This window comes from Syngnathus floridae, chromosome 9 (assembly GCF_059516105.1).
Source record: "Syngnathus floridae isolate MCC-2025c chromosome 9, RoL_Sflo_1.0, whole genome shotgun sequence".
Lineage (NCBI taxonomy): Eukaryota > Metazoa > Chordata > Actinopteri > Syngnathiformes > Syngnathidae > Syngnathus > Syngnathus floridae.
In genome coordinates, this window is record NC_142421.1 from 2,040,067 (window position 1) to 2,495,000 (window position 454,934).

The 454,934-nt window shown below is 42.2% G+C and overlaps 26 protein-coding genes and 4 long non-coding RNA genes across 75 annotated transcripts; 17 read left to right on the forward strand and 13 right to left on the reverse strand.

Moving 5' to 3' along the window:
• The first annotated feature begins 4,067 nt into the window (after nucleotides 1-4,067).
• On the forward strand, nucleotides 4,068-49,223 carry cdh11 (cadherin 11, type 2, OB-cadherin (osteoblast)). The gene is made up of 16 exons (XM_088385952.1): nucleotides 4,068-4,375; nucleotides 27,360-27,416; nucleotides 35,309-35,584; nucleotides 35,811-35,950; nucleotides 36,524-36,818; nucleotides 37,625-37,744; nucleotides 39,498-39,665; nucleotides 40,678-40,865; nucleotides 44,144-44,257; nucleotides 44,323-44,462; nucleotides 44,526-44,662; nucleotides 45,492-45,613; nucleotides 45,768-45,885; nucleotides 46,348-46,599; nucleotides 46,759-46,910; nucleotides 46,982-49,223. Exons 3-16 carry the CDS (start codon nucleotides 35,458-35,460, stop codon nucleotides 47,342-47,344), a joined length of 2,436 nt encoding a protein of 811 aa, XP_088242078.1. The 5' UTR covers nucleotides 4,068-4,375; nucleotides 27,360-27,416; nucleotides 35,309-35,457; the 3' UTR covers nucleotides 47,345-49,223.
• Nucleotides 49,224-68,149: 18,926 nt separating this feature from the next.
• On the forward strand, nucleotides 68,150-75,131 carry LOC148392838 (acetylcholine receptor subunit alpha-like). The gene is made up of 10 exons (XM_088385957.1): nucleotides 68,150-68,268; nucleotides 71,155-71,297; nucleotides 71,500-71,544; nucleotides 72,806-72,915; nucleotides 73,021-73,216; nucleotides 73,323-73,560; nucleotides 73,670-73,893; nucleotides 73,989-74,103; nucleotides 74,185-74,309; nucleotides 74,393-75,131. The coding sequence occupies exons 1-10, from the start codon at nucleotides 68,214-68,216 to the stop codon at nucleotides 74,519-74,521; spliced, it is 1,380 nt and encodes a 459-aa protein (XP_088242083.1). The 5' UTR covers nucleotides 68,150-68,213; the 3' UTR covers nucleotides 74,522-75,131.
• lnpk (lunapark, ER junction formation factor) lies at nucleotides 72,034-117,097 on the reverse strand. Of its 6 annotated transcripts, XR_015860631.1 has the most exons (20): nucleotides 116,970-117,097; nucleotides 116,136-116,225; nucleotides 87,698-87,778; nucleotides 79,608-79,652; nucleotides 79,491-79,532; nucleotides 79,329-79,379; nucleotides 79,118-79,254; nucleotides 78,988-79,046; nucleotides 78,869-78,909; nucleotides 78,705-78,788; nucleotides 78,576-78,627; nucleotides 78,382-78,492; nucleotides 78,177-78,287; nucleotides 77,995-78,100; nucleotides 77,818-77,888; nucleotides 77,469-77,639; nucleotides 77,118-77,198; nucleotides 76,036-76,230; nucleotides 75,202-75,270; nucleotides 72,034-72,110 (listed from the first exon to the last, which is right to left on the reverse strand). XR_015860631.1 is itself a non-coding variant. In XM_088385959.1 (17 exons), exons 2-16 carry the CDS (start codon nucleotides 79,632-79,634, stop codon nucleotides 76,061-76,063), a joined length of 1,314 nt encoding a protein of 437 aa, XP_088242085.1. In that variant the 5' UTR covers nucleotides 79,635-79,652; nucleotides 80,287-80,394; the 3' UTR covers nucleotides 75,126-75,270; nucleotides 76,036-76,060. The 6 variants fall into 6 exon arrangements, 2 of the variants coding, with proteins under 2 accessions (XP_088242085.1, XP_088242084.1); XR_015860632.1 differs by lacking the exons at nucleotides 87,698-87,778; nucleotides 116,136-116,225; nucleotides 116,970-117,097 and adding an exon at nucleotides 80,505-80,637; XR_015860630.1 differs by lacking the exons at nucleotides 87,698-87,778; nucleotides 116,136-116,225; nucleotides 116,970-117,097 and adding an exon at nucleotides 80,287-80,394.
• On the forward strand, nucleotides 82,173-89,006 carry LOC148392840 (homeobox protein Hox-A11b-like). Its single transcript, XM_088385971.1, has 4 exons — nucleotides 82,173-82,305; nucleotides 85,647-86,893; nucleotides 87,476-87,614; nucleotides 88,788-89,006. Exons 2-4 carry the CDS (start codon nucleotides 86,416-86,418, stop codon nucleotides 88,885-88,887), a joined length of 717 nt encoding a protein of 238 aa, XP_088242097.1. The 5' UTR covers nucleotides 82,173-82,305; nucleotides 85,647-86,415; the 3' UTR covers nucleotides 88,888-89,006.
• LOC148392841 (homeobox protein Hox-D9b-like) lies at nucleotides 92,406-95,658 on the forward strand. The gene is made up of 2 exons (XM_088385967.1): nucleotides 92,406-93,233; nucleotides 95,407-95,658. Exons 1-2 carry the CDS (start codon nucleotides 92,531-92,533, stop codon nucleotides 95,649-95,651), a joined length of 948 nt encoding a protein of 315 aa, XP_088242093.1. The 5' UTR covers nucleotides 92,406-92,530; the 3' UTR covers nucleotides 95,652-95,658.
• Nucleotides 112,844-115,389, forward strand: LOC148392842 (homeobox protein Hox-D4b-like). The gene is made up of 2 exons (XM_088385970.1): nucleotides 112,844-113,392; nucleotides 114,352-115,389. Exons 1-2 carry the CDS (start codon nucleotides 112,924-112,926, stop codon nucleotides 114,624-114,626), a joined length of 744 nt encoding a protein of 247 aa, XP_088242096.1. The 5' UTR covers nucleotides 112,844-112,923; the 3' UTR covers nucleotides 114,627-115,389.
• On the forward strand, nucleotides 116,442-119,276 carry mtx2 (metaxin 2). The gene is made up of 10 exons (XM_088385968.1): nucleotides 116,442-116,616; nucleotides 117,220-117,267; nucleotides 117,408-117,454; nucleotides 117,538-117,610; nucleotides 117,695-117,771; nucleotides 117,955-118,047; nucleotides 118,144-118,182; nucleotides 118,257-118,382; nucleotides 118,459-118,535; nucleotides 118,771-119,276. The coding sequence occupies exons 1-10, from the start codon at nucleotides 116,577-116,579 to the stop codon at nucleotides 118,928-118,930; spliced, it is 780 nt and encodes a 259-aa protein (XP_088242094.1). The 5' UTR covers nucleotides 116,442-116,576; the 3' UTR covers nucleotides 118,931-119,276.
• Nucleotides 119,277-135,517: 16,241 nt separating this feature from the next.
• On the forward strand, nucleotides 135,518-156,713 carry cdh5 (cadherin 5). The gene is made up of 15 exons (XM_088385202.1): nucleotides 135,518-135,916; nucleotides 141,144-141,383; nucleotides 141,498-141,777; nucleotides 141,877-141,999; nucleotides 142,116-142,283; nucleotides 142,628-142,806; nucleotides 143,707-143,820; nucleotides 144,085-144,227; nucleotides 144,368-144,501; nucleotides 145,546-145,655; nucleotides 146,107-146,209; nucleotides 149,471-149,601; nucleotides 149,662-149,776; nucleotides 151,418-151,550; nucleotides 152,324-156,713. The coding sequence occupies exons 2-15, from the start codon at nucleotides 141,147-141,149 to the stop codon at nucleotides 152,721-152,723; spliced, it is 2,370 nt and encodes a 789-aa protein (XP_088241328.1). The 5' UTR covers nucleotides 135,518-135,916; nucleotides 141,144-141,146; the 3' UTR covers nucleotides 152,724-156,713.
• Nucleotides 156,714-160,670: 3,957 nt separating this feature from the next.
• synpo2la (synaptopodin 2-like a) lies at nucleotides 160,671-168,595 on the forward strand. The gene is made up of 4 exons (XM_088385948.1): nucleotides 160,671-161,030; nucleotides 163,502-163,653; nucleotides 163,784-164,478; nucleotides 164,946-168,595. Exons 1-4 carry the CDS (start codon nucleotides 160,929-160,931, stop codon nucleotides 167,492-167,494), a joined length of 3,498 nt encoding a protein of 1,165 aa, XP_088242074.1. The 5' UTR covers nucleotides 160,671-160,928; the 3' UTR covers nucleotides 167,495-168,595.
• A 1,445-nt stretch (nucleotides 168,596-170,040) lies between these two features.
• On the forward strand, nucleotides 170,041-173,493 carry myoz1a (myozenin 1a). Its single transcript, XM_088385966.1, has 6 exons — nucleotides 170,041-170,296; nucleotides 171,538-171,624; nucleotides 171,694-171,881; nucleotides 171,950-172,235; nucleotides 172,320-172,479; nucleotides 172,909-173,493. The coding sequence occupies exons 2-6, from the start codon at nucleotides 171,540-171,542 to the stop codon at nucleotides 173,141-173,143; spliced, it is 954 nt and encodes a 317-aa protein (XP_088242092.1). The 5' UTR covers nucleotides 170,041-170,296; nucleotides 171,538-171,539; the 3' UTR covers nucleotides 173,144-173,493.
• On the reverse strand, nucleotides 170,062-174,289 carry LOC148392847 (uncharacterized). Its single transcript, XR_015860634.1, has 3 exons — nucleotides 174,196-174,289; nucleotides 173,822-173,872; nucleotides 170,062-170,263 (listed from the first exon to the last, which is right to left on the reverse strand). It is a non-coding gene; the product is annotated as an uncharacterized LOC148392847 (long non-coding RNA).
• hhat (hedgehog acyltransferase) lies at nucleotides 173,844-202,929 on the forward strand. 4 transcript variants are annotated; one of them, XR_015860628.1, is made up of 14 exons: nucleotides 173,914-174,047; nucleotides 174,757-174,897; nucleotides 174,973-175,037; nucleotides 175,177-175,290; nucleotides 175,547-175,741; nucleotides 175,855-176,070; nucleotides 176,162-176,339; nucleotides 176,566-176,716; nucleotides 177,882-177,917; nucleotides 180,414-180,615; nucleotides 181,048-181,192; nucleotides 184,661-184,863; nucleotides 202,552-202,633; nucleotides 202,743-202,929. XR_015860628.1 is itself a non-coding variant. In XM_088385956.1 (12 exons), the coding sequence occupies exons 2-12, from the start codon at nucleotides 174,786-174,788 to the stop codon at nucleotides 184,744-184,746; spliced, it is 1,500 nt and encodes a 499-aa protein (XP_088242082.1). In that variant the 5' UTR covers nucleotides 173,844-173,923; nucleotides 174,757-174,785; the 3' UTR covers nucleotides 184,747-186,628. The 4 variants fall into 4 exon arrangements, 2 of the variants coding, with proteins under 2 accessions (XP_088242082.1, XP_088242081.1); XR_015860629.1 differs by lacking the exons at nucleotides 202,552-202,633; nucleotides 202,743-202,929 and adding exons at nucleotides 196,509-196,601; nucleotides 197,187-197,406; XM_088385956.1 differs by lacking the exons at nucleotides 202,552-202,633; nucleotides 202,743-202,929 and having other exon boundaries at nucleotides 173,844-173,923; nucleotides 184,661-186,628.
• Nucleotides 187,472-209,746, reverse strand: kcnh1a (potassium voltage-gated channel, subfamily H (eag-related), member 1a). Of its 2 annotated transcripts, XM_088385949.1 has the most exons (13): nucleotides 209,520-209,746; nucleotides 207,271-207,297; nucleotides 205,781-205,904; nucleotides 203,046-203,152; nucleotides 202,757-202,885; nucleotides 201,781-201,899; nucleotides 201,264-201,656; nucleotides 197,178-197,335; nucleotides 196,009-196,280; nucleotides 193,128-193,327; nucleotides 192,436-192,688; nucleotides 190,854-191,050; nucleotides 187,472-189,957 (listed from the first exon to the last, which is right to left on the reverse strand). In XM_088385949.1, the coding sequence occupies exons 1-13, from the start codon at nucleotides 209,590-209,592 to the stop codon at nucleotides 189,091-189,093; spliced, it is 2,919 nt and encodes a 972-aa protein (XP_088242075.1). In that variant the 5' UTR covers nucleotides 209,593-209,746; the 3' UTR covers nucleotides 187,472-189,090. The 2 variants fall into 2 exon arrangements, with proteins under 2 accessions (XP_088242075.1, XP_088242076.1); XM_088385950.1 differs by lacking the exon at nucleotides 207,271-207,297.
• Nucleotides 209,747-210,725: 979 nt separating this feature from the next.
• Nucleotides 210,726-211,876, reverse strand: mrpl57 (mitochondrial ribosomal protein L57). Its single transcript, XM_088385978.1, has 2 exons — nucleotides 211,717-211,876; nucleotides 210,726-211,220 (listed from the first exon to the last, which is right to left on the reverse strand). Exon 2 carries the CDS (start codon nucleotides 211,201-211,203, stop codon nucleotides 210,892-210,894), a length of 312 nt encoding a protein of 103 aa, XP_088242104.1. The 5' UTR covers nucleotides 211,204-211,220; nucleotides 211,717-211,876; the 3' UTR covers nucleotides 210,726-210,891.
• Nucleotides 211,877-212,191: 315 nt separating this feature from the next.
• On the forward strand, nucleotides 212,192-215,382 carry LOC148392851 (cytochrome P450 3A30-like). The gene is made up of 13 exons (XM_088385954.1): nucleotides 212,192-212,377; nucleotides 212,485-212,578; nucleotides 212,655-212,707; nucleotides 212,794-212,893; nucleotides 213,212-213,325; nucleotides 213,387-213,472; nucleotides 213,636-213,778; nucleotides 213,857-213,981; nucleotides 214,091-214,175; nucleotides 214,272-214,432; nucleotides 214,507-214,733; nucleotides 214,819-214,981; nucleotides 215,046-215,382. Exons 1-13 carry the CDS (start codon nucleotides 212,274-212,276, stop codon nucleotides 215,115-215,117), a joined length of 1,527 nt encoding a protein of 508 aa, XP_088242080.1. The 5' UTR covers nucleotides 212,192-212,273; the 3' UTR covers nucleotides 215,118-215,382.
• A 202-nt stretch (nucleotides 215,383-215,584) lies between these two features.
• Nucleotides 215,585-220,681, reverse strand: desi2 (desumoylating isopeptidase 2). Its single transcript, XM_088385974.1, has 6 exons — nucleotides 220,550-220,681; nucleotides 220,103-220,403; nucleotides 217,995-218,067; nucleotides 217,830-217,923; nucleotides 217,412-217,553; nucleotides 215,585-216,574 (listed from the first exon to the last, which is right to left on the reverse strand). The coding sequence occupies exons 2-6, from the start codon at nucleotides 220,139-220,141 to the stop codon at nucleotides 216,332-216,334; spliced, it is 591 nt and encodes a 196-aa protein (XP_088242100.1). The 5' UTR covers nucleotides 220,142-220,403; nucleotides 220,550-220,681; the 3' UTR covers nucleotides 215,585-216,331.
• Nucleotides 220,682-220,901: 220 nt separating this feature from the next.
• Nucleotides 220,902-223,426, reverse strand: mtrf1l (mitochondrial translational release factor 1-like). The gene is made up of 8 exons (XM_088385962.1): nucleotides 222,654-223,426; nucleotides 222,521-222,594; nucleotides 222,165-222,269; nucleotides 221,941-222,019; nucleotides 221,702-221,865; nucleotides 221,464-221,581; nucleotides 221,262-221,398; nucleotides 220,902-221,186 (listed from the first exon to the last, which is right to left on the reverse strand). Exons 1-8 carry the CDS (start codon nucleotides 223,063-223,065, stop codon nucleotides 220,974-220,976), a joined length of 1,302 nt encoding a protein of 433 aa, XP_088242088.1. The 5' UTR covers nucleotides 223,066-223,426; the 3' UTR covers nucleotides 220,902-220,973.
• A 616-nt stretch (nucleotides 223,427-224,042) lies between these two features.
• On the forward strand, nucleotides 224,043-227,620 carry fbxo5 (F-box protein 5). The gene is made up of 6 exons (XM_088385960.1): nucleotides 224,043-224,281; nucleotides 225,006-225,606; nucleotides 225,905-226,075; nucleotides 226,165-226,255; nucleotides 226,397-226,603; nucleotides 227,032-227,620. The coding sequence occupies exons 2-6, from the start codon at nucleotides 225,035-225,037 to the stop codon at nucleotides 227,293-227,295; spliced, it is 1,305 nt and encodes a 434-aa protein (XP_088242086.1). The 5' UTR covers nucleotides 224,043-224,281; nucleotides 225,006-225,034; the 3' UTR covers nucleotides 227,296-227,620.
• Nucleotides 227,621-229,187: 1,567 nt separating this feature from the next.
• On the forward strand, nucleotides 229,188-233,588 carry LOC148392855 (uncharacterized). 3 transcript variants are annotated; one of them, XR_015860284.1, is made up of 4 exons: nucleotides 229,188-229,375; nucleotides 229,589-229,656; nucleotides 231,933-232,062; nucleotides 233,538-233,588. It is a non-coding gene; the product is annotated as an uncharacterized LOC148392855 (long non-coding RNA). The 3 variants fall into 3 exon arrangements; XR_015860285.1 differs by having other exon boundaries at nucleotides 233,487-233,587; XR_015860286.1 differs by having other exon boundaries at nucleotides 233,543-233,587.
• On the reverse strand, nucleotides 229,635-233,074 carry vip (vasoactive intestinal peptide). The gene is made up of 6 exons (XM_088384866.1): nucleotides 232,937-233,074; nucleotides 231,918-232,022; nucleotides 231,629-231,733; nucleotides 231,059-231,184; nucleotides 230,819-230,930; nucleotides 229,635-230,738 (listed from the first exon to the last, which is right to left on the reverse strand). Coding segments are annotated over exons 1-6 (459 nt in total). The 5' UTR covers nucleotides 232,939-233,074; the 3' UTR covers nucleotides 229,635-230,729.
• A 4,141-nt stretch (nucleotides 233,589-237,729) lies between the features above and the next one.
• Nucleotides 237,730-255,532, forward strand: anapc1 (anaphase promoting complex subunit 1). Its single transcript, XM_088384149.1, has 53 exons — nucleotides 237,730-237,915; nucleotides 238,390-238,629; nucleotides 238,758-238,922; nucleotides 239,002-239,044; nucleotides 239,202-239,299; nucleotides 239,396-239,478; nucleotides 239,560-239,633; nucleotides 239,713-239,858; nucleotides 239,958-240,115; nucleotides 240,453-240,584; nucleotides 240,656-240,859; nucleotides 240,934-241,033; nucleotides 241,128-241,217; nucleotides 241,321-241,386; nucleotides 241,455-241,592; nucleotides 241,772-241,915; nucleotides 242,117-242,177; nucleotides 244,651-244,706; nucleotides 244,813-244,944; nucleotides 245,035-245,109; nucleotides 245,329-245,451; nucleotides 245,539-245,699; nucleotides 247,021-247,112; nucleotides 247,192-247,340; nucleotides 247,766-247,844; nucleotides 248,265-248,295; nucleotides 248,582-248,658; nucleotides 248,739-248,917; nucleotides 248,998-249,084; nucleotides 249,155-249,294; nucleotides 249,382-249,500; nucleotides 249,623-249,753; nucleotides 249,831-249,971; nucleotides 250,055-250,207; nucleotides 250,295-250,376; nucleotides 250,448-250,539; nucleotides 250,715-250,849; nucleotides 250,937-251,019; nucleotides 251,099-251,177; nucleotides 251,262-251,336; nucleotides 251,419-251,474; nucleotides 251,546-251,693; nucleotides 251,762-251,958; nucleotides 252,996-253,082; nucleotides 253,182-253,299; nucleotides 253,682-253,759; nucleotides 253,835-253,902; nucleotides 253,983-254,121; nucleotides 254,187-254,273; nucleotides 254,390-254,485; nucleotides 254,550-254,739; nucleotides 254,964-255,095; nucleotides 255,179-255,532. Exons 2-53 carry the CDS (start codon nucleotides 238,414-238,416, stop codon nucleotides 255,319-255,321), a joined length of 5,928 nt encoding a protein of 1,975 aa, XP_088240275.1. The 5' UTR covers nucleotides 237,730-237,915; nucleotides 238,390-238,413; the 3' UTR covers nucleotides 255,322-255,532.
• A 2,174-nt stretch (nucleotides 255,533-257,706) lies between these two features.
• On the reverse strand, nucleotides 257,707-258,583 carry LOC148392858 (uncharacterized). The gene is made up of 2 exons (XR_015860150.1): nucleotides 258,451-258,583; nucleotides 257,707-258,387 (listed from the first exon to the last, which is right to left on the reverse strand). It is a non-coding gene; the product is annotated as an uncharacterized LOC148392858 (long non-coding RNA).
• Nucleotides 257,722-304,257, forward strand: arhgef33 (Rho guanine nucleotide exchange factor 33). Of its 8 annotated transcripts, none has more exons than XM_088384151.1 (22): nucleotides 282,651-286,901; nucleotides 287,236-287,400; nucleotides 287,484-287,594; nucleotides 296,054-296,207; nucleotides 296,464-296,554; nucleotides 297,214-297,322; nucleotides 298,269-298,315; nucleotides 298,819-298,983; nucleotides 299,245-299,357; nucleotides 299,428-299,564; nucleotides 299,627-299,719; nucleotides 300,111-300,237; nucleotides 300,416-300,548; nucleotides 300,669-300,776; nucleotides 302,059-302,151; nucleotides 302,232-302,380; nucleotides 302,466-302,540; nucleotides 302,748-302,929; nucleotides 303,014-303,438; nucleotides 303,508-303,666; nucleotides 303,734-303,855; nucleotides 303,929-304,255. In XM_088384151.1, the coding sequence occupies exons 6-22, from the start codon at nucleotides 297,262-297,264 to the stop codon at nucleotides 304,008-304,010; spliced, it is 2,271 nt and encodes a 756-aa protein (XP_088240277.1). In that variant the 5' UTR covers nucleotides 282,651-286,901; nucleotides 287,236-287,400; nucleotides 287,484-287,594; nucleotides 296,054-296,207; nucleotides 296,464-296,554; nucleotides 297,214-297,261; the 3' UTR covers nucleotides 304,011-304,255. The 8 variants fall into 8 exon arrangements, 6 of the variants coding, with proteins under 6 accessions (XP_088240281.1, XP_088240277.1, XP_088240276.1 ...); XM_088384150.1 differs by having other exon boundaries at nucleotides 296,054-296,166; XM_088384152.1 differs by lacking the exon at nucleotides 296,054-296,207 and having other exon boundaries at nucleotides 282,651-286,695; nucleotides 286,802-286,901.
• On the reverse strand, nucleotides 282,896-294,579 carry bcl2l11 (BCL2 like 11). Of its 2 annotated transcripts, none has more exons than XM_088384156.1 (5): nucleotides 294,440-294,579; nucleotides 292,714-293,135; nucleotides 290,347-290,465; nucleotides 285,396-285,552; nucleotides 282,896-285,315 (listed from the first exon to the last, which is right to left on the reverse strand). In XM_088384156.1, exons 1-5 carry the CDS (start codon nucleotides 294,445-294,447, stop codon nucleotides 285,290-285,292), a joined length of 732 nt encoding a protein of 243 aa, XP_088240282.1. In that variant the 5' UTR covers nucleotides 294,448-294,579; the 3' UTR covers nucleotides 282,896-285,289. The 2 variants fall into 2 exon arrangements, with proteins under 2 accessions (XP_088240282.1, XP_088240283.1); XM_088384157.1 differs by having other exon boundaries at nucleotides 292,714-293,132; nucleotides 294,440-294,571.
• An 833-nt stretch (nucleotides 304,258-305,090) lies between the features above and the next one.
• Nucleotides 305,091-322,781, forward strand: LOC148392861 (uncharacterized). 8 transcript variants are annotated; one of them, XR_015860446.1, is made up of 9 exons: nucleotides 305,091-305,929; nucleotides 306,043-306,100; nucleotides 306,181-306,610; nucleotides 306,903-307,014; nucleotides 307,115-308,376; nucleotides 308,442-309,486; nucleotides 309,560-309,635; nucleotides 309,706-310,583; nucleotides 310,839-311,190. XR_015860446.1 is itself a non-coding variant. In XM_088385239.1 (7 exons), the coding sequence occupies exons 1-4, from the start codon at nucleotides 305,879-305,881 to the stop codon at nucleotides 308,347-308,349; spliced, it is 366 nt and encodes a 121-aa protein (XP_088241365.1). In that variant the 5' UTR covers nucleotides 305,093-305,878; the 3' UTR covers nucleotides 308,350-308,376; nucleotides 308,442-309,635; nucleotides 309,706-310,583; nucleotides 310,839-311,190. The 8 variants fall into 8 exon arrangements, 1 of the variants encoding a protein (XP_088241365.1); XR_015860447.1 differs by having other exon boundaries at nucleotides 305,096-305,929; nucleotides 308,442-309,635; nucleotides 309,706-309,810; nucleotides 310,514-310,583; XR_015860445.1 differs by having other exon boundaries at nucleotides 308,442-309,635.
• Nucleotides 322,782-325,297: 2,516 nt separating this feature from the next.
• LOC148392862 (uncharacterized) lies at nucleotides 325,298-332,447 on the reverse strand. Of its 5 annotated transcripts, none has more exons than XR_015860573.1 (8): nucleotides 332,175-332,447; nucleotides 332,006-332,048; nucleotides 331,447-331,925; nucleotides 331,064-331,175; nucleotides 329,624-330,963; nucleotides 328,007-329,558; nucleotides 327,294-327,358; nucleotides 325,298-327,023 (listed from the first exon to the last, which is right to left on the reverse strand). It is a non-coding gene; the product is annotated as an uncharacterized LOC148392862 (long non-coding RNA). The 5 variants fall into 5 exon arrangements; XR_015860574.1 differs by having other exon boundaries at nucleotides 325,570-327,023; nucleotides 327,294-328,257; nucleotides 328,338-329,558; nucleotides 332,175-332,432; XR_015860575.1 differs by having other exon boundaries at nucleotides 325,570-327,023; nucleotides 327,294-328,111; nucleotides 328,182-329,558; nucleotides 332,175-332,432.
• A 2,451-nt stretch (nucleotides 332,448-334,898) lies between these two features.
• On the reverse strand, nucleotides 334,899-355,283 carry LOC148392863 (mitogen-activated protein kinase kinase kinase kinase 3-like). Of its 9 annotated transcripts, XM_088384505.1 has the most exons (36): nucleotides 355,001-355,283; nucleotides 349,972-350,029; nucleotides 349,803-349,893; nucleotides 349,404-349,468; nucleotides 349,261-349,316; nucleotides 349,130-349,177; nucleotides 349,020-349,062; nucleotides 348,822-348,894; nucleotides 348,556-348,687; nucleotides 348,413-348,475; nucleotides 348,254-348,335; nucleotides 347,698-347,814; nucleotides 347,122-347,196; nucleotides 346,438-346,516; nucleotides 346,295-346,353; nucleotides 345,073-345,135; nucleotides 343,547-343,599; nucleotides 343,309-343,347; nucleotides 342,548-342,625; nucleotides 341,430-341,481; nucleotides 340,972-341,341; nucleotides 340,104-340,213; nucleotides 339,975-340,016; nucleotides 339,810-339,894; nucleotides 339,600-339,679; nucleotides 339,446-339,506; nucleotides 339,245-339,362; nucleotides 339,094-339,152; nucleotides 338,861-338,964; nucleotides 338,602-338,779; nucleotides 338,452-338,520; nucleotides 338,289-338,381; nucleotides 338,119-338,189; nucleotides 337,983-338,038; nucleotides 337,859-337,906; nucleotides 334,899-337,415 (listed from the first exon to the last, which is right to left on the reverse strand). In XM_088384505.1, the coding sequence occupies exons 1-36, from the start codon at nucleotides 355,097-355,099 to the stop codon at nucleotides 337,328-337,330; spliced, it is 3,057 nt and encodes a 1,018-aa protein (XP_088240631.1). In that variant the 5' UTR covers nucleotides 355,100-355,283; the 3' UTR covers nucleotides 334,899-337,327. The 9 variants fall into 9 exon arrangements, with proteins under 9 accessions (XP_088240631.1, XP_088240623.1, XP_088240629.1 ...); XM_088384497.1 differs by lacking the exon at nucleotides 347,122-347,196 and having other exon boundaries at nucleotides 355,001-355,282; XM_088384503.1 differs by lacking the exon at nucleotides 347,122-347,196 and having other exon boundaries at nucleotides 341,152-341,341; nucleotides 355,001-355,280.
• Nucleotides 355,284-355,461: 178 nt separating this feature from the next.
• thumpd2 (THUMP domain containing 2) lies at nucleotides 355,462-363,114 on the reverse strand. 5 transcript variants are annotated; one of them, XM_088384511.1, is made up of 12 exons: nucleotides 358,608-358,832; nucleotides 358,296-358,434; nucleotides 357,979-358,227; nucleotides 357,737-357,843; nucleotides 357,517-357,594; nucleotides 357,375-357,427; nucleotides 357,206-357,293; nucleotides 357,048-357,119; nucleotides 356,838-356,952; nucleotides 356,646-356,779; nucleotides 356,480-356,585; nucleotides 355,462-356,383 (listed from the first exon to the last, which is right to left on the reverse strand). In XM_088384511.1, exons 1-12 carry the CDS (start codon nucleotides 358,716-358,718, stop codon nucleotides 356,331-356,333), a joined length of 1,305 nt encoding a protein of 434 aa, XP_088240637.1. In that variant the 5' UTR covers nucleotides 358,719-358,832; the 3' UTR covers nucleotides 355,462-356,330. The 5 variants fall into 5 exon arrangements, with proteins under 5 accessions (XP_088240637.1, XP_088240635.1, XP_088240638.1 ...); XM_088384509.1 differs by having other exon boundaries at nucleotides 356,646-356,766; nucleotides 358,608-358,831; XM_088384512.1 differs by lacking the exon at nucleotides 358,608-358,832 and adding an exon at nucleotides 362,899-363,114 and having other exon boundaries at nucleotides 355,462-356,585; nucleotides 356,646-356,766.
• On the forward strand, nucleotides 362,045-365,007 carry LOC148392865 (uncharacterized). Of its 3 annotated transcripts, none has more exons than XM_088384514.1 (6): nucleotides 362,045-362,454; nucleotides 362,863-363,048; nucleotides 363,126-363,292; nucleotides 363,524-363,673; nucleotides 363,832-363,965; nucleotides 364,186-365,007. In XM_088384514.1, the coding sequence occupies exons 1-6, from the start codon at nucleotides 362,275-362,277 to the stop codon at nucleotides 364,422-364,424; spliced, it is 1,056 nt and encodes a 351-aa protein (XP_088240640.1). In that variant the 5' UTR covers nucleotides 362,045-362,274; the 3' UTR covers nucleotides 364,425-365,007. The 3 variants fall into 3 exon arrangements, with proteins under 3 accessions (XP_088240640.1, XP_088240639.1, XP_088240641.1); XM_088384513.1 differs by having other exon boundaries at nucleotides 362,047-362,454; nucleotides 363,123-363,292; XM_088384515.1 differs by having other exon boundaries at nucleotides 362,047-362,439; nucleotides 363,123-363,292.
• A 3,020-nt stretch (nucleotides 365,008-368,027) lies between these two features.
• slc8a1b (solute carrier family 8 member 1b) lies at nucleotides 368,028-425,581 on the reverse strand. Of its 2 annotated transcripts, none has more exons than XM_088385654.1 (11): nucleotides 425,130-425,581; nucleotides 419,282-420,160; nucleotides 417,880-418,044; nucleotides 415,903-416,693; nucleotides 383,209-383,315; nucleotides 379,936-380,093; nucleotides 378,611-378,710; nucleotides 376,046-376,231; nucleotides 375,879-375,968; nucleotides 373,107-373,210; nucleotides 368,028-373,037 (listed from the first exon to the last, which is right to left on the reverse strand). In XM_088385654.1, the coding sequence occupies exons 2-11, from the start codon at nucleotides 420,122-420,124 to the stop codon at nucleotides 372,765-372,767; spliced, it is 2,817 nt and encodes a 938-aa protein (XP_088241780.1). In that variant the 5' UTR covers nucleotides 420,125-420,160; nucleotides 425,130-425,581; the 3' UTR covers nucleotides 368,028-372,764. The 2 variants fall into 2 exon arrangements, with proteins under 2 accessions (XP_088241780.1, XP_088241779.1); XM_088385653.1 differs by lacking the exon at nucleotides 383,209-383,315 and adding an exon at nucleotides 382,913-383,025 and having other exon boundaries at nucleotides 425,130-425,579.
• Between the last annotated feature and the right edge of the window lie 29,353 nt (nucleotides 425,582-454,934).

Below are 454,934 nucleotides of genomic sequence, written 5' to 3' on the forward strand. Positions count from 1 at the left end.
TAAAGAGTGAGCTTCGTAGCGAGGGAGTTAGTTGTGAACAAATGAGTGAGATGTGCGTTAATGATTAAATGAGGTCGGAGTGAAAAAGTACATTTTGTTCCAGTTTTTACCCTTTTAAACTCATTTTCCAGAAATCGATGCTTGTTCATATGAAGTATTTCGTAAGTTGTTTTTAAAAGGTTCAACAAATAGGCAAGGCTTATTCCACAATGCAAGCTTTTATTTCCAGCTCGAGGCAATAATCTTCCCTGCCTGCTTGGCAAACACTCAAGCATCGTCAATGTCACACATCCTCCTGAAGGTCAAAATAAAAGTACACAGACCGAACAATAAAACGGTTTCAACACACTTTCTTGGGTCGCATATTAAAGTGTGGAAACTGCTATGATATTGTTGTGTGTTGATTTTTGACAGGATTTATAGCCAAGAAACTCTCATCAACAGTCTTCAATAAAGATCAAATTGAGGTTAAATCTTCATTTAGCCACTTTATTGGTCATTTATAGTTGACACACAGATATTGAATGTAAAGTTGTAGTAAATGAAATGTATTTATTTGCATAGCTTTATCCTGTTAGAACGGATTAATTTGATTGACATGAACCCCTATGTAAAAGATTGTTTTGGATTTTGTTTGACTCATTTTAAATCGCGTTTTCTGGAACAGATTATGAAAACCAAGGTTCCACTGTTAGCAATTTTAGTAATCAAGTATTTGTAGTTACTTCCCACTCTTTATGAGCTGACATTTTTTGCAAAGAATTAAAAAGTGGCTCTCACATTCTTCTCCTGGAGACAGAGAGCCAATTAAGTAACAACAAGAAAATAAACACATTCAAATGCACTATAACACATCTTCCTTGGCAGAGGTATCCTATTGTAGTATTTGATTGAAGCCAGCCTGAATCTTCCCTTGAGTGTTTATTAAACGTGCAAGCTCGCACAAATCAACCGTGTCGCCTCTTTAAAAAAGTGTCACCTTCCTCTTTCTGTATGAGCAGAGCAGATGTCTATTTTCTCTCTCTCCCGGTGTGTTTGTCTCGGAGGCTCCTTTTTCCATTCTTCCATTCACACGCTGTTGCTCTTTGTGCAACGCTGATGCATGCAGACGAGCCGAAGCTCTGATTAAATGAGTCCAGAGTGGTGAAGAAGGGAAGGGGGGGGGGCATGTTTAGCGCATGCAGGGCGGCTGATTAAAGCGTGAGGCGAGAGGCCATTGCTATGCAGCGCCGCTCCTCTTCGCCAACTCGCACACAAGGCGGCTTCTATGCAAGGCTCGCTTTTCATTGGCCGTCTTTGCCCATTTGGACTCATTCACTCTCTCTCTCTCTCTCTTTTTGATTTAGCCGTGTTGTTTTCTTATTTATTTCCCAACTTTGCGTTGACCTTTTCCCTTCTCATTTGAGGCGAGGAGACGTCTTATGAGGCCCATTAGCACAGACAAACCCAATCAGAGAATGTTTAAATGGAGCCTGAGGGGAAATGCAAGTGTAATGTAAAGTGCATTTGGAATTTTTGGGGTGCTTTACTTTAAAATGGATTCAGTTTGTTTTTCTTCCCTCTCCAAATTATTTTTCAGATGTTTGCAGTTGATACGACATGGTTTGGGAAGGAACACGTTCGTCTATTTATAGTTCGCCCAAGGAGTATTTACAATGCTTTACTTATTCCCTATTTTATGTTAATTCATTTTTTTCCTTACAATTCTACGCAAAAGATGTTTGCTTGTTTTTGTGGCTGGTGTTTTTTTAGGGGGGCTGATTGGGTTTCTTTTTGTGTGATAGGTTGGATTGATGTTTTTTTAGCTGGAGGGCTGGGTTTTTTTTTGGCTATAGTTAGCTGTTATTTTTTTCACTGGAGCATTGTTTTTTTTTAATTGCTTGTCACAAACATTACCTTGGAGTCAGATAAATAAACTCATGCTATATATTAGTGTAGAGTCATAAAGGTGCAGCATTATTGCCTGACGAGTTGCGGCGACCATGTGGTGAGTTGCGGCGTTGTGTTGACGAGTTTGATGAACCAGACTGACGATTACACTTTTATCGTTGCATCCTGATGTTATGAAGGGCAAAGCCATAAACGTTATTACCTTCGTGAGGCTTTATTAAATAAAAGCTTTATGAAGGCTATGTGTGCGGGCTTGAGGTCAAAACCTGGCGAGATGATGGAATATGTCTCTTGTCATTAAAAACAACAACAAAAGTAAAAAAATAAATAAACTTCACATCACTCTAAGATGTTCCCGGGCAGCCCCAAAATCCCCCTGCTCAGTTCTCGTGCCGACAGCTAAGATTCAATTATGGCCAACTGTGCGATAATCCCAGCCTGCTGATTGGTCACTGCTGCCCTCTATTAAACCAACACAGCGGGGAGGAGAACGAGGAGTTACATAGAAAGAGTAAGACCGGGAGAAGGCGGACAAAGGGAGGAGTAAATTAAAACATATAGCCCGCTTGTGTGATCCCCTCAAAGCCCCTGCTATCCTTCAGGCTCAAGTGAAAACAAACAAGCTGGCCCTTAAAAGGCCGCTCCGTAATCCCCCATGTAATCACCGGGGCGGCCTCCAGCAACACACACACACACACACATACAGAAGCCAAAAAACACATACATGCACACGTGTGTTTTTTATTCGACGACATTAGCCAAATTTCAACATCAGAGAATGTTGGAGCGGAAGATTGTGCAAAGATTGTCTCCATCTGTGCTGTTTGCAAAAAGAAATGAATAAAGATGACAAACGGGAAGGATTTATGACGAGCACAAGCAAGAATGGAAACTGGAGAGATGTTCATTGACTACTTCTGGGTTTCATACAATTAGGAATTTTGATTTTGGGTCAGTTTTGTGTTAAATATTATAAAAGTCAACTCATATATAAAATGAGGCTTTAAAGAAATGAAAAATAAAGCTGTTCTCCCTGCTCTCAAACGCAGTGGGTGAGTCCTTTGAAAGCAAGCGGCGCTCAGCTATCAACGACTTTGAGTGGGGAATTTTGATGCTTCACTAGAAGGAAGAGTTCAGGAGGGAAACATCCCTCAAAACAAGCAGCTCAAATTAAAACAGTTTTTCTTTGCATCCTACTTGCTGGATTTCACGTCAACCACACACACTGATGCTGGGTGCTAATAATTTACAAGTCCCTTGGGGGCATGTTGACATGTTGCACTGACACAAACAAGTAACAAGCACCTTATGTGCACAGTTTGCAGGTTGTTTACACAATTTGTGTATTTGTGGTGATGTCGTATATTAGCTAATTGGAAACAAGGATATAAACGAGCACATATTGACCACACAAGGAATCAACAAGATGTGTGAAAAGATGCAGTTTAGAATTGGTTTGGATCTCACACTCTTGGAAAAAATTGCCACCGTTGGTTAAGAGTCCCCGTAATTATATTTGACAACATGCCCTTTATTTTAATTTAATTATGTCATTCAGCCTCCAAACTAATAATGTCTTGCTGAATGTCATTATGGCAATGTATCCTCCTCCATCTATTATTACAATCATGAAATAAATTACATTTTTTTTTAAAATGTTGGCACAGAGTCAACGACAGGATAAATAGAGCAAAATGTTTAAAAATAAAAATTCTGCATCGAGCTTTGATTTACGGAGAGGGACCGCTTAACGTGAAACTGTTCTATTTGTAGTCCGCCGAGAAATAATCCAAGAAAGCAATCAAAGTCTTCTCGAGTCCCCCTTTCTGACACTCTTCATTGCCTGGAGACATTTGAAATCGTCAGCCTATCGCCTTCCTCGGACAGCAGGGTCTCCGATGGGGTCCCGCCCACTCCTACTATTGGCTCTATGCACGGGACCAATGATAGAACAGCAACTGTTGCATCCCCAAAAATATAACAACCAAAAGTTGAATGCATATAAAGAAATACATTTGTATATAATAAGAAACTATAAACCGGAATACATTTGTATGGAGGGGATCCCTTACAGCGCACTGAGAGAATGCGAGCGCTACTGTGGTTACTGCGCTTCCCACCCCTCCTCTCTCTCTCTTGCTCGCTCTCTCTCTCTCTCTCTCTCTCCCTCACATCTCGTCCGAGACTCGCGAAGAGAGGACGGACGCACTCAGAGCGGCTCTACACATCGCAAGAGGAGGAGGAGGAGGAGGAGAGCGAGAAGGATGCTGAAGTCGCAGTGACATCTACCCCACTCGCGTTGAGAACATCAGAAAGACTCCCCTTGTCTACCTTATCAATCATTCCGTGGATAAAAACTAAATAAATAAGGGGGATTGCTCCGAACTGGACTGGACCACCAAGCTGCGGATGTTTTATTTCTTGGCTGTGAAGGATTTTTTTTTTTGGGGTCTCTCTTGCTTGGGACGCGCACGGACTCAGAGAGGTAAGAGAAGCGCGTGATTTGCCTTCCTCAGCACCGCACATGAGAAGCTCGAGATTGAAAAGCTCGCCCCCCCTCCCCGGTGCACCTTTGGATGCAGACGGTTGGGCAAAACGGGTGGATTTGCGCACGCACGTCCGATTTGACGCACACGTTTACGAATCGGGAGACACGCGGGGTGTGATTGTGCGTGCGTGGATGTCGTGATTTCTCATTTGTTGTAACATTTGCGGTACGGTGTGGCACTCAAGAGTGCGTTTGCGCGTGACTGCGACGCGCAACTTTTATTTTTCCTTGCCGGTGATTCCTCGAGCCGGTGCATAGACCTATCATTGCCGCTTGGCTCGTAACGGTTCGGTTCTACCTGGGAATTGTTGGAATGAAGCAGAAAAACGGAGAGAAAGAGCTCATTGGATGAGCAGTGCTTCCTTTCTTCCAAACAACCCTCTCCTTGTGGACTGCTCTTGTGGTTTGGTTTTGCAACTCAATAAAAAAAGTAAAGGCTGTGTGTAATTAGTGATCTTGTCCTACAGTGTGGTTATATTTTTTTTCTTTACTGTCGTGGCTTTATGATGTGAATAAAGTTTGCCTATTTATTGCTGCTCATCAGCAGCTCTTTTACTAATCAAAGTTCCAAAGCAGTCGCCATATATTGCATCACTCTTGCAGCCACTTAAAAGATTTGGCTTTTTTTTTTTTTGTTTGGTGTTTTTAGATTGATAATGAATTCTCCTGACAGGATAGTTAGTAGCTGGGAGGAAAATGCAGTGTGGAAGTAAGGGTGGTGACTTCTCCCGGGCTGTTTTATGTCTTTCTGCAGCAATGCAGGAGGATCTTGTTGCATATTGAATAAAACCTGCACAAGGATGAAGTTTCTGGAAAATGTTTCTTCAGTATGGACATTCCAAACAGTTAAGCTTTGAGGAACGCCAGGCTGGTTCCTGAATGCAGTACAATGACTAAGTGTCACTGTAATGGTTACCTATTGATTTTAAATGTAACAGTAATATATTCAGTATTCCGGTAATTAGACAGCCCCCTCAATGCTCTTAGAGGGCTTTGGCAAGGGACTCTTTGGAATCTTTCAAAGATTCTCCGACACGTTTGGAATGAGTTGAAAGAGCGCTGGTGAAGCTCTTGAGGTTCTCGCAGAAGGGGGTGGTGGGGGGGGTATTAATTTACGACGCTGTAATTGTGGTATTTATATTTCATTAAGCGCCAGCTGCTAAGGAGTAGAAAAAGAAGATGAATGAAAACGGAGGCGTCATTCCGCGAGTAGCAATAGAGGGAGCTGTCGGGCTTCGCTGCAGCGGTGGCGGCGAATGCCCTTCGCTCTTTTTTTGTCTTCCATCTCCCCCCCTTGTGACCCCCCACCCCACCCCTCGCTCTTCATCTTCCCCCAAGGGCCGCTCTTGGTAGATGGAGAGCTCGTTGCTCTCTCCCCTGGGACAACCGATTCAATCTCACACAAGTCTAGTCTGTCTGGATAAGTATGTCGGCCTGTGAGTGGCTTCTGTTACCTCCCAGACTGACTGGGGATGGGAGGGGGGGGAGGTAATACTGCTACCATTTTGTCCCTGTAATACTTTGTTTAACTCCACTTGTAGCTTTTTCCGACTCGGCGTTAACATGCGGCTTCTACGATTCTTTATGTACACGCTTGGAAGCACTTGTTGTACTTTCCGCAACAATAGAAAAGCAACAATGGCGCCAAAGTCAAAACCTTGACAGAACTGTATTGTTAGTAGATGTCGATTTTTCTTAACTTCGGTTTCCACTTGATTTTAGAATTTCGTGTACGCAGATAGTTGGCTTTATTATATCTCAACAAGTCGAGTGACTAGCAGGGTTTTTTCTTTCCGCCCTGCGTTGACGTTAATCTTTCATGCGACATCCCGTGTAGATGTGTAATAACATCCCGCGTTGATGCCGATGATGGGATTATAACCGTAATCTGCCGTCTCGGGCGGATTGAATGTCAAGCGTGTGTAATTAGTGTTTTCTGACCGCAAATCCTTTTAGTTGCCTCTCTTCGATTGAAGTTACCCAACAGTTACTTCATTGTCTGCTCAAACTGAAACATCCATTCAGGTGTTTGATATTCACAAAGAAGCTGGGCCAAATGATGCTATTGCTAACATCTTGCGTCCAGGCTGGTCCATCACCAATACAAATCCTCGTATTTTGGAAAACAATAGACCAGACATACGTCTTCTTCCCCTTAATGCAATCTAAGATAGCATTAAAGTGATTTTGACGAAAAGAAATGATTGCATACTTTACTTACAAGTTAGCCGAATGGTGGCTGATTCCCAAGATAGCAAGGACGTACTATTCTAACATCTTCAAGCAAATGTAACATCTCACTGTTACTTAAAGGTCAAATTGTTCCATCGTGTTGCTTTAAGAGCAGTTTAATGAGCCTGAACATGAGACCAAAGATTGGCTGGTCCACCACTTAAGTAGCTGATCTGGGGTCTACAAGATAATTTTCTGTATATATATATATAAATAAATACTGCATCTAATTGCTTAATTGCCTTATTTTGGAATGGCGGCCATATTGCTCAGGGCAAAATTTTGTTTGAATGCACCCCCTGTCTAGAAACCTCTGCTACTGCAACTATGCAGCATGGCATCATCTGACATCAATTAGCACAGATGAAGAAGAATTTCCCGCATCAAAGGCCACGACCGGTCCCTTCAAGTCGTCCGGCTGCTCCCGCCTCGGCACATGGTGAAAGCGGCAACAAGTTTGTTAGACAACTTGCCGCTCCACAGAAGTCAAACATCTGCCACGCATCACAAAGCTCGGGGCGGGTGTCATCAACATCTGCGAACTCTTCTTTTTCTCCGATTGGTGACCCGCTTCCTGCCTTTAGTCTGATGTGGTTCTGTTCTGAACTCTGCGACCCATTTCGCAAGAAAATGAAAGTGGAACCTTGATTTACAAGTTTAATATGTTCCGTGACCAAAGATGGTTGTTTCATTTGATGAAGTGCAGAAATTTGTGACGGAATGCAGTAGCCACAGTTTTCTGCTGTGTTTGAGCTAAAACAATATTTCTACTGTAGATAATGAAAACAGAAAATCAGTCTTTGGTCGTTTCGGCCCTCGAAATTTTACAGAGCTGCAGAAACTGTACTACGATGATTTAGCTCATACCTGCACATGCTTGCCAACATATTGTCCGATTGTTAACAATTCTTTGGAATGTACAAGAGTAATCCTGGGTGATGAGCCAAATACTGCTTCACTAACCCTAAAGACACAATCTAATCCCTTGTGGTCCATTCCCATTACGGCACGTTTGTTGTTCGAGACTCATTGCCCAGCGCGAACGGGATCGATGCTAATTTGGGATTAACGAGCGAGGTCATCCGTTCAGCTTTCGACGATCAGAGCGCGGCGTTGACGGCCTCATCGAACGGATTAGAATGAGAATTGATTACGCCCGATAGAGACCTATTGATGGCGGCACGACCGTGCGTGTATGTGTTTAATGCGAAACCAATAGTTTGCATGTTTTCATGCATGCGTGTAATCTGGAGTAATTGGTTTACTGTGTCAGGTGATTGGCGAGGTCTCATGATAGTCTCAATATGTGGAACTAAAATGTTTACATATATATATATATCGTCACATTTAACCTTCACTTGTCACTCCCCACTTGAAATTATGAGGTTTTGAAGGGGCAGTTCTGTCACATGCAATCACAGTACAGCTTTTGTTACCATGACGACCTAGGACAGAGGAGGACGTTGCAACGGCAAGTCACTGTTACTAACTTGATGAATTTTCCCAACCCGTCTTGAGACTATTAAAACAAGACATTAGCCACAAACAGTCTGCAAATGGACGGTGCATGTGCAAATCCACTACTGATTGATAGAATGGATGCCAATAAAGACTGGGTTGTATTTTCACCCTTGCAGGCAGCACTTCATCAGTAAGTCATCCAATTACACTTTGTCAATTAGTGTAGCGGATCCTGACAATCAGAGACTCCCTCCAGAGAAGCAAACTGTCGTTCCTCCTTGTCCAGACTGCAAATGAATGGTGCTTGCTCAAATCCAACACTGGCTAATTTAACAATGCCAAACATATTTAATGGGTGGCCAGCCACTCTAGAGACCCAACTCATAAAAAAAAAAATCACTTTTCCAAAATACCTCCCATATTTCTACCCGAACGGAACTTCGCATATGCATTTCAGGCACGGGGGGCTCCTTCTCTTCCCTTCTCATTGCGATGTGGGTCAGAGAAAATTCGGAGGCCAACTTGAATGCTAATTAATAATTCACAGCTGAAAGGATCCTCTCTCCTTTGCGACGGAGTTAAGCAAGACGACAGCGGGAAAAGACAGGAAAAGAAAGACTTTGCAGTGCGCCGGGTCAAGGAGAGATTTAATGAGACGTTTGTGTCTCATTATTACGGATAATAATTAACACAAACTGTGTGCGCGCGCGCGTCATTCACAGCTGTCTTACTCGGATTCTCTTTCAGATGTCTGCTAATTTATCACCGCAACGATATCATGATTAAGAAAAATAAAACATCACACTTTGGGATTCATTGCTAATCAATAATCAAATAGCTTCAGTATTGACGCATATACACACACACGCACGTTCACACATTAGCATAACTAATGTGGTTATGTTAATTACAGCTGCTCCGTGGTGCTGATGTAACACTTTTTCCAACATGTATGTGTCCGTGCTGGTTAAGTTCTTCAGGTGCAATGTGTGCGTGTATGTGTGAATGTGTGCGAGACCTTTCCGCAACCAATGTGTGTAGTCACGCTTTGACACCGTGAACCTGGCCAAGATGTTTTCCGATAACCTTCACCTATTCCACATTGATACGCAACGCTTGTTGTCCAAACATGTGATTTCAAGGCTGGACTATACCATTTTGTATTCTAGGCGGGGTGGTGCAGTGTCAAAATATAGCTCAAATCAAGATAACTAAATCAGTAACACAACTGTGGTGGGTGGCAAATGATTTAAAAAGATGCGACAGTACCTTTTTTATCAATTTTGGTCAAATCAAAAAGTGTTCTGAATAATATCCGCACAATCGAACAAATTGATGACGCATATTCTTTAAATAAGTTTGATTTGAACCCAGTTAAGCGCAAGAAAATGGACACTATAGATACTGACCATAGATACCGAAATCAATAGATACCAAAAGACTAAATTTCACGACAAAGACAAATATAATAGCACAATCCTGATTAAAAAGATGGCACCACTTGTAGGCCTGATTAAAAAAAAATAGACGATCGATTTTTATTTGTGTCCTGTAATTACGCGACGACAAAAATATATATATTATTCACTATTACCAACACACACACCCTAGTAGCTGAAAGCCATTATGACAAGTAGCGCAATCCCAGTGGATGGCTTCATTGCCTTCGACCTCCTGGCCCTAAAATTCTCGGTTTTCACTCAGAGAAGTAATAGCGCCGATGTCACAAAGAAAACATTCTGTCCTTTGATTGGCGCTCAAACCCCCTTGAGTGATTCCGCCGCTATTAAGTACAACAGAAAGGAACACAACTGATTTTGTTTTGATGACGGCGGACTTGAAGCGTATGAAGGCTCATCATCTCCCAGCATTGATACGATAAAAGATTTTGATGGGCGTGCTGACAAAACGAGAGCGTAGCGGACACACACAAAGGCCTGTTGTCTTTTCGACAAGACAGGGCAATACTGCATGCTTGACCTCTCCACCATAATAGGCTCCCTCAATGTTGTTGCTTTTTAGTCGCCTCGGTCCTCTGTTATCAATAAGTCCCACAATGCATCTTCCCTCACCATTCCCTTTTCCACTCCACTTCCCCCTCCGACACTTATAATGTCATCATATGATTGAATGGCACTGCTGATACTTTGCCGCGCAGTATTAATTTCACTTTTTTTTGGGGGGGGCGGCTTATTTTTTTTATTCTGCGCTTCCATAGGCTGGCATTTTTTTTTATATGTACTGTGTATATAAAACGTACGTCTTATTGGTTTTCTCTGACTGCACTGACCTTTGCGGTGAATGTTGTCTCCCCGTACAACCACCACGGACTTTTCATTAGGTACAGGGTGTGGGCAATTATGGGTATTTTTAGCATTCAATTACTCGCTTTTTTTTAATCCTTCGCTTTTCCAGTTAGGGATGTCGTTAATAGTGTCGGATTTATTGTATTAAGGGGTTCCCATGTGAAAAAGGCAAGGCATTTACTGCATCAATACTATTAACAGTTGTTGTAATTGCTTGCTACTGCCTGCTCAGAGATGCACCGTTCTCCCGGAGTCGTTTGTTTTGAAACATTCGCTCGCCTCGAGCCGCTTTCGTTTGGTGTTTGCGTCCTCGCCGTGTACAACACGTTGGCAAATGTGTTTATATTCGTTGTGACGTCGAATACACAAGTGTGTTCGGGTACGACAAGGTCGCTGGGTTTGAAAGGTGGACTTGAGGGGATGGGAGGCGGAGAAAAGAGCGAGTAGAGAGAATTTAGCCTGGAGGATTGAAACATAATAAAAGCGCTTGGTGGTAGGAGACCACAATTTGGATTTTTGGCATTGTTGTGACATCATTGCCGTTGCTTTTGCAGCTCCAGTGAAACGATTCAGTACCGTTTGAATGGAAAAGAGACAATCACTCGATCAAAAAGAACGGTTTTACGGGCATTACATTTCATTCATCATTCAGGCTGATTTTTTTTAATCATAATATTTAAGTGCAAACAGTATTTAATAATATGCTTTCGGAATAATCCTCATTTTTATGAACATGTGGATTTACTGGGCGAATCTTTTCACAATGTTGATCCTGATGGTGGCACTTGGAAAGCTAAGTATTTTTTTGGGTGCTGCTGGGTGTAAAAATGTCTTGAAATGTATAATGGAAAATGTGTGTGAGCAAAAAGTGTACTAGTTCGCATCTTGTTTGGCTTCCCGAAATCATCCAGACGGTTTATTCGCCGCGCTACCGATAATCCGGCGCCCCGCGTTTGCGTCTTCCTCGAGTGGCACGTCAACAGGTTTTAGATGAAAAGGCCGCCGTGAGAGACAAGTGTCTCGCTTTGACACCGGGGCGACGAAGAAATCTCATTTGCGAAGATTGTCGTATCGTGTTTATCCTTCAGACGTGCGGGAAGGGATCTGATCAAAGCCAACCGTTTGTTTGACGAGTGCCAACGAAGACGGGGAAGAGGTTGAGGTGGCGATGTTGACGGGAACTAAATTGTGTGGGTGAAAGCGGAGGATTCTATTCAGCGGAAATTGTTTGACGCAAGATATCTTCTGCCATGGAGGGTGATGTTGGTATTTGCTTGAAAGAACTGTTTATCTGAATTTGTATCGGGATTTGAACACAATTGAGCGGTTTCCGCCACCTCTTTTGTCAAGTTTAGCTTGTGTATGCGTAACCGTGCTGAAAATCAATCAAAACAACACCTCTCGCCCTTGGTGGGGGTTGTGAAAAACATTCACGGTCCACACACGAGCCTGCAAAGCAAAGCCCGGCCAAGATCTTTCTTTTGGGTTTGTACAACCCCCGAGATAGAAATGAGTCCTTTTTTTTTGGCCAGGATTCAAACTTTTCATCATCAATCAAAGACCCCCCCCCAAAATTCGAAACAAAAGGCGCACAAGGAAGCTCCGGGAGGTGGCGCCGAGACAAGCCGAAATTGGCTTTGAGGGCTTTTGGCAGAAAAGGAATGAGCTTTATTGAGACTCAAGATGGGGGACGAGATGCTAGCTCAGAGGAACAACAACAACAAGGGTTGCTCTGTTAACCTGGACTGGGATTGGGTGGGGGGGGGGGGGGGGGTTCGTATCCTCTCGTTTGTACACTAGGGGTCCTAAAATAGTGAAAGGACAAAATAGGGTTGGGGGCGGGCCTTGCCGGCGAGGGGCTCCTTTTAAGCGAGGCTAATTAGGGTCATCACACATGCAAGGCGACACTGCGAATCAATTGGAAACCTCAACGGTATTAGTGATCACCCGCCTCGCCCCTCGACACCGCATCACGGTGTTGATTCCCGACAATTCGTGATCAATTAGAAAAACGCAAACATGCTCACGTGTCGAGACCCCGGCGTGTACTCCAACGCCCAACATAATTACTGAGGATCAACTGTGAGGGGAAATTAAAGCTTGTTGGCTTCAATGGGCATGTGGGCTTGTGCACAAGTGAAATTGTGTTGAATTTGCCTTTCAAGCCAGGGTTGGGTGTCAAATAAGGGGTAGGGTTTCAAGCAAGGGGTTCAGGTTTCAAAAATGTGTTGTCTGGGTTAGGGTTCGAAATCAGTTTCATTTGGGTTGGGGTCAAAAAACGATTTCACGATAGGGCAAATTCCAGTTTCAAACTTCGGTTTTGAAAGGATTCGTGTTTGGGTCTGGAATTAGAGTTTCAAATTAAGTTTTTAAGGAAAGATTAGGGTGTTAAGAGGCGTCAGTGTTTTCATTGTTTTTCTATTTTAAAGACAAAAACAACAGTGGCCGCAATGCACGCAAGGATTAGCGAGCCTTAGATGTTTGCATGAAATATTGATGGCGTTTTATTAGCCACCCCAATATCTTTACTTGCTTGCTGCACCATGCAAATTCTGCTGTGCAATCAAGCCATTAAGCGTAATGAATAAAAAATGCTTCCAAGCTATTAAAGCGCTCAGGCCGGGGGAGGCGAGTAGATCACACAGTCGGATCTCCGAGGGTCCACCGGGGTCACCGTGTGCTAATGCCACCGTAAACGCGCTGTCACTGGATGGATGAATGGGACGCCGTGGATGTTAGGCTGACGTGTGGGGGTGGGCGTCTTTAAAGGCTTATCGGCCTTTTCTGAGACCTTCTGTTCTGGTCCTTGCCTTCTCAATAGAGCAAAGCTAATCAGGGGGGGCGGGGGGCTCCTCTTCGGGGGGCGGGGGGGCTCCTCTTTGCTCTGGGATGAGTTTCAGACCCGACAGGGAAGGTCTGACTCACTGTCTCACTCAAGGACACTTGACGTGGAGATAGTGGTGCCAAAGTCCTGAAATCCATTTCAATATAAAAGCGAGTCCCCAGACCTGAATCATTTTGACAACAAAACCTCAATGTGCCGCACATTTAAGGTGCTGCAATAGGTCATCGAAGCCGCTGGAGGTTTCCACGTTGAGATTTCCCTCAAAATGTGAACAACAGGCAAAGCGCTACCCGCAAACGGGTGGGGGGGGGCTGCTCATGTATCCGAGAGGCTCTCGCGTTATCTCCCTCGGAATTAATACTTTTTCCGCATGAACGAGTCTATCAGAAAGCGCCGTGTTATCCCAAAAGACAAAGTATAAGTGGAGGGGGAGAAAAAATGGTGTGTGTGCATTTTAAATGTATTTAACCTCAGTCGTCACCTCACTATCTCCATCTCTGGTGAGCCCCCCCGGCAGGCTTCCGGGGGTCATGGTGTCACTTGTGGGATAATGGGACAGCTGTATCCAGATGAGGCGCAGCACAACAAGCTCCCCGGGGAGGGGGCTGAGATTAAGCCAATTAGTGGCCGTCAATCACTGTGACTTATCGCAGGCGGCTGGATCAATACATGGATATTTGGGGGTGGTAATGAAGAGGAAAAGGGACAAAAGAGGAGCGCTGGGAATGCTGACCTGAGGTGTATGCTACCCAAGGCGGGACACGAGGGGGCTGAACCCCAGCGTGTATTAGACGCCTAAACGAGGTGTTGTTTGACGTTGAACACCCGAGACTCACGACGCTTTGTGTTAAAAGTAACTATCACCTCTACTGGCAAGCCACACGTCTGATTTGGTGAAGCAGCAACAAATGCGTGAGGAAAAAGAAGCATTTGTTAGTAGCGTTAGTATTAGCCTACAAGTGGCTATTTTTTTAGGATAGGTAGGCCTCAAAACAAACTGGCCGTTCAAGAAACTCCCAAAATTCCCAATGGCCACCATGCCCTTAAAATTGAAATGAATCAATAAAATGTCACTCAGGGGAAAAAGACAACGACAAATGACCACAAATCAAATGATCGGCGTGAAAATGCAATGGCGGAGTGAATGCAAAGTTGAGAGTTTGAACAGGACCGTTTTAGCATTCACAGACCAGACAGAAACAGAAGTGCCCCTCTTCATTTGTTTTGACAGTTGGAAACAGCTACCAAACTTTATCGTCTCTTTTTCCCAAATTCGCTAACAATAAAGTGGCAAAATTTGAATGCAAAGCAGATAGAAAACTGTAAAATGCCACTTGGGGAAGATAACGGCGAATTAAATTATCTGAATACTTTGCTGCATCGTTGTTTTGATCATAAACAATGTCATCTTGATTTGTTCTGACAGTAGCCAACTGCTTGAAAGCAAGTTCTCGACACTTGTAAGATTTAAGTGGCTATTTTCTTTAGATTAGGTTAAAAGTAAAATGTTGATTTCGGGGGCATAAAGAAACCTCTTAGGAGGAGAAGGGAAGAAGCAAGGTGAGGACACAATCCGGGGCGAGATGATGAATAATATTGAAATCATACAAATACTAATAAAGATTCCGCCTGCGTCCTCGAGAGGTATTAAAATGAAAAGGTGTGCAAATCACCTCCTCCCACCGTACTCGCTTTTCCATTCCCGTATTTGTTGCTTCACCGCTCGGAGAGTTTCAAATGAGTTTGTCACGACTTAAGGACGTTGGGGGGGTGGGAATTCCAGCAGAGGAATAAAAGCAGCACAGGGTGCAGAATGACAACGAGGCTTCGGAGCGGATCTTAAGATTTTTACCCGACAGTGAATGAAGGCGATGCTTCCACCGTATTAGCGGCGTCATTGAGCGCCATCCTCATAGGAGTGAATGGAGGCAAGAGGAAGGCCGTGTACGAACATTAGCACAAATTATATTGAAAGCAAAATGGGTATAAACGAAGAAGGATGAAGAGGAGAAAGGAATGGAAATGGAATAATTGAGTGTAAGAAGGAATTTTTTTTTTAAAAATGAGCTTGAATGACGGAGGAAATGGGACAGAAAAATGAGACGAGGGAGGAAAATGATGAGGGGAGGAACATCTGGTATGAGTCTCCAAAACTTCCATAGAATTTCAATATGTGTGTGTGGAAAGAGGAGGGAGGGGGTTGTTAGTCTAACGCAATGATGCACAAAGACACACTAACCGGGCCTGCCACACTCACTTATGTTCAGCTGGGCGCATTCAAGGGAAAAAGGAACCAAAGGTTTGGGGAAGTTGAGATGATACAGTAACCAAAAAATAAATTTAATTCCACAAGATAAATCAATGTTTAATTTTATGTAAGTTGCTGGAGTTGTATCAAACACTTTTCTTCATAAAGAAAACATACGATTGGATTTAATTCAAATTGAATATGAGGACTGCATTACCCAAATAATATACGTCATTCCAAAAGTTTTTTTATACTCAACTGTCACAAAAATCGGCACAACCAATCACCTTTCTTCCTCAATATAGTAAAAACATTCATGGATTTTTTTTCATATATTTTTAGCTCTGAGTAATACATTCTTTGAGAGGACATCTGGAACATCTAACAAGCCGTCTGCACTCCTTCCTCTTTGTGACGGAGGGTTCCGTTTGCTTCTTTGAGGGCTTAACAAGTGTATTTTCCGCCCATTTTAACTCTTATGCTGCCGCTGAATTATTCATTGGCTGGGGCACACAAACACACACATAATGGCGTCGTCGTAAAGCTATACATTTGTAAATGAGCCTAATCCACCTTCTGTGCATGAAAGTTTAGATGGGTCGAGTTTAAACAAGGAGCGTTCTGTCCGACGGGGATTTTCACGTTGTGTGTAGCTGTTGAGCGGCGCACCACAATGACCCTTGCGTTTTTAGAACCACAGAACTATGTGTCTTGTTTCTTCGTGACCTATTTCTACCAGAACAATAAAAGATGGAGGCCCAAAGGCACAAACCTAAACGGGCCAAATAGGACAACATATAGATAAGCAGGGTGACACATTTAAGAGTCGTCGTGGATTCAGGTCACACACACACATTTTAATGACAATACGGTATTAGTCAAAATGTCAAACTGGACTAACTAAAATAAAGAAACGTGACGATTTGTGTTATGTGGTGCTGGAAGATTTTGAAGGAGCTGCATGACAAGTTGCGAAATGTACTTGAATATTCTCAAGCATGGAACGGTGGTGTGTCCAAGGCTGAGTTTAAGTGCTTTGAAAAGAATTAAATTGCTTTTGAAATGCCAAACAGTGAAGCTTTTTATCAGGAAGAGACCTTGGACATGCTTAGATAAATGGCTGTGCAATGAGGCACGCATTGGTGAGGCTCGATAAGATAAGTAGGGTAGGTAAGTAAGGAGAGTCGGCTAGTAGTGGAGGTTGACGGGGTGGTGGTAGGGGAAGAAAGTAGGCAGTATTGTAGATGTGTGATGGATTTTAGTCACGAAAGATATATCTGTAGATCAGGTAGGTTTGTGTGTTTGTTGTTGTTAAGGTAGCTCATAGTTAGCTAGGTACAGAAAATCATGAAGGAGGAAAGACGAAGGATGTAGACAAGGAATGTAGGTAATAGTTCCCTAAACAATCCACCAAAGTCAAGTAACTGCCGAGGGAGTTATGGATGGTTGGTAGGGTAGCTAGACAAGGTAGGTTAGGATTAAGTTTATTTTAGAAGGCGTGATCAATGCACTATTGCAAGACTTCAATAAAGTGCAGGAGAACTTAAGGGGAATAATCATCATTTCTAGTTTTTTCTACAGTTATTGGAACAATACGAAATCATTTAAAGAGAAGCTGAAGAACAAAGAATCCAAATAGGAAAGAAAATTGGTGCGGGTGAGGGGGGAGCCGTGGAAGACTGATGAAGTGAATCCAAAGGGGGACTCGGAATGGAAACTAGTGGAGTGGAGCACTTTATTCTTCATTGTGCTATTGACCTGTGCGTGTGTGCATGTGTGTATGCATGCATGGGATGCAGGTTTAGCAGCTGTGAAAATTTCAGCTGAGACAAAGCGGGTCTGACAGCAGTCACACACACATGCACGAAGCCTCCTGCTGCCATTTGAGCAGATGTTTGCTTTGGCCTTGACTGGATCTCACTTTGATGAGTTTTCCATAAGAAGGGTCACCCCCACCCCTCAACCCAAGCCGGTGGCTAGAGCTCGCACAAGCGCTGTGGTTTTGGCAGACGTATCAAACTGATCCTGATTGGCCAGACGTGCAAACCTAAGCAAAGTCTGATTTTTGGATTTTTTTTTTTTTTTCCGCCCCAACTGACGCTCATATTTCACATCTCCTCTTTTTCACTTCTCTCCAAACCTTTTGAACCCATTTGTACAACAGCATTTGTTCACGTTACTGGGGTGAAATCAGAGGCAAGAAGTACCTCCGAGGTAACTGAAAAACATGAATAAACATCCTGGACAGGAGCAGGGTTCAAAGTGGGGTGGACATCTGCCTCCACTGTTTGGCTTCAAGGAGGGATGGTGTAAGGAATGCACCTAGGGATATTGGCTATTATTCATAGCAACTATGACTCATGGAACACTGTAAATAATATACATTTGAAAGCGACAAGGGAGTTTTACAATACATAGATAAGAAAGGAAGTCAGTCTGTAATCAGTCGGGTAGGTTAGATGTTAAGTTAGCTAAGCTAAGGTAATTTTCTGTTGCTACTGAGTTTGAATAGGATGGACAAGCTGCGAGTTACTGAAAAGAAAAAATCTTTAACCTCCTCTGCGTCTGTGATGGATGAGGTTGCAGTTTGCATCTTTCTCCTCTCACCGCCGTTCCGTCATGTTTGGTTTTCTCCGCGTTCTCTCTGGGGGCCTTGACGTTTATTCGCATATTGGTATTCACCTCGCAAGCTCGCTTGCCTGTTTTATTGAATGCAGAATTGCTAGTTGCAGGGAAGGAGCCTAGCGTTTACCGATAGCCTTGTGTGAGTTTTTTTTCTTCTACCTTGGCATCGATTCAAAGGGCATACCTGTCCTGAATGACCATTTCTGGACAAGACACATTGACATAGCTATCAGGAGGGAAATTATTGGATGGATGCATGACTCAACAAGTTATGGTTTATTCACCCATGATAGCTACTATTTTTTTTTTTTTTTTTTATCAGAACACAGCTAGTTACATCTTAAGACTCTTTTAAAGAGCCATATCTGGAATGTTGCCGCATCACTGTCGTAGCCAATACGAGTAGCGCCAACATTGCCTTTTACGTATGGAAATGTCCCCACAAAGTCACAACAACCCCCTCAATAAAACACAGTGGTGCCACATAGAAATAAATGCTCGGAATCGGTCCCAGTGTGACAAAACATGACATCACTTTCGTCTCCACCCGTACCACTAAAGTCCGGGTGGTCTTGTCCTGTCCGCCCTCATAAAAACTTTTTGCCGTCATGTTAAACAGGGGGGACGGATGCCGTAAACTAGCAGGTCGTCTGGGTCGGAGAGAAAGTATGGCAAGGGAGGCTCATTTACATCACACATGCAGTAAAAAGGACAATTGCGCTAACTACACTACTACATGTGTGTGTGTTACAGTGCAGGCTTTCACACACACTGACAATAAATGGCTAACAAAAGAGCAGAGTGTGATGTAAATGTGTGTCGTCGTTCTTTTCAGTCTCTTTCCTGTTGGTTGTCACGGTGACCAATAGCGTCTGACCTTTGACGAATGGCACTCAGGAGACGGCCGCTCGCTGCAGATGCGTGTTGTGACATTCGCTGATATACAACAGCGCAACTGATCAATACGACTATTACGTTTCTCTGTTATATGTCGGAAATGTGATGAAATGCTTTGGAGATATTCGAGGTCTTTAAAGCTCGCCATGTTGGGATACTTGAGAGGGTGAAGGAACAACAGTGTTAAAAAAAAAAAAGTATTGTTTAAGGCAGTATTTAAAATGCAGCAGTGCATGCCCACAAAGGGATTTGGGATATTTGCTGACGTGGAGACTTCAGCTTGGCTTTTGGAAGCTGCCGCTATATAAGCAGGAGCAGCTGGAGGCTTTTGAAATATCCACATGACAGTGGCTTCAATGGCAAACCACTTTGCTCAAAAAGCAGTTCAGTCAGAGGTAAATAAATACTTTGAGTATTAATTTCTCGGACATATTTTTGTGCATGGAGTACTTTTGCCAGCTCTTCTCCAAAGTACAGTACAGATACAGGATAGGCTGCTGAAACACTTCCTCGACCCTCGACCCTTTAACGCTAATGGCGATTAGCCAGACTTGTTGACGGTGCACCTTTTAAAAAGGGACGGGCGAGCGTTGAGATTGCTTTGACCCCGTGCTTTCGTTTCTAATCAGTCCACAACACTTTGAGGCCATCGATCGCAAAGGGCAGACCCTCGCCTCACCAAAGACCCGAAAAGGCTTTTGTTTGTCTTATTTATGACTAAGCTAGCACGTGGCCTGACTGTGATTTTTTTTCAACTAGTTAGCACCTGGTGTAAGAGATTTTTTTTTTTTTTAAATACAGTGGTACCTGGACGAGTCAAATTCCGCCCTTGCAAGTCTTATTTCGATCACTGTTGCCTAACCCTGCAGCCCCCCACCCCCATCGATTTCCCCCAGGGCTTTTCACTAGCCTCCTGCAAGAGCTCTTGGTATTCTGCCGCCACTTTCCTCTTATCTAAATCTCCATTCCGAGTCAGTCCGATAATGCAGGTCGCTTGCCAATGACAGGCCTAAAAGGCATCCAGGGAGCTAAAGAGAGCGGCTCGTGCGGTCGTGATGGATTGACGGCTGGCTGGACGCTTGGACGCATGGTTAAAAATCTTGCAGACGTAATAAGCGGCTTGATATGAAAGTGAGCATGCATCTGTTGTTTTGTTATTTTAAGAGCCGCGGGCTGTGATAGATCAGTGGCAAATACTCGCCAGATGCCCGACTGTTGGAAAATAGCCACATGTGCTCCCTCCTTTCCTTTTGCTAAAATGTTGTTCATTAGAATTTACGAGCACAAATTTGATCAGAAAATGATGACAACAAGCTCAGTGGAATGCCAGTAATCATTGTTTCTTTGATTTATTTTCACCCGCAATTTGTGTTGCAACTAACCCTTAAATTGTATGTGCATTCTATAGTAAAACATTTTTTTAAAAATTCAGATAGTGTTATTTCTGCTGTTAATTTCATTTAATGTAAAATTTTCAAGTATTAACTTTACACTTGACAGAATTTATTTAAGGTGTTGGTAGTCGAAAAATTCCTTTGATTGAAATCCTGGTCAGGTCTCCTAAATGTGCGACGTTCCTAACTTTCTGTCTGGTGGTGGCGCCGTGCAAAATGCTGACTGACCTGCCCGAGGTGGGCGGGAGTGGGAGGGTGCATGTTGTGTTCAAGGACACTCAGCCAAGAGAGATGTTGAGACTGACCCCTGAGTCATGGTCACCTGTAATATGTTTTCATCCCATCGGAGGGAGCTGATTCTTTGGGGATGAATTCCCACTTTGGCTAAAAGTCACACTTGAGTTGGGAAGCCTGCAAAGTCTGGCAATTGGCTCGTGGCTCAGGTCAGGTTGCAGGTTGCAATCATCGACCAGGATTCCCGGGGGGCAAAATTTGTAGCGTGTCTACCGAAGCATCGCGGCGATCAATACAGCTGAACTATCTGGCTTTGTCTCAGCATCATCGGATTCACACTTCATTATTAAAATCATTGAAGAGAGTCATTAGGATGGACACGCTCCTATTTAAGGATGGCCCGGCCCATTCTCAGCCTCAATCTTGCCTCCCATCTAGGTAGCAGGGGTGGCACAAATATCGATATGTCATTATCTCTCTTGGCACAGTATTCATTCGACAAATGGAAATGGAGCGGCCTGACCCGGCAACTCTACTTATGTCTGTCAAGTTGAAGTTTCTTTCTCGGCTTCAATTTTGTCTCTTGTCTAAGTTAGAATATTATGATATATCGTATCTCTCACGGTGCAGCATTGTCAAGAGCGGAGATGACCAATTATGATTATGTTTATAGCAAAGCATTCACACTGAATTTTATGTTTTAGACGTTGGTCGATGATGATTTGACGATATCATTTACGGCGTAGGAAAACAATTCCTTTTTACTTGACTGGCTGAAAGAAAAAAAAGCCATTAACGCCGTGTCGACATTCTCAAACAATGACTATGTCATTATAGCTAATTTCTCATTTCGCCGCCAACATAAAAACTATTATCTGAACACGGGGTTGTACTAGCTGGACAATGGAGGATTTAATGCAGACGGGATGGCAACAGTTGGAAGTTGAATTATTATTTTTTTTATCCGGATTGAGTTTCAAGTTTTGCCTTTTAGAAAGCAAATGATCATCATCATGAGCAAACAAAAGCAATATGCTAGCTGTTACACAGGACTTTCCGTGCTTCCCAGTCTTTACCGAACTCAAAGTTCAAACCAGAAAAATCAGACGGCTCCTCCTACTGCGCCGACAAAAATATGTCCTGCTCGACACCGTTGAGTCCTTTACTCGGCTGAGTGTTCCGAATTGATCTACACCCCGGGTGTCTCTGCGAGCCCACACGTTTTATTTTTAGTCGTCTCCCTTTCCACCCTCGCATCTCCCCGGTATGCTTTCACCCATCCATCCGTCCATGTCGCTGTGCAAGCGCTACCGCAAGCACACTCGAAATGTACCTTAAAAGCCCGATTGGGTTTCTTTGTCCGCGCCTAGGTAATACAATGTGCGGTCTGCGTGTGTGTGTAATGCGATGCAGGCTTTTAATTCAAGCAAGGGGATGGGAGTTAGCAGGTGGAGGTCACGACCCCTGCTGGAGGACACACTTGTAACCTGACAGCAAATTGATTCGGAGGTAAAAGTAGAAGAACACAGCAGGCGGGAAAGCTGCTGGACTGTGTGATTGCTGCATTGTGTGGGTGTGTGCGTGTGCGCGAGGAAGGAAGCATAACGGAAAGCGGGGAAGAGGAAATAAAAAAAAAAGGGCCCACCTGAGAAAATCATCAATAAAGTTAATTGTTCTGCTGTTTGTTGCGGTTTGCTCGTTTAAAACAAAAAAGACAAGTCAGCACATGAGCTCCGTCAGCCCATTTCCTCTTCTTCCTGCCCTGATATTGCATCGCTGCTTAGTTGGCAAGCACTGCGCCATCAAAAAAAAAAAAAAGCCTTTATTTACTAAACTGGAATAATAGCAGAGTTCGACTCTTAGTCATTTACGTGGAATTCCACCAAAAGTATTTGCACAAACCTACTTGGAAAGTAGTATAACTCCGAATTTTTCCACAAAAAAAATCCAGAACCCTGCAAACTGACCAGCTTTGTATTGGACGGCATTCGTGTACCTAATGTAGTGTCCCATACCTTCACCTCGACTTAAACAGTAGCATACTAGCCGAGATGTTTTTGCACCGAGGCGATGACAGTCATCTTGCGGGTGGGGATGAGGAGAATCAAGGAACTATTCCACCGCGGCTGCCTCTAACCGGATCGATGGGAGTTAGAACGAAGTGGTGGCCGTAATCAATTAGCTTTATCACGGCCAGAAGGGAATGGCCGCAAAAAAAAAAAAAAAACTCACCAACAATCTCAGCCTGTGTATAGTGCACTATAGAGTGAGTCGCCATTTTGTAGTGCTGTTGAAATGAGTATATGACCTCAAAGAATGTTTTAGTGAACAATTATTGGTCAGTTAAAAATGGCAATATAGTGGGCTAGTCAGTGAGTAAGCTTAGCCTCACATTTCCACTGAATGCTTCGATGCTAAGTAAAGATGCCAGATAAAACTCATGGTTGGCTCCCGTAAATGGTTTACGGTGCCATTTTGGGCCACCCACATTGTCATATCTGTCTCTATGTATTCATCTAAATGCACAAAAATACACACACAAATATCTAAATGCACACCACACACATCCACAAATAAATACACACACACACAATCCCTCAAGCATCAGCCATGGAATTGAAAAAGCTCTTCAGAGAAATAATGGAGCTCCGGCCACCCCGCAGCATTAATGTGATAGTTTGGGTGTGTGTGTGTTTGTCAGTGTGTGTGTGTGTTTGTCATCATTCTCAAGGTGGGAAATGGACCTGTGTGCTCCCAGATTGAAAATACTGGCTCAAAATTACGCAAGTCATGATTGGTTGCTTAAAATTATTTTTTCTTATACAGTTGTGCCTTTCGAAACAATTTCACTTCATTCCATGACCACTAACTGAAACTACTGGTGTGTCGATTTATCTTTTACAAGCAAACTAAATGGAAATGTAATAAATCAATTTCAGCCTCCCGCCCAGAAAAACAAGATTTGTTTTGTGTTTTCTAATACACAAAAAGCACTTTTTGTCAAATCTACAGTGTTGACAATTTAATAGACTGGGGAAAAAATGGCATACTTTTTTTGCTGCAATTCAGTTGGCCACCTGGGGGCAGTAGAATTCAGACATTGAGACGGAAGCGTAGAAGAGTTTCAGCAAATAATACTGGTCTAATTTTGCAAAGGATAAAGAATCTATGCCTGTTGTTACATTGTAATCGGGTATTGTTTGTGCTCCAATATCCAACATCGCTAGTTGTTAGCATGTCTATGGTGTTAGGTGTTGTATGTTAACATAATTTCAAACTAACTTTACGAAGGCAAAAGAAATGTTCTTGTGAATACAAAACATAATTCTCATTTGATATAGTCCACTACTGTATATATATGAAAAATCCCTACATAGCGATTATAGAGTAGGGAATGAGTGACCAATTCTGAATACAGGCAAAGTTTGCACAGTGGTCATAGCAGTGAGATGCTAAAGAGCTTAGCGGCCGGTGAAGTAAAGAGGATTGTCTTGGAGCTGCTTTATATGAAGATGTAATATTATGTGCATAGATGAGCACATGAATGAGGCCTGACGGGGGGGGAGAAAAAATTGAGATTATGCATGATTATCAGAATGTTGGATGGGTTCCCATGAATTGAATAGATACAAGAAATTAATGGATGGATAATTAGGAGGGTCATAGCGCCTCCTGGTTCTTTGGAAGGTCAAGGTCTTCATATAGTTGTGCATTTTGTAGAGTTTGAGCTGATCCAAGAAAGCTCCATGTTTTTATTGTCAAAATCAGACATTTAGGGTATTTTCGCAGTCAGACGGGAAAAAAAAAAGAAAACACTTTCAACCACACGCTGCTATTTTAAAACTGGCCGACTGCAAGACTTCACATTGAGAAGTAGTAGCAAAAAAAAAATAAAAATAGAGGTTCTGCTGTCTGGAGAGAGCGTAGGAGCGCGTCTGAGCATGAATAATAGTCACTAAACAGCACACTGAGTCAGGTTAGGATGAGAGGGAAAAAGTAGGTGGAAGAGGAGGAAGGAAGGAAGGAAGGAAGGATGGATGGATGGATGCACACTTAATAGTCACTAAACACCACGCCGAGTCAGGTGAGGTTGAGTGGAAGAGGAGGACGAGGAGGAGGAGGAAGGGAAAAGGAAGATGAAGGATGTTCACTAAGCAGGAGATACTAAAAATACACAAATATGAGGACGGACGATGATGTTTTTGTTTTCATACTTATTTAAGGTGGAATCTTAGTGATGCTTTTTAAGATCAGCGTTAAAGTTTATGTTAGCTTATGTGATAAATGTGATTCCCGAGGGGCAAAATAAAAAAATCATCTAGAAACGTCATGTTTTTCCAGTAATATTTTTCTAATATGCGCAGATGATGCAGACACAAACATCATACACACACACACACACACACACACACACATCATACACACTTTTTCACACGCGTTCCGACAGCTTGAAAGCTTCGCCATGAGCGTCGGAGCTGTCATTAGCTAAAAGGCCCGAGGCTGGAGTGAGACCAGAATAATTATTCTGATTATAGTCCCCCAACTGAGCTCTATCCAAACAAATTATGCTCCCGCGGATTAAAATCTGCCGTTTCTAAATGGAGACCCTGGGATTGATGACATCATCAGCCTATGCCTTGACCATGGACCATTTTTTTTTTTTTCCCTTTCCTGCATTTGCTTCCACAAACCATCTGTAAGACTTGGCCTCATAAATACTCGTATATACTCGTAAATACTTGATCCTTTGCTACGGACTGTTCAAGCTATAATGCCGTAAACGCCCACGTATAAAAAGAGATGTGTCAATTTATCGTAACACAAAGGTCCGATAAGCCAAATTTTTATATTTGCTAAAATATAGTTATTGTTGTTATCCACTGTTTTTCAGACAATATTTCTCAGCCTTGTTGCTTTTATCATCTGACTTGAGCTCTGGCCTTGTCTCACTCACCACTAGAGGAAGAAAATAGATTTGGTGGAACTAAATCAATACAAAACGTGTTCATGTTCTAAAGGCTGCGGCCGTGCATATGCCATCAAACTCCAGCGTGACGCGAGGTGGCACCCCATCAAGAAAAAAATAAAAATGAAAATCGATATGCTTTAATTCATGCATCACACACTATTATGGTATTGACACGCTTGTCTCGCCATGTCACGCAACACAGTGAGCGAGGGCGAAATCGATTGTGCCCACTTAATTATTCTGCTTTTCCAAAGCATGGCCACTCTGGAGTGATTTGTGCTTGTATCGTGTATAGTCGCTCCGTTCAAGGGAGCAACTGACTGAATGACATTTGGCTAGCACTTACGTAAATACAGAGTTACAAGTGCCCCAACTTACAAGTTTTTCGAGTTACAAGCTGCCACTTCTGAGGCGAAATATGTTTTATAATTCCAATTTCAGATAGTTTTAAAAATCAAAAAAGTTATTGATGATTGAAACAAGCAACCAAATGTAAAATAAAAACTGGGGCCTGACAAATCTGGATTTTTTAGGCGATTCCCGTATTTCAAAGGTTTAGAAAAATTCTGATGACCGATTAATCAATTAAGTATTTGTTTAAATTCACAATAGAGAAAAAAACTCTCAAGAGAGGGTTGTACTGATACTGTGCAACTGACAATAAAAAAGTTTGTCAGTTATTAAAGCAGGCTCTCACCCCTTTAGGGTTTTTTCACTGTTTGAGCAAATCACGCTCTCTCTCTCTCTCAGAGAAGCGCTCAGTTCCTTCGCCGAACTCCTGCGAGATTTGAGGTTAAGCCACTCGCTCGAGGGCGTCTCGCAAAGAGCTGACTGATGGGGGCGCCGTCACATATAATAACGATATTAGAAACGGCTTTTGTTAGACCTCCATCACTATAAGACGACACAGGCACTGTATTGTCGCAATAGACGAAACGAATATTGATGTCAGTTGTGTTAGCTTTTAATTTGAAGTTGTCGTGTCTTTTTAATTTTTGTGTACTATGTCATGTGAGTGAGTGAGTGAGTGAGTGAGTGAGTGAGTGAGTGAGTGAGTGAGTGAGTGAGTGAGTGAGTGAGTGAGTGAGTGAGTGAGTGAGTGAGTGAGTGAGTGAGTGAGTGAGTGAGTGAGTGAGTGAGTCATTTTATGTCATGAGCTAAAATTGTTTAAAATAGGAAATCAGAAATAAGCATATATCACAAAGATGATTCAAAAAATAAGTCGTACTCTGTACATGTCAGAGACGTAAAATTTAATATTCAAAACGTTTTTGGTTTCGGGTCAAAAGCTGCCGAGCGGCACCGAAAACGTCTCTGCAAATTTATTTGTGGGCGCACATGAATTAAATATACTTGTGTTGCATTTCAGCATCCGCAGTCATGCGCGAACCGGTGTTCGCTTGTTTTGACGCACGATACGCGCCAGTCAACAGCGACACCGACAACAATTTAAAAGACTCTAACCGGTTCTCCGCTGGTGCACCGTCAGCCTGCTGCTGCCGCCGCCGCTCCTGCTTAGCCTATTCAATTTTGTTGTTTTTCCCTTTGCAAATTACTAGCAGCAGAGCTTTGACAGCGAGTTGTTATTTTTAGACGTACGTGCGCAGGCTCCGGCTAATGTTTTTTATTTATGGTGACAAGTGAACAAGACGAAGACGTATTGTACTTTTTAAAGGCAAAAGGTTAAATCTCTTCTTCTTCTCTCCACAGGCTGATTGCGGCGCCGAGAGGACTTTCATTGGATGTGACGCCGGTAATGAGCTAAAGGTGGGTGCTGCCAGTTTTGACCCTTCCGTTCTGTGTGCGAGCGTGTGTTGATTCAAAAGGCCTGTGAATTGACGTTGACACGGCTCGCCTGCTTAGCATTCCGTTAAACGTGCTTCCTCCCTCACACGGAGGGCGAGTCAAAGCGACAGCTGAAAGGAGGCCATTTTCTTTTTTTATTTTCTTTTTTTCAAGGCGGAGCATGAAGTGCAAATTTGCTCGGTGTCAATCTAAAGGATTTCCCATAAGCAAAAACTCACCATATAGAGTATGAGCAAGATAGTTTGATATAGCCAAATGGAATTTGAGGTTTATCATCATCATTTGGCCCCCCACCCAAAAAAAATCTCAGGAAGCCATGCTGGAATATCCGCAAAAACTTTTTGGTTTTGGACCGCAATGACCTTTAAAGGTTGTTCTAATTTTACAGCAATCCAACAAAGTTTATAGAGCAAGCTAATCCTGGAAACATCCAAAATGATCCTAAAATGTTTTTTGTTTTTTTAAAACCAAAATGGCACCTTTTCCTAATACCCTTTTTCCTTCTCACTTTTTTGCACCATCCACCTTCTTTCCATGCTTCAGCGGAAAATTATTTGTTTGGCTGGCCTACAGCGACGTCTTCGAGAGAACTTGTAAAAACACATTTTATATGATCTCATGTTCAAAAAATAAGACATTTGCCTTCTGGTCAGGCCTTCTGAAACTCATGCATATCGCACCCACCACAACTGCTTGAAGCATCCACCCCCCTCCCTTCCCCCAATGGCCTAGAAGAGTTGAATAGATTAAAAAGGTAGATCTAATCGATCCTGAAAGCGCTTATCAGAGGCTGGCAGGCTGACGAGCCGATTTCAAAACCACGCGTTCTAATCCTTCAAGTTCAGGCTGGAAAACGGAAAAGACGAATGACGTTCACACCGTCTAAAACTTTGGCTCGTGAATCAAAATGTCAAAAAGATCCACCGTTTATTTCAATGTACAGTTGCGTGTGTGTGTCCCTAATGAAGTGGCCGCTGAGTATAGTCAAATATTAGCATGTAGCCTTGCAAGAGTCACACATTTATGTTTTTTTGGGTCAAATAGTGACAGTGACGGGTGTCTGGCAGGTGTGATAAGCGGCAGGTATTAGCCGGCGAGGGCGGAGATTCGCAGAAAAACGGCAGCAGGCCGAGTTTTAATGCCCTTTACTGGTATTGATTAGCCTGCGGGGCTGACTGATCGGCAGTGAGATACAGGAGAGCACACATCAATAAAAAGCCGTGGCCAGCTTTTTAAAGGTGCGCCGACACACAAAAGGGGAATAAATTACACTTTGCTCTGCTCGGCTGCAAAAGTTGTTTGCTGCCTAAAAACCCAGACAAGTTAAATAAACATTCTGACGTTTTAAACCCTTTACAAATGTGACTGAACTTTGCAAACTTTTCCTTTGGAGAGGTAAGGCTGCATTTGTGGAAACTTGAGATTTGAAACGTTCAGAATCAACACATTTTAATCCGCCTTTAGGAAGAAATGGTCCATTTTGTTCTTGGGTATATTTTGAATCAGAAATCATTCATTTGACAGCCTTTTCTATTTGATATGAAAGACGAAATTGGAAAAATATTATTTGAAATTATTTTATATTATTGCTTTTTTTTTTTGCTAGTTTGACTTCTCTCTTTTTTATCAAATCACACAAATTCCCCAGAAGCAACGTTCGGAATAATTGTGTGTGGGGGGGGGCACGTATGGAGGCGGGGAATATTCAAATATGTCAGATAGACGAACGCACACACAAACAACAAATGTAAGCCTCTGAGGATTAAGTCACTGAGGGGAAGAATGGAGGGCTTGGGGGGGGGAAAGAGGATTTCAACGTTGCGTTGCAGCTTCCTCTTTGATATCTCACTCATGTTTCATATTTAATATCTTTACTCCACAGTCCTTGGACACGCATGTTTGGCCGAGCTGGACAACAAAGCCTGTATTTTCTCTCTTTTCCTTCCTTCCTTCCTTTCCTTCCTTCCTTCCTACCACCTGCCTTTTAACGACGCTTAATGACATTTCTTTTTTTATGAGCTGTGCGCTAAACAAAAGTAATGCCCCCTTGTGGCGTGGAGGACCACTGAACACGGAAATGTCAAGAGTTTGATTCCCCTTTGCCAAGAATCACCACCTCTTTATACGCTGAGCCAGCGTTTCTTCCACTGTGTAACCACATGCACTTCGAGACACACACAAGGGGAGAGAGACAAGAAGAAATATTTGATTTTCCTCAGGTCTGGCCTCTTTTTAGTCATCATTTGGTTTCTCTCTGCGGCCGATTGTCCCCCAAAAGAATCCCAAGCATTTTATTTTTCCTTTAGGCTCAAATCGTTTCCAGACGTTTCCCTTTGGGCAAAACACACACATACACGTGGACACACACTGTCACACAAATAAACACACACGTTGACTCAATCTCACACACACTCTTACAGTCTCTCTCTCTTTCGGTCTGTCTCTCTCGCTCTCACGCGCCCAGATGTCCTAAAGGGACACAGGGAGCTACTTGATTTCTTTTCAACACGCTACAGAGTGCTGGTGTGGTTTGTCGGAACAGGTTGCTCTGCTTGCTTCTCGATTTTGGATTAAAGAAAGCAGAGGCAGACAGGGCAACCTCGCCCATGACCTCCTCAGAGTCGTCCGTTAGCAGCTGCAGAGCACTTTCGGGAATTTTAGAGGAACCCTAAAAACAGGCTTGAAATTCAAAATCAGCAGTCCCGCCCTCTAAATGTAATGGTTGTACTGTATTAGTGGAAGCCCCGGGTGTTTTTTTCTCCCCTCTCCAAAACTATTTCCAAAGCCTTGCCTTTTTAATGCTTGGGTCATATCCAGTAAGTTGGGTTTAGTGTGTTGATAGCATCATTGGCTCAATTACAAGCCTGCTTATTATGTAAATCAGGTTACTGGCTGCAAGTCAACCGGTATTAATTCTGAACTTTAAGTAGGACTGCCGGTCTTGCCTCTTGGATACTTTTTTTTTTTTTTTAACGTTGATCTTCCATCTCATTTAGACTGTTGCCATTGCTGAAGTAACTCTCCGACTACATTTGTTACTTAACACTTTTTGCTCGCTTGTAGCCGTATTTTTTTCCCCCATTTCTGGAATGAGCTTTTTGGACAATGTTTCTGGTTTTTTTTTTATAAATAAAACTTTTTTTAGTCTCTGATGATCAATCATACATATTTTCTTACTGAGCTTTGTTTGGCCCACGACCCCTAACCCTCATTTGAAAGTGTAATATTGACTCTTTTTCAAACCCTAGATTTAAAAACTATATTTAAACTCAAATTTAACATCATAACCTGAGTTTCAAACCCCAACAATGCCTTTAAATCTTACATTTAAACCCTAATGCTTCCTTGAAACAACCGCCCTACTTGAGAGCATCTCAAACCTTAATTTAGATCCATAATAATACACGAGAGGCTGGGGGGGGAAACAAAAGCAAATCAGCAGCCTATGATTATTAATATTCACTTTGCAGCATGTACGGTAAGGTAGTGCAACAGTCAATTATTGTGTCATTTCAACTGCGAGTCAGTAATTGCCATTGCAGACACTACTGAGCTGTGACAGAGAAGAAGAAAGAGCGAAGGAAAGCCAGATAAATGAAGAAATATGGAGCCGAAGTGAAGGCGTGAGGAGTATTCATTAAGATGCCAGTTAATTGAGGGTGCCCTCCGAGTTTCTATTTGAGTCAATAATGACCACGGCTGTGGCATTAGCGCAAACCAATACCCTCTTTCCCCATTTTAAATTGAACATTGGAGATTAGCGAATGGTAATTAAAAGGGCTAAACGGTGGGGAAAGTCGTTAAAGTGCGCCAAAAGCGTCGGTCGACGGGCTAATCGGCGACGGCTTTGTTTCGCCCCTCCGGCTTGGGTGCATCTCATTTGGACGGCCATTGAAAATTTCTGGAATTCCGAAAAGAGGACAAATCGGGTAGAGAGGAAGCTCGGGATACGCATTTGGATGTTTGTGAAGGGGTAATTGGAACAGAACATTCATTGTTTTAAATGATGTCCACATAATTGAGAACATGAGGCTGCTCGCGCAGTTGAGTCACAATCACGATGTTCTTGTACAAGAAAAACAGATAAACTTCCAAATGATTCTGATTAATCGTTCTGCGTTCCATTGAGCAGTGTTGCAAAACAAAAAAAATGCTTACAAGCAGAAGATATGGCCGTTCGGTTTGTGTTTTAGCATTAAGCTAGCTGGTTTTTGCCAGGCAAAGAAAGCTAATGGCATTGCTCGGACAAGATAAGATTTTATTCGTCAATACATTTTCGGATTATGTGGTACCGCCTTGAGATATGAGTGGAATCAGTTCCGTGACCACAATCGTAACACAAAGCATTCGTATCTCAAATTATTTTACATTTAAATGAATAGAAAGTTTTTGTGACAAATTCAACAGCCATTGTGCTGCTCCTTCTCGTGTGCCTGCCTTTCCACCTGGGGGCAGTATAACACCTGTTCATCGTGACATCGTAAGCTCATCACTACAGCACTAATCTAAGTCATTCTATGCCGGAGATAAAGAATTTATGATAATCGGTAACGGCAAAGGCATCAAAAAAGAACAGAAGAAGGTGCAACCGCACTGTCAACAGACAAGGACAAAATGGCAATCCAAAAACACGAGTAAATGACAATAGACCAGGCGAAAGATAAAAGATTGCGAGCGAGCGGCTCAATGACGCGGAACGTGCATCAAAGCGTGGGCGACTCCACAAACATGAATCAAACGGCCTAGCAAAGCGGATTGTTGTGCGACCACATGACATTTACATTCATCACGCTAATGTAGTACTACACTCGTCATGTGTGACTGTGCCTGCAAACGCTGGAGGCTTGTAGGCGCTAATTAGCACTTGAGTTGCACAAATGGCTCAGTGCTGATCAGATAAATACACACGCGCAAATGCTCACACACAATGTAACACACACATACAGTCATGGACACCTGTACTGTACATATGCTTACACACAAACACACTAACTTGGTGTTTCAGTGGCGCTAGTAGGTCATTAATACTAATTTACATGACTGCTGAGAACGCTTAGAAGCTTTTTTTGGATGGCAAGACGCGCACACACGGACACACACAACTGGTCACCCAATTGAAAAGCAATTAGGCGTTAAGTTTCGCACTAAATTGTGTACCAAATTTCAAGCTTTTACTCGACTTCCATGCAAATGAGTCACCCTGGGTGAACTCTTATGTGTGGGTGTGCGTGAGTAACAAATAAGCGTCTCTAAGAACACAGAAAATGAAAACATCAAGAGTACAGTCCTGGAGAACCCACACGTATAAAAACGAGAATCCATGAGATTGCGAGAAACAAAAAGAAAAATAGAAGTCACACTATAAAGGACAAATAATGAAAGGATGATGTCCCTCATGGATTCAAATGGTAAATGTGACAGGAAATAAATTTTGGGTGAAATCTTCTCAATACGCAAAGCGTGTCTAATTTTTCCTGCTCTCTGATTGGCCACACCCCTCTCCATCACTCCTATTTTTTTCACATCGTGTCCGATCAAGCGAAGTAAAAGTTCTGGAGGTACAAAATCGAAATAAATTCTACAGCTTTGTGCATCTGCAGCCTTATAGACAAACTCGAGAGATTTGCTTTGGAAAGAGACTTTTTTCCCTCTACAGTAACAGAAAATCTCATTATAACCCTCACATGACCTCGTTTTGTTTTTGTTTGTATTTCATCCGTGGGATAAACACAGGAGAAAATAGAGCTCACATCTGGTGAGGAGGTTTGAGTCCGAGTTCGCGTCTGGATCGGGAAATGGTAATGACAAAAATTTGCATTTCAGTGGTCTTTTTAAAAAAAATGCACTACTTTCAGGACTGGTGCTAAATATTCAATGTTAACAAGGGAAAATGATCATTATTAACCTCATTTAAACTGATTAATTACACGATGTGTATTTAAAACAACCACTCACTTAGAACAAATCTGCTTAGCTTAATGCTAACAAATAATGTAAAAAGCCTAATGAAAGTAGCTTGTATGTCCCTTTTATGCATTATACAATAGTTATTTAAACACAAATGGTGGATCAGCACATGTAGACAGTATAATCCTTGTGTATGCAGCCCACTTACCTGAAGAAAGCAAGTTGGCAAAAAAGCACTTTTATATCATTTAATCTTACAGGGAAGTATTTTAAAATACTTAAAATGCGTATTTATTAAACCGGCTTGCCGTGACATCGTAAATCTGGCACATGGGGGGCTGAGGCACACTTTGGGCAACCCCCCGCACTTGACCCTGAAATGTAATCGTGTCGCTTAAACAGTGGCGTGTGAATTTCCAGCTTTGTTCGGACACATGTGGTGTCAGTTAGTGAGGTCGCAACCCCCCCTCCAAACTCCCAAAACAGCGTGGAGTCTAATGTTAGCCAATGAATCACAAACGTCTCGGCCAACCCGTGACTCTCGCCACCCGAGGGACACACACGTATATAAATATATACAGACACACACACTTTGTCTATTGTTCTAATGCGACTCTTGAGTCATGTGTTCAGACACAGGAAGTAGGAGGGTGAAAGAGGGCTTACTCACCCGAGGGAGTCGTTATCTCATTTGCTGCACAGCCAGCTCTTTCTTGCACCTCTGGCCAAGTCTGAGGAGGAAATAAATACATCAAAATGGTAAATTAAACGAATGTGCCTTTGTGCGCACCCCCCCGCGCGGAATCTGAGCAGTGCCACAAAAGTTTGTTTTATAGCACCTCGTCAAATTTTGCCGTCATGTTCGGCCCACATGCCGTGCAAACTTATATTTGCAATTGAAAGTTGTTCACCTGTCTAGTAGATATGCTTCAAAAATGTTATGAACAGGACACAAAATGGCAGCTTCCAATTATAATGGCATTTTTTTTTTTGTGGGTCTTTTCATATGCACCAAATTTCACAATAGTAGGTAAAACCAACCTGTTCCAAAATGTGTGACAAAATGTTCCTGTCATGTTTTTGTCCTCAGAGAAAACAGATTAAATTCAACAGTGGTGCTATCAAGTTTCATATTTGGAGGGTCACACTGTTGCCCCTCTTCTTTATAAGATATCGTGTTTCTCTATCAGAGCGGCACATTGCTTCTAAATAACAGATGAGGGGCAGCCAAGCAAAATAAGAACATCGCTGCAATGTTTGGTCAATTTCAATGTTTGGACTGGTTGACGCTTAATTGACGCTGACACACTGGTGATCCTTTGACAGCCGACTGAGATTCTGCACAGTTTGCATCCATTAAAATAAGTTGGTGGGATTCTTGATGTTTTATTAACAGTTTGGGCTTTAAGAAATGACTCAGTTTGGCGTGGAAATTTGCTCGACAATAAAGGCTTATTTTCTTCTCTTTCGTTAGCCTTCATACAATTAATTGCCTTTTCTAGTCGGTGCACAATAAGCTTGAAATGTCATTAATAGAACATTCTTGCTTTCAAGGTTATCCCCCCCCCCCCCTCCCTAAAACATACCTCTCCAACAAGTCCCATCCATCAAGTGTCAGGCGTAATTAGCCAGTCCTGAGCCCAGGTAGGATTAATTGTTGGTGCTACCTGCTTGGCTGATCATGTGATCAAGCAGGGGGCCAATGAAATGACCCCAGAACGCCTTATAGAGAGGAAGTGTTTGGCTTGACCCCAATGGAAGGGAAAAGTTTCTTTGGCAATAAGTGATTCAACAACTGTTCAAATGAATTCAAGCTAATTCATTTCCTGATAGCCTTGATTGGCTAATTAAAGGCGAGTCACATAATAAGGCTGCCGAACATCAGACAGGAAATCTTTCTTTACACTGAGCATCATTGGAATTTCCAACATTTTGTTTGCTTCCAGGCTCGGAGGATCGGAGGAGAAAACGACGCCGACAACTGTCCCGCGTGAAATCAAACTCCCAACATTCCCTTCGCCAAACAGGAAGTCACCTCAGTGGGGGCTGAGCTCCACTGAGAGGAACAAGAGAGAGAGAGAGAGGGTCGGCTTCCATGACGATGATGATGCTGAGGGCGTTCCTGGTGTTAGCGGGACTCTGCGCCCTTTGTAGCCTAGCAACGGCGAGTCGGAGAGGGCACGACTCCTTCGGTCATCGCCCCCACAGACATAGACATGCAGGTGCGACATGTTGGCGTTAAAATAATACATTTGTTGCTGAAGCGGGAGGGGAGGGGGGTACTTTCCCATTGTTTTGTCATTAAAACACTACATTTGCCACCCACACACACATTTTCTCACTCTGATGTCCAACTGGGATTTCCATTGACGTGTTTTCTTGCAACCCACACATCTTGGCGCTGATCCCGATTGGAAAGAAAACATTTGTGGCAATGTGTGTGTGCAGGTCACACGTCGATGCACAGACACCGACCCAGGGTGGGCAAGGAAGGTCAGGTGCTGCACAGGTCCAAAAGAGGATGGGTCTGGAATCAGTTCTTTGTCATTGAGGAGTACACGGGACCAGATCCAGTTCTGGTGGGAAGGGTGAGTTGAGCCGCTGACAACAAACATGCCAATGAGGGCAAGTGGGGTGGCGGGCGAAATCTATTCTCGTCATTGATTTCAACTTTTATAACTGCGACAAATTCCGGCGATTTATATTGTGCTGATTTATATGGCAATGATTTTGTCTGATGGATATTTCTGCATTTTGCGATATATAATAAGTTTTGTAACTTGGATCACTGTTTAATGGATTTTTATGCACAACTGAGGTACTTACTGTCATGTCCGAATCTGCTGCTTCAGTGATTGGATCGTATAAGTTGCCTGAAAGAAAAGAAACAAACTGTGGTTAGAAAAAAAAAAAAAAAAATTGAAGTTTAGTGCATGGGGTGGTGATTGGTGGCATCGAGTCTCAACAACCGAATCAATCAAAACAAGTGAGATGACATGGAGGGAGCGTCATATTTCACGCTCCAGAGCTTGTAAAAGAACAAGAACTTAATAGAACTGAGAACATGTCACCGTTAAATATCTCCCTTCTTTCCAAAACACATACACAAAAGTCTGTCTTAGCATCTTCCACTCAGCACGTGATATGATTTTCTCCCGCAGCTCCACTCCGACGTGGACTCGGGCAACGGCAACATCAAGTACATCCTGTCGGGCGAGGGCGCGGGAACCATCTTTGTCATCGACGACAAGACGGGCAACATCCATGCCACCAAGACGCTGGACCGCGAGGAGCAGGCTCAGTACACGCTGACGGCGCAGGCGGTGGACCGAGATACCAACAAGCCTCTGGAGCCGCCCTCAGAGTTCATCGTCAAGGTGCAGGACATCAACGACAACCCGCCGGAGTTCCTGCACGGGCCCTACTACGCCAGGGTGCCCGAAATGTCCAACGTCGGTGAGTAAAACAAACACTTCCTCAAAGGTCAACGTCCAAAAGCTAGCAAGTGAGTGGCGCGCGTTAATGAAGTATTTGCCGGAGCTCATCATGCTCGTTCTTTCTCGGGAATGATCGATTGTCACGGTAACCCGAGCACAGGAAGCCAGGCTACACAACCGCGCCATTAGCCTGTACATTAAAAGGAATCAAGCGGCTGCGGCTCTCCAGACTAAGAGCTTCCGATATTGATAGACTCTCGGGTCCGGATTGGTTGTGGTCACGGGGACTCTTAACGCCGCTGAAATTGCGGCCGGCCGTTCCAGAGAAAGGACGTTTGAGCGATTTCGTTTCAAGATGGTCGGCCCGCTTGAAACTTGAACACTCGAGTCAGGCATGAGCAATGATTTTCAATGATGGTTCAAGAAGGGGTTTGAGCCAAGGTTAGCTAAATTAAAACCCTAAGCTAACCCTGAGGTTTCAAAAGTAGGGCTGTAACCAGGGTGAAGGGTTCCAAATATGATTTCAATTCAGGCTTTCAAAGTAAATTTAGGCCTTCACATGAGCCTCCAGGTTTCTCTTGCCACGTCCTATCTGCTTGGAATCCAAATTCTTTCATTCCTCAGTGAGGTTTGAATACCGCAGCGTAGCGTGCCGCTAAAACAGCAGCGTGCAGACTAACAAAGACAGCCGAGCGGTCCCGCTCGCTGCGCGTCGGTCGACGTGCTCACCATGCAAACGGTGCCAAGCGCTCCTCGTTTCCTGGCTGTGCAGAACCACTCCTTTTTTTTGGGTGAACGAAGTCAAACTGGGTTTTTGCTTGGCAGGTACGTCGGTGATGCAGGTCACGGCCACCGACGCCGACGACCCCACGTACGGAAACAGCGCCCGCTTGGTGTACAGCATCCTGCAGGGACAACCGTACTTCTCAGTGGAGCCTCAAACAGGTGAGAAGGTTGCAGAGTTTGAATTTTCAAATGACTCCAATTTTTTTGCAAACATAAAGAAAGAAAGATAACTGTTATATAATGACGCCAAAGTGGTGAGGAAAAAAAAATAGAGCACTCAGTTTGGTGGTTACTGAGTCCTGGCCCTGGCATTTGGACAGCACGAGGTGATAACAGGATGGATGTGCGGGGGTCACGCAGAGTGGAGATGACAGTGCTTCACACAGAGAAACATCAAGTTGGTGGGAGTCGGGGGGAGGGACGAGAGGCGGTTGCCGTGGCGGCGGGTTTTCGAAGGTGGATTTGCGCAGAGTAAATCTGAGCTAATCAGAGCGGTGTCGGCCATTTGACTGGCGCGCATCCAAAGCTCACATTTCTAATTGGTTTGGAGATTATCAGCTTTGCGTGCTGTCACACATGCACATGCACACACAGCTGGCCCGACGTGACCATAAAAACTTCAACACACATCAGCAGATTATCAGTGTTTGAAATATAGAAAAATAATCTCACACTTGATTTCTGGAGGTCACGTCAACCATTGCTATGAGATCATGCGGCTGTGGCCTGGTTCCCCGGGTAAGACGTGAAGAATCAAACATCCAATCACTTCCTCACCGCTGGAACGAGGCATCAAGTGGATTGGCACTCAGTAGAATAATCCTGCTTTTTTCCATTCGTCATCCTAGAACGAAGTAATGAATAAAACTGAATTAGTCGAGCTTCGTTTTTCACGGCGACTCGTCAAACGTTGGCACCATGCTTCGCCCACACATGGTGGTGAAAAGCTTGGCACTTTAGTGGGAACCATCTGTCTAGTACACCTGGTTTGAATGTGCTAACTATTGAACTGCCTTGGAAAAGTCTGTTCAGTTACAACAGGAGCCGAGTAACAGTTTTAACGCTTCGTTTATGGAGGCGCCATCGTCCAAATTTGTCAACTTGTCCTGGACGCATCCCATGGTCCAAAGTCAAAAACATTCCTCTTAAGTATTGCCCATCTGTCTAGTACATCGATTTCAAATTTGGTAGCAGGAAGGAGTCTGGTGAGGTATGACAGAAGCTGAAGTCTTATTTGTTGCCATGCTCCGCCCACACACCGTGAATAAAAATAATTAGGTTGGCAATTTAGCATCGTTCATCCGTGCAGTATACCTGGTTGAAATCGATAAATTCACCGAGAGGGTTCCTACCAAACTTTATTGCCAGGCTTCGCCCACATACCGATAAAAACTCAGTAGCTTGGCAATTTAACACGGTCCATCTGTCTGCCAAACCTGATTCAAATTTCTAAATTGATTCTGTTGGATGAGTCTGTTCTGGTTCAACAAATGATATTGAAGCTTGAGGCTGAGTCCAAATTTGTCACTATGTTCCACTCATATTCCGCAATGAAAACTTGGTCATTTACCTATTTGTCGACTTCATCTGGTTTATATTTGGTCGCAATCGGATGAATTCTACCGAGAAGCACTGGCGGACCTAGAGGGGCGTGCCACAGGGGCACTCCCCCCCTCCGCTTGGACCCCCCCGGTGCCAGGCCAGCTAATTGACTTTTGGATATTTTCAGATTTTTTTTCAGGATTCTTTTCACCTGTCCCTTATAGGGAACATGTGTATCTTTATTGACATTTCCTGGATAATTTGTAAAAAGTTTGTTTTGGGGGGACCCTTGAGATATTTTCCATTGCCTCCCGTGTCAACCGCTTGATTGTAAAAGTTGACCTCTCAAAGCGCATCTCCACACCTGCAGGCATCATTCGCACGGCGCTGCCCAACATGGACCGCGAGGCCCGGCAGGATTATGATGTGGTGATCCAAGCCAAGGACATGGGCGGCCACATGGGCGGCCTGTCCGGGACCACCGAAGTCAAAATCACACTCACCGACGTCAACGACAACCCACCCAAGTTTCCGCAGAGTGAGTGCATGTCACTTTTTTACTTTGGATTTATCATGAATACACATGTCACCAAATTCGCTTCTGTGCGCGATAAAGTGCGACATGAAAAGCAGCCGTAAAAACCGCCACGCAGTTACAGTGTACACTTATCACCAGTCGGAGCATCTGGAAAGTACGAGCGGGAGCACCTGTGAAAAGAATATTCCAGATGGCGCCAATGAGGACGCTGATTACATATTTAGCACTTTGAGAGAGGCAGTGGAGCTAAAAAATGAAAATACCCTCTCCCCCCCGACAATCATAAAGGATTTTTCTGCCTCTTTCTTTTGTTAAATAAAAATATCACCCACTTTCCGGTTTCTCTTCCCGTCACCGTCATTATTTCTCTTTTAGAACAAGCATTGAGACTTGACTTTTATACAATTCAGCTAGACGGGCGATAACAAAAGCCCAAGTAAAAAGCTCTGAAAAAGAAGAATTTCTTTTGCTCTTGATCCGTCGGATCGTTGTTGGCACGTATCAATTACTCGACAAACTCCTTTTGTGAGCTGCCACCGCAGCTCGTCGAGCTTGTCGCCCTGGAAAATGAAACGAAACGCACCGCCATCCAGCCGTACAAAATACATCCTGACCTGAAAAGATGATTTCCGTGCTCGGGAAATAGTCAAGTTAGCACCTTATCCCGCTAGTAATGCCACACTATGAGAGTGTTGATCTTCCGTATGAATAAAACCCAAATGAATGTTTTGCTGGTGGAGGTAAACATGAGAGAAATAGGACGAAGGAGGGAGGAGGGAGGTAAGAACACATGCCGAGATTTGGAAGTGGAACGAGGGCAACCGAGAGGCAAGGGGAATACAAATGAGCGAGTATTGGCCCTGCAGGAAAGGGCGGAGCCCGAGACAAAGAGCATCCATCTCATCATCTACCCATCGATTCAACTATCTACCGGCCCCATCGATCCACCCATCGCATATCTTATTTAACAAACCACGATCCGATCGGACTCTGGTGTCACCCCTCCCTGCAGGCGTGTACTCCATGGCCGTGCCGGAGGACAAAGTCGAGGGTGAGGAGGTGGGCCGTGTCAAGGCCAAGGACCCCGACATGGGTGACAACGGGATGGTCAACTACCGACTGACGGACGGAGACGGTCTGGGGATGTTTGAGCTCAGCACCGACTCGGAGACCAGGGAGGCCATCATCAAGCTCAAAAAGGTAATTCTACTTCCATTAAAAAGAATGTTTTGGACAGAAGAAGTTTGGAGGTCAGAGTGTTCTCAACTCAGACTTGAGCCCGGTCACTGCACTTCCTGTCTACGTAGAACACAAAGCCATCCGTCCATCTGGACAGCCAGCTCACTGTTATTCAGTCTGTGGGAAAATCTCTGTCTATAACCCGACTCGATCGATACAAATCTTCTTTTGTCTTGATACAGCAGCTCAGCGCCACTCTGAGACTCCGGCGGCTTTAGTTTTTTTTCTTTTCCGTTGCTATCAGGAAATGAGAGCATAAATTTAAAAAAAAAAAAAATGAAATAAACCCATTTGAGTGGGTCGGGGTGATGTGGTTAACCTCGAGTTCAAGCGTCATCCAAAAAAGTGCGGTGGAGGCGGGCAGCTGTGCGAGCGAGCGAGCTCAATGCGACTCTTGACCACATCCAATGCCGAGAAGACACATGAGAGATGACTTGTTGGCCATTGAAAAAAAAGAAAAAAAAAGATGAAGGCACTGGACGTTCCCGTGTGGTTACCAGGGAGGAGCCCCACATGTCAGCCTTTTGTCCTGCTTGGCGCTCATATTTTCCATTTTAAAATAAGAAAAAGAAAAAAAAAATGCCACATCGAATCTATCAGTCAGAAGGAAGCTGGAAAAACCACTTGACCCATTTTACAGAAAGAAGACTAAGATAAAGATTGTAGAATATAATAAAGTGGCATCCAGAGTTTTATTCGAGAGGAAATTGTGGCTATTAAGCAGAATGCTTAAAATTGTGAAACTGCACAAATGGATTGAATTGAAGGACTGTGGAGTGCAAATGATGACATAACCGAAAATATTTTGACACCTACGATCCATTTAGCTTCGGTGTGTACTTAAGCATGTGCATGTGTGTTGGATGATAACAGGAAGCAATCACCCCAAAAATCCTTTATTCCAATTCACTACGACTCTTGTAATAACGGCATCAGAGCCCGAGGCTGATTTGAAGTGTGTGTGTGCGTGCGTGGTTATGCATGTGTGTGTGTGAGTTGCACGCATCATGAGACCCACTTGGACTCGATCTGATTACAGTGTCCTGATTCTGATGCGCCGCTTCGTGATTATTGAGTGCTGATGCCTCTCAGGGGAAATCATCACCTGTTGGCCACTAGAGGCAGCACAGACCCACACACACACACACACCTGAACACTTTGAAACCTGCGTCGGGAGAAGCCTTCACTAATCTCTATTCTCCCACTCACACATTCACGCACACCGGCATGAGCTTTAATCAACTATTCTCTTTCAACTGTGTCCTGACGAAAGCACTTTGTGGAATATTAAGAAGCGTGTGTGTGTGTGTGTGCATATGCCTATGTGTGTTTGTGGGTGTGTCACTGTGAATATTGTCATGAATGAAAGTGAGCGAGCGATCCGGAGTGTGACCAAAGCGATGGGAAAAAAATGAAAGAAGTGGGACACCTCTGTGACATTGGCTTCCCGCTGAGTTTGTCGCTGACACGTTCAAGTTCTGTCGGGTATTGTTTAAAGGTAGGGATCTGGGTCGGTGTTAAACCTCACCCAAAAACAGTTTGACACTCATCACATGGCAAGTTTTTTGGATTTGCTAGTGTGGCAGCTAGGGTCAACAATTTTTTGTATTATTTTACATCATTTTATACAAAGAGGCTTGAATGGCACTCCCTGTTGAAATTTACTGTCAAACTAAACGGAGAAATGGAAATTCGTATGTTTAAAACAACTAAATAACTTTTGGTCATCTAGCTTAACGCTAACAGATAATGAGAAACACCACGGGCAGGCTAACAAATATGTGACCGTGTTCTTACGCTTTAAGCAGCAGATATTGGATCACAAATGGTGGCGCAACACACGTAGATCGGTAATTGACAAAACTTGGAGGCATATATTTTTTTATCCCGTAGACTTACTGTATCGCCGTGGGTTCAGTTTTACATTTTCACATCCGACCACCGTGACTAAACGCTGAAACTCTTCCGCGTTGTTAACCTTTTACGAGTCAACAAGTTCACTTGAGTTTGACGCATCTGCGTCGGGGACGACGGGCAGCTCGTCGAGACGGAACAGATGTTTTGCGCCGCTCTGTATTGCCGCTAATTAAATCTGTGATCACTTAACTGCTGTCATCACGCCGCTCGTAAAAATACCCGGTTAATGCAGCGAGCCGCATTTGGCTACAGGTGCTCGACTGGCCGTGTCTGACGATTGGCTGAAAGGTGAGCCGCTCGAGATACATTGAAAGATCTTAGAAAGGGAAGCTAGGTGTCCAGTGTTTTTTGTTTTTTTGGGGGGCGGTGAGATGGAATGATTAGGCAATGAGTAAACAATTCCGAATGCAGCCGAGCATTTTAATCCACGTTAACACCAGCTAAATTGTGTGTGCGCGGCGCTCGTACATGCACAGCAGACTTACGGGCCTGCCTCCTCCCGTCGGGATTCCATTAAGCGACACTCCGGACTGCCGAGGAGGAGATCAAGCTCTCACCCGGGACGTCTGCCATGTTAAAGCTCCCGCAGCTGCTGGAAAAACAGTGTCGAGGGAGGAGAAAGCGTGTTATTATCCCGCTTTCTCGGGAGAAAGGTTGACGCGGCGAAGAGTGTTATTTACTGTCATTACGTAGACAACAGAGATGCGGATAAGCCGAAACTGGTACTCTTGGCACCGCACGAGAGCGTATTATGGTTTTCGTACGATGGCTGACTATGCAGAAGTTGAAACTTGCTTGCCCTGGAGGGGGTTTAAAGCAGTGGTGCTCAAACTGAGGTTGCAAAAGGACTCATAAGAACAGTTTCTTAGTATTGGTATAAAAAGAAGCGTTTCAATGTATGTAAAGCAATTACAAAGACATGTTTCCTGTCTTCTTTCAGACAATCCTCCCAAGCACAGTTCAGCGTTCAGTGTTATCGGCTATTGTGTGTCAGTGCCTTCCCACGAATACAAAGTAATTGAATTACGGCTCTGTTCAATATGGGACAATTGAATCTGTGGCCGATGACACTGGACTAGAACATTACTATACCACCTAATCAATTGTGTTCTCTCGATGGTTGGGGTGGTATTATATAACTATGGTACATATATTTTGGGGTTCCCCACGTTTGCTTGTCAGTCACTGCAAGACTGCAGCAGCTGCATTCGTGTAGCAACAGCTCCCCCTAGCATCAGATGAGGACAGCGCACCGGCCGGTCCAACGTGTGGAGTGCTGACACGAAACTGATGAGGGTTTTTTTGTGTGTGTCGTCCTCAGCGAGTGGATTTTGAGACCAAGAGGTCGTACACGCTGAAGGTAGAGGGATACAACGTGCACGTGGATCCCCAATACCTGGCCTGGGGGCCATATAAGGATGAGGCCACGATAAAGGTACGTTTTTGATAAGTGATTCAAGAATCACCTGATTAAAATTTGTGTTGCTATGACTTTTGCAGATTTCAGTGGAGGATGCAGACGAGCCACCCGTATTTGTGGCGCCCTCGTATACCTTTGAGGTGGAGGAAAACGCCCCCGCTGGTACTCAGGTGGGACGCGTCCACGCCAAGGACACGGACATTGCCAACAACCCAGTCAGGTATGACGACAGTTTGATCTGAGGCCGGTTTGGGACTACGAGTTCATGAACGCCTCTTCGCAGGTACATGATTCCGCGTTACACGGACGTGGAGCAGTTCTTCAGCGTCAACTCGGAGGATGGCATGATCACGACCACCAGACCGTTGGATCGAGAGACTCAGGCTTGGCACAACATCTCTGTGTCGGCCACTGAGATTGGTGAGTCATGCATGGTTGGGGTTATGGAGTTCCTCCGGTGCGCAGCACAAAAAAGAGAAATCCTATCAAACTCTCAAAATGGCACAGGGTGAAGTCATGCATCTAAACATCCATGTCGTGTAGCTATGACTTAAATAAAAATGGCCGATGCAGCGAGAAAAGACCAAAGACAGAAATCCAAATTGACCAGTCGGCCCCCCCCAGCCACAAGGGGCCCCACCCTGGCATTCCGCGGCCAGCAGCTCCGGCTCGCCAAGTGCCGTGCGGTTTCCCCGCGGCGCTGTCGACGCCAGACGGCCAGATGGAAACCGGCTCGTGGCCCGCAGAGTCAGGCTACGCTAACCACTAACGGGGGCCCTGGGAAGCTAAGTAGAAGCCTGCTAATGACGGGGTGCTGGAAAATTCAAATGAGAGGGTCCAGTCGCAACAGAAACTGAGCTGCAGTTTCCGTTCCTGAAAAAACAAATGTGCTAAAAAAACGGTCAATGAGAGGCTCGGTCCTATTTATGTCATAGATGGTGCTAAAGGAAGTCTACACTTTTTGAATGGACGTTTTTAAGAATGGAGGACGCGTGCAGGGAAGGTAAAAACAACAACAAAAGTAGCAAAAGAAAGAATAGAACGGAAGAAAATTGAGTGGAAGGAAGGAAACAAGGATGCATCCTTTATGAAGCTTTTTGATTACGCAAGCGCTCAGAATGTTTGTGTGAGACGCGTGGGAGGAAGCAGCAAGCACGATGGCGGGCACTCTTACAAGCCGTGCCGATGTGGGATACTCAAAATACACCCTCGGGGCTTGATTGACGGAATATCTTTTATGTGTACGCAGGTGGCCACCACCAGGACACCAAAGTGCGCGTGAACATCAAAGTGAAAGACAGGAACGACAACGCTCCAGAGTTTGCCACCAACAACGAAGTGCTCATGTGTGAAAGCGTTGCACCGGGAAAGGTAAGGATGGAAATCATCATGAAAACCACTTGAAGATACAAATTCTAATTTGAAAGGCTTCAAACCAGAACTGCACTAGAAACCCTTCAGTGAAACTCTCCTCCATTCACCATTCCGATTTGACACTCATTTGTCTTTGTGTCATCCATCGCAGGTCATCGAAACAGTCAGTGCGGTAGACAAAGACGAGATGGCTCATCGTCAACATTTCACCTTCCGCCTGGCGCCAGAGGTGGCCCACAACCACAACTTCTCCCTCAAAGACAACAGAGGTGAACCACCTTAGCATCACCGCTAACTTTCTGCTGCACACACACACGTCCACACAAGTATGGCTCCATATCCTGGGGGCCGCATTAATTAGATTGTGGTCTCGATCCATCTGTCCGTACGTCTTCGGGGGGGCGTCGTGATTGAATTAAGCTACGAGAGAATCTTCAAGTAACAGCCAGAGCGGACGAGTGGACACAGAGAAGGAATCTGTGGTGATAATGAAATAGAAGCAAAGACACGAGACAGACGTGTTGGCAGCTTCGCACGTAGCAACAGACGACGGCTCACATCTGAGCAAATGAAGCTTTGCCCTTTTGGATTCAATCTGCTCATCTCGTGTCATTTTCAAGTATTTGTTTCCTTGAAACCCAAATTCAAAACTCCACACATCTGCACGCATTTCCCGAATTGAGAAAAAGCACATCTGCTGACCATCCGGTATCTGTCCTCCGTCCGCACAGACAGCACGGCCAGCATCTACGTGCTGCGTAAGGGATTCAGCCGTCTGACGCAGGACGTCTACTTCCTGCCGGTGGAGATCAACGACAACGGCGTTCCGGCCATGAGCAGCACCAGCACGCTGACGGTGCGCGTGTGCTCCTGCGACAGCAAGGACACCATCTTGTCCTGCAACGTGGAGCCCTACGTGCTGCCCGCCGGCCTGAGCACAGGCGCGCTCATCGCCATCCTCGCCTGTATCGTCATCCTCCTGGGTAAGCTGGAAAACATTCCGGTGATTTACGTCTCGACCGAGAACCACCCGCCCACCAACCGCGATTAGATATCCTCGGATGACGATTGCATCGTAATTAAACGGGATGGAGGTTCGGTTACAATCTGCTGGAGCAACAGTTTGATTGTGTGCCCCGCAGTCATCGTGGTGTTGTTTGTGGCACTGCGGCGCCAAAAGAAAGAGCCTCTGATCGTCTTTGAGGAGGAAGACATCCGGGAGAACATCATCACCTACGACGACGAGGGCGGCGGTGAGGAGGACACGGAGGCCTTTGACATCGCCACGCTGCAGGTAACCCGAATTTGAATCCCGATGCCACCCTAAGCCTTGATTAGGAACCCTAACAACGAGTCTGGTTTCAGAATCCAGACGGCGCCAACGGCTTCCACCCAAGGAAGGACATGAAACCGGAGCTCCAGTTCCCCCTGCGACCCGGCGGCCACCCGGCAGCCAACAGCGTGGACGTGGACGACTTCATCAAGACGCGCGTCGCCGAGGCCGACGGCGATCCCACCGCGCCGCCCTACGACTCCATCCAGATCTACGGCTACGAGGGTCGCGGCTCCCTGGCCGGCTCGCTCAGCTCTCTGGAATCGGTGACCACCGAATCTGACCTGGATTATGACTATCTGCACAGCTGGGGTCCACGCTTCAAGAAGCTGGCCGATTTGTACGGCACCAAAGACTGCTCGGTTCACGACGGCGATGACGACGATGACTGTTAACGGTGGACCTCCTCCAGAATAACAACAAATTCCGATGATTCCATGAGGATTTTTGCGCCGACGCCTTCCCAACTTTCTCCCATTTCCTCCCGAGTAACAAACGCCGAGAGCTCCCGACTTTACTGCTTACGGACCGGAGCGGAATCGGGCGGGGAAAAAAAAATGTATCACTTCACCAGTGTGTGTTTGGAATTTACTTAGTGCAAAAAAAACAAAAAAAAAAACAGTTTAGCTGAAATTAGAGGTTGTGTACACTTTTGTGGACTGGATTCACAAACGTCCTCGAGGTTTTACCCCCTTGACGGGGTCCTCCAGATCGCCGTCCGAGCCGGACCGACGGTCCCGCCGTTTGTTGTTGCTGTGCGATACTGCTAAGGACTCTCTGGGTTGTTGATACTGTCTTGGCAGTACGGTGGCCTTAAAATAAATCAACAACAACTCCGGAGGCCAACACACACGAGACGAGACCAACGACGTAAGACGCTTCAGTAGCTGCGAAAACCAGGACTGAATCCCTGTGGTGAAAAACAAACAATAAAAAAAACAAGACGGACCGGATTGGACGTACAAAACGGTGGATGACGATTTGTTTTGATCCCTCGATTTGTGTCCTATCAATCATTTCCACTTAGGGTTGCAAAAGGGTGAAATATTTCCAGTGAATTTCCACCGGACGTTAAACTGGGGGAACTTTGAAAAATATTCCAAACTGGAAACTGTTCACAGGAATTAGATTTGAATTGAGGGTAATCCAATGCAAAGGTAATTCTTCAAGCATTAATATAAAGATTTGTTTTACCACAAGTAGACAACCTCGAATGATCTCCTTGCCCACCTGCAAGTATCTTAACTCATTCACTGCCATTGCCGTCAATATCAATTTTAACCGAGCTGGCACTGAATGAGTTAAGAGGCAACTTTTTCCATTTTGTAAATTCCTGGGTTAGTGTCATTTCTTTAAATAATTCCCATTCGTCCCCATGGAAAGTTTGCCACAATTTTGCAACCCTACTTCCACTGATGATGATGATGATGATCAATCATAAACGAGTAAAAAAAAACCTGTGAGATCTTCAATACCGCCTTAACGGACACTCGCCGTGCATTCTATCCATCCGTTGTTGTGTTTTGTTCATTTGATTATTTGAGTCAAAAAACGCAAGCTAGCTAGCTTCCGTGTTTGCAAGCGAATGTGCAAAACGAGTGGAGCGTTACACTCGTTGGAAACAAACAGGATGTGAGGTGTTTTCTGAAAGGCCGGGCGACATCTGTTGCATCAACATGTGTTGCAATCATTTCAGGAAACACATATACCCCGTCCCCCCCGAGAAGCCAGGACGTCATTTTTTTAAGTGGTTAAATTTCATTTTTTTTAATTATTATATTATTATTATAATTATTATCACATTGTTTTCTATCAGTATTATCATTATTATTGTTATTTGGATTGTTGTTACTTTTGGCGACACGTTTAACTCTTTGGCTGGTGTACCGCCGAAATGTTCAGCGTTGGCTTGTTTTGCTTCCTTTGCCTTTTTTTGTTTTCCGTCATTTGGCGTTTCATCGCGGTTCCTCCCCGCTCGAGGAATCCGGCGAAGCGACCCGTTTGTCGCTCAAGAGAAAAACGCCTGGTTTTTATTCTTCAGTCGAGTTTTATGGTACCGATTTGTACAATTTTAAAAGTTCTTATTTTTTAGTATACATACAGATATTCCAGTATTATGACAAAAAACATGTTAAGATAAAAAAAACAAATAAAATGATTCAGCATCACACTTATATTTTCTGAACATTGTACCGTTGCTTTACTATGTGCTTCAATCTACGAAGCGAAAAAAAACAAACTTTGAAATAAATGCTCTTTTTATAAAAATGATAACGACAAGTGTTTTCTTAGGATCTCGCCACTTTCAGATTGCACATTTAATGATGTGCAATGGACATGAATCGATGTTTTGTAGTCTGAACCAATTAAAACGCAGGATAAGATCACCTGAAGGAAGCATCTTCTATTATCGCTTTTATAATTACACTGCGTATCGGATGAAGGGTTGGAGCGATCCCGGGCCTACTGAAGCTTGATTACTTTTTAAATCATCAAGTGGCACTTGAGTAAACAGGGAAATATATGTGTATGTGGGGGGGTGCATTGAATGGATGTCCTTGGGTGGTCCGACATTGAGTTAATTAAACATCTCTGGTCTACGGCGTGTCGGCAAGTGTGCCAGCGAGAGTGCACTTGAGTGGTAGGCCTCTTATTTTTGTTTATCAAATTTATCCGGTGTCCTTGAACGCAACACCGGGTTAATGGAGAAATGTGCTAAGTGATGAGCCCATTGAGTTCATTAGTGCTAACTTCAAATCATAAACTCCATCCATCCATCCATCCATCCATCCATCCATCCATCCATCCATCCATCCATCGGATTTTTGTCTCTATTGTGTTCAATACCAATTTGCAATTGCTAAACAGTTAAACCGCCAAAGAAAAATCATACAAACTGTGCACAAGGTCACAAAGCAAGCGTCATCCATCGTAACAATGGAGTGTGTCCGTGTGTTTACGTGCAATTGTGCGCACAGAGGGGAGGACAGTGTCGGCCCGGGTGAGAGTGAAGGTTACGTAAAAGCAATCAGAGGCCTGTTTAATCTTTCAGAAAGAGACAGTGCTCATTTGCATAATCATCATCTCCCTTTCAGCAGCAGTGCAAGAGACTGACGCTCAAGCGTGTGTGAACGCACATGTGCGCAATCCTCCTCATGGTCGGAATTATCACGGGGCCACATTGAAATGCAAGGTTCAAGTCCTGGGTGAGAGAAAACTCCTCAAGTATGGAGATCACAGCGCCGCTAGCCGGGTCTCACTTTGCTTCCACGCAAGACAGCAAGCAGGCGGCGAGAGCCAAATCCGTGTCAAGACTTTGAAGAAGGAAAAGACGACAAGGGCGAAACGAATGTGTTTAAACAGGATGCAATTAAACGCTGGGCCTCCTCGGAGGTGGCCGCTGTCCCCCCGATGACTTTGCACTTTGACAAGCCCGAACGGAACAAGACGACTCGGATAAAAGAAACAGCGGCCGAGGCGAAATGCATTTGGGACAAACACTGCCGACCGCTTTAATGGCAAACTATTGAATTTGTTTCGTAGGCATGTTTACGTAGAACTGCCACAATATCCGTCGTTTTACCGACTGTAATCTTTTGCAATGTTTGCCGCACGTCTGAGGGGAATATGGTGATGATCTGGATTCCCCTCCTCCTTTCATTTAGCATCAACTGAACCCGTTGACACTTAATGCATTTTTAATGAACTGATCTTTCATTGCGAATCTACAGTTAATTTGCCCTATTATCAATCCTCTGCTGCGGCGCGGGTATGCGTGTTGCATTTCCGTACGTGTCTGTGTGTGTGTGGAAGTTGTGCAGATGGCTCGGTCACGCCGTTGTGGTCGCAGCCGCGCTATGGCTGGCAGCAAAGCACAAGTCATGATGCAAATGGTGTGTGAGAGCGTCTCCATAATTGATAAGACGCCGTCGTTCCACCACGCTCGTGTCGGCTTCAAGTTAAAGAAAAAGTGTCATGTGGCCACGCTTTGATCTGCCTTAGTGAAAGGTAGCGCAAAGACGCCACCGCCACTTAAGTGACGTGGATCTTGTTGGCAACTCAGAGGTTTCCTCAACTTTTGAGGACACACAAAACGATATATATTCATTGATAACTAAACAGTTTCCTCCATAGGAAATATGGAGCTGGAGTTATTTTCCTCACAGTGGGTGGCGACTCAAAGCAGTTTAGCGTTACGGTAAGTAAATCAACTGAATGCCAAATGACTGTTCTTGATGGATGGTTCCTTCTTGTTTAAGAAGACAAATGGAGAGCGCGTCTCCGGCTTTGGTTTTGATGTGACAGGTTCCAGCTAGGTGCTTAATTGAAGCCGGCGGCGGCGACGAAGATGAGTCAACACACTGCTAATTGATTTGTCAGAAGCGAGTGTGGAACCCACTCGGAATACAGCTGAAATGATCTTAAAACTAAGTTCGCTTCAAGGAAGATGTACATGTTTTTTTTAACTGTTTTAAATATCATGTGCATTTATTTATTTTAATTTTTTTTTTTTTTACCTCGAAACTGAAAATTATGACAGATTTGGAGTATTTTTAAACTGAATTAGAGATTCAAGTCAGGGGAAGATTTACACGGTTGTATTTGTGTATGTGAAGCAATTTTTAATTGTTTCCAGGCTATTTTGCTTTCACACTAAGTGCAAAATAAAATGTTTCAACAGTTAGCATACTTGTGTTTTTCGTCACCATTTGGTATTCTACTCACTAATCACGTTACAACAAATGCACGCACGCACAAATATTCCCCCCGCCCCCTCCCTTTTGAGCCCGTATCCTCGGCAACAGGCCTCCTCCTCTTTCTTTTCCTCCTCGGTGACACAGAAGTGATTTCAAACTTTTAAATGGTTTCTCTGCGACTTGTATATCCTCTAATTGTTATTCATAGTGCTGTCAGGGGAGGAAGAAGAGCCAAGTAGGAGGAGGAGGAAAGGTGGAAGAGAAGGTGGAAGGATGGTCACACAGGCTGATGGATGGACTTGTAGCCATTGACAATATTATAAGTGGCAGCACCGTGTACTACCAATCATGCATTTGATTCATAGGCACCTTTTCGGCCACTGAAGGACACCACACAAATCCATATCGTCATCATAAACACATAAAACGTATCAAACTGATCATTAAATGCTCGAGGTGTTTAAAAAGTAGTTGCTAAAGACTTTTTTAGTATTTTAGCTTAGCATATCAAAATCATGTGTTGGGTTTAAAACTAGTGAGGGAGGGGCGAATATGAAAATTAGAAAGAATCACAGATTTTATCTGCTTTGTTGGACATTAAGGAATCACAGGTCTGATCTGCTTTGTTGGACATTTTTACTGTAGCATGTAATCCAATGCTTGTCTTACATTCATCATAAGCGGACACCCGCAGCGGCTAATAAGGTAGGCGGTAGAGAGCAGGTAAGTCGGCCGGCCGGGGTGCCCGGTCAGCGGCGGACGCGATGGCGAAAGGCTAATTGCGTCTCAATTATTCATATCAGCGCTCGGCGCTGTGGAGAATTCTGTCACAGCGGCGCGATATGTCTTCATCTAATTAGCAGCAGGAACAGGAACATGAAGGGGAAGAGGCAAACAGCGGGAGAGGAAAACAAAAATTAAGGAATTAAATAAATAAGGCGTAGTGTAATAAAGCTAGGCAGGCGCAAGTTGGGAAGGCGTCACGAGCTTGTGTTCGTTCGGCCCTCCGGCTTCGGAAAGCGTCTTGTCGAGCATTTCCTGTGTCCTCAAAGCTTCCCGTGTTTGTGTGCACGCGCGACATTTCTATGTAGGCTACGTCTCGGGTGGCTCGCACAACTTCCTTATTTTTGCTGTGCGCTTCACAAAGAGCCACAGATGTGACATTAGATTTTTTTTTTTTTTTTAATTCCAAATTGAGGACACAATTGGGGGATAATTGTCACACCAAATACTACTTGGGGTATGCCGGTTTATTTTGATAGCCTACTTTAAAATGGTAATCATAGCTTAAAATCCAAATTTGAAACTCTAATCCAGGTTTGAAAGACTTGTCTCGAAACTCGACTTTGAAACTTGTTCAATATCCTAATGGGAAATTCAGAAGGGCATTTTGGTCCATGGACTCGTCAAGCTTAGATTGTTTGTGTTCATTTCTAATAATTTGTCCAGGTTCAATAGTTTCACATTTTCCCAGTGTAAATAACGCATCGAAAATGCTCACCAGTATTTTCAAAAACATAACTTTGGCCTGGCGAGTCACTTTTTATTTTCTAAGTTGACGATACGCGCCCGAGCGCGCACACACACACGCAAACACACAGAAAGAGAAAGAAATGCAATCAGAAAAGGTATTTGCTTTGTGTAATGGGGGCAAAGCAGAGTCAGACTGCATTCTCTCTCCTCCTCTACATTCTTCGATTTTCTTTAAACCATTTTATTGTTATTACTTTCTCCTTCGTGTCCAGACCGCTTCTCTCGTTTGTTCTTTGGCTTCTACGCGGTATCCGACAAACAATCTCACGCTAAGCAACGTTAGCCTGCGCAATCTCTTTTAAAGGAAACATGTATGATCAATCCCATTTTCGATAATAATTTTGAAGTTTCAATGATTTGCATGCGGTCGATAAGAAATCCAAATACGTCAGCCGTGTAATGAATTCTTTCTATGATTGCTCCAGATGCTTACAGATGTTACACCTTTTGAAACCCGAGTGCACGTCGGCCGCGTTTTGGTTGGCGCCGGAGATGAAAGTGCACGCAACACCTGCAGCTAGCGGGGTCACCGGGGAATACATGAAAGTAGGTCAGTCTTATTTATTTATTTATTGATTTATTTATTTATCTGGCGTTTGCTGTTTAAAAGCCAAAGCGAAACAGAGGGGGAAAAAAAAGATCCCGTGAAGCTTCTAACGGAAGGGAGAGAAAACAATTAGTGTCATTTAATTAACACCGCTACCTTAGTGTTTAAACCTCCAGGCCCTTGGGCCGCGGGAGACGGCGCTAATTAAAACGTATATCCTTCTTGGCGGCCTAATTAAAACATATAGTGGCCTTCAGTTGTCAGGAATAGCTAATTTTATCCTACATTGCTCTCTCCACTGTTGATTTGTGCTTAATGAGAACGTATTAGCTCCTGATGTCTTGGCGGGCTAATTAAAAAAAAAAAAGTTTAAAAAAAGTTTTCAAAAAAAGAAAAATGCACTGTAGATTTTTTCTTCAAGCCTATTCGGAATACAGCGGGAGCTATTGATGCCTTTTTTTAAAAAAATACGTTCTTCAATTGGTCACACCATCAATTAATAGATCATCAATATGAACTAGTGCTAAAAAGTAGCAAAATGACTTCCTCAGCCGTTGCCACGGCAACCCCAAATTGCCACTGCGTTTGCGTGGGTGCAAATGTAACCGCATAAACAATCCACGCTGCGTGTCACATACAATTGGATCAGGTGAAGCAGCATGTGGCTCATTGGCATTAGCATGCTTGTAATGTCATATATGACAAAACTATGGACACTAATCTCCCAGTGGCATCCTTAAAAAGATACAAGTGACACTCGTGGCTATTGTAAATGTGTTTGCGAGTGCAGCACAGTGCAGGCGATAGCAAGAAGAAGAAGAAACACCTTGAATTATTCAGTGAATTCCAACAGTCAACATCTCGGATGCTAATTCCGCAAGCAACCACCTCCCATTAATCATTTCTGTTTGTTTTTCCGGATGAGGAAATTCATATCCAGCGTATTCCCATTAAACGCCTAAGCATGTGTGATTATCTCCACTCCTGTCCCAATTGGCTAGAGGGCCTCTCCACTCTCTGCTCACCGCTCATCAGCTAATCACGCAACGTAAATCACCCGACGCTAGGCAGCCGTGCCCGAGACGGGCGGGGCGGGGGAACCTGAATGGCACTGAAGAGATTCATTTAAACGTGTGGAATGTTAAGGTTTTTCTTTGATTCTTTTTTTAAGGCGATAATTGGACACGACAGAGCAGATAAAAACAAATTGGAAAAAAAATGACGACAACTTCTCAGCCATTCATTAACCACAAATAGAAATGAAGCCTTATCGGAGTCTCATTTGGAGAACAGAATGTATGCCTCTGTCGGATAAATACCACACTTACCACAAAAATGTCACATTCTGTTTAAAAAATGGATCCGTTTTCCAATTAATGATCTCGGCCAGTCAGTGGACAGAGTTTACAGGCCGCACTGACTCAGCATGTTCCATTTACGCTCAATTTTTAATTCAATTACAAAGCTAATCAAAAAGGGCCCTAAAAAAAAAAAACTGGCATTAACGCGTTTTTCATCCGAGGCGACAACGTAGCCTTTTTGTGTAAAGGTCGAGCTGGCCGAGGGCGCTAATTAGCACGCGCGCTCTTCCCTAAAAACAGGCGGATGCTAACGAGGTTACCGAGAAGTCGGCAGGCAAACGTGAGCGACAGCGAGGTCTTTTTTGATACGTACGAGTTGAACGTGTTATGGCTGCAAGACATAACGTCGCTCAGAATAACTGCATGTTAATCATGTCATAAAAGCAGCACACGAGGCCATCCAGAACATGCGATCGTAGATTCATCACGCATGTTTCATTTCCCCAAGCTGGAAATCCAACATCCACATGATTGTCATTCATCGAGCCGTCGTCTTTTTAATATCTGACTCTTGTTTGCATATGTAATGCCATCTAAGCTCATTGTGTCGTTTCAGATTAATTTCGGGAGGGTCCGAGATGCTGCTTGAATTAAAAGTGAAGCAGATAAAGAGGCAGGGAAACAAAGCAAACACAACACAGAGCGGAGAGGAGGAGGAGGAGGAGGAGGAGGAGAGTATTATCACAAAAGTGTTTAAAGCGCTTGCAGGCGCCACCATACAAGAAGAAAAATTAAAGATGGCCAACATGGCAAGGCATCAAAAGCAGCTTGTTTTTTTAGTTTTTTTTGCACAAAGCTTGGACACACTCCGACTTTATTGCAAAAATCTGATACCGAGAGAGAATAATTGCCCAGTTTCCTTTTGTTTTTGTGTTCACGGTTGATTGAAAGCAAGTCAATAGCTGCTAACAGCACTTTAAACGAGTGAAAGCAGAGCTGAGCAAAATCAAGCAAGAATAAAATATTGCACTAATGTCATTTAGTATACATTCTATTTGATATAGTTATAAATTCATCAATTTAGAAATGCTTATCTTGAAATGTATTAATTTCCTACTTGTGTTTTTACTGATAATGACTATTCTGTAGAACTGCATTGACATGATTTTGTTAATTGAATGCCTTATTTCAATCATTGAACTTTCCAATGTAGTGTAATGGTTATTGTTTATAATAATAAAATAATTGAAATAAAAGTTGATTTGCCCTAGGTGAGGTTCAGAGCCTTAATCCGCTTTCACGGCATTTTCAGAGAAGACGCAAGAGAGATCCGAGTGTCATACATCAGGTTAAAAACAAGGTTAACGCTGAAGGAAAACATCCTTCTCCGTGCGCCATTACGCGCCCAAAGCGGCCTTGCTCAAGGAAACATGGCGGCCGATCAATTTGACACGTGTTGTGTGCGCGCGCCGCTGTGTTTACGTGCCGCCGTGTTATTGATTAACGACGCGACGGCGCTATTTTTAAACACGGCGAGCGGCGGAATGAGAAGCTGGGGATGTGAAGAAAAAAAAAAATGAATGCACGTCACCGTAAACATGGCGGCTCATGATTTAGTAATGACGGCAAATTGAATCGGAAGGACGCGGAGAAGATTACGCTTGGAGGGGAGGAGCGTGTGTGTGCGCGAGTTCAGCCGATTTGCGCTAATGCGTTTAGAACCATTAGCCGGAAAAATCATCCATCACCGACAACCTATGCAAAATTAACATCGGGGCGTGTGCGAGTGTGTTGTATGCTTTTATGGGTGTGTGTCCCCAGTTAAGCATGTCTTGAAACCCTACCTCTTCGTTTGAAACCCTAATTCAAATCCCTACTTTGACACCCTAAAATCTTAGTTTGAAACCATACTTGAACTTTAACCCTAACTGGCCGTTTTAATATGCCATCCTATCCGTCCATTAAACAAAATGAGGTTCTTTTCTCCAGACTTTGTGTCTTTTTCCACAGAGTTGTAAACAAAGCCTTACTCAACATCCTCATCACTTGTCACTTTTCTTTTGTGTTTGCTTGTTGTGTTGGTCTGCGGTGGCAACTGGTTGGGGAGGAAAAAAAATATTAGCTCCTAGCAGCCTTGTAACTTGCTAAGACAGCCATGAAAAGAGCAGCCACAAAAAAGAAGGTTTCGACTCCACTCAAATGCTAATGTGGTCTCACAGCACATATGTCTGAGTGCCTGTGTGTGTTTTTTGCTGGCCTGTGATTGTAATTAGGGTTGCAAGATGTCCCCCTTTTCTTGTCAGGGTTAAAATGATTTGTCCATTGGCAAATGTGCTCATTTGCTGGCGTTGGAAGGCGTCCATCTGTGGATAATTAGACGCCTCACATTCCCTTCACGAGGAAAATCCTTGTGTAATAGGACACAAGAAGAAACGCTAAAAGAGATTACTCACTTTGCCTGTGTGTGTAGATTTTGTGAGTTTAATCTACCTTCTCTTCATGGTTTAACCTCATCGATAGGGTCATAGTTGGGGCAAATGGATTATTTGTGAGGTTTCATGTTGAAAACCAAACAAATATATGACATCATTAAAAGATGTGAAAGTGTGAGTGCAGCAAAGGGTAAAAGCTGGATGAGCAAAAGAGAACAACATTAGTGAAGAAGTCTTTTTGTGACATTTTAATGATTTGAAATTCAAACCGGGGGAGGGCTTGAAATGTTCAATTAAGAACCTATCCCAGGCTTGAAACTCTTATTTCGAACCTTAATTTGACCAGCTAACCCAGAATTGAAAATGTCACGGCTTGAAATGCTACTTTAAAACCCTAAACGAGATTCAAAAGCCTAATTTGACACTAACCAAGGTTTACAACCGCAAATTGAAACCGTGACTTAAAACGATATTTTTCGAACGAAAAAACATCGCCCCCCTGTGGAGACATTTATCCAACTATTGACCTTGCGCATGTGCGCCATCCCACTGATAAGACTCATCTTTATTCGGATAAGCTCTCAAGCGCCACCAGGTGATTTCTCGCCACTCTAACCGGAATTGCGGCACCAGAAAAAACACGTCGCTGAAAAAGAGCCCTCATTACACCAACCTTGCGACAGAAAGAAAGAAAGAAAAAAGAAGAGAAAGAAAAAAGGGGGCCAAATGACTTCGTTTGACTTCCTGTGTGGAGCTAAGAGCTCTTGACTGGAGTGTGCGTACGTGCCTCGGCATGCTAATCTACTCACGATACATTTTGTTATCTGCAGCACAAACACGGCTCCATCCATTACTTTGGATTATTTTACATTTGCGTCATGTCTAATGGAGGCGCTTCATCATGGGCAAAGTTAGGAGAAAGACATTCCGCAAAGATGTCCTCCATTGTTAAAGGAGTCGAACGTGGTTTATTGAATAAACTTGAACCCTGATGTACTTTTACGGTTAAATTTGTTTCATTTGAGACGGAAATAAAAAATGGAAATTTGGTTTTTGCTGATAAATCCGTTCTAGAAAATCTGACAGAATCCAAAGCTACATTTCGCATAGGAAATAAGGTAAATCCAATTCATCTGTTCCAGACACCCACAAATATTATCCCCCAAAAATCTTCCTATACTTATATTATGGAATATGCTTGCTGACTATTGAACTTTTTAAAAACAACTTAAGAAACTGCATACACGCTAAAATATTTATTACAACTGATAGATATTTTTACCCCAGCACAAATGGTTTAAAACATATTCCAAAATGCTGTCCCTCTTTCTCTAAAACGTTAAGGGTTATGAACACATTTTGAGAAGCTCTCTACTTCATTAATTTAGTCGTGACAATCATTAAGTGGATATTCTTGGAACATACCAATTGTCTATGGAAAATGAAAAATGAAAGGTTAATGAAACGTGTCATTGTCGAGTAATATTAAAAAAAATGGCTGCCCTCTTAACCCTCATTTTAGCGTCCATGTAATTCAATCAATTAAACGCCTCCACACATCACACTCGAGGTAGTAAGATCGAAACTAGCAAACTTAGCCTCCACCGCTAAAATAAAAACCGCATTCCGTCTGTATTTTTGCTCATTACTGTATTGACTCAATTTGGCTCCTGAAAGATGAAGAAGGACAAACTAAAGTGTCACCACCCGCTGATTTCTTGGCTGCCACCACCCCCTCGACCTCTTCCGCCTCTCCAGATAATAAGGCTCCACACTGGGCTCATTACTTCCTCAAAGGAGGTCGGCGTGCAAACGCTCAGTTTGCCTTTGATTCCTGCTGGCGCAACAAGAGGAAGGAAAATAGGACGTTTGATTCTCCGTCTGCTGCCCGTCTCGTCAATATTATCGTTCGAACTGACAGCCAAAAACTTACAGAACGAGTCAAAGACAAAATACAGAAATATCAGACGACGGGCACAAAAATATCATTGGAGGGCACAGTAATTGTATTGAAGAAAACAATTGAATATATCATAACTTTACAAGAAGCCAAAGGACAGTTCTGAATCGCCACTTGTTTGCGACGACATAACTTTGCGCAATGGAAACAAACACAACAAGCCACAGTCCAAAAACATTGGGACGAGCGAGTTGAGCACTGAGTGGTGCGAAGGGCAAGAGAGTAATGAAATGTCTGCGACGGGAAAACAAGACGTATGAGGTCCGGCCCGATAAATGAACAAGATGTAGAAAGAGGACAAATTGAAGCAGAGCAGAATACTTTCCTATTGAGCAGATCGAAACAGTGGTGGGAAGTAAAATCCAAATTTGTGATTGCTGGACTTTTTTAATTTCAGATGACTTTCGAACAAGTTATTCAAATTTCAGGATGAAAGTGAGGCGATCGTTACGGCCGTCGTATGTCAAGAATGGTGAACGGCGAGTCACAGTATCCAAGAGATAAGCATTTCCATCACGTCTTTTAAAACTATACTGGTGGGACGTCGTTAGAGGGGCCGGGCCGTTCCATCCCGAGCTATTATTGCACATGGGCGAGATTGATGGCACGGGGAGAGCTTCCGTCTTTTTCGTGGCATCTCTGCCTGCCTGCCTGCCTGCCTGCCTGCCTGCCGCTTCCAAATTACAGCTGAGGTAAAGCAAAGGCAATGGGGTCAGCGTGTAATCTGCTCCCGCGTAATCACGCTCATGAATAATAGAATGACGGCAGCGGCATAATGCATAATCATAATGCAAACGCGCTGATAGCTACTTGGATGGTGATCAATTACAAGCAGCAGACACCAAAGACACAACAAACGTTATTTTCCAAAGGTAAGTCACACTTATGCAAGTGTTAACTTTTCTCAAAAAGTTACTGTGGCACAAAACGATTGAGTTCCTTGAATGACAGTGATGTTTATTTCGACTCAAAAACATCCCTAAAACCTGCCAGTCATGCTTTTGAAAGCTTATCCTTGTCAAAATGACCAGTGAAGGCCATCATCGGTGCATTACTCTATTTTTCGCTATTATGAAAAGCTAATCATCAAGTGTAACAATCAGCAAAGTGCTTGAGGAGAAACACATCAAGTGTGACTGTAGAGCCTGCGCATGATGGAGCCTGTGAGGAAAAGTTCTCAAGGACGGCCTGAGCGCCAACAAGCCTCCCTCCCTTCCTTCCTCCCACTCTCGATTGCTCTCAGAGAGAAAGAATTGCTCCAATAACCCGGAGCGCCATTAAGCAGAGGAAAAAAAACAAGTAAAACACAACTAAACATCTCCCCGGGGTGCCCTTTCTGCTCTTGATTTGTACAAAGCTGATGCATCAAAGCCGAATCATACGGACGGAGCAACAAGTCGGAGAAAAGCAAATCAGTCACTATGATGCAAACCAAAAAGTGTCCGCCATGACAGGAGAGTTAATTAAGAACTGATGCTACATCACCTAGCTCAGCGGTGTCAAACTCAGGCCCCGCGGGTCAAATTCGGCCCACGGTGAAATGAGATTTGGCCCGCAAAGAAAAATTGCGCGTCAACTTTGTGTCAATACTAAAGTTGCAAAAAAATAGAGATGTTGCTAGCATTTTTTTTATTACCATTCAAATTTTAAAAATTTGAAGTTTTGACTCATCTCATCAGTTTGTTGTGTAGGCTATACTTGCAGATAGTCAGCCATTTTGGGTTAAAAATGTTTATCCATGTTCCAAGATTTAAGAACATTTACTGGCCATGTTTGAGCGTGCCAAAGAAGGAATTTGACTCGGGTACATCTCAGCCTCTGTTCAACATTTAGGTGACAACACTCAGGACATGTCCAAAAATACTCTCAAACATCCCCTGATCTTAAACTTGGAACCATTTCCAAGCACAGGCGGAGCGAGACGGGCTGAGGGGCACTGCCCCCAAGGTGCCATTCACGAAAATCAATTCTAGGATTGGTTCCGCCATTTTGCTTTGAAGGAGATGGATTGAGGTCATCCAGGGGAGTCAAAGGTAAGCAAGCAACTGGAAGGTGAAAGGAACTTGGCAGGAGGAGCGGGTCTCTCCAGTTCAAAGTTGACGTGGAAATGAATACCATGAATATAAATCTCAAACAGTGATCAAGAAGTCAGACGTGCTTGTTAATTAGGGCGGAATGGAGGGCACGGCGCACCACAATGCCGGCGTCACCACCGATGGCGTCCACCTCCGCATCTCCAGACGTACGACGAGGAGAGCGAGGGGAGGCTGGTAATTCAGCAGGTGAGAGTGGGGGCTAATGGAATCCCCAGCAGGAAATGAAGCCTTTGGAAATCCAGCGACAGTATGAGTGACAGCTACATTAGAGCGGACGACGAGCAGAGCCGAGAGGCAAGAGGAGATGAAATGAGATGAGGGATGGACACGCAAGACAGATAGAAGAGAGAAGTAGACAGCAGGAGATAGATGCCTTCACCAACTTCTCAACTTTCAATCAAAATTCTATAGCCTTTCTGGTCACAATAGAAAGATATATGTCCTCATTCAAGAATCGGAAAACAAATAAATTGTCACGAAAATTAGCATTTTAAGATTTGATGCCAAACAACCTGTTGTGCTAGCACATGTTTGAAAGCCACCGGAAGGGAGAATTCCTTGTGATCCGTGACTGGGGGGAGAAAAAAAAAAAGTGATTCTCCGGTGTACACTATTACTGCGGTGACACGGTTGGCCTGCACCAGATGGAGGGAGCATGACAGTCGCTCGCGAGTCTGTTGTCGCCCTGATTGGGCTTTGATTGTTTGATCTCCACAACATGACAGCCAAAGCCAGGACATTGTAATTCCGCCTCTGAGAAAACACTGCTTTTGGAGAATAATGTGGTCGGATTAATCGTCATCCTCTAAAAGTGATGGATTTTATTTGTAGCTTTAACAGGATTGGCAAAGCCGGTGCAAAAAAAAAAAAATAATCCTGATGTTTATCACCTACTAGCAACTTAATCTTCATCAGACACATTGTATTCCATTCTAAACTGCATTTTTTTTTTAAATATATTTTAGGGGATATATTTTATAAAAAAAGATTTTGCCTGTTAATTTGGTATTGTTTTACTCTCCCTCGCCGATTTAAAATATAAACTAGCATTTTCTCATTCCGCTGCTTTCAGCCCAGTGACAAATTAGGAGAAGCGAGCCGACCAAATTGAACAAACTTGACCTGAATGCGCGAGAAAAAAAATCGGAATCCTCGTCACGTTCCGTTCGACACCACGAGATCAGTCTTGATTCAAGCGGGATGTTTTATCACGCTGCATTTGTTTGCCGAGCAGAAGCTTCATGTGTATTGTAATCGTGTGCAGAAGGTAGAGCGGGTTACCTGACACCGCAGATGTGTCACTAAACAGTTTGGGTGTCAGGGGAATCGAAAAAAAAAAATGGGTGGAAAAGAGTAAGCACAAATTGAAGAGAATCTAGTGATAGAAATGCCCCAAATTTGAGCATACCGTACCAGTAATTGGGACAGTTTGAGCATTTTTACAAGTTTACAAAAGCTAAACTAGAAAAAAATAATAATGGAGAGCAACAGTAGCCGATACACACGCAAAATGAATGGCATCTCTCACTTGTGGTTTTTACGGTCTGGAATGGATGATATACATTACCGCAGGAAATATTGATATATTATACTCAACACTAGTCACCTTCGTTAAAAGACAACCGCAACTGGAACAAAGTATTGGATACAAGATCAAACGCAAAACATACACCATGAAAAATATGCTACTAACAAAAGTAAATAATTAAATAATCAATAAACATGGTAGGACAGAGACAGACGTAGTATCTCGATACCGTCGTGCTTAAGGAACTAAGTTGAACTGAAGGAAGGAGATATTTAGGCCATAGCCTTGTCTAATAGAAAACGTGCTTTGGCGCCATCTTGTGGCATTTGTAGGCAATCACGAATCTTTTGGAGACCAGTCCACCTCTCATACCGCGCTCATAAGCATCATCATCTTTGGAAAGGCAGACTTCTTTCTCTGAGTCACAATGCGCATTTCCTTCTGATATGACTTTGATGTTTGTTGTTTTCAATTACAGCCGTTGCCATTTCTCTATCTTGGCCTCGTCTAGAAACTCAACTTCCTCTTTGTGAAGATTACACACGTCGTCTGTTTGCCGTCTCCGCTGAGCTTATTCCAAACGTAAACATCGTTTTATCAGAGCTCGCCGCCTCCTCCCCCGTCTTGCTCACGCTTTGGTAAATACGACTTTGAGGTTAGACGAGCCGCCGTTGTTCTTCCTCACCTCGGGGTTGTCAAATTTTCACTTTTATTTTACTGTGTGCTTGTTCACCTCTCATGTTGAAAAGATCGTTTTTAGAAGGTTTTTTTTCCCCCCCCTCTTGTTCTTTGGTCACACGCTGCTCGGCTGACAGCTCGGGTCAAGCGAAGCGACCCGGCTCGCATCTCTAATGCCGATCGGGGAGAATTACGGTGAAATTATGCTTGCCGCGGGAGGATGGTGGGGATGGGAGGGGCGGAGGTGGAACACGCACATCAAACTCCTCAAGGTCGTTTAAGGCGTACACCCACACTAAGTAGTTTGTTAGCCTTGTTTTCAGTTAGGCGGCACGCTCAAACTAATAGGTGTACCCCCATCTAGTGGTTAATAGTGGAATTACACCCGAGCAGAACGAGGGAGACCAAAGTCATATTTTGAATTGCGAGCGTGTTTACGGGATGGCTTTTAGGTCGAGGCGCCGCTGTATTTACTCCATGCGCCTTGGCTTTCATATAATGTAATATCGATCCAAGGCAGTTAGTGAAGCCGTGACATTTGGACAGAGCTCAGCGACACGATATGTTGAACGTGAGCGGGGGCTTGATGAGGTTATTGATCTAGCCGAGCCCGTCTTGTCTCTCACGCTGCCGAATCGTCATTTCTCAGCACCGCGCCGACCGAAATAGATCAACAAAGAGACATGCGAAGCCCCCCTGGGGAAAGACGGGACGAGGCGGCGAAGACGATCACAACGCATCCGTGTCACAAACCACTGCTTCCACAACTCGCTCGCTCGCTCGCTCGCTTTTTCCGGAGTATCTTCTTTAGTGCAGCTACTCCCCAGTCTGCCACCTTTTGTTTGCCTGTCATAACTGTCTGCTTTCATCACGTCGCATCACTGCCGCTTCCGAGTGTATGAAAGAAACAGTCAAGTCAAACATGTTTTAGAGAACACGGAGGCGCTGCTCCAGCCCAAATTGGCAACACCGTACCATGTTGCCGGAAGTGTTATGAATTCATTTTTCCACTATGAGAAGGTTAAAGGAGACGTTAATTTATGATCACTTGTCCTCATTTGGTTTGTATGTCACTGGCGCTGAAAATACGAACTCTGATTCTTCACAAAAAAAAAAAATCTAATTTGAATTATTTTCCTCTCTTAGGGAAAACTAAAGGATAATGAAGTTATTCAAAACAAGGTCAGCTTGGTACCTTGGTACTAAGGTGGGGGGGCATCTGGCAGCCTGTCTGGTGCATGTCACAGGGCTTTTAAAAAATTATATTCTTTACAAAACCAAATAATTGTATGAAAACCACTGATCAACTTTCAGAATGTATTGCCTATGAGATTTTTCCCCTCTACGTAAACAGGATAACCTTCAAAGAGCCACATGCTGCTTCACCACTCCAATATACTGTACGCAGTGTCTTCCTCAGTTTGAAGTTCATTTTAAGCCATCGGGGAGGTGCACCTTGTGGATGTAGGTAAATTAAAAGGCTTACCGGCGCAAGTAAATATAGAATCGTATAACCCAGAATCCTCATTAAATTATTCAAGGACGCTTATCATTAAGGGACGCGAGTAATCGTCTCCACACCTGGAGCGCCTCCAGGGGGACGTCTGTGTTGGGAATCGTCTCCGTCGGAGATTTTCCTTTTTGAGAGAGAGAGAAGCTCAAGCGTGAACTAAAAAAAAAAAAAAATGCTGCGCATAAGCTAGCTAAAAAAAATGACATTTCATCACGTGGGTGGAAAATGTGACAACTTTTCTTCTGCTTGTGACATTCATAAAAAAAGAAAATTCAATCTGTGGGAATGTTCCAGAATGAGAGACATGCTGATATTATCTTGTCTTTACAAATGACTTGTGAGGACAACACAAAGCTGCATTTAGGTCTTAAGACGACGACATGATGATTTATGTTGTTGCCGGGAAGGACGCAGCAACACGAAAACATTGCGAGGAGCTTTGAGGTTTTAGGGCGGTACATTGCTGTGCCCTTAAGTCTTGAAACCCAAACCTTTTTTTGAAAACATAACCTAGGAATCCACCAATAAAAAAACAAGGCTCACAATAAATAATGAAAGGAGCACCCTCTGGTAATTGTACTTGGAAACAGAATTGTATCATTCACTAATAATTTACTCCGCACATTTTCACCAAATGTGCAAAAATACTGTACTTAAAACCTCTCTTTCTTTTCCCCGCCAATTGCTCTTAGTGGAAGCCATTTTTCATCATCTTTTCATCTGCCTCAGTGCTCTCATTTGAGTCATAATTACAAGAATCTGCATTTTGTGTGTAATCTAATTTCATGTACACGGCAGGAGGTTTCTTCCTCCTGTCAACAACGGGGGAATTAAACCCTCGTGATGCACTAAAGCGCTTTTCAAAATCAAATGTTGTCCAGGTCAGAGGACATCATCTGTGTCTGATTATCTTCTTGCTTCCAATCAGCCAGCAGGCGCGTTCCATTAGGCGTGTTTGTCCCATAAAAGGCAGAACTTTACGACAAGTGTCACATCTCGAGAATTTCGTTTGGGTTCTCGGGGCTTTGAGTCATACAATTCCTGGAATTTGGCAAGCCTATTTTGACACTCAAGTCAAAGCTAAGCCATTCTGTCTTGAGCAAGGCAAGCAAAAATCAAGTCAAGTCCTCATTTTTGCTTTGTACACTCGGAAGCTTTGTTGCGTCACCCCCACCCCCCCCACCCCCCCTACACACACACACACCATAATGAAAGTTCCCCTGTCAGCAGAGGAAAGTTAAAATGAACTTCTAGCAGATATGCATCTGCCGTGTCAGAGGGGGCCGCCGCCGCCAAGGAACAAAATGGACTGATATTATCAGCAATATATTACAGATGTATTGAAGGACTAGGAGGAAATATTCTAAGTCACAATGGGGAGAATTAAAATATGCGTTGTGGTATAATCGGTGCGGATATTACAAGTTGGGTGACTCTTGGGGGACTCGAGAAAGGGGATGCGTGGTGTTTCTATTTTAGGAGAGTGCGATGAAAGAGATGTAAAAGGTGCGTTTGGTTACAAAATACACACTCAAGGGTGTTGCTAGTGGTGGGCAGTGATGGTGGTCTTACTATGGGGTGGCTTGATTTGGTTAAGTCCCAAGATTGGTTGTATGGTGTGCTTTTACAGTGCTGCACTGACACCTATCGGCAGTAGTTGGAATGTCGGGAGTTTGCGTTCAAGCTTGTTGGAAAATCAAATCAACCCTTCGAAATTCAGTTTGTTTTCAAAATGTACAGGTTTTAAACACTAAATAAATGACTTTTTTTAAAATATTTTCTACTTTATGCTGAAATTAGGCTTTTTAAAGAGGGTCACTGCATCTTCTATTAAAATGTAAAGTCTTGCAGGAAAAGCAACAATTGACATTTAAAGAAGTGAAGTTGAAAATGGCAAAAATCCACACACTTTGAATTCATATTTGCATTAGAACTAAAATAAATCCCATAAAGTAAGTGGGGTGAAGATAAATGGCTATCATGCATTTTCATCATTTCCACTCACGAGTTGAATTAAATATCAATCCATCTGTCATTTACCCAGTGAGATGAGCCAAATGTTATTTTTAAATGCAGCACATATGGTACGCAAGCAAAGCGGTGACTGGGTGGAACTATTCCGTTGTTCACTTTTCTAACAGTGTGCGCATGAGTGTGTCCACATGCCTTGCATTCTTGCAGTGAGAGCCTTCAGCTGTCCTCCTGTCTGCCTCCGTGTCTGTCTGTCATCCATCACATCATCTGTCTGTGTTGTGTTGCCCAGTCTGTTGTCCATTTGATGCATGCTGCTAAAACACACACAACAGAATGATGACATCACTTGCACTGTAAATAATCACATTGTTGAATTGAACATTCCACCTCTTGTTTGCAATCTTTCAAAATCTTGATTCAAAACCTTAATTGATCATTAAAATAACTCGGACTTGAAAAGCTCATTTGAAAGCCAAGTTTAAAACACCAGTGGAAATAGATAAATATTCTTAGAACCCCCAGATGCCAGGCCAGATAATCAATTTTGGAGTCTTTCCGGATATACCCGAGAATTTTTCCCCCACATTTTTACCTGTCCACATAGAGAACTTGAAATGAATCTTCATCAGCATTTTTTGAAGAATTTTTCAGTTTGTATAAATATTTTTTACTTTGTTTTGTGAGCTATCCTTACTTTGAAACCTTAACCTTGTCTGAAAAGCAGTACTTTGAAACCCTGAATTTCTCTTGAAAATCAACTTTCAAACCTTAACAGTGGTTTGAACCCCAAATTTGAAACTGAGAAGACACGCACACACTCTCCCAGCTGTCTCCAAGCATGCTGTGAGGTGTGCATGCTGTCCCGGCGGGTTTGTGGGGGGTGGACTTCGAAACCAGAGCTGCCTTCCTGTCTTCTCCTGCTGCTGCTGCTGCAGCTTCACTTTAGTCGCCTGGAGGCGAGCGTTTCACCTCCGCTCTTATCTTTGTTTTGTGTCTAACTCTGATATGAAGCTGTCAAACTTTGACACGCTGCTGTTCTGGATCCTCTGCGCAATGGCTGGTGAGTGCACGAATGAGCATGTGAAATGTCAGTCCCATCTCCGAGAGGGGCCTGGATCCATGACAGGCACTTTAAAGGAATCTCATTTGTCATTCAATATTATTTCATTTTTTTAAAGAGCGATAATAGCACTGCATAATGGCATACTATCAAAAGTAACATTCAGGAATGACGTCATTAAAAAGAAATTTAACAGTTTGCACATCAGTATTAACTCACTGCTGGCCCGGACAGTAGAAGTTTATATACAGATAAACAAATAAGATATCACAAGTATTCTGTTGCAGGGAAGTAAAGTAATATCTATTTTTTTTGCAGCAGCAGCAGCAGGTACATAATGACTCAATTTTGTTTACCTACATGTCCTGCTGGACCATTTGTGTTTAAAAATCAGATGGTAAATGCGCCACAGTGATGTTATTCATTAGCCCGTCAATGCAATTTCTCATAATATGTTAGCATTGTGCTAGTGGAATTAAAAACAAATGTGTAATCCTCTTTGTTTTATGTATGTTTTTATTCACAATCAGCTGAACTGTGGCTCGTATAAAAAATTCATCAAGGTACCACTCCTGCTACTAGTCTTCTAAAATTGGTCAGAACCCTCATTTAGATTTACTAGCATGTGTCTCAACAGAGTGGAAGCTGAACCTGTTGTTTTCCGCACAAGTGAGTTCCCCTCGTCATCGTCCTTGAGATTCCCTAAAAGCGACAGCTCCGCATTGTCAGCATTCTCGCCCATGTTCATATTTGAGGCATTTCGTCAGGGCAGGGCAGCAGGTGTCCTCCGCCGCACGCTGATTTACAAGGCGGGAAAAGGCGGACGTTTAGTCACTTTGGACAAGGACGCAGGCGGGACTCGGAAGCTGTAAAAATTCTCACCACTCAAAGTCTCCGTGGAAAATAATAGAGGACGTGCTGTGTTTGACGTCGCTCTCTAATTCTGTTCACAGATATTATTAAAATGTAAAAACGAAGTTAACTACTATTAATGGGAAAACATACCTATATTGTGGAATATTTTGTTTTCAGCAGATCCATTTTTCGATTGATTTAGGGGGTTAATTGGGGTCAAGCATAGGAGGTAGGAAAGGTGAAAAGGTGGGTTTAGCATTAGGCTACTCAGAGGAGGTTTTTAATCAATTCCCAATTTTTACTTCTATGGTTTGCATCTCAGTATTATGTACTCCACGGGTATTATTCAAGTGGCCCAAGCGTTCAAGGCAAGCGTAATTAATGACATCCACATTTTCCGATTCAGCGCGCAGGGCCGGCTGCGTGAAAAATGGACGCCGGGTGTTTCTTGCCACCAACGAGCGGATAAAGACGCCGTAAAAGTTGCTAAATCACCGGACGGCCTTTTTGTTTTATTATCGGCCGGTCGGCCGTGCGCTCCAAACAATATTTACTAGCTGGCCGTTACCAGGGCGTACATCAAATTGCAAGATTCTGCCCGCTTGATTGTTCTCAGGTGACGTTCCCCTTGCAGGCTCTCTTATGTGATCAATAATATTTATGGCCCAATAGTTCATCCTAAACACGTGGTTAACAATCTAAAAGTAATTAATAATCTATTCCGCTATTGTCAATTGCACCCATATTCTATGAGGCCTGTCTGTTGGAAACTATAAAGGTTGTTTTATGCTCCAATAAAATTGCACCGCTGTGTTGTATTATGAGCAACGAGATGGTGTTGACATACTGAGCACATTGCTGCAGCATCGACGCAAAAGATCTTCAGGAGAAAAACTGAACAAAAAGATTCTGTGATATAAACTTAAGCCAATCAGGAGGTTGCTTTTTTTCATCTCAGGTAAACCGAGAGGGGAGGGGTGAGCAGTTACCACACAAAATGGTTTTAGCATAATGCTATTGGCTAGCAACCCAATGGCTATTGTCCTGCACCCAGATAACAATTTCACAACATTTTAAACACCAGGAATAGAAGTGTCAGGAAAACCTCCATGTGCCATTTTACTTGGAATCTGTCCGGAAATGTAAGTGGAGGCCAATTGTTAATTGACAGCTGCAAGTGCAAGATGGGTCACGCCCCCTTTTCTATTTTGGGGGGCGGCCACATCAAAAGACAGAATAACAAGTATCTCCGTCTTTCTGGAAAACATTCAAGAGTAGACAACACAGCAAATGTGTGTGCACCAGCAGCTGATTCCACAAATAACACACACACATTTGTATACACACAAGTTTGCTACTAAACAGCATCATGACCCATTCTTTTGTGTTTTATGGGCAAGGATAGCCACTTACTAAAAAAAATCCCATGAAAAGTTTCCAAAATTGCCCATCTTGAATTACCTTTGGAGCACTTCTGCAAATATACTGAAATCACTGGCAATGAGCCACATGCTGCCTCATCATATGCAGCCTCTTAGTGCTTGCATTAAGTTCTCTTCTCCATCGCCGCGATAACAAAGGCCAGCCGCTTGTTGATCCCAACTGAGTCCATCAGTATGCGCCTGTTTCGGCACGTCTGTCATGATAATTCCCCACTCTTCCTGTATTCCCAGCCGCGGGGGTCTCGGATTGCGGATGGGAAGCTGAGCAAAAGGGGGGGGGGGGGGGGTATTTCGTGGTTTCGGCCTTTGACGGGACTAACATTACTAACATTAGTCAGGGACTTGAACATTAGTCACATCAGGCGCTATAATGTGAGCCCAAAATAACATCTGCGATGACAAGGTGGCATCCATGTTTGAACTCCTCAACTCACTTCAACATTCCGAGATGCCACCAGATGGCCAGCACACAAAATTTGCAATATTGCAGTTTTCATTTGTGTTTTTTATGAGAGAAAATAAATTTGGGTGAAGATATTCAGATTTTCTTTTTTTTGTCGGTCATATCACACTGAGGTTTGTGTCGCAGGTCGGGGGCTGTCCTCGGAGGACGAGACGCGTCTGGTGAATCATTTATTCAACGGCTACAACAAGGTGGTGCGCCCAGTCAACCATTTTAGCGAAGCGGTGGTGGTCACCGTGGGGCTGCAGCTCATCCAGCTCATCGAAGTGGTAAGTAAGCAAGTCACCCCCAAGCTTTAGAAATTGGGAATCAAACTTGTGCAATTATAAGATAAAGTTGTTTTAGATTATTGACTATCTTCCAACTCAATAACCTCAGGACGTGAATTTCATGACATTCTTTGGCTACAAAAGGTCAACGTCAAAATAATGAATACATTACAATGTGAGTATTTCCATTTCTGTCCTTCAGGATGAAGTCAACCAGATTGTGACCAGCAATGTTCGTCTTAGACAAGTAAGCAAGCCCATTCTTTGAAAAATAGTTCTGTTGATTCCAATTATTTTATAGTATTAATTGTTTCACAATATTTACAGAATTGTTTTCACACGACATCACTTTGCTAAATAAATATTTAACCTGTGTCTCTTTCGGTCATGGATGTTGCGCTTAGAGGCAGCAATTAAAATTGAAGAAAAAAAACATTTGATTCTCTATTTCATCCTTGTCATAGTTTCTTTATAGCAAATTACCAGCAAAGGAGAAAATGCAATTTTATTACTGTATCACTGTCCAGGCCATTGACAACTTTGCCATTGCTATAAAAGGAGCTCTTGTTTTGTTTTGTTTTTTTCCCCCAAGTTGGAAGCTAAAAAGATTATTTTGGCAACAAATTGCGATTAAAAATACGAGCCTTAATTTTCTTTCCAACAGTTAATGCCACAATAAAGGACAGACCAACGCTCACACATAGAAAAAAAAGATTTGTTTGACTTACTTTTAGAGGACTTCAGCCTGCGTGCCATTTTCTTTCCAAGTTTCCGCTTGCTTCGTTTAAGATGTGCATGTACACGATATATAATCTACAAAAAGGAGGACCAAGTCACAAAGATCTACTCACTACAAAAAAAAACACGTTTGCAAAATGTAAATATACATTATAAATCATAAACTGACGTTGCACAACAAACTAACTGCAGGTGTAGTTGGCAAAGTTTCCCCATCAAACTTTTTCTTCTAATCAGCTGCTGCAATGATCCAATCAAGCGGGCTCGTTCACGAACAGCCTGCGTGCACACTATGCTGCGTGCATTTACACAAATTGGCCAATAGGTGTCACAATATCTCATTTTAATCAGTAGTTCAAAGCAAATTATATTGGGTTTTTTTTTCATTAACAGATTGGTACCAACAAATTTCTACAAGTTAGTTGTGAAATTTAGGATGCTGATGAATCAGTATAGAACACTATATTGTCTTCAAACGTCACGCTATCGCCATCTCCTGGTCAGTACTGGAAATACTTACTCTTTCCAGACAACAAATGAGAAAATCAAGCTGTATTTCAATGTTGGTATTTATATATTAAAATCAGCACAATTGCTTTTTTTTTAATAATTTTAATAACTGCATTTAAACATCATATCCAATGACAAAAGAGATACGAACAATATTTGAACAGTCAATTTAAATGAAGAATTCCACCATATAACCATGAGTCCATTCATGAAGCTTTTGTGTCACTTTAAGATCAACATCTTTTCACTTTGACATGTAGCAATGGACAGACGTGAACTTGAATTGGAACCCTGACGATTACGGTGGCATCAGGAAGATCCGAATCCCTTCCTTGGACATTTGGAAGCCCGACTTGGTGCTTTACAACAAGTAAACACATTTTGAGAGTTGTATAAGATCAAATACTGAAAAATACAGCAAGGTGAAGCTGATGGGCAATGCTCTGCTGTTTGTCCTTTCTGTCATCTTTCCCAGTGCCGACGGCGATTTTGCCATTATTCACGAGACGAAAGTTTTACTGGAGCACACTGGCAAGATCACGTGGAACCCGCCCGCCATATTCAAGAGCTACTGCGAGATCATCGTCCTCCATTTCCCCTTTGACCTGCAGAACTGCAGCATGAAGCTCGGCACGTGGACGTACGACGGCTTGCTAGTGGTCATCAACCAGGTCAGTTTTCCAATTTCCAAACTGACAGTACTTTAGCATCATTCAGACTAAAACATGCAGCTTTTGCACCAAAAGCTGAATTAAGTGTATTTTGGCACACTTGTAGGAAAGCGATCGTCCTGACCTGAGCAACTTCATGGAGTCTGGAGAGTGGGTTCTAAAGGACTACCGAAGCTGGAAGCACTGGGTCACCTACACGTGCTGTCCTGACAAGCCCTACCTGGACATCACCTACCACTTCTTGATGCTGCGCCTGCCGCTCTACTACATCGTCAACGTCATCGTCCCCTGCATGCTCTTCTCATTCCTCACCGGCCTTGTCTTTTATCTGCCCACTGACTCGGGTGTGTGCAAATGTGACAATACTTAAGAACATGAAGGGTTTGATCAGCAGTTAGATTTAGTTTGTTTGGTGCAAGTCTGCATTGAAGTCGTGGGCATTTTTTTCTCCAGGGGAGAAGATGACGCTGTCCATCTCGGTCCTGCTGTCCCTCACTGTGTTCCTGTTGGTCATCGTGGAGCTCATCCCGTCTACGTCCAGCGCGGTGCCTCTCATCGGGAAGTACATGCTGTTCACCATGGTCTTCGTCATCGCCTCCATCATCATCACCGTCATTGTCATTAACACGCACCACCGCTCGCCCAGCACGCACACCATGCCTCCTTGGATTCGGAAGGTAGGGCGAGGTCATCTGATGTGAGCGCGTTTAGGGTGAAAAGTGCTGTCTGAAGACATCCTCATCATCTTCTGTGCTGCTTTTGCTCCTGCCAGGTTTTCATCGAAACAATCCCAAACATGATGTTCTTCTCCACTATGAAGCGTCCCAGCCAGGAGATTCGGCAGAAGCGATTGTTTCCCACTGACATGGACATCTCCGACATCTCAGGTTAGAATACACTTGAGTAACTGACTGAATGTTGACCATTCCAAGGGGAAGGTGATTTGACACGAAGATTGTGCGGTTCAGGTAACCCCACGCCCACCAACGTCGCCTACCAGTCGCCCATCATCAAGAACCCCGATGTCCGCAGCGCCATCGAAGGCGTCAAATACATCGCAGAGACCATGAAGTCGGACGAGGAGTCCAACAATGTAAGAACAAAAGACCTCCACTAGGCAGGCAAACAGGAAGTATGTATTTTGTATTTTTCACCAAATCTTTGCTATGGTTGCAGGCGTCCGAGGAGTGGAAGTTTGTGGCCATGGTTCTGGATCACATCCTGCTGTGCGTCTTCATGGCCGTATGCATCATCGGCACGCTTGCCGTATTTGCCGGTCGACTCATCGAGCTCAACACGCTGTGAACATCTACCTCCACGTCTCACATCAGAGCGGACATTTTGGATTGATTTGGGGGTTGTGAGAGGTTGAGTCAATGAGGAAGTGTTTTTTTTTTTTTTTTAATACGTTATTTGTCATGTTTTTTTATCAATCATGGTAAAGTCATTGCTGTGTGGGCCAACAAAAAAACAAATCACGGTCCACGAAATGGCCACCGGGATGGAGTTTGCACACCCCAGCACTAACGGCTAACGTCGCGTCTCGCGATCTACGCTGGTCATACTTGAAATGAATTTTGTTGGTTTTGTTATTTTGTTTTGTTTTTAATCCTGTCATATCAAATACATGAGTACTATACATGTTTGCAAATATTCACAAACAATATTATTTACTGTTTGCCATGTGATTGACAGATGCTAACCGGCTACCAATTTGTGTCATACTCTAACAATAAAAAAAGGAATAAATGGATTGTCAATAAGAAAATTGAGGCTGCGTTGTTGCTGAGCATTTTGCCAGCAACGTGATTGATTGTGCGGCCACAATTGATTTGATTTAACTCAGTTTGCCTATGAAGTTCATATTGAGCTCACATATTATTGTTGTTGTTTTTGATATATTTTTTAAATTGTACATGAGCAAGTTGGAAATAAACTTGTAATTACTGTGAAACAATGATTCAAACGATAGCATGCATACTCACATCGTAGCTGAGAAACTTTCATTTTAGCAGCCACAGCGTCTTGAAAATCGGAGAATGGAGCTTTTTAATCTAGCAGAGCAACAAACTTGAGGTCATTTAAATATGAATATTTTTCAAATTCATAACTACTAAGGTCATTCAGCAATAAGTGCATGCAGCTCTAAAATGACTTTAAAGCAGTGATTCCCAACCACTGTGCCACAGTACATCCGTGTGTACTGAAAATTAAAGATAAAAATCACAGGAAGAAATATTTTTGCAATCATCTATATTTACTTACAATGGTAATGAAAAGTTGCACGCGAGCGGGAGTGTAAACAAGGGAATACAAATCCGTTCTATACACAGCTACATGGAAGCCAGAGAGAGAGAGCCTAAAACTAACAGTACCTCATCATCTGCCATGGTCCATAAGGCCGAGCAAATACTAGGAAAGTCAGTGCAAATGCAGTCGAGAAGACATTTGGCAAACACTTCTAAAAATCGACAAGTGGCATTTAAAGTCACCTCTGATGAGTCTTCTTATTATCCTGCTCATTTTCTATTAAAATAAACAGCAGTGCCGACTATTTTAGGAAATAAAGGAATAAATCTTACATTTTGGCGTTGGAACTGCTAAATTAACGCATTGAATATAATCACAAAAATCAAATATTGCAAAACTCATGGGCCGGATTTCCGGTTACTAACATAGGCATGTTTCAGATTCCTGGTCTTAACATTCGCAACCATGTCGATTTGCCTTTAAATAGCAGCTCACACGCAAAGACTGAATAAATAAATACGGGCAGATAAATAATGTGCCGATTAGCTTTTGTTTGTGGTGGCGAATACCTTCAAACAGCTTTTTCCTGCGTAGCTACGACAGATGAGCGGGGACGTCTTGGTATTTCTCTTCCGTGTCCTCCTTTTCCTCTTCCTCTCCCTGAACCTGCTCTTCACACTCCTCTTTGTCACTCTCCTCGACACGGCTCTCGGCCTCCGCCATTTCAGCGGTATCTTGGCCTCCTTCGCCCGTCTCTCGTTCGTCTGAGGAGAAACGCCACGGAGGTCAGCGAGCAGACAGGCAGCGTGAGGTGATGATAGAGGAGCATGCCGAATTGGGAAAAAATTATTGCTCAAAGGATGAAAACTGAAAATGATTTGCTGTTAGACTGCTTGAAAGTGAAGTGTTGGATTTAAGGCAATTATACACATTAGGAATACAATATTTGTATAAATAGTCGGCCTCGGGTATTTAAATAAAAAAAAAAAGTTGATTTTATGGTGACGATTTGGGGCTGTGAATCACTTTATTAGAAGTGTGGCCACGATTTCAGGAAATACAGTATTTCAATCAAAGTGAATCATAAAATATCATTGATGTGTACTTATAGAGTTGACAACCTTTCAGAAAATTCCAATTGCAGGAGGAGGCATGAAATCTTTTTCCAACACAACTTTATGAACTAACTTTTGACTTAACGAGTCCAATAACTGGAGACTTTTTTTTCTGATGAGATCCAACACAAAAACTCCATCCAAGATTCTGAAAATATCATTTCCACACTTCCATCATGCCATTGAAATAAGATGGTGTGCCTAACCAAGTGGCTTGTAGCATAAACACCAAGAAAAAATCCCTTGATCAGAAAAGGTCCCCTCCTGAAAATGATCTGAATGGGTGTCAAACCATCAGGCGCAATTTGTGCACAAAATACACGAATTTGTCATGTGAACTGATCCAATTATGTAATTAAAATGTCTTTTATGACTCAACATAATTGAAGCACGCAGTGAGCCGTGTTATTATTGCCACCATCTGGTTGTTCCCTCACAGATCAAATTAACTGAAGTGATGGCAGATAAGAGGAACAGGAAGGAAGGGAGGGAGGGAGGAAAGGAGGAGGACCACGTGGGGAATGGGGAGGATGGACCTGGACTCTGTCGAGCTTGATTCTGAGGGTTCTGCTGGACGGGGAAACTATGGACCAAACTCCACGGCGCCGGCGCCTTGGCTAGAGGCAAGATCACAGCGTTAAAACGCAGTGCTTGGCAATGTGGGTCAGACGCTCTTGTTATTAAAGCACGCACGACGAGAAGCAAATGGAGGTTAGAAGTTGGAGGGAGGAGAAGACAATGAGGCTGAAGAGTGCGGCAACTTACTACGGATAAAACTTTTTTCGGCAACTACGTTGGTATTTCGTGTTGATGTTGTCACAGTAAGTAAAAACTGCTAAGGCATTTATGCTAATAGGTTAAGGATACACAACTGAGATTGTATTTACCTCCAGAAGGGGGCGCACTGTCCTCCGTGTCAGTGCCCGAGCGTGGTGTCCGTACGGGAGATGGCACTTCGGTGCGCAGCTTCCTCTCGTAGCTGAACTCCGGCAGCCTGGGAGCTTGCGGCCGCGTCTTTCGGGCGGGGTTCAGGAAGTAGCAATAGGCGCAGCGGAAAGCTGGCAAGACCCACGACAAAAACAGCTAACTCACAATAATCAACATCAGGTGAACTCAAACAAACTTAAGCCTTTTTGGACCAGAAAATGTGACTGATGTACAGTGTCAAAATTGCATGTTTTTTTTTTCATTTCCAATGAAAAGTTACACTTTATATGTTTCTTTTGCTGTTCATACCAATGTATTGAAACTCTTCTTTCAGGGCCATGCCATTGTGGGAGAAGCACTGCTGACAGATTAAGGCATATCTGAGGAAGCAGAGCGGAGGATTTGATTCAACGACTAAACAGCACCACCCTGCGGACAATTAGCAGATTGCTGGTGAATATCTATGTCGAGGATTTTTTTTAATACCTGTTCTGCGGTCCATCTCCTACCAGGTACTCAACCACTCGGTCCAAAGCGCCCCTCTCTCTGGGCAGAATGGGTCGCGACAGTGGAGGACCAGGAGGATGCATGCCTGGACATCAATATTTACATCATCCCACTCGGCACATAGTGCTCCATTCTTGGCTTTGACAGTCGTTTTAGCTTACCTACACCTGGTATCGGGGAGGTGGGAGTCCGGGCTACTCCCCCCTGGTAGACAGCAGCAGACAGGGCGACTCTCTCGGGCGGTCCGCCTGGAGCTGAGAGAGGGACATGTTCTGTAGAGAAAGCAAGACGAAGGAAGACACTACCACACGTGTCTAAGTGTCTTCGGACTCCCAGTAACTGAATAGCTGCTTGATGTTCACTCACCCAAAGGTGTGACCCCGGGGCCCGGCGTGGGTCGAACACCTGGCGGGGGAGTCATCACCATGGCGGCGGGTGTGCCCGGAGGTCTTGTCGCCACGCCACGTTGGCGAATGTCTGACAATAATATGAGTTGATGAAAATACTAACTATGGTATATGGTAAGCTTCATATTTGTGCAACAGACGTTAGGTAGGTACCTTGTCCAGGCCTGGGGGTCATCTGAGGTCGCACCGGAGTTGATTCCAGCTCCTAAATAGTAAAAATCAACGGACAAATAAGAACACATGCAAATGTAATGAAAAGGCAAAAAAAAAAGGATCACCCACAGCTTTCTTCTTGGCATCTGGATCAAAGCGTTCGAGAATGACTTTGGCATTTTTGTATGTCTCTGTTTCCATCACTTCTTCTAACTGCAAACACAAAGTTAAAATTTTAAACAGGGACACAATTAAGACAGATGAAGAAATTCTAACTGCTGATAGGAACTTACTATCTTTTTTTTGGTGACCTTTAATTCTTCCAGGATATCACCTGAAAAACAATAAGAGGCCAAAGTATCTCAGAAAAGACAAATAGAATGTAAAATGAACTTTTTATTTGTATACTTACTATTCCTCTCAGTGCGTTTAGAGAAAAGAAAAATCAGCAACTTCCGGATGAACCACACTCTGATGGAGAGACGGACGTTCATAACAAAGCACAAAACGGGCGACAGTTCAGGTCGGTTAAGTTTACTCACAGCACCGGGTATGCAAAGAAAGGCAGCGCCATTGCTAATCTGTAAAGCCACTGCTCAGGCAGGTAGAGGCAGTAGACCACCAAGCAGGTCAGCAGGTAGAAGACTGATGAGTAGAGGAGCAGGCGGCCCACCCACAACTGCACGCGCAAACACACCAATGAGCTCAAAGAAACAACGACTACGTCTAAACTTTAGTCTGCATATAGTGAACCTTTTGGAGTCGCTGGTTTTTGGCTCGAAACTCCTCCAGCTCCTGTATCTCCTACAAGGGGGCGGGGAATAAATTATTTTAAAAGATCTACATGGGTTATTAGATTGTTTGTTGTGACACGTTTCGGGTGTTCATGGAGAGGATGTGAGATGAAAAGCACACCTTGTCCAAGTTCTCCAACTGCTCCACTGTGGTGGGTTTGGTCTGCAAGGAATAATATCGAAACACATCTGTAAAATGATCTTTTCGGTATGTAGTTGCTATTTAGCTAAAACATACCTTCCATCGTGAGATCACCGCCCCCATGGCACGTCTTTTAGCTCACTGTGAAACAGAAGAAGTAGTGTTAAAGTGTGTAATCCTCTTTAAACGAGGCAATACGTACTGCTTGTGTATTTAACCACCACCAATTGCCTCCAGCGTCATTGTAGAAAGAGTTGAGCACAATGGGCTCGATTGTCAAAGGTTGAAGGATGGTAAATGTTGGAATCCTATACTATTACAAAACTATGCACGTGTACTCAACACCCTTTGTAATAATTACATTCAACTACATGCATCTTGATCAGTGATCAATGTAAAGAGATGAAAAGGCACTCAGAACTCAATGTATGCTAAAAGCCTGCAGGCTAGTTAAACAAGTACCCACCATTCTAACTCAGCATTGACGTAAATGCTCGCGAGTTAGCGGCTGGTTAAACGCCAGGATGATGTTTTATATTTATATGGAAACAACGGAGAAAACAAAAAGGCGCAAACTACGCTACAGGACACTTTTGATCAAAACTGTTTGCTCATTTAGCTGATTAGCTTCTCCATAACAATTGTGATGCATACGCAACAACGACGGGATTTAAAATACATTTTGTGAGTAATTAACGTAGTTCTATTCGGTGGTGTTTGGGGCTTTAACTATCATTTGATCAAAGACGGAGTTAAAATGTAAACAGACTTTTACCTTTTTGACAACAGAGCGAACTGACAGAAAGGAGGTTTGGTGGCGCGGGGTGATGACGACAGCGGAAGAGGCGTGAAAAGGACTACAAAATCATTTGCATTGTAGTTTTTCTTTCCAAACGCGTTTTCAACGCTCAGTAACCATCATTGTCAACATTATTTGCATATCTATTGAACAAAAGATTTTTTAATTGATCACGTATTTTATTTATTTATTACCTTGCGCATATGGGTGTTCAGAAGCAAACAATTCAAGTGGAGAAGTGTCGCACGTACTTAATTTATTTCTAACGATAACAATTCTCACCGCTAGCCGGTGCTATTTGACTGTTTCATTGGACCTACGAGCACAAGGGCCGGGCCACGTTGGGCATACGCTGCCTTCAAGATTCGTCATATTTTTAACCAACTGCACGTCATTTCGTTGACTGTATGTCCATACACGTATTTCACACACTAATGGAGGCGTCATAATACACGTTTCATTGTCTTTGGATGTTAAAATTCATAGCAGAACCACCTTCTCCCATAAAATCATAACGGCACGTCCTCCCAGTTATTTTTTGTGTTCAAGTGACACCAGCTTGCCAGTAAATCGTCCGCAAAAGACACTAATTGATGCTACGCGCACGCACGATGGCCCACACGTGCACTGTATGGCGTGCATATAGCATGGAATATGATTATGAATCAATGCGTGCATGCATCATGATGCGTGTGGCCTTGAGCTTTAAAAAAAGGCGGTGTGCGTACTTCCTGTGCACGATGAAGAGTTATGGACCCCATAAAATTGAAAATCCTCAAACACACGCATTTGTGTTGCATCATATTCAGCTAACATAACCCAAACTTTTTTTTTTTACCAAACACCCAACCTCAGCCCCACATACACATTAGCCCGGTTGACTGAGCTGTAATAAAGCAACAGACCTCAGCCAAGGCCGTTCGGTTATGATGCAAATCAGCATATATTTCCACCTAACTATTACGCATGTTAAAATATGCGCGCAGATCCTCATTATTTCAGCAAAGACATTAAGGTGCACGCCTGTGCAGCCCCCTTTTATAGCCCTTGTCGTCGCTGAATTAAGAGCAGCCCACCGTGAAGACATATTTTACACTAGGCAACATGCACGGCCACTTTCAACCTCATTTGCATGAACAAGGCTCATTTGCATGAACAACATGCAGAAATATGCTCGAATATGGTATTTACAGAGCAATCCGGACCTGAAAGCAACAACGCAATGTGATTTAACGTAAGCACTTTTCAATTGCATTGTTCTTACAAAAAAATCACATTGATTAATTTATTTCTTGTGTGTTATAATTTAACAATAGAAATATACCAAATCAAATAAATCACAAAAAACTTTCATACAATCAGATTTTTAAAATTTAATTTGTTTTAATATCTTATTATTCTAAAATAAACCTTTTTTTAAATGTACATATGTGCTTCCAAGTATCATTAGCCTTTTTCTCGACCCCACAAAAATAAAATACCATTACATATAATGTATTTTCACGTTGAAATGCATAATTAGGTTGTTTGTCTTTTTAAAAATGTAATTATTACAAAAAGATGTTGCCAGTTTCCATAACGCTCCTGTAAAATATTTAGTATTTTAGTCGGCGTCTAAAAATAATCACAGAATTCCACACAATTGCATGCATTGACTATAAGACAGAATTGGCGCGCGTGCGTGTGCGTGTGTGGGGGGGTCTATTGACAAGACGTTTTACAGTCCACCATTTGCTTGCATACATGCAGCCGTTGTAAAGTGTCTACTACACAGTTTGTGGCACTTTGGTTCAAAGTCACTTTAGTGCAGAGGACGACGGGCTGGGGGGGCGTCGTTTATTGGACTTGGCGGTCTGAGAGTGTCAAAATATAAAACAGAAGACGACAATAGCCGCGGGTCCGTGCGGGGGACAGATGCCCATACACACAAACACACAAAATACACACGCGCGCGTAAAAAGGCAGGTTGTTGTTGATAGGACTTCAACGTGCAAGGTGAGTGGAAAAAATAATTAAAACACTGTATGCATATATGAAAAAGTGTGTGTGCGTGCGTGTGTGTGTGTGCGTGTGTTTGCAGTTAAAAAAGATATAACAAAATCTCCGTTTCATTCAAATACTATAACAACTTGAGAAAATGTTCATTTTGCAGCGGTCTCTCAATATTTTCCAAAATGATGGCCTGTTCCGATGTTGCAACGATGAGAAAGAAATATCACATCATCAATAATAATGCTGTGATTATGATGACGACAAAGACAAATGTAAAAAGCAATTTTAATGTTCAAGTTAATCTCTGCGCGCTTCGTGGCGATAGAAAGACAATTAGACATCAACAATGAAACAATAAGATCTTATTTTAATTACCGTCTTTTGTACAACGGCATCATTTTGTTTTTTATTTTCTATTATAATTACCTTGGGTAAGGTTTGTTTATTCGTATCAATCAAATAAATTTGTACCATTTAAAACAAAAAAGCTGCGTAATACTGAATAATTAGGAAATATACTCCGCGATATACTAACAACTTGCGGTAGGCCTATAACGGGATATTTTTCATAGAAGACGGGTACATTATAAGAGATTATTGTGAAATCGTGCTGATATTTTTCGCTTCGTTTTGGTCGTCATTGTTTGACTGCATCAGGTTTTTTATTATTATTATTATTATTATTATTATTATTATTATTATTATTATTATTAATCATCTCTTATTGCTTTGTTTGCTTTTATTAGTTTTAATTAAACTGAATTTTAAGTCAGTTCTGCCCTGCCTTGCAACGTCTTCATACCAAGTCCTCCCAAAAGTTGATTTTTCTTATTTGCTGTGCGGGTCAACGAGGACGATGTGAGCGTTTTAACAGTTGGCGCCCAGATAAGCTTTTGCATCGATTTGGGCCCAGTTTCGCTGCGGGGAAGCTCGCAAGAATGCACGCAAACTATCGTCATTAAAATGATTTTTTTCTTATATAAGAAAAAAAAAAAGAGACTGAATTGTCTGCACTTGTACACGTGCGCTTTTCCCAGGCTTGGGACATTGCATTTAGCACACTTATAGCTTCCAATACGTAAAAATATAATATATATATATATATATATATATATATATAACTGTATAACTGCACCGCGTCAATCGTTGCTAATATTTTGGCTTCACCAAAGAATAGAAAGTCTGCAGTTACACTTTTACAATGTATGCGCAGCCCAAAGCAAACAGTTTAGCGAAGCCTTCATAAGCGCGTGTGCAAGTATACGCGCGTACGTGTGTGTACGCCAGAGGGTTGTTAAACTTTAACAACAGTGTTACATGCCCAGGTAATGGGCCGTTTTAGTACTGTTGCATGCGTAATGACATCCAAAACAGGTGAAGTTGTTAAAACTAGTTGACCCTGGCCATGATGTCACACACTTGTGACACAACGAGTCCCTCTCTCTGAACACAAATATGACGTCATTTGATTGATACGCCAGGCTTGACCTTGCGGAAGGAAGTCATAAATGTGGAAAATCAACAAAAATGTGAGTTTGTTTAACAAATGGTTATTATTGTGCCATAATTGATTTTTGTGAATGAAAAGTTAAATTTGAGAAGAGATTAAAATAATTGGAATTCTTGTAGGTCTAAAAACACATTTACCTCATAAGGAATAAGGGAAGATTAGTTTTTTTTATTACCATGCTATTAAATAACAATTTAACATTCAGAACACAAAATGAAAACAAAAAAAAATCTCTCAAACTTGTAAGAGAGTGGTCGCAAGTACGCTTCATGCGTCTCACAAGAGTAAAAAGAACCCAACCGCTGTTTAATAGTAAAGTGTAAAAACAATAAAACAGTCAGACTTAACTTGTAGTCCCTGTAAAGCGAAAATAAAAATGTCTTGTAAATTTGACACGTTGGAGAGAAAGGGTCTTGTTAACAACCCTGATCAATTAAAAGATTTCAAAAATTGGAGTTAAAAAAAAGCAATAAAATTGTTTTAAAAATCAAGCCATCATCTCCGCTACCAAATGCTACTACATGTAGCATCTTGAGCCGCCATTACAGTGTGAGGACGCCACAAAAAGCTGTTCCAAACATGGAGAAAGAGAGATTCTCCATCAGGGAGTCTTGCTTTCCAACCAGGATGCCGTGCAACCTGCAAAATCCTCCTCAGATTCATGCAACTAATACACGCTATAAATCATGGAGAAAAAACAAAGACGTACTTTTCCTGCTATGAAGTGACCAGGTCAACTAAGACCGGGATTTATTGCTGTATTTGCGGCTCAGCTGCTTTATTAAAGGACTTACCCTTTTATGTAAGGCAGCACCAGTGGTAGCAGTTTTAACGAGATACCACATGCCGCTAGGTGTCGTTAGCCTTATGCTAACTAGCCAGATGAGGAAAATGCTGGACTCGTGTGAATGTAATCACTTTTAACAGTTAAGATAACCTAGCTTTTACCTGCAGTTGACTCTTTGTTGTTGCGCTTTATGTATTTTTGTGTACAAAGGAGCACAATGAAAATAGTGCCCTTGGGCTTCATTGTGTTTTTATCCTCTGTGATACTTGATTGTATGTTGGGAAGTGCTAATGTGCTCTCTTAGGTGCTATTGCCAAATTAGTCAACCACCCCATGGGGTAACCAAAATACGAGGAATGCAATGATATAAATAATGGCCTGTATTGCTACAAGCAGTGGTGGATGCTAACAGTTGATCAAGATGCTAAGGGCTAGCTAACTATGACTATATTGCATTTTATGGGATTGGTTTTCAAAGTCTTTTTACTGTACAGTACAACTGGCTTTAGTTAAAAAAAAACAAAAAACAATGCACCGCTTTGGTTCAGTAGACACCGTTAGCTAATAGCGTAGCATTCTTCGACGACCTGCCAATGGCCTCAACTGACGCTATCACTCAGCAGCACCGGTTAACAGTTTAGCTAGTTAACAACCAGCCAGCACTAGATTCTCATTTGCTGACTCCCACGTTATTCAAAAGGCCAGATCTACTTTTTTAAAGGTACACATACATTCATTCTGTCTTTAATGCTCACAATATTATACTAACAGTAATTCACAGAAGATTGTAGATTCTCAGCTGAGCTTCTTAATAGATGCCTGAAAGTTCTAAATATTACCGTGGACCCCTTTTCTACTCGATGTGGGAGAAGTACCATCTGGTCCAAAATGTCAAAAAGGACCTCTCTTTCACAGGACGTACTTCTTTATTGTTTTTTCATAGCCACATTAATTGTGGTTATCTTATTTTGAGCTTAATTATCATTTGCAAAAGCAGATTTTTGAAATCATAACATCTTTTTCTATGTAATTTACGTATAAATCAAGACAGAGGCAAACACGCGCAGACGTTTGGCTGCAGCCAAGATAAGGAAATCTTCCCTTTCACCCATAAAAAGCATGAGCAGAAGCAGTGCCGGGACGTCTACTCTCAGATTTACAGGACTTGAGCGAGACGGCTGCCAACCCAGCTCCGATTGGATGCTTTATTTTAGAGCCCGAGCTCCTGTTAGACTCATTCATTGACATTCAAAAGTAGATCTGCTTTGGACATCAGCGATGCTGTCTATCAAAGATTTAGGAAGTGCTGCTCATTCCCACAACCCCAAGGACCCAAATAAAGTCCCAAAGTCGACCCGGATGTCAGCAGCCTCATTAATTCTAACTGGATGTAGTTATCAAGTAGACCATCATAAAGGTGTGATTTGAGCAAATAAAAAGCATTGGGGAATGTTTGTTTTCCTTTGTGGGATGATATCATTGGTCCAGATTCAGTGAGAGCCACTGTGATTTTTATGGGGCAACAGGATCCCTAGGAATGTTTTTCCTTCTTTTTGCACCATCCAGGAAAAATTCAAAATAAATTCAAATGCATGGAGACAGTCCACGCAGACCGGTCATGATCCTAAGAGGAAAAACACTCGGTGCCTTTGTTTAATTGTACCCTGCAGACCAAAAAATGTGGGCAGGCTCAAGGTCAAAGTCTTATTATGATATTTCCAAACGTCTCCCCAATCGCCTGCAGCTTACCATGTGCAGCTGCACTTTTATATCGTACACATTTATGTGACATGAACCTTTTTATCTGGAAATAAAAATGTATTTACCCAGCTATAATAATTCGCCGTCTGATTCGGCCTTGGTCGCCGCGGGTCTGTGGGACCACAACACGGCGGCGGCAGCGGCGGCTCGGGGGTACCGGGGCCTCTGCTTCCCGGAGCCACGCACGCATGAGCATCCTCCTGCGGAAAGGTGGGCCGTGTACCAGGCGGGCCGTCAACCCACAACACCGCCAAATTTTTACCACACCTTGCCGGAGACGTGCACAGCGGCGGCGGACCCGAGTCAAGCTTATTTTCTCTACGCGGGGACCCAGCAACAGAATTTCCTAACCCGGCAAGGAGGAACCGAGGGAAGCCGGTCGGCGGTGTTGGATTTCGGGGGAGGAGCGGCGGAGGCGGAGGGGTCACCCGGGAAGTCGAGCGGGGACGGAGGGGAAAGTAACCAGGTTGCGCCGGTCTGCGAGTCACCCGAAGCCGGGAGGAAGGACGAAGTGGACGCGCCTTATTGCGGAGGTTGGTTGAGGCGCGAGTGCGCGAGTGAGTGGCACGCACTTGTTCAAAAAATCTCTAAATACATTTTTGACCTTACAAATCTACTTTTGTTTTTAATCAAATTAGCCTAGAAAATAAATGACTTAACTCATAAGCGAGATATGTTTCACGTTATGCGCATATACAGCAGTTTTGTTGTATTCGAATACAAATTCCAACAAGCGATCAAATACTACTTTAAAATGTGTAATATAGAAAATATTTAAGATCAAAAGTGACTTTTTATTTAGGAATTGTGCGTTACTAACACAGCCCGAATATATGGCAAGGTCTGAATTATTTCTTTTTAAACTTAAACACTTTAATATCTGAAATTAATATTATATTAAGTAAAATTCAAATGATTGTACCAGTAAATTGCAGGACAATTTTGCATTTGAATTACAATTTAAAAAAAAAAAGCAAGGTGCCCTTATAACGCAAAAAAATCCTTCATTCTGCCCTTCCCTTTCATTGCAACGTTTCTTCTGCTATTAAATATGACTATATCAGATTTCTGAAATTTCCTTGCTGACATGTAACAAATATGTTCTTGTATGGCAGCTGCAGTAAGGAGGAGTAAGAAGCGTTGTCCTTACTCCAAGCAGCAGATCAGAGAGCTGGAGAAGGAATTCCTCTTCAATGTCTACGTCAATAAACAGCGACGTGCTCAGCTCTCCCGTCTCCTGCACCTCACTGACCGGTAGGCCTACTACGTATGTGGATCACCTTGCGCAATGCATAAAAATAACAACACGTGTATGTATGAGTGACGCATGCACTCACACGTGGAAAGCAGTCGAGCTTCATTTCTTGCAATGTCGAAGCTTCTTCGATGACACCTCAAGTTTCCACGCGGGCTCCTTCCTGCAGGGGGGAAAGAACATTTCACATTTATTTGGATATGCAGAGCCGTTACATAGCAACAGTGGCTTGAACTATTTGGCAAAGTCCGCCGCATTTTTTTCAATGGATTCACGGCTTCGACAGGCAAGAATGACTTTTGTTATGTCTTGGCTTAAGTTGAGCCTAAACTCAAAAGTAAAAAAAGAATCAAAGTAGTCCTTGTAAGAACATTCTTCTATTTGGAGTAATGATAATGTGATATTAAAGTTTTTTGTTTTGTATCAATCCCGTTTGGATCATTAAACATGCCCTGGGTCAATTTGATCCAGAAACATTGTATTGTTGTTTCTGAGAAAGGAAAAGGAGTGTTAGGTGTGTCAAAAGATCCGTTCGTTTTTCATTTCCAAGCAATTTTGGGCTCTGTTGAATGAGTATAAATATCTCTTAAATCATCCCCAAATGGCAAAAAAAATCTCATTGATAAAAATCATCATCCATCCCTCTTATCTGTTATGAAACTATTGTGTCAAAATCAGAATTTGGACAGCTTTCCAGCAGGTAAATTTGCTGTCAAATGTGTCCACCAGATGGCGTTACTTTAGCTCCATTCAAAGCATGCAGCATAATTCCACACCTTTTATTGTTTGTCACAATCGCAACCTGAGCACTTTAGGCATTTTGATGTCATTTTCAGTCGACAGCAAGTGGCAAGACGAAATTCATATTCAGACAAGATTCATATTCCGCAATTGTAATATTCTTCATAAAGGGTTAAAATGTTGGCACGTCAATACTTAACATACTAATGTTAATAGCATATTCCTATTTGCATTGAATATTCATGTTTACGATGATGCCAAGTGACATCATGGCTCTAAATCCGACCACTCGCTGTCATATGTTTGGCGAGCAAAGAAGCCAACACCCAATATCCACATTAAATCAGATGTCTTTTTGAAGCCTTCATATTTTTTTTTCTAAATTTATGATCTTTCTGTAAATCAACCAAGTGTGTCTTGCTGTTGTGCAGGCAGGTGAAGATCTGGTTCCAGAATAGAAGGATGAAGGAGAAGAAGCTGGGCAGAATGCAGTTCTATACCAACGGACCTCAACATCTCATGGGTGTGTGAATTGGAGATGATTAGATGTCAAATTTCTGGGGGGATGATTCATAATCTGAATATCTTCCATTGCAGCAGTTATTTTTCAAAGAATCACTGAATTCAATAAACAAATACATTTGTATGAATGAAGTTGTATTGTGTTGTATTTTAGATGATGGTTAGCTCAGTTAGCTCACTCCAAATATATTAGCATATACTTCCTTGATCTTTAAAAATTTTGGTAGAGCAGATGATGGATTAACACAAGAATTTGTTGAAATTTGATTTTTTTTTACATTTTAACGTTTCCTTTTACATGTCTGAGTAGCAGTAAAATGTTACTTGAAACAACACAAGCAAAAAAAATGTACCACAAAAAGTTAAATGCTTGTTTTTTTCCTTTTCTTGTGAAAGGAAAAAATATTTTATTAAGACCTACATTAAGTTGTGATTACTTGCAAGATGGGATGATACATCTCAGGGATAAAATATAAATGCAAAAATGTCCTTTCGCTCTTTTCGAACATTCTGAATAAAGACATGAAACAAACAGTACGGCAAATGCTGTGAGCGTGATGTCATTGACAAGCTTAATCGTGACTTTTAAGGTTTTGACATTGCAAATACTCACCACGTTCTGAATGCAGCTTGTTTGTAATACAACTCCGAGTGAGTGCTATTAAATCAACTTTGTTGCCAGGTTACGACACTTACATTTGTGTATCATCCATGTGTGAAGGGTACTCCAAGACACACTCATCCTTTCGCTTGTGTACGTGTGTTTGCGTCAGTGGGTGTGTGTGTGTGTGTCTCAGACGAGTCCAAGTCTGAAACTTGAACCGCACACATCAACACCTCCCAGCCCCGCAATTTCCTCCATCTCGGCCACTTTTATTGGGGGCAATAGACTCTCTTCACATTCACTCCACAGCCTGTCTGTCTATACATGTGTGTGTTGGTGTGTATTTGTGTTCATTTGTGTGTGCGGGACGTGAACGCACACCCACAGACGGACACAGACAGGCACATGAAAGAGTAGATTGTGTTTTAAATGAGCAGCAATAAAGTGCAGCAGCAGCCTGTTCAGCTGTGTGGGCCAACACTGATGCACTTCCACTTTATTGTGCATTAGTGCCTTGTTGCCATTTGATCAACCTTTAAAGTCCAACGGAAAAAAAAAAAACAAGTGGGCTTTGCCACCTCAAGTGTCTACAAAGACATTTTTTAAAAACATGTATTCAGTATCCTTGATTTAGCTTAAGGTCCAGGTACTAGTACTGTTCGCCCTTGTAGAATGACTAACTAGTAATATTATTTCTATATCTGGAATGCCACTTTGATTTGAAATTTCTCTAATGTGCTGAATTGTCTTACTCATAAGGTCATAGAATTTACTAGTACACAGAGCTGGAGCTGGATTTCAGAGATACGGAATACATTCTCAAAGGGCGCTTTGTGTGAGATAACGTTGCCATTTACATAGGCGATAGCGGCATATGCGATGAAAACACATCATAATAGCTTCTGATTGATTTCTCGGTGTCATTTTGATGACCAGAGTCAATGCAGACTGGGAATACAATTAACATCTCGCTAGAAATGCAATTATGCAAATTGGGTCGGTGCCATGTATGAGTTCTTTTATGGATAAAATGTGCACTGTGGTGATATGAGTGATATCATCATATGTGAGGTTTTATGGAAATCTGTCAACTATTGGAGTCAAATCTACAACTCCTAATATATAATATATTGATTTAAAGGTTTAAAACTAACATAGCATCGATGATAGTTTCAAAAGTTAGTCTATAGTGTTTTGCAATGTGTTAGCATTATGCTAGCTGTCATTCATAAGGCAAAGTTATTTGGATTTGTTTTCAAATTTTAAACTGTATGTAGGCTAAAAGCTTCAGTAACACAATTGCTAGCGTTTCATGTTTTCAATGTTATACAATGCATTTGTATTTAATTGATACGTTCACATAGCTTAGAGGGAGCCCACTTACACCTAAGAATAACACTTTGAGAATTTCCAAAACAACTCTTAACACTTCCTCTGTGGTGATGTTAGTGCAAGATTGAGGCTGGTAGGAGAGAGCGCCCCCAGAGGCAGGCACAATCCTCTGAAGGCTGCACCAGGCAAGGCGCAGCCACTAACTACGAGCGAAGAGCTAAATGACATTTTAGGAGCTGATTCATGCCTTTCTCTCTTTAATCCCAGACCTGCTGCCGGGGGTTTATTCTAGGCCGATAAAGCAGCGAAGACATTTTAGGAGGTGAAATATGGCTGCGCTCAAGTGTTGGCTGCATGCAAGCGGCTCACTGTTTTTATTTTTTTTTCTCCCCCCCCACAAGTCTGCAGATGGAAAACTTCATGTAGTAGCCTGATTGGTGAAATGTAGCAGTACTTAAATTCCAGGGGGATGGCTCACATTCAAATGTTTGTTTAGTGCCAATACATATTAAATTAAGCTTACTGAATGAGATTTCATAGAGGGAAACATGCATGGGACAAATGAAGGCCTCACTGTACAATTTCTATTCATCCAGCCAATAGGTGGCGCTAGCCTGTTGTAATGTATGTGCTATGAAGAGCAGAAATTTGAATGGCTATATTCATATACGATACTTATTTTTTAAGATCTCGAATAGCAATAGTTTATACTACAGAGTAAAATGTGGAATAATGGCATAGTTGCAAGCTATATCTGATTTCTTATTGTAATTATTATAGATTTATGAAAAAAAAAGAATCCTGAGTGCATAGCTATTTTATATACAACATGCAATTCAATTTATGCATGCTTTATATAATTGTGGAACATTAATATTTATTGCAATTAAAATAAATGACAATCTTGCATTTATTAGTTTGCATGCTTCTCTATATTTCATTTATGGACTGCATTTTAAAATATTACTATTATTTTAAAATATTACCCCCACCAAAAAATTTTTTTTACCAACAATATTTTTGTCACCAACGTGAAAAGATTTTTGGAGAAATAGACCCATTGATAAATACTGTTGTATACTATCAGTTATGAATGTTTTGTTTTTATTTTCATTTTTAGATTTTACTTTTACGAGATAACACTGGAGCTTTGCATAGAAAAGAGAAAGAAATAATGAGGGTTTTTTTTCTTTGGCTTGTACTGCACATTTACAAAGTGCATAAGGCAATTAAGTTTCATTTGCGGATCTTAACCATGTAAACGTGTACAAGTGGTCAACAGCGGTGCTCGTTCATTCATATTTCTGGTCATAAAAAGACAGTGGAAGCAGACGTAACGCGCACACGCGCGCGCACGCACGCACGCACACACACAGATCCTCGTTACCGTGCTTGTAAACGGCTCTGCTATTTCATTCAGCCTGTAAAAGTGATTTTTGTGTGTCTGCGTGTGTGCAATACGCACGTCCATCTGGCATTGCGCGGGCCTCCTATCACATTTGCGAGCACAAAAGAATGATTTGATTTATTTGCGCTGCTGGGTAAATACAGTGCGACCATGTGATCGGCGCCATAACCAATAGGCGGCTGAGGAGAAGGTAAGGGCAGGAAAAAAATTACTACCATTTTAGGGGAGGATGGAAGCCACTATACTGACCCATCTAAGGTTTTACAGTCGCCTTTAAGTGTCTTTTTTATTGAAATAATAAAATAAACATGTCGCTAACAAATTATTATTCCATGATGGGGCTGCAGACTGAGGAGCCGTACGGTGCACATTTCCTCCCGGCAGGCTTGCAGGCGTCGACGGCCGGCTGCGCAAAGCCATCCCGCGGCGCGGAGGAAGAGGAGGGGACGCCCGGCTCGCACATTCCGGATTTTGCCCACTTTCCCAACAAGCAAAGCGGCTTGAATGGCTTCTCCCCGTGGACGAACCCCCCTTCGGCGTCGTCGCCGTCCTCCCCGCCGCTGCAGGCTGCCCCGGGCGCGTCCATCACGGGACTTTTCCACCCGCACCACCTCCTCGGCCACCACCACCAGCAGCCTCCGCATCTCCAGCCGCAGCAGTCCCCTTACTACACCGAGCACCTCGCCCCGGCCTCGGAGGGCCGCTTCGTCCGCTGCTGGGAGGGCCCCGGCCCCACCGCGGAGGGCACATTCGCCGCCTGCCTGCCCCAGGCGCAGGGCTGCCCCTCGAACCCGAGCTCGAGGTACGAGGCGGTGAAACCCGACAGCTCGCCGACCCGGTCGCGCGGAAGTCCCGGGGACTCGACTTTTGCCAGCCCGGGAGAGGTGGTGCTCGAGCGCCTGGGGACTGCCGAGGAGCTCCGCCGGAAGCCGGAGCCCAAAAAGGAAGACGAGGACGACGACGACGACGAGGATGACAGGAGGAAAGGTCGACCTGTGCAGCCTGACCCAGGTAAACATGCACGTCCAGAACCATACGCTGACAGTTGTGTGCGTGTGCACGTGTGTCTATATGCAAGTGTGTGTGTGTGTGTGTGTGCAGGAATGCGGCCATATGTAAGGAAGTGTGTGAGAGACTTTTATTGGCCTATAAATGTCCTCCAAGCCTCAACGACAATGTATAAAACTTTATTGTCCATTAAAATAATTAGAGCGACTTTTGCTGTTATTTAGCACGTTTCGCACCATGTGCGCCGCCGCACCGGTGTGTTTACAAGGCCGTATGCACTTGACGGACACTACAATAGGGACACCTGCGCAACCCCAGCAGCATGCACAATCGTGCACCCACGAACAAGTTGGAATAATGAGTCAAACTATTAGGAGAGCTGTTCCATAAATTGCGGTTGCGTGATTTCACCACTGAAAGAGTGATAGGATATTAGAAACAGTCCCTGCACTGCAATTTTGAAATAAACATCACAAGTGAGCATTACTAGCTTTAAAAGGCATAATACCCAATGAAGTGTCCCGATATTACGTTTGAATATTTTGACTATAAAACGATATAATAGCTGCAGGAATATGTCATAGGAGGTGTGGTGAGAGCATCAAAGGACTGTTGGCTATTGGCTGACTGAAGAAATAAATAAATATATATATAACTTCCCCCACAAATACATGGTACATAAAAAAAATCAAATTATAATTGATAAATAAGTGCACTCAAGTATACGTCATATGAATAAAATAAGTTAATAAAACACAATAGGTCATCAGTGATAGTCTACAATTTTACTGAAAAGAAATGTATTTTTGTGTGGGTGCAAAATGAGGGTCAACGAGTCCTTGCAAGGAACAACCACATGAATAAAAACAAATCTTAATGAACGCAATAACGCTAGAACAGGAATTGTGTATAAAGTACTGCTATTGGTGTGGTTGTGTGAGGAAAAAGGTGGAAAGTGAAGCTGGGAGGTGAGAATTCACCATAGCACGACACTAAAAAGAGAGTGTGTTGGACTTACATTTTTAAAAAAAAAAAAAAAATATGGACATCGGTTGCACACATCAAAGTCAGATTTCATCAACTATGAATTCATTTTGTGCAATATTTATGTTGGCACAATATGATTTTAATGCATGCAACCAATCAGTGTGCGTGTGTGTGCGTGTGTGTGTGTGTGTGTGTGTGTGTCATGTCTGTCAGTAAGAATTTCCCATGTCATCGCTTAAGAAAATAAATAAATAAATAAATAAATACATACTAAATAATGAAAGTGATTTGATTGCGAATTTTCCAGATGATCCCAATACTGTATTAATAGATGGATGGAAATGACAACAAAGCAAAACTGAATGACGGCAATCTTGCTCTTACAGATTCGGTCATGACACAATGCTGTTCAAAAAGAGTGAAAAGTCAGGCAGGTCAGGGGGAATTTTTCCAGGTCATCGTAGTGCTAAATAATAAAAAATAAAGAAGCTTTAAAAATAGCTGCGAGCTGCTTAGTGGCAGAGTGTGAAACACGAGCCTCATTTATACTTGTTGCTCGGTGCGCCTGCAGGTCCAGCACCAGCCGTATTTTTTAACCCCAGCATCTCCGAGGAGAGAGCCCAATAAAACAGGCAGCTCGGGATATCTCCATTTTTTTTTCATTTCAAACAACCAAGGCCCCAGTGCTACCAAAATGGGATTTATAACCGCACTCCTTGCAAAACCTGATTAGATATTTTGGATTGGGGAAGCAGAGAGAGTTGTTCAGAATAGCAAAAGAAATAGATAAAAACATCATCATGGCCTGATCTGCAAGGAGCCCAATAGCCACGCAGTCATAAAATGTCTTCCCGGGATTGTTTTGGGGTAAACCTCATTTTAGGAGTGTCAATAAATAGGATAGAATGTGATAAGGTGGAATGTAAGTTTGTATACATCTCAAAATTCTTTGGGCGCTTCTCATCAAATCTCCCGGTGCAAGTTGGAATGATTTGTCATAATAATATAACACTGCAACTACATTGAATGTATATTTTTTTTAAATGGCCACCAGGGGGCAGACTAATATTTACATTCAGTACATATGTATGTATGGGAAGAGTGCTCAAATATGACTAATGTGCTCCAAAAATGGAATTTTAAGTTTAAAACTATACGCAAACTTTTTTTTTCCGCCACCCCACTACAGAGAACCCGTCTGCAAGCTGGATCCACGCCAAGTCCACCCGCAAGAAGCGCTGCCCCTACACCAAGCACCAGACCCTAGAGCTGGAGAAGGAGTTCCTCTACAACATGTACCTGACTCGGGACCGGCGCTTGGAGGTGGCCAGACTCTTGAACCTGACCGAGCGGCAGGTGAAAATCTGGTTCCAGAACCGACGCATGAAGATGAAGAAGCTGATGATCCGGGAAAGGAGGAGCATCAATGAATAGGATGGGATGGGGCGGAACGGGTGGGAGGGAGGGGCAAGTGTAACATAAGCTTGAGGACATCTAAAAAAAAAAAAAATGGACATTTTTGGGTGCTTCTCCTCAAACCTCGCTGAATGGACGTTATGGGACTTTTAAGTAACAATAAAATTATAAACTGAAAGACAAAGACGTCCACACTGTGACAGTTAAGTCCACATGAATGCAAAATATATTTTTTGCTTCTGTTCCCACTTGTCGGCATGGTCTTGTGAGAATTTAGTAGGATTTTCTACCCCAAAAAATGTTCTAAATTAGTGGCGAAGTGATTTTTGGGAGGGGAAACTTGAAAGTGTGTGTTAACGGATGTTATGAAAATGTACCCTAATCACTTTGAAATTGTGGTCAAATATTTCTGTCGGATGATTTTATGGTGTGGTTGCTCTGGACACACTTTTTGTACCGTTGCCAATTAGATTCTTGTAATAATGTGCCTGAAGTTCTCGAAAAATATGGCCAATGAAATTTCATGGTAAAAGTCAAGAAATAAGACAAAATGCTCCCAAATTATGTCAGAATGTTATTTAACGTTCTTTTTTTTTGCAGCACTTTGGCCATATTTGTGGAATCTAACAAAAATATTACAAACTAAAATGAAGACGACCACAACTTGACACACATGGAAATGCAAATTATATTTTTTGCCACCCCTTGTTGGCATATTGCAAGAATTTAGTCGGAGTTGGTACGAAAATAATAGCTGCAATTCAACATTTTTTGATAGCGATAACTTGAAAAATGAACAACTACACGCCCTAACCACTTTTAAAATACGATGAAAGAATGTGGTATGCTCCGAAACTGTGACGAAACTTCACATTTTTGAGTCCGATTTTGTGCAATTTGTAGTTGTGTCTTTTGGAAAGTGATGGAAATTTTATGCTTTAAGTACTAAAACTGTGGCAAAATACTATCAAATATAACAGACAATTTGATGGCAAGCTTTTGCCTCGATTCCCCTGTCAGCATGTTCTTGTGAAAATTTAGTAGGATTTTGTACAAAAAGGAATTTTGTTGAACAGCTATATGTTGCTGGAAGTAGTAGTCCATAATTTCTGTGGTTAACTGTGTATTATTTATGACTAAACTATCGCCACTACAGACTGAATTATGTTTGTAAAATAACGCATTGATTCGGAATCTGTAGAAATCCTATGTTACAAATGTTATGCCTCCCAAATAATGTCAAATATCATTGGAACGGCACTGAAAACTGTTTTGTTGATTGAATTTAGTCAATTTCATTTCGTCAAGTGGTTGCACAAAATTAAATCATCTGGTACCAGATACATCAAAATCCAATCCAATGGTTTTGGATCCAGATAGTTTTTGTATCATGTCCTACTGAATTTTCATTGTGACATGCAACCCCCCCCCCCCTTCCCTCCCGTTTTTTATGTATGTGAAGTATTGTAATTAGTAGAAACTTAATGTCAACTAATAGAGCACCATGTTGAAGATCACTTTTTGCACAGATTATTCATCTAGGGCTGAAGTTTTCTGACAACTTCCTACAAAAAAATCTCATTACGTGTCACCCCCTCCCCCCAAAATTTTTGTGGTCTTGTGTTTAGGTGAAAAACTTAAGTAACGTATTATGTAAAATATAAGGAAGTTCAATTTTGCATACACAGGCGTAGTCACGCTCTCGTAAGACATCCCGGACTTTTTGTGTGCAATTTTCGACTAAATTGCCCTCTGACACACCCCACGAGTGATCTCATGACTTGGCATGACCCGAAATGTACAGTAAAGATGATTTATGTCAACACATAAAACCTCACTGAAAGAGCAACCAAAACACACTCACACCTCACAAAAACAGAGACACATAATTGCATAAAATTAAAATGATTGTAGCAAATTCTTATCTTAAAGTGGATTCTGTAAATATTGAGTATCTTATGTTAAATTGGGTGACATTTGCATGGCTGGTTATTGTTTGGTTTAGAGACAAGAAGGCACTAATATATACATATTTGGTTTCATTTGTTACGAGAAATGTGCTTTTAAAACCATTGTTTTCATTCTCTGTGTTAAATGTGAAATCATTGCTACGGGACACAGTGGCATCACTTTTAATATGGCGCGTCGACATCATGGGTTGTATCCAATGTGAAATTGTTCTATACACCATTTTATAACAGTCAAGTGACATAATGTGACAGTTAGCATGTGACTCAAACGTGCGTAACGAGCGAGCAGTCTTTGTCACGCAAGCTAACCGCTGCTGTGTTGTTTTTGTAAACACAAAAGGTACGATTGTATAAAAAAGCCCAAAAAAAACCCCACCATTTTTTGACACAAATGCAAATAAGTAACCTCACTCCGTTTGTCTAGCGTTAGCATGTAGCATAGAGTTGGCGTTTCCCAGTATACTGCACATCAGCGAGTAGACTGTAAATCTATACGAAACATAATCGCCAGCTAATTGCAGGGCACAATTCGAAAAACAATTTACACCAATGGGAAATTTCGAGCCGTCACTGATGCAAAGGCAGGAACTGTGAGACAAATTTGCTAACCACGGGGCCTACCATGCTAGCCTAAGCTAAACGATATCAAGTGTTATTCTTTTGTTGGTGTGTTGACATTGTTACTCTTACTCATTATGAAATTCACAAAAAAACATCGTTTTCATACCACTGACCGCAGTCTTTACTTTGGGCCAAACCACAAGCAAACCAAACGGTTATTGACAAGTAAACTGTTTGTTTTGAAATGACTCCCTGTGGCTACATAGTTTCTAATAAGCCAAGGGTTCCCGCCCTTTGACAGCGATGAAGTTGTTGTGACTATTCAATCAAAAATGTTTTTGTTTTTTTTATATAAACTGCATGTAGAATTCAATAGGCATCATTGTATATTTTTTGTTAGTCACACATGCAGGCGTGCACAAACATTTGTGGTTGCTAGGTGTCAGCTCACACAACGCAAATGTGAATGTTGCTGCTTCTTTTTTTATACTTTTGGACACACTCAACAACTCAATACAGCCCACAGTGTGTGAGCGTTCCGTGGAATGTCCGCCACACAACTGGAGCCCAGATGTCATGTCTGCCCCTCCCCACACACTCTTTTGAACAATTATGAAATAAAATGCCCTCTACAACCTCAATCGTGCATATCATATGCATTATGAGTCTTTTTATTTTTAATGATTCAATATTAGCCTACAATATTCATGGGGGCGGGGGGGGTTGTTGGTATTTTTACGTCTATTTCTTCTGTGTGAAAAAGCTCTGTAAGCTACAATGATTTTTTTTTCTATGCTGGGGGAAGGGGGAAGAAACCACTGCAAAATGATCACTTTCTTTGATTTTCTTGACAATAGATTGTAATTGTAATTCATGCTATGTACATTTATTGGTAGAAATGACAAAAAAATGTCAAATCACAGCTCCAGCGTGTTTTTTTTTTTTTTTGGTCTCTTTCTTTTCTTCTGAGCTGTACCGTATATATAGTGGGTGTGTATTTGTGTAATGTGGCCTATATATGGTTGGTATATGTATGCACTTTGGTCCCTTTGCTTGTTTTGGCAAAATATGTGCAGCCTCCTAGCTCCTCACTGCGCGCCTCTCGTTTATGGCCGCCATATAAAGCGCATCCTCCTGCAGGGTCATAAAGCAACAGCATGCATTTGGAGAATAAACGTGACTTTCCCCCCCACTACTCTACCATCGTGCACACACGCACGCACACGCGCACGCATATATAGAAAAGACGTGGCTTTTCTTTCAAAAGAAGGACAGCGAGAGAGAGAACAAGAAAAAGCCATAAAGTAATTAAAGCCAGACAGTCTCGGTGACTATATGGTTTTATTGGACATCCTTTTCCTGCCTGGACTGCACCTCGAAATGTTAAAGTCATTGTCTGACGTGGTGGGGGGAGCTGACGGACTCGAACCTCGGTGCAAAAGCGCCAGACCACAAAACGAGCCAGGAAGCAAGCACAGCAACCGAAAAGAATGAGAATGAAATGAAATGAAAGTATTTCGTGTTTGTTTGCTCGTGCACAGCAGTGCGAGCTCGTCGGTGACTGGAAACGACAAAATACGAATTAGAATCGATACTTCAACCCAATTTCCCTCTTTTGGAATTGCATTGTTTTTGTTTCTTTGCTACATTTTTTAGTTGCACGTATGGGCGATCTATCTTTTTTTTTGTATTGGATCTTTTAATTATACATCGAATTTGTTTTGTTTTTTTGCAAGTGCAAGTTGCATGATCCTACGATTTCACATTTCGTTTTTTCTTTCCATTGATAAACCTGCTATTTTTCTTTGAAAAATATTTCTTTTAAATATTTATTTTCTTATTTCTATATTTTTTTTTATATCCCTATTACCTTCGATTTCACATTTGTAATTTCAGCATTTAAAGTCGCAACTGTCAACTGTCATTTTATTTTCACTTTATGTCCTATCATTTTTTTCATTATAGTGTATCTTTCATTTTTAATACATTTTTTTTCTCCATGCGAGTTTTTATGCGCACTTTTTTGTTTTTAAAGGTCTATTTAGTTTCATTTTCCCTTAACTCTTATTACAAGTTTATGTTTAAATATATATGGATTTTCCTCTTAAATTGAAATAATAATTTCATTAGTTTGACTAGTGCGTTTTTTTTGTATTTACTAATATAATAATTAAAATGACATCAATTGTCTTTTTTGTCGAGAATCTGTCGTGACTGTCATGTCGGGCTCTAATACTGAAAATCGATGTAGGTAAAACCTAAAATAAAAAATAACAAGTGCAAAAGCACTCCCTTCAACCTTGTAGTGCTAACAGAAGTGTGAATTACATTTTTAGATGGTCTCGTAAAAGGGTATAAGAAAAAACACACGAACACAGACAGAGAATACGAGTGTGCATTAATAGCAACGCGGCGCGGGGGCTGTTAAAGTGCCGTAGAAATTAAATAGAAAGTATGTAACGATGAAGTTATTGCTCGTATAATGAAAAGTTGCCCCTGGTTCTACTTTGCGCTATCATTCACGCAGTAAACGAGGACGACTACGCTCTAATAGATGACGGTTATTTCCAAACTAAATGAGGGGAGAAAATATGACTTTTTAAAATTTAATTCCGAAGCAAATCTCTTTTAGGTTCCAACATCAAGACAAAGAAAAGTAAGACGTAAAAATTGGGTTAAACAGTTTGTGGCTTCACGTGTGTTTTGTAGTTGGATACTTTTTTCGCTAGGTGGTGCTGTTGTCTTGCAAAAGTGATGGATGCTTGTTTGAGGGACTCATCTTGGAAGTGACAAATAACGGAAGAGATGTCATTTATTAGCTGTTTATCCCCCTGAAATGATTGCAGACTTCAGTGTAACTTTTATTTGACCGTTTTTGTTCACGTTTGTTTTTGTATAGTGATGGGCAATAATCAACATGTGATGTCAATCAAATATTATTCTGCCATTTAGATGCGCTGTATGTATTTACTAGCTCGATATTGGCTAGCCGATGAATGGATGGATGGTTAAAGATGTTGAACATGTCGATAAAAGTCTTCTTATTGGAATAAATTGGGTCACTCTTGGCTTTTTCCATTAACTGACATTGATTTGAAAAGAAATTCAACACTATTCTGCACTGAAAGGGCTTGATATCATAGAAGGCGCCATGAATGTGTAGAAAATAATAGGCCATATTGTCATATTGGAATGTTCATTTCATAACTGCAGTGCAAGTGGAACCTAAATTTAACGTGGCAGAAAATCTCTCAAGACTTAAGCTCCAACCTCTTCATTCTCCATTATTTCCATAAAACGGTCTTTTTCCACCCATGCCACAGCAGTGTCTACTATGCAAACTATACTGCTATTGCGCTATAATAATTTTGTACCAAGGGAAATATGTTGAAGGGGGAAACTTCATTTCGTTAGGGCGTAGCCTTCTCTAATAGGAAAAAGGTGCTTTGCTGCCATCTTGTGGCAATTACAAACCTGCGTGGGCGGCTGCATTCCCTTTTGTCAGTAAAACACTGATAAGCATTATTCATCTATTTATTGAAGTCAAACAAAAGAGTAATAGATTTTGAAAATATCGGAAGTTATACATTACAATCTGGTAGATCCACAAATTTTATTAGGCCAGCTCGGGTCAAAGTGACCCTTGTGTGCAACAGTATCCGCGTTCAAATACTGTGTTTAAAAGTCCCTTTACGACCTGAACTGCCCTATGTTGTGTTTATTGGCAATGGGTGTCTTTGGTGTTGGGGGGGGAAGGGGCTTGTTGATACCCTGCCGGCTTTAGTTTACAAGACGCGAGTCGTGTTTCTGACAGCCAGCGGGCCCACGAAAAAAAATAACAATCCAGATTGAAGAGCCAAAATCCAATCTTTCTGGGCACAACATTTAAATAACATGCAAGGAGGTCATTTGTTACCTTTGATTTCGTTTATATAATTGTGCTCAATGAATAATTTTGCATAAATGATAGGTTGAAGTAGGCTTAGGAAAAATATAAACGGTGAGACGAACCTTCTAAATGTCGATGTATCTTGTTAAAATTTCAATGTTTTAATAGAAATAACACTAAGGATTTTTTTCGTTTCTGAATATATTTAAATATTGTCTAAAATATATTTCCTTTCATTACATTAAATGGCGACGGAATATTCAACTAAGAATGACTATTTATTGATCGATAAAACAATTATATCTGAATAACGGGGTTTTTTCTTGAGGATTGCGCATGCAGTTGAAAGGGAGAAAAGCAATAAACACACGCACACACAAACACACACGCCATAATATGTCATAAAAAACAGTAACCATAGAAACGTGTTACAAAAACGTAGCTACAACGAAGGTGCAGTGGTGGAAAAAAACAGGTCTAAACGAAATAGTACGTTGCTGTCAGTTCTACCTAAATTATTTTTTGTCAAATGTCGCAGGCACATATACGTATCTGGATTTTCGTAGGGGGGGCAATAAGACAAATAATGATTAAAAAAAAAAAAGTAACGCCATAACATGCATGTACATTATTCTAGAATGATTAGAATGATTATTATCTACAATACATTTTTAAATATCTAGAATCTTTTTTTAAATGCCAACCACTGCACTGCGTATATTTCTACTTAATTGCAGTGGCCCTCTGCAGACTCACTGCACACTACCGCTGAATACTAATTGATACATACAAGGAAAAACTAGATGTGTGAAGAACGGGAAATAAACACAAAATAAACCCGAAAATACAAGTGAGGGGAATAAACAACTGCAGTATGAAATTGAAATGATCTTGGCACTTCATTCTTAATATTCTTAACTATGACATGATGCTGATTATTTCACGTTCGTAGTTGTGGCTAAGAGGACAAAAGGCTGTTTTCATTTTAAATGCGTGGCAAATACATTCTCGTAGCGTATTTTATTTTGATTTTTCATTATACCTGTCTATTTAAGTTCAGATTTGTTATCTGATTTGTTCTTCGAGGAAAACATTTTCCTGATCATCAGTTGAAAATCAGAATTGTTTCTTCCTTATTTCACGAACAAAGTAGGCCATTTTTTTTTTTCATCACGTTTGTGCGGTTGTCTCAAACACTCCAGTAAAACGAAGTAAAATCATGCTGACCAAAGATTTAAAGTAAAGGTACAAAAAAAATCCTACTGGCGTTGTGACATCATAGTGCTCGAAAAAAAGCACGCAAAAAAGACGTAAGAAAAGCTACAAATTTCCAGAAACAAAAGCACATTCGTATTGCTGCCCCACCTCCCAAACCGTCTGTCTTATTTGCGCATTGGAATTGCAGAAAAATCAAGCCGTACATAAACGAAATAAAACAAATATTCGTATCCATAACTACACATTTCCATGCAGTAATATATATATCAACGTATTTTAAATTCTTGAAACGAGGTCCAATGACCAACGACTGCAAAACGAACTAAAAAAAAAAAAAAAACTTGCAACAGCTACAACAAAAATGCAGTGTTATTGACGCATCGAAATTAAAGAAACTTGTGCTGGTCGACTCTAAAATCCACGTTAAGTGTATAATAATGCACATTATGAACCCCCACCCCACCCCAGCCCAGCCGCAACATGGAGTTTTCAAGATGGATTCTTCTGGCTTCCTGGCTAGTGCAGCTGCCACAAATCATAGCCCCCAAAATTCCCCTCACGCCTGAGTCTTGAGCTGCTGCTGTATTTTACGAGCGCGCGCCCGCCGCCATTGGCCCTCCGCATGCACGTGACCAATCACGTCTCACTCTTGCTTCCTTTCCTTCCCGTCGCGCGTATAGACGCGCAGCCGCCTCGACGCACGCACGCACGGTAAAAAACTCGTCTCTTGTCACACCCACACACCCCCGCACTTTCTTTAGGCTTTTTTCCAAGTGTATTTCTGCACTTCTCATTCGAATGTTAGCCTATAGTTTGATGCGTAATGACGTCATAGCCTATATGGTGCGACTTGCTGCAAACTGAAATCGTCTGTTCTTTTTTTTAAAAGATGCTGGCGTGTATGCGGATGATCACATCAGCAGGTAAGCTACTCTTTCAATATTTGCATGATGAATACTAACTGAAACTGTTATTATTGCTTCCTTGCGCAATTTCTGAGGGCTCAAACTGTTACTAAATCATTTCAGATGTCTCCGAAGTAATTTGGATGCGCATTTACTTCTTTAAATTTACTTTGAGTGCCGATTCGACGACCATAAATGCACAATTAAGTAAGAATTACAAAATATGGTGACGTCACGGTGAGTAGGCGGCAAGGGAAGTCGCAGCAAAGATTCGGTGCAGATTTAGTCTTGACATTTTCTGACAGATGTAGCAAAGTGGAAGTGGAAGTGAGATGACTTCACCTCGTGGTGACGTCATTGCCGCATGATGCAAAGCACTTGGGATTATCACAGGATGATAAAAATGCATGTTACTGAAAGGGTGCACGTTTGTTTCTCATCATTGAGAGATACAAAAGGGGGAAAACATTTTCAATCATAAAGTTAACTTCAATGAACTCAATATGAAACGACATCTTTTGGTCTCACTCATAGGTAGATGGAAATAACTAACGACCCCCACTACTCATTTCCTCTATGTGCGCTTTTTATGAGGGCCCTGTGACTGGGGCTCTCACACACCCACAGAGACACAAAGATGGCAGTATTTTATGTTTTTCTTTCTCCTTTTACAATTGTACACTTCCTAGAGCGGAGGAGGGGGCGGGGTCTGGAGGGGGTCAGGGAGAGAAGGATAGAGGAGAAACAAAGACAGTATTTCACTGGTGATGCTCACTGGAGCTCAGCTGGCACTGACAGTATTTACAACCTACTGCAATGCGGCAGAGGAGCCCATTGCCGTGTGTGTGCGTGAGCGAGAGTGTGTGTGCGTGTGTGTGAGAGAGCAACAAAAGGGACAAAGGGTGACAGTGACGCCACACAAACCTGGAAAATTTACACCAGGAGACAGACAGATGGACAGTTGTGTCGTGCTGCTGATTGTGGGTTTGCTCTTTGTATGTGCGTAGGATGACAAAAACGACGACTGAGAAGGTGAAGGAGAAGAGCAGCTGCAAATTTGTCACGTAAGAGCAACTTATGCGTCTCCTGTATCTGCACATGTGCAAAAAGACCACTAAAGAATGACTTGTGAATAAGAAGCAACATGAGTTTGACACCATTTCAACTCAAAAAAAGTAACTCTAAAGTAATTTATGAACCCCAAGACGGACTATCAAGCACAAAAGTGAAATTGCGTAAAAGAGATCCAATAGAGTTAGATGCCTTTGCAGACATTATGATCAATTTCGAAAATGGGCGTTACCTTCGCAGCTCTGCAGTGCACATCAATTTAATATTATAATGTTGACTAACATTTCTATTCAGAGTGTGGACAAAAAAAAACAACATCTAACGAGTTCACAAACTGAGGTATTAATAGATTTTATGCAAAACTGTACGTATCGTTTGCGGTTTTGGCCTACAGCCGCATTATACTAAGGAGGGCTGTTTCTAATATTTTGGTGCAATGTTACGCACTGCAGTTGTACACCAATGCAATTTACAGTCACGATAACTTGCATACAATATTGTTACATCGATGCTTTCATCTAAACTTTATTATGTTTACGAAGGCAGAATTTGGAATTGTATTGCTTATAAAATGCTGCAGGTTGCCTAATTTGCGGGGGCGTTGACTGTTTGATTATAAATGTTAACATTTCGATTCCAAGCAGTAAAATCTTTTTTTTTTCTTTATAGCAAGATTGTTCAATGTTGAACAATGAACAAAAGGGCTGTCATAGCACCGCAAAGCGGCAGGTAACGCCCATTTTTTCCTCAGCGCAGTCTGCTGTTGCTACTTTTGTCCACTAGGGAGCGGTAAAAGACAAAGAATAAAACTGCGCTCCGAGCACTGCAGACAGGGGGACATTTTTAATCTATTCAATGTCTTGAATTATTTTGAATGATACGCAACGTTACGTCATGTTTGCAGCATTCATGTCATATTATATGCGATAATGCAATTAGAGCACAAATAAATGACAGTAATGCTCATTCAAACATTTCATGTTTCTACTGAAGCTTAAGTGCAGATGACACAAGCCCCTGGCCAACTACTATATGAGCTTCACTATATCTTTATTATATCGCAAGACTAAGACTCTTTGGGGCGGGTATCTGTAACCTCCAGCTACCGTGAATGCACCTTTATCAGGGTGCGTTCGCATCAATGGGAAAATTAATAATTAATAGTACAGACGTATAAAGACGCTTGTTGTTTAAATAATTTAGAATGATAGCCGTGCATTCAGAATGATGTTTAATGGCTATAAATGATGCAAATATGTTTAATTTGGCGCAATTCAAAAAAGGAAGTCAAACACAAGGTCAGTTTGCGCGACGTCATTATCCGAGTTATTTGAACACACCTCCACCGGGGTGCGTTCAAATCCGTTGCAAACTTGAATATCTTTTAACGCCACAGACGTTGGAAATCACGAAGTAGGTTCCATTCCATGGGAAAATTGAGCTTTAACATTATATAGGTAATAAATTATGTAAGTGCGGTTATTAGCTACGTGACAAAAACCATCGCATCAAGTGTTCTATTAAGGATGTATAATAATTACAAATGATGCATTTGTCGTACATTCAAGACGATTGTTCTGTTATTGCATAGTGGTGGCGTTTTTGTTTTGTGTTTTTGCAGCGTTTGGCGGGACACACACACACATGCGCGCGCACGCACACACGCACGTGTGTTTTCACAGCGCCTACTTTATGGCTTTATTGCTCCCCATTTACGGAAATCAAAGCAGGAAACAAATGTTCCAGCATTCCAGGGGCATCCGGAAAAGTGCAAAAAGACTCGTTTAGGTTTGTTTGGACAGGGGTTAGTAGACGTCTGGAGGTGCGCATGCATAGTCACGAACGGAGCTCAATTGGCAACATATAGAAATAAAAATAGAAACCAATATACGAAAAAAAGCAAATAAAATCAACAAGATGTTGGACGTGTTCAGAAAACACTCGCAATGCGTATACTTAAAATATTTAAAGTAGTTATATTTCAAACCTGATATATTTTTTTTTAAATAAAGATACAAAAGTGGGAACCGTTACTTTTCAAAGTGTCCTCTCCCAGGACAATTTATGGATCCGCGTGGGAGACGTGGAAAAAAAAAAGCGGGTGGGGGTGTCGGGGGGGAGAACACGTGATAGCAATAAAGTGTGTTTTATTGCCGGTGGCGTGACAGGCCCCAAAATATAACTCAGACTGCAGCCGACAGGCCACCACATCGCATCAGCGGCCACACACACACTTCGAAAAAATTGTCCCCGCGGTTCGACGTGGACGAGAGGACGGCGGGATTTCGCTTCCACGCGAGACCCGGACGGCTGCGGGTTTTCATATTTGGCAGCGATGATGTTATGAGATATGGACGGGGAGGGGGCGAGAGGAGAAGGGGGTGCAATCGCTGGTCCGGGGACCCTGCGTTGACCCTGGTGGGATGAGCGAGGGGGTCCAGAGATCCACCTGTGCTCCACAAATGGGATTCAATTAAATCATTCGGGCGGCAAGGGGGACACGCATGGAGGGACACTCACTGTCACGGAGGACAAGCCCGGCTGCAGGTGACATTTACTCGGCCGGTAAGGAAACAACACTCACGGTTCACCTTTTAAAAAATGCTTTTCCTCGGTGATATCGTCTAAATGAAAGATGTAGATTGACAAGTATGCAATAATTGTGTTTATTAAAATAGAAACGTGTTTGTTTGGATGCAATTCTGCAAATACTCTTATAATACACAACTCTGCCTCGTCGGGGAAAATAAGAGACAAATTTTTTTTGGGGTTGTTGCGTTTTTCATTTCATTTTCTGAAACTAAATGCAGCAGCAAGAGTAGGGATCAGTATAGGATATTTTAGAAAAAAATATTCTATTTAAATATAAATCTCTAGATCGGAAAATATGACACATTTATTTTTGCACCGGTCTCCTATTTTGCCCGAGAGATAAATTACCTTCTATTCTATAGCCATTCAATTATGCACATTTAAATTGGAAAAACGCCCGGAACCAGTTAAATGTATTATTTATTCTGATATTACTTCATTATATTACCATTAGTCTATTCATTTAAAACTTTTAAGAATAAGTGTAAGAATAAAAATAACTGCCGCACTATTTCATGCATTTTACTACATAAAAACATTGGTATATACTGCGCCAGGTATTTTTTTATCTAAATTTTCAAAAATAATGCGATTACAGAAAAAACGTAGCACTGATTGATGTTTTTAAATGCACGCTATAGCGTGTTTGAACAAACACACCTATGACAAAACGACAATTACAAACAAACAAATGAATAAACGTAAACTACATATTGTTCTATGCAATTAATCCGAAAGACCCCGTAGAGCTCGTGCGGGTGGATGTTTTTGTGGAAGTGAGACACGACGAGAGTCATCAGCATTCTTTTTTTTTTTTTTTTTTCTTTTCACGTACTCGTGTTGGCTGACAGTAAATCAGGCAAGCTAAAGAATTCTAGAGCGTCGTATGAGCTCCCTGTGCGCAGTCATGATGGGAATTAGACGTCATAAAACTTGGACATTAAAGCAAACGTTTTTGGCTCGTTTATTGCAGGTTTATGTGCTAACATGCATGCTGCTGGGGCAAGGCATTAATCTGAGTCCATTTGCACCGCGCGATAAAAACTACTTTTAAAAAAAATCCATATTTTACATTCAAACGGAGCGTTCGAATTGGGCTGTTTTGCAGCAAATGAGCTTGAAATGCGAATTTGGCGTCACCCCGCGAGACGGTGCCGCTGCGCTGCAGGAGGGGTCGTGCAAGTTAATGTCTAAACCGGCTTAGAGGACCGCTCTCAGCCCGGCTTTGACCCGGCTGCAGGCCCGGGGGCGAAGGGGTTAGCCGGCGGTCAGCCTGTCTAAGATGAAAAAGTGAAACGACCCCCGAGAGAAAGAAAAGCCACCATCTGAATAGCTTTTTTTTTTTTTTTCGAAGAGTGGACTACACATGTGCACTGAGAACGGCGTAATGGCGCATTGGAAATAACAATAATGCGTAGGAATTGTGTGAGAATGCAAATACAGTTTACGCATTGGCTTAAAAAAATGCGCACGGTGTTACATGACGCAAAAGTGCTCTTTCAATGGTTGCACAAAGCAACACAATGAACAATCCCGCAACAATGGCCTATAGCGACTTTTGAACTCTGCGTGGTCCCCCCCTCCCCAATCCGTGCGGAGCCCCAACCGTCCTGTCCAGCGCGCATAGGACTAATGGTAGGTCCGGTGAAGCCTCGGTCAACGCTTGTGAGTGACCCTGCAGCGACCCGCTCGGCAGCTAGGCTACATTCTGACCGCACAAGAATGCTCGCTTTTGAGCTCCCGTTGTTGTTGTTGGTGTTGTTGTCTCCTATTAAAAAGGGAGGGGGGGAGGGGGGGGCAAGAGGGGGTGCAGCAAAGTTCACAGCTATTGAGTCAAAAGGTGTGTGGAGCTGATGACTACTAAGAAAAACTCATTTGGGGCTGAAGAATTGTTTAAAAAAAATAAATGAAAATGAAGGCGTAGATTAATAGTTCCGTGCTGAATGCATTCGTGCTGGCGAAAGCGTCATTATTCAAACACATCCATTAGGACTGTTTCGTCAATTTGCCTTTGTTTCGGCTGGCATTTCACTTTAAAAATGGACTTTTCGCACACAAATAAGCATATTTTAAAATAGCTAATATCTAGCGGTTAAATGAGCCAGCAAATTAATCGGACGGACCCTAAAAAAGTTGATAGTGAATTAGAAAATATACATGAATAAATAGATTAAAAAAAAAAAAAAGAGTCAAAGAGGTTTCAGTATCGGAACAATGTTACTGATTGAAATAACAGAACGTTTTCGAGCAAGCCAAAATGGGTCAATTTTCTTCTAATTGCAATGTAGGGATGATTGATTTTTCAGACCAAGACATTTGCTCAACTATCAAGTTACCGATACCGATATCAAGTACCGATACCACTACGTTTGATAAATAACCCCCCAAAAAGACAATAAGATATTTAAAGGGAAAAAAAATAGATCCTGATCATATAAAACGGCTGGCACAGGAGAGCAACCGATACAGGTATCGACTTTCGGCACAAGTACCGATACCTAGAAATAAGGTATCGGTGTACCGGTATCTGCCCATCCCCAATTCTCTGCAGTTGCAATGACTAATTAATACAAAATGTGGCAAAAAAAAATTTGCACTGCATCCATATAGGAAAAATAAACCAAACTGTTAACGCACTGAAATAGCGAGTAAGCCAAAAATTAATTTCTACTAATTACTTTTAATTCTTAGAAGATAGGCAGAATCAGTTTTGCACGCAATCCGATGAGAAAAGGTCCAATGACTCACATCTCTGTCAGCATCCTTAACCCCACATGCCTAAGGATTCATTGAGGATATTTCAATGACTTATTGGCATGTTAAAGCAACACACGCGACACATGCAACAAGCGTGTTCCCGAAACAAAGAGTGGTGTCGAGACGACTCCTTTACATCCGAGGACACTGGAGTGTGGAACAGCAGGAGCGTACATGCTTCGCCTATAAATACCCTGTAGAACCGAATGTGTGTGGACTCTGCTCGGTCACAGATTGGGTTCTAGGGGAGTCTATGGGCGGCGACTAACCATCTATCACGCGCAAGGGAAACCCGAAGAGCTTCACAAGTGCTTCTTTGTGTTTTCAATTTGGGTTGCTTCACTTTCTGATCAGCAAGAAAATCCAGTGACACGATGGACACTCAAGTCACTTCAGCAAAACATCATTTTCCTACTAGTTTTTTCTACAAGAATCAACCAAAGGAAAATAAATGATTCAGGTCCTGCTTGTATAAATCCGCAAAATTTGAGGGCAAGCTCTTGTATCTGCCATCTGATGGTCATTGGTGATATTACAACCTAAAATGACTCAGTGAAAATCAGGCCGGGCTGGGTTGCGGATAGCAAATATTTGCGTATAATTGACGGCCATTGAAGTCGGGGAGGGAAATGTTTTTTGAATTGAAAAAACAGAAGAATTCAATAAAAATCACTGATCAAACTTCAATATATGAAAAATAACAAGTATAGAAACAAAATCTGCGAAATGATTTAAGGGGTGATAACCCATGAGTATTCAAGGGTCCACTGGAGTAGAAGAAACATAATCCTTCGAACTTTGATTATTGGATACCTACTGTACTGTTGTTTATGTTTCTTGCTCACATTTGGGGAAAATGTTTGTTCAGAGTGGCACCCTCTGGTTGACTAATGACATTCCAGTGCAATGGATGCATGGAAGCATAAGGCTCCTTTTTGTATGTACTCTATACTGCAAGGAAAAAATGAGCCTTTCAGGGTCGCAGCAAAAAAAAGTACAATTTCACAGCATGATGGCAAATTGACCCAGAATTACCAATTGAATTAATTACTTAAATGCTGTAATATGGAGAAACATTTTTGATTGCATTGGTATTATCTATATAGACCATTACGTAACATACACCCGCAAATTCTACAAAAATTGCAAATTAGCAAAATTGTAAATGACACTTTCCACTCTGCTTAACAATATTGCCCTTTAAAATGCTGGATCTAATTAAAATGGTCTCTAATTAAACACATCAATTTAGATAAGAAAACTGAGCGACACTTTCACCCTAATAAAACGATCAAGCATGATTAAAGCGAGCTACTAAAGCAAATGTTTGCCTGTTTTGGGCTTATCGCTGACATCCATTAGGATCTGGAAGCCAGATCAAACACATTTGCTTTTAGGTTCACTTGCATTAGGTCAGATTAAATAAAGCCTCCACTTGAGCCAAACGCATGCCAAAACAATGCGGCAGTTTAGGGGGCGCCATATGCACAAATGAATGATTATTTGGGGGGTTTAGAATGGACTATCATTTATTTTTCGTCGTGTGAGGGCTCAATTTGGCCACTTTCGGGGGTTCTAAACCAGCGAGATCATTTTTAAACGCCTTCGCTCAGTCCTCCCCACCCCACCTCCTCAGCTGCATCATTTTTCCAATGTGGCTTTTATTCAGAGACGGCGATGATGACGGTGAGATGGTGAACGGGACACCTCGGGCTGACCCCTACCCGCAACAAAGCCAACTACTAGTCACTGTCTGGGGGCCTTTTTGTCCCATTCTTGTGTGCGTGCCCTCTGCGGAGCGGTCACGTTTTGTTTTGCGCCCTTTGATTGCGGCCACAAGGCCAAATATGGCCCCCTCGTCCCCTCAATATGGGCCCGATTAATTTTTCAGCTCAGGGGCCCATCTGTGGGGGTCGATCCCGTACGTCAGCTAAAAAGTCATAAATCTACTGTGCGTGTTCAATAGGAAGGGGTGAAAGGGGGGGTAGATGGATGAGCTTATAAAATAAATAATGACGCAGCAGTTGCAATCCACAACCATCTAATTTTTTAATTTAGCCCCGCCAGCAAATTTTCATTAAGCCAATTAGGCACAATTTTGCTGATTTTTTTTACTTTATTTAGAGGGAGAGCGGCAAAAAAGCGACGCCTCCCATTGGCTGAGCTAGCGGGTCACATGGTCCATACGGCCGTCCGTCTATTTGACAGCCGCGGGGTGGCTTGATGCCAGAGGGGGGAAAAGGGGGACACAGGGCGAAGGGGTAGAGGGAGAGAGAGAGGAAAAAGAAAAATTAGTATTCTCCTACCAGCCTCGCTATAAATCAATCATGGAGTCCTACGCGGTGAGCTGCAAATACGCCGAGCCGCACTTCCCGCCTTGCGAGGAAGATTACAGTCATTTCACTGACCAAGGGGGGTATTACAACAGCCCCCCGGACTGTGGCACGTATGGCGGTGGGCGCTACCAGCCTACGGCCGCAGCCCATCCGCCGGAGCCCGGCTACGCACCGCAGTCAACCGCCTATGAACATTCCTTGCAGGCGCAACCGCAGCAGCAGCAGCAGCACCCACGGGAGGATGCCGAGCGGCTGCCGCAGCAAGGTGCGCCTTTCCCCGGCTTCACCGAGCACGACGACGCCGAGGGGAAGGAGGGTGGCTTTCCGGAGATGTGGATGACGTGCGCGAGTAAGCCTGCTCAGGTGCAGAGGAGAATCGGTGCTGGAGGGGGCCACCAGGCCAAAGACAAGCCGCCAATCGTGGTCTACCCCTGGATGAAGAAGGTGCACATCGCCCACGGTGAGGAACACCATCATCCTATTCTCTCTGTCACACTTTTTTTTTTTTTTTAACACGTCGAATGTCATTTTGCTTTTTCATTTTATTTCTCCCTCTTGCCCCCAGCATCTCATCTACACTCTCACCCACACACACACACACACACACACCCTTGTTGTAGTGTTTTGTCCATTTGGGAGCACCATTTCTTGTGGTGAGTTATTTATGATCGCAGTGAGTGTCAGGCAGAATTACAGCCGCTATAAACTTTTATGGCTCTGCCGCAGCTTGTGCGCGCACGTGAGTGTGCGCGTGCGTGAGTGTGCGCACACGGCCAGTGAACAAAGAGATGCGCCTTAATAGTCCAGAATGGTTTCTTAACCAGTTTGCTGGTCAATTGCAAATCGACGCACATGCATAATAAAAGTGCGCAAAGAGACGCACGCAAGCACACGTCCAAAATACCATCAGGAATAACTAGCTGTGAAAAAAATTGACCATATAATATGGAAATATCTAATGATTAAAAATTAAATTAATAAACGTTAATATACTACATTATGTACATTAAGTATTTCAGGGAATCGGGTTTTTTTTTAGACGGAAAAAAATAGTTGTTAGTGAATGGGACCTATTCTTATACTTAAATACACGCACACACACACCTATATGTAAACTGATTCGATTCTACCATGACAAAAAACACTTCATCTTTAGATAATAAAAATGTTACATGTTCAATATCATAATATTAATATGGAAATACTCAACATCTATGTCGCATGTTTTTTTCCAATATCGTGCGGCTTAACGGATGCATTATGCATTTTTTATGCAATTTAGCCAAAATCCAATTCGTATCAATAAGAGCCACGAAATGCTGTTATTTTTAAGTGGCCTCTCGGAATATGCTATCAAATAATAAATATATGGAAGAAAAAAATACTAATGACGTCACACTGTCCTTTCGTGTCCCCCAGTGAACCCGAACCACCCTGGGCCGGAGCCCAAGCGTCTGCGCACGGCCTACACGCGTCAGCAGGTGCTGGAGCTGGAGAAGGAGTTCCACTTCAGCCGCTACCTGACGCGCCGCCGCCGCGTGGAAGTGGCGCACACGCTCTGCCTGTCCGAGCGCCAGGTCAAGGTGTGGTTCCAAAACCGGCGCATGCGCTGGAAGAAGGACAACAAGCTGCCAAACACCAAGGGGCGCAGCAAGGCCAAGAAAAGCGCGGACAAGACGGCCATCCCGGTGTGAGATTCAAAGGGGTTAGGGTCAGGGGGCTTTTGGACCCCCCCCCCCCCCCCCCCCCAAATGACCAAGTGACGATCCAGGCCTACATTCCTCAAGCATCCATGTATTAGCCTTATATATAGCCTATAGTCTTGTCATTTTTGTTCTGGATCTCCTGGAAGAATTTTGTTGTGGAGACAACAGGGTTATTTTTGTAATTATTAATATTATTATCGTTATTATTATTTCTACAGGGTAAAAAACAAAACAGCATAATACAGGGTTGTATAAGAGTGAGGCAGCGTATTAGCTATACTTATATGCACATGACCAAAATGGCAAACGCAAAGATGACACATAAGCAACAAATGAGCACGCACTGTTGATTTTTATGTGCCAAAAGCAATAGCGTGCAGCACACACACATACACGCACCAACACGTGCACGCACGGACACGCGCACACGCATACACAGCTGAGCTCCAAAAGGTGTTTGCATATTTGTCTCAGGGTTTCCTTACAGGGTTTTAAAGTCCATCCAACAAAGAATAATACGTTTTTTTTTTTCTTTATTCCAGTGTAATATGCTAATTGGCCTCCATAAGTACTTATCGTTTTTTTATTATGTGTATGTTTCATCGCATATTTTTATTCTTGGTAGCAGCACGTGTCGTTTTGTATGTGAGAAAGTACAGCAAAAGCATCCGTGTACGACTTTTATATGTGTGGAAAAAAACATTTTGATAAAAAAAAGAACTTGGTTAAGTAAATAAAAAGCTTTACATTACAGCAGATTAGTGTCTCCTGCTCTCTTGCACACGAGATTTTATAATAAAGTAAGAATATACAAAAGTCTCAATTGCGTATGCGAATGAAATATTATTTAGTCCGAAAACGTGGGAAATAAAGTGGATTTATAGCAATAAGTGACCAAAGGGAAAAAAAAGATAAATGGGGTAATTTGTCGTGGCAACGTTACAGAAGGTAATGTAGATAAATATGCAACAAAAGGAAAATAAAGATGTAAATATTAAAAGGGTTTTGCAAGCAAGTTTAAGACTGCGATTGATCTGAAAACGTTGAGTATTCACAAAATAAGGACTATTTTTAAAAACGTTACATATAATGTTGTACAATATGAATAGAAACATTTATTATATAGTTTTAAATCGACGAATTCATTGCATTTCACATGTTTACGTCAGAAAGTTCCAAATATAGCATGTCTGGAGCAGCACAAGTCGCTCCTGGTGATGGTTGGTGGGAAATGAGCTACTTTAATTGGAGGCTTCCGTTGGAGACAAATGGGCAGGAAAAGTCACGAGAGATTTATCAAAAAAGGATCGCGCGCCGCAAACTGGCTGAGAACATTTGCGACAAATGGATCCAAAGTGTGACTTTTGGGTAAACAAACTGGAAACTCTTACACGGATCCAATTGTCTTAATAATCGCAGTATTCGACATCACATACATAAAGTAATTTCAATATTAAGACGCTAAACGCGAGTAGAGACAAAAAAAATAGTACCTACTTGTTCTTTTATCCACCTTGAACTGTTACGTGCTTTCCATTCATCCAGTTGTGTTGGTACAAGGCCGCCCTCATGTGGTTCATTTGTGAACTGCATTTTAAAAGGAAAACAAATCAGCGCTAGCTAAGTGCAAGCGCACTAGTTTCTAATAAAAATATTTTAATAAGGTTTTCATATTTCTTATGAAAATGTATGTATCCGTAATTTGTACAATACAGCTCCCAAGTTATATTGGGCGAAAGAAGAAAGGAAAATATAGATACATTGAACATTTCCGGCCTTCAAGGGGAACCAATAATCGAGTTCAATGTTCCTCATCGGACTGAAGATTTCCACGGACCAGTCGGTGTCCTCAAGCTCCCATGAAGCTGAACTGACCTCAGATTTGTACTAAAGTTAAACGTTTTTGAGCGTATTTAAAGGCAGCAATTCAGAGCAAAGATGTCTCTTGCAGCAGATGCTTTCGTATCACAAATGGCGGGTAAAGTGTTGCAGCTTTTGCAGTTTGTGCATAGTGATGTTCGCTATGCTGCTAGCTCACTTGCAGCATTGGCAAAGCAAATAATAATAAAAAATAATCGTAATAAATGCTTCATTGTAGCGTTAGCAGTAGCTGCGAGGTTTAAGCTACAATGAAAGTCCTGGAATTCAAATTAAACATTTACTCCATTAGCAAGGTTTGGAGTTAAACAATTGAAGGGTTTGACGTAAATGATATTTAGGTGAATTTACCTGCAAAATTTGGTTTGCCGTAGAAGATTCTCAACTAAAACACAAGTCTATTTTATGCATGTATTATTAACTTGGACCACATCATATAGTTGCCTTACGTACGTTTGTCTTGTTGCTTTTTGGTTTTGAATCTCTGTTGTCAATCATCCGTTCATTCCTGTTGCTCTCTCGTGGACTCGAAACACGTCTAAGGGAGCCATATTGCGCGGGGCACTTATGACTTCCGACCTGAGTGAACTCTGACCTCGTCAAAATTAAACATTTTGAGTTTGGAGGAATCACTTTGATCGTGTCTATTAGTATTTGGTAGCCTGTCAAATATGAATTTCTTGTGCTTTTGTTTTTTTTACAGCTGCTGAGCCTTGGCCCGAGAGTGCAACCTTGTACCAGCCGCTTAAGGGTGTGTGTTTTTTTCCTGCTGTATCACATAACGTATAAACCTATCCACTGAGATCTTGCTCCATAACTATGTAGTATTTTCTCCTTTGGATTAATACATGAATAAAATAATAACAATTATATATGTTTTGACTTGTGCAGAGGATCAGATTCTGCTTTCGGACTGCGCCTCATCCCTCGCTGTGCAGGTACATTTCTGCATTCTGGATTAATCTCGCTAGATAAGGTGCCCAATGAAGTGTCATCTGAGCCTATTTTGTCTCCTGTGCAGGCCTACCTGCGGATGTGTGGTCTGCCCGTGCAGGTGGTCTGCAAAGCCAATGCAGAGTACATGTCACCCTCCGGTGAGTTCATGTACAAATGAAGTAAAATTTCCTCATCAATGTTTTACGCTTGAATGAATTGTGTTTTTACGATTCCTTCTTTAGGCAAGATTCCCTTCATCCATGTGGGAAACCAGGTGGTGTCGGAACTGGGCCCAATAGTGCAGTTCACCAAAGCCAAGGTAGATGGGAATGACGCAATCATTTTTGTCCTTTAATTATTTGTATAGGAAAAGTTAGAAGTCAGATTTTGACGTGAGTTCACAATGGTTAATATTAAGAGGACTCTAAAATCAGTACAGTATAGCCCTCAGTGTTAGCTGTGTCTTGTTTTATTTTTAAATCTAATTTGGCTTTCACTTAAGGGTCATTCTCTGAGCGATGGCTTGGATGACATTCAGAGGGCCGAAATGAAAGCATACATGGAGCTCGTCAACAACATGCTGCTGACGGCTGAGGTATAATTTTTTTCTGATTTAAATGCCATTGTGGTCATCTCCAAGTATGTGTGTGTGCCCCTCACTGGCTCAAATAAAGTTTTTTTTCTTCTTTAGTTATACATACAGTGGTGTGACGACGGCACAGCTGCTGAGGTGAGTCCTCTCTTCTCAATGAGCCTCTTCAAAGTCCCATCTAGCCCTCCCTGACACATCTATATGGGGTTTAGATCACTCGTCCCAGGTACAGCAGCCCCTACTCGTGGCCCCTCAGTACCATCCTGGCCTATCAGAAGCAGTGGGAGGTGCGCCGGAAGATGGACGCCATTGGCTGGGGAGGGAAAAATTTGGAGCAGGTAAGCAATTATTATTACAACAATTCACATGACATAACTACGCGGAGCAGCCACTCTTTTTTTTTGTGTGTTTCAGGTGTACGAGGACGTGAGTCAGTGCTGCCAGGCTCTCTCGCAGCGCCTCGGAACGCAACCCTTCTTCTTCAATAAACAGTATGTACTCTAGCCTGTGAGACACCATTTTGAATTGAGTGAACTAGTGGCAGATGCTATTCATAAAATCACTTATTTGGAAAGAAAACTTTAAGCATAGGGAATTGTGCGTATAGCACCACCCTGTGGCAGAAGAATGTAATTACTCAAACTTTCCCTATAACTTAGTTCTGTTCACACTTTCCAAATAAAACTATGATAATTATTATTAATAATAATAATGATATACCTTCAGGCCGACGGAGCTGGACGCGCTGGTGTTCGGTCACCTGTTTACCATCCTGACCACTCGGCTGACCAGCACCGAGCTAGCCGAGCGCGTGCGAAGCTACGGAAACCTGCTGTCTTTCTGCAGGCGCATCGAGCAGATTTGCTTTGAGGATAAGACCTCCTGAAGGGGACCGACCACCACCATCATCATCATCACACATCTGTTTGTACATAACAGGAGAAGCTGGTAAACTGACCATTCACACCATTTGACTGCTGCTGCTTCTGCTTCTTCCTGGATAGCCAGAAAAGAAACAACTGCTGGTCCCTAAAGGATTCCAAAAGACTTATTTATTATTATCATCATTGTTATTATGATTATATTATTATTACGAATAGCACTTAGTGTTATATTATTGTTAAAATTAAAATATGAATATAAAACATGAATATAATGATAAAGAGTAACAATGATTTTGTTTTTGTGAATGCAAGGTGCTTGTATAAAATAAAAGTGATTGCATTAAACAAGGACTTTGCAATTTCTTTTTCCAATTCATGTTAGATAACAAGATAATTTGTCTCCAGAAGAGGACTGTGACAATTATTGGTCAAAAAATAAAAAGAAAATTTGTCAGGAACTTAACCCCACCCCACATACTGCTGCACGAATTACAAGGTCACAATGGGAGAATATTCAGAATGTCTTGCACATGGACACATTTGACACTGTCGGAGATGTGTTACCTCGGTCTGCCCCCGGTCTGTGTTTCTGTCTCGCTGGCTTCCTCCCAGGTCAGCTCGTGACCTTTGAACTTCCCGCTGCCGAAGCAGTCTGAGCGATGGCCCCGTCGGGTTCAGAGGTCTTCGGCGCGGTAGCAGATGCACAGAGCAGGAAGAAAAATAAACACAGAGACAGAAAAGAAATGAACTTGTCATTGATGACTTTGAATTTTACAATTATAGGTTGCTTTCAAAACACATGCTCATCACGCTTGGGGCTAGCTTGGTCGTCCTCAAATAATGGAGTGGTCCTTCCTCCTCTTATTCAAAAAGATTCAAGGCTGTAATTACTGTCAAAGGTGCACCGATTGAGTAAAGGATGTGTTTTATTTAATAAACAATAAATACACATTTTTACGTTATTATGCTGTGTTATGTGTAGATTTTTAAGAGGAAAAAAATAATTCATTCCATTCTGTCAATAGTTTCCGGATGCACGGTATGTAAAGTAGTTGTAGTGACATCATTATTCCACACGAGGGCAGCAAAACCACACAATAGTCGTCTGGTGCCGCTCGACTACTGTACAATTAGCAGTAAAATGGATAACGACGTCAATTAATTCGAGAGCTTGACAAAGTAACTCACCCTGTACTGTACTTAAGTATAACTCTAAATGCTTGTTTGAATAACAGTTAAAAGCAAAAGTAATGATTCAACTCCTTTACTCAGGTCAAAGGAAATTATACAGACAGACAATGAAAAGTAGTTAGAGAACAAAGAACATGAAACAATGAAACTCTTAAAACCACCACCATTTACAGAGCAATAAAGAGTGTTATTTTTTTAATTTTTTATTTAATCTTGAGATCCAACTGTTCACAACACGATTATGAGAACTGCCACCCCACCAAATTAACATGATCGGCTTGGTTATTGTTACAGCACTGACACGTGAGGAGTTGCTGATTATCACTTTCCTGATGTGTGCAGCTTCATGACGCAACCCACGGCAAACACACACACACACACAGAAATTATAAATAATGCGTGGAGGTGTAATATTAAAGCAACACGAGTGTCTATTTTCACATTGCTGCTGTGTTTGATCCGAGTTGACGTGCAACACATGTAAACAAGTCTTTTGCCTTCCTAGGTTCCGTCTTCAGGGATATGCAAATGATTCCAAAAGAGAGAGGAACTCAGCGTAGATCTAAATACGTGGAAAAATGTCAGAAATGTGCGTGAGAATGAAGGCCGTGACATTAAGTGAGTCGACGAAAGGTCTTCGTGAGGACACGAGTGGCTTCACGCAAGACAAGGTGGCTGCAGGCTAATTAGCATCACGCGTCTTCATTAACGCACCAGACTCGATATTGACTCAACTGGAGAACGAGCAGCCAGCTCATCAACACCAAGAGTAAAGAGATGATCAACACATCAAATATCAGTTTAAATTCCTAAAGCAGCCCGTTTAGATAGCAATAAATTGGGTTTGAATTCATTGCACCTGCCATGTCGTGAGATAGATTTGCCAGTGATATGGAATTTCATCAATATCACCGTGTGTGTGTGTGTAGGGGTGTGTTCTTACTCACAATTTTTTTCAGTCTGGAGGGGAGATGTACTGCAGATTTGAGTGGAATAAAGAGATTAGCTGTGTGTGGATAATCCTTTCCCTCCATCTCACACACACTCACACGCATTCAGGTTTATCGCCATCAAATCAATCACATCCTTATAGTCACAGTTGAACGAAAACAAATCTTTACCGTGGCAAACGTCACGTTGAAGGCGCCTCATTGGGAAAAGTGTGCGGCAGGTTTAAACCTTTCAAGGTTATTCTGCCAATTTGTTCTGAGCAACTCATTTTGCGTTCGATTGCTGGTTTGGTGTGTGCGCGCGCGTGTGGGTTTGACATCCATTCAAAAAACCTCCGAGAAGAACCTTGAGTACCTCCAAAATGTCCCCCTGCAGAGAGGAATGACGCACTTATGCTGGCTAATAGCATAGCATTGATTTTGAACGCAACACTGGCAAAAAGATTATTGAATTGAATCATCATTTTTGGAGCTGTTACAATCCACTTGTAGAAGCTTGCTTGGGAGACGGTTAACAATAATGTCACGTCGGGTTTGATGGTTAGCTGTCATACTACATAAAAAATATCAAGAGAACCAACTGATCCATGGCTGGGCTTGAACCTGAGACTCCCGTCTGCTAAAAACCAAGCACTTAACGACATTGCCGCCGGATGTCAAACTCCCAAATATGTAAGAAACACAAATAATTGAAATGGAAAGAGACCCATTCGAACCAAGCATGAATTACGTCGTAATTGATCTCTTAATGGTTTCCTAATGTAAGTGGAGCTTTCTGATGACAGGCGCCATGTTAGCGTGGCCTTTTCAACCCTCCGCACTGCGACCAGTCGGCGGTCTTCCGCGTGTAAACCGAGCGGTCCCAATGAAAGGGAGCTTATGCGGTAAAGTGGATTAAGGCGCATTAGAGGTTTTTCACTCAGACATCACTACGAAAACACGGTCGAGCCGAGATGATCTCAGCGTAGACGTTCTGTACAAGAACTTTATTGATCTTGAGGGATATACAAGACCACATGGCACACGAGTGATCGCATCCACTGATCTTTATCAGGCCACAAAGTTCATTTGGTAACTTCAAGGTGGAGCCCACACATGAGTGAGAAGCCTTTTATTAGTTCGGAAATTATTGGCATTAAAAAAACTACTCGTCCAACCTGGCCGGGCTAACGTGTGCTAGCTAGCTTTGCTCGTTAGCCATCACGCGAATCTTTAAGAACATTACTGAACTAAGTTTGAGATTTGCTTGGCATGAGAAAGTTCAATCTTTTACTTTGTTTATAATTCTAATGCATAATTGTAAGGAAGTTTTGATATTTATTCTTTTCAGCCATCATTTAGCATTTTTGTTTGTCAGTTCAAATATTAGCATAAAAGCCTTAGCCAACTCAAACTAGCCCAATTATTTTTCATTGTGGAAAGTGATCAAACTAGGTAGTATTGTACATATATTGGCAGAGAACATTTTTTTTTTACTTTTGAAGACTGTCAATCATATATCTGACACGGCTGCAGTTCGATTTGTGATTGTATGTCGTCTTAATTTGCGTCTTTAATCTTCCTTAAGTCGCCACAGTCTGAGTACTTTTGCCACCTCAATTTCACACAACAACGGTAGAAGAAAGTGACGCAAAAACCCAGCTGGGTTGAGAAAGCCCAGTTTGTTTTCACACTGGCCTCTTGTGTTTTGAAAGCGGAGGGAAAGGTTTCAATCAAGCCCATCATGATGTGAAAATGTGAAAAAAAGCCCACGTTGAACATGTTAGCCATCCTTGTTTCGCTGTAATCTGAGGTGTGTTTCATTTCCTGGACCTGTCACTCTCTCGCGTATGACCTCACTCTCCACGAGTGTGTGTGTGTGTGTGTGGCCTCAAAGACCGCAATCACACACATAACATGGGCCGTGAAATTTAATGATCATGTGAAACGTAAAGAATGTGTGTGTGTGTAGACTAAACACTGTGGCTTTACTGATTAGCGTGAGGGTGGGCAAACGTGCAATGGCCACTTGGAGTTTTTAAATGGACAGCTGAGTGTAATTGGTAACTTTGAAGATATTGTAAATATTTAATTCACCTGTGTTCGTCTATGCAGTCCCACTTCAACAAAGCTAAAAGAAACGTGGGTAGAAGACTAATTTTTTTTTATTTTTATGCAAAAGACTGCTTTGCATTTTAACTTTTTGTTCGTTTCACCCATCAACATCACAAAGAATGTCCAGCTTGGACTTTCCATGCACACACAAACTATAATTCAACATTAATGAGCTGGACACACAAGGAAGAGGATGCTTCTATCCATTGTGTGTCTGTGGAATGTGCGTTTTTTTTTTCTAACACAGCTGGAACAACAGAGTGTGTCCATGTAATGCGTTTCTCATGTTTATATTTAAACAACCGAGTCAAAAAAGTGAAATGCAATGTGTTCCACGACTCTGGTTGACTTCTGATTTCGATGTTTCTCATTGGAAAGGATGAAAATAAAGATTTAAAAAGTTCCAGGGTCTTTTGAAAACTTTTTACACACATGGATGCATGCACACACATGAACGTGGGCAGCTAAATGATGCTAAGCACGGAGATCCTCTTAATGATGCTAATGTCATTTTTGCTACGCAAGATTAATGAGGGTTATTTATAGGCCATTAATCCATATCGAGTGGGACTGAAGAGTCGTGTGTTAATCGCACAACGCTGAACCCGAATGCAAAAATAAATGGATCGGTGTGCGTGTGACAAGAATCACAACTTCTCGTCGTCTTCATCTCATAATCAACGGAAAGCATGGGAAACTGGTGTTAAAAAATGTTAAGTCTAGCTGAGCAGTTTTTGGTTGTAATAACAATGTTCACCAGTAGACGGCAGACATCTCAAAGTCTAAACTACAAACGAGAAATATAGCGCCGATTAATTGACTCTGGACTCGGCTTTTAACACATTGGAGTTGACAACTCATCTCTGTGTTGTAATTCTCAAAATGAATTTCTCTTACTGTCACACTTTAAGCATCAACAGATTCTTAGAAAAATCAATGAATGGGCTTTCGTGATCGGGCAGCACTTTGTTGTAATCCTCCTGGACGTTAGTGCTGCCTCTTAACAATCAACTGTGCGTGTGTTGTTGTTGTTGTTGTGTAGCTTTCAGGGTTGTGAGGGCTGCAAACACACTACGCAGCATTCCAAAATCCAACGCCGGGAGTGGGAGAGAGATTTTCTATCTCGGAGGATCTGACCCGAGCTTCTAATAACAAGCTTAGGCCGCCCCCCCGCACCGCTCCCATCATTTCAAAACACACTCGCACACAAATTCACATGGTGCATCCTCCATTCATATTGTTGTGGAAACTTTTTTTTTTTAATTATATTTAATTATAATTGATTGATTTTACTATTGTTCGGGTTCGAGGAAAATACATTTATTGATTTTATTGAGGTGTGGCTTTAGGGTTTAAGAGAACATGATTATATTGATTGATTTTGCTGAAGTTAGTTTTAAAAAATGAGCAGACACTTTACAGCAAAGTTTGATGCTACTTTTGCGTTTGTGCATTGAATTCCTACATTTCAACACACACTAAATTAACCACTATGGGAGCCATCAACTTGTAACACAGATGTAATACCACACCTCATTTTTATGATTGAGACAATTACTTTTGTTCTGACTCTGACTCTGAATTTAACATCTGCACAGACGCACCCTCGAGTCGTTGTGGGGAGGAAGAATTTTCTGGAACATTTTCCAAACTTCTTGTAGGCCACTTGGGACCACCCACAAAGACTTGAAATCCTATTGTGAAACACTAACCTAGGTTTATAATTCTAATTTGAAACCCTAACCCAGGATCAAAACCCATATATGAAACACTATTCAAGTCTTGAAACCCACATTCAAAACCCTATTTTAAAACTACTGTATGGTCAATCCTTCTCCATAGGTTCATACAGTCGGTGTGCCTCAAGGCTCACTGCTCGACACCTTCTGTTTTCATTGATGTAGTAGAGTTCCAAACGTTTTGTACAGATTAAAATTCAACCTTTCACGTATTGTATTGAATTGAACCACCTTAATGTACTTAAGGTCATGTTTTTACTTTATTGATATTCATATCTATTTTCAAAATATCTTTTATTTGATAGCCTTGTGCATTGTCAAGGCTACACTCATGCAAAGCTTTTGCAAAGCATTAACATGACAACATAGAGGGGATTTGGTCAACGTGGAAGAAGAGAAAGAGGATTTGGGACTTGTTCAAATGTCAAAAAGAGGCTTGAAAGCACTTTGGAAAGAAAGATTTGGTCCTAATAAGAGAAGAGCATCCTTGACCCAAATCGACCCACATAAGCTACACACTCTTAACTTTCTTTCCCTTTCATTTTTGAAAATCTGAATTGAAACCCTACAAACCCTAATTTCAAACCTTAACGCAGACTTTAAACCTTAATTTTAAACGAGAACCCTTATTTGAATACTTAACCAGATCTTCAAATGCCGTAACGAAAATTTCCTTCCCCTCAAGGAAATCCGAGGGTATGAGTTCAAGTATGTGTGTGTGTATTATGTGTTGCTACTGTTTGAATGGCAGGAAGCATAGTGTGACTCAGGTCAATAGCACAGCTGCAAAATATTTTACCGCCAGCTAGGCCATTTTTTTGTTCCCATATCACAATGTGGCTTTCGTCTTTTTTTTTCTTTGTCCGTGAGGTCCGCAAAGGTCATTCCATGATTCATGAGAGCAGACATACCAGGTGACTCATTCCAATGGATTACAGGTGAGAAGCCATCCAATCCTGTCATGTCTTGTCATAGGCTAATTATTTCAAACAGGCTGCTGTTGAAAATATTGCGGACTGCAAACCAAATTTAAAGCCTTATCTAGGCTAGAACCCCAAATTGAAAAAACTTAACACACATATCTGGGCTTCAAGCCTTCATTTGAAATCCTAGACCCTAATTTCAAACACTAACTTGAAATTCTAACCCAAACCCTGATTTGAAATGCCAATTTAAAATCCTAACCCTGTTTTGGGGGTTTCCAATTTGAAGGCGGACTTAAAACCTCAGTCAATTCTGCACACGATTTAATTTATTTATTTATTTGCAATTTGGTTTATCCAAACAAAGCCAGCTGGCCTTCATATTTTTTTTTAATTTGAGCTTTAAAACGAGCACACAAACAAAATGCTGCCACTCCCAGCCTGGAGGACACTTGCAGGAAGTCAGAGCTTGTTTCCATGGAGACAGGAGGAAGCTCTGGCGGGACCTGATTTGGGATTGGCCAGATAAGACCAAGCGAAGTCTCCCAACAATGTTTGTTTGTACTCCACATTATCTTTGTCAGCACATTCACAGATAGAAAACCTTGTTCGTTCCGCTCAAAAACCTTGTTGGTAGAAAAGGGTGCTTGGGAGTAACCAAGTACTTTGTTATTCTACTTAAGTAAATTATTTGTACTTTGCACATTCCACTCCTTACTTTATCAAAATAGGAAGATGAGTGAGAATAGTTGTTAGCTCCAAAAATTTAGACAATCTTTTTTTTTAAGGTGCTTTGAAATTATTTCAAGATGGGAATAAATCCATATAAGGGAGTGATTGGAGTCTGGTCTTTGAGTTCATTGTTATTGTGTGACTCTTGAGGACGTTTGAGTAGGTCTGCGTCAGTTTCCTTTGGTACGCAACAATGAGGTGAGCTCACTTGCTTCAAGGAACACTTCCTTTTAAAAGTGGTCTTGAAGATGACAAAGACTTGATTGTTTTCTGAGTGACTCAATGCTTTTTTTCGTCTTGTTCTCTATCATTTTGTTTTATTTATTTATTTGTTTATTTATTTATTTTGGGCATAAGTAGCAAAACTATATATTGCAAAAAATGATTAAACCATGACTAAATATATAAAATCATAATTACACATTTGAAAGTATTCACAAATAAAATGATTACAGCTTTTTTTACATGTAAAAAAACTTTTTTTGGAAGAACTCTTGTTTGTATTCTTGCATATCTTCTACGTGCAGACAACGGTGGCATTTTCCCAGTATTCAAGGAAATAATGTTTCCAAATCCTCCCCCGTTTTGCTAACGTGCTAAACGGCGAGCGCTAAACAGCGAATGTTTGCACACGTCTGCATGTTTAGTAGCGAGAGCCGAGATTGGGTTTTCATGATGAAATTCTGCTGCAATTTGACGTCGGAGCGGAGCTGGAAGGAAGGTGGGGGTGATGGGGGGGTAGGTGTTAAAGCGGGAGGGATGGAAGGGAAAGCGATAAGGCAAAATGGCGGAAAACAAAACAAGATGGGGTGAGCGGAGCGAGAGAGGACATGAAAGCGATGAGTGTGTGAGTGTGTTTTCTCCACTGATTGTGTACGTGTGCGCAATTACACACTCCGGAGTGTGTACAGCTGCCGTTGCTGGCATCCTTGCACCGGCAAACCCTTCGAGGAGGCCGCTTGGATCACCTTCAGGCCATTAAAACAAGAGGAGGTTTGGGGAGTGGTGGGGGGGCGAATTTGGCAAGCGGTAAGGATAGGTTGCATCATCAATGAAGGGGGGCGGTGGGGGGGCATCCCTGCCCCCCAACTGATAAACATGAAAAGTGTTTAACCTTGTTGCTCCATGTGGAGCAGCTGCACGGTCGAGCCTCAAAGAAAAACCTCCAGTGAGCTGACCTTGACGTTTTGGGGAGGGGAGGGGGGGAGGTTGTTGGGGGGGTATCATTTATAAATGCATGTATGTCGGCAGGACTGGACGCATTTTTGATTCAGGTACTCGGGGACAGATCTAGCAGAGTGAATAAGTGGATTGAGTTGCTTTCAAATTAGAAGCTTCTGGATTTAGTGTTTTAAACAAAGTGTGAAACCAATCACATTTTTGCATATAAACAATATATAACTAGAGTGGAGACCAGAAATTAAGGACAAGGGTTTGTTCAACTGTGGTTAATGTAGAAAGAAGTTTGCTTGAAATAACGCAACGTTAATAAGTATTACAAATATTTATATGATGCACATGATTTGTATTTGCAGGCCACATAACATGAAGTGTTGGGCCGGATATGAGTTTGTGCTTTAGACCAACTAAAAGCAGGTCTAAGTTGCGGTGCAGGTGTGTAGTGAGTAGTGGATATTATTGTATTTCATTCATAAATATAACAACAGCGTGCATCAAGCCCTCTGAATCCTTTATTCGATTGAATTATCTGAATGTGTCATCAGGCTTCTCTTCAGATTTGTTTGTCCATTCATGTCCACACATGACGCAATGATGACGAGATGGTATGTAGCAGCTCCCGCCCTGCATTCTAACATGAAACCTTGACGTCTACGAGGACCACGGTGTGAAGTTGAAAAAAGAACGATCGACAAGTTCCTCGGAAGATGCCTCGGGAGCAGGAGGCAGTGACGAGAAAACAAAGTGTGCGGCGCATGTTTATTTGGCGCGCTCCGCCTCGGGCTCACTCTCCGTTTGCTGGGTGCCTTCATTTCAATTCAGTCATTTGAGAAGATAAAGGCACCATTTCGTTCTTTCTCGCTAAACGGGGAGCTTGTCTTTTCTCACCTTGTTTGCCGAGCTAGGCGACCAATCAGAGGGGAACGCTTTCACGCCGTCGGCATTTTAATACTCCTTTTTGCGACATCGTGAGCTGCTTTTTTATTGCCTCATTTTAGTCTTGGTTGGCTTGTGTCAAACTGAAACAACAACAGGGAGTTTCTTTCCAGTAAACCCCGTCTATAACACGGTTCATCGTTTGCAACCCTACGATTGTAGATTTTTAAACGACAATTTTTGAGTTGATATGTGTTGCTAATTTGTGTGTGCCAAAGGAGCGGCTATTTGAGGGTGTATAATTATCGTGACAGCCATGCTATTTTCCATTCTGTGATATTTCACATTATATGTTAGCATTAAGCTAGCATCCATCCATTTTCTATACTGTGATTGATCAAATGAGTTGGTCAATATATGATGATGAGTTATTTTTTGTCCATTTTACAGTAACTTCAATTGGGGATGCAAAATAAACACGTTAAAGCGAGCCTAACATTTGAAACACCATGTGTTCTTTTCATTTCCTGAACGTGATGCTACACAATAGACTTGACAGTGAGAGAGAACAGGCACTGCAAAAACAAAAACTTGAAAAAGTGTCAAAATGGGAAAACGGTCCGTCTCTGCCTACCCATCTCAAAATATTGGACCCAAAACAAAACACATTTTTTTAATCATCAGATTCAAACATGTTGATGGAATCGGTGGATTCCCAAACATAAACAATGCCAATCAGGACAAGCATGCTGCGTGAAGCAGTGGAAAAGCTGCCTCCAATCAGCAAGGCTGCCAAAAACAACCCGCTTGGACAAAACACACACATAGACACACACACACACACACACACACCGGGAGTTTTTGCATTCACTAAATCAAGTCTTAAAACAATCGTTTGTTTACCTAGGAGAGCCGCTGATTGCCGTCTGTGATCTTTGCTCTTGTTCAAACATACAAACTGTTAGGAAAAGATGTCAAAAGTGATACTTTAAGGGACGGGGGTGGCTGAAGACCCCCCGTGCAGGAATTTCCTTTCCCTCTTCAGTCACTGCAGCACCATAAATGGAGGCCAATTGACCCCAAGTGTGCCACTTTACGCTCTCATGGAATGTGTCCCAATACTTTTGTCCGTACATGGAAACTCATACTCGAAATCCTTCTATTAACTTCATTAGCTGCATGAAAGCAGCCGATCCGACTGTAAATGTCACAAAAGCGTTATGAGTGGAGTTGACAGACTAATAAATGATAAACAAGTGTTCGCCTGACCTAGTGTGTGCGCGCGTCTTTGTTTGCGTGTGTGTACGCGTGTGTGCGCTTTCGTCATGTCAGCCGCTTGCTGATGAAAACGAAGAGAGACACGAGTGTTTAAAGCGCAAATATTTTCAAAGCCCGCCTTGCTCGTCAAGGATGTTGACGGGGAGAAGAAGAGGTGCTGCATTATTTAGCGGCCGTCGCAGACAAACACGTTTTGTTCAACCCTTTTTGGACTCCATTATTCTTTTTTCTCAAGGGAAAATGTCACAAATGATATAGTTTGTCATTTTTGGATGAAAAAAAATCCATTTTTTTTCCCCTGTGCAACCATTTGTTAAAAAATAGAGGTGCAATGATTAATTAACAACAATTAATTGATAGTTTCTATCATCGAATTAGTAACAACTGTCAAAATAAAGTCGCTGTTTTTCAAGCTACTTTTGAAAGAAGTAAGGCAGAATATGAAATGAAGTCCGTGTTTTTCAAGATAAAAAGTTATGTCTTTTTTGTTTCGATTCAATAAAAAAAGAAATACAAGGTGAAGGATCTTCAAGGAAAGAAAGTCTCTATATTACAAGAATAATTCTCTTTTGTGAACATCTTCAACAAAACATCCCCCCTCTTCACCGCATTGCTCTTCGTCTCCCAGCAGCGACTTCAAACGGCATCGGTAACGCTGCGTTTATTGGCCTCCGTTTGGAGATAAACACACTTTCAAATGGAGCAGAACAGCACAGACTGGCAAATACACCAGGAAATGCAGCTTTTCCAAATAGATAAAACCGAATTAAAAACTACTAACCTACAAGTGATGAAAGAATTTTGAATATTATTTCCAACACTTTGTACTCTTCTGAGTGCGATTACATCAAAATAAGAGAGCCGACAAAATTTGTAGCCAAGTCTTATTTTATAGTTCTAAGAGACACAAAAAAAAGTCAGGCTTTTTCAGTTTAAAAAAAAAAAAAAAAGCCCATCATATTCACAAAATGTTCCTTTAAGATGAAAAGTCACATTATGAGAATAACAAGGGTGATGATATTCAAACAATTTTTCAAAATAAAATTCAATTCTGGAACAAAAACCAAATTTCTTGGCCAAATGATCTGAACGCAACCTCTCCCAAGACCTGATTGATTTTGTTTTTCCAAGATTTTTATGCTATTTGACCAACATTGCATCATCCAGCTCACGCCGAGCCAAGACAAGAAGACTTACTAGAACCAAACGTTATCTCAATAGTGGATGAACCAAAAAAGTATGTGCGCGCTTTCATTCACACCTCCCTGTACTCCCCTCCTCCCTGCACTCCCCAGTTTGACTCCCATCCCACCCCCACTCATCTTTTAACTCTAACGCCACTTATCCCCCCCATACTCAACAACTCCATCACCCCTGCAGCAATGTTTCACATTAGCGAGTGTGTCAGGTTTGAGAGTTGTACGTGCACACACAAGCTGGCGCGCACACAGACACGCACTCAGTCATGCAGGCTAACACTTTCTAATAGTTTGTGCCACATTTAAGTCAAAGAAGTACAGTAGACGAGAATTTATGAAAACACCCACGGACACACGCACGTCTAAAGGCAAACATTGTGGAAAGCAAGCCTGCTATTTTTAAAGGGCACACTTCACAAGATATCATCTCCTCATCATTGGTCCGCAGGGACTTTGGGCTATTTACACAATACACACACACACACACACACACAATACACATCCACACACACGCACGCACAGTCAGTATCAGGATACCAACACAATTAAATGCAACACTTGCAATGCAACTGTCTACTTTTCTGATAAAAAATATTATACTATTATTTATATCTATTATTTTCTGAGTCAAAAAGTCATATTTATCAATATAGTCAAAATAAAGCATTTTTTATAAGAATCAAGATGGAGGTTGTTTTTGAAAATAAAAATAATGCTAAATGATAATACAATAAAGTCATATTTTAAAAAAAATCACAAGTTTAAGATTTTTCTATTAAAATAATGACATTGGTGAGGAAAAGTTCAACATTTATATTTTTGATTTCCCATGAAAAAAGCATGAAGTCGATTTTTACATGAATGTGTCATTTAGGGAGAAGACTTCAAATCAAAATAATAGTTTTGGATTATTTTCTTCATCAAATTCTAATAAGTAGTCCAACATTTTGAGAAAGAAGTCATAATACTGGAAGAATAAAGCCAGCTTTTTCTCCACACATACACGCACCAAGCTTTGACCGCTGCGCCAACATTGATATTCCTCAACATGATAGACATGTTGTAACACTTGCTAAAACGTGTTAGCCGCGTAGACGCTAAAGGGCAACTTTTAATGTCGCCCTCCCCCTCGCCCTCTTCTTTTTTTGGTATTCCCTGTGTCTCGTCTGCCGGCCGGCCAGCCAGCACGTGATGATGCAAGCGACGGCCAAGCGGCGGCAAGAATCAGCGCTCGGTCGTGAGCTTAATCCTCCTTACCAGATCGCACTGGGAGCTACATGAATATTCAATGTGCCGCCGCTGGAAGGGTTTTGGTTAGCTGTGCTATTAATTCTTGATACAACACTGCGAGGTGGCGCTAGCCATGAAAAACTGGCCATGTGTAGCGAGCCATGTTAGGCCGTTGCCAATTGCCAACCACTTCCAAACATGCCCAAGGAGGGGAAGTGCACTGACCAATCATGATTAGTGTAGACCAGAGCACGCTATTGGATCATCTTGAACGGTGGATTAGCATGATGAGCACAGTTCTAAATTGGTTTCCTACCTCCACCAAGATCTTGTTCAGTATTCAGAAGGCCGGGCCTTATCCTCTCTTGCCCTGTTTCTTTTGGTGTCCCCCAGGGATCAATCCTGAGTCCTGTCCTTTTCTTGCAGTAACATGCTCCCCCTAGGCAACAGAAAAAATTACATTTCATTCCATTTCTTTGCAAATGACTCAACTGCACATCACACATACGTCCGGCAACTCCATGCAGCCTCTATTAAGACTTTTTGGGGAAAATTAAAATCTAAACTGAATTAAAAAAGTCACATTGGGTCAAGTTTGAGTTTTACAGCTGTTGGGCTAATCAGGGAATGTGGATGTTTCTCAGAGTAGAAACCACTGAGGGACTGTTGGTCCTGTTCTTCCATGCTTGTGGTAAAACATTGTGTTTTGATTAGAAGGAATGAAGCTATATCAGGTTTGGCTATGAAAAAGGCTCCTTCAGGCTGGAGAAAAAAAATAAGTGTCGCATTCGACATTCTCTTGGTTCGCCTCGTTCCTGTCGCGTCTGGCTGGCGGTGCTTGATGTCGGCCTCCCGGCGGTCCTTCTGCCGTCCCGCCGCCATCCGGGAGAACATCAACCACTTTCTTACATGTCAGCCAGCCAGGACGGCGTTTGGAGTTTTTTTTTTCCTTTTTTTTTTTAAGGAAAGTAGGCCATGAGCACGGCAAGCTGAAGCACGAACACACGGGAGGCAAAGTAGCGGGTAAACAAGAGATTTTCCATCATGTTTGCCATGTTGCGTTTGATCGACTCGGAGACGGACGTCATTCTTCGCAGAGACAACTGACACTCAACGCTCATCACTCTCTTGGTTCCCCTTCAGGAATTGTTCAAATGCGTCATTGTTAACTCTATTATTAAAACCTATCAACGATTGATGTCCAAATCAAGAGGTTTTGATGCTCAAAAGTGACGCATATCAACTCTTTCTAATGTCAGATTGTCACTTTTCCCCAGCTTGTCTGTCTAAAATGACACTTAAACACACAAATTCATGGCGGGAATTCGGAAATTCCCAAAGATTGATGGCAAGTAAACAGATGAGAAAAAGTGAACCACGCCAGCTCCGAATTTGAACGATCGGAATATAAACCATCAACTGATGCCGGATTTTCTATATTCAAATCCAGTGGAAGTAGAAATAGCCCGCTGCTTTTAAGTGTGCCAAAGGAAAGCAATCAAATTGGTCACGATAAACACGTATAATGTATTTAGAAACAAATCCCTGGATTCCTTTTACGGAGTTTTTAAAATCTGTGACGCACATTTGTCAGCCACCTCTGCGCATGGACATTAGGAATGAAGCGGTTGCAGAAAGCAGTCACGGCGCGACCTCTGGGGAAAAGGGCTGATGAAAAGTCTGTTGTTTTTGTACGATCAAACCACTTCTCTCCATTTTGCTGCAAGCTGAACAGCTATCTCACTCTGTCGTTTAAGCGTGTGTGAGTATGTGTGAAAGTTGATGCCTCGGGGGTTCGCTCCAGAGTTAATTGCCTGCTCGTTGCACCTCCCACAGCGTCAGTGATTTTCAACGAGCTTCTCCAAACCTCATCATGGTGACTTTGTGGGATGACAAGCAGATTACTTAATCAGTTTCTTAATCCCGCCCACCCGCGGGTTCTGATTGGGCAAGGGTCGTTAAATCCATCAAACTCCGGGAACTAACACATTGTGACACTTTTTTTTGGGTAAAAAGTCAATTAAAAGACAGAAGCAGAGCTTTGAAGTGACACGAGAAACTCTAAATAAAATGCTTTAAGCTAATGTAGCATACAGATCAAGGACGACAGCATTGACTAGAAAGACTGTTTGCTTTCTATTTACTTTTACCTCGTTATATAATGTGAGCAACTTCAGCTAATAATATTTAGAATTATTAATGGGCAGATGATTTTGAAGCTTCAACCAAACAAGAGTAGCAGTATTATAAATATTCAAAGTATAGTCTTAACATTTTGCAAGCATTGTTAGCATAGTCTGAAATTTGAGCTAGCAAGTTCATATCGTTTTAAGTAACATTGTTAGCGTGCTATTATTAACTATTACGGTCACTCAAAAGCAAACAATAAACAGGATTGAGCATTTGGGGGGTGTATTTTTTTTAAATAAAATAAAACAAAACTATCGGTGCACTGCAATTGGCTCAAAGATCAAAGCCAACGAACCAAAGATGGGTCAAAACCACATTTCACTCACTCAGAGGCTTTCTTTAAAAACATCTCCAGGGAAGAAAACATGTGTTGTATAATAATGAGAAGGTTTAAGGAAAATAACAACATTTAGGAATGCACTTATCCACTCAGGGAATTTCAAAGTCAATATTTGTTTTCCCCTCTTTTCACCCGATGACACGCAGGGCGACAATTTGAGGAAAAAAAACAACGTCTGGAGGGGAAAATGGCAAAGTGAGACAGCATGATATTTTATTCGAAAAATGCACACACACACAAACACACTAACAGACACACAAAATCATACACACAGACACACACACACGCCTAAACACAGCCCAAAAAACAGTGATATTATCATAAATATGTGTGCGAGTGTGAGAGTGTGTGTGTCTGGTAGGGCGTCGCTCTCATCTCATTTGGCGGCTTAGACAAGATCTTTGTCTGACACACACGCACACACACATGCACACACACACACGGCCGCCTCATGTGGTGAAATCTCTGTGGATTATCCCCAATAACCTGTTTAACTTAATCCTTATCGCAAACACATGAATAATAAATCCACTCCTTCTCTCCCCTCCCTTTTTCCACTCTCTCACCTTGCTCTCCATCATCCTCCTCTGCTCCCTTCCTTGCATCCCTCCCTCTCTCTCACTCTCTCTCTCCCTCGCTCCATCATTTCTACCAAGCGCACCCCCCCAAAAAAGCTCAGTGTAACTGCGTCTGCTGCTTGGTGGTGGTGGTCTTTCCCTCCTGGACAGGAAGACGAACAGTAGCAGGACTGGACACAATAACAGGAAGGGGAAGTGGGCAGTGACCTTTTTTTTTTGGGGGGGCGAAAGACGTTAAGAGTGAAGTACAATCTGAGGGGAGGAGAAGGAGGAAGAGGAGGAGGAGAACCTGTTGGTGCTCCCAAAATATTCTCCAGTTGCTATCTGGAAGTGTGTTTAGCACGGCGTCACCACTTCTTTGGGAGGATTTCGACTTTTGGAAGGAAGGTTGGGAAGGAATCAATACTACAGAGAACCTATACGGGATCAGGAAGGATTCGGAAGGACTCGCAAAAGATTCTGCGGTCTCGGACGCTTCAGCACTGAGAGGTAAGACTTTGATTCTGCTCATGGGACACTTCATTAGGTACACCTGCATAGTCTGTTGGCAAAATTCGGATGGATATTTTAAAAAAGAGAAGGTCGGGAGATTTCACCATAACTCGATTTACAGGACTCTTTATTAGGTACAGCCAGATTATCTAATAACAACCAGTGCAAAATTTTATATCTTGTGTTTCCATCAACAGCTAAAAACCTCAATTTTTTCAATTAAATATATTGTCACTTTTTTTTTTTTTTATGTGACGCACTATCATAACGTTCCATAACTTTTTTTTCCCACGAATGAAAACAAATTCAACCAACCAAATTAACCCTGGAAGGCTCCCGGGTGTAGCCACTGCTGTAGTTAATTGGGGTTTAAGATACCACTAGATGGCGCCACATCAAACATTTTCCAATTAGACATGGCTTTGGCCTGAGCACAAAACTAGATGAGACGAATGCTTCAGCGACTAACGAGTGGTAGGCTCCCCCTGAAAAAAATGTGAACGCCAAACCAGGATTATGCAGGGAGTGACGAATGACTGAATTTTCTTTTACTTATGTAAGAAGATTTTAGACGCTCAGTAGACTATTTGTTGCCATCAAACAAGAGAGGACATTTTAAAGCGTCTTTTAATTGCTGTACTTGATATTTTTCACCCCCGCTCCTCCCTCTATGGATTTGCAACCCGGAGGGAGATGGACGTGATTTGATTTGTTGTTCTGTTGCGTCGGAAGCCATCCATGCAACTAAAGCCACTGGTCTAATTCCTGGAGAGACAAAGATGGGGAAAAAAATCTGGGAAAATCCTTTGGGTGCCATCTGGGAGACTTGGTTGTCCCGCCGTTACACGGACGCAAGCTCGTGCACACACATGCGCAGACGCACACGCACGTACGTGATTAGACGCATTCGTTCAGATGGATGTCAGAGTGCTCGACAGGCTGTCCAGCTGTGACGAAGGCGGCTCGGCAAAAGTTGCTGGCTGATTGCTTCAGGAAAGATCAACTTTGATTTATTTGGACTGACAATTTCTAGGCACAATAAAGATAATAGTTATAACAATCATATCATGGTGGTCATGTTACAAAAACTCTTATAAAGCTTTGAAAGTCATTTTTTTTTAGTTTTCCATTTTGAGTCTTTCATGCTACTTTTATTTTACAGTAATTATTTCTTCTCATTTTAAAGGCTCTACTTCCTGTCTTCGTTTCCTCATTATCGTGATTAGCCGTTTCTGAATTTGCGTTATTTTCTGTTGTTATGCCCTCGCAAAACGTTATCAGCGGCAGCCTAATTTTGTCCCACTTGAAAGTCTGAATAAACCAAGAATGCACAAAATGTTGTTTTTATCAGCGAGCTTAAACCAAAGATGCATGCTTGGCTAAGAAAATAGTAGCCTACATAGCTGTTTTGATTTACAAAGAAACTTCTCGCGTTTATCTTTTGCTAGACCGCACTTGGCGAGTTCACGAGAGCGTACTCTGGATAGTTCACGTTGAGAAACGGCCATTTTGTCTCCACCTGTGCCCAAATCCTTTTGTATAAATAGTCTGCGGCGGCCACCGCTGTCCTTTGTAAGATAATCTCATATACTGCCATGTCTGAACCCAGCCCATGTTTGTAAACTTGACCTTTTTTCATGCGAGATGGAGCCCGTGCCTTTTTATTTTTTGGCTTCCTATACTATTTTTTTTCTGACCTTTTGTTGCTACCATTGTCCTTCTTTACCAGCTTTGCTGAGATTGTAAACTGTTACTTTCTTGTATTGTTTGTTTCCCTGCCTTTTGTTGTGATCTTTTGTTGGTGCTTTAGGAACACTCACTAAATCTTTTTTCCACTTTTAACACCTGTGAAGTGTGCATTTGGGTCTTTTTTTTTTTTGCACCTTCTCTTGCTAAAAACAAAAGCATTACGATGTGGCGCCTATGGAGTGTTAGCTCACGGAAAATGACATGTATAATAGGTGCGGAATTTGACAGGGATCAAGAAGCACTTACTCTAAATTGCTCCAAACTTCTACAAGTTGTCTATAATGACGTCCATTCGATTGCCAGAAGTCAGTCGAAAGATGGCTTGTCATTTTTCTCACTATTCTGCACACCAAAAATTCTCACTTCCATTCATGGGCCGCAATTGGTCTCTATTAAAAGCTGACCGTCAATTTTCGCCGTCATCAGGACATCAGCTATTAGTGTCAGACCAAATGAAGCTGACGTTGCTGAGGACAACCTCCATGCACTCGTCTGACTTCACAAAGCATATACTATGTGCTGTGTGTGTGTGTGCATGTGTGTGTGTGTGTGTGTGTGTGTGTGTGAGCTGGTGTGACTTGCGAACAGACAGATTGTTAGAATCTGCTATGTGATTAAACCTGTTTTAATCTCAACACACACACACACCCACATACAGAGTTGTAGGAGGATAAAAGTGGAGCTAGTAATATGTGAGAAGCAGCCATTACAACCCGAAACAATAATGACAGAAAGCATCACTTTTTTGATTTGTTTTGCTTTAGGAGCAGTGGCAACCAAAATAGCCCAAACTTATTTGAGGTTATAAATGTGAAGAAAAAAAACCATTCAGTTCCAATATATCAAATTGAATCGTACATTCAATCATCTAGTGGAAAAGCATATAAATGTTCTGCCTGTCAATTTATGTCGTCGGGGTAGAGTGGATGAGCAAAGATATATTAGTTTGGGTACACACATAATAATCTGATTTATTGAATCATTATCAAACCTCACACCTGATGATCACTGAAGGCCACGCCTTAATAGACGTCTCATCCCTCTGTGATGAAGTAAATAAACATTAATTGTGAATCGAAATATTTTCTACAGAGGAGAATGCGAGACGACAACATTTTGTTTGCTAGCGTAGCGCAAGGTAGGGCAGAGTCATCTGCCACTCAGTAGCAGCAAGGATCGAAAGAGCGTCGTTGTCGTGGTTATATGCACGCGCACGCCACAGCTGCTGCCTGCGGACAGTGCTCAGATGTAATTACAGATATTCTTGGAACTTGTTTATTCGTTTTGCACTTCTGTGGTAAATAAGGTGAGGGGGGACATTTTCGCTTGAAATTAATGAGACGATAATTACCGCACCGAACGTGTGAAAAAGAACGAAAAATAGCAGGTGCAACAGCACAGGTATAAACATCTTTCAGCACGTTATCATAAATAAAGACGTATACATTTATTCGTATATAGTGTGAGCAACAAATATGAAGTTCGTTACTGTATTGCGTTGAAACGGCACTATTAATAACTCAACTATATGGAATTAAAACAATTGCAGATTTTGTTTGTTGACGCTATCTTCCATTATGAATAAATCTTCATTTAGACAAAAATTGTGTTTCCCTGCCATCTCATGGCACGTTGGTAACCTGAGTTCAATTAAATAAAAACTTGAGTTGAAAGTAATCATATCAGTTCAAACTATAAATTCCATTGTAAATGTATTCAATTATGTCGTTTCCTAAAAAAAAAAAAATGTTTTATGAAATTCTGATGAGAGATTTCATTGCAAATGCTGCCAAATGTGTAAGTCAACCGAATAAAAGTAAATAACGAGCTTCCATGTGAACGAGAGGATGAGTGACGGAAGGATGACGAGCTCAAGACAGATGACATGTCGGCAGAAAAGTGGGAGAATGAAGGAGGATGAGTAGGAAGCACGCACACGTCCACAGATGGAAAAGCAGGAAGGGAAGGGAAGGGCGTGTTCTCCTGCGCTAATGACCGGCCTTCATTACGCATGTTTTCCCAGAAGGCTTTGTGTTTACACTTCCTGTGGCTGATTAAAGGGAATGGCTAACACTCCTGGAAAAACAAAATGGCCGTTTCTGGAAACCATATTGTAACTGGCCTCATATGCATTAAGAAATGAGAGACAAAGTATGAAAGAGTGACTCATTTACTGTAGACGTTAAATATGCACTTTAACTCGACTGGTTCTATTAGATGTCCTTGGAATATCTGCCGTGAAAGAAACCGTTGTAATTTCAAGCATTTGATCGTCTGAATAAACGAGACCTTGAATGCCGTATTTATATTTTCTCATTTAGAAAAGTCACATGATTAGAAGTCTGCAGGCGGCAATAAATGAGATGCATGCATTTTCAAGGTAAACTATTTGGCTCCAATTTCATTCAGCAAATAATTCAAGGGGAAAAAAAGTCATCACATTTCCACTTTAATTAATTTAGCCGTGAAAGGACAGAAAAGACTGGCACACAAAAAGGAGGACAAATGAAAAGTGTTGGTTGGCGTCTTTGTTTGAGCTGATTTACGGGTGGGGGGGGTCATGCACGACGGGTCGCTACAATACGAGATTAGGCCATTAAAGAGAGGCGGGCCGGTAATCCCGGCATCCTAATCCCGCTTTCTCCCTGCAGGCCGCTAATGGCTGACAGACAATAAGATACCATAATCTATACAGCGGCTCGAGATCGACAGAGACACGGACAACGCTGGGATAGGTTGGCACACAAAATGGGATATGGATGAGATAAAGACGGTTCATTCTATTCTCAGGGTTATCAAATCCATTGCAACTGGAGCGATCTGGTTGTCTTTAAGGATGTTTCACCTCTTATCCGAGATGGCTTTATCAGGTCACGCAATAATTCTTGGTTGGAGCGGCACCAGCCTGCTCTCCTCGCTTGTTTCTCTTTAGTTCCCCTCATGCAGAAAATGTTCCACTTTTAACTATGAGCTTCATTTATTATCAGTATCGAGGGTGTATCAAAATCAGGGCGTTCACATCGTGAAGTCAGTCATCAGGAATGTTCACTTTTGTGTATTTTATCACCGAGGTTGCTGCCAGATGACGTCAACCCCGCTGAACTTTTTCCCCCACATGGCGGACATGCTTCATCACGTCCTTTTAGCACTTCTTCCAGTTATCTTCCCAAGCGAGAACAAGAATCGTCGGAAAATGTCAAACCGTCGCTTGCTAAGTGTCCGATAAAGACGAGCGCGTCCTGAGTGCTCGGTTAAAAGTGGGCCGGCGTGTTTAATAAATCCCCCCGCGGTCTCCGGAGTGAAATGCTTGGTCCTAAATGTTCCACCGGGTCCTATTTCTGAGGAGCTTTAAGAGTCCTGGTTGTCCACGATAGGCCGTGGAGGACTTGCGGGTTGTGTGCGCACACTTGATAAGTGGTTTTAATGTCACACTCTTCTTCTTCCTGATCTTCATTTCTTCATCCCTACTGCGCAGATCATGGCTTTGCTCCGGGTCTGGACGGCGGGGCTTATTCTGGCCGTAGCGGCCCGGTCTGTCTCACCCGGCGTTTCCGAGGACTCGGCTGTGGGCACGGAGAGGCGGCAAGGACTTGCCGAGGAGATTGTGGGGAAGGAGACCTATCCTGTTCTATCACGGAAGAAGCGGGAGTGGATCTGGAACTTGTTCTATGTGGAAGAGGAGAAAACCGCACCCATGCCCTACAAGATCGGACAGGTAAACCAGAAATGACCCCAACCGCATATTCAAAATGATCATCCACTCGGACAGATTATGCAGAATTTTGTGGAGGAGTTTTACATAATTAGGCACTCTGTTTCCTTTGTCCAGCTCAAGTCCAGTCAGAAAGTGGAAGTGAAGCGGTTTAAAATTGAGGGCGAAGGCGCAGATGGCATCTTTACCGTGGACCACAAGGGTGATCTGTATGCCAGCAAGTCTCTGGACCGCGAGGAGAAGAGTGCGTACCACCTGACCGCCAGGATGTACGACGGCAACAACAAACTCATCGAGGACTCGGGAGACTTTGTGGTCCAGGTGACCGACGTCAACGACAACTCCCCCGTCTTTCCTCAAATTTACAACGGATCTATCTTGGAGAGGTCTACCATAGGTACATACAGTTATAGAACGATTTTTTTATTGTTTAATCAATAAATCAATAAAGAAGCATTTGTATTAAGTTGGACTGTCACACTTATTATTTTCACAGGAACCAAAGTGGTCGAGGTCAAGGCGACGGACGCCGACGACCCCAACTCCGCTAACGGCGAGCTCCGCTACTCTCTGACGCCCGACGGTGACCTGTCTGCCTTTGAAATTGACAGCATCACAGGTTTTTAGCTCATTGCACCTTTTTCTAAACCAAATTACAAACAAATCTTAACAGGTCTATCGTCAGCAAGAATTCTTCGCATTGTAGCGTGCCTTAACTAACTGACGTGCGTCCAGGTATGATCAGCTGCAAGGTGAGCACTCTGGATCGCGAGACCAAGAGTCAGTACATGGTGGTGGTCCAGGCTCAGGACCTGAGAGGAATGGCGACCGGCAGCACGGCTACGACCTCCGTCACCATCAGCGTCGGTGACATTAACGACAACATCGCCTCCTTCACCAGATGTAGGGATCACTGTGATTTGGTTGTTAAAATATTCTATTTCAGTAACGTACTGCATTTTAACACTTCTTTAGCTGGTTTAACGAGGATATACATCTTCATTCTTGGTGTATTCATTTTTTTTTTTTGGTCTTAATCCATTAGAGTACTTTCGAGAGCAAAGTGTTGCAAATGGGGGTAAAACAACAGATAACAGGCCTTCTGGGAATGAAATAATTGCTCGGTTTTCCCCATTTGTGTAAACACGACGGTTTGGCACAAAAGTGATTTTGGAGTACCCCGGCGACACGTTACTATGTTTAACCAGAGTTGAATAACGACTAATTGTGTTGTATTTGTTTCGTAGCGACGTACGAGGTGCAGGTTCCGGAGAACCACAAGCTGAACACAAAGATCGGCACTTTGGAAGTGAAGGATGGAGATCAGATCCAAAACAAAGAGCCCATTTTCTCTCTGCCGAACAACAACAAAATATTCTACGTGGAGCTCGGCCCTCGGAAGGACGGCAACCTCATGCTCAGACAGGTAATTATGACTTAATTATTTCTAATCATGGATCTAAGAAAGAGTATCGATAGTCCTGATTATCTGGAACACGTTTACTGGGGATAGAGTCGACGTATTTGTTTTTGGTCCCCCTGCAAAGAATAAGGCTCATCTAAGTTCCAAATACACAGGTTTGTGGTTTGATGTGACATTTAAGCGTTTTTATCCTCGGCTGACTCCAGGCACATAAATAGAACGTGGCACACGAGCATTACAGAACATCCGCGAGCAAGAAAGAACATAAGCATCCGAGGCAAAAGCCACATTTTTTAAATGCCCTCGCGCACATTCACACGGGCCGTTTGATAAATAACAATGTAGGCCATTGCTCGTCTGTTGAGTGGAGATATTTCACACTCGCAAGGTTTCAGATAAAGTATTTAAGAGACATCACAGAGCGCAAAATGTATTCCAACGGCATGGAAGGGAAGCGCAATCCTGCGGTTCCGCGGCCCGTTTAGTCGGCGATGGGCCGCACGCTCGTTAAAGGTGTTTACAGGCTGCTTTCGGAAATGATCGGGAGCGGGAATAATCCAGTTAGACGCACGCTTCGTCTACCTGTCCGTGGATAAAAAAAAAAACGTAAAGTGATCTGCTTCTAATACCCCAAGAAACTGGAACAGGAAGGGGAAAGGGGAGAATTGCGGTGCTCAGCACTGGATGTTTGTTCACATCAAAGTGGAAGCGGAACACAAGCACGGATTGAATGCATTTGGAAAGCACAAAATGCATTCCACCGATTTAAAATTTTTATATATTTTTTATATAAATTCTCAAAAATTCTAAATTCTCAAAACAATCAAGTATTTTTATCCAACAGTGTTAGCACTTTCTTATTTTAAGACTTTACTTTTGAACTGTCTATTGGGTGTTATTCAGGCTCTGGACTTCGAGACAAGAAACAGCTACTCATTCAGTGTGCAGGTGCGGGAAAACCTGCGAAACTTGCGCTTTCCCGCTGACAACGTGGCCACTGCTGTCACCACGGCACAGGTAAATATTGCTGACATTAATAACTTCATAAAGTACATTGCTTTCTTTTAACAAATACAATGAAAACAGCAGGGGCCCCAAAATTGAACCCTGCGGAACACCATACAACAGTGGGCCGCTCAGAACAACCAAGGCTAACTTAAAATCTGCCAAATGAAAAACACCACCAAATTAAAGGCCCTGGAGGGTTTTTTCAGAATATTAATGACTTTATCAACATATGATGATCATCAAAAAACTACATGCTTGCGTCCACATGTGCAGGTGATCGTTAAAGTCTTGGATGTGGACGAGCCGCCGGAATTTTCACAGCCGATGTACACCTTCAAAGTGCCTGAAGAAAGACTGGTCAACAACATCGGCATCGTCAGCGCCAGAGATCCGGACAAAGCTGGCAAGGGTATCCGGTAAGGATCTATTGTGGCACCGGCGGCAAATATGCGGCCATGGTTTTATGACCCGATTGACAATATGGAGGAAAATATGGTGAAAGGGAGGAACGAATGTTGTCAGGAAAATGAGTTGCTACTCTGTGACCGCCCTCAAGGTACTCGATCTTGGACAAGGATTGTCCAATCGCTATCAATCCAATCACAGGGCAGATGTCCACCCTGAGGACTCTGGACCGCGAGCTGGAGGCCACACACATGTTCCAAGTTAAAGCCCAAGAGGAGCCAAGCGGTGCGTCATACACACACATAAACACACCCTCTTTTGCACACATACACACTTTTATGAATTCAAAACAAAAGCTCCTCACAGGCAAATGGAAGCCATGTGTCGGATAACATGCACTCGGGGAGAGAGTTACAGAGGCCAAACTCGCAGTTTCTCTCGCATATGTTGGAAACGCCGCATGTAGTCAATCACCAAAGGAAAAAAAAAAAAAAAAAACGCATTAGACACCTTGCCAACGCACCTGGCCGAGCCTCAGTGCGAGCAGAAAATCACATTATGCCGTCTCTTTGTTCATCTGCATCCTCCCAAAGCAAAGTCTGTATTTTTAGACGGGCAGCCAACAGCATTCAAAGATCTATTTTCGTGGTTTGTCATCATGTTTAGGGCGCACAATGGTCCCCCGAGCCCCGCTCGACAAGGTCTCCGTTATAGTGAACCGCACGCAGCAAGGCACTAAAGATAGTCGCTACATTAAATGGAAGACATTAAAAGAGGCAACGAACAGTGAGGCTGCTTTAATGTGACAAATGAACAGCTTGCAAATAGAAACCCTTTTGTCCATTGGCCTTAATCATCTCAGCCAATGACAACAACATCTGCAGAGAGCTTTGGGAGGAATAAAAGTGAAATTAAAGCTGAACGCTGTAATGAACCGGGCTGAAAAAGTTGGGAGGTGCGCTGAATGATGATTCAAAAGCTATTTCTCAATCTGCATTTTTTTGTCTATTCTTATGTCCTTGTGATTATATTTGATATATTATGGTATTTGGAAGGTTATTGCTACAATTTGTGGGTCTATTCATGATTGAGAAATGAAAAAGGCTCCAGGTCTGAATTTGGCAAGGCCCCTCAAAATTACAATTTATTTTAAGGCAATAAAAGGAGACATCCTGAAAACCAGTCAGGAATAATCAATGTCTGACTGAAGGCCATGTGACAAATCCAGATAGGATTATTTCATACAGAGCACAGTTGATTTCTTTTCAGCCAGCAGCCAAGTCAAAAGCAACGCCTGGAGGCAGCTCAGTGATTGCTGGTTGATTTCAGGTTTGGAGTCTTTTGTCAAAGTCAACATTGTCGTGGAGGATGTCAATGACAACGAGCCCGAACTGGATGTGGACGAGATCTTTGTGTGTGAGAATGACAACGCAAACACAGTAAGTTTCAATCATTCTAAAAACGTGTACCACCATTAACTAAAGTTGAAAAGCTGAGCTTTATTTGAGGGTCATTGGAGGCATTTTAAATCATGCATTTTTTTTTTTAAATGAAGTTTTAGAGATTCTAAGTCAATGGATGTTTTAGGAGCATAATGATGAGCAGTGAGCAGGTTTTGGTTTTGCGTCATGATGCTGTTGAGGGAAATGCGAGGTTTCCCCGCGGACTTGTTGACAAAACAATCAATTTGTGTTACTTTTCTAACTTGTAGTTCCAGCTAATATTTTTTAAATATCTGTCTGTTTCTCAACGATTGTTTTTATTTAATTTAACATTTTTAATTGTGTTTTTGGTATTTTTATATTTTGTCGTAAAAATGTGAATATCTGATAAAGATTTTGTATTGTAGACTTTTTTTTTTTCACAATTTGCGTTTGTTTGTTTCCTCAGGTGATCGGAACTTTGAGGGCCACCGATAAGGACGACCAGCCGGCCTCGTTCACCTTCACTCTGGCTTCTCCCAGCTCCAACTTTTCCATCAGAGATTTTGGCAGTAAGTTGTCAGGTTTTTTTTTTTTTTGGTCTCTTTCTTAATGCTGACATGGAAGTCATTCAGATGGCTACATTTTGTTTCTGGCACCCACTCAGGGGCTTTGAAGCTTGTCTGTGTGCTCAGTAATGTCTGAAACTGGAGGCAGCAAATATTTTACAGATGTCCTCCTGTACAACAAATAAATGACACCGTCAGTTAAGAAAAGTGTTGGTACCAATTCAGCTTTTTAAGGTGACATTTTACTAGAATCTGTCTCCACTGAGTCCAATTAATACAAAATCAGGAACGTGTGTTCGTCACAACAGGAAGCACGAAAATATTTATTTTGTTGTTGCCATTTTGGGGAGGTGGCCCATTTCCAAGAGTTGTACCAGGACAAACTCATCCTAGGGAATTTGCACAACAGCTACCAAATGTGAACCAGGTATAGTAGACAGATGGGTGTCGTTAAATCACAGTTGTAACTCAACATTGAATATTTGACATGAAACGAGAGATTTTTACTGCAATGGGAAATGTCTGTCCAAAAATGACAGTTTCCAATTTGAGATATGATAGACAGATGGGTGATTCTAAATTGCGAGGCATGTTTTCATCACACGCGTTGAGTGTGGCAGAGATCAGGCTTTGCTGTTGACCATCAAAGTGTAACGAGAGAATGTGATTTGCGTAGAACTTATGTGTGAATGCGAAAGAGGTGAAGCTAAAGTGAAATGTTGTCGAATGAATTAAATTGACCTTGGGAGTAGTAGAAACGGTTTTCAAGAATTTCTGAATGAGGTGAATAGTTTGAATTTGAATAGAACTTGCTCTTTGAAATTCACACAATAATTTCAGAGCGGTAGCTGTCATGTCCAATATGAAATACAAAAATGCAAGCCTGAATGTTTCAAAAGTGAACCTCCCACCATTTGGTTCAGACATGGATGTTCAGCTATTAGTCAAAGTGCAACATTTGATTCCTGGTTGCATCAGATGTCTTTGGACGTCTTGAGCCAAACTGATCGTATGAATGAAGAAAAAAATGGAAGAAAAAAATGAAGTGAATAGTAAAGGTGTCATCAAACGAGACACTCAGGTGAAGCGTTGCCTTTTAATCCGAGTCAAACCTGGAATAACACGCGTCGTGCGAGAAAGATAAACAGGAAGGGGGGAGTGGCTTCATCCATTTCCTGTGCGCTGGTGCCCGAGGGAGGCCCGACATGCTGTAGCGATGACGGAGGGAAGACAGATGAGGATGATTTGGAGGAAAAAGATGAAAGGAAGCCGAGGGCGATGAGAATTAAGGGAGATGGTTCACTGGATCCAGGATGACGAATCGTAATGACAATGGCACTCAGCAGAGCCTCAAAAGTCAGAAACATGTCCATTTTGACAAATATCCTTTAACAAGGAGCTGAAATATGCTTCTTTTTTTTCTTACTATCTTTATTTTTCACTATTTTACTGTATTTTATTACCGTAGTGGAGTACCACTTTGTGCCACAACATGCCAGGCAGCACTGAGTGTAATTGACAAGAAGAAGAAGAGGTTCCCTTATCCCTCGAAATATTTGCTGTTCTCGCAGAGAAGGATTCTCTGTGTTGCTGCTTCATGTGCGTTGAAGTGGCTGATGTTTGAAGATTTATAAGAACCATAACTTTGATGCAAATTTCATTAGCCCCGTCTATGGCGTTTTCCATAAAATGATGGCATGAAATTAGCAGACTTTCATTTAGACAAATTTATATAGTTCGGTTGAACATTTTGGTGTTTAAAATCTACGTTTGACTCATTTGACATAATAAAGCTTTGGGAACACCGCAGTAGAAGGTGAAAGCTATAAAGTAAAGGAGAAGGAATGAGCGAAGGTCAGACAGAAAGTAAAATTGCTCGCCGACATTTGGTCATCAAACTTGCAGTGGTCGAAGCAGAGGAATAGGGAGGGAGTGAGAGAGAGAGCGAGAACCAGACAGATCATTTCAGAATCTGATTTTCACCATGTAAAGTTTTGGGCAGCTGAATATTTTGGAAACATTGACGGTTAAATCGGTCATGAAATGTGAAAGGGGAAGGAAAATGTCTTCCATTTGTCCTTATACTGCAAAAATGTAAAAATTCTGGAAGTGGCTAGATAAAGAGTGAGAGGGAACTAGACAAGGTCATGCAAAAGTAAAATTCCTCTCAGACATTTTAAAAAAAGAAGAGACGTCGCAAAGGATGGATGGCTGGCAGGCTTTAAAAAGACACGAGGGAGGTGGCAACATGAGCGATGAGTGCATTTCACAACATGTCATGTGTCGTCTCCTCGCACCACTTAACACTCGCTTTACACACACAAGAGCCTCAAAGTGATGGTCCTGTCAAATATTCATGCATACAAGGCCGCTTTCACCACCTCGCCCTGGTCCGAGTTGCCACCTAACCTCCAACCACTCTCGTCACATTCCCCCGTGGCTCTGAAGTGACAGCCACCGGCGTCAACATGGATTCCTCCACGTTAGACGGCCAAGTAAACACAAAAGTGCGTCGAGTTGGGATAACGAGAGTCAACAAAGAGAGTGACAAGAAAGACTGCGAAGGGATGCGGGGCCATCCGGGGAGACTTTCCCGCCAAACAAAGACGAGCGAGGCGGGAAGGTGCAGGACAGGAGATGTTTAGATCTTTTATTGACATGCCCTTTGAGACACGACTTGTTTTTCATTGGACAGTAACAAGATAAAATAGAAGCTGTCTGGTGGGATGTTGTGAAGTGTGTCGTGAGTAGCGAGGGACGACTCGGGTGAGGTGCACAACACTGCACTACTGCAACTTTCATGATTTTGTGGATTGTTTGCGCTCACATTAGTCACAGAATCGGTCTGTGCTCAAGTTCTTAGCCTTGGTTTCGTTAGCTTTGGCTATGCCGATTGCCGTCCGTTTGAACAAAATTTATAACCGCCTCAGGAAACCTGTGCAAATGTGGTTCGTGACTTAAGAGACTATTGCCCGGAGTTTGAACGTCAACAACATTGCTTTAAAGTTGAGTTCTGTGCTCCTTTGAGATGGCCAGGCTCCCGTTTTCCTGCCATTGTCAACTCTGGAATTCCTCAAGCCAATAGAGAGAAAAAAAATCGCAGGCCTGAGCAGGAAGCTCTGACCGCTTGACAAATAGGTTCATTGTTAGACGGACGTTTTACGTTGGTTTCTCGGCTTGGTTGTTTTTGCTTTTTTGTCTTTAAAAGGTTGCCCATTGACCAGGATGGGAAGTAACAAATACTTGTCGTCTATTTGTGTCCAGACAACAGTGCGTACGTCCTGGTCAAACAGGGACCGTTCAACCTGGACGACCCCACAGATTACAGCGTGAACGTGAGGATCAGCGACGGAGGGCAACCCATCAAGTCCAGCGTCACCAAACTGGCCATCAAGGTCGGTATTTGTGACTTAACCCGGCGATTCCTTCAATTGACACGATGTGGTGTTTCGTAGGCGTGCCGCTGCGACGCCAGACGCATCCCAACTCAGTGCAAGGCCGAGGCGCAGAAGATGGGAGTGAGCGTCCACGTCCTCATCGCTATTCTACTCTGCATACTCACCATCTTGGGTCAGTTCGAAATGGCCAATACTGAAATTAGCGTCGAGTTCAACCCCTTTGGAATTCATGTCGTGTTCTCGCCCTTGCGTTCTCGCGGATAAGATTTCCCGTGGAAGAATTGTACCGCCTCCCGGTGTTGTCGGTTTAATGAATAATGGAGAGACAGATGCGGAAAACAATGCCCGCGGTTTCCAACTCGTTGCTATTCTCTTTGATACCTTACCCTCGCCCCTCCCTTCTTGGCGTTCTCATTCAACACACTTGTCACTGCAGGGGGCGATACAAATATTTTGTTGTACTTGAGTACAGGTATCGACAGTTACTGTGTTTCCAGAACCGAACGGAAATCTGAACTTGACACGTTAATTAAAAAGACAATCCACCGTGGTTGTGTCGGATAGAGATCTTGGGGTAGAAAACTGGGAATGGAAAATGGTGGGAAAAAATGGTAAAGAATAGCAGAGTTAATGAGGAGTTTATCAGTACTTTAGGTGCCGTCTGCTTATCAAACAGCGGCAAACATTAAGTGGATGAACTATTAATACGCTCCGCTCGGTCTTTTTCGTCTGGAGCCCCACCGGGTCTCCTTCTCTTTATCAAATTCTCTCACCACAGGCCAGATTAACTATTTAACGCTGTTGTCGTTATCTGTCGTGCCCTGAAGCAATTTAGCGCCATCGCGTTAGCTCCCTACTCGCCACTAGTCGCATTTGACCCCCTTGACAAAAAAAAAAACTTAGAACATTTTCTCACTGGTTTGCACGTCTTTCTTCCCGTTTTTTTCCCTTCTTCTGAGTCGGCTATCTGTCAGGCTTAATAAAGTGCCGAGCATGTGTTGTAAAAGATTAATCTGTTGCTTTCCCAAGCATAGCGGAACGAGGCACGCTCGCCCAGCGCTAAAAGGCAAAGCGAATGTCGAACGTCCGGAGAGAGAATAAGAAAGAGACGAGTTCATATCAGGACCCCGAAGCGTGCGGCCTTAATCTAATGTCAGAAGCGTCCTTCACTTCTCCCCTTTTTGTCCTTCACTCCTTCTTCTTCCCTTGCTTGCTTTGTCATTCACTTCATCCATTCTTTCTTTTGATGAAAATGAAATGTCTTTTCTTGCCCATTTTTTTTATTCATCGATTCTGTTCTCCCTCTCTTGGTTTCTGCCCTTAGCACCGTGCCTCCTTCCATAACTTCTCATGTTATGTCCTTCACTTCCCGTCTCTTCCCTTCCATCTTCTTTCCCACCTCTTCCTCATTGATATTCCCTCCATCCGTCTCGCCGTCCTTGCCGAGTCGTCGCCTTTTCGAGCTTCTCGCGCTGGAGGCAAACTTTGCAGACACCTAAAACCATTCGGCAGCTCACTTTCCCCTCTGTTTTCTGAGCTCGCTCCCTCGTTAGCGCACCGCCTTATTTCCTCTTCCTTCTCGCTCGCTTCCTTCATGGCCCCATTCTCATTCCTGCCCTAATTTCCCCACATCTTCACAGAAAAGCCAAGCCTGACCGCTTTAATCTTGCCAGCTCAAGTTTTCACGCACTCGTTAATCGCGTCTGTCTGTCAAACATCTAAAAATTGCCGGAACAACTTTTCCTCATGTTCCAAGAATGAAACAAGCAGTTTCTCCCTCCCCCTAAAAAAAGGTCTGTCGTGTGTCTTGCAGTGATAGTCATCCTATTCGTGATGAAGAAGCGCTACCACAAAGACTCCCTAGCCGGTATGAAGAATAGCGGCGAGATCCACGAGCAGCTCGTCACCTACGACGAGGAAGGCGGAGGCGAGATGGACACCAACGGGTATGTCAACGTCAACAATTGCGTATTGTGAAATTAAATTCATGATCGCAAATCATTTTTGATGGTCTTAAAATGTGGACATGGATTACGGTAACCCACGTAAAAGAATGACTTGAGATCAGAATAAACGACCAAAAAACATGAACACTCTTGAAGACAGCTGCCAACTATGGTGCATTTAAAAAAAACAAAAGTATTACATTTCAGGATGAAATAATCACATTTAAGGTATTTTTACAGCTGTCAAACATGAAAACGGTAAATTTGCTTATTGCCACATTTTGCGAAATTAGATGCCGCTTTTTTTTGCGCGTATCAATATTTATTTAAGCGACTTAGTCACGCGAGAGACACTTTGTACTTGAAGAAAAGCCACATGGCGTATTAATCCTCCTCCGTTTGCAATATTTATCCCCTCTGCCGCGTCCTATCATTTAGTGACCTAGTTTAGCTGAAAGGAATCATAAAAGTTTTATGTAATCTGAATCTAATCTAATGAGAAGCTTATTAAAAGGCGCCCGCTTAATGCATTGCTCATGTTTAATGTTCAAATAGCATCACCGTCACGATCCATATTAACCGATTATGTTCAGTTTATTTCTGTTTTTCCTAGACTGTCACTGAGTGGCTTTTCAGTCACTTGTTTTTTTTGTTTTTTTTTGACCAGGCCATGTACATTTTTGGTACAATGGAAAGAAACAACACGGCCAATACGAAACCTTGTTATTTCCCGTTCGACTCCCAAAATACTAAAATCGTCTTTTCTCCTTCAGCTACGACGTTTCTATCCTGACATCAGCATTCCACGACGGCTCCCTCCTCCGCCACCCTGATTGCCTCCCCCACCCGTCTCTCTACGCTATGGTCCAGAAGACCCAGCCCCACCATCACCAGCACCAAATGCAACCCGCCTCCGCTTGCAAAGGCGACATGGCGGCCATGATCCAGGTGAAGAAACACGATGCGGACCACGACCGCGAAGGCTTCCCGTACGACACCCTGCACATCTACGGATACGAGGGCCCCGAATCCATAGCGGGGAGCCTCAGCTCGTTGGGAAGCTCCTCCAGCGGAGGCTCAGACTCGGACTACGACTTCCTAAGCGACTGGGGCCCCAGGTTCAGGACCCTGGCTGAGCTGTACGGCGTGGAAGAGTCGGATTACTACCACTAGTTGACCTTTTTACCATCACACCACATGTATTTCCAGGTGGCAAAATTTCAGATCAGTAAACCGACCATTACATGCAACTTGACCACAGAGGCAGACTCAGGCATAGTTAACATGACCTTGAGGAACTGACTAATTGACTTTGCTGTTGCTCTGATTTATTTTGCTGGTAAAATGGATGCGGTGAAGTGTTAACGTTAGCTAGCAGGCTAGCCATTATGTTTTGCTAAATTACTAAAAAAACAACCCAACCTGAGATTTTATACATTACTGTGAAAAAATGAGTCCCGTAAACCTGTTGATGGAAGTTTGGTTTCCAGTCTGTCCTTTTAGAGTCTTAGCTACTACGCCCTCAATTTATCCTCCTCACCCACTAGTTCCACTGGATTCATCTTCTGGCAACATCCAAAAACACAAGTTTTTGCTCTAGTTTTAGTTCACGTCAGAGGTTTTCTGCCACCCGGAAGTAGCATGGCGTCTACTGTTTACAAACATTAGGAACAGGTCTTCGGTCTACAGCAACAAGACACTTGAGCGGGAACTGACAACTTTGATAGCATCACTTTTGTTTTAGGACATAGAACTTGGAGAGACTTCAGAAGCTTCATTCTTCTCATCCAATCAGATTGAAGGATGTCCCATGAGTGGGAGTGGCCCAACAACACAAAAATTGCCAATGAAGATCCTCAGCTCACTTCAACATAGTTCATTGGGATCAAGATGCCAAAATGGTTGTCGCATACAATGAAGGATAGGTTCTCACCGTCCCCATAAAAAGTGAAAATAGGTGAATTTGCTCAACTTTGACATTCCAAGTAACTTCTACGTAACTATAAATGCAAAATTAAGAATTTGACCTGGTGTTGATGGAGCAATTCTGCCAAAATAGATGAGCAAAACAAAGATTTTAGGATTTATGTTTTAGCCTAAATAAAAGTCAAACCTATTTGGTTATTTTTTTTTTTGCTCTCGGTAAAATTTAGCTAGTTTTCTTCAAGTCATTCGGTCAATTTTGAAACTGCAAGCGGAGAGAAAAATTTATTGAAATCGAGTAAAGGGAAATAGTCCAGCACAATTACTGACACGGCTTTCCCGTGCTTTTTTTTGTTTGACACTAGCCATCATCGCGCTCATTGTTTGGCGAGGAAAGCTCAACTCTCAAAGGCCTCCTTGCCGCGCACAACTCAGGAAGCGCACAGCAGCTCGGAGGTGCTTCAACTACTTTAACCTCTCATCCCTTCTGGCTACTGGCAGCTGGTGGAAGTACATCCATGGAAAATAAATAGACAACAGCTGAACGGGGTGGGAACAAAAGGCCAGCGGATTAATGCCGAAAAGTGTGAATTGGGAAAGTTTGAGGTTATAGATTCAGATGAGTAAATCCAATTTGTCCAAGTGTAACTATAGTAAAAAGACACCAGGTCAAACGATTCACTCGTTCTAGCCAATCATAAACAAAAGAAAGTCATTTCTAGAAAAGTGACTTTATAGTAGGGCAGCATTTTTGGAAGATCCTATGTTTGCCAAAGCAAAACGAGGCGTTATAACCCTGAATTATAAAATCATCTTTGACCTATATGAAGCTTGAAGAAAGCCATTTCTGGAAAACAAATGAGTGGAGGAGTGAATTTTCTAAAGGAATAACAAGCACTATGATACCAAGCTGCCATGCAAATAGGAAACTTGAAGAAAGTCATTTCTGGAAAACGCACTTATAGTCCAGTGCGATTTATATGTTGTTTTGTTTTTTGCGGCATACTCTGGAGCTTATAGTCAGAAAAATATGACATGTGAAAAGTGGTTGTCTTGAAGCCTTGGTGCAGGTCTACGCTCAAATGTGAAGAATGTATTTTTGTTTATTGCTGTTCTTGCTTGGAAGGCCGCCGTCACAATAGCTGGAAGTCACTTTTGTGTTTCCCGTCGGCATTCACGTGTGAACTTGGTCTTCCCCTGCAACCTCCCTCTAATCAGAGCTAAGCTAAACAGCGCTAAGCTAAATTTCCTGTCCATCTGGGGGAGGGTTCGAGGGAGGCGTTATCTGCCCGGCGGTCCAACACATTGTCCTAACTTCCTGTTCAGTGGGCTTGATAAACTATCTTGGAGAGGAAAGCTGAGGGGTTGAAGGTTAAGGAACAAGGCAAGAACAAAGAGGCCATTTAAAAAGCTCTCAATCACAACCACACAATAATAAACTTCCAGCATCACCATATTTCTCATTTCATAGTTATACTTCTAGTTAGACACAATACACCACTTTTATGGAATTTTACACTTCTCTATCATTCACCATCAAGAAACTAAACTGACAAAGAGGAAAAATGAATACCCTATTTCTTCAACTAATGGCCATCTCTCTAATAAAAGGCCACAATAGCAATTACGACATAGATTTTGGCACCATCTTGTGGTGCTGATGAGCACTAACACGTTCAACCAAACAATATAATTAATATGAAAAGCTAAAAATAGGAAATGGAAATGAGCTTGGATGTTACAGCAAATCTAAACCTTCACACACCTCGAGCAGCAACACATACAACCACAGAGAACTACGTAAACATTGTCTAAAATGTTCAACCAAATCGTATAACGTTATCTAATGAATTAATGCTAACATATATCATGCCAAATGCCATAGACGGGAAATGGAAAATAGCATAGATGTTATGGCAATTCTAAATTTTGAAACAACTACGACTTGACATGGAGAAGCAACAAATACGACAAAAATGGAGTGTTAAACACATTACAGGCGAACTGGAGACAATTTGGCCACTGACTAGAGAATAAGGCATTCATTTTTTTCTTTTGTCCACATCTCCCATTAGGAAATTTATTTTTGAGGAGAAATAAGCTCAAGGTTGAGTTTGCCGGACAATCTAAAGCATGGAACTTTTTGTGCTCTCTCTCGCTGAGAAAATGATTTTTTTTTCCGCCAATTTTTGCACAGAATAAGTAATTCTAGACAGCCAAATTGGCCTGCCATTTTCTCTCGCTAGCACAGAACAAAATGTGCAAAGAAAAAAAGGGTCAACCTGAAAAAACAAACAAGTACTACATATAATGTTGTTTTTTCCCTTCACGTGTTATTGACCATTAAGTTGGTCTTTGCAGGTTGTCGAGGCAAAACTATGAACACTGAAATTATTTGTAAGCTTTTATTTTATCTATATATTTTTTTGCTTGAAGGTAAAAAAAAAATCAAGTGTCATTGTGATGGCTAAAAAAAATGAACATGTTTCGATTAATTAAGTCATTGTCTCAGGTTGGGACACAGAAATGGACTTGTGTGTGCGTGTGTTTGTGTTCTACTTTTTAAAAAATCACTTATTTTCGGTATTTATCGCGTTAGTGACACACTTTGACATGAAAAACATAGAAAAAAAAATGTGCCTCTCCTTGTGGTCTTCTTAATTGCTATTTTTAAAATACTGTATTTAGTCGTCAATGCAATCACAATTTTACAGTAGGGCTGTAAAAAGGGTTATTGGAAGTATAGAGACGGCGTAGGATGAGTGTAAACATGTTCTCGATAAATTGAGATTTAGTTTGAATTTGTACAAAAAAAGTGCTACAACAGACGCTTAGATTTTGCCCTTAATTAGGATTTTAATTTTTCAAAATGCCAATTACATACCTTAATTTTCCCATCCAAATTATTTACAATGAGAACATTATTGACATTTACAATATTTTGTTTTTGAATGTGTTGGTTCCCGTGCAATTTTGTACAACATCGCACTAAATGCTCATGATGATTAAGGTGATCATGTGACCTTCACAAATATTCGAAAAAATATATATCCTGTATATTCTTTGCTGTGTAAATAGAGAATCTGTGTGCCTTCATTATTTCAAGAAAATGATACTGGATTTTTGTTTTGTTTTTTTTCTATGATATTGTTTTTATGATGTGTGTAAAGTAAACAACTTTTTATTACCCGACATTTTTGTAAGTGTAGAATTAAAAAATAAAGTTTGGAAATGTTTTCAGCTGGTGAGTAATGTTTGAATAAATTTTAGATGGAAGAGAGATTGGATGCTTTCCCGTGGTCCCTTCAAAGTCTGGAACGTGTTTTGTACATGTATCGCGTTACATGGCGTGAAGATTGGCTGGCTTCCTGTCAGCGACAAATCACCACAGGGGTCATTTTTACCTTTGCCAAATTTACTGTTTTCTTTTTTACCCTGAAAATCCCCAGCGGGGATTTGAACTTTGTGAGCTTTGGTGAAACACGTTTGACTTTTTCAACAGCGTTTGGTTACTGCAAGATAAAGAGACTGGGTCGGTCTGTTTGTTTTAGTTTGTGTATCTGTCCGTGTGTTTGTCTCTATGTCTTTATCTCTTAATCTGTGTGAATGGAAACTTGATCATGTAATTATAACTCAGTGGAGAAGATCACAGATACAAATGTCCATTCTGTCCAGTCAGTTGTTTGTATGATCAAAAGCAAACATGTTACTGATTTTAATGTTTTCGTTGTTTCGTCCGATTTGTGGCATCCCAATGATATCACGCAGCACGGGCTGTGAGTGGATTACACGCTGTGGTCAAGTCAATATCTCGACTGCCTTGGATTCTCGGCCCTAATGGGATTAATCACAGCGTTATGGCGTCGGAGGATGATTGATCCCTTTCATAGTTTCATGGTCACAACGTCAGGTTTACCAAACGTGCCTATCCCCCTCTTTTTATTTCCTTCTTGCAGACATCTGTCACGTGTTCCCAGCAAGCTCCTTGGCTTGAATAAATGATGACAGGGATGATTTGGTGCCTGTGGAGTTCCCAAAAAAAAAGCATCCTTGTCCTTATTAGCTGCTTTGGAGCATGTAAATATGAAAGCACACTCAGGCTCAAGTTGATTGCAAAATAGACGGAGTGGAAATTCAGATATAGTTTATATCATTGAAGGACTGGTTGGTTAATTGACTTTTCTGATATTAATGACAGAGATGTGCTCTTTTATTTGAACAGTTATTTTGAATGCTGATAAGAAGTAGTTGCTGATGTTGAATTGAAGTTTGAAATACTAGGAAAACATGAGCAAGGTGTTTGCAGACGTCTTGGCAAAGCGATAAAGATTACGAAGCAAGCCCAGGGCATTAAAATCATTTCTAAGATACGGCTCTCTGTTTGTTGCAATAAAAATATGTAATACTATTTTATGCAAATAAGAGGAAAAAAAAGTAAATTGTTCTGTAATCACTGTCCTGATTAACACGCACACATAAAACGCTCTATTTGGGTCATGCACTGAAAGTCCCACCCTTTTATGTTTGGTGTCCTAGTTGGCCCAATACCGCAGATGTGTTTTGTCTGTGGCTAACCAGGTAAACAAAATGTCATCCGTGTGTTTATGTGCAGGATTACACATCGGCGCTGCCACTTGGACCTGCGCCCGCTGCCTTATTGCCGTGCAAGCGTAACGCTGCAGTCAACCATCACAAAAAAGGCCAAATAAACCCAACGTTGAACAAGTTAACACCCTGCGGTTTTGCTCTGTCTGAGGAATGTCATTAAATATCCATCTTTTGACTTCGCTCACACACAGGAGACAGTCAACAATGGCTGCCACGAGCTGTTTGGCTAACAGGATGTTAGCGTGCACAGGCTAACAGGACAAAACGCACTGAAAAGGAGGATATCCCCCTTTGTAGTCCTCTCATCCTCTTTGTTTGCCCCCTTTTGTTGGCGCCAAATAAACATGCCTTCACAAGGAAATAATGCCAAAAACATTTGCCTGTGCATGTGTACATGAGATTGTGTATATCGCGGCGTCTTGAACTACGGGGTTGTTTTGTTCAGTAGCCATGCTTGGAATGGTCAAACAATCGGATTTCAAAGTATCTTTCGCCATTGAAATGAAAGGAAATTACATTAATCTGTTCGAGCCTCGCCCCAAAAACAGTTTAAAGAAAAGTAGCACTCCATCCATACTTCATAAAAGCACACAGAGTTGATAACTAAATAGGATGCAAAGAATTAATTTGCACGTCAATAAAATGTTTAATTCTTTCCAACTAGCTCAGTGAGATGTAGTAATATTAGCTATTATATTATATTTCTGCGAGTATTAGTCTTTACTCTGAGTGCGCGTGAGAAGATATGAGCTGCATGAGAACTTTGAAAGACTTTGTCGCCACGCTGTGGCCGATTTGTACAGTCAATGCTGAATCCTGCAATACTTCCAGGTTATATTATTTATAAAATGCCCCCCCCCAAAAAAAGCATACTGGTTCAGCTTCATGTGTGAAGCTCAACAGAATAATTTAGAGATCTGATTTTGCCTGATTGTGTTTTAGGAAACGCTTTCATGTTATGCAGTTCCTGTGTAATGAGCCTTTGTGGCCACATGGAGACGCTGCTGTTCTTTTCAATGATAAGTAGCAGGAGTTTGATCAGAAGAATAATCGCATCCAAACCGTTGATCAAATAGAAAACGACTGGGATCAATTATAGCAAACTAAAGAGGACAAAAATATATTTATTTAACCATGTGGTGTACATGTGTTGCACATGATTAAATATAGTATACCGACTGATTTGAGTCTCATCAAATAATGATTTATTAATATTAAATATTATAACAGTATTACTACTGACCACAAGAGGGTGTTAATGACACAACAGATGTCGCTCCTGTGTATCTGCATCCTCTCCATTCTTGTGTAACTGCAGACCTGACACAAACCCGAGTACGTTTTAACCGTCTAAAGTAGACCATGCTTAAACTCGTTAGATCTGACACCATGGTGGGGAAAACGGGGTGGCATATCCTGCGAGTGTCTGATCCGGAGGGCCGATCTTAGCTGCTATCCTGAGATGCGGGGACAGCTGCAGCGAAGAGCTGCCAAAGAGAGCAGCTATCATTGGTCACCTCCAGTTTAGCGTTCATATTAGCCGCACTGCAGGGGAATCCAGCCCTATTCGATATAAATAAAAAACTCCAAAGGCCAATCGGTGCCCCAAAGGAAAACTCTACATTTGTGTATCGTACCATTCAAGATGGGCCCCATCTGCATTTCATTCAGTGGTTACATTGGAGACATATTTAAGTCAAGCTATGCTAGCTACTCATCCTCCATTTATCCCAAAAGCTCCACGATGACAACCTTGAATGTCTTCTATCCCAGAGGAGCTGACTGGATGCCACAACAGGCTCAAAACAATCAACTAAGTGACTCTTCTCGTATCGTAAACAGGAGATGTTAGAAGTAACAGTACAAGTGGACTTGGCATATTCAAGACAAGGGGTGGGGCACGTATATTTAAAGATATAATCACTGCAGAAAAATGCGGAAAGAGTAAGAACTACGTAGTACTGAGTTTTGGAGAGCATTAAACTGATTTTTGTGGGGGCGTGGCTAAAACAGCACGCAGTGACACACTTCTGCACCTGGCATGAACCCCGCTTCTACAATATAAGAGCGGCGTAGACATCAGTGGTAAAGTTATTCGGCACAACTACCAGTTAAATTCATGATTATTTAGAGGCGCAACCACGCTTTATAAGACATTTTTTTTATCATTCAAATTTAGCAGCATTGCTCCCAACAATTAGATACTTTTGCACTAAATTGTGTGGCTAACTACTCCATTAATTGCCCCACAATGTCCCAGTAAAGTTTCGTAAATCTGCAAAACTTTGCCCACTCTTGATTTAAGCCACATTTGATAGTAATCTACTTCATTTTTTTGTTCCGTTATTTTATTGCTATTTTGACATTTGGGAGCACTGAGCACTCTTTCCTCGGTCTGCAAGAGGAGCTGGTGGAGCAGTAGAAGTAGTGGGGAACTATTTTTAGAGGGGCTATCAGCAGCACAGCGGCATACTGCCGCTCTGAGCGACAGGACAAGTGTTGCGCTCGAGCCGTCCCTCACTCATTTGGGGAAAGGCATTCCTCGGTGTAAGCGGACCTACCTCCCATCATATCCTTAGCCAGGGCGGTCAGGGTGGGGTGGACCCCAATGTGCGTGTGTTCAGGTATGAACATCGTCCTCTGGGCTGGACTTAGAAAAACGTCAGAGCCTGCACAGCGTGGCAGGCAAAGCGTAGGTTGGAGTGTTTGAGGGGGGCCCTTACTGCGCACCATGGGGCCAAGGCATTGAGGGCCCCCACCCAGGCAAGAAAAAAAAATTAAAGACCAGGGGCTTTTCCAGGAAAAAGAAGAAAAATTTTAAAAAAAGGTAAAAAAGAAAGCATCAGAATGGTTGCAGAGGAAGTTTTGATTACTCTGTCCGGTGGAGCGCCGTGGGGCTTCCGTCTGCAGGGTGGTGTGGAACACCACAAACCTCTACAGGTGGCCAAGGTAAGATGGTGCACAATGTTGGTTTTTAAAAATTTATATTTAAATGTTATGACTAGAATTAAACAGGACTGTTTAAGCGACATAAAATCTTATCCCTAACTCATTTGGGATCTGAACTATGGCAATATGAGCTCCGTACCACCGCGACACTAATCGACCATTAAACTTCAAATTAAAAATGAGAACATTGGACACACCTTCCTTTAATACTATCAATGGAACTCCTGAAAAAGTCAGGGCAATATGACCTTGGTGGATGATATTTCCCAATGACTTTGTCCACACTTAATGGGTAAGGTTGTGATTTATAATTCAGGTCATCCTCTTAGCAACTGTTAATGTGTTTTCATTGTATGGGGTGAACATGCCATTGGCACTATAATCACTCCCCTCAAGTTCAAGCTGTCCGGTTATTTGAGATTTATACGGAGACATGCACCAAAGCGCAAAAGTCAGGATTAAGATGCCGCATAGTGTGATGATTCCCGGTCCAAGCGAACATTGCGGTCTTCTGCTTTCTCGAATTTGACATTTTTGGATGTTTATTAGTTTCAATTCTGTATTTATCTATATATCGCACTAAAATGAAATTAAAAGCGTTTGTTTTTGAAGCTACATCCGTCACATGAGCTGTAGGACATCTATTAAGGCTTTTATGCTCACAAATGATTCAAGTGCTTTTTAGTGTTGACTGAGCAGGTTTCTATTTTTGCTCAAGGAGCGCTGGGCCATGAGGTTAGCCGGGGTGTGTGTTTCAACTCTGTGATTACAAAAAAAAAAAAAAAAAACTCTGTGCACCTTTCTGTGCACTTTGGACTTGCCAATCTTGCTACAGAACTACTACTGATTTGTCGATCAATATCTGTGAGATTTTGAGGGGAAATTTCAGGATGAACCTTAAATGCACGGTAACCTTTCCAGGTGAACTTAGTTTGACCTCCCCTAAAGTTTGCACAACTGTTTAGTCACTCTGCACAACTTGCTGTTTACTAACAAGAAGCTAGTTAAATGGCAAAATTCCCAACAAGAATGACTTTTTGGTGGACTGTACACCCTAAAATAAACCTTTCAGACCCTGATGCTAACACCGGTCAACTACAACACTGCAACGGTGTTTCTGTTTACATCGCGGATGACCCCGGGTGGGCGTTAGAAACAGACAGAGCATCAGGGGACCAGGCAATTAAGAGAGGAAAAACAAAGTGGTAAAGATAATCCTTGGAAATCTATTGATCGATTAACGACTCAAACATTCCGCTTCTACAAGCTACGTTTTATCGAGTTGTAAGGTTTACACCGAGTGACAGGGACATCAAATCACCTACAAGGCAAAGGACAGCTGCTCCTGTTCCTAAATTGGTGTGCTCCCTCACCCCTGAGAGCAAGGAAGGCATGGTCCCGTCAGACGTCATTTACGCCAACAGGTGTAAGAGCTCTGACAGTTTGGCGTTTTGGGAGCGCTGTAGACACCGGTGCCTGTGCGCGTTTGTGTGTTTATTTATGAGTGAGCGTGTATTTCTGTATCAGTGGCCTGCTCCCGTGTATATGAGGTTGGGCATTTGTGGGCTTGCGAGGGTATCCAGAACGGTGACGCTTTTTGACCGCAAGGTGACTGAATGAATCATTGATATTCTGCACCGCAAGCAAGGCACTTTGAAGAAAAAAAAAGTTAGCTAAATGAGGATGTAGGATTGCCTTACGTGTCAACAAGAATAGCTGAGGATAAAACTAATTAAGCTGACTCAGGCGATTCTTTTTTTAAGTCTAATGGTACAGTCGGTTGAGTAGTTACTGTATACGGCAGCCAAAATGTATTTTGGATGCTGATTTATAAAAAGTCCCGACATCTTATGTCTAGCACATCAGGTTTTTGAGATATTTAAACGTTTTTGTTTTTAAGTTTCACCTATAAAATCCATATTACCAAGCATTGTAATTGAAATCAATGAAATCTAAACTTGAAATTTAAAGGTCGGTTTTTAATGAGGCTCGCTGACATGGATTGTACTGGACCCCGAGACACTTTTGGATAGGCACACTGCCACGATCTTGACCGAGCTCGGGCACAAATAGCAAAGCTTCAAATGTTAAGTGTGTATGAGTGTCGCACTTGAGCGGCAACATGTGGCCTATGTTCACAGCAAGGCAATGCTGTCAGGGAATAAGCCTACCGCAGACACAAGACACAAACATTGCCAACCCTAACCCTAACCAACCAACGTAATTTTAATCACTTAAAAGAATTTCATTAAAGTACTACTAAAAGCTTTCAATTACCTATTGATGCCACAAGATGGCAGCAAAGCAATAAATGAAGCTCATCAACTCACTTCGACAGTTCCTTGGAACCAAGATGCCACAAACGGCGGTTTACTGTAATTTGCACTCAATTTACTCTAGACCTTGAGCACAAGAGGCCCGACTCGGATTGTTATGAGTGACTGCGTTTCTTCCTATCTGTGCCGATGTAGGTGCGCAAACGTAGCAAGGCGTGCAGAGCCGGATTGAAAGAGACGGACGAGTTGGTGTCCATCAATGACCAGCCATGTGATGTGTTATCTCATGCCCAGGCTATGAGCGTGATCGATGCCTCCCCAATGATATTACACATCCGTGTTAAAAGGTGAGCACAAAAGGATTATGTTGGTAAAGAACCAAGCAGGTCCCAAGGAGGAAAAAGCAAATCAAATGTGACTTGAGTGATGTAAATGATGTGGTTCCAATAATTTAAGTCTAAACCTTCCTACTTGCAGAGTACCTGCTGGGTTTCAGTCTGTGGTGCTCATGACCCGCGCACCTTCCCCTCGTATCGACAAGGAGTACCGTGCTTCCCTGTTGACACTGTCACCCAGTGACCTCCACCACGCGCCTGTCCGTGAGGTCCACCGTAGCCGATCTTCCCTAACTAGCGGCCTCACTTCGCCGCCTGGTAGCGAGGCCTACTATGGTGAGACTGATAGCGACGCAGATGTGGCGGGCTACGAGAGGCAACGACGTCAGAAACGACGCAGCCCTAATTCCAACAAACCGACGGGACGAACCTCTCCTGAGGGCGGGGAGACTTCGGAGATGAGCGGCTATGACAGCGCCCCAGATGCACAAGTTTATCTGTCAGAAGGACACGGGGGAGGTGGAAACGGAGGGTTGCCCGGGGTGGCGCGAAGGGAAGTGATTTACCAACCCCCTGCTCCAGGAATGTGGTCTTCCTCCCAAACATCAACTGAGACATCTTCCATCATCTCGTCAGCAGACGACCAGGGGCCCCGCGATGGAGAGCAGGAGGAAGACTTCATCGAGATTGCGAATGTGCCGCTGGTATCCCCCGAGAGGGCAAAAGAGGCAATGATGCTGAGCTCTCGCAGCCAGCTAGTGCCCATGGTGGGCCCTGTGAATAACCCTGTTGACGAGGAACTTACAACCACCTACATGGAAAAGGCCAAGCAAGCCAGTAAGTAGAGCTGCCTAAAAACATTCTCACAGTTGACCTTGGTTGGAAGGTGGAAAAGTCAGACAAAACCGGCACAACAAAAAACAGGCTCGTGTTGTACCCTGTAAAGGGCACGTCTCAATTCTTCCAGTCACCTACACAGCAACTTTGCAACGTTCCACTGGCTTGCACATACATTAACTAAGTCACAGATTTCTCCTTCAATCCAGCTAATGTGAGAAGCTTAAGGCTTGACTGGAATTTTTTCCAGAAGTGCTACTGTGGCAGATGAGCTGATTGATGGCTGCTAAATCGGCCATTCAGGTCGGGTTTGGATGATGACCTCAGAAAGAATTCAGAGATACCTGACCTCTGCTGCTGCGTATACAGTATTAACAGAAACTCTTGCGCTCAGTTTATATTTAGACGGGATTTTTATGCAACCAAAAACAATTGTGATTAACAGCTGTGGATTTTACATTCTACAGAACTTAACCGAGGAGATACGCCGCAGGACAAGCATGTGAAGGAAGCCAGAAGCAAGTGTAGAACAATCGCATCCCTCCTGACGGACGCTCCTAACCCTCACTCCAAAGGGGTGCTGATGTTCAAGAAAAGGCGGCAGCGCTCCAAGAAGTATACCCTCACGAGCTTTGGCAGTGTGGATGAGGATCAGTCCCTGGACTCACAAGAAGAAGAAGATGGTGTGTTGCCTGGCAGTGAGTCAGAATTTGAGGAAGAGGGCTTTTCAGCAGCTCCTGATCCAACCTGGGATAGTGACTACTTGGATATGCTAGAGAAAAGGGCAACTGCGGGTGTAGAGGGCCGAGGGGATGGGGAGGAGGATGCTCCAAGTCCGGGCTTGAATGCCACTACGGGGAAGGGTGCCCAGTTGTTTGAACAGCAGAGGAAAAGAGCTGCTGAGCATGCCAAGAAGGTGGAGGCATCACAGTCTCAGGTGGCCCAGCAGGCTATAAACGAGCAAGCCCAGATGTTTTATCCAGACAGTCAAGGGAATGCAGCCTTACAACAAGATGTCTACCAAGCCCAAGCGACCTTTAACATGTCTAATGGAGATCTATCTCAGGCCACAGGTGGAACAGCTAGAATGGGTATGCAAGGTGGAGCCCGGCCAGCCATCGCCTCTGTGGACATGTTCATCGGCACGGCGCCACCAGTTGAGACATCCGTACCAGAAGCACCTGCCAGTAATGTTCTCAACAGAACTGCACGTCCTTTCACACCTGGCTTCATTACTTTGCGGGCCGCGACTGCTCCAGTAGCATTCAATCCATCTGCCACAAAGATACACCATCGACCTACCTCAGCAGCTGCCGTTCCACCGCAATTTTCCACTGTCCCAGAGCAGGCTATTAATTCTACATCAGTTATGTTACAGCTGTCACCTGGTCCTCAAGTCTCTTCTAAACCTTCTGTAACTCGCACAGCGGAGGCTTCTGTCATCCTAAGCCCTTCGGCCAGTTCCTCTTTTATAGAGACAGCACACACACCTCAACAGATGACTGCTGCTTATCCAGTTCAACATGTAAATGTGCCTCGAATGCTTCCAACTCCACCACAGCCCACCTTTTCAGCTCCACCACAACCAGTGGTTTCAGCTTTACCGCAGTTCAAAGTTTCAGCTCCTATTCCTCCCGTATCTCAAATTCCTGCTCCAATTCAACGAGTTCCACTGAGTCCACCAGTTTTGCCAGGCGCACCTTCATGCCCAACTCAAATTCCCATGACACCTGTAGCACCAGTGTCCATGGTCTCCCCCCCAGAAGCGATAGCGCCAACCCCTGTTGCTGGTTTAGGAGGTCGTTCCGGAATTTTACTTGAGGCGCGACGCCGTAGTGGAAAACCTAAACCTATGTTCCATGTACCAGAAGTCAAGAAGAATTCACCCAATCCTGAGCTGTTGTCCATGGTGCAGAATTTTGATGAGAGGGCTACACAACCTAAGCATATCCAACCATTCTCTGAAGATTTTTATGGCTATGCGCAGGAAGGAGGAAGTGAGATGGTCAGCAAAGGGAAGATGCCTCCTCCCCCAGTGGCACCAAAACCTCGGGTTCTGCAGGAGGCCCCGCAGATCATTCAAGCGGGAGGAAAGGGGGCTCAGCTCTTTGCCCGCAGACAGAACCGCATGGGTATGTATGTAGTGGATGCGGCTCCACAGACCCATTATCAACAGGAAGTGTCCTTTCATGGCTCTGCACAACCCCTCAACTCCTCCTCCAACCCCTCCATTCCCTCTCAGTGGAAATACTCCTCCAATGTGCGTGCCCCTCCACCCATTGGGTATAATCCACTCCTTGCCCCTTCTATCCCCAAAGGGCCTCAGAAGAACACAGCCAAGACAGCTAGTAAGAGTAAAGGTGGCTCCCAGCGTGAGGGCATCCAAGCTTTGGATTTCATGAGACGGCAGCCCTACCAGCTCAACTCTGCCATGTTCAGTGGAAGTGCTGCTAACCCTTCTCAGCACAATCAGAGACAAGGACATTATACTGCAATGGTGGGCAGCTCCTTGGTTTCACCGAAGCAGATACCCATAAAAACAGCTCGTACCTATGAGATCAAGAGATTCTCAACACCAACACCTATGTCTGCTCCCACTCTGGTTCCCAAAGTCCTTGCACCTCGCTCAGCCACCAGCCTCGGAGAGCGTATAAATCACTCTGATATGACCACTCCACCTCCTGGTCCGGCTTTTTCAACCCCAGATGCCAACTTGGCACAAGCTCCATTCAGAGAGTCAGCTTCATTCTCCTCCCAAATAGGTGGATTGCCCGGCCTTCCAAAATTATCTGCCATGCCGCCTCCGAACCCTGTGCCCGGTGTAGCAACACATTATAGCCCAGTGTCCTACGACACCGGCCTTCAGGCAGCCAAGCAGTTCCAGAGTGCTCCAGAGCTTAGTTTTCTGTCTTCATTGCCCCCGCTCAAGTCCACCCCAATTCAGGCACCCAAACCGCGTTTTGTTGCTACCAAGGGGGGTGTTCAGCCTCATGTGTGGCGACCCGGGGCAATATAAACAACTGGAAACTCGCCACTACCGCACGAAATCCAAGTGTGCCGTTCACTCACTCGTCCTTGTAATTGTCTTTGCTGCTAGTGCTGGTTTGCTTGTTTTCCCAAAGAATCAGGCAAACATCACATTAAAAGATTTTCGGTTGCTTGGTGTAAAGGGATGTCACCCCACATAAACAAGCAACTCTAAACATTATAATTTATTAAGCTCAAGCTTCTAGACAGAAACATGTTCATCACTTTAATGTTGCTGCTTACGTCTTTAGATTAGTTGCCATACTAACACACTGTATACTGCAAAGCAAACCTTCGGCTTAATTTCAAATGTATACAATATATTAAATGTAAATTAATATTTGTAAAACCACAATGGTTGATTACTCTTTTGGCACTCCAGCATTAATTCCCCCTCAATCCCAGTAAACAATGTGCACTTACTTCACATTACATTATATTATATTCGTCGTGTTAAGCTTCCTAATACAACAATGACACAGCTGCTAAGTGTGGTCTTGACAGATGTGTTACTCATATATTTTATTTTATTAAATAAATAACAGAGATGAACAAGTGTGTGTTTTATTGATTCTATATGAAGTTGTGCAAGGGAAAGATGATTTATGGTGAGTATTAATAAAAGCGTTTGATGATATGAGAGAGGCTGTGGAGAGGTGGAAATGATCGGTAGGATAATGATAGGACAGACGTGAATGTGGTCAGTGGTCAAAAATACACATGAATGATTTGATCATATTTTTGTTTGTACGTAAGATTCAAAGTTGTTTAAGTCGTGAACACCCACAGCATGAAGATGTTAACAGAGGATGACGAGAAAGGATCAGAATAGAGGTTGTCAAGATGACAAAAAGTCAATGCACTGACGTGTTTTTTTTTTTTACTGCAGAAAAAAAAGAGTTGAGGTTAGAGGTTCTAATTTGTTTTCTACTGTACGGATGATCTCAAGGGTGCAAAATCACATTTGTGGATATTATGGTGTAACGTATGACAATTACAAATGTGTCAGGATATTGACAATGTGTGAAGATGTTTATATTTACAATAAAATGAGACATTTTTAGATGAATAAAATGACATCTGAAACGCACCACTTGTCTGACGTGTCTGGTTTTATACTGCCCCCAATTGTTCATTATAGAGATAGCCCAATGATTTTTTTTTCAGGGTCAATACCAACACCAATTACAAAAAGGACTTTATTTGCAGATTTGCAACATGTTCAAGTTTTTTTTGTTGTTTTATCTTAAGCAAGACATCTTTATTTTCAAATTCTAACAAAAGATAAGGGAAAAAAAGGGTTTGTTCTTCTCTAATTTTCTTTTTTGGGGAAAAAAAGAATATCAGTGATTTTCAAATTTTTTTTCCCCCTTTTATAGGGGGATGCTGAGATAAATGTTTGGTTATTTTTTTGTTACTTTGTGGCACTGTAGTATGGGAGTGTGTAGTGTGGGGCACATACAGATGGATATTTTTGTTTTGCTAACACAGGATAAATATCACACAATTGACTTTATCTTAAATGTCCTACCTCTTGTCTCTTACATACCTTTAATACGTAGAAAATCTTTGCTTTCCCAATGTCAAGAGCACATATTCACTTGTGGCTCATCATCTCTGGTGCCACAGATGAGGAGTGTGCTTGTCTTTTTAGCATTTCTCCTTTCCAAGTCTAAAAAAATGATTGAGAAAGTCAAAATTAAATAAGAATAGGTAATGTGAGCAATGCAGAACAGGAATAAACATCTTGAAAGAGTTCTTCAACATACCCACAACTCACGAATATTTCCGTGCACCTAATTTGAGGTACTGAAGCAGAACCTCTCCACTGTGAACCAGGCATGTAAGAACGAAACATTTCTAGCATTTGTCTGAAAATAAGAATCTAATAATAGGCATGTTAACCACTAGAGGGCACTGCCACCATACAATATAAGTATCTCAGGCTTGAGCTTGCATGTCAAATAAAAAATTTTAAAAAAAATCATCCGGATGATCACTCGTATCTTAAAATATTTTATGTCCACTCGCATCTCAAGGAACCACAGTCTTTAATAAAATAAACAAATACATGTTCATGGAATTCACAAATTATTCATTTCTTAGATTTAATAATTGAGTTAATACATTTGAGTTATAATTTCAGCAAGCGGTAACACAGATGAATGCAGTGCTCGATAATATAAAAAAAATAATTTAAAGAACAGACAATAGTTTGCACACCGCTAATATATAGTCCTGTAAAGGTATAGTGAGACTGACTTTGTAAAAGCCGTGGAGTCACTTCAACAAACACCTGCTTAACCTCACACCTTCACTGTGAGCATATGTGCATTTACACTCGCCTTCACTTTCCTCTCACACTGCGTGCAGCCTAAACACTCTCTTGGGGTTATCTTGTAACTGATGTGGCTTCCCCGCGTTCCTGCTGCTAAATATAAGCTCTGCAACCATCTGGGAGAATCATTTTGTTCCCTTAATATCCCTCATCAGCACTTTAAGCTGGCTAAAGGACTGACCCCCCCAAAACCCACCCGCCCCTCCATGCCTTAGCAGCTCCTGCATCCCTATTCATACTCCTCAAAATCCACCTCCGCCACACCGCGGCCACCCACCCGTAGCCCCCCAGCCTGGAAAAAGACTACCTGCCATTTGAGTGTAGGGTGGGTGTCGTGCTGACCCCCGAACTGGGATTCAAGTAGTCGTACGCTTTTGGGGGATCTGTCAACTCCGGATTTTGGGTCTCTTACTTGTCTACCTGCCACAGGATTATAAAAAAAAAAAAATACAGGTGAGTTTTTGCTACAGCTTTGATTAAAATTTACAAAAGTACTAGAGATAAACAAATACAACATGTTTCAAATGATTCTTTCTGGAGAGGCCTTTCTAGAGGAGCACGGAAATTTTAACAGTGATTCATTTTCTGCCATGCTGCAAATGTTTGAATGAAAATCCTTTTAAAATGATTTTAAAATGATTTATTTGATGCCACTTGGACTATCTGCTTGCATCTTCAAATGACCAAAGGAATGGGCTCGGGTGCTGACCCTCCCACTCCTGGCGCTGCATGCATGTAATATGCCGTCACCAAACCCAGAAAAAGGGGGTGTTAAACCTGAGAGCCCGCTCCTAAACATCTTGAGGATTTCAAAACTGCGCCTGAGAATTTCTTTAACCAACGCTACACTGATTAAATTTGTATTCCATAAGAGATTGAAAATAAGGATTACATTGCAGGTGTGTTTTTGTGCATTGATGGATTGTATCAGATCCGTTGATGGTCAAATGACGCATTTACTCTTCTCTCTGTCTTGGCTAAGGATGGAAATATTAAAAATAGCCCTGTGGGTTGTGTTACAGTCACTCAATGTGATGTTTTTCCTTTTAACAAGAGAAGGGTGCTTAACATGTTTGTGAACTGCATGTGCTTATAATATGGCCGTCTCGCAAGAAAGAAAAAAAAAATACAATAAAAGACCATTTCAATTAGTAATATACAATTTCACACTCATGCAAAACCAGGTCTACAAGTGCAAAATAAATATTTGGATCATTACAGCCGTAGCTGTATACAGCAATACACAAAATTATTCCTTCAAGAACCTAAGCAGTGATTTTATTGCCTTAAACGTGTATTTTAAACAGCTATAAGCCACTGTAACATCAACATTAACACTTAAATATAGTGAATGAAAAATACAACTTAATTAAATGCAACTGTTTTGTACCTAAAATTTAAATACAACTATCAAATGTACTGTTAATCTATTCGGTCATTATAAGGAGTCCTTCAAAATTTTGCCCCGATGGGTCCCAAATTTAAACGATACTATTGATGGCCATGCTCAATAATAAACAAACTTAAGCTTTCATGATTGCATGCAGTAAGACACCTTAACACCATCAAACGCAAAACTCTACAATACGAGTCGGCGGGGTCGGAGCCAGAGGATGATCCGAACATTAAGCGATTCATTGGTTCCCCTTCTGACCTACCTAATAAATATTCTTCTCTATTCTCTCTCCCAACAGCCATGCCTGCAAGAACACCAACCCCAATAAGCAAGAGGAAAAAGCCTACAAAAGTCGTCATTGACATCGCAAATATCTCTCAAGATGGTAAGTGATCATCAACCAAACTTGACAAAGTCGAGTTGGTGATTTAATGCCATGAATGAACTCATCTAGACTACGAGCCGGTGATAAAGATATCCGAGTTTGATTTGGGAAGAAAGATTGGAACGCCAAAGGACATCATGCTGGAAGAGTTGGCACTGCTCAAGAACAAAGGCTCCAAGATGTTCAAGATGAGGCAGCAGCGGGTGGACAAGTTCATCTACGAGAACAATCCCGACATGTTCATTGGCGACTCCCAGGTAGCCTACAACAAAATAGTGCAACGCGGGCGGGCTTCATCAGCAAATAACGTTTGTCTTCCCTTTAGGACGAGTTGCCAAAGTATGACCCAACAACGGGCGCTCCGATAGGCAGCAATACGATACATCTGGGCGGGTATCTCCTCAGCAAGGATGCGAGTCGACTGCATTATGGAGGGATGGTGTTTGGGGGAGGGGTCCCCATTCCTCCACCAAAACCTGGAAGCAAGGGCGGAGAAGCTGGAGGAGCAAGGGGAGTCGGAGGAGGAGTCGGAGGAAGTGCGGCGGGACAAGGCGAAGGTCAGCATGGGAAAGATGGACATGGAGGATCGGGTGAGGGCTCCACACAGAAAGGTTGGTATGAAGGATTGTCGAAATCACAGAGTAAATGATCCTAACAGTGTCTCATTGTCCAGTCGATGACTTTCCTGTTGGTAGGTAGCGGAAAAGACGACCCATCTAAGATGCATGCGAAGACTTACATGTCACCATGGGAAAAGGCCATGAAGGGCGACGAAGGTTTGCTCGCCACCATGAAAGGATCCATGCCCGGTCCTATTCATCATATTGAACTGCGCAAGTATAAATGCTTCAACAGGTATTCTTCAAAGTATATTTAAAAAAAAAAAACACAAAAAAAAACCATTTGGCAGTTGTGATGTTTGACTAAAATGTCACCCCAATAATTTACTGGTATATTTAATATGCTGTAAAAAATTGTGCTTTGCTACTTTAAGGAGTACCTCAGGTTTCTATCCTTGGACCCCACCTGTTTTTATTTTTTTACATGACTGATCCTACGTGATTTTTTTTTTAACTAGCTTTTTTTCACAGCGCTTTCAAAAACTGTAGATATTTATACAAGAACCCATATGTGATGCAATTTTCACACAGCTGGCATCCAGCAATCAGACAGATGCTAAAATGGTAGAATTAGAGTAAGATGTTGACAGCTTTTACAGGCACATTAGCTTATGCTTTTCTGTAAAAAAAAAACAAATAAATAATAATCGTCTCACATTACCAGGACTGCCATGCCCTATGGTGGATTTGAAAAGGCCCTGCAGTTTATGAAATTCCAAATGCCTGACACCGAGAAGACCAAAGTGGTAGCTGAGCCCACGGTGGTGTACGGATCCGAGATCAACCTGCGACCTTGCTTCAATCGCACACCCATCGGCTGGGTGTGCAGCGGTGAGCCCAACAGCATCCACATGGAGCTGGATGGCGTGCCCTACGAAGGCGAGACCGAGGAGCTCTGAAGAAGCTGTTGTTGACACCTTCTGAGAGCGCGCGCACACTTACGCCTAACAATTACATGCTGGCATGCACCCTCACGCTAGATGAGCTTACACCTGTTGCTTGATATGATGCCCCACATGTGGTATTATCGATGCCCGCTAAGGCCAAACAACAAAATGTACATGGTTTCGAGAGAATAAACAATGGCGATGTGTTTGACAACATTTAAAGGGTCTGCATGCCAACGGTTGTTACAACTGTTGTAAAAACCGAGCACCTCTTTGTGTTTAAGTTCCTATGACCTCATCATCAGCTTGGCAAAGTGAAGTTGCAGTTGTTGATCTGAAATAAACCCATTTTTAAAAGTGCAGCCCTACTCTTCATTCTAGAACTCTTCAGGAGGTGAAAAGAGCTCACAAAGTACAAGTATTGTGTAAATATAGACCCCAAATGGCTTATAACCGCTCCACCAACCGTGTTGTTTTCTTTTTAGCAGCATCCCTAAAAGAATCAATATTTTTGGTTACACAACTCATGGTACACAAATGGCTGTTGTGTAAATTACATTTTAGCCATTGAGCACTGACTAAGAAATAAACATATAAGTTAAGTTATCGACCTTTAGTTGCTACATACTCAAGTTACTAGTGTATTATTTAGTCTATATCGCAAAAACAAAAATTAATACAAGTACTCACCGGACCGTACTTTCAAGCAATGAGTCATCCCAGCCTGAAGGAGGCGGCCATCTTGACGAAGAGCAAGCATGAAGCACAATAGAAGGAGAGAAGAAGGCGGAAGTAAGTCCGTGTTATTTGTACCACTTTTATGAGCTCTAACTTTGAATTTCAACCAAATATTCGCTCTCGGATAGCGTGGACCGACGTAAGAATAACAAAATGGACCGCAACTCGGCATTTTTAGGTAACACACCAACGTGACACTAATTTAGCCACCGCAGAGATGGTCCAGTTATGGAAGTTAACTATAATGGAACAGCTCGGGGAGAAAAACCTCATTCTTTCACAAACATGTCCAGTTTTACCAGCTTTTATTTTTAAAATGTACTCACCGCCGTGTATATTAGCAGTTTGTCCACTCGAGACCCAGCGAGTTAGCCGCCAAAGTGACTGCCGTAAAACGTTTGGCGTTACCTAGCAACCGACAACTTCGTTGCGACTTCAGTCAACGAGGTCACAATTAAAAACAATTAGCACGACTTAGTTAAGGTTTTGGTATTATTTTACCTAAATAGAACGATGTGAAGCCCTTATACTTGTTTAAATTAATTCACTTTGTCCAGTGGAGACGCAGCGAGTTAGCCGCAAAAATAACTGCCGTAAAACGTTTGAGGTTACCTAGCAACCGACAACTTCTTCACTTCAGTCAACGAGGTCACAATTAAAAACAATTAGCACGACTTATTAAGGTTTTGTTATTATTTTACCGAAATGAAACAACGTGAAGCCTTATACTCGTTCAAATTGATTTATCAATTGACTTAGAAAAGTATTTACAGTGGAATGAATCCTTGTTTGTGCCAAGGAAAATATATAAATATAAGAAACAGCTCTGAGTATGCAACTAAACTTGTGGTGTAAAATTGATTGTATTTTTATATTCATATTAACAGGCCCACTATAGCGCAGCCACTTGGACCAGATGACATCCATCCAGTCGGTGAGACTGCCACAGACGGAGCTCCTTGTCTACTGGCTCTTGTCCTTTGGCTCCCACTTGTACTCTTTTTATCAACTTCACAGGTTCTCAAAAGGTAGGAGGAAAATAAATTGCTTTCGCTTGTTAGAAAAGCTTGGGAAAGACAGTGTTTCTGCCTCTTGTGTTTCAGAGCATGAAGCAGGATTGGATAGAGAATTTCAACTGGAAAGAGGCCTCTTTAAGGGGTTCAAAAGGGTATGTTTTGGAAATTCTTGTACTTGCAATGTCTGCAGTCACTGGGATCAAAAGTGACAACATATTGCATAAAAATATAAAAGTCTGTACATCATACCTGGGTTTTGTGATGTTTTTTTATTTCTTGTGTTTTGGTCAGGATGTGTCAGACTTTGAGTGGACCTTTTGGACCGAGTGGGCTAAGAAGTCCTTGCTTTGGACTCTGGTCGGACATGCTGTCATATCTCGATTGTGCATCATCTTTTACCCACAGGTTGGAATCAAGCCACATCACACAAAAAAGTGATTAAAGAGTGAATTGTAGGTGGCTTTTTAATAGTTTAGTATATGCAAATAATATACAAAGTCCCACCCACCAAGTGTGAAATTAGATTATTAAATTAATCTTATGTGAGGATTTCTGAAAATCTGTATGTAAATGAACATGGGTTTTGAATTGTGAAAAAAATATCGTTATTATGTCATCTTGTGTAATTTTTTTTGGTCATTTTTCTATCTTGTGTCAACAGTTTCGTGTTGCAGTCCTCACAGTTTACGGCCTCTCTGCTGCCTGCAGTGTGTTGGGACTCAGAGGTGTGGCCATGTTACTTCTCCACGTGGCTTTGTCTTTTTCTGTGGCTCAGCTCAAAAGGCCCATTTTGTGTTGGACCTGCAACCTTCTGCTCCTCTGCACTCTTCATGTGCGACCACTTCAGGACATTCAGGTGGAGCGACCACCTAAATGCAAATGCACATAGAAAAAAAATCTCGAACAATCCAACACATTTTACTCAGCTGTAAGAGACAGAGAGGATATCTTTCCTAACGTTTCCCGCAGAGAGGCTGGTACGAGCACGAGGAGGAATACTACCTGCTGCTCTTCAGCGTGGCCGTGGGCACTCTTCGGCTCATCAGCTTTAGTTTGGAGCACTGCGGGCGCCCGTCGATCCATGGCGCCGCCCTCCCGCAGCTGTGCTGGCTGTTGTCCTACACGTTCTACCATCCCTTCTTCTACAATGGACCCATCATCACGTATAATGACTACCTAGAGCAGGTTAGGAAGTGAAATCCTGTAAAATGTGACGCTAAATAGCGTTTATCACTGTGTGTGTTGGTTTCATCAATGTCAATGTGTCACCTTGCAGATGCAGAAACCCGTAGAGGAGAGCGACCGGCACAAACCAGATGCTTGTTACTTGTTGCTTCGTTCGGCACGGATCCTGATGTGGTGGTGCATCGCCGAGTATATGATTCACACCATGTACATGCATGCCATCCAATCCAATGAGACCTATCTGGAGATTCTGCCACCCTGGGCTTTAGGTAAGTGCAAGTGTTCTCATTTGAGCACAGGCATGGCTCCAGGATTTTTTTTTTTCCTCTGTGCTAAAGGAGGGCTTAAAAATATACGTGGGCTGAGTAAATGAATTATGAATATAAAGGATTAAATGGAGCTACACAGATTTCTGGCAGATTTATAGAAAGGTATCGCTTGCTTCAAAAAAAGGATTTGATGCATTCTTATCAACCAATTACTATTGTTGGGCAGGTGGTCTGGCTCTGGCCCTGGTGCAGTTCTTCTTCGTCAAGTATTTGGTCCTCTTTGGACTTCCGTCCATGTTGGCCACGTTGGACCAGTTGGTTCCTCCTGGTCTACCTCGTTGTGTCAGCATCATGTACAGTTTCACCGGCATGTGGCGGTAAGTCGCGTCCACTCGGCGTCCCCCGCATTCACTATACTATATCCTCGAGGGGGGGGAAAAAAGGCTTGTATTTAATGTCAAGTGCTTTTTAAAGTGTGTCTGCTTTAGCAATCAGCCCCCGCGCTAAATTGTCTCACCCGCCATTACTCGCAATCACCACAACCGGTCACCTCCACACGACATATGCTCGTCTCAAGGACTCTTGTTTTTTTTTTCTTGTTTTTTTTAATGGAGCTTTAGGGTGAGAAGTTAATGCAGCAAAACACACATAGCACACACTCAACAATCAATTTCACTAGTGATCTCCAGTGAAAATATTACATTTGTCAGAGAAGTGGCTGTTTACGACAAGCTACATTTTTAAGCATTGCCGGCACATGACAATGCTGACTTTAGTCTGTTGGGGGCGCTGTTGCAAAAGTGTCACACAGCTTATATGCCATATAAGATCCTTCCTTGGCAGAAGAGAGGTTCCAATCAAATTTCCATGCAGCAGAGGCGGACAGTTGTTTATGTATCTCACCTAGAAGAAAGCATTCCTAAATACATCCAAAGTGAAATGCCCAAAAATAGTTCACCCAAAAAGAATGTTCATGGCGCCGCTAATGAAATTCGAGTTGATTAGTAATCTATTTGCAAAATTGTTTTGAAACATGAACAAAATGTGCTGAGTCAACACACCAAAGCAGTATAGTATAGCACTGGCCATCCATTTAAAATGCAAGACATTTTTAGACACGGTCGACCGTAACGCTGAGATGGACGGCTGCGCTTGTGCGAATCTCTCCAAAGACAAGTTGGTCCAATAGTGCTGACCTGTGACGCACGGCAATCCCGCGTGCGCTGAGCTGGCCACTGCCGACAACATTGATGGAATGCATAAAGCTGTCAGCCGACGTCATGGGACAAACAGGCAGCGTTTTATGGGTGCGAGAACCCCGGAAGACATGCTTGGTCTAATCTTCTTAATGACCAAAGAGAGTGGGAAGGAGAGCGCATCTGGCATGCAAACAGGATTCTTCTCAGCATGCCTGCGTTTATTTAGTAGACAGCATAATGAAGCCGGTGGAGCTCAGGTGTTCCCGGCTCGTGGTATTATCATGTAAATGTGTGAATCCAATTAACGTTCTCCATCTCTCGCTTTGTCTCTCCACTCTTATAGGCATTTTGACAAGGGCCTGTATCGATGGCTCCTCAGGTAAGATGCCCTTCATAAGATGCACACACATCTTGTCTCGTCTGGTTCTTTATTCTATTTATGAATCCATTCACTCGTTCACTCAACATCTCCTTTGAGCCACATATCTCTGTCTAGCTAGTCTTTCTATATTTCAGGAAGGGACATGTCCTTAATAAAATATAGACAACAGTTAACTGAATATCACCACATAAATACACAAATTATTATTTGATTTTAGTATTAGCCATAAATTGCCACCAGGTGGCAGTCTTGCATTCCAAACACGTTCCTAACCCTACCCAAAATGTCAAGTGAGTAGTTTTACTTTTTTTTTTCCGCCCCCCTTTTCCGTCTGCATTGTATTTATTGCCTACGTTAGCACATGTTCATTTTGGCAGCTTATTGAAGTCATCAATATGTAACTGTTTAAACAATCTTTCCCAAAAAAGGTGGTGGGGGGGGGGGGGTCCCATTCTGCAGCTGCCTAGCACGTTTGGTCATAAATAGACAAGGGTGCTGCATTTGCATGGAGGCTTTCTCATGATTATGAGCTTCCATGTTGTGGTTGTTGGCGAATAATAGCAAAAGCGTGTCTGTTGTTGTGGTTCCATCCGCCAAACCCTGGAGAAATGCCTCCTTTGTTGAATATGTGCATATGAAACAGCCGGCGCCGTTTCCCGGTTTTGCCTCGGACGGCTCGCATTTTTATTATTAGTTTGCCCGCCTCCTAATGAAGCAAATCCCACTGAATGTACCGCAGCCTGTCGGGAGTTTGCGATCTGCTTGGTGGAGGCACATTGCTTCGCGAAGGTGCAGATGCTTGTCTGAGAACATGCTCCCTTGTCTCCTATTTGTCTTCTGCTTAGTCGGGGTGCCTGTTTTGTTTTGATATGCATAATTATAGCGTTTCTCATCATTGCGTTAGGAATGGAGTCCATACCTGTTGTCTTCCAGCCAGATAAATGGTTTACCCCGTGGACGAACTGTCAGCCAATCACAGTCCAAATAGATGAAGAATTTAGATGAACACCTAAAGATATGGTCAATATACGTGCGGGTTTTTTGGAAAAGCCAAAGAAATGTAAGAAGTTTCTATAATGATTGATTTTAACGCAGTTGCACTATTCAGTACACTACCAAATATGGTCATTGCGGACAAGTAAAATGGAAATGTTCTTGTGGCCTTTACGCTTAATGGCAAGTTCTTGCAATTATCCCACCGCAGATGCAAAAACGATAAGCGGCACACAATGCGCCGCACGTCCGCTCTTTGTCAAAAGTGCTTTTAAAAAGGCTTTAATGCGAGATTGCGCTCAAACGGTCCGAGGAGGATGGTGTGGGTGTGAAACCATGACTCACTGATACCCGTCTCCCCTGGCTGCTAAGTGGCTCCTTCTTTGTCATTCCATTACCTGCCGCAGGTACGGCTATCAACCCAGCTGGAGGGTCCTCAATGGATGCTAAATTAGAGTTTGTGCAGCTGAAGTGCGTATGAGAAGGAGCGTTTGATCCCAAATTCATGGAAATGTGCGTCTTTGATGAGCAACTTGGGCATTTGAATTCTCATTTACTTCAAGTGAGGATGAAAATCCATATCACACCTGTCAATGTATAGTCAACTAAGCGGCGGCATGCTACTTAGTAAAAGTACAACGCTGCCGGTCGCCATCCATCCGCTTCCCACACCTGCCGTCACTCGCCGACGCGGCACTCTTTTCAAAGCTGCCGAAAACCTGGCTCGTCTTTCAGGAACTTTCGATTAACCACGGGGTAGCTGAAATAATGAGGCTGCCGCTCTGCAGAACCAGAGAGCACCTTTCACACTGAGATCCTGCTCTATATGTTAATCAAAATTTGAGATGACAATGACTATCGGTCAAACTAGTTCTGAGGCTGGCAAACTGATCTGCTCTCACGTAAGGTGTATCATTTCATCTTACTTCCTTGACACCGATTACTCCTACACAAGTAGCACGCAATGAGGGCGCTGTACAGCAAAACATTTTTGCGAGTCATCTTTGGTTTTTCACAGCAGTGGTTCTGAGAATATGTGGAGAGATGGATCACATATAAACAATGCCAACATACTCGTGACCACCAGGAGACCATCTCTCTGCCCAGAGCATTTAGTGATGGACGATGTTTGTGTGACTCACAGGGAAAACAACTAGTCCACCCGGTTGCGTCATTACTAACACCACGATTGTTATTCTGGGGATCGTCTATTTTTTTTATTTTTTTTTTGCTCCAGGTACCTTTATCTGATTAAAGATTTGCGAACATGACATGACGCATGGCGGGGGCGGACGTTTTTAACCCCACTTTATTTCGCATCGGCGCTAATCATTATCTACGTACTGAGAAATGCTAATTAAATTGTGTGTGTGTGTGTGTGTGTGTGTGTGTGTGTGTGTGTGTGTGTGTGTGTGTGTGTGTGTGTGTGTGTGTGTGTGTGTTTTTTTTCAACCGCTATAATTGCCGGTTTAAATCATTCCTTTCCCCCTCGTCTTGCAGATACATCTACGTGCCTCTGGGAGGTTCACATCACGGAGTGATGTACAAAATGTTATCCACGGCGCTGGCGTTCGGCTTCGTCTGCCTTTGGCACGGTGGCCATGACTACCTTCAGTGCTGGGCCCTGATGAATTGGCTGGGCGTTCTGGTGGAAACCAGCCTAAAGGCTCTCTTTGGCTCAGCTCTCCTTCACTCCTTTTTTGTAAGTTCCAAAGGGCTACACACACATACACACTGTGTATACACGTACAAATATGACAAGAGCACCAAGGCTATAAGTTTTTTCTACGACGTGATCTTTCATAGCAAAACAAGGGGAGGCAGGTGTTCATATCATTTGATTGAATAAAAAGCAAATGCTTGGAGTACACACATTGTTTGGAGACTGTCACATCTAATTGGCGTGTACAGTGGGAGTGAGTAAAAGTGTGTTTGTAATACATTAGCAGCTGCGGGGCACCATCTTCTCTCGGCTCTCGAGAGAAGCTTGGCCTCCTCAACGCGGTAATAAGGTCCGACTGGGCCGCCGCCGTGTCGCTCGACACAGTTTTGTTATTGCCGCTCGGCGGCGTCTCCATCACAGCGTTGTGCCGCTTCTCCCGGCACTTCACTTATTTGTGCGCTGATTTCCCAGGAGCGGCGGTCCTCTGCGGCAACGAGGAGGCGTTGCGCCGCGTTGCTTTCAGCCTTCTCCACGGCCATGCTCATCCTCTCTAATCTGTTCTTCCTCGGGGGGGTTCACGTCGGCAGGATCTTCTGGAAGCGCGTCTTCCTTCAAGGTAACGCCGGCCTTCCATGCCGATGCGCTCTCGCTTCACGAGTATACAAAAATGGTGGCGTTCCCCAGTGTTCGACATTCATGGTGACCCGACGGTCCGTGACCCCCTACCCAGCAAAAGAAAGCAGAAACCAGATAATAAGATGAGGCAAAAAAAAAAAATGCAACCGGCACATGCTTGACATAAATTAGGGTTAAATTCACGTCGCTAGCTTCAAACTACTTTGTTGCCAGATTATTATGTCCACTGAAGAAGTATTTCAGCCAGTTGGAAAGATGCCTGTCAGGATAACTTTGAGTTCCTGCAGATTTTCCGCCCGTCAGAGATGCCGCTGTTCCATTTGTTGCATTCGGCTACGTTTCTTTTTTTGTGCCTCTCAACTGGAGAGACATCTGATTGAAGCTCGGTTCATTTGCTCACCAAAGTCACAGCGTCATCAGTCTTCATCCAGCAGCGAGCTGGCCTCATCACCGCCCTTCTCCTTCAACTCATTACTGGCGTGTAGACCCAAAGCCACCTCTCGGTCTGTTCGGAATCTTCACGCTCCTTTTTGCGGGCCTCTAAGGGACCGTGCCGTGCCGTAAGGTCCCTGGCGGGGAGCTCCTAGTTGGTTGAGAAACGCTTTTATTGCTACGCGCAGTTGTTTTCAGCTGAGGGCCAATTAGAAGAAGAAAAAAAAAAACTTCTCCATTGTTTGTTTCATCACCATTAAGCACTTTTTAATAGTCCATAAAAATGCTTTCTGCTCATAACAATACACAGCTTTTTATGATCTAAATATACACATTATGGACGGATGTTTTTGGACACCATGCTTAATTTGGTGTGTGTACCTTAATTAAAAAAATATGATTTTACAAGTTTTTTAACACAGATAATTCTCTCCATAGATTATAACAACAATAATAATAATAATTTAAAAAGAAAAATACATTTATTCCAACGTGACCTTGTGGACTAGCTGGATTTTTCATTTTGTTGCAGGGACATTGTAGCATAACTAAAAATATAGAGAAGCCTTTGTAATTGCTCTGGGATAAAAGCGGGTGATTAAAAAGTAATAACGCACTCATTCAGTTCCATGTCTTGTTAAAAAAAAAAAACTTTACAGGTTATTAGATTACAAGTAGAAATGTTTTCAATATTTTTGAATGGGATCTTTTCAGACTTGAGGCAAGAAGAAATCCACATGAGAGTTGCATTCATTTCCCTGCTTATTATTACAGTTCTTCCTGTAAAGACAGAAGTGGATTCAATTCTAGGTATTGTTCTGAACAAGCGCTCTCCTTGGTAGTCGAACTCGTGGTCAATTTATGCACAAGAAGTACACACTTATTACACTGTGTGTTGTGAGTCTTCCCACCTGACTGGTCAGCAGCATTACGAGTGTGTGTGGGTGTGCGTGTGGGTGTGTGTAAGGCTGGCAAGTTGTATTCATCAAAAATGAGATTTTATTCCCAAAACATATTTAGCATGCTATTTTAAACAACTGTAACATTATCAACATTGTACTTAAATAAAAGTTGCACAGTTCCTAAATAATAAGTGCTAAAAAGTTAAAGACAACTGAACCGTATGGTGGCAGTGATTCCTTCACGTTCCACTAGAGGGAGCTAGTTTACCGCTAATGGTTTCGCACTAGGGAACAAGGTAAGCAGTAGTCACACACACGCAAAAAATGAAAATGTGAGAACCCGTTCCTCACTATTTTTAGTTTGAAGTAGTATCATTATTAATAGTAATATTATTTTGTCCTTGTACAGACAAAATGTTTCATTATGAAGGCCGTATTTCAGTCAGTAATGTTTCACAGCTGACCTTCTTTGAGCACACATAACTGTCATCCGGCTGTAAATAAGTGAAGAGGGACCTACAAAAAGAACCCCTGCGTGTTTAAAAATGCCATTTCTTCAGTGTGAATTATTCACGCCGAGGAACTAGAAACTCAAACTGCGACTCACACTCGGCCAAACGGTTCATTTGGGCGCTAATAATAGAATGCTACAAGAGACCATCCGCGTGCGTCGTTAGACACCATAGCGCTTCATCAACAGCGAATCAATGCTTTTAAATCAAGCCCGGCCGCGGTGGGAAGCACCTTTGACCCCGCTGCTCATGAGTAGTGTTCGCAGTCTGGCGAGCCTCATCCCATAATAGTCACTTTTAGTCGAAGCCTCTTGCTGTCATCATGTAAGAGGTTACAGTTGTGAAATTCATTTCTGTGAATAATATATACAAAGATCTTAACACATTTATTAGACGAGTACTTCTCAATGTTGCCTAGGGAAACTTTTTTTTTTTTCTTGCTTTGTCGCAACCCACTTTTATAGAACTTAATGTAAGTCACGGCAAGTGCAAGGCAGTCTGCTAGTAGGCGTGATTCTATTTTGGTTCAAATGACGCTTGTTGCCTTTTGTATGAGGAGTTGTTGCTTGGTCGCCATGGCAACAAATTGCGTAAACTACAGCCACATAGCCATAATATTCTTTTGTTCAGACAAGTTGCAAGGTCTTACCTTAGTCGCTTTTTCAGACAGTTTTGGCAGTAACTTCCGCCAACTTGTTTGAGCAAAAGAATACTTTGATTATCACAAATGAAGACATAACGAATACAATCCATCATTTGACACTGATCTCCATTCAGAAAAGTTCTTTAACAATCACAAGCGATAAATTATTCTGTATTACAATCAACATGGAGACTGCACTTCTTAAATTTATGTGCCGAGGTGCTGCTGTTCTGGTGAGCAACAGTATTCCAATGGGTGTTCGTGTATGAACAATAGCATCAGAGCTACCAACCTCGGTAGCACTACTAGCTGGGAAATTAACGTCATTTCTGTAGATTCTTTGAATATCGTTGGTCCTCTATTTCTCGACGCCGCTTTTAACGGTGCGCTTGGTCCTTCCGGTGAGTGGCCTGCGTGACAGAAGAGTTAATCAAGCGGCAGAAAGGGAAAAAGAAGCTGTGGCGCAATTAAGGAACCACTTGATTAAAGCCACAGAAGCAATCAGTAGGGGGAAATTGGATATTTATTGTTTCTGACCCGTTGTGTCGTGTCGGTGGGTGGAAACCTGCCAGCTCATGGACCACAATTTTTTCACAAGTCACTGTACACACGTTTGGCATATTTAGCGGTTGTCTTGAAGCTTATAAACGTGCGAAGACAAAACACTGGGGTGTCTCCGCACCACAGCGGGGCTCTCCTTTGAGGGTCGGTCACCAGATCTTTGCAAAGGTGTTAAGTGACAGCAAATGGAAATGAAAGTGTAAAAAGGTGTTGTGGCTGCAGGTGCATGTTCCTGCAGGGAAGCCAGCCAGCTCTGGAGGAGCTGCTAACAGCTGGCGTTACCTGTTCCTGCCGGCTATAAATAGAACACAAACACAACACGTAGGCTCATTAGCTACATTGATGTTCAAAAGCAAAAAAAGAATTGAAATTCTCCTTACGCTTCTCTCCCATTCCAGGCTGGTCCACGGTCGCGCCGCCCATGCTGGCCTTCCTCTATTGCTTCGCCCAGGTGGGACTGGAGTGGGCTTCTCACCCACCGTGAGTCACCTTGACTTTGCAACGCAGCACAAAAGAACAAAACTCACCCTGCGCCAGAACCACGCTCAGAACCTGGCACGCCGCCATGCAACCCGACTGAAACGGCGGCTGAAGTCGAGCGGTAAGCAGAGACAACACCCACCTATCTGCAGGTTAGGATTTTGGGCAGTAATATTATGGGATGGCTTACTTGTTTTTCACATAAAGTCACATGATTTGAAAATTACCATCATGTCGCCACTGTGAAATAAATTTATCTCCAAATTGTTTTCATCTTCATGCAAGCCATGAAGAAAAAAATAGAAATTAAAGCCTATAAAGTTTAGAGAAACAATTTCTGTCATGCAAATAGGAACGTAGTAATTGGTGTCAAGCATGTACGGTTAAATGATATCACGCCAAGATTAATCTAGACAATTAGCAGAAGTTATGAGTCATTTCTGTATATGCATGTTTTTGATCTGCTCACTAGCAAATTATCTATTAATGAATTTGAAACGATAAAGTGTTTGATGACCAAACTATCATTATAGGCATTGACGTCAATTGCCGCATTTTTTACTCAATGTGTATCCTCAACGAATAGCCGGGGTTCACTAAAAACCGAATGTGACTCAGTAAAAAGTGAAAAAAAGCTTCTGCTCCCTGGCGACGGCAGCATTGGCTTCACGAGTGTCGTTACTGGCCCTCCACATGTAATTTAGCTGATGCTAATATCCCGAGATGTATTACTGAAGAGTTTCAGCCGGGCAGCCGCCGGGCGCTTTTAATGGACGGCATTTATCCTCTGGAATGCTCACACTAATTGCTTTGGGAGGGTAGTTGAGTCAAGCAGAACATTTCTAGCCAAAATCACACTCAAAGTCAGCCATTTAGTTGTTGTCATGTTTGTCAGTGTCCAAATAATCTACCTCTAAGATTGGATGCTACGGACGTCGCACACAATCATCAATAGCCCACTGTATGGTTAGCTCAGAATAAAACTGCGTTTTCGAGCATGTCAGTTTTGGTCTCATCTCATTTTTGCAGTGGAAACTTTCTGTTTTGGAAAAAAATAGGCATCAAACTGTTTTTTATTTTTATTATTTGGGCATATTAACCGCTCAACACACCCGAAACACTCAGAACCTATGAAGCCGTCTAATGTAGGTGAGCATATTAAAATGTTTAAATGCCTGTTTTTGGAAGGGGCCATCTCCAATATCTGTACTTTAATTCGACAGAGTAACAAAATGAAAGTTAAATGCCTGGTTGAAAAAAACTCGGTTGTAATCCAAAGCGACGAGCGGTACTTTTAAGTTTCCATTAGTTGATGTGCGCCGTCGGGGATGATTGCGTCTGCGACACTGAGCCGGGGATCAGTGTCCAATCCTCTTAAAAGGAGCAGCAAAGTGTGAGCTTTATCTTCGGTAAGGAGATCGTCGGGGAAAATGAAAACCTGCTGAGTTACATTTTGGCGTCGCCCTGAGGGTCGGGCTGCGCTCACACAGACTGCAGTCATCGTGTACCCTGTCATTCATTTTGTGTCATTGCTCGTCATACTGTAAAAAATCACGACTTGTATTTTTTTAGGAGGACCTAACACTGTAATTTTATTGACAACAGCAAAACTTCAACTATGTCGTTTAATTGCTCAACTTAAAATTTGTACTCCTCCTGTTGGGCTGCAACTAAGAATCTTTTACTAATCAAATATGAATTACTTTGTTGATTAATTGATGTTTGAATTTCCATCACTGTATTCAAAAACAGAACATTATTATGAATCAATTAGTTGCTCATGAATCATTTAATCATCTCACTGCTGACAGAGTCAGTACTTTTGCCACCTCCACTAAAAACTGCAAATACAAAGTGAATAAATAAAAAGGTTGCCCGTAATCCAATTGGCAAGTTGTCTCCTTGTGTCATTCAGTGACATTCAGAGGTTATACGTAATGAAATTAGTCACATGTTAATCCCCAGTTTACACCCAGAAGCAATCAATTCATTTCAAATAGCCATGATTAAATTCAGTATGTCTTGGATTACTCTTACAAGCCTCGTCGAAGCTTTTATAAAAATTAATATTGGCGGGGAGCGAAGGACGTTCCTTTTTTTGCGTGCTTCCACATTATAAATGAAATTATTTATTTATCAATTTATTGAGGTTATTTTCTTCATGCGGCCACAAATGAGTTGCCGCCTCTGACAACAGACCAGCCTCTCTATTTTTAGTCAGCTAAATTTTTGATGGACCAAAGAGGAAGTAAAGTGTGTTTTTTCCTCTTTGCTGCATCCTTTCCTGATAAAAAACAAGTCATGTCAAAAACATAAATTATCCATATGAATATCATGAATAATTTAAGTACAACGCTTCCTCTTTGACACGGAAAAAGGACAAAGTGAGAGTGGACCGAGTTACCACAACAAATCGAGGATATAAAAAAAAATTGGGGTTTTGGGAATACAAACAGTGTTAAAATAAATGATTGGTTAATGTTAATTTTACAAACATAACTTTATATGTAGAATTACTGTTTGAGTCTAGGATTTACATTTGTGAGGAGAAATGTTCCTGGATGTTCAAAAAAGTGTTTTTCCACATTAATTCCCGTCTATTTCTATTTCATTAAACTTCAAAATAAATATAAAATATAAATAAGGACTTGAAAGAGAGCACATACGCTAGTTTATATGTAGACATAATTTTTATTTAGGTGGACAGTCTCTGAAGAAAATACCATTCGTTACAGGGACATTTTTATTTTTAATCATAAAATCCTCATACAAAATAATTTTCATTTTCATATACAGTGGTTGTGTATATTTGGGAGAATAAAAAAAAATACTTTGTGTGGAGATGATTTGCCGCATAGTCAAGTTCATTTCTTGGTTTGTTGTTTATTGTTGTTGTTTTTGTTGCTGTTGTCATCCTCAAATTGCAAATGATTGTTAACCTGATTTCTTCCTGTATAACATTACAATAGAACCCACCAAAAAGAGGTCAACTGCATTGCAAACATATTTGGTATTAACCTCAGGAATAATTCAACTTATCCCACAGGAAGTTTTTTTTTTTTTTTGAACAAAGCCTGCATGCAAACCAGTGGCACAAAATAGAAATATATTATGTTTCTCCCCAAAAATGCATCTCCCCCACCTCACACTCTATAAGAACATTTGTAACCTGCACTAAGATTCATAGTGGAAATAATATATAGTAATATATAAATCTGTCTGATTATGCATGTTGTTCATGCTATGTGAAATTAAGTTCTGTATGTGGTTCTCGTAGTGTTCCAGTGGGATCTTAACACCCACCCCACGATCAGAACCGCGTTCCATTTATCATTAAGCATCTTTCCCTCTGAAACTGTTAATCACAACAACTGCTGCTCACCGCCGTAATAAAATGTGTACATCAAGCGCGAAGGGCGAAAGTCTCGACAGTCCTCTAATCACGCAAACAACCTCGCTTAATCAAACCCGTCGAGGCACGTGGAGTACCGCTTCACGTTTGTAAACAATAGGTCCCAATAGGCCTCCCGGTACTTCCGGGCGGCAGAAAAATGATTGGTAACCACTGACATGACCGAACTGATTTCCTTTAAAAATTAGATATTAATCGAACGCAATCTGTGGTTAAGGAGGATAAATCCAGTTGATGTCATCAAGGTTGCTACAGCAAGTAGCGAATCCCGAACGAATTCTTAACTGGGAACGACCTCGATCATCGAGTTAGTGGAAGACATTATCTTATAGATATCCATAAAATGTTATCTTACTTTGAGTAATTTGGCAAAACCTAATGGCTAGCCTGCTAGTCAGTTAATCAGCCCGTCAAAATGTAAATTACGTCCAGCGTTCTGTCGCCCTTCCAATCCGTTAACCTCACTAAAGATCGTCTTTTCAATCGACACGATGCATATTCAAACCACACCGGTAGAAAGAAGGCTAAAGTTATCATTGGAGCCATTTACCCTGTTTTCACAATCACTCTTCCTTCGTCATGTTAACTTTGAGAAAACGTGAGGTTTATACTTGATGTGACATGCAAGGAATCGTACAAGCGTACAACGTTGGGTCATGCCGTTTTACTTCCAAGCTCTCAAACGTTTCGAGCGCCGTGCTCGGTATCTACATATAAAAAGCCGTTCAGGTTTACCCGTGCTAGGTTTCCGCCTTAGTATCTCGGCCGTGGCATTCGCGTTCCTGCGCTGGAGGCCTGCGTGTCTTTACAAGACTACGCCCAGATGCCTAATCTAAAAGGCAACCCCCCTATGCCAGTGCAGACTCAGCTATCCCCGTAGTAATGCGGCCATTACCGGATTGCAGCTAAATTGAGAGTAAAATGTCCCTCTAGCGCTCAAGAAAAGATGTCCTCCTTGTCAGCTTCAGGCGAGGCGGGTCTGGAAATGTCAAAAAGACCTTGCGGGGAGCCTGTGATGGGCGTCCTGGCTTTCAGGAGCTGCAGAGCTTCGGCGAGCTGAGCCTCCAGGCCCGACATTCGTACGTTGAGGTTCTTCAGGTCGTCCTTGAGCTCCAGCTTGAGTTCTTGAAGCGAGGCTTGGAGGGTCTGCTCAGGGATGGGGTAGAAGGAACGTCTGGTTTCGGGCGGCTGCACGGGACTGCGGTCCTGCGGCGTCAGGCGGAAGTCGCTGACTTTGTCGAGGCGCAGGTCGCTTTTGGTGATGCCGCTGTCGCACGAGTCCGTCTTCTTTAGGGACAGCTGCGACTCGTGGCCCGTGGTCCGCTCCGGTAATGTCTCCATGGATTCAGATTTGGACACCGTTTTCCAGTTGTCCGGCTTCGCTATGGACTCTTTAAAGCGTCCCCAGCCTTTGATTTTGCCCGGCTCGGCGGCCCGACCGCCCACCAAGGAGGCGGGAGGTGGCACCTGTAGCTTCACCTTGTCCGAAGGGCCGCAGCCGGGGGGCGCGTGCGACGCCTCGTGCGCGGACGACGAAGGCGTCGCCGGGCTTTCTGTTACCGTCACAATGCTGGTAGTGGTGATGATGGCGGTCTTGGGGACGTCCACGTAGACCGGCCCCTTCTCGATGTCGTTGTCTTCGCTGGGCTTGTCCGTGGCCGTGCGAGCCTCCCGCTGCTGCCGGAAGCGCTGGAAGAGTTTGCGCACCGGGTGGTCGGGCGGCAAGTTCAGCGGGGCCTCGTTTTTCCGCCTCTGCCGCTCCTCTTCTTCTCGTTTCACGTCGCTGATTTTTCGGAAGACCATCTAAAAAAGAATTTAGCCCGCTTTGATTTAGGGGTAATTACAGCATCAGAGGCATCTGCATTCATTTTGGCATCAGGTGTGATGTCTAAAATATATTCAGGCTGCGACAATGGGAGAAATTGCAATTAGTTTTGAGTTTTGCCGTCTATTATCATGCTAAAAAATAAGAGACTAGGCATGAGTCGATATTAGATTCCGACGATAGGATAACCGTGACGGGTAGAGGGGCGCTCCAGAGACCCAACTATTTCTACCCAGGCTATTAAAAAGTCAGTTTTTCCACACGACGTCCCCTTTAAGACATAGAGAACCGCGTTTTCCTTGAGGTCATTTGGCACAAGATCAACACGGGCAAAGTTCCAGCGTTTTGACAAAGCTGAAGGTTTCTGTGCGTGTGCCAACATGCTGAACATGAAGCCGAATGGGCCGAAAGCAGTGAACCACAACCATTTTTCTTGTCAAGTCTCACTCGACCAACAAGCGTATCGGGGGCTCAGGATGTCATCGGTGGCCAATACAACCTCGGTGAGCAGTTATTCAATCCACCTCAGGATTTCCCAGCAGGGCGCGGCGGCGGCGCAACAAAACCCATAGTCCCCCCCCCCCTGCCCCCTCCCGCTGTTGGCCAAGCGTTATTTCAGTGCCTCAGATGAGATTGCCTCTTCATAGGCCGGCAATTCAATCTCAGCCTCGCTCTCTCTTGGGCAGGGTGACCTTAATATGAATGAGGTAATGATTGGTCACAACTGCGCTTGTTCAATTCAGACTTGAAGGATGGGGAGGAGGCTTTAATATACGGAGCCAATTTACAGTCGCTGTCCTTCTGCACGCGGCGGAACTCGTTCGGTGTCGTGGACGCTGCGTGATGTTGGGTGCAGGAGGGTAACGTCACTCACCCTCTTGCGCAGGTTGTAAGTGAGCAGCAGATTGCGGGAGAAGTGATTAGAGAAGGCCGTGTAGAACTCGAGCACTTTCTGCAGGGCGTCGCGCTTGATGACATGGAGGTCGCAGTACGTCAGAGCGCGCACGTTGGCGCAAGCTTGAGCCAGCGTCACCTCCTTCCAGAAGACGTCCCCGAAGACGTCCCCCTTGCCTGCGAGGCAAACGAAGAAAGACGTTCAAGCTGGATATTTTGTCTCCCTAGAGACACGCTTATGGGATTTTGCCTCTCGCTACAAGAGCCACCGTCTAATTGCTTTACACCGCTCGTAGGATTATGCTCCTGGGCTTTCCTCTTATTTGCACTAGCATTCTTTAAAGGAGTGTTTGCCTCCGTCTCGCCAATTCCAACACACGCCTGGATCACTTCCACTGTCGTGCTCTGCTTCGTCCTGTCTTGTCCTTTGCTTCCTGTATCCTGTCTCGTCCTATTTCCAATTCGTCACCTGACGTCCTCTCTAGGTTTTTTTTTAAACCTTTGTTGATCCAGATAAGGCAATCGAGAACAGATTCCTCGATTCTGAACCGCTGTCTGTTTCCTCGTTCCTCACGAACCTAAACATTCACCGCTATTGTCATATATGGTCGCTTTTGTTGTGCTCTTCTTGCCTACCGACTGTCTCTTCTCAAAAATCATTCGGTCACGCTGCATTTCCAATAAATATCCATGACAATACAAATCTCAACAGAGATTCCGCTTGAGTAAGCAACCAAACAAGAGGTCTGTTCTCCCCCACCATAAAGTTGGCAGGTTGGATCAGCTCGGCATCTTTTTTTTTTCCCCCTACCCTAGGGATGAGATCTTGTCCACATCCTTGCGGGGCTTCGTTATCTTCTGTTCTGTGTGCGTTCTGCAGCACCATTAGGCTAATGAGATTTTGATCCACGGGTGTAACTTGTTTATCGCTGGAGGCTGGACCCGTGGGGTCCGCATTGACTTTTTCAAGAAAGCTTATTAGAAACATGCGACGGCAGGACGTTTTGAACGGATCCACCGAGCGTATCGGCTCAATCAATCATGTGGTGAAATAATCGATCAAGTTGTAAGCCGCTAACATATTACTGGGATTTAAAGGAGACAATTTTATTTCAAAACAGTTCCCTTGTGTCTTATTCGATTCAGGTATGTGGTTTGATTTGGACAGTTGGTGGCGATCCAAATAACACCTCCAGGATCGAGAACTAAAGAACAAAGTGTCTTCAAACTGCCAACAAACCATGTGTGCTGACTCTACCCGACTAAAGTGCAAGTTTATGACTCAGAAAACAACAAGCTGCTGGCCTTTCAAAATAGTCGGGAACATTTTTAAAAAAAGGTGCTGGTAGGGCAGAATAAGGAACGAAGTTTTGGAAATACGACTAAAGGGCTTCTGGTGTTCTTGCAAATCATCGATTGAATCGCTTTGAGATAAACATTATTAGGGACATTTGTGGTTTATCTGTTTTGACCTCTGGTTCTCTTAAAAGAGGTCCTCTGTGTTTATCCAAAGCGAATTTTCAATTTCCACTAATATGTCCAGTTGAAAAAGCCAAACTCACCCAGTATGGCCACGACCTCGTCATCCTGGATGACTTCCAATGACCCCGATACTACGAAGCAGAGACTGTCCACACTCTCGCCCGCGTGGTAGATGAGGTCACCGGGCGCGCAGTGAATGGTCTGGAATTCCATAGCCAGTGCCCGCAAACATCCATCGCTTGCCAGTCTGAAGGCCGGGTGCTCTTTGAACACCTTGCGGTTGAGATGGACGCAGATGTCTGCTCGCATGTCTTTTGGACAAATTTGCAGCACCTGAAAAGCAACAAAAAATCATCTGGATTATAACAGCTAGGCTACAATATCGATTTCTCAAAATGATATAATCCAATGCGTGACATTATCAAAACACACAAAACGAGATTATCTTTAACAACAACAACACTAAATTGCTCGGCAGGACTGTAAACACCTGCTGGCCGTATTGTTCCAATGGGCGTTCTGCCTTTCAAACTAATCTCTTTGAAGATGAATGTCACGGATGGATTAGGCGCCATATTTAGAGTCTCACGTCCTGGCATCCTCACGGGCGCCCATGAATAAATACGCCGTATGTTTTGTTTGGGTGGCATTAAACCACCCAATGTGCATTTCTTAGACGGAAGACAGAAAATACCCAAATCCAATATTTTAATGTTTGGGCTTAGCTCATGACGATAGCTCAACACATTCATCGAGAGTCGCCGGCACGTACCTTTTCGGTGTCGATGCCCCGCGACATGGACCAGGTAGACGCGATGTAGTCCATAACCCGTTCGCTCAATCCCTTGGGAACCTGGTAGAGCTTGAGGAAGTCCCTCACGCTGTTGAGCATCTCGTGGTAGCGGTTGGTGTTTGCGTACATTTGCTGGAAGATGGTGGTCACGTTACCGAAGATGGTAGCGTACAAGAGAGCTGTGGGAAAGTTGAAGAAAGTCATTCTTTTTTAGGGAATCATAAATTTAACCTAACATGGGGGTTAAACATTTTACCGCTCACACGGCAATTCGGGTGAGTTGGTGAGAAACGAAATGGAGACGTGGAGGGCAGCTGGGTTGTTGAAGCATCTCCAACAGCTGGCTGGCATCGTTTCATGCGTGTGTGCGGGGATCAAAGCGGCTGCTGTGCGTATACATGCGTGTGTGCGTGAAGGCCTAATTAGCCCTTCTCCGACGAGGGTCGGCGAGGAGGCACGCCAGCCGCACATTTCAATTATCCTCTGATGCTGATGACAGTAACCTGTGTTGTGTTTGTTGGCGCCGTGCAATCAAAAGTGCGATCAACACAATATCGCTAATTAAAAAGTACTCCAAAACCCCCCCGAGGATGACCTTCGACGCTCATTCGTGTTATCCGACATCGCGTCTCGTACTTTGGAAAGACAAAGGGAAGCGAAAAAGAGTCTTGTATAACCCTCTCGCGGGGCAAAATGAATTGCTTTAAAGTTTCAAACTTTTGACTGTCTTTTCATCTGTTTGTATTTTTTATTTCGCAAATTGTTCAGATGCAGCTGTTGTGAATTGTTTCTTGTATCGGAACAGTGATGTGATTATTCGTTGACTCTTTTATGGCTGCATCTAGCTGATTAGATTGTATCAATGAACAAAGATCATCAGAAATTGGAAAATATTTTTAAGATTGAAATGCTGAATTTAGGAGAATTTTGACTTTTTGCAATGCAAAACGGCAAATATGTCACCAATCCGAGCATCCAAACTTTACTGCGCCCCGATTTTAAACTCGCAAAACCAACTAGGTCATAAGCCAAGCGCCTTTTATACTTGGTTGAAGATGGAGCAGGTCATATAAAGCCAGCGGCATACCGACGAAACAAAGATAACAAGATGTTTACAAGGTTGGACTTGGAAGAAGATGCTAACAATGCGGATCTATGAAGTCATTTGAAGACAGTTAGTTGTCAGCCCCAAGCAAGAGTTGCCATGGCAACAAGACATATACATAGCACTCCCCTTCTACCTCGCTTCCTCGTCTTCCTTCCCCCCCCCGCCCGGATCCCCTCTTCGCGCTGTGATCTTCTGCTGGCAGCACCGGTATCCAGCGTAGATGTTAAAAATAGAACAGTATCAGGGCATCCATATTTTATAGCCAAGCACAAACGGACGACAAGTCTAATTGCAACGACATGCACATACTCACGGGGCTGGGGGCCCAATGATGCATTAACGGCATGATTTCTGTTGAAACTATTTCGGCGAGGATGGGAGGGGGAGGATAATCGGTCTCTTGTCGGCGGAGGTGCGATGGCTTGATGGGCTAACGCGGTCACGCGTAAATGGCATCACGACACTATGCGGCATGCTGGGGGAAAAAATTCGACACACTCCTGGCAGTTAAGACTTTTAACATAAGCCATCGTTTCAAGGAAAGCGGCAAGATGTTGGAGGTCTCAAACAGAGATGGAAAAGTTTCCAATATGAAAGCAAAGCACTAAACCAAACTTTTGATACCATTTACCACCTCATAAAAATTCTAACAGAGTGCAAAAGTAGATCGTAGGCCTAAGTGTTCATTGAAAAGGTAACAAAGTACATTAAAACCATATTTGAAGTAACATTAGGCCCAATTAACACATTAACACTGAGGAAAATTAAAAACGTAGCTAAATGATGAGTCAATGAAAATGTATTGTGCATAAATGGTAAAGAAAATTTGTATGTAAAAGATGAAAACCAAAGCATTGTTTTTTTAAATTAAAATGTTTCCTATTTTCCCTCAAATTCTCTGCATAATGAATTTCATGAATTTATCAATTATTTTAACATAAAAATGTAGAAATATGCCTGATTAGTTCAACTGTGTCCAAGACTTGAAATATTTCTAAATGACAAACTTATTTCATATTTACTTTAACGGGCACATCCTTTTGGCCAATTTTGTTTTTCCTCAGATAACATAAAATTGGCATGATATTAACTTTTCAACAATTTTGTCATGAAGCCTCAACTCAAGAATGTTGCTCCATACATTTTTTTTCGGATTCCAGACATTTCAGCACATTAATCATCTTAATGACAACTTTCAGGCATACGAGGAAGGCGTTCCATCTAAATTAAGATTGTTCGTCCTTGGTGGATGTATGCACTCTACTGAGAGCCATAATCATTTTAGTATTTCTTCGCATCCCATCAAAAGCATTTGTCTGGATTTATCCCCCTTCAGTGTAGCTGCGCTCAGCGTAAAACCGTCCATATTATCTCAAAACGCTTCTCTCCAGCCTGCACTCTGCCTTCTTGCTGGTATTATTTTTTACGAGACGTTTTTATGAGAGGCGAGCCATGCATCACGATCGGCACATCTTAATAATTCAGCAGCGGGGCCGACTGGAGCTAATGAGCCCGATGAAGGCAAGAATAACACAGACGCTAAAGGCCAACTGTCACATGTCGACAGACACCAGGCTGTATTCAAAGTATCGCTGCTTGTTTGCATTTGAAGGAAGACACCAAGTGCAAATACTTAAGTACAATTTTCAGGCTTGACACCCTCATTTGAACATTTGTCTTCAAACCCAAAACCTGGCTCGAACAAATCTCAGAATCCCTAAATAGGACCGCCAAGCAAAACGTTAGACTCACATCCGATCATCATCATGGCCACGGCGAAGATCTTCTCTCCATCCGTGGTGGGCGCAATGTTGCCGAAGCCGATGCTGGTCAGGCTGGTCATGGTAAAGTAGAGCGAGGTGATGTAGACCGAGTCCTTGTTGGGGCCGCCCTCCCACTTGCCCGAACCGCTGGCGTTGAAGCGGTAAGGCCTGCCCACCGCCTCGGCCAGAATGTACAACCAGCTGTCCATGCGGGCGATGTTGGTCTCCTCGTCGATCACTTCGTAGTCGCCGATGCTGTACCTGCCGTCGATTGCAAAAGTTGAGTTAATTAACTAACCTATTGACCACTTTTAATGAATTGATCTCGTTTAATTGACTAACTAGTTTAGCCTGGGTGTTAGTGGAAATGAAGTCTCGGTCACATGTGCATGCACATGTTTTAGAAGTTCAATCATTTGTAAATTCAGAAAGCTCGATGGCTAAAAAGTGATGATGCAGCACTTCTATCAAGTCTTATTTCATTTTTAGTTTCACACACTGACACACCCCGAGGATGTGCCATAAAAGAAAACAGGCGAAACTGAAGAGAGATTTCAAGTGACAACGTCGCTGTCATCCAAGGTAAAGGCAGTTAACCTTTTTATTTATTTATTTTTTCCTCATGAGCTTGCGGTGCGACCATAGCAACCACCGCACTGTGGGAATCCGCGCAGCAGCTATTTTTACCGGGGCTGGGATTCATGCGTTGTGACGTTTTATTAGGTACACTCGGCCCAAAGGAATTATTGCATGTCAACTAAAGAGCATTGCCAACTTCTTTAATCCAGCCCACTGAGCATTAAAATCATCAAAGTCCTTTTTTATTTATGCAATTTAATTTCTCTTAAAAGAGATTTATTTAATAGTTGACTGATGAAATTGCGGCAAAAAAATATATAATAAAAAAAAACATTTTCAAAATAAAGCAAGCCATGCTCAGTGCATTATTACCTCGAGTCAATATTAATTTCTGAAAATAAATGTGAAAAACTGAAATAGATCAAATTAGAACAAACGAATTTTCGGCAGGGTAAAAATGTATGTGTAAGATACTGAAACAAACGCAGCCTCTGATGAGTACATAATTAGCTGAATGGGTGGTCTTGTTGTGACAATTGGCTGAGGGGATGATTAAACGTACTGGATGTACATACGTACCAAATGCAGGCCAACCAGTGAGCGGCCAGACCAAACACGCACACCAGCAGAACCAGCACGGCGGCGCCGTACTCGATGTAGTGGTCCAGTTTGCGAGCCACTCGGCCCAGACGCAAGAGCCGCACCACCTTCAGGGAGCTGAACAAGCTGCTAATACCCTGCGGCCGGAGACAAATGGAAAAGAAAACATTTGTTAATCTTAAAAAGTTGTACCCTCAACACACAAATGACTAGAGAATCATGTTAAGATAAGCTAAGATAACCATCTACAGCAGTCAAATCGTTGTTCCCTATTTAAATGAGTGGGAATGCTATTAATCTGTTCCAGCCAGCTCGCCCAAATAATGTTTGTAATGTTTCTATAATATAAGGAAAATAGCACTTTATAAATATAAAAGCAATAAAACCAAATCAATACTTGTTTTGATTAATATCAATGTAACTTTTATGATAGGCAAGGAGAAAAAACGGACAAAAATTCTATGGAATATAGATATCACCAAGCCCTAGTAGGATATTAAAGTGTTTTTTTTTTTTCCCTTGGAGGTTCCACATTGTATTCCAAGCCTCTTCATCCTGCCACATAAATTACTATATCACATTCCTTTCAAACGACAGGCTCTGACACTTACAGCGTAATAGACGTCACATTGCGTTAATAGATAACTGCAAACATGAATGGCTATGCAAATGCTTAGATAGCCACACACACACACACACACACACACAGACACACACACACTGTCTGTGTGTATTATGAAAGTGATTCAATTAAAAAAACCATGCGGAAAATTTACAGCTCGGACCGCAATGTCGACTCAGCGATTTGTCCAAACACCCACCACCAGTGATTCAAACGGACACGCACAATCCCCGCACAGCATCAGAGACTCATTGCCCACACTTGACTATCCGAGTGTGTGTCTGTATGAGAGGGAGGCGTATCGATCGGGCTAATGCTTGGCGGTGTGCAGCCCGTACGACTGCTGCGCTGGCCCGTTACCTGATCCGAGCTATTTGGCTTCTGACGGACACATCGCCCTCTCAAAAAGAAAATCACTCAGAGGAGCAAAAATTCAATTATACCAGATGACAGAACTGATTTGGAAAACATTTCCCTCCCAAAGGAAATGATGGAAAATAATCGGATTTGATGAAATAGTGGCTAGCACGTCTGCCTGGGTTTGAATCGGTCTAGAATTTGCATTTCTCACTCATCTGGTTACCTCTTAAAACGTACATTGGCTTCATGGAAGACTTGAAATTGTCCTTGGGTGCTTGTCTACGTTCTCCTCTTGCAAGCACGATGAGTCGTGTCAACCGCACCATGTGATTCGTGATCATACTTAGCGTATTGCTACTTGCTATTAAAAGACAAATTGGCTTTGATAGCAAGTAGACGTATTCCCAAATGTTTGTTAGAAATGTTCGAATATTTGCTGTGTTGGTCATAAATGCGTCGCAGCGTGAAGCTGATGCAATGTTTGCTTTAAAGTTTCACTGTCCTGCTGCTGTGGGACACCACGCAGCCATTTGAGAATGAAAAAAAAGTCTTATTTGTTTTCAACGTCGTCAGCAGGGACCCATTGCGAGCTCTGGGCTGCCAGATCAGACATCTGTTTACTTCTTCACGCATTTTTAATTTTGTCCTTGGAACAAGGAACTCTCTTCAGGTGTAGCGTAGATTTTTTTTTTAACCATGTGACTTTTCACATCAAGTCCAATGCAGCTCATAAGTATGAATATTACGTATATATTGGAGCCTCCTGTCTTTTTAAGTTTTCACAGGAAAACTAAGCAGCGTAGTCCAGTCATTTGAATTCAGAACTGTTGCACAATCTGACAAGTGACATTGCAAGGTCTACGGTGTGTGTGCGTGTGTGTGTAAAACAAGAAAAAGACCAACTTGTTCATTATCATATTCTCATCAAAGAGAAGCCTACTTGAGTGACAGCTCGCCGGTTCCAATTCTTCCCACGTCACGTCCCGTGCATGCAAACAGGCCAAGAGCAAAGTAGGGGTGAGGGGATAGGGGGCATGCAAATAACAAAAAAAGGGAAGTGGGGGGTGAAAAAGAAGACAAAAGAAAAATGAATACACAACAAGTGATGAATAAAAACATGACAGAAAAAAAAAACATTACTAAAGCAACACAATGATGAGGCCAAGAATAACCAAATTGCCTGTTTGGAGGCCATCACAGTTATTCATGCGGATCATTAAGGCTCACGACTGGACGGCGGGTCACCGTCCAACTCAGGAGCAATTTAGGAGGAAATTGGCAGCGTGGCGTAGAATGACCCCTCAGGGATTGTGGAGAAGAAGCTGACCCTGCCTCGGAAACAGCATGTTCATCAATGTAATATTTCTGAATTTGCAATTGTGACTGACCGGTCAACAACATTTGGCATGGCAACAAAGATTGTTGTGACGATTAAAATGGATGGGTCACTTTATCCCTGTTGAATTATTACACTGCATGTTGGAGTAGCTTCATGAAAATAGATTTTGAATTTGTGATTTCTGTATGGTTTGTATAGTTGGAGCAATTTTAAGACAATTTTCATTTGGAATGATTGTCAAGACAACTGTAAAATTTTAATTTGATTTACCGGTATGTCCGATCTTTATTCATACTTGTGTCTCATTAATAAAATTGAGTTGAATGTGATTCTTCATGTAATATGTTTGTCATTTCTGTTTGCTGTAATATTTATTAGTTTTGATTCAAAATCTTTATTTTTTTCAAATATTTTGTTGTTGTTTTTTTAGTTTGCCAGGTTTATTTTTACAAGTTTCTACTTTTAAAAAAACTACTTTTATTCTTATTTTTATTATTGGTGTTATATGTGTGAATTATTTTCCTTTATTTCCAATAATACTGTAATATTTTGTACTTTTTATCGAGGGCCAAAAACATGTGAAATCATTATGATTACAATGAATTATAAGGAATTATTATATTAGTGGATTTCATAATAATTTAGTTGTTTTGCTTTCCATTTGATCCTGCATAGCAACTGCATTGTGTCCAGTTACGTGTCGACGACCCCCAAGTGACCGCTCATGTTCTCCTGATGCTTAAACACGTCAGCATCCGTGATGCTGAAGCTCGGAAACATGAGACCGACCACTCAAAATGCCGCACATGCATTCACGCACACACATGCAGCTCCCTTTAGGGTGTCTGATAACACCCCTGAGGGCCGGCGCACATACGTATAGCAATGCTAAATGCCTAGCACTGCATTTTACAACACACACACACGCTATCACAGGCAGAAAACACACAAGCACACACAACATGGAAACACACACAGTTGATGCATTGGTATAATGAAAAGTTCAGAACCCTATAGCGCAATTCAATCATGGTGTGTGTGTGTGTAGGCGTGTGTGTACTGTATATGTGTGATGTGTCAACTAGAAAAATGACGCACAAGAGCTGTATCAACAATTCTGCCGCCATTACAAAAAAATCACCACTAATGTGGACGACCCCTTTCTGCTCCAACAGGCATCGTCCAATTGGGTACAATTCTGTCACTTTGACTGAATAATTTATTTTCTTCTTCGACCCAGCTCGGAATAATCCTAAATCATGGTATAACTTTGTGTTTATGTCGCATTAAAGTTGTACCGGAAAATCAATTGCAGACGTCATGTAATTGTTAAAAGAGCTGAAGTTAGCAGTTGCCATTACCCACAATGCATTGTTTCCGTCAGCCGCCTTGAGGTTTTAATGGTTGGAGGCCACGGATGACACAGCACTGTGTGTGCGTGTGTGTGTGTGTGTGTGTCTGTTGAATAATGGAAAAGCTTCTTCTCCCCAATTATAATGTGCCAATTATCTGAAAATCCAAATGCGAAAGCGCCAGAAAAAAAGCAAAGTGGACATTCACAAACCAACAAAACAAAAAGAAGAAAAGGTGGAGAAATAATATGATGACTGCTTATTAAATGCATTCAATGTGATTGAGCAACTGTATTGATGCTGAATGAATGCGCTGCTAAAAAAAAAATCCAGGATCACTTTGGATCAACCATAGCTCAATCCAACCTAAACCTAAATTCGCACACGCTCACCTCGTCAACGTTCTCAAAGGCGTTGATGACGTCGTAGGGCAGACAGGAGAGCAGGTCTATAACGAACCAGGTCTTCAGGTAGTTCATGCGAATGAGTTTGGGATCCGAGATGACCTCGCCGGCCGGCCCCACGAAGGTGGTGTGGAAGTTGAGCACAATATCCACCAGGAAGATAACGTCCACGATGCTGTCCACCACCAACCACGTCACGTTGTTCTGCTTGGTCTTGAAAGACACATTGTAGGGCACCATAATGGCCGTGTAGAAAGTCAGGATGAGGATGACCCAGTCCCAAGTGGTCTTAAAGAGGCAGTAGTGTAGGATGATGTGCGGGGGGGTCTTGGGGGTCTCCTGCTTGTACTGGGGCAGGATGTCGGAACCCAGCTGGAGCACCTGTCCACAAATGCAAGTCGTGATGCTTGATACTGTCTGGGACATTTACAAGAAAAATATTTTACAAATCCGACTCCTTCCTCGGAGGAGGTAGTCACTTATAGACAGATGGATAAATAGGTACCTCAGCCAGGCGCGAGTGCTTATGTACGTTCTCTCCTTTGTGGACGGTGGGCTGGAGTTGCTGCAGGACGCCTCGGCTGCTGGTCAGAGCTCGAGTCAGTCTCGCAAACTTCCCCCAGCCTGCAGCACAGCAAATGAAGGCCTGAAGTCATATTGCATTCTATTCGCATCAACTGGCTTTTCTCATCTCCCTGCAGGATTCATCTCTTTACACTTTATTTCATCATTTGAAAGTGCGTCAGTATCTCCCGTACACTGGTAAACACACTTTGATGCAAAAAATAAAAGTCTGCCCGTATGATCTCGTTCAGTAGCTGGTAGCAGCAATAAAAACACCATAATGGTATTTTTTTGTGATTTGTTAAAACCTGTTTTTCTCAAAGTGGATATACGATCATCTCCATTTCAGATTTTCACCTATTACAGTAGTAAAATAAAAAGTGCTGTAGTATTGTAGTGATGACATGAGAAGATTAAGGGAAGTGACCAGTTTTTGTCATAATGTTTTGCTTTGCACCTTGACCACATGGGGGCAGTATAATATACACATATATGTCTGATCCGGCTCCTCTGTAAGCCATAATAGTATTAGTCATTCGTCACAGAGGATAAAGAAGATATGCCGGTGATTGTTGTCTACATATGACAGTTTGTGTTTAAATGTGTGATTGTTATGACCCCATTAGCGTCTTAGCATTAAGCTAATCAGATTTAAGTTATGTGATTGTTTGAAGTGCAATATGTAATTCTCTTTTTCTGTTTTGTGTGACAGAAATTTCAGGCATGAGCGGCAATTAACAGCTTGAAGCCTCTTGTTTGAGAAAAACATCACCATCATCCCAAACCGTTGTGAAGTAAGTTGAGATTGAGTTTACTTCCATCATACGGCGCTGAAGTCATAGCGAAATATCGGCCACCTTGTATGCTTTGAAATGTAACTTCAAGTTTAATCCAACTTCTCAGGTTGCGTCCACTACCTTTGGACGAGTCATCCTCGATGGGTTGCTTAAAGGCGGTGATGTCACTGAAGGTGCACAGGAACAGGACCACCTTCTCCTGCTCATTTCGAATGGGCGCGATCTTCACAAAGAACCATACGGGCGTCCCTAGAAGCACAAGAATCATCTCACAAGGTAAGTGACTTCACACTGACGACACAGGTGGAAACAATGTCTATGCAGCATCGACTAGTGAGGAAAGTGTTCAGAGTCCACTTTGAACATTCTGGAACACATTTGCATGATGAGGGGAACACCGTGTACTTACTGTTCTTCTTGTACATGAGGATTTCAAATGAGTTCATCTCGTAGTTCTCAAAAGTCAGACGCACTTTTTCCGTCGTGTCTTTGTCGGTGAGCTCGCCGTACATGAAGCTACAAAAAAATAAGATGAGAATTTGAATATTACATTTCATAGGGAAATAGTGAATGAGTAAATATTTTAATATGTTACTTTGTTTTAAATATTCCCTTGTTGAATATTTGATGTACTTTTTATATTAAGGCAGTCTAAAAAATGAGATGTATCATCACTTTATTTTTTCATTTTTTGTATGCTAATCGTTATTTTATGATCTAAAAAAATACCTGGAAAACCAAATTAAAACAATAATATTTGGCTGTCTCAAAATAACAAAACAAATTAAATTTTAGCATAACCCCACAAAAAGAATACCATTCTTTGTTTTTCAGATTATGAGACAAATAAATTTTTAAGCTTATTCTAAACCTAAAAATCTAAAATGGCCAATTGTTCTGATACAAAAGGGATATACTAACAAAATAAGCTGTTTTCCCTTTTCTGCAAACCATTCTTTATTCATTAAATGATGGAAAAACAATCACGATTTTTTCTTTCCTAAAGAATCCATCTGGATACATGCTTTTTGTAGAACTTAGTTTTTCCTCCTTAAATTGCTCCCCCAAAAAGCCCAAAATGACAAGCCATTCATCAACGTATACCCGCCGGTACCGAGCCTGATTGCTGCATGAAAAATTGAGCAGGAGCAGATGAGCATTTATGGTCTTCATCTGAGTAAAAAAGCAAAGATTATTGCCTGTTGTAATGAATACATTATCTGGAGGACGGGTCACCATGCATGCGCTTTTGCGCCGTCAGCCCTGATCTAAATATACCACGCGGCGGATTTGTTATGAAATGAAAACTAAAGCTAATTTTAATTAATGAGGCTACATTTTGACGCCGCGGGCCGACTTCTCAGACAAGCGCCAGATGTTTTCTTAAATGTCCTCTCTCTTTCTGAAACCGCTTTCTTCAAAAAAAAAAGTCAATTAAAAATTCCACAAGCCACTGACTTGTCGCGTGTCGGGAATTCCCGCCGGGTTTGTCCTGAGAGACTCCGGACACAAATCTTTGATCCGCAGCAAAGCAGGCTCAGATGTTGGAAATGAGTATGCATTTCATGTCGGAGTCATCTTGTCAAAACATCAAAAAGTAGCTGCACACACTGTGAATGTTTTATACTGCAGCCTCATCGTCAAACTGGTGGGGCTAGAATTTTATTTTGCTTGAGGGGGGCAAAGATATCTTAGGGGATCCATTTAAAAAAAAAAAAAAACTTACAAACTCCAAATATTCTTCAAAAAATGATGTCGAGTCATGTTTCCCAATGAGGGGCAGGTGGGGAAATAAAATTTTTGGAAGAAATTGCAAAAATACCCAAAAGTCAATTATCTGGCCAAGCATATTTTAGCGGGGAGGGCATTGCCCCCGTGGGCCCCCTCTTGCTCTGCCAGTGATCCGGCATCAAAAGCTTTGAACGTGTTGAAAAGTGGAAGACAGCTAAATCCCACAGTCCCCTCCAAAAGTATTGGAATGGCAAAGTCAATTCCTTCGTTTTTGTTGTAGGTATAGTCGACATTTGAATTTCAGCTCAAATATTGAACCAAAATTTGTTTATTTTTAACCTAGCATTTTTAGAGCGGCAGCATTTTTAGAGCGTATAACAGTGACTTTAAAAATCCACCCACTGATTGTGTAACTGTGTAAAAAAAAATCTGTGTAATACAGTCAGATGATTTTAGGTCTGGTTCCTCCTAACAAAAAAAAATACTAAAAATAAACCTAAAACGAATCCGAGCACACACACACACACTATTGAGTGTGTTCAGTGTTGGTCCTGGCAAGTGTTCTGAAGCTTATGCCGGAGCCCCCGAGGGTCCAAATCAGCAATGCTGGCAGTGACAAAACACAAGAAATCTCACACCATTTGCTAATCTGGCAGCGGAAAGCCATGGTGATGTGATCCTATTAATTTACCGCTTACTGGCATACTCGTTAAACGCTACAGTCAACACGCGGCGGGCGCGTCTACGCCGAGGCTTAAGAGATGTTGTCATTTACAATATTTCCATTGGATCACTCGAACGACGCACCCCCGTCCCGCCCCCCAAAAAGGAGGCGTAAACCGATCCTCAATGTTGTCAGAACGCATTTTTCATCCGCACGCTCCGCCTCATTGCCGCACTGATTTTTTTCCAAATGACAATCTTTAAATTGAGTGTTTCCTTTCTTCAGCTGCACGTACGAAATCCTTGATATCCATCTTAAGGTTCGCTCTTTGTCTTCACTAGTAAGACAATCGCCGCTCGATTTTTCCACCGTGCTGCGAACCAGCAGGATAACTTGGGCGAGAATTGACAATTTGGTGCTAACATTACTATTAATGAACCAATGTTATCTATCCAACATATAAAACATAACGAGTAAAACACGGATGTTCAATTTGTATAATGAATTGTCTTACGAGTGAGAACAAATCGTCTACAAGTACACGTATCCATGTCGGGGAAAAAAAAAACTTCTCATTCTGAATCGTTTAATTGAGGGAGACGTACGGCCTCCATTTTGCCGATCAACAACAGCGGAAAACCGCTCTCTAATTGGAGCCGCGCTTACATCTGCACCATCATGCTCGGATAAAATGAGTACCAACAGAATAGACGCCAAAAGACGAACGGCTGACCAACGCTGCGGCCTACCTGCAGGTGCTGCTCTTCTGCATGACCTCCGCCCTGTGGTAGCCCGACAGTTTGCAGAATCCGTCGTTGCTGTAGACGATGGGCCAGTCCACAATTTGCGCGTTGCCCAGTACAAAGTTGGTGTCTGGTGGCCCAGAGGGACAAAACCACAAAAAGCACAAGGAGGCTTGAGGGGTTAACGCCAGTATCTACTCAATACGTAGAGAAATTTCGGGGGGGTTGGAAATAGTTGCCTTTGAACGGAATCAAAAGCAAATATTGGGGGAAACTATTAAGGAAAATCATTCATTCATCTTCCTAATTGCTAATCCTGGCTGTGTTTTTTTTGCGCATAGTGTTCTAAAGCTTGTCTGTAGTTATCAATATTACCTAACCTTTGCTTTAAGAGTTCCCAACACACTTGATCAATATTCATTAGCGTCCATGACGCTTCATTAGACGCTAGGAGATAAGACGGACAAATTAGACTACACACAAATACCTCAGTTGAGTTCATAAAGGCTTGCCTGTGATTTTTTTTTTCAAGGCTTAATGGAGAAGAATCACCGGGGATAATTGTCATTTGTCAGCAAATATCAATAATTGCCGTCATTAATTTTTAAAGGTCATAAAAAAGGGCTATGGCTTTAAATGCATCCTATTTTGCATATTAAAAAGGTGAGCTGCACCTCGGAGCTACACTTACTCATAGTCGATATGCTAATAGCCTGAGACAATCAGTGCCGCTCTGCCACTTCTTTAACAGTCATTGTATGATCTTCGAATATTAACAAAAACATTTTGGGACAATCTTGTAAAATATCTCGTCTTGCTGCTTACTCTAAAAGCTTGTTTATTGATAATTCTTCTTTATTGAAAGGAGCTGGGAAAAAAAAAAGCTTAAACGCATAGATGTGCTAGTTTCATCTTTTTTTGAAATGATTTGTTTGTTTTGTTGAATTACCAACCAGTTCACTTGACATGATAAGCACATTAAGAACTAAACTTGCAAGGAAATTATTCTTTATTAAATTGTACTATTTATGATTGTGCTAATAACGTGTAAAAATAATAGACAAGTGATGCACCAAAAAGGAAAAAAAAATCCTTGTATGCACACAAATTACACATGGACAGGGAAGAAAATTTTAAATTTCATACCACATACTGTATACATCTAAAGTAATAAAGCCACTCACACACACAAAAACACACGTTTCTATGATCACGTCCAACGAAATACATGACAACACAATAAAATGCACAAGATGTTCCATGCCAATGTGTTATTTTACAATGATCAGATGGATGTTACTCTTGGAAAATCCAAATCTCTTACTCTTGTCTTAAAACGTATATTTGAAATTATGATTTACATCTCAATAGTTGGTGAATGCTTTGTAAATTAACAACATTTGGTATAGAACATTTAAATGATACACTGGGATGAGAAGGGGGATAAGGTAGATAGTGTCAAGAAAACAAGAAGAAGCTAGTTTAGATAATAGTACCTGTCTGTCTATGTGACAGTGTCCAAACTGAAATTTGTGAAAAGAAAAACAAGAGTTAACAGATTCATATGACAAACATCTGGTTGAATGTGTGACCAATAACAAAAAGGAAAAAGGATGTGATGAGACAACAAACAACTAAAAACTGAAAATGGTGGATTGACAACAGTGCTCAAATTCTGATCAATACTTTTTTTTTTTACTAAGTAAAATTATGGGACATGCACAAACTAAATTCAACCCAAACAAGGTTGCTAATGCCTTAGCATAACATCCAGCTGATGCTAACAAATGTGAGTGCCCATAAATAATAAACATTTTAGATAACTTACATATAATTATTCAAATTAATTCATTCAATTGTTTTCCCGAGATTGTGATGCTTTCTGTTTAGCATCTTGAATCTGATCGTTGATATTTCGACAAAAGGCTGCTATTCGGTTAGCATGGTAAATTAAACATTAGAAATTAGACCAACATTTAGACTGAAAAAATCAATATTGTTAAATGAAATGTTGATAAGTTAAATATAATAAGGTGATAGGAACTATACCAAACTGGTTAGCAAATAACCATTTGTTTTATTGTGTTAATAACTAGACGGACGTGTTTCAAGGCCCTATTTAAGCGTAACAAGGGACTTCTAGTTCACTCATGGTTCAAGATTGAAGAAAAAAAATGTAACTCATGAATATGAAATGTTAGAAGACAACAACAACAAAAATCAAATGAGTGAGAGACTTTGTAACATCCATCCATCCAAGCAGCTAGCGCTCTTTTCAGATTAGCACTCTTGGCTCCCGTTAGCTCCAGATTTAGCACCGGCTAATCCTCGGACCGCCCAAGGTCGTGTTGGCTTTTGTTTGAAAGGGATGGATTTTCACCCACTTTTTGTGAATTTTGGCAATCCCCCTATTTCACACCTCCACACCAACGTATAATCGGGACGAATAACGATTATGTTCACACCCTTTCCATCAGTTAGCAAAGGTCATATTATTGAACGTCATGTCTTCTTTACCAATTCACCAGTAGTATGGGACATGACGGAGTTTTTTTTCTCTCACGACCTGATCGCAAAAGTGTCACGGGGGCGACAATCCTAACCTGTTCAACCTTTTCAATATTTAAATACATACCGATAATTGGGCCTGAATTTTTTTCAACCTTTTTAACAATGTGGTATACGCGGGCGCGCCACAGCTTGACCCCGTTTTAACAACTACCACAGACGACTTCAGAGTCCCAACGATTAGCACTTTCTTCTGCACATATGGTTAAACAGTGTGCAGCACATATGTAATACTGCTCGTATAAGACACACAAGAGACTTGTGTCGCTCTTGTGTAATTATGCAAGAAATTAAAAACACATTGCTTTAATGGAAGTGAGTAAAGGAACCATCTTGCTCCCTGAGAGAATTCCAAGAACTTCTCATATAAAAGTTGCTCTAATTAAATTTTGCAAGGGATGATATTCTTTGTCTTTTGGGGAGTGGGGGGTAATATTTCTGGTCCATCAATTTCTCCCTGTCTTGTGGGAGGCTGTGTGTCATCTCAACTTAGAAGCCTACAGTTAATCTTTTGCTTATTACGCATGTTAAGAAAACTCAAACGCACTGTTATATTAATGCCCCTTTAGAAAATAAATAAATGAAATTGAGCTATTGTACCAAGTATACATTATGTAATGTACATCATATTGGAGGAATTCATCAATATGTTACCATCTTTGCTTTAATTGTACAAAATCAGTATTACGGTAGCATCGTTAGATTTAATACTGTATTAACTTATACCTGGGATGAACAAAAAAACATCTAAACTTGTTTAAATGTAAATTTCTTCAAATGGGTTCGTAGTCAATTGGAAAAATAAATAGATGGATTTTGACAATTTAGATGAATAAAGTATCTATTTATCTATCTGTCTGTTTATCCATCTGTCTGTCTGGATGTCTGTCTGTCTGGATTTCTTTCTCGAAGAAGTGATTTTGAAATTATCCATACTGACAGGGTGTGGTGGTTGTTTTTTTGGGTGGGGGTTGTTCCTGATTTGCAGCATCATTTAAACTGTAACTTTACTCATGGAAACACTATTAAAAAAAAAAAGAGTCCGTAATTAGTCATTGGCAGTGGATTAATTCAGACTCAATGGATCAATAACAGTCAGAAAACACACACACGCGCACACACATATTCACACTGGCAAGCACACACGGAGAGAGAGAGAGAAAGCTGCAGGGCTTACCGTTGGAGCGCCGGACAATATTCTCCAAAAAAGTATTCTGAGGGGCCACAAGTCCTCGGCGGCCCCCCGCCATCCTGCCGCTTCACTCGTCCTCTTCCGGGCGAGGCTCCGCGCGGTATTCCGGCGTCATGGTGCCGCGGCGTGGGTGAGAGGGTCCTGCTTGTGCGGCGGCGGCGGCGGCTGGCTCCTCAGCCCGCTGGTGCTGCGTCTCCTCCTCATCATCATCATGCAGGAGGAGGAGGGAGGCAGGGAGGGAGGATGGAGAACGCCTCAGATGCTGACTTGGATGCGGGGAGGGGAGGGGCCGCCCCCACTGTGGGGGGGCTTCCTCCGCCTCCTGGTCTTCATCCTCCCTCCCTCGTCTCGTGGACGAGGTGTCATAGTGACACCTGCAGGATAAAGGCTTGTGCGCAATTGCGGGTGAGCTTTGCAGATCAGTTTACTGAAAATGATTATTTATTCGGGGAAAAATCTTTCAAATGTTTTGGGTTAGAACGTGGTCACGTAATGAATTAAACTCGTATCTTAAGGCAGCACTGCGATCACACATTGCTTAAGTAGTTAGAGATACTACTATTAATACAAAGTCCTAATTTAACTCTTAAATTACAAACTACAACCTCTGAAATGTAAATCAATTTAATACCACATTTGCGGAGCATCGTTCCTTAAATAAGTACGATGTATGAAAACGAATTTGCTCAAAATGATTATCGTGATCATAACAAACTGAAAAGTAATTCTGCAATTAGGCATATTTTGGATTAACAAAGCTAACAATAAAAAGTTATTCTCTTCAGATGGTTTTTGTATGGCCCTCGGAAGACTACATTAAGGTGCGAAGAGTGGACTGTGGTGGTTGCCATGGAAACCAGCAGGGCTCAATGCACCAAAAAGGTGATAAACTCATTAAAAATGAAGACCAGATAGGTGAAGCTGCCCTTCCAGCTAGAGGGGGATGAACTTTGGCTTCGGAAATATGCTGGACAGGAAGCACAACAACGGTGTTATTAATAACGCAAGTGTCTGAAGATGTTCACACATTTGGCTCGAGTTGTTCTAGCCACTGTCTGGTGTTATAGTTTATACAATTATGTCCATTTAGAGATTGGTATGTTGTTAGGTTGTGTGAAAAAAAACTGTATGTTCGCTTTTCAACATTTAAATTAGCCTCACTGTTACATGAGAAAAAAATCACAAATCCAATTGCAGTATTTCAAATGAGATTTATATATAAATGACAAATAATACATGTGTGGCGTACATACACTTCTCGAACAAAGTTAGAAATATTGAGCTACTTCTATGCCTTGTGTTTTAAAGGCTCCAACATAACGACGACGTGTGGAAAAGTCTCTCCGTATCTGAAGCATTAAGATACCCAGTTCCTGGAAATGTCGAGGTGAGCGAGGTGATCGGTGACGGTCTTGTGCTTGGGGAAATTATTGAACCGGCTCTCCTTGATATTCTGCCACTTAAGAGCCCGTCGCTCTGCGGAGTGTCCAAACTCCTGCTCCGCCGTCATGTAGGGTCGACTGAGCCAATACTCGTTTTCGGCCTCGCGCTCCAGGTGCTTCAGCATGTTGCGCTTCATCTGCCACGTGACGAGCCGTGGACGCCGGTATTTGCCGATCCACTGCTTGCCTGGGATGCCCTTACGTAGCAAAGCCAGAGTGAGGAACATGGTGCACGCTTGCTTCTCTGTTGGCACATAGAAAGTAGAAATGTGATTTTAAGTTCAATGAACAGATCAGGCACTATATTTTATAGCCACATCTACTCAAGGTCACAGATATACTGTTAACGCGGGGATGACGACCTCTAATCAATACTCATAATCATAACAAACTGAAAGTGAACAACTATTTACAAAAGCTGCTGCAAAGCATGCTGGGGAAGAGCGTGCACAAAATGTGGCTGGCCCTTCTACATTATTCGTCCTTCATGCGTGACATTGAGTTCTTTACACTCTTTGTTCTCTTAGCTAAATATCTATGCATTTATTACACTAATGTACTCTACGTAAGGAACCAAAGTGCAATGAAAACAAAACAAAAATAAGTGATGAATGGAGTTGAGTGACAAAATAAGGCTGTTGCTACCATGAAATGCTAACGTGCTAACTGACTTGCGATTTTAGCTGTAGATTTGATGACAAGATTAGTTTTTATAACAACAAGCAATGTGTTCACCTTACCCTCGCTTTTTAGTAAACTAGATGAGATCAGCAGGATAAATTAAAAACCCGATCTTGGGACGGTGAGCGTGAAAGTGTTGCATATGAGCGCTTACTTCCGGGTTGCCTTACGGCGTGTGAGAATGCTCAAACTTCAGCGTGTGAGCGTTTTTTTAAATTTTATTTTTTATTTTCTTGCCACCCAACCGTGAAAAATAATTGAGGGACATATAACAAAATGTATTTGTCCTCATGATTTTCTGTTCAGTGTTTTATGGACTGAAATTTCAGATAAGTCCTTAGTTGAACTTGAACCCTCTTATCGAGTTCACAAGTGTGCGTTCGATTGTTGCGTCTTTCCTTATTTGTGACATTCCAGTTTGGATTTAAAGGTCCGATTTGGCGATGAAGCGTATATCTCTGAGCAAAATATTAAAAATGGAAACCAAATCAATTAAATTGCAAGAAAAGGCGGAGTTAAGACAGTTGACCGTCCCCTAAACGCAGGAAATTGAGTGCCCGGCGTTTCTACTCGTTGCCTGCCCGTCCGGTGAAAGTGTCCTGGTACTTCCTTGTTTATGCATTCGGGCTTGGATTTCACAACAGGCACAATGTTCCCTTTTGAGTTGTTTTCGGCCACAACTTGGACTTTAATTGCTCTATTTTTTGCATTGCTTCTACTGTGAGTATGCTACTATTTATATCTACACAAAATGTACATGGACCTAAAAATATTTTAAGAATGTTCTTTTTTTTACATCGATATTACGTAATACTTTTTGTGCGTAGGTATGGTGTGTGGCCGTATGGACACTTCAAAAAATTAGGAATACCAGGACCAAGGCCACTTCCCTATGTAGGCACAATGTTGGTTTTGAGAAAGGTGGGTAAAATGATCCACTTTACTGCTTTTCATCCATGCAATCTGATGACATCATTTCTGGCGGAATTCCAAGTAGGGCTTTCTGGTTGCTGATCAGGAGTGTCACACCAAATACGGAGATGTATGGGGGTAAGCGATGTTACATAACTGAAGCAGCACATTCAAATGACCACATGATGCAAGTGTAACCCTGAGTTGGCTATCTTTCTGTTCAGGATGTTTGAAGGCCGAACTCCAGTGATGATGGTGACGGATCCCGAGATCATCAAGGCGGTGATGGTGAAGGATTGCTACACTACCTTCACCAATCGCAGGGTAAGCCACGCACAGATGAAAAGCAGGCCCAAGCGTACGACAACAAATCACCTGCTGAAGGTCCCCTAAGAGCAACTACAATCAAGTTGTTTGTTTATTTTAAATTATTATTTTTGGTAGCCGGACATACACAACCCGAGTGAACCTTGAACCTCGCATGCCGATCACTTTCTGAGCCCTACCTACGTCCACTCCCCACCCGAAATTTGTTTTAGTCCAAAACTTGTTAAATTTGAACTCAATATGTATGTATTTTTTTTTTCTTATATTTAATCACTGTTAACGTTCAATCTGTGCACATGCATAATTTGGACACAGGACACTCTTGTGTTTGGCGCGTTTGCTGATTCCATCACAGCCGTTAAAGATGAAAGATGGAAAAGGATCCGCAGCTCTGTGTCACCATGCTTCACAAGCGGAAGACTGAAGCAGGTATGCATTCTTCCAAATTTGACTATTCAATTTATGCGACTTTACTACTTTTTTTTTGAAGGTGCTCCCGCTGGTTACTCGTTCCACGGAGCGACTGGTGGAGAATCTGTCCAAACAGGACTTGAGTGAGCCCGTCGACATCAAACAGTGTGTAGCAATGACATTTCCACACCTTTACATCATTGTCTTGCAAAATCACGACTGTGTTGGCAGATTCTTTTTGGAGTAGGGAGGACTTGGTGGTCAGCAGCCACATTTATCTTTTCTTTTTTTTTTTATCCTCCTCAGAATGTTGTCTTCTGTGTTGTAGATTATTCGGGCCATATAGTTTGGACGTGGTGACCAGCGCCTCTTTTAGCGTGGACACCGACTCCATCAACCGGCCGAACGACCCCCTCGTCATTCACCTCAAGAAAATTCTCAACTTTACTTTTTGGCCCATCATGTTTCTGCGTACGTAGAGCACGGAATGCCAGTGATCAACTTTCCAGTGTGTAAATGTCAAATATTCATCATGCTATCCTCTTGCAGTGGTTTTCCCCGCTTTAGGAAAGCTGTTCAATTTGCTAAACTACGACATTATGCCCAAAGCCAGCACCGATTTTTTCTTTAACATCATTAAGAAGATTAAAGACCAACATCGTGCTGAAGAGTCGGTAAATGTTTCACGTAATCTTGCAACTTTTTTTTCCCCATGAGGAAAACTTCAAATATATGAAAGTATTTTGTAGGTCAGAAATAATTATTATGAATTCATTCACGCAGAGTCACGCGGACTTTCTGCAAGTGATGATCCAGCACGAAATACAAGACTCGGAAATAACCAGCGAACATGAACAGCCGAGTAAAGGTACCAGTCATCAAAAAAAAAATCTTCTCAAGTTGACATTTTAGGTTTGAATGTACAGCCGAGCAGGACTTTTGTTTCCTCTTGTGATCGTTGTAGGTTTGACGGAAAAGGAGATCCTGTCGCAAGCTTTCACTTTCATCTTTGGAGGCTTTGAGACCACCGCCACCACTCTCTCCTACATCCTGTACAACATCGTCACCCACCCGGAAGCCATGAGGATCCTGCAACAGGAGATTGACGACAACGTTCCCAAAGATGTAGACAAACTAAAAAAATGTTAAGGCTACCACAATCTTTTGTTAACAATAATTTCCATGTGTCCACTTTAAAGGGTTCCATTTCATATGAGACACTTCAGGGTATGGAATACCTGGACAACGTGATTAACGAATCATTACGCATCATCCCGCCGGCGCCTCGGCTCGAACGGACGTGCAAAAAGACCGTCGAACTCGGCGGGCTCACCATCTGCGAGGGGACCCTGGTCACCGTTCCCGTGTCGCTGGTCCACAAGGACCCCCGCTATTGGAAGGACCCCAATAGCTTCCGACCAGAGCGGTAACCTCACGCTTATTTTTACAGTATTGCCTCACATAATGACATCATCTTGAATGTTTATCGCCCAACCCTTGACACGTGTCAGGTTCAGCAAAGATAGCGGTGAGGAAATTCACCCCTACGCCTACATGCCCTTTGGCCTGGGCCCTCGCAACTGCGTTGGAATGCGCTACGCTCTCCTCACCGTGAAAATGGTCCTGGTCCGCCTGCTGCTGAGCTACAACGTGGAGACGTGCAAGGACACCATGGTAAGTTCACGTTCAATCACGTTGCCTTTCCTGCCTCTGACGTCCATATCGTCGTCCTTTTTAGATTCCTCTGGACTTTAACTGGAAGTTCCAACCCGTCAAGCCAATAAAATTAAAGTTTGTGCCCAGAGAGTAGGAGGCCAGAATAGGGAGGGGGTGCAGTATGTAAGAGCACACTATTAAATTGAGTAATATATTGCTCTTTATAACATGATAATCAATCATTAGATCTGGTTAATAATTAAGGAGACATGACTATACAAGCTGCAGTTAGATACCAGCCAACAGAGGGCGCTTATAGCGACATGAATGTATTTTTGGATTTTGCTTGTTTTTTTTACTTGATTTATCTAACTAATGTACCCCGATTTGAGATAGATGATAAATCATCTCACTGTAAATGTTTTTGTATGTTCTTCACAGTAAGCAAAAATATTTTCAATTTGGAACAGCTCATGGCAATGGCAGAAAAAAAGCATTTGCATCTTAGTCATGTTTTTACATTACTAGTGCCATTTGGCCTACTACTAAGATTTTAGGATTATAATATAGATATGGCTTTCCATATGTAACAATGTTCAGGTGCAAGAAAATAGAACTCACTGTCAGCAAAAGCTATACATTTTTTAATTTTCATAAAAAAACTGCCACCGTGTGGGAATAGTGACAACTGCACTAAAAAGCAACAAACCGGATTTCTTGGTGTTTGTTGGAAAATAATGACCAAAACCTTTTCGAGGTCCTGAGCTTATATTGAAAAAGAGGAAAAGGTAGAAAACTCCAATAAAAGAAAAAGCTGTGCGGTCCCATCCATTTAAAGTCTGACAACTAAAATCAGATGTTATTAAAACCTCAGGAGGTGTCGCTGTGCTCAGTGTTTGAAGAAAAAGAAGATCAAATAAGAAGTTGGGTTGCTCTTCCTGGCGAGCCAGCTCGAAGGCACCACGGCAGGTTGTTGCTACTATAAAACAAGTCATTCTCCTTCGGTCTTGAAATGATGACAAAAAGGATCAGTCCTTTAAGAAAAAAAAGGAAAAAGAAAATCGACAAAGTCCACATGGGGACGTTTGGCTCGGATTACCTGAAACAGGCAGAAGCACCTTTCAACCTAGATGGTCGAGTCCTTATGTGGCTGGTGAGGATTAAAACGAGAAAGAGACCGTTTGATGTTTGTAAACAACAGGAGCCCAGATACTTCCAGTTGGCAGAAAATTGATTACCTAGCCCTGACCTGAACTGAAATCATGACAGGCCATCAAGTAAACAATACTAGCCGTGCTTTCAGAGTTTCTGCCACCCAGAAGTAAAGATGACGTCATTGTGAAATGTCTTATGGTCAGGCCGGGTTTTCTACCGCCGCGGCTGGTGGCGGGTGGTCGACGAGGACGGCGCCACGGCCGCCAACGAGGCGGAGGCGGCGGCGTCCTCGGCCTCCTCCGGCTCGCTGTTGGCGTGCAGCTCCTGGCTGACGCTGGACTGCAGGGCGGCCGGCGTCAGCCACTCTTTGGGCAGGCAGCTCTGTAGAAAGGGCACGCAAGAGCTGAAGTAGGCCAGACGGTTCACCCAGCGCGGGATCTCGCGGCCGCACAGGATCTGAACAAGAAGGAGGACGAAGACGAGATGGTGAGTGGGACAGCAACAGTATGTTATAATGAAAACAATTCCATGTGAATGTTCTTGCACATCATAATTCAATCTTCTATCTCTGATGCGTGCAACATGGCCACCAGGGGGCAGAAAAACAAAAATACTACACATTTCTGATGACAACACACAAAAACAACCAATATCCAACAATTTAGTTCTTTTTTTGCAGAGGATAAAGAATACATTGTTATATAATCTGTTTGTTTGTATGTTTCCAACAAAAAATTAACAAGAAAAGGCAAAAAACTATTTTAAAAAACAAGGACATTCACATCAACTTACATCACGGTGCTTTCAAAGAATATTGGAAAAAAAGGCCAAGGCTTGCCTCACTTCTCCATTGCCACAACTGAAGCGTCCAAGCGTGTACGTACGTGTGTATTTCTGTGTGTGTGTGCCAGCTGGCTGTGCATGCCTAGGCTTGTATCGTTCCATTTTAATCCCCATCTCAGCGTCGGGACTAACTGTAAGACTCCCTGCTCATTAGTCAGAGCAGGATAAGCCGATTTCGACCTCACACGCGCGCACACACACAGTGGACACTTAAGTTGCTGCATTGGAGAAGTGCGGCAATCATTTGCTATCCCCCCCCCATATAAAGCATCACAATGATTTCCTATGGGAACATTGGACTTAAATCGAAAATGGATTCTATTCAACCTCACGACATTAAGCAAACAAGTGGCGCTTTCAGGTCTTTGTTTTCCTTTACTGTACTAATTACGTGGAGTGCAAAGACAGCCACCCACCCGAGCATGTGTGTGTTGTGTGTAGATGCCGTACCTCTGACAAGGCCGAGGAGAAGTGGTTACAGTTCTTGTGCATGAGGTGGTAAGCGTTGCCTTTGTACTCTTTGCCCATTTCCTCCATGATGCGCTCCACGTCGTCCTCGGTGAAGTCAGTGGTGCCCAGGACGATGGCTTGTCTGCACACATGTCGTCATTATACGTGCTGTCATGACTCAAAGGTGAGTCGAAAACATGGATGATCCTTTTCTTCTACACACATTTTTTTTTTTTTACAAATTATTAACAACTGTCTTCGCGTCAATCCCACTCTATTTATTTGATTATTGTGGATCAGTAGGCAGCAAAGATCTCTGTCAAACACCTCAGGGAACATCAATTAGAGCAGAAGAAATGGGACACGCACGCACAATGCGGGCTAAATGCGAGACTAGGAAGAGTTTGAAACGACTTACTTGAATTTAAAAGTGTCGCCCAGCTCGGTGGCTTCACCTGGTGTGATTTCAAAGATCCCTGAGAAGGGGTACGGGTGGCCCCCGTAGGCAAACTCTACAACAACAACACACACATGTTTTGAAAAGCTTTCAGTGGCGAGACACGACGTCAAGAGATGAGCTCACCTCGGCCGTAGATCTCGATCCCTGAGTGGAAGACGCCGATGCCGAGCGTGCTGGTAAATTCGTTGATCCAATACTTAAGAAACACACAAAAAAATTGGGGTAAAATTCATTTGTTATGTTGCGGGTTATTAAATTACATTTTTTGAACTCAATACAAACAAGTGATTTTGTGAGCACCGAAATTCGTTTTTCCATACCGCTTGAAAATATTCACATGAAATCAAATGCGGTCATGTGAAAACGCTTAGAACAAAAATTATGACAGAAAAAAAAAACGTGACATTTTGTGTATGCGGTGAATTAGAAAAACCTCATGGGAAAATTACTTCCATGTCTAAGTGTATCACAGCTTCTTTAATTGCTAAGAATGTTAATATGAGACTGTCCGTCGGTCTGACGTGCATTTGTAGCACAGGCGACGCAACGAGCCGACAAAAGAAATGCTGCTTTGTATCCTCCTCGCACTTGTAGTGACATAAGACTCTTATCTCAGAGCTTGTTAAAACCTGCTGCCTGCTTGCTACAATGCAAGGGTGCGTTGACACACACACACAAACTCCTAAATCAAGCTACCGCCTACCTTACTTTTCGTGAGATTTTAATTTGCTGTGCTGAGAGATGTTGTAATCTAAAATATGTTCCTTGGTTCCTCAGTAACGGATGGCAGACGCTGCACTAAAGCACTCACGGGGCCAAAACAGGAAATGCACTTAGCCGACCGAGGCTGGCGGCGGCGACGGGGGACGGATGAGCTTTAAGGTGGACTTCTCTCTTGGTGTGATGATACGAAAAGTCATGTGACACTATTGATCTTCAAATGGAAAAATGAATGAGGCGTTTTGACGGGATGTTTCCTTTGGAAGAACTGACTCAGCCAAAGTGCCTTCCAGTCATGAAATCGTGTCAAATATACATATCGTGTCATTAAATGGTAATCAGTAGCAAGTAAAATAAATACAAAGCACGCTTGATAGTCCACTCAAAATTCTCTTCTAATAAAAGCCGAGACAGATGCAAAAGCTGAGAGGAAGTGAAAAGAAGCGCGAGGGGCGGAAGAATGACAAAACAGAAGGGAAGGAAGGAACACGAGGGGCCTCCGCACGGTCTTGACAAATCCAAATATGAATCGAGATGCGACTGGGTAATGTTGACAACCGCCAACCTTGTTAGCAGATGAAACACAAGGCCAGCGTGACCATTCTGAAGCCTTGCAACACAAAGACCCTGCCCCCATCCCCACGCCTGCTGCAGAAGAGTCCACCAGTATGTCAATCAATGATTCATCAATACTCGAGTGCCCGACTCCCCCCGCCCCTTTGCATGATGACCACGCGGTGACTCTGCCAGCATCACCCGGTTGCAAAAAATGCTTCTATGAGGAAACATTTATGGTTCACTAACGCTGTAGTTTGAAGTCCCTGTGTGTCGAAAACACCAGTCACAATTGAATGCGTTTTGCTAACCCGTTTCAAATTCAATTACTCTAGTCATTAAATTAGGCTTTGTACTCTCACTAAGAGACTTGAGCAAAACATCTATTCTAATTGATGTTAGCTTGTCTATTTGTTTGTAGAATATATGTTAGCATTGAGCGAGTGACAAATGGAATTAAATGGTTTGGTGTTTGAAAATACAGTGTTTGACACTCCTGTTTTATGTTTCAGTTCTATAGTTGGGAGTGACCGCTTGAAGCAAGCACACTTGGGCTTTTCTTTGGAGAACTGTGCAAGCCAGAGTGAGAAAAGACACCAAAATATATTTTGAAAAGGCTTTTGGTAAGTTTAAGTGTGTTTTACCTCTTTTAATTAAGTAAAAAGCACGTGGGATAGGTCAAGCTTTATATGGTTTTCAAATTGAAGAAGGATATTTGGTGTGATCCCAAATACACAAAATAAATTATTAGAAAATGGCATTGTTGTGTAGAGGTGGTACAAAGTTTAAGTACACTAAGGCGAGGTTACAGTTGATTTGGCTGTGCTTTAATTGATTTTAGATTATGAGTCTAGTCGCACACGAGTGCGTGAAAAATACACTTTCTCAGAGTGTAACACATTAAGAGGATTGATCCATTTTGAAAGCAGCTCATGAAGCCAAATAGGTTTTCTCACCATATCGTAGACATTTAGGATGATCGGCTCGTTTGCCATCACACTCTACTGTAGTGTTGTCCTCCTCCAGGCAACCCGTGATGGTGCTTCTCCAGCGGGGGTCCTCGTCCACCTCCTCCGTTTGCCCCCGACTCCTTCCTCCCAGCTCGAAAGGCTCCAAAAATAACCGTTAACCCTCCCCCGTCAAACTTGACCACTTTCACCACAAACGGTCGGTCGGAGGGGGGAAACGCTTCATCGGCTCCGTGGCGTCCAACATCTGACAGCCCAGGCTTTTGTCAGCCACCGATCTCGTCAAAACCTAAAAGAAAGCAAGCATCTCAGATGACGTAAAGTCGGTGAGGGAAAAAAAAGGTTGACTTGAAACGGGATAAGGAGTTTTTATGTGGCTAAAAAAAAACGACATATAAATCAAACGATTCGTTAAATGACGTAATGTTGTCGCACCGAAGCGAAAGCTCCTCGAGCTAGCTGATGGGGGACGGAGAACGAAACAGGAAGGAAGGAGTCCGTGGGAAGGGAAAAAAATTGGACCGGGAGTGATAGTGGGCGAGAAGGCGAGCACACGATCGAGCGATTAGCGTTGCGCTCGATTAATCGTCCTTGGAATGTCGTGGGGGATTCTGGGTAACGTAGTCGTTTAGCCAAAGAAGCTACAAGGCAGCTAAAACATTGAAGAACGCTGTTTTACTTGTCATTTAAGACTTTTTTCTGCATTTACATATATTTCGTGTAATGAAACACAAGGGCGTGTTATTTTTGTTTTCAGCACAAAATAATAATCATTTGGAGCTGGAGATACAGAATATGCTTTTATTGCATTGTAATATGAATGCTTGGACTATTAACATGATTCAACTTCCATATTTATTCATTCTTCCTTATGGCCGTTTTGCTCCAGAAGTTCCATGAGCTCTTCCTGGTTGGAGAATTCCTGGAGGGAGGAGTTCATCTCATCCAGCAGATCCTCTCCCAGCAGGAACGTCTCGACGTTGTGCAGCGTCATACCGATCCGGTGATCCGTGATGCGATCCTGGGCAAAATTGTACGTACGTATTTTCTCAGATCTTCCTTTGGTGCCAATCTGTGGAGAAAGTGCAGGGATGAAACATAGCCCATTTACAAACCGAGAGACAAACATACTTGAAGCAGTGTGTACCTGCACTTTGCGCTGATTATAGCGCTTGCTGGTCTCCTCCTCCAGCTTCATGCCGTAGAGTTTTGCCCGCAAAGCTTTCATAGCCTTCTCCTTGTTTTTTATCTGAGAGCGCTCCTGCTGGCACTCTGCCACAACACCTTGGACAGCAAAGAAGGGAAGGTCATATCTTGTCAAGGGGCCAAGCTCCAGAGTGTGTTTGTACCAGTGGGCAGGTGCACAATTCTGACAGCGCTGTCTGTGGTGTTGACATGTTGACCCCCCGCGCCGCTTGCCCGCTTTGTTTCGATCTTCAGGTCCTTTGGGTTTATTGTGAAGGAGATCTGAAGAGGAACACAACAAAAGAAGCAGGTGGGTGACATACAATGCATCTGACACAAGAATTCTATTTTGGAAATACTATTATTATATTTTTTAAAATAATTTTCTTCCAATGTTTCTACCTCAGTGGGTTGAGGCAGCACAACCACAGTCATAGTACTGGTGTGCATGCGGCCCTGTTTTTCCGTCTTGGGGACCCGCTGGACACGGTGAACGCCGCCTTCGAACTTCATCCTCCTGTAGCTCTGACGGCCACTGATGCTCGCCGAGGCGTGGCGCAGTCCGCCTAGGCACAAGTGAGGAACAATATTCAAGCATTTTGTAAGATTTCTTTCATTCATTCATATGTCCACCGACTGACCTATGTCACTGTTCATGTGCTCCAGGACGTCAAAGGACCAGCCGTTGTACCGAGCGAAGCCTTCATACATGTCAAACAGCTTGACACGGGGGGAAAAAAAAATCTAATTACCTCAATGATGTCAGCATTTTCCTGTAAGTTATGTTCCTTGTATTGAAGGCCCTGATGCCAAATGCACATCATGCCACACTACACATGTATAATTTTTTTAAATGAAGGCCAACCTCAGCGGTGAACAGCATGGCTTCCTGTCCGCCAACTCCTGCTGTCACTTCCAACACAAGGTCGCTCATATCATCTTCCTCCTCTTTGATCAGAAGATGTAATATCTGAAACGGTGGGGCAGAGTGAATTAAAATGCAGCACTCGGAAAGCTTAAGTGTTCCCTCACATTCTAGAACCCCCTGGAATAGAAATGAAGGGGCCAGAACTAAACTATACTTGACTTCTGATTTAAATGTAATGGTTATGTTAGGATGCGTCAACATTCTGTGTGGCTCACAAAGTTGCAAATAAAATCCTAAATTCCAGGAAAAACATGTTTATTTTTAATTATAGAAGAAAACAGTTCATTAACTACCGTCTGCCTAAGGTCACGGATGTTTTGCAAACAAGCTTCCCTCTCCTGCTCAGCCAGTTCTCGTAGATCTTCGTCTGTGGGAACACCCATCATCATACAATGGCTTTCTCACTTCCCGAGAAGACGGTCTCACCATTGAGAAGCTCCTCCGTCTCGCTCATCTCCTTCTGCTTGATATCCAACTCCCTGATGGTCTGAATGAGGGGAGCCAGGAGGGCCACTTTGGTCCTCTTGGCTCTCAACTCCTCCGCACTGCTCTGCTCCTGCTCATCACTGTTGACCACTCTCAAGCAGTCACTATACTCCGAGTCTATCTTTTTCAGGTAGTCCAGCAGTGACGTCCTGGAGAATAGTTCATCGAGGGATAATAACTTGGCTACCTTCAGCCGGCTGGTAGTGTGAAAAGTTCTTGCGGTTCTGATGCAATGATTATGAAACTTAGCATATTTAATTACACTTGAATGATTTCTAAACGCACACGTGAGCAAGTTAAAGGCAGACTTCTTTTGTTTAGGTAGAAGGTGAATAGCTATTCTGAAAAACATGACTGAATGATTGGTGTCTCTACTCCATATCAGAAACAGTCCCTTCAATCAAGATTCAGTGCATTCTTTGCAGGAAGTAGAATAGCGGCAGAACATTCAATAAATAAAGTTGCACATTAAGAGAACAAAATACAGAATGGCGTGCTGGCATTGTCAAAGAGAACGTGCTACAAACTGCAGATAAACGAGCAATTTAGAAAAAAAAGGAACGTTTAAATTTCGATATAGGTCACCGGAGATTGAGATAGTTAATGACGATGATGCAAATTTCTTTCGTACAGTTCCAGACTGACAAGCTTCGTTCAAAAATTCAAAACACCACTTTGCAGAAGGGCGCAGCCATATTGAAAACTAGGCGCATGCGCGGTAGTAACATTCTCTTTGATCGAGAAAAATATACTATATATCCAATTTTGTTCTAAAAAAAATTGCATCGCCGAGAACAATTTCCACAATTGTTTTATTTTTTAATTTCTTGTTTTTTGTCGCTCGCATTGCTGCCCTCTGCTGCCAACTCAGAGTAAGGTAATGTTTAAATCAACTAAATACAAGTTCTATAGATTCTTACCAAATTGTACCTACAGACGATAATGCAACACACTATAATTATTAAGATTTTTTAAATGTTTTGTAACTGAGATTCACCCTCTATAAAGAAGTAACATTTCTTATTTTCATTCCATATGATTTTCTTTCAATTTCCTCCTTTGCCCCCTTTTCATTGCACTCTTTGTTCTGAACGAATGGTTTCTTATATTGATTGTTATATGATATTTATATTTGTTAAATGTTTCATCTTAACAGAAACGGTAACGTGCAGAGTAACTGCCCACTGCGCATGCTCCGTAAAATTTCGCCGTCCTTCGTAAGCCCGCTTTCACGCGTCGCTCTCTATTGGTCGTTGTTTTAAAAGGCGAAGCAACCGCGCTTCGCCGCGCATGCGCGGGTTACCATCCTTCTCCTATATCCGCCCCCGCGCACTTCCGCCGCCGTTGATTGGCCGTCGATTTAAATGGTGAACCGCCCGCTCCTCTTTGAATGTTTTTGCGCCTTCTCGCAGCAGACTTCGAAACGGAAAGGCGATGAGAAGACGACTTTTATGAGCACTGAACCTCTTCTAATTATTATCATTATTTTAATACACTAAAACGCAGCTGACCAACTAACTGAACAGCAACGAAGACAAGCTGTGCGGAGACTGGAAGAAAACTTTCAGGTGAGTCACTTTACTTCTCATTTACTATAACGTGTGCGTCAAGTAATGCAAGGAAAACTATGTTGGAGTAAATTCTTCTGATCATAAAGCCAATAATGTGATTTTATTGTAGTTTCTGCCCCTCAAGGATGTATTTAATAAGACTGTACGTTATTTTTAATCTCTTCATGTGTGCCTATTGAATGAGTCAGTTTAGCTCCGAAATGGCTGGGACCCGCCAAATCTCTGTGGCGTCGAAATGGTTTCGGTCCAAATCGGAACAAAAGAATGGATGACCACTTTCAATACCGGGTGTGGCAACAACTTGGTATCAATATATTGTTAGTTGCCAATTTATACATGTTTGAGGTAGCTCAGTTAGCTTGCCTACAACCTATTTTGGAGGTTAACCTCATGCTTGGTCTGCGTACAGATAAATCAACTTTAGCTTAGCTTAGAAAGAGTCTATCCGTCTTGCAATTACATACTACTTTCATAACTTGTAGTTATAATCGTTGATAGTTTTGGGGTGGTCCTGTTTCCTCATGCACTGAGTTGCAGGACATTCAGAACTAGAACAAAAGTTTCATTGCTTTTATGAAATGTGATCTGTTAGCAAATCATACCCAAAGAAAAAAAATGATTAAATTCCTTTTGCCTCTGAAACTGAATAATCTTTTAGCATTTTAAGTGACATTTTGAAATGATAAATTCTGAGTTTCAACCCTCGCTTTTGTGTCTACAGTTTGTGCGCTCAACCGTGCGGAAGCCAACATGAAGTGCCCACGTTACGACATGGCTAAGGCCAAACCCAAGCCCAACGTTGAGATGGGTTCTCCAGAGAAGCCCTTAGGCCTCCATGGAAAAGATTCACCTATCAAGGATCCCCTCCCCCTCAAGCCCCTTGTTGAAAAGGTGTCCAAAGTGTTGTTCCCGCATAACGACTCTCTCGGCGTGGCCCAAGATAAAGAGAACCAGACCGCCAAAGATCACGAGAATACCTTTGACGAGTCGCTAGAGGACAGCGGCTACTTGTCCCTGTACAACAGCCATTTTGAGGAAGGTGTAACTCGCAGTCAGGAAAAAAAATCTACATTCTTAATGCCCCTCCCACCTCCAACTGTGACACCAAAACAGTCCCCCCGATGTGAAGAGAACATGGTTTCTGGTTACCCCGCGTTCTTGGGGACTGCTTCCACACCTGTGGACTCCTACAGGCGGAAACCAGTCACGTACTCCTTGTCTTCCACCCCCTTGGACCACTACGACAGCACCAACCTGCCCATCGTCAAGTTTCAGCAGGCAGCGTGTCAAGAGCTCGCCAAGAGTTACAGCAAGAATAAGAGGTACTGAATTGGGAGCTAATTGCACAAGTACTTGATGCCCCAGTGTATTAAATGGGTCCCTATTATCAATAGATGCTGTAAGATGGCAGCAAATCACTAATTTTACATAAGACAGGGCAAGGAACGGTCTTTAATAAAGCTCATTCCTTGGTAGCAAGAGCCATCAGATGGTGATTGGTGCATTACTTCTATGGGGGTTAGAGTTTGACCTGAGTGCAAAAAAATGGAGATTTGCTTCTAAAAAATGGTGGAAGTTTGCAATCTTTAATGATTTAATTGCTGTTGTTTGTCATCTCAGGTACGACTGGAGCGTCATCTCCAAGGTGGCCGAGGATCACCTGCTGCACCAGGTGATCGGCGGCCACATGGGCCTCGAGTTCGTGGATGTGTTCTCGTCCCTTCTGTCCAAGAATATGAGAATCATCCTGGCCAACATTCTGGCCTTGCTGGGAGACATGGACCTCATCAGGTACGTTAGAAGCACAAAGGAGTTGTTTTCTGGCGGGCATCAGGTTTCTGAGACCGTAAGATATCAACAGTTTGTTTGCCCGCCTGCAGTTGCAAGAAGGTGAGCAGAACGTGGCGGAAGATCATACGAGAAGATAGCGCTGCTCTCCAGAGGTGCCGGCAAGCCGAAAAGGTTCTTCAGGTGAGTGCGTGCACATACAAGCACTGTTAAAAATCAAAAATCATATTCCTTCCATTCATGGCTACTAAAAAGCTTCCATAATGGGTCATTAAATACACAAAAGTAATTTAAAAAATGCCCATTTTTCTTTTGTCATTTTAGGAGTCGTTAAGCTCTGTGACGCGGAAGAGTTCCGGTCTTACGAGGGATGCGGTCGTATCCCGGATGGTTCTGTCCTGCGTGCAAAAAGTGGCCTCTCCAAACACGCCATCATCAGCAACAGCATCCTCTGTCAGCAGGCGGAGCACCACTGTACAGAAAAACAACCAACCAAATTCCCAGTGTTCTCGCTTCAACGAGTACCTTCAGGTCAGTTCCCTACTATGGATTAGAAAGCAGACAAAATTATTGGGGCAAAGAGACCTCGTAGTAAACAAAATGGAATATCAAAAATGATTGTAAGTCCAAAATTGATTTTTGGGGGGTTAACATATTGAATTGAATCTTAAACTCTGTTTTTAAAAATTGTATTGCACAATAAATAGTGATTCCAGAACTGCAAGTAATTACGCGTGTATGCCACTAGAGGGCGGTAAAACTATTTATTTTCTGTATGACTAAGCTCCCTGAGTAAACGCTCCTTCCCTCATTAAAACCAAAGTCATATTTTGGTTCAAATATTCTTTAGCTCATAAGGCCTATTGAATTAAAGCCTAGTCCACATTTTAATGACAATGATTTCTTTTCTCAAGTAGTGCATAGTTTTAACTGGCATACTTTCCCATCTCTTCCCTCAGGCTGCCAGCACCTTGAAGCAGCACCAGTCTCTGCGGCCGTGCAAGCAGTGCGGCTCGCCCGCCACACACTCACCCGACGCCCAGCGAGCCACGTGCATGCGGCCCTCCTGCCAATTTGACTTTTGCACCCGCTGCCAAGAAGCCTTCCACGGCTCCGCCCCTTGTCGTGTGGTGCAGTGCCGCTCTCGCTTTTCACCTTCCGGCAGCTCCCAGTCCCTCCTTCCTGGCAGCGCACAGAGCAAGAGGAACATCAGGAGGTTGTGATGAGGTTAGAGGTGATTTTTCTTTTGTCTCCTCTTGCCAAAGTAGAGGGATTTCCAAAAAGTTGTTGCTGAATGAGTTGGTGGTTAAAAACAATGCATTCTGAGCACACCATCTTGACCAAAAAAAGATGACTGAAGAAAATTGTGACACTTTAAAGTTAGACATTTTAATAATGTTTTATATTGATTGTAAATATTTAGAGTTTTTTTCTATATATATATATATATAAATGGAGCAAGTTTGTTTTAAATAAATGTTCACTTGAAAAATTGTAAATATTTATATACTGTTTGTATTGCCGTTTCCTCATAAAAGTTTTACAGAACTTCTTGTTTTCCTGTCTTTCATGATGTTAAAAACATTCCTTAACCTTTCTGGTGATCCGGTCAACCAATTGGCTATGATAGAACTAATCTCATTTGGGCTCAAACTTATACAGTCAAAACTTTGCTCTTATTATGTTTATAAAAGTAACAAGCAAGTTGGGATGACTTCAAGTGTAAAATTAAATCCTTTATTTTAAGACTGGAGAGAAAATCTTCACCTCCATTTGGCCTGAGTCATTCATTCAAATGGAAGTGAGGTGGTAACAGGTTTCCTATCTCGGACAGTTTTAGAATTCAATAGAAATAGTTTACATTTGCTTGTTTTGGGGCTACAGAACCAGCTGTCACAAAATATGTTGATTTATATACCATTGTGGACACACCCTATATTGTGCCCATTTCTGGACTGGAAGGGTTTTCCATGTACTATTTCCCCGAAAGTTACTTTTTTTTCAAGTTTAAAAAAACGTCAGTGTTGTTGATGTCAGAGTGGAGGCTGCTGATGAATTGCCACTGTGGCCTTTTAGTCCCTCTGCAACTGGGTATCATTTATCTGCCCGTGTTATTGATCTCCTGCTGCACTGACTCACACAAAGTGCCCCGTGTGTGTGCTAATAAATAGGCTCGTCCTCAAATTTCCTACAATCACAATTTTTAAGAGACACTAAATAATTCTTTAAAAAAAATGTGCTTTCAACCTTATTCTCATTCATACTTGAAGTTTACACATAGAAATTATTCAACTGCCATATGCTCCATTTATCATAATGCAAAATGCCATGAATGAGTTTATGAAATTAGCATAAACAGCTAGTTGCACTTCTTATAAGTCTTTAAACTGACGGTATATGTGATCACAAATAATAGCAACACATTCAGACAGAGCTCAGCATACAATATTGGAAGGCACACATCAGATGAGCAGCACAATGATGCAGTTTGTGCATCATGAGTATTCATGATGCACAAACTGTTTAAAACTTTACATTCTATTTAATTGTGTGATTATTTTTTTAATGTGTAATACTGTAGAAAGCCATTTAGAAAATGCTGTAGTATTTTTTTATTTTTTTTGGGGGGGGGGGGGGTTGTTGGCAAAACTGACTCACGTGGTTTTGAACAGCCCGAGCCCTCTCTCTGTTGTCTATTTTTACCCTGTTTGGTCCATTAAGATCATCAGTGATGAGTTCATGAGTAGAGCCACTCCACATAACAGACAGTAATTACATATGTACTGAAAAGCGGACACACGTATGCACACACACGCGTGCACACAACATATGGATCAATAATGACAGACACAAAACAGAGGACATGATCAACAATTTTGATTTGTCGGAAAAAAACAAATTGTGAGACTTTTTCCCCCCAAAGCCTCCTTAATTTTTAAAGTATAAATCATGTGTTGACAAACTACACAATTGATTTTAAAATATAGCCCCCCTATAGTATTGATCATATATATATTTTTTTTTTGATTGTGCCGAGTCAGCAGAAATCAGTCGCGCGTCCATTATAGGAGGGACGCTTCGGCTGGTTGCAATTATCGAAACAAGTCAGCGTGCGGCCCTGCAGAACGTTCCTTGTTGACATTTATGAGTCAAATATTTGCTTCCATGTGACACTTATAAACTAAATGAGTCACAAAAACACTGCGGAGGAATCATTTGGCTCGTCTTGCAGCAAAAGGAAAATTTGGGCACATCCGGCTTGACATTCTTGTCATTATTACCTCATTTGGATACATGGCCTAAGTACATTGACCATAAATACGTATCCGGTTTATTGTTTTATATGAGTTGAATAATACAGCAATGTTATTTGTTGGATACAGTGCAAGTTGTTCATTGAACAAACTCAACAAATGAGGTGATTTCACTCCAAATAATATTGCATTTTTTAAAATGATGATTTTGCTGTCATTATGATTTCTTTTGAAATTTTTTTCTTTTTTCTTTTCTCCCCAGTGGTGGTGAAACAATGAGGCAGACCAAAGGACTCAGCGTTGAAAAATAAAAGGGACATCTTTTATTTGGTGAGTGGCGCACATACATACCGTACATACATTAGTACATGTTCGTTGTCGTCGTCGTCATGATATTATGCTATAGGCAGTTCCATGCATGGTTAGGACTGTGTTTGCTCTACAAGTGCAATAGTAGAAAGTGATTAAATGCATCTGGGGTCCATTGGAAAATCAATCACGTTATTTCTTCGCCTCCTCAGCATCAGTCCGTTAGCCAGTCGGATATAGTTGCAATTGAATCAAGGTATGTCCGTTCATAATGTGAACAAAATGGTTGACCAATATGTTCCAAGAAAACGGGTTACTTGGAATTCCGGGGAGTTCTTAAAAGTCCAAATATGATGGTGTTTCAATCTCTGCAGTTTCACATAACTGCAAGTGGGACTGGCCCAAATTGTTTCGTTTAAAGTAAATAACTGCCAAATGCAAAGGTGTCAGTAGGTATTTATTGGGGAAGAAAGTGTAGATATTAAATGTTTAGTTGTTGCTATTTAAAAGAAAAGCTCTGGGGCAATTTTGTGTCAATGTTCATGTGTTCATTAATAAAAGATAAAAATTGTAAACATATATACAGTGCTTAACAAATGTATTAGACCACCACCCAATGTATACGTCAACAGCATTGGTTACAATTTTTTTTTTTTTTTTTTTGGTAGGTAGGTTTCTGTAACGGTGCTCACCGATACAGCACATGTAAAAAGTTTACACACCCCTATTCCAATGGCAAATTTTTCTGATAGAAAAAATAATGAGACCAAGATTAATCTAAAATTTTCCGCAAATACAGACTGCTTTTTGGGAACATTGATGATTGATGGGAATTACTATTAGCTCCAAATACAAGTCAGTGTTGGCATAAAACTTCATTTTAAAATGATGGAATGAATCCACGCCCAAACTTTTCTCGTTTTTTAAATGCCTGGTGGTCTAATACGTGTGTTAAGTGAGGAAAACTAGATAAGAACCACACTGGACGTGTGTCTTCCTTGCTGGGCTCTTTGGGTGAATGCTGCAGTTTTTGTTGTTGTTGTTGCTGGAACGGATATTTTCGCCACATTGACTCCAGACATCGGGACCTCTTCTCAAAGCGGCTGGGTTAGCAAAAACAAAGACACCGTTTAGACAGTTGACTTCGGAAGATGCGGGAGTTGTTTTTACGTGTGTTGCGTACCAGCTGGAGGTTGTTTAGCAGGTGGTCGACGTTGATATCGTCGTAGTTCTCCTGGAAGGTGTCGGGGTCGTCCCTGGACTCTTCCTGGTCGCTCGTGCCGGCATTTTCTAGACTGTTGAGGAATAAAAAAATATTTATCCATTACATGAGGTGTGGTCTAAATCAGCGTTCATCAAAGCGTGGTACTGCTAGGGCTCCCTCTAGTGGTATAAGAAAGAATCACTGCTTAGCAACCCTTACCTCCTCTTCCCTGTTAAGACCGAGTTGAGATACTTCTTGACGGCCATCTGTTTGCGGAAGCGGCTGTAGTTGTCTGTGAAGATGGCGTCCGAGTGGCGCTTGACCGGCTCGTCCATCAGCTCGTCACTGGTGACACGGTAGAGTTAACGTAAGACAAGAGGACAGAAGTGATCAGGCATTATCCCTCCCGCCCGCCCGCTCGCTCGTCGTCCTCCGCCCCTGCTGGCTGCGCAACAACGTGCAAGCAGGCACTCATGGCATTGCTTAACCTTTAACAATATGCATCATCAGGAAAGTCAGCTCTTATCATTGCAAATGTCACTGGACCTACTCAGATAAGTTGTATTTGCAAAAAAAAAAAAGTAGGTGGTACATGTCTTTAATTTTTTTGCAAAATAGTTAGTCATTGCTGAATTGTTACTTTAAAATGCTCACTTACTAAGGTAAGGCAACCTAAAAAAAATCAATCATAATCATAAATGTGACCATATTCAAACTAAATGATTCCCCATTTAAGCCCTTTTATGACAATATTTTCTCAACAAGAATAATATAGGAGCATCCACCTACTTGACTCGCTTCCCAATCAGAGACTCCAAGTATCTCCTGGCTGAGAGCTGTCCCAGAAGTTTGCTGTAGCCGCTGGTGAAAAGACCGTCTGCATGTCTCGTTGGTCTGCATGAGACAAAAATCATTCGAATGCATTCAGATCAAATGACTCCTAATCAAATCAACAAAATACCAAGCATGTATCGCTCAGAATCTTAATGCCTCTTTCAATTACGTTTTTAACCTTTATTATGACTTGAAAATCGAGATGACAACAAAGATGCAGATAGAATTGGAGCCATGTTCTGACCTCATGGATGCATAGGGCAGACTGAGAGTCCGGGAGTAGAGCACACTGAAGAGGGCAAGGAGGAGAAGAAGCTGGGGGCCGCTACGTTGTGACATCGCTTTACACCTGAAGACAAAGGAAACTTCATTCTACTGTGATCCAAAATGTAAGTTGCAGTTTTCCTTTTGGCTAAAATGACAAAATGCACACTCTGGTAATCTCGCTCTTGAACAGCGGCAAGTCATTAATGACGTGTCAAGGGTCTTTTAGGTTTGGGTGGGGGCGCCCAAGTGTGTTTACGCACAGAATAAAATTCAAATGAGGATTGGGCATGAATTTACCCCACAATCATGCATTAAAACACAAAAAATAAATAATTACATTTTGTTAAAAGGCAAATTCAGTACATTTTGTCACCAATCTGTATCTAGAAACTACATTTCGGAGTTGATGTTTCTTAACTGACTTATAATTTTCCTTAAAACGCATTTTAAAAGATGGTAAATCTTGTAAAACGAGAATAAAAACTAATGCGTAATTGCGCACAGGACAACTTCCACATGAGAGCAGAGGAAATACATTAAACTAATGTGATTCAAATCTATTTTAGCTTTAGAATATGTATTTCCCTTCTTTTCTTCCAAACGTTACGAGCGTTGCAAGCAAAATTATTTTGATTTGCCTTATTTATTGCGGCACCACGATTCAACCAAAAATGACCCCACAAAAAAACCCAAAACTTGTTAGCCGTAAATACAAAAACTTATTGTGCTTTAAAAATCATCTTAATAGCTGATCAACATCGTAAAATAGAGAGAACGCACGGCGCATCCACTGCGTAATTACGCACGGAGCCGACTTCGGACGACCATTCGAAAACCACCATAATCCCGAAGGTATACAAATCCACGTAAAAAAAATATTTTATCTTTGTAAATGTGGAATTCACCTTTTGAGTCCTCAACACGAGCAGGTATTGAGAACAAATACAATTTGCAGCATGCAGACCAAATTCTGGAAAAGTGGTGCAAAAGTCTTACATGTGCCGTAGAAGGAAGGAAAGTGGAGTAAATGCGCAGGAATCCTCTTTGGCTTGCTGTCGTCCTTTCTCTTGTTGTGCTGCTGTGTTGTGTTGTGTTGTCTCCTGTTGTCCCTTTTATACACTTGCGCGCCCTGTGTGGACCCCCAAAACGATTAAATGCGATGGGAGGGGGGGGGGGGGGGGGCGGTTGCTGAGACGTAAACGTAGTAGGTCACTGCTGACGTCACCGCCGCGACGCACTGCACGGCCCATGGTCAAATTAGTGGGGTTTTTTTTCATTTCTTCCCTCTTCCTTTTTAATTATTCACTGGACGCGCAAATGAATGACCTGGGCTGAGTTCACTGTATGGGCAATTTGGATATGATGCCATTAAAAAGAGACAAAAGACAAGTTTTTATTTCTACACAGTGGCAGTTTTAAGGTGTTAGTAACCCTATTGTGAAAGTCTAACTGTTATAAATAGAAGTAAATGTCATAAAATGACAAAATAAAGCTGACATTAGGCTATACTTGAATTTCCAGTGATTCCAAGTGGCCTATTTCATAGGTTAATGCTGCATTTACTGCTCCCACCATCTTGAAATCCTTTGTCTTCCAGCACAGATTTGAGATGTTGGCTTCCGGATTATAGCAACCAAGAACTCTTAGTAAGGCCTTTTTTATTCTGTCGTATTCAATCCACATAAACACATGGAGAGGGTGGATGTTGCAGATTATCACGAAGTAAGCACAATGCTCTCTTTTGTGCTCTATTTCAGGATGCACTTGCAAAAGATTGAAGAATCTGCCACCCACGGTGTTATAAATCATGTGAGTTGTGTGCCCATCCATCCATCCATCCATCCATCCATCCATCCATCCATCCATCCATCCATCCATCCATCCATCCATCCATCCATCCATCCATCCATCCATCCATCCATCCATCCATCCATCCATCCATCCATCCATTTTGAGTGCTCTCCTAACAAGATTTTATTTTTTTTAATTTCTTGATAAGTGACTTTTTGGAGGTGCAGATTCCACTAGACGCCACCGACACACTGTACGGATGATCCAGCTCATGCCCCAAAAAAACTTTTTCATGCCACAATTATTCCAATGGCAAGTCCAATATGACATCAAGCCCACGTCAAATATTTGTCAGACTGACCAGCCCCCCCCACATCCCCTCCTGCATCTCCCACCTCCCCATCCACCCCACCATGATGGCACCATTTGAACTGTAATGTGATCAGGCCGCAGAGAAAGTAGATTAGGGGCCAAGTTGGTCATAATTGACAGCAGTGACTGGAGACAGAGCCCGCCAGGAAGGGGAAGCGAGCCTTATTGTGTTGATGTTGATGGAATGTTTGCATGGGAGGGGAAACGTTCCTTTGGACCCTTGCTGCCGTGGCTGAGTGTGCGTGTCTTTGTGTGCGTCCACCATCTTGGATTTGTAACATTACGTCTTCATTCGAAAAGTGCCATCCAACAATCTTGCGTACGTCATGTCAAAAGGTTCAAGGGCTGTCTGTTAGTACAATCATTTAATACACAAAATATAGATACATATTTGACAAAAGTTATCTCAAATGCCAAACAACAGTCACCTTATTTTAGTGGGTTTTTTTTGGGTGCATCTTCTCTATGATGGCACCGAAACTCCTCATTTCCTTTTTTTGGTCTAATTTTGGAATTTTTAGAAAAGTTACGGCCAGCCAGAACTTGGGGGTCTATTGCACCCTGTTTCATTTTCCCATTAGATGTGTGTTCCAAAAATACCGTTGTAGGGTCAAAATTGATAAAAGAAGCCACATGGTGATGAGGGGAATCCCCCGGCGAGCTGAGTGCCTCCTGTGGGCCGCTTCATCCAATTAGCCGAGCCCAGAGTGGCGACTCTGTGATGGGGGGTGACTGCTGACATCATGGCGGCGTGAGAGGGGCGGAGGGGCGGCTCGATGCAGATGATAAATGTGGCGTTTGAAACAAAGCAGAAAAGATGACATGACGGACAATCGTAATGTAAGAGTCGTTTGTCGGAACTATTAAGGTCAATGTAGTTAAAGACGTGGACTCGCTGGCTAATGAAAAGCTTGAATCTCTTTTTCAGAAAAATAAACCACATTTCATCCTGGTTTACTCAAAACGTAAACAGATGCATGCTTTTCATTGAAAGACAATGACGAATGATATACAATAAAACATAATGTGCAAATGTAAAATGACAGAGGAGCGGTATATTTATGGTTCAAAACATAAGAACAATAAAAGATTTTAATAATCAAACAGTATTCAATAATATTGATTAAAACAAAGACAATGAAAATGCACCAGTCAACATTAAAGCAACACGGAGATTTAAAAATGGCTTCCAAATCATTACTTTCATGGATAAATAAATAAAACCTATTGTCTGAACAACTGACACCTCTATGACATTGTGTAAAAAAGAAAGCCTATTTATTATCTTTCTAAAGGAAAGATGGCCTGTCATGTAATCCTCTGTTGCTTGCAGCCAAAAGACATTAGAGATCAATTCCGGAGATATTCCCGAGTCAGGTCCACCTGTTTCCAGCTCAAAATCGAAAGTTGGGGAAATGAGCCATCTTAAAGCAACCATGACACGCTTCCCGAACCAAATACAAAAAGTGTTTCATGAAGATTAGTGCGAGACCTTCTCATATGAGCTCATGGTCAGAATTCCCTGGAGGATTTGCTAATGGGGGCTCTTGTTTTGGCCCTGTGCGTCAATTTGACGTCCAGAGCTCGTGCTTGCATCCTGAATGAAGTAAGCTCATAAATTCATTTGGCCGACATTACGCACCGACATGCCAGCCATCTTTAATTAACTCGCTCGTTAACCGGGCCGAGAACCTTCCCAGAATGCATTTGGGTCAGTGCCAATGTAATTATCTATCTATCTATCTATCTATCTATCTATCTATCTATCTATCTATCTATCTATCTATCTATCTATCTATCTATCTATCTATCTATCTATCTATCTATCTATCTATCTATCTATCTATCTATCTATCTATCTATCTATCTATCTATCTATCTATCTATCTATCTATCTATCTATCTATCTATCTATCTATCTATCTATCTATCTATCTATCTATCTGTCTATCTATCTATCTATCTATCTATCTATCTATCTATCTATCTATCTATCTATCTATCTATCTATCTATCTATCTATCTATCTATCTATCTATCTATCTATCTGTCTGTCTGTCTTGGAAGTACGGTACCATCCATCCATCCATCTATCCATCCATCCATCCATCCGCAGAGAAAATGTTTCAATAATGACATAATGGTGGCGGGCCGCTTTCCATCTGGTTGATGCTCGCCGCACACCATTGTGTGGCGGCAGGTATCATTAATGTTGTTAGCAACGTTAGCACCACCGCTGCCTTTTCTGTGGTGACATGTCAAAATGTCTTGAGAGGACTTGAAATGTCGTGTGTGTTTTTGTGTGTGTTGGGGGGGCATATAAGGTTTTCGCTTTGCTTTTTGTAGGACTTGTCAACTTATTTACATTGAATGATCATACAGATTTGAATGTAAATATAAAAATAATTGTATATATATTCTGGGTCACAAATAGCAAAGCAGCCTTGCAAGACCTAAATCCCAAAGTATTTGCGCGTTATGGCAAGGATGAGCCCACTTAGCAAAAACCAGCAAGCGAAATGGATTATGGTTAAGTGGCAAATAAGTCCATTTCCGTGTTTTCAGTAAGAGATGAAAGAGCAATTTCATCTGTTTTGCTTTTTTTGTGTGATGGATGTCAGCATGAGGTCCATTCGGCTGCCTCTGTGTTTTCAAATGTTACGCAACACTGAAGCCACTGCAGCTATGATAGAGAGGCTTTGTTTTTAAAGAAGGAAGTATGCAAAAAGTTGATTTCATAACTTTGTATTTTATGTCCAACATTTGAGATTTTATTTTCATTTCCTAAAACTTCTTTATCCAGTTTGTTAAGAAAAATATCAAATGTAGCTCATCAATAAGCTACACTGCATCCTGCCTAGCGCAGATGTCAACTTCCGCCTGTGGCAAAGTCCTTCAGAAATGGTGGGGGGGAAACGCAGGAAGTGTGAGTCAGAGCAGAATTAAGATTGCCTGCGATATTTGGGACAAACAGTAACACAAAAATAAAAGACTCACAACTGCAAAGACTTACAGTGAATATTACAACATAACTTACAACAATGTCATCACTTCAGATTCTGCAGATAAGCACTCTTGCTCTCGTTTATTGTTATATGCACCCACACACGGTATATAGTGTATATACTGTAGCTCATCTGATATTGTGCAGATTGTGTGGCTTTGTCATGTCACAGTCATCACATTCAGCAGCAGGCCTGAGAGCAGCCTGTCCTCCTCCCCTAAGCCCCTTGTACACAATAACGTTTATTTACATGCTTGTACTATAGATCCAATTGCATAAGCGGTATAACTGGCAACATGAGATTACCAAATACTAGGAATGAAATAATTTCATAGTTTCTAGAATAAACAAGAATAATGTAATATCCTAAAATGTTTGTTTTAATATCATTCGATCAATAATAACTGCTGTAATGAGTAATTACTATTTTTCATTTTTCATTTAGTTTTCATTTGATGTTAGTTTTTTTAATTTTGCATCTACTTTTTATTAATGTGTTTATTTTTTAAAATTTATTTTAGCTTATTTTTTTAATAGTAATATGTATTATATTTATGATGGTCCAAGTCGACGTAATCTTGACGTCACTATATTTCGCTCTCTGATTGGCTGAGTAGACGGAAGCGGAAGAATGCCAATACAGCAAACATGTCGGCGGTCAATTGAAAAGTTGCCGCTAGTCAAATTGTAGGTACCGGGCTGCGTGTGTGTTTGTGTTTTATGTTTAAACTTTGCGTTCAAGCCGCACCTTGACACGTTTAGAAGACGAGGACTCCACGATAAGAGCCAGAATATTCGTTATTATCAGGTTGGTGCTTCGTAGCCTATTTCTGTTGCGTGAGTGGAACTGTGATGCCCCTGCTAGCCGAATTAGCACACTAGGGTGGTTCGTGAACGCATCAGCGTCTTTTACGCGTGCGTAGCTCACCCGTCAAAACGCGCATGATACCTCCTGAATGCCAAAACCAAAGTGTTGATTTACATAACTATAGAGCGCAACTCATAGCGTTTTAGCATGTAGCTTCTGTAAAAAGTCAAGTTTAAGAATTACGCGTGCAAAATTGGTGTAATGTGTCACATATGCATACATAGATAAACCTTTCCTACTGGAACAATGATGCCAAATCTGTCTAGGGGTGCGTCTTGTCGAACTATATGCATTGCCGTTTTTTTCTGTACCTTTATTGGAGGTATACTGAAATAATGTTGTTTGTTGTTGGGTTGAACACAATCCGATATAAAGTCAACCCTGCACTAAACGCACCATGACCATCCTTTTCAGAAATAATGCTGATATCTGGGACTCATGTCGGACGTCGTGTATGAAGAGACAGCCACGATGATTGCCGCAGGGGAATTGCAGTCGTTTGTCCCGTTTGGCCGTGATCACTGCAAGAACCACCCCAACGCTTTCAACCTGCAGCTGCGGGAGCTGCAGCCCGCCTCAGAACTCTGGACGTCGGACTGCGCCGCCGGCCTGGCGGGCTCCCTGCAGGAGGTCAGCCTGCAGGAGAGAGAGAGGGTAAGCACTATTTACAGGCCCGATCAAATCTTACAGAAAACTCAGCTACTGTAATGACCTTCAACCCGGCTCGTGAGCTTCAGAGCCTGCGAGGATTGGAATTCATTGGTGATGTGTTTGATTGGTAGGAAAGCTGGCAGCTGAGGAAGGGCTGCATGGAGGTCCCGGAGCAGGGTGTGGAGTTCGAAGAGGAGCTTTACTCGGCAGGGAACGTGGTGGTCTGGACCAAGGGTAGCCGGGCGCACGGCTCGAATGTTTACAAGGCGTTCACTGTGGACAGCCCGGTGGAGCAGGTTAGTAGAAGATTATTATAAATTTGAATTTCAGATTCATGGTGACATTATGTTTTTTTTTTATGTGTTCCATCTGCAGGCCTTATGGTGTGACTTTGCTGTCCCTCAGAGCAAGAAGGATGGTACAGTGTCATTTTTGTCTTACAAGTTCTTGCAAGAGAAATCTGATTGGATGAAAAAAAAAAAATCCATCACTATCTATCTATCAATCAAATTAGAATTTAGGTTGTGAATATGTCCATGCTTCTGATCATGCTAAGGTGTGGTTGTGTTTCACAGAAGAACAGGTGGAGCACACGGTGTGCATCGTCCAGAACGGCTGCATCAACATTCACACTGTGACCGGCAAAGATTTCCTCTCACCCCTGCCGTTCCAGGTGAAAACAAAAACGCACCCACCCGTTCGTCTACCTTTTTTATTGATACGTGAAAAGTAGGCTTAAAGAAGTACTCGTGTATTTATTCTCTTACAGGTGTCCAAAGCCTGGCCGACTAAGTTTGGACTTGTGCTTGAGCGTAAAATCACAGCAGCTGACGGCCAGCTCAACCCCCCAGGGTAAAGGCTGACACCCACAACTCTGCAAACACACCCGTGGAGTTACATACACACATTCTTTTGACATGTTTTCCTCCACAGCGAGCCACTTCCCTACTTGTTCAGCATGCTGCATCCCATAGATGAGGTGGCACCAGTGGTGTACAAACCCTCTGGTAAAACAATCAATGCCGTGAGTGGAGCCTCCAACTTGGAGCAATGTATATATTTTGTTGATCACCGTTTGCCTGCCAGGTCCGTTTGACAGCTCTCGCGTGGAGTACATGACCGAATCCAGCACAAAGATCGTCTTCACCTGCTGTCAGCCCTCCATCATCGTCACTTACGATAGTGAGCATGGAACACACTCGGTGTGGAGGCTGCGCAAGGTCACGTCTGAGGTAGGATAAGATCATGGACGGTAGCTTATGTTTAGGGATGGGCTAGTAGCGACACAATGATCAGCTGGAAGTCAACCTCCAGTGTCTCACCTTCACCAGGAGCGCTCTACGGTGCTTAGTTGTCTCGCCGAGCCCTTTGCCGAACCTCTCGGCTTCCAGGCCACGGGCCTCCTTATGTCACACCTGCGCAACCACTCCCGCTTGGACACCCTGTGTGGCAGCAAGGCAGCCAGGTTTAATCCCGGCGCTGGAGCAAGGTAAGTTTATAGAAGTGAATTCATTTAGCTCCACACGTGGATGTCAGAAGGCAGCATAGCAGACAAAGTGATTCCCGGTGGCATTTTTACCTTGACGTCGGTCGGAAGGTTAGTGATCAATATTTGCAAGCGAGATGCTGAATTCTAAACTGCTGCCTTTACCTTGTCAGTATAAGTTTTCCAGTGACTTTATTCAAATTTTTTTTCTGAATCACAATATAAATGAAAAAAAATAGAGCAATCAACTTTATCATTACATTTCTGTGTATAATAAAGATGATGTCAGAGCTTTTCTTTTTGCTAATGTTGTCCTTTTTTTTTTTTTCTTTTTTCAAAGTGGTGTCATTGCTGCCAACAGCCCTCATCACTACAGCACTGTGCACAGCCACCAGAACAGAATCCTCATGTCCTCACCAGTAATGCACTCCCGTGTCCATTCCCCGGGTATATCCAAGATGGCTGCCGTCAGGTCAGTTTCTTGCATCTGTTTTTTATGCCTACACAGAAGGATTTGAACATAGCTGCTCTTTTCACACATAGTCGCGACCACTCTCCGGGCATGGCGATGCCGTCCTTATCGGGCGCGGCTCGCTTTAACACTACCCTGCACTCCTCGTCACCTGTGGGCCACCATCACGGCATGGCGCACTCGCCCAACAGCACCATCAATGAGACGGTGCCGGAGCCCATCATCCCAGATCTGTGCATGGAGCAGCTATGGAGCGAGACAACTGCGTGTCACAGGTTGGAAGCTGTAATTGACCAAATTTGGACATTGTGAGTTTCTGCCAAAAAGTCACTATTTTTTTTTTTTCCAGCCTGGACAGAGAGATGAGCAGCCAGGCGTCCAAAGTGTTCCTGACCTCCGACCTCTGCGAGAACCGCTACCTCTGTTTCCTGGTGGAGTCGCACCAACAACTCAGGTTGGAGTCAAAACATTGTCTGAAAGTGGGGAGAGGTATTGTAGCTAGTTTATTTTTCCTAGCCTGACATCCTCTCTTATCTTCGGAACCTCAGATGTGTGAAATTCATGGAGAGCACGTCTCAGCTCATCTTTGCCTCTGTGACGAACATCACCGCCAAAGATGCGGAGCCTTTGCAGGTGAACGAACACCCATGCTTTCTTACAGGATAATAGACAGACGCCAAGGTTTACTGTACTTGACATTTAAAAAATAAAAAATAAAAAAATTTCCTTCTTGCAGAACATTGATGCAATGCTGGTATTGGAGGCCTGCGGCAGCCTGATTCTCTACACGGGTGTCACCCGGGTAAGGACGACGATAAATTCATCTCCTGCACATGTGACATCTGTTCATTTTGCGCTTCTCCCCTCAAGGTCAGCCAGGTGTTTGTGCCCGGCCTCCTGCCATCCACTTTCGGTCTTAACAACAACCGTGTCGGTCTCTACACGCCACAGGAGCAAGTTAGCACGCCCGCTAATGCAAACAGCAGGCATTTGCAAAGAATGGACGAGGTAATCATGTAATAGAGCTGCTATTCCTGATAGAGACACGAAATTCAAGAAATAATTAACACTCCTTTTTAAGTAATGTGAAATAAAAATCATGTAGAAACCACAAAGGTGTACTCCAGTGATAAATGTGGATTTTCACCCCACTGTTCTTTAATTTGGTCATCCAACGACGCCCTCAGGCCGCCATGCCCTCGCCCGTGTCCGATCCAAGGGGCCCAAACGTGAAGCACCACGAAGCATCTTTTTTAGAGGACTACACTTACCAGCAGGCTTTGCGCTACATCCACGCCCTCCGGGACCCTGTCAGCAACCGTGTAACTCTGGTAGGATTTTTTTTTCTTTACCCTCTTAATCATCTAATAAGCATGTTTCCAAACATTTTGTGTCCGCTTCATTATTATTTCCAATTTGTAACGACACAGAGGTCAATTTGTTTGGCTTTGTTATTGTTGCGTGAAAATTGTCTGAGCAGAACTGATGGTTGTGTTTTGCAACAATGAATTCAATCTTGGATCTTTCTCCAGGAACTAAGTAATGGCACCATGCTGAGAATTTCCATCCCGGACATTGCTGTCTCTGAGCTGGGTAAGCTTTTTTTTTTCTTGCATACCAGAACGCTACAGCTGCTTCTATCGAGCACACCTTCGAAAAATATCCAAATTATATGAAATTATTATGACTGTAATGAAAACTGTGCATCTCCAAATCAGTATTTCCTTCCATTCGTGATAGAGAAGTCATTTTTGACGAGTATATGCATGCTGATGTATTCAAAACCTGCTTTTGGTCAGACGCAGACAGACAAACACACAAACACACACACATACACTGTTCTGGCTGAGTCAGAACAGTTGGGTCCTGGAAATTAAGTTTGCCCTACATTGTTACTGTGACGTATTGAGGATGCCATCACAAGGTACACAAACAAACACACTGCTGTAATCATGGAAACAGATGATGAAAAGTTCTAATTGAACAAGACTTGAAGCAAACTCATCATTTCAAGCTGTAACCGTTGAGTTCTTGTCCAGTTTATAGAGAGCCACATGGTGTAACAATGCCACGTCGAGTGGTGTGTTTTTCCAGACCTGCAAAAAGTACAGTACATGGGCTGGTGCCTGCTATTATAGGATGATGGTAAACACGTGCCTTATTATCAGCGCTGATTCATCCCTGTTTGGAGGAGTCTGTGCTGCAGGTTCATTCTTGGAAAAAATACAATCCGCGGATTATTTTCAGCCTTTTGTGACACGTATGCACCCAAGTGCTTTGTGTCCCATCAAACTTTTTTTTTTTCTCTGCCCATTATATCATAATCAATCTTGCAGATACCGTATTTGCCGGTGTACAGGTCGACTCGGTGTATAAGTCGACCCCCTAAAATTCGACGGAAATTTACGATTTTATGATATATCCTTTGTATAAGTCGAGCTCAATTGTTGCATTATATTAAACTTCAAAATTCAATATGCGAAATTTATTGACGAAATGTGTTCAAATTCCGGGAGGCCGTGCGCATGCGGCTGTTTATAAGCACCGCGGAGGAGATCGCGGCCGGCGAGCTCGCGCACGCCACCCGGCACCAACGGGAGGCCGGAAATAGCTCCAAGCCGAGCGGATCGGCACTTTATAAGCACCGCGGAGGAGATCGCGGCGCCTCATTGGACTTCCAGCGGCCGGCGAGCTCGCGCACCCGCCCGGCACATCCGGGAGGCCGTGCGCACGAGCCAAGTGGCCGAAAATTGCCCCCGCCGAGCGGATCGGCTGTTTATAAGCACCGCGGAGGTGGTCGCGGCGTCTCATTCGACTTCCAGCGGCCGGCGAGCTCGCGCACCCGCCCGGCACATCCGGGAGGCCGTGCGCACGAGCCAAGTGGCCGAAAATAGCCCCCGCCGAGCGGATCGGCTGTTTATAAGCACCGCGGAGGTGGTGGCGGCGCCTCATTCGACTTCCAGTGGCCGGCGAGCTCGCGCACCCGCCCGGCACATCCGGGAGGCCGTGCGCACGAGCCAAGTGGCCGAAAATAGCCCCCGCCGAGCGGATCGGCTGTTTATAAGCACCGCGGAGGTGGTGGCGGCGCCTCATTCGACTTCCAGTGGCCGGCGAGCTCGCGCGCCCGCCCGGCACATCCGGGAGGCCGTGCGCACGAGCCAAGTGGCCGAAAATAGCCCCCGCCGAGCGGATCGGCTGTTTATAAGCACCGCGGAGGTGGTGGCGGCGCCTCATTCGACTTCCAGTGGCCGGCGAGCTCGCGCACCCGCCCGGCACATCCGGGAGGCCGTGCGCACGAGCCAAGTGGCCGAAAATAGCCCCCGCCGAGCGGATCGGCTGTTTATAAGCACCGCGGAGGTGGTGGCGGCGCCTCATTCGACTTCCAGTGGCCGGCGAGCTCGCGCGCCCGCCCGGCACATCCGGGAGGCCGTGCGCACGAGCCAAGTGGCCGAAAATAGCCCCCGCCGAGCGGATCGGCTGTTTATAAGCACCGCGGAGGTGGTCGCGGCGTCTCATTCGACTTCCAGCGGCCGGCGAGCTCGCGCACCCGCCCGGCACATCCGGGAGGCCGTGCGCACGAGCCAAGTGGCCGAAAATAGCCCCCGCCGAGCGGATCGGCTGTTTATAAGCACCGCGGAGGTGGTGGCGGCGCCTCATTCGACTTCCAGCGGGCCGCGCACTCGCGCACGCCGCCCGGTTCAAATTTTCTAAGTGCAACGCACAATGAGATGCATGAGAAACGGCCTTGGTTACCATCACATTTGAAGCGATGAATACGAAGTTAAATTTTATGACTCGGTGTATAAGTCGAGGTCGATTTTTTTCGGTCGATTTTGGATCGAAAAAGGTCGACCAATACACCGGCAAATACGGTAAGTCTTTTACCCGACCCTAATGAAATGGCATTTAGCTGCCTCGCCACTGACCTTTTCAATTCGGGATGTCCAATGGAGATATTTCGGTCCACGACGAATACGATCGGGTCAAGATCAATCACCTGCTGTTGGTCTAAAAAGGGTGTTAATCGGTTCTAATGTGTCCGCCTTACGTTTCTCTTTTCATTTAGTTAGGAAATGTCTTCAGGCCATTCGTTTCATCCTGCCCAAGGAAGCTGCCATGAAGGTTTGTGGAGACCTGCTTGTTTTATTAAAAAAAAAAAAACTAAAAGGCATGACATATTTCTCCTTTTTTTGAAATTTATTTACATGTTGTAATGTTTTATATGTAGGTTTTGGTGAAATGGTACACAATTTACAACGCCCCTGGCGGCACAAGCCCCCACAGTGAGTGGAACCTGTTTGTCACTTGTTTCTTGAAGCTGATGGGCTACAACACGGAGCGCCTGACCTGGACCCGAAATGTTAGTTTTTGTTTTTTTCCCCTTCGCTAATTAAAACCAGAAGAGCTAATCCTGACTTGAAATAGTGACTCTCACACCCTACTTCTTCAGCTGAATTTTGAAGTGCCTCTCTCGCCGGTGATTGCGGCAAAGAAAGCTCGTCCCTGTGATGGAGGTTGCGATGAGGTGTGTGACTAACGATGAACTCTGCTTCGTTATTAAAGAAAACATTTGTTTCATGTTGTAATGTCTAAAAAAAAAGGCTAGCTAGTTCTTGACGATTTTTTTTTAAGAGCTAATATCAGCCGATTAATCGGTTAGGCAATACTACAGTACATTTTTGCTCTAATTATGTCAAATAATTAACTAGCGGTAATCAAAACCATGTGTCTGTTTGGTGTTTAGGATTGGGAGTACTTGCTGGGAAGTCATTACCACCGCCAGATGGATTCTCATTCTGACACCAAACCAGCGGCCTCTAGTGGCTTTAACGCAAGCGTCATCCCAGACGATGAGGACCTCTCATCTGTATGCGACCAAATCCATAACCATCAAGAAACAGCAAAAACCAGTCCAGAATTCCAAATTGTTCAATGTCCCGTGTTTGCTTTCCAGGCGTCGTCCTCTTCCTGCGTCTTAGACAACACGGCGCCCCTCTTCGTTCACATTCCAGCCCTCTTCTACGTTCTTCACCTGCTCTACCAGGAGCTGCTGCTCAACGAGTTGCACCGAGAGAGGGCCTCGTCCCTGGTGTGTCTTCTGCAGCAGCTCGCCAGGTAACCGCCATTTTGTCCTTTTCTAGCAACTACATGTTCATAGGATTTTGTAATTCGCTTGGCTAGACAAAAGGCAGTTTTTATATAATCTGTGATTCCACTTCCGTTAATGAGCTTCTCATTTCAGGCTGATTGCTATTGAAAGGTTGGCACCTTCTCATGGCAGCTTTCACAAGCAACCCTTGAAAAAAAACATGGAAAAAAAAAGCACTCCATAAACAAAGTCCATTTCGCAGAACGCCTTTGTTGACATTCAAGAGTGAATGTTGAACTGTTTGCAAAGTTTAATAAAATGCAGAGGTCGTTTCGTCGCTGAGCTTCTCGAGGCAAAAAGCAGCGCTGCACAATTACGCTCAAGAGCGCTTCTGCCTCCCACTCGGCGTTCGTTGTCACCAATCACGGCGCTCACTTAACCTCTGCGAGTTTGTTTCTCACCACACCGAAGAAGCCTGATTGCGTGCCGGTCTTTGTGGGCAAATATTTTAACTCCTGACCATACAGTGAAAATCAAAAGTGTTCACACCCCTGTTAAAATTCCAGGTTTTTGTGATGTAAAAAAAATAAAATAATAAGATGAATACATTGCAATACCAACGTGTAGGTCATGTGGTTGCATAAGTAGTCACACCCTCTTTGGTGAGGCTTGTCAGTTCCCTTGTTGATTGATTTTTTTTTTTTTTCTATTCCACCAGATCTTTTTTTCTTTCCTTTTTTTTTTTAAACTATAATGCTCCCTTTTAAAGCCACCCAGTTTGGTTAAATGGACACAGAGCCGAGTGGGAGGAAGCGTTCGTGCTAAATTAAAAACTATTGATTCTGTCAAGTTAAACAAAAGGACCATGTCTGACTCCAAGTTCGTTTAATTACCACAAAACAACAACGCCGAATGTCACAGGGAGAGGAGAACCGTTTTTTTGTCCTGGTTTTAAACATGCATGTGTCCTGTATTCCTCACTGTGTCCTTGTCCTGGGGCCTTTGTGTTTTTTAAAAAGCTGCCGAAATCATCATCATCATCCTGTAGGTCAGCTGTCATCTTGCAGCACTCAAGCTGCCTTCTCCTCCTCCGCCTCCTCCTCTTCTTCCTGCACTCGTTGCATGAAGATGAAGGGAAGGCAGGTGAAATATTTATAGCACGGCGACTAACTCAACAATAATCCTGAGAGAAGCAAACTGACCGCGGCGAGGGAGAGATGTGCAGTCCGCTTAATATCGCGTGGCCACGATGATAGGCTGATTATAGGCTGTGAATACACATAATCTGTTTTTATTATAATCATAAAAACTTTGAGTGATGGAAGATTTTTTTTTTTTTTTTTGCAGAGACCTGCAGTTGGAAGATTATGTGGATCTCTACTGGAGAGACTACCCATCATTAATCAATGGATTCACAGAGAGCTGCCTCATAGACCAGTGTAGGACTTTATAATTCAACGATTGTAATATTTTGGGGTGCAGAAAAGGCCACTTTTCACACTTCTTATTTCTCCTCAGCTCTGATTGGTCAAATGCAGCATCCGTCTTTCCTGCGTGCCGAACCTCCCTGCATCTTCAGCTGGCTCAGTAGCTGCCTGCAAGGGGAAGCGGTCCCGCCTTTCCCCTACCTGCCCGGTGTCTGCCACAGACTCCGGCTGTTGGTTCTGGTATGTCTGCTTATATACACAAACTCCCCAAAATGCATCACGCAAGCCCAGAATTAAATTTAATAAATAATAATAAATAGAAATAGTTTTTGTCAACGTACATGTAGGAAAAGAGCAAAACATTTATTTGCACATGCTTGGAGTTTAAGTGTGTGAGGGTAAAGAGTTGTTTGTGTGCGTCTGTGTGTTGCATAAAGCACAATTATTGGTAGAGAACACACACACACACATTGTAATTTGCCAGTACATCAGTCACATTCAACCTTTGATTCACCCAGCAAAGAACAGAACCTTTCACAAAATTTTATAGAGTCCCTGGGTCCGAATTTTTGCTCTGGTCTTTGTCATGCTTCATCTCCTTTAAGGGTCAGCGAGATAGAAAATGGACAAATGGAAAATGATGTATACTTTCTCTGCATCTTCAGAGTTATGCTCTCTACATCAGCGGCGACGACAAAGCCACCACATCCAATGTGTCTGAATACTTGGTGAAGCTCTCTGCAGGTCAGTGGCTGCCATGAGCTAACACGTCACCCGTCGTATGTGTTTGTGTGCGAGTTGTACCGATGCGCCACCATTACTATCTGTCAATCCCAGCGCACCGCCTCAGGAAGCAAAAATAAAGGCGTGTGATGCCATGATTTTGCTTTGTAAAGGATACAGTGATGCTGACAGACAGCTCCTTGCAAGTATTTGATGGGGTCTTGAGAATCACTTGGACTTTGTAGTCTGACAGCATTGTGTTTTTTTTTTCTTTCACCCAAACCATCATCACCCAACACAGGAGCAATCGAACGTGCAATTTGCGCTCCCGTGTTTTCAATTTGTGCCGGCTGAATGGAGACAATACAGCAGAGCCGTGGATGTCTGATGATGGTGCTAATTATCGAGCATGTTGACCTCTTTCTGTTTTCCCCTCTTCAGGCCAAAAGACCAGTGAGCAACAGTACAAAAGGTGAATCAGCTCACAGTTCTACGAGGAGCCAATTTGAAAGGGCAACTGTCAATTACACAAAAAAAAAAAAAAGAATTCATGCAACAATATGGTAAAGCACTGAACAACAATTAACCAAAAGTAAAACATTTTTTCTATTAAATATATTCATAATTAAGGCAAATAGTCATAGGTATAATTCATTAGGGTGTCTCTAGCTATTTTCCATCCCCCAAGATCTAGTTGTGTTTATTTTGACAATTTATTTCTTTTTAAAATGTATTTATTGTACGTGTCTGTATTCTAGACAGACGAGCGTGAATCAAGTCAAGTCGTGCAGCGGGAGTCTGGCTGAGCAGCTCGTGGTCTGGCTCACCTCGCAAGGTAAAATGTCTTTTGGATTTTTTATGTTCACTTTTTCAGTGATTGTTCCCATCATCGCTTTACGTTCGGTTGCGGTTAAGGGTTCACCCTCAAAGACTTGGAGTCGGTCCCTTTCGGCGTGGCTCTGCCCATCCGAGATGCCATCTACCACTGCCGGGAGCAGCCCTGCGCCGATTGGTCGGAGGAGGTTTGCCTGCTAATTGGCCGGCAGGACCGCACCAGACAGGCCCACAACATGACCCTGGTGAAAAGCAAAGCTGTGAGTGTAAATATGAGTTCATGTCATTAGCACAGTGTCAAGTTACTGTTTCATACTGTGATTGCTGTATGTGTGTCCAGTCTATGACTTCAAGTTTGTCCTTGGAACCTCCCGCGACCACAGAGGCCGACGAGGAGGAGGACGGAATGTCGGACATCATTCAGGAGGTACCCTAGCTCGTCGCATCTGCAAATTATTATTTGACGCTGAGCAAATTTCATCTCACACACTCGATAGGTCACAGGACTGATCTGGAGTCAGGATCTTAGGGTCCAGGAAGTCCGAAGGCTTCTGCAGAGCTCCAAGCCAGTCCGGGTCTGCGTCGTTCAGCTCCCGGAGGTCTCGGACCACGAGTACATAGAAGAGAAAGAGAACAAGTGAGTCCTGTCTGCCCGTGTCATTGAAATAACATCTTTCGTTGGGTCCGTTTTAACGCCCTCTTCGTCATTGTTTACATTTTCCAGACTCCTGCAGCTGTGTCAGAGGACCATGTCCCTCCCAGTGGGAAGGGGCCTCTTCACTCTGTTCTCCTACCAGCCCGTACCTACAGAACTTCTACCCATCCCGAAACTCAACCTCACAGGTAATGAAACGCATTTGTGGATGTTAGGGACCGAGTCAACATATAAACTTGCTTGAGCCAAAATGCGGATTCATTTTTATATCTTACCAGTTATGTGTTCACGGTCTTGCAATGTGGTCTAGGTCGTGCCCCACCCAGGAACACCATGGTCAACCTGAACAGCGGGAATATTGACGTCCCAGCCAATATGCCCAGCTGGCCCAGCTTCCACAACGGCGTCGCTGCTGGACTCAAGATCGCCCCTGCGTCGCAGGCGAGTCCCCACGACCGAGCTGCCATGTGACCGACCGCGTGTCAATAAATGAAGCGGCCCTCTTCTTGCGTCTTCAGGTGGACTCGGCTTGGATCGTCTACAACAAAAACAAGAACCAAGAGATGGCCAACGAGCACGCTGGCTTCCTCATGGCGCTGGGCCTCAACGGGCATCTCACTAAGCTTGGGACACTCAACATACACGACTACCTCACCAAGGTGCACATCACTCTGTTAATACACAGCACTTTTGTCACATTTTATCTTCGTACCGCAGCTCAACTCAAGCGTGTCTTCCTCAGGGCCACGAGATGACCACCATCGGGCTTCTCCTGGGCGTGGCGGCAGCGCGACTGGGTACCATGGACGTGTCCACCACCCGCCTGCTCAGCATCCACATCCCTGCCCTGCTTCCTCCCACCTCCACTGAGTTGGATGTCCCACACAATATACAGGTGGGATTGGGACAATTTATGACTTTTCTGCTATAAAGTGGAGTTCCTTGAGCCGGAGTTTTCTCGACCCGCCCATCCCTTTTGTAGGTGGCGTCTGTAATTGGCATCGGGCTGGTGTATCAGGGAACAGGACACAGACACATTGCTGAGGTTCTACAATCAGAAATAGGTGAGGAACCATTTGTTAATTGTTTTAGCATGTTAGCACCAGCTGTCAATGTTTCTCGAAATATTCTTCAGGGCGACCTCCAGGTCCGGAGATGGAATACTGCACCGACAGGGAGTCTTATTCCCTAGCTGCGGGATTAGCTCTTGGGATGGTCTGCCTCGGGGTAAGCCACATCCAAACCTTTTTTTTTTTTTTTTATATATATATACACATGTATACAGAAAAAACAAGGCAACCACTGCAAAATATTTCTGCCTTGGAAACACAAAATGGTTTGAAGCATGTTGATAAATCACTGCTTTTACAACACACACATAATTTGCTGTCTTCTCTTGCAGCAAGGTAGCAACCTCATTGGGATGAGTGACCTGAACGTCCCAGAGCAACTGTATCAGTATATGGTAGGGGGCCATCGAAGGGCCCCAGTCGGAGCCAGCCGAGAGAGACATAAGTCTCCCAGCTACCAGATCAAGGTACGCTGAATGGGACTCTCAAACCTGGCTGCATGTGTTTCCTCATCGTTAGCATACTAGCTGAATGCTATTCATGGTCGTTGACAGGAGGGCGACACTATCAATGTGGATGTGACGTGTCCTGGGGCCACGCTGGCACTCGCCATGATCTATTTGAAGACCAACAACCGGTGAGAAAAGCGACCTTTTTAATTGTTCTGAACAAATAGTTGAATGACCTCTGACTTCTGACACTTTGCCCTCTACCAGGTCCATAGCTGACTGGCTGAAACCTCCAGATACTTGGTTCCTGTTGGATTTCATCAAGCCAGAGTTTCTGCTCCTCAGGGTTAGTGCGGCCGGCGTGCGAATTCATCTTTACGACCCCCCCATCATCACAAATAACTGTTTATCATCTCGTTGCTCCTTCAAGACCCTGGCCAGGTGCATCATCATGTGGGATGAAATCCTCCCTAATACAGAATGGGTCAAAAGTAACGTACCGCAGGTGAAAAGAAAGACTCAAATAGGTCGCATTTAGTATATTCTTGATTTGTATTCAACCTTAGTTGTTGGCTGTTCTTATTCAGATCATGAGGGGGTCTCATTCAGACTCACCAGAAAACATCAACATGGAGACGTGGATGTGAGTTTCTGTCGTCACATAACAACCACCCGTTCAACTTACCCGCTAAAGTTCGATTCTGCGCATCTCAGCCAAGTGCAGGATTACATCACAGCCGGAGCTTGTATGGCGCTCGGCCTGCGTTTCGCCGGTTCCGCCAACTCGGATGCCTTCGACTGCCTCTACGGCTTCGCCAAGAACTTCATGAACCTTATGTCCTTCTACGGTACACCCGCTGCGGTAAGTCTTTACGTTCGTAATGATCGCATCGCGTCGACGTCCACCAACATCGGCTGCGGTTCCCGCAGGAGCCGGGCTGCTACAACATGCAGACGGCGCTGTCCATGATCCTGCTGTCCATGTCCATGGTGATGGCCGGCACGGGCAACCTGAAGGTGCTACAGCTCTGCCGCTTCCTGCACTACCGAACCGGCGGCGAGATGAACTACGGCTTCCACATGGCTCATCACATGGCGCTCGGCATGCTTTTCCTGGGAGGGGGAAGGTGAGACGCCAATTGAGATGTCACTGTAGATGCCACCACTGTAGTTCATGGCACTAGTATGCCACAAGATGGTGGCAAAGCACTACTTTTATCTAAATGATCGTTACCGTCGCATTTGAAACACTTGTCATACAAGAATCGAGAAAAATAAAGTTTAGCCCTGCCAAGATTCAACTTTTGAAACGCACAGGAGTATGAGTCAAGTTCTTCTGCTCCCTGTTTTGTAGGCAGGGCTGCACATCATTCAACTTGGGATAGCATACAAATGAAGACAATAGTGATTAAATAGTCCTCTCGAGTTAATATGCATGCCGGCCGAAAGTCACAGCGCGTCCAATCAAGGGAGCCACGTCGCTGTCAACAGATCAAGCTTTTGTCCGAAAGCGTACTCATATTTGGTTGAAAGCCATTTAGCTGATAAATGTTTGGAGCGCTGAATGTCAGATTGTCCGCGAGGACGTAGGTCGGGTTCAAAAGTCCGTGAAAGTATGCCATTGTTGCATTTGATGCCTTTTCATTCAGTTCACTCTCATTGCGGCCACTTTTGTGTAGTTATCACGTCATCTTGTCACTCATATTTTTCCTCACGTCTGTTTTCTCCATGCTGCTTTTTACCTCAAATTCATTTTCATTGTGCTTTTTAATCCAACCAGAATTATTGATACTTACATTGGACAAATGTTGTTGTGAAATTTAAAAATTCAAGCCCACCATCACACAGTGAAATGCCGTCAGCTGTTAATAAACCCTGCGAGTGCCGTGACGTCTTTTGCCCCCTCTTCTTTTAATCACAATAATGGCTCCTTTCGTCAAAGTACGATCTTCAAACAGCAACAGCCATTATGATGGAGAGCCGGGCGAGTGGCTCGTGACGCCAAGAGCTATTATTAAAGCACAATGAGAGCGCAGCCGTCCTCGTCTAAATGATTTTCTGTGGCTTTTTGTGTTTGGTCCCACCTTTGTTTGTGCCTCTAACATTTATGGCAATAATTGAGGGTTTAATAATGGTAATGTTTGTTTGTTTTTATTATTATCAGGTTTAGCTTGAGCACGTCCAACTCAGCCATCGCTGCTCTGCTATGTGCCCTCTATCCTCACTTCCCCTCACATAGCACAGACAACCGGTGAGATTAACACAAGCACTTATTTCAAAAACAGCATTTAAATAGACATGAAGTTTAAACTAGATTTCTCACGGCCTCACAAATTTGGCATTCCTCCAGCTATCATCTACAGGCGCTGCGCCATCTCATTGTTCTGGCCGCCGAGAGCCGACTGTTGGTGCCAGTTGACGTGGACTCCCTTAATCCTTGCTACGCCCTCCTGGAGGTCACCTACAAGGTAAAAGGCAGTGAGGTTGAAGTCTTTGATTCATTCCTACCGTGTCATCATACTTGCTTCCTCCTCGTGGTTTCGTGTTCGCTGTGTTACTTCCTCACGAGTGAGCAAGTAATGTGCGTTGTACGCTAGTTTCACTTCAACCTAGAAACTGCCGCTGAATCCGCCATCTGGCAGTTAACGTGAAGAAAAATGGCTCATGATGTAAATGGTTGGTGTTTTGTAGCTGCAGCAATTTTGTTTTGGTCCACTTGTGGTTGGTTCTTAAAGCTCTTTTACTCATATGTCGGGATCACTCACAACAAAAATTAATAAAAATATATAATATTAATAATGCTTACTTGCATTGACTTTGGCATATTTATTTTCATATTTATCTTCGCAGAAAACTGACTGGTACGATGAGACCACGGTGGAGCTGATGGCTCCGACCATGCTGCCTGAGCTGCACCTCCTCAAGCGGGTAAAAAAAAATAACAGCCACGTCGCCTTTGGATTCGTGTCATTCTAATTTAATCCGCTTACAATCTCCTGGCAGGTTCGAGTGAAGGGGCCTCGTTACTGGGAACTTTCGATTGACCTGATCAAGGAAGTGCAGCACCTCAAGTGAGGACACAACCCTAAAATGAAACAGAGTCTTTCTCCTAAGGGCTTACTGATAACACTTTGTGTCTTCTGCCACTCAGGTCGGTCCTCTCCAGGGACGGCGTGTTATACGTGAAACTCCGAGCGGGGCAGTTGCCCTACAAGGATGACCCCCAGGGCTGGAAAAGCTTGCTGGGCTCCGCCGTCACTCAGCGCAGCTCTGGAGTCCGAGCCTTTAAGGTCATAAGATTCTTTCCCCCCCCCGCATTTTGAGATCTCACAAATTTCCCGTCGTGTGTCCGCAGCTCGAGGCCATCTCCACCTTCACCTCCGAGCCGGCCCTGCTCTCCTTCGCCGAGTTCTTCTGCAAGACGTCGAGCGGAGCGAAGCACGTGAGTACTTGCAGTTTCCCACAAGCTCGATGTCCGCTATTGCGTCATCCTCATAGCTAGCGATGAACTGCTGATCGAGTTTCACGAGAGACACAAACCCTGGGATATCTTCACAGCGAGAGGAGACGGTGGAGCTGTTCTCAGCCATGTTGTACGAGTGCGTGACGCAGGAGTGTCCGGAGATGCTGCCCACGTACGTCGCTATCGAGCAGGTAAACGCAACGGGCGCTCCGACATTTCTCGTCGCAGGTCTCTAACGGAGTCTCCTCGCTTTAGGCGGTGGGCGCTCTGTGCCGTGGTGAGCCGCAGCATAGTTTCGCCCTGTGGCAGATGCGCCTGGTGGTGGAGCTTTGGGACAGCAGGGTGCTCCAGCGGCCTGCCCACGGCCGTGACGCGCTGCTTTCCTCTGAGTTTTTACCTGTCATGAAGAACAAGGTGGATGTGGTGCTGGACAGCTGGCTCAAAGGTAAGAACTTTAAATGGCTTCATCGTTTGGAATGGTGCTAACTTTATCTGTGCAAAGTTTCATTTTTTTCTATCACACTTTTTATCTTATTTTAGTAAATGTCCCCCCACAGACCAAGAAAATAAAAGAAGTTGGCGTCAAAGCACTATTTTTCTTCTCGTCTATGCTCTGACTAAATGAAGCTCCTTCACTCAAAACTTTGTGCATTTTTTTTTTTCTTGCAGACAACAGCTCAGCGTTGAGGTCCTACATTGGCAGAAAGGCTCTCCCCGATGGTCCCGGGTCCCCCATGTTGGCTTGCTTCCTGGTCTACCGCTCTGTCCCCTGCCTCAGGAACAAACTGGCGCAGCTTCAAGGTAGGAAATTGCTGTGGGTCGCCGCCAAGTGGGAAAAACGCAGCGTGATGGGAATGAGCCAATGTCACGCTTCCCTCTTCTAGGCTGCACTTCACTCGGGCACTTGTTGTCCAGCAGCAGCCGGTTGGGAATGCCACTCAGAGACCTGCTCAGGCTCGCTCCGGTCCTGCTGGAAAGCGAAACGAGGCCGCAGATGCTCCTCGGTTCCCCGTTGCTCGCACGCTGAACCTTGAGCTCTCTCAAAAGCCTTATACTCTGTTCACACAGCAGAGAGACAGGATGGCCTTTCTGCATGTGTCGCAGGTAACCTTTGAGGAAACCTGTTTTAGGAATACAAACTTAGTTTGTTCCCATTTGTAATATAATGTGTCTTTGTAGTTTCTTTTTGTAAAGTTCAACATTTTTGTCCAGAAAGGAAAATAAAGAGTTTTCCCACAGATTATTTTTATATTTGTTTCTGATCAGGTTCACTGCTGGTAGGATGCCAGTTGTCATCACTTCACACAAAAAAAAATTATGAACTGTGGGGATGAATGTAAATAACAAATCAATTTCAATTGACCTAAAAGTTTTTTCCAAGGCCAAATTAAATTGCCCTGTTATGGCATTTACCTGGAAATATACTCACTACTTTTTGAAAGTAGTGTACTGTGAGTTGTTTGGTTGCCAATGTTTTTTTGACAGTCTGGAGACAGGGTGTTCCCAAACCGCGTGTATCCACTTAAAAAATTAGTGACTCAGCCATGTTTGACATTTTATGTCTGATGCAAGGAAATGAAACAGATAGCATCACAAAATTACTTGCACAGCAATGCTTTCATTTAGCTGTGTGATGTTGCACTTGTGGAAACAAAAAACTTTGTACTAACTCCCTATTAGTCTTTAAATTTTCTTTTCACCCCAAGTCCAACCCTTGATGTTTCCTCCTAGGCGCTTGGACGTGACAGAGAAGCAGCATTCATGCCAACAGTGTTCTGGCAACTCCAGTTTACCAGCAGCTGTACGAACATTCCTCGGAAATGAATAACATGCAAACAAATAAACAGCCCACGCCTTGTTCTCTCACGTTGCCCTCAAACCATCTTCATGCAACTGCGTTCCATCATTGCTCCGTTTATGTCATGTCTGACTGCACTATCTTGGTAGAACTTTGAACGAGATAGCCGAGCCTTCACCGGCCAGCTGGGTGTTTAGCTCACTGATAGCGCGGGTGTTCCGGTTCCTGGAAATCATTTTATCTTGTCTTTAAATGCTAAACTGTGAGCGTTTTACAGCCTGATCAAAGACAGCCAAGGTTTTAAAGGTCTCCATGTTTTTATCCTAGGAATTCTTCTCAAGAAAAACAGAATCAAGTTTTTGTACTTTATACAGATATAGAAGTATAAATAGCATTTCAAAACAAAAGCAAGGCAAGTATGCACACTATGTTGCCTTTAATTTTTTTAATAGCTTCCTCTTTTGAGTTGAAAACTGTTTCCAGTACTAAGTCTTGCGCCATGTGGTTGGCTCATTCTTCACATTCTTTCATCGCATGTTGCCTGGATGTTTAAAAAGTAAAAGTGCTTGTGCAATCCAACGGCATTTTTGTTTTTCTTGAGCTGTGTTGTTATTGGCAAAATAGTATTTGCCTTGAAAAAGTAATCCGGTTCGCTTTGCTTTGGAATGCCTGACCTTAAGCGAAGAATTCTCACTCCGCCCTCCTCCATACCAACCAACAGGGGACCTGAACAAAATTATTATTATTTTTTGTGATGCTAACCATAGAAGTGGAATTGAACCTAATCATTCCACCCGATTCTTGACTGACAGATTTCACTGCACTGTATTTCAAACTCAAATTTTCAAAATGTAAAAAAAAAAAACCCTGCGTAATTCATGTCAAGGGTTTCACCACATCTGCACTTCTGCTCACCTTGCAGGACGTCACCACAGTGCAGTTACTTCATTTTACAGTCTATTCCGGGAACTCCTGCCAGGTAATTTTAACATTCTAGTTTGAAATAGAGAAGTCTCACTACGCTTTTATGAAGAAGTAGAGAGTAATGGCACCTTTTTTTGTCCTATCCGGCACCACTTCTTTGACTTCCTCTGTGAACATAAAAATGAAGTCGGTGCTCCAGGGTGCGAGTCTAATTTTAATTTTATTTGCATATCGAGAGGAAGTTAGATAAGAGCACAAGTACGCGTACATACACATACTCACCCCCGAGTGGTAGTTTTACGGTGTGCAACAGGGTTTACAACTTTGCCCCATTCTTTTTTCTCCTGTTACTGTATTGCATATATGTTACATACAGTATTTTGGAGTGGTCACACACTTTAAAACCTGAAGGCCACCCAAAAGATACATACACACATACATTCTTAATAATACTTTTGATGTATTTAAGATTTTCTACTTTGTCCCACTTTTTGCCTACATTTTGCATATTCAATGTTTTTTTAAAGAGTTTCCATGTTTTTGGGGTACTTTGTTCCACTTTTTGCTTAGATTTTGTATGCTCAATTGCATATGATTCTTTTAGAGTTTCCAGTTTTAGGGTGGTAGATATTCTTAAAATCCTAACGACCATTCAAAATACTACAATAAAACAGCTTTAGTCATATTGACTATGTGTGTACTTCAGTTTATTATTGACACTTTTCTCCAAACTGTTTTACATATGATATTTTTACAACTCATACTCAGTCAATTATATAAAAACACAAAAAATGTAAATATAAATATACGTAATATGTATACAGCCATTCGGGTCACATGATTGTAGACTGTCCAATGTCTCCATTCATCGTGGGTGGAGGACCGTGTGGGCGTGTGACCAGAAGTTGATAGAAGTTAAATTCTGGAGCTGCGTCACTTGAATGGCTTTTGGCTGAGAGACGTTTGAAGTAAGACTTTCTGCAGGCAGAAAAAAGATTGCAAAGTGGTATAGGCGCGGTTTATTTTGGCATGCATGGCATGAGTTGAAAAAGAAAAAAAGATCCCTCAGTGCTGAAGTTGACAGAAAATTCGTGTTTGCATGTGGCGTTGTTTAAAGAAAGCAAAATCAAAAAAGTTTGGCGCTCTTCTGCTGATGACAGGTAAGCTCACTTTTGAAATAAATTTAAAGTAAGTGTGTGAGTGTGTGTGACATGACAAGAAAGTGTGTGTGTGTGAAACAGTTGGTCTTCCTCTTCTCTTTTTCTTCGTTCGAAACTTTCAATTCATTGAATCTAAAATTTCCGGATGGATCTGAAGTGAGCACAGCTGATCTCTCCTTCCTCTTCTGTACTGGGAGTGACGTTACTGCTCCTGCAGCGTGGAATCTTAATTATGACATTCCGCAAATGTATTCATTTATTTTTGTGTACTTACCACCTGCATATAAACGCCCAGTAGGATTGCGTTTGCCAATCCGTTGTGTAAATATGATACGCGTAATTAAAGCAGAACGGGAGTGTAAACTTAGAAGTTAGAAACCGCTTTAAGGCAGGAAGTTAGTCGCAGTTGTTGCGTTCAGGCGTCGCCGGAAAATATATCAACCAAGAGAAAAACTGAAGTTAAGAGTTTAAGATTGCTGCAAAACGAAGCCTCGCGTATTCAGTGCAAACAAATAAGAGCAGAAACTCGTGGGCAAAATGAGTTATTGTAAGCTACTAGTTGCTTTACATTTGAGTAAAAACACGTTATTATGTGAAAGAGATGATTTGGCCAAATCTGAACAGATTCTTAACTGTGGGTCGCAGAAACTCAGAATAATTGAACAATTTTTGTTCATATTACAAGAAGAGCCACACATTTGCACCAAAGGATCACACAGATGGGGAAAAAAGTAGAATATAACTGTGTAGATATATTTAATTGGATTTAAAAAAAAATCATCTTAATCCATCTATCCATTTTCTGTACAGTTTGTCCCCACTTCTTCGATTAGGGGACAATGGAGCCTTTGAGAACCTCTGATCAAGATTCTTTTCAAGGCCATCAGTGTAGTTTTTCATGTGGCAAAACACCAAAAGAATGTGACGATATCAGTCTTTCAAGGCCTATCAGGAACTTTTATCCACGTGTTAGATGAGCTTTGAAGCTTCCTGCACCTCAGGATGTGTATTTGTGTATGTGTGTGTGTGTTGGGGCAATCCACAGAGAGACTGGATGTTGATTACAGACAACGATCACATTCCAGAAACATTGTTAGGATCTTTGAAGACTACATTGTCCATTGATGTGAAATGTTGCTTGTCCGTGCAGGTTTCTTTCACAATGAATACATGTTTGGGTCCCCATGACTACATCATGCGGTGTGCAACTCAAAGCAGCCACAGCTTCTTTGTAATTATGTCTATAAGTGCCATGTGATTGAAAGGCTACCAGTCCAGGCTGTATCCTGCTTCTTCTCTGTGGAGCTCTCCTCACCAGCACAATGAATACATGCCCTAGTCCACTGTGTCATGGAAAGTAAAAGCCAACGTAGCTAACGTAGGGATTAATATTGGATTTATTCATCTCATCTTGGTATGTCTTTCACTTTTCCGATTGTACTTGAACTCATCCTTCTCCTGAAGACTGCAAAATGTCAGAGTGGTGCGAATTTTGAAATGAGAGATGCATCACGTGGGCTTTCCCTGGCCCATTTTGCTCCATTCATGTGGCTTACACACACACACGTTAACCGGATGTGTGTGTTCGTAATTAAAAATAGTTTATTGAAACAGTATTGTTCTGACGTGCTCAGCAGTTTCCTGGTTGGGCTGCTTGGCGGGCTCAAACTTCCTCTTGATATCTGTGTGCCGCCGACACTGAGGCGTAGTGTTGATGATTTGACGCCAGTTATTTGTCAGTCATGGTTACGTTTGGTCACAGTAGTATGCAGAATTAGCTGCTTTGTTTATTGACAGTTTCCAAAGAAAAACATTCAGTTTATTTGTGTTGGCAAGCGTCTTTTTAAAGCTGTTCTATGGTTGGGTTTGCATTGTTAGCAGTTAGTTTGGCCTTGAAGCTATCAAAACAACCTGCAGGCATCAAGCACTTTCTTAGTATGTTAAACATCTTAACTCTTACGCCAGCGACGGTGATGTGTCAGTCACATTTCACAATTTCAATGATCCTATCTTATGCATGTGCAATTTTGGCTCGTAGTTTATCACACCTTTATGAGGGTGTCAAATATGCTCTGGAACAATATTGGCCAGGACGCGTTATGCTGAAGGCATGAGTTAATATTTGCATTTAGCACACAAGATATCACGTTTCAAAAGTTGTCTAACGTGGAATATATGTGCAAACGCACATATGTAGGTGACATCTCTGCCCCCCCCCCAGCAAACCGGTATCTAAAAACCAGCCAGAGCATGATTCTCATGTGAATGTTACAAAATGTATGTTATAGGGGTTTACATTTAGATATTATAGTCTAATTTTCTTATTCAAATAGATACAGTTATACATGATGACACTAAAACCAGTGTGGCGTCCACATACTAGTTCAAAAGTTCAGCTGTATCGCCACCTAGCGGCAAAATAGGAAAATGACGTCCTTTCCCGAGCCTTGCGTTACATAAATACTCTGCCGCTATCTGCTGTACAAATTAAAAACTACATTAAAAAAAAAAACCCTAACCTCTACGCCGCCATCTGCTGTACAAATGAAAAACTACATCTTTAAAAAAACCTAACCTCAACGCATAATTTCAAGAGAATTACACATATAAATTAAATATTTTTTGTTTTTAAATGAATTGAATGAGCTCATTTTTTACACTCTAGTGTAACAAATTTAATTGTTTTTTGAGTATCGATTGAGGCCAAAGCAAAGTTATAGTCATGTAATTTTCGCACATTTGTTTCACCAGACTGCTATGTGCGCAGCAGTATTGATTTCCCGCACTTTTCATGTTACATCTTTGAAGTCCCGCCGACCTAATAGGCGCTATTGACTAGCAGAAGCCGTCGGCTGCGTGTATTGATTGGTTATGGTGTGTAAAGCGAAGATCATGGGAGATTGGTGAGAATCCGGCACGGTTTGGTTCACACGCAGCATGTTTGTGTACTTTACTACTGATAGGTGCGTTCACTGTCACCACAGGTTATTTTATAACATGTTTACCAGGGCCACAGGGCAAACACCTCTAGTTGTTATATTGATATTTATGTGAAATAAATCCATGTTATGACTCACTGGATTGACAAAAACTTTGGTGGTCAAAATCAGAACATACATGACTACTCTGTTACTCGCATGATTCATATAGACCACACATGGAGATAACAAAGGTTCACACGGATGCTGGTCAACAGTGCAAAATGATGTGTGTGGTCTAATAAGAAACACAAAAGTCTCTTTCTCCATGTGACCTGGACTCTGAGAGTGTTTAGACTATGGAGGATGTGAGTCAAATCCTTTTGAGTCTGACTCATGATCACACAGACTGCACAGAAAGAAATGTCAGGAAGGGTTCAGGAGATGGGAGTGAGTGCCTTGAATTGAAAGTAACCTGATTTTCTGATCATAATTCTTACAGGCATGCATTCTTTATCCTCTGTGAAGAATAAAATTGTGGCTCACTGAGGACTTTTGACCAGTGACATTTATCGCTGTCTGTATTATACTGCCCCCTTGTGGCCAACGAGCCTCACGATATCCATTATATTGAAGTAAAAACAAAAAAGTGGAAATTTCCTTTCATTCTGATTACTGTTTTCTTTTAAATTGAATATGACTTTTTTTTTTTTGACACATTTTGTTTGTTTTTCGAGTGGCGGCGTCGGAACGCATGAATGGCATTTTTATTCATTTCACTGGAGAAAAACTGGAAGTTCAAGACACCACTGTCTCAACTCTTCTGGTTAGGTACAAGAAACACTTCCGCAACATGGCGGGGTAACATGACTCCACTTATGCAATGTACAAGTCTTATGATTATGCCGTGGCTCCTCTCTGTGTTCATTTGTGATAACAATGTAGAGTAGGTATAAAAAGTCAATGTGCAAAGAAATGGCTTCCCAGCATGCATTGCGTTTCCACAATATGGCATGTGAACTGAAACCTCCATTTCATCCCCAGAGAGGGCCAATGTCTCCTGAGATTTCTGGGAAAAGGGAAGCTTCTTTGCTCTCTCTTTTTTTTTTTTCTCATGACACATGTGCACACTCACAAGCTCAGAAGTCATAAGTCGAAAATGGGGTGGGGTGGCTGTGGGGGGTGTTGTGTCTTTGACTTGATGACTCAAATCAAACCGCAGTGCTCATTCGCTTCATTCTTTCCGCTTCTCATCTTCAGGTTTTCTCCATTATTTCCCTTCTCTTCTCTGTTTTAGCCATGAGCTCATTCCATGCCTTTTTGCTCTCCAAATCTCTGGGAGACTCATCGTGTGTGTGTGAGTGTGTGTGTGTGTGTGTGCGTGTGTGATGTTGATGCGATGTATGCGTGGGTGGCTGACTCGCCTCCATTGGAGTGATTAAAACATTCCAACTCGCTCTTCTTTTTCCCTTTCGACTCTCTCAGGCTTTAGTGAGACTCCTCCACTGAAGCAGAAGAAGCGAAAAAGATGAAGAAGCGCAAACGGTGAGTGAAAATCATCTGAAAATCAATTTTTTGTCTAAACTTTGATGTGGAAATGATATCTGGAGGTTGTTTGGTGGTCTGTCTGGGTTCAATTTGGCAATGCTGTTTTGATGGGAGTGTAATTCAGAAAAAGAAACTAAAAAGGTGAAGTTGTATTTTTGGGGATGAGGTCAAGTGATTGGTGAGGTCATCAGGGCTACTTGTTGATGTGTATTGACAGAGAACGTCTCCATTAGATGTACTTAAAGTCGTTTGTTGAAACGGTGCTAGCTTGATGCTAAGCAATAATATGAAAATCTATCGATGAGCTAATGTCACGCAGGGCTGAATGTGAATACTCATTTGTCTGTGTGCTGTGATAGACTGGCGAGCAATCTAGGGTCCAGACGAGTCTACGTGGATAGGTTTTAGTCTAAAACTGTTCCCAGGTGGCTGTGACGTCATTCGATCAAAGATAAATTACTGCAAAATTTTGCAGATCTGGGCATGTGGCGCATGAAGCCAACACAAGTTGATACACTAATTTGTAAGCAAAGAGGTCAATGATTTCTGAGCTGGGTAACAAGGATGGGAGGGGCCACATAGAGAGAGGGACACCAGACATGATTACTAACCAACGTCTCTGAACATGGCAAAATATGTGCCGGACCAAGTATCTATCGAAATGCATTCGGATGAGGTGGTACTGCCGGGTTTTGCACAAACTCTGTGTGGGTGGAGCCGTGTGGGAGGGCCATGACACAAATGACTCAGTGGCCTGTGTTGCCGAGTAGTTTGAGTCGCACACCGCAACCCCGCGTTTGACAGAATACCGGTGACATCACTTGAAAACCTCATCCTGCACTGGAGGTGGCACCACAATGACAAGTTGACCCCAACTACTACTGAATACCACTATAGAATAAATATATTTATATAAATACATTATTTTTTTCTCATTCTGTGCTATTTGGTGTTCAAATATTTGAAATATTCAATTGACTGTAGTTTTATAAGTTTTAAAATATTTTATGATTTATTTACAGTATTTGAAACAAGTCATATTTATGTATATTTTTGTATATTCTGAATTCAAGACAAAGAAATTGTTGAATCATGAATCCCATGAAGGAAGGTACTAAATGGCTTGGATTAGATGCTTGCGTGGGCACGTGTATTCTGTTGTACTTTTTCTTTTTCCTCATACACACACACACACGCAGGCGCACTTATGACTGTGCTGTTGACTCAAATGACTAAGTCACTCATATTTTCTCTCACATCCTCTTATCGTTTTATTTCCCTGCTTCCTATACGAACTTAGTGAAGCCGCTTGAGAGACATCAAGAAAAATGATAGATACTTTATCCATGAGGGAAATACTTTTAGAAATTCTTTTAGTGGTCTCTACAAGGAAATCGCAAGGCAAAGTTGTTGAATTATTATTATTATTATTATTATTATTTTTAAAACAACCGTAATAGTAGCAGCTTCGGTCAACACAACATGAATAATATACATCCAAATATTTTTGACTCCTGCCTTGATTGACATTTTTCCCCCACAAATATTTTCAATAGGGTTAACTTCACAGCCTCTATGAACTTTGTTGCTAACCAAAACAGCAGGACTACATTTCCTTTTTGTGTTGGGGACCATCTCTGTCTCTTCCGTGTCAAGCGCCAACGTTTTGGTAGCTGCTGTGGGTTCCCCGCAACTTGCCAAAAGTGACTTGGTTCGGTTGAGTTATTTTGCTAGTCTTGACAACTTTTGCCTTGTCGAGATGATTTTGATTGTTGTTGTGGTAATTATGCAAGCGAGAAAAGTGTAATCATAATCACAACAGTCATTTTAAAATAAAAAAAAATAAGCAGAAGTCAGCCGCAGCTTGTTTACCGACAAGTTGAGTGCAGCATTTCTCTGTGGAACAAACTCCAATCCACCGCAGAGGCTGCCAGTAATGTGACGTCATGATACGCCGCGTGTTGTTGCCGTAGTAGTTCCTCCTTATGCCACGAGAGGGCGACTCGTCCCTACAATTTCAACGCTGAAAGTTTTGAGTTCTTTCCACCATTGTCACTTCTTTCCCCCGATATACCCAGTATATATCTCTTTGTGAAATATAAATTTATTATTTATTCAGCACAATCTTAATCACTGAATTGTCTTAATTGATTTTTCTGTTTTATCTCGTTTTTATGCAAAAACAATCTCACTAATGCGAATGATCAACAATATACTCCGTAGGAATTAATCACAATGTGGCCTAAGATAGATCTGTTTATAAAAAAAAAAAAGATTAATGTTAATGTTAAGGCTTCTTTTTTTTTTTTGTAATTGGTTATTTTCACTTTAAGTCAAATGTGAAGTCGTCAAAACAATATTATGTTTTGAGGTACTAAATGAAATGTATTCATAATCTCCCAAATTTTTATGGCTTTGCAAGTACATTGATATTGAATATTGTAGTGATTGACTCCTAAACGACTCTTTTGATCTCATATCACATCGCAGCTTATAAAATCCGTCCATGAATGCTTTATGAAGTATGTTTTAATATTTACCTCTTTCAATTTGTTAGTCTGTGGAGAACACACCAAAAAAAAAAAACGCTGTCATGATCCTCATATATATTCCGATTTGGTATGTTTAGGAAACATCGCGCGACTATTAAACTATTAATTTGTTATTTTTACGGATGGCCTAATTATTGCTCCCCCACCCAACGCCGTCTCAATTTTGTTCGACAAATGACCGTTCAAAATAACCATGCTTGATTTTCTTTCTTTTACCAGTCACACTTTTAAACTTTAAAATCGTCTTTAAAAACAATCGTGTTGTTATTATTATTTTTTATTTCCAACGACCTCACGTTTGATTAGAGAGGAAAACAAATTAAATAACGTTTTCAAAACTATTCTGTGTTAATAATTACACGAAGCAGGGGAAATGAGGTCGAACGCGTTTATTAAAAAAACCCGCACCATTCGCATATAACTAAGATTTAAATAACGAACTACTTATAAAACATCAAGGGTTGTTCGTTAAAGGTGTAAATATTTAAAAGAAAAAGAATTCATTTGGTATTTTTTCATACAATTACCGTGAATGTTTATGTGGGTTGAAATGCGCATTTCTGCTTTTAAACACTCATAAGGGCTTCGTTGGCATATTTTTAATGCCATTATAGCGAACATTTATTAATTTCTTAATATTAATTAGTAAGTACGCGTGCGTTAAATGGGTAGAAACCGCGCATCTGTCACGTCATAAAAAAGTGGGGGAAAAAAATCCTATTAAACGTCAGAAACGAACAACCAAAAACATTATTATAAATGTCATGAATTACAAAAATGAAACTTTTCCTCTGTGTCATTTACAGTAAACCTTTAAACGCTTATTTTGCACTATTTGCCCCCCCCAAATTATAATTTACTTTATTAGGGTCGAAATGTTTAAGAATGACGTCTTTTCATACAGGAGAGGCAGAGTTGCGTCTTCTTTCGTTAAATAACAAAACCATCGTCAAATAGAAGTCCCCACAGCTCTTAAATAGGAAAACGTTCATCATTACAGTAGTGAAGATAATGTCACATAAACTTCCTGTGTGTGATTATGGTACGGAATTGGGCTGAAATTTTGTTTTGGGGTTTCACTTTCTCACTCAAGAAAAGACGTATTGCCATAATATATATATGTTAATAAATGATATACTGTACATAGGTTAAGTACTCAAATATTGATTTTGTACTAAAATATTTGACTACTAACGCTTTAACTCACATTGATTGCTTTAAAAGTGTCACATTCACTTATGAATATGATGCAAGTATTTTTTGAAGTGTATTAATATTCACCTTCCAGTTCAAGTCGGCATGCAGAGAACTTAAAAAAAAAAAAAATCAACATTATCAATGTATTCCCCTCTGTCTGTATATTGTTTTTAACATGATATATTATGGAGAGGCCAAAAATATTGACAGAAAAAAAAGAGGAAGGACACCTGCTCTGAACAAAAAAAGGCCTCAAAACCGTATGGCCGAATTTTAAACTGACACTTTTTTTTTTAAGGCCTAAAAAACACGTAGAGTTGTCAGAGTTTTGATTTATTAAAACAAATATGGCTGCCTATATTGGAATAAGTTTGATTTTCATAAAAAACAAATCTAGATCATAGTTACTGTATATGGCCAGTTTTTCTTTCTGGGAGTGTGTGGAAATATGCTCAATCAATTATTGGTGAGGTTACAGAGGTGTGAACAAAAATGACAGGTTATATTTTTTATTAAACAACAACATTATGAAATGCTTATCACACATAAAAAAAAAAACTACATTTACATTCCAATGAGAAAATGACATGCTGCATTTCAACGGGGTTACTCTCAATAAATACATTTATTTTCACAAATATACACTGATTTAATAGTGTTTCTTCTTTTTCAGCACTTTATTTCATTTCAGTGCATGGTTGTTGTTTTTTTTGTATTATTCCTTCAGCTAAAAAGGGCTAAGTGAACCTTAGCTAGTAAATAAGAAAGTTCTTCGGGGTTCTAGAAAGTTGAAAGCTATTAAAATGTTTTAGTGGAACTCTTGTGTGTATTTGCAAATTTGCTTGAGGGAATTTTATTTACATAAGAAAATGTTGAGACTCCCACGCCAGAAAAGAAATGGTTAGTGGAGGTTATGTGAGGTCCTCAAATGTTAAAAACACAAATTTCCTTCAATAATGATTGGAACATGTCATTATATTAAATTTTTTTTTTTTTTTTTAGATGGGTAACATTAAGGATAAAATGCCATTTTTTTTAGGCTATTCCAATGTACTTTGGACAAAGTGGTAGCCTCTTAGCGAGTCTGCTCATTGTGTTAGTGTATTATCGTTCTGTTGACTTAATGAAGCTTCAGCCCTCATTTGGAAAGTTTTCCTTGGTCCCAAGATGCCACAAGTTGGCGCCAAAGCAATATTTTTATAATAGACATGACATAAGTTTTCTATCAAAACACCCTCACGCCAAATTTGCAAATTGCTTACAAATACTTCACTGGATACGATTATCAGGACTAACTGAATAATTGCATGTTTTTTTTAAAGACACTCCTGTTTTTATTACTAGACAAGCCTGACGTTTGCATTTTGTTTGTAAAAACAAAAGATAGTCGTTTGAGGATACGATGCAAATGAACGATTATTTTAGTATTTTCTCGCACGCATCACTTCTCTGTACACGTCGCCAATGATGTTTGACCATATCTCATAAGTGTCTAAATCAGATGCTGTTGAATTGAGGTATTTTTAGCCCAGCTCTTGCAGATTAGCACGCATTGTCTTCTGATGACCTTTTGATTGAGGTAAAAGCTGATATCAGCAGCAACCGTACAGTTGGTTGCCACGGCGATGAACTGACTCACTCGGTTTGACATGACGGTTAGAATCTTGAAACTATAAAACTGCATGCCACCAGTGTCCTTTTTTTTTTTCTTTTCTTTAAAGGGCTGCAAACTGTGTTCAAAGGGGAGCTTGAAACGGTCCTTTCGGAGGGGCGTAGGCGAAGCCATCGTTTCAGGAGTGTGTGTGTGGGGGGGCTGAAAGAGTTCAGAGTAAGCCAATATTTATGGGCTAATGGTCATCTACTCAGCTTCTCCTAAGACCTTAATCAAATCTTCATATTCTGGTTGCGATAAAACACAATGACAGTAAAGCACAGATAATACCTGTAAATGCATAATAAATAAACAAAAAATAGATAAAAGAAGAAATAGAAAGACTGCCCTGTTTGTTTGTGTCGCATTTGTTTATAACTACCGTAACATCTATGCTAATTTCCGTTAGCCTGTCTATGGCTTTTTCCATTATGTTAGCATTGAGCAAATTGACAAATTGATAAAGGGGGGTCCCATCTAAGCAGAAGAGAATTTGAGAGTGGAAACAAAAGAATTATTTAGGATTCCAGAATGTCGTGTCACATAACTCTTGCCTCATTTACTGTAACGATTATGAAGAGAAGTTGTCTGAGACATCATGAAGAGATGAGGGATGGTCCCAATTAAAGCTGCCTGTAGTCACACTTCCAAAAAAAAAAAACTTGCTTGGCAGAGTTTGTGAGTGCTGGCGAGAAGACGATGCAGCTGCTCCATCGGGCCGGGCCGTCCTGCACGTCATCTGATGCCAAAACCAAACTTGTGAATCTCAACATCCTCAACATCTGGACTATTTGACCCCCCCCCCTCAGCCTAGCAACTAGTCGCTGGATGTGATTAAGATATTTCAAATGAAAACATGTATTAATACTATGACTCCTGCCTCAAGTGTAATTTTTGTCACATCCCTAATTTGAAGTGTTTATATGCTCAATAACAATGTCAGATTTTAGTACGCTGTTTATTTATTTGATTGAATTATAGCCAGCAGCCAAATTTGTTTACGGGTCTCTACAGATGGAAAGAGACACAATTTCGCACAAAACAATCTTACGGGTATATTGCAGTGTAAGTTACCCCAGTTTTTAATACTCATGCTAAATCAAATCCTAACTATCACCCGGGATGTTCAATACCACTTTTTACAAACGGCTACCAGTATGATCACTAAATTCTTAAGCAGTCACCGATGCCAAGGACTGATACGGCACGTACGTTTGACGCGTAAAATTTCCCCTAAAACAATGGCGGATGATTTTTGAAAAAGATCTTTATCATCCAACATACCAAATGTTCCTTCAGTTTGCATAAAATAAATAATTTTCTCTTCTTTAAATTTCTAGTTCCCGATTGGAGGACGCTTGATACTAGTACCGGTCAACGTTACATGAATGGCTTTTACATTCCATTTATGGTTGGATCATTTTCATAATGACCTTTTTTGTGGTTTTTCTTTTTAGTGGTAGACTGTAGGAGGACTGTTGTTATGCTACAACACTCCTACATACAAACATGCACGTACAGACGCACGAGAAAACAAAAGTGTTACTGACAGTTGCTTCACCTCCCACACCGACTAGACAAACTCACACATGCGGCATTTTGCATAGACACACAAGACACACACATCTGCAGGTCTGTTTGACAGTTTGAAGTTATCTCCACCTAGAATTGGTAATAAACAGCTTTTCTTTTTTTAAGAAGGATTCTACGCCCTCTGCCAAACTACTGCTTGGTACAATTTGTACTCTCAAGTCAAAGCAACATTTTGGCAGAACGATGGATTCAATCTCGTATCTCAAGGCACCACTGTAATTCCATCCTGATGAAAATAAATACGTGGATAAGAGCATCTTTAAGGGGTTTAATAGTTTGCCAACTTCCACCACAATGCTTTTGTTTGGTTCCCGGGATCGTCACTGCGGTTGTTGGACTGTGACTTACGGTTGCAAACAGGAAATGGTTTCCTGAAACAAAGCCCACACACACACCCTGCTCCTCGGTTAATTTGAGCCCAGTTTCCCAGTTTCCGCCTAAACGACCTTTGGTATTTTGGGAGTTTTATGTTGTGGTGATATGCTGAAGCATGGGAAACATGGTTAGGTTTGGCAGCAACCACTGACCTTTGACCTGATTGCCTAAACGGGGTGCCGAGGTACACCAGAGTTGATAACCGGTCATCCATTATTTATTGTCTTGTGATGTAATGTCATCAGAATTTGTTTAGTCTGGTTGATTCGGGCCTAACCTGTTTGCTGCCTAGATAGGCTGGAGATGTACACCTCATCTATTTTACCTTTTTATATTTTGAGAGTTTTACGTTGCACCTCTGTTGTTGTTTTTTTTAATACTGTGATGAAGGATGGCAACAACCCATAGAGGCTCGCGCTGATGGCCAAAACCACAGCAGCAAAAGCATACACATGGCAACAGAGATATAAATTTGAAATATTTGACAGAAGTTAAATATACTAATTGAATGGATGACCTACTGTTTTAATTCAATTAATTTTAACTGTGATGATATTTTTCAATTTTTTTTTTTTAAATATTTGATTTTGCCCGTTTCTTGAAACACGATCTACCTGTGTCTTCTTTTTTTTGAAAGGGAGCGACTCTATTCAGTTTATCATTATTTCCCCTTCAACACAGAGAAATGTCAAAAGTCATATCGGGCTTTTCTTGGCTTCCTTTTTCTACCTTTTGAAACCCGATCACCCCGGTCGGTGTCCTTCCTCCGGGGTTGTTGTCTTTAAGTGGCAGAACAAAGAACTTCTACACTTCCCACATATTCTTCTGAATTTCTCTGCTGTTGAATCATTCTTTGTGGCTGTTGTCTATTATGTCGTGTAAAAATGTTGCCGCTCTTTTCTGATGCGACTGATTTTTGTGGTGTGCAAATAGTCCCGTCGGCCTTGTTTGTTTGTGTGCCGCAGCACGAGTCCGCGTGAAACAAACAATCATTTAAATGCTTGTGTTTGTTTGTTGTTCCTTTGAGGAAAGAAAAAAAACATACTTTGCTACTAATATTGAAACTATGATTCAGACTGAGACAAGATCTTATTTGCCGTGACATAAATAATCCCTTCAATTGCGACGGAGGGGAAGATGTCCTTTTTAAACTTGTATTTGTTTTTAAAAAAAAAAGTCAGCCTTTGTCTGAATGTGATCTGTAATTTAAGACAAATGCGCTGACAAAAAGCTCCACGTTAAAAAAATGTCTTAATTAATAGTGGCAACCATGTGTACTTTAATAATGCCACTTGCCAATTTCTATTTCAATGAAGATTCAAATTCCATCAAATCCAATGAAGGACATTTTTAAATTCTATTTTAAAATTGTGAAATTTATAAAATGTCACATCAGATGCTAATTTTCTCAAAAATAATCCTTTATTAATTTTGCTACTATACAATTGAAGAATTACAATTAAGAAATACTAATAGAAATGCTTTACATTTTAAGTTTTATCCCAAAAACCAAATTTGTAATGATTGTAAATTTACACCGTGACTAAGAAAAAGAAAATAAATGTTAAATGCTGACATCACAACTTATTACATTTGCCTCAGAATTCAATAGCCAGAAGTATATTTCCAATTATGTTTCGACTTAAATGGTCATAGAATTGATAAAGTACAAAGACGTACATAAATGTGAAAAACAAGTTTATTATATTAAAAATTACTTTTAGTTGACAATTGTGTCACCTTACAATCATCCTACACTTCAATTCTAGTCTAAATGTAAAACATATCAATGTCTGGGAACTCGCCCGATACCTTAACTACACCCTTACCTCGCATTGTTTCAAATTCACAATTTAGCCCACAAAATTCTCATTCTCATCTTGCATCTATATTATGTGTAGCTGATTTGATGTCACATGTTTTTCACACAAATAAATTCACAAGTCAAAGTGAAACTGCATGACGCTTAGGTGGAGCGATAATAACCAGCAAGAACAGGAAGGGAAATTTCCCTCATCGAGTCTTCTATTCTGTAACAACCCACTCACTTTCGACTGGAAAGAAAAATAAGACAGAAAATGCATTATGACCTTTTCAGCAACAACAAGTAAAAGGATGAAACAATTGTATGCGTGTGTAACAAATATTACCTGGTTTTTGAATATGCATCATTTCATTTTTTCACATTGACAAGAGCATGTCATGTCAGTCTCAAAATGACAACCTTGCGCAATATTGACGATATTTACACCCACACACGATGAAAATATAATTATTTGAGTTTCAAAAATGAATGTGTTCATTAGAGTTGTGATCAGTCTCTCTGGGTCTGATCATTTAATATAAATATGTACTTTATGAGATAAATATTACACATTATTTATTGTTATTTTGGGTGTTTATCAAACACTGGTGTGTCTGTGACTTTGTCTCATAATGCTTATTTTGATTATCACTGTCATATAATAATAATAGCGGTGGTGAGGGATTGCTCTTCCTAATATTGAATATAATTTTCTGGATGTGATTGTATAAACATGTAGTGCTTCACAGCGTACTGCTGGTTGCTTATTTCTGACTGCGTGTATGTGCATACTTCTGCAATTTGTGGAGTGTGTTTTTCTCCCTGGTTTGGTAAATACTATTTATTTATTTTAACAAAATTGATTTCAATTTTGAATCAACTAAATTTTTTGGACAGTGTGTATATATAGATTTCATATTTCATATTATGCTTCTGTCCTGTGCATTTGTGTATACTGCAACTAATGTTGATATATTTAGTGTTTACGGTCAAGCATCCACCGAATGTATTTCCTTGCCTGACTGAAAAGGTTATTTCCGGACAAGTTCGGCTCAGAAAAAAATATATATATATCTTGACAAAGCTGTGACACTTCACACAGAAAACAGTACAATACGGAACCACCCTTTATATTAACATTTACTGTGTGTGTCTGTCTCCGTTTGATTTGCATGCGCCTGCACACGGGAGCCAGATGTGAGTGAGACTGTCTGACATTTACACATTCAAATCGAGGCGTCGGAGACGCTTGAAAAGATTAATTTGGCTGCCCGCTTGTTGATAATCTGTACAGATGAGGCCCATGGTGAGTCGACGGCCGCCAAATCAACAGTAGCTTTTTGCTGGCTTTGTTTTGAGGCCCCTTGTTGAAGCAGCTTAATATAAGCAAGCAGAGAGTAAATCTTGCAAAAAGAGGATTCACGTTTATTCATTATTATTAAACCCTGAACGCATAATTAAACTACTCTGTGATTATGCAGCATTAAACCCTCCAAAAGTGCTTTCTTATTGTAAACTGCTGCCGTTTACAGAATCTATTTTCAGCAAAAAATGTTTGGTTCCGAGTAATCGTTCCTGAGTAGTCACTGTAATAAAAACACGCTATGAGTCAGGCTTGTTGAATGCGCACCACTAGCCTTTGCATTGCTCACTGGATGAGTGCAATCTTTATTTTCCGCAATATTTGGGCCACACTGAGCCGTACCAGGCTCCAGGGTCTCACGCCCAAATGTTGCTGACGGGCTTCAAAATCTTCCCACGCCAACACGAATAAGAGGAAGTGAGAAGTCGAAACTATTCCGGCTGTTTATTGATAGCTACTACATTTATCTTTTGATCCCTTTCTCTTTCCTCTTCTCTTTAATGACAGAACCCCCTTCCCGCCACTGTCTTTGGGGATAAATTAGCTAAAGTGGAGAAAGTCCATCCATCATTATGATCAATATGAGCCTTAGCCAGGCCACACCTCCGTGACTCACATCCGACTGTATCCTGTGTGCGGAACTGACTGAGAAGCGTGTTCTGTGTTTGTGCAAGACTTCCATTGATGTCAAAAGACACCTGACATCTTACGATTTAAAAACAAAAGCAAAAAGGGCAACTTCAGATGACCTTTTAGCTACAGTGACACCCTGTGATGTGAATGATCTGAAAAATGCAAAATGAACACAAATGGTGCAGCAATACTTGTGGACAGACAATATAACAATGCTTAAAGGCATGTATTCTTTATTCTTATTTTTTAAACTAAGTAGTCTTAAAAAAAAAAAGACTAATATTGGGAAACCTTTTTGCGTGTTTCTCTGTTTGTATTATATCGCCCCCACGTGGCCAGAGTACGCACACCTAAAGGAGCAGCACGATATCCATTGAAGGGTCAAACTATCCCAAAAAGATTCGTTCCCCCCCCCATCTTGTTCCTTCGCTCTTTCTGCTCATTTTATCTGCACCTTCATCTGATGAGTCAGCCCATCTCATGTCAAACGAAACCATTTTGCCAACAAAAGAAAAACTGGGACGGCAGCCAACGAGTCCAGTGAGTTTGCACGTCGCTCACTTTTAATTGTTTCATGCCGCCGCTGCTTTTGTGTCCTCGTTTGACCCCGAGCTATGATGGCACGGCGCTAATGAAAGCCATATGACCAAAGCGAGCGAGTTGCTTCACTTTGAAGACGTAAATCCACATTTGACTTGTTAGCAGGATGTCAGTCTATGTAAACAACGTGACAACAATGAAGGACAAATTCAATTTTTGTCACTAAAATTTTAAAAAAAAATATGTATTTTAGAGACCTCCTACTATAATAGATTTCTGTTCTTTCTTTTGATTTTAAATTTTAGCACTTTGCTAACATTGTTTGATATTATCCTACAAATGACGAGCCCATCTGCAGTTGAATAACAAAACCACTCCTGTTGTTTAGGGTGTTGGCGTCATTCCCGCTCGGTGAGCGTGATAAACATCTTGGGTGCAAAGGTTAGAAAACATGTGATAAGCTCCCGAAGGAAGACTTGTCCTTCGTACCATTCGCTGGCGTTCACCCTTTGACCCGCCGCCGCCGCTTAAGTAAGTAGTCCAGAAACATCGGCTCATCCATCAAACTGGCCCCAAACTCACTTGACCGAGTCATTTATCAGCACAATGATGCACTCGCTCATGTGTAATTTGTTTTTATGGCTAATGTGATGAGTGGCAGGTTTTCTAACCCCAACAACTTGTCCTTGATTTTTATTTATGTATTTATCTATGTATTTATTTATTTATTTATTTATTAAATTAAATTGTATTTATTTATTAACTAAATTAAATTAAATTGTATTTATTTATTTATTATATTAAATTTTATTTGTTTGTTTATTTATTTATTTGATTTATTTATAAACTGCTACTCAGTGCATTACCACAATTGATACATTAAATTTTGGTTTTATTTCTTTGTAACAAAAAAAAGTTAACTCAAACATCTCCCCAATTATATATCAGTTTTTGATGCACGTGTTTGACCTTTATAAAGTTGTTTGTGTCGTCTGCTGAATATGTAATTAAAGCTGCGGCATTCGTCTTTGCCTGCAGTGTCGCTCAGGCTCAGGGGAAAAAAAAAAAAAAGGTGACAAGAAGCTGCTTTGTTCGCATTCCCTCTGAAGTCTTTTAGCATCAAAACAAGTTAAATCACCCAAGATGTATTTTCTCACAACCTAAATAGACTTTTACTTTGCCACCACACAATTTTAACTATTCTTGTACCAATGATGAATCCGCTAAAAAGTCAGACATTTTGATTAAAGAGCCCGTAAGAAGTGTTGAGATAAATTACAGTCGTCCATTATAATCCGTCAATTAGGATGAGGCCATTCGTCTTACTGCTCTTTAATAAGTAGAGCACTGCGGTTGGCATTCCTTTTCTCTCGTCACTTTCAATACGTCGTAAGCAAACTTGATATTGAGCAAAATTGACAAGGCTAAAAAAAAAAGCCCTTTTAAGCTTTGTCTCGGGGGTACTTGACTTGATGAATTGCCTGCATGAATAAATCACATCGGGGACACGGGCATGTTCCCGAGTCCTGATGGATGACTCGGCACTTTGTCTTCTTGCAAGATGAAGAGCGTAGATGCCTCCAACACATTTATCCAAATAACCCTGATGAGTGTTAAAAGCTTACCTGGCGACTGTGTCTGTACAGCTGACTGAATCGATAGTCGTTGTTACGATGCTGCTGTCTCTGAATCGTAATGTGAGACATACATTCTGTTAGATTTTGAATTGGAACGTAATTTTTTTTATTTCAGATAAGCAAATGCAACAACGATATAATATATGCTCGAAACGTGGCACTTGGAATTCATCTTTGATGGATTAGCTAATTTGACAATGGGACTTTTGTTTTTGATGACTTTTGGTGTAGACGCATGACTGAAAGGGTTGGAGATGAATGGCTGGGCTCTGCATGTTATAACAGGAAAAACAGTTTTAATCACTTCGATCTTTGCAAACATTATTTTACCCACAATGACACACTCACAAGATGAGAGCAAACCCCACCCACACGCTTTCACTTTTTGGCTCTTACACTGACCAATATCACAAATAAACCTTCCTTTACCCATCCAAAAACTGGAACTGTTTTTTTCCACATACGGACAGTTAAGTGTTTGAACTCTGTTGCTAACCAAATCAGCAGCACCTATCGAGGAATGCAGTCTTTCAGATAAATGAAATGTGGATTTGCTGTATGTTGTAAATGATGCAATGAACTTTGCCCTTGTAGTCTTTGACGCATCACTTTCATGCTCTCATTTCTTCTCTGTCTGTCTTTGTATTTCAGCTCCATATTGCTGAGTCAGCCTCCTGACTTCATCGACATCATGAGATGGTGCGAGGGCGTTGGTTGCAGCAGCAGTCCCAGGAAGCACTCTGCAGCTGCAGCTTCATTTGTGGCACCATCACTCCCACGGAGAGTTCTTTTTTCCCACCATGTAAGGAAGTAGCTGTAAATGCCGATAAAGCACCTACACCGAGGTTGGATTTTGTGGTTTTGGCTGTCCAGGTGTTGAGGTTTCATTTCCGCTCTTTCCGGCGTTGGTGGCGCAATGGCCTGCACGCTGAGGTCACGTCGGATGGCGCAATGGCCGGCATGGCAGCTGAGCACAAGGGGCTGTTAGATGTGTTTTTTTTTTAAAAAAATAAATCATGAGAGCAAGCCAAAAAAGTGAACATCTGCCCTTTCAAGTGCTCACAATGCAGGCTTTTGATTTTCACATATAAAAAAGAAAAATCATGCTGCGTGAGCTTAATGTGGAGGTTCCCGTTTAAAAATATGCAAATATTAGAACATTTTTCAGACAAATTACGAATTTATTCTTTTGAATTTATTCTTTAAACTCAAGAAATCTCAAGAAATATGCACTCAGGAGACTTATTCCTTTTACTACTCATTGGTCTCTATCTACACATAATAAAAATGTGTGTTTAAAATCCCATTATTTTAACGATTCCCATTTTCTAACGTGGTTTAATTTTTATGTTGAAGCCATCTGATTGTTTTTCCCTCTAAATTTAATTACGCTGTAGACACGGCACAGCTGTTATCACAATGGTGGGCACGTCATAAAAAAAAAAAGAAAAACTCGTGCGTGTGTGTGCATGTGAAAGGGGTCGAGTTATATTTGTCTCGCTATAAAGCTCTGCATGCTTCTCATTTCCAGTCATTTAGCAGAAGTGAACGAGTCAGTGAGTCGCTTCAGAAGAAATGACTGTTGCAATCTCAAGCTACTACCTAAGGTGTCATTTTTCCAGCTGAAAATTATTTGACGTTTTAATTATTTGATAAGAAGCACTCTCCAGGCTGGGAGGCACACACAAACAACTTACATAAATACAACTGACCCATTTTTAAAAAAAAAAATTATAACTGTGTTAGCATGTTGCATAATAGCTAATATCTACTACCATGTTTTTCCTTAGTGTGCACCACTGACTGACTGACTGAGAATACGTCCGGGCATGTCTCAAGTCCCACAATTGCATTGACACACGTACACACAATCTGTTTCAGGCTCACAAAAGAAACACTGTCTCATGCTCATCCAAGCATTTTTAAAACAGTAAAATAGTCCAGGGTGGTGCTGCTGAATTATTGTGCTAATATCAAAGTCAAAAGTCAAAGTCTGCTTTATTGTCAATTTCTTCACACAAAGAGATCGAAATTACGTTCCCACTATCCCACGGTGACAAGACATAGTTCACAATGTACATACAAGTAAACAACCCAGGAAAATAGAAACAACAAGGTGCAAACAATGAATAAATAAGAGTGATGAATAAATAATAAATAAACAAATAAAACAAATCACAGCAGCATTCGACGTAAATACTGACAAGTACATCGGAAATCAAACTGTTGTAAAACCACAACACCTATGTGCAGTATTCATAGTTTGGAGACTTTCTTAGTTTCCTTTTTTGAGGTTTGAAAAGTGTCACAAATATTTCCCCGACTGTGAAATCCCCAAGCGTTCACATTTGCCTTTTGGACATTTTTTGAATTCTCAGTGAGGAAATGAAGAACAATAGCGACATGACAAATTGGACTTGCTTGTTGTTTGCTTTTGGAGATAACCACTAAGCCAGCCGGTTGATCAGAAATTTGTTGTGTAATGTCTTTGATAAGAAGGAAATCAGATTAGTATGGCCTTTATACGTCATTTCTTGCCAGAAAGGGGTGTCATTGTATGGAGGTAATGTACGGAATGCTGGCATTATTGCAACAAACAAGTCGCCTCGTTAAATCAGACATAATTGCGAAACTTTAATCATGTTTTGCATCTTAAAACTATTTTCATCTTTGCTTTGCCGATACCGGAAACCGGCGGAATATTTGGGCAAATCTGGAATTCACCGTGCAAATAGCCCAATTACTGCTTTGATGTGGCCGACCGCTATTAGTGTGGAAATAAAATTTATGAGGCCTAACATGTTGAAGGGAAGCTCTACTTTAAGAATGTTATGAAATTAATCCGATTAAGCTGAAGCAAGAAAAATAAATCTCAATGTTTCTTTCAATGTGTTGGAGTGGGTAAAGTTTTTTTAAAAATATAATTCAGTTTTAATGTATATTGGAGATTATTGAGGGTGCATCAAAGTGAAACATCTGTTATTTGAAATTGTCTTTGATGCGTACAGTAGAAATAAAACGTTGATCTTCCAGCGGGAATGTGTCATGCAGGCCACACCCGCTCGGCTGGCGACATCGTTTCTTGTGGGGAGATGTGGGCAGCCCAAGAGAAAAGCAAAATAAATAAAAAAAATAAATAAAAAAAATAGCTGGGAGCAGAAGAGCAAATGAACCTCAATGACCGCTAAGCCTCACACACATCACAAAACCTTTCCAGTCACACACACACATACTCTGTTGAGGCTTCAGCTCATTTTGACAGCTTGTAATAACACCCACGCGAGCAACTTGTAATGGAAATAAATCACCTCTTTATGTTTTCTTTTTACATTTTTCCTATCTATACAAACAGAGGTCAAGTGCACGTTTCACCTCATGAACAAAACATGAACAGGAAGGAGTCTCATTTATTTGTGTTGCGCGTTTACGGACATTCGGGATGATGATGACTGCATGGATGTATGCTGATATCACTTAGTGGTGTGGAAAGTACCTGGAGATTTGTGACAGACACACCACAAGATTTTTTTTTTTTTTTTTTATAAAAGCACTGCGTACTTTAACTGTGGACTTTGTTCAGCCTTGTGGCAGCAAGCTGAAATGACTTTTTATCCCAGCTAGGCAGGGTGACTCATAACCGTTTTTTTTGTTTCTAGTGTAATACAATAATGAATTTGGGTGTAATTAACAAATTAGAAAAAAACTGAAATAAAGTAACACATTGTCACGTCGCAACAACTTTTTGTTCTATGGTTATCATCACGCTTTTTCTCTTTGCCATCTGTGGTGAGGTGCGATAGTCCAAAAAAAAAGTTCATTTTTAAAATCCCACCCTGAGTTGAAGTCTCGGGAGATTCTTTTAAAGTCTCACATGATGTTTTTGGTGACGCGCGTGTACTTTTTTTTTTTTCTCTCTAAATTTGTCAGTAAGCTTGTTTGAGCCCGTGGCTGCTAAATTTGCTGACTCATCTTTTTTTGGTCTTCACAGCTGCAGCTGGGTTGAGCAAGCGGAAGGTTGACAGGTGAACACGAGCCCGGAGGAGAAACTCCGCCCCCAACAACATCATCAGCAAGGTGTGAAACGATGACTGTTTATTGTTTGAAAACTAAAAGTGGACACAATATGAAGTTGTGTGAGGATTCACCGTTTTCTTTTCAATTCAATTTGTAGTAAGAGATTTGCTTTATTTTAAAAAAAGAGATCTTATCTCTGGGAATTTTTTTTTGCCCCACACTTTTCTCAACCAATCAAAATCATTTCAATTTCAAAAGAGTAAAACAAAACAATTGCATGTTTTGAACCACATACTAAAAATTTCCGCTCTTCTCGGATTCCAACGTTTTCCACATGCAAATTCCCATCAAGTAAATTGGAAAAAAAATGCATGGCTTCATATGATTTGATTGGTTGGATTTAGTCCAGGGTTACATTTTTAAATCTCTAATTGTAAATATAACAATAACGCAAAATGCATTCTCGATAGGGTTCAAGTCTGGGTAAGTTCTTCCTCGTTTGTTGTTTTGAGTTCTTACAGGGGTTGAGGTCCTCTTTGTATGACTGCGTTTCGTTTCTATGACGACAACGTAGCCCGGTGCACTCGTGGCTATCGCGTCTGCTTTGCAGTTCCGAGGTTCTGGGTTTGAATTCCTGCCGTTCCGTGTGGTGTATGTAGCAAAGTTTTGGATACAGTTCAGATTTTCTACAGGTGTTTTTGTAACAGTAGAAAAAGACAATGCAATGCATCAAAGAAGGGAAAACGGCGTGAAAATAAATCAAGTCACAGATACCGCCATGCTTTTCAACTCTTCACTTTGATCTGTTGAGCAGAAACTGGGCGCGTTGCCGCAAGTGACGCAGTTCTGATAAAGTGTGTGTGTGCGCATGTGCGTGTGTGTCTGCAACTGTACAGACGTATTTTTCTTTTTGATTGTGAAACCTGTGCCACAGCTTGTGCAACTCGCCCTGAAAGATGTGACAGAGGCTGGATGTTGTTTGCGTATTTTATTGTTATAGGTTACGATGCATGGTAGATTTTGTTGAAAGTATCGGTATTGTGAGGATTTTCATTTGGACACAAGTAGTGCTTAATGCCCCCAATAAAACCAAACCTGTGTAGTTTGTTTTAGTTTGAGTGATTTCACCACTTTAATTTTTTGGTGGGAGTAAATAGTTTAGCCTTGACCTCAATTTTGTATTTATTCTTTAGTGTGCAAAGGTGTCAGAAGATAAACAATTGTCAGGCACGGCTCAGGCTGATGCAACTCTGAGCCAAAGAGGTGCAAACACTCCACCTCGTTGGACACAACATTAGGGACACCCGCACTAATACAAAATAATGCATACCAATGTTTCCTTTTTTATTTAAAAATAGATCTGATTATTATTTGAAGCTTCAACGAATAAATGTGAGAGGAAAGCCACACCGGCACAGCATGCAAATTCTACACGGAAGGGCCGCAGCATATCTGCGCTTAGGTTGTTCACAAAGGCAATCCCTTCTGTTCCGACGCTAAAAATGGAACATATTTATGAGACTTTATCATTTATGTCTGTCTGATAAAGGACTGGATGTGACTGGAACCCCGGGCGTGGGCGGATGGACACGTGACTCAGCCGGCAGCAGGAAGACGGCGACCGGAGGTGTGTGTGTGCACGTCTCGTGTGTATGTGTGTGTCTATCATGTTCAACACCTGGTTCCAGTAAGCACTGTTCGAGGACAACGCAATATTCCGTTAATTTAGTTGAGGGTAGATTCCATCCTCCACACCTCCTCGCACCAATTTTGACGAAACGTAAAAACGAAACACTCAATTTTAACTTCAATGATGCATCACCCAATTCTTCCTCTTTCAATTCAACGTTTGCATTTACAGTATAAGAGAAGCCAGGTGGCATTATGATCATTCTCAGCATTAAAAAGTTGAGCAATTGTTCTGAGAAATATTGAGGCAGATTGAGTGAAGCAGCTCGCTTCTCCTTTTTCCACAGATGGATGGAGCAATCCTTACCGCCCGATGACACCATGCACTGATATGACACTGTATGTTGTGTTTGTGTGCACTTAGAAACGTATGTGCGTTATAAGATTTGTGTGTCTGGGTGTGTATGAACAAGTGTGTCATGATCTGATTATGGTTTTGCCAAATTGTGGAAGGCACTGTACTTTCCAGCAAATGAGCATGTGGCCTTGCACACCCATTCACACACAATAAGAAGAGAAAAAAACAAAAAACGAGTTTCACATGTTAATTTGACATTTGGATGAGTTTAGTTTCCTCGGCTGTTAATCTATAAATAAAAATTTTAGCAGATTTTGAATTTGACTGTCTTGAAGAGAGCAATCTATGGACATTAATCAGATTGATCTCGAGATGACAGTTGATGTGCAATGTTGTAATTTTACAATGTAAGTAACACTGCAAAAAAAATAAAAGAAGCTTCAAAAAGAAATTTTGGGTTTATTTTGAGACCGTTTTTTTTAATGCTTATTCATGCTACTACAAAACATTTGTTCTGAACAAAGGTTCATGTGGGAATTTAGAGTTTGGAGACTCAGTATTTTCTCAATCTTAAAAGATACAATGCAATTCCATTATTGAACCAAAAAATATAGAATGTCATTGATTTCCTCAATTTTCTTTGCATTTCCCCCCCCCCCCCCTTTCAAATTATTATTATTATTAGAGCTGATTTATTTTTAAAAATCACTAATTACTGTTGCAAAGAATTTATTCTTGGACTTTTTTTGGTACTTTGGTTTTTTTATCAATGTAGATTTATAATAAAAATGCACTTTTAATACTGCAGAGTTTGAATAGAAATACCTGCGTACTCCTACTTGTGTAAATATTTACATTCCAGCGTTAACTAACAGGGGCTTGTCGTATCAATAAGCCACACAGCATGTAGAAAGATGAAAAAATTTTATTTACAAAAGGCAATTAGACAATACAATTACTACTTCAGTGTGTCATAGTATAAAGAGACCTACAATAAAATAATAACAAGACACATGCTGCTGCTACAGTCGCACTGGGTCGTTCAGAGTCACCCGCTTACTTAGTTCCCCTCGTTATTTGTAGTCCCATTGAAGAAATGTCTCAAATCTCCAATACAGTCGTTCACTTTGAAAGCAAAACAAAATACAAAAAAAAAACTCCAACTGTGTTCCAATTGCGTAAAAACCTGAACGTCACACACAAGACGGCTCATTGGTCGCTGTGCTTTTTGCTCCCTGCCGTAAGACCTGACCATAGTTAGTAAGACGTGCGGTCTTAAGTTTTCACAGGGCACCACATGTCGTCAGTCTAGAAAGAGTGAAGCTTATGTGGTGGGTTGTCGGTCAGCCTGAGGGTGGGTCACATAGAATTATGTGTGTTGTTTTTGGATGAAAACCGATGAAAATAAATATTTGATTAAATGCATGACTAGATGAAGCAGGTGTACTTCAGTGTAGGGCATAATAATGGCTTAATTGAAATTGTGTGGATTGTCTGCTTGTAACTTGGAAGGTAACGTTTTTCACGGTGTGGCTCAGAAAAAGACAATCTCTTCATTAATCATAAAAGCATTCTGTCCTTTATTTGCTAGTAACTTGGAATTGTTGTGACAAAATTCAGTTTTTCATTTAAAAAAAGTAATAACCCACGACTACAGACTGACAAGGTTTGGCTCGGGGGACATAATCGCTAATTAAAAAATATTTCAATTGTTTGCTAGGGAGTTGGAAGAGTTGCATCGAAAATGTCTTTTGGGAGAGATTCTTAAGAAAGACATGGTAACAGTTCTTATGTAATGTATGATTCTGGTCAGAGAAGGTGCGCTGATTTGAATTTGGACTCCCTCGGTGGAGGTTGAAAAACTGAAAACAAGTTAAGTTCATTTCGTCTTGTCCTACTCTTTCGCTCCCGTGAACATTTGCCGCTTAACCCAATGTCGTACCGGTCACAATGTCGTGAAACAACGCTACCAAGTTCAGGGCCAAAGTCATGTAAACTGTGACACGATACATGTTGACACAACTGTGCAAATATCCTCCATGGATGCCGCACCAACATGCTCATCTGAGTTTTAAAACCCTGCGTGGGAGGTGCAGCAACCGCTATGAAACCATGACTAAGCATCGGTATTAATTATCAGATTTATTTTTAGTACTTGAAATGATTTGAGTAACGTTTCGACAAAAAAAAAAAAAAAGGGCTTTGTTAGCTTTACTTGACATACTTGAAAACGGCAGATGTATTTCCTATGGCGTGAAGATAGAATAGTTGTCAAAGTAATACCGTAACATCTATGCTAGTTTCAGTTAGCCTCGCTACAGCATGATGTCAGCAATATGCTACCGGACTTTCCTTTAGAGGCTTAATTCTATTTTCCTAAGTTTTAGTCTTTCAGTAACTTGAAGTGGCAAGTATGTATCTTATTTGGACAACTGACTCTAGTGAAAAATCTATGTATTTGTAGCATGCTAGCTGGCATATTAGCTAACCGTTCATTTGCTGCTCAGAAATCTGTCATTTTCTGGGAGTGTTTGAAAAAACGGCAGGCAAGCACAGACTTGCTAATGAACGGATGGAGACTGATGTCTGACAGATGATGATGACGATACCGTATGCCGAAACCGTGAACGGAGAAGGCGATGTCCTAGAAAGCAGTCTAGGCCCTAAACGGGACAGAAAGTGGTCGCTTGATTTGGCTCTCGTGGTTACACAAGATTCGAGATGAATGTTTTGCATAGTGGATAAGATTATGATTCATATTTACACACCAGGGAAGACCTTGTTTGTTCTAAACATTAGACGCTTTAGCATCTTTGATTTTTTTTTAGGGTGTCCAAGGGGTGGGCCAACTTTGTCGGCATGTTAAAAGTTTAAATCTGGGTAAATCAGGACACCTATAGGAGTTAAGTTTGGGAAATGTTGTAAGTTGGTCTAGTTTTGTAGGGCAGGAGACTGGATTTGCTAACTCCATTGGCGTGTTGTTCCCTCGAAATTGGGAAAGTGGGAAAGCCTCCTTGAAAGAGATGCGATAGATTCAAATATGGACCACACATTTAACAACCCTGTGTCTGCAGAGTTGACTCTGTTACCTTTCTGTTCAACAACAATATCTCAAACAAGTAAACCAAAAGGAATTAGCAGGAGAATGTACAAGGCACGTTTGGATTTCCACAGGCGTCATCTTCCCGGGGCGGGGCTGAGGGGTTTGTTTGCGTTCTGGATGGGAGTGCAAATTCCCAACTCTGGTTTCACGGCAAAGGCTCAGAGACGAGAGGGGAAAAAGTGGAAATTCCAGACGTTTTTAGAGTTCCTCAAAGTATCCACTTCCTGAAATAGTAAGAAGAAGACTTGTCGAATGCTACGTCTGCTGGGTTTATGGTTTTGTTCGCCCCCCTCCGTGAGCTAACCCTGAGGGTGGTGCGGCTGGCCGTTGGGGTCTCCGCCAAAGTACCATACGAACACGAGGACCAGGACGCCCATGCAGAGGAGGAAGGCGGGTTCCTGGTTAATGTGCAGCACCGGCAACTGGTTCTGAAGGGCTGCTGCCCCTCTACGTGCTGCTCCCTGGATAAACACAAAATAATCATGTTAAACTAGAGAATGTGATTTGTGTACAAATAAATGCTAATAACATGAAGGTAAACTGAAATGCCTGAAATTAATCTGAATCGTTGACATGGAGAGTGTGAGACTTCTGGGAAGAGTTCCTAAGATATCCTGAATGAGCTCGATAGTTTAAAGTTGGAATAGTTTGAATAAGTGCATTGCAATTCTGTAAATAAAAACACCAAAAAAGTCCAAAATACAAATATAGAAGAGCCCACACAATGATGTCACTCCCTGAGGAATTTTGTGTTAGCCTCATGGCAGGAATGAAGTTTACCTTGGAGATGGTTGCTATGGACCATCAAATTACTCATTTGAGTCCTTTTTCAACAGACGCTTGTTTGTTTTAACACAGAAAAGGTCTTTTTGCTTGTTTTTGTGGGTTTTTCCCAGAGCCATCATGCTCATCTTAGCCCCAAGATAGGTGTTGATAGCTTCATTTATTGTTGACAATCTAGACATATTCATTTTATGACATGATTGTTGCTAGTAAAAGTCGTTAATCACACCTAACAGTGATTTCAGCATAGTTATTGTTTCTGCTGGTAAGTGAGGATTTTGGCGAAACCCAGAGCTAGTTTTAGCTTCCTAGCTTTCCTGTAAACTAAATCACTGTGCTGACTAAGCAACTTTTTAAATTTTTAGAATTGATGCCAAAAATGTGGTCACAACATTATTGTTGCTTAATGTGGCTAACTTAGCATGTTGCTAAACTGATGCGTACCAACCAATGGCAAGGTGAACTGCTCTATTGTGTTTACGTCTACAGGAAGCAAGCAGGTAAGTATAGTGGTCAACATTCTTCTTCTCCAGGTGTCATATTCTGCATATTAGTATTTACAAGCCTCGCTATATACTCCAAGGCAGTCCAAAGAATCTCCAACAACCAAAAAAATGGACTGTTCTTAGGTTTTTGGTCAGTTGTTTGGCAAGTTAAAATATTTGGGGATCCATTTTTTTCCAGTACGCAGCAGTGATTTATTTTTTAATCAATGCAATTTGTTTTTATTCCACTAAAATTTGTACGTCTCTTGACAGAATGTGGAAAACCCAGCCACATTCTTTCGCCTCAACACACCACAAACCGGATCGCTGGTGAACGTAACCACACATCTCTCTTAGCTTCCTTAGCACACTTGGCACTGGTTGTGACCATAACAGGTGTTTTGGTTTGGCTTGACCTTTTTTCTTCTCTTTATCCTTCCAGTCAACAAGCCCACGCTTTGGCCCTCATCCACATCGCCATTCATTGCTCACACAGCAGAAGGGAAATCCTCTCCACAAACCACCACCAGGACTTGAGAGAGGTGGGCCAAGAGCCATGCGGATGGTGACATTGACAAATATCCAACATGGGGGGGAAAAAACTAAATTAAATTTTAAAATAAAAAAAACGTAATTTTATAAGGTGGCGTGTTATATTTTATTTTCAAAAAATGTACCTATTTCTTTTCATTGGTGCTGATGTCATTGTAAATAGCACAACAACCGACTGCCACATGTATTGTGTTACGATTTTCTTTTACCTCAATATTCGAGTTCTGCCTTACTTAAATACATGCTCTAAGATGAACCGCTAGCAGTCTGACTGAAACGTATTATTTACTGGCGTAGGAAATTGGAGTTTATTTGCCTTGGCAGGAGGACGTCCTGTGTTGGCCTCACGCCTTTCGGATGAAACCTGGCCCTGATGGATCGTAAAACACCAACAAAGAGTGGCACGAGATCCAGCCAGAGAGGAGGGGGGGGGGGGGGGGGAAGTCAAGCAAAGCCCACACAGCACGCTCATGCCAGGACAGGAAACAGGTGAGTGGGGAAAGACTGGTTCCCCCGGTTATGAATCATATCATCTTGTAATTCAGCATGTGACCCGAGTTGTACATTTACAGGCTAGACTAAGAGACTTTTCCAGCTTTTCCTGTACACCATCCCTTTGACCCGACTGCAAATATGTGGCACCCAAGAGACTAGTCCATCCTTTCATGACGACGAGATAAGAGGTGAGAATTAATTCAGACGTCGACATTTTACCCGAATTATAAAAGTCTCCAAATATGCAAATCTGTTATTCATCTTGGGAATGCAAAGTCGAACCAGTGAATGTTATTATGATTGTTTTGTTGCACACCGTTTACGATCCATAAACGCTATCGGAAACAGTTGCTCGGCAATCCAGCCAATTTTTTATTGGATCGCTCCAGGTAACACAATCCGTCATTGTGACAGAGGTGTCAATCATTCGGCGGTTTTGCTGATGGCTAACATCTGTTGCTCTTATTGCACGGAGGTTCAAATTGAAAAGCGTTTTGTTGTGTCTTCGGGGAGGGATGCAATCAATTATTGCGTCAGGGTTCTCGGGGCAACTGCAGGGATCGATCGATAAACCAAACACAAGAGTGACTTTGGTTACCCAACTGGTGTGGAATGCCCCCCCCCCCCCCCCAACTCATACATTGACCTCTAAAAATGTCGATTTTAGCTTTATTTTTTACTACTTTCCTTTCTGTTGTTATTGATCTGTGTCTGTGTGGTAAAAACATTGCAGTTAGCCGTTACAAAACAGCTCATGTAATTTTTGTTTTCTAGCCGCAACTTACTATGCGGCCTCCCAAAAATAGCTCAGGCTGCACTTAAATGGCGCGCGCGCTCGCACACAGAAAAGAGAAACTGGCTCAGGCTTTGTTATTGTTAGCCTAATAGCATAGTTGCCTTAGTCATATCGTTGAACGTTTTCAAAACAAGAAAGCACGACAAATTCTACAAACAAGAAGTGTCCGGTAGCCTCAATTCAACCTCTGTGGATTACCACGAACCAAATGACTAATAAGAATCTAGTCAAACAAAAAAATCTATTAAATGTGTAGCAAGCACATTGCTACTTTTTTTTTTTTTTCTTAATGTTGTGACAGACCCGTGATTGGTTGTTAACTGCACACTGAGCATGTGATGTCATTTTCAGTTGACAGCAAGGGACAAAATGTGTTTTTCTACACAATCTTGCGTAATATATAATTTGTCATTTTTAATTCCCGTTTCGGGATAAATTCTTGCAAGGGGCTCTATATTCATGCTAAACCATTTAGAATAAAAAATATATATATACAAAAATAGACACTTGGTTCAAAACCCCCTTTTTGTCTTTGACACCCGACGGGTGCGCACTGGTCCTCCGAGTTATTTTTGTCTGCAAGCACTCCCACTGAAAGACGACACAGTGTGTAATAGCCTCTGTTCAAGTGTGTGTGTGTGTGTGTGTGTCTTTTGGCAGGATAATTAGACCTTGTGCCTTTGCTCAGCGAGAGCCCTTTAACCGCAAGGCTGAGCAATAATGTAGCTACACTGTCACGGATACCGGCCCCTGACACACACACACACCAGACAGTGTTTACTGACATCTGAAAACAAACACACAATCCATAAACCCAACACACACTAAAAAGAAAAAAATTTGGGATATAATGTGGCTCTCCTTGCCCACACGCGAAGGCATTACGATGACCTTAATTGAGTCATGTGACACCTGGCACGAGTACGGGGAACAAGCAGCCGGCTTCCTCTTTTTCTCGCCCCTGCTCATTGTTCTAATAAAACACGTGCACAGACTTTCGGAATAATTCTTTGCTCAAGTTCACGGCCATTAAGATGCACGCACACACACATGCGTGCACCTTCTTCTCCTTCTAACTTCCCCAGTCATGTGAATAAGTGTTGAGTCACAGCAGCTACTTATCACGTTATCGCAGTCTTCTCCAGCCTCCCGCCGGCTTCCTCTGTGGCCTTTTAATCTTAGCCAAGCACGAGCAGGGTCGTCAACAATCTGAACGCATCCAAATGCCGTGTTTAATCTTAAATAAAATCCACTTTAATGTGCAATTCTCAAAGGCCGGCGGGCGCCGCAAATGTAGTCGTTGACTCACAGTAAAGACGGGGGAGTTACTAAGCTGTGTTAATGACGGGCTTTAGAGCAACGGCTCCGAAAAAGTCAATGCGAGGAGGCTCCTGAGTGGAGCTTTGGAACACTGTGATGAGATTAAACGCAGTCGAAGCCGCCAGGAAGAGAAGTGGTGATGATGCAACGAGCAGAAATAATGCCAAACCGAAACGGGAGCCATGCGTAATATACCCGCTGTTCTGCCTTAGATCAAGTTTGAAACAAGCTAAGCCTTGAGGAGATGATGTGTAACCTTCTGCTGGAATTAAATACAGTAAGAAAATGTCATTTTGCAATCAAGCAGGGAATATCCAAAGTCAAAATTAGGAATTTTAAAGAAATGTTGCAGTACTGTATTTTATTCATGGTTGTGGAGTATGCTGTTTGTTTGTGCTGCTGCTCCATTTGTGTTAAAGTAGCAGTTGTTTTCAAGTTTACAACAACTATGCTCAATTGCATTAGCTCCTCTAGGTGTTAGCATTAAGCTAGTGGACTTTCATGCAAGAAGTGATCAATCTTTTGTTTGTTTAAAATGTTTTACCAAGAGTGAAGTTTCTATGCTAGTTTCTGTTAGCCGGTTTATAGGGATGTCCATTATTTGTTAGCATTAAGCTAGCAGACTTTTGTTTGAAGAAACATGGTTTGGTGTTTTTATATACTGTACAATGTAACAATGGAGAATAGGATGCTTTGCCATTTAAAATGATGTTGTACGATAGTCACCCATTTTGTGATATCAAAATATCTCCAGCAATAAACCGGGGTTCACTGTTCTAAGAAGGCAGATGTAAATAGACTCATTAATGTGGATTAACCCTGACCCTCATTATGTAGTCGTTGTAGTCATCTCCGATGTGTCGAAGCTCTTGTCCGACCTCCACGGCCTGCATGTCCCCAGCTACTGGTCCGAGCCTGGCGCTCGGACGCCAGGCAGAACTTCCTGCAAGCAAAAAAACAAAACACTTCACCCCTAATGCGATCAGAAATGCGTTCGCTAAATATTATCGCTCGGCCAATTAGCCCCGCGCCATCGATGCCATTCATCAAAAGTGCGGAAAGATGGACGGGCCCCGGTCAGTAATTACACGATTGAAGTGGAGCTCAGTAAATCAAAACAAGCAGGGGAAGAGGCGATTTGCTGGAAGGAAATCATCGCCTTTGGAAGTCCCGAACGGGTCCTTACCCGGTCACAGATGAGCTTTGTGACCGAGACAACCCATCGACTCATCCCTCGAATTACTGCGCGTGTGTGTGTTTAGTGCTATCAGATGGATGCTGCTGAATGAAAAAGCGCTGAATGACCCATGTCTGCGCCAAACAAAAGACGAGCAGGACTGTTTTGACTGCCACACACACACAAATATAAAGCATCCTAAAGCCCAGAGGTCTTAATGAGCCATGTTTAGACTCCAGACGTCTGTCCTGTACTGATAAAAGAGTGGAAGAAAAAGAAAGAAATGCTGAGATTTTGACTCTGAACCTGAATCATTTTGATAGATAGAAAAACCTATTAACGGTTTAGCAGACCTCTGTCAGGGCCAAACAACACTGATGAGGGGTAGTAAATTCCTCAATTCTGAGAATAGCAGCAAATTTTGGACTGTAAAATGGAATAGAGACGAAACAAATAAATCTCGCTTGGGTTTGTTTTACATTTTCAAAAAATTGTAAGTTACCAGCGAAGCAACCCGGTGAGTGTTGTTGATAAAGTTAGATAACAAAACTCCCATTTTGGATTGTCAAAAATGTTCCAATAATCATACTATGTTGGGCTGTATTGTTCCCCTCCAGTCCTCTAGGTGGCAGAATGTACAGTATCTGAATCGTAAGTTCCTGTCTTTATTGTTCCACTCCAACCCTTTAGGGGTCAGTATTGTGCCAGATTCCTCCCACCTAGTTCAGCATCAGAAAAGTATCTATATGATTGTAAAAAATATTTAAGACAAGAAAATGCAAAGAACTGTCATTCATTTTAGGTGGTTATAAATATTGCTATGTTGTGGTCATTACTGTTCTACTCCAGCCCTCTAGGTGGCAATATTGCCTATTTCTATTCCTCTAACTACCTAACCAAATTATTGGCGGACAGAAAGAACTCTAACACAATATTTCCTATTATCTAATATGTTTCCCATTCTGCAAGGCTAAATGAGGTCACCAAAATATTTGAGGACATACTATATAGAATAGAATGTGCAGTGTGAGTTTATTGTTGTTTGTGTCAGAGCAAACACTGCGAGGGTAAAGGATTAGCGCTGGTCGTTCCTGCCTATTTCGTCCCACGATGCGGCCCGTTTGTTACCAAAACAAGCGTCAGAACATTGCCGTGGCTAAAAGTAGCTGACAAATCAAAGCGTACATAATGTTAAAAGAGCACTTTGGTGTCCTGTGGCTGGAGGTGATGATATTTTAAGACTAAGTGAAGAGAAAGCTAATAATAAAGATCCTGAAAGCGCCTTTTGTATTGCATCCCAGACGGAGACATCATAAATGAAATTTTGCTCTGGAAAGAAAATGATGTCTCATTTTGGAAAGATAAGAGAGCTCACACTGATACAAGTATAAAGCAATAAAACCGAGTGACTTAACCCTGTTTACAAGATTACAGACGTTTTCCTTAGGTACAGAAAGAACCTATTTCGTCATATTTTGCCTAGTAACGAGTGACTTTGCAAACATACCAGGAAAAATAAGATTAAGAATGTTTGTTATTTTAAATGGAGTCATTTGACAGTAAACCATGTTGACTACTTGATGTTGTTTTGGTATGATATCTTTGGGCTCTTGCGTCATGATACTTGTTTTGCTTTGTTTCTCTCTAGTGTAGGTTTGGCTGGTTCCTGTCAACTCTCCCTGTTCTTTGTTGGTGCCGTAAATTGATGATTTGACATCTTTTAGCGAGTGAGAGGAATCTGTTGTGACTCATGTTGTAGTTTCATGTTTCACTTTGACATGCACACTGTAGTTAAATATCACCGAATGCGCCAGCTGCTTCTGCACGAGTAAATACGCTTCAATCACTTATGGGATCATGCACGAGCTATTTTTTTCCAGTGGCCTCAGACTGATGACCTTCAGTATGTGACATGAACTTTCTAAGCTACAGCTGCACAAGGGATTGTTTGCACACAGTCTGCTCACGTGACCACGCACGATTTTGGTGTCCGTGCGTGTGCGCATGCACTCACCCTGCAGCGTCCCCCTCCGGTAACGCGCCTCCTCAGCGACGCGCACCAGGGCGTGCTCCAGCGCCTGGGCAGAGGGGCTGGGCGTCTGAGTGAAGGCGGAGACGCGCGTCGAGAGCGGCGAGCTCGGCAGAGATTCTCCCTCGCAGGAGAAGTATCCGCTGGACGATCGCCGGTACGGAAAGTGAAAGATGGTTCTGGTTTCAAACACGCCTCGGCGCTCCGGGGAGAGGAGGGGGGAGATGTTGCTCCGGCGGCGGGACGGCGAGCGCAGTGCGCCCGCTGCGGGTGCTATTCCTAAATCGCCTGCTTCGGTGTCTTGCCAGCAGACGCCGGAGCCGGGTTGCTCTTTGCGGCTCTCGCTCGGCTGCGGCCGCGGACGTCCTGCGCTCGCTTCTGTGGTCACTGCGGTTCCATGGGATCTGCTGGGGTGAACGCAACAGCACCGTCAATTTGCGCCGCCAGAATCATTCGACGGCGGCTTCGTCCCTTCTTCCCCCGTTTGCGGTGTGTTTTTTCGCCTGCGATCGGATTACCTTTGACCGCCGAATGGATATTGGCCGTATTACAAGTTGCCCTGCAGATTTTACGCGTTCAAAGCGGCGCTCGTGCAAGTTTTAAACCACTTTTCTTTTGGCCCGTGTGGAACTTTATCGAGCCTCGCGTGTTAAAAGGAAGCAAACTGCGTCACACGTCAACTCTGTCCGGGGAAGGAAAAACAAAAGCTTTTTTTGACAGCAGACACTTTGTCTTTTTATGTACCCTCAACCACCACATCGGAACACGTTGACTCTATCGGTCGATAATTGAACGGATTTACGCGTTGATGACTAAATTACATTTTGAAATATATTTCTATATTAGGCTGTGTGTGGGGGTGGGGGCTCTTCCTGTTTGTCCAGACTGAAGCGGCTTCCTCGGCGAGCAGCCCCACAATGACTCTCTCCCGGGTGCCAACACAATCCACGCACATTTTAATGCGACTGTGTTCCTGTTGGACTTTGCGCACTAGAGCCAACCTTGCGCCAATTAAACACAGACAGCGGAATGATAACAATGTGCAGACATGACTTTGTCCAATCATGTGTCAACATTAAATCATTTTTTTAACAAGTCTTTTTTTTATTATAGCGCGCCCGCGGTCTGGTTTGCGCGCAAGGCGTGCGCGCCATCAGCAGGCAACTCCGTGCACCGGCATCTCTTCTACCAGGAAAACGCACGACAACCGGCGTCCGCCTTTTAACTCTTTTTGTTTATATTATTATCATCCTTACCATTCCGAAAACAATGCAGGTCAACCAGTCTACTCCGACCAATGGCGTCATACCGCGAAAGAAATAATCGAGGGGGGGGGGCGAACCCCGTGAACTCAAGGCAATTTTAAACGCTCGTTAGAACAAACTTGTTGTTTTGCGCAATTATAGCGTTTTAAATACATTTCGTGCGTAATTTGTGCGCACCATTTAATAGGGGCGCTTAAAAAACAGTAAAACCTCTATAAACGCTTTGGAACGGGAACTAATATATTAAAATTGCGCTTAATAAAGAATAAATGTAACTATTAAAAAAGTCCGCAATGAGCAATTGTGTTTGCAAATGCGTTGTCTCGTCTCGACACGGCGTGACAGCTGACTCACACCGGCGAGCCCCGAGGCAATCGTGATATTGTGAAAATTACAAAAGTCAATAAATGCGAAAATAAGCACGTACACACGCGGTTTCGACTTACCTGTGCATGTCAGTAGTGGCACATGATGTGTATAAAACAAAGTCCGGTAGCGTGTCTTTTCTGTGAGCTAGGTTTTCGTCCGATTTTCTTTTAGATCCTCTCTAGCTGGCCGTCTACTCTTCTCTGAAGGGGTCGCGGAGTTGCGCACCCCTTTTTACCCTGGTGGGCGGGACTAGTCAAGTCAAGTCAGACTTGACTAGACTAGATGGATAATCGTTACTCTGTCGCCCCCTGGCAGGGCAAGTGCAGTCAGGCAGCTCGTAGACGTTTGTTTCTTTTCCACTTCAACTTTTTTTTTCTAAAACTATTTACAATTAAAAAACAAAAAAAAATTGCAAATTGCATTACTATGATTATTTATTTACTTATTTACTTATTTATTTATTTATTTTTAAAAAAACTTGTAAATAAAATGAGCTTCATTATGTATTTTTTTTATCGTCACTTTCCAAAAATAATAATTTAAAGGGTTTTCGCCCCAGAAAACAAGACACTGAGCCAAACACAGACTGTATTCTATTTATTAATAGTTTTCTTTGAGTACTAGAATTTTCAACTTTTTGGACTCTGAAGACCTCTGATGGGGTAGTAGGGTGTTTTCCAACAAACTTATTTTCACAGCTTCACCCTGCCAAATTGACTCCCACTCAAAACCACACTTCCTATGCCCATATTTGTTGATTTTATCATGTCCTTTTTTGGCCAGACTCAAAGCCACCCCCTTATTCACTTCCGACCTTCTCTCCCCCGCATCATCTGAAAAAATTGTCATCAGGGAGGTCATTCCCTCGTCACTTATATGCGAAACCAAGATAAACCAACTTCCCCATATTCATATGTGCTCTAATGTTCTTTTATTTGGTGATCTCATCTGCCACTCCTTTTCATAAGATGTGGGTTCAATTCCACATGTCCTCGAGTCACTTGGCCCCCAGACCAGAATTTAATCTTGTTTGACAAGACGAACCCAAAGAACTGGCAATGTGGCTGTTCCAAATTATTTAATCACATTCAAACTCATGTTCGATGGGAGTCAGTTCACATATCAAAATAAATAAAGCTGAGATTCTCGAGTAAGCGTTATCTGGCGTGTTTTGCTTTTCGCTAAAAGCTCACCTGGTTATAAACTATGTTTAAAAAAAAAATTCTCATAGCCCAAACAAATTAAGAAGATTGTTGTCTTGTTTACTAAACAACCAGTACTTGCCAGAAATCTCTGCAGCCCTGAACATTTTTTTTTTTATACTTTTCTAAAAAATCTAATTTGGATGAATGTCTTGTTGTTTTGCCGGAGCGTATTAGAACATTTAAACTTTAGTTGGGACTTTTTAGAGTCACTTTAAATAATGGCAAGTCTGTCTGAGTTTCAATATAATTGGTTAACACTACTCAGTTATTTTTATTCTTGCGACGCATGTCACTTTGATTTTAATTTACAAGCATGCAGTAAAGTACGTGCTAAATGTGTGTTTGAGTGGTTTTGTGCTCTCTCCAGCATGTGTTGAAGATTTGCTGGAACAATTGTTCTCACTCATCTTATGATTAAACAACAGCGGAAGACACACATGACATTTTCTCACCAATTTTTCCTCTCCCCATACTTTGAATTGCAAGTTTTTGTGCTCAGGTTTCCTTTGACTGCACATTTCGACGCACACGCATGCAACAGGGTGATATTTTGGCAGCAGGATGCAGATATTCCGATAAAGGAGGCAAAGGGGAGACAGGTGCTGTGGGTTAGCCACAATACAAAAGATGCAGACAAAATGTAATTGTGCAAAATAACGTTTACTTTATTGACTTTATTTTTTAATTTCATGAAATATAGACAAATTAATTGTGCATTTAAGCAACGTTAAAATGTAATAAACATTTGGCAAAAAGTGTTTGGCACATACTGTTAATTTATGATTAAGAATAACAATTTATTTTTCTCTCTCCCTCTCGACCATGCAAAATATTCAACTATTCACTGTAAGGTTATGCAGAGGAAGCTGACATTGTTGCTTTTCCTCCCATTCCAGGTGTTCATGTGCGTGCATGTGCCACACAGACTGTTTGCAGCTGTGTAGCAAAGGCGTGCAGATGTGGTGTGGAGCCAAACACACTGCACGTGTGAGTGTCTTCAATTCAGTTTTATTTTTAGATTGCAAATGAATTTTTTTTCACGCATTCATTTTTTTTATACAATTGGGGAAGCCGACTGATCTTTCCTCAACACATACTGTGTCAAAGATGTAGTACACCATACTGACCAACAGAGGTCTTTAAATGAGTGAACGAAAGCAGAAAAAGGATTATAGAATGGGAGGGCAGAAAGGAGCGATTATCCACGTGAGAAAGGAAAGAACAGAAAAAACCCTTACCATCCTTTTTTTTTTTTTAAAAAGCCTTACTATATGGTGATTTTCCAATAAAAGTCAATGACTAAACCTACAGTCCTCACCATAACCTCCTAACCTTTAGAGGTTCAGGTCAATTAGTGCAGCCCAGAGGTCAAAGCAAAATCAGTGAAGCAACATTTTGGCATTAGCAATTTCTTAGTGACTCGATTGATGGAGCAAGAGTTTGTGCACTTTTGTGACGTCTGATTTATTTGCAATTTGGTGTACAGTGTGATGCTCTGACGTCTGTCTGCGCTGCTTCTGCACAAACAAGGATCTCTTTGTGTGCACAAGACAAATCACAGGACTCACATGCTGTTTGCAGGGGAGGGACGCTAACGTGGGGCCTTAACTTAATCATCATTTTATTCTTCTTCGTGTTCTTCACAGGAGGCGTTAGCACAAGCAACAACTGGACTTCTCCGCAAGGATTAAAACATGGACGATAGTTCACGAGACGCTCAGGATCACACAGAAGATATGTCACCACGCAAAAAAGGTATGAACTTTTTTTTTGGGGGGGGGGTATTTTTTTTTTTATTTTGCTCAGAACAGTAAAGCATAAAAAGGCCGTGCACTCTGTCATATGAATGACTAATATTAGTGATGTGCAAACAAGCCAAAAGATGAGTGGCACAGAAGTGTGTTATATGAATGACTAATATTAGTGACGCACTAATAAGCCAAAAGAAGAGCTGAGTCTGAAGCAGAAGTACAGTTCAAAGCAGAAGTACAAGAAAAAACAACAAACAAAAAAAGTGCCTTCACGAAATTGTCGGATCAACAATGTCTCACACCGATGAACAATTATAATTCAATCAGAATTAAATTAATAATAACTGAAATAATCAATGCATGGTATATATTTCAATAACACTTTTGTAAATTGCACGACCGTCCAAAAGTTGTAATGACCTCTTCGCAGCCTTTTAGCAGCCCGCCCGCTGTGTCCGTGCGTCTGTTCACATGACAGTGTAGTTAGCATTGTTGTGCCTTCAGGCTAGGCTGGCCGTGTGGTTGTTGTCAGTGCTGAGTGTGTCCTTCTGAGTGTTATACAGTCATGCACACACAAACGAAGAACAGTTTCACAACTACCGTAAATGACCCAGTGACCACAACGACAAAATCGATGCTAGCCTCCTTAGCCAGTCTTTAGAGCTTAACATTGTGTTTAGTGTTCAGATAAAAAAACTTTTTTGAAGAACTGTTCACCATCTCCTAAAAGTTGACTTGAGGTCAGTGTCACTGCATTAAAATATTCATTTTGGTGGCATCTTCTTGCCATGGACCAATATTGAAGTGAGTAGAGGAGCTTCAGGTAGTCAGGACATAGCTATGTCTAATAGGAAAGAAATGCTTTGCTGCCACTTTGTGGCTAATACAAACATTTTTGTATTTTCTGTTGTGAGCGGTGTTGGAACAATATGTTTTATTTTGTTGTTCAGATGAAGAAGATACAAATTTGCAGGACGCTAACATGGAGGTAGCTCAGGTGAGAAGATCTCTATTGTTCACATGCACAACACATCAGTTCCATACGCAAGCTCCGCTAATAGTTTAGCTCAGGATTGAATAAGAGAGTCAGAACAAGACATTCATCTCTTTCTCTGGCTCTTTGTTTCCTCCATCTTTCCATCGCTGGTACGGGTCATGTGAAAGGCATCAGGCGGAAAGCATGTGTTCGTCTTTTCCCCTTGATGCTATCAGTTTGTCAACTGTACCTGAAAGCGCAAATATTAGTCTTGGACCATACTAGATGCTTTTAAGTCCTTGTCAAGTGAAAATCATGGTCTTGTAAATTTCAAAAATCCTTTACTTACTTTGTCTTTTCCTCTACGTGCACCCACGGCCAACAACGAGGCACTATAAAACGCACCTTCTCTTTCTACGTCTTCACTTCCAACATGTTTTATGTATTAAGAAACAAATTCATTTTACAGAATCTTCAATCCCTTTTGAAATGAGGAGAAATAAACAATCATTTTAACCACACAGCTGCAGGGCCTGGTGGCAGAGCTGCGCGAAGGGCTTCGTATTTCCGTGGCGGAGCTGTGCGAGCTGCGCCACAAGGACCGGCGATTAGAGGGAAGCCTGCAGGCTCACCAGACCGACGTGGATGATAAGATTATGGGCCTCAAGAACTCACTCAACACTTTCAAGGTGCTGGACACACCATCAAGTAGACCTCGCTGACTCAATACACACAATGAGTGTATTCTGGATGGAGATAGAAAAGCATCAGTAGCTTAATGAGGAACATCTGACTCAATGGAAGCAGCGGGGTAATGTAATAGATTAGACAAGAAGGCAGCAGGGCTTAGACATGAAAAGCAAGCAAGCTCCAACTTTGGTTCTCCTTCCAATCCTGTCTCAAACTTCTACCCAGGACACATCTCAAGTCCTTGTTGTTTCTGATTGCAGGAGGAGCTGAGCACTGCGTTCTTCCACATCCAGCACGTATCCAACAGACAACAGGAGATGATCAAGCAGCTAGAACAGCTCCAGCCAGACGCCCCCATCAACGTCCCACAAAGGTAGCGAAGTGTAACGCTATAAGAAAGGCAAGACACACACATACAGACTTGTGATTGGTCCAAAATGCAGAAAGAGTTCCAAGTCGGATGTGTTGAGCGCATCCGAGGACGAGCGCATCTGTTCACCTGGCCAATCGGAGCTCAGCATCTCCAAGCGGTACTTTGGCGACTCGCCGCAGTCGCAGAGGAGCGTCACGTCTTTACAGAGTGAGTAAAAAAATGGTGCATCATGGAAAGGCTTGAATTAAATTCGATAACATGTGTTGTAGCATCTGTTTTGGAGCAGCAGAGATGTGGTTTGTCCAGAAATCCGGCGTGGGGGGATGCCAGGAATGGTAGAGAGGACACAGAAACTGAAAACAGTAAGAAAACACGGCTTGATCGATTCTGTCATGTTTTCATTGACCCACGACTCAAAATCAAATTTCATTATCAGAAAGTGCTGTAGAGTGATCAAAGATTAAAAAAAAGAAAACGTCAAGTAATAACAATAATCAAATAAAAATACGTTTTAATTATTTTTTTAATGTCTCCATTATACAAGAATACCACAAATAAATTAAATAAAGGATAAAAATAAAAGGCAATGAAAACACGAGATAATATTAATAAATACAATAAATGAAATACAATTACATCGATAAGAGCTAAATAAAATAAGCCAAATTGAACTTTTAATGTGAGAGCAAAGACCGAATCAGAAAACATTAACCAAAATAAAAGCTTTAAAAATCAGACTAATATTTCTTGCAGGTATGAGACAGAAAGCCGCCTTGGAGCTTCTGGAGTCGGAGAGGATCTACGTGTCCCACTTGTCTCTGCTGCTGAAGGCAAACATCTCTTTCAACGGCTCGGAAGCGCTCGCAGCAAAGGACAAACGGTGAGAAGATCCACACACCTACGCGCTCACCCGTGATCTACATTTACAGGAATTAGAAGGCAGGAAACGAAAAAATCTAATAACTTCCTCCAGCTTCTTAATGTCATGGCTGTTAAGCCTCCATGCACGAGTTTACACAACCAAAATCCCCTAAATTGATGATGTCACGTCTTCCCAGGCCGTTTCCCAGCTCTTTGAGGTTCCTGATCCAGCAGCACTTGGACCTGCTGCACGCCCTGCAGGACCGCGTCCTCAGGTGCCAGTGGCAAGGCATCATGGGAGATATCTTCATGAGGCTCACCAGTAAAGAGGTGCCCTCACAATCATTTATAAGCATTAGTGCCAAATGATTGTGAATGCGTGGAGGTCCAACGCTTGGCAAATATGTCAAATCAATCACAATCCATGACTTTACTGTTTTTTCCCCCCAGAGTGATTTCCTGGATTTGTACGTTTCCTATCTGAAGGAGCTGCCCGATTGTCTGGCCGTGGTCACCATGCTGGCTTCCAATGCTGTCAAATCGTCCGCCTTCCTGGAGGTAAAAGACCATTTTTGATTAAATAAAATAAAAAATAAAAAATAAAAATAAATAAATAAAAAATAAATTAAAAAATAATAATAATAAATAAATTAATAAATTAATAAATTAATAAATTAATAAATTAATAAATACATACATACATACATACATACATACATACATACATACATACATACATACAGACATACATACCAGTGACGTACGGTGAGGTTCATGACTGGGGAGGCACTGACGTCACGGTTGGGGAACGCTGCTCTCGTGTATTCATTATTTAATTGGAACTATTTTAATTGAAATCTCACATTAGCAGTCTTCACACATAACAACACTCAATAAAGCACATGAAATCTGAGAGAAAGTGAAGGGAACAATTCGGTGAATGATTCTTTTGAGTGAACTGATTCTAAAGATTCAGTTCACCTCAAACTGGAATGCACATCACCAGTACAAATAAGTACAGACGGCCAGGGGCTTCCAGGTCGAAATAGCCGACTGGTTTGTGACATGGGCTCATCCTCGGAAAGGGCTTGGTTCGAGCCCAGGTGAGAACATAAATTTGAATGTACTTTTAAGATTGGAAAGTTTTAGCTCCTGCAGAACGTGAAATTGAACAAAATCTTTTCACGCAGGTGTGTTTAATGAGGGTAACTTGGAAAACCTATTGGAATGCGGCACCGAGGACTAGAGCTTGACACCTGTGACCTTTGACCATGATATTTCCCTAATAAAATGGCCTGTTATTAGGTACACTTGAAAATGGCGGTGTACCTAATGGAGTGTCCAAGTGACGTCACACATCAAACAGCCAATCAGAAAGTGGGGGTGAGGGTGGGTGTGACTCCCTCGTTAAGTGCAGGTGCGTGAAAAGTTTTAGCTTCTTTCACGTTCTGAAGGAGCTAAAACTTTTCACGCACCTGCACTTAACGAGGGTCACTTGGAAAACATGTTGGAACGCGGCCCCGAGGACTAGAGCTTGACACCTGTGACCTTTGACCATGATATTTCCCTAATAAAGCGGCCTGTTATTAGGTACACTTGAAAATGGCGGTGTACCTAATGGAGTGTCCGTGTGATTCCCTCGTTAAGTGCACCTGCGTGAAAAGTTTTAGCTCCAGCGGAACGTGAAAATGACCAAAGACTTTCGTGCATAAAAGAAGTGGTGTTTCAGTGGGCATAAGAATGGGTGACACTTGATTGCAGTTTGACCTATTTTTTTCTGATTGGTCAACATGAACCACACCTCTTTCTTGCTCTGATTGGTTGTCTCAATGTTTTCAAGAATGACATCATGGGAGACGAGTCCAGACCCTCACTGCACACGTTGCTCCTCCAACCGGTGCAGAGAATTCCGGAATACTTGCTTTTGCTGCAGGTGACCAAAAAAAAAAAAAAAACTACAACATTTTTGTCCTTAATTCCATCCATCATCAAGTGTGTCACGTGTGTGTTTAGGCTTTGCTGAGGCAGACGGAGGCCTCGCACCCAGACTACTATTTGCTACAAGTGTGTATCCAGCAGTTCCGCAACTTCAACAGCCAGCATCAGCACCTCCTCCAGCGTAACCAGGAACTCCTGATGCACAGCCGCCTGGAGGTCAAGAGGTCAGCACGACAACAAAAACAAAACAGCATTCATCCTTAAACACAACATAGGGAAATACAGTCAACGTGCGTGCGTGTCTACTAGTAGCAGGTCGTCCATGAAGCAGCTTCTGAGGAACATGGAAGGCGGCCTTCAAGGATCTCCTTACCCTCATAGCAAGTACGGCTACAGTATTTCACTTTCAGGCCAATAGATGGCGGAAAAAAACAAATCAAGGGGAAGCAGTTCTAGAAATCGCAGACTAGTATTTTGGAAACTTCGACTGACAGTGGAGTACTGGAATAATTACATATCAAATCAATAATAGCATACAAATCAACCCCAAATGATCCTGATTTGCTTTTTTGGGGGGCTTTTCATGGACAGGGAGCACGCTAATCAGGCCAAACACAGCAAGCAACGTCTTCTGGAGCAGATCCAGTCCAGCCATCGCTTCCACGAGCGGGATCGTGTGCAGGAGCCTGAAGTTAACTGTTATGATCCCGAGTGGGGGCCTCAGCTGCAGTTCTACAGCCCTGACGTGGACTCTCGCAAACACAAAGCCACAGGTGATATTCACACAAGTTCTTGTTAGGGCCCAAAAATGAATAAATAAATACAAATTTGAACGATGAGCATCTTTTGGCTTGCAGGTTTGGGCAGCATTCCAGAAACAGAAGCATCCGAGCGCTCTGGCCAGCATCGCGTACCTGCCAGACCTTCAGAATTCCGGCAGGTCCAGCCAGGCTCGGCTTTGGCCGATGCCTTGGAGGAGTTCCTTCTCCCTCCAGACCCTCCTGGGATGGAGTGTCTCTACGAGGAGGAAAGTAACTCCCTCCACGACGCGTCCGCGTTCGACCGCAGCTCTACGCCCTCGTCCGACTCGTCCATCGACATCGCCTTCGTCAAGTGTCCCAAAAGTCCCATAACTCCATCGCGCCACGTGCCAACAAACCGAGATTTCTTCGGCAACGGGTACAACAAACCAAACCGAGTGTGCGGCTCCCCGGACGAAGCTGTGCTGATGCACCACGCTTATCAACGCCCCCTTCAGGCCAGCCAGCGTCAAAAAAGCAAGGTGAGCTCACACGGTACTCAAGTTGTGAGATTCTTTGCGGCTCTTTTGACGCTTTTGCCATTTTTGCAGTCACTGAACGGACTGCAGATGGACAGCACGGTGACGGAGAGTGGCCACGCCAAACTGGAACGGCAGGGCAGCAGAGGGTGCGGCACGCCGTCTCGTAAGATCCACAGCTCGCCGGTGAGCAAGAAGGACTGCGAGAAGCCCAGTGACGACCTTCATGGGGTGCTCAACATTAGAATGTATTTGACGGGCACTTTACTTTATGAACTAAAAGGCTCACCCTTGTCAGGTCCCCGCCATGCCGCCGTGGGCGGATGAGGAAAATCACCATCACACGCCCCTCAGCGAGCGAAGCCGCAAGCAAGACAAGGGAGGCTTTAGGAGCTCCTTCAAGAAACTCTTCAAGAAGAAGTAAGAAGAATGATACCGTCTGTTTTAGGAGGGCAGTCGATTATTGCTTTATGAAACCGTTGCTTTCTCGTAGGGGCGGTGACGACGATAAGAAGAAAGCGGCGGAGAAAGGGCAAGAAAATCAACAAGTGGATGTTCGAGGCACTGCAGTGTGAACCTGTGTTGAAGGAAAGCAGAATGTTATACACCAGTGTTTCCCAACCTTTTTTCATTCACGGCACACCTTTTCATTGGGAAAAATGTCGAGGCACACCACCAACCAAAATCTGTTAAGTGTTACACCAGCTTCCATATTAAAATCAGTTATATGACAACAAAAGACGTAAAGTTCTATTCCTGTATATGTATGGAGAGTAGAATAATTGAATAAAATAAATACAAAATATACTTTAAATTGTATTTCTTTTGCAAATGAAAGTGACAATTTTTGAAAAAAGGTTTTAGACTAAGGAATAAAATATTGAACACCAACTCATATAACAATGTAAATCACATATATATATACATATTGTCTGGTGTTTTATTCCTTGTTTTAATTTTGGGGGCATGAAAACAAAAATCTGACATTTGGTTTACTGCTTTATATGACAATATGTGTAGGTACACCTCATGGACATTTTAATAGGTACACTCCACGAGGTAAAAAAAAAAAAAAAAGAATAAATAAATAAAGGGTTAATTGCACCGTAAAAGCACATTTGGGTACGGTCTCACGACTGGATTTGAACCAAGCTCTTCCCGAACAAGAGCCCGTGTCACTCACCAGTCGACTATTTCGACCTGGCAGCTGATGGTCGTCTGCACTGTTTTGTACTAGTGATGTGCATTCCAGTTCTCAAGTGAACTGACTCTTTAGAATCGGTTCACTCACCCTAACCTCCTGATTGGCTGTTTGATGTGTGACGTCATTTGGACACTCCATTAGGTACACCGCCCTTTTCAAGTGTCATGGTCAAAGGTCACAGGTGTCAAGCTCTAGTCCTCGGGGCCGCGTTCCAACATGTTTTCCAAGATAATAAAGTGGCCACTTTATTAGGTACACTTGAAAATGGCGGTGTACCTAATGGAGTGTCCATGTGATTCCCTCGTTAAGCGCAGCTGCGTGAAAAGTTTTTGGTGACTTTCACGTTCCGCAGGAGCTAAAAGTTTTCCCGCAGGTGCACTTAACGAGGGAATCACACGGACACTCCATTAGGTACACCGCCCTTTTCAAGTGTACCTAATAACAGGCCACTTTATGAGGGAAATATCACGGTCAAAGGTCACAGGTGTCAAGCTCTAGTCCTCGGGGCCGCGTTCCAACATGTTTCCCAAGATTCCCTCGTTAAGTGCAGGTGCGTGAAAAGTCGTGTCATCATGTTTGTCGTATCATTGTGTGTGTGTGTGTGTGTGTGTGTGTGTGTGTGTGTGTGTGTGTGTGTGTGTGTGTGTGTCACTACTGCAGTGTAGTGTTGGCTCGTGAGTGAACGATGGGTTCAAAAGAACGAATGTTTTCAGTGAACGAGAGCGAACGAAAAGATCTAAAGATCTTTGTAGCCATGAGGGACAAACTTGTTTGGACCCGTTTGAAAATCATTGATTTGATATGACTCAAGAATTGTCTCTGTGCAACGGTGTGGTGTTTCTTAGCAACTGACTTGAAAATGAGTCCACGGGAGCACTGCAACGGCGGCAGAATTTTTGCAAGAACAATTCATTTTAGGATGAACTCTCGATACAAATATTTTCATTTGATTGAAGGCAATGGCGTTAACCACTCGACCAGAGCCTGCTCGGAAACCAAAGGAGATTTGGTCATATTGATAGGGTATCCTCCATCCAAACATGTTCGGTGTTGAAAGTTTCAACGGATAGTCCGAAGCAACCCTTTCCACAGTAGTCAACATGACAGGCGACCACCTGGTGGCGTCAGTGTGCCGAGCGCCGTTGGACGATCAGGAGAAGAAGATTTGAATCGACGGATGTGACGTCAGGGCTTTAGGTCAATTGAAGACAGGTGTGCTCGCTCAAGGGGAGTTATCATATGCAGGTGCCACCGAGCGCGGGCCGGCGGCGGCGGCGGACGGTTTCTCAGGTAAGCGAGCATGCTAGCAAATGTTTGTCGTCTCCTGCCGTTTCTCACGACGGCACGCTTTGTTGCTTTTTCTCACAAGCCTTTTTTTTTAAAATTTATTTTGTTTGTCGCAGGATTGTCGTACTCTCGTGACTCGGCAACGTCACGTCCACCGCGACGGTGGGCCTGGAGGTAAATTGTAGGCCGCAGGCCATTTAGCCCGTGAGCAAATGTTTGCAGGTTCTTATGATGCCATTTACTATTTCTTGCAGGATTTTCGCTGTCTAGGGAGTGCTTGGGGTTTCGGCACGGCACGACACGGCACGCCACAATCCACTTTGCGTCGCGTCGCGTCGCTGCGCGTTTTGGTGGTATTTTAAATGTCTTTCGCGGTTGTTGTTTTTTCATGCTGGCCAGCATTTTTTTCATTCGTCTGTCTGTAGACGGTTCGTAAATGACGCCGCCGATAAGCGCGTGTTTGTCTGACTACAGAAATGTTAGTTTGACTCTAGTCAACTTAACCATTTTTTAAAATTATTTTATATGATGCGTGTGCCATTTCCGTGTCATGCAAACTGGTGAATGCAACGTATATGTTACGTCATGTCCAAATCGGACCAAATCCATTCAAAGATGGCGCCCGCCCGCTCTCGTTCCGTTTCTCCCGTCTTGGACGCCGCCAACCTGGATCATCTGTCCAATGTAAGGGGAGTTGATGAATGATGAAATTAAAATATGAATTATAATCCTGAATAATTATCATAATTTACTACAATGTGATGATTATATATTTTTTCAAATGTAAAACTCTACTTAGAATGTATCAAATTCAAATATGAACTATAATTTTGATCAATTATCATAACTTACTACAATATAATATTTTTTTTCAAATGTAAAACTCCTAGTATGTATAATTGTTGGTAAAAAATCATGCCATTGGCACTCGACTCAATGTCTATTTGTGTTGCAATCATTTGCTTGTCTTTTGTAGCACTAAATAAGGCCGCCCAGCCAGCATCCTTCTATACAAAGCAAGCAGGAGGCTCTTGAAGGAGCCCTTTCAGTGATGTTGAGGACACTGAGGAAGAGTAGTCCTAAATCAGGTGAAAACCTGGTTTTGTCAAGTTTCAACTTCCCAACACACAATGGTTGTCGAGTTTTGGCTTCCCAGCACACAATTAATGGCTGTCTGTGTTTTTGTAGGCTGCAAGAGGAGCCGAATGGGATAATTCCATATGAAAAGGCACATTGGCCTATCCAAAGGAGCGATGGCCTATCCAAAGGAGCGATGGCCTATCCAAAGGAGCGATGGCCTATCCAAAGGAGCTATGGCCTATCCAAAGGAGCAATGGCCTATCCAAAGGAGCCATGGCCTATCCAAAGGAGCCTGGCCTATCCAAAGGAGCCATGGCCTATCCAAAGGAGCCATGGCCTATCCAAAGGAGCCATGGCCTATCCAAAGGCGCAATGGCCTATCCAAAGGAGCAATGGCCATATGCAAAGGAGCAATGGCCATATGCAAAGGAGCAATGGCCATATGCAAAGGAGCAATGGCCATATGCAAAGGAGCAATGGCCATATGCAAAGGAGCAAAGGAGCAATGGCCATATGCAAAGGAGCAAAGGAGCAATGGCCATATGCAACGGAGCAATGGCCATATCAAGTCAAGAATCAAGCATCGCGCTGCAAAAGTCGACGTGTGCGGATCATGTGCCCAGGAGGGGGCAGTGTGGTTGCCTTTGGTTATGGGTGCACGACGGAACGGTTGCAGGTGTGGACAGTGTTTAGGGCTCTGATGGTTGGTCTTGCTTTCGAGGTGCGCTGTGGTTGTGGCTGGTCTGGATCCAGCGTTGTCTTGTGCTTGGTTGTCATTGACGGCCCACTTGGGGGAGGACGTGGTTCCGTGGATGGACACAAAACTGAACTTTAACGTGGAGCTGAATGTCCAATTTTGCCATACGACTTGTACCATTGTGTATCTTTTTCTAACCTGCCACTGTCGTAGTTGCTGCGTTCTTTGTTCTTTCCCCTCGGTGTAGGGTGGCGTCGGAGCGAGCCGATCCCGAATGTCCAATTTTGCAATTTGACTTGTGACATTTTCTTTTTCTAACCTACCACTGTTGCACTTCCTCTAACCCTAACCTACCACTGTGGTACTTGCGTTCTTAGTTCTCCCCTAGGTGTTGGAGCGAGACAGTCACATTTTGTGTCTTTTTCTAACCTACCACTGTCGTGCTTGATCTAAGCCTAACGTACCACTGTGCGTCCTTTGTTCTCTAGGTTTAGGGCGGCGTTGGAGCGAGCCCGTCCACGAGGAAGACATAATGATGCGAGCAGCGCCCAACTCATTGCATGTTCTGCCTTTTGCAGGCCGGACGCAAAAGGGGGGGAGCGCACGGCCCGACCCGGCCCGATCCGATCCGACCCGGCGACGGTAACCAAGAGTGGCTAGCCGCTGTGATCAAGTAAGCAAGTGACCTACAACTTGGGGTGCTCTTTCAGTGTCTAACTTTTGTTTCTGTTTCTGCAGATGGCGACCGGGACGCGACAGCATCTGATCAGAGATGGACGGACCACTGTGGCATCACTCTGAAGTAGCAGAGTTGTGAGGGAGACCCGCTTCCCTGGAGGCGTCGACCTGCGTAGCTTCAACATGTGAAATGGATTTTATTTTTCTAATTCACACCAGCGGTGTCCAAATGTCTGTTTGAGGGCTGCATACTGAAACAAATTGAGAATTCTTTGACACAAATTCATTAAATCAATCACGAAATGTTGCCATTGATATTTAGCGCTACAAAGCAGTGTTGTGTTCATTCGTGTGGTGTGTTGATCAAGTTGGCCCGAGGCTGCCATTTGGACACCAATGGTGACGTGTGTGTAGGGCTGCACGTGTATTGGAAAACTGCCATATGGTGGTCTAGGTTATTGACATGCACTTTAAGACAGCAAAATTTTTTTTTTTTCATGTCTCAAATGAAACATGTTTTCTTGCCTAACTATTTGTAATGAGTTAAGACGATAAGTCATTGATGTAAGTTAGTTAACTAATCTAACTGATCTCATTGCGATCAAATAGTTAACCTCAATCCAAGAATTTTGCACAACTTGCCTCAATGCAGTGGTCTGGCCCAATACTGCCATATCATTGATTTTCCAAAATGTTGTGCAGCCCTCATTGAGTGCCAAACGCGCAGCGACGGCAAGTGCAAGCGACCGCGCAGCGACGGCAAGCGCAAGCGACCGCGCAGCGACGGCAAGCGCAAGCGACCGCGCAAGCGACGGCAAGCGCAAGCGACGGCAAGCGCAAGCGACGGCAAGCGCAAGCGACGGCAAGCGCAAGCGACGGCAAGCGCAAGCGACGGCAAGCGCAAGCGACGGCAAGCGCAAGCGACACTTTTGTGCTTGTCTTGCAAGGTGGAAGAGACGATGTATGAAACGAAGAGCCGGTGGACGGAGGCACCCAGACCCGCGATTGGTGAGCGGGTTGCAAAGGAAGGAATCACCCAAAGAAAGCAGTCGCCAAGTGTTGAAGAGGAGCCTGACGCATGACTGGCCAAGGCTGGCCAGAGGCGGTGACATGGCAATCCAATCTGCAAGCGTAGTGTACACACTTTAATTTGATTTCCTTATTTTTCTGCCTTTCAGCTGGCAGCGGATGGGGCGAGCGCCAGCCTGCACCGAGAGGGACTGGGCTGCACCCACAAGACCAGGGAGGGGGCAGGTAATGAGTACGTTGACAGAAGTGAACCGCATGCAACTGAGTGCCGTTTGTCTTTTTGCACTTGTGCGAGGCGAAAGACGAGTCCAACACCGGCTGGAGCAGACCCGGACCTTGGCCCGTGACGAGCGGCCCACACGAGACTGATGGGTGCAGATGCAGCCAGCGTTCCGGGGGAGTATGACTTTGTTTTTTCTTTTGTGCTTTCCCTACCCCTGTCTGTTTGAATAGGGTAACTTGTAGCACGCACGGGCATTTGGGTTGCTGTGACCCTTTAGATACGAATTGGCAAAGTAGACAGCCCCTGCCTCTCTCCCTCCCTGCCTCCCTCCCTCCCTCCCCCCCCCCCCCCCCCCTCCCTCTCTCGCTCTCTTTCTCCAATGTGCCCGGCAGTACCTGCATGGCCTGGTGCACTCAGGATGGAACGTGGCTATACCTTGCCCTTTGTGGAATACCAGGGTATAATGTCTGCCAGACTGGGTCCCAGTGTCGTCGACGGTGTCGAGGACGAGGAGATTCTCCGTGACGCTCTACGTGACGTCACGTTTTCCTTTTTTTCCCTCTTGGGGCCAAGCCAGCTCTACTCAAAGGGAACTGGCCGGTTGCGCTTAAGTGCGCACCAAAGCCTCTTCTCATCTCCTCTCGCTCCCTCGCTCCCTCCCTCCCTCCCTCCCTCCCTCCCTCCCTCCCTCCCTCCCTTTTTGTAAGGGGTTAAACATTTCATAACCCGGATGGCTCCAATGCGGGAGGGCCGTATGTGACATGCGCCAGCCCGTGCGTGCCGCTAGTTACCTGATTCAAACTTACCTTAGTCAAGGTTGGGGGGGTGCTAGTGAAATTTTTCCCCTTGCTAAAACCACCACAATATGTCTGCCTTTCAGGATTGCTGGGGCACTGGATCTGATGAGTGCCTGCACAGAGAGGGACTGGACAGGACCGCGAGACCAGAGGGTAATAATAAAAAACTTTATTTGTAGAGCACCTTTCATACAAGAAATGCAGCTCAAAGAACTTTACAACAAAGAAAGAAATTATAAGCATTGAATTCTTCATATAGGAACAGACATAAAAAGAAAACAAAAACATTCATGTGTACATACGCTATTAAGAAAGGGAGCTTAAAATAGGAGCACGCTTTAATACAGGTAATGAGTACGTCCACAGAAGTGAACCGCATGCAACAGAGTGCCGTTTTTCTTTTTGCAGTGGCACGAGGCGGAGGATGAGTCCAAACGTCAAATACCGGCCGGGGGGGGAGCCAACCTTCGTCCGTGATGAGCGGCCGACACGAGACGGACGGGTGCGGATGCGGCAAGGGCAAAGCGCCCAGCCAGCATTTAAGGAGTATGACTGCGTTTTTTCTTTTGTCCTTTCTTTCCTAAACCACTTTTTCACTGGGTGTGCACACTGGCTATCTGCATGATGCCTCTTTCTTTCTCTCTCAGCGCCGCGTCATTTTGCAATATTGTTGTTTTACTGGTTTTTTTTATCATGAAATGAACTGTTTGTACTGTAATTGTGTGTGTACCACTGAAGTGCAATTAAACTGTGAACTGAATTCAAGTGGTCCATAACTACACGGCCAGCCTCGGCACATGTACTGGGTGGTACCACCCAGTTCAGAGTGAAGTAAAGGCCAGTGTTCTTTTTCATACCGGCATCCTTATGAAATTGACCATATCAGAAAGGCTAGATGAACTCCAAGTGCTGCCACCGAGTAGCAGCATATTTGCCTCAACCTGTCTGATGCTGGGTCAATGCGATGCACCTTTTGTTGTTTTGCCCAAAACAACCCAAGAAATAAAGAAGTACTGCCGTTATCTCGCCAGTGTGCATGTGTGTTAAAAGTACAAAACAAACTCATTTGCATGATAGACGTGCACTGCAGACCTCAATCGGAAATCAAATTAAGGGGGGTTTTATTTCAAAGTTTGTGCCCCTAGTTGTCTCTCTATGTACAATAAGAGTCGAGCACAAACTTATCGATGCTGCACTTGCAGCTTTTTTTAAATAGTAATTAAAAGGTCGAATTTCCTCCAATATATAGTTTTAAAAAATGTTACTGAATGGGTGAAACGTATGAGAGTTTAAAAAATAAATAAAATTAAAAAAAGGCTTGTGGAACTTTTGTTAGCACTGTAGTGCCAGCAAGGGGGGGGCTGGGCAGGGTGGTGGGCGACTGTTCCATAAAAAAGAAATGATCAGACATGTATACATTATGTCACAAGTCCTGCACAACTTGATGTATGCTTCAAGAATGTACATTAACATTATGATTTGTTTATTGAATTGAATTACATCAAAATTATATCTGTCTGTGGAAATATGAAATATGGTGATGTCTAAAATCAGTCCATCCCTTCACTTTGCTATTGTCTTCTTTCCCCTCTGAAGGTTTTTATAGATACTGATGATGGTGTTACAAATACTTTCATGTACAGTGTAAATCCCCTTCAAGGAAATTTAATTTATATACGTGTGTATATATATGATAAATATGAATCAATGGTGACCTCAAGTGTTTTTAAATATTTCCATCTGTTAATTTCCTTTGGGCCGAGCCCCCTCCGGCCTGCACCTGTAAACTCCTCCATCATAATACATTTCCAAGCTATGTAAAAATGAAAAAATATTGCCATTTACTGCCATATTGCAGGTGCGGGAAAAGTTTTTGGTCACTTTCACGTTCCGCAGGAGCTAAAAGTTTTCCCGCAGGTGCACTTAACGAGGGAATCACACGGACACTCCATTAGGTACACCGCCCTTTTCAAGTGTACCTAATAACAGGCCACTTTATGAGGGAAATATCATGGTCAAAGGTCACAGGTGTCAAGCTCTAGTCCTCGGGGCCGCGTTCCAACATGTTTCCCAAGATTCCCTCGTTAAGTGCAGGTGCGTGAAAAGTCGTGTCATCGTGTTTGTCGTATCATTGTGTGTGTGTGTGTGTGTGTATCACTACTGCAGTGTAGTGTTGGCTCGTGAGTGAACGATGGGTTCAAAAGAACGAATGTTTTCAGTGAACGAGAGTGAACGAAAAGATCTAAAGATCTTTGTAGCCATGAGGGAAAAACTTGTTTGGACCCGTTTGAAAATCATTGATTTGATATGACTCAAGAATTGTCTCTGTGCAACGGTGTGGTGTTTCTTAGCAACTGACTTGAAAATGAGTCCACGGGAGCACTGCAACGGCGGCAGAATTTTTGCAAGAACAATTCATTTTAGGATGAACTCTCGATACAAATATTTTCATTTGATTGAAGGCAATGGCGTTAACCACTCGATCAGAGCTCTTGCTGTGCTTAGGGTTAGGGTTTGTGTTAGGCTTGCTCTCGCTTTTGCTGTGCTTAGGGTTAGGCTTGCTTATGCAACCAAATCACCTCAGTTGTTTATCACTTCCTCTGATATTTTTGAACTTACCGTAATTTTCGGACTGTAAGTCGCACCGGAGTATAAGTGAGCAGCAGGGGGGGGGGGGCCCATTTCAACCCCTTCCACTGAGTGCCAAGCAGGGAAGAAATGGGTACCATTGTTATAGTCACTGGTATGACTCGGCCGGGGTTTGAACCCACAACCTCCCAGTCTCAGGGCGGACACTCTCCTCTTAGGCCACTGAGCTGGTAAACACTTGTGTCGTAGTATAACACTTATAGTCGTTTTTAAATAACGTGTATACCTATATACGCCTAAATATTGTCATCCAATATATCTACTGCAATTTCACATTAGATTGCTGGTTTGAAATTTGCTTTTGATATTATTATTTTTAATAAACATTTATGTTAAAACGTGTCTGGCGTCTTATTCCTTGTTTTTATATTCGCCAATTAAAACATAAAAATCAGACATTTCATATGACAATATGTGTAGGTACACTACACGAGGTTAAAAAAAAAGAATAAATAAATAAAGGGTTAATTGCACAACAAAAGCACGTTTACAAATATACAATACAAATATACTCGATACAAATATTTTCATTTGATTGAAGGCAATGGCATTAACCACTCGACCAGAGCCTGCTCGGGAACCAAAGGAGATTTGGTCATATTGATAGGGTATCCTCCATCCAAACATGTTCGGTGTTGAAAGTTTCAACGGATAGTCCGAAGCACGCCTTTCCACAGTAGTCACCATGACAGGCGACCACCTGGTGGCGTCAGTGTGCCGAGCGCCGTTGGACGATCAGGAGAAGAAGATTTGAATCGACGGATGTGACGTCAGGGCTTTAGGTCAATTGAAGACAGGTGTGCTCGCTCAAGGGGAGTTATCATATGCAGGTGCCACCGAGCGCGGGCCGGCGGCGGCGGACGGTTTCTCAGGTAAGCGAGCATGCTAGCAAATGTTTGTCGTCTTTGTCGTTTAAAAAAAAAATCCTCTTTTAATATTCATGATTTCCTTATTTCTTAAAACTGACCAAATTTAAACGGATGTCTTCCTTTAGTCCAGCTCGTTCCAGCGGCATTGGTCTTGTGTATGTATGATTTTGTGTGTGTTTTTAAATAACGTTTTCATACTTTATTTTATTGTATGTAAATAGCTGTTAGTCACGTGACCCAATGTGGAGGTACTTGTGGGCGGGGCCTGCTAAAAGACCAACTACGGAAGCTCCCCAAGTACTGATGTGCATTCCAGTTCTTTTAGGTGAACTGAATCTTTAGAATCTCTTTGAACGAATCGTTCACTCACGAGCCAACACTATTTGGGTTTTCAGTCTTGAGGTGAGCGTTGGTTGCCCTTCTGTCACTGTCATGGACACGAGTCTTTGGTCAAGTGGTAAACGTCATTGCCTCTAACACGATGGAACCATGGTTCGGGACCCGACCTTACCCACGAGCTGTACTTTGTCGATTTTCACTCACTTCTGCATAAAGTTTGTGACTTTTTTTTTTTTTTTTTTGAAGGCAGGTTTCAGTCTTGCCTGTCGGAGAGGTGGGCGTGGTCAAGCCAATTTCAGTTGCGCTGTGATTGGTCAGACTGAATTTGGGCAGAGGTAGGAGGCGGGCAAAGTGGCACTTAGGTTTTTGAAGGCAGTTTTCAGTCTTGAGGTGAGCGACAGGTACAACCGCCCGCGTGTGAAGTGGCCTGTCACGTGGTACGCTCGTGTGCAAAGCGCCATTGGACGAGCAGGCGAGGAAGATTTGAATTGACGGATGTGACGTCAAGTCTTCGGGTGAATTGGGGAAGTTGTCAAATACCGGTGCAATCACCCGCGCAGCGGGCGGTTTCTCAGGTAAGCTAACATGCTAGGAAATGTTTGTCGTTCATTGGCGTTTCTCACGACGGACGCCTTGTTTGTTTGTTGCAGGATTCAAGGCGAGTTATCAAATGCAGGCGCCACCGACCGTGTGGCGGTTTCTCGGGTAAGCTATCAAATGTTTGTCGTTCATTGCCGTTTCTCACGACGGACGCCTTGTTTGTTTGATGCGAACAAATATCTTGAAAATCTTTTCACACTCGTCCCGGCCACCGCGACTGTCGTTTTGCCGCTAGAGTATTTCAAATCTCTTTGGCGTTGTATTTCGTCAAATTAACAATGTTGCATTACATATAGTGTGCTATTTCCGTGTTATGCAAACTGATGAATGTGACAAATTTGTTACGTCATGTTCAAATCTATTCCAAGATGGCGCCCGCCCGCCCGCCTTCCGTTATGCAACAAACATTTGCGAGCGTGATTTTCTCCCGTTTAGTCGACTGCTCGATTCATGCCGACATTTTTGAGTGAGTTGATGGATGATAAAATTAAATTATTATAATTCGGATACTTTTGTAATTATTATAACTCATTACAATATACTGATAATTGTATACATATTTTAAATATAAAACTGGAGTTGGTATGTGTAATTGTTGCAAAAATATCATGCCATTGCCACTCTACTCAATGTCTATAATTGTAGCTCCCAGATGCAGATATTGTATGGTATTGTATTGTATGTATTGTATTGTATGCATTGTGTGTATGGTAGCGTATGGCAGGGTATTGTATGTGTTCTATGTCAATCCATCCACCCATCCATCCGTCCGTCCGCCCGTCCGTCCATCCGTCCATCCACCCACCCATCCGTCCATCCACCCACCCATCCATCCAGCCACCCACCCAACCCATCCACCCGTCCATCCAACCCATCCACCAACCCACCCAACCCATCCACCCACCCACCCATCCGTCCATCCACCCACCCATCCATCCAGCCACCCACCCAACCCATCCACCCGTCCATCCAACCCATCCACCAACCCACCCAACCCATCCACCCACCCACCCATCCACCCACCCATCCATCCACCCATCCATCCACCCAGCCACCCATCCATCCAGCCACCCAGCCATCCACCGCTTATCCGGACGTCGGATTGCGGCGGCAGCAGCTTTAGGAAGGACTCCCAGACTTTCCTCTCTCCAGCCACTTCATCCAGCTCAATCCAGGAAATCCCAAGATTTGTATGTATTGTTTGTTTTGTTGTGTTTTTTGTTTTGTTGTTTTTTTGTTTTGTTTTGTTTTTTGTTTTTTTTTGTTTTGTTTTTTGTTTTGTATGTATTGTATTATATGTATTGTATGTATTGTATGTATTGTATGTATTGTTTTTTTTTTTTTTTTTTGGGGGTTTTTTTGTTTTTTGTTTTTTTGGTTTTGTATATATTGTATTGTATGTATTGTATTGTATGAATTGTATGTATTTTTTTTATTTTTTTTTGTTTTTTTTGTATTGTATGTATTGTATGTATGTATTGTTTTGTATTGTTTGTTTTGTTTTGTTTGTTGTTTTTTGTTTTGTTTTGTTTTTTGGTTTTTGTTTTTTGTTTTGTATGTATTGTATGTATTGTATGTATCGTATTGTATCGTATTGTATGTATTGTATTGTATTGTATGTATTGTATTGTATTGTATTGTATGTATTGTATTGTATGCATTGTATTGTATTGTATGTATTTTTTTGTTTTTTTGTTTTTGTTTTGTTTTTTGTTTTGTATGTACTGTATGTATTGTATTGTGTGTATTTTTTTTTTTTTTTTTTTTGTATTGTATGTATTGTATTGTATGTATTGTTTGTATTGTATTGTATTGTATTGTATTGTATTGTATCGTATTGTATTGTATCGTATTGTATGTATCGTATTGTATGTATTGTATTGTATGTATTGTATTGTATGTATTTTTTTTGTTTTGTTTGTTTTGTTTTTTGTTTTGTATGTACTGTATGTATTGTATTGTGTGTATTGTATTGTATGCATTGTTTTTTTTCTGTTTGTTTTTTGTTCTTTTTTCTTTGTATTGTATGTATTGTATGTATGTATTGTATGTATGTATTGTATGTATTGTATGTATTGTATGTATTGTATTGTATGTATTGTATTGTATGTATTGTATTGTATGTATTGTATGTATTGTATTGTGTGTATTGTTTTTTTGTTGTTTTTTTTGGTTGTGTTTTTGTTTTTTTTGTTTTGTATGTATTGTATTGTATGTATTGTATTGTATTGTAATGTATTGTATGTATTTTTTTTTGTTTTTTTTTTGTTTTTTATTTTTTTGTATTGTATGTATTGTATTGTATGTATTGTTTTTGTTTTGTTTTGTATGTATTGTATGTATTGTATTGTGTGTATTGTATGTATTGTTTTTTTTGTTTGTTTTTTTTGTTTTTTTTGCATTGTATGTATTGTATGTATTGTATGTATTGTATTGTATGTATTGTATGTATTGTATTGTATGTATTGTATTGTATGTATTGTATGTATTGTATTGTATGTATTGTATTGTATGTATTGTATGTATTGTATCGTATTGTATGTATTGTATCGTATTGTATGTATCGTATTGTATGTATCGTATTGTATGTATCGTATTGTATGTATCGTATTGTATGTATCGTATTGTATGTATCGTATTGTATGTATTGTATGTATTGTATGTATTGTATGTATTGTATGTATTTTTTTGTTTTTTTTGGTTTTTTTGTATTGTATGTATTGTATTGTATGTATTGTATTGTATGTATTGTATTGTATGTATTGTATTGTATTGTATGTATTGTATTGTATGTATTGTATTGTATGTATTGTATTGTATGTATTGTATTATATGTATTGTATTATATGTATTGTATTATATGTATTGTATTATATGTATTGTATTATATGTATTGTATTGTATGTATTGTATTGTATGTATTGTATTGTATGTATTGTATTGTATGTATTGTATTGTATGTATTGTATTGTATGTATTGTATTGTATGTATTGTATTGTATGTATTGTATTGTATGTATTGTATTGTATGTATTGTATTGTATGTATTGTATTGTATGTATTGTATTGTATGTATTGTTTTTTTGTTGTTTTTTTGGTTGTGTTTTTGTTTTTTTTGTTTTGTATGTATTGTATTGTATGTATTGTATGTATTTTTTTGTTTTTTTTTGTTTTGTTTTTTGTTTTTTTGTATTGTATGTATTGTATTGTATGTATTGTATTGTATGTATTGTATTGTATGTATTGTATTGTATGTATTGTATTGTATGTATTGTATTGTATTGTATGTATTGTATTGTATGTATTGTATGTATCGTATTGTATGTATCGTATTGTATGTATTGTATGTATTGTATGTATTTTTTGTTTTGTTTTTTGGTTTTTTTTGTATTGTATGAATTGTATTGTATGTATTGGTTTTTTTTTTTTTTTTGTTTTGTATGTATTGTATTGTATGTATTGTATTGTATGTATTGTATTGTATGTATTGTATTGTATGTATTGTATTGTATGTATTGTATTGTATTGTATTGTATGTATTGTATGTATTGTATTGTATGTATTGTATGTATTGTATTGTATGTATTGTATTGTATGTATTGTATTGTATGTATTGTATTGTATGTATTGTATTGTATGTATTGTATTGTATTGTATGTATTGTATGTATTGTATTGTATGTATTATTATTTTTTTGTTTGTTTTTTGTTTTTTGTTTTGTATGTACTATATGTATTGTATTGTGTGTATTGTATTGTATGTATTGTTTTGTTTTCTTTTTTTTTTTGTATTGTATGTATTGTATGTATGTATTGTATTGTATGTATTGTGTGTATTGTATGTATTGTTGGTTTTTTTTGTTTGTTTTTTGTTTTGTATGTATTGTATGTATTGTATTGTGTGTATTGTATTGTATGTATTGTTTTTTGTTTTGTTTTTTTTGCATTGTATGTATTGTATGTATGTATGTATTGTATTCTATTGTATTCTATTGTATGTATTGTATGTATTGTATTGTATGTATTGTATGTATTGTATTGTATGTATTGTTTTTTGATTTTTTTTTGTTTTGTTTTTTGTTTTGTATGTATTGTATGTATTGTGTGTATTGTATTGTATTGTATGTATTGTTTTTTTTTTTTTTTTTTCTTTTTTGTTTTGTTTTTTGTTTTTTGTATTGTATGTATTGTATTGTATGTATTGTATGTATTGTATTGTTTGGATTGTATTGTTTGTATTGTATTTGTATTGTATTGTTTGTATGTATTGTTTGTATGTATTGTATGTATTGTATTGTATTGTTTGTATGTATTGTATTGTATTGTATTGTATGTATTGTTTGTATTGTATTGTTTTGTTTTTTGTGTTTTGTTTTGTTTTTTGTTCACCCACCCATCCATCCATCCAGCCACCCATCCATCCAGCCACCCATCCAGGCAGCCACCCACCCATCCAGCCAGCCACCCATCCATCCGTCCATCTAACCCATCCGTCCATCTAACCCATCCATCCACCCAACCCATCCATCCACCCAACCCATCCACCCACCCACCCATCCATCCACCCAGCCACCCATCCATCCAGCCACCCAGCCATCCACCGCTTATCCGGACGTCGGATTGCGGGACTCCCAGACTTTCCTCTCTCCAGCCACTTCATCCAGCCAGCTCAACCCAGGAAATCCCAAGATTTGTATGTATTGTTTGTTTTGTTGTGTTTTTTGTTTTGTTTTGTTTTGTTTTTTGTTTTGTTGTTTTGTTTTGTATGTATTGTATGTATTGTATTGTATGTATGTATTGTATTGTATTGTATGTATTGTATGTATTGTATGTATTGTATGTATTGTATTATATGTATTGTATGTATGTATTGTTTTTTTTGGTTTTTTTTTGTTTTTTGTTTTTTTTGTTTTGTATGTATTGTATTGTATGTATTGTATGTATTGTATGTATTTTCTTTTGTTTTGTTTTTTGTTCTTTTTGTATTGTATGTATGTATTGTTTTGTATTGTTTGTTTTGTTTTGTTTTTTTGTTTTGTTTTTTGTTTTGTATGTATTGTATTGTATGTATTGTATGTATTGTATGTATTGTATGTATTGTATTATATGTATTGTATGTATGTATTGTTTTTTTTTTGGGTTTTTTTTTTTGTTTTTTGTTTTTTTGTTTTGTATGTATTGTATTGTATGTATTGTATGTATTTTTTTTTGTTTTGTTTTTTGTTTTTTTTGTATTGTATGTATGTATTGTTTTGTATTGTTTGTTTTGTTTTGTTTGTTGTTTTGTTTTGTTTTTTGGTTTTTGTTTTTTGTTTTGTATGTATTGTATGTATTGTATGTATCGTATTGTATCGTATTGTATGTATTGTATTGTATGTATTGTATTGTATTGTATGTATTGTATTGTATTGTATGTATTGTATTGTATGCATTGTATTGTATTGTATGTATTTTTTTGTTTTTTTGTTTTTTGTTTTGTTTTTTGTTTTGTATGTACTGTATGTATTGTATTGTGTGTATTGTTTTTTTTTTTTTTTTGTATTGTATGTATTGTATTGTATGTATTGTATTGTATGTATGTATTGTATGTATTGTATGTATTGTATGTATTGTATGTATTGTATGTATTGTATTGTATGTATTGTATGTATTGTATTGTTTGTATTGTATTGTTTGTATTGTATTGTTTGTATTGTTTGTATTTTTTTAATTTTTTTTTTATTTTTGTATGTATTGTATGTATTGTGTGTATTGTATGTATTGTATGTAGTTTTGTTTTGTTTTTTGTTTTGTTTTTTTTGTTTTCTTTTCTTTTTTGTTTTGTTTTTTTGTATTGTATTGTATGTATTGTATTGTATTGTATGTATTGTATGTATTGTATTGTTTGTATTGTATTTATTGTATTGTTTGTATTGTATTGTTTGTATGTATTGTATGTAGTTTGTATGTATTGTTTGTATGTATTGTTTGTATGTATTGTATTGTATGTATTGTATTGTATGTATTGTATGTATTGTATTGTATGTATTGTATTGTTTGTATTGTATTGTATTGTTTGTATTGTATTGTATGTATTGTATTGTATGCATTGTATTGTATGCATTGTATTGTATGCATTGTATTGTATGTATTTTTGTTGTTGTTTTTTGTTTTTTTGTTTTGTTTTTTGTTTTGTATGTACTGTATGTATTGTATTGTGTGTATTGTTTTTTTTGTTTTGTTTTCTTCTTTTTTTTTGTTTTTGTATTGTATGTATTGTATTGTATTGTATGTATTGTATTGTATGTATTGTATGTATTGTATCTATTGTATGTATTGTATTGTATTGTATGTATTGTATTGTATGTATTGTATTGTATTGTATGTATTGTATTGTATGTATTGTATTGTTTGTATTGTTTGTATTTATTTTTTTTTTATTTTTGTATGTATTGTATGTATTGTGTGTATTGTATTGTATGTATTGTTTTGTTTTGTTTTTTTTGTTTTGTTTTCTTTTTTGTTTTGTTTTTTTGTATTGTATGTATTGTATTGTATGTATGTATTGTATGTATGTCTTGTATTGTATGTATTGTATTGTATTGTATTGTATGTATTGTATGTATTGTATTGTATGTATTGTATGTATTGTATGTATTGTATGTATTGTATGTATTGTATGTATTGTATGTATTGTATTGTATGCATTGTATTGTATGTATTATTTTTTTTGTTTTTTGTTTTTTGTTTTGTTTTTTGTTTTGTATGTACTGTATGTATTGTATTGTGTGTATTGTTTTTTTTGTTTTGTTTTCTTCTTTTTTTTTGTTTTTTTGTTTTTTTGTATTGTATGTATTGTATTGTATGTATTGTATTGTATTGTATGTATTGTATGTAAGTATTGTATTGTATGTTTTGTATGTATTGTATTGTATGTATTGTATTGTTTGTATTGTATGTATTGTATGTATTGTATTGTATTGTATTGTATTGTATGTATTGTATTGTATGTATTGTATTGTTTGTATTGTATTGTTTGTATTGTTTGTATTTTTTTTATTTTTGTATGTATTGTATGTATTGTGTGTATTGTATTGTATTGTATGTATTGTTTTTTTTTTTGTTTGTTTTGTTTTCTTTTTTTTGTTTTTTGTATTGTATGTATTGTATTGTATGTATGTATTGTATTGTATGTATTGTTTGTTTTTCTTTTTTTTTTTATGTTTTGTTTTGCGTCATTTTGCAATATTGCAGAATGTTGGTACATTTTTCTGTACGAGTAAAAGCTGTTTTAATGTGGTCAGAGCCATTTTTTGGTTTGTTTTGAATAGTCATGCATCATGTGGGTATTCTTGTGAATAAAGTCAACAGTGGCGTGTTTGCTTCCTGTTGGTGGTCTTGTAAATAAAGTCAACTTTGGTGTCAGTCATCATTCGCGATGTGCCTCAATCGATGGTCCATCTCTTGAATGTGAAACTTCTTGCATGTTTTGTTGCAGGGCTTGGCGTCCCCATTGGCTGTCTGACTACAAAGAAGGCTGCTGCTGTCCAGTCCAGGTTGCTGCTATAGTCAATTGAATGTATAAACATAGCGTGTAACTTCCAGGACCTTAGCTTTCAATTCAAAGCAGTTGCGTAACTACACGGCCGGCCTCGGTACATGTACTGGGTGGTACTACCCAGTTCAGAGTGAAATAAAGGCCAGAGTGTTCTTATTCATACCGGCATCCTTATGAAATTGACCATATCAGAAAGGCTAGATGAATTCCAAGTGCTGCCACCGAGTAGCAGCGTATTTGCCTCAACCTGTCTGATGCTGGGTCAATGCGATGCACCTTTCGTTGTTTTGCCCAAAACAACCTAAGAAATAAAGAAGTACTGCTGTTATCTCGCCAGTGTGCATGTGTGTTAAAAGTACAAAACAAACTCATTTGCATGATAGCCGTCTAAACCACATGCTAGATATTTGCCTCAACCTGTCTGATGCTCTATTTAACTGTATGTGATAATTTTTAGCAATTTTAATCATTTAAATTTTTAAGTACATTACAAATGATAGGCGCCCCAATTAGACAGCTGGGTCAATGTGACCCGTCTTTTGCGGTTTGTTCTGCCCAAAGCAACCTAACAAATACACATAAGTACTGCCGCTATCTCGCCAATGTGCGTGTCTCTAAAATGTACAAAGCAAGCAAATTCATTTGCATAATAAACTTCCAAACCACATGCTAAAAAAATATTCATGTGATGCAGAAAGTCTTCTGTAGCTTGCTAAGATTTGCCAATTTGAGCAATGCCGTATCCGAACCCGAGGCTGGAGGTTGCCCGTCCATGTACCTAATCGCTCGGGCATTGATACATCAGCAATGTCAAGTTTATTTGTATAGCCCTAAATCACAAACAGTGTCAAAGGGCTTCACATAGACAAAAATTGACAATTATTCTGTTTTAGAACAGCCTAGAATATTAGGTTACAAAAAGTTTAAAAAAAGTTTAAAAAAGTTATTGATTATATATTTGCTTCAAGGAGGGAGTATTGACAAACGTCACCTCCTTCATAGTCTGCGCATTGTTGTGTGCTTCGTAGTGGGCGCAGGCGGCACGGCGAGCAGGGGGCGCAGGCGGCAGGGGGCGCAGGCGGCGCAGGCAGCAGGGGTGGGGAATCGAACCCTGGATCTCAGGTGTTCGAGCGCAGCGACGGAGCCACTCGCCAAGCGTGGCGAGCTCGGCAGTGACCCCGCTTTCATTTCGAGTCATTCTTGTACGTTCAGTACTGCGCTCCGCGCGCGCTGGGTAAGTACAAAAGAGAACTGGCGGCCACCGGCTGTCGTGTCACGTTGGCCGACCGGTTCGTGACACGGCCTCATGCCCCGTACAGCCCTGGTTCGATCCCAGAGGTGGGAACTTTCTCCTGCCCACTTTTGTAAGCGTCTGAATACATGCATATAGGTTGCATGTCGACGCATTTATTTATGTGTAAACGCCCAGTGTGGCCCCGCCCGCAAGTGGGTGGAGCGATGCAGCTGGCCCCGCCCATGGCCCCGCCCCCTGCCCTACAGAAAGACAGTAGGGTAGGGGGCGGGGCTGAGCCCCGCCCCCTGCCCTACAAAAAGACAGTAGGAGGCGGGGCGAAAAGACAGTAGGGTGCCCGCCCCCTACCCTACTGTCTTTATATACAGTATAAATACAGTATAAATAAATATATACAGTATATATATACAGTATATATGTATACAGTATATATATACTGTATATATATACAGTATATATATATACTGTATATATATATACTGTTTATATACAGTATATATATATATATACAGTATATATATACAGTATATATATACTGTATATATTACTGTATATATATATGTATATATATATATATACTGTATATATATATATACTGTATATATATATATATATACTGTATATATATATATATACTGTATATATATATACTGTATATATACAGTATATATATACTGTATATATATTCTATATATTACTGTATATATATATATATACTGTATATATATATACAGTATATATACAGTATATATATATATATATATATATATACAGTATATATATACTGTATATATACAGTATATATATATACAGTATATATACAGTATATATATATATATATATATATACTGTATATATATATATACTGTTTATATACAGTATATATATATATATACAGTATATATACCACTTGCGGGCGGGGCCACACTGGGCGTTTACACATAAATAAATGCGTCGACATGCAACCTGTATGCATGTATTCAGACGCTTACAAAAGTGGGCAGGAGAAAGTTCCCACCTCTGGGATCGAACCAGGGCTGTACGGGGCATGAGGCCGTGTCACGAACCGGTCGGCCAACGTGACACGACAGCCGGTGGCCGCCAGTTCTCTTTTGTACTTACCCAGCGCGCGCGGAGCGCAGTACTGAACGTACAAGAATGACTCGAAATGAAAGCGGGGTCACTGCCGAGCTCGCCACGCTTGGCGAGTGGCTCCGTCGCTGCGCTCGAACACCTGAGATCCAGGGTTCGATTCCCCACCCCTGCTGCCTGCGCCGCCTGCGCCCCCTGCCGCCTGCGCCCCCTGCTCGCCGTGCCGCCTGCGCCCACTACGAAGCACACAACAATGCGCAGACTATGAAGGAGGTGACGTTTGTCAATACTCCCTCCTTGAAGCAAATATATAATCAATAACTTTTTTAAACTTTTTTTAAACTTTTTGTAACCTAATATTCTAGGCTGTTCTAAAACAGAATAATTGTCAATTTTTGTCTATGTGAAGCCCTTTGACACTGTTTGTGATTTAGGGCTATACAAATAAACTTGACATTGCTGATGTATCAATGCCCGAGCGATTAGGTACATGGACGGGCAACCTCCAGCCTCGGGTTCGGATACGGCATTGCTCAAATTGGCAAATCTTAGCAAGCTACAGAAGACTTTCTGCATCACATGAATATTTTTTTAGCATGTGGTTTGGAAGTTTATTATGCAAATGAATTTGCTTGCTTTGTACATTTTAGAGACACGCACATTGGCGAGATAGCGGCAGTACTTATGTGTATTTGTTAGGTTGCTTTGGGCAGAACAAACCGCAAAAGACGGGTCACATTGACCCAGCTGTCTAATTGGGGCACCTATCATTTGTAATGTACTTAAAAATTCAAATGATTAAAATTGTTAAAAATTATCGCATACAGTTAACTAGAGCATCAGACAGGTTGAGGCAAATATCTAGCATGTGGTTTAGACGGCTATCATGCAAATGCGTTTGTTTTGTACTTTTAACACACATGCACACTGGCGAGATAACAGCAGTACTTCTTTATTTCTTAGGTTGTTTTGGGCAAAACAACGAAAGGTGCATCGCATTGACCCAGCATCAGACAGGTTGAGGCAAATACGCTGCTACTCGGTGGCAGCACTTGGAATTCATCTAGCCTTTCTGATATGGTCAATTTCATAAGGTTGCCGGTATGAATAAGAACACTCTGGCTTGATTTCACTCTGAACTGGGCAGTACCACCCAGTACATGTACCGAGGCTGGCCGTGTAGTTACGCAACTGCTTTGAATTGAAAGCTAAGGTCCTGGAAGTTACACACTATGTTTATACATTCAATTGACTATAGCAGCAACCTGGACTGGACAGCAGCAGCCTTCTTTGTAGTCAGACAGCCAGTGGGGACGCCAAGCCCTGCAACAAAACATGCAAGAAGTTTCACATTCAAGAGATGGACCATCGATTGAGGCACATCGCGAATGATGACTGACACCAAAGTTGACTTTATTTACAAGACCACCAACAGGAAGCAAACACGCCACTGTTGACTTTATTCACAAGAATACCCACATGATGCATGACTATTCAAAACAAACCAAAAAATGGCTCTGACCACATTAAAACAGCTTTTACCTGTACAGAAAAATTTACCAACATTCTGCAAGATTCTGAGTTCGGTGGCCATTTTAAAGCAGGGCTGCCAAAGATGACTTACTGATCGCAACAGAGACAGTTTGTACACTTGTCGTTTGCATCTATGGGTGTCTGGCTACTTGGCTTTTGTCAACAATTTAGAATGCATGCAGCTTTTCTTTGTGTAGTTAAAAAACTAATAAAAAGCCTGACACTGCATATTTAAGTCAATTTTGTTTCAGCCTAACTTTACAATTGTCTTGTCATTGAGAATGTCTCAAATGATTCCAGTTTGTATGCACGATAGACTGCCAATGTTTAAAATGGACCACTTGAATTCAGTTCAGTTTAATTGCAGTTCAGTGGTACACACACACAATTACAGTACAAACAGTTCATTTCATGATTAAAAAAAACAACAGTAAAACAACATTGCAAAATGACAGCGCTGAGAGAGAAAGAAAGAGGCATCATGCAGATAGCCAGTGTGCACACCCAGTGAAAAAGTGGAGGGAGGGAGGGAAGGAAAGAAAGAAGGCACAAAAGGAAAAACAAATTCATACTCTCCTTAAATGCTGGATGGGCGCTTTGCCCTCACCGCATCCGCACCCGTCCATCTGTGTCGGCCGCTCATCACGGGCGAAGGTCTGCCGATGGTCGGGTTCCTCTCCCGGCCGGTATTCGACGTTTGGACTCATCCTCCGCCTCGCGTAACTGCAAAAAGAAAAACAGCATTCAGTTGCATGCGGTTCATTTCTGTGGACACTCATGACCTATCTATTAAAGCTTGCTCCTATTTTAAGCTCACTTTATTGATTGTGTATGCATAGATTCATGTTTGTTTTAACGTGTTCATGTTCTTTTTCTGTCTGTTCCTATGTGAAGCATTCAATGCTTATAATTTCCTTAATTGTTGTAAAGCGCTTTGAGCTGCATTTCTTGTATGAAAGGTGCTATACAAATAAAGTTTATTATTATTATTACCCTCTGGTCTTGCGCTCCGGTCCCCCTCTGTGCAGGCACTCGTCCCATCCGCTGCCCCGGCAATCCTGAAAGGCAGACATTGTGGTGGTTATTGCAAGAGGAAAAATTCCACTAGCACCTCCCAACCTTGACTAAGTTAAGTTTGAATCAGGTAACTCGCGGCACGCACGGGCTGGCGCATGTCTCATATGGCCTTCCCGCATTGGAGCAATCCGGGTTATGAAATGTTTAACCCCTTACAAAGAGGGAGGGAGGGATTTAGGGAGGGAGGGAGAGAGAGCGAGAGGAGATGAGAAGAGGCTTTGGCGCCCACTGAAGAGCAACCGGCCAGTTCCCCCTGAGGAGAGCTGACTTGGCCCCGAGAGGAAAAAAAAAGGAAAACGTGACGTCACGGAGGGCGTCACGGAGAATCTCCTCGTCCTCGACACCGTCGACGACACTGGGACCCAGGCAGGCAGACATTATACCCTGGTATTCCACAAAGGGCAAGGTATAGCCACGTTCCACCCTGAGTGCACCAGGCCATGCAGGTACTGCCGGGCGCATTAGAGAAAGAGAGCGAGAGAGAGAGGGGGGGGGGGAGGGAGGGGGTCTCTACTTTGCCGATTCGTATCTCGAGGGTCGCAGCAACCCAATTGCCCGTGCGTGCTGCTAGTTACCCTATTCAAACAGACAGGGAGGGAGGCAAAGCGCAAAAGAAAAAACAGTCATACTCCCCCGAAACGCTGGCTGCATCTGCACCCATCAGTCTCGTGTGGGCCGCTCGTCACGGGCCAAGGTCCGGGTCTGCTCCGGCCGGTGTTGGACTCTTCTTTCGCCTCGCACAAGTGAATAAAGACAAACGGCACTCAGTTGCATGCGGTTCACTTCTGTCAACGTACTCAATACTTGTCCCCTCCCTGGTCTTGTGGGTGCAGCCCAGTCCCTCTCGGTGCAGGCTGGCGCTCGCCCCATCGGCTGCCAGCTGAAAGGCAGAAAAATAAGGAAATCAAATTAAAACCAACAGTGTGTACACTACGCTTGCAGATTGGATTGCCATGTCACCGCCTCTGGCCAGCCTTGGCTAGTCATGCATCAGGCTCCTTAACACTTGGCGACTGCTTTCTTTGGGTGATTCCTTCCTTTGCACCCCGCTCACCAATCGCAGGTCTGGTGGCCTCCGTCCACCGGCTCTTCGTTTCATACATCGTCTCTTCCACCTTGCAAGACAAGCACAAAAGTCTCGCTTGCGCTTGCCGTCGCTTGCGCTTGCCGTCGCTTGCGCTTGCCGTCGCTTGCGCTTGCCGTCGCTTGCGCTTGCCGTCGCTTGCGCTTGCCGTCGCTTGCGCTTGCCGTCGCTTGCGCTTGCCGTCGCTTGCGCTTGCCGTCGCTTGCGCTTGCCGTCGCTTGCGCTTGCCGTCGCTTGCGCTTGCCGTCGCTTGCGCGGTCGCTTGCGCTTGCCGTCGCTTGCGCGGTCGCTTGCGCGGTCGCTTGCGCGGTCGCTTGCGCGGTCGCTTGCAGTCGCTTGCGCTTGCCGTCGCTGCGCGGTCGCTTGCGCTTGCAGTCGCTGCGCGGTCGCTTGCGCTTGCAGTCGCTGCGCGGTCGCTTGCCGTCGCTGCGCGTTTGGCACTCAATGAGGGCTGCACAACATTTTGGAAAATCAATGATATGGCAGTATTGGGCCAGACCACTGTATTGAGGCAAGTTGTGCAAAATTCTTGGATGGAGGTTAACTATTTGATCGCAATGAGATCAGTTAGATGAGTTAACTATCTTACATCAATGACTTATCGTCTTAACTCATTACAAATAGTTAGGCAAGAAAGCATGTTTCATTTGAGACATGAAAAAAAAAAAATCTTTGCTGTCTTAAAGTGCACGTCAATAACCTAGACCACCATATGGCAGTTTTCCAATACACGTGCAGCCCTACACACGTCACCATTGGTGTCCAAATGGCAGCCTCGGGGCAACTTGATCAACACACCACACGACTGAACACGACACTGTAGGACTAAATATCAATGGCAAAATTTCGTGATTGATTTAATGAATTTGCGTCAAAGAATTCTGAATTTGTTTCAGTATGCAGCCCTCCAGCAGACATTGGGACACCGCTGGTGTAATTTAAAAATAAAAAAAAAATTAAAAAATCCATTTCACACGTTGAAGCTGCGCAGGTCGACGCCTCCAGGGAAGCGGGTCTCCCTAAACTCGGCGACTTCAGAGCGATGCCACAGCGGTCCGGTCACCTCTGATCAGATCGTGTCACATCCCTGTCGCCATCTTCAGAAAGAGAAACAAATGTTAGACACACAAACAGCACCCCAAGTTGTCGGTCACTTGCTTACTTGATCACAGCGGCTAGCTACGATTGGTGAGCATCGCCCGGTCGGATCGGGCCGTTCGCCCCCCCCTTTCGCGGCCGGCCTGCAAATGGCAGAACATGCAATGAGTTGGGCGCTGCTCGCATCATTACGTCTTCCTCGTGGACCGGCTCGCCCAAACACCGCCCCCTCACCTAGAGAACAAAGGACACACAGCTTAGATTAAGCACGACAGCGGTAGGTTAGAAAAAGACTAAATGCTACTGTCTCGCTCCAATGCTGTCCTACACCTAGGGGAGAACAAAGAACGCAAGTACCACAGCGGTGGTAGGTTAGGGTTAGATGAAGTGCAACAGTGGCAGGTTAGAAAAAGAAAATGTCACAAGTCAAATTGCAAAATTGGGCATTCGGGATCGGCTCGCTCCAACGCCGCCCTACACCGATTGGGGGAGAACAAAGAACGCAGCGAGCACGACAGTGGCAGGTTAGAAAAAGACAAAATGGTACAAGTCATATGGCAAGCTTGGACATTGGGCTCCGCGTCAAAATTCAGTTTTGTCTCCATCCAAGTCACCACGTCCTCCCCCAAGTGAGCCGTCAATGGCAACCAAGCACAAGACACCGCTGGATCCAGATAAGCCACAACCTCTTAAGCAAGACCAACCGTCAGACCCCCAAACACTGTCCACACCTGCAACCTTTCCGTCGTGCACCCATAACCAAAGGCAACCACACTGCCCCCTCCTGGGCACATGATCTGCACATGTTGACTTTTGCAGCGTGCTGCTTGATTCTTGACTTGATATGGCATTGCTCCTATGGATATGGCATTGCTCCTATGGATATGGCATTGCTCCTATGGATATGGCATTGCTCCTATGGATATGGCATTGCGCCTTTGGATAGGCCACTGCGCCTTTGGATAGGCCACTGCGCCTTTGGATAGGCCACTGCGCCTTTGGATAGGCCACTGCGCCTTTGGATAGGCCACTGCGCCTTTGGATAGGCCACTGCGCCTTTGGATAGGCCACTGCGCCTTTGGATAGGCCACTGCGCCTTTGGATAGGCCACTGCGCCTTTGGACAGGCCACTGCTCCTTTGGACAGGCCACTGCTCCTTTGGACAGGCCACTGCGCCTTTGGACAGGCCACTGCGCCTTTGGACAGGCCACTGCGCCTTTGGACAGGCCATTGCGCCTTTGGACAGGCCATTGCGCCTTTGGACAGGCCATTGCTCCTTTGGACAGGCCATTGCGCCTTTGGACAGGCCATTGCGCCTTTGGACAGGCCATTGCGCCTTTGGATAGGCCATTGCGCCTTTTCATGTGGAATTGTATACTTATTCCATTCGGCTCCTCTTGCAGCCTACAAAAACACAGACAGACATTAATTGTGTGCTGGGAAGCTAAAACTCGACAACCATTGTGTGTTGGGAAGCCGAAACTTGACAAAAACAGGTTTTCACCTGATTTAGGACTACTCTTCCTCAGTATCCTCAACATCACTGAAAGGGCTCCTTCAAGAGCCTCCTGCTTGCTTTGTATAGAAGGATGCTGGCTGGGCGGCCTGTTTTAGTGCTACAAAAGACAAGCAAATTATTGCAACAAAAATAGACATTGAGTCGAGTGCCAATGGCATGATTTTTTTTACCAACAATTATACATACTAGGAGTTTTACATTTGAAAAAAAATATTATATTGTAGTAAATTACGATAATCTATCAAAATTATAGTTAATATTTTAATTTGATACATTCTAAGTAGTTTTACATTTGAAAAAATATATAATCATGACAAGAATTATTCAAGATTATAATTCATATTTTAATTTCATCATCTACAACTCACCTCACATTGGACAGATGATCCAGGTTGGCGGCGTGGCGTCCAAAACGGGAGAAAATAACCCGCGCAAATGTTTGTTGCGTAACGGAACGAGCGGGCGGGCGCCATCTTTGAATGGATTTGGTCCGATTTGGACATGACGTAACATATACGTTGCATTCACCAGTTTGCATTCACCAGTTTGCATGACACGGAAATGGCACACGCATCATATAAAATAATTAAAAAATGGTTTAGTTGACTAGAGTCAAACTAACATTTCCTATAGTCAGACAAACGCGCGCTTATCGGCGGCGTCATTTACGAACCTTCTATAGACATACGAATGAAAAAATGCTGGCCAGCATGAAAAAAACAACAACCGCGAAAGACATTTAAAATACCACCAAAACGCGCAACGACGCGACGCGACGCAAAGTGGATTGTGGCGTGCCGTGCCGTGCCATGCCGAAACCTCAAGCACTCCCTAGACAGCGAAAATCCTGCAAGAAATAATAAATGGCATCGTAAGAAACTGCAAACATTTGCTCACGGGCTAAATGGCCTGCGGCCTACAATTTACCTCCAGGTGGACGTGACGCGGCCGAGTAACGAGTACGACAATCCTGCGACAAACAAAACAAAACGGCTTGTGAGAAAAGGCAACAAAGCGTGCCAATCGTGCAACAAACACGGCGTCCGTCGTGAAAAACGGCAGGAGACGACAAACATTTGCTAGCATGCTCGCTTACCTGAGAAACCGTCCGCCGCCACCGCCGGCCCGCGCTCGGTGGCACCTGCATATGATAACTCCCCTTGAGCGAGCACACCTGTCTTCAATTGACCTAAAGCCCTGACGTCACATCCGTCGATTCAAATCTTCTTCTCCTGATCGTCCAACGGCGCTCGGCACACTGACGCCACCAGGTGGTCGCCTGTCATGGTGACTACTGTGGAAAGGCTTGCTTCGGACTATCCGTTGAAACTTTCAACACCGAACATGTTTGGATGGAGGATACCCTATCAATATGACCAAATCTCCTTTGGTTTCCGAGCAGGCTCTGGTCGAGTGGTTAACGCCATTGCCTTCAATCAAATGAAAATATTGTCAGTCGATGACAATTAACCCTTTATTTATTTATTCTTTTTTTTTAACCTCGTGTAGTGTACCTACACATATTGTCATATGAAATGTCTGATTTTTATGTTTTAATTGGCGAATATAAAAACAAGGAATAAGACGCCAGACACGTTTTAACATAAATGTTTATTAAAAATAATAATATCAAAAGCAAATTTCAAACCAGCAATCTAATGTGAAATTGCAGTAGATATATTGGATGACAATATTTAGGCGTATATAGGTATACACGTTATTTAAAAACGACTATAAGTGTTATACTACGACACAAGTGTTTACCAGCTCAGTGGCCTAAGAGGAGAGTGTCCGCCCTGAGACTGGGAGGTTGTGGGTTCAAACCCCGGCCGAGTCATACCAGTGACTATAACAATGGTACCCATTTCTTCCCTGCTTGGCACTCAGTGGAAGGGGTTGAAATGGGGCCCCCCCCCCCTGCTGCTCACTTATACTCCGGTGCGACTTACAGTCCGAAAATTACGGTAAGTTCAAAAATATCAGAGGAAGTGATAAACAACTGAGGTGATTTGGTTGCATAAGCAAGCCTAACCCTAAGCACAGCAAAAGCAAGCCTAACACAAACCCTAACCCTAAGCACAGCAAGAGCTCTGGTCGAGTGGTTAACGCCATTGCCTTCAATCAAATGAAAATATTTGTATCGAGAGCTCATCCTAAAATGAATTGTTCTTGCAAAAATTCTGCCGCCGTTGCAGTGCTCCCGTGGACTCATTTTCAAGTCAGTTGCTAAGAAACACCACACCGTTGCACAGAGACAATTCTTGAGTCATATCAAATCAATAATTTTCAAACGGGTCCAAACAAGTTTTTCCCTCATGGCTACAAAGATCTTTAGATCTTTTCGTTCACTCTCGTTCACTGAAAACATTCGTTCTTTTGAACCCATCGTTCACTCACGAGCCAACACTACACTGCAGTAGTGATACACACACACACACACACACACACACACACACACACACACACACACACACACACACACAATGATACGACAAACACGATGACACGACTTTTCACGCACCTGCACTTAACGAGGGAATCTTGGGAAACATGTTGGAACGCGGCCCCGAGGACTAGAGCTTGACACCTGTGACCTTTGACCGTGATATTTCCCTCATAAAGTGGCCTGTTATTAGGTACACTTGAAAAGGGCGGTGTACCTAATGGAGTGTCCGTGTGATTCCCTCGTTAAGTGCACCTGCGGGAAAACCTTTAGCTCCTGCGGAACGTGAAAGTCACCAAAAACTTTTCACGCAGCTGCGTTTAACGAGGGAATCACATGGACACTCCATTAGGTACACCGCCATTTTCAAGTGTACCTAATAAAGTGGCCACTTTATTATCTTGGAAAACATGTTGGAACGCGGCCCGAGGACTAGAGCTTGACACCTGTGACCTTTGACCATGACATTTCCCTCATAAAGTGGCCTGTTATTAGGTACACTTGAAAAGGGCGGTGTACCTAATGGAGTGTCCAAATGACGTCACACATCAAACAGCCAATCAGGAGGTTAGGGTGAGTGAACCGATTCTAAAGAGTCAGTTCACTTGAGAACTGGAATGCACATCACTAGTACAAAACAGTGCAGACGACCATCAGCTGCCAGGTGGAAATAGTCGACTGGTGAGTGACACGGGCTCTTGTTCGGGAAGAGCTTGGTTCAAACCCAGTCGTGAGAACGTACCCAAATGTGCTTTTACGGTGCAATTAACCCTTTATTTATTTATTCTTTTTTTTTTTTTTTTACCTCGTGGAGTGTACCTATTAAAATGTCCATGAGGTGTACCTACACATATTGTCATATAAAGCAGTAAACCAAATGTCAGATTTTTGTTTTCATGCCCCCAAAATTAAAACAAGGAATAAAACACCAGACAATATGTATATATATATGTGATTTACATTGTTATATGAGTTGGTGTTCAATATTTTATTCCTTAGTCTAAAACCTTTTTTCAAAAACTGTCACTTTCATTTGCAAAAGAAATACAATTTAAAGTATATTTTGTATTTATTTTATTCAATTATTCTACTCTCCATACATATACAGGAATAGAACTTTACGTCTTTTGTTGTCATATAACTGATTTTAATATGGAAGCTGGTGTAACACTTAACAGATTTTGGTTGGTGGTGTGCCTCGACACTTTTTCCAATGAAAAGGTGTGCCGTGAATGAAAAAAGGTTGGGAAACACTGGAGTAAATTATTGTTTCAGTATAAAATCTTTAAAAAATAAAATGGCCCATATTGGTTTATAAAATCTACCGATTTCTGCCCATTTCCAAAGAGCGAATAACAAAATGACAATTTGGAACAATCAAGGCGTGACATCCTTTTTTTAATGCGTTAACCTCTCATCCTCATAAATCTTGTTACACTTCTCAAAACAAAATATAGGCAATTGTACAGTATGTAAAACAAACCCAATTTTATTTTACACTATATACATGTCATGATGTGCGCATTGCATCGTGAAAAACAAACAAAGCAACGTGTGTGAGGTCAATATCAACAAAAGCGTCAGAACAGAACGGAAGAACCGAGACATTTTAGTGTGTTGTTTGTGTCAGTGATCACATTAAATATGCTGGGTGGTTAAAGTAAAGAGAAAAAAAATGTAAAAGGAGATGAATTCAAAACACATTTCAGTGGAATGTCTCATTCGTGCTGTCAAATGTGGCGTTACAAACCCGCAACATCACAAGGCCGACTGAATCCAAATCGACACTGGGTGCTTATCACATGAAATGAGTCAAATCCACATTTTAACATCCATGTATGGAATGTGAAACTTTTTTTTTTTTTTTAATTTATAATTGGAGTTGGTTCAAAAATTGCAACATGCAAGTGGAGTGATCATTGGTGGAGATTACGTTTCGGACATATTTAGTTTTCTTATACTTGATATTTCACAGCTTAAAAAAAAATGATGGGCTAGTTTTTGGGAACATCGCATTTCCTCAAATAATGGCCTTGCCTCTGACAGACACCGTGACTCAATTAATCACCAAGTCTGTCATCAAAATGAACAAAAAAAAAATTCCCCAAAAAGTGGCTGATATGACCTGTGGCTGTTTCAGTGTGTGTGCATTATATATTACTATACTGCAATATATTATTTTATTTAAGTATAATTATGGGAAACGTTTTGAAATATATATGATTAAACAATTTTTCCTTCGCTCCCTTTGAGACACTGCACATAATTACATTTGCTCCAGGCCACTATAAGAGGAAATTACGGGATTTAGTATCTTGTTCAAAAGGTCGTTTTGAATTTCTATTTACTTGTAAAATTTTAATTTGTTTGAAAACTTAAATTGAAATAAAATGATCAGAAACATGAAAAAATTCAAATATGTAAAATTAAAAAAAAAATATAAAGAAAAAAAACCAAAAGTGAAGCGGCAATATTTTTTGTTTCAATTCGAGTATTGTTTGAGGTTTCATAAGTGTTCAAATTATGGGAAGGAGTGTTCTACTTCATCCTTTTAAGTTTTCCAAGAAATAATATGAACCAAAAATGCCAAAGGGGGGTTGACAAATAAGCTTCATGTTTTTATGTAAGTAAATCAATTTACGAGGAGCTTTTTATTTTCAGAAGCTTAAAATATAAAAACTTTTATACTAACGTGGGCTCTGTGTCACTCGAGCTTCATTTTTGCGCACATGAGGAAAAATGTGACGCGACTTGTGTAAGTCTCCCTTTCAATCTTACGTAAGCGTTTTAATCATGAAGCTCCTTTAAGTTTCGATGTCGATATTCTCATGTGACAAAAAACTTCAGCCGTTATTCACTGGGGGGGGGGGGGGGGGGGGGGGGGGGGGGACTGACGTGTAGCCTGCTAAGGACAAAATGTTTGTACAGACACACATTTATAATATACACACTCACTCACGCAGGCATGAGATCACATTTTTTTCTGCAAACACCCTATTCTCTGTGCAAATGTTTTAACACCAGTGGTTCAAATAAAAAACATAAAAAGCTTTATGATCAGAACTGCATAAAAAAAAGAAAAAGACGTTTAAAAAAAAAAATAAAAAAAAAACCTGTGCAGGATGAGCAAGTCGTCATCTTGTGTCGGCATTTCAACAAAGGTCCACGCGAGTCGACTTTTACGGGTTACGCAAGTTCCGCTTCCTCCAGAGTCGCCTACTTCCCCTCATCCGCCATTATTTGTTTGTGCCGAGCAACTACGCACGCGCCTAACTACACACGAGCAGTTTTAGTGTTCATATCTGTCCAAAAATACTACATTTATATGTACATCAATTAAATAGACATCAGTTAAGCACTTATGTGGCTGTTGTTGCTAAGCGGAGGCGGCCGGAAGCCTTCTCCTCTTTTTTTTTCTTTTTTTTTTTTAACACAGATAAAAACCAGGAGAGTCGTTATCCTGCTGGCGGATTAACATCATGCCACAATAAATAAAAGTGAGGGAGGGGTTTGGTTAAGGAGGGGGGCGGGGGTCTGTGCAAGATGGCCGCAGTAGTAGCACAATGTGTACAACTAAGTAGTACAAGTGGTGTGGAGGTCCGACCTCCCGGGAGGGCATCGTGAGCGCGAGTGTTTCTTACATCGTCATCTGCCCTTGAACGCACCGCGGCGCCTCTCCGACCGACACTGTGAACGGGGGATGCGAGGGGGTTGCAGGAGGAGGGAGGGGGTGAGCGCACTCCCCTTTGCTAGTTGCTAGGCTCTTAATGCGGGGTTGTTAGCATGAACGTGTGTTGCGTTGTGTGTCAGTAGCTGTTTTCGTGGCCTGCCAGGATGTAGAGGTTGCTGTGGGCTGTCGGGTTGTCGGTCGGCCGACTCTCCAACACCACCACCCTGAAGATAACACACACGGATTATTAATTTAGTACTAAAATGAAGGAAGGATTTCACCGCAATGAAACGACGGTGTGCACAAATACGCATGATTTTTCAAAGCCGGAATTTTGTCACAAGAAAATTAAAGTAAAAAAAAAAAATCAGTTCATATCAAATTGATTTGCTTTAACCACAAACTGAAAGAAAGTCACTCTTTGAGAAAAAGAATCAGAGAACTCATAGAAGACCCCAAAGAAAAGATGATTTCATCAAAGAATGATGTTAAATCATGAGCGTGCAGACACCAAAATAAATTTCCTTTTTTTCCAAACCGTTTATTTAGACTTTGATGTCTTCACTCTCATTAAGTAAGAACCGCTCCCCAACACCAACACATCCAGCCCCACCCTAACCCAAAACACACACCAGGATTCACAAAATCCCGACAAAGTCAGCGATACCTTGGCAGAGTAACACCTTTGTCATGGTGACCTTTGTGGTCGTCTCGTCTTTTTGTGGGAAGGCATTGGAAAAGGTTAATGCCTGACCGTGTGTGCGTGTGTGTGTCTGTGTGCATGCACCCACCTGTCTGATCCTAGTAGTCTGAAGATACGCGTACTGTCTGAGATCTCTTGTGTAATCTGTGGCAATGTGCAACATTTCAGAGTTACATCATGAAAAACACTATGGCGCGGGTTCCGGGCCGAGAAACCTGGCTCACCTCGTTGGTCTTGAAACTCCGCCCCTGCATGCCGTGCCTCCAGAAGGCCAGCACGCTATCCTGGAGACAAACTGTGAAGAAAAAAAAAAAACCCATGGCAGCCACGGAACATTATTTTGTTGAATTAAGTCCAGCGGTGTCTTCAGTTAATTCCGCAAATGTTTTCCTACCCGTGGACTCGATCTGGAAGTTGAAGGTGAGCTCGGCCGACAATTTCCTGCTGGATTTCAGTCGTCCCTGGAGGTTAACGATCTTGATACACCCTGATGAAGAGAAACGGGGAAATGAGGCGACGTGTTTTGGAGGGCCTAGTCAGACCTCCGGCTGACTCACGATCGAGGCAGACGAGGATGGTGTCCCTCTCCAGTTGCGTGACGTGGATCACGCATGTCTGAGGCGTGTCTGTAGGCCAGAAAGAACACATTTGGAGAACACTTCTCTCAAAAAAAACAGACCTCCAAAATGCTCAGTGTGCATTCTCACCCGTCTCTGTGAACCAGGAGGAGGTAGCGTTGGGGTTGGGGTTGACCGTGCCGAATCGGACCACTTGGTTGAGCTCGCTCCCTTTACTGACGGCCACGCAGATGAGAGGGTACGTCTGCTCCGGTACCACCAACATCTCAAACACCTCCAGCGGGCACGGCAGGGGGAAGTCGATGGTCTGTTTTGCCACCAAAAAATAAGAATCAACATTAAGTTTGAACCAACAATATAATTGTGATGACAAACATGTCCTGGTGACCTTAATGAGCATGAACTTCTGCATGGATTCCACCCACTCCAGCAGCATGACATGGGACTGGAAAGCCCCACAGAGGTACTTGTGGCCTGTATACGGGTTGCGCACTGCACACCGAAGGACAACAAGTCAGAACCAAGACGCACGGTGGCTTGATAATACAAACCACGTAATTAAAATCCACTTGAAGCATTTATCCTTAATATAAAAAAATTGAGGGTAATACAGATACGTACCCACGCAACACTTTTGGCACCCTTTAGTGTCTGGAATTTTTGTGGAAACAGCAAACTTCCTATTCGAAAAAACAAAACAGCACAACTTAAATAGTGACATTTCAAATTGCTGATGGTTACAAATATTATTTATGGGATTTGGACCTTTTACCTGGGTATCATCTTATCAGGCAGCTTGTGTGTGGGAATGGCTACGGGTAATTTCTGCAGCTGTCTGGCCTGGTCGAAGAGTCCCGGCAGGCCGTGAGAATACAACTGGGAGGCTTTTCCTGGAAAAGGCGCAAATAAAAGTACGATTTAATTGTTTGGTAAAGAAAAAGTCGATTGTTGGGGCAGCTGTGAAGCAACTTACCGGATACTGACAGAAGATTGTTGTTCATGACGTACAACCACGTGCAGCGTCGAGGAAAGAGCTACCGCAAAAGGTGCAGCATGTTGTTGTTGTTGTTGTAACTCCACATTTAAAGTCATTTACAAGGTGCACAAATAGGAAAAGCATGACTCACCTGTTCCATTGTGGTCTCATGCAGCTCATTAAGGTTCAGTGTGTAAATTCCCTCTTCAGCGCCAAATATCAAATACTGATCTGAAAAAAAAATACACAACACATGCAAGCTCTGGTAGAACAAAACACAACGATCAAACAGGTAAGCAGAGCTGCAATGAGCACATAGATTGATGGCTCTCGGAAGTGCCTATGTGTATATTTTTTTTACCTCTAGTGTCAGGGTTGATCCAGGAAGTGGCGCAGTGGATTTTGAGAGGGCAACCGTTGAACACCTTGGAGAAACACGCACCCATCTGCAAACAAAAATGGAGGAGCGCTTAGAAACAGTCAATGAGCTGAAAGATCTGCCGCACAAGTCCACAGAGATGCTTACGTGGACTTTAGGTGTCGGTGGGAGCCCGTTGCTACTTGGCATCTAAAATGGATCGACACACAAACGTAATTTTATTTGTTTTTTAAAAGAAAAATGAAGCTTCTGTTTCGATCGTCATGAACAAATTACCGGGACATCCTTCTTGTCCTTCCGTAGGGGGACACTAGGGGGCATCGTGGACTGTTGTCTATCTGCAGGACTGCTGCGCTCCCCGTTGTGTGAAGCGCTCAGGCCGTTCCCTGCAGATAAACAACACGCATAACGTCAGTTTGGGTGAGGCCGAAGGTGATCACGTATCATTGGACTCACGGGACTGACGACATGGAGGAGAGCGAGAATTGACTACAAGGCGGGTGAGGGAAGGTGGAAGGCAGCGAGGGAGGGAGGGAGGGAGATAGTGAGGGGAGCCGGCTGGCATGATAAATGCAGCCATGACTTCATCTTTCCTCTTACTTCCCTATGGCAAGAAGTTCTCTCCTCTTCCTCCATCCTCAATGGAAGGGCCGCTGTTAAATGATTGACAGCACTGGGCAACCAATCAGGTGTCTAACGTTTAGTGTCAGTGACATGTATAGCGAAAAGCTGGTGGGTACTACAAACATGGGCTGTGTCCGGAATCATTCAGTCATTCCCGAATCAAAAGTATTTCAAATGAAAAGCCACTTTGGAACTTTGTCATTCGCGTCACATAATTATGACGCGGCTGATCGATGATATTGAACATTAAAGTAACATTGATTGAGCTCCATCGCAAAATTGATGTTGTGATGTTTGCTTTATCTGTCTTGGCAGAAAACTGGCAGCCCTTTGCAATAATCAGTCGCAAAGAAGTAGCTCTCGGTTTCAAAATGGTCGGTGACCCCTGATACGATTCCGAACACAACCCAGGAGACATTAAAAGTGTTGCTATTAATGGACTCATGGGACAGATAAATCAGTGGGAGAGGACAACTGGAGGGGCGGGGCAAAAGGATGCTATCAAGCTACTGGCTCTTACTCTCGTCCCCATTCTCTTTTTCCTGCTCCTCTTTCACCTCCTTCAGCACCTCCCACGCCTCCTCCAGCTCCTCCTCTGTGTGAGGCGTGTGGAGCCACTCCCAGAAATGCCTAAAGCTGCCATCGTCCTCCGGGGCGGACGTGTCCGCCGTGTCCGTGCGCTCGCTCGCGGTCTCGTTACCTAGGCTGCTGCGGCGGTGCGGCGGCAGCCTCGGGGGCGGCGGCCGCGGGGGCACGTTGGAGGCGGGCTTGGCGGGGCTTGGCGTCTGCGGGACCGGACAGCGCTTGATGGTCCCGCCGCCGTCATCCTCGCTGTGCGATTGGCTGTCGTCCTGTTTGGGGTGTGGCTGGGGCGAGCTGATGGACTTGGGCTTTAGGGAGGGGGGCGGAGACAAGAGTCTTACTTGAATTTCAGGCAGACAAGTAGTTTTGTTCCTCACCAAAGGTCTGTTAACCTACCTTAGGCGGGAGCGGGGGCGGGACCTTTGGTCTCAGGATCGTGTTCATCTTACTACACCGTGAGAAGATTGAGAGAGAGTGACACTGACTTTGCATGACTGGACAGCATATTTTAAGCATACAAGTCAAATCAATCAAAGGGGACATATAGATTTATTTTTGGCAGCTTCATGCGCCACATGCACTGATCAGCAGACTTAATTGCCAAAGTGCAATTTAGTAGCTACCTCCATTTCGTGAAAAAACACAAAGTTTATAATATGTCTCCTTTAAGTGACCAACCACGGCATCTGGGCTAAACAAAAAGAGCACGCGAATCAAGCAAGCTGGTGTCAAGTCTGAGAACTGTAGTGCCGACACGGAACTTTAGACATGCTAGCGAGTCAATTTGGAGGTGTCGTTAGCACTATAAGGACAGAGATTTGACTCCATTTTGCTTCATAAGAGCGCAAAATTATTTCAACTAGCTTGTTAATGAGAGCTACAGGATTGACATGAACACGCAAATGAGAATGGACAGCAGCTGGATAATAAATAGAATGGAGACATGTTAAACCTGTAAATAGATTGCCTTCCACACACATCCCAAGATGCCACATTTTAAATGGGTTATTATCCAGCTTAAGGGGGGGGGGGGGATACAAAGCAAAGCGCAGAAAAAGTTCTCATGTTTGCTTTTCGACATTAAGAGAGTGCATGTTGATGAATACTTGAAAAAATAAGATGCAGCGAGCAGCGTTGGCATCAATACACAAACAAAGAAGCACACGGAGAGATGGAAGCGGGAGAACAAAGCAGCACTTCTGGACCAACTCTGACCCTAAACTGGAACACACTCATCTTTAGTGTGTTAGTGCTTTTTTTTTTTACTGGCTTCCAGGTGAGTGTTAGGGTTAGTTGAGATGAAAAGCTATCAAGATGCACACACACAAACAAAAGGGCGTGATGGTGCGCTGTGCTGCATTTGAGAGATGCGTGGATGAAACTGTAGCACAAACAGGAAGCCTTCCTCCTCCTTTCCTCTGGTCCTCATCCTCGTTTTGATGCGGGCGAGGGAGGGGAAAGGAGGACAGAGAGGCTTCCCGTTCTAAGACTGCATGGGGGGGGGGGGGACTTACTGAGTGTGAGTTTCATCATCATCTGCACCATCATCATCATCCTCATCCTCATCATCCCCTAAGTGTGCCACATGGCCCCTGGGAGAGGAGGTGGAGATAGGAAGGGAGGGCAGATTTTTGGGGGATTCGAGGGGGAGGGAAGATGAGGGGAGGAAGGATGCAAGCAAAAAGGTGGTAGGAGATGACAACAGGAGGAGGAGGAAGATGAGGAAGAGAGGTAAGGATGGGGGGATTAGAGCTGTGTGAAGCTTTGTCCACAAACAAACCGCTAACCCTTCAAACAACTTCTAACAAACAATTAGACACAATGAAGTTCCACTCCTCATTTTTTTCCCCCATCTTTAAATGTGATATCACCAGATTATCAACATACACTTTTGTGGTGACCAACAGTATCGAGAGTGTTGCGACAGATTGCTGCGTGGGAAATGAAGCAAGAAGAACCCCTGCAGATTTGTGAGTGGAGTTGTTAAAATTAAAAATGCTACGACCACGTGCCTGTGTGGAGCGCCAGTTATCAGCGTGTGGAAGCCATGCTCTGCGGGAAAGCGGCTAATAAGCGCAACCTTTCAACTCTGTAACGTTAAAGCGCCAAGCAGAGTGCAAAACGCTGACAGACCGGGAAACGGCAAAGAGTCGTTAGTGGCGCGTCATCAGACCCGATTAATTGCGGATTAATTGGCTGATGCGGTGTTTAGAACGAGAAAAGAAGGAGAGAGGAAAAAAAAAAAATCGAAAGGTGCTGAGTCAGTCAGACTCACCTCTGCTGCAGCTCCTCCTCCACCGATTTGAGAAGACTCCTGTTTGGAGTCGAGAGGACGTTTTTATTAACAGGGAACAAGCAACAAATATTTTAATCAATTCAATCTGCTGCCAGTACCCCGTTCTGTCCTGAGACAGCAAATAAAAAACACAAAGCGCCCTCTACTTGCAATCAAATGTGACACAATGAGGAATGCTAAAAGGAAAGAAAGACAATAAAAGACCAAGGGGACTTACTTGTTTCCTCCGAGCAGACAAGGCGAATCGTGACCATACTCCAACTGCAAGTCCTACAAAAACACAAAAGTGCAGCACTATTGGGATATCACATCCAAAAAAAATGACGCATATGAATTCACAATCAAATAAAAACAACTAATAAAACTGAAGCCTGGTTGGGGGGGGCTTCAGTTAAGAGTTTTACAAGTAGAAGATCATGACGTGTTCAGGCACAGGAAGTATTTGTCTTGTGCGCACATTGTGGCCTTACAAGCGCAGCTGGAACAACGCTCATAGCAAAAAAAAAGGAAAAAAGAAAGAGGAAAAAATCGTGCATCTCCAGCCCCATCTTGTATTTTTTAAGAGACCACCAAGAAAAAACAACAACAAAGTAAATAGAAGGCATTTGGGACTTCAAAACAGCATTATGTAGGATGACTACTGACATCTAGTGGTCATGTTGCAATTTGGAAACCCCAACGTGACCTCAGTTGTTTGACGCTTACCCAAAGTTGGGCCCCACCAAAAGTGTCACGACTCCACATGGTAAGCCATCAACATCGACCGAGTCTTCATAAAACATGTTTGGAATTTATGGGCGGTCTCGCACGCCGAGGACGCAAAAAAAAATAAAAACAACTCTGTGGTAGCCCAAAAAAATTGAGCGACTTTGCGTCAACGTTTCACCATCCTCGTCTTTCCTCCATCGCAATCCCAATGGAAGGAATTTCTGTTATCCACAGTGACGGAAAAACAAACGTAATTATAAGCCGTCTGCCCTCATCATTGTCTTTTTGCTCGCCCTAATGTGGTCGTCATGGTGACCGCGGCGGCCTGTTCGGCGCCACCCGAGCCGCTAAACCATTTAGCATTCCGGGGTGAATTCTACAAGGGCTGGCCCTTTTCAAATGTTTCAACCAAAGTAACTCAGATGTTCGACGGAGAGGATGGAGCTGAACTTGATGAGGTTGTCCACCAAAAACCACCAAGTAAAGCCACAATGTGTAAGCAGCCATGTGTCAAGGCGGAGGGGGGGGAGAAAAAAAAAGACATCTTGAAAAGGAAAAAGGAAAACAAGGAGGGGTGGAAAAAGAGAGACGCACTTGTTCTCTTCATCTACTGTACGAGAAGTTAGAGCAGAAGTGTACAAAAGACATAGCGAGACATTTCGCAGAGAGAAATATCCTCGCGTCAACTCCCCCCTCCCCCATGGGTGTGCCTTGGAGCAAGGCAGCGGGACTTTTCAAACTTTTCTGTGATTGTTCCATTCTGAGTGCTTTTATGTGATTGTACAAACTTCTGAAGGCAGGAAAAAAAAAAGAAAGATGACAGCTACAGATAATGAGGCTGAAAAGAAGAACACACATGAGCAGAAGAAGCGCAACAGGACAACAATCCACCGAAATGAACACACAACAAGAAAGAGGCGGAGATTACGAACGGCGGAGAGAGATGGAAGAGGTTAATGTTGATTGGTGCAAATGAATAAAAAAAAGAGGGGGGGTTGAGAAAGAAGGAGAGAGACGAGAGAGAGAGAGTACTACCAGATTAGATCTCGCGGTATAGTAGAGCTCCTCAACACAGTCCAGATAGGGCTCAGAATCACACTGGTCAGCAAGACAAAGCCAGAGAGACCTCAAGTTAATACATCAACCTCGGACGATGGAGGGGAAATGGGGCGAGGGGGGGGGGGGGGGGGGCGGGGGGCGAGGGATGGCAGGAATCGGTGCATTGATGCAAGACAGAAGATGATGTATGGGAGCGAGGGGGAAACAAAATGGAGCAAGGCCAATATGGGCTCTGGAGAGAAAGAGAGAGGGGATACAGAGACCAATCCCGGGATTGCGGATTTCCTCACATAATGATGTTGATTTACGCAAGTGCAGATGGTCACGGGAATTGATTAGGGCAGGATTCAATTTGTTGAACAAGTAAGAATTTCATGTTTTTTGACAAATATATGTTGCTGATTAAAATGATTATTTTTATTCAAGAGTCGAATAGTGACTATGATGCTATTTATATTTCAATCCAAATAAATGGCAGTCTCCTTGCTGTCACAGAAAAACAGGAGTGTGTTTGTTAAAGACGATAAAAGGAAATGGTCATTTTGGATTGGCGGCTATATTGACGATGAATCAACTTCATTGTTGTTATTTGTAAAGTCAACGCCTCGACTAATGAGTCCAATCCCTACACCGCAAAGGTTATAGTGCATTTTAGGTTCATCCTGGTATTTCCCCGAGAAGCCCAATACTCCAAACTTTTTGGGGTGGCGCATATTAAAAAAAATGCTGCAAAAAAAGACATCATCTTCTGCAAACATCGACTTGACATGACTTCTTCTACTACAACACATTCTGCATCGCTTGTACTGTAAACAACTAACGACACCACCTGCCAAAAAGAAAGTGTCAATGTAAGCAGGAGATACAGCACCTTCCCGAAACCTGAAAATATTTTCTATTACAGCAGCAGCAACAATGGAGGACGATGATGAACTGACTGGATGTGACAGTGAAAAGTGATTGTTACATCAACGACATTCGGCAATTTAAAACCCCCGACACCAATAATGTGTTGACCCAATTTCATGTTTACACTCAAATAGCCCAGACTTCCTCCAAGGCACATTTTGGAACCCCTATGCACCTTTGAATCCAAAAGAACACCAGAGCAACTCATTCAATTGGAGTGTTGATCCAGTGCCATCAACAACGGTGATCTTAAAATGGGTGAGGACAATGACATAAGGTAAGAACTCACCGGTTCGTGATGGGGCTCCGTCTCCTTCCTCAGCGGCGGGTCAAACTTCACCTGTCCAACTGTGAAAATGACCACAGATGGAGGCGGTGAACATTTGAAGGTTAATGTTGTGTATGCGTTCATTCTCTTTGCCGTGAACTCACAGTTGATCTCAGAGAGAGTTTTTCCTTCTCGGGTGCTTCTGCTGGTGGAGCGAATTCGGTGAGGGACGGACACGGGAGACTGAACGGGAAAGAGAAATAGAGACAGAGTCAAATAAAAGCACAAATGAACCACCGCGACGGTTTGGCAGGCCACTCGAGAAGATTACACAAGGTGAAAAACAAAATAATCTCTTTGCTATTTCCTCTTTGGGAAGGGAGGGGGGGCCGATTTGATGACACAGCAAAAAAAAAAAAAAAAGCTGCCAGCTGCACACAGCAACAAGGTCAACACAATCAAATCAAACAAATGCTCCCACGTCAGGATGTTTACATCTATTGATACGGCGGGAGAAGTGCAGCCCGCTAAATAAATACGCTCGAATATCTTCAATCAATGATTTGTAAAAACCTTTAAAATCAGACCGCAACTAATCTCTCGGTTCCTTCATAACACAGCAAATTCACACCATGCTACAAAAAAAGGAGCATTCGGAAAAACACAAATTAGCATTCCCCGGTTCCGCCACTAGGTGGCCGGAACACCTTCCCGACACACGAGCCACTATTTGAGGAAATAACGCTATGATGCGCCACGGATTTCACGGTTGCCACGACAACATCAACTCAACACACGCTTTGTTAAGACAAAACATCACTGCAGACACCGCAGCTCCGAGGTGGTACCTTCCGACGAGCGGGAAAGCGGGGCGCGCGCCGAGCGCCGGGGCTAACGGCTAGGAAGCGGCCCCTGTACTTAAACTGTGGAGGAAGAGGAGGGGAGAGCATGGTGGGAAGGCAGACAAGAACAGAAGAGAGGAGAGGAGAGGAAAGGCAAGAAGGAGAAGGGGAAGCGCTGCAGGATGGAGAAAAGAGGAGAAGGTTGAGTGAGGCCGGTGCCATGGAGGAGGAAGCGCAGGAACGTGGGAGGAGTTAAGGCTGCCGGGAGAAATTGTTGACGTGGGGATTGGAATTTGACAAATGGAGAACAGATGAGACACGATTTGGGGAGGAAGGAAAAGAGGCGACATCCAGTGAAAAGGTCATTAGCACCGCCATGTGCTTTTGTATGAGGGGTGTCAAATTTCCAGTAAATAAAGTTAATTTTGGAAAGATTCGATTTGGTAACAAAAAAACCAAAACAAAAAGGAAAATCAACTGATTTTATCGAATCCAATCCATTGGCTTGGAGAAAAAAAAAAAAATTCCTGGAATTTTGCAACCCACCAAAATACAATAGAAGGCCCGAGCGAGCGAGGTTACCTCCGGTTCGGGGTCGTCGTCGTCAAAGTCGTTGTAATTGTTGTGCTCGGGGTTTTTGGCCCGGTCCAGCAGCTCTTTTGCCAGCGTCCTGCTCAGGGGCTGAGACACAAACGGGTGCTGCAAAGACAGGAAATGAAGCGTTCAAATTTTTTCCGGGGCTCCTACAAGAACATGAATAACAACCACGTTTCATTGAATCGACTTTCTGAACAAACACGTGGACGCTACTTGGAAATCTACCGCAGTCAAAGGACAAAACCTGTTCCGTATTTTGGTGATACAGTCTGACCGATTGTGTTCTCAAAGTCACTAAGACCTTGACGGTGACTTAAACACAAAGCGCCATTGTTTTCGATGCTTCGTTACAAATCCCCGAGCGACTTGGGGAAATGAATTTGTACATTCAATGAGCCCACACACAGTGAGGAAATATGTAAGAGTGGGGGCAGTTTAATAGCTGGGTTAAAAAAAAAAAATCTGTTCATTCTTATGAAATATTACAGAGAATCAACACTGACAGCAAGATATGAAAAAAAAAATTCTATGACTTTCTCACCTGGAGTAGCTTCTCGGCCGTGGGCCTTTTCTTTGGGTTCTTGGTTAGGGCTATTTTTACAAAATGGTGGAAGTTGTCCGTCCTGCGGTCGGGAACACGGCACAGAATATAAACAAGCAAAATGGTCGTTTTTAGTGTGTTTCGGGAACGACGCCTTACCACTTGACTTTGTCTTTCAACTTAGGCGGCTGGAAATTACTCTTGGTCATTAAGAAAAGAGCCCTGTGTACGGGAGAAGGAAAGGGGGGCGGAGCTTAGAAAGGGGATCGCTTTCACTCCTAAAAAATGGTTTCACACACAACCTCATGGGATGCAGCTCAAACATGGGCGGCTGCAGCTCGGCCAGCTCGATTGCGGTGATCCCCACGGCCCAGATATCGCACAGTTGGTTGTAGCCGCCTTTCCTCTCCACGGCCGCCACCTCCGGAGCCATCCTGTTGCGACAAACACATTCTCCTATTCATTAAAGTTTAACAAGAAGCGCCGATTCATCAACTAATCAATCAAATTCTTTCATCCGGCTGCAGTTTGTACACTCGGCCCCTCGCATGCGTCATCAACGACTCACCAGTAAGGTGTTCCGATGAATGACTTCCTCTTGGCCAGAGTTGCCGTGATCTGCGCTGATACGCCAAAGTCGGCTATTGAGAGAAAAATGAACCGAAAGATGAATGACCCCTCGAGAAAGCGGAGTGAGAACAATATAGAGAAATCCCCCAGGGAAGGGGGGGGGGGAAACAAATGGAGATCGACCGGTTGGTCTCACCTAGCTTGACGTAGCCGTTGTCTGTCAGGAGGATGTTGGCGCCCTGTTGTTGACAAAACGAGGTTATTTATTTAGTGTGTGTATTTTGTGATGTTCCCCCAAAAGCTCACCTTGATGTCTCGGTGCATTTTGCCTTTATTGTGAAGGTAGTACAAACCCTGCAAATACACAATCACGCAATTGTTAAAGCTATGAAAAAAATAAATTAAATAAAATCAAGGATCAAAATATGATGCCGCACCTGCAGGGTCTCCCGTGACATGTAAGCTATTTGGGACTCTAACAAAGGCCCGGTTACTAAAAAAAAAAAAAGAAAAGGAAAGAATGAAAAGGTCATTACGTGGACGACCAGACGTGACTAAACAATCAGAATGCGAGTGTCACCATGATAGATGTCCTGTAGGGAGCCTCCTCCGCAGTACTCCATGCTGATCCACAACTTGTCTCGCCTACACACACACACACAGATTAGTTGTGCCATCTTCCATAATGTAACAACAACTTAGCAAGAAAGATGTTTCATTCTAAAATATAATAGATTGGAATGTACCATTTGCCAACAATGGCTTTCAAATCATTCACCAGAAAACACCACAACAATATTAAGTTTGAAATAAATCTTTTGAATTGGATTCTTACTTACAATTTATGTTTTGGAGCTATCCCCTCGTATAATAGTCCATCTATCACTTTGTTTGCATTTTTTTTTTTTCCGTCCGTTCTGCATGCTCATTATCCAAAACACCCAAATAAACGTCAGTAAAATATGTAAAGTGTTCGTACCGGAGATAGCTGCCAAAGTAGGCCACGATGTTGGAGTGCTTACAATCCTTCATCATCAGAATCTCCTGCTGGACAACGGCAAAGTCTTCCCCTGGATGGAAGCAAACAAAGCGGAGGGGATGAAGGGAGCGAGGAGGATGGCCAAAGAGGATGAAGGCCAAGTGCTCACCTGGCTCCAGTTTGATGACTTTGATAGCCGCCAGCTCTGCTGTGTTTACATTACGAGCCTGGAGGAAGAAGAAGGGAGGTTAGCAATCAGGAGGCTCTGAAAGTATGAAACGTGTGGTGGACGGCCAAATGGTTTCCCGCTGTGAACAGCATCCTCCAATTGTTTATGGGATTGTACGTAGCAGGAGGCGAGTGTTTTACATGACACTGACTGGACATAAAACGTACGTACGGGAAACGGAGTCGTATTCCCGAAAAGCCGGGAATTCTTTGCTAAGCGGCGTATTGGCAGGGCAGCAAGGAGGCAGATTTTCTAAAAATAGCGAGCTGTGTTTACATCACTTGCGAAGGAAGAGAGAAGTTCCTCTGTGAAACAAGACATGAATAAAAGATGATTCCAGAAGCATCGCCGCATAAGAATGTGTGAAAGTGAGTGGCTTTAATAGCCGTTGATGGTTTTCTGGGCGTGACTTAATAAATCTTTAGAATGGAAAGTAGCATTGATAAGAGCGGCCATCTTTGAAATAAAATGTTCACGATATAGTGACGATATATTTTTGCTACTTTTCAGCCTCTTTTTCAATGATGAGCCACTGATTTTACTGCATTTAATCCGGCACGCATTATTTGCTTTTACATTGATTCCTATGGAAAACGTTGCTTCGACTTACAAACTTTTCTACTTACAAACCCAATTGTGGATTGAATTAAGTTCTTAAGTAGAGGTGCCACTATATTTTATTATCTTCTGCAGCTTCCAACACAAATTACAGATCCTCAAATTAGCCATCCTTGCTCACAGCAGTTAGCGAGATAACACCTCGACCTTGAAAACAAGACACCACTGCAACGCTGTACGCTTCTGAAAACATACACCCCCATGGGAACTGCAGCCTGGCCTGCATATTTCGCCAAGATTTTGCACACAGCCAACCGTGACATTTCACACGGCGCTCCCGCTCACTTCATTACCTGAGAGTGAAAGCTTCTAATGAAAGAGACCTAAGGACACGCTTTGACTAAAGTGCTGGAAATGTCAACACGTGGACATTTTTTTTCCCCCCCCGACACTTGTCGTTGAGTCTGGTAGAAATGCGAGGAGCACAAGTGGAGAACAGGGCGATGATTGACAGCGCACAATACGAGAAGGCAGCACAAGAGCACGTAACAAAGCCCGTGGCAGGAGGGAGGAGGCACAAAGAGACGTCCAAAGGCGAGAAAGGAGACGTACACAGCCCGCCAGTGTGTTCGCTCGCTTTACAGACAAGCGAGGGTGATGACTCATGGGCGCTCAGTGGCAGCGCTTGCGGCAACAACACACACTTGAATGAGTCCGATTGATTGCGTCTGGTGTTACTGTTCGATCCCCGCTGCGCTTGCGGCAAGTGTTTACATGCTTGATTAAAATCTTTTGGGTTTTTACTGCTGCGAGCAACGAGCGATGAAAAATGTGCATTGATTCATGCGAGGCGCGAAAAGCAGGATTTATATTTTGGGGTGAGACTGAGGCCAGGTTAGCCCACAACAGAAGAATGGTCAGGTGAGGTTAAAGTTGATGCCAAGGTCAACCACAAGCTAACGGCATTAAATGAACTCTTCTGAGCTCGCTTAATGAATGACTTTCAAGGGCCTTTGCGTTTTGTTCGGTGGGTGAACAAGAATGGGGGGGGGGGGGGGGGGGGGTGTCCGCTGGCCATCTGCGAAGCTGGTGACGGCACGCAATCGCCTCGGTCAGTGGGCGGGTCATGCCGCAAGCCCTCTGCGAGGTCGCCTTCCTCTGTTGCCGTGGAACAATAGGACATGAGGGCCTTCGTACGCGCACACGTAAACACTCACGCACACACATAAAGGAAGCCCGGGACTGTTGCATTCCTGCACCGTGGTCGTCCAGATGTCGTACAAACACACAACAAGGCCCGGTGGGAGGAAATTGCTACTATGTGCACATTTTAATTCAGCCTGGCGTTAAACTCAGCGGGACGTACAGGCACAAGGAATTAGCCACTCAAAAAAATAATCATCTAATTGCACGCGCTTAAAATTGATTTCAGAGGTAAAACAGGAACACATTCCTGGACTTGTGTATTGAATTGTGTTTTTGACCAAGAGACAAAAAAGATTTCTCTGTATGCAAGCGACACCGACGCACTAATTGTATACATTCATCACACTGACCAAAAAAAAACAATCCATCATCTGGTGGATAGCTAGCATGCATTGTTAGCATAACTCACATTGCGCTGCGGTTAAAGGCAACTGCTGTCGTGGAAAATCGGAACCGACTTGACTCTTTTGTTTTAACGCGATGGCCTTTCACGCTCTGATCCTTGCCTGGGAAATATGCTAGCAATGTTTAAGAGGAGAGTGTCAAAGACTTTCCAGGTGACAAGTGCGCTTGGCGTAAACCAAAGGACAACCCAAAGTGTGACTGTACTTCCTCAATCTGAAGCTGGACACATAATCCTTGAGAGGAGCAGCTATTACGGCCACGATTATTGACGGGGGTGTAGGCGGCAAAAATGTCATGCACGACCAACCGGTCGGATCGTGACACCTTCAGCATGCACGCCGTAGTATTGAGAAGCAGGTATTCCTAGAAGTACCACCACATCCTGTTTGTTCTAGAGCTGAACATATTTACATTTAAGCGGGGGGGAGATTGTGAACTTTTGACTAAACACATTTTCATCACAACTGCAGCTCCTAACGGCATCATCGAGTATTGGTATGGCGATGATGCCATCAATGCAAGGTGCTAGCTAACAAAACAACAGCCACTTTGTTAGAACCTAACAGACTCAAATATGCGGGAAAAGGTCGCCCGGCATCCCCGTGCCTCCAGGAATGAGATTCCAAGCGTCCGAGTGCAAAATACGAATTCTCAGCGTCCATGTAATGGAGCGCCTCTGCAAATTGAAGACGATCATGTGTCGGGAGGCTCACACGTTGCTTCCTGCTCAAACATTCCGATCCGAGTCGCAGATTTTCACACAGCGGGAGAGCCAAATATAGGCATCAATGAGCTTTTACCGAGCAGGCCGCCCGCTGCTTACACAGACGTCCCAGTAATGCGGCGAGGGTTTACAATTTAACTCTCCAAAACTGTCATCACCTGTTTTGGGGAATTTGGTCATGAGACATGTACAAGGCGAGCCCAGGAAAGTAGATATGTATAGCAGCCATTGACATCTTGTGATTCCTACACATTTGGTGATAATTACTTAGATGTATGATGAACTATAAAACAATAACAGGACCAGTGAGGACAATAACAAGTTTGTCAGAGCCCGAGTGGCTGCAAGGAGCCAAGATAAAACACCTAAAATTAGAAACACACATGATCGACTCCAGCAAGGGAAGCATGCATGCAAGATGCAAAACAACGACACAAAGTTGCAAAAATCAGCATAAAACTAAAAGAATATCCAACAACCGGCCTCGGAAATGTTGCGGTGACATTTTAGCAACATAAGAATCCTGGAAGAGGACCAAACATTATTAAATTAATTTAAGAGTGTTGCGTGTTTCACAGAGCTGCGTTGTGCCAGCTTTGTCTGTCGTTTAACAGCCAGCGGAATGTCATTTTGAAACAACCACAAACCTGACACTTCATTCGAAACACCTTTGCAATCCAAATTGTGTAATATTGTGGCCAGAACCGCGCTCCGCGTGATAAGTTAAAGTAACTGTTTTACACATGGGTATTTAAAACACGAGCTAGAAGTTACAACAATCAGAACATAGCCTATTTTTTTGCCTTTTGTCTGCTAGCTTAATGTTAACACATAAAGGGGAAACACATCAAACCCTTTAAATATAGCAGTATTCTGTCATATATTCTTTATCCTCTGCAAGGAACTGAGACGAGTTGACAGGAGCTGAGCCTTCTATGTTGTCCATATACAGTATTTATGTCTGTCCTATACTGCCCCTGGGCAAGACTACTAAATTTATTACAGTATGTTTATTGGAAGACTGCTGTTTTTTCGAATTAAAAACATTACAAAAGGTTTTTTGTTTTCCATAGGGAGGTTGGAACGGATTTATGACATTTCTATTCATTTCGATTGGGAAAGTGGATTTGAGATACGAGTAATTTAAATTGTGAAGGCATATGAGAAAAGAGGGCAAGCAAAATAAATCATTTACGACATTTCCTGACACTATTCTTAAATATGGTGCTTGATTATTCTTTGTCAAGAATAGCAAAATATTATAACTTACTCAGAAAGTTTTGATTTGATTTTGTTGTCTAATAAATTAAAACCATCGCGAAGGACATGGGCTGATTGTTGATCACAAAGATAACGGACATAAATCACAATAAATCAAATTGCCCAACTATTAATGTGTTAATTATTTGTGTAATAACCTTATAGAATCGATTTTATCGTGCTAGAGCTGAAGAGATGTTGCTAATGTTATTGTTTATCGTAGCTTGTTGTTGAGATAGCATCTTTAGAGGGGGCTTACGACAGCTGTCAGCTAAGCGGTCCAACTAAAGGACCTTTTTCCGGCAGCTGTGCAAAAAGGTAAACCGTCAGTGAAAATTTGCGCACACAAATCAATGCACGTTGTGATTTTGTGACATTATTCCACAACATAGCAATCAGGTTTAGCATCGCAATGCTAACACAAATCAACTGAGTCCATTTTCGGACAGCTAGCTTTGCACATGTCCGCTATCCGGTGCTGTTTTCTTCTGACGTAATCGCACTAAAGCAGGCAATAGACTGGATGTAGAAGCCGACATTGAAATGCAAATAAATGCATTTAATAAGATAGTGTGACAATAACATCCAGGATTTCAAGCGGCGGGGCTAGCATTAGCTCTATTTGACGCACTTTTAAACGGCCCACAGCTTCAAGTTGTGACAGTGACAATGTTGGGCCTTCCCAAATGAGTGACATGAGTGGCAAAAACACACATTTGATTCCATTTAAGAGACACGCCCAGCACTTATGGGTGTCCGATTATGGAACCCCGAGTCAACTGCGCGTCTTCCCCCACTCTGGCTGCAGTTTTTTACCTTGTAGACGTCTCCGTAGGTGCCGCTTCCTATCCTCTGGATCAGCTCGAAATCCTCCTGCGGATTGCGGCGGGACAGGTCGACGCTGGCGTTCATCATGGCCAAGTGCCGCTCAGGGCGCCGGACGACGCGCGCGGTTGACGGACACCGACGATGTTATGTGCGAAAGGGGATAATTGTCACGGAGAAAAAAAAAACATACGGCGTCAGAAAATAACAACCCGAGCCCACTCCTGCTCCAACATGGCGGCCACTGCGCTTGGAGCATGCGCATTGGAAGTGCCCTCCTCTTCCATGGAGACTGTCCAAGGCACATGCGCACACATCAATTTACGGACAAAATTATTTGAATTAAATGTAATAAAGGTCAACAAAACTGCATTCCATTATTTATTTTTTTACACTAAATTTCCATTTCGTTCAGGGTCATAATCAGAGTACTTCATTGATTCCTGCAGGAATTGGATATGCAACAGTAGGTACATTTTATTTAAGAATCATGTAACCGTTTTCACACCTAAAAATACTGTCATGTATATGAAATACACGCCATTTTATATTCCCTCATCTTTCCTGCCTTAAGTGGCTCCCTCTGGTGGAATGCAAACGAATCACAAAGAACAGTTCTGTTGTATTTAACTTTTAAGTTGAATGCAATTTGAGTCTCGACGCTATACATTTATTTGTATAGTACATTCTATACTCAAAGCAACGCAAAGTGCTTCAAACAATGAAAAGCACAACACCTAAAAACATTTACATACAAAGCAGTTGAAGACTTCAAAGAGAATAAAAGCGGCATATTAGTTTTTATTTTAACTTTCCAAGGAGGCTACTTAGTGCACTTTAGAGACCGATTAAAATCCATACATTCTTGAAAGGATATACAAAAACTTTTTTCAGTCATGTTGGGCTGATTAATCTGTCGTGTATATGAATGGATGGATAAAAGGCACTAATCCAAGACGCTGCGTATTCCATTGTTGGTGTGCTGGCATCAAGAATCACAAGTGACTTAAGGAGAAGTGAATGGAAGCCTGTAAGTAAGTAAGTCCAAAGCGTGGTCGTGTCTGGCTCCTTCACAGTTTAACTAGGCTAAGCGGGGCTAAACGCTAGCAGATGGCAGCATTGTGATTCAGCTAATGGGGGTCAGTGTGTGAGCACTGCAGCGCAGCAAAAGTGAAGTGATGTGGTCCCTGAATTAAATTGGTGTGGTTACTTTTAGCATTTACACTGCACTTGTTGAAGAACATCATCCAGGTTTGCAATTCCCAGCAAAGATATTCCATAAAAAATGTCCAAGCCGAATCAATTGTGTGTTTTTATATATTTATGTAGAAGTCCATCTATGGTACCTAAGCTGAGTCTCAGAGAGGTCTGGTGCTTCAGAGAGGAGAGAGGCGGGCATGACTCGGTCATTAGCCCAATTGAAGGCTCTTTTCCCTGGGTAGGCGTTGAAGTGACATCCTGGACTCTTACCTGATTTGCGGCTTCTTGTGTGCCCGGCGGCGTGAGGAGTTTTTTCAGGAGACACGAGAGCTGAGGACTCAGGAGGAGAACCAAGCTTCCACCGACACGGAGGACTCTGCAAGCACAGGATTGTTACCTTCTACTTTTTCTCACCATTACAGCCAGTTCAACGGACCTCTCCATCTCGGCGAGGATGAGTGGCAGACTGGCGGCCATGTCGGTTTTGGTGCCAAACTTCTTGCCGAATGGCAGGTCGCACACCACCGTGTCCACGCTCGCATTCGATAGTGGCATATCTGCCAGAGGACACTTTTTGAGAATTCTTAAAAGAATCACATTCTCTATCATCTTAGACCAGATTCCTCACTAGTAGATGAAGCTTTCAAGAGGTGCATTCTGTCTTGCAGCTCCGCAAACGCCACATTCTCACTGGCCTTGTGCAGCTGTCTGTCATCAATGTCCAAACCCAGGAAACAAGCGAGCTGAAAATCCAATTCAGACAGAAAACATGGACATGATATAATTATCGTTTTTACATTACAACTGTGCTGATCATCTTACACGCTAATAAAGTGACCTTGTGTTCCTGTGCTGCCTCTATTAAGATGGTTCCTACGCCGCACATTGGATCGAGAACAAGGGAACCTGACTGTGAATCAAATAGTCATCTCATGGTAAATACACAATAAAACGAAAATATAAACACAATGCACAGCTTTAAAAATACCCAAATACCTGAATTTGAGCCAGTTCGGCCATCGCCCAGGCAACTGTGGATCTCAGTCCTGTCGTTTTGATGTAGCGCCGATTAGCAAGAGGTAACCTGAGGGAAATAAACAAACACCACCAAATCAAAACAACCCATTCAATGTTTCCTTTTGGGGTCAGTTGAGGGAGTGCCAACCTGGTGAGCGGTATCCCGAGCAGACAATGGTCATCCCTTAAATACACGGTAATCTACGAGTCAAGAATAGGCAGCTCTAAACACCTTGCACAATGACAGAACACGACTGAAATAACGAAAATGAAAATACATTTTTGTCTACCTCAATCTGGGGGTTCCTCAAATCAACCTTCCAGCCCAACTGTCCACTCAGACTGGTTCCCAACACTTTACTCACTTCCTTTGGATATAAAGAAATACGCGATATCAAGCAAAATTAAGATTTTTATAAACACACGTGTAATGATATTTGGATGAATTCCTGGGTGAAAATGCTATTGCAGATATTTATCTCTGACCGGGCCATTCCAAAATTACCGTACCTGAACACTGAGGTGGCGGGACACAGACCCAGAACACTTGCAGCTGATCCGAAAGGAAAGTGGACCAGAACAATGCCGGTTAGCCTGTGGTCTTGTTTTATCCTGATCTGAGTAAAATAATACAAACATCAGACTCTAAAGTTGCTAAAAGGCCTGTACTTAAAATCCTTAATATGACAGTTTCTAAACTTTTTGTACAGTACCCAAGAAACAAATACAACAGTATAATCCAGCATAATTACCATGCGTTCCCGCGTAGACGTCCTCATCTTCACAGTCCATCTTTCTCCTTTTTTTCATGATTGGGAAGTCGCCCTCATTGTCTTCCCCACAAACGTTCTCCTCTTCCACGTTCCTCTGCTCCTCACACTTGCTCTCCTCCTTCTTCTTGTCTCCTACTACCCCCTGCAGGCGCTTCCATGTCACTTCAGCACTGGTCCAACGTTGCAGGTCACCTATCAGCGTAGACTTCAGCACAGACGCAACTCTGGCTGTGAACATAATATACAAAACGATTCAATATTCATTATCTTGTGTTTTTTTAATGCGTGCTGGCTACCTGGGTTGGCGTGGGCGGACAGTTTGAGAGGCGAGTCTCGTTTCATCAACAAGAAGAGTCTTTCCGCAGACTTAAGCTCCTTCACTAAACTGATGTGGGCGGAGGAGCTGAACAGCACTTTACCTTGCAACCGCTCAATCTGTAAAACAGATAATAGTGATAAAGCAATTAAGTCAGAAACACTTATTCATTTATTATATATTTAATTTCCATTTTGCAGAATGAAAGTGGCAGGGGCCCAAAATATTCTTTTTTTCACAGAGCCTAAAGCAGAAGTTTTTATTCCCTTTTTTCTTGACTGTCTCCACTCACGTCGTGAGCTGCCAGCTTCTTCGTCACCTCATCGATTAGAAATTGTTCCATCCCGTAACCGGCTGTGCAAAAGTAACGAATTGGACTCGCTTCATTGCTTAAATTGACCATTACGTTCACTGTAAAGTTTCATCTGAGGATAAAAGGGGGGCAAAAGCTCATATTCTACCAAGATGAACCGCCATGTTTGCTGACTTGTTTATGTCGGAAGCGGAAATACGTCATCAAGATGCATTTAATTTGCTGCTCCAGCAGGGGTCTCCTTTGGAAAACAAGTTGAATTTGCAACAGTATTCTACTATAATGAGCAAGTACAAATATCTCCAATAGATGAAAATGTGATATATTTTTTAAAATTTTATTTCCATTATTACCTTTGCTCAACTTTGTGAATGCGGTAATGCATTGCCATTTGCAAGAAGAAAAAAACCCTTTCCCCACTTCTAGGTTGAATTTATCATTAATCATTAATTTTCAAGTTTAATGTGTCCCATGCACACTTTATACCATTTTATTGAATTTGTTCCAGCTTTTGTGTACAACGTTTGTCATATGTAAATGACTTCTTTAAATGGAGTACTGTAAGTATTTTTTTTAATGTTATCAAAAAGCACCACACGTTCTCACTTTCTTGTTTGACGTGACAATGCAGTGCCTCAACAAGAAAAATCTAAATTATAGTAAGTTTTATTCAGATATAAATGAATTTATTTATTGGGTTAATAGAGTGTGAGCATGCATAAATCCACAGACGCACAAGCCTCAACCTAATTTAGAGTCATTTTAGTGTAGTGACTTAACTTAGAGCGACTGATGCACTAACAGACACACTCATGAACCGTGGCCTTTTTAAATGGCATTTCCCCTTTAGGCCACGCTTCGGGACCAAAGTGACCCAGGGGACAGTTAAAAATGTCAAGGGATCTAAACGGAAGGTCAGATCGCCCTGCTTGTACCCGTTTTAGATTTTATTATGTTATATTATAAGGTTGACGGAGATGTTAACATGTTTGACTCACAGTTATGTGGATCTGAGTTTAAAGCTCCAGAAGATTTGGGCTTCATCCCACACATTTTAAAATATGTAAGTTTTAATGTAGACTCAAAATTGTCCATAGAAATACAGAAATACATTATTATTTACCTCACCCAGAAGCAATGCAGGCAAACTGCTAGGTCACAAGTTCAGATTGGACGCTTGTTTGGCGTAATGAAATGTATCGACGTGCAGCAGAACAAAATCATACACAGCTTTATTAAACCCCGAAAAATCAATAGGAGCATTTGGGCCACAGAGTTTAGAAGAAAAAGTTTTTACTGTTCTGGTTGTCTCATTAAATCATGGATTTTTTTGTCATCCTTTTTTTGTCATGAAAAAAAGATGTGATCAATATTTGAAAGTTTTGTAAATCAATCATCACCTGACACCAGTTGTGAGAAAATCACATCTACTCGGGAATTTGCCAATTGGATTTTTACATGATTCAGTTACCTAATCATGCACTTTTAATCTATTCATTATTTTCTATTAACCCCGGCATGGATGAAACAAGTTTAACATGAATCAATACATCAGCCAGTGGCAGGCGTGTGACACAGCATCCATTTTATGTGTCCACTTATCAGCAGCAGGGCTAATGACGCCAAATGGCAGCAGTAGAAAAGCAGAATTGATATTGGCGTTCTGCACGGCCACGTCGCATATCACAGCCCGGTGAAAGCTGTTGCGTGGGCGACGTCACAAAGAAAAGCTGAGCAGTAAGAAAGCCATTCGTCTTGCTTTAAATGTACATGCGTAGCGGCTTTCAGGGTCATTATAATCACCATCCATCTCACAGGCGCAAGTTTTAAGGCTTTTAATGTGACTCTGAAAGGCAGCAAAATTATAATGCAACCTGCCAAGTTTGCATAATTTCCCGAGATGAATGCGAGTGCTATTTCATTAATCAAATTGCTTGAGTTCACAAAGGAAAATTGTTCTATTTTTCCTGCGATATGCACGTTACAACTAAAAGGATTTCGAATTACCTGATGAAATGAATCTTTTTGTTATTTGTATTTCTCAGGATGTATAACACAAAGAACAGTTTCACAAAGGACAGTAATATTTATAATTTTTTTCTTAACGATATAGAATATACAATATGCTTGTGAGTATTGTTACAATATTTGTTTGTTTACATGTAATGCGCCACCAAATGTGTTCAAATGTCAGTTGCTTAAAGGTTAGAACGCATTGATGGCATTCGTTAGCCTCTCTATGGTGTTTTGCATTGTTTGTTAGCATCATGCTAAAAAATTATTTTTGATTTTCCAATTAAAAATGAAATTGTTAGAACTACTGTTAGTTTCTTGAAAAAAAAACTATTTTTCTTTTTTTTTTAGTATATTAAGGCACCTCTAGACCATGTAGGTATCAAGAGGTCATTTAGAGGCTAAAACCTTTGTTTTTCTGCCTTAATCTTTCCCCAAATGTTCCGACGTGGCTCATCTCTTAAGTAAGAATTGGGATTAATGCGTCTGGCCTCCACTTAATCATTTTCCCTTTGCTGTATCATCTTCTTATCTCTCCCATACTTTTCTTTTTCTTCCTTGTGCTCTATTTATTAGCTTCCTTGCAACGTGCTCTCTCATCTTCAAAGTCTAATGTAAAAGAGACCTTTACAGCAGAGGAGAGTGGCGTCTCAGTATATGAATCAGTGTGTGTGTGTGTGTGCGACATAAGCACATTGAAATATTCATTACTCCTAGAGGAGTGTAAAGTGTGTCAGCAATGAGTCAGCACCAGTCCACAAAAACAAAAACACGTCATGTGAATGAGAGAGGAGCAGTGTTCCAAAAGTGTGCAGATGAGAAGGGAAAAGGATTGGAAACATGTTTTTGCACAAAAAAAAATATCATTTATACCTGGTGGCTAGTGTCAGGTGTATTATTTGGTGATGGGAATTGTAATTATTTGCATAATAAGTGATTTGAAGAAATGATGTGACTCTCTTAGCAGAGAATATGAAATTTTCCGGTCGCAATACTGAGAAAAATAATAGCACATCGGTCTCAAAAATTTGCTAAAAATTGGACATGCAGTAACTTGAGTTGCAGTCAAAAAAGGATATCACTTTATCAAGCCCTTGTCCCAGATAACAAAGAACATTTCCAACGCCACCTAAATTTCCACAGCCTCTTGTCCCATATTTAATCTCGAGAAAAGAAAAAAACACCACCATCAAGGTCTCTCTCTGTTCCATTTCGCTAAATAAAAGCCCTTGGCCTATTTGTCAGTTTGTAGCTATTACTTCCAATCCCACGACGCCGCTGGCTCCTTCTACCCCTTTAGCACGAAGAGGATTCATTTAATTTGCATCCACTTCAAGATTTGTAAAAAAGTGCTACTCTTTGTAGGTAAATGAGGTCAACGGGCCTTTGGTGGGTCAGTGGCTTTAAAGGGCCCTCTCTTCCCACGATGACAAGTCCTGCTCCCCGTGGCTAGGGGGAGGTCTTTATTTACGGCTCAGCTAAATTCTACTGCAGTCTACTCTTGGAGAAACTTTCCTGCAGCAGGAAAAGGAAGTGGGACTGGAAGCTATGAAGAGGCCACACACAAAACCTCAAACTAATGCCGCATTCTTCTCTGTGTTAGCTTAGCATCTTAGCCGTTAAAGACGACAACATGGGCCAGCCGCTGTCATTAGAAGAGAAGATCCCTGGGGTGAAACATGCCATTGGTAACCTTCTGTACCGGACCATGCTGGAGGGTGGAGGTGTGCCTAATCTCGAAGTAGTGAACCTCCCACTGTTGGCCAATCACAATGAAGACCCAGGAGCCTGCTTCCAGGCGCAAATGCTTCAGGTTATTGCCAAGTTATGTCACAGTGTGTAAATATTTCCCGGCAGTGACTTTGTAAGTGCTTTGAAGCAATGTCGTGACATCATTGTACTTTTTTTTTAGATGTACAGTACTTGTGCTTTATTGCAGTCGTTGAAAACGTCCACTATTTTCTTACCTTGACGCAACTTAGTCATTTTTCAAAATACAAGTCAGTACTTGTCTGATTTTTCTTTTTGTCTTGAATACCAAGCAAATTGGATATGTGAACACAAATAGTGCAGCAACACTTAGAGAGAGAATATATACATCATGGGCATATATTCTTTATCCTCTTTTTATAACATTGCAGCTCACTGTGCAGATGTGACCATCTTCTTTTTGTTGTATATGTCAATTAATCATACTGTTAACATTTTTGCCTAATTTCAGCTGCTGGATGAAATTGGCGAATTGGCACCCACCTACCTGAAGGATCTGATTGGACTACTATCATCAACCTCAGACATGCCTCGTCTGACCGGGCTGGTGGGACTGGCTGTTAACATGGTATTGGACCTGCTTGTTATCTCCTCATCTGGGCTGAAAAAGAAGGCGACTGGTTCATCTTCATCCCAGGTTCCCATCACTTGTTGTAATATATATGACCATGAGACTCTTTGGATGGACGTCAAATAAAACATGATCTCCAGCAGAGAGTGCGAGAACTTCAGGAAGTTATGGAGGAGTACTTGAAACGCTGCAGGATCAACTTGGCTTATAAAACCCGACTCATGCAAGACTCTCTGAGAATGGAGGCCCAGCTCAGCTTGACGCTGACCCAGCTGAAAATCTCCCTGGTGGGCGGAGATTGTGACTCACAGTGAGTTGCTGTGAAAAAAAATGATGATGGCATCACACGCTATGCTTAAGTAACACACTCTTGATTAGCGGAATGGCAGCTAATTCCCAACATGCTAACTATCGTCTAATGTGGGCTAAAGTTAGCCAAGCTGTCAATTATTCAGCTATGTTAAATGAACAAGTAAAAATAAAAAGAAACACAATTATGTACAGTATTTCTATTGCGATACTTGCCACTTTGGATCTCCAGGTCTTTGAGGTTCTGGGCCAGCGGAGCAGCGTTCCATACCCAAATGTTGATTAACCTGGCTGTTCTGGAGGGGCTGGGGGAACCCCTGTCAGCAAGAGCTGTGCTGGACCAATACAAGGAGGACCTGGCACAGATCCTACCTGCTTACAGGTGAAACAGCCAATCCACACACAATAAAGGACAAACTAAGCAGCTTTCCATAGAAAGAGGGGCTCCCTCTAGTGGAACGCAAAATAATGACATGGCATCTTGTTGTAGTACAAATTGGATAGAATTTTTCCAGACATATTCTTCTGTGTCTTTTATAGGTGTTATAAGCTCAATACAGTGCATGTGGCGAAACTTAAAGGACTCGAGCTTGTGTTTACGGGCCTGAGGCTCACTGACAGGGAAATGGGAAAGAGCTTCAAAGTCAGTCTCGACGCCCTGTGGGCAGACATAGGTAATGTCTGTTGGTCAGAACCACTCAATAACTCGATATATGTTATTGCAAAAAAAAAAATCTACGTTATATTCTGGTTCCAAAAACTTCACTTTCTTTGCATTAGCATGAACATTACTTGGAAATGCACTTCCATTTTTCTCTGCAGCCCTTCGAGTCAGCTAATAAGCCAGCTTTCACAGCACTTAAGCCTTATCATTTTCTGACCTCCATGTTACAGCTTCGCCATTCTGGATCAACTCCGACTCTATCAGTTCAAATCAGTACGCCGAGGCGTACGTGGAGCGGCTCTTCTCTGAAGAGGGTCCCGTGGGGGAGCTAAAGAACTACTTCACCAAGGCCAGCGACGAGCTGAGAGCAATGAGAATCGGAATTGTCGCTGCGGATTGTCTGACCAAAGAGAAAGGACAATGTGAAGGACACACGCTCGAAACACAGGACAAAACAAAACAAAAATGATCAAAAGAGCGATAAAGAGTTGAAGTTGAGTATTGTGGAAAGACATGTCAAACAATAACAGAACTAACTAGTTTAACTTTACGGCACTTTTTTTTTTCCTCCTGACCTTTCCAACGTGACACACCGAGTGACATTCACAGTCACAAGTTGCGTTACGTGTCGGTTTAAAACACGCAAGCACGGCTTCCGCTCCGATGACTCCTCGCCGAACGGCGCTTGATTGCTGTTATTACGCTCGTCTTGCTCTTTTCCACGCAGGCTGGCAGATAGTTGACTTTCGCACAGTTCAACAGAGATGGATGGCTGGCTATTTCTTTTCTTCTCAGGTGGTTGTTGTTGCGGGCGCGTTGCCGCGGCAACGGGGAAAAAGCGCCGCTCTAACTCGACAAGGGTTTGCACTGCCGCCCACGGGCCCTCTCAGCGGAGAACAAAGTTGGTAATGCAGGAAAGAGACAGAGAGGGAAAGGATAGGTGATGAAGGCGAGATGATAAATAGGATGGTGCAGAATGGTGAAAGGATTGAAGTGGTACTTGTGCTACATACTGGTGGGAAGTGAGAAGGTGGTCTTTTTTTTTTTTTTTTATCTAGAACTGCTTCAAACAAAGTATATGAATGGAGTAGAGTTTGTTGGTTGTGATTGAATCTTTTTTTTTGGGGTCCCTAATATTGTGGACTGGCAATAAAAGCATACTATAACATACACTTAAGGGAAAAAAACATCATTAAATGTTTTTTTTTTTTTTAACAATAAGCAATTTGGTCTATTTTAATGTATTTGTATTTGTACTTGTGCTACATACTGGTGGGAAGTGAGAAGGTGGTCTTTTTTTTTTTTTTTTTTTAATCTACAACTGCTTTAAACAAAGTATATGAATGGAGTAGAGTTTGTTGGTTGTGATTGAATCTTTTTTTTTTTTGGGGTCCCTAATATTGTGGACTGGCAATAAAAGCATACTATACCATACACTGAAGGGAAAAAACATCATTAAATGGTTTTCTTTTAACAATAAGCAATTTGGTCTATATTAATGTATTTATGTGTTAGTTTGACTAAAGATAAGGATCTGGCACAAGTGATTTATTATTATTTATTATGGGTAGTACAGTAATAATGATAATCAAAAAAATATTCTTAATTTCCACCATGACTCTCATAAAATAGTACATAATAAATAAATAATCATCTAATATAATAAAGTGTCAGTGGAGCATAAGGTCTGAAACTTCGTCATTGATTTAGAATCCTGCTGGCTGAACTCATTTCATTTGAGCAGAATTAACTTTCAGTCACTTGGAACAGGCTCTAAAGAGACAATCAATCAGAGTGAACGCACCATTTGTCAAACGCTCATTGTTCCCCCTTTACCGGCGAGTTCAAACGGTGAAAGATTAAATTCTCCTTTCATCTTCACCTCACTACTACTTGTGTTCCTCACATGTAATCATCTAAAATGCTTCAAATGTCATCATTTACGTTCAATGGTAACACACACGCTGGATGCCGGGCGGAGTTCAGGCTTTGGTATTTGCCTGACATTTCGGTCTAATCTGTGTGTGTGTGTGTTTATGTGAGAAACAGCTGCTTGTACATGGACACACACATACCCTCTTGTAGTTGTTCCTCCTTCTGACCAAGTGAAATGTATTCCGACGGGTCAATTCACTTTTTTTTGGTTCATAACATAAATGAAGACTAGGGAGCACCAAGACTTGGTCTTTAGATGTAAATATTTGGAACGGCAAACACTGTGGTTGACGGACTTAAATAGTGGGCCCAGATGTCTAACCAGATGATTGGATGTCCATGCCTGGGTTTTGCCAAGCACATTATCTAGGTCAAATCTCAAAACAGCCTCTCCTGATTGAAAGAAATCTGAACAACTTGATAAACTACAATAAGTGACACAATCTTTAAATGAACTCATGTTCTTAAATAACAATGATACAGGGCTAAGAACAAAGCCCTGTGGCACACCTAAAATTAAATGGCTATTACGGATTCAGAGTGCCTAAATCTTTAGACACTATTGTAATGCTCTATATGTTCCACCCTGTTCTCTAAATCAGCAGAGAGCTTTAGAGGCTTTGTACCTGCCAGAAATCCACATCAAATTGACATGTGGAGCATCTCCCTGTGGACCAGCAATGGTGGTGCTTCTATTACTTCACACAGGTGTAGCACACATTGTGATTCCAGCCACGTTCTGAAGGCAGAATAAAGATTCAGTCAACGAGGATATGTGACGTGAGCCAGATTCACGTCTAGACAGTAGAGTGACACAGGCTGATTTTATCTTCTTCTTACCTCCACATAGAGCAGGCATCACCGAGGTATTGAAGTGTCAGAGACCTTCTGCAGAATACAGAGAGGAAAAAACATTCACTAGTATATGAGGCTGTATATATATATATATATATTTGTATATGGGTGTGTTTCATATTAATAATGCTTCGGAGAGCATCTGCACTTTTCAACTTTCACAACGTGCAACCTCACCAGCTGCTACTTTAGCACATGCGAGCCCCCCCCAGAAGAGGAAAAGTCATTTTCTGTTGCTCCTTTCAAGTGGCATCAGCATACCAGCCAGCAGAAAGAAGCCAGGCAGCTGCTCTCACCCAAGGAAGCGGAATTAGATAGACCAAAGAGGCAGGTGAAGTTCAAGCATCTGGCGAGCCACCGACTGATATATCTCTAATGGCTTGTTTTATGACTTTAAATGTGGAGCCCAAGGAAGAATATCTTTTTATGTGTTGGAGATTATGGAATCTACAGTAGTAACTCAACTGGAGAAGAAGTTGATGAATCAAGCAGGCAGTTTGTTTGCAAGCTTCTCATTAGCTTGTCTTATGAATTAATTTTCTAAATCTTTATAAAAGCATATATTTTAGGGCAGGTTAGTGAACTCCTTGAGAATACACGGTACAATGAATGACAAATAACATTATCATGACGGAAAGAATACAAATGTTGTTTGTGCTAGCGTCTTTTTCTACCCAAAGGACATCATGAATGCAAATACAATAGTAGCAGACAGAAGAAGCCCTCCACTACCATTATTATTATTATTATTATTATTATTATTATCACCACTGATGAGCACCGCAAAGCAAGTGGAGACAATGCTCCTTTATTACAAGTCTGCGTAAACAGAATTAATCAGCCGCTGCCTGTGACTCAAAAAGACAAGACAGCTAATTAGCATTGTGGTCGGTGGTTGCTAAACACAAAAGAAAGAAAGATTATAAAGGATGAACATGACCGTGCTTGGCTGCGTCGCGTCGTCAAAATGAAAAGGGCATTTTTATCTTCACGCCATGAAAATTAAGTTGTACTAGGATATATTCAAGAAGAAAAAATATCATTTATAGAGGAAAAAATGTTCCATTTTCAAAAATTAAATAACATTGGAAAAAAGTTCATTAGTTCTTATTTTTGCAAATTTTTATCTTTCAATCATTTTTTTTTAAATGATTTTTTCCAGGACTGCACTCGTAAATTTTCCATGTATTTAAAAAATACATTTGCATACTTTCGAATCTAAAGAATAAATTCTAGCTGAAAGTCACAACACACACTCAACAGTAAAACACTGAATTCGCGGTGTCTCTGAAACAGGGTATCTCAAACTTTATTTGATTGGATTTTTAATCAGAAGTACCATGGAGAGCAGTCACAGTTAGTGGCAACACACACACGCGCACAAACGCACGCATGCGCACACGCGCTCACAAACAAACACACAAATAACTTTCCCGTTGGTCTCTGACAAATAATATTAAGAATCAATCAACAAAAACACGATTACATACAAAGAGGACAGAGGCAAAAGAACAAAGTCCCTATTTGACCAAAGATGATTTAAGTGGCAAACTGCACCCTGTGAGAGAAAAGTGGATGACGCAAAGCATGATAGGAACGACAGCAAGTTGGTGGAGTGAGTCGTGAAGACAGACCAACACAAATAATGGCGGAAAAAAGCCCGTTGGAAATTCAAAAAAAGGTGAAAAAACAAAGCAATGTCCCACAAAGGCAATAAACGCAACTGTAAGTCATTGTTGACTGCACCGGCTTTCTTTTTTTTTCCCCCCTAATAAATATTTCGCTTAATGGGCTGACGTTGACAGCCACCTGCGCTTATTTTTTTAATAACACTGTACAGTATATACACAATAAAATTTCTTTAGCGGCAAAATAAACTTTTACGTGAAGTCCCAGCCATCTTTATCATTCAACAGCAGCAGATATTGCCCCTCCCTTTTTTTTTGAAGGACAAAAAACTGAAATGTATGAAGGAGAATTAGGACCACATTGAAATGAGCAGAAAATACATTGTGAGAATAAAGATTTGTATATTTTCAAGATTAAAGTCGTAATTGTATGAGAATAAAGTTGCTCAATTTTGAGAGAAACTTTAATTGAATGAGAATGAAGTCATATATTCTGTGATTAAAAGTTGTAAATGTAAAATTATGACTCATATATAAAATGTAAAATGTTCAAGTATAATTTCAAAATACAAGTTCTGAAATTTGAACAAAATTGATATTTTCCTAGAGTAAAGTCATACACAGTAATTTACGTGGAAAAGAAAATATATTTTCCAGATGAAAGGCATTTATCTAAAAAAAATAGATAAAAGTTATAATTTACCGATATTAATGTTTATTTTTGAGAAATTTATTTTGGAGCTCATAGTATTAGCTGTACAAGGGTGAAGTCATATATTGTCAGTCTAAGAGCGTCGTTGCTTAAGTCACATTTGTTCATTTTCAAAAAACAAGACAAAAATGCCACAATTACTTACAAAAACTATTATTTCATTGATACTGTGATGGTAACCTAAAAATGACCTTTGGTTATTATACTTGATATCAATAAACAATACTAAATTTTCCCCCTCAAGAACATATGACTTAAATCCTGAAAACATTCAACTTTGTTCTCATGTGTATTTTTGATTTCTTTGCTGTGTGGCCTTAATACGCCTTTGCTGCAATGTGCAATTTCCTCCCAAAACTATTTAGATTAAGAAAATGAAGCGAAATCCTGAATCTGTACAGCATTCAGACCTATTTTTTTGTTTGTTTGTTTTTAATTGGAATAATGAGATACGATTCTCTATAACTCTACTATGTACACACACGTTAGCATTCATGCACTGTGTCCACAAGTATCACGTCGACATTCCCAAAAAACATGGAGATAGATGTAGATAGACAAACTGGTCGCTGCCTTATGTTCAGTTTTCCGGTAGTGAAGACAAAAGCAACGGAGGACAGATAAGACACCAGGACGATACACACATATGCTCGCTGACCCACAAATCAACGAAATATGGCTGTAACTTCATTCCCCCCCCCCCCCCCACCTCCGCTTCCTGTTTGGTATCGTTTCACGCCGTCGTCCCGGTTCCCATTCCTGTCCGTTCGTTCATCCATAGCTCAAATCAGTCAGGAAGTTCACCAGGAGGTAAATTGCGTCGTTTTGTAGTTTTCTTAGTTTTTTACATTAAGTACAAGGTGGTTGTTTACATTGTAAGCAACTTTGACATTAGAAAGGAAAACTAACATTAGAGCAGTAGCCATTTCACAAAAAGCCACAGAGTCAGTGCAAATCTTTTTCCTTCATTGATAAAATAAACTGTCCACTTCTGCTCTGTTTCGCATCACTGCTAGCTTGGGCTAATGCTGCATTTAAGAATTGGGAAATTAACACACGGATGAGTTATTAATGGCTCCCATTATCGTCATAAATCTTTTTCTTTGCCATCATTAAAGAAATTCAAAGACAAAACCAAGTTAATGTTTTTTTTTTAAGTTACAGTTTTGATAAAAAGCACAAATCGATTGTTAATGTTCATCCTTAAGTGCTGTATCCCAATTGACGATTGATGTCCTGAAGTCCGATTTGCCATATTTGGTCCGGTTAAGTGCGTGTGTTTATTTTCGGGAGCGTAACTTCCAATTCCCAGCGGTCTCAAATACAGCATCATCTCCAGCAGAGACTGTTTGGACTTAAAGAATCGTCATAGAACAATAGCAAAATCATTTCATTCCCCATTACAAGACAAAGGCTAACTATCTAATTTGATGCAAACACCTATGAACACGTGACTACAAGCTTTTCATTCCTGCGCTCAAACAAATATGGCAAGCGTGCACATTTTCAGTAAGTCCAACCACATGAAGCTCCCACCAAAGCTAACAGTTGAAGTTACTCAAAAAGTGACAGCCTCCACAAAGAAGCACAACTTTTTACAGTGTATAAACCTTCAGCTCCATGCCAGTGAAGAGACAAATACATATAGAAATTTTGAACGTGGTTAAGGTTCTCACAAGCTCTTAAGAAGGTGAATCAATTTTGTCCGTGTGTGTTTTTTTTGTAAGAAAACAACCCCTCGGCTAGAAAACCCTTGTACAGTCAATATTCGCATAGAAATATTTCCCTTTGACAAAAACAGGGGTAAACTGCCACTCGAAGGCCTTCAAGGAGAATTCCAAACGGGGAAAAAAGTCGTGCATCATGCAAGAGTTGGACGGATATTATTATTATCGTTGTTATGACCATGAGTGAATTCAGTCATTAAAGAGGAGGAAAGTCGTTCCAGAGTTGTTTTTTTAAGATATTTACGCCAAACTCACCTCCAGTTTTACACAGAGCTGTGTTGAAAATTGATTTACACATCTAATTGCAAATTCTATCTTTAAAATAAGATATCAAGTAAAAGAACAAATCAGGTTCCGTCACAAAATTGATAAGAGATACTTGAAAGACCCTGAAATGAGATTTCAGAGATTTGTTTCGAATTATGTTTAAGTGCTGAAAACGTGCAAAGACAACAATTAACAATTCAGTTTTCAGATTTTTTGGGGCGTGGCTAAAACAGTACCTAGACACACACTTGGCTGCTTTAGAGCGCCTCGTTGTTGCTGTGTGGAAAAGCCCCTCAACAACTTGCTGAGATCAGCAGTAGGATTTAAGCTAATCTGTAAATAAGAACGACATGAGATAACCTAAGTATCAATTTTTCCAGGACGAGCTGTGGTAGATGATCAGGGGTGTGGACTCCAGATTTTTTCACCATTTTAAAAAGTTCCCAGGTCTCTGAATACATTTTACTTGCTCAAAATACTTTTGGGCTTAAGAATTACAGAAAACCTTTACCCACTCTCAACAGCTGGAATTTTTTTTTTGGGGGGTGGCTGTCCCGTCTTACGCAACATCAGCTTTAGCCATTCTTATCAGGTTTAGCTGTGTACCCCATAGACAAAACTACAAGCAAGGGAACAAGTTCGGGTTAAGGGGTGGTGGTCATAAATGTAGGTCAGCCCTTAAGGATTTGGAATGGTCCATCGATTGTTTGGAGGAGTGGAGTAGGGTTTGGGTTTAAGACACGTGGAAAACAAGAGACAAAACTACGGGAGTGAAGCATCAGAAAATGACTGAGGGTGGTACCTTAATGTTATTTTACATCTACACTAGGTGAGAACAAACAAAAATTTATATATATATATATCTATATATATATATAGATATATATATATGCACTTGTAATACTCTTAACAGTTTTAAACGGTATAGTGGCCATTTTGTCCGATCAGACGAGGCCTGATTAAAGGTATATAAGCTCTTGTTGTCATGTCCGAACGGCATTCTACAGTATAAAGCAACAGAAAAGACGTCCAGCGCGACCGGGGGAAAAACATTCGCTACGAGCTGCGAACGCAACTCGTGAGTAAGCTGGGCTTTATTTACATATCTCATGGACGACGACGGCGACTCGGCGTTTCTACAGGCCAATGAAAAAAAAAACAACGCATTGAATACTTAAAAGCATTTTCAGTCTCGCGGAGCAAAAACAAAGAGGCGAGTTTATCTTGTTGTTGTTTGTTTTCACAGTACTTGACTACTCAGTACTTGAGTCCCTAAGCAGCAGTGATGTCACACACACACACACACACTCACACACTCACACACACTGGCTCTCCTGTGGTCATATTGTCAGCATCGTCCACTCATGCACGGAGTCACAAACGCAACAAATCAGTCTGGAAAATTCTACCTGGTGCGCGAACTCTACGGACGGCAAATTTAAGACCATTTTTTTCTTAGTGGCTTTTGTTTTAAATGAAGAAATGCATTCGAATAGTTCCGGTGTGATTCCTCGTCCACGTTTTCCTTCGCTTGTGTTTTCAGATGCACCGGTGCATCCTTCACTCCTTCATCCATTCAGCCGTCAGTCAATCCGCAAAAAGAGAGGGAACGATAGACCGAGTAGGCCACCTTGACTCCGCCCCCTGAAATCCCCCCCCGCCCCTCTGGATCGTATTTCACCATCTTAGAAGCCCTGGATGTGGCAGTAGGCCTCCAGTGAGGAGAAGAGGATGTAGAGGAGCCAAAGGCTGACGAACATCATGGTGGTCAGGGCCTTGGCAGTCCGCGGCCCCCCTAGCTCGCCGCCAATTTCGGGCCGCCGCCGGTACATCAGCATGGCGACGCAGATGAAGGCAAAGATGGTGAAGAGCGTGACGGAAAAGGCCAGCTTGCCCGGGTCCACCCGGAAAACGTTGCCGTTGCTCTGGTGGTAGATTGCGGCGATGGACCACGCCACCTGTCACGTAAACACCAACTTTTAGAATCTAGTCAGCTTTCCTTCTGCTCACCAAATCAAAACACTCACCCCAATGCCCAGGAAAACATTGACAGCATTGGAGCCTGTCACGTTGCCAATGGAGGCGTCGGCGTACTGATCCTGGATGGCTGCCACCTTGCTGGCAAAAGTATCTGAGAAGGAAACACGCACACGAGGCATTAGCTCCATAAATTTGATGCTGATCCCATGAGATGATTACGGGTCCTTTTTTTTTTGGCTAGTTAATCACACATCATTTATTCACAAAGTGTCCAATTTGTCCAACAATTTCTTCTCTTAACTTCCCAATGACTCAGCAAACTGTCTCAAAACTTTTCCCTAAGAGAAAGTTGTGCTCCCAAAACATCGAAAGAGCAAGGAGGAAGTCACAGGTCAGCAGCTCCTCTTCATTACGGACTCTTTCACAAGCGTGCAAACGAGGGCGATCGAGTGATGCTTTTCCTTGAAACGTCAGCCAAAACGGATGATGGTGGGAAGAAAGAAAAAAAAAGGATGATGGGAGCACCCAAAGGAGCGGAGGTGCAGAAGAGGGCGAGGCAATGGGCCGAAGAAAAAACGGACTGTGAAGATAAATCTAACTCGCTGTAAAGCTTCAAGGACCTTCTGCTCTCTCGCTTTCGTGTGTGTGTATGCATACCACCTGCCTCCATTTTGAGACGCCACTTCTTTTCAAATCCTGCATGTGCACCCCGCGCCATTTCAATGTTCAGCAACGAGCGTCATTCTCTGGAGACAGCTCACTGCCCCGTTTCCCAACGACTAGCTGTCAATCAAAACTCCGCCCTCCCGAGCAGAAGATGCCGTTCGGGAGTGACGCTCCGCTAAAGGCAAGCTGCTAAATTACCTTCATATACCTCTCGCCTCCTGCCGTGGCCTCAGGGGGACCATGGAGGAAAGTTTCTTCACTAAGTTTCTTCCCACTAGGGCAAAATCAACCGCCACCTCGCCAACATGTCGAGATGTTTTTTTTGTCCAATCCCATAAATGTTTTATTTGCTTCGGTAGAGGTCTCAGAAGCTCCATTTTGCTTCTCGCGATTTAAAAGTGCCAAAACTAAAAACTGTTTATGAATGCCTTGAGTGGCCCAAAGCGCTATTTTTTTTTTGCCACTTGAAAAGGTCAATGTGAATAAACGTAATGGACTCTGCCATCCACGCTTCGCTTTCAATCATCGTGGCGTTGGCGAGAAATGATTGGCTATGTTGCTAAGCGTAGCATGAAGCAAGCCTTTTGTACACTTTGTCAACGCTTCCTACTGTTTCAAGGACTTTTACTTGGCAGTGGATTCAACTTGTGAAATCATGCAGCTTAGGTGTTTACAACCACCAGTTTTTACTTGTTTGTTGTCTGCGCGCGAGTGTGTGTTGCGGGTCGAGATAGCTGTGATAAACGAGGTTAATCGTCACGGAAATCACGGCGCGAGAGGGGATTTACGAACTGCGAAAGCCAAATAACTGCAGGTCTGTTTTGTGGCAACTGTGTGTTTGTGTGTGCTAATAAGACTAAATGGGGAGAAGGGCTGCTTGCCTCCATTTTGTGCAGCACGCTGTATATCTGGATGTGTGTGTTGTGCATCATGTTAATGCTTTTTTAAGACTGCCTGATCCTGACATGACAAATAGCCGCATGCTAATAGCTATGTAAACACAGCTTATATATACAATCAATTGCTGTGTGTGTGTCTGTATTAAAACATTAACCAGCATTGTATAGCTTGGGGGTTTGTCTGTTGAAGCTGATATTTTTTTTTTAGCCGATATTAGTTTGTGCTGCCTGAAGTGCACTGATGCAAAATACAGGCATGATAAGATCGTATTAGTTTTAAAAGATGTCAAACAAATTGTGGCACAGAGGTCCTTTCATGCTAGCTGACAAAAATTGCTTGATAAGTTCAGGATTCGTTATTTTTGGAGGGATTAATTTTTAGATTGTTTGTTAGGTTCATAAATACAATACATTTCTTTTTTTAGAGTACTATTACAGTCCAACTATTTCCTTGAATTAGGAACATTTCAAATAGGTATTTTTACTTCTTGTTTTAATCATAATTGCAGCTCATTTATGCAGAAAAGAATCTAATATTTAAATATTTAAATTTCACAAATACAGTGGTAGTTTTCATTTCTCTCGCTAGCGACAATGTTCGTGATTGATAAATACTGATTCAATGAATTTATCCATCACTAAGAGTGCATTTAGTGTCTTTTTGTTCCTTTCATGGTCATTTAGCTGGACTGCTTCGACCCTAGTCTCTGTACTTCATCTTGCCCCCCCCCCCCTTTGAATGACTGTTTCTAAGAGGCTGCTTTAGTAATAAATCATTTACTGTGGCAGCGCAGCCCTGCTTTTTTCCCCCTGATGCTTCCCAGTCGAAAATGTGCAGAAAGGAAATGGGAGGAATAAATCCCTGGTGCAAAATGGCCGTACTGAATTGCAAATGTTATGCAATACAACACAAATCTCTAAAATGAGAGACCCAGGGGGGGTTTGTGCTCATAAAGGCCTCGTGAAAGTCGGAATGGGAAGAATATCCAATTGCAGAAAAAGAGTGAACGCCCACTCCGTATGCATTCATTGCAGATTTTTAATCCACTTTTTTTTAAAGGTTTCTACTGTATACAGGCAAGTCTGAATTCAGACGTGTGCCTTCACTGTAGTACCACAAAGAAGCTTCAGTAAATCACTGTTTGAATTACAAGTTGTCGATTTAAAACTAGCTATGTCTGCTAGCTTCATGCTAACACATCATGGGAATTGCCATAGACAGGCTAGTGGACACCATGGGTCACTGTGGCTCACCTGGTACCGACGTTCCCAAGGCGACAAACACCACCGCTGTGACTGAGTCCTTCAGGCCCACAGTGCAGCCAAAGTGAGACGCCAGGTCGCCTGTAACCACACGGAAGTGTGACATTGGGAACACACACACAAGTTTACACACACATATAGGTGTTGCGGCGTTGTACCGATGACGGCGGTGAGCAGCCCGATCATGCAGATGGACACGACGAAGCACGCCCAGCCGTTCCAATACTCGGTAGGTGGCACAAAAGCGAACAGGACTTTCCAGAAGACGGTGAGGAAGTGCATGACGTAGTCGAAGCACGATGGCAACTTTTCCTCGCCGCACTCGTCATCGTCGTCGTCCTCACCTGCACGGGCAGGGAAAAAAAATATGTGTTTATTTATATAAAAAAGTAAAGAACATTTTTTTATTTCCAGAAAATCTAAACACACATATGTGCTTAATGATACTCAATACATACATAAATTAAATGAACCAAAATAAAAACCTAATCAGAACAATTAGGTGCGATCTTTTGCCTTTCGCTGCGCCATGTTATTCCTTTTCTTTTGACAGCAAAATCATTGAGACTTTAATGTGGTTGAAAATAAATGTTTCCTTTTTTCAAGAGGTCAGCACACGGCGGCTAATTTGCTCATTAAGTATAAAAGCAACGGCGACTAGAAGGTCAACCCCCCCCAAGTACCTCTGTGTGTTAATTATAAGGGTGTACCCGTCCACTGGGAAGCACCAAAATAGAGGCCAACATGCTTTGATTGGCTACATAATGAAAAGGTTGACTTTAAGGTGGGATTATTTAATTACAGCGCATATATATATATATATATATATATATATATATATATATATATATATATATAGGATTCTTATTTTACACTTATTTTCTTATGATTTTTTAACAATAAATACTGTCTTATAATATCGTTTTTGTATAAATATGTCAATAATTATTGCACTTTCAAAAGTAGTTTTTACTTTTCAAAATAAATGCTAACTTTATTTCAAACATTTATTTCCATATGATTATTTTAATGTGTTTGATTATATTTGATAAGTGAGTCATAGTCTGTCAAATCCACTTTTAATTGCATCTCGAGTTAAACTGTTTTAGTAAAAAAATAAATAAATAAAAAAAATCCCTCAAGTACATAATCTCCTGAGATTCAGTATCTGCTAATCTGAAATTCTAATCGTTTTGCATGACGGCTTGGCAGCTCCGATTTACAGCACAAACGTCGGCCGCATCTGCGTGACAGCAGCCGTCGATGTGTGTGCGTGTGCAAGCGTGTGTGTGTTTGACTTGTGCTGACATACTCATGTTTATATTCATGTGATGCCACTCCTGCCAGATATCCTGTCACATAAAGTCCATACACACACAGACAGACACACACACACACACACAATCCCCAGATAGCTAGCTGCCCATTAAGCTGATTGTTTCTAGTAAACAAGGCAGCTCTTCATCAGTAAGAGCAGTGAGTCAATCAATAATGTCATAAAAAAATTGCATCAGTCATGTTTGCACCTAAATAAATAAAAAAATAAACAAACAAACAAATAAATATATAAATAAACAAACAGACAAACAATAAATAAATAAATAGCATAATGTTGGAGTGACCATATTTCTGTGACGTCTACTTATTTAACTCATCATCCGTTGGAAGACCACCATCAAGTCACAAAGGCTTTATAATCAAGCTCTACTGGACATGGACAAAAGTAGTTTTGGATTTAATGCGGACATTCAAAGTGGCACTGCATAAATGAGCGGTCCAAGAACACATCCCTGAGGAGCGCCTCTCTTCTCTTTCATCTACACATCATCTTGCATCAATTACAAGTTGCAACCTCGGAGACGCAGCCAGGCCGTGATGTCGTGGCTGGGTTTGACATGCTTTAACCATCCAGAAAAGGTAATTAACCTTTCACCTTGCACTTAAAGCAGTTAATGAGGTGTGGGAGCCACAGCAAAAGGGTGGGAGGGTGGCTCACAGAACCTCAACAACAACTTTAAAACCAATCGGCTTTAGGTTCGATCGGCCCAAAGAAGCAATTGGGTGTCACTTTTGTGTGGATTTAAGAGATTAAACCTCAGTTAAGCACCAACAACCCGAAACATGCGTCAGGTCCAGTCCTGTAGGTGGCGGTAATTGCCACATTTTGTGATATTTAAAAGTAAAGGGTGAAAGTAAACCATTGCATAACTTATTTCAAATGAGTAAAACTTTTATGTAATGATGTACATCTATTTAGATTTCAATAACCTGCTTATTGCACGTTAGTGAATACAACAAAATGAGGAGAACAAGCAACATTTGAAGCTTTTGTGTTGACGCCAATCACTTCAAAGGTTTCATATGCACGAACATAAACGCATCAATTACATTTAAATGCGCCACAAGCACCTCCCGGGGCTCAATAATCAGCACATTAGATGATTTCTTGCCCATGTTTCTTTGGAGTCTCCACTGGTTGCCTGGCAACAACATCCTAACCACACTTTAGGAAGTAGCGCCTTTCAAAGTCGACAGATGGCCTGACCTTTACATCGTTTTTCCAAAGTGTTACTTTCAACATAATGGAGCCTCATGAATAGAGTCTATCAATCAACAATTAGTTCATATGTACTTAGCAATCACTGGTGTATTGTTAAAAAATATTGAGGGGGGAAAAAGGATATGTATGAATTCATATACATTGCATTGTAAGTGAAACTTACCTGCGCTGACCGTGATGGCCTCGATGAACTGGTCCCTCCAGCTGTTGGTCCCCACCAGCAGAGCCAGATTGGTCTTCTTTATAAGCTTGTCCACTGTGTTCTGCCAAGAAATGACAAGATGATTAAAATTGTTCTCTTCTACAAATAAAAAAAAAAACACACACACATCCTGTTTGAATTTTTGATTTATGGGCTTTCATTTAGTTCTGTGATGAAAATAAAGATCATTTACATTAAAAGTCCATATGTACTCTTTATAGTGTTCCTGAACTAATTTTCTTCATACCAGGTCTTACTGATCTTTTTTTGCCCCAAAGTTTTCCGTAAGTTCATGCGTGTCTTTTTATTGGTCTTTGGGGCAACGTAATTTATGCCAAAAGTCATTATAATGGCAAGAACAGAAAAAAAAATCAGTTTGCATATGTGTGTGTTCCCGTGTGTGTGTGCTAAGCATTTTCTTCACTCCTCCAAGATCCATTCAACACGATTAGCAAGCCGGTTCTCCCTCTGAAGTGCGAAGAAAGGAGGAGGATAACAGTCGCGCTGCTCGCTTAATTAGCACTGTGCATGGATGTGTGTGGAAGACTATTATCTCAGTCCTCCATAAATGAGCTATAAATTAGTCCAAATTGGATGGAGGGATTACAAGCCTAAGAATTTTTGCAACATTTTTAGGAACTTCTGGTTTGGAGAAATTCAGGGAAAAAAAAAAATGTCAATCAAGTAAGAGCTGCAGTTTCACTCCGGTCCAATGGGTGGCAGTAACAGACAGATGTGGGCAATGTGAAATGGTAATGGGGGAAATTGTCATGAACTCATTTTTTGAACACACCACACACTTGTCAAAAGAGCACGTGGGAGAAGAACAATTGATTCCCCTTAACAATATACTCAATCTTTGTGACACTGTGTGATTGCGGAATGTGTGTGTTGTGTCTTAAACGCAGCAATCACAAAACACTTTATGTCAGGTGTTAAAAAAGAAAAAAAAAAAAGCCCTTGGCATCCCAAGATTGGAAGAAACAGCCTCATCTCACCACTTGTTTATCATGGAGTGGAATGGCGTCATTGTTGCCACGGCGATGACTTTTTGATGGCTTAAGTAGTCACATAACGGCATCGTTTTCGCCTGAATGTCAGTACTTTCTGTCAATTTGTGTAGAAGCACTTTTTAAAAAACAACATTAAAAATGTTTATTTCCTGAAGTGAGAGGGGAAAAAAAAATTAAGGTGATGCATTTGCTGAGGATAAATTACAGTAGGGGCTGGTTTGAAGAAATATTCCGAACAAAATGCGCGTCTAGTCATAACTTTGTCAGCCTTACCTTGAACTCGTAGGATTCCTCAATGATCACCTCCAGTTTGACATGATCTCCCAGCATGGGGCGACCCATCTCGGCGATGCGCCTCTCCTCCTCGTCCATCCCCGTCAGAGCTTCTTCTTCCTCCACGATCGCCTCCTCTTTCTGCTGCAGCTTCTCCTCTGCACAAACACAACACAAATGAACGTATAAAAGACAGTGGTATCAATCTGGAGAGGAAAATGATTGACAGTTTGAATTAATGTTAGCTTTCGTTCGGTTCTGTGTTGGCATAGCAATTAGCAAGCTAGCTTAATGTGAACTGCGACTTTAATTTCAATTTACATAAAAGAAATTAGGTTGTGTTAAGTTAAAAAATACAAGAAATGGGTAACAACAAAGTCACAATATTCTTTATGTTGATAATATGCATTTATCTGAGTTTGCCTATGCATGGCGTAGGCAACGCTTTAGCTAGCAACTGAAGCAAAACCTTCACAACATTTTCATGTAATGTGATATACAAAAACCCTGTAATTAGTCAAAAGTATTGAAGAAGCACATTTACAAAATATTTTAAACACATATAAAAATAAACGTTTTGCTGCACGCATGGAAATTAGCAAGCTAGCAATGTAGCTTTGCCTTATGACGTTTCAAATGTTAAAGAAGTTTATTTAGTTGTGTTTAACGGATAAAATACAAGTAGAAAATAACTGCTGGGCAACAAAGTAGCGATTAAAGTCAAAGCGCTGGTGGCCATGGTGAAAATTAGACCCTCCAGGTTATGCCGCGCCACTTAAGAGCTGTCGCCGCCTGTTTAAGCACACATTAGCTAACAATGCAGGCTTAAAATGTCCGCAGACGCTCATACTAGCGAGCGGCTGAATGACACTTGATGGCTGTGAAACCTGCAGGAGGTGGACTATCATTCGTTTTTTGTCATGGTTGCAGGATTTAAACGCAGAATTATTATCGAAACAGGCAAAGTGGCAAACTAGCATTCTGAGCATTGTCCTTAGTAAAATATTTGATCCATTTTTTTTTCAGGGAAAACATAATCTTGTTGGAAAGTAGGAATTTTTAGAAGGTGAAAATAAATAGAATCAGTTGAGAACCACTGAAGGAGAAGAATGTGAAAAAGTGGGCGTTCACACAATTAGCAGATGCTAACACTGATGTTATGCAACACAACATGGACACACACACACACACACACACAAGGCACACACACACACAAGGAAAAAGGAGGGCGAGAGGACATTGCTGTCAGACAAAATCTGTCACGTATATTCCCACTGAGATGTGCTGGATGCGTGTGTGTGAATCAGTGTGTGTGTGTGTGTTTGTGTGTGTGGGTCTTGACCCATGTGTTTTGGGCTGTTTCCCCCTCTCAGGGCTGTTCCTTCCTCACACTGCACTTTCAGCCTGCTGTGAACTCGCCTCTTGCACTCTGGTCTTTTTTTCTTTTTTCATAAAACAAACTCAACGTGTAATATCACAAGGTCATCCGCAAACGTCTCCCTCACACACAGGTCGCGTGTGTGTGTGTGTGTGTGTGTGTGTGTGTGTGTGTGTGTGACCTCACCTGCGAGTTGATAATGAAATGAAACTAGTTCTTCATGTCTCGTCTAACATCTATTTATATTTATTATTCAGACTTGGATGATCAGCCATATTGAAATCTTTAAAATGGCTGACAGACAAGTCGTGATTGGTCATTTTTTTATTTTTTAAAAAACAGGGCAGCACAAACTATTAGATCACATTAGATGTCAAAACGACTTAAGTTTAAGGCAATGCTTGATGACCACTATGATATGACATCATCTGATGACTTTTTCGATGACACACAAGTACGTGGGTATGTGAGATGGAGGTCATTAAAAAAAATGTGCGTGGGACCAATCGTGAACCCGAAGCAGACCATAAAAAAGAGATTAAATACCCACAAAGCACTGCAGCACCTAAAGACACGCCTGGTAAACACAAAGAGCTTCTTACCAAAGTCTTCCCACTAGGTTTTCTACTAACTGATGACATCACAACCTTACTGATGATCTATTCTCGATATCATTTGAGTCGACTTACGACTCGCCGAATGACGCAACATTGTTGAACATCAAAAATGTCATGGATGAATTTTGTATAAGACACTTGTGAATATTTAATGTGTGTTTTAGACTTTGCGTCACCCTCTTGTGATATTTTTTCCATGACTTCTTACAAACAACCTTTTGCGCCCACCTTCCATGCACATTCCACCTGTGTATACTTTATAAATGTCACAGTGAGAAAGCTCTGACATTTTAAACCCCAGCAGCAGATTTCATATCTTGCACAAGAAGCTTTTGAAAGCTCCTGAGTGGCGGGGAGAAGGAAGGAAGAAAAAAAAGCCAGGAGGAGAAAATGGAGGAAGATGAGAGGACAGGTGTGATTCCCACTCAAGCAAACCTCTGAAGGGAAGCAAAGGAGGAAAAGAAGAAAAAACTGTTTATAAAAAAAAAAAAGAGAAGCAGGAGAAGTGCTATACCTCAATCAAAGAGCCTGTTTTGCGCAGCCAATCACCAACGAAAGGTCATGAAAATCACGGAAAAGTGATTATTCGTAGGCTCACGCTTAGAAAATGTGAAAAGGTGACTTCATTTAAAAAAAAATATTATGATGTATTATAATTAAACATAAAACTGCTCTGGACTGTTTTATTATTCTTAATATTAACAATAATTCAGATGCTGGATTCAGATTTTTTTTAAGTTTCATTTTTCATTCATTCAAAGTCAATAACGTGTGACTGTCATTAAATATTACGACTAATAATAAAAAAAACATGTCAAATTTAATGCAACATTTGATCAAGCTGGAATGAACAGTGTAAATTTGGTGTTGATTCAAATTAGATTCCAATTCAGGTTGACTAGTATAAACAGGTTGGCCAGTTGATTGAGGGAGCAAGTTCTCCTTGCTGTAGGGATTTGGGGAGGGGGGGGGGGTCTCACACCTGTCCACTCTGTCCCGCTGCCTCTCCTCCACTGGGGGGTTTCGAGTAGAATGTAGAAGGAGGACTGCTTATTGTACTCCTCACGGTCTAAGATCCTAATCGTTATGCTCTTCCTGTATGGAACACACACCACACAGCATAACACACACACACCGAGGGGGATGGTAAATGCATGCATGGTATAAAAACAAACAACATAGCACAAATGAATGCACAAAACACACACACACACATACGGACGAGGAGGAGTGTGTGGTGCACAAGGCGGTGATTCGCTCAATGAGGCTCCTGCCGACCTTTGGAGTTGTCGCTCTCCACCAGGCGAGGTTCTCCGATCTCTACGTAGAAGGTTTTGTTCTTCTCATACTCCTCGTCGTCAATTATTTTCACGTTGATGGTTTTACTGAAGAGGAGGAGGGAGGCCGGCAAGGAGGAAGAGAAAGGGAGGGGAAAGAGAAGCAAAGAGAAAAGTGAGGAAAAGGCTGGAAAATTAAGAGGAAACAGGAAGTTTTGGATTTCCCACCAAAGGAACAGACTGTTTAAGGTGTCATAAATCACCTTTTTGATGGTTTTACAATTCAAAAATAAGTCATCGGCTTTTGGAAGCGTGCTAACCAAAGTGACATTTCGTAATTGGCAAAAACGAAACCAGAAAATTAAAAAATGTCTATCCCCGAGGTTTGCTTCACATGGCAACGTGACATTTAGTTGCTGTATCATCTGGAAGTCGGCCATTTTGTATTTTCAAAACCAAACTTCTATTTGAATATTTCGAAAATTCAATCCCCAAATCTAGTTCCACTTGCCTGAAAAGACAAAAAAATCTGCCATTTTGGTTTAAGTGACCAATATTTCAGGGCTCCCCCCCCCCCATATATGAACAAATTAGTCTTGGATTTAAACTTTGCCATAGTACATGTGGGAAATGGCCACATTCCACCAACAATTCAGCCAAAACTATTTGCAGCCATATTGTATAATATGCGTTACTATCACTTTAAAAATGCGGTCCAAAACAGACCGTTGTTTTACAAGGTCACGAGTCAGCCTCAGGTGGAATTTAATGAGATTAAATGGGAGCACAGAGCCACCAAACCACCGGGAACGATAATGTTCCTCAAGGCTGGTTTGCTTTTGTAACAAAATTAGGCCCTAGCAAGTTATAATGGGATTTGGTTTGGCTGAATCAGAATTGGCAATTGGGCAGCACAGTTTAGACTTTAAGATCATATAAAAATGCAGAAAGGATAAAACAAAGAAGAAGACAAAGAAGTGAACTTGAGCAAATTCCCTTTCAACACTTATCTCTTTTCGAATTGCTTTCATGGCCGATAACTAACAAAACACTCATCAAGACCGGCTCAATAAAATCCAGCATGTCTCTCGAATACTATCCAACGAGCTTGTTTATGTGTCCTTCCATCTGTGACCAAAAACACCCCAGATCCAAATCCAACGCTTATAATCTGGCCGGAAAAAAAAAAAATCGATTTGTATACGCGATAATGATACTGAAGCAAACAAAAGAATGCATTAAGACAAGATGTTGCGGTTTGGAGCCACTTTAATGGACTTAACTGTCATGGCGGCGGAAGACGTGTAACAGCTCTCTCATTAGCTCATTACGCACACGCAGGTTGATCTATCTGCTGCTTGATTCAAACAAAGCGGAGTTTAATCCTGTAAATTACCAGCTCGCACACAAAGCAGTGGGGATTAACCTATTAGAGGGCGGCCGTGCTCGTTTATAAATGTCCCATAAGAGCAGATGGAGAACCTTCTGGATTGGAGAAGAAACCAACGACTGACAGACTGCTTGCTCTCACGGCAACTGGAGGGATGATGGAGGGAGGGTGGGAGGGAGGGAGGGAGGGTGAACAGGTGAGAAATGAACACCATTGACAGATATAGACGTCAATTTTAATAGAGCTGGTAGTGAATGGGTTAAGGAATGAATGGGATGATGGATTCTGGAAGGATGGAGGACTTACAATGAAACGATGGACGATAGATGGGAGAAGAAGGGATGACAAATGGAGAAAGAATATGGAAGGCAGATTGGAATAATGGATTGCGGATAAATGCAGGATTGATAAAGAAAAGGCAAAGGAAAGATGAAGGTCGAGAGGAGAAATGAACATTTTGTGGAGCATTTTTTTTCCTGTTTGTTTTTTACCCAAACTCTTAATAGACTATAAAAAAGGCAATGAGAACATTTTTGGATAGGAGGACATTTTTGTGAAGTTATCGAGGACAGATGGAGGACGTCTGTGATGTATAAAGGAGGTCTCGAGGGGCAATGAATATCATTTAGTGGAGGTAATGGAGGGGGCATGTCAGGGTGCTCTTAACGAGCTATAATCAAACTATCATGTACGAGCTTAATTAATCACCCTCTACGTGGATCTTTATGGTGAACGATTAGGATCAAACACAATCACGCTCACTCGTAGCTGTCAATAGAAGCACATCAGTTTAAACAAAACTAAAAGTGCTTCCCATCCTGTAGATGGCAGCGTTAAGGGTCACTGCAGCGCCATTTGGTGGATCTGGTGGGTCACTACCCCATTTGCCCTCAATGAGGGATCAAAATCGGAATCTGAACGGAAATATAGGCGTGTAAAAGTCGTCTCGCTCGTCTGGCGCTAGTGGAAGTACCACGTGATGGAATCCAGTGAGGTCATGTGGAAAACGGTCAGATCAGGTCGTCGTCCATATTAGTTACGTGGCAAGAAATTACCAATGGGGTGGCGGGCGGGCTATGTTTTTTTCCCCCCTTAAATTCGGGAATGGTGACTTGTCTGTTGAAGCTGGCAGACATTGCACATGACCACATACACATTCCCAGACGGCACACACGCACACACTCATCATCGTGCAGACCGTACAAAAAAAAAAAAAAAAAGACGAGGCGCATATTCTGCACGTGACCAGCACGTTGGCTTGTGTGATGCGTTGTTATAGCGACGGGATATTTGGTCCGCTAACAGGGGCGAACAAGATTGTTTCCAGACCAATGTGTGTGTGTCAAGTCTTTTGCTCACACACTAAGTAACACAAACTTGTGTGTATAATATTTGACAGTAGCCCACATTGTTTTGCAGCGTTGTCTAAGCGCCTGCATCCAATCATCTGATCATATATACGATGAAGACAGCGTAAATAAATGACTCTTTGCTGCACGTGTCCGCACAAATGTGTGTGTTAAAAGCCATCATTTAAGCATTTACTCGATATCCTTGAGATCCACCTTAAGGTCTTAAGTTGTACTAGTATGCCAAAGTTGTCCTACTAGTGAAGATAAAGAAAATCGGTTAACTGTGTCTTGCTAGCAATTTTTTTTCAACGACTCTATGACAACTCCATTTTACTCGACTAGTCGTACTAGCTGTAGCGGGGGAAAAAAGTTATTTGTAAGTTCACTTCTCACTATTTCCCATTGGGGAAAAAGATTGGAGGTCCCACCTTAATTTGATTCCCCGCAGGTGATCCTCACTTTTCCACACTACACTTGATCCTTATGAGGATTGAAGACAGTGGTGCCTTCTTTCATGCATGGCAACACAAACACACACACAGACACACACTTTGAAGGAATTTGGGCTTGAAAAGGTGCACCCCTGTGTGTTTACATCCCTGACAAATGGCCTCCATCTGGCTGCTCTGAAGCAGCTGAGACGTATCACTTCTCCTTCCTCGCATCTCTTTTCACACATTAGCACCTTTTGGGTATTTATAGTGATACGTTGTCACCGTACGGAGTGAGGGGAGAATAAAAAAAAAAGAACAATGAAGTTTACTAATTGCAATGTGGATTTTATTGCAATGTGTGCGATTGTACTTTTTTGATTGTACTGTTGATTAATTCTGTAAGATCTGTAATCATATCAATGTACAGTAATGGAAACGTGCAGGTAAATTAACTACATTAAATATGTATTAATTGCATTTTAGGGCTGTTAAAGGCACTGGATTTTATGACTTGTACGAGGGATAGCAGCATTAAAAATGCAGTGACGCTATTGTTTGTTTATTAAAAGCATTGTGAGTGTTTCAAATGCACTGCGTTGTTTGAAGTAGACGAACGGCATCAATTATGTAGTACGATAATTACCTTTTATGTGGACGTTTTTGCATTCATTAAGCATATTTTATACTATTTTATTTATACTACAATCTATAAGTGGGATACAATCTTTTTTTTCTCCTCTGCTGATTGAGTAATGTACTTGTACATGGGGGGATTTATGATGCACATGAATGTAAACACTGTCCCCAGCACAAAGTCCAGCAGGAAGTTGTAAAGCACAATCATTATTATTATAATACAATTTGATCATGGCAAACCTCGCCCCTCCATGACATATTTGGATCGGAAAAAGCGAGTTTGGGAAGCCAAGGTTTTATTTTAAGTTTGACTCTGTGTGTGTGTGTGTGTTCTCAGGCTGCAAGTCACTGTTTGCGAAGAACAGATTTGTCGTGGGCTAACTTGTGAATGCAACGACTATATTCTCGTGTACTTGCAGGTTGTATGCGGCCATTTTTTTAACACGACTTTTTAATCGTGTGTACACATAATTGGGTCCCTTGACTCATAATTTGATTCAGCGAAAAATGCAGTAGAAGTATTATAACTCACGGCGAAGCCTCTTTGTAACTTCTTCTAAACTTGTCATCCTCTCAGTTGAATCACTCCTACTTTCCTTTTAACCAAGACTTTGGCGCCACCTATAGGCATTACACAAAAACTGCATAGCGGGGCAACTTTTTCAGAGCTAACCATGGAGTGGAAGAACAACACACTAACAGGAAGTGCGGCATTTGCATTCAAGTGTGCTTTTACAGGCTGATAATGTCGTTAGCCACAGAAGCTAACCACAACAACGTTGTGTCAGTGGCAGGCTAACGAGGTTACACATACACATACACAAACACACACGCACACAACACAATGTGGTTTTTTCAGAGGCTAATAAGGAGCATATGAGCTCACGCAAACATTCACACCTGGGAAGCGGCGCTACAGTTGAACTTCCAAATTAATTAAGGCGCGCATTTGCTAGCTTACCCCTTGACGCGCCGCTCTGCTTGTCTCTTGTGTCCGCAGCTGTACGGCGGAGCTCATTTAAACATGGCAGCTGCACAACTTCACACACGAGTGCATTTACACTTTTTTTTTTGGGAATACTTTGTGTTGTGGGAATCTTTTGTTTACTGTTATGAAACTCCAAGAGATGTCGTTCACTTGCAAGAGAGAGGAAAAATACTATTAAGGCTGGGCACTATGGCCTTAAAATCTTTTTTTTTAACCCCCGGCAAAGGTCGGATTTCCAATTTTTATTTATTTTTCTCCTATGCTTGAAAAAATATATAACAATGACATCATTTTAATTGCATTTCTATTCATTTCAATAGGAAACATTTCCTTGAGTTTTGGACGTTTCAAGTTCCAAACGAGCTCTCGTTTTTCTGTTTTTCCCAATAATTTTGCCCGATTTCAGGCAATTTTGACTTTGGAGGTCCTTCAAGATACATAGAAGCCTTTTTTCACGGAGACCTCTGTTTTACGCATTGTTTTCCGTTGCTCATACTCGATTTGCGATGCCTGGCAGTCCTGTGAAAATCACATTACGGGACTGCTCGTCTTTATTGGGCTGCATAATGAAAAACAGTTGATGGAGTCATAAACAGATGCTACATGTGTGTCTCTCTCAAAGTCCCCTTTTGTGTTATTTCGACTATTTTATTCGCCTCATTCTCCTCGGGAGTTTCCCCCTGATGTCTTTTCTATCTTTGTCCCTATCTGAAGTATGGCTTGCAAACCAAATAAGGCCTTTTGGAACATCCCGGGGACTCCCTAACACACACGGACACACACATCGGAAATGTCAGTGGTACGCTTGTAAATCTTGATTGGAAGCACGCAAGTGTGTGTGTCTGTGTGTGCACACACCGTATAACATGATGATAACTTCCACCGACTTGCCAGGAAGCTGTCGGGGTGTTTTCTAAATGATGTCCTTATTAGGTATCCTCACCTTTGTGTGTGTGTGTGTGCGTCTTGGTCAATGGGTGTGTGTGTGTGTTTTGTCCAGATGTCGAGCACCTCTGGGTGTGAACAAATGTGTTGATGTAACATCTGGTTGGAGCATAATAAAGTCACATAGTTAATATTTAATTGGAGGAAATTTCATTCGTATTAAGCAAGGCGAAAAAGTTGAAGAATAGGCGATTAATCCATTCTATTGATTATTTTTGGTGATGTTCGCCACTCAGAACATTCTTATCTCAAATCATCTTTCTCCAGTGAAATATCACAGAGGATAAAGAATACGTACCTGTGAATTTTGTTATATTGTTTGTCTACATGAGGTGCTTCACCTTTTGTGTTCAAATATCCATTCCCATATTTGTTATAATACTATGACATCCATGCTAGTTTCCATAGCCTGCCAATAATATTTTGCATTCTTTGTTAGCATTAAGCTAGGAGACTTGTCTTAAAAAAATGAATACTCACTACAGTAACTCAGCTAAATAAGTGCTTGGAGACTGTTAAGACTTTTTCCCATTACAGGAGACAGTTGTCTTAATTTAATTAATCCAGTCAAGGTTGAGGAGAGCAGTGCACACACAAACACACTCACACACACACACACTACCAATGCGCAGGTTTTAATTGCAATTAGGCCAGCAAACATGCTGTAGGTGAGCAGAGGAGGAGAGCAGTGACAGATGGCCAGGCTGTGGAACAAAGTCATGTTTGAATGTTTTCATACTAGCTAACCGCTAATGAGCACACACCAAAACAACAAGAGGCCACGTGCTTGTGTGTGTGGATATTCTTATCTAACCAGTGTCAAAACTCCAGCTGCAAGTATCCTGGGTCCCAAACATAACATGTAATGTCAACGAAACATCTCAAAATGCAAACTTCTTATCTAAGGCAGACGTGGGCGAGATGATGAGAGATAAGAGATCAGCAATTTAGCCTGCTTTGACGTCATGGCTCCGGAAGCGCCACGTCAAGAGATGTCGAGAGGCCATCAATGTCAAGTGGAACGGCTAATTATCGACCGGGATGTGATGTACATGACCGCACTTAGTTACTGACAGAAAAAAATGACTCTCTAAAACTTTTTCCCAAAGCATCCAGTTGTCAAAAAGAAACAAGAAAAACGTCTTGCTGAGATCAGCGATTTAAATGCAGGTGCAATTTAGCACTCGGTCAAACTTGAAGACAGGAATTATTGGACTGTAAACAAGGCAAGACTGAGCATTTTTTTTCCTTTTCCCCCTACTCAGTGTGTTTTCTGGTTTAGAAGAGCTCAACAAACACAGATAACCCTCCTTCATAAACATGCAGTGAGCAAACTCTGGCTGCCGTCTCCCCGGAGACGCAATCGAGTTACACTGCCCGAGGCAACAGATGGAGCTTGTGGTTAGCGCGCCGCGAACGGACAAGAGGAATGGAATCCAATCGATTAGAATCTCATCGAAGAGATAGCATTTTCCAGCAGCTATCTACAAACAAGTTTGACACCGAGATGTCGTGATAGGATCAAACTTCGATTGGTTCGAGGGTGTTCTCATAAATCTTGGATTGTTTGTGCAAAAAAACTAAGCGCACGACAGCCGGAGGTATATGAATTTTTTTTTTCTCTCGCAATCATGTTTCAATTTTTCAGGAACAAATCATTACTGAGAATAAATCAATAAAAACATAATAATCCTAATTGCAAAGACAATAAATCAACCTTTACATTTTCCATTGACATTCTCTGAGATCATTTCTGTGAAAAATGGCAAATTGAAATAGTCTGCAGAGTTTGACATTTCCTGAGTAACCTGAGATTGTGATTAAAATGGAGTCAATCAAAAATCAAAAAGGTTAATTATTATGGCTAAAGGCTTCAATATTATGCTAATTAAACCTCGATCGTCAATGCGGTTTATGCAAATGAGTCTCGGCTCCGACAAGCGATTGGAAAGAAAAAAAAAAAAGACACGCCTTTGAACTGCAGTTTAACATAACGCTCACGTTTGGGATGCTAGCAAAGGTTGTCGAGGTTAAAACGAGGTGAATCGTTCTTAAGTCAAATTTATCCTCCGTCTCCACTTTGTCTTCAAGGTTCAATGAGGTCAGTGATGGGACATTGATTGACTTGCATCACCTGGTTCCTGTTCCTGCACGCTCAGCAGCACGTCACCTCAAATCATGCTCGACAAAAGACGAATGAAAAGTGAATTTGGAATTTTCGTTTGAGCTCGCGACGGGCCATTCTTTCCCTCGGCTGCCGTGGATAATAGATGAGCTTCTCTATTGATCAGAAATAGTCTTTCTCCTTTTATTGATCTCTCGGCAGCAAGCGGAGTGGCTTCTCCATCAAGTGGGCCGACTTCAGTAAGAGGCTGACGGGGGATTAGCTGACTTTCATTGCCTTCTGAATTCACATTAATGCGGTGATCCGCAGGATTTTCCTGCCAAACGGATTTTAAACACAATGCATAAGAGATGAGACAGCACATTGTGAATTAAAAATACGCTCCAAAATATGGTAATGCTTTAAATATGGCATGAATTATTATTATTATTATTATCATTGAATGAAATTAGTCAAAAATATTAAAACTTCCTGTAAGATTATTTTTTTACAAGTTAGCATTTGGCAGAGCCCTTATGAGAATAATGATTTTTTTTTTTAAATGTCAAAAGAAGAACGTCAAAAGATATTTTTTGTAAAGAGACTCCTCAATTCATAGCCCTGGAAATTTGCTCCACCAATTTTCGTTGAAGGCACCGTTGTCAGGTCAGGGTCGCACCAGAATAACAACGTCCAGTAACAGTAACAGTCAGCATCCTCATTACATGACAGTGACGGAAGCCGCTTGTGACAAATGCTCCGCTCACTTCACCCCCAAGTCAACAGACACCTGTCAATCAGCCCGTCGTGGCTGGAGACGAGCTGGCCCGAATCGGAGTTACGTGATGCCTTGTCCCGCTTGACATGCCGATGACATCATGCTAAGAAAACACTGCCGCAATTTCTGTCAGTTTTTGTTAGCTGTCGCGTGCCACAACGACAAATCCTCCTAATCATTCTTTCAAGTTGACAGAGCAAAAATTGGATATTTACAATTGAGTAGCAGAAATTCCAATCATTTTGACCACTTTTATTTTAAAAAAGGTATTTAATCAATTAGCAAAGACTAATTTATTAATATGCTAATTAGCTAGTATTATGCAACATGGCCGAGACATCTTCCCAGTTCTTTCTGGCAATTTAACACCAAAAACTTTTGCTCCAGTGGCTCGGGTGACCTGAAAGAAACTCCCTGTTTGAAAAAGAAGTTTCTGTTTATTTGTTTTGCCTCTATTTTTACAGAAGGACCGCGGGCGGTGGCAGCTGGAAACTTGCGTGCGGAAGAGTCATTCTAAGGGAAACTTATTGGATGCTAGGTACAACAACTAAGGTGGGCAAGATGGAGGGGGGTGGGGTTGCAGGTGTCCACTTTTCTGATTGTGTGTGAGCAATGGTTTCATCTTTGTTTTTTGTTTCATTAGCTCCTCCAAAATTATCCTGTCCCATCTGCTCTCAGACCTCAGCTTCACCCCCCATCGCTTCTCCCGCCACCACCAACACGCTACCTCTCATTTCTCCCTGCCACGACCCCCCTGGCTCTCATCCCCGACACGCTAAGGTGCGCTAAATTGCTGCAGTCATCGTAAAATAAAAAAAGAAAAAGGAAAAAAAAAAAATACTGAGAAATCATCCCGGACGTCCACACCCCCGGAGCCAATTTAAAGTGCAGCGCTGACTTGCTGAGTCATGGTTAGCCATAAGTTGCCCTTTTCATGTGAAACTAAATATAAAAGCATGAGGTAAAAGATGTCAACATTTAATTATTATTTTCTTTTAAAATAGAACGTCACACTTGTCCAGAGGTCATTTGAATAATGTTGCTAACCAAAACAGCAGCACCGAGAGGCATGTCAACAATCTCTCAGGTAATTTAAAACATCTTGTATGAAAGATCATTCACAGGCTGCTAGAAGACCAAATCCTGCCACGTTCTTCAGCTTATGTTTCAATTTGGAGTTTCACTTTTTATTTCCTGCCAGAGTCCCCCAATAAAGCCCGCAGACAAGTTTAGGAACAGAAAGTAGCAAACCTAAAGGATGATATTTCCCCCTGGAGGAAGTTCAATTTCCTCCAAATAATACTGCGGAAAGTCAGTGGTGCGAAGCCAAGATTTTGTTTTCTTCAGCAAGATTATTTATCTATGGAAATATACCACGTGATATAGATTCAAATCAAACTTGTGAAATTCCCGTTTAAATTATTCATGACTCAATCTCTGAAAAGAATTAATTAGAAAGCCATTCAAGACTGACAACAGAATTGAATGAAAACCAATGGGCGTGCTGATTTCAAACTGAGTTACATGCATAATAATCGGAATTCCGCTGTGCAATAGCCAGAACAAACAGGTGGTCTCCCAGCGGGGCGGCGAGCTCGCCAAAGGTCTCCACTGCCAGGACGCTGCGACTGATGGGGTGTGCGGGGAGTGTTAGACCATTAGCATAGCAAAAGGTGCCGCTAATTGACTGGAAAACTACATTCTAGGAGCAAAGTGTCGAAGTCGCTATGTGGTGATGGAATGTGTGAAAAATGTGTGAGTCGTAAAGTTCACATGCAGTATGGATAGAAAGACCAGATGTTTTTTGCCTCAACTCTGTCTTCGGCGGCTAGCCGCCATCGCTCGGTGGCCATCTTGACTCCGAAAGGCCGTCCGAAGTACGAGAACGGCGAAATCCGATAAGACCTTTGAAATCAAGATTCCCATTGGTCTGATAGCGTCCAGTAAGTCCAGACATGATGTCATTGATCGGTCACCAATAAAGCCGGAGCCGTTTTCATGTCACATTAGACGCTATCGATCGCCTTTCTGACCCGCAACTCGCTCGCTAGTTGTTTTATTTTCAGGCTTGGGAGCTTATTCAGCAAGCATGTGACACGTAGATATATTTAAGAGCTAATAGTGCTTTGCTTGCATTTGTACCGTAATTGATACTGTTGATGGGGCTTAAATGTAACCAAACACGTTGACCTCCACAATACGTTTAAAAAGCCTCAAAGGGACTTTAACGAGGACTCGTGTAATTTCACACCATTTTGAACGACAAACCAAAACATCCGTGATCACAAAGCCTCTTTCAATATTTCGACGTTTTGACTGGAACAAGCGCCAAGCCGCCGTGTAGTCATTTAAGCGGCACTCAACATGATTGTCTTGAAAACAAAAATGAACATCCGGCAAAGTGAATTGCATTTTCAAGCTCATTTTTTTTCCTGATCAACCTGAACAGGAAGGACAAACCACCTCGACTGCCCTTTAAACAGCACTTTGTCAGGATGTAGCTCGGCAAGAGAGACCCAAAATTAAACTGATTTAATTTCACGCAAGACTGCACTTGTGTTGCAAACAAATAGCGAGTACTTTTGTTGCCGTTTATGTAAATTCTAGCGGCAAATCTCGAGGATGTTGGAGAGGTGGCGGTAAGGTTGAAAAGTCAGGCCAGGAAAGAATGAACATTTTGCGCTAACCTGACACCAAAAGGCGAGCCATTATTGGGTCGCCGTTATTTTGAAAATAAACAAAACGCGAATACTCGGCGACAAACCAAGCTTGGGATTTTGCCATCGTGATCCAGACAAGTTGCAACCTTTTACACACGCCAGCTTTCGCTGACATTTACACAGCTCTAGTTCAGATTGCCGCAGGCTAACGTTGCTAACTGCCAAGATATACAGTACACTAACAGACACCGTACTATTAGTGGATGACTGCTGTCAATGCAAAAAATGATCTGCATTACTTTACAAAGTTAGTGGCTCAACTCTAATTAAAAACATATATTTCTTCCAACTGTAACCATGGGCTTTAAAATGGATTAATTAAAACCTCAGACAGCAATCGATTGTGTGCAATCGATTGGTTTTTAATCATGTCTGGAACGTAAAACGGAGTGCACCACTTCAGTCTCAGTTCAAATGGGTTGAAATCAGGAGCCCAGAACATAACAAAAAATAGGCAATTAATAAAAAATAACGCCACAAACCAATCAGTGAATCCTTGAATCTTAATTGAAATATATTATGAATGGCGCTGATTACATCCACGCACCCATTTCATCATCGGCCTCCTACATGGAAATGAACACGCTTCTTGTCAAAGGGCAAATTATAAACGGTCAAATCATATGGGGGGGGGGGGGGGGGGGGGGAGCTTTCACTAGAATCTTGCTGATTCCTCCAGGGCGGCCGCCTCCGCACCCCCACCCATCATCACATCATCCATGTGCACATGGATGGATGGCGGGAAACTGCTGGAGAGAGAAAGAACAGCGCGGAAAGATGGAGACGGGATAGAGACAGTCTGTTACCGCGACGGACGGATAAATGAAATCACCGGCTTGCCGTATCGATCGCCTAACAGGACGCTGGGCTGGAAGTGCGTCCACCTGACAGCCACTTGAAAGTGACTTCTGGACAAGCTTCTTTCCTGACGTGGTTGATGAAATTGCTAGTTAGCTTAAATGTTTAGTAATTCAAGCAAGTATCAAACTTCACTTGCAAACAGTCCACTTTTTAGTTTAGCATAATTGTGCTAATTTAGCACATTTTGAAATGCCATCTGGTTTATTGTACATCAATTTGAGTTGAACACTCTATCGGATGATAGTGTCAAACAACACCTCTGGCTCTGCCATGCAATTTCCTTCTCGGCTTCTTATCCAATATGCGGCGTGAATATTTTAGCGGCAACGCCTGTTCGCACAGCAGCTTTCCTTGAAATTGTTACATATTAATTATTGTCACTGCAAGCTGCCGCCAGTTTCTTTACATATTTGCACACTGCTGTGTCACACTCAATAAGGCAATGCTCCTCTTACTCGATGTTCTCATTCTCTTTTATTTCTTCTTCGAGACTCTTTCCAACCCCAATCTGTCATGACTGATTTGGTTTGGGTTTTCCCTTGAAGAATGTTGTCTGTTAAGGAAAAGCATCAAATTGGCTTCCTTGAAACGCTTTGTGCTTGCATAAAAAGGAGGATAACTGTCTCGATGTATTTTACACGCACTGTTTGCAAAACTATCGGAAAGAAACGACCGTATGAAATTACTGACGATCATGAAATTGATTCCAAAATAGAGCACAATTGCGGCAAATTCCTACTTTTGTAGCATACGGTATTTTCTATAGGTTTATTTTAATAAAGAAAACATAAATGGCCCAAAAATGTAACCCTAATAAAAGTTAAGGCCACCTCAAGACTTTGGTCATCCAAAATTTTCTCGAGTGTCTTTTTTAGCGCCCTAAAATCAAAGTATTTCTGCAGAACATGGCAGATTGAGAAAAGTCCCACTGGAAAATGAAGCCTTGAACTCAGCAGCAAACTCTGCCTTTTGTGTGTTTGCACCAACGCGTGCACTTACTTCTTTTCCACTCATTTATAAATGACCAAGTGTCCCCCCCCAGCACACACTTATGCACACAAAGACATAAAACAGGCTAAAAATAGCAAGCCCCGTGCACGTGTGTACGTGCATGTGTGCTGCCGTCCACATCTGTCATGTTAAAGCTAAAAGTTAGCCTAAACATGGAAACTTTTTACTTCCCTGCGTGTCGGAGTGTGTGGAATTACACACACGCATATGCACACACTGTGGCAGAACAAATGGAAAGATGGTCGCCACATAGCTCTACGGTGAAGTGATGCGGCAGGCAGCCTGGTGCGTGTTTAACTGCGTCGGCTTGAAGGCATACTGGATTTTAGTGGTGTGTGTGTATGCATTGTGTGTGTGTGCGGTGATATAATATTAATGCTCCCTGATGGAGCGTTGCACCACTTCCTCATCAAAGCGGAGCTCAGTGAAGGAACAAGACTCTTTAACATAGAGCATAACAAAACACTTAAAGGGCCAGGCCCTCTGTGTTAGCGTACAATAGGCGGGAATTGCAGAATTGTGCCAGATTATGCCATCTATAATTCAGATGTGGTATACTGACAAAAAGGTTCAGTGTAAGTATTTTCTTTTATAAAATGTTCATTTGGATTTCTCTTGTCTTGCAGGGATGTGATTTTTTTTATGTGAAATTTAGTGGGTATGTAAAAGACAAATAACTTGTTTTCAAATCAGACGAGTAAAAACTGGTCAAATATTTAAAAAATATATATTATTAAAAGTGAGGACAATTTGCAGTTCTAGTAATAACAGAAATTTGATGCACAATTTGTCTTTGCGGGCCACATAAAATGATGTGGCGGGCCGCATCTGGCCCCCGGGCCTTGAGTTTGACACCTGTGGTCTATATATATAAAAAAAAAAAAAAAAAAACGCCTGAATAAGACAATCTGTAAAACGAGTGGCATTTTTAGCTCCATTTAAATATTCCTGTCCACGATATCACAATACAGCTGTTACTTTAGCTTTTTTTTTTTTACCCGTCATCATCTCGTTGCTGAAATATATGACATTTTGCACGTGGCCAACACCGGTGATTATTACTCGACAGTGAAGTCGGAACAGGCTTGGATACGAGGTTAAGGAAGGCTGTCAGGTGCGTTGCTTATCAAGCAACAACAGCGCATTGCCAGCGGCCATGTGTGCACCTTGTGTGTGTAGATAATGCTGCTTCAAAGCTGCGAAGCCGAGAGAGACTCCACTGGTGTGATATCGTGACACTCCGTGCACTCATACTGCCGCATTAGTGTGTGTGTGGCATCAAGAGCCTGAAGTCATGGAAATAATTTAGCCAGTTTACACTGCTCCTCTAGACAATGAGGACTTGACAGTGAGTGTGTTTGTGTGTTTTTGTGTACGCGTGTGTGGGAAGGGGGCTGGGTCAAGAGGGCTGATGAAAAACGTGCAAAAAGAGAAAAGAGTGGTGATGTAAGGGGAAACTTTTTATCAGCTCTGTCTGCCCTTTCTTGGCTGGAAAATGATGCAAAATCGTGTGTGTGTGTGTCTTTAGTCAGCAGGAACAGAGTCAAAAGAAGCCCAAGTGGCATTTTCCCATTTTCCATGCATGCAACATCACTTGAAGCAAACAGTGGGTCAACATCTGCAAATGTCTTTGGAAATCGGAAAATCAGATGAAATTGAACGCATCGTGCAATGCTGGCCAATCAGAGAGAAGCGTGTTTGATGGTGAATGGAAGACACAAAGTTTTACGATAGATGGTCTAAAAATTTACCTTGACTATTGTCAGATTTTTTTTTTTAATTATCATTTTCCGAAATTTCTCCATAGACAAAACATGAACTTTAATTGTGTCTAATAGACGTCCATTACATTCCACCAAGTGGTGATTTTTATTAGCTATAAAATAAGAAATGCATTCTGATCAAGAACCTTCCAGAAGTGTTTTATGCCACATCACCACCAATCGCATTTTACATCTCCAACTTGTCTTTCTGAACATGCTTGCTCTTGCCCAAGCCCACCACCGCTCGGGTCCGCAACAGACCGCCAATCACACTGCCGGCCAATTAGAAGTGGGTTGCCTTGGTTACCGGTGCACACGCTGGCACTCTCGCTTCTCACCTCCGACAGCTTCCGCCTACTCGAACGATGGAATGAGGAACGGGTGAACAAAATACAAGATTGCACGACTGTGATTCCAGCATTTTTCTTGTTGTCGCATTTTGAAGCGAGTTTGTTTGACGAATGCAATCACAGTAAAAAAAAAAAAAAAAAAAAACGGCCTGTGCGGAAATAACAAACGGAGAGCTGCACACACCCAGGGTCACCTCGGAGGAGCAATCAATTAAATCTCAGAGTTACAGCGCATTCCTCTCAGGCTGGAGGAGGGGGGGGGAGGCACCTGAGAAGTTGCCGGAATTGAGGGGGTTAAACCAGACGAGCAGCAATTGTGGAAAGGATGGAGAATGGAAGGAGAAAACACGGGGAATCAAGCAGATGGCAGATAATGAAATGAAAGCCAAGTGTGGAACTAAATGGAGGCAGGGGGCCCATGAATCAAAGCGCCCAACACCTTCATAGCTGTTCCACTCTTGCGTACCTCTGAATTTTGCACGACATCACTTTTATCTAGCGAGAAAATTAAGCAAAGTGATGGAAAATGCTGGCAAAAAGAGAACTAACAATGCACATGTTAGGAAGAGCATTTTTTTTGGGTTACTGCTATGGGCTGGAAAGTGGAAATCCAGTTTGATGACTCGGCATAAAAGATAAAACTAATAAGTCAGCGACCACAAGGTCAGAGCTGGACCAAATATGTTGTGTGATGAAGGTCCCGCCCCTGAAAAGATTCATAGCACCAAGGACAAATACGTTCCCATTCCTGGGAAAGAGCTACAGCCTTGAGTTACGGCCTTGAATTTGTAGCGCTTATCTGTCATTTTACAATTTTTTTCCCCCTACATGAATCACAATGCCATCATTTTTCAAAGTAAAGTCACTGTGAGATTTGAGATGGGATATTTATATCTGTTGAATTGTCTGTCTAGATATTTTGCTGCACTGTTGGTGTGCACAATGTTTAGCATTAAGCATGTCAGCGTGGATTTCCGTGACAGAGAAAAAAAAAAACGATTACCCTACCATCGCTGTGTTAAGAGGTAATTTAAGGATCCGATTACATCAAAAACAAAAACAATGTATTGCTTCATTTAGCCTACGGGCCTTTTCAGGATTTTCTGATCGTTGCAACGTGTCCATCACACCAAAACAAGAAATTGGAATGTTTTTCCTTCTTCAAGTGAAAAAGAAAGAAGGATAGCAAATGCTGTGACTCGGGTGACGTGTGAAGGCGCGAGGAGGTCCTGCCACACCGCCTCCACCACCATCTTTAATTCAACCGATGATTTATATTTCATACGGACTCGCGGGTGAGTGAGCACGTTTTGATGTTCGGGAGAGAACAGAAGCGAGAGGCTTTTTCGTGGAGTTGCCACCTCACTGACTAAGGCTTCCATGTACTGTACGGGAAATAAAATGGAACGGAAATAAACTGTTTTTGTTATTAAAGACATTTAAAAAAAAAAAAAAATCGGACGTATGATTTTGATGTCTATAGAGATGATTTGATTTCTCGAACTGATTTCTCAAACTTTTTAATTTTCAGAATGCACGATAGGATATGCACGTTTAAAATATAACGGGAAGTTTTGCCATGAGTTCCTGAATTGTGGTGAATGTGTCTTGTGTGTCAACCTTATCATGAATTTACAACTTCTCCATCTGATTTGAAAAACCAGTTGGGTGTAGTTTTCCAGTCATTCACATCATTAGCTTATTTAGCATTTTTAGTTCACACTGTTAGCGAAACGTTGCTAACGCTTACATACTTAACCCTCCAAGTTGACATGAGCCCAGACAGACATAAGTGGAATCTATGGAGCTGCTAATAAACGTTTCACGGAGGGAATCTCTGAAGTGACGACGGGAATGTCATCATGATTCATGACCTCCTTGTTCTGTCGCTATCCCTCATTTTTTACCCCCCCTATTCTAACATCTATTCACCAGCCTTTTTAAGCCGTACACACTCAAAGTCAAAGCTACAGTAGAACAGAACACCCGAGTTCTGATAATCAAATGCCTTGATTATCCTTAAAATGATGATTATGATGACGAAGGGCAGAGTCACGATTACGATCCATGATGTCCGAGCTTTTGAATCCTCGACGGAGTCCTTCCCCCAACTTAATCGCTATCGATCGCTCCCTCCCAGCCTTCCTCCCGCTCTCCTCATCCTCTTTTCATTTCCTGTTTCCCGCCTATCGCCAACTCGGGATCGCCTTGATTTCTCGCTTTCCATTCCACGCCGAGCTGGCTGTCTTTTCCCCTGCGCGTGACCGATTGTCCCAGTCGTCACCTTGGTTTTTATTTTGATGATCACGTCGTGTGTTTTCTCTTTCTGACCTTCTGGTGGTTGCAGAAAACACGTTCTACTGTTTCAAAAATGAGAAATTGCGTCTGTAGGCTCTTTCGTAAAATAACACTTGAGACTTTTATTGTCCTTAAAAAGAATCTGCCATTCAAAAGTCTGAAATGCTTTTCACCAGGAAGTGAAAAATAGCTTAGGGGGATGAGTTCTAGAAAAATTTTATGAGTGCTACTGAGGATTTCTTTTTAATTTGTTGAATTTTTGAAGCGTAAAAGTCTTGAAAAAGCAGTTCCAAGAGGGACTTTGTGTCTTGTCTGAAAAGAATCTTTTGGGTACAGTGCTTTCCTTCAAGTGTGGAATAACACATCAGATCAGTGACAGTGTTATTATTGCCTGCAGATCATCACATAATCCTCGCGTAAACCTCCGCGACTGTTACGTCAGAGGGAAAAAAAAAAACACCGTGTTGACGTTTCTTGGAGGAGAAGATTAAGAAAGTTCACATCTGGCAGACTGAAAAATAAAAGGATAGGAACCAATGATGACGTCGCAAGCAAAACCCAGACAACGATGAGTTTCAACTCTTAACCTGAAGGACCCATCTGGTTCTGGGAGAGCTACTCGAGCTTTAACGATCGAACGTGGGCGGGCACGCTGACCCTGGAGCACATCTGTCGCACTTTGAACGATTCAAGTCAGTATGACAAATGCAAACCTGTAGAGTACAGCTTGTTGTTAGATAGTGGAGTGTGCTAGCGGAAATAGCTAAAGTAGCACAAAATGGCCACTTCAAACCAAAATGGGAGATTTTTTTGCTGTGTCGACTCATGATAGCCTAGCAAGTGTCACGCTTCCAAGAGAAACTGGCTTTGGGGTCCGAATTTTCAAATATAGCCGAGTACGCACTACTCATCTCATCGAGTTAGCATCCTCCATCTTTACATATATAGTTGAAATTTGGGAGTAATCTGACAAAATCTGTAAAGTCTTTGAAGGACTTTTGGGAAAATGCTGATGATGGCTATCAAAAGGTCACTTCAAACAAAGATTTTTTTGTGTCTTTTCGAGCATGGTGTCTTAAGATATTTTGCTAATGTTGCTAAGTAAAACTCACTTTGGGGGATGCATTTTTAAAACAGTTCAGTCGGATAAGTTCATTTTTGAAGCGATCTAAAGCACGCGAAAATGTCTCCTTTTTTTGTGGGTCAATTCATGATCGACTTGCCAACCAAATTTCATGTTGCCGAGTCAAACTAGGATCAAAATTTTCAAAATACTCAACGATACTACTCAGCTAATTTTCAGGAGTAAAGCTACCAAAGCTATACTACTTTAAATATCATTTTTTACCAGGTTGAATAGAACTGCTTTTTTTTCCAAAATGACAAGGCCCACTTGGACAAGAGTCCTAATCAATAAACGAACGGCAATGAATGCATCACGTTGTGCGTGCCAGTTAAAAATAAGTGTCGTCAAATGACTGCTATGTAGCGTGCTGATAAATACATGACAGAATGTTCCCACAATATTCAGCCCAAATACAAAACTAATTAAAACGAAGGACGAACATAAACATGAAAGCATTTTGCGGCATGAAAAGCAGTGAAGGAGAAGATTTGGCCTATCCAAACATGCACTCGACTTCATTCTGGGTTATTTATGTATGTCTTTGTGCCTCTTTACTTCCCAGAGACAGACACACACATGCACGCACACATTCTGGGGGGATATGCGGTCTTTCAAGCCATTCAATTACACAAATTGCTTCGCTTCGGCCACGCTCTGTTAGTTTCGGCTATGGGGTAATGGCACATGTTTGCAAACATGTCACACACTCATCCATGCAAGCACAAACACATGCACAGTCACATCGCAGACTTTGTCTGGTGTCCCGAGTGTTAAGTTGAGAGGAAAAGGCCGACTCAGCAGAGTAATTCAGCATTGGCGTTGCGGTTAGCTGGGTAGCTCTGGATTTTGAGCAGATTGGATTACCTTTACCCAAAGTTGGGTCGATTATTTTGACCCATCTAATGTGACATTTGTAGAAGTATTTTAGTTTAATTTAGGATTAATTTAGGATGTGGAGATACTGCCAACTACTGGCCTGGCATGCACACTACAACCTCAAATCAGCATCAATGAGAGATCGGTCACCAGGTTTATTATTCAAACAAATGGGGGTGGGAAAAAAACACCTCTCACAGTCGTCACGGCAACAATGCAGCGAGCGACCTTCTACTTTTTTCGGGCTAAAGACACACACAGAGGTAATCAAAACCTCTTTCGACAAGATCATAATATATATTTCAGCGCCAAAGGGTCTTTTGAAAAGTTTCAGTCTTCCGCCATGGGAGGCTGAATTTTAATGTCAGAGCTCGGGGTAACGACGCGGCCGTCTCCCTTGGCAACACCGGCCAACGCAAACGTATTCTCTGGTGCTTTTGTTCGCCTTTCCAGTCGCTGCCAAATCCTCAATCTTTGTCGGAAATGCTTGCATTCGCAGCAGGTCTCGCACATGGCGGAGTAATTTATGGACCAGGAAATCAAACTTTAAAATCCACCCTTTGTTTTTCAGAGAAAAGGGAGAGCGGAACTTCACACTCAGCTTGGGCTTTGATGAAAATCAAAAGTTCTTTTCAGGGGGGATAAAAACCACTGTAGTGAGGCGACTTCTTTCAAATGTCAGGAAGATTAGAAGAGAAGGTCCGCTGATGAGATGAAAGAGTGGAGGTGAAGCGTTTTAGGAGGGAAGAGGACCGAGATGAAGAAATGACATTCTGTGAGTGAATCAAGAGTGCGAAATATGATATCAGGTACAGCCATCCACCGGAAATTGGGTCTTCAATTATAACCGTCTCAAGGACCCATGCCGGAAATTGAGCAGGAAGTCGGCCATTTTGATTTCAAGTTGTGGTCGAAAGATGTTCTAGCAGCCAATACAGATGCTTCATGTAAACATGGCATCACAAAATATGTTTTCATTGGTTGTTAGGCTACTACACGCTCTTTTTACTTAGTGTCGTCGATTTTTTAATTACACGGCTTACGTGTCGCAGTCGCCCTTGGCTAGAACTCTCTGTCACTTTCTCTCTCCCTTCATAGCTTTGAGCGTATGCTTAGAACGAAGCCCTGGTCTCAGCAGGCGGTTCTTTTTGGAAGTCGGTGCCGGCAGATGATTAGCACAGATAATGTCGAGAAGGGGAAAACAATAGCCAAGTCATCCTCAGCTGCTTTTTCTCTCCTTTGATTGGATTGCACAAGTGCGAGAAAGAGCAAAAGTTTTATCGAAGCTCCCAAAAGTCGATTAATTCATCAGAGGAAGAAGTAGCCTAATAATAAGCAGGTCGCTTTCAGAAAGGAGACTGCGTGTGCGTTATTAATAAGTACGCTAAGTAGGTCAGACATTGTGGAATTGGCCTTCTTAAGATTATTAATTTTTTTGTTACAAGAGTAGATACTGTGCTCACGACGGGAGGCTAAGACGCTTAAGCGGCTTTAACACCTTCCCTCATTAAACTTTGCTGTTAGCGGCTACGCTACGTTTGTGTACTGCTAAAACACCCCTGAGAATGAGCCCGCTGGAGGTCAAAGCACAATAGAGCGAGGAGTCAGCGTGTGTGCCTTCACGCCGAGATAACGTATTACCGCAGATTTGTATTCATTTCACAAAGATGTACTTAAACTCTGACATGGAGCCACCCGCCGTGCTCGAACACTCATCAGTCCAAAGTGTGTAGAAAACGCGGCACGCACAAACTCCGCGAAGTCGACTGATGAAACAACGCGGTCGTTATCAAAAAAATATTTCCCTGTTCTAGATTCGGTGAGCGTAGACAAGATCGCAGGTAGCGGCTATTCTATTATTACCCGCCTGAACCAGGACAGCGCAAGTAGGGAATGGAAGCAGGCCGGAATCCGCTGGGAAACACCAACCTTGCCTTTTTTAAATCCCCAAAAGCAACCCGCTGGGAAAATGAACGGGGGCTAACCGCTGGGAATAGAAACGAGAAGGTCTGCTCAGCCTCTGAGAAAATCTGTGACCTCACTGCATGCCAGAGAAGGAACGCTTCAACGTCATTCATTCGTTGTTGGAGTTTTGCAAAGGGCGGGACGCGGCGTTCATTTTTGCTTTTATAAATGTATGCCTATATATAAGTAACAAATGTGATTTTAGGAAATGTTTGTTTGAAGGACCCCTGGAAATAGTCAACAAAATGGCTGCTCTGATTGCAGACGTGTTTTTTTTGGGGCATGGCTTCTTCAGACATTTTGAGGTGTCTACTCATAATAGACTTGCCGATCAAATTTCAGGTTGCTAAGTGAAACTGACTGCGTGGGCTGAATTTTCTGCCTTTAAACCGCATGTTCAGACTCTAATGAAAATGGATGAACTGCCATCTTACTTCAATGTGTGTGTTTGTGTGTGTGTTGTGACAGATGTCCTTCCATGCTGCTTCCCAGCAGAGGGACAAGCTTAAAGTTCACTGGGGAACGCCTCTTGACATTCAACCTCTGACACGAGACAGAGTGCTGGTGAGACAACAAAAAGGCCGCGCACAAAATGCAACGTACGCAAAATGCACGCCCTCTTAAATACCTTAGTCTTAGATTTATTTATATAGAGTAGTGCAAAAAAAACGACATCCTTCTGACCTTTTCCAGACCTCTGCTGCTTTCTAAATAACGACAGCGCCACCAGGAAGCAGCCTCCACAAAACAATCTTCCAAATGCTATTCATAAAGACCAAAAGTTCAATTTACATGCCTGGAAGGTAGAGAAAGATCTCAGTGGGTCACCATTTTGAATTTTCATCAGGGTGGACCCGCGGGGGACACTTCACGATGCACCTAGCTGCCTTGTGGGTTTAATGTAATAGTCTGCTTGGAGAGCTGAGCGAAACTCATCAAGTGGCCACCCGAGAGGCCCGGCTGCGACCTCCTGACCGCCTTTATGAAAAAAAAAAAAAAATGGTGGCGGAATGTCCCGGGAAGCAAACTCATTAAGCGCGAGTAATGACTTATCCCGGGCTAGAGAGTCGTCGAGATGGAAGGTGATAGAAGTCGCACTGTAAAATGATATATAATAATATAATACAGCCTTCGAAAAATGAGTATTCTATTATCGCTGTGGGGATTAGGAGTTGGTTTAAAAAGCACCTTGGAAAAATTCAGTAAAGAATTATCATGCCGTCACGCACACGGCCTTCGTTTTAATGGGGTAAACAAGGAAATCGATGACTGTGTGTGTGCGTGCGTGTGTGTGTGCGTGGACAGTGAGTAATGTGTGTCAGCGTGCATGGCCTGCTCTGATAACCCATGATGAAGGAGGAAGGCTTGATCGATAACACACACACACACACAAACACACACACACACTGTACAGTGGTTCTCAAAGCTTGGATTCCGCCTGAAAATTTGCAATAAATATAATATCATTAAAGAAAAGGAAACAAATGTAATGTGGGAATTTATTGGTCCTCCCTTCCCAACTTTTTAATTGCAATGATATTTTGGGGTACACATGCTTGTTATGTTTAAAATAATAAGGGGGGTCCTTAGAAAAAAAAAATCTTCTCTTTAAGTTGTAGATACAGTTTATACACATACCAGTGCAACTTCCCATTTTTTTTTAATCTTCGCGAATGGAAACATTCCTACGAGAGTCCCCGGAGACGAAGTGAGAGTTCGAGGGCAGGAAAGGGGTGAAGAGAGTCGAGGGAAATAGAAGTCTGTGCGGCTCGGCTTGAGACAGAACCTTTAACACTGCCCTTAAATACAACCTTTTCGCCATGTTGCCATTCTTTGGAAAAAGGCAGCAAAATGTAACGCTAACAGCAAATTTAGCAGATTTGAATTGAGAGACGGAACAGATGGGAGCGTGTGTCAACTGCGTGAAAATGGAAAACTGGATGATGTTTAACACCCAACTATCATCAGCATTTAATTATCAGATTGCAGGAATCATAGTTGCAGTTATGTGTCACTGATTAAGAGGAGGGTTTTTTATTTATTTTTTTATTTTGCCATAAATGAACTTGTTGAAAATATACTTCCAGTAAAAACTATCTGCAATTAGTTTGGATTCAACTTTAATTGGACTGCACTTTAAAATGCAGGAGAGATGACTTTTCAAAATGTCAATTTAGAGAGCTCCTGGTCAGCAAGTTGTGCTTTTACATTCTAATTAAATCTGAAAAAGACTTGAGTCTACCTTTTAAAGTTTTTTTTTTCCCATCCCACACAATTTAAAACTGCTTTCAGGTGCCCACCAACAGCGAACAACATGGCTGAATGCGAATGAAGTGGACCATCATGAAAATATATCGTGTTTGAGGTTTCACACACACAATTAACTGTACTATTTTTTTTCTTAATTAAACCAGAAAGACATGCTCTGATTGTCAAGGAAGAAACAGAAACTATGAAGTCGTTATTAACCGCTTTGACAAATTGAGTCTTGTATGTTTTGTTTTTTTAATTTCATACCTGATTTGTTGGCAGGCACAAATGTCGCCGAGCGATTCAAAGAGGTGGAGCGCTAGCTGCTTGAGGCTAAGAGCGCTACTTGAGTGTGAGGTGTCTAAGAAGAGCTCACTTAAGATGACTGACCTCCGTTGACAACGGCTGTTATTGACCCACTCGAAATTTCTCACGCACAGCGAGCACACCCTGAACGCGTTTGCGCCTGTTTATGTGTGTCGTGGGCGTGAGCTTGGATTAGAAAAAAACAAAAAACATTTCCGGGATACTTTTGTGCTGCACACTTGCATTTTTAATGAAAGTGTTCGCAAGATGAAATTTAATTGTTTTAGAATGGTACATCCCTTAGCGTTAATCGGAAGCCGCTCTGACTTCCCAAAATGTCGGTGACCCTTGTTGTAAATCGTCACACCAAATGGGAAGTGTGTACTTAAGAGCTCCCGCGCCAATCCAGACATGAACGGGAGAAACGCTCATCACAGCTTTAATTACATATTCGACTCACTCCCTGCCGCTCTCCTCCTCTTGGCTCCAGTTTACAGCCAGACGTTTGTCACTTGGCCATCTTCCTTGCGGCTTTCTCTCTCTCCCTCGCTTTCCCTCTGGGTGAAGCAATGGAAACAAGACCGTGGCTCTTTCCATTTCCCCTCACCCCCTCCCTCCTCCCGCCTCTTCCTTCCCCGGTTAATGCCGAGACGGTAAAGGGAGTGGACGAAGGATTGGCGAAATTTTTTCCCACTCTGGCAAAATGTAGTTCTATCAAACTTGGTGTATTTCTGTGTGTGTGTGTTTGAATCAGTCGACGTCAGCGCTTGCTGCCGATCTCTTCTCCGCAGGTGTGCAGAGAAACACTTAAAGCATTCACAAATAGCTTTCACCCGACAGCGGGGTTCTGATTGTCCTCTGCGGGCCCTTTGCACTGGAAGTGTGATTGCAACCATTTCAAGTTAAAAGTCAACTTCAAGTTAAAAGTTACAATGGATCATCACCGAGAGGCTAACCGATATTGAATCAAAGTTCTAACACGGAAGATAGCGAGTAAGAAATATTGTAGCCTCGGTAAACAAACACAGTGCGGCTCAGCTTCTGACTAGCAGTGTTTTTAGCAGTATAGCAGCTCGTCATATTGAGCCAAAGCAGAAGACTATCAAACTACTGATGCCGCACTTTTTATTTTGTAGCCATCCAGCGAGTCCCCCTTAAAGGGAATCAAACCGTTAAAAAATGTATAGCCCGCCCACACTCCGTACGCGCTAACCTTTAACATCATTAGACTTCTTTCATCTCTTTGAGGACGCTTGTGTTTTCATTGTAATTTCCTCCCACTCGCCAGCAATCTGGACTAATATTACGGCAGAAGACGCCCACGGTAGGAAAAAGAAAAAAAACATCTCCTGTTGATTGAAGGGAGACCAGAGACCAACTGGTGCTTTAATATTTGACTAAAACGCTTCGGGGGCTCGCTTGTAATATGGAGTCTCTACTTTCATGCACGAAGATGTGTCGGAGCGATCGTGTGAGTCTCCCAGGCTGACTTTTTATAATGGCGGCGTATGCCGAGAGAGTATAAGACTATAAGGCAAACATTAAAATTACTCTAATTTCACGCACTAGCCATCCAGCTTTGTAGTGCTCGCGATATTGCTACTGGAGGGGAGAGGAAACAAATGTTGGACGTTTAAAATCGGAAATTATTCAAGTCAGATGAAGAATAACTTCACCAAAACGATATTATATTAATTTATATAACAAATTTAATTTAATTAGTTGATTTATATAACTATTAATTTATATAACAAATTTAATTTAATTGATATAACTAGTATATATATATAAAATGGGGAAATAATTATTACAAATACACAAGTGGACGAGCAGATGAAAAGGAAAATGTATGTCACGTTCAAAGAGACGACGCGGCAATGAGCGCATAGCGATGAAAGGCGTCGAGTATCCCTGAGAGAAAATTAGCGGGAGGTTGAAGGAACATCTTTTGGATGTGGATTTACGAGAGGGGAGGAAAGGGTAGAGCAAGAAGATGGCCCCAGGCCTTTCTCTTTAGCTTCCTCCTCATTCTCCACCTCATCCTCATGGGAGTCTGTTAGAAAAGGATGATAACCTACAATATAGCCGAGTTTAATTGTATGCATATAATATTTTCAATATCTAGATTTACCGCTTCCACATGCTTTCAATGCATTGATCAAAACAGACTTCAATCTATTAAGACACTTTTAACTTATATTCCTTAGTGCCTGTTCTCATCCTTTTATTGTAAAAAAAAAAAAAAAAAAAAAAAAGGAAACCATCATGCAACATAACCTCAAGGGAATGTAAAAAAACCTCACGAGTTCTCCTGGTATGACTAATTTGGCAATTTTGCAGGATCCCTGCATGAAAGAAGCTTAAGTTACATGAATATGCTTTTTTATTCAGTTTTGTTTTCAAAGCAAACACTTCCATTTTTTTGTGAACTTTTAAGTTGAGAAAGGGGAAGCTGTCAGCGGTTGGGTTAGTTCGGTGTAGCTTCTGGCCCGACTGTAGGATTTCCTTCTTGTTTTATTTTTTTGCTGACTTTAACCCAACTAACACGCACACAGTTTTAGCATACGATGGCGTTAGCAGTGCTGTGCTAATACTCAGGTCGACTGTGACATTTTAGGGTTTTTGGTCCGAGTCATAAGAAGTTTGGCGCCGGCGGCGGACAGATTGTGTTGTTGTTCAGAGTGTGTGTGTGTGTGTGTGTGTGTGACAGTGTGTGTGTGTTTGTGGAAGGATTCTGAGTCACCACAATGGCCACTGGTAAATGAGCTACATTCTGTTATGCTGTTATATTGCAAGGTTGGGATGAAACATGCCAAATCATATTTTGCCATCAAGATGAATGGAAATGCCATTAATCCATTCCAGTCTTTACAAAAAAAAAATGATTTTCTGAATTTTTTGCAGAGGATAAAGAATATATGTCTATGAAAACTGTTATAGTGGCAGTCTACAAGTGTTGCTGCACCCTTTGTGTTCAAATACCCATCATTTAAAGCCTTTAAACTTTGCCACGTAGATGCTAATCATTAGCCTGCCAACGAGGGTTTTGTTTTTTATTTTCTTTGGCCACAACTCCTTTAACTTAGCTCTCCCTTGGCTCCACAATTGTTTGTTTTTACCCATAAATAGCTCGATGATTCAGAGTTGATTACATCTCTAACTAGTATGTCGTACATACACGAGCCACTTTGAGGATCTGAGCTTTAGCGCTATTGCTATCAAATCGCTAAGCCTGGGATTGTACACCCTGGCGCTCCTGCAGGTCAGTTTACACTGCAGTAAGCGTGTGTGTGTGTTTGTGTGCGTGCATGTGTAGTTGTGTTTGTGTATATCTATAATGCCATTTCCAGTCTTCACCTCCGATCCACCGCAGTGATCTGGGTCGCTAAGCGGCACAAATCAACTTCTCCTCTGAGTTATCGTCACTTGGTTCATCATCCTTACATTCTCATCGACAGGAAAATGTCAGGATCATGTCGCAATCGCCAGCTTTGCTCTCTAAATGTCAAGTTCATCTTTATAGACAAGTTGCATGCAAATCATCCGATTCTTAAAAGGACGGAAACCTTATCGACGTTAATACCTCAGCATGCTGATTAGTCACAAGTCTTCCATGGATTCGAAGTGACATAAATGAAAAAGCTGCTGACTTAATGAAGAAAGAGACAAGTGTTCCCATTCGTGGCCTAATTTTTCGGCGAGAATTTCCAACCCCTGATTGATGAATTAATAGATCCTACACCATGTTGGCAATATTCCGTTTGGAGTGCTCATTAGATTGGTGCTCCTGACAAAGAAGGCTGAGCAAAGTGACAAAAAGTGCTTGTTTTACAAAGAGATGGCTCCCTCGTGAATATTCTCCACTTTGCAAAATGCATGTAAATATAGTCAGTCGCAAATGAGCACAATCTGGAGTGTGCTTTCATCTCACCGAACAATCTGGGCTTTTATGTTATGTCGCCACGAGCACGTTTGTACTCGAGTCCATTTCTGGTTCTGTCCTTTTTTGGATAAGCTCCTCTGGTGTTGGACATTGCCCACCAAACTATGCATGCTATGCTAACGTGCTGTAAACACAATGGCTACACAGTGAGGAAGAAAGCCAGGAATAGGTGTAACGATGCGCTAACGGCGAGCTAACGTGGATAGCTAACGACCGGCCGCTACGACTGCAGACTCTGTTGAATCTCTCGTTTGAAAGAAGTGGAGCGAGTTGACGCAAAGGACAGAGCTCGAGTTGAAGGAGAAGAAAAGGATCTTATTTGTAAGAACAAGGCGCAGTCGGCGACTCGCTCTCCAACTGGAATGAATCCAAAGGAGAACAAAAGGGAGGAAGAAAAGATGACGTCCTACTAACAGTGAAGCAACATTTAGTTTCAGAATTAAGGCCACAAATATTAGTTTTAACCCTAACCCCTAATTTCAAGCCCATCCTTGACCATAATAGAGAAATCCAAGAACTAATATTGTAAAGTAGTCAGTATAAGAAGTATCTTGCCCGACACTGCATCATACTATAATAGCTCCACGAAATACAATATGGAATGGAAAAAAAAACACAACATTGTGTCACTGAGTGTTTTTCTCGCCTTTTCTACTCCGCATTCATCCTTTCCTCTGTTTCTCTGCATTGATTACTCTGTGGCACCTCTTCTTTCAACCCTTTCCCCCCCTCCATTGATTTCACAGAGGGCCTCCTCGGTGTCAGCGCGGCACAATAAGCAACATGGAGTACGAGAGAGCGAGAGAGGCTCAGCCGAGTGTGAAAAGACTCACGACTTCTTACTACAATTTGGCCGCTGTTAGCGCCGTAACCCACGGCAACACGGGACGAATAAGACGGCATGAGGCAGACTGGGGGTGGAAAACACACAAATGACACAAGATGTGTTTAATATTTGGATTAGTTGAAAAAAGAGCACTGAAGAATACCGTTAGCGATGTGTTCATTGTAAAAACCGGTTGTACCAAAGCCGTAACGGAGTTAGGAGAGGTGTGTGAAGTTTAACACATGACATTTACTTCTCACGCCCAGTTGTGTTGAAAATAATTACTGCTGATGTCATGGGTGTCTTGATCGTGGGACGATATTGGCACTGATATAACACTTGAATGGGTTCTGTGTGGAAGGCACAATAAAACTAAAAAAAACACTAAAATTAACAAATAATAATACATGATAAATGAATATTGAGTGAGTTTTGGGGGTTCGTGGAAAAAAAAATCTCTTCAAATTTCAGCTGACGGAGCAATTATGAATTGCTGATGTCATTTGTGTCATGCAAGCTTGACCAAGTGATGAAATCTCCACAATGGAAATTACTTGACAACAGATTTTGATTTACTTCCTGGAGCCTCACCCTGACGTCTCATAGTAGTAACCTGGGATTCGCTAAGTGACGATGATGATGATGAGCTTGCCAACCCCGTCGCCAACCGAAAACATTTGGCCACCGCTGTAGTGCCCCAGTGACCAAAATAAAACAGAGATGGGCTCCCAGTAGCTGCCAGCCAAAAAAATTACAAACTAAACACTAGTGCTACACAATCAGCCTGCACGTCGTCATCCATTAAAGCCACTTAGCCCAAACAGGCAACCCGGCCAGGAACTTTCACAAGCTTTTTATGACTTTGTTTAAAGTTGCATAAGGATGCTTTAAATTCCTAATTATAATCCAGAGGTGGCCAACCACGTCCCGCCCCAGGATTTGATCTGGAAAATGCACAAATCTATAATATGAATTTCAAGGATATATTATATAGATAATTTTTGGTAAATAATCAGAAATAACCTATGTTGAATGCTGAATAGGAAAGTAGTAATTAGTATTTTTAGAGGAAGCTCATCGATGACACATACAAGCGTGCTCGCCCTTTCAGTTCTTATTCAAACAATTTCTCCCAACTTTGTTTGCATCCCAATTCTACAATTAACAATGAAAAAAACAATGAAAAATCTTTACTGTGGCTTTAAAATCCTCAAACTGAATACACACATATCCACATCCAGTACATTTACACACGGAGGAACCCAACACTTGTGAACATGCGTCTCAAAAGGCCAATCTGTGCTGTTTAGTGGAGTGTGAAGTCCCAGTGTGCCGTGTGTGTGTGCTGTGTGTGCGGTCGTTGTGTGTGTTTGTGTAGGAGGGAGCCTCATTTGAATCTGCACCTCGTTTCTCCTGCCTGTTTATGGAAATTGCATAAATGGCGCAGAGGAATGTGTGTGTGTGATTGTGTTTAGAGTCAAGGGCATTTTTCAAGCTCACAAGGTCCAAAACTAGACAAACAATTCGTGAGTGCTCCTACGTTGGTCTCATCCGTGAAGCTCTAACAGACGTCATTAACCAACATTGGCTACATGCGAGGAACAGGCTGCCAGTCCTCATCAGTGTGTCTAATTTCAATAAAAAAGAACCGCTGACCTACTTCTAGTACCAAGCCCATCTGGACCAGGTTTTATAGAAATGGAAGATGAAGTGTGCCGTGAGGTGCTCTCGATAAAGAGCCTCCATCAGGAGATGCCAGGCTTGGTGGAAAAAAAGGCTGCAGCGTGAAGATTACAAATTCACATTAAAATGTGTCTATTGTCCCTTTAAACCTGGTCAAATTTTAAAATGAATAATTTGATGGATGACTGACGCCCCAAAGAACGAAAACGGCGACACTCTGTGTGATTGACGTATTGTACATACTCAACTCGTCCTCATTTGGGAGAATGCTAATCCACTAAAGTGCTTAAGGAAGATATTTTAATTGCCAAATAAGGCCTTTGTCGATGCTTTTAACAGACATGCCAATATTGGCCACTTGGGAATAAATAAGGCAGTTGAGAAGAGAAAAAAAAAAAAAACTTTGGCCCACTATATAGACATGTTGCACTATTAATGTATGAGCCACCTTGCAGAATAGAATTAAACAAAGTCATATTTTCTACAAGTTAATATTCGCTAACATGCACGATGAACACAACTACTAGAAATAATCAATGAAGTCAGAAACGTTAATGTAATTGGGGCAGCAGTAGCTCATCCGGAAGACTCTGGAATGACGAGAAACAGTGCAAGCAGGGGTCTTAAACGGATAATCACCGAGCCAACACTCCAATCATGGACCGGTCGAACTACTCGTAGGCGTTGGCCATAAACCAGCGAATGGTCACCATGGCGAAAGGTCTATCGGTTCAAAGCTGTGAACTTTATTGCGGTCTAGTAAGAGAGAGACGAGGGGGGGGACCTTTACCGCAATGGCTGATTTACGGTACAGGCTCGCCCACCATGCGCTAGTATAGAACCCCCGAATGAGCGGTTGCACCAAAAAAACAGGTTTCATGGCCAAAAAAACAAAAAAGACAAACGGGTTTTTGTTTTTCCGTTTATAACTTTAAATGTGAGCCTTGGGGTTTGTCCGAGGGTGAAGTAATGCTTTCCGAAAAAATACAATGTAATAATCGCTCCCGAGGGTAGGCGTGAGTAAATCTCCTTGTCATCAGTGAGTTTCAGTTTAAGTGACAATAGCACAAAACAAAATACGGGTTTGGTCACTCATGGGTATAAGCTTGCTTCATCTCCTCATGCACAATGGAAACGCGTCAACCTCGGTCATGACTCGTAACAATTGTTTTTTGTCAGATAAACAGCATCCGATGGTAAATAACCGGTTCTTCTTTTTTGTGATGGCTAATGGCTAAAACAAAAAGCCCGACTGTTAATGATTGCCCCTGCAACGCCCCCGTACGACTCATCTGAAAAACGGGTGTTAGCCTTTGGTGTGCGTCAAGTTGACGAGCTTATCGATCGGCAGGGCTGTTCGCGGGGTAATCCTCCCCGTGTGATTTATCGGAAACTGCCTCTGCTTTTAATTCCTCCCTGCTTAAGATTCGAGCAACAAATAACCCAGTTTCCCAACATCTTCAGCCCGGTGCCACGCGGCGGACGGAACCTGCTGAGCGTGCAGAGCGGGAGCGGGATCGATAAGAACCCTAAAACAGATTAAACAGATGGCCAGTGGAATCCAAAGAGCAGTGATAGATGCGAGCCACATACAGTACGGGAGTCGCAAAAAGGTCTCGGACTTAAAAGTCTTAACCTATGGCAAAGACCAAGTCAAGTTAACCCATTTTCACAATGCTAAAGTGAATATATTGTTTCTTATCTGTGGATTCTAGAATCTGAATCAGAATTACACAATTCAAAATCTCGTTCGGTCATCTGCGGCAACAAACAAACGAACGGCTTGCTAGCAACACAAAGCGCCGGCTCGCAATTTAGGAAACTTTCAGTCCCGGCACTCTTAAGTCAAGGTACTGTACATTTCAACCCTTGGCTCAAAGTCCTAAAATGGACACCCTCAGTTAACTCATATGACCCCAGCTCTGCCTTCAGCAGATCAAACCAACGTCCTAATGGAAATCGAAAGACAAAGGAGAGGACAGATTGATAGAGATGAAGAAAATAGGTGTAAGAGTTGAGCGAACCATCGTTGTGACCACATCGCACCTCGCTTCTTCATCAACAGCATCCACGATAGTGTGGCTACTCACAAGATCTCGTCGTTCTGGAACTCCAGTACGCCGTGTGCGTCCTCAAAGTCCTCGCCGCCGCCCCTCGCCGTCCCCTCTACCGTCTTGTAGGGCAGCGTGACCACGCCGCGGGCGCCCGACGTCCTCAGCACTTTCACCTCCATGGTGCCCACGCTCTCGCTCACGTGGAACACGGGCTCCTCGAACGTGAAGATTCCGGCGTGGTCGTCGTCGAAGATGGTGACGGTGGCTGTGGCCGGCAGGCCCAGGCAGGCTACCGAGTCCACGTGGTTAGCCGACTCGTCCTCCGTGGGCTCCTCGCCTTCTGTTGTCAGGACTTTTACGTTGGACAGGTGGATAAGGAAGTTCTCGTCCTCCTCGAAGATGTCGTCATCGATGATTCCCACGCGGATCTCTTTGACCGTCTCGCCGGGTTTGAACACCACCACGCCCTCGGTGAACTCGTAGTCCGAGCCGGCGTTGGCTGTGCCGTCCTCGGTCCGGTACTCCACGGAAATGGTCTTGGCCAGGTTGCCGCCGCGTCGCATGACGTTCACCGCGACCGTGCCGCAGTTCTCCAGGCACTGGTAGGTGGCGGGTTCGAAGAACACCTTGGAAATCGGGTCATTGTCGCCGGCGTCGGAACACATCTCGTGCATGCTGACGGCCTTGCGCGCCTGGTCGGCGGCGTGTTTCTTCAGGATGTTGCCCGCGCCCGTCATAAGTCGGGTGGCCTGGCAGCGATAAAAAGCCCGACTTTTTTGCTGCTGGCTCAGAACCTGGTAATTGGCCAGTTCTATTAGCTGCTCCACCTGGATACAACACACACAAAAGAGGGTTGGGTTTAACATGGGACGATGTATTTACTCAGCAAAATTCTGAGGGACTTTCTCCGAGACATACATTTCATAAAGTACTAGGCTGATAAGGCGTACTTGTTTAATTTCACACTTGATTGGTGAGCAGGCACTGCAGAGACCCAGCGATTTGTATACAAGCTATTAAAAAGTCGATTGTTCACAATATGCAGATGCGTCACAAGATACATTGAGCTTTCCGAAGCATGAGCTTGAAAAGTTTGCGAAAGGCTCTTCTGCAGAAAGATAAGATCATTGAGATTCTTTCCTTGCCGCCGTCCTTGTATTCCCCTTTGGCATGTCAAGTCAGATCATAAAAGTATCTTGGTATAGCAAAGGTATTATGTCAGCAGATAGGATCTAAAGCAGCGCTGGTGAGCTTAAATCATGCTGTGAAGACGACCTCACAAATTCACTCGTACTGGAAACAAGACTATCTTGGGACATGGATGCGCTTGTAAAGCAAGAGAGTGAGGAAGATGCTACTATAAAGCAGAGGAGGTGAAACCTGGAAATAATACTCAGCTAAGAAAGCCGTGTAATGCCTCACAAAGCCTTGCATGATCTGTTTTAGGGCGTTATTAAATCTGCGAGTGCGCCTAATGTCGGAATTCATCAGCATGGCTTACCGCTCGCTCGTTGGTATAAGTTGATTGCAAGTCTTATTCAGGCTAATAAGCATGGAAACTGTTTGGCTGCACACTTATTGGCTTCCATTTTCTGAATATGATTCCAACTTTGAAACTTCTCCGAACTCGAATGCGAACTGCTAAACCTGGTTATCAAAGTCGAAAGGTAAGCAAAGCTTGTTGTGTTAGCATTGATTAGCATTAGCTAACCATGTTACCAGTGTCTCCACAATCACGACAACAAGACAGTTTGACAAGTGAAGTTAAAACTGTTACGGCTAAAACGGCCAAGCCCAAAATACACAAAGATATTTTAACAAGAGTAATTTGATGAAAAGCTAACCGATGGTGTTTCTCGTGCAAATAATGGCTGATGGTTTTTGGTGTCTACCCTCGTTCAATCAGAACAAAGAGCCTTCTCAGGACCTAGTCAAACCAGTTCTAGCATTCATCAATTATTGTCGGAGTGACGTAGACACACAACAAACAGCCTCGGGACAAAGAAAACTCACCTCTTTGTCTGGATGCTTCTGTTTGAGCTCCTTGAGAATCTTGGCCATGTCTCTACGGGTTTCCTCCTCGTCCAGGTCTTTCTCGTCGATATCCAAACCCAACGGGCCGTCCAGGAAGTCCACTCCGTGAGAGTTGAGCATCTTGCCGTCCATCTCGATGTCCACCTTGAGGTGTTAGGGAAGTCGACTTTAAAAAATTGTGCTCAAGGGACACATTTGATTTTTAAAAGTAAATGTATGAAGTCGATAAAGTAAACAAACAATTTTGGATGATGTCATGCGGATACAAATTCAGCTCACTTTAAAAGTTGACATGTGTTTGACACGCTACAATCCCAAAACTAGCGCCACTGGTTTTCGTGCAAGTGGCTGCCAACAACTAATTTCATCAGGCAGAAACAAGTCCATCATCTGATTTTTATTTCATTTTTGCAGCCGTCAGGGCTCTCGAGGTTGTACAGGCTTGATTGAGAATGACTTCCTTTTCTACTTGAGGCAAATTGGCAATTTAACACTGTAGGAATTTGCATATCGTTTGCTTTCTCGTCCTCGTCTGTCTGTACTCCAACACTACATATTTGGAGCGCGAAGCTCAAAGAAATGCCACGGGTCTTTTGAATGAAGACGAGATTCTTGTTTGGAAGGAAACGGAATCTGAACTTTTCAAAAAAGAAAACCCCCTATTATCAAAGCACTAAAGGATTGCGTTCACTGGCAAAATTCCCATCAAAAGAGTATTTGCTGACAAATAGGCGCAACACATACATTTTTAAGTAAGTTCCTTTTTTCACTATCTTAAGAGTCAGCTTTTTTCTTCCTTCTGGAATAGGGGATGATGTTGACCTGGCAATTATCTCCCTTAAGATTATATTTTAATGGTAAACAGTGGTACATTCCTTTTACACCACCTTAAAAGTCCATACATTTTTTGGGAGGGGGTTCAAATTTGGCTTAAAAGATATCTCAGTGTTGGTTTTCCAGTCTTGGATGTTCAGTAACGGTTTTGCTAAAAGAGTTGCAAATACATCGCAAGCTAGCCAAAACATTTTAGCATTGGTAGCAAAAGCAAGGATGGAGCCGGACCAGTCCTTGAGGAGTTTTGGGACTCAACTTCAACCTCAGTCTTCCGGACATGGCGAATGTGAAAGTGCCTTTTATGCTTTCACTTTTGTTTACAGTTTCCAATGTGTCACGTCATTTTTAATGGAACCGAGTGAGTTGAAATGAGACATCTGTGACAAACATCACTGATAGCAAAGACGACCAAAACGAAAGGTTGCCTGGAGACGACAAAGACGAACCTGCCCGGTAAAATAAAACAGCGCTAGACTTTTAAAGATAAGCCTCTGAAGTCTAAACGTGTAAGAGAAGCTTTGAAGACGATGGCGAGCTCAAACTATACCTTAGAAGGAAGCGGCCGGTCGCCTTCGGTCTCGATGATCATGCCGCGTTGCTTGCCCGTCCTGTAGCGCTTATACACGTACTTGTAGAAAAGCAGACGTCGGTCGGCCACCCAGGCAAACACCACGCAGATTGGGAAGAAGAAGAAGGTAAGCAGGGCTTCCCACACCTGCACCACGCCGGGCGAAATGACCGACAGGATCAGGTAGAGCCAGATGTAGGCGAAGATGCTCCAGGAAGCGGTGACGAAGAACACCCGCAGGTGCTTGACCTTCCTGGTCTCGCCGTCAGGCACCACCCAAACGCAAATACCGATGATGACGAACATGTTGAATGCGGCCGAGCCCACGATGGTGGAGGGACCCAAGGTGCCGGCGTCAAAGCCGTGGCCCACCACCTCGATGACAGACAGCAGGATCTCCGGAGCCGAGGAGCCCAGGGCCATTAGGGTGAGGTTGGACACGGTCTCGTTCCAGATGCGCACCGTGGTGGTGCTGGTCTCTCCGTTGGGTTTCTTGATGGTGATCTCCTTCTCCTGTGAGGTGATGACCTCGATGGACGCCATGAAGCGATCGGCGACGATGGACACGCCCAGGAACATGTAAACCAGAGCTACAAAGTACACAGTCGCCCGGGCTACTTTGTCGCCAAACGACGGGTTCATGGGTTCCCACACGGGCAGCATGACGCCGGGCGTGCACTCTTCTGCTTTGCCGCATTCCGTTTTATTTGTGGACACCGCCGACACCGAGCTGCCTAAGCTGGGCTCAGGGGGCGCACCGGCCAGCAAAGGCTGAAGCCTGACGAGCAGAACAAGGGCGATGACGGACAGCTTCGGAGCCATGTTGACGTGAGGTGACGATCGATGAGGATGTTGAACCTTTAAGAAAAGGACACAGGAGAAGAAGACTAGGTTAATGCTTCAAGTGCTTCCTTATGACTTTTAATTGGCTATAGTCCTACTTGTTGCTTTAAGAAATCAATGCTGTGAAATATAGCCTAGCTTAAATTGCCTCTGCAAAATTAATGCAGCAGTTCATTGGGAAGCAGAACATCAAAAGGCATTTTTCAGATGTTTGCGTTGCTTAAAAGGCGGGAAGTTCAAATAACTCAAAGATAAACTTGAATTTCCATCATTCGATAACATGCTTGTTATCCCTACTCGGCCCACGCGGAAATCTGCGGGACGTCTGTCCCCGCGTTCACCGATAACGGTCTCTGGTTGACTTGTGGTAAAAAGGTTTGCCGAGTAAATGAGGTTACAGCGTAAACACGTTTGGCCAGCGGTGATGCTGGGCTCTAAATTGTGTTTTCAATCTGGCTGGCAAGATAACAAACCTTGCCGTACAAGTCAGGAATTTACAAGCGCTGAGCAAACATTCAGTGTTTACGCCACGATGGATCGACGGTAACACGTGGCACAGGTGTCTCTACCTGGTTTTAAAATGACAATTTCCAGGATACCATTGTGCTTTGGTCTCGTGTTGAAATAACGATGTATTAAACAGACGAGTGACAGTATATCACTTCAGGACTCGGCCCCCGACAGAACAATGTGGTCATTTTCTAGCCTAATAATCGTGTTTAAAGCTCAGCGGTGCGCCACTGACGCAAACGGTTGGAGGGGAAAAAATAGGGAAAAAAAGAATTGTCTCAAGTGAAGAAAAGGGATGAAAGATCCCAAGATGGCTGAATTATTTATCATCTCAAATGCCACACAAAGATCGGCGCGACCGCACGAGATGAGGAGCTGCTGCAGGATCAAGATGAGGTAATTTTGGCTTAAGGGAGCTCATGGGATTGACACTTCACGTACGCATCATATCTGGAAAAACGTGAGATTAATAAATGTAGGGCATTATTAGTGTAAGGAACATCAAGGCGGCTTTTGTGTTATCTTCGGATGGAAAATGATGAATTAGGATTTTTTGCACGGTGAAAAGATTATGCACTTTGATGATTAAGATGTTGAGAGACTATTGATGATTACGTGGCTGCAAATAAAGCAGAAAAGTGTTGATGCACTTATCGATATTTGGTTGTTTGTTTTCTAGCGCGCTAAGCGCCAATTATACAGCAAACAACGTTCTCTGTGTCGGGCTTTGTTATTGATCGCAACCTTTACGGATTTAAAAAACACGTCTGCGCAAATTAGCTCGTTGGAGTTTTGTCGAGCTATAATTCCACATAATTTTATACGATTTGTAGGAGCTAAAAGGTTTACTTGATCAAAGGATAATGGTTTGAGTAGTTTTTCGAAGCCTTTTTTCCTCATAGGACAAATATATGGTAAATATCATTGAAAATAAAGTAAAATATTTCTATTCTTGAGACAGTGACCTCATTGAGTGAATCAACAAGGCCCAGCCAGACACGATTAATCAACAATCGTAACGATCGTTGAATCTATCATTATACTCATCCCGAATTGAATTACAAAACCTTCATGTTGGGCCAATGCATCTACCTCATCCGTGATCACACCGCGTCTCGTTTATTTCCTGCGCACAATAACTAGCGTGGTATCGAGCGCCAAGCAGAGCAAGGTGTTTATACAAACTGTAACTCATCAGAAGGAAAATACCGTAATTACAGCAAACTGTGGTCATCCGTTGTCACATTATTCTGTAACTATGGCAATCAAACAATAAGCAAAAGGTTTATTAATTTTATAGCTGCTGCTCTAACCAAGTCTGTACTTCATCTCCACCGCTCATAATGGAAAGAACTAGCAATTGTTGATTGATTTTTATGCCCAGATGATTGTAAAAGTCCAGCAGACTCTTCTATTTGTCATACTTAAAATTCGATCAATAGACCGTGTTTACAATTTCTTGACAAATTAAACACTGCGTATACTCATAGCGTAATCCCGTTTCACAATGGGTGGAATAGAACTTTTATTATTTTAGGGGGTACATATTAGGTAAAGTACAGGAAGCGTAATTGCCTCAAGCTCTACACACATTTTGATTACTCAGTAAACACTGCAGCTCAGCTTCTGGCTAGCAAGCAACATTGCTAGCGGTATACTTTTGAAAGGACATTAAATCTTCAGTGTTTATTTCCATTTTAAGCATCATTAAATTACCACTTGTGTCATCTAAAAGCCATCCAAGATGAGTTTTAACAGAGAACAAAAGTAAATAAATTACGAGCTTTTAATCGATAGACAAAGGGAATCAAAGTGTGCATTAGCAGGTAGCAGTATCAAGTACGCGTGTGGCTAATACCGGAGAGCTTTGACCCGCTGAATGCTGGCAGCTCCAATGATTTCTAATTGAAATATCACATTCCATAATAGCCCCTCGCGAGCCGACATGAAAATATGCTGGGCTCGTGTTCAAAACGGAGCTAACTCGGTGAGGGCATAAAAAAAACAGCTCATGCGGAAAAGAGCCAAAGCTTGTGTCACTTTGACACAACGGTATCAAAATTAGCCACGACGTCAAAAGTTGGGATTTAAAGTAAACAAGGAGAGCATACTGAAATTAAAATAAATAAGAAGCATAATTTTAAAAAAAAAGAGTAATGGTGTGTATCATGAGATGTTGACCTTGAGCTCTGCTTTTATGTCCCATCCAGAGATGACAGCAGTGGGGTATTTCATTTTGGAAGTCCAAAGGGGCCACCCGAGGTGTCTCATTTCATGACAAGAACATTTGTCAGCTCGCTGTTTGGGCTTTACACACGCCTGCGGTTCCATCCATCATTAATCATCTTTTCTTTTATAGCCGCCGCTTCCGAAAACGATCACAGAATGGTCAGCAACTAGGAGGGTAAACACGTGCTAAAAATAGTATCCACACATCAATGTAACCATTAATCGGTTCAAGGTCCGGTCATAGCTGCACAGGTTGTTCTGTAATGCCATCGACATCCCTTTTTGGCCTTCCCCCGATTGTCATAAGTCATTGCAACAAGCTATGCGATGGACGACTCTGAAATAATTGATTCATTAAGAACCTGCTCCAAAAATGGTTTCAAGACGCACATTGTTGCTTTCACCAATCATCAATCAATTTAAGTCACATGTACTCACAGATTGCGAGAATGCTAATTCCATCAACACGCCGTACATTAACCAGGCTGTTGCTCTCACGTGCTAATTCCTGAGCTCGTTTGGATCGGTCCATTAGCAGCTAGCATGTACGGCCGTAGTGTACAGTTTACATTTGGTATACACATACCGATGATGAATAATAAATGTATGTTGTCGTAGTAGAAAAAACAGATGAAACAAGAACATGGCATGAAATATGAATATTCAGACTAATGACAATGTGCATGCATCATCTGTAAGCTGCATCATACTCCCCATGGGCTGGAGTACGCCATTGTTCATTCCAACAAGGATTGTCTAAGAAGATTACAATGCAAGCGTAAAAAATAAAAATGACAGCGTTTTGGAGACGTACAGCAGCTGTGGCGGAAAAGCGGCTGCTGTTTTAGTCAGAAGACCTCAAACTGAATCCTGTGTGTTTGCACTGAACAAAATCTCATTTTGTCGTGTAGGATATATCAAAAACATGTAATCTGCATGAGAAGTAAAAGCTTTTTGCCTACTGGTTCTAATGGGGCACAGCTACACTTGCCCCAGCTACTTGTTGCTAGGCAGAGTTTATGGGGCTGAACCATACCTGCCCCATGGGCCACTGACAAATGGCCGCATAGAGCAATTAAAACTCTTTGAATATAGACTTTCGTTTCAAAAATCATCTTGACATCTTCCGGACTACACGGAGGCCAACATGACTCGCTTAGCCGCCATTTTTAGATCACACCGCCGCCACTGATCGGTGATGATGAACAACCGATGGATTGAATTGCCTCATCGATTGCAGCTACACGGGGTACTAGTACAGTACTCCTCCTCCTGCGGGATGGATAGTACCTGTCAGCACATATCACATACTAAAAAATATCTTTAGAAAAGATGTATATCATTTGTTTTCCCGCCTTACTCAGTTACCCATTAACACCTCCAATCCCTGACCTTTTTCCGTGTTTACCGTAAACAGCGGGTTTCTCTTACTCCACTTTTCTGCACTGGCGGAGGCGCTCAAAGCTGTTCAAACAATCGTCTGCGTTGAAGCAAACATCCTCGTATTTGTCATTTGCAGCATCTCACTCTATCATTATGAGCATTTCAGCTTCAACGCCAACCATTAGACAATATTTATGACTGGGGACATGAGGGGGGGGGGGGGGGGGGGATAATGTGACAACCTAACACGTCACTGGCATCATGAAAGCATTAACATGGAAGACCGTGCAGTTTATTCCAATCTGGATTTAACAATGATTAAATTCTATAGGCGTGACACCCCCCCCCCCCCTCACTTTTTTGGTTAAATCTGCTCTGCAATCTAATTCCACAGAGCTTGAGGTGCAGTCAGGCGGGAAAATGCTTGGAAAGCCTTCCAGTGATGGGACTGCATCGTAGTAGTAGGCGTGTGATAGCATTTTTTTCCCGAAAGAGGAGACTCTGAGTATTTGCAAAAAAAAAAAAAAAAAAAAAATCCCTCAAATGTGATTGGGTGCATCAGTGGTCCATTCACATTTAGCAGGGGGGTCCAATTTGGAGCGCAACTTGCACGGTAAAAGTCTAATTAAAAAGGGAGGGAATGGCGCAAGGACGTGCTCGGCGTGCGTAATTGTTCACTCGTGCACAAAAGAAGAAAGAGAAAAGCCGGAGCCTGGAGCGCATTGAATGAAGGCTGAATGGGGGGCGTCGGTATACCGGGGGCTGCGCGCTCGGATGAGCCAACCGGGGGTACGGAGAGCTCATCCAGGTGTTCCGTTTTACTTTGGCCCAAAAACAGTACGGTGGAGGTAAAAGTTCCTACCTTCCTCGCCGAGCTGTGATCCGAGTGGAGGTGAGCCGAGTGGAGGTGAGCCGAGCGGAGCTTCTCTTATAACCACCGAGACGGCGGACGGGGCCCCCGAGCGAAGGCACACACAAGTCTGAGGAGGAGGAGGCGGAGGAGGAGGGGGTGGCGGTGGTGGTGGTGGTGTTAGTAGTGGAGGGGAGGCAGACCGGTCCGAATTCCCATGCACACGGGCACTTTTTTCTTCTTCTTCCTGCAGCTTCCTCGTGTGTTTGTTTGTTTATCTGTTGTTGGTGGCGAGAGTGCGGTCGGCGTGTTTCCATGGAGCGCCTCCGGAGCGACCTGAATGACCGCGGCGGAGCTTCATCAGCAGAGCCCGCATGTGTGCTTGGGTTGGGACCGGAATGGAGAGAGAGAGAGAGAGAGGCTCGTCTTCCTCATTCTTCCTCTTCCACTTACCCCCACCCTCTCTCTCTCTCTCGCTCTCTCGTTCGCTCTCTCTCTGCGTAAAGAGATCTGCGGAGAGAGAGAGGGGGGGGGGGGGGGGGGGGGGGGGCAAGTGAGCACTCCTTTTTCCTTCACACGCCTTTTTTTTTCCCTTTCTTACTTTCTCCTCATTGTCTTGATAACAGCTGGGGTTAAATGCGCCAGCGTGACGATAGTGACAGAGCATACAATCTTAATTGCACCATCGGAATGCTTTTTGGCATTTTATGCAAATTGTAGCAAATTAATCATGTGGCAAAAACTAAAAGAAAACGTGGGTAGGGGTAAAGGTCAGTAAAAACAGCTTTTTAAAAATTTTTAAGAATAACAGGTGTAAAAAAAAAAGAAGATGCAATGGGCATGCTAGGCCAGTAGTTGGCGATGTGACCAATTCTTTGTTGTTAATAAAAGTAGTCAATTAGGCTAATTCACAATAATCAATCTAAAGTAAATGTGCATGACAAAACGGGATTTTTTTTAAAACAATAATAATCAACATATTGGTGTTTTTATATCGTGGCAATGACATTTTAATATTTATGGAAAAAAAGAAAAACATAATTTGATTTTTTTTTTTAAAAACAATAATGCATTATGTCCAATAATGTTTCTTCTATAAGTGCACCTGGGAAAAAAAAAACTGGAGGATTACAGCCAGTGGAGTCTACAAAATCGCATGAGTGATCACATGACATGTCCACATTGCCGTGCCAACCCATCGCATGCCACTCTTCCTCTCTTTCGCGTCCTCTCTTTTTCACCTGCAGCCACTACTGTCTTATTGGGGGCAGCCGAAAATAAAGGAGCTATTTCAGGGAAAGGGAGGGGAGGGACGCAAGGCCGGGCCCAAAAAAAAAAAGCCCAGGGCTCCTCTCTGCCCCCCCCCCCCCTACTCTTCTTCTCCTAAGTAGCAGCTTTAACATGACACTACTAAATGAAATTCAGAAAGATGACACAAATCGGCATGAGGATAACAAATGTGTGCCTTTAAAAAAATATCTGGTAATTTGGTGCATACACAGGGATGGAAATAGTAGGAGAGGACAGAGAAAATAGCATCAGAAAGACAAGCGGCAGAGAAGTGAGAAGACAAGGCCGGTTTATTTATAAAGCAGCGTTCACACCGCCTCGAGTGAACAAGTGAATTTGAGCACAGCAATTCCTGCTGTGTATTTAAAAAAAAAAAATCATCAACTACATTTTGTAAAGAACAAAATAAAGGTTACAGTTTGAATGGCAAACGAAACGGAGCCAGCTGGCAAAGGTTTGCCGTAAGTCAAAATATGTCTGCTGTTTATTCACGCAGGGAAGCAGAGAAGGTATTAGAGGAACTGATGGAGCTTGGGAGAAATATGGTGCCGAGGCAAAAGAAGATGAAAAAAAAAAAGAACAATCTGGAGGAAGATGACAGTAATAGGACTTGACGTCCATATATCTACGCGTGAAGGATAAAAACGTTGCTTTTATTGTAATTGTACCCACGGAACAGACACTCACGTACTGTTGGAAAATAGCGACACATCGGATGACATTTTTATCTACTTTATCTGTTTTCTTTGCCTCTTCCCACTTTTACAATCTTTTCATCTTTTCATGGAATTGAACAGATGACCCCTTGAGCCAAGTCTGAAGTTTCGGGGCTTTTAGGAAATGACATTTTAAGCTCTGTTAACATATTAACACAGATTTTTTTGGGGGGAAAAAGACAGCTATTATTTTTTTAATTTTATTTGTAATTATGTCTTCAAACTTATACTATTATGAAGCAACCAGCTGGTAAAAAAAAGATGTCATCATCAGTAAACGCGAAAAAATATCACGTTTCCATTGACATTCGAACATATTTCCTAATTTTGCCCACTTTTCCATCTTTTGTCCCCTTTCCGAAGTCTTCAGAGCTTTTTGTTCATTAGCAGCGGCTCCAAACACGCTTGACATTTCCGTGTGCTAATCAGAGGACACGTCCTCATGATGTTTCCGCTTAATCTCACATGCACGCACGCACACACACACACACACACACAGGCCGAAATGAGACAGACCCCGGGTCACCTGTGGACATAAAAAGCCTGCAGAAGAAAACAGAGTTGAGTTGAGGGCAGTCGGTGCAAACTGGACATGTCAGACTATCAGATGAAAATGTGTGTGTGTATTCCAATGAGTAACAAGAATCAGTCACATTAAAAAACATTTTAGGCCCCAGTCGGGAATACATGGGAATATTTCTTGTAACGGAGCATACCCATCGAGGCAAATCCGTCCAAGAACATTTGTCCGATTTCGTATTTCTTGTCACAAGCGTCCTCCCGATGTCAAACGCTTTCCATCAAGTGACATCATCTGACTGCGAGGAACAATGATCAGCATATTACATAATTTTAGCAGTATGAGCTAATCTTCTTGAACACAATTGCGCTTCGGGCTTCCTTGGCGTCAAAAAGTGTGTCTGGTTGCTCCGCATGTTGCAGCCTGGTGCCGCATCCCGGGGATTTAATCAAGTTAAAGGCCGCTGGTTGTATTTACGCTGCACTTTGGTGCGACATTTCTCAAAATCAAGCGGCAGATTTATCACAGGCGAGGTGTGTCACTGCCTCAGGCTCCATGTGAGAGATTTAGTGAAAGCCGGGAGATATGCTGTGAAATGATAATACTAAGTAAAATGGGGAGTAGAAAGAGAATCTGGCTCAAAGCACAGCCAATATGGATTTCTGGTAGGCCACCAGTGAGGATAAGCGGTACGGATCACGAAAGGTTGAATGACGATGGAATGTGCATTACCGCCCCCTGCAGGAATGGAGTGGAACAGTATTGACTGACACTTACGACTTTCACTTTTTTTTTTTTACTTTAAACTTATATGCAATAACTTGTGATTTCATCCTTGCTCCATTCTGGTCATATATAATAAAAAATAAATAAATCATAGAGCCAGGGGGTCTCATCAATAAATGGATGTGCAAACCATATTACGAGCGGCGCGCCCAAGCCCGCCAAAAGAGACATTTTCCCAATTTCATCCCATTCACCCGTCGCCGCACCTGCTCATTTTGCCGAGGACAAGGTCGGACGCCCACTGTCAACCGAAAGCGCTCAGTAAATCACACGGGAATAAACAGCCTTCGCCCAACAAAAGCGGGGGATGGAGTCACCTTCCAGGCCGGGACTTTTACAGGCCAAGTGAGTCATCGTGCATGAAAGGATTGCAAAGTCTCCAAAGTGGAAATAACATTATGTCTTCTTCCTGGTTAAAAAAAAGGGATGTGCTTCATTTTGAAGGAAGGCTAAAAATATACACGACGGAAGACGACGATGAAGTGTATTTTGCCCGCCTCGGCCAATTTAGTTCATGTTGATAAATTCCGAAGGCAAGTGGCTAATCTGCTACACATGAGTGACTTTATTTAATTGAATTATGTTGGCATCGCCCCATTGTTTTGTGGTCTTAATCGTATCGTACTTTGTGATTGTGTTCTTTTGGTTTGCATTGGCATAGAGCTTCACTACATCACAGTTTTTTTTTTTAATTTTACTTTTTGAAGAAGCTAAATAGGTTCACCCAAAACATCGTAATTAACTCCTATTCACATTTGTCTAGTTTATCATTAGTCACCCTCCTTTTAAGGCAATTAAACGGCGAGCCGTGAATGAGAAAGGCACTCCTAAAGATGAGTGATGTGACTTCACTGCAGATAAGAAGCGGCCTTCTCTGTGCGGGAAACATGGCAGGAAAGCCAATTGCCACAATAAATCTTGTAGATAATTGTGACACCACTTGTCCTTTTATCTGTTTTGTCCAATTTTTTTGCAAGTTTTTTAAATTTGTATTCATGGAGGTATAGGCTAATCTCTTTGGAAACATTCTATACTGTAAAGTACAAATGGAACAGCAGATTTATACTCTTCTCATAAGACTTAATAAAATTCTTGGATTGGGAAAATTGGAGGCATCTAATCGTCCAAAATGTCTTTAGAAGATGACCAATTAATTAGCTAAGTGGTTTAGTCCAACTTCAGATGGATTCGTTCATTGATTACAAGGGGTGTCTAAAAACTTTGGTCAATAAAGTAAGTGTTCATTGGATTTAAAAAAAAAAAAAAAAAACATTTGTCAGTTGGTTTTGCTTTCCTTGCCGGATGTATTTTCACTCAAAGTGTGTTTGGGTGGAATGAGTATTTGTGTGTTCCAGATTGTAACCTTTACCTGGATGAAAAATCTAAACCTCATTTTCAGTATTCATTTGGAGATAATGAGTCATTGTGTACACACTCGGTTGCAAACGCACACAATCGCGCAAACACGCCTGCGAAAACAAGCTACACCGTCTTTCTGTCACGTTTGCTTACTTCTCTCATTGGTGGAGCAGCCGCAATCTGTGAATGTGTATTTGCGGTTGCGACTTTTGATTGTCTCGGTCCTGTTTTTGTTTCTGGCACACAGTAGCAAAATATCTTAATAGTTTGCAGACACCATGCCGATTGGCTTTTTTTTTTTTTTTTTTTTGGGACATTACATCTCTTTTAGAGGGGACACTGGCGGAGCTAGATTGGGGGGCTCTGGGGCCACTGACCTCCCCAGCCCCAGAAATATGCTTGGACCGCCTAGGTACCACGGTGGGTAATTGACATTTGGCCACAGGAATTTTTCAACATTTTGTCGCTTGTAAGGACCATATATTGATCAGGACTCATCAGTTTTTCTGAAAAGTAGTCAATTTTCAGCCTACAATTGAGCCTCAATCTGGTGAATTAATATGATAATAAAATTTTGTAAAAAGAGTCAATAAAAATTAAATAAATCACAGTTTTAATTAAAGGTACCTTTATCAGTTTCATCAGCGAGCTTTTCAAAAGCTTTCACATTCGCATTGCTTTGTTTTCTACTTTCCTTCCATTTTCTCATTTCCATTTTAATACCAAGTACCGCATTTTGCTTTCCTTTCATTTCCCGTCTTTCCCTCCCTGGCACAAGCTGCCTAGGAAATTGTCAAAATCTGTTTCCTCTGACTCCCAGTTCGTACCGAATTGATTTAACAATGCCGCATTAGGGCGTTTTGTCATGCAAATGCAATTGTTGACAGGGTGAATGCGGTTTGTCAAAAAGCACAACGGGGCTCATTGTTGGAAATAATTGCGGAGCAATATTTGGTGTATTTAACCCGACAATTTGCATTGCCTTGCTCATTTCTGATTGGCATTGTCAAAGAGGTTATTATTGGTGCAGTTGCGTATTGAAGTGGACTACATCATACCGAGAGCAGCTGTCTCTAATATTTCAGTAATCTAAGCAAAAGGGACCTTTAGTACGAGGTGCCTGGGATTGAAATTTACTGAAACCATTTAACCCGGAAAGTATTAAAGGGGACATGTTACGCAAAATTGACTTTTTAATGACTCGTATAAAAATAGTTGGGTCTGTGGAGTGCCTGCTCATCTATCAAGTGTGGAATTGAGAAAAAAAAAAAAAGCTAAATCTGCCTTTTGTGTCTCTAAGTGAGCCCTTCTAGCCAACTGTGACAGAACAGCGAGGCTACTTTACATAAAACCAGTCTGTTTACACACCAAAAACATGATCAGCTAGGCTGGGTGAAGATTCAGCGCCACTTTCAAGTGACTGCTATCACTGAATACAGGGGTGCTCGTTTTTTTGCTACCCTGAGCTCTGTCTCGCAAGTATAAGTCGCTCTCCTAGTGGCAACACCCTAGCACCACCTTCTAGCTAGACTCACTATTGGTCCAGCAATAGGTCAAAGGTCAATTTGATAAAAAGGTGGTGTAATTCTTCATCCTTTGTGCCGAACATCACGCGAAAGTTGATGTAAATAAACCGCATAAATTGATGAGAGACTTACAGACGTTGTAAGTGGCCTAATCATAATTCCAATAATAACAATGACACTTTTGTATTCGCCCTCCTTGTCTTCTTCCATCACTCACGGGCAGGATCACGATGAGCAATCGCGCCTCGCCTCGCCACTCTTTGTCGAGTCATTTCTCCCGTCACGTGTAATCACTCGGGCGACGCTGTTGACGACTTTGTCTCCGAGCGCGTTCAACTTTCCACGGATCGGAAGCGTTAATGAAGTCAACGTTTGGCTGCGAGCTTTAAAGTGAGATATGCTATATATATATAATAGCGCAGTTAGTTCAGAGTGACATTGTGACAAGTTGGCAAATATTGTATAAGACATCAACATTTTCTGAGGTTTTTGTTAAGATAAATGAAAATAAAAATGTTCTTATTACGTACTATTAATTGTAGAAGAACTGAATCTGGAGATGCTTGCTTTTTAATGGACAGCCGCACTTGGAATCTGAATGGCTCACTCGTCCGCATTATGATCAAAGATAAAGAAGATTTACAACCCTCTCCGGCGGCGGCGTGCAGGCATTCAAATGATGTAGGATGGAGTCATGTTTTATGTCACGTCAAAACCGGGACGGATTTACAATATGTATGGCCGCTTGTCTTTGCGTGATCGTTCACTGGAGATTGAGTCAACTGTCACTGTTACGCTACTAAAACACAATGATGTTGATCCCAGTTCATCATTTGGTTCAAAACAAACCAAAAAATGCCTTGACATAGGGTGAATTTAACTCAAGGTAGCACTGTACTTGAATATGCTAGCTAACGCGTATGCTAAACGTCACATGTTGTCTCCTCGCTAGCAGTGAGCAGTGGTTTGTTGTCAAAACAAGTGTAAATGAATTAATCCGCTTGACTGCCTTGTTGGTGTGCCTCGATCCGCGCCATATACCCGACGGAGTGCGTAGGCGGTATTCCGTGTTGGTGTGCGCGAATACACATCTTTTTAATTGTTAAACGCTAAATATTTGCATTTCAAACACTGCTGCGCATTTGTCCGTAAATTTGATTGCGGCCTTCACACTAAAAAAAAAAAAATCTTACAAAGTGCATCTTTTGATTCAAACTGATGATTCAATTTCAAGCTTCATTATCCTCCCATTTAAAATTACACACAATTATTTCTCCTCCTCATTATTCCGATCATCCTCCTCTCTGGGATCTTCCCAACCAGAAGCTTTTCTGCTTTTGACAGACACAGCTGGAAGTGAAGCTTCACACGCAAATACACACTCCACTCGCACGAGGATGGCATCGACAGCTCCGTGATGTCGCACACTCCATCTCGTGTAAAAAGGGACCCACGGGGAGCGCCACATCCATGCCAACTGTCGTCCAATAGCGCTAAGACAGCGTCTCGGCATCTGTTAGCACAGCTCTGCGCTCTGCCAAATGTGTGGAAGACATTTGCGTGTTTTCCAAATGTCTGGATAGGACGGCTTTGCCCAAGGGAGTCTTGGAAATTGGCGAGACGACCATGAAATGGCTGCTTTCAATCAAAATGTCCGATTTGGTGACGGTGACCTTTTGGGTAGGACTTTTTTTGTAGGCCTCCCAAATTTCAATTCCAATATGGCCTTCACACCACTAACATTCAACAAGGAACGAAATGGTCACGCCAGATGACGATGAACTCCATAAGTCAAGTCTTTTGCCACTTCTTCATTTTCTTTCAAAACACACACACACATTTCTTTCAGTTTCTATGGTCAAAGGAAGTAACGTCTTTTTCCCAAGGGGTCAAATCCGATAAAAGGAAATGTGTCGCAAGATTGAAATAGAAGTGTAAAAGAGGAATAAACCAAAGTTATAATAGTTTGGGATTTTACATGATTCAAGTTCTTATTTCAGTTCAGGTTAGGGTAACCTTGGAGAACAATCAGCTCTTTGACAGCAACTGCAAGCGAAGCACGGACGACCAGTGACAGCTTTGACTTCTACAAGACTTGGATATATGCTCACACACGGAGAGTCAAGTGATTGGGGTCAGTGACAGGGGGGCAAATGGAGCCCTCTTGCCTCTGTCCTATACGTTCCTCCCTGGAGGCTCCCTGAGATCCAGTGACAAAGAACCCTCAGGGGCCGCAAGTCGGCCGGATGCTGACGCCTGATTGTTGACAGCGTGTCCCTAAGGCACAAACACTGACAACAACATGCAATTCTACTTCTTGGCTTTATTGTTGTTGGGGATTTTCAGAAAAAAAACTTCGGTACAGAAGTGGGTGGACATGACTTTCATAAGAGGACACACAAAAAGGACCCATGCCTGAAATTAAACAGGAAGTCGGCCATCTTAGGCAATACCCAAGGTTTGTACTTTCACAAACTCCTACTAGGCAACATAAAATTTCCAAGCTTTTTTTTTACTTACGCAAGCTAGTCTGAGTGGAACATGACATCAAACTTTGATGATCTTATTAATAGTTTGTCATGAAAAAAAGGATACAGCAGCAAGAGCCTGTCAAGATAATAAAAATATTTTACAATCGTGAAGCACTTCATACACTACATATAAGGATATACCGACATACAACTATTTCAGAATTGAATTTGCATATTTTGGGGTGGCAGTGCCCTCACGGCCACCCTCTAGCTCCGCCAGTGGTGTGCAAACAGCACTGTAGAGACAAAACAATTTTTGCGTCAATTTATCTTTTTGGAGTCTGCACAAGGTGACTTTTAATGAAAAATCGAAACAGCTCAGCATCACTCTCATTTTGTGGCTAGAATAAGCAAGCTTCTCCTCTACTCTTAACATTAATAATCCACCATGAATTATGAATGAGACCTACTTTTAGACAAGGGCACTCATACTTCTATTGATGTAATATGATTAGAGTCCCGGGCGCATTAAAACAAATTCGTTGATAAATGCCGGACAGCAGTTAAAAGGCAGCACATCAGATAATTAGACGTCGTAGCCGGTGAATAAATTCATAAAAGTATTTTTTTACAAGACTCCTGTTCCCTTTAAGATAACAACTTCATCTCTTTGACATTCAGTCAACGAAGTGTAATTTTCGAAACACCCACGCAAGCAAATTCATCTGGCTTGCGTCGAGATGTTTTTGTCAGACTGATAGCTTTCGTTTACAAATAGAGCCAGAGTGACAAGGAGCGAAATTAAGACATTAACTGAGAACGATGCAAAGTTTGTGGGAAAAAAAAATCAATTTTCTCCTCCGAGAAGTCTTTTTCTTATCAGATTCTTTTTTTTTTTTGAAAGGATTGATCTTATCTATTCCTGGATCGCTCCTCACATGTGATGTGACAGCAAAGGACAACAATAAAACAAGTCCGATTGCATTAACACTTGTTTGTTTTTTTCCTTATTGTTTTTACTCAGACCAAGAAAATAGCATTACCTCCGCCAAGGTGGTTGTGTTGTCAATTGACAATGTTAAAAGGAAACATTAATTCTGGGCTGGCATTTTGCGTCTACCTTTCTCACCATTTTAAAAGGCAAAAATGTATTCAATGTGCTACCATCATATAACACCTGGTCAGATCTGCCAATATTATGGAGCACTGAAGTAGATCATTGCTGTCGCCATGGTAACGACAGAGATGCTACTCATCACAAACCAGCGTGTCATCAACATTATTTTTGGAGCTGTTGTTCTGAGCTCCACGCAGTTGTTTTGAATCAGTGGATTGACTTCTGGCCAAAAGCTTCGTAGATAAACGCAATCATCCAATATTATCTCTTGTCGGTTTGTCCGGAAGCGCGGTCGACTGGAAGGTCTCGGTGCTTGCCGCTGAAGAGGTCTGAGCCAACAATAGCGCAAATCTGGGCCTTTATGTATGAAAGGAGGATTTGCCCGACTCATGTTTAAGTAGCTAGCGCGGGAGCCGACAAAGCGACTCGCTAATGCCTTCCACGCTTTCGCCGCTCTGCCTCAGGAGCACACTCGTAAAAAAAAAAACAATGGATGCCGAGGCGAGAATGGATTAGACAACTATTTGGACTGCTGTTTTTATTCCTTTTACATTATTGGCGGTAAAGCTTTCACAAGAAGTCTTGAGTTTTAATCTGACACCTTCCTCATGTTAGCATGTCCTACGATGACCTACAAACATACTTTCCATCATATCGAAAACAATTTTAATGAAGCAACTTCCAACTGCACCGACTGTAATTGTAGCCTGAGGTGCCGCTCCCTAGACGGTGGAGTGGTGGAGTTTCTATCGAAGAAAACTTTCTTCTGATTTTTCTATGATGAGCAGACAGGTTACATTTTAACACCGCATTCATGCTACCATTTTTTCACCTGACCCTTTTGGAAAGAATTCTGTCTTTATCGTAATAATGTAAAAAAAAGTAGAAGAGAATGAATGCCATTAATGAACTGCAGCCAACGCAAGCTAGCGATTGTTAGCATAAATTATTCATTTTTACTTGTATAGACAAAACTGCCGAATAAGTGACAGCGAGACTTAAATGCTAACAGAGCTCAAATCATTGCGGCCGCAGATAGCTTACTCTACAATAATAAGATGAGTGTCTATAAATGAATAATTCAAAGCACGGCGTGGTCACTTGGTGTTAAATCTTGTGTACAAACACTCGGAAGTATCTCGCACTCAGCAGGACCCAACGTTCCCTGGCAGGGGGGGCTTAGCATTGCATGTTTAGCCACAGGACAAATCTGATGATGAGCGCGTGGTTGCGGTGTTTAATCCTACACGTCGCAATTTAGGGAGCACAACAAAAACACGGCGCTTACATAACGGGGCATCGCGGGTACGCCTTTTGTTTGTCGTTTGGCAAAAAAATAAATAAAAAAATAAAAACAACAAGGCTTGAGTCATCTCGCTCGCATTCGTCGAGAACGTTCTTTGTTTTATGGCCTCATTCTGATGTGGGTGGATTTAAAAGTGGATGCTGAAAATAAGACATCCGCATAATGTTATTTACGGATTGCTTATAGAATATGTATATTGAGGTGCATCGATATAAAACAAGCATAATTCTGCTGAAAATGTGGATAATGCCATGGTTAAAAATATTTTAACTGACCCAGAACAAAATTGATAGAGAAAAGTGTTGACATTACTGCCAAATTTGAATCATTTAAACAAATATATAAGAATTTAAATGATGAAAAATCAATCTTTCAGCTTTTGACCACCGTGGGGAAAAAAATGCTTGAAGCAACTGAGATGCTTTTATACTGCTAAGAAAAATCTTGATAGCCAAAGAAAAATCTTAGCTAGAAAAAAAAGAAAAGCATGCTACTTGGCGGACTTCTTCTTGGCCAGGTGAAGTAGCCTACATGTTTGTGTTCAGCCAGACTACTTTTGTAAGCTAATGTCACGCGTTGCTAATTAAATATTTTCCCCGCCTCGTTTATGTAAGTGAACAAAATTCCCCAAATTAGGTTTGCATGCATCGTTACTGTTGACAGCCTCAAAGCGATGACTCTGCATTTTTGGTGTTTTTCTTTAAAACATAATGTTTTACAAATTCAGACCCCTGGGGAATGAAGTAAACTGAGGAAAGTTTTACTGGTTCCGAGACTTTTCAACTTCTGGCCACCCTGTTATCAATCTGATGATAACAATCTCATACATTTGCATTTTGCTTTCATAAAACGCTTATGCCGCGCCAGTTTTATGTGCGGACGGATCAGGGCCGATGGTTATCTATTTTTTGCTTGCTATTGATTTTATTCCTGCGGGCAAATTCCTCACTCAGGGTAGAGCTTCCCATCCAGAAAGTAAAGATTTTCAGCGTGTGACACTTTTACACGCCGCTGCTCTTCAATGCAATCATACGAGCCATTTGACGGTTAAGCGTTCATTTGGGAGAGTCAGTGTGTGCTGGAAGGTAAAAATCACAGGATGAAAACCTCAATTTTGCAATCACTGACATACTGGCTATTTTCATCTGTCTCTCTTGACCTTCTCCATCGCGCCTTTCGTTCAGCCGGCATCGAAAATAGCAACTGCCGCTAGCTGGTTGGCTGGCTTCTTCTGGTTTGCCTTCATCGTTTTACCGTCAACGTAAGCACGGCCGATAGATGCGGCGCTTTGATTCTTTTTCTGCACCCTCAGCAACATTCGGTGAAGCCCTACAGGCTGCCGTGTTGGTTTTCCGTGTGTGCGTCTGCATGTGTGGCTGATACAAGGAGATGATCCATTTTGGTGAATCGCTAACCACCTGTCAGCTTTGGAAAAGAATCCAAATTGAAATAAGACCTTATTTGTATTCTTGTGTCTACAATCTTTGAGTTCATCCTCCACTGCCATAATGTTCATGGTGTTAATCAATTACAATTACGCCGCCGAAAAAATCAATTCGTCCCTAGAGACTGTTCAGTGGGAACGTTGTATGCGCATTTTGATCCACAAATTCAGGACTTTTCCATCTTGGCTAGCGCAGACATATGGATTAGCATTTGGACAGTTGACAAAACAGCGGACTATATTTAGCCCGTTGGAGGAAAGCGGCGTAGACAAGAAATAGCACCGGATTAGCTTCCAGGCCCAAACTTCCATTAAGGATTTTTGTTAGCGCTCTGCCGGTTGTAATTCGCAGGCAATTATCTTCTAACCTTCAGGGATTATTGGCCTACATCCAAGAAAGGGCTCGATTGAATTGAACCGTTAGCCAACACGCAACAGAAGCTACAATCGCTCGATACGTAAACTGTCAATTTTTTTTTTTTTTTCACATCAACTTGTCAAAAACAAGTAATCACCAATGACAACAACTCAAAGTGCTCATTTCGTTATCATTCAAACCCTGACAAATAATCCATTTAATTTCGGTTTTCACAGACGGATGATTGACTCGCATGGATCGTAGTGTATAATCGTCAATCCCCTACAAATCTGCAACTTTATTCGTATGCACCTGCTTGCTTGACATTTTTCCTCTCAGTCAATAAGGTCCTGTGTTTGTTATTCGATAATGACCTTTGTTAATAAATGCGACAAAGGTTCCGTTGTGTTGACACCCTAACTCTTCCTTACCTCGCTAATAATTCAATAGCATCAGATGTGCTAAGCGCGGAAAAAAAGCCGTTGTCATGTTTTGCAGCACCCCGGGCCTCACCCGGGCCGCCCCCACGAGCGCTAATGGCCAATTTCAATCGGCGACTTGACTTTGCCGACGCCGGAGACTGCGCAATTACAGCCGTGAGCCGGGTAGCGCCGAACAATGTCAGGGTCAAATTACCCCCAAGCAGGAAGCCCGGTTTGCGCGTTAGTATCGGGATTGGATGACAGCGGCGGTGACCTTGGCAACAACCCATTATCGGGAGGGCTCTCCAGAGACAAAGTGGGAGTTTGGCGGAAGACTGCGGCAATCTTCCCTTCGGGGTTTGCTGCCCCGGGAGGGAAAAGCTGATCATCGCAAAGAGGCTTTAACCGCAGTTCTATTGAGGAATCCCCTTTTCCGTCCTCTTTGCTGTCACGGCAACGGTTGCCATGATGCTGACTGGACCGGAACACCTTCTCACCTCGCCGCATTTCCCTTTTCTTTCTCGATAAGTGGAAAAGTCACGCACAGGCTGCCTAGTTGGCCACCAATCACAAGCTTGGACAAACACGAGGATGCTAGGTGACAATAGGAGATTAGCGCGAGGGAAATTCAAGGTCAGGACAACATCAGATGGCCGCATCTTGTTTCAAAGAAGCAAAACATGCTGTTCACTCTTCACAAATTCACTTTTTTCTCCCCCCATGTGCTTTACTAGAAAGACTCAAAGATGGCAAGGCCAAGCAAATCTATCGAATAATGTACTTCACATAAATTAAAAATAAAGCTGTACTGCTTAAAATAAGAAAAATCCCGCAGGTTAGAATAAGTTGGACAAATTTAAAAAAGGTACGACTGTAAATCCTCCAAAAAATCTTTGCAGGTTAAAAACAAGACTTACATAAAAACATTAAGAATCAACATAAAAAAACGAGACTTCCATTAAAACATTGAAAGTTACCCAAGATAAAATTAACATAAAACAAATAAAACAGTATCAAATAGTTGAGCGTCTGAATCGGGAAGGTGTGACGGGCCGGCACAGTGTGACGAATTGATCAATGGCGACGTCGGACATCTTCAGCTGCTCTACTTTTTTTCCACAATAAAAGCCCCATGCTTCATGCGTGTACCGTTAATCCACCCCCCCTCCCCCTTCTGCTCTCATTACGCAATCATTTTATACACACACACACATTACATCCGAGTGGTAGACAAACAACAGCGGCGAAACATCAGATATGCAGAGAAGTGGATGTGAGGACTATCTATCTATTTCCATATCTATCTGTTCGCTCACTTGTCAGCCTCTCGCAAATGGTCGTTTCGAGTTTCTTGTTTCAAGCAGATGGTCCAACACGAGCTCTTCTCATCTCCGCTGCCAAGAATTTTTCTTGCGAATGCGAGTGGTGACATTCTTAGTTTCTGATCATATATTGAACAAAAACTTTTATGCTTTGATTGGCTGTTTCAAATTCCAACGATATGTCACGTCTATATTTTCCAGGGTGCTTCTCGGATTTCTTAACATTGCATTTTGTTTGTAATATTTCAATTTTGTTGGCAGCGACCATAAGGCGTTAATGACTCATGAAAACAGGAGCAGTTTCCGCTTTAAAGCAACTGTTGCATCATAAGCAGTCTGCCTGGGGACCACACGGCCTGCTTTTGTACTGTGGAGCAGCTGATCCCCAACCAAAAACAAAAAAATCAGTTTGTCCCTGGTGACTGTTCAGTGGAGACGATGTATGAGCTATCGGTCGACATTTGAGAAGCAAGTAATAAAAGATTTATGGGCTAACTGTTTTGATTGGATAATGGGATTAATCAATGAGCAATTGTAACTGTAAGATGACAATGTGACACTGCATTATCAGCGTGAATAAAAAAATGCAAGGTCACCTCGTAGCGAGAACGACACCGGGAAGGAGCTGAATCTTTGGGAGGATGCGCATGGTCGCTGAAGGCTTCGGGTTTGTCAGTGACAGCTGGCAACGCAGAGCCCTGCGGACAAACGCCAAGACAGATCAACGGCGGAGCCACTGAGTGCACCGGACAGCTTTTTAATACTTGGGTTCTGAAAAGACGACCCTCGTTTATTATTTGTGAGGGAGTGAGAGATTGTTTGGAATATCATTAGCATAATAGCATGATAGCCTGTTTGAAAATGATTAAAAAATAAAAAGTCCTGTTCCCTCAATTGTGTCTTTATATTTTTATTTAACCTTTAATTATCATCACAAAGTATTTTTTTTTTCTAATTTATCTTACATCAAAGTTTGTTATTGACCCTATTAGCATAGCAGCTAACAACAGCTAGCATGTACTCTTGCGGGAAAAAACTCTTAAATATTGGTTTGCGAGCTTGTTTAGTTGAGCAATATTTTTGGAATTGCTATTTTTCAAGTGCCTGAGAATCTAGAACAAGGTCGCAGGAAACAGCAAAATATATAAGGCAAATAAAAATATCTCATAAAAAGTGAGCTATTGACTATTGGGCTAGATGAATCCAGTATGATAGTTTATTACCTGTTTTGCTTCCAGACATGAATCAGTTTATCAAAATATTGGTGTCCAATAATTGTGGAACAAACTAGAATGTTTTAAGAATTGCTATTGAACAATACAGAACTGAAAGTTCAGGACAGATCTCATCATGTCATGTGCTCCCTTGCCATTCCGTGCTGACGTAATCACAAAAACCTGCATGTTTCCATCTACATAATCACAATATTAATCTCCCGCAACCATCTGCATGCTGACTAACCAAATGTCAACATGCAACAACACATTTTCCATACGTGTCATTTACTGTATGTGGGCGTAAGCGCTTTTTGTACCATTCGTATTCGTCACTCGTGTATTTCCACCGTCACGCCGTTTCTTCAGAGTGATTCAATTAAGTCGACAGAAAGGACAGTAAGTGGCTGCCGTCCTTGCGCTAAATCTAAATTATTGATTGGCTTCTTCTTTAAAACACAAGTTTAGTTGTTGTAAGAAATCCTCGGGGTGTGTGTTTGTTTCATTTTGCATTTCTTTTCAGTTTTTTTTGTTCCACCCTGTCAACAAGCTCACGTATATCAAACATATTTGGGTTTCTTATTAAACAGCACATAAATTAAATTTGGGGGTATTTTTTAGGCGGTTGGAACGGATTAAAGGTATTTCCATTCATTTTATTAGGAAATGTTGACTTGAGATACGAAATAAATCCTCACAATTGAATGCAGGTTTAAAAATGTAGCTTAGTTTCTGTAATTTTCCAAAATTGGTGACGCAAAAAAAAAAGTATCTTATGTAACGGTGACCTAGAGTAACCTTGCAAGGGAGCAATGATTTCATTTAGTCTGTGACACTCTCTGGCTGAGGGGCAGCCATGAAACAAACACTGTCACTGCACTGTCACTTAGCTCCCCCGGGTAGGCTTGATATAGTTACGGACACTTTTTCATAAAACTCCATCCACTCCAGGCTAAATCTGTTGCTAAGCTATTTCACACGACGACTGCGACCACACGTTAGATCTCACGAGGTCAATGAATAATGTAAGTCGTTCGCTCAACTGCTGATAGATTGCGGCCGACGTGAATCACAGCTTGGTCTTCGGTAATGTCTTTCACCGCCATTGTCCGACACTATTTCCTGCGAAAAAAATGACGATGGAGGAAAAAAAGAAAGCCTTTGACAACGTTAGACCTTTCCACTGTAATGTCACTTCACAGAAGATGGCACTTTCTCTGACGGCAGCGCTGGTAAATAAGTCCTTCAATGTGATTTGGAGGCATAGCACTCAAGAAGTTTTTTGATTGATGATTTTAGCCTTCTTCTCTACCACCGCAGTAGTTTGAAAGTGTGAGTCAAAAAAATATATTACATGAGGAGATTTGCAAATAAGGGAGGCGAGGCGAAATGCTAGCTGTCATTTATTTACTTTTACATTTTTGACTCATTCAGAATTTCCCCAAAAATTTAATTTTTAAGGATCAATTTTTTTTTAATTATTTGAGTATTTTGTTTCTTCCCAGTACCTTGTTTGCCTGTTTCTTTTAAAAAATATATTTGGGTGCTGCACCCCACCCCTGCAAATTATAACAAATAAACAAAAAATAAATTATGGAAACATTTGTGGCACAGTTTTGACGCCTCTCACTTAGGTACATATGAGAGTGACAAGTATGAAAGAACTTAACAACCCGCCAGTGCCGACCTCATCACCCACAGGACAAATTTGTACATCATCCAACATCAGCATGGCTTGTTGACCTCGCCGACACTCCCGAGGCTCTGCTTGAGCAGATCGTCACAGACAGCTCACCGGTTCTTGCGAAAAAGCCCTTCCTAAAACAATGGGCTGTTACGAAACCATACGAGCAGTCCCTGTATATTAGTCATTTATTTCCTTTTGCCATTCCGCCGAGTACGCTTTTGTTTTCCCTTTAATGGCTCGTCCTGCGCGATTAAATAAACAGTTGTCTAAATAAAGCACAACGGCGCTACGCTGGAAAACAAATTAAAACAAGAGTACCCGAAAGAGACTTTCCCTTAAGGCTTAAACATTTGTCACTGGCGAAATTATACCAACATTTATTTTGAATTCAAGAGTGTCCTTGAGCAAAATACTGCCCCCCCACTCCCATAGTTGTACCCATAAAAGCCCATTTAATGGATTATTAAAATACAAACCATTCTTTATTATTCTCCATAACAGGAAAAAAAATTCCAATTAAAAAAAAATAGAGTACAAATATGACAGCATGGCCAAAGATGAAGCTTTATGTGACACTGCAAGAGTCGCGATGCCCTTGAGTGACCTCCGACTGTCAAATCATGGCTGATGTAGAACAATTTCAGCTTCCAGCAAATGAATCCCCAAAGCCGCCGTCTGCTTCTGCACGAGAGCTCCAAACTCCAAGCCAGCTACAAACTTTTCACGCCAATCTCCAAAAGAGCCGAGTCATCGATCCGCTTGGTGTTTTCCCTGAGTGCTTGACTAATCTGCAGTGTCGTCACCGATATGGATTTTGTCAACAAACGCTCACACGGGAGTGAAAATGGAGCCAAGCGCACCTGCGTAGTCACTCGCTTTAATTATACTTCATTCAATTATGACGCTTTGAAGCATCACATGCGGATGCCAGAGTGAATCCATTAGCGCTACACTGAGCTAGTTTTAGCCGTCTAATTGAAAGTAGTGTAAGTACTCTTCCATGCTTCCTATTTTAAAGCCATTCTGAATAAACTAAAGTAGAAGGGGGGTGTTATTTCGGAGCGGTAAATGGACGGACGAGGATGTAAAATGCAAAGTCGGCCGGTTGTTTGAATGTTTACTTCTGTTTTTCTTAGTTGCTCATTTTCCGTTTTTGACTTGGGTCCATTTTTTTATTACTTTGTGTTTTAGCTTCTGCTTGCATGAATGACTTTCATTGGATTCCCCAGGACGTCGAATTTGGTTCTGTCTGCCACCACGATCGCAAATTATGACAATTAAGGTGGATTACTGACATTTAACGGAGAAGGACTTTCATTTTATTTATTATTTATTTACAGATTTATCTATTAATTCATTCATTCATTTATTTATTTACACATCTATTTATCTATTAATTTATTTACATTTTTATTTATGCATTTATTTATTTATTTATTTATGTATTTTTATCAAGCCAAAGTGGCTCATTTGAAGATTTTTGGCTTCACACTTTGATTGAATCTTTGAACTTTTCTGCCCTCTTGCTTTGTTGCATCCATCTTGGCCCAAGAAAGCAATTGTGCAAATGTTTACTTGCGAGCGCCAAGTCCGAAGAGGATATCCGCCGTGAATATGAAATGTTCTATCAGGCGGAAATGCAATCTTTCACTTCTAATGACTTTCAATTTCATTTAGTCCTGCTCAGCACCATCCATACTGATGATTACCGCAATGTTATGTGGAAAATGTGTACTGTGTTTGGTGATGGACTCAGTTTTGCGTGTCTTTCGTCTAAGCCAGAAGCTATAACGTCTAGTTCACATTTAAAACACCGTCTTGGTGATTTCAATATAAATTCCACCACTTGTCCATCAGGAAACAAAAGATGTCAGAATGAAATAAATGCTCAAGCTATAATTTCAAGAAAATGGCTCCAAACCATTGTGTGAACGATGTCTTGCTCCTTTTCTTTTTCCTTTGAGCATGTTTTCCAAGGATGATTGTATCCATTAGCCCTGGCAGCTGACGTATAATGACTAAAACCCTTAAATTCTACTTAGTGTGGATGCCAGCCAGTCACACAGCACATTAGCTACCCAAACGAGACAAAGGAGGGAAGGAAGGAGTGGGAGGAAAGTAATAAGGGCACAGACGCCGACAAATTTGGCTCTGGGAGGAGACCAAATGACATTTTGAGGTTGAATGCGGACATCCGGAAATAACTCACAGGGTCCCCATATAGCGTCGTTTGTTTGTCCATCAATATTTTCTTCCTTTGGGTTCCTCAAGTATCTTCAGTTGTCATCTGCCCTCCAGGTGCTGTGGGTGGAAAATATTTTTTCAAAAGACATTCATTTTCAATTTACAGGGATTTGAAATTCCTTATTAAGAGTCAATTGAATTGTGTCAATTTATTTCCACGTGTTTCCTTAAATCATGATAAATTCCGATGGAGAGTTGCCAACTTAGGAAATTCCCGGAATGTTACCTCCGCCCGTCTCCACGGGTAGTAGCTTCAAGTGTTTGCCGTCCGTCAGCAGTGGCAGTAATAGATTAAAACAAAACGCCAGGGAGCATGGAGGTCATCGATCCGCACTGCGTCCTCGCAAGAAGATGCGGTGGTGGAGAAGCAGGTTACCTCGCGACTTGTCCGAGAGACTCGGCAACACCTTCTCATTTGTAAAACGCCAAGGAAGATCGAAGAGCGTAATTACAATCGGTGTGAAGAATGCGCCCAAGGAGGCATTTCCTCCTTACGGCTCGTCAACAACAATCAATTGATTTGTTTTTGTAAAGAGAAACGCTTTGTCTTTATCATTATGACCACATGAATAACTACATTTTGAAAGTAAAGGCAATATAACCCAAACGGGTAATATAGACTGCGGAAACGGACAAAAATTGATGAATGTTGTTCGGTTTTAGGAGGTGAGTCACTGTTCATATTTCAAAACAGGATTCCCCAAAACAACACAGTTAAATTTAATAAAATATGGGACATGTTGGTATTTTGTGTTGGCCTGTTACTCATCTCATTCGTCGAGGCATGTGCAAGCTGCGTAACAAAAGTCGGTTAGCGGTGGCAATTTGTCGCCCGAGGTTCCGCCTGTCTCAGGTTTGCGATTCTCATTTGCACCTTGGTGGCGTCAGCTGTCATGCTAGCTGGCTTTGGTTTGTGGACGTCAAGGCACTCAAGTGCATAACAGGTTCGGAAATAGCTACTATGAAAGACACCCACTGCGGTTAGCGATGAGTGCTAGGAAAGGTTAGCAGATCTGTTGTGATAAACTCCCACCTTAATATGCTCGACATTTCCATTTCAGATTTTCCAACAGTTTCGTTGCCTCAAAACTATCATCTAACAATGGAGTCTGTTTTACTCAATAGTGAAGCTGACAATTGGCTTGCTAACATGTTAGCCAATAGCTAACGCCGTGGCTAATGTCACTGTACTGAATAACCGATTAAAAAGAATGATTACCACTATTGTAACCTTGAATGTGACATTATTGAAATACAAGAACCATTGCTAAACAAACATTTAGTAGCCTGTAATGTAATCCGAGAGGATAGACATGTCACGCTAATGCTTCTGGGCAGAATGAGGAGCTCATTGTATGAACAGATTGATTGCGAGACTACACAAAGAACGCTCCCATTCGGCCTTGTCGTCGATACCGAAGCAAAAGACAGATACTGTACGTTACACGACTGGAGCTAAACAAAATGGCTGACCAACTGGAGTAATTAGACGATTGATTGTATTGAAAGCGCAAAGGCTAAGAAGAGAAACATCTTTGACTTTCTTTACATCATTTGTTATTCACTTGTCACTCACTTTTTTTTCTACAAAAAAAAATATATTTTGTCATCGCAGCTGCAGAGTCTGACCTATGTTGGCTGCTTTTACAGTTAAGAGACGTTTGTCGCTAATGGGATACACTGGCACATACTTTTCCTTGGAAAGATTTCTGTGCTTGGTGGATTAATAGTGTCAGCTCACAAAGATGTATTTTTAGAGGCTTGAAAAATTCGTTTTGGCTTGATCCCGCAGGTAGTGTGGGACTTAATTAGATAGCTGCCTTTAATGCCTTGTACAGAACACAGACAGCATTTGTCACAGTGCTACGAAGGGAGCATCTTGTGATTGAGGCCATCTTTTTTTTTGTCTATGCTGCCTTCATCTTGGTGCCGTCTTCCCATGAGGGAAGTGTTAGCCGCCTGTTTGTCTTCACTCACGCCTCGGGCAACCTCCGGGACAAGGCGGCCTCTCTGGATAACGGGAGTCTGGCGCTACATCAGAGCAGTCGAGGATGCCAAAAGATGTCGGAATGACACGCGGACGAGATGAGACTCTCCCGATGCACCCGGATTTGGATAGCCGATGCGGAGAGGCTTTGTTTATAAAAGCAGAAGCATGAAGTAGGCCTGCAAAACTAAATTTTTTTGCTACCATCAATCTCAGCATTGTTACACTCATGGAACCATAACAGAACAGGTTGCTAACATTAGCTAAAAAAAAGTCAGTGAAGCAGCATGTGGCTCATTGCCAGGGTTATTCTTTGACTTTTTTTAAAAAATATTTACTGACATGGACGATTGAATTGGGATTAATGGACAACCACACATGTAAAAAGCCCCAAAGGATACCTGTTGTGATTGTCCCCAAATACAAGCTAAGTAGGTTGAATGAGAAATATCGGTGCGATTCATCAATACACAAACACACACAGTCACACACACACAATGCACATACCGTATTACCACTGTAGGAGTGCCTCAGTCAATATGAGCGAGACCACTGGGAAATAAGAGACTCATAAAAGGTTTGTGCATGTGTGTTTTCACTCACTAGCAATTTAACGAGATCATCATTATCGCCTCGTTACCGTGTCGACTCCGCTCAGAAGGACAGACCAGCTCAAAATGGATTCATCGCCTCTGAAATATATTTTATTAAACTCCATGTGTCATGAAATGTTTCAAATGCAACAGATGTAAATAAACATGCTGTACAGTGATGTCCTCTAATGGAAAAGCATGCAAATATATTTTATCCACAGAGCTGCCTTTTTTTTTTTTTTATGAACATTTAAAAAAAAAAAAAACAGTTCAAAACACATTTGCTTAGGCGGGCGTTCTTGTGATACACAATGTTGCCTCGAGATACAAGTGCTCCAGTTTACTGTACTTTGTTGTTGGTTATTTTGCTAGCGTGGTCACATACGGTATCTCGAGAAAACTTCAGTCAGGTCATTCGTATATTTTTTTTTTTTTACTGTCCGTGAAAACATCCAGTTGTCTTTGATATCACCCTGTCGGCCTTCTAACAACCGGATGGACTAGCACACATCAATCGACCGAATGGCTTTCTAGAAGTATAGGATCATTACAACACTGCTAAAAGAGCATTTAATAGTGACTTATACAAAATATAGTGGGATTAAATACAGACTATAAGGAGAAGGACATATCATTATACCTGCAACCCACCGTGGTAGGAGCAGCGGCTGTCGCTACGGCAACCGCTGCCTGCCAGTATATACAGTTCAGATGATTAAGATCAGCCCATCTTGGAGGTCTTGGCAGTTCCTTGCAGACTGCCGCTGCGATGTCACCGGGCGGCATGTGTTGATGGCATCAGAGCCTTGTTACATCAGATTCGGGCTTTGAACACACACCACCAGAGCATACATCGCCACGTGTCGGCTGTAGTGAGAGCATACTTAGCGCCGGGCTATGCTCGCTACTCTCCATGGATATCTACAGCGAACGTCTGTCTCGGCTGGTCGAGCACATCCCCCCGGAGACCCTGCCCCTGCTGCCCGACGTGGTGGTGGAGTGTATCCGCCTTCACGCCGCGCAGCCCGGGGCGGCTCGGCGTAACCGGTCCGAGGCGGCCTTTTTGCGCTGGATGTGCTCGCAGATTGAAAGTCTAATGACCAGAAAGACACGTTCCAGGGAAGGCAAGGGACCCGACAGTAAGCCTCGCAGACCTCAAGACACGCCGCACAAGAGAAAGGGAGTTCATAGAACGTACAGTCGTGAAAAGAACCCCATCACACCACCTCACACGCGTTACAGTCTTGAGGAGACTACGGACCGACTACGGGAGAAAGTCGATCAAACCGACGGAAACAACTGTAAGACCCTTGCATCGCACACCTACCAGAACCTTAAGGAGACCAGGGACTTAATAGACACGGATAACCACTATATGCAGGACAGTCCTATGGAGAGTAAAGACCGAATAAGAGAGAGAAAAGGAGTTGATGAAAGGAATGGAAGCAACCACATCCACTTCAGTCTGAAGGAGACTAGGGAGCCCAAAAGAGTTGAAGACACAAATGGAAAGAAACGGAGACCCCGCACAGCCCACACGACGCACGGCAATCTTTCCGAGACTGAGGAGTTCATGGAAATTGATAAAACAAGTGGAAACTACCAGAAACCGTCTGAATTTTACACGCGTGACAGTCTAAAGGACACTACGGATTTCATTGGAGGTGAAAACGTAAGTGGAAACAACCGAAAATCCTGTACATCCAGTATGCCTGAAGATCATGAGGACGCTATGGAACAATCAAGATTTGAAAACAAAAAAAGAAGCCGGGACCATACCTCTCACATGCGTGACAATCTTGATGAGACTAAGGAGGTAATGAAATTCAAAAACACATACGGTAATAATCACTTTGAACCCCAAATGGGTGACAAACACGAAGAGACGATTGTGCTGATGAGGGCCGAGATCCCAAATGGCAACCATCACCTTGCAGCCCACATAGGTGACAGTCTTGAGATAAAACCCGATCGAAAAAGCGTACATACGCAAGTAAACTACAGATACCATAAATCCCATGCGCGCGACAGTCTACGGGAGACTAAGGACTCCAAAAGGGAGAGGAAAGGAGTGGAGAGGAGAAGCAGAAATAACAACAGTTCTAAAGACACGACGCAGTTAATAGGAGGGCGCAAAGTAAGCGGAACCCACCGGAATCACCTAACATCCCAGGCTCACGACAGCTACCCGGAGACTAAGGAGCCGAAGAGAGAGCGAAAAGGGGTCGATAAAAGAAACACAAACAACCACCTTCTCAACACTTTTAAGGAGACTAAAGACATCAAAGTGGATAAAACAAATGGAAACCAACGGAAGGCTGCCCCGTACTCCACGTATGCCAATGTAAAGGAGACTAAGGACTCAACGCGAGTAGATAAAATGAACCACCGGAGACCTGCCCAGTCCCGTGACGTTCTTAAGGAGACTAAGGACACAAGGCTGGAGAATACCAATGGGAACCACCGGATGCACAAGAGTCTCAAGGAGACTGAGAAGAAACTAGAAAGGGTGGAAATGGTTTCATCCCACAAGGATGACAAGAGCATGGAGACTAAAAAGCAGTGGAGAGGACCCGGCAGGTCCAACACAACCCCTGGTACGAACTACAGTCAAGAAAATACGCCAAAGCGGAAATACATAAACTCGCCAGAGAACATTTCGGCCGCCACGTTTCCGAGTTACCCCATTACATCAGTCTTCACCTATCTGAGTCTTATCGAGACAGACAGCGGCGGGACGCCAAGCACGAGGTACGACTGGACGCCGACCAGCTCCATCAGTCATCGCAACACCCGCGTCGCGAGGCAGTCGTCACGGCCCAAAGGGAACAAAAGAACGATAAAGGACTGGAAAACCGTGGGCTCTCACACCTACCTGAAGCCGAAGACCGACAAGCAGAAACCCGATCGATCGGGCACGGTTAAGCGATCGGCGTACGAACGCAAGCCTACGAACGGGTCTGGTGTGAACGTAACCAAAGTAAAGGACAAATTGCGAAGCAGCTGGATGCCCCTCGGCCCATATCAGAAGACGCAAACCATGCAGAAGCACGTTCAGTTCTTGCTGGAAAGCGTCGGGGTATGATGGAGGGCGTCTAACACATGGACGCAGAGTTTGATGTATGAGAGGCACCCCGAGGCAGCCAGCTGTGAAAATTAATATCTGGCGAGATTGTGAGGGTTGTGTACGATGATATGGTGTGTGTGTGCCTTGCACGCTATGCACACATTAAAAGTGACCTCTGTGTCAAGTCATTTTTTACATTTTGGGAAAACAGGAGAAAAGCTGAAGAGGTAAACGTGTCACTTGTAGGTTAGCTTAGCAGTTAGCATGGCTTTTCAAACCGAATCAGAAATCTAGTTTATTCGTCACCATAGAGACAACAATTGACTTAGGGATGACTAGCACATGTTGAACCATACTAGTAACCAGTTGAAGCTTGGTACTAGCTAGCTGGTGCGACGCAAGTAGCACTACGGTGACGTCAACAACCTGCGGGCTTTCAACCTAGCGAAGGTTCATGTTGAAGCTGTCACTGATGCCTGTTGGGGTCGATTGAAAATGAGAAAGCATCAGGAGATGACGGCCGAGACAATGAAGCGCTAGCAAGGCTATTGGTCTATTTTGGGAGCTAAATTTGACACAATTTGGATGGGTAAATGATTCACATTAGCTAAAAATAAAGTTTAAATAATGAAAACAAATTCTTTAAAAATGTTACAATTATTTTCCATTTTGTATTTCGTGGACTACCTGCAATACCGCCACGGACCACCGGTTGACAATCGCTGGTCTAGCATGTTTACGTTTAAATGCCTTTTAAGAGGACCTCGTGGATCAGCGTAGTTGTCACCCCATGCTTGGTGTTAATGACCTAACACTGTTTCACCTTTAGGGTAAAAGTCTTAAGCTCCAGTTTCTTACGCTTTAAAAATAGCTAAGTTGACCACATGTCCTCACTCCCGAGGGCAGCTGAGGTTCTTCCGTGACGGATCAGGCCTAGTCTACCGCATTAGTCCGAAAAAAAATCTTGACAAAAATTTGCTGATGGCCTGAAAGTTTTCCTTCAGAACTTTTCCAGTGTACTGCACGGAAATATTAAGCGCAGGGTGGAAAAACAATTCAAGCTATAATTCCGTAACTGAATGTACTTTGCTAAATGACTTTTGTCCTAATGCTTTGTTTCCCTCAAGTGGGTTATTTCCATACGCTAACAGTTTATTGGCCATTGTGATCAAAAGTGATGAAGTTCTTTGGTAGATTTAGTTAAGTGTGGAATGGCGGCGCGTGAATGATTCACGAGCGCATCCAACACAATACCCCTCAGCAACTTCTTCTGCACTAACAATAGCAAATGGACAACATCATCATCCATTGCGACCGCCTTATTTCCATGTCTTAAATGAAACTGCGGGAGTTTGATGACGCGGCAAATACTGAAAAGCGGGAAATACAGCTGCATGAATGTTGACAGCTGGAGCATTTTGCAATGTTGTAGACTTGTTTATGGGGAAATGTAATAAAAAATATTCCTCCTGCAGGTCATGTTTTTCCTGGTGAGAATACTCAACGTCACATGAATATTGTAAAAGCAATAAATTGAGACAGACTGGAAAATATCAACACACTAAGACTTGAGAGGGTGAGGGAAATTGAGGAAAATCCAAATATCCCATTCTATTAATTATTTGTACTATTTTACTTTTTAGATTGCATTTATGTTTCTCTTAATCCAAATATACTCCATATATTTTGCAATTAATTTGCATTATATTAATATATATTAATATTTACCTTTAATTTAATCCAAGCAGTATGATATGTACTTTTTTCTTTTTTCCATCTAAATATGCAATATTTAAAAATAAAAAAGTGCAGGTAAGCATGTCGATGAGGGAAATATTTGACATTGAGCCATACAAGCGTCGTGGGAAAGTCGTAACGTTTTGTGCCCGTTTGACTTTCCGAGTATGCTTTTGTTGCCGTGTGTTTACACTGTAAACACATTTTCTGCCGAGAACGCACATTTCACGGCGTCTTGTTAACGTACATACACAACATACATGATCAAGCATATTTAATGGCATACTCTTTGGATACACTAATAAACATTGTATGTTCATGCTTTTATTTTGAAGGTCTAACTGAGTAGAGGTTCACACTCCATTGAGTGTTGTCCTACTAAATATCCAATTTTCTCTTTGCCTTCCCCCCGTCCATGCTTGGCATTTAGCCTAACACATGACAGCGGCACGCCTCGTTAGCATGCAGCGTTAGCCCTCTGACATTTCTTACCTGGCCAGCGAAACGGCGAGAGGAGGTTGACATGACCTTGAGGCTGTGTCATCATTTTAAGCCTACCTGGTGTTTTTGAATCCAAAATGAAAGACTTTTTTTCAAATACAAACACGACTTTGCGGTAACTATCAAGGTTGTAAGAGAATAAATGGTGACGCGTGGGCATTGGCACACATGAACCTGCGTGGCCTCGGATGTCGCACCTCTGCCATTGTGCGTGTACGCAAATCCGATTGTACGCTGTATATAATACGACACAAATTAGCATGTGCGGCAGCTGGAGATAAGAAGGGGGTACTGTGAGGATCCACCTTTCCACCTTGAACTTCCACAACCAAACAGGTGCAAAACAAAGGAGTGCCGCATAGATGGATGACAGGATAGAGTGGGAAGTATCGCAGTGTGTGTGTGTGTGTTTTCATTGCAAGCCATTCAATTCCACTAAGTGCAGCAAGCAGGGAGATGGTTTTTTCATCCAAAGCATAAAGATGGAAGAGAAGAATACAGATTGCTGCCTAAATGTGAGCGCAAACACACACACACACACGGGCACAGACACACACACACACACTGATTTCCACAAGCAAGCATTTTATCATTGGGTAAAAAATAGCATTTGGAGCGTACCTTGGCCATGAAATAGCCAGCCTGCGTCTTGAGGAGGACAGATAAGTGTTCACGCTGTCGGAGACACTCCAGCTGGATATGAAAGAGAAATTGGAGCACAATAAAATAAGATAGAGTTGTCAATTTCTATGTATCTATAGTCAAGCATTTGGACATAATTATTGCTATAATAATATTTGAATAAAATTATAAAACAAGATTAAAATGATGGTACTGTAGATTTAATTACCTACTGTAACTTTAATCATATAAAAGATGAACTGAGAAATTAAATCATGATAGTAAGATGAAAGGGCCTCGTTTGCATCATAATTAGAATCATACATTTATGCTCATGATGAATGCGGTACAGTTTATTGTTACGTAAGCCTCGATTGAACTTGTGGAAGCGTAGCTGTCTCCACCCTGGCGAGCGAGGGGAGGCCAGCAGCTTCTGCTGCTCATGGCCGATGGTGTTGTCTCGCGTACGGCCTCATGAAATGCCAATTTTATGACTGAGGGCTCTGTTGAAACCAATTGAATCTCTTTTTGTAGTTCATCACTATAAAATACTAACACCGCTGTAATCTCCATTGTTTGTTGACGTCACCGCCTGGGATTGGGTATCGGCTATGTTCACATGAGTTACCATCCATTCAAAGGTAACAAACTGTTGTCCAGTGTCGTTTCAGCCAATGCTAGTGGTAAAATCTTTGAACACACACCGATTGCGTTTCGTGTTCCAGAGTTACCGCCGATTGCGGTTCGTGTTCCAGAGTTTCCGCCGATTGCGGTTCATGTTCCAGAGTTGCGGTTCGTGTTCCAGAGTTGCCGCTGATTGCGGTTCGTGTTCAAGAGTTGCCGCTGATTGAGGTTTGTGTTCCAGAGTTGCCGCCGATTGGGGTTTGTGTTCCAGAATTGCCGCCGATTGCGGTTCGTGTTCCAGAGTTGCCGCCGATTGCGGTTTGTGTTTCAGAGTTACCGCCGAATGTGCTTTGTGTTCCAGAGTTCCCGCCAATTGCGCATGTTTGTTCCAGAGTTGCGGTTGGTGTTCCAGAGTTGCCGGCGATTGCGGTTCGTGTTCCAGAGTTGCCGCCGATTGCGCTTCGTGTCCCCCGAGTAGCCGACGATTGCGGTTCGTGTCCCCCGAATAGCCGCTGATTGCGGTTCATGTCCCCAGTGTTGCCGCCGAGCGCGGTTAGGACTTTGCCATAGGCCAGTGAGGTTGTTTGGACTGGTGCACTTACCCCCCACCCCCCAGTTCGCCACGTGGGGGTTTTGGTTTTTGGGACGTCAGGAGCCGTCCCTTGTGGGGGTGGGGGGGAGGGGAGTACTGTCAGTGTCTGTGTGCTCGCCCCTCCCTTCCTGTGTCTCTCAATCTATGTATTAATCACAGTCACCTGCCTCTCGTTACCTGTCTGTTCCGTTATTCATGTCCATAATTGAGTATCTATAGTCAAGTCAAGTCAAGTCAAGGCAAGTACAAGGCAAGTACAAGTACAAGTACAAGTACAAGTACAAGTACAAGTACAAGTACAAGTACAAGTACA

Excerpts from the sequence above, each read along its gene's own strand:
- anapc1 (XM_088384149.1), top strand. The coding sequence starts at position 238,414 with ATGTCGGACGTCGTGTATGAAGAGACAGCCACGATGATTGCCGCAGGG. Across the intron at positions 239,859-239,957 it reads TGCGCAAGGTCACGTCTGAG|GAGCGCTCTACGGTGCTTAG; the intron begins GTAGGATAAGAT and ends CACCTTCACCAG. Across the intron at positions 248,659-248,738 it reads GGTCTGGCTCACCTCGCAAG|GGTTCACCCTCAAAGACTTG; the intron begins GTAAAATGTCTT and ends GTTGCGGTTAAG.
- LOC148392865 (XM_088384513.1), top strand. The coding sequence starts at position 362,275 with ATGGGCCAGCCGCTGTCATTAGAAGAGAAGATCCCTGGGGTGAAACAT. Across the intron at positions 362,455-362,862 it reads TCCAGGCGCAAATGCTTCAG|CTGCTGGATGAAATTGGCGA; the intron begins GTTATTGCCAAG and ends GCCTAATTTCAG. Across the intron at positions 363,293-363,523 it reads GGCGGAGATTGTGACTCACA|GTCTTTGAGGTTCTGGGCCA; the intron begins GTGAGTTGCTGT and ends TTGGATCTCCAG.
- LOC148392863 (XM_088384505.1), bottom strand. The coding sequence starts at position 355,099 with ATGATGAACGCCAGCGTCGACCTGTCCCGCCGCAATCCGCAGGAGGAT. Across the intron at positions 348,476-348,555 it reads TTTGAGCTGCATCCCATGAG|GGCTCTTTTCTTAATGACCA; the intron begins GTTGTGTGTGAA and ends TCCCGTACACAG. Across the intron at positions 340,214-340,971 it reads AAAAGAGAATGGGGACGAGA|GGAACGGCCTGAGCGCTTCA; the intron begins GTAAGAGCCAGT and ends GTTTATCTGCAG.
- myoz1a (XM_088385966.1), top strand. The coding sequence starts at position 171,540 with ATGCCTGCAAGAACACCAACCCCAATAAGCAAGAGGAAAAAGCCTACA. Across the intron at positions 171,625-171,693 it reads CGCAAATATCTCTCAAGATG|ACTACGAGCCGGTGATAAAG; the intron begins GTAAGTGATCAT and ends GAACTCATCTAG. Across the intron at positions 171,882-171,949 it reads TGTTCATTGGCGACTCCCAG|GACGAGTTGCCAAAGTATGA; the intron begins GTAGCCTACAAC and ends TCTTCCCTTTAG.
- synpo2la (XM_088385948.1), top strand. The coding sequence starts at position 160,929 with ATGGTTGCAGAGGAAGTTTTGATTACTCTGTCCGGTGGAGCGCCGTGG. Across the intron at positions 161,031-163,501 it reads AACCTCTACAGGTGGCCAAG|GTGCGCAAACGTAGCAAGGC; the intron begins GTAAGATGGTGC and ends GTGCCGATGTAG. Across the intron at positions 163,654-163,783 it reads TTACACATCCGTGTTAAAAG|AGTACCTGCTGGGTTTCAGT; the intron begins GTGAGCACAAAA and ends TCCTACTTGCAG.
- fbxo5 (XM_088385960.1), top strand. The coding sequence starts at position 225,035 with ATGAAGTGCCCACGTTACGACATGGCTAAGGCCAAACCCAAGCCCAAC. Across the intron at positions 226,076-226,164 it reads GGAGACATGGACCTCATCAG|TTGCAAGAAGGTGAGCAGAA; the intron begins GTACGTTAGAAG and ends GCCCGCCTGCAG. Across the intron at positions 226,604-227,031 it reads GCTTCAACGAGTACCTTCAG|GCTGCCAGCACCTTGAAGCA; the intron begins GTCAGTTCCCTA and ends CTCTTCCCTCAG.
- kcnh1a (XM_088385949.1), bottom strand. The coding sequence starts at position 209,592 with ATGGCGGGGGGCCGCCGAGGACTTGTGGCCCCTCAGAATACTTTTTTG. Across the intron at positions 201,900-202,756 it reads CGAGGATGACTCGTCCAAAG|GCTGGGGGAAGTTTGCGAGA; the intron begins GTAGTGGACGCA and ends GCTGTGCTGCAG. Across the intron at positions 189,958-190,853 it reads CTTACAACCTGCGCAAGAGG|ATGGTCTTCCGAAAAATCAG; the intron begins GTGAGTGACGTT and ends ATTCTTTTTTAG.
- arhgef33 (XM_088384151.1), top strand. The coding sequence starts at position 297,262 with ATGGACGATAGTTCACGAGACGCTCAGGATCACACAGAAGATATGTCA. Across the intron at positions 297,323-298,268 it reads TATGTCACCACGCAAAAAAG|ATGAAGAAGATACAAATTTG; the intron begins GTATGAACTTTT and ends TTTGTTGTTCAG. Across the intron at positions 298,316-298,818 it reads CTAACATGGAGGTAGCTCAG|CTGCAGGGCCTGGTGGCAGA; the intron begins GTGAGAAGATCT and ends TTAACCACACAG.
- LOC148392861 (XM_088385239.1), top strand. The coding sequence starts at position 305,879 with ATGCAGGTGCCACCGAGCGCGGGCCGGCGGCGGCGGCGGACGGTTTCT. Across the intron at positions 306,101-306,180 it reads CCGCGACGGTGGGCCTGGAG|GATTTTCGCTGTCTAGGGAG; the intron begins GTAAATTGTAGG and ends TATTTCTTGCAG. Across the intron at positions 306,280-308,191 it reads CGTCGCTGCGCGTTTTGGTG|GTTTAGGGCGGCGTTGGAGC; the intron begins GTATTTTAAATG and ends TTTGTTCTCTAG.
- thumpd2 (XM_088384507.1), bottom strand. The coding sequence starts at position 358,718 with ATGGTCAATTTAAGCAATGAAGCGAGTCCAATTCGTTACTTTTGCACA. Across the intron at positions 358,228-358,295 it reads GTCCGCCCACGCCAACCCAG|CCAGAGTTGCGTCTGTGCTG; the intron begins GTAGCCAGCACG and ends TTATGTTCACAG. Across the intron at positions 357,428-357,516 it reads TGAGGAACCCCCAGATTGAG|ATTACCGTGTATTTAAGGGA; the intron begins GTAGACAAAAAT and ends CTTGACTCGTAG.
- mrpl57 (XM_088385978.1), bottom strand. The coding sequence starts at position 211,203 with ATGTTCCTCACTCTGGCTTTGCTACGTAAGGGCATCCCAGGCAAGCAG.
- hhat (XM_088385956.1), top strand. The coding sequence starts at position 174,786 with ATGACATCCATCCAGTCGGTGAGACTGCCACAGACGGAGCTCCTTGTC. Across the intron at positions 176,071-176,161 it reads ATAATGACTACCTAGAGCAG|ATGCAGAAACCCGTAGAGGA; the intron begins GTTAGGAAGTGA and ends GTCACCTTGCAG. Across the intron at positions 181,193-184,660 it reads GAAGCGCGTCTTCCTTCAAG|GCTGGTCCACGGTCGCGCCG; the intron begins GTAACGCCGGCC and ends CTCCCATTCCAG.
- mtx2 (XM_088385968.1), top strand. The coding sequence starts at position 116,577 with ATGTCTCTTGCAGCAGATGCTTTCGTATCACAAATGGCGG. Across the intron at positions 117,455-117,537 it reads CCTCATCCCTCGCTGTGCAG|GCCTACCTGCGGATGTGTGG; the intron begins GTACATTTCTGC and ends TCTCCTGTGCAG. Across the intron at positions 118,536-118,770 it reads CCCTTCTTCTTCAATAAACA|GCCGACGGAGCTGGACGCGC; the intron begins GTATGTACTCTA and ends ATATACCTTCAG.
- slc8a1b (XM_088385653.1), bottom strand. The coding sequence starts at position 420,124 with ATGGCTCCGAAGCTGTCCGTCATCGCCCTTGTTCTGCTCGTCAGGCTT. Across the intron at positions 416,694-417,879 it reads AGAAGCATCCAGACAAAGAG|GTGGAGCAGCTAATAGAACT; the intron begins GTGAGTTTTCTT and ends TGTTGTATCCAG. Across the intron at positions 376,232-378,610 it reads GGCCATCACGGTCAGCGCAG|GTGAGGACGACGACGATGAC; the intron begins GTAAGTTTCACT and ends CTGCCCGTGCAG.
- LOC148392842 (XM_088385970.1), top strand. The coding sequence starts at position 112,924 with ATGGAGTCCTACGCGGTGAGCTGCAAATACGCCGAGCCGCACTTCCCG. Across the intron at positions 113,393-114,351 it reads GAAGGTGCACATCGCCCACG|TGAACCCGAACCACCCTGGG; the intron begins GTGAGGAACACC and ends CGTGTCCCCCAG.
- LOC148392851 (XM_088385954.1), top strand. The coding sequence starts at position 212,274 with ATGCATTCGGGCTTGGATTTCACAACAGGCACAATGTTCCCTTTTGAG. Across the intron at positions 212,579-212,654 it reads CAATGTTGGTTTTGAGAAAG|GGCTTTCTGGTTGCTGATCA; the intron begins GTGGGTAAAATG and ends AATTCCAAGTAG. Across the intron at positions 213,473-213,635 it reads GAGCCCGTCGACATCAAACA|ATTATTCGGGCCATATAGTT; the intron begins GTGTGTAGCAAT and ends TCTGTGTTGTAG.
- desi2 (XM_088385974.1), bottom strand. The coding sequence starts at position 220,141 with ATGGCAAACGAGCCGATCATCCTAAATGTCTACGATATG. Across the intron at positions 218,068-220,102 it reads TCCTAAATGTCTACGATATG|TATTGGATCAACGAATTTAC; the intron begins GTGAGAAAACCT and ends GTGTTTCTTAAG. Across the intron at positions 217,554-217,829 it reads GGCGACACTTTTAAATTCAA|ACAAGCCATCGTCCTGGGCA; the intron begins GTAAGTCGTTTC and ends ACATGTGTGCAG.
- LOC148392841 (XM_088385967.1), top strand. The coding sequence starts at position 92,531 with ATGTCGCTAACAAATTATTATTCCATGATGGGGCTGCAGACTGAGGAG. Across the intron at positions 93,234-95,406 it reads ACCTGTGCAGCCTGACCCAG|AGAACCCGTCTGCAAGCTGG; the intron begins GTAAACATGCAC and ends ACCCCACTACAG.
- cdh5 (XM_088385202.1), top strand. The coding sequence starts at position 141,147 with ATGGCTTTGCTCCGGGTCTGGACGGCGGGGCTTATTCTGGCCGTAGCG. Across the intron at positions 142,000-142,115 it reads TGAAATTGACAGCATCACAG|GTATGATCAGCTGCAAGGTG; the intron begins GTTTTTAGCTCA and ends ACGTGCGTCCAG. Across the intron at positions 149,777-151,417 it reads CTGCATACTCACCATCTTGG|TGATAGTCATCCTATTCGTG; the intron begins GTCAGTTCGAAA and ends TGTGTCTTGCAG.
- cdh11 (XM_088385952.1), top strand. The coding sequence starts at position 35,458 with ATGACGATGATGATGCTGAGGGCGTTCCTGGTGTTAGCGGGACTCTGC. Across the intron at positions 37,745-39,497 it reads CTCAGTGGAGCCTCAAACAG|GCATCATTCGCACGGCGCTG; the intron begins GTGAGAAGGTTG and ends CCACACCTGCAG. Across the intron at positions 44,663-45,491 it reads TGTGTCGGCCACTGAGATTG|GTGGCCACCACCAGGACACC; the intron begins GTGAGTCATGCA and ends ATGTGTACGCAG.
- LOC148392838 (XM_088385957.1), top strand. The coding sequence starts at position 68,214 with ATGAAGCTGTCAAACTTTGACACGCTGCTGTTCTGGATCCTCTGCGCA. Across the intron at positions 74,104-74,184 it reads GGACATCTCCGACATCTCAG|GTAACCCCACGCCCACCAAC; the intron begins GTTAGAATACAC and ends TGTGCGGTTCAG. Across the intron at positions 74,310-74,392 it reads CGGACGAGGAGTCCAACAAT|GCGTCCGAGGAGTGGAAGTT; the intron begins GTAAGAACAAAA and ends CTATGGTTGCAG.
- vip (XM_088384866.1), bottom strand. Across the intron at positions 231,734-231,917 it reads CTGCCCTATGCATCCATGAG|ACCAACGAGACATGCAGACG; the intron begins GTCAGAACATGG and ends TGTCTCATGCAG. Across the intron at positions 230,931-231,058 it reads GTCTTAACAGGGAAGAGGAG|TCTAGAAAATGCCGGCACGA; the intron begins GTAAGGGTTGCT and ends ATTCCTCAACAG.
- LOC148392840 (XM_088385971.1), top strand. The coding sequence starts at position 86,416 with ATGTATTTACCCAGCTATAATAATTCGCCGTCTGATTCGGCCTTGGTC. Across the intron at positions 86,894-87,475 it reads GGACGCGCCTTATTGCGGAG|CTGCAGTAAGGAGGAGTAAG; the intron begins GTTGGTTGAGGC and ends CTTGTATGGCAG. Across the intron at positions 87,615-88,787 it reads CTCCTGCACCTCACTGACCG|GCAGGTGAAGATCTGGTTCC; the intron begins GTAGGCCTACTA and ends GCTGTTGTGCAG.
- mtrf1l (XM_088385962.1), bottom strand. The coding sequence starts at position 223,065 with ATGTTTTTCAGAATAGCTATTCACCTTCTACCTAAACAAAAGAAGTCT. Across the intron at positions 221,582-221,701 it reads TGCTGCCTCAACCCACTGAG|ATCTCCTTCACAATAAACCC; the intron begins GTAGAAACATTG and ends GTTCCTCTTCAG. Across the intron at positions 221,187-221,261 it reads ATAATCAGCGCAAAGTGCAG|ATTGGCACCAAAGGAAGATC; the intron begins GTACACACTGCT and ends CTTTCTCCACAG.
- lnpk (XM_088385959.1), bottom strand. The coding sequence starts at position 79,634 with ATGGGGGCGGTGATCTCACGATGGAAG. Across the intron at positions 79,255-79,328 it reads AAAACCAGCGACTCCAAAAG|TTGTGGGTGGGCCGCCTGCT; the intron begins GTTCACTATATG and ends TTGCGCGTGCAG. Across the intron at positions 78,910-78,987 it reads TAAACGCACTGAGAGGAATA|GTGATATCCTGGAAGAATTA; the intron begins GTAAGTATACAA and ends ATTGTTTTTCAG.
- bcl2l11 (XM_088384156.1), bottom strand. Across the intron at positions 285,553-290,346 it reads ACAACGACTACATAATGAGG|GGAGCAGCACGTAGAGGGGC; the intron begins GTCAGGGTTAAT and ends GTGTTTATCCAG. Across the intron at positions 285,316-285,395 it reads CCAGCCGCACCACCCTCAGG|GAAGTGGATACTTTGAGGAA; the intron begins GTTAGCTCACGG and ends TTACTATTTCAG.